General features: G+C 40.5%; 38 protein-coding genes and 2 long non-coding RNA genes across 66 annotated transcripts; 15 read left to right on the forward strand and 25 right to left on the reverse strand.

The window, feature by feature from the left end:
• Positions 1-489: 489 nt before the first annotated feature.
• cc2d1a (coiled-coil and C2 domain containing 1A) lies at positions 490-17,362 on the reverse strand. The gene is made up of 28 exons (XM_044346095.1): positions 17,277-17,362; positions 16,189-16,261; positions 15,937-16,072; positions 15,728-15,831; positions 14,947-15,192; positions 14,466-14,775; positions 13,593-13,702; positions 13,396-13,468; positions 12,628-12,753; positions 12,390-12,517; positions 11,496-11,568; positions 11,280-11,413; positions 10,813-10,900; positions 10,622-10,698; positions 10,348-10,443; positions 9,326-9,448; positions 9,072-9,130; positions 7,969-8,085; positions 6,640-6,713; positions 6,391-6,449; positions 6,125-6,276; positions 5,918-6,008; positions 5,679-5,834; positions 4,783-4,914; positions 4,543-4,669; positions 4,353-4,429; positions 4,186-4,233; positions 490-4,092 (listed from the first exon to the last, which is right to left on the reverse strand). The coding sequence occupies exons 2-28, from the start codon at positions 16,246-16,248 to the stop codon at positions 4,060-4,062; spliced, it is 3,009 nt and encodes a 1,002-aa protein (XP_044202030.1). The 5' UTR covers positions 16,249-16,261; positions 17,277-17,362; the 3' UTR covers positions 490-4,059.
• Positions 17,363-17,438: 76 nt separating this feature from the next.
• On the forward strand, positions 17,439-22,486 carry LOC122978974. Of its 6 annotated transcripts, none has more exons than XM_044346100.1 (8): positions 17,439-17,522; positions 17,884-17,932; positions 18,060-18,166; positions 18,268-18,950; positions 19,418-19,907; positions 20,798-20,928; positions 21,242-21,346; positions 22,196-22,486. In XM_044346100.1, exons 2-8 carry the CDS (start codon positions 17,884-17,886, stop codon positions 22,272-22,274), a joined length of 1,644 nt encoding a protein of 547 aa, XP_044202035.1. In that variant the 5' UTR covers positions 17,439-17,522; the 3' UTR covers positions 22,275-22,486. The 6 variants fall into 6 exon arrangements, with proteins under 6 accessions (XP_044202035.1, XP_044202036.1, XP_044202034.1 ...); XM_044346101.1 differs by having other exon boundaries at positions 17,451-17,522; positions 17,881-17,932; XM_044346099.1 differs by lacking the exon at positions 17,439-17,522 and adding an exon at positions 17,562-17,661 and having other exon boundaries at positions 17,879-17,932.
• Positions 22,487-22,644: 158 nt separating this feature from the next.
• Positions 22,645-24,022, reverse strand: nanos3 (nanos homolog 3). Its single transcript, XM_044346103.1, has one exon. It carries the CDS (start codon positions 23,869-23,871, stop codon positions 23,194-23,196), a length of 678 nt encoding a protein of 225 aa, XP_044202038.1. The 5' UTR covers positions 23,872-24,022; the 3' UTR covers positions 22,645-23,193.
• Positions 24,023-25,457: 1,435 nt separating this feature from the next.
• On the reverse strand, positions 25,458-29,428 carry si:ch211-286b5.4 (afadin- and alpha-actinin-binding protein B). 4 transcript variants are annotated; one of them, XM_044346311.1, is made up of 13 exons: positions 29,253-29,428; positions 29,028-29,089; positions 28,740-28,849; positions 28,597-28,665; positions 28,384-28,507; positions 28,223-28,301; positions 28,016-28,136; positions 27,309-27,462; positions 27,016-27,116; positions 26,767-26,928; positions 26,357-26,471; positions 26,117-26,276; positions 25,458-25,734 (listed from the first exon to the last, which is right to left on the reverse strand). In XM_044346311.1, the coding sequence occupies exons 1-13, from the start codon at positions 29,411-29,413 to the stop codon at positions 25,644-25,646; spliced, it is 1,509 nt and encodes a 502-aa protein (XP_044202246.1). In that variant the 5' UTR covers positions 29,414-29,428; the 3' UTR covers positions 25,458-25,643. The 4 variants fall into 4 exon arrangements, with proteins under 4 accessions (XP_044202246.1, XP_044202244.1, XP_044202245.1 ...); XM_044346309.1 differs by having other exon boundaries at positions 26,090-26,276; XM_044346310.1 differs by having other exon boundaries at positions 26,117-26,285.
• Positions 29,429-30,325: 897 nt separating this feature from the next.
• si:ch211-286b5.5 (uncharacterized protein LOC100003596 homolog) lies at positions 30,326-34,647 on the reverse strand. 2 transcript variants are annotated; one of them, XM_044346314.1, is made up of 3 exons: positions 34,459-34,647; positions 33,775-33,901; positions 30,326-31,739 (listed from the first exon to the last, which is right to left on the reverse strand). In XM_044346314.1, the coding sequence occupies exons 1-2, from the start codon at positions 34,546-34,548 to the stop codon at positions 33,776-33,778; spliced, it is 216 nt and encodes a 71-aa protein (XP_044202249.1). In that variant the 5' UTR covers positions 34,549-34,647; the 3' UTR covers positions 30,326-31,739; position 33,775. The 2 variants fall into 2 exon arrangements, with proteins under 2 accessions (XP_044202249.1, XP_044202248.1); XM_044346313.1 differs by having other exon boundaries at positions 30,326-31,744.
• Positions 34,648-37,165: 2,518 nt separating this feature from the next.
• Positions 37,166-40,041, reverse strand: LOC122979100 (pancreatic secretory granule membrane major glycoprotein GP2-like). Its single transcript, XM_044346312.1, has 6 exons — positions 39,847-40,041; positions 39,007-39,158; positions 37,934-38,176; positions 37,665-37,824; positions 37,477-37,552; positions 37,166-37,376 (listed from the first exon to the last, which is right to left on the reverse strand). Exons 1-6 carry the CDS (start codon positions 39,976-39,978, stop codon positions 37,357-37,359), a joined length of 783 nt encoding a protein of 260 aa, XP_044202247.1. The 5' UTR covers positions 39,979-40,041; the 3' UTR covers positions 37,166-37,356.
• Positions 40,023-61,061, reverse strand: LOC122979657. Its single transcript, XM_044347293.1, has 39 exons — positions 61,037-61,061; positions 59,591-59,893; positions 59,054-59,368; positions 58,516-58,830; positions 57,982-58,296; positions 57,444-57,758; positions 56,906-57,220; positions 56,372-56,686; positions 55,834-56,148; positions 55,300-55,614; positions 54,762-55,076; positions 54,224-54,538; positions 53,690-54,004; positions 53,152-53,466; positions 52,614-52,928; positions 52,080-52,394; positions 51,542-51,856; positions 51,004-51,318; positions 50,466-50,780; positions 49,932-50,246; positions 49,394-49,708; positions 48,856-49,170; positions 48,318-48,632; positions 47,780-48,094; positions 47,242-47,556; positions 46,708-47,022; positions 46,174-46,488; positions 45,636-45,950; positions 45,098-45,412; positions 44,560-44,874; positions 44,026-44,340; positions 43,488-43,802; positions 42,950-43,264; positions 42,412-42,726; positions 41,878-42,192; positions 41,340-41,654; positions 40,802-41,116; positions 40,205-40,578; positions 40,023-40,055 (listed from the first exon to the last, which is right to left on the reverse strand). The coding sequence occupies exons 1-39, from the start codon at positions 61,059-61,061 to the stop codon at positions 40,023-40,025; spliced, it is 11,760 nt and encodes a 3,919-aa protein (XP_044203228.1).
• Positions 61,062-85,013: 23,952 nt separating this feature from the next.
• On the reverse strand, positions 85,014-91,561 carry LOC122978982 (pancreatic secretory granule membrane major glycoprotein GP2-like). The gene is made up of 9 exons (XM_044346113.1): positions 91,280-91,561; positions 91,115-91,141; positions 90,704-91,015; positions 90,149-90,357; positions 87,469-87,620; positions 85,779-86,021; positions 85,510-85,669; positions 85,322-85,397; positions 85,014-85,221 (listed from the first exon to the last, which is right to left on the reverse strand). Exons 3-9 carry the CDS (start codon positions 90,801-90,803, stop codon positions 85,202-85,204), a joined length of 960 nt encoding a protein of 319 aa, XP_044202048.1. The 5' UTR covers positions 90,804-91,015; positions 91,115-91,141; positions 91,280-91,561; the 3' UTR covers positions 85,014-85,201.
• A 9,672-nt stretch (positions 91,562-101,233) lies between these two features.
• On the reverse strand, positions 101,234-107,064 carry LOC122978977 (deleted in malignant brain tumors 1 protein-like). The gene is made up of 11 exons (XM_044346104.1): positions 107,045-107,064; positions 106,798-106,886; positions 106,091-106,528; positions 105,552-105,866; positions 104,887-105,324; positions 104,348-104,662; positions 103,684-104,121; positions 103,145-103,459; positions 102,480-102,917; positions 101,947-102,261; positions 101,234-101,722 (listed from the first exon to the last, which is right to left on the reverse strand). The coding sequence occupies exons 2-11, from the start codon at positions 106,871-106,873 to the stop codon at positions 101,403-101,405; spliced, it is 3,408 nt and encodes a 1,135-aa protein (XP_044202039.1). The 5' UTR covers positions 106,874-106,886; positions 107,045-107,064; the 3' UTR covers positions 101,234-101,402.
• A 17,822-nt stretch (positions 107,065-124,886) lies between these two features.
• LOC122979669 lies at positions 124,887-186,412 on the reverse strand. The gene is made up of 34 exons (XM_044347323.1): positions 185,633-186,412; positions 185,479-185,505; positions 185,068-185,379; positions 184,529-184,843; positions 183,864-184,301; positions 183,325-183,639; positions 182,660-183,097; positions 182,121-182,435; positions 181,456-181,893; positions 180,917-181,231; positions 180,252-180,689; positions 179,713-180,027; positions 179,048-179,485; positions 178,509-178,823; positions 177,844-178,281; positions 177,305-177,619; positions 176,640-177,077; positions 176,101-176,415; positions 175,740-175,873; positions 150,438-150,741; positions 132,448-132,762; positions 131,783-132,220; positions 131,244-131,558; positions 130,579-131,016; positions 130,040-130,354; positions 129,375-129,812; positions 128,836-129,150; positions 128,171-128,608; positions 127,632-127,946; positions 127,075-127,386; positions 126,530-126,841; positions 125,985-126,296; positions 125,440-125,751; positions 124,887-125,206 (listed from the first exon to the last, which is right to left on the reverse strand). The coding sequence occupies exons 1-34, from the start codon at positions 186,120-186,122 to the stop codon at positions 124,887-124,889; spliced, it is 11,748 nt and encodes a 3,915-aa protein (XP_044203258.1). The 5' UTR covers positions 186,123-186,412.
• LOC122978981 (uromodulin) lies at positions 133,507-135,357 on the reverse strand. The gene is made up of 2 exons (XM_044346112.1): positions 135,279-135,357; positions 133,507-134,355 (listed from the first exon to the last, which is right to left on the reverse strand). Exons 1-2 carry the CDS (start codon positions 135,352-135,354, stop codon positions 133,541-133,543), a joined length of 891 nt encoding a protein of 296 aa, XP_044202047.1. The 5' UTR covers positions 135,355-135,357; the 3' UTR covers positions 133,507-133,540.
• Positions 186,413-191,581: 5,169 nt separating the features above from the next.
• On the reverse strand, positions 191,582-200,879 carry slc26a11 (solute carrier family 26 member 11). Its single transcript, XM_044346105.1, has 15 exons — positions 200,753-200,879; positions 200,071-200,293; positions 199,704-199,938; positions 198,947-199,139; positions 198,380-198,465; positions 197,306-197,522; positions 196,958-197,136; positions 196,740-196,812; positions 196,482-196,593; positions 195,041-195,096; positions 194,115-194,255; positions 193,898-194,025; positions 192,837-192,936; positions 192,596-192,729; positions 191,582-192,386 (listed from the first exon to the last, which is right to left on the reverse strand). Exons 3-15 carry the CDS (start codon positions 199,908-199,910, stop codon positions 192,276-192,278), a joined length of 1,737 nt encoding a protein of 578 aa, XP_044202040.1. The 5' UTR covers positions 199,911-199,938; positions 200,071-200,293; positions 200,753-200,879; the 3' UTR covers positions 191,582-192,275.
• Positions 200,880-200,927: 48 nt separating this feature from the next.
• sgsh (N-sulfoglucosamine sulfohydrolase (sulfamidase)) lies at positions 200,928-207,251 on the forward strand. 2 transcript variants are annotated; one of them, XM_044346108.1, is made up of 10 exons: positions 200,942-200,974; positions 201,100-201,268; positions 201,878-202,038; positions 202,128-202,233; positions 202,327-202,703; positions 202,867-202,948; positions 203,024-203,227; positions 205,053-205,219; positions 205,338-205,555; positions 206,733-207,251. In XM_044346108.1, exons 2-10 carry the CDS (start codon positions 201,187-201,189, stop codon positions 206,914-206,916), a joined length of 1,581 nt encoding a protein of 526 aa, XP_044202043.1. In that variant the 5' UTR covers positions 200,942-200,974; positions 201,100-201,186; the 3' UTR covers positions 206,917-207,251. The 2 variants fall into 2 exon arrangements, with proteins under 2 accessions (XP_044202042.1, XP_044202043.1); XM_044346107.1 differs by having other exon boundaries at positions 200,928-201,268.
• Positions 207,252-208,048: 797 nt separating this feature from the next.
• Positions 208,049-209,720, forward strand: npb (neuropeptide B). Its single transcript, XM_044346114.1, has 2 exons — positions 208,049-208,542; positions 209,165-209,720. Exons 1-2 carry the CDS (start codon positions 208,279-208,281, stop codon positions 209,291-209,293), a joined length of 393 nt encoding a protein of 130 aa, XP_044202049.1. The 5' UTR covers positions 208,049-208,278; the 3' UTR covers positions 209,294-209,720.
• A 127-nt stretch (positions 209,721-209,847) lies between these two features.
• On the reverse strand, positions 209,848-244,776 carry gnav1 (guanine nucleotide binding protein (G protein) alpha v1). 3 transcript variants are annotated; one of them, XM_044346111.1, is made up of 10 exons: positions 244,687-244,776; positions 243,214-243,462; positions 242,734-242,825; positions 233,987-234,079; positions 233,182-233,342; positions 230,274-230,402; positions 214,501-214,630; positions 214,245-214,316; positions 211,758-211,845; positions 209,848-211,367 (listed from the first exon to the last, which is right to left on the reverse strand). In XM_044346111.1, exons 2-10 carry the CDS (start codon positions 243,341-243,343, stop codon positions 211,177-211,179), a joined length of 1,086 nt encoding a protein of 361 aa, XP_044202046.1. In that variant the 5' UTR covers positions 243,344-243,462; positions 244,687-244,776; the 3' UTR covers positions 209,848-211,176. The 3 variants fall into 3 exon arrangements, with proteins under 3 accessions (XP_044202046.1, XP_044202045.1, XP_044202044.1); XM_044346110.1 differs by lacking the exon at positions 244,687-244,776 and adding an exon at positions 243,557-243,774; XM_044346109.1 differs by lacking the exon at positions 244,687-244,776 and having other exon boundaries at positions 243,214-243,774.
• Positions 244,777-245,070: 294 nt separating this feature from the next.
• On the reverse strand, positions 245,071-256,091 carry pcyt2 (phosphate cytidylyltransferase 2, ethanolamine). The gene is made up of 12 exons (XM_044346115.1): positions 255,801-256,091; positions 251,565-251,653; positions 250,963-251,124; positions 250,728-250,879; positions 249,894-249,935; positions 249,598-249,736; positions 249,411-249,493; positions 249,022-249,099; positions 248,455-248,520; positions 247,321-247,386; positions 246,595-246,683; positions 245,071-246,479 (listed from the first exon to the last, which is right to left on the reverse strand). Exons 1-12 carry the CDS (start codon positions 255,923-255,925, stop codon positions 246,362-246,364), a joined length of 1,209 nt encoding a protein of 402 aa, XP_044202050.1. The 5' UTR covers positions 255,926-256,091; the 3' UTR covers positions 245,071-246,361.
• Positions 256,092-257,717: 1,626 nt separating this feature from the next.
• On the reverse strand, positions 257,718-263,729 carry sirt7 (sirtuin 7). Its single transcript, XM_044346117.1, has 10 exons — positions 263,475-263,729; positions 263,210-263,347; positions 261,933-262,037; positions 261,786-261,856; positions 261,607-261,679; positions 261,420-261,518; positions 260,449-260,685; positions 259,773-259,853; positions 259,563-259,669; positions 257,718-259,354 (listed from the first exon to the last, which is right to left on the reverse strand). The coding sequence occupies exons 1-10, from the start codon at positions 263,577-263,579 to the stop codon at positions 259,153-259,155; spliced, it is 1,218 nt and encodes a 405-aa protein (XP_044202052.1). The 5' UTR covers positions 263,580-263,729; the 3' UTR covers positions 257,718-259,152.
• A 336-nt stretch (positions 263,730-264,065) lies between these two features.
• On the reverse strand, positions 264,066-273,315 carry si:ch73-100l22.3. Its single transcript, XM_044346116.1, has 10 exons — positions 272,866-273,315; positions 272,410-272,535; positions 269,545-272,176; positions 268,979-269,106; positions 267,383-267,484; positions 266,806-266,922; positions 266,354-266,455; positions 266,069-266,185; positions 265,576-265,658; positions 264,066-265,208 (listed from the first exon to the last, which is right to left on the reverse strand). Exons 1-10 carry the CDS (start codon positions 272,995-272,997, stop codon positions 265,049-265,051), a joined length of 3,699 nt encoding a protein of 1,232 aa, XP_044202051.1. The 5' UTR covers positions 272,998-273,315; the 3' UTR covers positions 264,066-265,048.
• A 1,675-nt stretch (positions 273,316-274,990) lies between these two features.
• Positions 274,991-297,360, reverse strand: mafgb (v-maf avian musculoaponeurotic fibrosarcoma oncogene homolog Gb). Of its 3 annotated transcripts, none has more exons than XM_044346120.1 (3): positions 295,697-297,360; positions 281,010-281,075; positions 274,991-280,896 (listed from the first exon to the last, which is right to left on the reverse strand). In XM_044346120.1, the coding sequence occupies exons 2-3, from the start codon at positions 281,043-281,045 to the stop codon at positions 280,411-280,413; spliced, it is 522 nt and encodes a 173-aa protein (XP_044202055.1). In that variant the 5' UTR covers positions 281,046-281,075; positions 295,697-297,360; the 3' UTR covers positions 274,991-280,410. The 3 variants fall into 3 exon arrangements, with proteins under 3 accessions (XP_044202055.1, XP_044202056.1, XP_044202054.1); XM_044346121.1 differs by lacking the exon at positions 295,697-297,360 and adding an exon at positions 295,012-295,679; XM_044346119.1 differs by lacking the exon at positions 295,697-297,360 and adding an exon at positions 281,225-281,536.
• A 3,243-nt stretch (positions 297,361-300,603) lies between these two features.
• On the reverse strand, positions 300,604-308,382 carry pycr1b (pyrroline-5-carboxylate reductase 1b). Its single transcript, XM_044346468.1, has 9 exons — positions 308,222-308,382; positions 305,134-305,227; positions 304,677-304,747; positions 304,270-304,449; positions 303,687-303,794; positions 303,346-303,459; positions 302,711-302,803; positions 301,642-301,805; positions 300,604-301,292 (listed from the first exon to the last, which is right to left on the reverse strand). Exons 2-9 carry the CDS (start codon positions 305,198-305,200, stop codon positions 301,115-301,117), a joined length of 975 nt encoding a protein of 324 aa, XP_044202403.1. The 5' UTR covers positions 305,201-305,227; positions 308,222-308,382; the 3' UTR covers positions 300,604-301,114.
• Positions 308,383-315,042: 6,660 nt separating this feature from the next.
• Positions 315,043-320,566, reverse strand: LOC122977474 (myeloid-associated differentiation marker-like protein 2). Its single transcript, XM_044345538.1, has 2 exons — positions 318,897-320,566; positions 315,043-318,341 (listed from the first exon to the last, which is right to left on the reverse strand). Exons 1-2 carry the CDS (start codon positions 319,175-319,177, stop codon positions 317,690-317,692), a joined length of 933 nt encoding a protein of 310 aa, XP_044201473.1. The 5' UTR covers positions 319,178-320,566; the 3' UTR covers positions 315,043-317,689.
• Positions 320,567-329,164: 8,598 nt separating this feature from the next.
• aspscr1 (ASPSCR1 tether for SLC2A4, UBX domain containing) lies at positions 329,165-347,908 on the reverse strand. Its single transcript, XM_044346128.1, has 17 exons — positions 347,797-347,908; positions 347,504-347,559; positions 346,726-346,840; positions 343,284-343,384; positions 342,289-342,346; positions 342,021-342,094; positions 341,305-341,869; positions 340,468-340,527; positions 340,124-340,260; positions 339,193-339,274; positions 339,035-339,101; positions 338,628-338,690; positions 337,713-337,765; positions 332,581-332,632; positions 332,377-332,446; positions 331,664-331,851; positions 329,165-329,504 (listed from the first exon to the last, which is right to left on the reverse strand). Exons 1-17 carry the CDS (start codon positions 347,884-347,886, stop codon positions 329,494-329,496), a joined length of 1,842 nt encoding a protein of 613 aa, XP_044202063.1. The 5' UTR covers positions 347,887-347,908; the 3' UTR covers positions 329,165-329,493.
• On the forward strand, positions 347,513-360,186 carry notum1b (notum, palmitoleoyl-protein carboxylesterase b). 3 transcript variants are annotated; one of them, XM_044346131.1, is made up of 12 exons: positions 347,513-347,600; positions 350,341-350,528; positions 354,309-354,361; positions 354,479-354,574; positions 355,129-355,189; positions 356,085-356,143; positions 356,759-356,861; positions 356,953-357,144; positions 357,234-357,331; positions 357,434-357,581; positions 357,677-357,724; positions 358,719-360,186. In XM_044346131.1, the coding sequence occupies exons 4-12, from the start codon at positions 354,529-354,531 to the stop codon at positions 359,068-359,070; spliced, it is 1,107 nt and encodes a 368-aa protein (XP_044202066.1). In that variant the 5' UTR covers positions 347,513-347,600; positions 350,341-350,528; positions 354,309-354,361; positions 354,479-354,528; the 3' UTR covers positions 359,071-360,186. The 3 variants fall into 3 exon arrangements, with proteins under 3 accessions (XP_044202066.1, XP_044202065.1, XP_044202064.1); XM_044346130.1 differs by lacking the exon at positions 350,341-350,528 and having other exon boundaries at positions 347,515-347,600; XM_044346129.1 differs by lacking the exons at positions 347,513-347,600; positions 350,341-350,528 and adding an exon at positions 351,977-352,844.
• Positions 359,980-372,912, reverse strand: tmc6b (transmembrane channel-like 6b). 2 transcript variants are annotated; one of them, XM_044346125.1, is made up of 21 exons: positions 372,816-372,912; positions 369,572-369,754; positions 368,674-368,804; positions 368,115-368,282; positions 367,140-367,295; positions 366,926-367,034; positions 366,749-366,833; positions 364,739-364,996; positions 364,248-364,462; positions 363,969-364,113; positions 363,594-363,749; positions 363,220-363,398; positions 363,034-363,124; positions 362,795-362,892; positions 362,576-362,671; positions 362,419-362,494; positions 361,547-361,680; positions 361,258-361,434; positions 361,015-361,093; positions 360,771-360,857; positions 359,980-360,680 (listed from the first exon to the last, which is right to left on the reverse strand). In XM_044346125.1, the coding sequence occupies exons 2-21, from the start codon at positions 369,625-369,627 to the stop codon at positions 360,666-360,668; spliced, it is 2,511 nt and encodes an 836-aa protein (XP_044202060.1). In that variant the 5' UTR covers positions 369,628-369,754; positions 372,816-372,912; the 3' UTR covers positions 359,980-360,665. The 2 variants fall into 2 exon arrangements, with proteins under 2 accessions (XP_044202060.1, XP_044202061.1); XM_044346126.1 differs by lacking the exon at positions 372,816-372,912 and adding an exon at positions 369,868-372,801.
• Positions 372,913-374,555: 1,643 nt separating this feature from the next.
• Positions 374,556-382,863, forward strand: tmc8 (transmembrane channel-like 8). Its single transcript, XM_044346132.1, has 16 exons — positions 374,556-374,970; positions 375,985-376,201; positions 376,668-376,816; positions 376,929-377,063; positions 377,148-377,200; positions 377,298-377,437; positions 377,546-377,693; positions 378,967-379,140; positions 379,243-379,385; positions 379,469-379,535; positions 379,708-379,805; positions 379,988-380,174; positions 381,129-381,253; positions 381,488-381,655; positions 381,915-381,993; positions 382,184-382,863. Exons 1-16 carry the CDS (start codon positions 374,928-374,930, stop codon positions 382,322-382,324), a joined length of 2,067 nt encoding a protein of 688 aa, XP_044202067.1. The 5' UTR covers positions 374,556-374,927; the 3' UTR covers positions 382,325-382,863.
• LOC122978999 lies at positions 381,155-385,199 on the reverse strand. The gene is made up of 3 exons (XR_006402781.1): positions 385,089-385,199; positions 383,452-383,621; positions 381,155-381,239 (listed from the first exon to the last, which is right to left on the reverse strand). It is a non-coding gene; the product is annotated as an uncharacterized LOC122978999 (long non-coding RNA).
• On the forward strand, positions 382,914-388,793 carry LOC122978996 (Fc receptor-like protein 5). 5 transcript variants are annotated; one of them, XM_044346134.1, is made up of 10 exons: positions 382,914-383,012; positions 383,110-383,136; positions 383,402-383,683; positions 383,818-384,114; positions 385,187-385,459; positions 385,570-385,902; positions 386,389-386,442; positions 386,528-386,638; positions 386,742-386,766; positions 386,878-388,793. In XM_044346134.1, exons 1-10 carry the CDS (start codon positions 382,973-382,975, stop codon positions 386,975-386,977), a joined length of 1,542 nt encoding a protein of 513 aa, XP_044202069.1. In that variant the 5' UTR covers positions 382,914-382,972; the 3' UTR covers positions 386,978-388,793. The 5 variants fall into 5 exon arrangements, 4 of the variants coding, with proteins under 4 accessions (XP_044202069.1, XP_044202070.1, XP_044202072.1 ...); XM_044346135.1 differs by lacking the exon at positions 386,389-386,442; XR_006402780.1 differs by lacking the exons at positions 386,742-386,766; positions 386,878-388,793 and having other exon boundaries at positions 385,570-385,922; positions 386,528-386,542.
• Positions 388,794-389,875: 1,082 nt separating this feature from the next.
• On the forward strand, positions 389,876-395,193 carry si:dkey-93h22.7 (platelet endothelial cell adhesion molecule). Its single transcript, XM_044346133.1, has 13 exons — positions 389,876-390,166; positions 390,256-390,282; positions 390,390-390,516; positions 390,596-390,771; positions 391,962-392,145; positions 392,539-392,645; positions 392,755-393,027; positions 393,139-393,444; positions 393,539-393,640; positions 393,742-393,769; positions 394,688-394,736; positions 394,890-394,955; positions 395,061-395,193. Exons 1-13 carry the CDS (start codon positions 390,115-390,117, stop codon positions 395,130-395,132), a joined length of 1,569 nt encoding a protein of 522 aa, XP_044202068.1. The 5' UTR covers positions 389,876-390,114; the 3' UTR covers positions 395,133-395,193.
• A 111-nt stretch (positions 395,194-395,304) lies between these two features.
• Positions 395,305-404,286, forward strand: syngr2b (synaptogyrin 2b). The gene is made up of 4 exons (XM_044346139.1): positions 395,305-395,551; positions 398,997-399,234; positions 400,827-400,963; positions 401,996-404,286. Exons 1-4 carry the CDS (start codon positions 395,441-395,443, stop codon positions 402,254-402,256), a joined length of 747 nt encoding a protein of 248 aa, XP_044202074.1. The 5' UTR covers positions 395,305-395,440; the 3' UTR covers positions 402,257-404,286.
• A 1,328-nt stretch (positions 404,287-405,614) lies between these two features.
• On the reverse strand, positions 405,615-408,464 carry tk1 (thymidine kinase 1, soluble). Its single transcript, XM_044346140.1, has 7 exons — positions 408,264-408,464; positions 408,071-408,102; positions 407,429-407,542; positions 406,913-407,006; positions 406,664-406,753; positions 406,289-406,408; positions 405,615-405,843 (listed from the first exon to the last, which is right to left on the reverse strand). Exons 1-7 carry the CDS (start codon positions 408,327-408,329, stop codon positions 405,664-405,666), a joined length of 696 nt encoding a protein of 231 aa, XP_044202075.1. The 5' UTR covers positions 408,330-408,464; the 3' UTR covers positions 405,615-405,663.
• Positions 408,465-410,753: 2,289 nt separating this feature from the next.
• Positions 410,754-417,301, forward strand: afmid (arylformamidase). Its single transcript, XM_044346577.1, has 11 exons — positions 410,754-410,971; positions 411,770-411,860; positions 412,807-412,911; positions 413,235-413,283; positions 413,370-413,455; positions 413,576-413,648; positions 413,811-413,908; positions 414,044-414,122; positions 414,988-415,123; positions 415,887-415,991; positions 416,379-417,301. Exons 1-11 carry the CDS (start codon positions 410,942-410,944, stop codon positions 416,406-416,408), a joined length of 882 nt encoding a protein of 293 aa, XP_044202512.1. The 5' UTR covers positions 410,754-410,941; the 3' UTR covers positions 416,409-417,301.
• A 2,011-nt stretch (positions 417,302-419,312) lies between these two features.
• Positions 419,313-426,267, forward strand: cant1b (calcium activated nucleotidase 1b). 2 transcript variants are annotated; one of them, XM_044346147.1, is made up of 5 exons: positions 419,313-419,550; positions 423,670-424,260; positions 424,362-424,502; positions 424,704-424,907; positions 425,039-426,267. In XM_044346147.1, exons 2-5 carry the CDS (start codon positions 423,729-423,731, stop codon positions 425,407-425,409), a joined length of 1,248 nt encoding a protein of 415 aa, XP_044202082.1. In that variant the 5' UTR covers positions 419,313-419,550; positions 423,670-423,728; the 3' UTR covers positions 425,410-426,267. The 2 variants fall into 2 exon arrangements, with proteins under 2 accessions (XP_044202082.1, XP_044202083.1); XM_044346148.1 differs by lacking the exon at positions 419,313-419,550 and adding an exon at positions 419,751-420,133.
• Positions 426,268-426,486: 219 nt separating this feature from the next.
• ogal (O-GlcNAcase like) lies at positions 426,487-435,051 on the reverse strand. Its single transcript, XM_044346146.1, has 17 exons — positions 434,351-435,051; positions 434,053-434,104; positions 432,761-432,858; positions 431,537-431,667; positions 430,963-431,134; positions 430,714-430,812; positions 430,476-430,615; positions 429,617-429,761; positions 429,436-429,534; positions 429,096-429,331; positions 428,836-429,010; positions 427,818-427,903; positions 427,551-427,643; positions 427,382-427,470; positions 427,188-427,302; positions 426,962-427,091; positions 426,487-426,793 (listed from the first exon to the last, which is right to left on the reverse strand). Exons 1-17 carry the CDS (start codon positions 434,421-434,423, stop codon positions 426,657-426,659), a joined length of 2,070 nt encoding a protein of 689 aa, XP_044202081.1. The 5' UTR covers positions 434,424-435,051; the 3' UTR covers positions 426,487-426,656.
• A 1,378-nt stretch (positions 435,052-436,429) lies between these two features.
• On the reverse strand, positions 436,430-443,728 carry LOC122979001 (peroxisome proliferator-activated receptor gamma coactivator-related protein 1-like). Of its 3 annotated transcripts, none has more exons than XM_044346145.1 (11): positions 443,533-443,728; positions 441,692-441,787; positions 441,385-441,540; positions 439,506-441,237; positions 439,321-439,374; positions 438,316-439,225; positions 438,026-438,229; positions 437,787-437,850; positions 437,574-437,695; positions 437,305-437,456; positions 436,430-436,850 (listed from the first exon to the last, which is right to left on the reverse strand). In XM_044346145.1, exons 1-11 carry the CDS (start codon positions 443,626-443,628, stop codon positions 436,750-436,752), a joined length of 3,687 nt encoding a protein of 1,228 aa, XP_044202080.1. In that variant the 5' UTR covers positions 443,629-443,728; the 3' UTR covers positions 436,430-436,749. The 3 variants fall into 3 exon arrangements, with proteins under 3 accessions (XP_044202080.1, XP_044202077.1, XP_044202076.1); XM_044346142.1 differs by having other exon boundaries at positions 437,787-437,847; positions 439,497-441,237; XM_044346141.1 differs by having other exon boundaries at positions 439,497-441,237.
• Positions 443,687-447,728, forward strand: LOC122979005. The gene is made up of 4 exons (XR_006402784.1): positions 443,687-443,759; positions 445,260-445,441; positions 446,589-446,667; positions 447,236-447,728. It is a non-coding gene; the product is annotated as an uncharacterized LOC122979005 (long non-coding RNA).
• Positions 447,729-463,306: 15,578 nt separating this feature from the next.
• ldb1b (LIM-domain binding 1b) lies at positions 463,307-477,235 on the forward strand. Its single transcript, XM_044346149.1, has 11 exons — positions 463,307-463,455; positions 469,690-469,792; positions 471,381-471,425; positions 471,675-471,750; positions 471,851-471,953; positions 472,091-472,263; positions 472,482-472,604; positions 472,728-472,811; positions 474,256-474,379; positions 474,474-474,622; positions 474,943-477,235. The coding sequence occupies exons 1-11, from the start codon at positions 463,422-463,424 to the stop codon at positions 475,171-475,173; spliced, it is 1,245 nt and encodes a 414-aa protein (XP_044202084.1). The 5' UTR covers positions 463,307-463,421; the 3' UTR covers positions 475,174-477,235.
• A 4,766-nt stretch (positions 477,236-482,001) lies between these two features.
• Positions 482,002-511,942, forward strand: armh3 (armadillo like helical domain containing 3). The gene is made up of 26 exons (XM_044346150.1): positions 482,002-482,108; positions 483,962-484,071; positions 484,176-484,232; positions 485,033-485,179; positions 485,393-485,500; positions 485,615-485,707; positions 485,815-485,889; positions 486,011-486,097; positions 487,209-487,265; positions 487,384-487,427; positions 487,986-488,046; positions 488,227-488,273; positions 489,260-489,335; positions 489,594-489,687; positions 491,587-491,688; positions 491,923-491,981; positions 492,064-492,129; positions 492,444-492,513; positions 493,766-493,826; positions 493,921-494,009; positions 495,989-496,071; positions 496,465-496,591; positions 496,886-496,961; positions 503,855-503,933; positions 508,510-508,626; positions 510,342-511,942. The coding sequence occupies exons 2-26, from the start codon at positions 483,970-483,972 to the stop codon at positions 510,432-510,434; spliced, it is 2,070 nt and encodes a 689-aa protein (XP_044202085.1). The 5' UTR covers positions 482,002-482,108; positions 483,962-483,969; the 3' UTR covers positions 510,435-511,942.
• Positions 511,943-518,515: 6,573 nt separating this feature from the next.
• On the forward strand, positions 518,516-531,220 carry LOC122979685 (Kv channel-interacting protein 2-like). Its single transcript, XM_044347350.1, has 9 exons — positions 518,516-519,226; positions 527,597-527,695; positions 527,911-528,035; positions 528,217-528,286; positions 528,916-528,986; positions 529,445-529,552; positions 529,685-529,789; positions 530,292-530,354; positions 530,474-531,220. Exons 1-9 carry the CDS (start codon positions 519,154-519,156, stop codon positions 530,519-530,521), a joined length of 762 nt encoding a protein of 253 aa, XP_044203285.1. The 5' UTR covers positions 518,516-519,153; the 3' UTR covers positions 530,522-531,220.
• A 5,843-nt stretch (positions 531,221-537,063) lies between these two features.
• Positions 537,064-545,935, forward strand: LOC122978746 (deoxycytidylate deaminase-like). 2 transcript variants are annotated; one of them, XM_044345712.1, is made up of 6 exons: positions 537,064-537,851; positions 538,645-538,726; positions 540,859-540,988; positions 542,236-542,352; positions 544,127-544,223; positions 544,772-545,935. In XM_044345712.1, exons 1-6 carry the CDS (start codon positions 537,808-537,810, stop codon positions 544,827-544,829), a joined length of 528 nt encoding a protein of 175 aa, XP_044201647.1. In that variant the 5' UTR covers positions 537,064-537,807; the 3' UTR covers positions 544,830-545,935. The 2 variants fall into 2 exon arrangements, with proteins under 2 accessions (XP_044201647.1, XP_044201648.1); XM_044345713.1 differs by lacking the exons at positions 537,064-537,851; positions 538,645-538,726 and adding an exon at positions 539,538-539,871.
• Positions 545,936-549,973: 4,038 nt separating this feature from the next.
• Positions 549,974-551,455, reverse strand: LOC122979149 (junction plakoglobin-like). 2 transcript variants are annotated; one of them, XM_044346378.1, is made up of 3 exons: positions 551,221-551,455; positions 550,695-550,895; positions 549,975-550,326 (listed from the first exon to the last, which is right to left on the reverse strand). In XM_044346378.1, the coding sequence occupies exons 1-3, from the start codon at positions 551,373-551,375 to the stop codon at positions 550,293-550,295; spliced, it is 390 nt and encodes a 129-aa protein (XP_044202313.1). In that variant the 5' UTR covers positions 551,376-551,455; the 3' UTR covers positions 549,975-550,292. The 2 variants fall into 2 exon arrangements, with proteins under 2 accessions (XP_044202312.1, XP_044202313.1); XM_044346377.1 differs by having other exon boundaries at positions 549,974-550,895.
• Positions 551,456-556,834: the final 5,379 nt, after the last annotated feature.

The raw sequence follows: 556,834 nt of genomic DNA on the forward strand, positions 1-556,834 counted from the left end.
GTTCTTTTTGTTTGAGATCCTCTAAACAAAATTTACTGCCAGGCGTGGAGCCCTGCCCCTGTGTTTGCAAGACTTGCAACGCACATATTTGCACAAGAGTGCAAATGTGTGTGTGTAAACGCTTTTTCAGGATTTGGGAGGAGTAGTGCTGCATAAAAAGCTATCAACACTAATCACAAGTATAGATCATATGAAAACCTATAGTATTTAAATCCTTTTTTACATCTGAGGTCTCTGAGAGTACAAACAGAGGTAATCTTAATCTTCTGTAGCAGACTTTTTAAAGATGTTATCAGTCCAATATCACGGTTATAAGCAATTCTCATGAATTAGGAAAAGTCAAGAAGTGTCAAGCTGATAAAAACATGTTAAGTATGTAAGTATGAGTTGTTAAAGGGTCTCGAAGACAGCAGAATATTAAATGTTGATAAGAAAACAATCTAAATGAGAAACAGCTGGTACTACAGCTCAATGATGACACAAACCCAGTACTTTTTCACCATTTTATTCATTTTAACACCAACCTCTTACATAAGATAATAAAGCCTGAACAATCAGGCCTTCATACTTTCCCACTTGGAGCTCCACAAATCCTCATGACTTACACTTAAAAATAGAGACAGAGCATATGATGCTGTTTATATACTGTATATAAATATGACATTTATATTGATTGCCCTTACATCACTCAACAGATTAAAAAAAAATGTCAAAAGGTTCAACAATAGTATTTTCCCAAGCCCAGACGAATACATTTACTGCAGCTGATACGGACAGAAATATCAACAATAATGATTAACAATTCACCAAACTTTCTCCTTTTTAAATGGAGTGCAGCAAAATGACAGAAGGATAAAAAAAGAGAAGAGAGCCAACAAACTAAAAAAAACAAAAGAGTGAGAGAGAGTGAGAGGGAGAGTGTGGTGGTGTTGTATATGCGGGAAAGGAGTGTGAATCACCAGCAGGACAAACTTTAACAATATGTCCCTCTGCCCGGCACTGACCACCCAACTACCACACTGAATGCTGATGAGCTTGTCTCTATGACAACAGGACAGCCTCAAAGGCCACGAGGTTACTGGAGGAGTGGGGTGATCTGGCAGGAGTATTTGTGTGTGTTTGTGTGTCGGAGGTGACGTGGGGTTAAAGCTTTGGGGTGAATGAAAGGGGTACTGCATAGTTGCAGTTTTTGCGCCATTAAAACATGCGAGTGCTGCAACCTGGAGTTACATCAGAGCTTCGCAGCAGCAGTCAGTCTTTACTTAACGTCAGTGTCAAATCACAATCATATTTCTTATGCTTCATATCAGTGGCTTTGCATGTTTTAGCTCTTTTACGACAAATCGAACAGTTTACATCACAGCTAGTCCTTCTGCAAACCATGTTGCTGTTTTAGAAATGTCAATTAGTCAATTAATTGATTGGTCAGTAAGGAGAAAACAACTGATAATGATAATCGATTATTGTTCGTCATTTTTTTAAAGCAAAAATACCAAATGTTCCCCAGTCAAAGCTTCTAAATTGTGAGGTTTTGTTGGTTTGTTGGTTTTCTTTGTCTCCTATTTTAGGGATTTGAACTGTTAGTTGGCGGTAAAAGGCAATTTGAAGATGTCCTCTTGGGTTTAAAGGAATTGAAAGGGACATTTTTTCACATTCGTTTTCTGATATTTTATAAACCAAATGATCAATCAAGAAAATATTCGGTGGCTTAATCAATTATAATGAAAACCGACTGTTAGTTGCAGCAATAATAATAATGTTTTGCGCCGTTTTAATGCAGCCTTTGGTTTCTATACAGTATGAAAATCAACTAGTGGACTGGTAATGGACTTTGTGTAATCTATTATGTCGGCATCATATTTGTCAGTTAAATGCAGAGCTTTTCAAATAAATCTGCATTTAAACTACATAATGCAGTATTGACAAACATTAATGCAGACTTGATTTACTTTGATCAATTACACAACTCGACGAGCCAAATGTTTGGCTCAAACTCAAGCAAGTTTCAAGAGTCTGCTAATAGATTACTGCACGGAAATGACAATGGCTGCCTGGAACAGTAGGAAAAATACATAAAATATCTGAAACGATATTGTGCGCATTGAAAAATTGTCAGCAAAACGTTTAGTGTAAATGATTTGTAGTTAAGGAGCTAAAAGTTGCAAAGACACAGATATGGTAATTTAAATTCCATCTCATATTAAGATTAAGTTTAGTATTTCCCTGTAAGAAAAATCTGTCCTTCCACTGCCCTGTCCATCTGACAAAAATCAACTGATCAAAAGCAACAAAATGTACTACTTATAAAGAGTAAGAAGATATCCTCTTATGATAAAGAAAAAGGGGGGGGACGGGCCATATCAGGTCATCTTTAACCAGGATTATTTGCTAATGGAGTGAGGCAGTGGGTGGATTAAGGCAAACACATGATTCTCTGCTCTGTCACGTGACCAAAAAACTATTAGTGGAGTTAACCGACATCATCCACATCGGAGGGTCAAATATAAAACATACAGTAAAGGCTCATCTTATGTAGTCTGCTATATCCTGACTGTTTGCAGTCAACATGGATCCACATCAACAGAATCTGCTGTCGGGTTAGCAGGTTGTCAAACACGCAGAGGAAACATCTGTCCAGACAATGACACAGAGCGTACAGAGAATACATGGCAGAACTATGACACATCTGTCAGATTACTGTTTTTGTACATTTAGATTTCTGAGTTTCAAGGTGCCTCAGCTGCAATCCACATCTTATAAAGTTTTAACGGATCTGTCTGAATTTTGTCCCGTTGACTTCACAGTCAAAAAAGTATAAGGTAGAGAGGAATGACGGGAATGTCTATGGGGGAACAGAAATAGAAATGAGCAATTACCCAGCCATACTGACACATATTGGGTTGTCTTCCTTTGGGCAGACTATTCAGCATCCACTGTGCTGCCACTGGAGAGCTCAGTGGGATAGAATCTGTTTTATTAAACCTCATACATTAAAACATGTGGAAAAAAGCAGCACACTGATGCAGCTGCTGTTAATTATTTTCTAATCGACAGCGCAATGGACTTAACATTGTTTAAGAGTTTAAAGAAAATCCAAATGGAGCTGTCTATTACTCGAGACTCTGAATAATCTCTGAATAAATGTCAAGGAATTAGTGTGAAAAAAAGTGAAGATGAAGAAGACGACAGAGAGGAAATAGCTGATGAAGAAGAAGAAGAAGAAGCAGCAGTCCTTTAGCAGAGCTAAGCTTCTACCACATTCATGGCACGCTGTTAACACCTCCCCTCCCCAACCCCAAAGGCGACTCTACGTCTGATCTAGTCGTCTCCTTGGTGACACAAACACTAATCCCTCATTATGGGATGTAGGCTGCGGCGCCCCGAAGCCCCGTTTTTTTATTCCCATATCACACCACTCCAAACGAAGCAGATTACTGTAATCTGGGAACACTGGAGCAGACAGATTAGATTAAGCTCATTACACACATAAAATATGGGAAAAGGGGTTAAAAACACCTCAGTCCATTGGTTAAACACACTTCAGAGCACACACACACACACACATTTTTGGTCATCTATGGACACCACAAGACTCTCTGAACTGGTGTCAAATGTAAAATCTTCCGACAGATCTCTTTACCCACAATTCTTAAAGAAAAGATGGGAATAGAAGAAAGCAGTAAACAGAGTACAGGAAAACTCTGCAAAGCTGCACTTTAGGAGCGGTTTTCCTCAGTGCTTGTCTTGTTTAAGTGCAAATAATCCTTTCTAACACGTTTTAATGCTTGCTTTCATTTTTACGTCCCTTTGTAGTTACAGAGTTGTTTTCATTATCGTGGCAGGTGACAAACCACAAGTGCCAAAAGTTAAGTTGTATAATTAATAGACTAGAATTAGCAGGTACTTTCATGCAGTTGTCATGGACATGGGCAGCATAGAATCATGCTAAAGGTCCTTAAAGTACTGACTGTAGTGTTTGTATATGAGTGTGTATGAGAGAGAGAGAGAGAGAAATGATATAACAGTACTCTAGCCAAGTCTCTGCTCCCTTCGCTCCTCTCATCCAGTACGTTTCCTTGTCAGCGATTCCAGCTAAAGAGGAGAAAAAAAAATATCTATAAATATACAGTATAAACATATGAAGATGATAAACATTTTATACTGAAAGTACATAATAATCGTCACCTCACTCTCTACCATCTTCAACCTGCCCAGAGCATCCTTGGCAGCTTCCTATAAACAGGAAAAAAGTATGGAAACTTTTCAAAATTACACACAACATACACAACACAAACACAAGTGAGCAGCAGCGATCACATTGGAGGAGCAGTCGACCCCGACCCCGTGCTCACCCTGTTGCCTTGGCTCGAGTATTTCTTCACAGAATCAGCGAGTCCTTGGACGAAGCGCCGCAGCACATTTTCATACTCTGCACATATGGTGAAGAATAATGTGGTTGAATGTACACGCCAGAGAAATGTACTTATGAGAGGATGAGATGTATACTCATATGTTGGCATATACAGTATATGTGTGTTTTACCTGTAAGCAGAGCAGGAGAAGCTCGCTCCAGCTGTGCTTTTTGCCACTGCAGCCTGTGTGTGACCTCTTTGTATTGATGGATGACGTCAGGAGGGGGATCGCGCCGGTTCCTTCGGTACTCTGCAATCTGAGCGGGACAGGTGTAATGACTGACAAGACCTTGACGCCTTTGGGCCATTTCAAATATTAGAGAATTGGGTGTTGTGCATGGGCTTAGATCACACACAAACAAACAATTACCTTTCTCTCCAGCCGCTCCTTGTCATAGTTGAGGAGGCTGAAGCTGTGGAGTTTGTAGTGCGGAGGAGAGTTGTTGGGATGACTGCTCCGGCTGCTTGCTTCATGTCTGGGGTTTGACCGAGGAGACGGAGCCTGATTCATACAAACACACACACACAGACATCACTGTACTGGCAGAGTCAAGATCATTTTGTCCCAGTCTTGTTGCATTTTGGTTCAACTGCCTTTACAGGCTGTACAAAAGGGACTACAGGATGGCAGCAAATATTCAGAGGGTGGGGTTATGCTTGGCTCAAACTAGTCCATACAAAGTCTCACCCAGTGTTTGTAGCTGTTCTGAATGGCCACACTAATAGGCATGGAGAAAAACCTGCCATCAGACGGTTGCTTAGATTTGGATAGCGACAAACACTTCGGGACAGTTTCTCCTTCATAGTATTAACATTGTTTGGTTGGATACACGAAAAGTGCCAGAAGTAACTGTGCAAAGCGTGAAAAAAAGAAAACTTGAGAGAGAAATTAAACACTTTCAATCACTGTATGAGGTGGGCATGATTGTTAGATTCGAAAAATTACAAAAATTTTGACGTTGTAAAGGTGTCAGGTGACATTTCAGACGCTCTTTGACGATCCAACAAGCACTCCGGTTGTAGCACACTGAAGCCTTGACACTGGCTTGTGTTCTGACACTTACAGTATGTCCAGTTTTTAAGATGGCGCAGTGGCTCAATGTTTAGCAAAGTAATGTCACACAAGAAGGTCCTGACTGCGAGCCTGACCTCTTTGTATGTTCTTCTTGTGTCCTCTGGAGGAAACCCACTCAGACACAAAGACAGGGATTTGCTCTGCTGCAGTTTCCTCCCACCAACCCACTGACATACAGGTCATCTACTCACCCGTTCCTTTTGCCTCTCTGGAGGAGAAAGGGGAGAGACTGCTTCGAGAACCAGCCACTTCTCCGTCACCGGCTGGAGATCCACTGCTGATAAAGGTTCTCTGATCTTCACCCTCACCTCCAGCTTGCCGCCTGTGGCTTTACGTCCATCCATCACCTGAGAAACACATGCACACTGTTAGACAGAACTGCTGTGTACGTGTGTGTATGAATTTGTGTTGACATGTTATTAACACTTGCCTCTATAATGTCTCTGATTTCACAGTGGTTCTCTAGACCCTCTAGCTTCAGGTGAGCTGTGCCCACTACTTTGTCTGTTTTAAAGAGGCCTCTGTAAACACACAGAGAGAAGAATGCGACTGATGATTATTACATTTACAGCATAAATCAAACAGATAAACAATGTAGCCACTGCCTCTACTGCCCCAAAGCAGTTGTGGTTTTTACCCCTTGTGGATGATTTCAAACTTGATGCCTTTGGACTGGACGACTCGTTTAAAGCCTCTGTGCGTCCGGTTGATGTTGAGTTTAAACTGCTCTTTAAACTCTGGACTGTTTGTGTTCTTTACTGTGCTGGTTTTGTCCCTCTGTGCCTCCTCCTACACACACACACACACACACACACACACATAAATGAATGAATTAAAACACATCCACATAAAAAACAAAGTGAAACATCCATAATCTCCTCTCTGAGTGTGAAAGATTCTTACCGAACTGGGAAAAGGAAACTCAAACTTCACGCTGGCATCCAGATCATTAGGTGAGACACCTTGAGGGAGAGATGTAAGTGTACATAAATAGTACATAAACATGATTGATTGATGGACTGATGGATTGATTGATGGATTGAAGAGTGGACCACCACAACTTCAGAGGTGTCTGGTTTGCAGTCAATTGCGGAGCCGTCCTTCTTAATAAGTTCAAGGTAATTACTTTCAGGTTATTTCAGATCTGCCTACCTGAGGGAGCTGGTAGGTTGATGGCTTTGATGATGTACAGTACCAGGTCATTAGGCGTCAGGTTGGTGTAGATCCTAAAGAAAAAAAACCCCCAAAAAACAGAAGTCATGACTATTCAGAACCAGCGTCATGAGTGACAGACATCAACCTGTCAGCATCACTGGGAGCCAAACAGCTCTGTCTGCTGAATGAGTCAGTGCCAGAGTCACCTTGCTGTTAGCTTGGTATGATACTGGAGCAGAGCCAGAGTGAGTCACAGTGAGTCACTCTGACTCATCTACAGCTCTAGCTGGGGAAAGTAATTCTATTCTTGTCTAAAAAGATGTTTTCATAATTGAACACCTGATGCAAGCGAATCTAAATAATTTAATATAAAGGACAGCCTTCATAGTGTTTCATAAAAAGAGAGATTATAAATCCTTAAAATCACAATAAAATAGGCTTTTTGATCCATCCATTGATCTATTGACTGATGTATTTTTCATGTTGCAGTGGGACAAACTGCTGGTTTCATAGACTGTTGGTATCCTTTAGCTGTCACATATTTAGGAGAGCTTGACTGATACTAGATTTTTGAGTCTGATATTTATTGATGTTAGAAAATTTAACAATATAACAATATAGCAGATATTCTTTTTTTTTTCTTAAAACACAAACATTTTTGATAAGGGCCCCTAAAATTTGGCTATTAAATAATTGTCACCAAGATAGGAAGTGAGCCGAACATTTTACAGTTAAATAAATTAAAATGAATAAGCCGTTAGTGCTCTCTGTTGAACAAACTGTGTAATGGCAACAGTTTCCAAAATATATCTTCCGCATTTTTGTACCGCAATTATTTGTTACTTATTGACCAACATAATATACACAATCACCATTATATAAGATAATATCGGTGGCTGTGGAAAGCAGGTCGAGCTCCCCGGGGGGTATGGCCTGCATCCCTTTGCTGATTGGCAGCAGAAAGCATTAAGTGTTGTTGCATTAATATTGTGGTCTGTTAGTAGCTGGTGCAGTTAAATCCCCCTAGACCTAACAACAAATCATTTTACCAATACCACCTGCGTCATGACATTGCACACAAGGGAAACAGGATTTGTATGAGTGAACACACATAAATGCAACTCCGAACCCAGTAACCACTTCTGCTTCTTTTGAAATTGTATTGCAGATTTTAGCTGAAGTGAGAATATGGCTTTTGGGAATTTCCTGTTCAAAAAGTTTTGACATTTTCTGTTTTTATGGGGAACAAGAAAGAATTCAGAAAGAATATATAATGATATATTATCCACTATGAATTTGAATGTATTCTATGAGTTTGTTGCTGACTTGGCGGTGTTGAAGGTTCTCTCCTCAGTGCGGCACTTGGGGACTGGGTGGCCCTTGGCGTGGGCGTTCTTCAGTATCTCAATGTTCTTCAGAGACTCCTCAACAAGCTTCTCACACCTGGGGACAGACAGATGTTCCTTACACACAAATACTCACACATCTCTCATATTGAGATTGAGATGGCCTGGTTCCTGAAATGTCACAGGTCTGATTTCTGCATAGACAGCTGTCACACTGCACCAAACAGCTCTATTTGCTCAAAAGACCACATGTATTTCTGCATTTTCTGAATTTTTTGGATCACACAAGACATTTAGGAGCATCATCATGTGAAAATACCACATTCTGTTTCTAAGCAATGACAATATTTTACAAAGAATATTTGCGAAGAAAAGGGAAGCCGTGCAGACCGAAAAAGTCTAATGTATGCCCAGTTAAATGTATGTGAAAAACATGCAAAATATGCAGTGTGACACGAAAGTAACACTGTATCTATTATGGTGATGAGATGCTCCGTGGAGATAAACAGTAAAATCGCAGTCTGTGTTTTGCCATAATGACATCACACTCCACAAGTGCTTAAATGATAGTTCAATAAGTACATTAATATAAATTAATTGAAGATCATTTAAAAAATATATGAATCTGATAAGTTGTTTAGTGAGTAAAAATATAATTTGTTTCTCAAATATGATAACTGGTGTGTTTTACTGCTTTTCTGTCATAAGAAATGATTTCCTTTAAGTATTTGATGGTCATAGAGGAAAAGCAGTTGAAGACAATGTACTGGGCTCTATTAAATAATGATTGCATTTGTCATCTTATTTGCCGCCTGTGATGCTTTTATGATGAGAAAAATTGTGAAGAACCTTAGTTGTGAGTACAACAGATTGATTATTATTATTATTGTTATTCAATGGTGCAATGATACCCAAATTATCAATTACAATTTTAATAAAAAAATCATTTAAATTGAGTTACACTTGCATATAGCTCAATTTCAAGCACCAGCAAAGAGAAGGCTTTAAATTCCAACATGGCTGCAGATGACATACTTACGAAAACTCACACACACAAACAGACTAATGAGAGATGTTTCTTACTTTAGAGCCTCGCCCACATTGCCTGTCTGCATGGTCTGTTGAGAGTGATTCAAACATTTCTGAAGATTGAGATAGAGAACAAAACAGGGTGTGGCAAAGAAAACAGACGATTAGTTAGACACAAAACAATCTTGATTCAAAATATGTCTGTTTAAAAAGTTGCACAACTAGAAAAGTGATGAAGAAGCATTAGGAGCATAAATGCAACTACTGTATGATATCCACATCAGTATGAGGGAGAGGTGTATTCTAACCTCATGCTGCTTCCGCAAAAGATCCATGAGACCGCGGTACTGCTCACTGGAGCGAGGGGAGAGAGGGGAGGTACGGGAACGAGCCAGGGAGTAGTCATCCTCACTGACTGGAGCGCTAGGAATCTGTTGGGAAGGAGACAATTACAAATGTGCTGAGAAACAAAAAAATGTGTACAGGGCAAAGAGAGATTAAAAAAAGATCTTAAAATCTCAGAGAACACAAATATCTGCTAACTTGCTTTTATACCAAAAGACATTACAAACACCTCAGTTATAAGTTCAATTGATTTTTTTTTTACCCTACACATATTCATTTATGATTTACAACAGTTTGGAGAAACCCAAATCAAGCATGCACCAAAATCTCATCAACTGTTCCTTTGCCAGAAGCCTTCCCACTGATCTGTGCGCTAGAAATGATGAATATCCTTTTCTAAGCTTGTGTGATATCCTACAGACCAACAAGAAGACAAACTAACAGAGGCACAATATAATATTCCTTGTAAATACACAGTGAGACAGAGCCAGAGAGAAACTCATGAGTTATATGAAGCAAAATGAAAGAAAGTCATATGGGATAAGTGGCAACTGTATGAGAAATGAATAGCGGAAATCACACTGGAAATATACACACATCACACACACACACACACACACACACACACACTAACACGGAAATAGACACAAACACACAGAAGGTGAGACCACCATGAGCATGAAGGTGCTTTTATTTCGCCCCATGTTAACACACCTCACACATTCAGTTGCTCCTGTGTAAACTTGTTCAACACACACCCACACACACAGAGAGAGAGAGACAGAGAGAGAGACAGAGAGAGACAGAGAGAGAGAGAGAGAGAGAGAGAGAGAGAGAGAGAAAGAGAGAGAGAGAGAGAGAGAGAGAGAGAGAGAGAGGGAGAGGGAGAGAGAGGACCAAACATGTAGCAGCTGTGAGTATGTAAGTGGGAAACTTGCCCTCTATCTTCTTGGATTTCATTAGTTATTGAGAATATATTTAGCACCTTGGTGATGTCAACGGGTAGGCCAGATTTGGCAGCGTTGATCATGGGGTCGATTCCCTTGGCGTGTCTGAGGTGCTGCGCTGCTCCTGTCATGTCCTACAAACAACCAAGCAACAGCAGACACAACAATCAAACCACAGAAACAGATGTTCAAGTCTCCAATAAAACAACAGGCAGCTGTTGTAATGACATCGCACAAAAACACAAAGATGGCGGGAAATCCATCTACAGAAAAAAATAAATAAAATAAAGATAGAAAAAGTCAACAGCTTACCTTCATCTGTTTGGAGCGCAGTGCTGCACGCAAAAAAGCCTGTCGCCTTAGCGACAAGAAATCCACTTGCTGCTGGGCTACAAGGATAATTAAGAGAAAAATAAGTAAAAATCTGCCTCATGTAGCACTCAAACGCTTTATACATGCAGGCGCGGAGGTGCATGCCGGCACACAAACCAATCAAAACACACCTTTAGGTCCCAGTTTTGGAGCTGAGGAGCCTCTAGGGGCCTGAGGAGCTGGAGATTTCGCTTTCTGGGTGGATGGATGCACTGCAGGCTGCAGAGAAAGAAAATATCCAGTTAGGATCATGAGACAAATGCAATACACAACAAGATTTCAAAGCACTATGTTGTCCTCATACTGTAAACTGCTATATCTTGAGACATTTGTGAGCTCAATTTAATATTTTAAATGATCTTAAAAGCTAAGCCTGAATTATATTTAATATACAATCACTGTTCCTGTTCCTGAAAACTGATAATTCAATGATAATGATTCACATACAACACAGAAGCTGGGAGGACAAACAATAAAACATTGATAGCTTTGGTTTAAAGCAACTGTATGTTTGAAAGGCAACCAACCAGACTCCTTGGCTTCATTATAACAATGTGACCATTTGGTGGTGCCTTTATTTGTTTATTTATGTGTTTACCTTGGCAGCCTCTCTTGGACCATCCTCTTCTTCATCCTCTGCGTCTGCATCCTGATTAGCTATTTTCATAGCTGTTTCCAGGACACCCATGAAGTTCTGCTGACCCCCCTCTGAGCCCTGGAGTGGTGGGCAGCCTAGGAGAGCAACACACAATTGACTTAATACATCTTAGATCCAAAATCCAGTGATACACGCCTTCAGGATTCAGAAACATACCTGGTGGCACAGGTAGATCAGACAAGCTGACAGGTCGTCCAGCTTTGTGAGCTCTGATGGCATCCTGATATTGCTATTGAGAAAGGAGAAGATGATTGATAATTCAGTTATCACTTATTAAAGGAAAATTCCACATTCAGATGCTCTTATATACTGGTATAATTAGTCTTTGACTTTGCATTCCTGAATTGCTGTTCTCCATGTTCTTTCCCATCATCAGCACTGTAAATCAGATAAAATACAGCCTATTTGCAAGCACACAACTTCCATTCTCACCCCACTCGAACACAAAAACAAGAGGGCTTAACCAAAAAACAAATTCTTACAAATAAAGATAAACAGAACAAAGGAACAACACAGCACTAACTCCCACATACAAATCAATGTCATCAATGTGCTTCCACTCTTACAAAAGCGATACATATGCCCCACAACTATTTTTCTTCCTTTTTATACATCCTGCTGTATATAAAATTCTTTTCATGTTCTTGTTTTTTTTTACTCTTTCATGCTCTTGCCTCTGTGTTCTTCTTCACCCTCAGCCGATTCTGCTTTATTTACAGGTTTTTTATTTTTTGCACAGTGCCTTTCAACAATCCTCAGAGAACAACGCAGAACTTATTGAAAGTTATTCTGGTTGGTGAAATGAGCAACAGTAGTAGTTACAGTCAAAGCTACAGAGAGTATTTCCAGTCAAAATAAAGTGAGTCATGCTTAAATAAGGAAAACACACCATAAAAAAAAAAGCAGGATCATGAGATTCATCACAAATAGCTGTTTTAAGAATTTCTGACAATATTCAGTGCCTTATTTGATTGAATTATACAACACCTTTGGAAAAAAAACTGCCTTTTTTAAACTGTAACTTCAAAATTTTAAGAGTATGGTGTGTACCTTAACAATGCGCTGGTGCATGCGGGCCTTACGGTCATCTCCTTTGCTCTTGGCTCCCTCTGCTGCTGACTTGTATATGTCCATCCTCTGCTGCAGGGCTTCTGCCAAACTTCTGGGAGCAGGCAGGTCTTTGCAGGACACACACACACTTTATTTTAAAATTCAACATAATACAGTTTTAATCACCTGCACTATGCTAACTAGACTGAAGGAAGGATCAGGGCTCCTTGAGTCTTACCGGCAGGGGCCACGTGGGTGGGTGCAGGAGCAGTGGGGGCAGCAGGAGCAGCAGGAGCAGCAGGGGCAGCGGGTTTAGAGGAAGACTGAGGAGGAGGAGGCGCACGGTGCTCTGCTACTGCGTCTCCTGTGGATGATAAGACAGCAGTGGACATGAGTTGAAGACAATCAGCACATAGGGATTGAATTGAAAGAAGAAGACGTAGAGAGAACAAGAGAAGGAAACAGATTGAAGACGGTGTCTTTCAAAATAGCAATCTTTATTTAAATAATTGTGTGTGGCGCTTAAGCTCAAGTAAATGTAATAAAAATGTTAGTCTTTTAATCTCTAAAAACAGTATTAACTGCTGTGATAAAAGTATAAGGGTAGCCATTCAGTGACTGACGAGGACTCAGGCTCAATAGACGAGTTGGAGGTGAGCCTCCAGTTCAGTGCATGTGTGGAATCAGGCGTGTGACATGCTTACAGTATTTTTCAGAACAATTTCATTTCAGTAAAAATGTGTTGGGACATTCATGCAACTGGATACCCAAGAACTGGATTATAGTTACAAAATCCGTTTGATAAGCTTTTCGGGACTTTTGTGGGTTCTTTAAATTAGTCTTTAATCTAATTTACTGTATCAAGAAAGCGATACCTCTTTTGGGAGCTCCGTTCTCTATGAGGAAGCCTGAGTAAAACCTAAGAATTTCAGGATATGTTGGGTGAGTAATTAAGACAAAAGTCACAACTTTAGGTAAAGCATTCCTTTAAAGTCGTTACACTAACCAGGAGGTGGCGGCAGTGAGCTCAGATCTATTGGTTTGCCTCCGTCCAGTGCCTCCACCATCATGTCCAGCTTCTGTATAAATGGAGGTCAACTCTATTAGAATTGACTTTTTCTCACAAGTTTCACCTGTCAATTATACACTCACACAAACAGAAAAGATTTATTCATGTGATAACATTGTTGTCGGTTCTGTTACCTTGGCAATGAGGTAGTGCTGTTTGGCCTGGTCAATGTCGCCGCTCTGTTTGGCGTGTATGGCAGCCATCTTATACTCCCTCTGTCTGGACAACACGGCCTGTTTCAGCTCTAAAACGGAATGAAGGCAAAGATCCGTGTTTGTGTAGAGAGGAGAGAAGAACAAAATAGAAAGCACAACAAAAGGAATGGTTGGTTTAAAAGCTAAGGAGGATCACAGTGACATTTAGCGGGGACATCTGCATGTGACTGTCTGAGCGGTAACAAATGAGAAATACTGATTCTGTGGTTGTTCTTGTTGTTTTCGCTAATGACTGTTGTCAAATAAAGGTTATTTAATAAGATAATAAATAAATCCATATCAATTACCAAAGCCAAGAGAAATGTCTTAAAATTGCTGTCTGATCAGCACTTAAAAGACCTACAAAGTATTATTTTTTTAATGAAGAAAGCAAGCGACTCTTAAAATAGCAACAACACAGTAAACATAGGTTTACTGGGAGCAGACTGAGCAGCTGAGTAGAAAGAACAACAAACTGACAAATTTTAAAGATTTCTGGTAGAGGTAAATAAATATATTAAGCCTGACATCGGGATTGTACCACAGAACAAGTCACCACCAAAGTCAAAATGGTCCAAAGGGGTTTCAGCTATTTTGTCTAACTGGCATGAATAAAATGATCAATACTCATTCAATCCCTTTGAGCTGCAGTGCATATTATTGAATGACATTTATGACGTTATAGTGTTTGTCAGAGTGGACCAACAACGCCACAGCTGTACTTGTGTACATCCAGTACACAATACAAAGAAGAAGTGGCAAGTTGGAGACACTTCCTGTAATTATGTGGCATGTGATCATGTGTCTGTTTACCTGAGTGCTGTGCGTCAGGCTGGCTGGGGGTGAGCGGCGAGATAGCAGGTGTTTCTGGGGTGACAGCAGCAGCAGGCTTTTGGGGTGGGGTCAGATGGAGCGGCTTATTATTAGGAGCTGTCGGTGCAGCCTCCCTTAAAGGTTTCTGATTGGTGGGAGGAGAGGGCATCAGCGTGGGCTCTGGCTGTTCCTTGATCGATTCAGACTCGGCTGCAGTGTTGGGCTTTCCGCCAAGAGCGACAGGAGGTGGAATCTCCTCCTCATTGACTGGTTTTCCTTTCCTAACAGATGTTAACATGGACTGCAATGTCTAGGGTTGAAGAGACAAGAATTATGAACATATTATATGCCTTCAACATTAGAGAGAACAAATATGCAAAGAATCATATACAAGAGGCAGACTTCCAAAAGCTTTGAATGAAAGCAAAGTTTGGGGATCAGCTTGTAATGAGGTGTTTCCCCTTCTTCTTCTCTATTTTACCTTTAACCCACGGTCATATCTTCGAACTTTGCTAGTCTCCCCCGCAGCCTTGGCATTGGAGATGGCAGTCTTATACATTTCAATGCGCTCCAATAGGCGGGACTCCAACCCAGTTGCACCACTGGGAGCAGCAGGAGGAGCAGAGTGGGATGTAACATTCACTTTAGGAGCAGTTGGCGTGACGGCAGGAGGGGTGGGAGCAGGAGTTTCTCCCTCATCTTCCTCTAAAACCTCATTCAATTCTGCCTATGTACAGAGACACAAAAATGTTTACAGTTCAGAAAAAAATCAAACGTTTAAAGCAATTCAACAGCTAAGTGAAATAAAAGTGTTTAAGGCTGCAACTAAGAATTATATTTAATTATCAATTTATCTGTTTCGTCACAGTTTGTAAGAGCCCAAGACGATGTCTTAAAATTGCTAGTTTTGTCCAACCAAAGTCCAAAACCCAAAGGTATTCATTGGTATCTTGTAAAATGACACAATGAATCCAGTATCAAAATTGTTGTCATTTGGAGCACCCCCGCAGCCGAACGGTTATTGCGTATGCTACATAACCACAATGTTCCTGGTTTGATTCCAGCTAGGGACCTTTGTTACATGTCATCTATCTCTCTTCCCTTGTTTCCTATCAGTCACTTCACTGTTGACTGTCCAATAAAGGCAAAAATGCCCAAAAAATAGTCTTTACAAAAATTGCTAATTAATTTTCTGTAAGCTGGTCAATTAATCAACTAATTGTTTCAGCTCTAGCAGGGATAAAAAAGAGTGTGTGTGTTACCAGCAGATCTTCATCATCCAAATCTTCATCCCCGATTTCCTCATCATCCAGGTCTTTCATACAAAGAGCTGCCATCTGCTCTATTTCAGTCATGGGAACAGGAGCTGAACATAAGAAAAATAAATGAATGTCAGTAGCATATCGATGAGACAGAGAGAAACTATAGTTTACACTAAGAAAAAAAAAAAGACTCCTCCTGTCCTTCTCACCTCTGCCTTCACTTTTCCTCCCTTGTGATCTTCCTCCTCCACCTCCCACCAGACTGAGCAGCTCTGCCTCCAGCTCTTCATCATTCCCATCATCATCCATTCCTCCATCCGGGGACAAGTCGAGCAGCAGCCCCATCTGAAACAAACCGAAACAGACACGGAGAGAGCTGCTAAATCGTACCTGTTGTTGACAGCTGAGGGGTATCATTCTCACTTCTTCTTCTTCTTATAATTAGACGTGAGGGGTGTTACCTGTTTGGCTCGCGCTGCCCCTTGACCCCGGGGAGGGTTAGGGTTCCGACTGCGACTCATAAGCTTTTACTACCTGAAAGTTAATGAGGGATTTAATTAATTGAGACATTAAAGAAAAAGAAGAAAGTTGATGACGATAAGTGACAGAATCCAAAGTCAGCACTGACTCATCAGCAGCCTCAAAGCTGAAATTAGACTCTGATTCACAGCTTCTGATTCAAGGTTACGGGAAAAGTCAAGGGAAACATATATAATGATATTTAGAGGCTGATTTTTCGTTTTTTCACCACTTACACTTATGAAAAAGTGCCTTAACGCTGTTTAAACCCACTTTCAAATTTGTGAAACCTTTATATTGCTTAAGAAAACAGAAAAAAGGTCAATTTCACTGCTTTTTTCCATCCAAAAAACAGTATACTTAGACTTATCAAATATGAATAATAATAACCTAGTCCAGATTTGACAAGTCTAAGTAAAGTGGTTTTTGATCTGGGCCTGGTTTAAAGTGGTCTGGATGAAGAAATATCAGCGCAATCAACCTTTTTTCTGTTTTCACAAATAGAATAAAGATTTCACAAATCTGAAACTGTGTTTTAATGAGTCTCTGGAATCTCCTTGTTAATCTAGTCCAGATTTGTTGTGTCTAAGTATAGTGGTTTTTGATCTGGACCTGGTCTAATGTGGTCTGAATGGGGAAAATGCAGTGAAATCGCTGTTTATTTGTTTTCACAAATAGAATAAAGGTTCCACAAATCCGAAAGTGGATTTAAACAGTGTTAAGGCTTTTGCTACGATGTCTAACACTTTTTCATAAGTGTGAGTGGTGAATAAAACGGAGAATTAGCCGCAGAATATCATTATTTAAGCTATGTTTTCCTTAACTTTCCCCTTGACCCCGAATCGGAGGCTAACTTCAGCGTGGTGCAGCAGCCGCTATGTGCCTTTCAATGATAGTTTTAAATAATAATAATTGATAAATCAAACAGTTTAAACTGTCTTGTTTAGCTTCGGTCCTCATGTTAGCTAACAGCTAATACAACATTCAATGCAACTGTGTACAGCTAACAGCTACTGAATGTGCTGTTTACCTTGTCAGCTGTCACGCAGAGTTACTCGGTTATTCAAGTCGAACACGGCTCAGAAAAAAGAGCAAAAAAGACAGACAGGAGTGATTTAACGTGTAGTCCGAGCTGTCAAAACAACAACAACGGTGAGCAGTGGGATTTACTTCCGACATTTGCGTCTCCCATGACAACCACGCATCTCGCTTTACGGCTACTGACGTAAAACATCAACGTCTGTTACAATCCCACTGGACGGCGGTTCAGGTTCAGGTGGGTCGTTGTGTGACGGTGGGAAAACATGTTAAATGACAGTTTGTCCACCAGTTACAGCAAAAAAAAAAGAGAAAAAGAAAAAAAGTTTTTTAAACCAAAAACACAACTCATATCTTCAGTTTTCAGTGCAGTCTGGGTAAATTATTAACTGATGTTAGCTAGCTGCCTACTAACTAGCTACATTCACTATTTTGAGGAAAAAACGTCATAAATTGTAGTTAGCTGGCTATAAGTTAACCATCAAGACAAAAGCATACCAGTAGGAAACAGTATTTTTTGTTTCTATATAGGTTATTGTTGTTGTTACATGTTATGTTTTTAAGTAATTTAACTTATTGTGATGCTTTTGTAAGAGGAGATGGCCAAAGGGAGAGCAAAGATCAGCAGCAGCGGTAAAGGAGACTTAGGTGTGTTACTACCAAGCAGAAATAAGTATATGATTGTGTGATACCCAGTTTTAAATATTAATCAGCTACACTGATTCCCCATCACAGTATTTAATGAATTTTTTTTTTTTGTCATTCATGTATTAAGACAGCTTAGCACTGCCCCAGCCTCGGTCACTCAGGTCAAGGAAGAGGGAATGTCCAAGTGATGAAGTTTTCCTGACTGATGATGTTCGGGCCTCTGACCATCAACAGGTAATTTGGGTAATTGAAAAAAATGTCCAATAAAAGAAGCAGAACACACATTTACATCTTTCTCAACCCAATTGTTAAACAATCTTTCTTCTCAATTTCAGGACACTGAAGGTAATAATAGAGCAGCGGCTGCCTCACCACTACAGCGTCCCCAGTCTCTTCTCCAGGAATCTATGACTTCATCTCAACAGCATCAGGCAGCAGAACAGCAACAAGATGCCTCCACAGAAGAAAGACATGATTCTCAGCTGGAGAGCTTTAGTGTACATACTGAAAATGATACCAGCAAGAAGGGGAAGGACAAGGAGGAAATAACAGCAGAGGAATGTAACAAGTCGGCATCTCAAACGTGCACTGATAAACTACAGGTTTTTCTCCCAACCTCCGAAGACGCTGATGAATCCTGTGGAACTGCTTTGGAAGAACAACCTGGTGCAACAGAAAATTCTCACTGTGATTTGGAGAGAAACCAAGAAGAAACCAGCCAAGATGTGCGCATGGTTGATGTCAAGGAAACCACAAAGGAGGAAGTTGCGAGATTGCCGGTCAAAAAGAAGCCAAGGATGGGAATGTGTGGTTTGACAGAGAGGGAGCTGAGTCATTTTCCACAGACGCCAATGCTTGAAAATGGGCAAAACAGACTGGAGAGAGTTGAGAGGCAGATGTGCCATAATAAAGCTGAACTGTCGGCTCAGGAAGAGATTATATCTTCACCTCCACCCATCCCGGCAGCCAGTGTCGCAGAGATAAAACTTCAGTCCAGTCACGGTGAAGGGATTGACAGGTCATGATAATGTAGTGAGGAATCCAAATTAAATGTTTAATATCTTAGTTTTTCGATTCTAAGTTTCATTTCTGCATTGTCATGACAACACCAGTGGTCTAAATCATTACATCATATGCTCATCGAGTACTGTTAGATCAATGATATTTTACTTTATTAGAGTTAGAAGGTTTAAAAATGTATTTGAGTAAAACTAAAAGTATGGCTCATTCAAAGTTTACACAGAATAAAGGTTACTAAGTAGCGTTTTTAAATATATGAATGGTTACAACTTTAAAACACTGAGGCAATTCAATTTAGAAACAAATAGAAATGATAATATAAAGTGCGAAATATGATCTTTCTTGCTAACAAGTAAAATCTGCACTCTATAACTGAATACACTGCCTCAGTGAAATCTTAAGTCAAGTTAAATTAAAAAGAAATTACTTCCAACTTTGACGATAACATTGTTTTTTAACACACAGGGCAGAAACTGAAGTCCATGTCCCTGTCTCTACCTCATATGGGACCAGTACTGTCTGTGATCCAGGCTGCTCAGACGGAAAAAGGTGTGAGGCTGAACCCGCAGAGAAAGAGGAGGCACATTTGGGAAATCCGGAGCAACAAGAACTTGAAGGCAGCACAGCTGAGATTATGGCTGAAATATATCAGAAACAAACAGAAGACGGGGAAGAAGATGAGTCGGCAGAAGAAGCAACTTCTTACGCTAATCCATCTCAGAATGAGGAGACTGAGAAACAGAAGGATGGGAGTGAAGCTGCCCCTCTGCAGGTGTGTAGTGTGACCATAACAAGAAATGGGACTAAGGAAGAGATGACTGGTGATGCTGGGGACGGTGACAGAGCCGAAACAGGGGCTTCATCCACAGACACCCAGCAAGAAGGATTCAACTGTGGCTCTCTGGAGCTCTGCCGGGCTGCAGGGACCCCTGGTTGTTCAGAGAAGGAAGGCAGTGTGAGTAGTGATACCAGAACCTAAAAACCAGGGTTGATGGGGGAGAAAACAGAATAAAGTAGAACAAAGTGAAGCTCATAATGTTAAATTTTTTTGAGACTGTCAGAGGTATTGATTCAAATAAACAGCCGTCATGTTTTTAGGCAGTTATGCTCTGAAGTGTCTGTCAGTCAGTGATATTCAGGACATATTATAATCATTAATGCAGTTTTTCTGGGTTTTTTGCATTTAGTGTGATCCCTTTGCCACATCACATAATTGTGCAGTGTGTGTTACTAATGCACCAGCAACAGTAATGTAAATTAGGGCTGAAACAATTTATCATAATGGAAAATCGTGAGAAAAATAGAAAAAAACACAAAAACAATTAAGCAGTCATTTACCAAAGAAAATTTCTGGCTCCAGCTTCTCAAATGTGACAATTTGTTGCTCTGATCTGTTTTATATGATCGCAAATTAAATATCTTTGGGTTGTGGTCAGTTGTTCAGACAAAATGAGCAATTTGCTGACGTCACCATGGGCTCTCTAAACTGTGATGGATGTTATTGACTATTTCCTAACATTTTATAGCCTGAACAATGAATCAATTGAAAAAAAATCAACATAATCGTTGGGCGCAACCTTACTGTAAATCACAATTACAAATGTAGCTACAAACATAATTAACATTGTTTTAGCTTTAATAAACATCTGACAATCAGTTGAATGAGTTTAATTTTAAGACAAAACTGACACTCATCAAAATTAAAACATTAACATCACCAAATTGTTTTATGATGTTTCTATGATTTCATCCACTCCTAGAAGTGACTAAAATGTATCTTATTGCAGATATTTTTAACTGTATAAACAGGCAGAATGTTTGTTTGTTTATATTTGTTGCACATAGTGTGATCCTGAACATGCCACTAGTCCTACTATGAACGTGGAGGACCCTCAGACAAGGGACACCACTGACCCATTTGGACCTGGATGCTTAGATTACGTGTCGGACTCGCAGCTGAACACCATTGTTTGGATGTAAGGAAGTAGGGAAGGGGAGTTAAATCCTACAAGAACTCTGATAATAATGCGAAGAAGGTGAGGGTCGGGGGAGGGGATTGTGTGAGAGGCAGACTGGTTCTGAAAATAAATGCCCAGTGTAGGTAACTAAGTGTAGAAAGAGCAGGAAGGGAAGATAGCTCTCCTTTCACACATCAAAAGTTGTTAACAAGGAAAGAAACATCAGATTGTCAGATAGACTTGTTTAATTTTCTTTCATTCCTTCCTGCTCAAATTTAGGATTTATTACAAACATGTAGAACACCAACTTTTCACTTTCTCTTCCGTCCAGTGAGGAGGAAGTGATGGACAAGGATGGAGATCTTGGTTCCTCACACTGTAATGAAGATGCCACAGACCTAATCTGCGGGCTCATCAGGGAACTCTCCTCTCTGAAGTTAGTAACAACCAGTCGCCTTTCATATTTTATCTATTTTTTAGTTCCCTTCTCTTCTTTTGCATCTCTGTCCTTTCCTCTAACCTGCTCTGCATTCAGCTCCTGCATGTCTCTCCACCCAGAGTTGAACTTTTGACTTATAATGCCATTGGTCAGTTTTAGCCTCTTCACGCCCACCTCTGTGCTCTGATTGGCTGGTGTGTGGTGTCAGCTTTTTCAGCTGTAGACTTCTTGGCACCTTTTGCAGAGGCGGACCCAGGGTTAATGCACCTTGCCTGGTCCAGCCCTGAAGGTTTTTAAGTTTTGGTGTGGATGAGTGGGTAAAACTGAGAGAAACTCTGGGCTTTGAATCAAACTGATATACTATAAGTTTAGTTGGAACCAAAATACAAGTTTCCCTACCTAAATTTACAAATTATTAGCAAAAAATAAAAATCAATCGAGGGAAAAAATATGTAGGTTTGAGAAAACTGTGACATTTGGCTGATCTGGGGGAATACTAACAATACAAATATGCAGATGGCAGTCTAATTTGTTGTGAAAAGGTTGGTAATAAAATAGGTAATATATAATAAGAAGGAATTTACAATAAAAGTGCACAAAATATATTTCTGGCGGTAATGCATTCTCCTAATATTAACTAAAACTTGTGGAGCAGCTTTTACCTCAGTATAATGAATGTATGAGTTCCTCACCTCCAATTTCCCATTTCTCTGTAATTCACTTACTTAACATCCTCAAACTGACTGGATGCATCCGTTTTGATGTCAAAAGTAAAACTGGTTGCACAAAAAGTTACTGAAATGTTGACAAAACTAACCTGAATTTGTTCTCATTGTTTTCTTACAGTCGAACTGTAATGGCCACTCACAGAGAGCTCGAAAACCTGCGGCGTGGCAGTAAAAGTTCAAGGAGCTCTGCACGTTGAGGATTTGGTCGAAGTACCCGTCCCCTCCTGATCTTACTGTTGACCCAGGGGTTCATGGGTAACGCAGGCACTTGTGCAACTGTACAAACCTTTAATTTTTCACTATAAGTCCAGATGATCTCAAAATTCTTCTTGTATCATAACATCTGGGATGTTCAGTTTAATGGCTTCATTGTTCAGATTCTCTCTAAATAAAAGATAAATGATGTTTATTAAGTCTGTAATGTGAGTATTATTATGGTCTGTCATTACATTTCATTCCAGTGATTCAAAAGAGCATTGAGTTATCCGGAGGTAAATCTTCCCTGCATGGCTGGCTTCAGTTCCGTCATCAATTTCAAAAATGACAAAGAATACAAACACAGCTGTATCAATTTAGACATTTATAACAAGAGTATTCTCACAGAAATATTCACAAAAGTGAGAAAAGCTGTAATGGCATTCTCAGAAGAGCCACACGCACAATACTCAAAATAAAACAACATGCCTCAAGAACAGGGATTTACCCACACATCTCAGAACAAGAACAAGTCACTCATATTTTAAAAATGTAAAATGCTAACAAGGTCAGATGATGTTTACATACTGTAGTACGTGTAATACGTTTTATAAAGTTTTTTTTAAAATATGTGAAACAAACACATTTTCCACTGAAACGTTTTTTTCTCCTCCCAAACATATCTGGCAGTCGTTAATTCTCCAAAGTACTTTCCAGTGTTAAGGCAGCAGAAAGACCAGCTCAAAAACATTTAGAAGGCTACACAGCAAACGTGCCAAAGCATGCAAATAAAACCAAAAAGTTTGTTCAACACACACAAAAGCGAAAACACACACACACGTGCTAATAAATAAAATATTATTTTTTGAGAAAAGGAGTCAGCCTTCTGTGCAGTCTTCTCTCTACCTGCCAGCTGCTGGTTCAGCGTCTGGACTTGGCGTACACGGAGCTGTACGCGCTGTCCACTTTGGGACAGAAGCGCTTAGTGTGAGCTTTGGCCCCTGTGGCCCCGCAAAGTGGACACACATACTGCCGCAAGTAGGGACACAAAACTTCTCCGGCCTGGTTCTTCAGCCAGTGGGATCCATACACCAAATCAGACTCCCCGTTGTGTTTGCAGAAACTGCAGAACATGCGCTGAGATGATGGAGGTGACGCAGGCGGCTCAGGTGTTTTGAAACGGGTAGTCTTCTTGCGGTCCTTTGGCCCCCGGGCGCTCGCTGGTCTTGACACTGGCTTTAAATCCTCAGCAGAACAAGCATGTAGTGCGTCCCACAGGCCATCAGCTGGCTGCTTATGAGCAAAATAGCCTGGTGGTTTGGGTTCAACAGAGAGATCTGGCGCACAGTCTGCCCCGAGGTCGCCGCTTTGACTAAGTGCGTTAATGCGCACGGACCCCAAAGCCTCACAAACATCATCAGATTCTGGTTGCGGAGCACTGGAGGCTGGCACTGAGGACTTGGTATCGGTGTTCCGGCGCAGCATCTCTCGGATTGCATCCGACAGTCCCATGTAGTCTCTCCAGGGCTGGAAACTTTTGCTATCCGACTCCATGAAGCGCGGCAGATGACAATAGAGTCCCCAAACCATATCGTTCATTCTAGCTCCTTTAGTCTTTTGTTTTTTTCTTGTCTGCCAGACTCCGTCGGGCCGATGATCGAGTTGTTGACTTTGCAATAAAGTAAAATACAACAGAGCACGGCGTTACGCGCGCGTAAAGAACCTCTGATTGGTAATTGAGTACAAGGTGTGAACGAGGCACCTGCTTCACCATGCCAGCAGCCAATCACATGAGCTCATGCACTACACGTGCAGGTCAGGTCACTTCTTACAATTTTAAAACACATTAAAAGCAATGTTGTTTAATACTCGTGTTGTTAACTATAGTTTGGAATGTCATGTGTGTATTTCAGTGCAAAATGTAATTTAATTCATATGACAGTAACAATAATGACTGTAATTTACCTTCAGATGATGTGACAGATGGTGATGTTGACGACAGATACCACTTTCACTGAGCATATGGATTTAATTTGTCTTCCATCTATAGACAAATTAGAATAAAAGCTTGAATGAATTAGTGGAGGAACATAATAAATAATAAACTGTAAGTCATGACGGATCACTGAATGGATTGATGAGTTTGAAAATGATGTGAATCATATGCAATGGTCTTCACAGTAACCACATCACAAATGAACACATATAGACAATTTTGGATTAACATAGACAACAACCCACCATCATCAAAACACTAAATAAAGGAATATCAGGTAGAAAAATACTTGGGCTTGTGGTGGACACTTCACTTAGACACACTTCACTCATTTGTCTGTTACACTACTGTGCCCACTGTATAGCCCTTATCAGTATGTCTGTCCTGTCAGTGAGCAGATAAGCTGTGCTGCTCACAATGTTTTGTTTGTATACGTGGAGCTCAGTTTTGCTCATGCTGATAATTTGCTTGTGAGTTGTGACTGTGAATGCTCCTGTACATGAGCATGCCTTTCATAGATTTGAAGAACCTGGGGTGCCTCTGACTTATCCAGAGTTTTTGTCTTGTGCTCGCTTGTTTGGTCATCATTCAGACGCAGTAGGAGTGGATTCAAACTGAGTGAGTCAGATTTGTATCTGAGCCTGCCAGTGTCGTGTTTCAGCTTCTCAGAAAGATGAATGAAATCCATCATATAAAAATATACTGTGCTAGAAAGGCTAGTGGGTCAGGAATAAGTAGAAAATGTCAGTTTTGATTAAATAAGCATTGATCACTAAATATAGTAAAATGGTATTATGCAAAATACATGTTTTGTTAAGAAAGGTTAAATATTAACCAGTAACACCTGATTTCATCAAATGCACCTTTAACTAATTTGCATAGAAGCTACAAATGGGTGCATGAAGAAAGCAGTCAGTTATCATATAGCCACAATAACCTACTGTATATAAATTATTAGGCCAACCAAAGTTATGACAAATTTAATATACTACATTTAAATCTCCTGGTTTAAATAACTTTCCTGGTTTGAACATAAATAAATAATACATGGACAATATGTCAAGCAAATACAGTTTGTAAGATGGTGATTGCATGTTATATTCTGCTCTACTCGGTCACAACAAGTACTATGTAAAAAAACATGACTTAGGAACTATTTTTAGCCAGAGGATAAATTACCCAACAGTAGTCATAATAAGACAGCTTATTTATTGGCAGTATTAGTTCATAACAAGCCAAAAATCAATTTTATTGTATTTAATAGCATCACGTCAAAGTGGGAAAATAAAAGCAGATAAAAATAGTCTATTACTTAAACCAAAAACAAACAAACAGGAAGATCGTTTTTAATCACCATCTATCATCAAAAATGGTATTAAAATGACCAGTCCAAGTGTGGAGCTTGAGGTGGGTGCACCATCCTGTCTGTTCCGACACCCCATGTCTCTGACTGGTGATCACCATCTCTGACAGAGGGAGGAATGAGAGATGGCAAAGTAACAGTGGTAATGGAGAGAACATAAAATCAAAGTTAGTTTTAAAAGAACATTAACAAAAGTGCAAACTGAGCTTTACATGGAGCCAGATTTGAATCACCAGAGTATTTGTTTGTTTTCTCAGAGCCACACAGAGACTTTACTCGTTAAATTAGTGCAGATAGTCAGGGATGAGAGATTTGATGGAAACCAGTCCCATAAGGGCCAATCAAATAACATCTGAGCAGCTAGTTTGAACCTTTGAAAATTCATGTATGAACACAGGTAAAGAGCGCTCATTTTTTTTGCTTATGTATACTGCTATCAAAATTGGATGTACAAACACCTGCTATAAAATCTGGTCTTGACTAACCGACAGTTGTATGACAGGTTGAGGGCAGAGTAGAGCTCAGGAGTGCTGGGGGTTTGAACTCTGACTCCTCCTTGATGTAATCCTGAAACAGCAGCGGGCCCTGACTCAGTAGACGATGGAGTAATGGGAAGACAGCCAGAGATGTTGTTGGGCCCCAAACCTGAGAAATCTGGAGTCAAATACACACGCTGTGTCTAGGGATTTTGGAGTGAAATAACTGCAAGAGACCTTCATACTCACTGAGGGCAGTGCTCTCTTGTCTGTTGCTGCTTTGTGCTTCTTTATCAAATTGAGGTGAGTCACATAGATACTGCTGCTTCAGGAGAAAAGCCTTCTGTTGCTCAAAATCACGACGCTGTAGACACACAAAAACCCCACATAATTTACAAAGTAATAAGCAGCGTTTTAAACCAGAATGATCTGCTCTTGTGCATGAGGAAACTTCCGCAAATGTATAATACACTTTTCGCTCTTAGACAGTGAATTCCTCACATATTTTGACTCTAACTCACATCCCCCAGCTTTATCTTATTACTCAACATTTGTTTTATCTCTCCAGCATTTTCAACTCACACCATATCACAAAATGATTCAGGCAGTGGTCGTATTATGCTTTAAAAAGACAACAGTCTGCCTTATTTTCTTCTCACCTCATGGCTCAGTCGTATTGCAGCATCAGTGAAGGACTGCCTCTCCCTTTCAAAAGTCCGCCTCTGATGATCGAGCTCTGCCCAGCGCACCTGAAGACGCTCCCACTCTTCCAAAAAATAGGAATCAGCCAGCTCAGAGGGGACAGGTGATGCGACGCTATCCTACAGACAGAAACCAAGGAGAGTATTTAAGTCCAACAGTAGCAATAAATCACTATGAGAGAGAGTGTGTGTAATAAAGAATCATACCTGCAGCAGTTGCTGTTGTAGTTTGACAAGCTGTTGACTCGCCTTCAGTTCGGTTTCTAGTTGAGCCAGAAGCTTGTCATGGTCAGTACCAACAGTGTGGCCTACACACAAACAACAAAGATCATATTCATTACACTGATGTTTCTCAAACATAACAGAAGGAAGCAAAAACAGGAAGACTTTGTCTGGGAAGTTGAAGGCAAACCTACAAAGTTTAATCTTTTTTTTTAGTAAATGGTGAAAGAGAACATATCAAATAGTCGCTTTAAAGATTATTCAATGGGGATTTTTACCTTCAGATAAGACGTCACCCAGTCTCCTCTGCACCAGTTTCCAACTCTGAACCACACCTCCTGTCACATGGTCACCAAGCGCCACCTCAGCTTCATCCAACCTTTTGTCTTCATTTTGGGCCTCATCCTCAACATCCACAGTGTCTGACAAGGTCTTAAAAAAAAAAAAAAAAAAAAAGGTTAGACTGGTTTGTTATGTAGAGTACATACATTAACTTTCAACACTGAGAGTTCATTCAACCTTGGAATCAGTACTGATCTATTTTCACAACATTCCTCAGCAGATGTTTGCTCAGAAGTTGACGTTTTCCATTTTTGCCATTTTTCAGGACACTTTAAGGACTTCTTATCCAAGGTGGTGTTCAATGAATGAATGAATGAATGAATGAATGAATGAATGTTTAAATTAACTTTCTAGCTCCAGATCAGCTTCTAAATGGACCTTGTATATTGTTTTGTTAATTGCATTTTCCAAGGGCAAGAATGAACTTTTAATCTAAATTTTAGGCCAACATAACCTAAAAGTCCTTAAATTGCTTAAAACAGCTGAAACTGCTTATATTTTCATATATGATCAAATGCTCCAGAACAGCTGTCCTTTTTAAAGTCATCCTTTTTTGTTCACTTAGTATTTGGCAAATGTCTCTTAGGTCCACAGACTGATGCCAGTTATTGACCAGCACAGGAAAAGACTCTTCTTTCCTCACCTGCTCCATGTCGACTCTGAGTGCATGGAGTAAAGTGGTGAGGCTGTGGCGCAGCTTCATCGCCTCTCTGAGCTCTGCTTCTCTGCGCTCCAACATCAGACGTAGTGTTGCCTCCTCTCTCCTACAAGGTGGAGAGAGCGACTAAAGATCAGAAAGAGGCAGAGGGCGCATTTGTAAGCAGACAGTGCATGACAACAGCCGCCTTACTTTGCACTAGGCCTGAATGATTTGCTTGGCTGTTCTCTTTTGCCTCGAACTCCAGGTGGAAAGTTCAGCACCTCGATGGCTGGATAGAAAAATGCAAGGTGGTAAATGTTGAGTGTTGTCAGTATGTGAGAGAGGCAAATACGGGACAGAGTGAGTCTCACAGGGTCCTTTCTCTCTGTGTCTGTCAGTCAGCTGTGACAGCCGCTCCTTCAGTCTGTTGCTGTGCTGCTCTCGACGCCTCAGCTCTGCGTCCTGCTGGTTACATCGCAGCTGCAGGCGGGTGCACTGGAAAGAGGGTAGAGAGGATTTTCAGGAGGAGGAGAAATAGTGTAAAGGTATTCAGATAGTTATATATTCCGCAATATGCGCCTCACTTTGGCCCGTTCACATCTCAGCATGTCCTGAAGCCTGGCCACATGCTCATCACTTTCTTTGAGTTGCTCCTACAAGATAAGATTTTTTTTTCACAGAATTAGAAGCACTAATCATTTACTTGAGTCGTTTAATTTTTACTCACCCTAAGTGAGTCTCTTTGGTCCCTGTGCTCCTCCCTGTCAGCCCACCAGGAGGCGCTGTGAGAGAGCTCAGTCAGAGGGTTGGGGCTGGGGTCCCTCAGCAGAAAGGAGTCTGTAGTAGAGCACAGGAGCCAGGAGAAAGAAGGCCACTTAAAGACAGGATGACAGTGGTGATCAGAGGAAAAGGAAGATGAGACTGTGAGTGTGAATGTATATATTTTATTTATTATTCTGTTTGAAGCAGTGTGGCCCTTTGGCTCATGTATCAGGTAAAATACAGACACTATTACCTGAGTACTCCTGGCGTCTTCCAGCCCTCCTCTGACCAAACCTGGAAGACATCTGGGCGCCACTTTCACATTTTATCAACAAACGGACATTTTACTCACATGCAAATGTAACTGGTGTGCAACAGGTTCAACACAATAGGTGCACTCATTTCCAGGATAACATGCCTCTTTGACGCCTTTAAAAATTACAAACATGGATGACCCCTCACATGTCTGTTACCTTACCTGAGCAGTTCACTTTCCTCAGACAGACGCTGCCTCTTATACTTCCAGGTGATGGCACTTCTGCTAATTACCAGCGACAATGAGCGTGCAGCCGCACATTGTTTTTGAGTCAAACTGCTTTCTACCAAACTTTTACTTGGTTTTGATATGGTTAACTTCATTTATTTAAGAGTTTGTGGACTCAATTCAAAGTAACATCTATGATGGGAGTTCATAAATTGGATGGATGTTCATAATCCCAAACACAATGAGATTTAAACGCTCAGCTGATGTAGGTTTAGATCGGTATTTCTTGTTCCAAATTTCTCACAATGTCATTATTGAGAGATCTGGCACCTGTCAGGTGAATTTGAGCATGGATTAATAAAGCAAACACACTGAGTGTTTTCATTAAAAATACTACAAATAACTATATAAAAGTCTTACAAATCTTCCAGGACCATGTGTGTTAAAAAAAACCACACATGTGATTTGGGTTTAGATCAGCATTTCTTGTCACACAGTTCTCATGTCATTATTAAGGCATCATCTGTCAAGTACTAATTGATGAATGGAGAAAATGTCACATAAATGATAGTTTTTTCATTAAAAATACTACAAACAGCAACACATAACACTTAGAAATCTTCCAGGACCCTGTGTGTAAAGTTAAAAAAAAAAAACCTCCCAAAGTTGACGAATTGTAATTTACATGAATCCATAGTTAGTGAATGGTTTTGCATGTCAGGTGTTATCCTGTAGATTTATGACAGTGTGGCCTGACGTTCACCATAATCACTATTTGTGAGTTACTAAACCATGATTTAAACAAATGAACTCTATCCAGCAGTTTGCATATTCTTGGAAATGTTGCCATATCTTTCAGTTTACAATGAAATCAAACCAAGAGGCTCCAGTACAACCTCTACGTAGCCTCTTCATTCAGTTGTTTTGGTAGCAACAACAAACTGAACCGTGTATGAATCATGTCTCAGAAACAATGTGTTAAAAACAGTCATACTTTCTTTTTTCTTATTCTATTTGCAGAAAAGATTGATACATATATATATATAAAAATCACATACAGCAATTCCTCAGTGTCCCAAAAAGAAGTTTAATTTCTAAAAGGTTGCCCACAGTAGCAAAGTTAAGAAAGATACAGGCTAACAGTAGTAAAAATTTTGGTTGATTGGAATATGATTCCAGTGTGGAAAACAATTAATGCAACAAGTCACTGCAGCATGATTCATTAAATACAAACAATATTTGGAACTTTTGAACAGAGATATTAAAGTTGGCTATTTTTTTTTCTAAACATTAAATCTGCTCCCAGGTTTCACTATCCAAATAGTGTAAGGCCTTGATGTGTGTTTTTTTTTTTTAAATTAAAGATAGTAACATATAGGCTAATAAAAGCAACCTTAACAGGCTGTTAAATATATACAGAAAATGGACGGGATGAAAGGTTATTCAACAATCACATGCCCTGCACTGATAGGGTTAAAGTCTGTACCATGTTGTTGTACCTCAGAATGGTAGAAACACCTTTACCATTGCCAGACAAATACATGAATGGTTTAAGACACTAATCAGTTAAGCTCAAAGGCTCTCAGTATGTCTGTTGGCCACATACACAGATAAGTCTTACTCTTATGTCTGTAGTGTTTTATGAAGACACACAATATGAAATACAGTGTGTATATAACACATGTTCTTATTCTTGAATGGCAACTGGTTTTTAATTAATGTTTGATTGATTCTCCACCTGCAGCACAAAACACAAGAGGAGGTTGCACTTTCAATAGCCAATCAAATGGGCTGAATTTCACTGACATAAACAGTAAATTGAGACCAGACATTTTTAGTGCTGGCTAAACCAAGAATGCCTTAATCATTAGTCATGTTAGTGTCAATAATAATTTCTGCCCATTTTTTTGAACATGTAGAGTTTGACCCTGCTTAAATGTAGGGCTGGGCAATATTATTATATTATATCGATATTATATCGATATTGTGATATGAGACTAGATATCGTCTTTGATTTTGGATATCGTAATATTGTGATATGGCATAAGTGTTGTCTTTTCCTGGTTTTAAAGGCTACATTACAGTAATTTTCTGAACTTACTAGACTGTTCTAGCTGTTCTATTATTTGACTTTATCCACTTATTCATTATATCCACATTACTAATGATTTATCAATAATTTCATTGTGTAAATATTCTGTGAGAGCACCAATAGTATATTGTTGCAATATCAATAGAGGTATTTGGTCAAACATATTGTGATACTTGATTTTGTCCATATCACCCAGCCCTACTTTAATGTAACAGATGGGAGTTATGATACCATTAGTTTTGGTAAACAAGTGGACCAATTCCCCTCCCGAACCCATCAGCCCCATGTCCCATCATCCCAAGAGGAGCTGCTGGCAGATCTACAGCGACATCAAGTAGAGGTGAAGACAGCCTTCGACGGATAAATACAGAAATCCTCCATGTTTCTTTCTGCTCTATGTAAAAAAGAGAGATAATAAGGAAACACTCATTAAAACCAAAATATAAAAAAGGCAGCTGTAAACCCACACAGGTATTATTCACTTGTTTTGCCTGATTAGACCTCTGCTCATGGGCGTTTACCAAGCCCCCAGGAACAGTGCCGGGCTTTGAAGCCAATTTGACATAGCAGCCAAACCGTGTAATTCCATCACGTGATGCTACTGGGCCAAAAAAGACTCTTTCCCATAGACTTACATTGAAAGAGATGTCTGTAGATCAGCAGATACATTTTTTTGAGCATCACAACCCCTCTGAAATGACTCGTTTCACTATCAAAATTTGATCCATTCAGTCTGATCATAGACTGAATACAGCGTTGGGCCCCACCTCCAAAGCTGTATCCAGTTCTCTTTATATATCCACGGCATGTACAGACTGAGCTTGAATGACATCTCCCTCACACTTTTTTTTAACTTTGTTGCACCTGTAAGGGCAGGACAACTTAGCAGGCCATATTTTTGGCATTTTTAATGAACCTGTACATAGTGGCTCACTGTCACAACTTACTGAAACACTTAAAGGACCAGTATGTAAGATTTAGTGGCATCTAGCAGTGAGGTTGCATATTGGAACCAACTGAATACCCCTGCCCTCACCCTCCCCTTCCAAGCGTGTAGGAGAACCCACAGTGGCCGCAAAACTCGTGAAAAACATGAAAGGCCCTCTCTAGAGTCAGTGTTTGGTTTGTCTGTTCAGGTCTACTGTAGAAACATGGCAGTGCAACATGGCAGTCTCCATGGAAGAGGATCCACTCCCTCTATAGATATAATGGCCTCAATCAAAAGAAAACACAACAATTTTTATTTTCATTGGATTATACACTAATTAAAACATACTTATGAATATTATATTCCATTTCTGCCAAGTCTGTTCCGCTAGATGCCACTAAATTCTACAAACTGCACCTTTAAATGCAACAGTGTCATGTTATCAGTAACACCTGTGCTTTTTACTGCTATTGACAAGTCAAACAACTGTTGTGAAAATGGCTTCGTCTTAATGGTACTTTGGTGACGTCACATAATTCCCTGCAATGCTCCCTCTAACGTCAACCTGAGCAGAAGTCCAATCAGCAATATAACTGAAAACACCTGTGTGGACCTTTAATATAGTAATGTTACACAGCAGTTACTATACTTTATAACAGGAGCACATCATCATAATGATATATATATATATATATACACACATATATAAAATAATGATATAATTTCTTATAATCATGGAATATTATAGGTGGATGCATTATTCATATTATATTTGAATTACCACAAATATATATATACATATATATATATATATACACACACACATATATACATACATATACATATACACATATATATGTAACAACATATTCTTTTTTTTTTTTTGTCTGTCCAACAGTCCAAAACTAGAAAATAAATCTCACATTTGAGAAGCTGTAACAATCCAGTGTTTGTCCTTTGAGCTTAAATTGAATTGATTAATTATCTATTAATCAACTTATTGTTTCAACTCTATTTCAAACTGAAGTATAATTCAAACTTATTCACATTTGCCTTTGGCTTCATGAGGTGGACAAGCATTTATATCAAAAATAAAGTACAGTAGAGAACAAATCATAGTAGAGCACAATAAATAGGCCTAAATAAAAAAATAAAAATAAATAAACTATCAGCTTTATTAGAGCCAAAACAATTAGTCAGTTATTACTAATTTGATCAACAGAAAATTAATCTGCAATTTATTTTATCGTTAATCATTCAACAAGCATTTTCACTGTTTTCTGACATTTTGTAGAGCAAACGATTATTCGGTTTATTGAGAAAATAATCAGCAGATTAACCAAATAAAAAACAAAACAAAAAAACAACAGCCCTACATTCAACCCAGTGTAAGCTGAATGTAAAGGTTTAATTATTTTTTTCCCTTGTGTAATTAATTGCACTAGTGCAGCTTAAGTTCCAAGCTGAAGCCTCCATGGAGGAAAAAGCAGGCCTACCTCAGAACAGGGAGCAGGACTTGGGGGGTCGGAAGGGATTATCACTGGAGGGGACCCCGACCAGGAGAGGGTCCTTGGAGGCATTTTGCAGACAGAAGTTTCTGAGATCAGCAGCAGCCTGGGACACCTGCAGAGCCAGACAAATGATGATGGCGTGTGTGAGAGAGAGCATAAACACAAAAACACGTACAGTAGATGTCATTCCCCAGCTGGCCTGCTGTCAAACTCTACCCAGCCGCACAATTACGCACTCATACTGACTAACTGACACTTTTTTTGCATACAATTTGCAAGCTACGGCACAATACAAATGGGTGGGTCTACTATGTAACTTTTTGAGAGATACTGTCCACCTGTTTTCTTCAGATAACCTACAGTAAGAGGTTAAGCTTTGATAAACTTGTCATTTCTCTCAACCCTTGGACACATAAAGTGGCGGCGATTTTCCCGAACAGAAATAATTTAGCTGACAGCCATTAAACACGGAAGAAACTTTAAACTGCGCGTTGTTTAATCAGTCAGAAACAGGTTTTAATGTCATGTATGTAACGTTGGTGAGCACTTTATTGGCGATATGATGTAAGAGTCCACTCCCTGTCATTTCTGCAACAGTTTGTCTCCGCCATTCAGCAGCAGGTTCGCTCAGTCTTCCGTGTTTGTGTGTCTGTGTTGAGGGGTTCGTACCTTGATCCTCCGGATACTGGCCTCTAACCGGAGCTGCTTCACGGCCCTCTGAGCGATGATTAAGTTGTTGCTGGCGTTGTTGTTGGACATGACGAAGGCTGTCGGAAAAGAAAAGTTACAGGCTGTTTTATGTAGGCGGCCACCACCGAGCGGAAATTGACCCCAACTGCTCAAAAAGCCTTTAACCCGAGTGGGAAACGTTGGCCCTCAAGTGCCCCGCCCCCTCCGGACCAGCAGGCCATTCTATTGGGCTTTGAGCCTGTCAATCAAAAAAAGTGCAGCAAAAGCCACGCCCCTGTGTACACTGCCTTTATTATGAGTTTGAGCAGAGCAGGAGAGCAGACTGTGACCTTCAGCTGGAGGGTGAACAACCACAACACCAATTTGGCTTTATTTTAATACATTACATGTGAGAGTGAATTTTGTGCTGGGATTAATTGCAAGATAATTCAATGTAGTGATGGAGGAACGCATACTGACAAGTGTCGTGGAAAAATCTTCAAATGGGCCAATAAAACTTCAGGTCACCCACAACTCAGTATTAAACTCAAAACTTATAAGAGCAAAACTCAAACAATACACTGGAAGCTGGTAGAGTTCAATGTGAATAGGTTTACTGTGCATAAAGAGATATAGAGCAAACCGAGGCCTCTATCCCGGGATAAAGAAAAACCTAATACAAAATCATTAAACCTCACATTACATACTTTTCATAACCCCTCCTCTTGTGGAGCTTATTTTCTAGACTTCACCTCATTTTTTAGTTATATTCAACCATCTGGTCATTATTTCTGAGTTCATAAGTGACCTTGATGCTTTCTTGCTAACTCACTGGGAACTGTCTCTTATTGGCATAATGTCATTTTTGCACTCTCACTGGCACATTTGTTTGATCATGGAAAAGCAGTTTTCCACCACACAAGCACAGGACTGAAGTTGTACTGTGCTCATTCTAATAACAAGTAAAACCAGGAACAAGATCACCAATGTTGATACCACCTCATTATAATCATGGAATATTATAAAGGTGGATGCATTATTCATATTACATTTGAATTACCACAGAATAATTTGCTATTTAAGGTATTTCTCTAAAAAATAGTAATAAAGATAGAAAAATGAAATATATATATATATATATATATATATATATATATATATATGTATGTATGTATGTATGTATGTATGAAGTAAAAAGAGACAATGAATAGTAATATGAAGGTGTAAACAGATAATGTAAACAAGTGTAATAGAAAGTGAATAGAAGAATAAATAATGTAAAACAGTTCTGGGATCAGCAGCATTCTCTATTGATTACTTGATCACATGTGAAAGAGCTTTTAATGGTAAATAAAACATTTATTATGTGGTTTTCTGAATTAACAAGATAATTGCTGCATACATATACACAACAGCAGCAGAGAGTGTAGCACTGAGAACGTGATCTAACAAAAGATGGGTCCATTTATTTGGTATCGATTCTTTTGATGTTACTATCAATACTGAAAACAGGACTCAATATCAGTAGTATTGATTGGGATTGATCTGCCCACCCCTAAAGCAAACATTATTTATATGGTACATTTCAAAGTGTCTTACAGGAAGAAGAAAAGTGGAAAGATTGAAATAAAAGAGATAAGAAGAAGAAAATATAGTAAGACTAAGAATCTACAGCCATGCTGGCAGCTCTGTGAGGTAGGGGTGGATGATGTATACCACAATATTTGGGTGTAATCCAATACCAAGTAGTACCAGGACCATAATCACTGATACCAATATTGATACTTTTTGTTATTAGAAGCAGCACTATCATGTACTACACAACAACAGCAGAGCAGCAGAGAGTGTATTCACTAAGACGAGTGTTCATGTGCCAGCAACATGATCTAATGTCAGATGGATCCAATTTTTTAAGGTATCAGTCTGCTCACCCCTACTGTGAGGCTGTAATGCTAAATACTGTGTAAAAAAAACTTTGATATCAGACAGATAAACCAAAATACTGGACAGATTGAAATGTTCACCTGATGATGGCGCCAGATGATAAGTTAAGGGATCTCTAAATTTCACAAGGAAAATGAAATGTCTGCACCAAATTGCATGGTGATCCATCCAAAAGTTGTCAAGACATTTCAGTCTGAGCCATAAGTGTCAACCTCATGGTGCTTCTAGATGAAAAGTCACGCAGTCACCAAAGTTAATAATCTTCATCCCATCGACACTGTGGATATCTGTACCAGATTTAATGGCAATTCATCCAGCAGTTGTTGAGAAATTTCAATCTGGACCAAAGTCATGCATCATGGTTTGGTTTTACGTTTTCTTTTTTAACTGCTGCATAATCCACCATCAAGGTTTTGTTTAAAAAAAGGTGACAGTTGACTCTATAATATGGAAAATCCGTTACTGGATCTAAAGTAGAGTCCATGCTATTGTTTAGAAAAAATGTCACAGAGGAAATGAATTGTAAACAAATGTAATAGAACTTTTTAAAAAAGGAAAGTGTTGATAATCACACATCATAGTTGTTTGATGGAATGAACAAGATCATTATAAATAACTGTTAAAGATGACAAAAAATGAATAGAATCAAATCACTATTGATGCAAAGATTTTGCTCTCAAAATTAATTTTTCCTCACAATTGTCACATTATGATGTTTCACAGATAAGGCTGTACTGAAAATAAGCACAGAGTGGAAGAAAAGTTTTGGTACCTTCATTTTTATTATGATTCTTACAGTTTATAGAATTGAAGATTAATACAATAGTATGGTGAGATTTAATTATTCAATGTAACCAGTTTTTTATAATTTTACATCTTCATGAATAATAAAAAAAAATCTTGAAACAAAATAATATCACAGTACAACACGTGTGCATTGTTACTGTAACCAGTTTACTCCGGTGACTTGTCCCCTAAAGACAAAGACAAAAGAGAAAAACATGTCATTACTCCATATAGTTTATTGTGTTGAGACATCAGCTGCCCTGAGATCAGATTGTAATTCATACTCACAAATGATTGGTCCAATAGTCAGTGGCTTCATAGGAGCAGAGCTTGAAACGGAGCGATGTGTCCTCCTTGTGCAAGGCTGCATGGTAGGAGAGGGTGGAAAAAATAAAAGATACCATTAAAACCTAGTGTTTAAGCAACACTAATTATGGATTGACAATGCTATTGATAAAGTGACATGTGTGACTCACTGGAACACAGGAGGAGCCCCTCTGGTCACACAGGCTGAGGCTGCAGTGAAGGAAAACATCTCGGTATTCACCCTGGAGCAGGAAGAACAGGGCAGAGAAACGAGCCTTGGAGGATGAGCCGCTCTCAACCACTGACACCTGTCTGCGGTCAGTGGGACACCTGGCAGAGAGGATGAAACAGGTCATCAGTTCCATTTCACATCGCCGTACATTTAACTTTTTCCCCATTTCCACTATACTCCACAGAGCATCTGCTGAGGGACACATACTTGTTCTGGATGAGAGAGTATCGCACAGAATCATCAGGGTTTGATGAATGAGTGGCGTAGCAGTCCTCCAGAACAGCTGCAAAGCTTGGATCTCTCTCGTCCACAGAGACCCCCACGTACAATGGTGAGCCCACTGGCAAGACAACCCGACCTGCTGGATAAGTCTCTGTGAAGTTGGAGTTGCGGAACAGAGACATGGAGGCTCTGGCTTTGGTACCCGAGCCTGAAATGCCACCTGCCAATCTGTCAAAAAACATGCTTTTTGTTACGAAAAACCAAGGCATTTCCCCAGCAGGCGTCTATTATTAGTTTATATCAAATAATAGGCAGCACCATAAAAATGTTCTGTCATTAAGTGTCAGCTAGATAGCTTTTTGTATAACCATCACACAGGCTTGTTTAGGTACATCCTTGCTGTGCTGTCTGAAGATTTTGGAGTTTTTGTGCTGTTGTGGTGCACCATGTTGTGTTTGTTAAACCATAATCAGCGGACGGACTGTTAACTTAGATGGAGGGATCAACTTTACATTACAGCATTATGAATATTTTATTAGACTGCTTGCTAAAAAAATATACTGATACTGAAACAGAATTTGTTCATCCCTTCAAAAAAGGAAAAATGTTACATGAACCACCACACTATCTATAATGGATTATTGGGACATCATGTATGTTCATGATGCTGTTACACGGTCTGATTGTTCTGTGAGTGACTGTCTCATTTTGTAATCTTATATATAAAATTGGTTTCATGGAAACTAAGAGGTCTTGATCACAGTTTTACGATTCTGCGTATTACAACATGCAACACTGCTGTTCAGCATGATAGCCCTACAAGTCATTTCAAAAATATTACTATAATAGATTTTATAGACTCCCTGTGGTAGTATTAGAAAAGATATTGTAGCAGACAGCAATGTACGTTTACACTATAATGACTAGTTAAAAGCAACATAGACGTAGACAAGACCAACTTTCATCAGGTTTCCCTTAATTTTTGTGATGTGTCAAAATAATTTACAAGTGTAAAGGGTGAACAATGCCATAGTCCCCTTCAATAAAAGGTTACTCACGCCAGGAACGGTCTGATAGCCACATTCAGGCTGGTGTCTGTGTCCAGGGGATAGGCGCAGGAGAAGGGAAGACTCACAGGAAAGATGGAGGATGTGTTGGTCATTGGATAGATGAATAAACTGTTGGAGTAGATGGCATGTGTGTGGTTGGTCTGAAAGACAAGATGATTAAATTATCAGTCAGTTGAATGATTATGTCAGCTTGAGAGGGTGTGTTATTAGCAGCAGCAGTGCTCGGTCAAGCAGTTAAAAAAATGTCCTTTAGGAGGAGGACCTGGGTTCAAGATACTGTAAAATAATAAATATTTAGTCCCTGTCACTTCCTGACCTGACCTCCCTGCAGAAGAGTAAGTGAAAACATTTTCAATATGTGACCAATAACCCAGTCTCAATTATAGTGACAATAATTGGATGGACTAACATACAGGCAGCACATACAGTACATATTCAGTACCATTGTTTCACCATTGATGTCTCATACACCAGTGAAGCCGGCAACTTTCATTATTTACTATCTGGTTTGTCAGAAATAACATGCTCGATGTCCCAAAACGTTCCCCTGCTAAATCAAAAATCTTTTTTGTCCTTCAAAGTCTGCCCCAATTTCACAAAAGACATCTTGGCTCCCTGTCAACAAATGTCAACCCTGCAGCCAGAAACACAAAAACCTCTCCACAAACAAACTCCTGGGAGGGGCTGGACTCTTCTTTTTCAGAATTGCCCAGGTGAGACCCCCCAGCTGAGTGCTATGTTGGAGTTCTCCATGTGGAGTGAGAGGGTCACCTCCTTGTGACTACATGTCAGGGAAGAAGGCTGTGATTGTTGTTTGTGTGAACGCACCGTCAGTATGTTTCCACAGGCTCCTGCCTGGGCCTCCATTTCGTACCAAACTACATCATTATGCACTCTGACCCAGGAGCAGTTGTGGGCTGCCAGGTTGCCAGAGAATGGGTTCAAACCAGAGGATGTCATGCTAGCCAATTCCAGGCCTACTTGGAGTTTATCACGGCCACAAATTAATTGAGAAGGCTGGAGTGGAGGACGCTGGACTAGAGACAAAGATATAAGGTTACCAAGTAAAAGTGTGAGAGGAAGAAGATGAGACGGTAAATACTGTACACAAGAAGAAAACATCCATAGACCTTCACCTCTGTGTGTAATTTTGACTGTATGGTGTCAAAAATCCTAAATATAATACCACAGACAGGCTGTTACACAACAAGATTTCATGGGCTTTAGCTCCTTGTTTGTGTTTACCTTCACAGACCACACCAGCATCCTCATGGTGTCTGCAGTTGTGAGATCCAATCCCTTGGTGTCCGCACTCACTGAGCTCTGATTCATTGCCTGTGCACATGACATTATCCAACCAGATAGGCCCTTCGCCCTGTCCAAAGCGTGCGCTTTGTGGTGCTGAACGAGCCCTGCCACAGCCCAGCTGTCTGCACACCACGTTGGCGTCGTTCAGGTCCCAGGCATCGTCACACACGGTGCCCCACTGTCCTTCATGGTAGACCTCCACTCTGCCAGAGCAGCGGTCGTCAGAGTTGACCAGCCTCACTGTTGAACCAGCTAATAGAAAAGCATACAACATAATATTGTTGAACTATGGACTTCATGAAAAACAATGATATCTGTGAGAAGGTGAAAATAGAATAAATGAAATAAAAGTGTAGTGTAAATCAAAGACTTCACATTTCTGTAACAGGTGGTGACGAATATCCTAAACATATTAACATAGACAGGCTGTTATACAGTGAGGTTTCATGGGCTTTAGCTCCTTGTTTGTTTTTACCTTCACAGACCACACCAGCATCCTCATGGTGTCTGCAGTTGTGAGATCCAATCCCTTGGTGTCCGCACTCACTGAGCTCTGATTCATTGCCCGTGCACATGACATTATCCAACCAAATAGGCCCTTCGCCCTGTCCAAAGCGTGCGCTTTGTGGTGCTGAACGAGCCCTGCCACAGCCCAGCTGTCTGCACACCACGTTGGCGTCATTCAGGTCCCAGGCATCGTCACACACGGTGCCCCACTGTCCTTCATGGTAGACCTCCACTCTGCCAGAGCAGCGGTCGTCAGAGTTGACCAGCCTCACTGTTGAACCAGCTAATAGAAAAGCATACAACATAATATTGTTGAACTATGGACTTCATGAAAAACAATGATATCTGTGAGAAGGTGAAAATAGAATAAATGAAATAAAAGTGTAGTGTAAATCAAAGACTTCACATTTCTGTAACAGGTGGTGACGAATATCCTAAACATATTAACATAGACAGGCTGTTATACAGTGAGGTTTCATGGGCTTTAGCTCCTTGTTTGTTTTTACCTTCACAGACCACACCAGCATCCTCATGGTGTCTGCAGTTGTGAGATCCAATCCCTTGGTGTCCGCACTCACTGAGCTCTGATTCATTGCCCGTGCACATGACATTATCCAACCAAATAGGCCCTTCGCCCTGTCCAAAGCGTGCGCTTTGTGGTGCTGAACGAGCCCTGCCACAGCCCAGCTGTCTGCACACCACGTTGGCGTCGTTCAGGTCCCAGGCATCGTCACACACGGTGCCCCACTGTCCTTCATGGTAGACCTCCACTCTGCCAGAGCAGCGGTCGTCAGAGTTGACCAGCCTCACTGTTGAACCAGCTAATAGAAAAGCATACAACATAATATTGTTGAACTATGGACTTCATGAAAAACAATGATATCTGTGAGAAGGTGAAAATAGAATAAATGAAATAAAAGTGTAGTGTAAATCAAAGACTTCACATTTCTGTAACAGGTGGTGACGAATATCCTAAACATATTAACATAGACAGGCTGTTATACAGTGAGGTTTCATGGGCTTTAGCTCCTTGTTTGTTTTTACCTTCACAGACCACACCAGCATCCTCATGGTGTCTGCAGTTGTGAGATCCAATCCCTTGGTGTCCGCACTCACTGAGCTCTGATTCATTGCCCGTGCACATGACATTATCCAACCAAATAGGCCCTTCGCCCTGTCCAAAGCGTGCGCTTTGTGGTGCTGAACGAGCCCTGCCACAGCCCAGCTGTCTGCACACCACGTTGGCGTCGTTCAGGTCCCAGGCATCGTCACACACGGTGCCCCACTGTCCTTCATGGTAGACCTCCACTCTGCCAGAGCAGCGGTCGTCAGAGTTGACCAGCCTCACTGTTGAACCAGCTAATAGAAAAGCATACAACATAATATTGTTGAACTATGGACTTCATGAAAAACAATGATATCTGTGAGAAGGTGAAAATAGAATAAATGAAATAAAAGTGTAGTGTAAATCTCATATTTCACGTTTCTGTAAAAGGTGCTGACTAAAATCCGAAATATAATAACCTAGGTTCTTACACAGCGAGATTTCATGGGCTTTAGCTCCTTGTTTGTGTTTACCTTCACAGACCACACCAGCATCCTCACTGTGACCACAGTTGTGAGATCCAATCCCTTGGTGTCCGCACTCACTGAGCTCTGATTCGCTGCCTGTGCACATAACATCATCCAACCAAATAGGCCCTTCGCCCTGTCCAAAGTGTGCGCTTTGTGGTGCTGAACGAGCCCTGCCACAGCCCAGCTGTCTGCACACCACGTTGGCGTCGTTCAGGTCCCAGGCATCGTCACACACGGTGCCCCACTGTCCTTCATGGTAGACCTCCACTCTGCCAGAGCAGCGGTCGTCAGAGTTGACCAGCCTCACTGTTGAACCAGCTAATAGAAAAGCATACAACATAATATTGTTGAACTATGGACTTCATGAAAAACAATGATATCTGTGAGAAGGTGAAAATAGAATAAATGAAATAAAAGTGTAGTGTAAATCAAAGACTTCACATTTCTGTAACAGGTGGTGACGAATATCCTAAACATATTAACATAGACAGGCTGTTATACAGTGAGGTTTCATGGGCTTTAGCTCCTTGTTTGTTTTTACCTTCACAGACCACACCAGCATCCTCACTGTGACCACAGTTGTGAGATCCAATCCCTTGGTGTCCGCACTCACTGAGCTCTGATTCGCTGCCTGTGCACATAACATTATCCAACCAGATAGGCCCTTCGCCCTGTCCAAAGCGTGCGCTTTGTGGTGCTGAACGAGCCCTGCCACAGCCCAGCTGTCTGCACACCACGTTGGCGTCGTTCAGGTCCCAGGCATCGTCACACACGGTGCCCCACTGTCCTTCATGGTAGACCTCCACTCTGCCAGAGCAGCGGTCGTCAGAGTTGACCAGCCTCACTGTTGAACCAGCTAATAGAAAAGCATACAACATAATATTGTTGAACTATGGACTTCATGAAAAACAATGATATCTGTGAGAAGGTGAAAATAGAATAAATGAAATAAAAGTGTAGTGTAAATCAAAGACTTCACATTTCTGTAACAGGTGGTGACGAATATCCTAAACATATTAACATAGACAGGCTGTTATACAGTGAGGTTTCATGGGCTTTAGCTCCTTGTTTGTTTTTACCTTCACAGACCACACCAGCATCCTCATGGTGTCTGCAGTTGTGAGATCCAATCCCTTGGTGTCCGCACTCACTGAGCTCTGATTCATTGCCCGTGCACATGACATTATCCAACCAAATAGGCCCTTCGCCCTGTCCAAAGCGTGCGCTTTGTGGTGCTGAACGAGCCCTGCCACAGCCCAGCTGTCTGCACACCACGTTGGCGTCGTTCAGGTCCCAGGCATCGTCACACACGGTGCCCCACTGTCCTTCATGGTAGACCTCCACTCTGCCAGAGCAGCGGTCGTCAGAGTTGACCAGCCTCACTGTTGAACCAGCTAATAGAAAAGCATACAACATAATATTGTTGAACTATGGACTTCATGAAAAACAATGATATCTGTGAGAAGGTGAAAATAGAATAAATGAAATAAAAGTGTAGTGTAAATCAAAGACTTCACATTTCTGTAACAGGTGGTGACGAATATCCTAAACATATTAACATAGACAGGCTGTTATACAGTGAGGTTTCATGGGCTTTAGCTCCTTGTTTGTTTTTACCTTCACAGACCACACCAGCATCCTCATGGTGTCTGCAGTTGTGAGATCCAATCCCTTGGTGTCCGCACTCACTGAGCTCTGATTCATTGCCCGTGCACATGACATTATCCAACCAAATAGGCCCTTCGCCCTGTCCAAAGCGTGCGCTTTGTGGTGCTGAACGAGCCCTGCCACAGCCCAGCTGTCTGCACACCACGTTGGCGTCGTTCAGGTCCCAGGCATCGTCACACACGGTGCCCCACTGTCCTTCATGGTAGACCTCCACTCTGCCAGAGCAGCGGTCGTCAGAGTTGACCAGCCTCACTGTTGAACCAGCTAATAGAAAAGCATACAACATAATATTGTTGAACTATGGACTTCATGAAAAACAATGATATCTGTGAGAAGGTGAAAATAGAATAAATGAAATAAAAGTGTAGTGTAAATCTCATATTTCACGTTTCTGTAAAAGGTGCTGACTAAAATCCGAAATATAATAACCTAGGTTCTTACACAGCGAGATTTCATGGGCTTTAGCTCCTTGTTTGTGTTTACCTTCACAGACCACACCAGCATCCTCACTGTGACCACAGTTGTGAGATCCAATCCCTTGGTGTCCGCACTCACTGAGCTCTGATTCGCTGCCTGTGCACATGACATCATCCAACCAAATAGGCCCTTCGCCCTGTCCAAAGCGTGCGCTTTGTGGTGCTGAACGAGCCCTGCCACAGCCCAGCTGTCTGCACACCACGTTGGCATCGTTCAGGTCCCAGGCATCGTCACACACGGTGCCCCACTGTCCTTCATGGTAGACCTCCACTCTGCCAGAGCAGCGGTCGTCAGAGTTGACCAGCCTCACTGTTGAACCAGCTAATAGAAAAGCATACAACATAATATTGTTGAACTATGGACTTCATGAAAAACAATGATATCTGTGAGAAGGTGAAAATAGAATAAATGAAATAAAAGTGTAGTGTAAATCAAAGACTTCACATTTCTGTAACAGGTGGTGACGAATATCCTAAACATATTAACATAGACAGGCTGTTATACAGTGAGGTTTCATGGGCTTTAGCTCCTTGTTTGTTTTTACCTTCACAGACCACACCAGCATCCTCATGGTGTCTGCAGTTGTGAGATCCAATCCCTTGGTGTCCGCACTCACTGAGCTCTGATTCATTGCCCGTGCACATGACATTATCCAACCAAATAGGCCCTTCGCCCTGTCCAAAGCGTGCGCTTTGTGGTGCTGAACGAGCCCTGCCACAGCCCAGCTGTCTGCACACCACGTTGGCGTCGTTCAGGTCCCAGGCATCGTCACACACGGTGCCCCACTGTCCTTCATGGTAGACCTCCACTCTGCCAGAGCAGCGGTCGTCAGAGTTGACCAGCCTCACTGTTGAACCAGCTAATAGAAAAGCATACAACATAATATTGTTGAACTATGGACTTCATGAAAAACAATGATATCTGTGAGAAGGTGAAAATAGAATAAATGAAATAAAAGTGTAGTGTAAATCAAAGACTTCACATTTCTGTAACAGGTGGTGACGAATATCCTAAACATATTAACATAGACAGGCTGTTATACAGTGAGGTTTCATGGGCTTTAGCTCCTTGTTTGTTTTTACCTTCACAGACCACACCAGCATCCTCATGGTGTCTGCAGTTGTGAGATCCAATCCCTTGGTGTCCGCACTCACTGAGCTCTGATTCATTGCCCGTGCACATGACATTATCCAACCAAATAGGCCCTTCGCCCTGTCCAAAGCGTGCGCTTTGTGGTGCTGAACGAGCCCTGCCACAGCCCAGCTGTCTGCACACCACGTTGGCGTCGTTCAGGTCCCAGGCATCGTCACACACGGTGCCCCACTGTCCTTCATGGTAGACCTCCACTCTGCCAGAGCAGCGGTCGTCAGAGTTGACCAGCCTCACTGTTGAACCAGCTAATAGAAAAGCATACAACATAATATTGTTGAACTATGGACTTCATGAAAAACAATGATATCTGTGAGAAGGTGAAAATAGAATAAATGAAATAAAAGTGTAGTGTAAATCAAAGACTTCACATTTCTGTAACAGGTGGTGACGAATATCCTAAACATATTAACATAGACAGGCTGTTATACAGTGAGGTTTCATGGGCTTTAGCTCCTTGTTTGTTTTTACCTTCACAGACCACACCAGCATCCTCATGGTGTCTGCAGTTGTGAGATCCAATCCCTTGGTGTCCGCACTCACTGAGCTCTGATTCATTGCCCGTGCACATGACATTATCCAACCAAATAGGCCCTTCGCCCTGTCCAAAGCGTGCGCTTTGTGGTGCTGAACGAGCCCTGCCACAGCCCAGCTGTCTGCACACCACGTTGGCGTCGTTCAGGTCCCAGGCATCGTCACACACGGTGCCCCACTGTCCTTCATGGTAGACCTCCACTCTGCCAGAGCAGCGGTCGTCAGAGTTGACCAGCCTCACTGTTGAACCAGCTAATAGAAAAGCATACAACATAATATTGTTGAACTATGGACTTCATGAAAAACAATGATATCTGTGAGAAGGTGAAAATAGAATAAATGAAATAAAAGTGTAGTGTAAATCTCATATTTCACGTTTCTGTAAAAGGTGCTGACTAAAATCCGAAATATAATAACCTAGGTTCTTACACAGCGAGATTTCATGGGCTTTAGCTCCTTGTTTGTGTTTACCTTCACAGACCACACCAGCATCCTCACTGTGACCACAGTTGTGAGATCCAATCCCTTGGTGTCCGCACTCACTGAGCTCTGATTCGCTGCCTGTGCACATAACATCATCCAACCAAATAGGCCCTTCGCCCTGTCCAAAGCGTGCGCTTTGTGGTGCTGAACGAGCCCTGCCACAGCCCAGCTGTCTGCACACCACGTTGGCGTCGTTCAGGTCCCAGGCATCGTCACACACGGTGCCCCACTGTCCTTCATGGTAGACCTCCACTCTGCCAGAGCAGCGGTCGTCAGAGTTGACCAGCCTCACTGTTGAACCAGCTAATAGAAAAGCATACAACATAATATTGTTGAACTATGGACTTCATGAAAAACAATGATATCTGTGAGAAGGTGAAAATAGAATAAATGAAATAAAAGTGTAGTGTAAATCTCATATTTCACGTTTCTGTAAAAGGTGCTGACTAAAATCCGAAATATAATAACCTAGGTTCTTACACAGCGAGATTTCATGGGCTTTAGCTCCTTGTTTGTGTTTACCTTCACAGACCACACCAGCATCCTCACTGTGACCACAGTTGTGAGATCCAATCCCTTGGTGTCCGCACTCACTGAGCTCTGATTCGCTGCCTGTGCACATGACATCATCCAACCAAATAGGCCCTTCGCCCTGTCCAAAGCGTGCGCTTTGTGGTGCTGAACGAGCCCTGCCACAGCCCAGCTGTCTGCACACCACGTTGGCGTCGTTCAGGTCCCAGGCATCGTCACACACGGTGCCCCACTGTCCTTCATGGTAGACCTCCACTCTGCCAGAGCAGCGGTCGTCAGAGTTGACCAGCCTCACTGTTGAACCAGCTAATAGAAAAGCATACAACATAATATTGTTGAACTATGGACTTCATGAAAAACAATGATATCTGTGAGAAGGTGAAAATAGAATAAATGAAATAAAAGTGTAGTGTAAATCAAAGACTTCACATTTCTGTAACAGGTGGTGACGAATATCCTAAACATATTAACATAGACAGGCTGTTATACAGTGAGGTTTCATGGGCTTTAGCTCCTTGTTTGTTTTTACCTTCACAGACCACACCAGCATCCTCATGGTGTCTGCAGTTGTGAGATCCAATCCCTTGGTGTCCGCACTCACTGAGCTCTGATTCATTGCCCGTGCACATGACATTATCCAACCAAATAGGCCCTTCGCCCTGTCCAAAGCGTGCGCTTTGTGGTGCTGAACGAGCCCTGCCACAGCCCAGCTGTCTGCACACCACGTTGGCGTCGTTCAGGTCCCAGGCATCGTCACACACGGTGCCCCACTGTCCTTCATGGTAGACCTCCACTCTGCCAGAGCAGCGGTCGTCAGAGTTGACCAGCCTCACTGTTGAACCAGCTAATAGAAAAGCATACAACATAATATTGTTGAACTATGGACTTCATGAAAAACAATGATATCTGTGAGAAGGTGAAAATAGAATAAATGAAATAAAAGTGTAGTGTAAATCAAAGACTTCACATTTCTGTAACAGGTGGTGACGAATATCCTAAACATATTAACATAGACAGGCTGTTATACAGTGAGGTTTCATGGGCTTTAGCTCCTTGTTTGTTTTTACCTTCACAGACCACACCAGCATCCTCATGGTGTCTGCAGTTGTGAGATCCAATCCCTTGGTGTCCGCACTCACTGAGCTCTGATTCATTGCCCGTGCACATGACATTATCCAACCAAATAGGCCCTTCGCCCTGTCCAAAGCGTGCGCTTTGTGGTGCTGAACGAGCCCTGCCACAGCCCAGCTGTCTGCACACCACGTTGGCGTCGTTCAGGTCCCAGGCATCGTCACACACGGTGCCCCACTGTCCTTCATGGTAGACCTCCACTCTGCCAGAGCAGCGGTCGTCAGAGTTGACCAGCCTCACTGTTGAACCAGCTAATAGAAAAGCATACAACATAATATTGTTGAACTATGGACTTCATGAAAAACAATGATATCTGTGAGAAGGTGAAAATAGAATAAATGAAATAAAAGTGTAGTGTAAATCAAAGACTTCACATTTCTGTAACAGGTGGTGACGAATATCCTAAACATATTAACATAGACAGGCTGTTATACAGTGAGGTTTCATGGGCTTTAGCTCCTTGTTTGTTTTTACCTTCACAGACCACACCAGCATCCTCATGGTGTCTGCAGTTGTGAGATCCAATCCCTTGGTGTCCGCACTCACTGAGCTCTGATTCATTGCCCGTGCACATGACATTATCCAACCAAATAGGCCCTTCGCCCTGTCCAAAGCGTGCGCTTTGTGGTGCTGAACGAGCCCTGCCACAGCCCAGCTGTCTGCACACCACGTTGGCGTCGTTCAGGTCCCAGGCATCGTCACACACGGTGCCCCACTGTCCTTCATGGTAGACCTCCACTCTGCCAGAGCAGCGGTCGTCAGAGTTGACCAGCCTCACTGTTGAACCAGCTAATAGAAAAGCATACAACATAATATTGTTGAACTATGGACTTCATGAAAAACAATGATATCTGTGAGAAGGTGAAAATAGAATAAATGAAATAAAAGTGTAGTGTAAATCAAAGACTTCACATTTCTGTAACAGGTGGTGACGAATATCCTAAACATATTAACATAGACAGGCTGTTATACAGTGAGGTTTCATGGGCTTTAGCTCCTTGTTTGTTTTTACCTTCACAGACCACACCAGCATCCTCATGGTGTCTGCAGTTGTGAGATCCAATCCCTTGGTGTCCGCACTCACTGAGCTCTGATTCATTGCCCGTGCACATGACATTATCCAACCAAATAGGCCCTTCGCCCTGTCCAAAGCGTGCGCTTTGTGGTGCTGAACGAGCCCTGCCACAGCCCAGCTGTCTGCACACCACGTTGGCGTCGTTCAGGTCCCAGGCATCGTCACACACGGTGCCCCACTGTCCTTCATGGTAGACCTCCACTCTGCCAGAGCAGCGGTCGTCAGAGTTGACCAGCCTCACTGTTGAACCAGCTAATAGAAAAGCATACAACATAATATTGTTGAACTATGGACTTCATGAAAAACAATGATATCTGTGAGAAGGTGAAAATAGAATAAATGAAATAAAAGTGTAGTGTAAATCAAAGACTTCACATTTCTGTAACAGGTGGTGACGAATATCCTAAACATATTAACATAGACAGGCTGTTATACAGTGAGGTTTCATGGGCTTTAGCTCCTTGTTTGTTTTTACCTTCACAGACCACACCAGCATCCTCATGGTGTCTGCAGTTGTGAGATCCAATCCCTTGGTGTCCGCACTCACTGAGCTCTGATTCATTGCCCGTGCACATGACATTATCCAACCAAATAGGCCCTTCGCCCTGTCCAAAGCGTGCGCTTTGTGGTGCTGAACGAGCCCTGCCACAGCCCAGCTGTCTGCACACCACGTTGGCGTCGTTCAGGTCCCAGGCATCGTCACACACGGTGCCCCACTGTCCTTCATGGTAGACCTCCACTCTGCCAGAGCAGCGGTCGTCAGAGTTGACCAGCCTCACTGTTGAACCAGCTAATAGAAAAGCATACAACATAATATTGTTGAACTATGGACTTCATGAAAAACAATGATATCTGTGAGAAGGTGAAAATAGAATAAATGAAATAAAAGTGTAGTGTAAATCTCATATTTCACGTTTCTGTAAAAGGTGGTGACTAAAATCCGAAATATAATAACCTAGGTTCTTACACAGCGAGATTTCATGGGCTTTAGGTCCTTGTTTGTGTTTACCTTCACAGACCACACCAGCATCCTCACTGTGACCACAGTTGTGAGATCCAATCCCTTGGTGTCCGCACTCACTGAGCTCTGATTCGCTGCCTGTGCACATAACATCATCCAACCAAATAGGCCCTTCGCCCTGTCCAAAGCGTGCGCTTTGTGGTGCTGAACGAGCCCTGCCACAGCCCAGCTGTCTGCACACCACGTTGGCGTCGTTCAGGTCCCAGGCATCGTCACACACGGTGCCCCACTGTCCTTCATGGTAGACCTCCACTCTGCCAGAGCAGCGGTCGTCAGAGTTGACCAGCCTCACTGTTGAACCAGCTAATAGAAAAGCATACAACATAATATTGTTGAACTATGGACTTCATGAAAAACAATGATATCTGTGAGAAGGTGAAAATAGAATAAATGAAATAAAAGTGTAGTGTAAATCAAAGACTTCACATTTCTGTAACAGGTGGTGACGAATATCCTAAACATATTAACATAGACAGGCTGTTATACAGTGAGGTTTCATGGGCTTTAGCTCCTTGTTTGTTTTTACCTTCACAGACCACACCAGCATCCTCACTGTGACCACAGTTGTGAGATCCAATCCCTTGGTGTCCGCACTCACTGAGCTCTGATTCGCTGCCTGTGCACATAACATTATCCAACCAGATAGGCCCTTCGCCCTGTCCAAAGCGTGCGCTTTGTGGTGCTGAACGAGCCCTGCCACAGCCCAGCTGTCTGCACACCACGTTGGCGTCGTTCAGGTCCCAGGCATCGTCACACACGGTGCCCCACTGTCCTTCATGGTAGACCTCCACTCTGCCAGAGCAGCGGTCGTCAGAGTTGACCAGCCTCACTGTTGAACCAGCTAATAGAAAAGCATACAACATAATATTGTTGAACTATGGACTTCATGAAAAACAATGATATCTGTGAGAAGGTGAAAATAGAATAAATGAAATAAAAGTGTAGTGTAAATCAAAGACTTCACATTTCTGTAACAGGTGGTGACGAATATCCTAAACATATTAACATAGACAGGCTGTTATACAGTGAGGTTTCATGGGCTTTAGCTCCTTGTTTGTTTTTACCTTCACAGACCACACCAGCATCCTCACTGTGACCACAGTTGTGAGATCCAATCCCTTGGTGTCCGCACTCACTGAGCTCTGATTCGCTGCCTGTGCACATAACATTATCCAACCAGATAGGCCCTTCGCCCTGTCCAAAGCGTGCGCTTTGTGGTGCTGAACGAGCCCTGCCACAGCCCAGCTGTCTGCACACCACGTTGGCGTCGTTCAGGTCCCAGGCATCGTCACACACGGTGCCCCACTGTCCTTCATGGTAGACCTCCACTCTGCCAGAGCAGCGGTCGTCAGAGTTGACCAGCCTCACTGTTGAACCAGCTAATAGAAAAGCATACAACATAATATTGTTGAACTATGGACTTCATGAAAAACAATGATATCTGTGAGAAGGTGAAAATAGAATAAATGAAATAAAAGTGTAGTGTAAATCAAAGACTTCACATTTCTGTAACAGGTGGTGACGAATATCCTAAACATATTAACATAGACAGGCTGTTATACAGTGAGGTTTCATGGGCTTTAGCTCCTTGTTTGTTTTTACCTTCACAGACCACACCAGCATCCTCATGGTGTCTGCAGTTGTGAGATCCAATCCCTTGGTGTCCGCACTCACTGAGCTCTGATTCATTGCCCGTGCACATGACATTATCCAACCAAATAGGCCCTTCGCCCTGTCCAAAGCGTGCGCTTTGTGGTGCTGAACGAGCCCTGCCACAGCCCAGCTGTCTGCACACCACGTTGGCGTCGTTCAGGTCCCAGGCATCGTCACACACGGTGCCCCACTGTCCTTCATGGTAGACCTCCACTCTGCCAGAGCAGCGATCGTCAGAGTTGACCAGCCTCACTGTTGAACCAGCTAATAGAAAAGCATACAACATAATATTGTTGAACTATGGACTTCATGAAAAACAATGATATCTGTGAGAAGGTGAAAATAGAATAAATGAAATAAAAGTGTAGTGTAAATCTCATATTTCACGTTTCTGTAAAAGGTGGTGACTAAAATCCGAAATATAATAACCTAGGTTCTTACACAGCGAGATTTCATGGGCTTTAGGTCCTTGTTTGTGTTTACCTTCACAGACCACACCAGCATCCTCACTGTGACCACAGTTGTGAGATCCAATCCCTTGGTGTCCGCACTCACTGAGCTCTGATTCGCTGCCTGTGCACATGACATCATCCAACCAAATAGGCCCTTCGCCCTGTCCAAAGCGTGCGCTTTGTGGTGCTGAACGAGCCCTGCCACAGCCCAGCTGTCTGCACACCACGTTGGCGTCGTTCAGGTCCCAGGCATCGTCACACACGGTGCCCCACTGTCCTTCATGGTAGACCTCCACTCTGCCAGAGCAGCGGTCGTCAGAGTTGACCAGCCTCACTGTTGAACCAGCTAATAGAAAAGCATACAACATAATATTGTTGAACTATGGACTTCATGAAAAACAATGATATCTGTGAGAAGGTGAAAATAGAATAAATGAAATAAAAGTGTAGTGTAAATCAAAGACTTCACATTTCTGTAACAGGTGGTGACGAATATCCTAAACATATTAACATAGACAGGCTGTTATACAGTGAGGTTTCATGGGCTTTAGCTCCTTGTTTGTTTTTACCTTCACAGACCACACCAGCATCCTCATGGTGTCTGCAGTTGTGAGATCCAATCCCTTGGTGTCCGCACTCACTGAGCTCTGATTCATTGCCCGTGCACATGACATTATCCAACCAAATAGGCCCTTCGCCCTGTCCAAAGCGTGCGCTTTGTGGTGCTGAACGAGCCCTGCCACAGCCCAGCTGTCTGCACACCACGTTGGCGTCGTTCAGGTCCCAGGCATCGTCACACACGGTGCCCCACTGTCCTTCATGGTAGACCTCCACTCTGCCAGAGCAGCGGTCGTCAGAGTTGACCAGCCTCACTGTTGAACCAGCTAATAGAAAAGCATACAACATAATATTGTTGAACTATGGACTTCATGAAAAACAATGATATCTGTGAGAAGGTGAAAATAGAATAAATGAAATAAAAGTGTAGTGTAAATCAAAGACTTCACATTTCTGTAACAGGTGGTGACGAATATCCTAAACATATTAACATAGACAGGCTGTTATACAGTGAGGTTTCATGGGCTTTAGCTCCTTGTTTGTTTTTACCTTCACAGACCACACCAGCATCCTCATGGTGTCTGCAGTTGTGAGATCCAATCCCTTGGTGTCCGCACTCACTGAGCTCTGATTCATTGCCCGTGCACATGACATTATCCAACCAAATAGGCCCTTCGCCCTGTCCAAAGCGTGCGCTTTGTGGTGCTGAACGAGCCCTGCCACAGCCCAGCTGTCTGCACACCACGTTGGCGTCGTTCAGGTCCCAGGCATCGTCACACACGGTGCCCCACTGTCCTTCATGGTAGACCTCCACTCTGCCAGAGCAGCGATCGTCAGAGTTGACCAGCCTCACTGTTGAACCAGCTAATAGAAAAGCATACAACATAATATTGTTGAACTATGGACTTCATGAAAAACAATGATATCTGTGAGAAGGTGAAAATAGAATAAATGAAATAAAAGTGTAGTGTAAATCTCATATTTCACGTTTCTGTAAAAGGTGGTGACTAAAATCCGAAATATAATAACCTAGGTTCTTACACAGCGAGATTTCATGGGCTTTAGGTCCTTGTTTGTGTTTACCTTCACAGACCACACCAGCATCCTCACTGTGACCACAGTTGTGAGATCCAATCCCTTGGTGTCCGCACTCACTGAGCTCTGATTCGCTGCCTGTGCACATGACATCATCCAACCAAATAGGCCCTTCGCCCTGTCCAAAGCGTGCGCTTTGTGGTGCTGAACGAGCCCTGCCACAGCCCAGCTGTCTGCACACCACGTTGGCGTCGTTCAGGTCCCAGGCATCGTCACACACGGTGCCCCACTGTCCTTCATGGTAGACCTCCACTCTGCCAGAGCAGCGGTCGTCAGAGTTGACCAGCCTCACTGTTGAACCAGCTAATAGAAAAGCATACAACATAATATTGTTGAACTATGGACTTCATGAAAAACAATGATATCTGTGAGAAGGTGAAAATAGAATAAATGAAATAAAAGTGTAGTGTAAATCAAAGACTTCACATTTCTGTAACAGGTGGTGACGAATATCCTAAACATATTAACATAGACAGGCTGTTATACAGTGAGGTTTCATGGGCTTTAGCTCCTTGTTTGTTTTTACCTTCACAGACCACACCAGCATCCTCATGGTGTCTGCAGTTGTGAGATCCAATCCCTTGGTGTCCGCACTCACTGAGCTCTGATTCATTGCCCGTGCACATGACATTATCCAACCAAATAGGCCCTTCGCCCTGTCCAAAGCGTGCGCTTTGTGGTGCTGAACGAGCCCTGCCACAGCCCAGCTGTCTGCACACCACGTTGGCGTCGTTCAGGTCCCAGGCATCGTCACACACGGTGCCCCACTGTCCTTCATGGTAGACCTCCACTCTGCCAGAGCAGCGGTCGTCAGAGTTGACCAGCCTCACTGTTGAACCAGCTAATAGAAAAGCATACAACATAATATTGTTGAACTATGGACTTCATGAAAAACAATGATATCTGTGAGAAGGTGAAAATAGAATAAATGAAATAAAAGTGTAGTGTAAATCAAAGACTTCACATTTCTGTAACAGGTGGTGACGAATATCCTAAACATATTAACATAGACAGGCTGTTATACAGTGAGGTTTCATGGGCTTTAGCTCCTTGTTTGTTTTTACCTTCACAGACCACACCAGCATCCTCATGGTGTCTGCAGTTGTGAGATCCAATCCCTTGGTGTCCGCACTCACTGAGCTCTGATTCATTGCCCGTGCACATGACATTATCCAACCAAATAGGCCCTTCGCCCTGTCCAAAGCGTGCGCTTTGTGGTGCTGAACGAGCCCTGCCACAGCCCAGCTGTCTGCACACCACGTTGGCGTCGTTCAGGTCCCAGGCATCGTCACACACGGTGCCCCACTGTCCTTCATGGTAGACCTCCACTCTGCCAGAGCAGCGATCGTCAGAGTTGACCAGCCTCACTGTTGAACCAGCTAATAGAAAAGCATACAACATAATATTGTTGAACTATGGACTTCATGAAAAACAATGATATCTGTGAGAAGGTGAAAATAGAATAAATGAAATAAAAGTGTAGTGTAAATCTCATATTTCACGTTTCTGTAAAAGGTGGTGACTAAAATCCGAAATATAATAACCTAGGTTCTTACACAGCGAGATTTCATGGGCTTTAGGTCCTTGTTTGTGTTTACCTTCACAGACCACACCAGCATCCTCACTGTGACCACAGTTGTGAGATCCAATCCCTTGGTGTCCGCACTCACTGAGCTCTGATTCGCTGCCTGTGCACATGACATCATCCAACCAAATAGGCCCTTCGCCCTGTCCAAAGCGTGCGCTTTGTGGTGCTGAACGAGCCCTGCCACAGCCCAGCTGTCTGCACACCACGTTGGCGTCGTTCAGGTCCCAGGCATCGTCACACACGGTGCCCCACTGTCCTTCATGGTAGACCTCCACTCTGCCAGAGCAGCGGTCGTCAGAGTTGACCAGCCTCACTGTTGAACCAGCTAATAGAAAAGCATACAACATAATATTGTTGAACTATGGACTTCATGAAAAACAATGATATCTGTGAGAAGGTGAAAATAGAATAAATGAAATAAAAGTGTAGTGTAAATCAAAGACTTCACATTTCTGTAACAGGTGGTGACGAATATCCTAAACATATTAACATAGACAGGCTGTTATACAGTGAGGTTTCATGGGCTTTAGCTCCTTGTTTGTTTTTACCTTCACAGACCACACCAGCATCCTCACTGTGACCACAGTTGTGAGATCCAATCCCTTGGTGTCCGCACTCACTGAGCTCTGATTCGCTGCCTGTGCACATAACATTATCCAACCAGATAGGCCCTTCGCCCTGTCCAAAGCGTGCGCTTTGTGGTGCTGAACGAGCCCTGCCACAGCCCAGCTGTCTGCACACCACGTTGGCGTCGTTCAGGTCCCAGGCATCGTCACACACGGTGCCCCACTGTCCTTCATGGTAGACCTCCACTCTGCCAGAGCAGCGGTCGTCAGAGTTGACCAGCCTCACTGTTGAACCAGCTAATAGAAAAGCATACAACATAATATTGTTGAACTATGGACTTCATGAAAAACAATGATATCTGTGAGAAGGTGAAAATAGAATAAATGAAATAAAAGTGTAGTGTAAATCTCATATTTCACGTTTTTGTAAAAGGTGGTGACTAAAATCCGAAATATAATAACCTAGGTTCTTACACAGCGAGATTTCATGGGCTTTAGGTCCTTGTTTGTGTTTACCTTCACAGACCACACCAGCATCCTCACTGTGACCACAGTTGTGAGATCCAATCCCTTGGTGTCCGCACTCACTGAGCTCTGATTCGCTGCCTGTGCACATGACATCATCCAACCAAATAGGCCCTTCGCCCTGTCCAAAGCGTGCGCTTTGTGGTGCTGAACGAGCCCTGCCACAGCCCAGCTGTCTGCACACCACGTTGGCGTCGTTCAGGTCCCAGGCATCGTCACACACGGTGCCCCACTGTCCTTCATGGTAGACCTCCACTCTGCCAGAGCAGCGGTCGTCAGAGTTGACCAGCCTCACTGTTGAACCAGCTAATAGAAAAGCATACAACATAATATTGTTGAACTATGGACTTCATGAAAAACAATGATATCTGTGAGAAGGTGAAAATAGAATAAATGAAATAAAAGTGTAGTGTAAATCAAAGACTTCACATTTCTGTAACAGGTGGTGACGAATATCCTAAACATATTAACATAGACAGGCTGTTATACAGTGAGGTTTCATGGGCTTTAGCTCCTTGTTTGTTTTTACCTTCACAGACCACACCAGCATCCTCATGGTGTCTGCAGTTGTGAGATCCAATCCCTTGGTGTCCGCACTCACTGAGCTCTGATTCATTGCCCGTGCACATGACATTATCCAACCAAATAGGCCCTTCGCCCTGTCCAAAGCGTGCGCTTTGTGGTGCTGAACGAGCCCTGCCACAGCCCAGCTGTCTGCACACCACGTTGGCGTCGTTCAGGTCCCAGGCATCGTCACACACGGTGCCCCACTGTCCTTCATGGTAGACCTCCACTCTGCCAGAGCAGCGGTCGTCAGAGTTGACCAGCCTCACTGTTGAACCAGCTAATAGAAAAGCATACAACATAATATTGTTGAACTATGGACTTCATGAAAAACAATGATATCTGTGAGAAGGTGAAAATAGAATAAATGAAATAAAAGTGTAGTGTAAATCAAAGACTTCACATTTCTGTAACAGGTGGTGACGAATATCCTAAACATATTAACATAGACAGGCTGTTATACAGTGAGGTTTCATGGGCTTTAGCTCCTTGTTTGTTTTTACCTTCACAGACCACACCAGCATCCTCATGGTGTCTGCAGTTGTGAGATCCAATCCCTTGGTGTCCGCACTCACTGAGCTCTGATTCATTGCCCGTGCACATGACATTATCCAACCAAATAGGCCCTTCGCCCTGTCCAAAGCGTGCGCTTTGTGGTGCTGAACGAGCCCTGCCACAGCCCAGCTGTCTGCACACCACGTTGGCGTCGTTCAGGTCCCAGGCATCGTCACACACGGTGCCCCACTGTCCTTCATGGTAGACCTCCACTCTGCCAGAGCAGCGATCGTCAGAGTTGACCAGCCTCACTGTTGAACCAGCTAATAGAAAAGCATACAACATAATATTGTTGAACTATGGACTTCATGAAAAACAATGATATCTGTGAGAAGGTGAAAACAGAATAAATGAAATAAAAGTGTAGTGTAAATCTCATATTTCACGTTTCTGTAAAAGGTGGTGACTAAAATCCGAAATATAATAACCTAGGTTCTTACACAGCGAGATTTCATGGGCTTTAGGTCCTTGTTTGTGTTTACCTTCACAGACCACACCAGCATCCTCACTGTGACCACAGTTGTGAGATCCAATCCCTTGGTGTCCGCACTCACTGAGCTCTGATTCGCTGCCTGTGCACATGACATCATCCAACCAAATAGGCCCTTCGCCCTGTCCAAAGCGTGCGCTTTGTGGTGCTGAACGAGCCCTGCCACAGCCCAGCTGTCTGCACACCACGTTGGCGTCGTTCAGGTCCCAGGCATCGTCACACACGGTGCCCCACTGTCCTTCATGGTAGACCTCCACTCTGCCAGAGCAGCGGTCGTCAGAGTTGACCAGCCTCACTGTTGAACCAGCTAATAGAAAAGCATACAACATAATATTGTTGAACTATGGACTTCATGAAAAACAATGATATCTGTGAGAAGGTGAAAATAGAATAAATGAAATAAAAGTGTAGTGTAAATCAAAGACTTCACATTTCTGTAACAGGTGGTGACGAATATCCTAAACATATTAACATAGACAGGCTGTTATACAGTGAGGTTTCATGGGCTTTAGCTCCTTGTTTGTTTTTACCTTCACAGACCACACCAGCATCCTCATGGTGTCTGCAGTTGTGAGATCCAATCCCTTGGTGTCCGCACTCACTGAGCTCTGATTCATTGCCCGTGCACATGACATTATCCAACCAAATAGGCCCTTCGCCCTGTCCAAAGCGTGCGCTTTGTGGTGCTGAACGAGCCCTGCCACAGCCCAGCTGTCTGCACACCACGTTGGCGTCGTTCAGGTCCCAGGCATCGTCACACACGGTGCCCCACTGTCCTTCATGGTAGACCTCCACTCTGCCAGAGCAGCGGTCGTCAGAGTTGACCAGCCTCACTGTTGAACCAGCTAATAGAAAAGCATACAACATAATATTGTTGAACTATGGACTTCATGAAAAACAATGATATCTGTGAGAAGGTAAAATAGAATAAATGAAATAAAAGTATAGTGTAAATCTCATATTTCACGTTTCTGTAAAAGGTGGTGACTAAAATCCTTCATATAATACCATAGACAGGCTGTTACATAGCGAGATTTCATGGGCTTTAGCTCCTTGTTTGTGTTTACCTTCACAGACCACACCAGCATCCTCACGGTGACCACAGTTGTGAGATCCAATCCCTTGGTGTCTGCACTCACTGAGCTCTGATTCGCTGCCTGTGCACATGACATTATCCAACCAAATAGGCCCTTCGCCCTGTCCAAAGCGTGCACTTTGTGGTGCTGATCGAGCCCTGCCACAGCCCAGCTGTCTGCACACCACGTTGGCGTCATTCAGGTCCCAGGCATCGTCACACACAGTGCCCCACTGTCCTTCATGGTAGACCTCCACTCTGCCAGAGCAGCGGTCGTCAGAGTTGACCAGCCTCACTGTTGAACGAGTTAACATAAAAGCATACAACATAATAGTGTTGAAAGATGGACTTCATCAAAATACCAACAAAGGTATATTGAGCAACAAATCATCTCTCAGGCTCATTGAACATCTTATATTCTAGTCTGGATCAAAAATAATAATAATATTACACAATAACATAATAATATGTGTAAAATGATGTGCAAGTCCTCTAGAATTAGGCATTGAAGAATATGTGACAGTTATGATTCATGTGTGGGGAAGTAAATTCAAGTCACCATTTGATTAAAGTGTTATAATGGAAGTCCAATAATGTATGACACAAAAAGGGGAAAAATGTAACAAATCTACAGAGCAATTACACAGTGAATATGTGTCATAATGTGTAACCCAAGATGTTAGTTGGTTTACCTGAAGTGTTTCCTGTAGTAATCTGCAAAATTAGGATCAATAACAAACCCCCAGGCACCCCCATTATGGACAACATCCAGGACACAAACCTGGTAAAGAAGACAACAAAGATGTCTTGATAAACCCCAGAAAGCAGCACGATAAGTCCTCTTAGTGGAATGACTAATTAATTACAAATGTACAATCTTAAAACATTAAAGCATTTTCAAACTATGTTGCCGTGCATAAAATTCATTACTTTGCCAGTGTTTGTACATACCTTGGAGAGACTGTGTGGGAATCCAGGAAAATGTTGAAAGTTAAAATCTCCCAGTGAGTGAGACTGTGAGAATTTATAGGCCCATGTTGGTGTTAAAATCACTATACCAAGCACTCATTGGTGAAGCACATATGTTTACATATGTTTACATATGTGCTGTCAATAACCCATTTATGGGTTAAGCAAATTAAGAGAACATCAATTTGACAACACATTTGCAGCACTTAGAAAATGCGCTGCAAATTCAGACAACAAAATACAATAGAGACACAACACATTACAGACAACACAACACAGAAAGCACTGCAATAACACTAAAAAGCATTTAAAAAGACTTAATAGCACTTAAAAGTGATGAACACGTCGGGACACACTTGTTGCCACAGTTTGTGACTCATGATGTTACTGATGTCAGCTATCCGTCAGCGGTGTTAGTAAATGGGCTTTTTTGGTTTGGTTTAACATTTAACATATTCTTGCCTCATACCTGTGTCACATTGCCAGTATGACATGTCTCTAATTTTATAGCTAATGGAGATTGTATCTAACAAACTGGCAACTATTTGAGTCTATCTCAGCACAGGAAGGGTGTGTAACTTGATACAAGAAGAGCAGAGTTCACACTTCTGTGTTGGCAAGCATCCACCCTGCTGAGGTTTCAGGCACTGTTCAGTGTTTTTACCATGCAGCCTCAGTGCAACAGGGTAAATCTCTATCAGCGTGGTGGGCCGTAGTTGACTGTGAACCTTCACCTATCTATGGAGAGGGCAAAGACAATGGCTATGTCTGAAACCACTTAACAGTGTGTCTGCCAGTTTCCACCAAGAGCTTGCTTCCTTTATAGCCGTCTGAGAGACTATGTTGTCCTCTAGATAAAATTCCCGACGGTGTGAGTGGTGAATTATTGAATGATTTTGGATACAGGGCGTAGCCCCAGACTGGTGTCACCTCAATTGTCACCTTACCAAAGACACTGAACTGTATAAGGTATATTGTAGACGTAATTACTTTCCTTTCCCTAAAACCTGATAAACAAATAATCCACTCAAAAATGTTTAGATTCATCTCCATATTTTAAAGTTCTGCCAATACATATATATACTCTTTAGTTTATATGTATTAGATATACGTTTAATTGCATTACGATGAAAAAACAATCAAACTTTTTCCAAAAAATAATGTAGATTTGATGTTCACTGTAATAAATTTCATATCTTTCCAGAGTCTGCTTATTGATATTGAAAAAGAAATACACATTTGGGTACAGAAGTAATGGAACAACCCCTTGATCAACAAGATGTCAACCGTGTGTCTTTCCTGCCTTTAACTCCTGCTGATTTGACCTTTTTGATCCTGTCTGAATGCAGTACCCCCTCCTTCTGCCCCTTGATTTCACCTACCTGAGAGTCCCCCCCCCCCACACACACACTTACTATGCTGCCTGAGAGTCCCCCCCCCTACTATCTTACCCCCTCCCTTGATCTTGTATGCAAATGCCCTCCCTCCCTACCTTTTGTTACCATTTATTGGTCACTGCCTTGATCTTGCTGTATAAGTATTAAGTGCTTCCATCTCTTCTGCTCTGGGTCAGTCTACTGTCTCAGTCACTTCCACTACAGCAAACTTTGAACAAGGACTTGTGTGGTTATTCTTCAACAATATTCATATTATTCAAAAATGAATAGAAATCTGTCAAAATGATTCAAGAAGACAGTAAGACGAGACATTTAATAAGATTAACCTGTTCATACAAAAATGAGTTGTTCACCCCTAATGACTCCCTCCTGCTCCCACTCAAGGATGAGGTCAAATTAACCCTCTTTAAGGCACTTGTCATTTCAGTTTCCATTTTTACTTATTTATTTATTTTATTTATTGATGCATATTGCCAAACCAATTTGCAATTATTTAATTTAATTTAATTTAATTATTCAAATGACAACAAACTACCAAACTGTAAATCTGAGGAGTCTGAGAAATGTAACTCTTTGTGAGGTGACAAATGAGCAAACTTTCCAAAATGTTAGAATATTCATTTAACTTCCTTCTTTTTATTTATTTATTTATTTATTTTTTACATTATTCTTCACATTTCTAACTTTTTCTATAAATCTGACTTCCTGCCAAGCAAACCATTCCTCAAAATTTTCAGCTTTTTGAATGAAATCTGGAATCAGAGCTCAAACGAAAATCCATATTGAATTTTTCCAGGCTGAGGTAAAAGCATAAAGGTCTCCATGGCAGCAGTGTCACAGTAAAAGTTACAAAGTAAATTTATAAAAGCCTGCGGCTAATGTGTCACTCTTTTTAAATCAACTATCTGCTGTAAGGTTTTCAAACCCTCTCTCATCTCCAATGATCTCCATAACTTCTACTTGTATTATTTATTTTTCATTCATCTCCTAAACTCATGGCTACATCTTATGTATGGTTTTCACTGTTATATATCCTCCGCTTCAGCCTTTTAAGATCAGCTCTTCCATGGGCTGTGTAGAGTGAACAATCACCTCACACAGTGGCAGTGAGGGGTCTTCACTGGCTGTCAGAAATGTCCACAGAGGCTCTGCAGATGTTTAATCGCCTACTTTCAGAGCACTACTCATTGTGGCAAAGTCTGTTTTCCATAAGTGAACGGATGGCAAAATTAATAAAAAGGGTTACAATCTCCACTCTCACATCTTTACGTGAGAAAACTCCAGAGACAGTTTGGCCGTCTCTGCCTCGACCCCATACGCCACAAAGATGCATGATGACTGGCTGTGTGGATCCCCCTTGGGAGAGCTATACTGTCAGCTATGGGCACATTATGCACACACAGTCATCTCTGTAGAGAGCTGCTGTATGTGCTACAAGCTGTCATATACTCAAGCTCTCTTCTAACTTATTTGTACAAGTTTTGGGGACTGTCACAGTGTGTAATGACCGTCCCTGCCTGCTCTCCCAACAAGTCCACTGTGTGTGACATGCATGTACACATATCGGTGGACACAGATTCATCTCTCTTCACATGGGGAGGAAAGTGTCAGTCTGACATTGTGAGAGGGAAGTGGCCACATAAACTGCCTGGAGCTGTCCACTGTGCTGAAAGTGCTGAAACACTGTGCTGTACTGCTGAAAGACAAACATGGTTTTTCAGTTGGACCTGACATAGTGGAAAACCTCTTACATTCTGTCAGCTGGGGTTCCCCTCAGGAGACCTATGTCGCACATTTCAGTGTACACAGATGCATCTGTCTTCAGCTGGGGGCTATTGTGTCAGTCTCACGTAGTGAGGGAAAAATGGCCAGAGCCACCATCTCTCCACATAAAATGCCTGGAGCTGTTCATGGTGCTGAAAAACTTTGCCTCACTGCTGACAGACAAGCATGTTGTGGTAAGGACAGACAACATGGCAACAGCAGTGTATATAAATTGCCAGGGCAGTGTTTGCTCAGCTCGGTTGCTGGAAATGGCCAGAATCCTGCTGCTGTGGTCTCATGCGAATCTGCACTCCATCAGAGTGGTTTATATCCCAGGCAAACAGAACTGAACCGCAGGCATAATGTCATGCAGAGGTCCCTCCCAAAATGAGTGGAGATTAAATCCCACACTTATTCAAAATTTGTGGGACAGGTTTGGGAGAGTGGAGGTGGATCTGTTCAACTCACAACGAGATGCACAGCATGTGCTATTGTTCTCCATGGGCACATGAGATGATCCCCCATTGGGAGTAGATGCTTTCCCTCACCAATTGTGGCCCAAAGCTCTCCTTTATGCTTTCTGGTGCGCATTCAGGAGGAGAGTACTGTAGCCATTCTGGTGGCCCAAGAACGCACAGGTGCATCATGGTTCTTGAGATGATACAGCTGCTATCGGGGAAGCCACGGCAACTCCTGTGGCACAGAAACGCACTCTCACAGCTAGACAGCTCGTCCTACACCTCCCAGAGATAGGCCAGTGGTTATGGGCCTTTCCCCTGAACAGGAGTGCTTGGAGGGATTAAGGTTGTCCCCTGCAGTGGTATGGACTATCCAGGGTGCAAGATTCGGTGCACCGGCATAAATGTTCACAATGCAATTGCCTTGATTAAAAAAAGTATGCACCTGATACAATTTGAGATTAACTTGTGATGCATGGTTTCTAACATTTTTGCATCGGTAAAATCCAATTTATTTATATATAATTATTAGTGGAGGCCCTATGCCTTTATTATTTAGAAATGTGACCAATAATTTGTGACCAGTAATTTGATATTTGAATTGATTCCTCCGCTCTAAACTGTTTCTGAAGTGTGCTAGCATGCTACAGCTAAGTGGTGTGCTGCCAAAACGTTCCAGGTGGAACTTGTGCTCCAGAATTATTGTTCCGCACGTCAGAGTATCTGGATTATTAAACTATTTTGACAGTAATTGTTTGGGTGACGGAGCATAACCATGTAAATTTGAAACAGAGGCCTGTTTGTGAAAGGTCCAAGTGTTTTTTTCGAGGTCAAAAAGAAACAGCATAAATTAGATGCTTACTGAGTTGCAGTACTAGAGAAACAAATATGTAAATAAAAATGGCACTTTTTTAGTTCATTCATGATTTGCTGTATGCTTAAGAAATAAAATCAAACACTCTGTACCATATTGAATTGCATAGCATCATTCTTTGGCATCAAATCGTATCACATTAAATTGCATTGTGTTGAATCAAATTGTGTCTATTGTATCACAATAGGGTTGAATTGTATTGTAATGCATTGGTAGTTGCTTCATATGTATCTTTAATGTATCAGATCATTGGCAATGCATCAAGGTGCATATTGCATTGGCCTCAGTGATGGAGGTGCACATCCCTAGTAACAACGCATTATGTAATAACAACGCATTATGCAATAACTCAACAAAATGTAATCAATTTCCATTTCATTATGTAATAACACCCACATTTTGTAATAATCTGCTGCATTTTGTAATAAACAGCCTGAATGCAATATGTAATAAATGTTGTAAAAAACAGTTGCATAACAAAAGACCAATATGGAACAGTAAATTCTTTCAAATTCTTTATTTTCTCAATGCCCAATTATGGTATGTTTAGGCAAAGACCATGTACCATGATGTAGTGGTCAACAACACTATGGATGAACATTTAGACTTTAGAACATTAAGTATTATCTTTAATTATGTTTAAGTATTTAAGTAATTAAGTGATGACCCGCTGTACCTTCTGAGCCACAGCCTGATAAATCAGCTGCCATGTGTCTACTGCATGGAACACATATTGTCTTTCAACAATCAACATCAATTGTTGCCTTATGAATGTGTTGTTACAGGACGTGCACATACTGTATATATGCACAATTGTGTGTGTGTGTCCTGACATTTGTGTGTACCAGTACTTAGACACTGTACAACCCTGAGTGTTATACTGACACAAACATCTATTTCTTGTCACAGCCCAGCTTCTAGGCTGCGACAAAAATGGGAGACCGATTTTAGGGCCCACCATAGCACAGAATCTGCCTTGCTCAAATTAATAATAATAAAAATAATAATAACTTTATTTGTATAACACTTTTCAAAACGCAGTTACAAAGAGCTTTACAGAATAAGATAAAATACACAGTCACGATAAAAAGCAAGAACATAAATAAAAACAAAATTTGACTTTTGATGAAGATCTGAATGAAAACATTCTTAGATGTGGTTCAACTATCCTCAGTTTTGCCATACTTGAAAAAAGTATCATAACCTGTGTAAATTCACTATTAATTGGTCAACAGATTCAGATTTTATGAAAGTACAGCTGGATAGAACCAACTAGGGGGTAAGCCTGAGTTGTGCTTCTGAATACTGCCATTCACCTTCAATAAAAAGTCTTTTTGTCAAACGTGTCTCTTGTTGGAAAAATATGTCAAGCACAAATAGATCATATATAAAAACAAATTGTTACTGGAGTAGGTGACAAAAGTTTAAGAGAGTTATTGATAATAAATAAAGATCTCAAGAAAACTGAAAATTGCCTGATAAACTTAGGACAACACTCTCAGCCCATTAATATAGAATGGAGAAAGAATGTCTCTCCGCCTCAATTATTCAAATTACCTCTACAAGAAATAATGGAGAATTGTGTATTAGCTGCATGGGTACAATCAAAACAAATAATAAACACAGAACTAACCATTTGGGAAGTCCATGCACATACAGAAGTAATGCAAAAACACGTACACTAAATGGGAAGTTGTGATCTGACAATTTCCCTATTACATATTGGAAGCCATAGCCATGATTGGAGCCTTCAAATCAGAATATTCCATGAGCATTGATTTATCCTTTAATATAGCGTGTGAAAAAGAACTGTGTTCTAAAATAGTGGATCAAGGTAACTGGATAAATGTTGCTGATTCTTTGCAATGGGAATTTGTGACCACTGTGCTTTATAAGATAGAGCAGGGTAGAACTAGGCCAACTAATCAATGCTAACAAGAAGAATTATATAGTTTAAAACCAGACTATCATCCATTTAAGTCAAGCAATCTTACAGTCACTCATGAAATGGAAAATTGTCTACTAGCAGCAGTTGTAACAATAATGCCATATCAACATACTAACAATGTTTGCAGACTCAAGGGGATGCTGTATAGAGATGATAGCCAAGGGACGTGGACCATAGCAATCCAGACTCCTTCTGGACAATGGCCACTAGGTAAAACAACCGAACTAGAAAGGTGTGTACCTCCTGAACCAGGCTATCAAATTTAATCCATAGATGTAAACATCGGTTACTACGAGAAAGAATGCTTGTTCGACAGACTAGATCAACAGTGGATGTCTAAAGATTAGGCAAAAGCATATTGGCCTGGCCCACTTAGAAAGTCGAAAGGTAGAGTTTGAGATCTGAAAAACTGTGCATTGACCTTCCATACAGATAAATTGCAAAATAGAGAATTGGGAAAAAGCATCTTGACCTCTCATATATCACCACAAGATCTTAGAACCCTTCATAATGGCACAAATTCCACAATCAAAAGAGCCTCCATTTGAACCTCACTGCACTTTGCAATTTTTCGCAAAAAAACAGTGAAAGAAGAAATGAACTTTGGCTTAAAGATCAACCATTGCATGTGAAACTCAATTCAGCAGCTATTATCATAGGTAAACAGGGTGCTGCGTTAGCAGTATCTGAGATAAGTAAAAAATCAATCGAAAATAAAACATGCCATTCCTAATATTACCCTAAGAGTAAATCCAGATTATGAGTCAAAACATCTTGGCCCCATGATAAGACAAGCACAAGAGCAGGAATGGAATGCAACAAAATGCCGCTGTTCTAGCCAAAATAAAAACTATTTCAAAATTATGACATCTTTTTCTGCATTGGCTGAACCCCAAACAGTCAGATTACCTACCTAGATGCAGATGGTGGTAGAGCAAAAAGACTTGTTTAAAGACGTGTTACAGAGGTACCACCTCAGTTATGGTCAAAACATGACACAGATATAGGGCTTATAAAATATGCTCAACCAGTAGAAATACTGCTTAACCCAGCATGTGCTCCTCCCAAAATACAACAGTACCCTATGAAATCAGAAGCAAAACATTGCAAAAACAATAGAAAGATTGTTAAAAGCAGAAGTACTTATCCACACTCAATCTGAAGCCAATACTCCAATATTTCCAGTGTTGAACGCAGATAAATCAAAGTACCGGCTGGTACATGATTTACGAGCAGTAAATAAAGTAGTGTGAGATTATGATGCAGATGTGCCAAATCCACACACACATTTGACAAATGTGCCACCAACTTCAAAATATTAAAAATATTACATTGTCATTGATCTCTGCTCTGCATTTTTCAGTGTACCTCTGAGCTCACTACAGCTACACTACACCCCTGAGAAACATGATAAAAGCTGCAGGTGCTGAAAAACTTTAGGCACCATTAATATCGACTGAAGAGGGAGAACAGGCCTTTCATTCAATTAAGTGTCTCCTCCAATAAGCTCCAGCACTGGCACTACCAAATTATGATAAACCGTTTCATCTTTTGTTTCCCACCGACTTCAACGTGCCACAGCAGTTCTCACACAAGTCACAGGTATTGGAGGAAAAAAGCAACCAATGGCCTACTACTCAACTGCTCTGTCTTCAGTAGGGCAAGGTCTGCCTTCCTGATATCAGATATTGGCAGCTGCACATTTGATGTATGAGAATGCATCCTCCATCACTATGGGTTATGACATCCATACACATCACAAACTTGCAAATTTAATTAAAAAGAGCAAATTTGTGTTAACTAATCAAAGACTGCAAACATATACCAGAGTTTTGCAATATCCAGATGTAACTGTCAAATCTTGTACCACAGTTAACCCCGTAGATTTGGTACCTCTACCCCATGAAGGGGAACCTCATGACTGTGAGGCAGAAGTGAAAGCTTTTGTTAAAATGAGATCTGACCTAAGTGCTAGCCCAAGTCCATTAGCTCAACTCACATTCTTTGTTGATGGGTCCTGTTATTGAGGTATTGAAGGTCTAAAACAGGATATGCTGTTGTTCAACTTAATTTTGATAACACTATGGTAACCAGAAAAGCAGAACAATGTGTACAACCTCGCTCCGCACAGTTGGCGGAACTAATAGCCTTGACTGAAGCATGCAAATTGGCTAAAAAATAACACTGTAAATATATGCACTGACTCTGTATACGCTCATAGCGTTTGCCACCTTTATGGAGCAACTTGGAAAGCAAGAGGGTTCAAAAAGACAGATGGCTCACCAATTCAATACCGTGATCAAGGCATAGCACTCATGGAGGGTATGATGCTTCCACACAAAATAGCAATAATAAAGTGTCAAGCTCATAAAAAAACTGCTGCTACCTCAGATCCAAAAGCTGTGATGGTGTTAATGACTGAATTTACAAGTGAAATTACTTCTAAAGATTTGTGTGACATTCAAGAAGCAGTATCACAAGCTAAAAAAAAGTTATGGAAACAAAGGGGTATATCTCAAGGCCCAGATAAATTATGGAGAAACCATGATGGATTGTTGGTTTCTACTACTGATCTTCTTTCTCTTGTCATACCTGATGCACATGGTGTTGACCATTGCACAAGGGGGAGGTAATAACAAGAATAACAACAAAAATGGGATTATGGTCTCCCAAACTGCAGGCACATGTAGATGCAATTTTGGGAAGATGTGTGACATATATAAAGAACAACATTTGAAAAGCAATAACCACTCCAATTTGGCACACACCAATACCAGAAGGCCCTTTTAAACACTTAACAATGGATTATGTCGATATGATTAAACCGGTACAGGGAAAAAGGCACTTGTTCGTCATAGAGGACAGATTCAACTGCTGGGTCAAAGCAGTTCCTGCAAAACAAAACAATGCTGAGCTGCGGTAAAATTCCTATGTAGGGAAGTAATTCCAAGATTCGGCGTACCCAACATAATTAGCTCTGACAATGGAAGGGAGTTTATTGATAAAACAGTAAAAGGGATTTACCAAAAGCTAGGGATAGAACAAAGACTAGGATGTGTTTATCTGCCACAGTCACAAGGAATGGTTGAGAAAGTGAAAGGGGTATTAAAAGCAAAGCTGGTACAAATCTGTGATCACACTAACCTTAATTGAATAGACGCATTGCCTTTGGAACTCATGGCTTACAGAAGCAGCACTAACTGTAAAACGCAACTAACATTGCATGAAATGCTTGGAGGTCGACCCATGCCTGCTCCAGCATATAGACATGTGCAGAAAGGTCCTATATTGGATGTCTTAGAAAAAAAAAAAAAAAGTTTAGCAACAGATTGCTAACATACACCGAGCTATCTTTTTGTGTGAAAAAAAGAAAGGTGCCAAAGGAAGCTGAGACACCATCCATCCAGCCTGGGGATCGGGTGTTCGTGAGTCTTTCGACAGAGGTGGAATGGGCCTCGATGAGAAGGACAATTCGAGGTGGTCCGATCCACAGGCACAGCGGTCCAGGTGAAAGGTTCATCTATGTGGTATCACCTTAACCACTGCACCAAAGCTCCTCCTGGAGGAGGTGAACCAACTGAACGAGCTACCAGCGGAACGGAGGAGAGCACGAGAGATGAGGAGCCTCGAGAAGGCACATCGGATGAATCAGACTCAGGGGCTCCAACGGATAGTGGTCCTGGTTCTGGCAACATGTGCTCTGTACATGGCACCACCTCCATTAGCTCAATTACTGACCAACCCACAAAACCAGGACCATCCATGAAACCTGACCCCAGCCACAACCCTTGCCAACAACCCCAACCAACCCACCACAATTTCCAACTTCTCAAACCCCAACCATGGTGATCTCACAGACGAATTCCCAATCGTCAACTTCACCAACCTCGACCATGGCAGTTGGTAAGGTGTTGGGGGACCCGAAGAGGGGAGGAGAGGAATACAGCAGCAAAATAAATGTTAGCAGTCACATTACCATCTCACCAAATATGTCATATATAGCCTCAGTTGTAGCAGGAGCAATTCCTACTTTAACTAAGACTTATCAGGAGCAGATAACTATAAAAGCATCAAATATAGGATTAGATATAGGATTAGGTCAACATCCGGTTGCAATCTCAGATAATATTTACCATATTTATCTTCAAGCTGCTCGCATTTACACCACATTGATCTGCCTTGAAGATAGGTGCACTGTACAGGACTCTCCTTGGAAGATAGGAAGTATTTCTGGTAGACTTATAGAAAGAATGAATAGCTTGAAGAGACCAATAGGATTGCTAAATGTTGAATCTGACTTCCCTGATGTTACATAAGATTCTTTGACATTTGATGAAGATCTGAATGAACAAATTATTAGATGTGGTTTAACTATCCACAGTTCTGCCATGCCTGAACAAAAGTCTCAAAACGTGTGTAAATTCACTATTACTTGGTCAACAGATTCAGATTTTATGAAAGTACAGCTGAATAGAACCAACTGGAGGGTAAGCCTGAGTTCTGCTTCTGAATATTGTCATTCGCCTTCAATAAACAGTCTTTTTGTCAAAGATGTCTCTTGATGGAAAAATGTGTGTCAAGCACAAATGGATAATGTACAAAAACAAATTGTGACTGGAGTAGGTGACAAAGGTTTAGGAGAGTTATTGATAATAAATAAAGATCTCGAGAACACTGAAAATTGCCTGATAAACTTAGGACAACACTCTCAGCCCATTAATATAGAATGGAGCCTCAATTATTCAAATTACCTCTACAAGAAATAATGGAGAGTTGTGTATTAGCTGCCTGGGCACAATCAAAACAAATAATAAACAGAACAAACCATTTGGGAAGTCCGTACACATACAGAAGTAATGCAAAAACACGTACACTAAATGGGAAGTTGTGATCTGACAATTTCCCTATTGCATATTGGAAGCCATAGCCATGATTGGAGCCTTCAAAATCAGAATATTCCACGAGCATTGATTTGTCCTTTAACAAAGCATGCGAAAAAGAACTGTGTTCTAAAATAGTGGATCAAGGTAACTGGATAAATGTTGCTGATTCTTTGCAATGGGAATTTGTGACCACTGTACTTTATAAGATAGAGCAGGGTAGAACTAGGCCAACTAATCAATACTAACAAGAAGAATTATATAGTTTAAAACCAGACTATCATCCATTTAAGTCAAGCAATCTTACAGTCACTCATGAAATGGAAAATTGTCTACTAGCAGCAGTTGTAACAATAATGCCATATCAACATACTAACAATGTTTGCAGACTCAAGGGGATGCTGTATAGAGATGATAGCCAAGGGACGTGGACCATAGCAATCCAGACTCCTTCTGGACAATGGACATTAGATCAAACAACTGAACTAGAAAGGTGTGTACCTCCCAAACCAGTCTATGAAATTTATTCCATAGATGTAAACATAGGTTGCTACGAGAATGAATGCATGTTCGACAGACTAGATCAACAGTGGATGTCTAAATATCAGGCAAAAGCATATTGACCCGGCCCACGTAGAGAGTCAATAGGTAGAGTTCGGGATCTTAAAAGTTGTCTAGAAATTGTACTCCAATATTTCCAGTGTTGAAAGCATATAAATCAAAGTACCAGCTGGTACATGATTTACGAGCCGTAAACGAAGTAGTGCAAGACTATGATGCAGATGTGCCAAATCCACACACCAACTTGTAAATATTAGACTGTCATTGATCTCTGCTCTGCATTTTTCAGTGTACCTCTGAGCTCTAGATCTTAGCACCTGTTTGCTTTCACCTACCGAAGGCAGCAGAACAAATACACACACATGCCACAAGGGTTTAAACATTCACCACATGTATTTAATAAAGTGGTTAAAGAAGAGTTACATGCACTAAAACACAAAGTTAGCAGCACTGTTATCCAGTATGTTGGCAATCTGATCATCTGTTCAGATTCACAGGAGCACTGTCATGAGGACTCTATAACATGCTCATTGAGTGAGAGTGACAGTTTACTGCAAGAATTGGCCAAAGGAGGGCATAGGGCCTCTCAACAGAAGTTGCAGTACTGTCAGTCCAAAGTTGAATATTTGGCCCAAGTATTGCAAGATGGCACTAAAAGTATCTCGCCATCTCATCTTAAGGGCATATCTGCAGCTCCCAAACCAATTACTGTCCAACAGATGATGATGTTTCTGGGGATTGAAAATTATATATTATATAATTATAGTACTACACCCCTGAGAAACATGATAAAAGCTACAGGTACTGACAAACTTTGGGCACCATTAATATGGACTGAAGAGGGAGAACAGGCCTTTAATGCAATAAAGTGTCTCCTCCAACAAGCTCCAGCACTGGCACTACCAAATTATGATAAACCGTTTCATCTTTTGTTTCCCACCGACTTCAACGTGCCACAGCAGTTCTCACACAAGTTGCAGGTATTGGAGGAAAAAAGCAACCAATGGCCTACTACTCAACTGCTCTGTCTTCAGTAGGGCAAGGTCTGCCTTCCTGATATCAGGTATTGGCAGCTGCACATTTGATGTATGAGAGGGAATCCTCCATCACTATGGGTTATGACATCCATACACATCACAAACTTGCAAATTTAATGAAAAAGTGCAAATTTGTGTTAACTAATCAAAGACTGCAAACATATACCAGAGTTTTGCAATATCCAGATGTAACTGTCAAATCTTGTACCACAGCTAACCCCGTAGATTTGGTACCTCTACCCCATGAAGGGGAACCTCATGACTGTGAGGCAGGAGTGAAAGCTTTTGTTAAAATGAGATCTGACCTAAGTGCTAGCCCAAGTCCATTAGCTCAACTCACATTCTTTGTTGATGGGTCCTGTTATTGAGGTATTGAAGGTCTAAAAACAGGATATGCTGTTGTTCAACTTAATTTTGATAACACTATGGTAACCAGAAAAGCAGAACAATGTATACAACTATGCACCGCACAGTTGGCGGAACTAATAGCCTTGACTGAAGCATGCAAATTGGCTAAAAGTAACACTGTAAACATATGCACTGACTCTGTATATGCTCATAGCGTTTGCCACCTTTATGGAGCAACTTGGAAAGCAAGAGGGTTCAAAAAGACAGATGGCTCACCAATTCAACACCGTGATCAAGTCATAGCACTCATGGAGGCTATGATGCTTCCACACAAAATAGCAATAATTAAAACTGCAAGCAGTGTTGAATGGGCCTTCACACCCTTGCGCACGTCGGATTGCAGTGCAGTCCAACGGCTTCTGTCACAAGCATGTAGATGTTGTCAGACCTGGGCTGACAGGTCTGACTTTAAAAACATGTTAAGTTTGGTGCAGATTGGAGCATGTACAATAAACTTAGAGCAAGTTCCTGTGTCATGGCAAAACATCAAAACTCAACGGTATGAGGATGAGAATTTTCTGCAGGGTGAGACATGTCTGTCTTGCTCACACCTGTGGCATCAAAATTATGCAAGTTTTGGGCCCTTTCACTGTAATTTCAATTAATAATTTGAAAACTTTTGAGTTTGTGTGTAAAACAAATTGATTTCCTAATTTTCATCAAGTTTATTTTTACAAAAGTAAAGACTATAAACCCGCATGACCTGGTCAAAGTTTGATTGAAATGTGTATTGCCAGGTGTGGAGAGACAATAAGTAACTGCGGCTGGACACAGAAAAATACTCATATATTTGAATGGAGAGCGTGAGCGAACCGCTAGGTGCTTGAGCCCTAATAAAGGAAAAACTGCAGTACAGAGCGACAAATTTTAGTTTTGATTTTATTTTTCTGACACAGACAGAAACACAAAAATGCTGGAACGGGCCTCAATGAGAAGGATCATTAGAGGTGGTCCAATCCACAGGCACAGCGGTCCAGGTGAAAGGTTCACCTACGTGGTATCACCTTAACCACTGCACCAAAGCCCCTCCTGGAGGAGGTGAGCCAACTGAAGGAGCTACCAATGGAATGGAGGAGAGCATGAGAGATGAGGAGCCTCAAGGGGGCACATTGGAAAGAGCACCCGAGTGTAAGGATGAATCAGACTCAGGGGCTCCAACAGATAATGGTCCTGGTTCTGGCAACATGTGCACTGTATATGGCACCACCTTCATCAGCTCAACTACTGACCAACCTACAAAACCAGGACCACCCACAAAACCTGACCCAACCAACCCACCACAACTTCCAACTTCTCAGACCCTGACCATGGCGATCTCACAGCTGAATTCCCAACCGTCAATTTCACCAACCTCGACCATGGTAGTTGGTAAGGTGTTGGGGGACCCGAAGGGTGGAGGGGAGCAATACAGCAGCAAAATTAATGTTAGCAGCCACATCACCATCTCACCAAATATGTCATGTATAGCCTCAGTTGTAGCAGGAGCAATTCCTACTTTAACTCAAATATAGGATTAGAAACAGGATTATGTCAACATTGGGTTGTAATCTCAGAGAATGTTTGCCATATTGATCCTTAAGCTGCCTGTATTTATACCACATTGATCTGCCTTGAAGATATGTGCACTGTACAGGAGTCTCCTTTGAAGATAGGAAGTATTTCTGGTAGACTTATAGAAAGAATAAATATCTTACAGAGACCAATAGGATTGCTAAATGTTGAACTGACTTCCCTATTGTTATATATATATATGATTCTTTGACTTTTGATGAAGATCTGAATGAACAAATTCTTAGATGTGGTTCAACTATCCTCAGTTTTGACATACCTGAACAAAAGTGTCATAACGTGTGTAAATTCACTAATACTTTTAACAGATTCAGATGTTATGAAAGTACAGCTGGATAGAACCAACTGGAGGGTAAGCCTGAATTCTGTTTCTGAATACTGTCATTCACCTTCAATAAACAGTCTTTTTGTCAAATGTGTCTCTTGTTGGAAAAATATGTGTCAAGCACAAATGGATCATGTACAAAAACAAATTGTGACTGGGGTAGGTGACAAAAATTTAGGAGAGTTATTGATAATAAAGATCTCGAGAACACTGAAAATAAACTTAGGACAACACTCTCAGCCCATTAATATAGAATGAAGAAGGAATGTCTCACCGCCTCAATTATTCAAATTACCTCTACAAGAAATAATGGAGAATTGTGTATTAGCTGCATGAGCACAATCAAAACAAATAATAAACACAGAACTAACCATTTGGGAAGTCCGTGCACATACAGAAGTAATGCAAAAACACGTACACTAAATGGGAAGTTGTGATCTGACAATTTCCCTATTACATATTGGAAGCCATAGCCATGATTGGAGCCTTCAAATCAGAATATTCCATGAGCATTGATTTGTCCTTTAATATAGCGTGCACAAAAGAACTATGTTCTAAAATAGTGGATCAAGGTAATTGGATAAATGTTGCTGATTCTTTGCAATGGGAATTTGTGACCACTGTACTTTATAAGATAGAGCAGGGTAGAACTAGGCCAACTAATCAATGCTAACAAGAAGAATTATATAGTTTAAAACCAGACTATCATCCATTTAAGTCAAGCAATCTTACAGTCACTCATGAAATGGAAAATTGTCTACTAGCAGCAGTTGTAACAATAATGCCATATCAACATACTAACAATGTTTGCAGACTCAAGGGGATGCTGTATAGAGATGATAGCCAAGGGACGTGGACCATAGCAATCCAGACTCCTTCTGGACAATGGCCATTAGGTAAAACAACCGAACTAGAAAGGTGTGTACCTCCTGAACCAGGCTATCAAATTTATTCCATAGATGTAAACATAGGTTGCTACGAGAATGAATGCATGTATAGACTAGATCAACAGTGGATGTCTAAAGATCAGGCAAAAGCATATTGACCTGGCCCACTTAGAGAGTCAATAGGTAGAGTTCAGGATCTTAAAAGTTGTCTAAAAATTGTACTCCAATATTTCCAGTGTTGAAAGCATATAAATCAAAGTACCAGCTGGTACATGATTTACGAGCCGTAAACGAAGTAGTGCAAGACTATGATGCAGATGTGCCAAATCCACACAGTCTTGACAAATGTGCCACCAACTTGTAAATATTACACTGTCATTGATCTCTGCTCTGCATTTTTCAGTGTACCTCTGAGCTCTAGATCTCAGGTCCTGTTTGCTTTCACCTAATGAGGGCAGCAGTAAATGTACACATGAATGCCACAGGGGTTTAAACATTCACCACATGTGTTTAATAAAGTGCTGAAAGAAGATTTACATGCACTAAAACACAAAGTTAGTAGCACTGTAATTCAGTATGATCTGATCATCTGTTCAGATTCACAGGAGCAGTGTCACAAAGACTCCATAACAGTACTGCAGGAATTGGCCAAAGGAGGGCATCAGGCCTCTCAACAGAAGTTGCAGTACTGTCAGTCCAAAGTTGAATATTTGGCCCGAGTATTGCAAGACAGCACTAAAAGTATCTGGCTATGAGCATATGCAGAGTCAGTGCATATGTTTACAGTATTATTTTTAGCCGATATGCATGCTTCAGTCAAGGCTATTAGTTCCGCTAACTGTGCGGGGCATGGTTGTACACGTTGTTCTGCTTTTCTGGTTACCATAGTGTTATCAAAAAGAAGTTGAACAACAGCATATCCTGCTTTTAGACCTTCAATACTGGATGTGTGATCCACAGTGGCTACAGTCCACCCCAGTCAGGATTACCACCAAAAATAAGAAAGGTAAAACAACAAAGTAGCAAGCTCTTCAAACCTGCCTGGTGGCGTCAGGGTGCTTAAAACTGAAACTCCAAGCTACTGAAGCAGTTACCCAGTCAAAAGCACAAGTAAACAAGCAGCAACGATGAAAAATGATCTAACAAAAGAGATAATCACTACACACAAACACCTTTACTTCACCTCATGTATGCTCAGCTCCTGGACGAGCTCCCATCTGTTACGCCCCACTCTTGATCCGCCCTAGGGGGGCGAACAGCAATCCACTATTTACTCAAAGTAAAACCCCAACACCTTATAAAATACCCAAACCATGGGATTTATTAACAAAACATACAAAGCAACCATGATACTACATGACGACTATAAACAATCAAAATACAACAGAAAAACTAAATAACATAAAATCCCAGTTTGAGAGGCAAGATCAGCAGTCCACAAACAAAAAGCCTCTCTCTCTGCAACAGGAACCTGGAGAATCAACCTTTCCTCCCTGGCCAGGTGCACCTCATTGTGGACTGATTCAGGGTGCCTTTCATTATGCTAATTCTGTGCTTCCTCATGTCCTCTCTCCTCCATGACCTGGAAACTGATCTCCCTCCGCCATCGTGGAGGATCTTCCAATCCCTTAAATGCACCTGGAGGAGGCGAGGAGAGAGGAGAGAGGAGAGAGGAAGGAAACACAGGTGTATCCTACACAGAAGTGTTTTAACAGATGGCAACACCCCTTTGATCCAAAGTGTGTATTGATTGGTCAGCTGATCTGATGGGACAGTAAACAGTCGGGCTGTTATTGTAATACAGCAGATCAGGAAAATACCTGTGGAGAAGGAATGAAAGCACCAACAGCAGCTTCTCATAGTTTATTTACTTATAAAGATTACTGAATCATGAATCAATCATAAAAACACTCCACAAAAAAACACTATTTTTCTTCATGAGCCAAAAGGCTTATCCTTTCTTCTTCTCCGTTTCAATGTGTCTTAGCTCTATCAGGAAAATATGATGCTGCATATCTGTGTGTCTCCTATAAAATAATCCTGAGCCTGAAAAGCACGTCAGACTTTCACAAACTAAATAAGCAACATTTTATTTACGTTTTATAACATATTCTGCAGGCTACAGCTGTATCTATTGTTCCTTTATGTTGGTTCTGTGCTTTCAGTAATACATAGATTTAAATTGTCTATTTGTGTCTTATTCTGTGACAGCCAGAAGCTGCTATAGATCTATAATCAAATGATAAATTGGAGCAGTTATCAGGTGTTTTCCTTCCAGCTATCAATATGTAGAAATTATTAAGTAACAGTGTAAAGTGTTCAATAATTGTACATGAATTTTAAATGCAAACTTTAGAGTTTTAACTGCTTACTTACTTAGTAATTTCTATTGCTGACTTATTCATATTTGACATTTAGGGTGGTGTGCGTCTACTACTACTTTTCATCTCCTTAAAATGACGCTGGAGTGAGCGAGACCATCCCGTTTGATAAAATAAATTCCTCTGTCCTCGTGTCTCTTGCTCGCATCTCTCTCTCATCCTTGCTGGGAGGAGCTAAGGCGTGAGGAAGAGACATGAGTGAGGGAAGCGAGGAGATACATTAGCATAATGAAAAGCACCCTAAGTATAGATGACCTGGGCAGAGCAATAGACAGGAGAGGAAAAGGACAAAAAACACAGGCAACACATACAGTATTCATTTTGGCAAAAAATAAAAGTCAGACTAAGAGTGTGTCTTCTGCAGAACAGAGACGAGCCCCCACCACTGCCAAGGGGTTCTCATTTTATTACCTTGCGAGGCAGCTGGATTCATAAGATCATGTGAGAATCCATCTTGTCAGGCTTCAAGTTATGTGCTTGTGTCACCAATCAGTGCCACAAATCCAGCTGCCTCACAAGGTAAGACGGTGATAGACAGATGGTTCATCCAATGAACCAATCAACTGTATAAGAATAAGAATAAGTATTTTTTGGAAGTGCCTGCTCTTTTCCAAACAGTTTCCATGGACAACTTCTCAGATGGTTCTGTGTAACAAACCATCTAGCATGTCAGTTACTAGTTTTATGCAGCAAACAGCACCAGCAGGGGCACTTGGGCCTGTTTGTATTGTTGTTGTTTCCACCCACTTAGTACCCCCTTTATCAGGCCCCTGCCACTCTATTTGGCTACTGGGAGTTTTAAAAGCTCTAGCCTGTGTATTCGTGAATGCGTCATGTTGTCACACACTGTCAAGTTAACGTTCAAGGTGATATGTTTTTTTTTAATCTAGCTAGGAGATAAAGTGGAGAGAAAGTATGAATTGGGTGCATTAAAATGCAAGGCGCGAGAGGGACGGATAATCAAGCTAATGTTACTGCTAGCACTACTAGCCTAACAGCCAGACTGTCCAACCTCATTTTGCTGTAGCGGGACATAAACATTGACAAAGACAAAGTGAATGGCAGGTTTGCCACCATAAAGGAGTGGAGAATGAAGTTTTAAAAAAGGGACAGTGATATGAACAAAGTTCCTTAACCTGTTTGGATTATTTTGTTCTATGGAGGATGGTGGAATACACAAATGGACTACACTAAACTACATGCTGAGTAGGGACAATAACTGCTGTGTCTATTTTATGCTTGAATAGCCCTTGTACAGTGTTGTAGACCACCGTGTCTATGTTATGTTTATTGTTATTCCCTTGTAAGCAAGACATAGTACTGGCCTGTCGCTGTCTATCATCCATCAATCGATGCATGTAGAGTGCTGTGTGCTGTTCTCAGTGCTGAAACATTTGGGCGCGACTGACAACCTGTTTTCTTTTTTTGTTCTTCAGAACAAGCGTGTCTAACAAAGTGGCTTCACTGTATGTTTTCTTAGACATACAATAAGCAAGCAAGCAAAGTTTATTTATATAGCACTTTGCACAGACACCAGTCACAAAGTGCTTCACAGTCAAAGAAAATCAAATCAAATACAACCAAAAAAATAAAAACAAAGACACCAGATAAAATATACAAGGAGAGCGGACAAAATAGACAAATTAAAATATAAAATACCACACACTATCCAAATGCCTGTCTGAACAGATGGTTTGGTTTGTGGTGTAGGGGTGTAGAAGGTCCATAATATACTGTGGAGCCTGGCCATGTAGGGCTCTATAAGTGAGCACCAAAATTTTAAAATGAATTCTAAAATGAACTGGAAGTCAGTGCAGTGAGATTAAAATAGGAGTTATATGTGACCATCTGTTGGATCGGGGTAAGTTGGTCTGCTTTGGATGGAGATAAGAGACCGGTGGATTGGGCGGCATCAATGAGAGGTATTTTTCCAACGAAGAGACAGGACATAGTTTACTGGCTGCTCAAACATAAATCCCTGTAGGCTCTCTTTGTTTCTTTTGCCGGCATCTTTGTGGTTTTTTGTGCATTCGTTGAATGACAGTGCTGCATATTTCTGACCATTTTCGTCCTGGCAGATGATAAATGATTTGGGCTTCAGTTGGCAGTTGCCCTCTGTAGCTCTGTGTCCCATATGCAAATGCACATCAAACCAGACTTTGCTGACAACACCCTCAGGTGTGTTTGAATTCAGTACCTGAGAGTGCTTGATTTTCTGAAAGTCTGCCTCTGTTAATGCTTGGTGGTGGGATGTTTTGTTGTGTCCTTCTCAGCAAGTTTTTTTCACCAGTCCAACGAAAACATTGTTGCTAGTGATAAACTCAGTATTTTCAACAGACACCATAGGGTTCATCATCCTATCTGTCTCTTTCCACCACTCATCCAGGCTTAGTCCACCCAGTAAATCAAAATCATAATCAAGGACCGGAACTAATAATTGATTTATCTGCCTTTTTTCAATTCTTTCATTGTTTGGTCTGTAAAATACATCACAAATGCCCATCACAATTTCCTGGAGCCTGAGGTGACGTCTTCATATTCCTTCATTTTGTCTGTCCAACAGTCCAAAGCTCAAAGAGATTAAGTTTACTATACTAATGTAAGACAAGAAAAACACCTAATTCTCACATTTGAGAAGCTGTAACCATCCAATGTTTGTCCTTTGAGCTTAAATTGAATTGATTAATTATCTATTAATCAACTTATTGTTTCAGCTCTATTTCAAACAAAAGCATAATTCAAACTTATTCAAATTTGCCTTTGGCTTCACAAGGTGGACAAGCTTCTATGTCAAAAATAAAGTACAGTAGAGAACAAATCATAGTAGAGCACAATAAATAGGCATAGAACTATCAGCCTTGTTGGAACCAAAACAATTAGTGAGGTAATGAATTATTTGACCAACAGAACGCAATTTATTTTATCATTAATCATTTGAGTCATTTTATGCAAACATTTGCTTGTTCCAGCCTCTCCAGTGTCAGGATTGGCTGATTTTCTGTGTTTCATTTAATTTAAAACTAGTGCAGTGCCCTTTTAAAATGTGTCTGTTCAGAATGGGCTGATTGCTTTGCCTCTGGCTGCTACTTCAACGCATAGAAAAATGAATACAGTTGATGTGAGGTGTGAATGAGTATATACACCAACAAAATGAAAGAAACTGACATTCTATTATACATAGATGTTATAAATAACACGCTAAGTACTCTAATAGTAAATACCAGTGGTGTGCCCAAATACAAAACATTATTGGGCAAAGCACAAATAGTATTTTGTTTTTGTTTGTTTTTTTATGATATTTGTTCCATACAAATATTTTAAAAATTATTTGTTTTCGGGAAGAAAAAAAACCCATGTCAAATACCAGCGTGCAGGTCAGTTACATTGCTATCTCAGTCTCTCTCCTCTCCTCCACTGTTACATCTATAAGCAGGTCTCAACGAGTGGAGTCACATCCACCTGCTACATGACGTACATTTCCTAATTTGGACATTACTCCTGGTGTTGGGGGTGTTCCCCAGAGATAAAGCTGAGCTACTTACACACACAAAGCGCCTCCAAGGGACTCTCCATAACCTGTTGTCCCCTTTCTCCTTTGCACAAAGTTAGGTTGTAAAAAAATAGGCAATAAATGAAAAGTGCAAAGCAATAATTGCCTTTGAAGTTCCTCTTTATACATTACACACTGTGCTGTCTCTGTGCTATGGGTGTATAAATAGGTAGAGATCTGTCTGCAATGAGGTGATGAGTAAAGTTTTAGCTCAGTAGTCAGCGCAGTCATCTATGATCTGGGAGACTCCAGTTTGAGACGCGGTGTGGGGACCTCCTTCGCAAGGTAGTTTATTTATGAACACTTATTGTAACACTTTAATTTTCTAAAATTAAAAGCATAATAAAAAAACACAGGATTTTTAAGCCTCTTTCCACTTTTATTCAAATACAAATACAAATATAAATAATTTTGCTGCTCCAACAAATACAGATACAAATACAAATACTGAGCTCTCTGCACATCCCTAGTAAACACAGAATGTTCTCTGATTTCAAGTAAAATAAGGGCTGCATTTAAAAATAAAATAATGTGCATCCTAAAATAAAGTGGATCGATCATATTGGGCTTTGAGTCTGTAGTGGCACTTCACAATTGCCATGGTCTTGGAACATATGAGACAAACTGGTTTTGAACTGCCCATGGAAGTATTTTCTCAGTTTAGCACGTAACTACAGTTATTGTGTATTGGGCTCTGAGCACTTCCAAATCGCAGGTGACCTACGCTCAACAATATACCTGAACACCTTCTGTGTATTCACTTGCTGTTGATCTGCTAAACGTCCTGCTAACCCTATGCTTTCTTTCTAGACACAGAGTAAGAGTGTCCATTGTTGATTAAAAGCTCTGTTTTCACTGTCTACTTTTCTCTCTTTAGAGCGCTTTTCTCTTACTCATGTTATGCCTCGTCTCTGCTCTCTCTGACATGCTGGAGTCAAAAGGCAGAGCCCTGAAGCTCTGCACTGCCTCTGCACAGAGCGGAGCACAATTTGAAGATGTAATCTTGGAAAGCTCTGATGGGCATTTTCTCTTATTATGTGACATTTCATAGACAAAATGATTAAGTGATTAATCAAGAAAATACTTGGCAGATAAATCTATGATGAAAACAGTTTGTTGCAGCCCCAAACCTGTATGCTGGTGAGTGAAGAATTCAATATCAATCTTGAGTTCAATAAAGTCATGTCATGTGAGAAATTAAACTTTTTATATATTTATGAATTGCAGGTCTGAAGTGCCTGAATTCAGGGCATTCAACTATAGCTGCACTGACATACTGATTTATAAAGGTTTAAGGAACAAATTTATCCAAGAGATAAGAGAAGCTAAATCTTGTTTTTACCTCAATATTTTGAATGAGGCAAAAGGCAACAGTAAATTGGAATCTGGAAAAAACATTGATAATATCACAAGGAGGGACCCAAAATTTTTAGGAGATTTTAAACTCAAAGTACAGGGAAAGTTAATTGAAGATCATCTTACTGTTGCTTCTGTCTCTAATAATTTCTTTCTTGAGTCTATATATGAGTTAGGAAAAAAAAAGGAAACTGGATATTGTTCCTATAGATGCTACGGGCCAGGTTTTCAAGCTGGTAGAGTCTAATGAGTTACAAGTAAACAAAATCATCAGCTCCTTGAAAAGCTCCAAAAGTAGAGATGCTTTCCACATTGATACCATGTTCACACACACAAACATATTTTAACTCCCCCTATTGCTAATTTAACTTGTCTTTTAAACACAGTTCCTTTCCTGATGACTGGAAATGTGCCATTGTCACGCTTATTTTTAAATCTGGAGACTGTCTTGAAACCAGTAACTACAGACTAATAAGTATACTGCCAGTACTCTCAAAGGTTGCTTAGAAAGTTGTCATTAAACAACTTTGGGTCACCAAAGTTAATCTTCATCCCATCGACACTGTGGATATCTGTACCAGATTTAATGGCAATTCATCCAGCAGTTGTTGAGAAATTTCAATCTGGACCAAAGTCATGCATCATGGTTGCGTTTTGGTTTTACGTTTTCTTTTGTAACTGCTGCATAATCCACCATCAAGGTTTTGTTTAAAAAAAGGTGACAGTTGACTCTATAATATGGAAAATCTGTTACTGGATCTTAAGAAGAGTCCATGCTATTGTTGAAAAAATGTAACAGAGGAAATGAATTGTAAACAAATGCAAAAGAACTTTTTAAAAAGGAAAGTGTTGATAATCACACATCATAGTTGTTTGATGGAATGAACAAGATCATTATAAATAACCCTTAAAGATGACAAAAAATGAATAGAATCAAATCACTATTGATGCAAAAGTTTTGCTCTTAATATTTGTTTTCCCCCACAATTGTCACATTATGATGTTTCACAGATAAGGCTGTACTGAAAATAAGCACAGAGTAGCAGAAAAGTTTTGGTACCTTCATTTTTATTATGATTCTTACAGTTTATAGAATTGAAGAATAATACAATAGTATGGTGAGATTTAATTATTCAGTGTAACCAGTTTTTACAATTTTATGTCTCTGTGAATAAAAAAAAATCTTAAAAAAAAAAAAATCACAGTACAACACATGTGTGCATTGTTACTGTAACCAGTTTACTCCGGTGACTTGTCCCCTAAAGACAAAGACAAAAGGGAAAAACATGTCATTACTCCATATAGTTTATTGTGTTGAGACATCAGCCGCCCTGAGATCAGATTGTAATTCATACTCACAAACGATTGGTCCAATAGTCAGTGGCTTCATAGGAGCAGAGTTTGAAACGGAGCGATGTGTCCTCCTTGTGCAAGGCTGGGTGGTGGGAAAGGATGGAAAAAATAAAAGATACCATTAAAACACAGTGTTTAAGCAACACTAATTATGGATTGACAATGCTATTGATAAAGTGACATGTGTGACTCACTGGAACACAGGAGGAGCCCCTCTGGTCACACAGGCTGAGGCTGCAGTGAAGGAAAACGTCTCGGTATTCACCCTGGAGCAGGAAGAACAGGGCAGAGAAACGAGCCTTGGAGGATGAGCCGCTCTCAACCACTGACACCTGTCTGCGGTCAGTGGGACACCTGGCAGAGAGGATGAAACGGGTCATCAGTTCCATTTCACATCGCCGTACATTTAACTTTTTCCCCATTTCCACTATACTCCACAAAGCATCTGCTGAGGGACACATACTTGTTCTGGATGAGAGAGTATCGCACAGAATCATCGGGGTTTGATGAATGAGTAGCGTAGCAGTCCTCCAGAACAGCTGCAAAGCTTGGATCTCTCTCGTCCACAGAGACCCCCACGTACAATGGTGAGCCCACTGGCAGGACGATCTGACCTGCTGGATAAGTCTCTGTGAAGTTGGAGTTGCGGAACAGAGACATGGAGGCTCTGGCTTTGGTACCCGAGCCTGAAATGCCACCTGCCAATCTGTCAAAAAACATGCTTTTTGTTACGAAAACCAAGGCATGTCCCCGACAGGTGTCTATTATTAGTTTATATCAAATAATAGGCAGCACCATAAAAATGTTCTGTCATTAAGTGTCAGCTAGATAGCTTTTTGTATAACCATCACACAGGCTTGTTTAGGTACATCCTTGCTGAGGTGTCTGAAGATTTCTGGTTTTTGTGTTTTGAGTTTTTGTGCTGTTCAGTTCAATTCTTATTAGGGATGTGCATAGAGCCGAGTATTTGTATTTGTATCTATATTTGTTGAGGCAGCAAAATGATTTATTTTTGTATTGGTATTCGATTAAAAGTGGAAAACTTTTTTTTTGTTTTATTACACTTTTAATTAGAATATTAAAGTGTTAAAATAAGTGTTTATGAATAATCTATCTTACGAAGGAGGTCCCCACACCGGGTCTTGAACTTGAGTATCCCAGATTATAGATGACTGCACTGACTACTGAGCTAAAACCAAGTACATTACCATTGTGCAGACAACCTCTATTTATTTATACACCCATAACACAGAGACAGCACACTGTATAACGTGTAAGGAGGAACTCCAAAGGCGATTATTGCTTTGCACTTTTCATTTATTGCCTATTTTTTGCAACCTAACTTTGTGGAATGGAGAAGGGGGACAACAGGTTATGGGGAGTCCCTTGAGAGCACTTTGCTTGGGTCAGTGACTCAGCTTTATCTCTGGGGAATACCCCCAACTCTGGGAGTGATGTCCAAATTAGGAAATGTGCGTCATGTAGCAGGTGGATGTGATTACCCTTGTTGAGACCTGCTTATAGATGTAACAGCAGAGCAGTTTTTAAAAAATATTTGTACAAAATAAATGTTCGTAAAAAAACCCACTATTTGTGCTTTGCTGAATAACTTATTTGGATTCAGGCACACCCCTAATTCTTATACTAAAACAGAAATTGCTTCTCCCTTCAAAAAAAGGAAAAACATTATACAGTCTACCATACTATCTATAATGGATTATTGTGATATCATGTATGTTCATGATGCTGTTACACGGTCTGATTGTTCTGTGAGTGACTGTCTCATTTTGTAATCTTATATATAAAATTGGTTTCAAAAGAAACTAAGAAATCTTGACCATACTTTTATGATTCTGTATATCACAACTTGCAACACTGCTGTTCAGCATGATAGCCCTTCAAGTCATTTCAAAAATATAACTATAATAGATACTATAATAGATTTTATAGACTCCCTGTGGTAGTATTAGAAAAGATATTGTGGCAGACAGCAATGTACGTTTACACTATAATGACTAGTTAAAAGCAACATAGATATAGACAAGACCAACTTTCATCAGGTTTCCCTTAATTTTTATGATGTGATGTCAAAATAAATTATAAGTGTAAATGGTGAACGATGCCATAGTCCCCTTCAATAAAAGGTTACTCACGCCAGGAACGGTCTGATAGCTACATTCAGGCTGGTGTCTGTGTCCAGGGGATAGGCGCAGGAGAAGGGAAGACTCACAGGAAGGATGAAGGACATGTTGTTCATTGGATAGATGAATAAACTGTTGGAGTAGATGGCATGTGTGTGGTTGGTCTGAAAGACAAGATGATTAAATTATCAGTCAGTTGAATGATTATGTCTGCTTGAGAGGGTGTGTTATTAGCAGCAGCAGTGCTCGGTCAAGCAGTTAAAAAAATGTCCTTTAGGAGGAGGACCTGGGTTCAAGATACTGTAAAATAATTAATATTTAGTCCCTGTCACTTCCTGTTGACCTGACCTCCCTGCAGAAGAGTAAGTGAAAACATTTTCAATATGTGACCAATAACCCAGTCTCAATTATAGTGACAATAATTGGATGGACTAACATACAGGCAGCACATACAGTACATATTCAGTACCATTGTTTCACCATTGATGTCTCATACACCAGTGAAGCCAGCAACTTTCATTATTTATTATCTGGTCTGTCAGAAATAACATGCTTGATGTCTCAAAATGTTCCCCAACTAAATCAAAAATCATTCTCTTTTGTCCTCCAAAGTCTGCCCCAATTTCACAAAAACATCTTGGCTCCCTGTCTACAAATGTCAACCCTGCAGCCAGAGACACAGAAACTTCTCCATAACCAAACTGCTGGAGAGGGGCTGGATTCTTCCTTTTCAGAATTGCCCAGGGTGAGAAGCCCCAACTGATGACATATGTCACCAGGAGCAAGGCTCTGACTGTTGTTTGTGCAAATGCATCAAACAGCAGTTCAGAGTATCCGACCTTCTTGATGTTTCTGGGTGGGGTCCTGCCTGGTGAACAGGGAATATCTGGTGGAGGCCCCTGTCTGCAGGATCTTCGCCTTCCACCTCTACCGGAATTTCTCCTGCATCAGAGTTGTTGGAAAGTGCTGTATAAATACTGTATAATAAAGATTATTATTATTATCATCATGATTATGTCCAGTGTGTATTTCACAGTGCAGTTTCTGTATGTGGCAAAGTCTGCAAAACCACAAACCTTGACAAGTGAGCAAGGTGTGCAGGACATAGGCTTATAACTGGTGAGATGTCAGGAGGTGCCCGGCCTGGTGTCACCCCACAGTGGCCAGAACCGTCATGCATTGCATGCTCAACCCAAAGGCAGAACATCTGAACATCAGTGGGTCAAGTGGTCAGCATCTAACTAGAAGAGAGAATGGCTCCAGTCTGATGTGGATGTGGACAGGATCCTTGCAGCCACAGTCAGCTGTGATGTAGATCAGAAATGCCACTTAGTGGCAACCATCACTGTCAGCATTGCTGCTGAGAGGTTTGGCATTATGAAGCAGTGGGTGACAAAACTGGAGCAAAACTGGTAGGAGACGAGAATAAGCCATCCACAATAAGACAGGAGCTTAAATCTCTAAGGAGGGAGCGCCAAGGAAGCAAGGGGGGAGAATAAGGCCGTCTTAGCAGATCTTTGTAGCATCATGAAGAAGAGGACCATCATCCTCCACAGTGCACAGTGGCACAGAAGAAGGGGCAAAGAGAGAGCCAGGAACCAAGAAACTGCTTGGGCAGAAGTGAAGTGGCCGTTTTCCTTGCTCCAAAGAGGAGATTGACTGGTACCTCAACAACACCTATAGATATAGAGAGCGGGACCAAAAATAGAGCTAGGAGACTGTTTGGCTTTGATGTCACCAACTAACCCAACAGCGAGGTCAACACCAATGAGACAACCTTGAACAAGATCCAGATGGTCAGCAGAGCTGCTAGAATAACCTCCTCCCCGGGCCCTTGTGGAATGCCTCACAAGGTCTCCAAGAGGTGCCCCAGGTCTTGCAATGATGGAGGATTCCTCAAGGTGATTTGAAAGAGAAGAAGGTAGCCCAGCAGTGGAGATTTGCAGAGAATCTCTGCAAATGAGGAGAATACAAGCAACATTGAGCAGTTCAGGGCCATCTCACTTGTCAGGGTTGAAGGCAAGATCTTCTTCAGTATCATTGCTCAATGTCTGATGACACCCTGACACACCTGCAATGTAGATGTTTTGCTAGCTAGTCCCCAATGCAGGGCCTTCAAAATCCTTCAAAATCAAAGGACTGCACAGGAAGAGAGTCATCAGGAATATCACCAATACTACAACAAGACATCAAGATGGCAGATGACTGTGAATCAAGACCTATGAACCACATATGCTAATTGGACACAAGATGATCAACCTGGTTTGATTGCCTGGGCGATGGTGTCTGATATTTAAAAACCTGTTGAAAAGACCCCGCTTACATCACTGACTATGTGTCCATAAGCATCACAAGATGTGAAAAATGAACAACTGCAGAAATTCACACTACAAATACATGTTAAGTACCTGTATCTTCTTCATGTTGCAATGACTCAACACACTTTTGTATTAGTTCACCTTCTGCTTCATCTCCAATCTGGCTAATGTTAATTTGGGATTTCATTTCTAAATTGTGATGACCATAGTAGCTAGCACTATGCTAGCTGTCTGGGTTTAACCCTGAACAACATATACATAACACAGCAGAGAGTATGATGACATGTTGTCAGTTTTTATACACTTGCACTTAAGTTTACAGGAAAAAACTAACAAATAAACAAACAAACAAACAAAAAAGATTAAGTCTTTACCATCAGTGCATTTCCACAGGCTCCTGCCTGGGCCTCCACTTCGTACCACACTACATCATTATTCACTCTGACCCAGGAGCAGTTGTGGGCTGCCAGGTTGCCAGATAATGGGTTCAAACCAGAGGATGTCATGCTAGCCAAATCCAGGCCTACTTGTAGTTTATCATGGCCACAAATAAGTTGAGAAGGCTGGAGTGGAGGACGCTGGACTAAAGACAAAGATATAAGGTTACCAAATCATCCACACACTGTCCCCCACTGTCCTTCATGGTAGACCTCCACTCTGCCAGAGCAGCAGTTGTCAGAGTTGACCAGCCTCACTGGTGAACCAGCTAACAGAAAAGCATACAACATAATATTGTTGAAAGATGGACCTCATGAAAAACAATGATATCTGTGAGAAACTAAAAATAAAACAAATAAAATAAAAGTGTAGTGTAAATCACATACTTCATATTTCTGTAACAGGTGGTGACTAAAATCCTAAATATAATACCATAGACAGGCTGTTACACAGTGAGATTTCATTGGTTTTAGCTCCTCATTTGTGTTTACCTTCACAAACCACACCAGCATCCTCATGGTGTCCACAGTTGTGAGATCCAATCCCTTGGTGTCTGCACTCACTGAGCTCTGATTCGCTGCCTGTGCACATGACATTATCCAACCAAATAGGCCCTCTGCCCTGTCCAAAGTGTGCACTTTGTGGTGCTGACAGGACCCTGCCACAGCCCACCTGTCTACACACCACTTGAGCATCAGTCAGGTCCCAGGCATCGTCACACACTGTGCCCCACTGTCCTCGGTGGAAGATCTCTACTCTACCAGAGCAGGAACTGTTTCCATCAGCCAGGCGGACCTGCCCCTCAACTGCTGTGTTGTTACCTGCTGTTGTTACGTCCGTGATGTCAGATGTCACCTGAGCAATGGTGGAGCTTTGTGGTCTTGGATCAGGTGTGGTTGAAGCAACTGCAGGTTCTGTTCTGTTAACCTCTGTTAACAACAGAGAACAATGAAAAAAATGTTCATAAATGGTTAATTTAAGAACAAGTGGTGACATTAAATCCATGGATTAGGTGAGCAAATTTAATTTTTTGTATCACTGTAAAGATGTTTCAAATAGAACAATACCTGTGCAGTATGCAAGATGGCATCCTGTTGGCTTCACAAGTTTGTAGACATAATAGTTTTCATAACAGAGCTTGACCTGTATGGCGTGTGAATGAAAACTGCAGCAGCTGCCGCTCCAGGCACCACACACATTGCGATTTACAATTTCCTTTGACTGTGTGGGATGAGGTTCTGTTATCCACAGAGGAGCATGGGTTCCACATCTTTGCTCAGCTACGCACCTCTCTGGAATATGAGCATTGGTTTGCCCCAGGAACAGGCGATACCAGCCTTGCCAGTTAACATCTCTATATCTATAGGATCTGATTCAATGTATTATTAGTTGAACGCCACTCATCATCCAGTACAGTGTAGTGGTCACAGGGGTCGGCACAACCATGCCCATTATTTCCGATGCAGTCCATGCCTATAGGACAAACATTATCTCCACAGTTGAACTGGACAGACTGGGAAGAGGGGCCTGATCTGGTGCTGGAGGAAGGCTCCATGCATTCAAAGGAGCCCGGTGTGTTTTGGCAAATCTGAGGTGGAACACAGGGCAATTCTGGGAGGGAGCACTCGTCAGTGTCCACACAGCCGCTGTCTGGCGACCAGTGATAACCTTGGCTACAGCAAGAAGAGTCACTGCAGAGTTTTGTGCTGTAACAGGTGAGACCATCGCCTACATAACCATCTTTACAGACACAAGCCTTCGCCTGGCTGGCAAAGGTGTCGCCTCTTTCTCGTGACTCCTGGCAGGTGGCTTCATCATGACACAAATCACAACTGGAGACAAGTGTCCCTGTGAAAAGCAGAGAGATAGTGTGATGCAGGCTGTTACTTATTTTCAGCAGCTTTTCTGAATGAAACAGTGAAAGTAATGCTATCACATTCAAGCGACATAAATACTTTTTAATTAGGCAGTCTATGAGTAAAGTCACACTAATTTATGAAGGTCTTTTCAAATCTCCTCAGAGTAATATCTGTAGAAATAAATTGAAGCTAAGAGTATGATTGCCAGCTTTTACATCTGGATTAGATATCCGTATTTTAACAATATTATTATCGCATTACTATGTTCTTATATAGTGGATGTGAGGTTTCAAGGGGTCTTGAAATATGGCACCTGTCTCATGGTGGATTATTATTACAAAGGCATATTAAGCAACAAAGCATAGTATGTGTGAAATTATGTTGCGTTATGTAAGTCATCTAGAATGTTTCAATTGAGGACTGTCATAAAAAAGGCATCTCAGATGTTGATATCTATGTCAGTGTAAGAATATGTGACATTGATAGTGTCAAATGTTATCTAAATTTGAAGTGGAAATATGAGAGAATTACTGAGAAAATGTAAAGTTAACAGGTTTATTATTATTATTATTATTATTATTATTATTATTATTATTATTATTATTATTATTATTATTATTATTATTATTATTATTATTATTATTATTATTATTATTATTATTTATGAGAGTAGAATCTGTGTAATCCATCCCGATATATATGATGCTGGCAGTTATGATTTATGTGTGGGGAGGCAAATTCAATGCATCAATTGATTAAAGTCTTTCAATAGAAGTTCATTCATGTGTGACACAAAAGGGGGGAAAATGTACCAAATCTATTTAAGTTTCCAAAAATCAAAAGGGAAAAAGCAATTACACAGTGAATATGTGTCATAATGTGTAACCCAAAATGATGAGATGTCAGATGGTTTACCTGAAGTGTTTCCTGTAATAATCTGCAAAATTAGGATCAACAATAAACCCCCAGGCACCCCCATTCTGGACAACATCCAGGACACAAACCTGTTAAAAAAGACAACAAAGATGTCTTAATAAACCCCAGAAAACTGCACAATATGCCGACTTAGTGAAATGGCAAATTCAACAAATGGACAATCTTAAATCTATATTTCCAAACTGCTGCTGTGCATAAAATTCATTACTTTGCCAGTGTTTGAACATACCTTGGAGAGACTGTGTGGGAATCCAGGAAAAAGTTGAAAGTGTAAATCTCTCAGTGAGTGAGACTGTGAAAATTTATAGGCCTGTGTTAGTGCTCAAAGAACCATACCGACCATTCATTGGTGAAGCACTTCAATGGGTCATTGACAGCACTGATTCATATCTCATCAAAACAGTTACTTATTAATCAAAAATTATATAATAACTTACATTCATTGCCTTTTGAAATAACTGGCACACAAACAAAGTCTTTAGTCAATATATTTTATGCTACTACAATCAGTCTCAGGTCAGTGTTGAAAGACACTAGAGACCTTTTGATCTTCAAAAGTTTGCACATTACAGTGTTAATGTATCTACCGAGTGGCCCATTTATAATCACCTTTTGTCAACAGCAGTGACTGAAATGCCAGAAAGTACAATGAGTTCATGAGCATGAAAGTTTATCCCTCTAGTCTTCATTTATAGTCTTACACATTTTAACTAACTGTCACTGGCATCCATTTCCAGAAATTGGAGGAGGACCATGAATTAAGATTATTTTGTTCAAGTTCAAGGAAGAAGTACGTACATGCAATTATAAACAGGTTTAAAAAAACATTAACCATGTGATGATCCCCTTGATGTCATTGATATCATGTATTACTTTGCATTTTACACCATGTTATATTTCATTATATATTTAACAGTCTGGCTTTGAAAAGGTTTGTTTTTTATGAATCAAACAGGTTTCTTTGAAACTATAGAAGCAACTTGGTTTAAATACATACTGCAGGGAACAAACATGGAAAACAACAGTGTACTAGACAGTTTTGAGTCATTGTGCCCCTTCCTGAGAATTATGTCATACTATTATATTTCAAAACTCACTTCCTCCTCATATTTCATCATCCAAGGTAAATGGTTGACTCAATGCTTTGTTCCATTACAAGAGGAGTGTGCTATTACGATTTTTACAACAATTTATGCTGATAAGAGTCTGTATGCACCAGTGTGCCTATTACTGAAAGTATTCTACAAAACACGTTTTCTGCAATTTTCTTGAAGCGTTTGGCATCACTCAAAAAGAAAACCTTACTTGTTATGCTTGTTTTCATGTGTATATGTAAATGTTTATTGTTTTTTTGTCGCTATCATTTCCCCCTCCCTGTCTCATTGCATGTGACAGCAGAAGCAAATACACACACACACACACACACACACACACACACACACACACACACACACACACGCCACTCAAAACAAGCATTTACCAGGATGTATTTCACCAATAATCCTGAATCATGGCTCCACTTAAATTAATTAAAATTAATTAATAAAAACTGTAATATACGTAGGATTGGCTCCTACATTAAAAGGAATAAAATATTTATTCACTTAAATCAACTAAATCCAGATATCTGCCTACTTCAAGAAACCCATATGTAAAACTCTAATGACCACACATTAAAATCAATTAAGTCATTTAATTCACAAGAGAATCCCATTAACTCATATCGCATATCTTAAATACATCAATCAATAACACCAGTCTGACCATAGCAAATATCTACAAACCCAACACAGATGACCCCCTCCCGTCTTTCATAGATTCTTCACATCATTATGTAATTTCACAGACTCCAAAATTATCATTGGAGGTGATTTTAACACAGTTCTCAACCCAGCAATAGACTGAGCAGGAATAGCAAGCAGGAAATGGAAATCCACAGAGGCAATAAAACAGTATATGGAGGAGTTTGGACTTGACGACAGTCGGCAAATAAATAATCCAACGGCAAAAGAATTTTCATATTTCTCACCACTACATCATTCGTTCTCTCGTATCGACTTTTTCCTAACTAGTGAATCGATCATACAGGACATAACCTATACTCAATCCCCTCAATTATAATAAGTGATCATGCTCCTATCTCATTACATCTACACAGTAAACAATTCCATAAACAACCCTCCAGATGGCGCTTCAGTATCTCTTTGCTTAAAGACCCAGACTTTGACAGGTTTTTAAGCAATGAGTGGGCATCCTTCACTGATATAAATAACTCCAAATAACTCAGCAACCTGGGACACTGCAAAAACAGTAATCTGGGGGAAAATAATCTAATAATCATTTTACAAAAGAAAACAGAAACAGCACATAAAAATAATTTAGAACTAAAAATCAAAGAATTAGAAAATATTCATGCCAAAACTCCCACAGCAGAAAACCTCAACAGGTTTAGGAAATATAAATTAGGTATGCATAACAATAAAAAACAGTTTTTAATACAACAACTTAAACATGAGCATTTTAAATATAATAATAAATCTGGAAAACAGACTGCCCTACACCTTCCCTTATACACACAGTCCATATCAAACTAACATTTGAATCTTTCTTTTCTGCTGTGTTTTGTCTTATTGCGCAAATCCTGTCATATCATCTATTGTATTACGTTTTGTTTTGTCTTTTATCACCTGTTGTGTCTCATCTCACTAAATAAAAAACGAAAAAAAAGAAAAAGAAAAACGAAAACCTTACTCAAATACAACTTTCAGCCACACAGGCTATAACATTGTTAAGAAAGCACATATTTGTATACTTCTCAGGAAGTTTTTGAATACATTTGTACATCACTTAAAATGTATCAGATAATCAAAGCCAAAGCTCTGCTCTGATCTGCTTGAGTAGTGCAGTTTGGTGAGTAGTGTAGTGTTGTCCATGAATCAGTACCAGGTGTCAGGTGTAAAGCTGGGTAGAAACTGTTGTCAAAGCAACCTTTTAAAAAATATTCCCTGTACAAATTAGATACAATAAAAGAGATCGGTGACCCAACGATTGTTCCCTTAGTTTATTTGTAGCAATTCTCTGTTGTTGAAATGTATTATTAATGTTTCACCAAGAGCTATGAAGACTCCTAAATTAAATCAGAATGCTATAAAAAATATAATTTTGTCCTGTTAAACAAACATACAGATGTATTTTCTGTGCTTTTAACTGACATCAACTTTGACAACCTTGCTTGAGGAGAGAGTGCGCTGTGTGAACATTAAGATATAAAGAGTGACACTTTTCAATGTTGGACTAAGGCTGCACATCAATGTACCATATGTTTAGATAATGTATTTATATTTTTAAAAATGTTAAATGTGTATTAGAGATGAATACATTTTCTCAAGCTTGATGTACAAAACTGATAGGAGCCCTGAAGAAATTATAAGTGAACTGTGAACTAAGATTATTCTGTCCAAGGAAGGACGTGCAATTATAAACAGATTTCAAAAATGTTCAACCATGTGATGATCTCCTTGATGTCATTGATATATATTACTGTGCATTTTACACCGTTTTATGTTACATTATGTATTTAACAGTCTGTCTTTGAAAAAGTTTGTCTTGATGAATCAAACAGGTTTCTTTGAAACTACAGGAACAACTTGGTTTAAATACATATTTCAGGGAAGAAAGAGCTTTCTTGTTCTCCCAGTGTGCAGTATATACACATGTACATTATTTTGTTTTTCATTTCTTATCATTACTTACTGGAGTCATTGTGCCCCTTCCTGTAAATTCTGTCATATTATCATATTTCAAACTCACTTCCTCCTAATGTTTTATCAGGGAACAAACATGAAAAACAACAGTGTACTAGACAGTTTTGAGTCATTGTGCCCCTTTCACTGAATTATGTCATACTATTATATTTCAAAACTCACTTCCTCCTCATATTTTATCATCCAAGGTAAATGGTTGACTCAGTGCTTTGTTCCGTTACAAGAGGAGTGTGCTAATACATTTTTTTCAACGCTTTATGCTGATAAGAGTCTGTATGCACCACTGTGCCTATTGCTGAAAGTATGCTACGAAGCATTTGCAGCACTTTTCTTGTGTTTGGCATCATTCAAAAAGAAAACCTTACTTAAATATAACTGTCAGCCACACAGGCTATAACATTGTTAAGAAAGCACGTTTAAGTACATCTCAGGAAGTATTTGAGTACATTTGCGCCTCACTTATAATGTCAGATAATGAAAGCCAAAAGTAAAGAACATAATACATAAGAAAACATGGTGATAGAGTGACATTTTTTGTTTGTCATGAATAGATATGTTTTATACATGATTTGCCTTAGAGATAGCATCATGTTTTAATTGCAAATTTGAACCAATTTGAGCTGAAAAAAAAAGAAGTCCTCATATAAAATCAAATCTCAAGATTCTCCTACCGGCTTCATGCGGTTGTCAAACATGATAATATGTAACACTTAAGATCATAATGCCTGTCTGTGTTCACTGTGTTCAAAGATGGTCTCTGGTGTCAGATGTGAACGTCCTCCTTGATCTTTCTGTGGCCGTCCACTGACTACTGATCGATGACTTTGTCCTCTTTCCAGTTGATTGGTCAACCGGTTTTGTTGTGGTGATCACATGCTGATGCTGTCCGTTTCTGACGTTCAGATCTTAAGGCCCCTGAGAACCTGGTTACAAATCAGATGTATTTCTTAATATGCATGACCTAATTAGTAAGAATTCAAGTTCAAGTGTTGATAATATAATGAGTATGTTTGTGTATTTGACAGTGTAGGTGGCAAGGTTTGCAAAAACAATAAGCCGAGAGCTGAAATCTCTAAGGAGGGAGCAGCAAGGAAGCAAGGGGGGAGAATAAGGCTGCCTTAAAAGATCTTTGTAACATCATGAAGAAGAAGACCATCGTCCTCCTCAGTGCACAGTGGCACAGAAGAAGGGGCAAAGTGTGAGGAAGTAAGCTGCAATCATGGCAAACCCCATCAAGTTCACCGAGAATCTGCTTGGGCAGAAGTGAAGTGGCCACTTTGCTTGCTCCAAAGAGGAGATTGACCAGTACTTAAACAACACCCATAAAAATAGAGAACTGAGAGAACTGGGAGATTTTTTGGGCTTTGATGTCACCACCAGAACCCATTAATTTCAACACCAATTAGACAACCTTGAAAAAGATACAAATGGTCATCAGAGCTACTAGAAAAACTTCACAAGGTCTCCAAGAGGTGCCCCAGGTCTTGCGGTGATTATGGAGGATCCTCAAGGTGATTTGAAAGCGAAGAGAAGACGGTAGCTCAGCAGTGGAGGTTTGCAGAGAATCTCTGAAAATGAGGAGAATACAAGCAACATTGAGCACTTCAGAGCCATCTCACTTGAATTGAAGGCAATATCTTCTTCAGTATCATTGCTCAATGCCTGATGACACCCTTACACACCTGCAATGTAGAGGTTTCTCCTCTAATTCTTCAAAATCAAAGGACTGCATAGGAAAGGAGCCTTCAGGAACATCAAAAATGCCACAGAAAGGCATCAAGATGGCAGATGTCTGTGAATCAAGACCTATGAACCACACATGCTAATTGAACACAAAGTGATCAATCCTGGTTTGATTGCCTGGGTGATGGTGTCTGATATTGAAAAACCTGTTGAAAAGACCCCCGGCTTACATCACTGACTATGTGTCCATATACATCACAAGATGTATAAAAAAAACAACTGCAGTGCAAAAATTCACACTACAAAAAAATGTTAAGTAACGTTATCTTCTTCATGCTGCAATGACTCTACACACTTTTGTAGCAGTTCACCTCCTGCTTCATCTCCAACCAGCTAATGTTAATTTAGGATTTCACTTCTAAATTGTGATGACCATAGTAGCTAGCACTATGCTAGCTGTCTGGGTTTAACCCTGAATAACATATACATAACAACAGAGAGTATGATGATATGTTGGAGCAGGTTTTATAGACATGCACTTAGGTTTACAGAAAAAAGAAACCAGCTGTCATTGTTCTGTCACAGTCTGGCTCTATGCCCCACCACCAGTCCACGAGATACCTTGGGAAGGACAGATAAGAGAGGTTGCAAATTGTATTTAAGGACCACTTGATATACTGTTGCATGTTTCATTGACCCTCGTAGAAACTAAGTGCAAAAGTGAACTGTAACTCAGGGCAACAGTTGTCCTTCAGTCCAGTTTAAGTTGTTACATGCAGCCTTAATATGCAGGCCACTGCGCTTGACAGATTTATTGGTTCATGTTTATGTCAACAGGAATGTATGTTTCTAATCGTTATGGTAAAGGTTCCTTGGTTGGCAATGTAATACTTTATTTGCTGTGTTTTCTCAGTGTGCACCTATTTAAGTTATATTTATGTAATTCTGAAACAGTTTGATGAATGACAGTTTATATATGAAGACGATTGTGCATGATCATCTTATAAACTTTTATTTAACTTATGGATGAAGTTCTGTTTTTGATTTGTCCTCAGCTCAGAGAAGCTATTGCCTTTTGTGTTTTCTCTTGTTTTACTCAGCCTGCTTTTCCTTCCACACCTGCCCTGCATTCAGCCTCGTTAGCCCTGCCCTTTCCCAGTGTTTTCCCCAGCCAGTCAGCTTCTTTCCTGTTCTCCTGTTTCATCTCCTCATTCACTTACCTGATTGTGTGCCTTACTTTACTCCCATTTTTTTAGATACTGGGAGTCAGCTAGCAGGTGGAGTTGGGAGGTTTGCCTCGTACCTGCCCATCTGGGTTGGGCTTCTCAGAAGGCATAAAAGGACTGCCCTTCTGGGAGTCTCGCTCTCTCTCTCTCAGCCGAGCCTACTGCAGGGGCCTCAGCCTTTTTCTTTTGTTTGGTTTGTTGCACCATCCAACACCCTTTACACCACATTTTCATTCATCCCTACATTACAAACACTACTGATGTTTCTCCGACTTACACACCCCACCAGTTAGTTGGTATATTATTTCTTTGAGTTAAATAAATTACTTTTGACTGATATGTCTGTGTGTGGCCTCCCTTCTTGTTGCCAGCCTTGAGCCAGGTGGTAAGGCAGTCCAGCAAACATGGGAAGAACATGCAACGCTACACACAAAGGACCAGGGACAGCTGGAGTTGAAATCCATGACCTTCTTGCTGTGAGGCAACAGTGCTAACCACTTAGCCACCGTAAATCTTTTTTTGTCAGTTTTGCCTTTATTGGATAGGGGATAAGGCAGACAGGAAACAAGAGTAGAGAGGGTATGACATGCAACAAAGGTCCCTGGCTGGAATCAAGCAAGGGATTAGGGGTGTGCGCGAATACAAATACTTTATTCAGCAAAGCACAAATAGTGGGTTTTATACCAATATTAGTTTCATTCAAATATTTTAAAAAATATTTGTTTTTGGGAAGAAAAAAAAAACCTGTTAAATACCAGTTACATTGTTATCTCAGTCTCTCTCCTCTGCTCCACTGTTACATCCATCAGGGGTAAGTCCCAAGGGACTCTCCATAACCTGTTGTTCCCCTTCTCCTTTCCACAAAGTTAGGTTGTAAAAAAATAGGCAATAAATGAAAAGTGCAAAGCAAGAATCACCTATGAAGTTCTACTACATGTTACATGGTGTGCTGTCTCTGTATTACTGGTGTATAGATAGGTAGAGGTCTGTGTGCAATGAGTCATTGAGTAAAGTTTTAGCTCAGTAGTCAGTGCAGTTGTCTATGATCTGGGAGACTCCAATTCAAGACCTGGTGTGGGGATCCCATTCTTTTTTTAAGCTTCTTTTCACTTTTATTAGAATACAAATACAAATAATTGTTAATTTTTTTGTTTAATTCTCTATATACTACAAGTACACTGTACCAATGCTGTTAAAATACATTGAATTGAGTCCAACATTTATGAATAATAGATTTCAATGAATACTGTGACATCAGTTTTATTGTGTAAAATGCAGTTACAAATAAACATTCAAAGTTTACAAATGAAAGAACTATTGCTTAACATAAACAAGTATTTTTTCTTTCTTTGGAAATTAGAGTAAACAAAATAAACAATACTTGCAGCATCCAAATGCACACTATTTTCCCACAATGTGGTATTTTTGTATTGGTACGGTGGCAGTTTTTCAAATTTAAAGGTGGAAGGTGGCAGAGACATCCAGATGTAGGTCACATGATGCAGTCATCATACTTTTGAATATTTCATGATAGTATAAAAGTAGACTATATTTCAATTTTTAATTAAGTGTGGTGAAAATATACTATTGAGTATTTCATGATAGCATAAAATTAATATACTTTCAATCTATTTAAAATGAGTGCACATTTATATAAATGTATTTGAAACATACTTTGCAATATTTCAGTGCATTTTAAATACACTTAATTTAATTATTTTTTCAATTGGGTTCACAGACCACAGCAGCATCTTCACTGTGACTGCAGTAGTGGACCCCAAATCCTCGATGTCTGCAATCTGTTATCCATGGTTCATTTCCTGAACAGCTGACATCATCCAACCAGATGGCTCCTCTGCCCTGTCCAAAAGCTGCATTATGTAGTGCTGAACGAGCCCTGCCACAGCCCAGCTGTCTGCACACCACATTGGCGTCATTCAGGTCCCAGAAATCATCACAAACTGTCCCCCACTGTCCATTATGTAAGACCTCCACTCTGCCAGAGCAGCGGTTGTCAGAGTTGACCAGCCTCACTGAACCAGCTAACAGAAAAGCATACAACATAATATTGTTGAAAGATGGACTTCATGAAAACAACAACATCTTTGAGAGACTAAAAGTAGAATAAATAAAATAAAAGTGTTGTGTAAATCACATACTTCATATTTCTGTATCAGATGGTGACTAAAATCCTAAATATAACACCATAGACAGGCTGTTACACACTGAGATTTCATTAACTTTAGATGCTCAAATTTGTGTTTACCTTCACAGACCACACCAGCATGTTCACCATGACCGCAGTTGTGGACCCCAAATCCTTGATGTCTGCAGTCTGTTATCGATGGTTCATTTCCTGAACAGCTGACATCATCCAACCAGATGGGTCCACTGCCCTGTCCAAAAGTTGCACTTTGTAGAGCTGAAAGAGCCTCGCCACAGCCCAGCTGTCTGCACACCACATTGGCGTCGTTCAGGTCCCAGGCATCATCACACACTGTCCCCCACTGTCCTTCATGGTAGACCTCCACTCTGCCAGAGCAGCGGTTGTCAGAGTTGACCAGCCTCACTGTTGAACGAGCTAACAGAAAAGCATACAACATAATAGTGTTGAACTATGGACTTCAAACAATGATATCTGTGAGAAAACAAAAATAGAATAAATAAAATAAAAGTGAAGTGTAAATCACATATATCCTATTTCTGTAACAGATGGTGACTAAAATCCTAAATATAATACCATAGACAGGCTGTTACACAGTGAGATTTCATTGGTTTTAGCTCCTCATTTGTGTTTACCTTCACAGACCACACCAGCATCCTCATGGTGTCCACAGTTGTGAGATCCAATCCCTTGGTGTCCGCACTCACTGAGTTCTGATTCGCTGCCTGTGCACATGACATCATCCAACCAAATAGGCCCTTCGCCCTGTCCAAAGCGTGCATTTTGTGGTGCTGACAGGACCCTGCCACAGCCCAACTGTCTGCACACCACTTGAGCATCAGTCAGGTCCCAGGCATTGTCACACACTGTGCCCCACTGTCCTCGGTGGAAGATCTCTACTCTACCAGAGCAGGAGCTGTTTCCATCAGCCAGGCGGACCTGCCCCTCAACTGCTGGACTGCTACCTGCTGTTGTTATGTCTGTGATGTCAGATGTCACCTGAGCGATGGTGGAGCTTTGTGGTCTTGGATCAGGTGTGGTTGGTAAATCTGTGCTGTTGAGTTCTGGTTGAACTAAAAGAAAAGTCTCTGTGAACTCACAAGACAACTACAGCCTGCACTGTTATCAGCATTAATAAGGAAAAAGCCCCCTGTCTTTATCATAGGACAACATGATTGGTTTATCACTGGGCACCAAGTGTTGACTTATTTTGCTACAAAGCAAAATATATTTTGTGTGGTAAAAAGTGAAACTTACTGATGAGGAAATTTCCTGTTTAATGTGAACAATAAACATTTACCTTCACAAACAACACTGACATCTTCAATGTGACGGCAGTTGTGGACCCCAAATCCTTGATGTCTGCAGTCTGTTATCGATGGTTCATTTCCTGAACAGCTGACATCATCCAACCAGATGGGTCCACTGCCCTGTCCAAAAGCTGCACTTTGTAGAGCTGAAAAAGCCTCGCCACAGCCCAGCTGTCTGCACACCACATTGGCGTTGTTCACGTCCCAGGCATCGTCACACACTGTCCCCCACTTTCCTTCATGGTAGACCTCCACTCTGCCAGAGCAGCGGTTGTCAGAGTTGACCAGCCTCACTGGTGAACCAGCTAACAGAAAAGCATACAACATAATAGTGTTAAAAGATGGACTTCATGAAAACAATGATATCTGTGAGAAACCAAAAATTGAATAAATAAAATAAAAGTAAAGTGTAAATCACATATATCATATTTCTGTAACAGATGGTGACTAAAATCCCAAATATAATACCATAGACAGGCTGTTACACAGAGAGATTTCATTGACTTTAGCTGCTCAAATTTGTGTTTACCTTCACAGACCACACCAGCATCCTCATGGTGTCTACAGTTGTGAGATCCAATCCCTTGGTGTCTGCACTCACTGAGTTCTGATTCGCTGCCTGTGCACATGACATCATCCAACCAAATAGGCCCTCTGCCCTGTCCAAAGCGTGCACTTTGTGGTGCTGACAGGACCCTGCCACAGCCCAACTGTCTGCACACCACCTGAGCATCAGTCAGGTCCCAGGCATCGTCACACACTGTGCCCCACTGTCCTCGGTGGAAGATCTCTACTCTACCAGAGCAGGAGCTGTTTCCATCAGCCAGGCGGACCTGCCCCTCAACTGCTGTGCTGTTACCTGCTGTTGTTACGTCCATGATGCCAGATGTCACCTGAGCAATGGTGGACTCTTGTGGTCTTGGATCAGGTGTGGTTGGTAAATCTGTGCTGTTGAGTTCTGGTTGAACTAAAAGAAAAGTCTCTGTGAACTCACAAGACAACTACAGCCTGCACTGTTATCAGCATTAATAAGCAAAAGCCCCCTGTCGTTATCATAGGTCAACATGATTGGTTTATCACTGGGCACCAAGTGTTGACTTATTTTGCTACAAAGCAAAATATATTTTGTGTGGTAAAAAGTGAAACTTATTGATGAGGAAATTTCCTGTTTAATGTGAACAATAAACATTTACCTTCACAAACAACACTGGCATCTTCAATGTGACGGCAGTTGTGGACCCCAAATCCTTGATGTCTGCAGTCTGTTATCGATGGTTCATTTCCTGAACAGCTGACATCATCCAACCAGATGGGTCCACTGCCCTGTCCAAAAGCTGCACTTTGTAGAGCTGAAAGAGCCTCGCCACAGCCCAACTGTCTGCACACCACATTGGCGTCGTTCACGTCCCAGGCATCATCACACACTGTCCCCCACTTTCCTTCATGGTAGACCTCCACTCTGCCAGAGCAGCGGTTGTCAGAGTTGACCAGCCTCACTGGTGAACCAGCTAACAGAAAAGCATACAACATAATAGTGTTGAAAGATGGACTTCATGAAAACAATAATATCTGTGAGAAACCAAAAATAGAATAAATAAAATAAAAGTAAAGTGTAAATCACAAATATCATATTTCTGTAACAGATGGTGACTAAAATCCCAAATATAATACCATAGACAGGCTGTTACACAGAGAGATTTCATTGACTTTAGCTGCTCAAATTTGTGTTTACCTTCACAGACTACACCAGCATCCTCATGGTGTCTACAGTTGTGAGATCCAATCCCTTGGTGTCCGCACTCACTGAGCTCTGATTCGCTGCCTGTACACATGACATCATCCAACCAAATAGGCCCTCTGCCCTGTCCAAAGCGTGCACTTTGTGGTGCTGACAGGACCCTGCCACAGCCCAGCTGTCTGCACACCACCTGAGCATCAGTCAGGTCCCAGGCATCGTCACACACTGTGCCCCACTGTCCTCGGTGGAAGATCTCTACTCTACCAGAGCAGGAGCTGTTTCCATCAGCCAGGCGGACCTGCCCCTCAACTGCTGTGCTGTTACCTGCTGTTGTTACGTCCGTGATGTCAGATGTCACCTGAGCAATGGTGGACTCTTGTGGTCTTGGATCAGGTGTGGTTGGTAAATCTGTGCTGTTGAGTTCTGGTTGAACTAAAAGAAAAGTGTCTGTGAACTCACAAGAGAACAACAGCCTGCACTGTTATCAGCATTAATAAGCAAAAGCCCCCATGTTGTTATCATAGGTCAACATGATTGGTTTATCACTGGGCACCAAGTGTTGACTTATTTTGCTACAAAGCAAAATATATTTTGTGTGGTAAAAAGTGAAACTTATTGATGAGGGAATTTCCTGTTTAATGTGAACAATAAACATTTACCTTCACAAACAACACTGGCATCTTCAACGTGACGGCAGTTGTGGACCCCAAATCCTTGATGTCTGCAGTCTGTTATCGATGGTTCATTTCCTGAACAGCTGACATCATCCAACCAGATGGGTCCACTGCCCTGTCCAAAAGCTGCACTTTGTAGAGCTGAAAGAGCCTCGCCACAGCCCAGCTGTCTGCACACCACATTGGCGTCGTTCACGTCCCAGGCATCGTCACACACTGTCCCCCACTGTCCTTCATGGTAGACCTCCACTCTGCCAGAGCAGCGGTTGTCAGAGTTGACCAGCCTCACTGGTGAACCAGCTAACAGAGAAGCATACAACATAATAGTGTTGAAAGATGGACTTCATGAAAACAATGATATCTGTGAGAAACCAAAAATAGAATAAATAAAATAAAAGTAAAGTGTAAATCACATATATCATATTTCTGTAACAGATGGTGACTAAAATCCTAAATATAATACCATAGACAGGCTGTTACACAGAGAGATTTCATTGACTTTAGCTGCTCAAATTTGTGTTTACCTTCACAGACTACACCAGCATCCTCATGGTGTCTACAGTTGTGAGATCCAATCCCTTGGTGTCCGCACTCACTGAGCTCTGATTCACTGCCTGTGCACATGACATCATCCAACCAAATAGGCCCTCTGCCCTGTCCAAAGTGTGCACTTTGTGGTGCTGACAGGACCCTGCCACAGCCCAACTGTCTGCACACCAACTGAGCATCAGTCAGGTCCCAGAAATCATCACACACTGTGCCCCACTGTCCTCGGTGGAAGATCTCGACTCTACCAGAGCAGGAACTGTTTCCATCAGCCAGGCGGACCTGCCCCTCAACTGCTGTGCTGTTACCTGCTGTTGTTACGTCCATGATGTCAGATGTCACCTGAGCGATGTTGGAGTTTTGTGGTCTTGGATCAGGTGTGGTTAAAGTAACTGCATCTTCTGTTCTGTTAACCTCTGTTAACGATGAAAAACATTTTGTTCATAAATGGTTCATTTAAGAACAAGTGGACAGTGGTGTCTTCATTGAGAAAATTGAATATCTTCTATCAGTGTAAAGATGTTGATGAAATACGTTTTCAAAATAATATATAGAAAAATCAATATTAATATATATGTCATAATATATATATTATAACATATGTGAAATTATGTTCAAGTCATCTAGAATTTTTACACAGTAAATATGTGTCATAATGTGTAACCCAAGATGTCAGATGGTTTACCTGAAGTGCTTCCTGTAATAATCTGCAAAATTAGGATCAATAATAAACCCCCAGGCACCCCCATTATGGACAACATCCAGGACACAAACCTGTTAAAAAAGACAACAAAGATGTCTTGATAAACCCCAGAAAACTGCACAATATGCCGACTTGGTGAAAATTCAACACAAATGTACATCTTAAATCTATATTTTCAAATTATGCTGCTGTGCATAAAATTCATTACTTTGCCAGTGTTTGAACATACCTTGGACAGACTGTGTGGGAATCCAGGAAAAAGTTGAAAGTGTAAATCTCCCAGTGAGTGAGACTGTGAGAATTTATAGGCCTGTGTTAGTGCTCAAAGGACCACACCTACCACTCATTGGTGAAGCACTTAAATGGGTCACTGACAGCAATGACTCATATCATATCAACACAGTTACTTATTAATCAAAAACATACATGTATTGTACACCTTTCAAACCACAAGAGTTTACAACAGATGGACAGAAACAGGAGGATGCACACACCTTGGAAAACATGATGATTCTTATATTCAGGTTATGAATATTATATTCCATTTCTGTTCCGCTAGATGCCACTAAATTCTACACACTGTGCCTTTAAGGCCCACTTCTGATTGTTAAAAAACTTTCGAGGACCACCTTCCCATATAAATGACAAAAAAAACACAACATGACAAAAAATTGGGCTGTAAATATGTGTTATGCCACTGTCAGCTGTTATGACCAAAATAAATGGTGCTTGCTTCTGGGAGATAATGAGATCAAGTTGTGGTGGGATGAGTGAGAGGCTGACATGCAGAGTAGCATTCCAAGTTGCTTTTAATTTCTTCCTTGCCTTTGATTTTGTGACAGTCAGTGGCAATGGAAACCCCTGACTCACATAAATAGGTGGTGATGAAAAGCAACAGAAATATGATTGCCCTTTTTGACAGAGAGGGATATTGCCTGGCAGCCAGTATCCAGAATGAAGTAAAGTCAACTCATGTGAGCTGAAGCTTCAGGCTGCTGTCTGCTGATAGTTCCATCAGTTCATTTTCCAACACAGTGGATAGAGCCACGTTGTCTGAAGCACAATCCACAGATAAAGCTAGCTAGCTAACAGTGGCAAAACACGTTTGTCTCTACCTAATGATTTGTTGTGATTGGCGTGATTGGATATTCAAACGTAACTGGTCATTGAAATTATGCAACCACAACACCAATGTATTATCTTGTATGCCTATCCTCTTCAGGAGATGCCATTGTGGTGGACAACCACAACATCGACACATGCACACAAGATGATTATCATCTTGTGCGTGTATACTCTTTGGTAGAGGGGGTATGACACTATCGACAGGTGACCAAATGACAGTAAGTTGATTAAAATAACGGATTTCTCTGGGTTTGAAAATTGTTGGATGTGCGTTTTGGACACAATCTTATGTTACTGCATTATGTATTAACAGTCTGGCTTTGAAAAAGTTTGTTTTTATGATTAAAACAGTTTTTTTTAAACTATAGGAGCAACTTGGTTACAGCCATACTGCAGGGAACAAACAAACAACACATAAACCTTTCCTTTTCCCCTACATTTATTGTGTTTTTATAATATTTATGTCTCTTCTTATCATTATTTACCAGAGTCATTGTGCCCCTCCCTGTGAATTCTTTCATATTATATTTCAGAACTCACTTCCTTCTCACGTTTTATCATCCAAGGTTAATAGTTGACTCAGTGCTTTGTTCCATTATAAGAAAAGTGTGCTAATATGATTTTTACAACATATTATGCCGATAAGAGTCTGTATGCACTTGTGTGCCTATTACTGAAAGTATGCTACAAAGCATATTCAACACTTTTCTTATACTTCTCACTTTCACATTCATGTTCTTTCACATTCCAGTGTATAAGGTGTATATTGCAAAATTAAATGAATAATTAAATCATTTGTTGTGTGTATTTTTCTGTGTGACTTTATCTAACCTAATACTCTAATACTAACATAACGTGTAATACTTTCTTAATAACATTTTAAATTATGTGTTCAAGTGACAAAAAGTTAAATTGAAATTAAAAATGTTCTTGACTCATACCATTAACATCACTGAACTATTTTGTCATTTTAATTTCTTCTTCAGAAGACCATCAAATCTTCTCTATATAAATTCTAATCTTAACGGCTGTCATAAGGCATGTATCAAACAGGCTGGAGGTAATCATACTCTTTTCTATTTCTTCAATTACGCATGCGATGGCCGTGTAAATTATGTACCAATGTTGTCCCTACAAAAAGTGATATTTTAAAGCATTACTGACTGCATCATGGAACTTTTGGACACAGTCATGCCTTACCCTGTATACATGTAGACTGCCCATGCTCTTTTAAAAGCTGGACTGCCCTCTACTCTCATTTGTCGAGATACCATGCGGAAGCTCAGTCGCTACCAGAAGTGATTCTTCCATTCACCTGCCAATTATGTCAAGGATCTGTATTCCCTACTGAAAAGGATTATTTTGAACACAAAGGTCATCATCTGAAAAATAATGAGACTATAAGGTGTGTCTTTGCAGGGTGTGATCACCAAACAAATGTATAGGGGACTTTTGTGACACACAAACACAGGAAACATACTCCTCATACTTAACATGATTTCAAACCAGGTATTTTCTCTCAAGAGCAGTGTAGAGAAACACTTGAAGAACCTGACGTTGAAGTCTCTGAAGACGAGAATGATCGCAATGATGCTAATTATGCAGTAACAAGCTCAGATGCGCAGTCTGAAGAACATGAAACTCGTGTTTATAGAGCATATAGCATCCCTCTTATTGAAATTGGAAAGCGTTCATAATGTTTCACTTCGGCGCATTGATGAATTGGTAGAGGAGCTTCACTTCATATCAAGTTCTGCACCCAAAACTGCCAACAAAGATATCATTGTTTCACATTTAAAGAGCAATGACTACAGTATTGATGACGAGTTTGTTAATTCTCTAGTGGAAGAATCCCCTAAGTACAGCATTAAGTGCTGGTGGTCTTCTTTCCTCATAATTCAGAAGAAGACAGTATTTTAAAGAAACATTTGAAGTTGTTGAACCAGTTGAATACATCCTTGAACCAAGTCAGAGGAGAAGTTTCTAGTATGTCTCGATTGTTCAATCCTTGCTTCAAATTTTGAAAAATGAGGAAAGGCCTTAGAGGAAAGGCCCTGAGTAGAGAGCAGGACCAGTCATCATCTACTAAATATGGATCATATCATGATGGTACATTTTATAAAGAGAATTCCTTTTATTCTGAAGAACTAAGGATAAAAATCATACTGTACGTAGATGACTTTGAGGTTTGTAACCCACTGGGAACATCAAGAAAAAAGCATAAAATTACAGCTGTATACTGGGTGTTGGGCAACATCTCTTCTTCATCTCCATCTACTCTTAACTCAGTATACCTGGTGTTTTAATCAAAGAAGTTGATATCAAAAGATTTGGTTATGCTGAGGTGTTTGACCCTCTATTAAAAAACGTTGCTATCTTGGAGCGTGACAGCATCTACATTTCCAGTGTTGGTCAAAATGTGAAAGGCACTGTGTTGAGTGTAGTTGCTGATAATCTTGGGGCACACTCAATCAGCGGACTTGTGGAAAATTTTTCTGGACCATTCATATGCAGATTTTGTCTTGAGGTTATGTGCTTTTCCTGCTTGTATCAAAAAGGAGCATGCAGATTCTTGGAAGTATTTCCTACTGAAAATTTAATCCCAAAGCACCACTTCTTAGAACACTATTCTGTTTGATCCTGTTTAAAAGTTTTTGGACCAGTGGTAGCTTTCTGGACAATGCGATTTGAGGCCGAACACAGCTACTTTAAACAGATTGTGAGGCTTTTAAGAACATAATTCCATCCCTGGCTACAAAGCATCAGCTTATGATTGCCCACCACCTGCATTCCACAACAGATGTGGGTGTGAGTGTAAGAGTAACATCAGTGCCATTAGATGTTCTGCATGCAAATGTTCAGGAGTCAATCAGGTGTCTATATCCTTGACAATGTACAGCTAGCTAACATTTTCACCTTCCAGGGAACCAGATACTCTAAAGGTATGTACTGCTGGTCTTCTTGATTTTGCAGGTATTGTGCAGATTGCCTTTCTTGAAGAAAGTGTACATTTCATTGTGAAAACACAGATTTCCTGGTATGGTGAACACTATCTGCCTCCAGTGCTGAGTACAACAGTATCATCTGATTCTTCTTTATCTCCTCTTTTCCTGCAAACATGGAACAAGCCGCGAGACTCCGAGTCCTCATGGATCATGAAATCAAGAAATTTACTCTCAACGGTGAATGAGTTGGTTAAAGCTATCAAAGATGCTTATTCGATCACCACAGACATAAGTCTTCAGTACAAAGACAAGGACTTTGATGACTTCTTCACCATAACCTCTACAAATGACCTGAAATATAAAGACACCCTCAAAGTAGTGAATGTACCACAAACCATCACACTAACCATTGTCCCACAGGAGAGCAACCCTGATACCTCTGATGGGTGCTCGGTATGTGATTTCCACTCTGTGGATTCACGAGACACTTTGATTCTGAGTCCTCCTCCCTCAGAGAGGCAGGATCCATGGCCTACTGTGGTAAGTGTTGACTCCTTGAGACCTGAAGATTCTGGCAAGAGGCTCTGACAGCCCAAGTATGCGCTGTAAGGGAGTCCAGCTGGGATGTTTCTCGTGGTCCATGTTGAGTTAGCAATGTCCTTTCTGGTCTTAAGTCAAGATCCCTTGGACCTGCTGCAGCTCCCTCTGTCTGCTTTCCTCCTTACTGATAATGTCCTGCTCTGATCTGCTGGAGTAGTGCAGTTTGGTGAGAGTGTCACCCATGTATCAGTACCAGGTGTCAGGTATAAAACTGGGTAGAAACTGTTGTCAAGGCAACCTTTTACAAATATTCATATTCAATATTCCCATACAAGTTAGATACAATGAGGGAGACTGGTGACCCCATGGTTGTTCCCTTAGTTTACTTGTAGCAATTCCCTGGTGCTAAAGGTGATTATTAATGTTTCACCAAGTGCTATGGCCATGCATCAATGCACCATATGTTTAAGTAATGTATTTGTGTTTTTAAAAAAGTTAAATGTACATTAGAGATTAACACAGTTTCTCAAGCATGTTGTACAGAACTTATAGGAGCTCTGATAGTGAACTGAATGAAAGGAGAAGTCAGACAATGTCACATGTCACAAGTCTCTGATTAGCTACTTTTCATAGTGGCTCTACAGTCTTGTAACTAAGGTTTAGGAACAAGATCACGCCCCTCTCACTCACTAAATTCCACCTATGCCTAACTAATTCACTCACCTGTGCATACCTATATACGCTTTCTCTCTCATTCATCTCAGTTCTCATGACCCTATCCCCCAAACCCCGTTTTTCTCCTCTCTCTCCTCTCAACAGGCGTCACAGTGGCTCAGTGGTTAGCACTTATGCCTCACAGCAAAAAGGTTCTGGGTTCGAACACTGGCCATCCCAGATCCTTTCTGTGTGGAGTTTGCATGTTCTCCCCATGTTCGTGTGGGTTTCCACTGGGTGCTCCAGTTTCCTCTCACCATCAAAGACATGCGTGTTAGGGTTAATACTTCTCCATAAGTAATTCTTCTTGTTCTATTCTAGGAACCACAGGGGGATGACGAAGCAGAAAGCTCATCGAGACATGCCCCCCACCCTGAGTCTCGACCCCTGGGTTCCTAGATGCTCCAGCCTCATTGTGATTCCATTTGGTCCCTGGTCATCCCCATGCCATCGACCCCCTTCATCCCTCTCGTAAAACAGTTCTGGGATCAGCAGCATTATCTATTGATTACTTGATCACATGTGAAACAGATTTTAATTGTAAATAAAATGTTTATTATGTGATTGTCTGAACTAACAAGATTGCATGCATATACACAACAGCAGCAGAGAGTGTAGCACTGAGAACGTGAACTAACAAAAGATGGGTCTATTTACTTGGTTGACTGATTGATTACTATCAATGCTCAAAACAGGACTCAATATTGATACTATCAATAATTTTGGGATTGATCTGCCCAACCCTAAAACAAACATTATTTATATGGTACATTTCAAAGTGTTTTACAGGAAGAAGAAAAGTGGAAAGATTGAAATAAAAGAGATGGAGAAGAAAATATAGTAAGACTGACTTTGATATCAGACAGATAAACCAAAATACTGGACAGATTGAAATTTTCACCTGATGATGGCACCAGATGATAAGTTAAGGGATCTCTAAAGTTCACAAGGAAAATGAAATGTCTCCACCAAATTGCATGGTGATCCATCCAAAACTTGTCAGGACATTTCAGTCTGAGCCACAAGTGTCAACCTCATGGTGCTTCTAGATGAAAAGTCACGCAGTCACCAAAGTTAATAATCTTCATCCCATCGACACTGTGGATATCTGTACCAGATTTAATGGCAATTCATCCAGCAGTTGTTGAGAAATTTCAGTCTGGACCAAAGTCATGTATCATGGTTGTAATTTGGTTTCACTTATTTTTTTTAACTACTGCATATTCAACCATCAAGGTTTTATTTAAAAAAAAGGTGACAGTTTACTCTATAATATGGAAAATCTGTTATTGGCTCTCAACCCCTGACACCTGTCTGCGGTCAGTGGGACACCTGGCAGAGAGGATGAAATCATCAGTTCTGTTTCACATTGCTGTACATTTCACTTTTTCCCCATTTCCACTATACTCCACAAAGCATCTGCTGAGGGACACATACTTGTTCTGGATGAGAGAGTATCGCACAGAATCATCTGGGTTTGATGAATGAGTGGCGTAGCAGTCCTTCAGAACAGCTGCAAAGCTTGGATCTCTCTCGTCTACAGAGACGCCCACATACAATGGTGAGCCCACTGACAGGATGACCCGACCTGCTGGATAAGTCTCTATGAAGTTGGAGTTGCGAAACAGAAACATGGAAATTCTGGCTTTGGTATCCGAGCCTAAAATGCCACCTGCCAGTCTGTCAAGAAAACTTATGAAAGAAAGGCATTTCCCCCAGCAGGCATCTATTCTTAAATAAGATAATAATAAATAATAGGCCGCACCATAAAACTGTTCTGTCATTAGGTATCAGCTAGATAGTTTTTTGTACAACAATCACACAGGCTTGTTTAGGTTCATCTTTGCTGAGGTGTCTGAAGTTTCTGGAATTTTTGTGCTGTTGTGGTGCACCGTGCTGTGTTCGTTAAAACAGTATCAGCGGATGAACTGTTAACTTGGATGGAGGGATCAGATTTACAGTACAGCATGGTGAACACTTAATTGTTTTCCTAAAAAAATTATGATTAAAATTAATTCTTATACTAAAATAGAACTTGTTTCTCCCTTCAAAAAGGGAAAAACATTATACAATCCACCATACTATCTATAATGGATTATGGAGATATGTATGCTCATGATGCTGTCACATGCGCTAGATTGTTCTGTGTGTTTGTCTGTGTCCAGGAGATTAGCACAGGAGAAGGGAAGACTCATGGTGCAGTCCTGTGCCCTCTAGAGGATAACGACCACAGATGACTTGATTTGACGTGATGGCCCTTGGCTTGCAGGTTGACTGTTTGGCTGAGTGGTTAGCGCAGATGTCCATGGTCTGGGAGCCTGGGGTGTGAGACCCAGTATGGGAACTCTCCTGTTGTTCTTTCTTTAGATGAATAAACTGTTGGAGTAGATGGCATGTGTGTGGTTGGTCTGAAAGACAGAAGATGATTAAATTATCAGTCAGTTGAGTGATTATATCAGCTTGAGAGGGTGTGCTATTAAAAGCAGCAGTGCTTGGTCAAGCAGTTAGAAAATTTTCCTTCAGGTGGAGGACTTGGGTTCAAGATACTGAATACTTAGTCCCTGCCAGTTCCTGCTGACCTGACCTCCCTGCAGAAGAGTAAGTGAAAACATTTTCAATATGGGAACCAATAACCCAGTCTCAATTATAGTAACAATGATCGGATGGACTAACATACAGGCAGCACATACAGTACATATTCAGTACCATTGTGTCACCATTTCTATATGGGACACCATTTATGTCCCATACACCAGTGAAGGAGACAACTTTCATTATTCATTATCTGGTCTGTCAGAAATAACATGCTTGATGTCCCAAAATGTTCCCCAGCTAAATCAAAAATCATTCTTTCTGTCCTCCAAAGTCCCCCACAATTTTAAAAAGACATCTTGGCTCTCTGTCAACAAATGTCAAAAAAAACTCTCCAGAGCCAAACTACCGGAGAGGGGCTGGACTGTTCTTCTTTTTCAGAATTGCCAAAGCTGAGAGCCCCTAGCTGAGCGCTACTATATTGGAGTTCTCCCCATGGAGTGAGAGGGTCACCTCCTTGACATGTCATTCTGGGAGGAATGCTCTGACTGTTGTTTGTGCGAATGCATCAAACATACTTGATGTTTCTCAGTGAGGTCCTGCCTGGTGACTCAATAGTTCTGCTGGGGGACATCAATGCTCATGTGGATTGTGAAGAAGGTTGTGAAGAAACCTGGAGGGGGGTGATTGGGAGGAATGGCTTGATCTGAACCCAAATGGTGCTTTTTTATTGGACTTCTGTGCTAGTCAGGCATTGGCCACAACAAACACAATGTTTAAGCATGACTTGGTTCATAAGTGCACCTGGTACCAAAACACCTTTGGCTGTGAATATCTGTTGGAGGCCCCTGTCAGCAGGGTCTTTGGCTTCCATCTCTGCAGGAATTTCTCTTGCATCAGAGTTGTTGGAAAGTGCTGTATAAATACCATATAATAAAAATTATTATAATTATCATTAGAATATAACAATGTGCAGTTTGTGGCAAGGTCTGCAAAACCCACAAGCTTTGAGGGATGAGTGAATTGTGCAGGACATAGGCTTACACAGTGGCCAGAACCGCCATGCACTGCACATTCCACCTCAAGGCAAAACATCTGAACATCAATGGGTCAAGTGGTCAGCATCTAACAAGAAGACAGAATGGCTCCAGTTTGATGTGGATGTGTACTGAATCCTTGAGTCCTTGCCACAGTCAGTAATGATGCAGATCAGAAGTGCCACTTAATGGCAACAATCACTGTCAACATTGTTGCTGAGAGTTTGGCATTATGAAGCAGTGGGTGACAAAACTGGGGCAAAACTGGTAGGAGACGAGAATAAGCCAGCTACAATAAGACAGGAGCTGAAATCTCTAAGGAGGCAGTAGCAAGGAAGCAAGGGGGGAGAATAAGGCCGTCTTAACAGATCTATGTAACATCATGAAGAAGAAGACCATCATCCTCCGTAGCACACAGCGGCACAGAAGAGGGGGCAAAGAGAGAGAGCCAGGAAGCAAGCTGCAATCATGGTAAACTCCATCAAGTTCAAAAACTGCTTGGGCAGAAGTGAAGTGGCCACTTGCATGCTCCAAAGAGGAGATTGATCAGTACCAGGTAGCACCTATAGAAATAGTAAGTGGGACCAAGAACTGGGAGATTGTTGGGCTTTGATGTCATCACCAGAACCCACCACTGAGGTCAACACCAATGAGCCAACCTTGAACAAGATCCAGATGGTTATCAGAGCTGCTAGAACAACCTCATCTTCAGGAACTCGTGGAGTGCCACACAAGGTCTCCAAGAGGTACCCCAGGTCTTGCAATCATGGAGGATCCTCAAGGTGATTTGAAAGAGAAGAAGGTAGCTCAGCAGTGGAGATTTTCAGAGAATCTCTGCAAATGAGGAGAATACAAGCAACATTGAGCAGTTCAGGGCCATCTCACTTGTCAGGGTTGAAGGCAAGATCTTCTTCAGTATCATCGCTCAATGTCTGATGACACCCTGACACACCTGCAATGTTGATGTTTTGCTAGCTAGTCCCCAATGCAGGGCCTTCAAAATCCTTCAAAATCAAAGGACTGCACAGGAAGAGAGTCATCAGGAACATCACCAATACTACAACAAGGCATCAAGATGGCAGATGACTGTGAATCAAGACCTATGAACCACATATGCTAATTGGACACAAGATGATCAACCTGGTTTGATTGCCTGGGCGATGGTGTCTGATATTTAAAAACCTGTTGAAAACACCCCAGCTTACATCACTGACTATGTGTCCATATGCATCACAAGATGTGTAAAACAAAAAACAACTGCAGTGCAAAAATTCACACAACAAATAAATGTTAAGTAACTTTATCTTCTTCATGCTGCAATGACTCTACACACTTTTGTAGCAGTTCATCGTCTGCTTCATCTCCAACCAGCTAATGTTAATTTAGGATTTCACTTCTAAATTGTGATGACCATAGTAGCTAGCACTATGCTAGCTGTCTGGGTTTAACCCTGAACAACATATACATAACACAGCAAAGAGTATGATGATATAGGTTTTATAGACATGCACGTAGGTTTACAGAAAACAATTAACTGTCATGGTTCTGTCACAGTCTGACTGTGTCCCAGCACCAGTCTATCACATGCTCTCAGACTTTTCTCCCTGTTTGTTAAGACTGGACTGAGTGGGAGAAGGACAGATAAGAGAGATTGCAAATTATATGTAAGGACCACTTGAGATACTGTTGCTTGCTTCATTGAAGCTTGACAGATTTATTGGTTCATGTTTATGTCAACAGGAATGTATGTTTCTAGTCGTTATGGTAAAGGTTCCTAGGTTGGCAATGTAATGCTGAAGTTTATTTGCTGTGTTTGCTCAGTGTGACTTGTGCACTGATTGAAGATATATTTATGTAATTTTGAGACAGTTTGATGAATGATGATTTATATATGAAGAGGTTTGTGCATGATTATGTAGCAGCATAGAGGGCGCTGTTTATAATTGATTCCACCTGGTGGCGGTCATTGGTTCAGCTTTATATAAAGGTGGCAGTCCTCACCTGCCTCTTCCTCTTGCGCTCCCCCATCGCGTCACTTCCGGTCCGGGAGTTTTGGTCCGTCAAAGCAGCACTGAGTGTGCCTCGCTGCGGTTATTTTGGGTAAATGCTGGCCCTTGTGTCTCCGCTGCTGCTCTGTGTGCACCTCCTGCTGCTGTGCTGGGTGGTGGTAGGCCGCCTTGTTGTTGACTCTAAACACCTGATTTGTTTTTAATTTAGTATTAACACCTGTCCCACCAGTAAGCCTCAGCCCCTGATTTAGTTCCCCCCCGTATGATTGTGTTGTCATTTTAAATTGTATTGGCAATAAAGTGTACAATTTTGTAAGTTCTGAAACCACGTTTTCTCTTGCCTCCAGTAAATGAACCTGTGTCCTATTGATGATAGTCATAAATAATTCTCTGGGTGAAATTCTCAAGGTGGCGTTGTCTGGCAACTTAACTGAAATTGTGATAGTATAACTCTGTTGACCGCTGTGGCGACAACCATATTGTAGACTTTTATTTAACTCATGGATGAAGTTCTGTTTTTGATTTGGCCTCAACCCAGAGCAGTTATTGCCTTTTGTGTTTTTTCTTGTTTTCCCCATCCTGCTTTTCCTTCCACACCTGCCCTGCATTCAGCCTCGTTAGTCCTGCTCTTTTCCCAGCGTTTTCCCAAGCCAATCAGCTTCTTTCTAGTTCTCTTGTTTCATGTCGTCATTCCCCTCACTTGAGTTTCTCTGTTCATCTCCCCACCTGCACCTCATCTCCTTGTTAGTTCAGTTAGTATTTCAGTCCCGTGTTTCAGTTCAGTTTTGTTGGATCCTTTGCTCTGTGTTGTTCAGTTTTGTTCTGTCCTGTTCAGTTTTGCTTTGCCTGCATTTCTAAGTGTAAATAAAGATAGTTCTTCAGTTCCTGTGCCTGATGTCTCCTGCATTTGGGTCCATCTACTGCTAACCCTAACAAACAACAAAAAATGATTGAGTCTTTACTCTGTGTGTTTCCACAGGCTCCTGCCTGGGTTTCCATTTCGTACCACAGTACATCATTATGCACTCTGACCCAGGAGCAGTTGCGGGTTGCCAGAGAATGGGCTCAAACCAGAGGAGTGTACTAAGAAGCAAGTTCAACTTACTCAGGCTTTCTTTGTGTGAGCTGGCTCGACAAACTCTAAACATGCGATCAGAGATAAGTGGTATCACAACGGTGGATATGAACTTTCTTTGCCAACCCAGGTTTTCTGCTTCAGGCTCTGTGCATGTCCCCATAAAAGGGGGCATTTGGCGTGTCATTGACTCTTTTTCCGCACAAAATGGAATGATCGCGTGCTGCCTACTTCAGTTGGGAGGAACAGATCATTATAACAGAGAGCTATGAATAATATAAATATATTATCACAGCAAAAAGAAACATTGTTGCTGCAAATAAGGTGAGAGATGAATGCTGGCAGAATTGCTGATCATGTAAATTTGTTAATTAAAACACTAATTCATTAATTTATTAATTACGTAATTAGTTTATATACTTATTTTACCACTCAAAGCACTCTCCGTACCTTCCACGCCCAGAGCTCTTAAACTTTAAACTGATGCTGCAGATTTAAACATTATACTCAAGAAGTGCATTCAGGTCTGACTCTGTCCCATAATGAAGGATAAGTGGAAATCACTTTAGGTTTTAGCCAAATCAAAGTGAAATTAATATTATAAATTGAATATTATCTGTGATGAATACCAATAGACTAATTTCTTTCGTTCAAAGTATTTCTTCATTAGTTTTTTTTTTATTTTTTTATTTGAAATAGTTTGATATATTGTAACAAAATCCCATCCAGCAAGTAACCCTAACCTCGTGCACCATTACAAATTTACCATATGACATTTCAAATCAATGGTAAGTGTGATAAAAGACTAATCAATTTTCTAATCGGTGTTCTAATAGCTGCAGTACCAGCAGTGTTAAACGGACTTGGCCGCAAATCAGGTAGTTAGTGAAAGGGCAGCGCTTTTTATTGCCGATTTAAGCTGAAACTCGGAATATAACCTGCTCTGCACCAGGTTAAATTTGCAGCATAAGTTACCATGGTGATCTAGCCAGGTTAAAAGAGAGCCACTTTTGTGACATTGAACTACATGTAACAATACTGCCCACTAGTGACAAGAGTTAAATTCCCTTATGTTAAGAGTTGATGAATGTTTGGTAACTATGGATTTGTATTTTAAAATCACCTAAGTGAGTAACTTTTGATCTATTAACCTCATATACAATAATATTTTAGTAATTAAATTAGATAAGTACTTGTATTGGAAGAGTGAATTTTCTGAAGTAGTAGGAATGCCAAGATATAATGTTTAAGAGTTTCAGGTTGAAGTTTTCTTGTATTATTAAACAATAGTCATATCGAATGTTTTATCTTATGAAGTAAGAGTTTCTTAAGGTTTAATCCAATCACATAGGTGTTAACTTTAATCATATATGGATAAACTCATTAGAGGAAGATAGGAAGACACTTTGAATGCTTGAAGTCACAGAGGTAATTAAATAACTGTGTTAAATGTATTTTTATTTCTGAATGTTGTGTTAATCTCACAGAATCACTGCTTTAACTCTGTCATTCACTCTATTACAGCACAACCATTACTAATTAGAAAATATCATGAAATACTTGAACATTATGAAAACATGTTTACAACTTTAATGTGACGTTTAGCTATTAATAAATGTCTTCATTTACCCTTAAAGTGGTTGGTTGTTTCTTTGAGCTGCAGTAAACAGAGGTCACTGTTTGGGACAAGAACTTACATTTATGAGACTGATTCATTGATTAAATTGAACAAGGGTTAGTGCCCCCTCCTGCTCCAATAAAGAGATAATTAAATATTAAAGTATTAATACTCCAACAGTGTCTTTTGATCTTTTGCTGTCTTTTGATCCTTTGATAGTGGGAACCCGTAGTGCCCGGCTGAAACCCACACAAACATGGGAAGAACATGCAAACTCCACACAGAGAGGACCTGGGTTGAAATCCAGGACCTTGCTGTGGGGCAACAGTGCTAACCACTGAGCCGCCATGCCATCAAGTATACTCGATGGTGCTAAAATGGAACTTTTTTAAGTATACTTTATATACTGCAAATGTACTACTTGTTTTATGTTTCCTCATTCTGTTCTTTGATTTACAGTACAACTGAAATACATTTATAATGTAATGTAAATTGTACTTTGAGTGTACATAAAATCTATCATTAATAGATTACAAAAATATCTACATTAGTGTATTTACACATACTGCTTGAGCATTTCCAATATACTTTAAATGTACTTGAAAACTCCTAAAAATGTAGCTGTCTTTAAAGTATACTACCAATGTGCTTAAATATACTCTGCTGCGTTGCACTTATAATGTACATGAAATGTACTGAAATAGATTACAAGTATATTTACATTAGGATATTATACATATTGCTTGAGCATTTCCAGTACACTTTAAGTGTAAACTTGTGAAAAAGAGGTAGTAGTGTGCTAGAGGACTGTCTTGATCATATAAAACTCAAGAAAAATGCAGGTGCTCTTGAAGAAAAGGGTCATCACATAAAAGAAAAAAAAAACTTCAGGCACTCCTGAAGTACATTTACATTAGAATATTATACATATTGCTTGAGCATTTCCAGTACTCTTCCGTGTAACTTAATATTCCTAACATATATTATAAGTTAGACTTTAAACTGTATTAACATGTACTTAAATGTACTCTGCTCTGCTCTCCTCAATAAGGGCCAAAGTAAAGGAGTATTTCACTTTAAATATGAATTCAATATCATCAATACAGATAGTATGGGAAATATTTAAGGTTACATGTAGGGGATGGATAATTAGTTACTTAACTGCTAAAAAGAGGGAGAAGAATGAGGGAAAATTCCCTAAAAGAAGAACTGAACAAGCTTGAAAAAAGACATATTAGGGAACCAGACAATCACATATTAAAGTACTCTGTGTTACTTTGCAGAGCACAATTGCAAGAAATAATGCATGAAGAAACCACATTCACATTGTTTAAACTTAAAAGAAAATATTTTGAGTCTGGTGAGAAGGCAGGCAAAATGCTGGCAATGAGACTAAGAAAAATAGAATCAAAACATTTAATATCAAATATTGTAATGAAGACTTATACAAGACCCAAAGTAAATTAATCACTGTTTTAAAACATATTACATGAAATTATATGAATTAGCGATTCATTCGATTTTAAAGGAAGCTCACAATTTTTTTTAGTAATATGTGTTTATCTTCAGTTAAAGAGACAGACAAAAAAGAACTTGAGGAATATATTACCGATGCAGAGGTAAAACTGGCCATAAAGTGTCTGTCTAACGGTAAGACACTTGGAGTATTGAGTTTTATAAATGTTTTCAGGATGTTTTGACTCCTTTTCTTACAGTGCTATATAATGATATTATAATGTCTGAACAGCTGTTCAGACATTATTCAACAATACCAAAGATCATATGCAAATTAGAAATTACAGATCTCTTAGTCTGCTTAACAACGACTGCAAGTTATTCGCTAAAATACTTGCAATACGTCTTGAAAGAGTGGTGCCCTCATTGGTCCATTTTGACCAAGCAGCATTTGTAAAAGGCCAGAATGCTTCAAGCAACATGAGAAGAATCTTTCATGTAATGTACAGAGCTGCTTCACTTCAGCGGTAATGTTATCGCTGGATGCTGAAAAAGCATTCAACAGGATCGAATGGCCTTATTTATTTCATACTTAAGGAAAATACGGCTTTGGACCTATATGTATACAGTGGATTAGGGCACTTTATTACAATCCACTTGCCTGTGTTAAAACAAACAGAATTGTGTACTCATTCTTTGAGCTAACTAGATATACAAGGCAAGGATGTCCAGTCTCACCAATAGATTTTTATCTTGGCATTGGAACCCCTGGCATGTGCTATTAGAGCTAACCAACAAATAAGTGGTATTACTTTACTGTATATGGGTATGATTTTTAAATAATTTTATATGCAGATGATATATTTGAACTCTTTCAAATCCAGCAATCTCAGTGCCACACTTATTTAAGCTCATAAATGAGTTTGTCAATCTTTTAGGATATAAAGTAAATTGGAACAAGAGGGAAGCGACTCTGCTCAACTGCACGACTTTTCCAGCTCATCCTGCCATAACTCAGATAGTTTGAAAGAAAGAGAGACTGAAATATCTTGGTATTAATATAATTCCCCCCATTGAGAAGATATTCAAGATAAATGGTCCTAAACTGATTAAAACTATTAGAGAAGCTCTTACCAGATAGGGAACACTTCTGCTATCCTTGTGGGGCAGAGCAGAGATAAATAAAAATGAACGTTTTCTCCAAACTGTCTTTTATCATATCTTCAATTCCACTTAAATTACCTGATTATTGGTTTAAAGAAATTAAACAGCTTTTTATAAAGTTTCTTTGGGGGAATAAAAAAACAAGAATCAGTTTTAAAAAACTAAAGAAAATTAAAGAAAATAGAAATAAAGGAGGAGTAGGGATACTGCAATTATATACATACTATTTGGCCTTTAATGGCAAATACCCCATGCTCTGGGTCTATCACGAACAGTGTGAGATCGGCAGTTGGATGTAGCTGGAGCAGAAAATTGTTGGTGAGAGTAAAAAACAAGTATCTCTTTCTTTTTTGTGGTATTGTACAAAGGTCAATATAAACATTAAGAACCCAATTATTAGTTTTTCATGTGAAATAGCAAAAATAATTCAAAAGAAATGTGCAATCAGTGGATTAGTTTTGCCCTCATGTCCTTTATGGGAGAACCCATTATTCACTGCTGGAGGGAAGACTCTTATTAATAAGGAATGGAAAGGCCACAACGTTAAGAATCTAGGCCAAATTGTAAAGCAGGAGAGAATAATGATGTTCAATGAGCTTCAAGCTAATTTCGACCTCAATTATCTGTGTTTTCTGAAATATTTACAGCTGAAATCTATAGTACAGAAACTCATATCTCAAGGTACCATACTGGCCTCAGATAAAGATACAGATAATAAATTGGAAGAGATTGTAAAAAATAGAGGCAGAAAGTAAACTTTACAGACTTATTTCTCTCTTTCTTCTGTAGTGGCATGGATAAAGTCAAATCACAATGGGAACGTGATCCAGGAAAACACCTACCACAACCTACCACAACAATAGGACTCTATTATGTGACATACAAATTACTCATCAAAGTGTGTTAGATATAAACTTACACAGATGAAGATTTTATATTGAATATATATAACTCCACAGAAGCTGAACAAAAGTAATCCTAATATGTCAGATCTATATTGGTATGGCTGTAGAGAGAGAGAGAGGATCTCTAATACATATGTTATGGCACTGTCCAGAAATAAGACAATTTTGGGGGTACAAAAAATGTTAAGTTCAATATTAAATGCGGATGTATCACTATGCCACAAAAAATGTGTTTGTTGCGAGTAAAAGTGGATGAATTGAAACACAACACCTGAGAACATTGGCTTTCCTTTCTGTGAAAACGATCATTCTTATGAATTGGAAAGTAAGGAAATTAAACTGTTTTTGTTTGAAACACTAGCTAAAGGACTTCATAGCAATGATGATGTTGGAACGTGCAGCCTCGGCCCTACAGGGGCTTTACAGAGGCAATGGCTTAGATAGACCATAGACACTTATAAAAGACAATATAAAGACATTAAAGTTAAGAAGTGTTTTGACTGTTCGGGATATAAAACCAGCACAATGAAATTGAAACTCAATCCTTGTAGGTAGAACGGAGAAGTCCGGTCAAGAAGGATTGGTGATGTAATGGTTTCGTAAGAAAGTATGTTATATTTATTTCTTTTTGCTTTATGTCTGTAACTTCTAGCATACTGTCCTTGTGTTGTATATTTGTGTTGTTTGTTTTTGGTCTGTTTTTCTTTTGTAATTAAAATGTAAATAAAATGTAAAAAAAAAAAAAAGAATCTTACTCAAAATATATTTGACAGAAGTGTATTTATTAAAAGTACACCATATTTCAATTTTAAACTAAATACAGGAAAAATATACTATTAAGTATTTCATGATAGCTTCAAATTAATATACTTTCAATCTATTTAAAATAATAATATTTCAAATGTACTTGAAACATACTTTGCAATATATGAAATACAAGTATATTATTTTTTCAAATGGGTTCACAGACCACAGCAGCATCTTCACCATGACCACAGTTGTGGACCCCAAATCCTTGATGTCCGCAGTCTGTTATCCAAGGTTCATTTCCTGAACAGCTGACATCATCCAACCAGATGGGTCCACTGCCCTGTCCAAAAGCTGCACTTTGTAGTGCTGAACGAGCCTCGCCACAGCCCAGCTGTCTGCACACCACATTGGCGTCGTTCAGGTCCCAGGCATCGTCACACACTGTCCCCCACTGTCCTTCATGGTAGACCTCCACTCTGCCAGAGCAGCGGTTGTCAGAGTTGACCAGCCTCACTGAACCAGCTAACAGAAAAGCATATAACATAATATTGTTGAAAAATGGACTTCATGAAAACAATGATATCTGTGAGAAACCAAAAATGGAATAAATAAAATAAAAGTGTAGTGTAAATCACATATATCATATTTCTGTAACAGATGGTGACTAAAATCCTAAATATAATACCATAGACAGACTGTTACATAGTGAGACACAGGAAATGTTTACACAGGAAATTTCCTGTTTAAACATTTACCTTCACAAACAACACTGGCATCTTCAGTGTGATGGCAGTTGTGAACCCCAAATCCTTGATGTCCGCAGTCTGTTATCAATGGTTCATTTCCTGAACAGCTGACATCATCCAACCAGATGGGTCCACTGCCCTGTCCAAAAGCTGCACTTTCTAGAGCTGAAAGAGCCTCGCCACAGCCCAGCTGTCTGCACACCACATTGGCGTCGTTCAGGTCCCAGGCATCGTCACACACTGTCCCCCACTGTCCTTCATGGTAGACCTCCACTCTGCCAGAGCAGCGGTTGTCAGAGTTGACCAGCCTCACTGAAGCAGCTAACAGAAAAGCATACAACATAATATTGTTGAAAGATGGACTTCATGAAAAACAATGATATCTGTGAGAAGGTAAAATAGAATAAATTAAATAAAAGTGTAGTGTAAATCACATATATCATATTTCTGTGACAGATAGTGACTAAAATCCTAAATATAGTACCATAGACAGGCTGTTACACAGCGAGACACAGGAAATGATTACACAGGAAATTTCCTGTGTAAACATTTACCTTCACAAACAACACTGGCATCTTCAGTGTGATGGCAGTTGTGGACCCCAAATCCTTGATGTCCGCAGTCTGTTATCCAAGGTTCATTTCCTGAACAGCTGACATCATCCAACCAGATGGGTCCACTGCCCTGTCCAAAAGCTGCACTTTGTAGAGCTGAAAGAGCCTCGCCACAGCCCAGCTGTCTGCACACCACATTGGCGTCGTTCAGGTCCCAGGCATCATCACACACTGTCCCCCACTGTCCTTCATGGTAGACCTCCACTCTGCCAGAGCAGCGGTTGTCAGAGTTGACCAGCCTCACTGAAGCAGCTAACAGAAAAGCATACAACATAATATTGTTGAAAGATGGACTTCATGAAAAACAATGATATCTGTGAGAAGGTAAAATAGAATAAATGAAATAAAAGTGTAGTGTAAATCACATATATCATATTTCTGTAACAGATGGTGACAAAAATCCTAAATATAATACCATAGACAGGCTGTTACACAGCGAGACACAGGAAATGTTTACACAGGAAATTTCCTGTTTAAACATTTACCTTCACAAACAACACTGGCATCTTCAGTGTGATGGCAGTTGTGGACCCCAAATCCTTGATGTCCGCAGTCTGTTATCCAAGGTTCATTTCCTGAACAGCTGACATCATCCAACCAGATGGGTCCACTGCCCTGTCCAAAAGCTGCACTTTGTAGAGCTGAAAGAGCCTCGCCACAGCCCAGCTGTCTGCACACCACATTGGCGTCGTTCAGGTCCCAGGCATCATCACACACTGTCCCCCACTGTCCTTCATGGTAGACCTCCACTCTGCCAGAGCAGCGGTTGTCAGAGTTGACCAGCCTCACTGAAGCAGCTAACAGAAAAGCATACAACATAATATTGTTGAAAGATGGACTTCATGAAAAACAATGATATCTGTGAGAAGGTAAAATAGAATAAATTAAATAAAAGTGTAGTGTAAATCACATATATCATATTTCTGTGACAGATAGTGACTAAAATCCTAAATATAGCACCATAGACAGGCTGTAACACAGCGAGACACAGGAAATGATTACACAGGAAATTTCCTGTGTAAACATTTACCTTCACAAACAACACTGGCATCTTCAGTGTGATGGCAGTTGTGGACCCCAAATCCTTGATGTCCGCAGTCTGTTATCCAAGGTTCATTTCCTGAACAGCTGACATCATCCAACCAGATGGGTCCACTGCCCTGTCCAAAAGCTGCACTTTGTAGAGCTGAAAGAGCCTCGCCACAGCCCAGCTGTCTGCACACCACATTGGCGTCGTTCAGGTCCCAGGCATCGTCACACACTGTCCCCCACTGTCCTTCATGGTAGACCTCCACTCTGCCAGAGCAGCGGTTGTCAGAGTTGACCAGCCTCACTGAAGCAGCTAACAGAAAAGCATACAACATAATATTGTTGAAAGATGGACTTCATGAAAAACAATGATATCTGTGAGAAGGTAAAATAGAATAACTGAAATAAAAGTGTAGTGTAAATCACATATATCATATTTCTGTAACAGATGGTGACAAAAATCCTAAATATAATACCATAGACAGGCTGTTACACAGCGAGACACAGGAAATGTTTACACAGGAAATTTCCTGTTTAATGTGAACAATAAATATTTACCTTCACAAACAACACTGGCATCTTCAACGTGACGGCAGTTGTGGACCCCAAATCCTTGATGTCTGCAGTCTGTTATCGATGGTTCATTTCCTGAACAGCTGACATCATCCAACCAGATGGGTCCACTGCCCTGTCCAAAAGCTGCACTTTGTAGAGCTGAAAGAGCCTCGCCACAGCCCAGCTGTCTGCACACCACATTGGCATCGTTCAGGTCCCAGGCATCATCACACACTGTCCCCCACTGTCCTTCATGGTAGACCTCCACTCTGCCAGAGCAGCGGTTGTCAGAGTTGACCAGCCTCACTGGTGAACCAGCTAACAGAAAAGCATACAACATAATAGTGTTGAAAGATGGACTTCATGAAAACAATGATATCTGTGAGAAACCAAAAATGGAATAAATAAAATAAAAGTGAAGTGTAAATCACATATATCATATTTCTGTAACAGATGGTGACTAAAATCCTAAATATAATACCATAGACAGACCGTTACACAGCGAGATTTCATTGACTTTAGCTGCTCAAATTTGTGTTTACCTTCACAGACTACACCAGCATCCTCATGGTGTCTACAGTTGTGAGATCCAATCCCTTGGTGTCCGCACTCACTGAGCTCTGATTCGCTGCCTGTGCACATGACATCATCCAACCAAATAGGCCCTTCGCCCTGTCCAAAGCGTGCACTTTGTGGTGCTGACAGGACCCTGCCACAGCCCAACTGTCTGCACACCACTTGAGCATCAGTCAGGTCCCAGGCATCGTCACACACTGTGCCCCACTGTCCTCGGTAGAAGATCTCGACTCTACCAGAGCAGGAACTGTTTCCATCAGCCAGGCGGACCTGCCCCTCAACTGCTGTGCTGTTACCTGCTGTTGTTACGTCTGTGATGTCAGATGTCACCTGAGCAATGGTGGAGCTTTGTGGTCTTGGATCAGGTGTGGTTGGTAAATTTGTGCTGTTGAGTTCTGGTTGAACTAAAAGAAAAGTCTCTGTGAACTCACAAGACAACAACAGCCTGCACTGTTATCAGCATTAATAAGTAGAAAGCCCCCTGTCTTTATCATAGGTCAACATGATTGGTTTATCACTGGGCACCAAGTGTTGACTTATTTTGCTACAAAGCAAAATATATTTTGTGTGGTAAAAAGTAAAACTTATTGATGAGGAAATTCCCTGTTTAATGTGAATAATAAACATTTACCATAACAAACAACACTGGCATCTTCAACGTGACGGCAGTTGTGGACCCCAAATCCTTGATGTCTGCAGTCTGTTATCGATGGTTCATTTCCTGAACAGCTGACATCATCCAACCAGATGGGTCCACTGCCCTGTCCAAAAGCTGCACTTTGTAGAGCTGAAAGAGCCTCGCCACAGCCCAGCTGTCTGCACACCACATTGGCATCGTTCAGGTCCCAGGCATCATCACACACTGTCCCCCACTGTCCTTCATGGTAGACCTCCACTCTGCCAGAGCAGCGGTTGTCAGAGTTGACCAGCCTCACTGGTGAACCAGCTAACAGAAAAGCATACAACATAATAGTGTTGAAAGATGGACTTCATGAAAACAATGATATCTGTGAGAAACCAAAAATGGAATAAATAAAATAAAAGTGAAGTGTAAATCACATATATCATATTTCTGTAACAGATGGTGACTAAAATCCTAAATATAATACCATAGACAGACCGTTACACAGCGAGATTTCATTGACTTTAGCTGCTCAAATTCGTGTTTACCTTCACAGACTACACCAGCATCCTCATGGTGTCTACAGTTGTGAGATCCAATCCCTTGGTGTCCGCACTCACTGAGCTCTGATTCGCTGCCTGTGCACATGACATCATCCAACCAAATAGGCCCTTCGCCCTGTCCAAAGCGTGCACTTTGTGGTGCTGACAGGACCCTGCCACAGCCCAACTGTCTGCACACCACTTGAGCATCAGTCAGGTCCCAGGCATCGTCACACACTGTGCCCCACTGTCCTCGGTAGAAGATCTCGACTCTACCAGAGCAGGAACTGTTTCCATCAGCCAGGCGGACCTGCCCCTCAACTGCTGTGCTGTTACCTGCTGTTGTTACGTCCGTGATGTCAGATGTCACCTGAGCGATGGTGGAGCTTTGTGGTCTTGGATCAGGTGTGGTTGGTAAATTTGTGCTGTTGAGTTCTGGTTGAACTAAAAGAAAAGTCTCTGTGAACTCACAAGACAACAACAGCCTGCACTGTTATCAGCATTAATAAGTAGAAAGCCCCCTGTCTTTATCATAGGTCAACATGATTGGTTTATCACTGGGCACCAAGTGTTGACTTATTTTGCTACAAAGCAAAATATATTTTGTGTGGTAAAAAGTAAAACTTATTGATGAGGAAATTCCCTGTTTAATGTGAATAATAAACATTTACCATAACAAACAACACTGGCATCTTCAACGTGACGGCAGTTGTGGACCCCAAATCCTTGATGTCTGCAGTCTGTTATCGATGGTTCATTTCCTGAACAGCTGACATCATCCAACCAGATGGGTCCACTGCCCTGTCCAAAAGCTGCACTTTGTAGAGCTGAAAGAGCCTCGCCACAGCCCAGCTGTCTGCACACCACATTGGCATCGTTCAGGTCCCAGGCATCATCACACACTGTCCCCCACTGTCCTTCATGGTAGACCTCCACTCTGCCAGAGCAGCGGTTGTCAGAGTTGACCAGCCTCACTGGTGAACCAGCTAACAGAAAAGCATACAACATAATAGTGTTGAAAGATGGACTTCATGAAAACAATGATATCTGTGAGAAACCAAAAATGGAATAAATAAAATAAAAGTGAAGTGTAAATCACATATATCATATTTCTGTAACAGATGGTGACTAAAATCCTAAATATAATACCATAGACAGACCGTTACACAGCGAGATTTCATTGACTTTAGCTGCTCAAATTCGTGTTTACCTTCACAGACTACACCAGCATCCTCATGGTGTCTACAGTTGTGAGATCCAATCCCTTGGTGTCCGCACTCACTGAGCTCTGATTCGCTGCCTGTGCACATGACATCATCCAACCAAATAGGCCCTTCGCCCTGTCCAAAGCGTGCACTTTGTGGTGCTGACAGGACCCTGCCACAGCCCAACTGTCTGCACACCACTTGAGCATCAGTCAGGTCCCAGGCATCGTCACACACTGTGCCCCACTGTCCTCGGTAGAAGATCTCGACTCTACCAGAGCAGGAACTGTTTCCATCAGCCAGGCGGACCTGCCCCTCAACTGCTGTGCTGTTACCTGCTGTTGTTACGTCTGTGATGTCAGATGTCACCTGAGCAATGGTGGAGCTTTGTGGTCTTGGATCAGGTGTGGTTGGTAAATTTGTGCTGTTGAGTTCTGGTTGAACTAAAAGAAAAGTCTCTGTGAACTCACAAGACAACAACAGCCTGCACTGTTATCAGCATTAATAAGTAGAAAGCCCCCTGTCTTTATCATAGGTCAACATGATTGGTTTATCACTGGGCACCAAGTGTTGACTTATTTTGCTACAAAGCAAAATATATTTTGTGTGGTAAAAAGTGAAACTTATTGATGAGGAAATTTCCTGTTTAATGTGAACAATAAACATTTACCTTCACAAACAACACTGGCATCTTCAACGTGACGGCAGTTGTGGACCCCAAATCCTTGATGTCTGCAGTCTGTTATTGATGGTTCATTTCCTGAACAGCTGACATCATCCAACCAGATGGGTCCACTGCCCTGTCCAAAAGCTGCACTTTGTAGAGCTGAAAGAGCCTCGCCACAGCCCAGCTGTCTGCACACCACATTGGCATCGTTCAGGTCCCAGGCATCATCACACACTGTCCCCCACTGTCCTTCATGGTAGACCTCCACTCTGCCAGAGCAGCGGTTGTCAGAGTTGACCAGCCTCACTGGTGAACCAGCTAACAGAAAAGCATACAACATAATAGTGTTGAAAGATGGACTTCATGAAAACAATGATATCTGTGAGAAACCAAAAATGGAATAAATAAAATAAAAGTGAAGTGTAAATCACATATATCATATTTCTGTAACAGATGGTGACTAAAATCCTAAATATAATACCATAGACAGACCGTTACACAGCGAGATTTCATTGACTTTAGCTGCTCAAATTTGTGTTTACCTTCACAGACTACACCAGCATCCTCATGGTGTCTACAGTTGTGAGATCCAATCCCTTGGTGTCCGCACTCACTGAGCTCTGATTCGCTGCCTGTGCACATGACATCATCCAACCAAATAGGCCCTTCGCCCTGTCCAAAGCGTGCACTTTGTGGTGCTGACAGGACCCTGCCACAGCCCAACTGTCTGCACACCACTTGAGCATCAGTCAGGTCCCAGGCATCGTCACACACTGTGCCCCACTGTCCTCGGTAGAAGATCTCGACTCTACCAGAGCAGGAACTGTTTCCATCAGCCAGGCGGACCTGCCCCTCAACTGCTGTGCTGTTACCTGCTGTTGTTACGTCCGTGATGTCAGATGTCACCTGAGCGATGGTGGAGCTTTGTGGTCTTGGATCAGGTGTGGTTGGTAAATTTGTGCTGTTGAGTTCTGGTTGAACTAAAAGAAAAGTCTCTGTGAACTCACAAGACAACAACAGCCTGCACTGTTATCAGCATTAATAAGTAGAAAGCCCCCTGTCTTTATCATAGGTCAACATGATTGGTTTATCACTGGGCACCAAGTGTTGACTTATTTTGCTACAAAGCAAAATATATTTTGTGTGGTAAAAAGTAAAACTTATTGATGAGGAAATTCCCTGTTTAATGTGAATAATAAACATTTACCATAACAAACAACACTGGCATCTTCAACGTGACGGCAGTTGTGGACCCCAAATCCTTGATGTCTGCAGTCTGTTATCGATGGTTCATTTCCTGAACAGCTGACATCATCCAACCAGATGGGTCCACTGCCCTGTCCAAAAGCTGCACTTTGTAGAGCTGAAAGAGCCTCGCCACAGCCCAGCTGTCTGCACACCACATTGGCATCGTTCAGGTCCCAGGCATCATCACACACTGTCCCCCACTGTCCTTCATGGTAGACCTCCACTCTGCCAGAGCAGCGGTTGTCAGAGTTGACCAGCCTCACTGGTGAACCAGCTAACAGAAAAGCATACAACATAATAGTGTTGAAAGATGGACTTCATGAAAACAATGATATCTGTGAGAAACCAAAAATGGAATAAATAAAATAAAAGTGAAGTGTAAATCACATATATCATATTTCTGTAACAGATGGTGACTAAAATCCTAAATATAATACCATAGACAGACCGTTACACAGCGAGATTTCATTGACTTTAGCTGCTCAAATTTGTGTTTACCTTCACAGACTACGCCAGCATCCTCATGGTGTCCACAGTTGTGAGATCCAATCCCTTGGTGTCCGCACTCACTGAGCTCTGATTCGCTGCCTGTGCACATGACATCATCCAACCAAATAGGCCCTTCGCCCTGTCCAAAGCGTGCACTTTGTGGTGCTGACAGGACCCTGCCACAGCCCAACTGTCTGCACACCACTTGAGCATCAGTCAGTTCCCAGGCATCGTCACACACTGTGCCCCACTGTCCTCGGTAGAAGATCTCGACTCTACCAGAGCAGGAACTGTTTCCATCAGCCAGGCGGACCTGCCCCTCAACTGCTGTGCTGTTACCTGCTGTTGTTACGTCCGTGATGTCAGATGTCACCTGAGCAATGGTGGAGCTTTGTGGTCTTGGATCAGGTGTGGTTGAAGCAACTGCAGGTTCGGTTCTGTTAACCTCTGTTAACAACAGAGAACAATGAAAAAAATTTTCATAAATGGTTAATTTAAGAACAAGTGGTGTCTTCAGAAGACATTAAATCCATGGTTTAGGTGAGCAAATTTAATTTTTTGTATCACTGTAAAGATGTTTCAAATAGAACAATACCTGTGCAGTATGCAAGATGGCATCCTATTGGCTTCACAAGTTTGTAGACATAATAGTTTTCATAACAGAGCTTGACATGTATGACGTGTGAGCGAAAAGTGCAGCAGTTGCCTCTCCAGGCACCACACACATTGCGATTTACAATTTCCTTTGACTGTGTTGGATGAGGTTCTGTTATCCACAGAGGAGCATCGGTTCCACAACTTTGCTCAGCTACGCACCTCTCTGGAATATGAGCATTGGTTTGCCCCAGGAACAGGCGATACCAGCCTTGCCAGTTAACATTTATGTCACAGTGTAGAATCGGATTCATTGTATTATTAGTTGAACGCCACTCATCATCCAGTACAGTGTAGTGGTCACAGGGGTCGGCACAGTCATGCCCATTATTTCCGATGCAGTCCATGCCTATAGGACAAACATTGTCTCCACAGTTGAACTGGACAGACTGGGAAGAGGGGCCTGATCTGGTGCTGGAGGAAGGCTCCATGCATTCAAAGGAGCCTGGTGTGTTTTGGCAAACCTGAGGTGGAGCACAGGGCGAGTCTGGGAGGGAGCACTCGTCAGTGTCCACACAGCCGCTGTCTGGCGACCAATGATAACCTTGGCTACAGCAAGAAGAGTCACTGCAGAGTTTTGTGCTGTAACAGGTGAGACCATCGCCTACATAACCATCTTTACAGACACAAGAGAGCGCCTGGCTGGCAAAGGTGTCGCCTCTTTCTCGTGACTCCTGGCAGGTGGCTTCATCATGACACAAATCACAACTGGCTACAAGTGTCCCTGTGAAAAGCAGAGAGATAGTGTGATGCAGGCTGTTACTTATTTTCAGCAGCTTTTCTGAATGAAACAGTGAAAGTAAAGCTATTACATTCAAGCGACATAAATACTTTTTAATTAGGCAGTCTATGAGTAAAGTCACACTGATTTATGAAGGTCTTTTCAAATCTCCTCAGAGTAGTATCTGTAGAAATAAATTGAAGCTAAGAGTGTGATTGCCAGCTTTTACATCTGGATTAGATATCCGTATTTTAACAATATTATTATCGCATTACTATGTTCTTATATACTGGATGTGAGGTTTCAAGGGGTCTTGAAATATGGCACCTGTCTCATGGTGGATTATTATTACAAAGGCATATTAAGCAATAAAGCATAGTATGTGTGAAAGTATGTTGTGTTATGTAAGTCATCTAGAATGTTCCAATTAAGGACTGTCATAAAAAAGGCATCTCAGATATTGATATCTATGTCAGTGTAAGAATATGTGACATTGATAGTGTCAAATGTTATCTAAATTTGAAGTGGAAATATGAGAGAATTACTGAGAAAATTTAAAGTTAACAGGTTTATTATTATTATTATTATTATTATTATTATTATTATTATTATTATTATTATTATTATTATTATTATTATTATTATTATTATTATTATTATTATTATTATTATTTATGAGGGTAGAATTTGTGTAATCCATCCCGATATATATGATGCTGGCAGTTATGATTTATGTGTGGGGAGGCAAATTCAATGCATCAATTGATTAAAGTCTTTCAATAGAAGTTCATTCATGTGTGACACAAAAGGGGGGAAAATGTACCAAATCTATTTAAGTTTCCAAAAATCAAAAGGGAAAAAGCAATTACACAGTGAATATGTGTCATAATGTGCAACCCAAGATGATGAGATGTCCGATGGTTTACCTGAAGTGCTTCCCGTAATAATCTGCAAAATTAGGATCAACAATAAACCTCCAGGCACCCCCATTCTGGACAACATCCAGGACACAAACCTGTTAAAAAAGACAACAAAGATGTCTTAATAAACCCCAGAAAACTGCACAATGTGCCGACTTAGTGAAACGGCAAATTCAACACAAATGGACAATCTTAAATCTATATTTCCAAACTGCTGCTGTGCATAAAATTCATTACTTTGCCAGTGTTTGTACATACCTTGGAGAGACTGTGTGGGAATCCAGGAAAAAGTTGAAAGTGTAAATCTCTCAGTGAGACTGTGAGAATTTATAGGTCTGTGTTATAGTGCTCAAAGAATCATACTGACCATTAACTGGTGAATCGCTTCAATGGGTCATTGACAGCACTGATTCATATCTCATCAAAACAGTTACTTATTAATCAAAAATTATATAATAACTTACATTCATTGCCTTTTGAAATAATTGGCACACAAACAAAGTCTTTAGTCAATATATTTTATGCTACTACAATCAGTCTCAGGTCAGTGTTGAAAGACAATAGAAACCTTTTGATCTTCAAAAGTTTGCACATTACAGTGTTAATGTATCTACCGAGTGGCCCATTTATAATCACCTTTTGTCAACAGCAGTGACTGAAATGCCAGAAAGTACAATGAGTTCATGAGCATGAAAGTTTATCCCTCTAGTCTTCATTTACAGTCTTACACATTTTAACTAACTGTCACTGACATCCATTTCCAGAAATTGGAGGAGGACCATGGATTAAGATTATTTTGTTCAAGTTCAAGGTAGAAGTACGTACATGCAATTATAAACAGGTTTAAAAAAACATTAACCATGTGATGATCCCCTTGATGTCATTGATATCATGTATTACTTTGCATTTTACACCATGTTATATTTCATTATATATTTAACAGTCTGGCTTTGAAAAGGTTTGTTTTTTATGAATCAAACAGGTTTCTTTGAAACTATAGAAGCAACTTGGTTTAAATACGTACTGCAGGGAACAAACATGGAAAACAACAGTGTACTAGACAGTTTTGAGTCATTGTGCCCCTTCCTGAGAATTATGTCATACTATTATATTTCAAAACTCACTTCCTCCTCATATTTCATCATCCAAGGTAAATGATTGACTCAGTACTTTGTACCATTACAAGAGGAGTGTGCTATTATGATTTTTACAACAATTTATGCTGATAAGAGTCTGTATGCACCAGTGTGCCTATTACTGAAACTATTCTACCAAGCATTTTCTGCACTTTTCTTGAAGTGTTTGGTATCATTCAAAAAGAAAACCTCACTCAAATACAACTTTCAGCCATACAGGCCATAACATTATTAAGAAAGAATGTTTATGTACATCTCAGGAAGTATTTGAGTACATTTGCACATCACTTAAAACATGTCAGATAATCACAGCCAAAAGTAAAGAACACAATACATAACAACACATAGTGACAGAGAGACATTTTTTACATTTGTCATGAATAGATATGTTTTATGATGACATCATGTTTTAATTACAAATTTCAAACCATTTGCCCTGAAAAAAAGACATCCTTATATAATAATAACAATAATAACTTTATTGATATAGCACCTTTTAAAAACAGAGTTTACAAAATGCTTTGACAGACAAAGCAAAAGCAGTACAATGCAAAGCAAAGACATTAAACAGAAAACAATAACAGATCTGACCTTAAAAAGATGGCTGCTAAAGGCAAAGAAAGACAATAAAGAAATGATAAAAAGTTTAAAAGAAAGATAAAAAGTTTAAAAAAGTTTAAAAGAAAGATGATCAAACAATCAATGAACATTAAATAAAAGCAAGTCTATAAAAATGGGTTTTAAGAAGTGATTTAAAAGAAGTTACTGATTCTGCGAGCCTTATCTCCTCAGGCAGGTCGTTCCAAAGTCGAGGGGCCCTGACGGAAAAAGCACAGTCACCTTTAGATTTAAGCCTCAACTTTGGAACAGCCAGAAGGGCCCCACCTGAGGATCTAAGGCTGCAGGCTGGCTCGTACGGGGTCAGCATATCTGTTATGTAGCTTGGAGCCAGACCCAGACGTGCTTTAAAAGTGATCAGTAAAATCTTAAAATCAATTCTAAAATGAACAGGGAGCCAATGGAGAGAAGCCAGGATTGGGGTGATGTGATGTAGTCTGTTAAAACCAGTAAGAAGCCTAGCTGCTGTGTTCTGAACTAGTTGGAGGTGAAACAGGGATTTTTGTGTAATACCGAAAAGGAGGGAGTTGCAGTAATCTAGTGTAGAGAAAATGAAAGCATGGATGATTTTTTCAAGGTCTGAATGGTGGAGCGTTGGCTTATTTCTGGAAATGGTTCTGATTTGGAGGAAGCAAGACTGAACAACTTTGTTAATGTGCGGTTTGAAACTTAGACCTGAATCGAACAGCACTCCGTGATTTCTGGCGGTGGGCTTCGTGTAGGTGTTGTTGCCTTATTTCCATGACCTTATCACTAAAAAAATTTTAAAATTTCTTACACGTTTCTTGTGATGCATCAATAAAATGACAAGGGGAGGGAGTTGAGCAATTATGTCAGCTTGAGAGGCTGTGCTTATAAAAGCAGCAGTGCTTGGTCAAGCAGTTAGAAAATTGTCCTTCAGATGGAGGACCTGGGTTCAAGATACTGTAAGATAATGAATATCCCTGCCAGATCCTGTTGACCTGACCTTTCTGCAGAAGAGTAAGGGAAAACATTTTCAATATGGGGACCAGTAACTCAGTCTTAATTACAGTAACAATGATTGGATGGACTAACATACAGGCAGCACATACGGTACATATTCAGTACCATCGTTTCACCATTTATGTATGGGACACCATTTATGTCCCATACACCAGTGAAGGAGTCAACTTTTATTATTTATTATCTGGTCTGTCAGAAATAACATGACTGATGTCCCAAAACATTCCCCAGCTAAATCAAAAAACATTCTTTTTTGTCCTTCAAAGTCCACCCCAATTTTACAAAGCCATCTTGGCTCCCTGTCTACAAATGTGAACCCTGCAGCCAGAAACAAAAAAACCTCTCCAGTACCAAACTCCTGGAGAGGGGCTGGACTCTTCTTTTTCAGAATTGCCCAGGGTGAGACCCCCCAGCTAAGCGCTACTGTATTGGAGTTCTCCCGGTGGAGTGAGAGGGTTGCCTCCTTGCAACTACATGTCACTGGGAGAAAGGCTCTGATTGTTGTTTATAGGAACATACCAAACAACAATTCAGAGTATCCGGCTTGCTTGATGTTTCTGGATGGGGTCCTGCCTGGTGACTCCATAGTTCTGCTTGGGGACTTCAACCCTCATGCGGACAACAATGAATAAACCTGGGCTGGGGATTTGGAGGAACGGCTGGCCTGATATAAAACCAAAGTGGTGCTTTGTTATTGGACTTCTCTGTTAGTCATGCATCGGCCATAATGAATACAATGTTCATAAGTGCAAAAGTCCAAAACCCCTTAAGCCAAAAATTGATGATTGATGTTTTAGTGGTATCATGAGATCTGTTGCCATATGTCTTGGACACTCAGGTGAAAGAGAAGCAGAGCTGTCAACTGATCAGCGCCTGTTGGTGAGCTGGATCAGGTGCCAGACAGACCTCGTAGACCAAACGTATAGTGAGGGTGAACTGGGAATATCTGCTGGAGGCCCCTGTCTGCAGGGTCTTTGGCTACCAACTCTCCTGCATCAAAGTTTTTGGAAAGTGCTGTATAAATACAGTATAAGATTATTATTATTATTATTATTATTATTATTATTATTATTATTATTATTAGGAGGTGCCCGGCCTGGTGTCACCCCACAGTGGCCAGAACCGCCATGCACTGCACGCTCAACCCAAAGGCAGAACATCTGAACATCAGTGGGTCAAGTGACCAGCAGCTAATAAGAAGACAGAACAGTTCCAGTTTGATGTGGAGAGGGAGTGAATCCTTGAAACCACAGTCAGCAGTGATGTAGATCAGTCATTGACAGCACTGATTCATATCTCATCAAAACAGTTATTTATTAATCAAAAATTATATAATAACTTACATTCATTGCCTTCTGAAATAACTGGCACACAAACAAAGTCTTTAGTCAATATATTTTATGCTACTACAATCAGTCTCAGTTTAAAAGAAAGATGATCAAACAATCAATGAACATTAAATAAAAGCAAGTCTATAAAAATGGGTTTTAAGAAGTGATTTAAAAGAAGTTACTGATTCTGCGAGCCTTATCTCCTCAGGCAGGTCGTTCCAAAGTCGTGGGGCCCTGACGGAAAAAGCACAGTCACCTTTAGATTTAAGCCTCGACTTTGGAACAGCCAGAAGGGCCCCACCTGAGGATCTAAGGCTGCAGGCTGGCTCGTACGGGGTCAGCATATCTGTTATGTAGCTTGGAGCCAGACCCAGACGTGCTTTAAAAGTGATCAGTAAAATCTTAAAATCAATTCTAAAATGAACAGGGAGCCAATGGAGAGAAGCCAGGATTGGGGTGATGTGATGTAGTCTGTTAAAACCAGTAAGAAGCCTAGCTGCTGTGTTCTGAACTAGTTGGAGGTGGAACAGGGATTTTTGTGTAATACCGAAAAGGAGGGAGTTGCAGTAATCTAGTGTAGAGAAAATGAAAGCATGGATGATTTTTTCAAGGTCTGAATGGTGGAGCGTTGGCTTAATTCTGGAAATGGTTCTGATTTGGAGGAAGCAAGACTGAACAACTTTGTTAATGTGCGGTTTGAAACTTAGACCTGAATCGAACAGCACTCCGTGATTTCTGGCGGTGGGCTTCGTGTAGGTGGATAGGGGACCAAGACTGATGGGGTTATTTGGATTAGGGGGACTGAACAGTATGACCTCTGTTTTTGAATTGTTGAGTTGAAGGAAATTTTGTGCCATCCAACAGTTGACTTTGCTGAGACAATCTACAGCAGCAGCTAGGCTTCTTGGGTCACCGGGTCTCAGAGTTTTTGGAAAGTGCTGTATAAATACAGTATAATAAAGATTATTATTATTATTATTATTATCATTATTATTATTATTATTATTATTATTATTATTATTATTATTATTATTATTATTATTATTATTATTAGGAGGTGCCCGGCCTGGTGTCACCCCACGGTGGCCAGAACCGCCATGCACTGCACGCTCAACCCAAAGGCAGAACATCTGAACATCAGTGGGTCAAGTGACCAGCAGCTAATAAGAAGACAGAACGGTTCCAGTTTGATGTGGAAGGGGAGTGAATCCTTGAAACCACAGTCAGCAGTGATGTAGATCAGAAATGCCACTTAATGGCAACCATCACTGTCAGCATTGCCGCTGAGAGGTTTGGCATTATGAGGCAGTGGGTAAAAAATACAACAAAGATGTCTTAATAAACCCCAGAAAACTGCACAATATGCCAACTTAGTGAAATGGCAAATTCAACACAAATGGACAATCTTAAATCTATATTTCCAAACTGCTGCTGTGCATAAAATTCATTACTTTGCCAGTGTTTGAACATACCTTGGAGAGACTGTGTGGGAATCCAGGAAAAAGTTGAAAGTGTAAATCTCTCAGTGAGTGAGACTGTGAGAATTTATAGGCCTGTGTTAGTGCTCACCATTCATTAGTGAAGCACTTCAATGGGTCATTGACAGCACTGATTCATATCTCATCAAAACAGTTACTTATTAATCAAAAATTATATAATAACTTACACTCATTGCCTTTTGAAATCATTGGCACACAAACAAAGTCCTTAGTCAATATATTTTATGCTACAACAATCAGTCTCAGGTCAGTGTTGAAAGACACTAGAAATCTTTCGATCTTCAAAAGTTTGCACATTACAGTGTTAATGTATCTACGGAGTGGCCCATTTATAATCACCTTTTGTCAACAGCAGTGACTATAATGAAATGCCAGAAAGTACAATGAGTTTATGAGCATGAAAGTTTATCCCTCTAGTCTTCATTTACAGTCTTACACATTTTAACTAACTGTCACTGGCATCCATTTCCAGAAATTGGAGGAGGACCATGAATTAAGATTATTTTGTTCAAGTTCAAGGAAGAAGTACGTACATGCAATTATAAACAGGTTTAAAAAAACATTAACCATGTGATGATCCCCTTGATGTCATTGATATCATGTATTACTTTGCATTTTACACCATGTTATATTTCATTATATATTTAACAGTCTGGCTTTGAAAAGGTTTGTTTTTTATGAATCAAACAGGTTTCTTTGAAACTATAGAAGCAACTTGGTTTAAATACGTACTGCAGGGAACAAACATGGAAAACAACAGTGTACTAGACAGTTTTGAGTCATTGTGCCCCTTCCTGAGAATTATGTCATACTATTATATTTCAAAACTCACTTCCTCCTCATATTTCATCATCCAAGGTAAATGGTTGACTCAGTGCTTTGTTCCATTACAAGAGGAGTGTGCTATTACGATTTTTACAACAATTTATGCTGATAAGAGTCTGTATTTACCAGTGTGCCTATTACTGAAAGTATTCTACAAAACACGTTTTCTGCAATTTTCTTGAAGCGTTTGGCATCACTCAAAAAGAAAACCTTACTTATTATGCTTGTTTTCATGTGTATATGTAAATATTTATTGTTGTTTTTGTCGCTATCATTTCCCCCTCCCCGTCTGATTGCATGTGACAGCAGAAGCAAATACACACACACACACACACACACACACACACACACACAAACACGCCACTCAAAACAAGCATTTACCAGAATGTATTTCACCAATAATCCTGAATCATGGCTCCACTTAAATCAATTAAAATTAATTAATGAAAACTGGAATATACGTAGGATTGGCTCCTAAATTAAAAGGAATAAAATATTTATTCACTTAAATCAACTAAATCCAGATATCTGCCTACTTCAAGAAACCCATATGTCAAACTCTAATGACCACACATTAAAATCAATTAAGTTATTTAATTCACAAGAGAATCCCATTAACTCATATCGCCATATCTTAAATACATCAATCAATAACACCAGTCTGACCATAGCAAATATCTACAAACCCAACACAGATGACCCCCTCCCGTCTTTCATAGATTCTTCACATCATTATGTAATTTCACAGACTCCAAAATTATCATTGGGGGTGATTTTAACACAGTTCTCAACCCAGCAATAGACTGAGCAGGAATAGCAAGCAGGAAATGGAAATCCACAGAGGCAATAAAACAGTATATGGAGGAGTTTGGACTTGACGACAGTCGGCAAATAAATAATCCAACAGCAAAAGAATTTTCATATTTCTCACCACTACATCATTCGTTCTCTCGTATCGACTTTTTCCTAACTAGTGAATCGATCATACAGGACATAACTGATACTCAATCCCTTCAATTATAATAAGTAATCATGCTCCTATCTCATTACATCTACACAGTAAACAATTCCATAAACAACCCTCCAGCTTCAGTATCTCTTTGCTTAAAGACCCAGACTTTGACAGGTTTTTAAGCAATGAGCGGGCATCCTTCACTGATATAAATAACTCCAAATAACTCAGCAACCTGGGAAACTGCAAAAACAGTAATCTGGGGAAAAATAATCTAATAATCATTTTACAAAAGAAAACAGAAACAGCACATAAAAATAATTTAGAACTAAAAATCAAAGAATTAAAAAATATTCATGCCAAAACTCCCACAGCAGAAAACCTCAACAGGTTTAGGAAATATAAATTAGGTATGTCTGACATAACAATAAAAAAAACAGTTTTTAATACAACAACTTAAACATGAGCATTTTAAATATAATAATAAATCTTGGAAATTTCTCGCAAATCAACTTCAACAGCTGTAAAAAACTCAGCAGGGAAAATCCTGATCTCACAAGCAGAAATAAAAAACACCTTCCAAACATTCTACCATCAATACACATCAGATAAAGAACCAGATCTTTAAGATATAAATAAAGTCCTCCATAACACAGACCTACCCACACTAACAGAAAACCAAGCTGAAACATTACATAAACCATTTACATCAGGAGAATACTGCAAAGCATCCTTGCAAATATCCTCTAATAAAGCACCAGGCCCCAATGGCTTCCCTGCTGAGTTTTTTTTAGACACATCTGGCAAACTAGTTCACCTCTTTTTTCAGAATGACACAAGAATTAGTAAAAACCGGTAAAATCGCACCCTTCCCTCCAGCTATTGCCCTCTATCTCTAATCAATAGAGACATCAAAATCATCAGCATAGCATTATCCACTAGAATTGAAACTGTCACCATCACCAGCCTCCCCTACTGAGAAAATTCAACATTATTATTCTTGTTAATTCTAAAATTTCTCTTTTTTCCTTGTTCCTTTCCGGTCCCTCTCCAGATGTATTTATTTATTTCTTTATTAATTTATTTATTTATATATTTTTACTTGTTATTATCATGAGTATTACTAACTTTTTATTTATTTATTTTTTTGCCCTTATAACCACTCACCCTGATTGCTCCTCTACACTTACATACACACTCACACCTACACACAAACAGAAATCCTGTACTACAGACTGCCCTATACCTTCCCTTATACACACAGTCCATATCAAACTAACATTTGAATCTTTCTTTTCTGCTGTGTTTTGTCTTGTTGTGCAAATCCTGTCATATCATCTATTGTATTACGTTTTGTTTTGTCTTTTATCACCTGTTTTGTCTCATCTCACTAAATAAAAAGAGAAAAAAAAGAAAAAGAAAAACAAAAACCTTACTCAAATACAACTTTCAGCCACACAGGCTGTAACATTGTTAAGAAAGCACATGTTTGTATACTTCTCAGGAAGTTTTTGAATACATTTGTACATCACTTAAAACATATCAAATAATCAAAGCCAAAGCTCTGCTCTGATCTGCTTGAGTAGTGCAGTTTGGTGAGAGTGTTGTCCATGAATCAGTACCAGGTTTCAGGTATAAAGCTGGGTAGAAACTGTTGTCAAGGCAACCTTTTACAAATATTCCCTGTACAAATTAGATACAATAAAACAGATCGGTGACCCAGTGATTGTTCCCTTAGTTTATTTGTAGCAATTCCCTGCTGTTAAAATGTATTATTAATGTTTCACCAAGAGCTATGAAGACTCCTAAATCAAATCAGAATGCTATAAAAAATGTAATTTTGTCCTGTTAAACAAACATACAGATGTATTTTCTGTGCTTTTAACTGACATCAACTTTGACAACCTTGCTTGAGGAGAGAGTGCGCTGTGTGAACATTAAGATATAAAGAGTGACACTTTTCAATGTTGGACTAAGGCTGCACATCAATGTACCATATGTTTAGATAATGTATTTATATTTTTAAAAACATTAAATGTGCATTAGAGATGAATACAGTTTCTCAAGCTTGATGTACAAAACTGATAGGAGCCCTGAAGAAATTATAAGTGAACCGTGAATTAAGATTATTCTGTCCAAGGAAGAAGTATGTACGTGCAATTATAAACAGATTTCAAAAATGTTCAACCATGTGATGATCTCCTCGATGTCATTGATATATATTACTGTGCATTTTACACCATTTTATGTCTGTCTTTGAAAAAGTTTGTCTTGATGAATCAAACAGGTTTCTTTGAAACTACAGGAGCAACTTGGTTTAAATACATATTTCAGGGAAGAAACATGGGGAAAAAAAACAGTGCACTAGACATGGAGAGCTTTCTTGTTCTCCCAGTGTGCAGTATATACACATGTACATTATTTTGTTTTTCATTTCTTATCATTACTTACTGGAGTCATTGTGCCCCTTCCTGTAGATTCTGTCATATTATCATATTTCAAACTTACTTCCTCCTAACGTTTTATCATCCAAGGTAAATGGTTGACTCAGTGCTTTGTTCCATTACAAGAGGAGTGTGCTAATACATTTTTTTCAACACTTTATGCTGATAAGAGTCTGTATGCACCACTGGGCCTATTGCTGAAAGTATGCTACGAAGCATTTGCAGCACTTGGCATCATTCAAAAAGAAAACCTTACTTAAATATAACTCTCAGCCACACAGGCTATAACATTGTTAAGAAAACACGTTTAAGTAAATCTCAGGAAGTATTTGAGTACATTTGCGCCTCACTTATAACATGTCAGATATTCAAAGCCAAAAGTAAAGAACATAATACATAACAAAAGACAGAATGGTTCCAGTTTGATGTGGAGGTGGAGTGAATTCTTGAAGCCACAGTCAGCAGTGATGTAGATCAGAAGTGCCACTTAATGGCAACCATCACTGTCAGCATTGCTGCTGAGAGGTTTGGCATTATGAAGCAGCGCGTGACAAGAAGCCTCGTGGGGCAAAATTGGCAGGAGACAAGAATAAGCCACCTACAATAAGCCGAGAGCTGAAATCTCTAAGGAGGGAGCAGCAAGGAAGCAAGGGGGGAGAATAAGGCTGCCTTAAAAGATCTTTGTAACATCATGAAGAAGAAGACCATCGTCCTCCTCAGTGCACAGTGGCACAGAAGAAGGGGAAAAGAGAGAGTGAGGAAGTAAGCTGCAATTGTGGCAAACCCCATCAAGTTCACCAAGAATCTGCTTGGGCAGAAGTGAAGTGGCCACTTTGCTTGCTCCAAAGAGGAGATTGACCAGTACTTCAACAACACCCATAAAAATAGAGAACTGAGAGAACTGGGAGATTTTTTGGGCTTTGATGTCACCACCAGAACCCATTAAGTTCAACACCAATTAGACAACCTTGAAAGAGATACAAATAGTCATCAGAGCTACTAGAAAAACTTAATCTCGGAGTTCTCATGGAGTGCCTCACAAGGTCTCCAAGAGGTGCCCCAGGTCTTGTGGTGATTATGAAGGATCCTCAAGGTGATTTGAAAGCGAAGACGGTAGCTCAGCAGTGGAGGTTTGCAGAGAATCTCTGAAAATGAGGAGAATACAAGCAACATTGAGCACTTCAGAGCCATCTCACTTGGGTTGAAGGCAAGATCTTCTTCAGTATCATTGCTCAATGCCTGATGACACCCTTACACACCTGCAATGTAGAGCTTTCTCCTCTAATACTTCAAAATCAAAGGACTGCATAGGAAGGGAGCCTTCAGGAACATCAATAATGCCACAGAAAGGCATCAAGATGGCAGATGTCTGTGAATCAAGACCTATGAACCACACATGCTAATTGGACACAAAGTGATCAATCCTGGTTTGATTGCCTGGGCGATGGTGTCTGATATTGAAAAACCTGTTGAAAAGACCCCCAGCTTACATCACTGACTATGTGTCCATATACATCACAAGATGTATAAAAAAAAAACAACTGCAGTGCAAAAATTCACACTACAAAAAAATGTTAAGTAACTTTATCTTCTTCATGCTGCAATGACTCTACACACTTTTGTAGCAGTTCACCTTCTGCTTCATCTCCAACCAGCTAATGTTAATTTAGGATTTCATTTCTAAATTGTGATGACCATAGTAGCTAGCACTATGCTAGCTGTCTGGGTTTAACCCTGAATAACATATACATAACAACAGAGAGTATGATGATATGTTGGAGCAGGTTTTATAGACATGCACTTAGGTTTACAGAAAAAAGAAACCAGCTGTCATTGTTCTGTCACAGTCTGGCTCTATGCCCCACCACCAGTCCACAAGATACCTTGGGAAGGACAGATAAGAGAGATTGCAAATTGTATTTAAGGACCACTTGATATACTGTTGCATGTTTCATTGACCCTCATAGAAACTAAGTGCAAAAGTGAACTGTAACTCAGGGCAACAGTTGTCCTTCAGTCCAGTTTAAGTTGTTACATGCAGCCTTAATATGCAGGCCACTGCGCTTGACAGATTTATTGGTTCATGTTTATGTCAACAGGAATGTATGTTTCTAATCGTTATGGTAAAGGTTCCTTGGTTGGCAATGTAATACTGAAGTTTATTTGCTGTGTTTGCTCAGTGTGACTTGTGCACCTATTTAAGTTATATTTATGTAATTCTGAAACAGTTTGATGAATGACAGTTTATATATGAAGACGATTGTGCATGATCATCTTATAAACTTTTATTTAACTTATGGATGAAGGTTTGTTTTTGATTTGTCCTCAGCTCAGAGAAGGTATTGCCTTTTGTATTTTTTCTTGTTTTACTCAGCCTGCTTTTCCTTCCACACCTGCCCTGCATTCAGCCTCGTTAGCCCTGCCCTTTCCCAGTGTTTTCCCCAGCCAGTCAGCTTCTTTCCTGTTCTCCTGTTTCATCTCCTCATTCGCTTGAGTTTCTCCACCCATCTCCCCTTCTGCACCTCATCTCCTTGTTAGTTCAGTTAGTATTTCAGTTGGGATGGGCCTTCTCACTCTACCTGATTGTGTGCCTTACTTTACTCCCATTTTTTGCAGATACTGGGAGTCAGCTAGCAGGTGGAGTTGGGAGGTTTGCCTTGTACCTGCCCATCTGGGTTGGGCTTCCCAGAAGGCATAAAAGGACTGCCCTTCTGAGAGTCTTGCTCTTTCTCTCTCAGCCGAGCCTACTGCAGGGGCCTCAGCCTTTTTCTTTTGTTTACACCACATTTTCATTCATCCATACATTACAAACACTACTGATGTTTCTCCGACTTACACACCCCACCAGTTAGTTGGTGTATTATTTCTTTGAGTTAAATAAATTACTTTTGACTGATATGTCTGTGTGTGGCCTCCCTTCTTGTTGCCAGCCTTGAGCCAGGTGGTAAGGCAGTCCAGCAAACATGGGAAGAACATGCAACGCCACACACAAAGGACCAGGGACAGCTGGAGTTGAAATCCATGACCTTCTTGCTGTGAGGCAACAGTGCTAACCACTTAGCCACCGTACCTCTTTTTTTGTCAGTTTCGCCTTTATTGGATAGGGGATAAGGCAGACAGGAAACAAGAGTAGAGAGGGTATGACATGCAACAAAGGTCCCTGGCTGGAATTAAGCAAGGGATTAGGGGTGTGCGCGAATACAAATACATTATTCAGCAAAGCACAAATAGTGGGTTTTATACCAATATTAGTTTCATTCAAATATTTTAAAAATTATTTGTTTTTGGGAAGAAAAAAAAAACCTGTTAAATACCAGTTTGCAGGTCTGTTACATTGTTATCTCGGTCTCTCTCCTCTGCTCCACTGTTACATCCATCAGGGGTAAGTCCCAAGGGACTCTCCATAACCTGTTGTTCCCCTTCTCCTTTCCACAAAGTTAGGTTGTAAAAAAATAGGCAATAAATGAAAAGTGCAAAGCAAGAATCACCTTTGAAGTTCTACTACATGTTACATGGTGTGCTGTCTCTGTATTACTGGTGTATAGATAGGTAGAGGTCTGTGTGCAATGAGTCGATGAGTAAAGTTTTAGCTCAGTAGTCAGTGCAGTTGTCTATGATCTGGGAGACTCCAATTCAAGACCTGGTGTGGGGATCCCATTCTTTTTTTAAGCTTCTTTTCACTTTTATTAGAATACAAATACAAATAATTGTTAATTTTTTTGTTTAATTCTCTATATACTACAAGTACACTGTACCAATGCTGTTAAAATACATTGAATTGAGTCCAACACTTATGAATAATAGATTTCAATGAATACTGTGACATCAGTTTTATTGTGTAAAATGCAGTTACAAATAAACATTCAAAGTTTACAAATGAAACTATGAACTATTGCTTAACATAAACAAGTATTTTTTCTTTCTTTGGAAATTAGAGTAAACAAAATAAACAATACTTGCAGCATCCAAATGCACACTATTTTCCCACAATGTGGTATTTTTGTATTGGTACGGTGGCAGTTTTTCAAATTTAAAGGTGGAAGGTGGCAGAGACATCCAGATGTAGGTCACATGATGCAGTCATCATACTTTTGAATATTTCATGATAGTATAAAAGTACACTATATTTCAATTTTTAATTAAGTGTGGTGAAAATATACTATTGAGTATTTCATGATAGCATAAAATTAATATACTTTCAATCTATTTAAAATGAGTGCACATTTATATAAATGTATTTGAAACATACTTTGCAATATTTCAGTGCATTTTAAATACACTTAAGTTAATTATTTTTTCAATTGGGTTCACAGACCACAGCAGCATCTTCACTGTGACTGCAGTAGTGGACCCCAAATCCTCGATGTCTGCAGTCTGTTATCCATGGTTCATTTCCTGAACAGCTGACATCATCCAACCAGATGGCTCCTCTGCCCTGTCCAAAAGCTGCATTATGTAGTGCTGAACGAGCCCTGCCACAGCCCAGCTGTCTGCACACCACATTGGCGTCATTCAGGTCCCAGAAATCATCACAAACTGTCCCCCACTGTCCATTATGTAAGACCTCCACTCTGCCAGAGCAGCGGTTGTCAGAGTTGACCAGCCTCACTGAACCAGCTAACAGAAAAGCATACAACATAATATTGTTGAAAGATGGACTTCATGAAAACAACAACATCTTTGAGAGACTAAAAGTAGAATAAATAAAATAAAAGTGTTGTGTAAATCACATACTTCATATTTCTGTAACAGATGGTGACTAAAATCCTAAATATAACACCATAGACAGGCTGTTACACACTGAGATTTCATTAACTTTAGATGCTCAAATTTGTGTTTACCTTCACAGACCACACCAGCATGTTCACCATGACCGCAGTTGTGGACCCCAAATCCTTGATGTCTGCAGTCTGTTATCGATGGTTCATTTCCTGAACAGCTGACATCATCCAACCAGATGGGTCCACTGCCCTGTCCAAAAGTTGCACTTTGTAGAGCTGAAAGAGCCTCGCCACAGCCCAGCTGTCTGCACACCACATTGGCGTCGTTCAGGTCCCAGGCATCATCACACACTGTCCCCCACTGTCCTTCATGGTAGACCTCCACTCTGCCAGAGCAGCGGTTGTCAGAGTTGACCAGCCTCACTGTTGAACGAGCTAACAGAAAAGCATACAACATAATAGTGTTGAACTATGGACTTCAAACAATGATATCTGTGAGAAACCAAAAATGGAATAAATAAAATAAAAGTGAAGTGTAAATCACATATATCATATTTCTGTAACAGATGGTGACTAAAATCCTAAATATAATACCACAGACAGGCTGTTACACAGCGAGATTTCATTGACTTTAGCTGCTCAAGTTTGTGTTTACCTTCACAGACCACACCAGCATCCTCACGGTGTCTACAGTTGTGAGTTCCAATCCCTTGGTGTCTGCACTCGCTGAGCTCTGATTCGCTGCCTGTGCATATGACATTATCCAACCAAATAGGCCCTCTGCCCTGTCCAAAGCGTGCTCTTTGTGGTGCTGACAGGACCCTGCCACAGCCCAACTGTCTGCACACCACTTGAGCATCAGTCAGGTCCCAGGCATCATCACACACTGTGCCCCACTGTCCTCGGTAGAAGATCTCTACTCTACCAGAGCAGGAGCTGTTTCCATCAGCCAGGCGGACCTGCCCCTCAACAATTTGCACAAATGACCTTTTATTCCCAACTGCTAGGCTGTTAACTACTGTTGTTGTGGCCGTGATGTCAGATGTCACCTGAGCGATGGTGGAGTTTTGTGGTCTTGGATCATTTGTGGTTGAAGCAACTGCATCTTCTGTTCTGTTAAGCTCTGTTAATGATGAAAAACATTTTGTTCATAAATGGTTAATATAAGAACAAGTGGACAGTGGTGTCTTCATTGAGCAAATTGAATATCTTCTATCAGTGTAAAGATGTTGATGAAATAAGTTTTCAAAATAATATATAGAAAAATCAATATTAATATATATGTTATAATATATATATTATAACATGTGAAATTATGTTCAAGTCATCCAGAATTTTCCATTTGATGTCATAGGGCCGTCATAAAAAACATTGGAATATAAAAAAAACATGTTGATATCGATGTCAGTGTAAGAATAATATTGCTTCAAAAAAATCCCTAAGATAGGCAGTTAAGAATATGTGACATTGATAGTGTCAAATGTTATCTAACTTTGAAGTGGAAATATGAGGGAATTACTGTGAAATTTTAAAATTAACATGTTTATTATTATTATTATTATTATTATTATTATTATTATTATTATTTATTATGTTGGTAGTTATGATTTATGTGTGAGGAGGCAAATTCAATGCATCAATTGATTAAAGTCTTTCAATAGAAGTTCATTCATTTGTGACGCAAAAGGGGGTAAAATGTATCAAATCTATTTAAAAAATCAAAAGGGAAAGAGCAATTACATAGTAAATATGTGTCATAATGTGTAACCCAAGATGTCAGATGGTTTACCTGAAGTGCTTCCTGTAATCTGCAAAATTAGGATCAACAATAAACCCCCAGGCACCCCCATTATGGACAACATCTAGGACACAAACCTGTTAAAAAAGACAACAAAGATGTCTTGATAAAGCCCAGAAAACTGCACAATATGCCAACTTAGTGAAATGGCAAATTCAACACAAATGGACAATCTTAAATCTATATTTCCAAACTGCTGCTGTGCATAAAATTCATTACTTTGCCAGTGTTTGAACATACCTTGGAGAGACTGTGTGGGAATCCAGGAAAAAGTTGAAAGTGTGAATCTCCCAGTGAGTGAGACTGTGAGAATTTATAGGCCTGTGTTAGTGCTCAAAGGACCACACCTACCACTCATTGGTGAAGCACTTAAATGGGTGACTGACAGCAATGACTCGTATCATATCAACACAGTTACTTATTAATCAAAAATGATATAAAAAATATAGCCGCAAGTGTCAATAAGCGGTGTCCAAGCCAATAATAACACATACATGTATTGTACACCTTTCAAACCACAAGAGTTTACAACAGATGGGCAGAAACAGGAGGATGCACACACCTTGGAAAACATGACGATTCTTATATTCAGGTTATGAATATTATATTCCATTTCCGTTCCGTTAGATGCCACTAAATTCTACACACTGCACCTTTAAGGCCCACTTCTGATTGTTAAAAAACTTTCAAGGACCACCTTCCCATATAAATGACAAAAAAAACACAACATGACAAAAAACTGGGCTGTAAATATATGTTATGCCACTGTCAGCTGTTATGACCAAAATAAATATTCTGCCTACCCTCAGTGAGACACTTGGGCTTGCTTCTGGGAAATAATGAGATCAAGTCGTTGTGGGATGAGTGAGAGGCTGACATGCAGAGTAGCATTCCAAGTTGCTTTTAATTTCTTCCTTGCCTTTGATTTTGTGACAGTCAGTGGCAATGGAAACCCCTGACTCACATAAATAGGTGGTGATGAAAAGCAACAGAAATATGATTGCCCTTTTTGACAGAGAGGGATATTGCCTGGCAGCCAGTATCCAGAATGAAGTAAAGTCAACTCGTGTGAGCTGAAGCTTCAGGCTGCTGTCTGCTGATAGTTCCATCAGTTCATTGTCCAACACAGTGGATAGAGCCACGTCTTCTGAAGCAGGATCCACAGATAAAGCTAGCTAGCTAACAGTGGCAAAACATGTTTGTCTCTACCTAATGATGTGTTGTGATTGGCGTAATTGGATATTCAAACGTAACTGGTCATTGAAATTATGCAACCAAAACACCAACATATTATCTTGTAAGCCTATACTCTTCAGGAGATGCCATTGTGGTGGACAACTGCAACGTCTACACATGCACACAAGATGATTATCATCTTGTGCATGTATACTCTTTGGTAGAGGGGGTATGACACTATCGACAGGTGACCAAATGAATCGGACAGTAATTTGATTAAAATTATGATGTGCATTTTGGACACAATCTTATGTTTCTGCATTATGTATTAACAGTCTGGCTTTGAAAAAGTTTGTTTTTATGATTAAAACAGGTTTCTTTGAAACTATAGGAGCAACTTGGTTATAGCCGTACTGCAGGGAACAAACAAACAACACATAAACCTTTCCTTTTCCCCTCATGTGCAGTATATGATACATTTATTGTGTTTTTATAATATTTATGTCTCTTCTTATCATTATTTACCGGAGTCATTGTGCCCCTCCCTGTGAATTCTGTCATATTATAATATTTCAGAACTCACTTCCTTTTCACGTTTTATCATCCAAGGTTAATAGTTGACTCAGTGCTTTGTTCCATTACAAGAGATGCTTGTGTGCCTATTACTGAAAGTATGCTACAAAGCATTTTCAACACTTTTCTTATACTTCTCACTTTCACATTCATGTTCTTTCACATTCCAGTGTATAAGGTGTATATTGCAAAATAAAAATGAATAATTAAATCATTTATTCTGTCTATTTTTCTGTGTGACTTTATCTAACCTAATACTCTAATACTAACATAACGTGTAATACTTTCTTAATAACATTTTAAATTATGTGTTCAAGTGACAAAAAGTTAAGTTGAAATTACAGATGTTCTTGACTCATACCATTAACATGATGGTTCCTGATATTTTCATCATGTAACTATTTTGTCATTTTAATTTCCTCTTCAGAAGACCATCAAATCTTGTCTGATCTGAAGACACCTCCCCACCTACCTTGGTGTGTCATTTGGATACACAGATAGTCAGCCCTTAAGTGTGTCAGACTTGAGTAGATGTATCAGAGGTTTTTGCACTACATATTTCTGTATATGTTCTAATCTTAACGGCTGTCATAAGGCATGTATCAAACAGGCTGGAGGTAACCGTACTCTTATCTATTTCTTCAATTACACATGGGATGGTCGTGCATATTATGTACCAATGTTGTCCCTACAAAAAGTGGTATTTTAAAGCATTATTGACCCTATCATGGAACGTGTATACTCTTTGGTACAGGGGATATGACACTATCGACAGGTGACCAAATGAAATGGACAGTAACCTTGATTAAAATTACAGATTTCTTTGGGTTTAAAAATTGTTGGGAACATTTGGGATAATGTAAGTTGTAATGGAAAAAAATACACTTTGTATTCTCTGCACCACATTTTAGACTTGCATTTTGGATAAACTCACAAATAACCTTGAACATGTAACCATCAGGTCGTATGCTCATTGTTTTTCGTCACTGTCTGGATCAAAGTAGGGAGTAGCTTCATCTCGGACATGCTACAGTTCTTTTTAGGCAGTCTGACAGTTTTGATGACATCCGGCACTGCACCCCACTCACATCCTGATACTGTTTCCCACACTCCAAGTCTATAAAAAGTATGTACACTTTGTATTTGATTATCAGTCTGCAATTACACTCTGTTGTGACTGTATACTGATCCCTTGCTAGGTTTTTCATTAAAAGACAAAAAGACAACTTGGTCTTTGTCAGCTTTTTATTTTTCAGATTTCCACCACAAAGTACACAACTCAATAAAATATATAACATAAGTCTTGTCATTTTAAGACATTTTAATGCAGAATAGTTACGTATTATAGCTTTAACTGAGTAAATGTAACTGGCATCCATTTCCAGAAATTGTAGGTGGACTGTGAATTAAGATTATTTTGTCCAAGTCCAAGGAAGAAGTACGTACATGCAATTATAAACAATTTCAAAAATGATCAACCATGTGATTGATGATCCCCTTGATGTCATTGATATCATGTATTACTGTATAGGATGTGCATTTTGGACACAATCTTATGTTTCTGCATTTTGTATTAACAGTCTGGCTTTGAAAAAAATTGTTTTTATGATTAAAACAGGTTTCTTTGAAACTATAGGAGCAACTTGGTTACAGCCGTACTGCAGGGAACAAACAAACAACACATAAACCTTTCCTTTTCCCCTCATGTGCAGTATATGATACATTTATTGTGTTTTTATAATATTTATGTCTCTTCTTATCATTGTTTACCGGAGTCATTGTGCCGCTCCCTGTGAATTCTGTCATATTATATTTCAGAACTCACTTCCTTCTCACGTTTTATCATCCAAGGTTAATAGTTGACTCAGTGCTTTGTTCCATTATAAGAAAAGTGTGCTAATATGATTTTTACAACATATTATGCCGATAAGAGTCTGTATGCACTTGTGTGCCTATTACTGAAAGTATGCTACAAAGTATTTTCAACACTTTTCTTATACTTCTCACTTTCACATTCATGTTCTTTCACATTCCAGTGTATAAGGTGTATATTGCAAAATTAAATGAATAATTAAATCATTTGTTGTGTGTATTTTTCTGTGTGACTTTATCTAACCTAATACTCTAATACTAACATAACGTGTAATACTTTCTTAATAACATTTTAAATTATGTGTTCAAGTGACAAAAAGTTAAGTTGAAATTACAGATGTTCTTGACTCATACCATTAACATGATGGTTCCTGATATTTTCATCATGTAACTATTTTGTCATTTTAATTAATTTTAATCCTCTTCAGAAGACCATCAAATCTTGTCTGATCTGAAGACACCTCCCCACCTACCTTAAGTTGAAATTACAGATGTTCTTGACTCATACCATTAACATCACTGAACTATTTTGTCATTTTAATTTCTTCTTCAGAAGACCATCAAATCTTCTCTATATAAATTCTAATCTTAACGGCTGTCATAAGGCATGTATCAAACAGGCTGGAGGTAACCATACTCTTTTCTATTTCTTCAATTACACATGCGATGGCCTTGTAAATTATGTACCAATGTTGTCCCTACAAAAAGTGATATTTTAAAGCATTACTGACTGCATCATGGAACTTTTGGACACAGTCATGCCTTACCCTGTATACATGTAGACTGCCCATGCTCTTTTAAAAGCTGGACTGCCCTCTGCTCTCATTTGTCGAGATATCATGTGGAAGTTCAGTCGCTACCAGAAGTAATTCTTTCATTCACCTGCCAATTATGTCAAGGATCTGTATTCCCTACTGAAAAGGATTATTTTGAACACAAAGGTCATCATCTGAAAAATAATGAGACTATAAGGTGTGTCTTTGCAGGGTGTGATCACCAAACAAATGTATATGGGACTTTTGTGACACACAAACACAGGAAACATACTCCTCATACTTAACATGATTTCAAACCAGGTATTTTCTCTCAAGAGCAGTGTAGAGAAACACTTGAAGAACCTGATGTTGAAGTCTCTGAAGACGAGAATGATCACAATGATGCTAATTATGCAGTAACAAGCTCAGATGCGCAGTCTGAAAAACATTAAACTAGTGTTTATAGAGCATATAGCATCCCTCTTATTGAAATTTCATGATGTCTCACTTCGGTGCATTGATGAATTGGTAGAGGAGCTTCACTTCATATCAAGGTCTGCACCCAAAACTGCCAACAAAGATATCATTGTTTCACATTTAAAGAGCAATGACCACAGTATTGATGACGAGTTTGTTAATTCTCTAGTGGAAGAATCCCCTAAGTACAGCATTAAGTGCTGGTGGTCCTCTTTCCTCATAATTAAGAATCAATCAATCAATCAATCAATTTTTATTTATATAGCTCCATATCACAACAAAAGTCATCTCAAGGCACTTTTCACATAGAGCAGGTCAAGACCGTACTCTTTAATTTACAGAGACCCAACAATTCCCCCATGAGCAAGCACTTGGCGACAGCGGTAAGGAAAAACTCCCCTTTAACGGGTAGAAACCTCAAGCAGAACCCGGCTCTTGGTGGGCGGCCATCTGCTTTGACCGGTTGGGTTGAGAGAGAGAAAGAGAGAGAGAAAGGGGGAGGGGGGACAGAAGACAGTATTTTAAAGAAACATTTGAAGTTGTTGAACCAGTTGAATACATCTTTGAACCAAATCAGAGAAGAAGTTTCCAGTATGTCTCGATTGTTCAATCCTTGCTTCAAATTTTGAAAAATGAACATCTTAGAAGAAAGGCCCTGAGTAGAGAGCAGGACCAGTCATCATCTACTAAATATGGATCATATCATGATGATACATTTTATAAAGAGAATTCCTTTTATTCTGAAGAACTAAAGATAAAATTCATACTGTACGTAGATGACTTTGAGGTTTGTAACCCACTGGGAACATCAAGAAAAAAGCATAAAATTACAGCTGTATACTGGGTGTTGGGCAACATCTCTTCTTCATCTCCATCTACTCTTAATTCAGTATACCTGGTGTTTTAATCAAAGAAGTTGATATCAAAAGATTTGGTTATGCTGAAGTGTTTGACCCTCTATTAAAATACGTTGCTATCTTGGAGCGTGACAGCATCTACATTTCCAGTGTTGGGCAAAATGTGAAAGGCACTGTGTTGAGTGTAGTTGCTGATAATCTTGGGGCACACTCAATCAGCGGACTTGTGGAAAATTTTTCTGGACCATTCATATGCAGATTTTGTCTTGAGGTTATGTGCTTTTCCTGCTTGTACCAAAAAGGAGCATGCAGATTCTTGGAAGTATTTCCTACTGAAAAATTAATCCCAAAGCACCACTTCTTAGAACACTATCCTGTTTAATCCTGTTTAAAAGTTTTTGGACCAGTGGTAGCTGAGCCGAACACAGCTACTTTAAACAGATTGTGAGGCTTTTAAGAACATAATTCTATCCCTGGCTACAAAACATCAGCTTATGATTGCCCACCACCTGCATTCCACAACAGATGTGGGTGTGAGTGTTGTAAGAGTAACATCAGTGCCATTAGATGTTCTGCATGCAAATGTTCAGGAGTCAATCAGGTGTCTATATCCTTGACAATGTACAGCTAGCTAACATTGTCACCTTCCAGGGAACCAGATACTCTAAAGGTATGGTTGTGGCCTATGGTTGTACTGCTGGTCTTCTTGATTTTGCAGAGATTGTGCAGATTGCCTTTCTTGAAGAAAGTGTACATTTCATTGTGAAAACACAGATTTCCTGGTATGGTGAACACTATCTGCCTCCAGTGCTGAGTACAACGGTATCATCTGATTCTTCTTTATCTCCTCTTTTCCTGCAGACATGGAACAAGCCGTGAGACTCCGAGTCCTCATGGATCATGAATTCAAGAAACTTACTCTCAACGGTGAATGAGTTGGTTAAAGCTATCAAAGATGCTTATTCCATCACCACAGACATAAGTCTTCAGTACAAAGACAAGGACTTTGATGACTTCTTCACCCTAACCTCTACAAATGACCTGAAATATAAAGACACCCTCAAAGTAGTGAATGTACCACAAACCATCACACTAACCATTGTCCCACAGGAGAGCAACCCTGATACCTCTGATGGGTGCTCGGTATGTGATTTCCACTCTGTGGATTCACAAGACACTTTGATTCTGAGTCCTCCTCCCTCAGAAAGGCAGGATCCATGGCCTACTGTGTTTTGCATTCCAACTTTCTCCCACAACACTGAGCTGGCTTTGAGACAAGGCAATGAGATTTACTTAAGAGATGGTACACCACTGACATCACAAGCACTAATCGGAAAGCATCCCTGCTTGAAGGAACCTGGCTCTTTTAATGGATGTTACAGGTGGCAGCAAAGCCTGACATACAAATGTGGAAATTACCGGACAAAGTGAAGCACTGGGAAGCCCTGAACTCCTGATAAATTCACTGAAACACAAGAAAGAGGGTGACAGAAAAGCTGCAAAAAATGTCAAGAAACCAAGGAAGGCAGAAGTAAATTTTCTCCCCCCACACCCAACTGGTGAGACAGACAACACTCTTGAGGGTGTAAGACTTGACCTTATTGAAGCCAGAAAGAAAAAGGATGGGGTCAAGAGCATAAATTACATGATGGCCAAAACATACAGCTGGAGAAGACAGGAAGTGGATATGTTTTAATTTGGGCATTTTTGGCATCTTCCATAAATCATGTCATAATAAAAGATACCACAAAATTGATATTGATCTCCTCATTTAACTCTTGCTATAAAATGAACAAGTACAATTCCAAAAGATTTAAATACTCCTTTTAATTTCTAAGTCTAGCCTAATTGTAGTTGTGGAATTCCTTCCTTGCAATCTCTTGCTCTCTGAGCACTGCTGTATGCTATTTGTTTGTGTAATAATTGGTGGTAGCAGGCTAAAAGAAAATCAAAGTAGTACATTCACCATTTTTTAAAGTAGACTAGAGACAATGCTGAAACTGCACACAGCATGTAACACCATCTAACCACACCACATAAACAATTAAAATGTTTATATAGCCCTTGAATAGATGTACTTGCACACTTCATGTGCAGTAGCTGCAAGGCTTTTTAAAAATCACAAGATCTGGACAAAATCTCAAATTAAGAATTCTTATGGAATTATTTAAATTTTTACACTGGGCTCTACAGGTGTGATGTGTTTTGTTCCAAACTGAAGCATTATCTGAAATAGATAACATAAAATCCAATTTATTTGTATCTTTCATCAACAAATGAGACTGTTTGTCTTCATTATTGTGATTTGTCTGTATGTTTTATAGGGGACAGCAGAGGTCAACATGCAACAGGACCTTAAAATTCACAGCATGAAGATTTATGTTTGCCATGAGCCAGATGCAGTGGGCATTATCATCGAGGGCATCCCAGTGCTTACTGATGTGGACAACGTGGCCAGAGCGTGCTGCCTTCCTCTTGGCCTGACAAACACCCAAAACCTGGAGTATCCTACAAAACTGGCCGAAACCTTTGAAGTCTTTCAAAGACTGTTTGTGGGACTGGACACACTGCAGCCAAACCCAACTTCCAGGTTCATGAGCCTCATAAACAAGTTACTGGCCTAAACAGCTCTTGGCCTGACACTCAGAAAAGGCTGTTGGTTATTTGTGTTCAAGACTGTTAAATGTTTGTGTTTGTGACATCAGATTGTTCACATATGCCCACAAATGGCCATCTGTTCTGAAGTCTTTGCCGCTAAAGTTGTTCCTTGGGTATTACATACATGTCTATGGTGATGTCCACTTGCATATCTTGGATCGGACATCAGCTCAAACATTTTCAGGTGTATTTTGAGAAGTTGTCATTTTAAGTAAAGGAGGAGAAAAAGGAGTAAAATCATAATACTATTGTTTGTTTATGTAGCCTATGGAGCTGGCAGATGTTTTCAGAGTAACAACAGGAATTTTTCTGAGAGTTACGACCTGTTATATGGAGTATGGCAGTGTTGTTATGACAACACTTTGTACTGCTGATGTTAAATAAATAATGCATTAACATGTTCAAAAAATTCCCTCTTTCTTTCTGTTTATTTGTTAAATTTGTAATGTGTCAGTGCTTTCAAATATTAGTGTATAGTTAGTGTATAGGTTTATGCAACTCACACACAACACCTACACCTAACTAATTCAATCACCTGTGCATACCTATATAGGCATGTCTAACCGCTTTCTCTCTCATTCATCTCAGTTCTCACGACCCTATCCCCCAAACCCATTTTTCTCCTCTCTCTCCTCTCAACAGGTGTCACAGTGGCTCAGTGGTTAGCACTTATGCCTCACAGCAAGAAGGTCCTGGGTTCGAACACTGGTCATCTCAGATCCTTTCTGTGTGGAGTTTGCATGTTCTCCCCATGTTTGTGTGGGTTTCCACTGGGTGCTCAGTTTCCTCCCACCATCAAAGACATGCGTGTTAGGGTTAGTACTTCTCCATAAGTAATTCTTTTTGTTCTATTTTAGGAACCACAGGGGGATGACGAAGCAGAAAGCTTATCGAGACATGCCCCCCACCCTGAGTCTTGACCCCTCGGTTCCTAGATGCTCCAGCCTCATTATGATTCCATTTGGTCTCTGGTCATCCCCATGCCATCGACCCCCTTCATCCCTCTCATCGACCCCCAATCAGCCCAAAAGTGAATAGATGAATAAATAATGTAAAACAGTTCTGGGATCAGCAGCATTATCTATTGATTACTTGATCACATGTGAAACAGGTTTTAATGGTAAATAAAATGTTTATCATGTGATTGTCTGAACTAACGAGATTGCATGCATACACACAACAGCAGCAGAGAGTGCAGCACTGAGAAAGTGAAACCCAAGTAAAAGATGGGTCCATTTACTTGGTTGACTGATTGATTCTTTCAAAGTTACTATCAATGCTCAAAACAGGACTCAATATTGATACTATCAATAATTTTGGGATTGATCTGCCCAACCCTAAAACAAACATTATATATATGGTACTCTTCAAACTGTTTTACAGGAAGAAGAAAAGTGGAAAGATTGAAACAAAAGAGATGGAGAAGAAAATATAGTAAGATTAAGAATCTACAGCCATGCTGGCAGCTCTGTGAGGTAGGGGTGGATGATGTATACCACAAAATTTGGGTGTAATCCAATACCAAGTAGTGCCAGGACCATAATCACTGATTCCAATATTGATACTTTTTGTTCGTACTACACAACAGCAGCAGAGCAGCAGAGAGTGTATTCACTAAGACGAGTGTTCATGTGCCAACAACATGATCTAATGTCAGATGGATCCAATTTTTTAAGGTATCGGTCTGCCCACCCCTACTGTGAGGCTGTAATGCTAAATACTGTGTAAAGAAACTTTGATATCAGACAGATAAACCAAAATACTGGACAGATTGAAATGTTCACCTGATGATGGCGCCAGATGATAAGTTAAGGGATCTCTAAAGTTCACAAGGAAAATGAAATGTCTGCACCAAATTGCATGGTGATCCATCCAAAAGTTGTCAGGACATTTCAGTCTGAGCCACAAGTGTCAACCTCATGGTGCTTCTAGATGAAAAGTCACGCAGTCACCAAAGTTAATAATCTTCATCCCATCGACACTGTGGATATCTGTACCAGATTTAATGGCAATTCATCCAGCAGTTGTTGAGAAATTTCAGTCTGGACCAAAGTCATGTATCATGGTTGTAATTTGGTTTCACTTATTTTTTTAACTACTGCATATTCAACCATCAAGGTTTTATTTAAAAAAAAAGGTGACAGTTTACTCTATAATGTGGAAAATCTGTTATGGGCTCTCAACCACTGACACCTGTCTGCAGTCAGTGGGACACCTGGCACAGAGGATGAAATCATCAGTTCTGTTTCACATTGCTGTACATTTCACTTTTTCCCCATTTCCACTATACTCCACAAAGCATCTGCTGTGGGACACATACTTGTTCTGGATGAGAGAGTATCACACAGAATCATCTGGGTTTGATGAATGAGTGGCGTAGCAGTCCTTCAGAACAGCTGCAAAGCTTGGATCTCTCTCGTCTACAGAGACGCCCACGTACAATGGTGAGCCCACTGACAGGATGCCCCGACCTGCTGGATAAGTCTTTATGAAGTTGGAGTTGCGAAACAGAAACATGGAAATTCTGGCTTTGGTACCCGGGCCTAAAATGCCACCTGCCAATCTGTCAAGAAAACTTATGAAAGAAAGGCATTTCCCCCAGCAGGCATCCATTCTTAAATAAGAAAATAATAAATAATAGGCCAGGAGATAGGCACAGGAGAAGGGAAGACTCATGGTGCAGTCCTGTGTCCTCTAGAGGATAATGACCACAGATGACTTGATTTGACGTGATGGCCCTTGGCTAGCAGGTTGACCGTTTGGCTGAGTTGTTAGCGCAGATGTCCATGGTCTGGGAGCCTGGGGTGTGAGACCCAGTATGGGAACTCTCCTTCGCTAACTCTCCTGTTGTTCTTTCTTTTGATGAATAAACTGTTGGAGTAGATGGCATGTGTGTGGTTGGTCTGAAAGACAGAAGATGGTTAAATTATCAGTCAGTTGAGTGATTAAATCAGCTTGAGAGGGTGTGCTATTAAAAGCAGCAGCACTTGGTCAAGCAGTTAGAAAATTTTCCTTCAGGTGGAGGACTTGGGTTCAAGATACTGTAAGATAATGAATACTTAGTCCCTGCCAGTTCCTGCTGACCTGACCTCCCCGCAGAAGAGTAAGTGAAAACATTTTCAATATGGAAACCAATAACCCAGTCTCAATTATAGTAACAATAATCAGATGGACTAACATACAGGCAGCACATACAGTACATATTCAGTACCATTGTGTCACCATTTCTATATAGGACACCATTTATGTCCCATACACCAGTGAAGGAGACAACTTTCATTATTCATTATCTGTTCTGTCAGAAATAACATGTTTGATGTCCCACAATGTTCCCCAGCTAAATCAAAAATAATTCTTTCTGTCCTTTCAAAGTCCCCCACAATTTTAAAAAGACATCTTGGCTCTCTGTCAACAAATGTCAACCCTGCAGCCAAAAACAAAAAAAAAACTCTCCAGAGCCAAACTACCGGAGAGAGGCTAGACTGTTCTTTTTCAGAATTACCCAAGCTGAGAGCCCCTAGCTGAGTGCTACTATATTGGAGTTCTCCCCATGGAGTGAGAGGGTCACCTCCTTGACATGTCATTCTGGGAGGAATGCTCTGACTGTTGTTTGTGCAAATGCACCAAACGTACTTGATGTTTCTCAGTGAGGTCCTGCCTGGTGACTCAATAGTTCTGCTGGGGGACTTCAATGCTCATGTGGATTGTGAAGAAGGTTGTGAAGAAACCTGGAGGGGGGTGATTGGGAGGAATGGCTTGATCTGAACCCAAATGGTGCTTTTTTATTGGACTTCTGTGCTAGTCAGGCATTGGCCACAACAAACACAATGTTTAAGCATGAGATGGTTCATAAGTGCACCTGGTACCAAAACACTTTTGGCTGTGAATATCTGTTGGAGGCCCCTGTCTGCAGGGTCTTTGGCTTCCATCTCTGCAGGAATTTCTCCTGCATCAGAGTTGTTGGAAAGTGCTGTATAAATACCATATAATAAAAATTATTATTATTATCATTAGAATATAACAATGGGCAGTTTGTGGCAAGGTCTGCAAAACCCACAAGCTTTGAGGGGTGAGTCAATTGTGCAGGACATAGGCTTACACAGTGGCCAGAACTGCCATGCACTGTACATTCCACCTCAAGGCAAAACATCTGAACATCAATGGGTCAAGTGGTCAGCATCTAACAAGAAGACAGAATGGCTCCAGTTTGATGTGGATGTGTACTGCATCCTTGAGTCCTTGCCACAGTCAGTAGTGATGCAGATCAGAAGTGCCACTTAATGGCAACAATCACTGTCAACATTGTTGCTGAGAGGTTTGGCGTTATGAAGCAGTGGGTGACAAAACTGGGGCAAAATTGGTAAGAGACGAGAATAAGCCATCTACAATAAGACAGGAGCTGAAATCTCTAAGGAGGCAGTAGCAAGGAAGCAAGGGGGGAGAATAAGGCCGTCTTAGCAGATCTATGCAACATCATGAAGAAGAAGACCATCATCCTCCGTGGCGCACAGCAGCATAGAAGAGGGGGCAATTTTCAGAGAATCTCTGCAAATGAGGAGAATACAAGCAACATTGAGCAGTTCAGGGCCATCTCACTTGTCAGGGTTGAAGGCAAGATCTTCTTCAGTATCATCGCTCAATGTCTGATGACACCCTCAAGGACACACCTGCAATGTAGATGTTTTGCTAGCTAGTCCCCAATGCAGGGCCTTCAAAATCCTTCAAAATCAAAGGACTGCACAGGAAGAGTCATCAGGAACATCACCAATACTACAACAAGGCATCAAGATGGCAGATGACTGTGAATCAAGACCTATGAACCACATATGCTAATTGGACACAAGATGATCAACCTGGTTTGATTGCCTGGGCGATGGTGTCTGATATTTAAAAACCTGTTGAAAAGACCCCAGCTTACATCACTGACTATGTGTCCATATGCATCACAAGATGTGTAAAACAAAAAACAACTGCAGTGCAAAAATTCACACAACAAATAAATGTTAAGTAACTTTATCTTCTTCATGCTGCAATGACTCTACACACTTTTGTAGCAGTTCATCTTCTGCTTCATCTCCAACCAGCTAATGTTAATTTAGGATTTAACTTCTAAATTGTGATGACCATAGTAGCTAGCACTATGCTAGCTGTCTGGGTTTAACCCTGAACAACATGCATGTCTATATGGTTTTATAGACATGCACGTAGGTTTACAGAAAAAAATTAACTGTCATGGTTCTGTCACAGTCTGACTGTGTCCCAGCATCAGTCTACCACATGCTCTCAGACTTTTCTCCCTGTTTGTTAAGACTGGACTGAGTGGGAGAAGGACAGATGAGAGAGGTTGCAAATTATATTTAAGGACCACTTGAGATACTGTTGCTTGCTTCATTGAAGCTTGACAGATTTATTGGTTCATGTTTATGTCAACAGGAATGTATGTTTCTAATCGTTATAGTAAAGGTTCCTAGGTTGGCAATGTAATGCTGAAGTTTATTTGCTGTGTTTGCTCAGTGTGACTTGTGCACTGATTGAAGATATATTTATGTAATTTTGAGACAGTTTGATGAATGATGATTTATATATGAAGAGGATTGTGCATGATTATGTAGCAGCATGGAGGGCGCTGTTTATAATTGATTCCACCTGGTGGCGGTCATTGGTTCAGCTTTATATAAAGGTGGCAGTCTTCACCTGCCTCTTCCTCTTGCGCTCCCCCATCGCGTCACTTCCGGTCCGGGACTTTTGGTCTGTCAAAGCAGCACTGAGTGTGCCTCGCTGCGGTTATTTCGGGTAAATGCTGGTAGCCGTGCGGGTTTCTCTCTCTCCTCACTTTCCTGTGCCTGTGTTGGACGCTCTAAAGGGAACCCTCGTTAGCTGGCCGAGTCCACCGGTGGTGTAGACGGACATCACCACCAGCTGATTGGAGCCGCTGCTGTTTTGTCTCCGGTCCTTGTGTCTCCTGCTGTTTCGGCTGCTTGCTGTGTCTCCGCTGCTGCTCTGTGTGTACCTGCTGCTGCTGTGCTGGGTGGTGGTAGGCCGCCTTGCCGTTGACTCTAAACACCTGATTGGTTTTTAATTTAGTATTAACACCTGTCCCACCAGTAAGCCTCAGCCCCTGATTTTTTTTCTTGTTTTCCCCATCCTGCTTTTCCTTCCACACCTGCCCTGCATTCAGCCTCGTTAGTCCTGCTCTTTTCCCAGCGTTTTCCCAAGCCAATCAGCTTCTTTCTAGTTCTCTTGTTTCATCTCCTCATTCCCCTCACTTGAGTTTCTCTGTTCATCTACCCACCTGCACCTCATCTCCTTGTTAGTTCAGTTAGTATTTCAGTCCTGTGTTTCAGTTCAGTTTTGTTGGATCCTTTGCTCTGTGTTCAGTTTTGTTCTGTTCTGTTCTGTTCAGTTTTGCTTTGCCTGCACTTCCAAGTGTAAATATAGTTCTTCAGTTCCTGTGCCTGATGTCTCCTGCTTTTGGGTCCATCTACTGCTAACCCTAACAACAAAAAATGATTGAGTTTTTACTCTGTGTGTTTCCACAGGCTCCTGCCTGGGTTTCTACTTTGTACCACAGTACATCATTATGCACTCTGACCCAGGAGCAGTTGCGGGTTGCCAGAGAATGGGCTCAAACCAGAGGAGTGTACTAAGAAGCAAGCTCAACTTACTCAGGCTTTCTTTGTGTGAGCTGGCTCGACAAACTCTAAACATGCGATCAGAGATAAGTGGTATCACAACGGTGGATATGAACTTTCTTTGCCAACCCAGGTTTTCTGCTTCAGGCTCTGTGCACGTCCCCATAAAAGGGGGCATTTTGCGTGTCATTGACTCTTTTTCCGCACAAATTGGAATAATCGCGTGCTGCCTACTTCAGTCGGGAGGAACAGATCATTATAACAGAGCTATGAATAATATAAATTATCACAGCAAAATGAAACACTGTTGCTGCAAATAAGGTGAGAGATGAATGCTGGCAGAATTGCTGATCATGTAAATTTGTTAATTAAAACACTAATTCATTAATTTATTAATTATGTAATTAGTTTATATACTTATTTTACCACTCAAAGCACTCTCCGTACCTTCCACACCCAGAGCTCTTAAACTTTAAACTGATGCTGCAGATTTAAACATTATACTCAAGAAGCGCATTCAGGTCTGACTCTGTCCCATAATGAAGGATAAGTGGAAATCACTTTAGGTTTTGGCCAAATCAAAGTGAAATTAATATTATAGATTGAATATTATCTGTAATGAATACCAATAGACTAATTTCTTTCGTTCAAAGTATTTCTTCATTAGTTTTTTGTTTATTTTTTTATTTGAAATACAGTTTGATATATTGTAACAAAATCCCATCCAGCAAGTAACCCTAACCTCTTGCACCATTACAAATTTACCATATGACATATCAAATCAATGGTAAGTGTGATAAAAGACTAATCAATTTTCTAATCGGTGTTCTAATAGCTGCAGTACCAGCAGTGTTAAACAGACTTGGCCGCAAATCAGGTAGTTAGTGAAAGGGCAGCGCTTTTTATTGCCGATTTAAGCTGAAACTCGGAATATAACCTGCTCTGCACCAGGTTAAATTTGCAGCATAAGTTACCATGGTGATCTAGCCAGGTTAAAAGAGAGCCACCTTTTGATATTGAAAACCTTGGCTTTAGTCTCAACATACCTCGCTAACCCACTAATCCCACGTCGTAGTACACCCCTCAGGCCTACTTGGAGTTTATCATGGCCACAAATAAGTTGAATAAGTGGAGGATGCTGGACCAAAGAAAAAGATATAAGGTCACCAAATAAAAGTGTGAGAGGAAGAGGATGATACAGTAAATACTGGACACAAGATAGGAAACCTCCATAAACCCTCACCTCAGTATGTAATTTCAAATGTATGGTGTCCAAACATTTGACAATATAAAAGAAAACCTACATTCACAAACAACACTGGCATCTTCAATGTCATGATCATGTAAGCCTTATGCCAACAGGTTGAAAATGAAAAATAATATACATTGGCCAATCACAGATCATTTCATTGCTCTTGTTCGTTAAGACAAGCTGATGCAAATCTTTGTGTGAGCTCTGTCTTCTTATTGTACAATAATCATTTTTAATCTTCAACCCAGCAGAGTTTTGTGTATTATTTCATATGTGTGTTCAGAGTTTTAAGACAGTTTCCACAACACCCCACTGTCCTCAGTTAAAGATCTCTACTCAGCAGGAGTACTCAGCTGTTTCTTCCATTAGCCAGGCGAACCTGCCCCTCAACTGCTGTGCTGTTACCTCCTGTTGTTGTGGCTGAGATGTCAGATCACACATGAGCGATGGTGGAGTGATTAATATTTTTTTTATTTATTTTACTTTATTTTTATTTATTTTTGTATATTATCTTATGCTTTATCATGTATCCTCAAGACGTTTAGCTATTAATAAATGTCTTCATTTACCCTTAAAGTGGTTGATTGTTTCTTTGAGCTGCAGTAAACAGAGGTCACTGTTTGGGACAAGAACTTACATTTATGAGACTGATTCATTGATTAAATTGAAATCCAGGACCTTGCTGTGGGGCAACAGTGCTAACCACTGAGCCGCCATGCCATCAAGTATACTTGATGGTGCTAAAATGGAACTTTTTTAAGTATACTTTATATACTGCAAATGTACTACTTGTTTTATGTTTCCTCATTCTGTTCTTTGATTTACAGTACAACTGAAATACATGTATAATGTAATGTAAATTGTACTTTGAGTGTACATAAAATCTATCATTAATAGATTACAAAAACATCTACATTAGTGTATTTACACATACTGCTTGAGCATTTCCAATATACTTTAAATGTACTTGAAAACTCCTAAAAATATAGCTGTCTTTAAAATATACTATCAATGTGCTTAAATATACTCTACTGTGTTGCACTTATAATGTACATGAAATGTACTGAAATAGATTACAAGTATATTTACATTAGGATATTATACATATTGCTTGAGCATTTTCAGTACACTTTAAGTGTAAACTTGTGAAAAAGAGGTAGTAGTGTGCTAGAGGACTGTCTTGATCATATAAAACTAAAGAAAAATGCAGGTGCTCTTGAAGAAAAGTGTCATCACATAGAAGAAAAAAAAAACTTCAGGCACTCATGCGTGGAGCAGGAATAAAAAAAACTCTAAGATTAAGTTAAAAAGCCTTTATTTACAATAAAGTATAAGGGTGAACAAACAACAAGCAACCATTTTATAAATGTACTAAAATAGATTACAAGTACATTTACATTAGAATATTATACATTTTGCTTGAGCATTTCCAGTACTCTTTGTGTGATTTAATATTCCTAACATATATTATAAGGTAGACTTTAAACTGTATTAACATGTACTTACATGTACTCTGCTCTGCTCTCCTCAATAAGGGCCAAAGTAAAGGAGTATTTCACTGTAAATATGAATTCAGTATCATCAATACAGATAGTATGGGAAATATTTAAGGTTACATGTAGGGGATGGATAATTAGTTACTTAACTGCTAAAAAGAGGGAGAAGAATGAGGGAAAATTCCCTAAAAGAAGAATTGAACAAGCTTGAAAAAAGACATATGAGGGAACCAGACAATCACATATTAAGGTACTCTGTGTTACTTTGCAGAGCACAATTGCAAGAAATAATGCATGAAGAAACCACATTCACATTGTTTAAACTTAGAAGAAAATATTTTGAGTCTGGTGAGAAGGCAGGCAAAATGCTGGCAATGAGACTAAGAAAAATAGAATCCAAACATTTAATATCAAATATTGTAATGAAGACTTATACAAGACCCAAAGTAAATTAATCACTGTTAAAACATATTATATGAAATTATATGAATCAGCGATTCATTCGATTTTAAAGGAAGCTCACAATTTTTTTTAGTAATATGTGTTTATCTTCGGTTGAAGAGACAGACAAAAAAGAACTTGAGGAATATATTACCGATGCAGAGGTAAAACTGGCCATAAAAGATTATATGCAAATGAGAAATTACAGACCTCTTAGTCTGCTTAACAATGACTGCAAGTTATTCGCTAAAATACTTGCAATATGTCTTGAAAGAGTGGTGCACTCATTGGTCCATTTTGACTGAGCAGCATTTGTAAAAGGCCAGCATGCTTCAAGCAACATGAGAAGGATCTTTCATATAATGTACAGAGCTGCTTCACTTCAGCATCCAGCGGTAATGTTATCGCTTGATGCTGAAAAAGCATTCAACAGGATCGAATGGCCGTATTCATTTCATACTTAAGGAAAATACGGCTTTGGACCTATATGTATACAGTGGATTAGGGCACTTTATTACAAACCACTTGCCTGTGTTAAAACAAACAGAATTGTGTCCTCATTCTTACTAGATATACAAGGCAAGGATGTCCAGTCTCACCAATAGATTTTTATCTTGGCATTGGAACCCCTGGCATGTGCTATTAGAGCTAACCAACAAATAAGTGGTATTACTATACTGTATATGAGTATGATTTTTAAATAATTTTATATGCAGATGATATATTTGAACTCTTTCAAATCCAGCAATCTCAGTGCCACACTTATTTAAGCTCATAAATGAGTTTGTCAATCTTTTAGGATATAAAGTAAATTGGAACAAGAGGGAAGCGACTCTGCTCAACTGCATGACTGCTGGAGGGAAGACTCTTAGTAATAAGGAATGGGAAGGCCACAACATTAAGAATCTAGGCCAAATTGTAAAGCAGGAGAGAATAATGAGGTTCAATGAGCTTAAAGCTAATTTCAACGTCAATTATCTGTGTTTTCTGAAATATCTACAGCTGAAATCTATAGTACAGAAACTCATATCTCAAGGTACCATACTGGCCTCAGATAAAGATACAGATAATAAATTGGAAGAGATTGTAAAAAATAGAGGCAGAAAGTAAACTTTACAGACTTATATCTCTCTCCTTCTGTAGTGGCATGGATAAAGTCAAATCACAATGGGAACGTGATCCAGGAAAACACCTACCACTAGAACAATAGGACTCTATTATGTGACATACAAATTACTCATCAAAATGTGATATAAACTTACACAAATGAAGATTTTATATCGAATATATATAACTCCACAGAAACTGAACAAAGGTAATCCTAATATGTCAGATCTATATTGGTATGGCTGTAGAGAGAGAGAGAGGATCTCTAATACATATGTTATGGCACTGTCCAGAAACAATTTTGGGAGTACAAAAAATGTTAAGTTCAATATTAAATGCGGATGTATCACTATGCCACAAAAAATGTGTTTGTTGGGAGTTAAAGTGGATGAATTGAAACACAACGCCTGAGAACATTGGCTTTCCTTTCTGTGAAAATGATCATTCTTATGAATTGGAAAGTAAGGAAATTAAACTGTTTTTGTTTGAAACAATGCCTAAGGACTTCATAGCACTGATGATGTTGGAACGTGCAGCCTCGGCCCTACAGGGGCTTTACAGAGGCAATGGCTTAGATAGACCATAGACACTTATAAGACAATATAAAGACATTTAAGTTAAGAAGTGTTTTGACTGTTCGGGATATAAAACCAGCACAATGAAACTGAAACTCGATCCTTGTAGGTAGAACGGAGAAGTCCTGTCAAGAAGGATTGGTGATGTAATGATTTCGTAAGAAAGTATGTTATATTTATTTGTTTTTGCTTTATGTCTGTAACTTCTAGCATACTGTCCTTGTGTTGTATATTTGTGTTGTTTGTTTTTGGTCTGTTTTTCTTTTGTAATTAAAATGTAAATAAAATGTTAAAAAAAAAAAAAATTTAAAAAAGAAGTACACCATATTTCAATTTTAAATTAAATGCGGTAAAAATATACTATTGAGTATTTCATGATAGCTTCAAATTAATATACTTTCAATCTATTTAAAATAAGTACATATTTATATAAATGTACTTGAAACATACTTTGCAATATATGCAATACAAGTATATTATTTTTTCAAATGGGTTCACAGACCACAGCAGCATCTTCACCATGACCGCAGTTGTGGACCCCAAATCCTTGATGTCCGCAGTCTGTTATCCAAGGTTCATTTCCTGAACAGCTGACATCATCCAACCAGATGGGTCCACTGCCCTGTCCAAAGGCTGCACTTTGTAGTGCTGAACGAGCCTCGCCACAGCCCAGCTGTCTGCACACCACATTGGCGTCGTTCAGGTCCCAGGCATCGTCACACACTGTCCCCCACTGTCCTTCATGGTAGACCTCCACTCTGCCAGAGCAGCGGTTGTCAGAGTTGACCAGCCTCACTGAAGCAGCTAACAGAAAAGCATACAACATAATAGTGTTGAAAGATGGGCTTCATGAAAAACAATGATATCTGTGAGAAGGTAAAATAGAATAAATGAAATAAAAGTGTAGTGTAAATCACATATATCATATTTCTGTAACAGATGGTGACTAAAATCCTAAATATAATACCATAGACAGGCTGTTACACAGCGAGACACAGGAAATGTTTACACAGAAAATTTCCAGTTTAAACATTTACCTTCACAAACAATACTGGCATCTTCAATGTGACCGCAGTTGTGGACCCCAAATCCTTGATGTCTGCAGTCTGTTATCGATGGTTCATTTCCTGAACAGCTGACATCATCCAACCAGATGGGTCCACTGCCCTGTCCAAAAGCTGCATTTTGTAGAGCTGAAAGAGCCTCGCCACAGCCCAGCTGTCTGCACACCACATTGGCGTCGTTCAGGTCCCAGGCATCGTCACACACTGTCCCCCACTGTCCTTCATGGTAGACCTCCACTCTGCCAGAGCAGCGGTTGTCAGAGTTGACCAGCCTCACTGGTGAACCAGCTAACAGAAAAGCATACAACATAATAGTGTTGAAAGATGGACTTCATGAAAACAATGATATCTGTGAGAAACCAAAAATAGAATCAATAAAATAAAAGTGAAGTGTAAATCACATATATCATATTTCTATAACAGATGGTGACTAAAATTCTAAATATAATACCATAGACCGGCTGTTACACAGCGAGATTTCATTGACTTTAGCTGCTCAAGTTTGTGTTTACCTTCACAGACTACACCAGCATCCTCATGGTGTCCACAGTTGTGAGATCCAATCCCTTGGTGTCTGCACTCGCTGAGCTCTGATTCGCTGCCTGTACACATGACATTATCCAACCAAATAGGCCCTACGCCCTGTCCAAAGCGTGCATTTTGTGGTGCTGACAGGACCCTGCCACAGCCCAACTGTCTGCACACCACTTGAGCATCAGTCAGGTCCCAGGCATCGTCACATACTGTGCCCCACTGTCCTCGGTGGAAGATCTCGACTCTACCAGAGCAGGAACTGTTTCCATCAGCCAGGCGGACCTGCCCCTCAACTGCTGTGCTGTTACCTGCTGTTGTTACGTCCGTGATGTCAGATGTCACCTGAGCGATGGTGGAGCTTTGTGGTCTTGGATCAGGTGTGGTTGGTAAATTTGTGCTGTTGAGTTCTGGTTGAACTAAAAGAAAAGTCTCTGTGAACTCACAAGACAACAACAGCCTGCACTGTTATCAGCATTAATAAGTAAAAAGCCCCCTGTCTTTATCATAGGTCAACATGATTGGTTTATCACTGGGCACCAAGTGTTGACTTATTGTGCTACAAAGCAAAATATATTTTGTGTGGTAAAAAGTGAAACTTATTGATGAGGAAATTTCTTGTTTAATGTGAGCAATAAACATTTACCATAACAAACAACACTGGCATCTTCAATGTGACCGCAGTTGTGGACCCCAAATCCTTGATGTCTGCAGTCTGTTATCGATGGTTCATTTCCTGAACAGCTGACATCATCCAACCAGATGGGTCCACTGCCCTGTCCAAAAGCTGCATTTTGTAGAGCTGAAAGAGCCTCGCCACAGCCCAGCTGTCTGCACACCACATTGGCGTCGTTCAGGTCCCAGGCATCGTCACACACTGTCCCCCACTGTCCTTCATGGTAGACCTCCACTCTGCCAGAGCAGCGGTTGTCAGAGTTGACCAGCCTCACTGGTGAACCAGCTAACAGAAAAGCATACAACATAATAGTGTTGAAAGATGGACTTCATGAAAACAATGATATCTGTGAGAAACCAAAAATAGAATCAATAAAATAAAAGTGAAGTGTAAATCACATATATCATATTTCTGTAACAGATGGTGACTAAAATCCTAAATATAATACCATAGACAGGCTGTTACACAGCGAGATTTCATTGACTTTAGCTGCTCAAATTTGTGTTTACCTTCACAGACTACACCAGCATCCTCATGGTGTCCACAGTTGTGAGATCCAATCCCTTGGTGTCTGCACTCGCTGAGCTCTGATTCGCTGCCTGTACACATGACATTATCCAACCAAATAGGCCCTACGCCCTGTCCAAAGCGTGCATTTTGTGGTGCTGACAGGACCCTGCCACAGCCCAACTGTCTGCACACCACTTGAGCATCAGTCAGGTCCCAGGCATCGTCACATACTGTGCCCCACTGTCCTCGGTGGAAGATCTCGACTCTACCAGAGCAGGAACTGTTTCCATCAGCCAGGCGGACCTGCCCCTCAACTGCTGTGCTGTTACCTGCTGTTGTTACGTCCGTGATGTCAGATGTCACCTGAGCGATGGTGGAGCTTTGTGGTCTTGGATCAGGTGTGGTTGGTAAATTTGTGCTGTTGAGTTCTGGTTGAACTAAAAGAAAAGTCTCTGTGAACTCACAAGACAACAACAGCCTGCACTGTTATCAGCATTAATAAGTAAAAAGCCCCCTGTCTTTATCATAGGTCAACATGATTGGTTTATCACTGGGCACCAAGTGTTGACTTATTGTGCTACAAAGCAAAATATATTTTGTGTGGTAAAAAGTGAAACTTATTGATGAGGAAATTTCTTGTTTAATGTGAGCAATAAACATTTACCATAACAAACAACACTGGCATCTTCAATGTGACCGCAGTTGTGGACCCCAAATCCTTGATGTCTGCAGTCTGTTATCGATGGTTCATTTCCTGAACAGCTGACATCATCCAACCAGATGGGTCCACTGCCCTGTCCAAAAGCTGCATTTTGTAGAGCTGAAAGAGCCTCGCCACAGCCCAGCTGTCTGCACACCACATTGGCGTCGTTCAGGTCCCAGGCATCGTCACACACTGTCCCCCACTGTCCTTCATGGTAGACCTCCACTCTGCCAGAGCAGCGGTTGTCAGAGTTGACCAGCCTCACTGGTGAACCAGCTAACAGAAAAGCATACAACATAATAGTGTTGAAAGATGGACTTCATGAAAACAATGATATCTGTGAGAAACCAAAAATAGAATCAATAAAATAAAAGTGAAGTGTAAATCACATATATCATATTTCTGTAACAGATGGTGACTAAAATCCTAAATATAATACCATAGACAGGCTGTTACACAGCGAGATTTCATTGACTTTAGCTGCTCAAGTTTGTGTTTACCTTCACAGACTACACCAGCATCCTCATGGTGTCCACAGTTGTGAGATCCAATCCCTTGGTGTCTGCACTCGCTGAGCTCTGATTCGCTGCCTGTACACATGACATTATCCAACCAAATAGGCCCTACGCCCTGTCCAAAGCGTGCATTTTGTGGTGCTGACAGGACCCTGCCACAGCCCAACTGTCTGCACACCACTTGAGCATCAGTCAGGTCCCAGGCATCGTCACATACTGTGCCCCACTGTCCTCGGTGGAAGATCTCGACTCTACCAGAGCAGGAACTGTTTCCATCAGCCAGGCGGACCTGCCCCTCAACTGCTGTGCTGTTACCTGCTGTTGTTACGTCCGTGATGTCAGATGTCACCTGAGCGATGGTGGAGCTTTGTGGTCTTGGATCAGGTGTGGTTGGTAAATTTGTGCTGTTGAGTTCTGGTTGAACTAAAAGAAAAGTCTCTGTGAACTCACAAGACAACAACAGCCTGCACTGTTATCAGCATTAATAAGTAAAAAGCCCCCTGTCTTTATCATAGGTCAACATGATTGGTTTATCACTGGGCACCAAGTGTTGACTTATTGTGCTACAAAGCAAAATATATTTTGTGTGGTAAAAAGTGAAACTTATTGATGAGGAAATTTCTTGTTTAATGTGAGCAATAAACATTTACCATAACAAACAACACTGGCATCTTCAATGTGACCGCAGTTGTGGACCCCAAATCCTTGATGTCTGCAGTCTGTTATCGATGGTTCATTTCCTGAACAGCTGACATCATCCAACCAGATGGGTCCACTGCCCTGTCCAAAAGCTGCATTTTGTAGAGCTGAAAGAGCCTCGCCACAGCCCAGCTGTCTGCACACCACATTGGCGTCGTTCAGGTCCCAGGCATCGTCACACACTGTCCCCCACTGTCCTTCATGGTAGACCTCCACTCTGCCAGAGCAGCGGTTGTCAGAGTTGACCAGCCTCACTGGTGAACCAGCTAACAGAAAAGCATACAACATAATAGTGTTGAAAGATGGACTTCATGAAAACAATGATATCTGTGAGAAACCAAAAATAGAATCAATAAAATAAAAGTGAAGTGTAAATCACATATATCATATTTCTGTAACAGATGGTGACTAAAATTCTAAATATAATACCATAGACCGGCTGTTACACAGCGAGATTTCATTGACTTTAGCTGCTCAAGTTTGTGTTTACCTTCACAGACTACACCAGCATCCTCATGGTGTCCACAGTTGTGAGATCCAATCCCTTGGTGTCTGCACTCGCTGAGCTCTGATTCGCTGCCTGTACACATGACATTATCCAACCAAATAGGCCCTACGCCCTGTCCAAAGCGTGCATTTTGTGGTGCTGACAGGACCCTGCCACAGCCCAACTGTCTGCACACCACTTGAGCATCAGTCAGGTCCCAGGCATCGTCACATACTGTGCCCCACTGTCCTCGGTGGAAGATCTCGACTCTACCAGAGCAGGAACTGTTTCCATCAGCCAGGCGGACCTGCCCCTCAACTGCTGTGCTGTTACCTGCTGTTGTTACGTCCGTGATGTCAGATGTCACCTGAGCGATGGTGGAGCTTTGTGGTCTTGGATCAGGTGTGGTTGGTAAATTTGTGCTGTTGAGTTCTGGTTGAACTAAAAGAAAAGTCTCTGTGAACTCACAAGACAACAACAGCCTGCACTGTTATCAGCATTAATAAGTAAAAAGCCCCCTGTCTTTATCATAGGTCAACATGATTGGTTTATCACTGGGCACCAAGTGTTGACTTATTGTGCTACAAAGCAAAATATATTTTGTGTGGTAAAAAGTGAAACTTATTGATGAGGAAATTTCTTGTTTAATGTGAGCAATAAACATTTACCATAACAAACAACACTGGCATCTTCAATGTGACCGCAGTTGTGGACCCCAAATCCTTGATGTCTGCAGTCTGTTATCGATGGTTCATTTCCTGAACAGCTGACATCATCCAACCAGATGGGTCCACTGCCCTGTCCAAAAGCTGCATTTTGTAGAGCTGAAAGAGCCTCGCCACAGCCCAGCTGTCTGCACACCACATTGGCGTCGTTCAGGTCCCAGGCATCGTCACACACTGTCCCCCACTGTCCTTCATGGTAGACCTCCACTCTGCCAGAGCAGCGGTTGTCAGAGTTGACCAGCCTCACTGGTGAACCAGCTAACAGAAAAGCATACAACATAATAGTGTTGAAAGATGGACTTCATGAAAACAATGATATCTGTGAGAAACCAAAAATAGAATCAATAAAATAAAAGTGAAGTGTAAATCACATATATCATATTTCTGTAACAGATGGTGACTAAAATTCTAAATATAATACCATAGACCGGCTGTTACACAGCGAGATTTCATTGACTTTAGCTGCTCAAGTTTGTGTTTACCTTCACAGACTACACCAGCATCCTCATGGTGTCCACAGTTGTGAGATCCAATCCCTTGGTGTCTGCACTCGCTGAGCTCTGATTCGCTGCCTGTACACATGACATTATCCAACCAAATAGGCCCTACGCCCTGTCCAAAGCGTGCATTTTGTGGTGCTGACAGGACCCTGCCACAGCCCAACTGTCTGCACACCACTTGAGCATCAGTCAGGTCCCAGGCATCGTCACATACTGTGCCCCACTGTCCTCGGTGGAAGATCTCGACTCTACCAGAGCAGGAACTGTTTCCATCAGCCAGGCGGACCTGCCCCTCAACTGCTGTGCTGTTACCTGCTGTTGTTACGTCCGTGATGTCAGATGTCACCTGAGCGATGGTGGAGCTTTGTGGTCTTGGATCAGGTGTGGTTGGTAAATTTGTGCTGTTGAGTTCTGGTTGAACTAAAAGAAAAGTCTCTGTGAACTCACAAGACAACAACAGCCTGCACTGTTATCAGCATTAATAAGTAAAAAGCCCCCTGTCTTTATCATAGGTCAACATGATTGGTTTATCACTGGGCACCAAGTGTTGACTTATTGTGCTACAAAGCAAAATATATTTTGTGTGGTAAAAAGTGAAACTTATTGATGAGGAAATTTCTTGTTTAATGTGAGCAATAAACATTTACCATAACAAACAACACTGGCATCTTCAATGTGACCGCAGTTGTGGACCCCAAATCCTTGATGTCTGCAGTCTGTTATCGATGGTTCATTTCCTGAACAGCTGACATCATCCAACCAGATGGGTCCACTGCCCTGTCCAAAAGCTGCATTTTGTAGAGCTGAAAGAGCCTCGCCACAGCCCAGCTGTCTGCACACCACATTGGCGTCGTTCAGGTCCCAGGCATCGTCACACACTGTCCCCCACTGTCCTTCATGGTAGACCTCCACTCTGCCAGAGCAGCGGTTGTCAGAGTTGACCAGCCTCACTGGTGAACCAGCTAACAGAAAAGCATACAACATAATAGTGTTGAAAGATGGACTTCATGAAAACAATGATATCTGTGAGAAACCAAAAATAGAATCAATAAAATAAAAGTGAAGTGTAAATCACATATATCATATTTCTGTAACAGATGGTGACTAAAATTCTAAATATAATACCATAGACCGGCTGTTACACAGCGAGATTTCATTGACTTTAGCTGCTCAAGTTTGTGTTTACCTTCACAGACTACACCAGCATCCTCATGGTGTCCACAGTTGTGAGATCCAATCCCTTGGTGTCTGCACTCGCTGAGCTCTGATTCGCTGCCTGTACACATGACATTATCCAACCAAATAGGCCCTACGCCCTGTCCAAAGCGTGCATTTTGTGGTGCTGACAGGACCCTGCCACAGCCCAACTGTCTGCACACCACTTGAGCATCAGTCAGGTCCCAGGCATCGTCACATACTGTGCCCCACTGTCCTCGGTGGAAGATCTCGACTCTACCAGAGCAGGAACTGTTTCCATCAGCCAGGCGGACCTGCCCCTCAACTGCTGTGCTGTTACCTGCTGTTGTTACGTCCGTGATGTCAGATGTCACCTGAGCGATGGTGGAGCTTTGTGGTCTTGGATCAGGTGTGGTTGGTAAATTTGTGCTGTTGAGTTCTGGTTGAACTAAAAGAAAAGTCTCTGTGAACTCACAAGACAACAACAGCCTGCACTGTTATCAGCATTAATAAGTAAAAAGCCCCCTGTCTTTATCATAGGTCAACATGATTGGTTTATCACTGGGCACCAAGTGTTGACTTATTGTGCTACAAAGCAAAATATATTTTGTGTGGTAAAAAGTGAAACTTATTGATGAGGAAATTTCTTGTTTAATGTGAGCAATAAACATTTACCATAACAAACAACACTGGCATCTTCAATGTGACCGCAGTTGTGGACCCCAAATCCTTGATGTCTGCAGTCTGTTATCGATGGTTCATTTCCTGAACAGCTGACATCATCCAACCAGATGGGTCCACTGCCCTGTCCAAAAGCTGCATTTTGTAGAGCTGAAAGAGCCTCGCCACAGCCCAGCTGTCTGCACACCACATTGGCGTCGTTCAGGTCCCAGGCATCGTCACACACTGTCCCCCACTGTCCTTCATGGTAGACCTCCACTCTGCCAGAGCAGCGGTTGTCAGAGTTGACCAGCCTCACTGGTGAACCAGCTAACAGAAAAGCATACAACATAATAGTGTTGAAAGATGGACTTCATGAAAACAATGATATCTGTGAGAAACCAAAAATAGAATCAATAAAATAAAAGTGAAGTGTAAATCACATATATCATATTTCTGTAACAGATGGTGACTAAAATTCTAAATATAATACCATAGACCGGCTGTTACACAGCGAGATTTCATTGACTTTAGCTGCTCAAGTTTGTGTTTACCTTCACAGACTACACCAGCATCCTCATGGTGTCCACAGTTGTGAGATCCAATCCCTTGGTGTCTGCACTCGCTGAGCTCTGATTCGCTGCCTGTACACATGACATTATCCAACCAAATAGGCCCTACGCCCTGTCCAAAGCGTGCATTTTGTGGTGCTGACAGGACCCTGCCACAGCCCAACTGTCTGCACACCACTTGAGCATCAGTCAGGTCCCAGGCATCGTCACATACTGTGCCCCACTGTCCTCGGTGGAAGATCTCGACTCTACCAGAGCAGGAACTGTTTCCATCAGCCAGGCGGACCTGCCCCTCAACTGCTGTGCTGTTACCTGCTGTTGTTACGTCCGTGATGTCAGATGTCACCTGAGCGATGGTGGAGCTTTGTGGTCTTGGATCAGGTGTGGTTGGTAAATTTGTGCTGTTGAGTTCTGGTTGAACTAAAAGAAAAGTCTCTGTGAACTCACAAGACAACAACAGCCTGCACTGTTATCAGCATTAATAAGTAAAAAGCCCCCTGTCTTTATCATAGGTCAACATGATTGGTTTATCACTGGGCACCAAGTGTTGACTTATTGTGCTACAAAGCAAAATATATTTTGTGTGGTAAAAAGTGAAACTTATTGATGAGGAAATTTCTTGTTTAATGTGAGCAATAAACATTTACCATAACAAACAACACTGGCATCTTCAATGTGACCGCAGTTGTGGACCCCAAATCCTTGATGTCTGCAGTCTGTTATCGATGGTTCATTTCCTGAACAGCTGACATCATCCAACCAGATGGGTCCACTGCCCTGTCCAAAAGCTGCATTTTGTAGAGCTGAAAGAGCCTCGCCACAGCCCAGCTGTCTGCACACCACATTGGCGTCGTTCAGGTCCCAGGCATCGTCACACACTGTCCCCCACTGTCCTTCATGGTAGACCTCCACTCTGCCAGAGCAGCGGTCGTCAGAGTTGACCAGCCTCACTGGTGAACCAGCTAACAGAAAAGCATACAACATAATAGTGTTGAAAGATGGACTTCATGAAAACAATGATATCTGTGAGAAACCAAAAATAGAATCAATAAAATAAAAGTGAAGTGTAAATCACATATATCATATTTCTGTAACAGATGGTGACTAAAATCCTAAATATAATACCATAGACAGGCTGTTACACAGCGAGATTTCATTGACTTTAGCTGCTCAAATTTGTGTTTACCTTCACAGACTACACCAGCATCCTCATGGTGTCCACAGTTGTGAGATCCAATCCCTTGGTGTCTGCACTCGCTGAGCTCTGATTCGCTGCCTGTACACATGACATTATCCAACCAAATAGGCCCTACGCCTTGTCCAAAGCGTGCATTTTGTGGTGCTGACAGGACCCTGCCACAGCCCAACTGTCTGCACACCACTTGAGCATCAGTCAGGTCCCAGGCATCGTCACATACTGTGCCCCACTGTCCTCGGTGGAAGATCTCGACTCTACCAGAGCAGGAACTGTTTCCATCAGCCAGGCGGACCTGCCCCTCAACTGCTGTGCTGTTACCTGCTGTTGTTACGTCCGTGATGTCAGATGTCACCTGAGCGATGGTGGAGCTTTGTGGTCTTGGATCAGGTGTGGTTGGTAAATTTGTGCTGTTGAGTTCTGGTTGAACTAAAAGAAAAGTCTCTGTGAACTCACAAGACAACAACAGCCTGCACTGTTATCAGCATTAATAAGTAAAAAGCCCCCTGTCTTTATCATAGGTCAACATGATTGGTTTATCACTGGGCACCAAGTGTTGACTTATTGTGCTACAAAGCAAAATATATTTTGTGTGGTAAAAAGTGAAACTTATTGATGAGGAAATTTCTTGTTTAATGTGAGCAATAAACATTTACCATAACAAACAACACTGGCATCTTCAATGTGACCGCAGTTGTGGACCCCAAATCCTTGATGTCTGCAGTCTGTTATCGATGGTTCATTTCCTGAACAGCTGACATCATCCAACCAGATGGGTCCACTGCCCTGTCCAAAAGCTGCATTTTGTAGAGCTGAAAGAGCCTCGCCACAGCCCAGCTGTCTGCACACCACATTGGCGTCGTTCAGGTCCCAGGCATCGTCACACACTGTCCCCCACTGTCCTTCATGGTAGACCTCCACTCTGCCAGAGCAGCGGTTGTCAGAGTTGACCAGCCTCACTGGTGAACCAGCTAACAGAAAAGCATACAACATAATAGTGTTGAAAGATGGACTTCATGAAAACAATGATATCTGTGAGAAACCAAAAATAGAATCAATAAAATAAAAGTGAAGTGTAAATCACATATATCATATTTCTGTAACAGATGGTGACTAAAATTCTAAATATAATACCATAGACCGGCTGTTACACAGCGAGATTTCATTGACTTTAGCTGCTCAAGTTTGTGTTTACCTTCACAGACTACACCAGCATCCTCATGGTGTCCACAGTTGTGAGATCCAATCCCTTGGTGTCTGCACTCGCTGAGCTCTGATTCGCTGCCTGTACACATGACATTATCCAACCAAATAGGCCCTACGCCTTGTCCAAAGCGTGCATTTTGTGGTGCTGACAGGACCCTGCCACAGCCCAACTGTCTGCACACCACTTGAGCATCAGTCAGGTCCCAGGCATCGTCACATACTGTGCCCCACTGTCCTCGGTGGAAGATCTCGACTCTACCAGAGCAGGAACTGTTTCCATCAGCCAGGCGGACCTGCCCCTCAACTGCTGTGCTGTTACCTGCTGTTGTTACGTCCGTGATGTCAGATGTCACCTGAGCGATGGTGGAGCTTTGTGGTCTTGGATCAGGTGTGGTTGGTAAATTTGTGCTGTTGAGTTCTGGTTGAACTAAAAGAAAAGTCTCTGTGAACTCACAAGACAACAACAGCCTGCACTGTTATCAGCATTAATAAGTAAAAAGCCCCCTGTCTTTATCATAGGTCAACATGATTGGTTTATCACTGGGCACCAAGTGTTGACTTATTGTGCTACAAAGCAAAATATATTTTGTGTGGTAAAAAGTGAAACTTATTGATGAGGAAATTTCTTGTTTAATGTGAGCAATAAACATTTACCATAACAAACAACACTGGCATCTTCAATGTGACCGCAGTTGTGGACCCCAAATCCTTGATGTCTGCAGTCTGTTATCGATGGTTCATTTCCTGAACAGCTGACATCATCCAACCAGATGGGTCCACTGCCCTGTCCAAAAGCTGCATTTTGTAGAGCTGAAAGAGCCTCGCCACAGCCCAGCTGTCTGCACACCACATTGGCGTCGTTCAGGTCCCAGGCATCGTCACACACTGTCCCCCACTGTCCTTCATGGTAGACCTCCACTCTGCCAGAGCAGCGGTCGTCAGAGTTGACCAGCCTCACTGGTGAACCAGCTAACAGAAAAGCATACAACATAATAGTGTTGAAAGATGGACTTCATGAAAACAATGATATCTGTGAGAAACCAAAAATAGAATCAATAAAATAAAAGTGAAGTGTAAATCACATATATCATATTTCTGTAACAGATGGTGACTAAAATCCTAAATATAATACCATAGACAGGCTGTTACACAGCGAGATTTCATTGACTTTAGCTGCTCAAATTTGTGTTTACCTTCACAGACTACACCAGCATCCTCATGGTGTCCACAGTTGTGAGATCCAATCCCTTGGTGTCTGCACTCGCTGAGCTCTGATTCGCTGCCTGTACACATGACATTATCCAACCAAATAGGCCCTACGCCTTGTCCAAAGCGTGCATTTTGTGGTGCTGACAGGACCCTGCCACAGCCCAACTGTCTGCACACCACTTGAGCATCAGTCAGGTCCCAGGCATCGTCACATACTGTGCCCCACTGTCCTCGGTGGAAGATCTCGACTCTACCAGAGCAGGAACTGTTTCCATCAGCCAGGCGGACCTGCCCCTCAACTGCTGTGCTGTTACCTGCTGTTGTTACGTCCGTGATGTCAGATGTCACCTGAGCGATGGTGGAGCTTTGTGGTCTTGGATCAGGTGTGGTTGGTAAATTTGTGCTGTTGAGTTCTGGTTGAACTAAAAGAAAAGTCTCTGTGAACTCACAAGACAACAACAGCCTGCACTGTTATCAGCATTAATAAGTAAAAAGCCCCCTGTCTTTATCATAGGTCAACATGATTGGTTTATCACTGGGCACCAAGTGTTGACTTATTGTGCTACAAAGCAAAATATATTTTGTGTGGTAAAAAGTGAAACTTATTGATGAGGAAATTTCTTGTTTAATGTGAGCAATAAACATTTACCATAACAAACAACACTGGCATCTTCAATGTGACCGCAGTTGTGGACCCCAAATCCTTGATGTCTGCAGTCTGTTATCGATGGTTCATTTCCTGAACAGCTGACATCATCCAACCAGATGGGTCCACTGCCCTGTCCAAAAGCTGCATTTTGTAGAGCTGAAAGAGCCTCGCCACAGCCCAGCTGTCTGCACACCACATTGGCGTCGTTCAGGTCCCAGGCATCGTCACACACTGTCCCCCACTGTCCTTCATGGTAGACCTCCACTCTGCCAGAGCAGCGGTTGTCAGAGTTGACCAGCCTCACTGGTGAACCAGCTAACAGAAAAGCATACAACATAATAGTGTTGAAAGATGGACTTCATGAAAACAATGATATCTGTGAGAAACCAAAAATAGAATCAATAAAATAAAAGTGAAGTGTAAATCACATATATCATATTTCTGTAACAGATGGTGACTAAAATTCTAAATATAATACCATAGACCGGCTGTTACACAGCGAGATTTCATTGACTTTAGCTGCTCAAGTTTGTGTTTACCTTCACAGACTACACCAGCATCCTCATGGTGTCCACAGTTGTGAGATCCAATCCCTTGGTGTCTGCACTCGCTGAGCTCTGATTCGCTGCCTGTACACATGACATTATCCAACCAAATAGGCCCTACGCCTTGTCCAAAGCGTGCATTTTGTGGTGCTGACAGGACCCTGCCACAGCCCAACTGTCTGCACACCACTTGAGCATCAGTCAGGTCCCAGGCATCGTCACATACTGTGCCCCACTGTCCTCGGTGGAAGATCTCGACTCTACCAGAGCAGGAACTGTTTCCATCAGCCAGGCGGACCTGCCCCTCAACTGCTGTGCTGTTACCTGCTGTTGTTACGTCCGTGATGTCAGATGTCACCTGAGCGATGGTGGAGCTTTGTGGTCTTGGATCAGGTGTGGTTGAAGCAACTGCAGGTTCTGTTCTGTTAACCTCTGTTAACAACAGAGAACAATGAAAAAAATGTTCATGAAAAATGTTCATAAGACATTAAATCCATGGTTTAGGTGAGCAAATTTAATTTTTTGTATCACTGTAAAGATGTTTCAAATAGAACAATACCTGTGCAGTATGCAAGATGGCATCCTATTGGCTTCACAAGTTTGTAGACATAATAGTTTTCATAACAGAGCTTGACCTGTATGACGTGTGAGCGAAAAGTGCAGCAGTTGCCTCTCCAGGCACCACACACATTGCGATTTACAATTTCCTTTGACTGTGTGGGATGAGGTTCTGTTATCCACAAAGGAGCATCGGTTCCACAACTTTGCTCAGCTACGCAACTCTCTGGAATATGAGCATTGGTTTGCCCCAGGAACAGGCGATACCAGCCTTGCCAATTAACATTTATGTCACAGTGTAGGATCGGATTCATTGTATTATTAGTTGAACGCCACTCATCATCCAGTACAGTGTAGTTGTCACAGGGGTCGGCACAGTCATGCCCATTATTTCCGATGCAGTCCATGCCTATAGGACAAACATTGTCTCCACAGTTGAACTGGACAGACTGGGAAGAGGGGCCTGATCTGGTGCTGGAGGAAGGCTCCATGCATTCAAAGGAGCCCGGTGTGTTTTGGCAAACCTGAGGTGGAGCACAGGGCGAGTCTGGGAGGGAGCACTCGTCAGTGTCCACACAGCCGCTGTCTGGCGACCAGTGATAACCTTGGCTACAGCAAGAAGAGTCACTGCAGAGTTTTGTGCTGTAACAGGTGAGACCATCGCCTACATAACCATCTTTACAGACACAAGAGAGCGCCTGACTGGCAAAGGTGTCGCCTCTTTCTCGTGACTCCTGGCAGGTGGCTTCATCATGACACAAATCACAACTGGAGACAAGTGTCCCTGTGAAAAGCAGAGAGATAGTGTGATGCAGGCTGTTACTTATTTTCAGCAGCTTTTCTGAATGAAACAGTGAAAGTAAAGCTATTACATTCAAACGACATAAATACTTTTTAATTAGGCAGTCTATGAGTAAAGTCACACTGATTTATGAAGGTCTTTTCAAATCTCCTCAGAGTAATATCTGTAGAAATAAATTGAAGCTAAGAGTGTGATTGACAGCTTTTACATCTGGATTAGATATCCGTATTTTAACAATATTATTATCGCATTACTATGTTCTTATATACTGGATGTGAGGTTTTATTATTATTATTATTATTATTATTATTATTATTATTATTATTATTATTATTATTATTATTATTATTATTTATGAGAGTAGAATCTGTGTAATCCATCCCGATATATATGATGTCGGCAGTTATGATTTATGTGTGAGGAGGCAAATTCAATGCATCAATTGATTAAAGTCTTTCAATAGAAGTTCATTCATGTGTGACACAAAAGGGGGGGAAATGTACCAAATCTATTTAAATTTCCAAAAATCAAAAGGGAAAAAGCAATTACACAGTGAATATGTGTCATAATGTGTAACCCAAGATGATGAGATGTCAGATGGTTTACCTGAAGTGCTTCCTGTAATAATCTGCAAAATTAAGATCAACAATAAACCCCCAGGCACCCCCATTCTGGACAACATCCAGGACACAAACCTGTTAAAAAAGACAACAAAGATGTCTTGATAAACCCCAGAAAACTGCACAATATGCCGACTTGGTGAAATGACAAATTAAATACAAATGTACAATCTTAAGACTATATTTTCAAATTATGCTGCTGTGCATAACATTCATTACTTTGCCAGTGTTTGTACATACCTTGGAGAGACTGTGCTTTAAACCAGGAAAAAGTTGAAAGTGTAAATCTCCCAGTGAGTGAGACTGTGAGAATATATAGGCCTGTGTTAGTGCTCAAAGGACCATACATACCACTCATTGGTGAAGCACTTCAATGGGTCATTGACAGCACTGATTCATATCTCATAAAACAATTACTTATTAATGAAAAGTAATATAATAAATATAGTCGCAAACATCACGTGGGTCAAAGCACATAATGACACATTTGTGTTGTACACCTTTCAAACCACAAGAGTTTACAACAGATGGGCAGAAACAGGAGGATGCACACATCTTGGAACCAGGCTGGATTCAAATCCATGACCTTATAGTTTCAGGGCATGTGTTTAGACCACCAGACCATCAGGACAACACAGATGTCACTGACAGCAGTTGACAATAAACATTAACTTAATTCTGCATATAATTAGTAAAGTACTGCATTGAAGTCAATGAGAGTGAATAACTTAATGGTCTGTAACGCTTAACCGTGATGAAATATTTTGCTGGTGATCAGTACATCATGGTGATTTTGTAAAATGGAGAGTCATTATAGCAACCTCTAATGCCTTTAACTCCCCATGTACAGCAGAGTGTGTCAGAGGCTGAGAGAGGAGGAGTGACAACTAGCACAGGCTCCCCCCGGTATTGAACCCCAGGCCATGTGGTTCATAATCAGCATTTTAATCCCGATGGGAAGGTCTATGGGACTTAATACTTATATTTACAAATAAATGTCCACCTTTATGAGCCAGTCTTTGAGGTCTTTGATGGTCTTTTTGATGGAAGTAGAGTCTTTAAGGTGTCAAAGATCTTTCCCAGACTCCTCACCCGCTGCTTGCTAATGGATGGAATGGAATGGAATGGAATGTGAAGCAGAACTTGTCCACTTCCTGCCCCTTTTTCAGCACCAATGACCTAGACTTGCTGGGTTTGAAACTCATCCTTGCCCATGTAATGAGCTTCTCTGGGCCTTGGAGGATCCATCTGGTGCCAGATACTGATGTTGTTGTGATGGTGAGATTTCTCATGAAGGCCCTGATTGGAGGTTGTTGCACACCAGACTTCGTCTTGGGGCCTCTGCATTCCACCTCTGCAGATTTTACAATCATGTTTATAGCCAGGGCGAAAAAGGGTTACAGAGATGGTACAGCCTGTTATGATTCCCTTTTCTAGCCAGTGCCAGTTGGATGTTGCGGACCCAGAAGTCAACTCTTAGCCTGAAATCGTTGTTGTAATCCAGGATGAGGTTCCTGATGTTACTAGGCACATGGTATATTTGCAGAGCGATCTCAACCAATCTGTGTGGTATCGGCATTGGTCAGGTCCAACCACAGCTGCCCCCATCCATTCATCTCAACCTGGTCCCCACCCCTTTCATTCCACTAGTGCCCCCTTACGCCCCACTAATGCTCTTATCTAAATCAAGGGAATAACACCATATCCATTTTTTTTTAGCTATTTATTACATTGTTATTATATTTATTAATTCAACATGCAGCCATTTGCACTGCGTACTATTGCACTTCTTCATTTATTTATTCATTATGGATAGTTCTTGTCCTACTGATATGTGTGTTGTCTTTTGTTATAACTTGTTATATTGATGTGTCCAATAAACTTGAACTTGAACTTGAAATACGTGCTGATAGGAACACACAAACAACATGGAGACCTCTCTTGACCTTTCCTGTTCTCCCCTTGTGTAGTATATGATACATTTATTGTGTTTTTATAATATTGATGTCACTTCTTATCATTTTTTATGGGAGTCATTGTGCCCTTATACTTCAAAACTCACGTCCTCCTCACGTTCTATCATCCAAGGTAAATGGTTGACTGAGTACTTAATACCATTACAAGAGGAGTGTGCTGATACAATTTTTACAAGACTTCATGCTGATAAGAGTCTGTATGCACAAGTGTGCCTGTTACTGAAAGTATGCGACAAAGCATTTTCAACACTTTTCTTGAAGTGTTTGGCATCATTCAAAAAGAAAACCTCATTCAGATACAATTTTCAGCCACACAGGCCATAACATTGTTTAAAAAAGCACATTTGTATACCTCTCAGGAAGTATTTGAGTACATTTGCACATCACTTATAACATGTCAGATAATCAAAGCCAAAAGTAAAGAACACAATACATATTAACGCATAGTGACAGAGAGACATTTTTAACATTTGTCATTAATAGATATACATGATTTGCCTTGGAGATGGCATCATGTTTAAATTACAAATTTAAACCCATTTGAGCTGAAAAAAAATCCATCCTTATATAAAAACTTATCTCAAGATTCTCCTACCAGCTTTGCTTAGTTGTCAACACATGATGTTTACTTGTAGCAATTCCCTGTTGTTAAAATTGATTATTAATGTAAGTACTGTACATGCATTATAAACAGATTTTAAAAATTATCAACTATGTGATGATCCCATTGATGTTATTGATATCATATATGACTGTGCAATTTGGACATCATCTTATGTTTCATTATGTATTTAACAGTCTGTCTTTGAAAAAGTTTGTCTTGATGAATCAAACAGATTTCTTTGAAACTATAGGAGCAACTTGTTTTAAATATATATTTCAGGGAAGAAACATGGAAAACAACAGTGCACTAGACATGGAGAGTTTTCTTGTTCTCCCAATGTACAGTATATGATACATTTACTGTGTTTTTCATTTCTTATCATTATTTACTGGAGTCATTGTAAATTATTAACACTGTCATATTTCAAAACTCACGTCCTCCTCTTATCATCATTATCATTATCATTATCATCCAAGGTAAATGGTTGACTCAGTGATTTGTTCCTTTATAAGAGGAGTGTGCTTATACGATTTTTTCAACACTTTATGCTGATAAGAGTCTGTATGCACCAGTGTGCCTATTACTGAAAGTATGCTATGAAGCATTTGTTGCACTTTTTTGGCATCATTCAAAAAGAAAACCTTACTTAAATATAACTCTCAGCCACACAGGCTATAACATTGTTGAGAAAGCACGTTTATGTACATCTCAGGAAGTATTTGAGTACATTTGCACCTCACTTATAACATGTCAGATAATCAAAGCCAAAAGTAAAGAACATAATACATAACAAAACATGGTGATACAGTGACATTTTTTACGTTTGTCATGAATAGATATGTTTTATACATGATTTGCCTTAGTGATGGCACTGAGTTTGTCAACACATGATAATATATAACTTTGGTCACTTAAGATCATAATGCCTGTCTGTGTTCACTGTGTTCAAAGATGGTCTCTGGTGTCAGATGTGAACGTCCTCCTTGATCTTTCTCTGATGCCTGATCGATGACTTTGTCCTTTTTGTCGACTTTGTCGATGGGTCAACTGGTTTTGTTCTGGTGATCACAGACAGCTGATGTTGTCCATTTCTGACGTTTAGATCCTTAAAGCCCCTGAAAACCCGATTACGAATCATATATATTTCTTAATATTCATGACCTAATTAGTAACAGTTCAAGTTTTGAAAAAAGTATCCTCAGTTATTATTTATGAAGAGGTTATCACTTAATAATCTGCTTCATCAGGACTGTTTGGGTGTGCTGTGGTTGTAGTTTGATAAATTTGATTTGATTTGAATGAAAATACTTGACAACGCCTTGTTCCAACTGAGACACTTTAAACCAGAGAAAAGCAAAGACAAAAGCACAGATACAGAAATCTCTTATGTGAAATAACATTAAGTGTTCCATCTTTGGCAGAAAACTGGGTTCATGTTGGACCTCATTGCTCGGAGTAAGAGATTGGTGATTGGTTTTCAGGGCCTTTAAGGTGTTGATTGGTCTGTGGTAAGTGTTGACTCCTTGAGATCTAAAGATTCTGGCAAGAGGCTCTGACAGCTAAGCTATGTGCTGTAAGGGAGTCCAGCTGGGATGCTTCTGGTGGTCCCTGTTGATTTAGCAGTGTCCTTTCTGGTCTTAAGTCAAGATCTCTTGGACCTGTTGCAGCTCCCTCTGTCTGCTTTCTGTTGGAGTAGTGCAGTTTGGTGAGAGCATCATCCATGTATCAGTACCAGGAGTTAGGTATAAAACTGGGTAGAAACTGTTGTCAAGGAAACCTTTTACAAATATTCCCTGTACAAGCGCAATTTTGCTGTCGTTATGTTGAAATTATTGTTGCACGGTCTTCACCCTTGAGAGCATGAATGTTCTTCTCTTCAAGCGTACAGAAATGTGTGACTTCAGTATAATACAGATACATACAGTACAAACACACATGCATACACATGAAAATGTAAATTTTTTATTCCGTAAAAAATCTTGTATGGATGTGATGATTTGGATTAATAATATAATGATATAAATTAGTGTCATTATGTTGACTAAACTAAAATCATTTTGCCTCCACCTTGGCAGCATTTCTTTACAACATAAAAATTAGGGTAATCAATCATCGGACATTTCCTTTTACATAGATAAATAAAATGACTCATATCTGGTGAGTTTACTCTGTTGATTATTAACACACATATTGTCCCTCTTTGTGTTCTGTAAATACAGATTTCGTCTCCGGCAGTTCACCTAGAATCATTAATATTATTTCTCTAAATACCTCCTCATTCATACAAAATGCTGCAAAATGTCTCTTTGAAAAAAACAAAACATAAAATGCTATAAAACATAATATTAGACTTCTGGGCCAATGTTGTTGTGCAACTGTAATCTAGTGTTGAGATTCCTCAATGATTTCCAAAGTCAAGTTTAGCAGATACAAAGTCCAAGGCAACATTTTCCTTTGAACGGGGAAGGAGGGGCATCACTTCACAACATCGCATCACAACACCTGACAGCCAGTTAATCAGTTGTTGGAGGTAGTTTATCACTTATCAACATCATAACAGCCTTATTATCTCAGTTCAGATTGTTTTTGCTTTTGCTTTTGTCATTTCTTCCTCTCCAGACTGTGAATGGGCAGTTTCTGTGTCAGTCACTGAGGCGGTTTCCTGACTCTGTCAGCAGCAGCGCCGCCTCCACACTGTCTGTATACCTGAAGTCCTGCAGATCAGCGGCTTGGAGAACCTCAAGAACAGAGGGCTAAAGGAGTAAGGAAGACAGAGGCAGAGTGTGTGAGCAAAGGAGACAAAACAGATAATAGGAAGTGATTTCTTCCCCATAACATGAGATTAGAATTATATTTTCAAATCCTCAATGCCCTCAACTAAAATGCATTTAACAGGCCAATAATCTGAACTCCATCAGTACTCAATTCAAATCTGTAAGGCAGTGAGGGCTGGTTGTCGTACCTGCAATCTGGAAAAGACCAGACCCACTTCTCGGAGTTTGAACTGCCTCAGCAGGTCCCGCAGCTCACTGATCACTGTGTAATCTATAATGCTGACATGATGGCAATCTAGGACCACTGACTGCGGAGGAGACACTAGGGGAGCCATGTTAAGATTAGAAAGACAGGAAAGTAAATGGTAAAGACAGCCTCAAAAAGTCAGTGTGCTCTACACAAAGACAGATTATCAAACAAATCCTCACCCTGCAGAGCCTGAGAGTGAATGATGTGGCTGAGATACTCTGTGGCAGGAAAGCTGAGTCCACTGCCCAATTCAATCAGCAATACACCGTGATCAGACACCTGATCACAGTGGACACACAATGATAAGAAGAAAACATCAGTTATGTTAGATGCCATTAATTTATGATCAACACACTCCTCAAATCTTTTGGTCTTTTTGTTGTACCTACTTTTCTTCTAACTTTTTCATCTTCAGTTCACATTTTCCCGTTGATTTAATGCAAAAGAAAAAGCACCTCAACCTCATCAAATTTATGTTGGTGCTGGTAGCCTCAAAACTGTTTACAGATCTATTGCTTTTGAAATATGTATTATATATATATGTAAGTATTCTGAATAAATAATTTAAACACACAATCGCCACATAGACTGAATGAAGAGTTAAACTGGAGGTGTTTTCTTACCAGCTAAGTTTGATCATATAGATTAGATACAATATGTTGGAAATTACACTGGAATTTGATTTATTGTTTGTTTGTTTTTTTGCTTGGTTTGATTTGTTTCGATTGAACCACAAGATGGTGCTACAAGGTGTAAAGCAAAGAAAGGCAACATTACAGATAACAGATGATGGCCTGATTACTGAATGATGTAATTAAAAAATGTAATGTAATTAAAAACAGGGAATTTTGTACTAAAAATACTTTAACCTTTAATGATATCCACTTAATTCATGTAACTCAGATTGCTGAAGCCTCATATTAACTTAAGATAAATTTTTGAATCCATTTTCACACAACACAAGGACTCTGAATTTTGTCCCCCATCAATTACATTCAATTACATTCTTTAAACAGCCAGAATGAACAAGAGGAATGATTACAGCAAGCAAAACCTGTTTCAATGTAGCTACAATGTGGGCACCTGATTATTGTTTTATGACAGACTTGAATAATTGTGAATCTATCTAACAAATCTATTAATTCGAGTGGTTCTTGCAAATATGTTCTGCAGTTTACTCTTCCTTTAAGTATCAGAGTCACTCATACGCAGTCCTGTGCACAGTGTTATTTTATGGTACCTTTATCTGGGGTCTGGCTGTGTTGTACAGCAGCAGGACTCCAGATACAGCTACACCTCCCATGATGCCGTACTGCACCTCCCAGAAACTAATCAGGAATGTCACAAAGAAAGGCAGCAAGTCCAGCTCTGTGGGAGACACATTACCCCGGGAATTTAATTAAACAAACGAATACACATGAAAATACACTTGTGTTTAAAATGGAGCAGACACCTACTGCGTATCCTCCACATCTTTGCCACGACTTGGTAATCCACCATAGGAGCTACAGCACAGATGATAACAGCAGCGAGAGAAGCTTTGGGGATGTAGTAGAAGGCCGGCATGAGGAACGCCAACGAAAGCAACACAATCACACCTGCAAAAGACAGAAGGAGAAATTCAGCAATATTTCTCATTTCTAAACTGTGAAACAAGCACAAGAAGACAGAGAAAGCAAAGTCGCATTAATATATACGTGATGACCTTTTTGTTGCTCCAGACGATTATTTAAAATTGAAAAATAAATAAATAGACATGGAGAGATTGATGTTGAAGTCACAAAACCCTAAAAGAGCATCATTCTACCTACAGTATGTGATGTTTAATTGAACCAGAAAAGCTAAAATATACAAATTAGAGGTATTTCAACACACTGCATTATGCTATCTTGATAAACTGAGAACTTTATGTGACAATCTTTTTTGAGTGATCACACAAAATCCTTCTGCTCTTCTCTGACTCCTCAACCTCTAATCACATAGTCAGGCTGTTGTTCACATTTGTGGTTTAAAGAGTACGGTCTAGACCTCCTCTATGTGAAAAGTGCCCTGAGATGACTTTTGTTGTGATTTGGCGCTATATGAATAAAAATTGATTGATTGATTGATTGAACACTATCATTGATGTCCACATACTAGGCTGCCTCTGTTTAAGATTAATATCACCTTTGTTGTTTTGCAATCTGTCCATGTCTGCTAAAGACAGTTTTTGATGTTTCCTTTAACACAAGCTCTGACCTCCATGACAACACTTTCTCATCTCTACGAGGGAGGCAGAGGGGGAGAAAGGAGGTAAAGCAATGAGAGAAAATCACAAACCACCACAAGAGGGCAGTAGAGAGCACAGACAGGTAAAGTGAAAGTTGAAAGTGTCATGACTCACTGGTGACGATCCCACCCGCTGGAGTGCAAACACCAGTCTGGGAGTTCACTGCTGTCCTGAATGTGGAGAGATAACATGACAAAGTAAATATTTGGTAACAAAATTAGTGTGTGTGTGTGTGTGTCCAGGTCATTCACTGTCCCTCAGGTTGTGGCATGTTGATACATATTGGGCAGCAAGATATGCCCTTTCTCCTTTCTCCTTCTCCTTGTAGTATTTTTAATTTTGAATTTTTTGTCATTAAGCTCTTTGAAATCTGAAATTACAGAGTTGAACTTGTTAAAGTAAATGTTCTTTATTTCACTGAATGTTTTACATTGTAGTGTATCTCTGTCTCAGCCTCACCTGTCAAACAGTGACCACATATTCTGTTTTCTTTTGGTTGCCATGATTTTTTGTCGTCCTCTTTGGATTGTCAGTTTGTGGTCACTGAGCCTGTACTTGGTTAGGATCTGTCTCTGCTCTCTGACAATGGAGAGATATTCTGACTATTCATCATCTCTTTTCAGGGCCAGATAACTAAGTCTCATCTACTTTGGCTTTTAATTTCTTCTTTCCAGTGTTCCAAGTAGGTTTCTTTACATTGTGTTATAATTTGGTTTACTCTGATTGGTATTTGGAAAGCAGTGCTGGTGAGACTGGTCAGAGTGTCTGAGAGGAGGCAGTTAGTCTCATAGGGGACTCTTTTCTGGGCTCAGCTCTTGGGTTTGGAGGGCTTTGTTATGGAGGATGTCTAGGGGGCTGGATTTAAGGTTATTAAAACATTTGAGTGCTCTCTTCTGAATGTTAATTATCAGTAGGTATCTGCCTAATTCTGCTCTATGTGCATTGGTTGGTGTTTTTCTGTGTAAAATGCTATGATGACTGAGTGGACCCCAGACTTCACTACCATACCTTGCAATGGGCAGGATGACACTATCAAATATTTTAAGATTTTAAGTGGAATTTGTAAATTATAAAATGTTTTCTTAATTGCATTTAGAGCTCTTCAAGCTTTTTCTTTACTGCACTTTTCTCTGCCATTTTGAAACTCCCTGATGCTGTTATGGTTATACCAAGGTAGCTATAAGTCATGCCATGTTCAATGACATGATTATTTGTGGTAAACTGGTATTTGTTCTCCTGACATCTGGGGCAATTTTGATAAATCATGACATTAGTTTTCTTCATATTTACTGTTCTGACAGTACTTTTCTACTATGTCCAGCTGTTGCTGTAATCCTTGTTCAGTAGGAGACAGTAGAATAAGGTTATCAGCATAAAAGAGAGACTTCACCTCTCTATCTAGGAGGGAGAGGCTAGGAGCAGCACATTGATCCAACTGAACAGCAAGTTCATTATATACTCTCTCACGCACGCACGCACGTGCACGCACGCACGCACGCACGCACACACGCACACACACACACACACACACACACACACACACACACACACACACCTCCCAAAGCTGCCAGTGACAGGGTAGGCTGACACAAACGAGCCCAGGATGTTAGTCACACCAATTGCCAACAGCTCCTGGTTGGCATCGATCCTGTAGTCGTTCTGACTGGCTGAAGAGAAACAGGAAGTCAAAATCAGTCAACAGTCAGATGAAGCACTCAAGCTTTAACTGCCTTGATTATCTAATACTGACAAAGTGTGTAGAAAAATGCTTTTGCAACATGACATGGTTTATAAATGTTAATTAGACACTTACCAAAAGCTTTTGCGATAGCAATGCTTTCCAACAAACCCATGAAAGGGATCACAGCAAGCCCTCCTCCAAAGTCCTGCATACAAACATAGAGAGGAAGACTGGTTAGTCAGCTGCACTTCCTGGGAGACAGGAAGATTTCGGGAAGTGCAACTCAATCATTCAGCGAAAAAAGATTCACTGCCCTTGTGCTGTAACTGGCCCTTCCCTCCGCTCCTCACCTCTACAATCTCTCCAAACGTGACGACGGTCCCGTTGGCTGTGGTGTCTGAGGTGGGTGGTGGCCTGAATGGTGGGAGCCCCTGGGACGTTTTCCCAGTGATTGTGAACACGTGATGGCCGTAAGCATCCCAGGAAAATGCAACGAAGGATGCAGCCACGACCACCAGGGCATTACGCACTGACCAAGACAGAGATTTTTATAGCAGAGATCATTTATAGCAATGAATGAAACAATGATAGACCTATTTATTAAACTTATTTTCTTTCTTTATGCTTTGTAAAAGTGAACAGTGTTTCACTTTTACAAAGCATTGGTGTGCATGCATATGAACATGAGAGGTACTGACTGGTAGCAACAGCCCACACTAGTTTCCTGGCGACTCTGGAGTAGGCGGGAGCGTTGCCAGAGCCCAGACTCGTCTTCATAAACATTAGCATGACCAGCAGAGCAAGACAAAGCAGACCCAGGACCACGTCACCTATCCTGGCCTCTGGGATCTTGTAGAAGGTGTAGTAAACCTGCAGGAAGAACTCATGGGGGATGCCTTCGAGTCCAAGAAGATTCTAGACAAATAAACAAAGGGGATGGCTATCAGCTGAGACCACTGACAATAAGAGGAGTTGTAGATCTGGTCAAATGTCAAATTATGAACACAGAGGGTGCTTAAGAGTAGACAAAATGAGTTTGCATATCCAAATCAATCAACACACTCTTTTAATGATATTCTCAATCTTTATGTTTAGCACAGGGGAGTGTGTAGTGTGTAGATTAAATTAATGGTCTGGGAGATTGAGAGGGAAAACTTGCATAAATGCCACAATACTTGTATAGAATTTCCCCAGGACCCAGTTAAAGACTGGAAGTTCTGCTTGAGGTTTCTACCCGTTAAAGGGGAGTTTTTCCTTACCGCTGTCACCAAGTGCTTGCTCATGGGGGAATTGTTGGGTCTCTGTAAATTAAAGAGTACGGTCTTGACCTGCTCTATGTGAAAAGTGCCTTAAGATGACTTTTGTTGTGATTTGGTGCTATATAAATAAAAACTGATTGATTGATTGATTGATTGATTGATTGATTGAAGTGATGGACACAATTCCACCTCCCAGTTGGCTCCAAGGTCAAGCTAGATCTAATATCAAAGTGCTGATCCTAATTTTGAAAAATCTATATGATATACAATGAATCCTTGCTGTAAACTGTACACTGGGGTAGAAGCCCGACTGATGTTGGATTTCATACTGACTAAACTGAGGTTAAACTGTAGAAGCTATTTACAGCCTTCATTTGATTTATTCTGCTGCCAATCAAACGTGTCTACACTCCTATTGGCTAGTTTTACTGCCGGGTACTGGTGGTTTTGATGTGTGTGTTGTTATTTCTGTTGCCGTTTCTGTGGGTGTCTGTGTATGTGTTTGACTCTCACCTTGACCTGTCCAAAGCCGATCGTTATTGCAGCAGCGCAAGTGAAGCCTTTTATTACAGGGAAAGAGATGAAGTCCAAGAGGAAGCCTGCAGAATAGCAATGAATGAACAAAAACAAAAGCATGATTGAGAGATTTCACAAAAACTGTGTGCGATTAAACACAGGAAGTCATTGATGTGGTGGCAGGAAGTGGTTCTCCTGCACTCACAAACTAATCTCCTGTTTCTTCACACTCTGTTCTATCAATAAAGCTTTTTAATTTTGTAAATTATATTCCGTTTCTGTCTTCTGAACAATTAGTTTTGATATTGTTATATCAGGTTTTGATACAGAGATCACTCTAACGTTTACAAACTGGAAAATGTAATGTTACACTATCAGTGATGTCAGGTAAAGACAATGTGTCACAATGTGAATAAAAAGTAATTTTTTATATTGAAAAAACATCATGTTAAGAGTTCATCCACTTGGCTCACAAGGGCAAGTGTTACTAAATTTAGAAAACCCCAAAAAACTGGTGTCACAAGGTTTTCACATGACTACAGCAGCGCCCTGCCCTCCCCTCACCTAATCTCAGTAATGCCATTACAGCCTGGATGAGTCCACAGAGGAGGCTGAGCAGCACCGCTCGGCAGGGCTGCCCCCCCACCACAGAGAAACACAGGAGGGACATGATGGCTGTAGGACCCAGCGTCACATCCTTAGAGGTCCCCAGGAGAGTGTAGATGAACCCCCCCATGAAGGCAGAGTAGAGCCCATACTGTGGAGAGAAAAGCTCTTAGATTAAATTGTTAACAGGGCTTATTTTCATTATCACTTAATCTCTATTCCTACTCAATTAATCAATGACCTTTTCAGTTTATAAAACATTCAAAAATTAGATTTCCCACAACCCAAGGTTGTTGGATGTCTTGTTTATCCGACAAACTGTTCAAAACCCAAAGATATTCAATTTGCAGTTATATAAAATAGAAAAAGCGGCATATATTCACATCTTAGAAGCTGAAAACAGCAAATGTTTGGAATTTTTGCCTTAAGCGATTGATCATTTAAGAAAATAGTTCTTATGATAAATAAATAAAGATTGAGATCTTTATGTGAAAGTAAAGCCATCAGTAAAAAATAAACAGAATGATCCAGGATGTCATTGATAGGCAAGATCATGATTTCAACTCTCTACAATTGAACAGAAGTGACAAAAAAGATGGAGGGAATGTACACTCGTTCACCTCTTTTGTTCACATTATCCTTGATATTTCATGTTTTACTGGAACAAGACGATTTTAAGAACTTGATGACTCAACACAGCTCTGCTAGGACTCACCTGCACAGGAAGGCCCGCTACTTCGGCGTAGGCCAGCGCCTGCGGTACAGTTGTCAGCCCGACAGTGAGTCCTGCGAGCACATCCATCTGAAGCCATTTCAGCTTGTACCTGGGCAGCCAGGAGAGGATCGGCAGCCAGGTCTTCAGGGTGCTGCAGGAGCAGCAGCCTCGGGCCAAGTCTCTTCCCATCAGAGGCTGCTCCATCATATAAAAGTTAGAGCTGAAGGAGGAGAACCTGGAGAGGAGGAGGTTGGCAGAAAGAATGAAGAGATAGCTGCAGGTGCACAAAGATGTCCTTTCTTTTAACCTGTTTTACATATTCAAATGAATGTATGAGTAAGATGAATACAAGATAAAAGCCACTTACACAAAGTGATTTAAATGTCCTCTTTTGCTTTATATGTCACTCATCGGTTCTTGTGAAGTGGTTTCTCTGGTTTTGTTTTTTTCTCCTGGGAGTCCTCTTTCCCCACAGGCTGAGCATTCAGGACAACACAACAAAGATGTGCTCTGTGTGCATGCGTGCATCGGTTTGTGTGTGTTTTCCTGGACAAATATACAGCGCCATATCTTCAGATGCATGTTGTGATCTGTGTGAGATGGAAAAAGTCATCAGTCGAGCTGCTCGGCTACACAGATAACAACCACTTACGACAAGTTAAAGAGGTCATCTGAGGACATGTATTCCATATGCTTTCCTGTGACCTGTGACCTTAATGAGCTTTGAGGGCCTACAATCATGTGATGATCATATGATAGGTCAGTGCTTTGAACACCTGTCTGATCAGTGATTGCTTTACAATAGACAAGCATTTCTCTACACAATCACGAGTATAATATTACATAATAAAACATTAAAAAATCGTTTTTGTTATGTAGGCTATATTATTCCTCTAAAATTGATTTGACAATAAAATGTTATGGAAGAATGTGAATAATCTGAACAAACGGAATAGAATAAATTTGGACAGTATAGAAGAGAATAAAAACAAAGGAATAAAACACAATAAAACCGAAAATAACAAATAGAATAAAATATAAAATCTTACTCAGTCTGATGCTTTCTTCTCTTGCATTATTTCGTAGTTCAGCTGTGATTTCACTGCTTTTTAGCAAGCACAGTTGCTCTCATAAGTGTTGTTCCTCTCGCTGAAACCACTTCCTAAAACTCACGTCACTCAGCAAAAGCGCCCTGTCGGCTCTCGTCATGTGACGTCTGTCATGTGACCGTGGGTGGGCGGGGCTTACGTTGTTTAAGGAAGACGTGAAAAGTGAAGTCAACTCGGGTTTTATGATACATCTATGAGCTTCGCTACATTATAAGTCACTTTATTTCAGCTAGTTTGACGACTGAATTTATGTTGTTTAATGGATTCATTTGTTTTAAATGTTTCAGACGGCACGTGGTCCTGAAACCTTAAGAGTGGGCTTGTTTTTTGGGAAACAGTGAAGAGCAGTCATCATCATCATCATCATCATCATCATGCTGCTCGAGTTGTTTTTTCTCACTTTGGCATGTTTTTGCATCGGGGAGTCAAAGAGCAGAAATGTCCTTCTAATAATTGGTGAGTGGTTTCATTTCTAACCTGTGACAACAAGTCATGCAAAACTTCAGACTGTAAATCAGCCTTTTAACTTTCTGACTGAAAACATTATAGTGCTGAAATATTAGGCTAACTAATAAACTACCCATAAGCATACACTATATGCATACACAAGAATAACTCTTTTATCTGTTATCCAACTTTATATATACTGTAAAATAACCAGATGTTAATGTCTGTTTTTGGCAAATCCAGTAAAGTAAAATCTGGCAAATTTATATTTTTTGACAGCATAACTTTCATATCAGTCAAACCTATCATCTAATTAATAACAGTTGTTTCCTAATTACATTCCATTACATAATGTTATCTTAGTTTTATATTATTAAGAAGTTAACCCTAAGAAAAATAATAATAACTCTAAGACATTACTTTATTGTTTATCTATAAATGATTAATCAGTGATTGAAACGTATTGAATTCTGAAACTGTTTCTTGCAACACCTCTGAATTTGTGAACAGAAGAAACTTTGTGACATCAGTATATACTCATGAGTTCATTGATGTGCACTATGTGGTCAAAAGTAAAAATAAAAGTATGTAGAAAGTCTCTGTCTGTTCCTCTTCCAGCTGATGATGCAGGTTTTGAGACGGAGGTATATAACAACTCTGTGGTCCACACGCCACACCTGCGCTCTCTGGCCAAGCGCAGCCTGGTGTTCAGCAACGCCTTCACCTCTGTCAGCAGCTGCTCCCCCAGCCGCTCCACCATCCTCACTGGCCTGCCACAGGTAACACACACACACGTGCACACACATGTACAGTTTAACCCCTCATTTGTTCATGATATCAATGAATTGTGTTTGTTTCGTGTTCTCAGCACCAGAATGGCATGTATGGGCTTCATCAGGGGGTCCATCATTTCAACTCATTTGATGGAGTTCAAAGTCTGCCGTTGCTCCTCACCCAGGCTAACATACACACAGGTAAATAACAAAGTGACTTGTTCGTTTTTTATTTCAGGTATACACACAGAAACTCATGTTTTTATCTCATCTTGTTCTCTCTCATTGCCACAGGTATAATTGGAAAGAAGCACGTTGGTCCTGGATCTGTATACCCTTTTGATTTTGCCTACACAGAGGAGACCAACTCTGTCCTCCAGGTGGGGAGGAACATCACCCGCATCAAACTCCTGGTTCGCAAGTTTTTTAAGACCCATAAAGACGAAGCCTTTGAGCGAAGGCAAAAGAAAGAAGAGAATAAAGGAGACAGAGAGGGTATAAAAGATGAAGAGAGGCCTTTTTTCCTGTATGTTGCCTTCCATGACACCCACCGATGTGGACACTCGCAGCCCCAGTATGGAGCTTTCTGTGAGAAGTTTGGGAATGGTGAAATGGGAATGGGCAGAATTCCTGACTGGACACCAGAATATTACACACCAGAACAAGTAAAGGTCAGTGATCAAAAATTAACCTATTTAGATGTACAAAAAGTCTCAATTTCATTTGAAAATAAGGATTTTTTGGGCACGCCTTTACTGCTGTTGTTAGTTTTGATATTTAACTTTATGAAATTTGCAAACAAATCACAAATATTTTTCATCATCTCTTCTTCAGGTTCCTCCATTTGTACCGGACACACCTGTAGCACGAGCTGACTTGGCTGCACAGTACACCACTGTTAGCAGGCTGGATCAGGGTATGTGAACTATACTTATACATACATAAAAAAGAGGGTGGAGAGATGTCATAACGGTGTAAATTTCCCCTGTAGGTATCGGATTAGTTCTTCAGGAGCTCAGGGACGCTGGTTATGAGAACGACACGCTGGTCATCTACAGCTCAGATAACGGCATCCCCTTCCCTAACGGCAGAACCAACCTGTATCACTCCGGGACCGCAGAGCCCATGCTGGTGTCCTCTCCAGAGCACAGAGAGCGATGGGGAGACACCAGCCAGGCCTTCGTAAGCCTGTTAGGTAAGAGATGGATGGCAGAAAGAGGGCGGAGAAGCTGCAAGTGGCTGTTATCTTAAAGGATAGGTTCACAATTTTTCAAGTCTGTCTTAAAACAACAGTCAGGTGCCCAAACAAGGTTTTCCTCAATGTAATCATTCCTCCTGTTTATACTGGCTATTAAAAGATCCCCTTCAAATGTGCTTTCAGTGTAAGTGATGAGGGACAAAATCCACAGTGTGTCCACACAGTCATTTTATGCAAAAATACATTTAAAAATGTATCTGAAGCTGATATGAGGCTTCATTTGGATGGCTGAAGCTTCATATTAGCTCAGCCTTGACATTGATTCTACAGTCTCTGAACTCTTCTGGAGGGATGAACACCATTCTTCGCTCATTTGGTGTTTTGATGATGGTGGTGGAGAGAAAATCTCCCTTAGGTGTTCAATTGGGTTGAGATCTGGTGACTGAAGGTCACATCAATGATTCACATCATTTTCATACTCATCAAACCATTCAGTGACCCCTCGAGCCCTCTGGATGGGGGCATTGTCATCCTGGAAGACACCTCTCCCATCAGGATAGAAATGTTTCATCATAGGATAAAGGTGATCACTCAGAACAACTTTGTATTGATTTGCAGTGACCCTTCCCTCTAAGGGGACAAGTGGACCCAAACCATGCCAGCAAAATGCCCCCCAAAGCATAACAGAGCCACCAGATCTCCTCACCATAGGGGTCAAGCATTCATAATTATTCTACACTTGGAGGAAATAAATATATTTTAAATTGGAAGATATGCCCTTAAAGAAGAAAAACATATTTCAATGTTCATTTGGACACCTGACTATTGTTTTAAGACGGACTTGAAAAATTGTGAACCCGTCCTTTAAAAGTATAGCTCATCAAGTGTAGCAGCCAGTCCCTGTTAAGATGTCAACCATGGACCGCAGTGTTCCCAGTTTCTCCACTTTCTATAATAAAGGCTTAAATACTTAAAATCACCTCCTCCAAAACAATGAAGCAGTATTTCTTGGCACATCTCATCACAGGTTTTTGCCTTAATGTGAACATGAGTTGTGAGCAGTTCAATAAAAAGATTTTCCTCTTCAGGTAGTTCGATTTCAAGAATTTTTATAGGCTGGAAAAAAAGTGCTCAGTATTTCAACATTCCTTTATAAACTCATGCCATCACAGATTTATCATGGGAACACACTGGTGGGTCCGACCCTCAGGTTGGTTTATACATATTAACAAACATGTGTTTCTCTCATGTGCTTAGTCGGCCACAAGAGGGAGACTTAACAATGATGCATCAGGAGCAGATCTCAGACAAACTGAGATTAACTGAAAATGATCCCCGAGGGGATAATACATAGATGAAAATATCGATTAAAACCAAAGCAACAGTACAAAAACAGTAGAAACAGTTGTTATATAAATGACTGCCGAGGATAATTACAACACATTAAATAGACTGGAAAGTATTCAAGTATATAACCTGTGAACATTAAATATGTGAGACATTAATATCAATGTTTGACACTGTCCTATGAAAACCACGTATCTCCATCGACCCTTCAGTTCATCTGAAAAATCAAAAATCACCAAAATTGGAGATACATGGTTTTCATTGGGATGTCCCTCTGTATGCAGTATGAAATAGCACTATACCAATAATGAGTTCATGCGCAGTATTTAAGAATTCCTGTAATCACAAGTAAATGTATAATAACATTACACTGAAATGTGATTTGTTCCATCAGCTGAGGTAGTTTGTCTCATTTTGTGACTGTCTGTCTCATTCTGTCTTTCTGTGACTCTTCTCCTCTCTCTTCTTTCGGCAGACATCACTCCCACCATACTGGACTGGTTCTCTGTTCCCTACCCGTCCTACAGCCTCCCCGGCAGCCCTGCAGACCTGGTCCACCTCACCGGTCGCTCCTTACTGCCTGCTCTGGTCACTGAGCCCGGCAGCTGGCACACAGTCTACAGCAGCCAGTCCCTCCACGAGGTTTGCGAAGATCGCTGCTGTCAGACAGGATGTCATCAACACTGACTGTCAGTAATAGACTTTTCATGAAGGACTCAAACACAAGCATTTGACTGCTTTATTGTCATTTTACTTTCAGGTAACCATGTACTACCCAATCCGCTCTGTCCACCAGGGGGCCTACCACCTTCTCCACAACCTACACTACCGCATGCCCTTCCCCATCGACCAGGACCTGTATGTGTCACCCACCTTCCAGGACCTGCTGAACCGCACGAGGCTGAGTCAGCCGACGCACTGGTTCAAAAGCCTGCAGCAGTATTATTACAGAGAGCGCTGGGAGCTGTACGACACCAGGTCTGTTGCCTGAAACTGCTGCTCAGTGTTCATCATGTTGCTTTCATTTAAGGCGGACAAAATGTTGACTGTGATGACTCACAGACGAATATCGTTTAGTTAAGAAATTAATTTTCAGAAATTATACCCATAAATAGAACTAAATCCAGTAAACAAAAACAACCTTTTATATAAATGTAAAAAAAACTTACGAGTGTAGAAAAAAATGGTAGTTGGTAGAAATAGTGCTTGTTGATACTCACCTGGTTGGATCCACCACATCTGGAGCTGCATGTGAACCCGTCGTCCACATGGAATTAAACTCTGAAGAGCTGAATCCCAAAATGAGTTTAATTTTTCTGAAGAGCCATCAGGGATTCACACTGTTTTCTGACATTAATCCGATTGAGTTTTTTGAAATAACATACTAAAAAAAAAAGATTATAGCAGATCAGACCTGCTTGCAGATACTTTGTTTCAATTATACATTAACTTCAAAAAGCCTTTTGTCGTCAAATCCAACCAGATTTTCAGCCGCCGTCATCATCACAATCACAATTAGGTTGAAATCTTTATAACTGATGTTTGAAGGCCTGGCTCTGGATTTTCTCTGGACTCTTCAGAGCTGTGACTTTCATTAAAGACACTGAGTTCATGGCCTCTGTGTTGTTTTCTAGGAATTTAGGGCTTTTAGCATCCTGGGGGGCGTTTACAGTTAGAAAACGTACACATGGTGGGTATTGTTTAGACTTATTCCAGTAGTTTTAGATTCAGACTATTAAAGTTGACCTCTTTTAGGCCAACAAAATAAATAAATATTTCTGTACCAAAGTTTTATTCTGGGAAACATGGAGAGGGTTTTGTATTGCTTTATTTTACAGGTTCATAGTTTCCTGATAATTTCCTTGAAGGATTCCTGGAAAGAACTATGTAATCTGATATTAATTATAGGGGAAATAGAAAAATGGTTCTGAGATTGTTATTGTGTTTTGTTCTAATAAGCAATTGTTGTTCCCTAAAATGAGCTGATCCACTTGAATAAAACAATACTTGAATTGCTAAGTGAATAAGTGGAAAATCCAGATGTATTTCAAAAAGTAGAGATTTTCTTTTTATTGGTAGAGTCTGGGGAGGGGGGAATACTAGTCCTGAGTCTGTTTATGATATTTAAATATTAATAAAAACTTCACCAACACAGGACAGACCCGCTGGAAACAAGGAACCTGGCATCAGACCCATCCCTCAGCGCCGTGCTGGAGAGCCTCAGGCAGAGTCTGCAGAAGTGGCAGTGGGAGACGGGGGACCCCTGGGTCTGCGGACCAGATTACGTCCTGGAGGACAAACTGGAGCCGCACTGCAGACCACTCTACAATGGACTCTGATAGACTCTGATGGTACATTCATTCATCTTGATTGACATGCTGGATGCATCATGCGCACATTTTACACTAAAAAATAAATTATGTTTATTTGTTTTTTTATATTTTTGTATGTCAGTGCTGCTTTTAATACTCAAAAATAAAACATTTTAAATTCCATTAATATATAATGCTGTTTTCAGTGTAGTATCCTCCTTTTATATGTTACTGGATACTTTATCATTCAAATCAGTGGTCTTTCTAATCCGTTTCTATACATTAAAGGTACATTTCCCATCATCCAGACCCCCTCGTAATCCTGTTTCATAGAAAGGCAACGTGGTTACACCCATTTAACTGTTTTTGTGATTATTTAATTGAACAAATGTGGATGCATCCCTCTTTGTTAAAGTCTCCATCACTTTTGTTCCTCTGTTGATCTACTGACTACACGGAGGTGGAGTTGATGAAGCATGACCGGTGAGGTCAGTAAATCAATCAGGGAAAGGGTTTGTATTGATAAAGGCCTGTTTTTTTCTGGGAGCTCCGTTTTGAAGTGAGACTGACTCACAGTCTGTCCGTGTAGAAAGCTGCTGAAACTTAAAACAATTTGGATCAGTCGATTATTCACTCATGTTTATTGATCTGTTCGTCTTTTTACTCCTAAACGCTCCATTTCCACTCATCCTGGAGTCTTTTGAAGCCATGCGCACTGACTCTGCTTCGTGGTTGCATGCACTGATTAAACGTTGAGTCATTTTAATGGCTTTTATGAATTTTGTGTGGTTTTCCAGACAGATAAATCCAAATCTCTTCATCATATCAAATCACTTTTCACTGGTGTCCAAGCAGGAGTTAATCTGGAAATTAAAAGTCTGCCCTTTTTAAGTTTATGAGATGCTTTTAGACATTCAGGAAATTTGAATCTGACAATTAGATTGTCAAATTAGGGGGAAAAAATCCCTCCTCCCTAATGTATAAACTATTTGGACATCTTTGACCACTTACGTCACTGTCTATCCTGGGCTGTCTGATGTGGCTGACGTCTCTATACGTCTCCAACCCCCTCATGCTCTATACCAAACACACACACATATGCACACACACACACACACACACACGCACTACCCCTCCCCTGGCTCCACCATACCATCAAAAACGGATCAATTCGGATTGGTCTTTTTTCTTCTCCGCACAAAGACGGATCACCATCCGCCCACTTCAAATTTGATTTGACGAACGTGCTGGGTCACGATAACGTCGCCCAGCCAGCCTATATAAGCAGCAGAAAGTTTTCCAAACACACAGCAAAACGTAAAGTCAGCTGCTGACCAAGAACAGACCACAAAAGCGCAGCGTAAAAACAGTTCCAAGACGGTTCCAGACATGGAGAGGTCAGTCAGATTTGCCGTGGTGTGCGTCGCAGTGTCTCTGCTCATCTCTTGCCATCCTGTCGAAGCCTGGTACAAGCAGTCGACTGGGCCCAGTTACTACTCGGTGGGTCGTGCCTCGGGTTTGCTGTCCGGCATCAGGAGGTCACCATACGTCCGGAGGTCCGAGTCCGAAGAGACGCTGATGGAGAGCGACGAGACAGCAGGTAACAACGTGATTCCAGAGACTAACAGGCAGGTCTCCATCCTCAAAAGCATGGTAAGTACAGTTAAGATACTACAAACTTTATTCCTCTTTAAGCAGGGTTCTGTTTTTATTTTTTACACTGATGATAAAATGAAGGCTCGTAAAATGCTCTTTCCATTCAGCACCATAAGAGACACATTTATGGCGATTCTTAAATATTTAAAGTGAGAAAAAAATTCTAGTGAACAACTCTTAGACAGAGATTAGGCTTTACTACTTGTCGCGAAACAAACAAACAGTTCAGATCAAAATTGTTGAAAGTTAAACTCGTGCGTAAAGGCGCAACGGACGCTGCAGGTCAAAGCGCAGCAATACAAGATGGTTTTAACTAAGAACTTTTCGGAACTTGAAATCATTATCATCTTAGAAATCATTATCATCTAGGAAAAACGCCTGAATAAAGGAAAAATTTAGGTGGATATGAAATTATGGGATTTATCTAATAAGCGACTGTTCCACAGTCCCAATAATTTGACTGTTAGTATTATGAATACATGCAATACGAGACTATAAGGTCAGTTTACAGGAACATGATAGTGGTAGAAAAGTTGAGTAGAATCACCAAAAGCTGATTTTCCCGGATTTTCAGCTGTAAACTTTTAATTGTCTGATCGCTGCTTTTCACCTCCTGCAGGCCATCTGCGTGAAGGACATCTCTCCAAACCTGAAGAGCTGCGAGCTGCTGCGGGACGGGACAGGCACCTTCCAGTGCAAAGCGGACGTCTTCCTCACCCTGGACTCCCTGGACTGCCTGTCCGCGTGAGTCCAGGTCAGACCCGCGGAGACAGTACCGGTCCTCCGCCGAGACCCGAGAGCGCTTCTCTGGAAATGAAGAATTATAAAGAAACGAACCAGAGTTGGATGAGGCTGAGGGCGCAGAGGAAAACCCGATCATTGTCGACGATGGACCGCTGCAGACTCTGAATGTTCTTATTTAAAAACACAATCATTGTTCAGTTTTTTGCTTTGGTTGCGTAGACAGGAGTATAAAAGTATAAAAGAAAAAAAAACAAGACAAAAAATAAGTGCGAGAGATGTTAGTTGAAAACATTTTCTTTCCAGATGACTTCCCATCTTTATTGTTTAAACTGTTACATGTACCCGCTTTGCCAAAATGTATTAAATGTCCAGAAAGTTTCTTGTAAAGTACTTTTATTTATTTTATCTATTAAAATGAACAAACACTGGTAGCCTGTTGTCTGGCCTAAATTTGTCTTCAAATATTCAACTAGTGGGGGATGGAAACTGAAAACACTCCCTTCATACTTATCCATTTCTATATTTATCAAAGAAGAAAACTGAAACATAGGGTCAAAATAAGGTTGGCAGCCTCTCACATTTATTTTGTATTGTAGCTTCAGTACAATACACAGTATAAAACAATAAAATAACAGTCTGTGAACATGATCTATAAGACTTAAACAGCAGTTGTATCAAATATCAAGAATTTTACTGAGAGTGGGAAAAAAACTGAAGAAAAAAAACACATTAAGACATATGCATATGAAATGTAAATTACACGGCAGCTAAACGGCTTCATCATAAGGCACTTGGGGGTGTTTTTCTCTTTTCTCTCACTTTGAGTAACGATATCAGTCATTACCATAAAATGTTTATTATTGGAGTCAGACAGGTGCTGGTGTGATACCACAGCAAGTCGCTCAGGCGAGCTTCCAAAACAGACAAACCCCAGCAGAGTTAATGCCACACAAATCACATATGACACATCATCCTTGTTGACAAATCAGGGTTTATGAGCATGTGTGTGTCAGATATTGAACAAGAATCATCAGAGGTGAAAGAAAGGAAATTAAAATAGGTCCGAGGCTTCATGGATATTATTTGTCAGTTTCTTTACATACACTTTTCCCATTTTTAACTGGTTATTGCAGGTTTCCAGTGTCATCACTGACTGGTGAGAGTCAGGGGAACAAGTGAAGGCGCAGATTAAAATGAACGGAGTGTAGGTGACAAGTAAACACAGAGTGGGGTGCTTTTACAGTGATCACCGGCTCATTAGGAGGGTGTGACGCACAGGATGTGCACAGCGGAGACACCGTGATGGATGAGCGGAAAACATGCGATGGTATGCATGAGTGAACCCTGCACAGAGGAACTAACGGACAAACAGTAAATCCTCACTCCCTCTGTGTCCTGCCCACACACACAAAAGAGGAGACAAATAAATGGCATCATTGTATGTCAAGCCTTCAAAAAAGAAACCTCACTGTTCATAGTCTGATGTGGGTTTTATGGTACAGTACAAAAATATAAATGCCCATCATTCTCAATATAAGAATTTCAAAATTTAGGGCTTCTTTCGGGTTGAAAGACGAAGGATTAGCCATGAGGTCCTTCTCCTTCAATGTTTTTTTTTTTCCCAAAGCTACATGAAATCAAGTGTTGCAGTGTTTATAGACAAGCAGCATCACAGAGGATGAAATGCAACAGTAGAAAATGGCATCAGAGCTCCCAGGCTGCACCTTATATGAGAGAAAACAGACAATGTGTTTGGATGAGATGATCTTAATGTTCTGTTCGATGCCTTTTTGGCTATTTTAGTCTTTTTTTAAAAAAAGTGTCTGTTGTGTCACATCCAAAGGTCGACAGGCACCGACTCTTCAGCAAGGTCTCAGCCTGTGGCGGCTACAGGAGCGACACTGCCTCCAGGTTCTCTTTGATTATCGTGTCCATAACAACCTGGAAGACCACCTGGATGTTGGAGGTGTCGGTCGCCGTGGTGAAGTGGTGGTAGATGAGTTTGCTGGGCGTGGCGTTGAGTGAGACGAAGGTGGCGGCGATGAAGCGGGCGGCTGAATCCACATCACAGTCTGCGCCTGGAAGAGAAGCTTTACGGTGAAACATCTGGCTCCACTCTCACCGCACATGCAGTGTATCAGACTAGTCATCATATCTGAGGTCAGTGTGAAATGGACGCTTGCTCTACTGGCTGACCCCAATCCCAAGAGTTTTAGCATTTATATTGACATTTGCATGAGAGCAGAGAGGACACATCCCCTGTTGAGCCCACTGTGATGTGGAGAGCAAAACGCTGAGCGGAGCGGATACAAAAACCCTGAAAAATAACAGCCAATAATGTGTCTACGGGAGAACTAAACAGTGCAACAGTACATTTACAGGCCCTTTCTTTTGATACAGATTGTTGTGTCCTGTGTCCAAACTTGTAAATCTTCCTTGTGAAGACGAACATGGTCTAGCAGTCCTACCTTTAAACTGTGGCAGGTATAACCGCAGATGTCGCCCAGAGTGTAGAATCTTGTCTTGAAAGAGGTCTATCTTGTTCATGAATAAAATCTGCAAAAAGACATAAAACAATCTGCTGAGAACTCAAAAAGCTCATCACACGTCAAAGGCTCCCTCTCCAGTGGAAAAAGGAAAATCAATGCGAAAGATCATGAGACAAAAGAAAATGTTGATTTGATGACTCCCGTCTGTAGCGCTGCAATAACTCACCAAACAATTAAACCAATAAATCAATCTCCAAAATTATAGTCACGTTTATTGCCAATTTACAGATATTTACACAAAATGTAAAAATCAATAGTTGTGTTGACACCAGCATGAGAGGATGATGGTGGATCAATTACCTCGCTCCACACATCAGTGTGCAATCAATCACTCATGTGGTCTCCAGTGCAGGCGCTCAACAACCTAAGTTACTTCGTTTATAAATCTCTTCCTGCTGTTTATTGTTGCCGCCTCTAAACTCAACTTCTGCTCGGCCGCCGCCACATTTCACAGGTACTTTGTGGCTTTGTAGTAGACCAATTAAAACTACGGCCAAGTTCTCTCTTCTGGCCTGTTTTTGATCGCAGAAACAAAACAAACACGCACACAAAAGATGGACCCTGGATAATAACGAGGGAGGGATGAGGTAGAGCAGCTACCTCTGTATCCTCAATGAGGAGGATACAGAGCAACACCTAGGTGTGTAATTATCACTGACCAGCCACAGTGAAGAGTTAATTGAGGTGGAGGTTACAAATTTCCCTCCCACGTTAAAAAGCTATCATTAAACACTTTTGTTTAATGAGCCTGTTAGCCACCTTAACGTGCAAGCCCGCACACAACCCTGCACATAAACACGTCACCAACGCAGACATTTAATTGGCTATTTGGTTCTAATGACGCCTGAAATAAATGTCTTCACAGTTAAACAAAGAATATTTCACTAGAAGAGATGCTTTGGTGCAACACTGCAACTTTCTTTTTAAGATCTTTGAGATTTTCTGAAGACAAAAATCTGTAATGTTTCTTTTTTTTTGTCTGGGGTGTGATTGTTCATGGCCAAACATCACAAAAAGTTGTTTTCTTATAATCTCAATTAACCAAGATTAGAGTATTTTGTTTTGATTTATAAATCATCACCCGTGCCTTCATTTGTTCAGAGATCCGAGTTTAATCAGAAATGTTAAAAAACACTGAATGTTTTTCTGCACTGAAAGGTGCAGAAAACACTGCCGAGTGAACAGCAGTTGACATTCCTGTCAACATGCAGTGACTTGTAATTTAAGTGAGTTTGAAATGCAAGTTAAGTGGAATAAATTGAACAAGCTTGTTACACGGTTGTTTTAATGTGATCATTTACCGGAAACGGGAATGGAAAAACACAGAGAGGGGAAAATGTCACCTCGCCAAAGCTCACCCTAATTACAACTCGCTGTTTAATTACGAGTGACAGATGACTCAGAGACAAAGGGCTGAGGCCGGGCTGTGTTTGTGTGTGTGTGTGTGTGGAAACACCATTTATCATTCACATTAGTGTTATTCTTGTTTCATGGGGTCATAGAGAACAAATGTGGAGCAACAAAGAGATTTTGCTCATGTCTGCTCCGTTTGCTCCGTCCACCAGATGCTGAGTGAACATGACTGAATGTCCTTCACCGTTCAGTAACAACAGTTTTAAAGGACAACGCATCATTGTGGATTCACTTGATATGTGTTACTAAACTATCAACTTCAAACTCATGAACTTTCAACCGCAGTGGTTCCAAAAATCTTTGGTCTCTGGTGAGTAGATTTTTATATCAGGAAAAATTCAGTTCAATTAAAAACAGATCTTTTCCTCTTAATCTTAATTCATCTTTAAGACTTTTTTTTCTTATCACATGAATTATGTTGCAACCCCACAAAATTATTCTATGACTCTACAGCAGTGGTTGTCAACATAGACGACAACCAAAGGGACTGCAAGAAAAATCTGAGGTCTGAAGTCTAGATGGTTAACGGGACAGGAAAGGAGAAACAACAGATTTATGTTACGCAAGATTAGGTTTTGTTTTGTTTTTTAGAAACAGGGTTCTAATATAATTTTATGTGAATTTCCAGATAAATTTACTGTTCTGGTCCCAGACCTCTGAATTGCCACTCTGATTTCTGATTTTTTTTTCAGCGATTCAAATACATCTGCTGTTGTCCCATTTGAAGGCTTTTTTAGCCAGCAACAGTCGACCAGTCAGAGCTTTGTAGGCAAGATTACAAATGTAATCTTTCTGCATTGCTACATCCAAGAAAAATTGTGACAGAAAGATACCAACATAGGGCGACAAGTGAAAATTTGACTGAGACAGTTGTAGAAGTTGTTCTAAGTCGACTCACTGTACAGCAAAACAACTCTTAAATCTCTGAAATTTATATGAATTTTGCGGAAAAACTCACAATAACCGCTCCTAGTAACCGAACGAATTTCTCACCATGGATGTGCTGCGGAAGAAGACGTTGTTGCAGATGGAGGAGAAGAGTTTCATGCTCTCCTGCAGACGATTCTGCAGAGAAGAAGACAATAAAACCATCAGACAGCTGCAGAGGTGCAGAGGAACACAGAGGGCAGACGACAAGGGATAGCCATACACTGATTGGGTGAGACTTTAATGAGAGGTCTCTTTTTAATATGAGTGGAGAGAATGAAAACTGTGAGGGAGTGATTGATTGAGTGACTGCAGCCTGTACCATAGAGGGGTCTTCCACCAAGGTCATGTCGTAACCGCTGAGTGACACCACGAAAAGCACCGCCCTGACATCCTCAAAACATCCAATCCACTTCCTCCGCTCAGTTCGCTGGCCTCCAACGTCGTACATCCTACACACGGGGAGGGAAGACAAGGTGCAGAGGAAAAGAGAGAAAAATGAACAAAAAAATATAAATAATAGAAACATTTCTCATCAGTTCTCCATTCATGTACATACTTAATAGCAACATTTGTCACTTAAAGCCCTGTCAACTGATTTTTTGGCCACTTGGGGGCAGCGGAATAAGTTGTAAACACAGCACTGACTGCATTTACATGCACTTAAGTAACCACAGGCCTGTTTTACGAAGCAGGATTTGGGGTTAGTGAGGTAACTTCAGGTTTAACTCTGGGTTATCAGGGTTATGATGGCGGTTCACTTCTTACTGGGGTACATCACCATGGTAACTTATGCTGAACAGTTAACCTGCTCTGGAGCATCACAACCTGTCAACACTCCGACCACTGACCAATCAGATCACTGGAAAAAAAGAGTCATCATTCCTACAAGATCCCAACATGGACAAAAGTCCTGAGTTTACAATAAAGTGACAATTAAAAAAGAGCAATATATATTTTTATAGGTCAGTTAGAAACATTTTATTGTTCCAGGCTTTCTATTTCCACTCTGGTTTTAAAACAGAGCTTCTAACAAACGGAGAGATCGTTTACGACTCTAAACACATGAAAGCTGGCAGTGTGGATGATTTTACACTCTGATTCCATCACTGCAGCTCAGAATAACATGAGACAACTGTGTGATGATAATTGGAAATAAATACGAAAGACTGTCTTTTATTAGAAAAATAATCCACACTGTTAATTGGCTCCAATGATTATAAATGCAACATTTAGGTCAGATAAGCCTCATCAGTCATTAACTACTTTTCCACTCTTTGCTTTGGTAGCAGAAACAGTCTGGCATTATTTTTGTTGTTTTATGTGACATATTCATATTCATGGTTTCTTCATCATCCAACTAAATAGCAAAAAATACTCACTCTTTACTTAAGTCATATACAATAATACCTACATATATGTTAAGCCTTAGCAGTGGTGTATCCAGGACATTTTGACTGGATACAAAACAACAACAACAACATCACATTGCTTCAACATACGCACAGATAAATCATAATTGAATTCCAAGACCTATATTAGCATCCATTGTAATGTTTGTGCTCAACGCCAGATTATTTTTACATTTTATAATACAGCATTAAACTAAAGGTGCCATGCTGATCACCTACAACGACTAGAGTCGATATTACAACCGAGAACAACACGAACATGCAGCTGCCATTCTAATCATTTTTCTATTTTATGTACATTACATTTTCCATTTCCGTCCATCGGTCTCTGGGAGGCAGTGGTTATTTAAACATGTCTATTATCAGTAATTCTGTTAAGGATAGGCTACACATTTTCTATGAGCCATTTCCCTGTGGTGGAGTAAATATGGTATATGTTACAGGTTCAAAATGAAGCTCTGGGTCCAAACTGGTGCAACACATTTATTCACAGGGGTCACCTGTGCAAAACATACAGCAGTCAGCAATGTTATTCATATCATTGTGGCGTTGACTCAGCTTGCATCAACTCCACTATCTCTACTAACTATGAACTTCACTGTAATAACTTTAGCTTACAGTCCTGCTTTAAAGTTCTCAATGGACTTTACTTACTTAAAACATCCCGCACACAATGCTACAAATACCTACATGTGTAAATTGCACCATAACATTTTCTACCAATACAGAAAAATATAGAACATTCACAATCATAAACATATTTTCTTGTCTGCATGAGCAACACTCTCTTATATTCCATAGATGTCTCTTACTCAGTTTAACTAATTGAACATCACATAACACCTTTAACTGTGTTTACTGAATGACCTGAACTTGACCAATGATCCATCAGAGCTGGGGTGGCCAGTGAGATTTCACTTTTAATATTTGACATTAAAAGTTATTTTTAGTGTTTCTACATCTTCTTATTCTGTTGTATGATTACAGGCTATTGTTTACATTTCACTTTGTTGAACATGGCTTTTTGCTGTACCTAAAACAGAAGCTTTCCGCAGGTACTTGGTATCACCATTTCATCTCATAACATGTGAAGTACTTCATTCATAGTTCTGATGATGACGCTTGTAATTAACAACCCTACCTCTTTCACATGAGCTGGAAAACCCAGAATTGACTGAGCTAGTTGATAACCAGCTTCATAGTACTGCTTATCTGGACAGTTAGGCTCAGTGAAGCCAGCTAACGAAAAGATATCCTGGGTATTTTGAACTTCGTTCGTAGTCTCTGGTTACTCAGAGAAACCAAGTTATGTTGGTAATCGATTTGACATGATCACCTCACAAAGTTACTATAAGATAAGGTAAGGTAAGTTTATTGATCCTTGGAGGGAAATTCAGCATTACAGCAGCACCAGAGAAAGGAACCAAAGAGGTAGATAGGAACATGATACAGATAAACAGAAAAAAAGGGTAGTAATCAGTGGCGGCTGGTGACTTTAAATTTTGCAATTAATCCGCAGTTCATATGCCTGCCGAACCATAGGGGTGACCCATACGGATCACGGATCAACTACAATCCGTTACACCACTAGTTAACACTTGTTATTCTAGTTACTTTAAGCTTATTACTCAATATACGGCTCAGCTTAAAACAAACTAAAGAAACTGTCAGAAGCAAGCAGCCAGACCTCCTGCACTCATTCACTAATCACATATCAACATCAACAGGTGACTGAACAACCACTCAATTAAAAAGACAGCTCACTATAACTTCAACAAGCAAACTACCCACAACACATTATATGATCTCTGCTGCATTCTTGTTAAGGAGATAAATTCACACAACAGCCACACAGAGAGACATTTAACCATCAGAGATGAAATTAGCAACCAAAGAGACAAAGAGAGAGAAGCTGTATCTGACTCACGTTATCTGACGTCTTCTTCTTTCTATCATGGAGATCAAGTATTCATGTCATAACGTCCATCTGTAGCTGTTGGTCATCTTGTATGTTAGTTAACAGAACTTTGTGGCTGCTGGTTAACCAGTCTGATATCATTAGCAACAATGACAAACAAGCTAACTCTCCTGGTTGTTTCTCCAGTTGCTTCTCTCTCCAGCCTCCCCGGCAGCGTCCTGCTGCTGCTGCGCTGCACAGTCCAGATCATTTCTCCCATTAGCTTAACAACAGTCCTTAACAGTCCTTCCATGGATGTATAGAGTCCTTCAGGCTGCTACAACAAGTCAGCTGTTGCATTGGCTAACGCAAGGAGCTATCTACTGCTGCCTATCTACTCTGCCTTACAGCGGAGAGAATTGAAGATGAAATCTGGAAACTATCATTGGACCAATTTGATGTCAATATTGCATTCTGGTTGTTGATTGGTAAGGGAGGACAGCCTCCCTTGGAGCGTCATTTTATGTGTCATGGCCAATCACAGATTAGCATGAAAAAAAATGAAATACATTGAGTCCAATGTAAGAGATCCCGCCCTGCGGAGGACAGCAGGCACCCGTCCTCCTCTGTCCCCCACTCCACCTCCACCAATTGCGCCCCCCCAACCACTTCACACACATTGCCCTTTCTCCTCCTGCCCTGCAGGTGTCGCTTTTGAAGCATTTTAAACAGAATTTCAGTAATGGATTTTTTCCAAAGAGAGAAAAAATACTTTATAAATAATACTGAGATTTGTAATGGTTTATTTCAACCAAATATTATTTATTATATTTTGATCTCCCTTTTGTCTCTCAAAAAATAGAGGAGGATCAACCTCCTCTGCCTCTATGGACCAGCCTCCACTGGTAGTAATATATATACACACATAACTGTGCAAAAGTCTGGCACTTTAGATGTTTAGATTCTCACACAATACCATCAGGGAGGCATCTGATCGGTCACAAACCTATTTTGCAGCATGACAATGACCCCAAACATACAGCCAGAGTCATAAAGAACTATCTTCACCTACAAGAAGAACAAGGAGTCCTGCAACATATGACATGACCCCCACAGAACATCTTCAAGTCAGTCTGGGATTACCTGAAGAGACAGAAACAACTCAGACGCCTGAATCCACAGAAGAACTGTGGCAAGTTCTCAAACAAAATAGATCAAAGTTAGATCCATATATACAGTATAGGCTATTACTCTATTACTATACTCTATGTGCAATATATGTGCAATTATCTTAAATCCAGATCAAAGTGGCAGATTAGATAGTAGTAGATACAGTATGGCAAACTTGTTGGCATACAGCTGCTTATTTATACAACCAGCAGATACTGAGACTTTAGCATATTTGGAGTCCACCTGATGAATGTATGCAATATTAATTCTTCATTTCGCTCTGTTTTGGTCTTTCTGGGGGAAATATCTGGCCCTTTAGCTGCTAAATGCTCCACTATGTTCACCAGCTAGTCACTAATTTTGTCTGTCTGCTGTTGTGTGCTGAGCAGTTTGTGTATGGTGGGCTTTTTCACTGAAAACAACTCCTTCCTGCTGCTAAAAACAACGCTGATGAGAGAAGTGACAGTGATCCAAAGCTGTAAAGTTGTGGAAACAACAGTGAGCTGAAAGATGCTGTTTTGAGGCATCTAATAAAAGATATGTACAACAGGTGGTTCATGTAATCAGTTGGTTCAGCTGTGTTACTGCTTTGTGTGAGAGGAGCATACATCTTTTCAGTGTGCTTGTGCCATGGCAGGTGCCTATTTGTGCTCCTGTTTGGTTTTGGTTTATGGTGAAGGAAACTATGGGCTATACTTCAACATCACTGGTGAGCTGTATTGAACTTCATAATTAATCTGACTATTATTTTAAATATTTTAAAATGTTACTCGGGTAATGGGTGTTGCTCGAAAAATGGGTCAAATGAAAAGGGTATCCGATTTTACCGAAAACTTGATAAAATGAACATGGGGTGGGTGTTAATTGAGAAATGGTTAAAATGAGGAAAGGGGGGTGTTAATCAAGAAATGGGTAAAATTAGTAATATTCCGTGTCAGGCGAAAAATGGGTGACCAGGTCGAGGCCGAGGTCAGGGACGAGGATGGGGACGAGGACGACGAGGGCGACGAGGGTGATGAGGACGGAACGACAACATGAAGAACGAGAAGAAGAAGAAGAACACGAAGAACACAAAGACGAGGAACGCGGGGAAGAAGGCAAAACAGAGACATACCTGTCAAAGAACAGAAAACTGACATGGTCCTCCTCGGCAGCACGTAAGAAGCGGGGCCGCCGGGGCGGTACGACAGACCAAAAGGTCCCAACTAGGTCGAGGTTGAGGATGACGGGGACGAGGACAGGGACGAGGACGACGAGGCCGAACACCACTGGACCCACGCCGTACGCGGTGTCCCGCACCCGCGACATTGTCTCGACCTTCTACCTCTTCTTCACGCCAGCTATAGACAAGCTCATCCAGGAGACGACCAATCCGGAGGGGTTTCGGAAATACGGAGAGGGTTGGAAGCCCATGAACAACGTGGACGTGCACGCTTATGTAGGGCTGCTGATCTTGGCGGGCGTATACAGGTCTAGAGGCAAGGCCGTAGCGAGTCTGTGGGACTTGGAGAGCGAAAGAGCGATCTTCCGCGCTACGATGCCACTCAAACTCTTTTACAGGCACTCGAAACTAATACAGTTCAACGACCGCAAGTCGAGATCCGCAAGGCACGCGACCAACAAACTGGCCGCTGTGAGAGAGGTGTGGGACATGTGGGCCGATAGTGAGTGATAATGGTGATGTAATAATAATAATATGAACTTGAACAGCAGCTCCTGAGGAGGGGGATCACCATGGTCGGCACAGTTCAGAAGAACAAACCCGAGCTCCCGCCGGCGTTGCTTATGTGTAAGGGGAGACCGGTGTCGTCGTCCATGATCGCTTTCACGGCCACCACGATGCTAGTGTACGTACCGAAGAGAAACAAGAACGTGGTGCTTCTGAGCACGTGGCACACGTGGGCCGAGATCAGCAATCGTGAAGACAAGAAGCCCGCTATCGTACTGGACTACAACCGCAACAAAGGAGGTGTGGATAACCTAGATAAGGTGATCGGGACATATAGCTGCAGGAGGATGACCGCCCGCTGGCCCCTGGTCGTCTTCCACAACATAGTCGACGTTTTGGTCTACAACGCCTTCGTCATATGGAGAGAGCTAAACCCCGCCTGGATGTCTTGCAAGCGGAACAAGAGGAGGGTGTTCCTGGAGCAGCTGGGTAAGGTGCTCGTAACCCCGTTGATTGAAAGAAGGGCGTCTCCCCCGCACAGACGCCTCCACTGCGGTCGTGAAGGCCATTCAGAGGAGAACCAGGCGGTCACTCACAGTCAATATGGTTGAGGATGAGGATAAGGATAAGGATAAGGATAATACATCAGCGCCTGTGCTGCCTCCACTGGCGTCCGCATCGGCCTCTGCCTCCACCTCAGCGAGTAAGAGGAAGAGGTGTCAGATTTGTCCATCAAAGAAAGACTCTAAAACAAGTACTTTATGCTGCGGGTGTAATAGATATATATGCAAAGGCTGTGCGCTTGTATACTGCCCGACATGTGTCAGGGGAGATGTATAATAAAGACTCTAAAACAAGTAGTGCTTTATGCTGCGGGGTGTAATAACAATAACAATAATCATAATATTAATGATAATAATAATAAGCATCATCATCATTTGGTGGGGGATGTACCGATGTGACCCTAAGGACACGGGGTGTGTGCGGGACTATAAGAGGACAGCGTGAGGGTTAAAAAGGGGCCACGCAATAAACTCAATTTACATTTTAGCCCTGCTCCACCCACACAGGTGTTTTCACTTATTTCACTGATTAGCGCTCTTCAGGGCTGTGTGGTCATGTACAGACTGTGATTTCAATCTCACATTCACTTTGTTACACAATTTACACCTTTATAATTCTTACAGTACATGGAGTTTGAACACCTCATGTAGTTTCCAGCACAAGTCCACCCAACTTCAACCTGAGCAGAGGTCAAATCAGCACAATAACTGAAAACACCTGTTGGATGTTTTAATTTAACCCTAACAAGTTAATCTGTCCATGAACCAAAAGAAGAGCCCCCATCTGCTCACAGTGGGCATTTTGACATGTTACAGCAGAAAAAACAGGTGTAATTAATAACAATCATGATGGCTGCATCCCATTTAGGTGTCCCAGATCCAGAGCCCTGGACTTGGCTCATTGGCACGGATCATTGTGGCTTGTTACCATTATTAATTACATCTGTGCTTTTCCTTGTCTGCTGTGAAAAAAGTCTAACTGATGTAAACTCAATGGGAGATGGACTTGTGATGTTGGCAAATTTGAAATATTGATTGGAGAAACAAATAAAAAACAAGTATTAAAGATGTGGAGAAGAAAATCAAGGGCAAGTAACAACAAGCTGCACACGGGTAGAGGAATAACAGATTCACACTGAAATACTGGACCCAGGTGCTTCTGATTTAGCAGGCCAACACACTCCAATCAGGCACCTTCAAGAGAGTAAACAGACAAAGCGCGCAAACACACACACACACACACACAGCGACTCTCACGCCACAGAGAAGCTACTGTTGAGCTGCTGAATTTCAAACAGAAGTCATTTCTTGAAACAAATCATTTTGACAATATGCTTTTGTCTGATTTTGGAGACATCTCTGCCCTCTCAGAGAGGCAAGAACAGAAGAAATTACATAGACTGTATGTAGTAAAATAAACCATCCTCCATCCTGAGAGAATACGGCTGTTTATTTATCATCACGACAGTAAAGACAGGACTTTAGTTATATATATTTATATACAATCATAAATATATATTTGTGTGTGTGTGTGTGTACAAGTATGTGAAATGACATCTCATTGTGACTGACATGTCCTTTAGCAGGATTCAATTTCCAGCAGAAAAGTGTGTGCTTTCTGAGTGTTCATGACCTTCCATACTGATGGTACAGCCCACTGTAGTACTGAGAGGAAACTCTAATCAATGACAGATTGTATTGGTTTTGGATAAGGTCAGATATTCCTCAAATATGCGATTTACACACAAAAAGAGGAGCAAGTCAAACACATCTCCGCAGACTGGGTGCCCCCCTCCCTCCTTTTCAATTTTCACCAAGACAATCACAACATTTACCCCGAGACAATCACAACAGGGCAGCACAAAGAGCGTAAAGGTCAACCTTCTCCAAAAAGACAAGAGAGAAAAACACAACAGGAATAAGAGCAGAGAACACAGAGAGAGACACAGATCAGTTCGTCCCACTTCGCCCATTTTCAGAGCCAGATGTGCCATCTCCCAACTTCCATTTGAGCATCCATCGAGTTAATGCAGCGCTTTATTGAGGGGGGAAATGAACATGTGGAAACACGGACGCACAGACAGGGAAACAAACAGCGAAGGCGACACAATGTAAAGATGAGATAAGATTTCCGATGGAAATTTTCCATGGAAATTGAAGCCTGGCACATGACACCTCAGTGAAGCTGATGCTTCATTACACAAACCTACTCACTAGCATGTGCACCCTAATAACACACGCTTTGACAAATAAGAGTACAGGTGCACACACACATACACAGACACACACTGACCATAATCTGGACCATGGAGAGTCAGCGTTTGGTAACATATTCAGTTAAGTCCTGCTTCCAGCAACCTGTCGGCAAATAAGCCAGAAAACTGAACGACTGACAATAAATACAGTGAATCAACAGCACAAGTTTTCTTCTCAGGTAGAGGAAGGCAGAGGTGTGTACTCGAGTCACATGACTTGGACTTAAGTCAAAACTAAGTAACAAATTTGATGACTTCGGACGCCACAAAACTTGGAAAAAGGCTTGCAGTTCAACTTTGAGTTTAACACCAGTGACTCTTGTTCTTACATAGACTTGAAGCTTAAGACTTGATAATCACAGTCCAAAGTGGAAGAGTCAGCAGCAACACTTACTTTGTTTTATTTAGCTTTTGAAAACAGCCAAAATTTTATTTCATGTGTCACTATAACACATAAGTTCACTGGACACATCTTTTAACTATCATCTTCAGGTGCTGGAAAAAAAACTAGTAAGCGGACCTTGAGATGAGCTTTTCTTGTCTAACTTGTTGCTCAAGAGGAGAGATTTAGTTTTCTTTAGTGTTAGTTGTATACACCAGGTGTTTCCATTAAGTTCGCCCCCTTACAGTCATGAAATAAGTTTTGAAAATTAATAAAGCACTCTACATTAGGCATTAATCATTTGAATTTATCTTGTACATACAATTACTATCAATTGACATTAATTTGGTTTGGTTTTTGGCGAACACATTATGATGCAAAGCCAAAAGGTTAGGATGTAGGACTTGACTTTGAATTTGACTGTCAAAACTTGAAAAACAATAATTAGCGTTCTGTCAATATGATGAAAAGCTGAGGCTAATGCAGGTCTTAAATTTTGTTTTGTGACCGTGTGAAGAGACACCTGACCTGTCTTCAGTGTATAAACTGCGTATGTTAATATTCTTCAAATGAAAACTGACTGCACAGCTAACTGCACAGAGCCAACATGCTCCAAACCTCGACCTTGTCTGTATAAAGGAACACTTTTCTTTATGTATCGCACCTCTTTATCATCCTTTTCTCCTCTCTGCCTTCTGCACCTGCTGTTCTCGCCCCGTAATGTTCACCCTCATCTGCAGTGTTGTAATTGCAATTATCAGAGCAGTTGATATTAATGATGCAGGAAAAAAAAAATCCAGATCCTTATTACGCTGGGGGGTCAAAGGTCAAAGTGGATGTCTGTATGCAAACTAGTCTGTGTCTGGGTGTAAAAGTTGTGAGACTTTGCTCTTTCATGCACACACAAGTCTGCACACACAGACACTGGAAACATGACAGTTTGATTAAAGGCTGTCATCCATGTTCATTAAGCATTAGTTAATGAGACCTGGAGTGCTGTTAATTTATCGATTATTCAGGGTGTGAGATTTTTGTCTGTGTGTAGTACAGAACTGCTTTTGTTCCTATTTTTTAAAGAATTTATAAATTTTTTAAAAAAAGAATATTTTTTTATAAGGCTTAATAGAGAAACACTTAAGAAGTGCTACAAATTAAAATTTAGTTTGGATATCACTTGTAGAAAGTAAAGTAAAATACACACAAAGCACATGTAATGGTAAAGATAGGCTGAATAGTGATAGAAAACAAACACAGAGGGAGAGATACTGTTTAGAGGTTTGAGTACTGTAATACACTTACACTTTCTTGACAGTGAGAAAATCAATACCGCCGAAAGCATGGAGCAAGAGCCAGCAGGCCATTAGCTTAGCTTAGCACAAAGACTGGAGACAGGGGAAAACAGCTAGCCTGGCTCTGTCCAAAGTTCAAAAATCACCTCCAAAATGTATTAATGAACATAATGTTGTATCTCATTTGTTTAATCTGTACACAAACAGAAATGTAAAAATGAGAATTTGTAGTTTTACATAGTGTAACTATTTCCTGTTTTTAAGCTAGGCTAATCTAATCGCCTCATGTCTCTACCTCCAAACTAACTGTTCAGAAATGAATGATATCAATGTTCTTATCCGATTCTTGGCAAGAAAGGGAATAACTATTCCTTGAAAACATTTGCTCAAGAAAAACTCCAAAAGTCTACACCTATAAAATCTAAACTTACTGATATTAAAGGTTACACAGTACAAGGAAGGTGACTTTGTTTTCTGTGTAGCAGGATCGAGGTAGACAAACCTCAAGACTGACATCACACTATCGTACTGTGTGGGACAATTATCTTTGCCCGTAGATGATGTTTAAGCTGAATTATTCAAATCTTGAACATTTGGTCACATTCATTATTTAGAATCTCCCTGAAACACTGAAGGAAGTTTGATGTGAAGCTCTGGGAGTCATTAACATTTTACTGTGTGTTTACTTCTACATGACAGACTCCTCACAATACTTTTGGGTTCAGATTAGGGGTTGGGGCGTCTTGTAACATGAGAGCTGGACATGCAGTTGATCATTATCATTGATCGAGCAGAGGCTGGAGAAAAGATGATTAACTCATCACTGTCCAGTGAAAACAATGTCACTTTTATGCTTTCAGACAAGGATTTAGCACTATAGCCTGACTGACGCTGGATTTTTGAGGTCAATACCAATAGATAATTGAGTGTTTAAAAATCTGATAATGATCAGCTCATATTCAGTTTTTAACATAAATATCAAACAAACATTTTAGAAAGGGATCCTTTAAACTTAATTATTAAAGAATCAAGATATGTACTGAGCAGGACACTTTACAGTTGAAAAATAAAACTTGTCAGTCCTCTCTGGTGGACCAACTATGTAATGATAACACTGGTTTGACATAACTGGAATTTCTCTACTACAGTTTCTTACTACTTACCGCGTAATGTGTACAATACACACTACGATACAATATATATGAAATAAACAAATATTGGCCAGCATATTTATCTGCAATTATTACACATTCCTTTTTTTCTTAGCTTCATAAAACACCCTTAAAACACATTAGCGTTTTCCACAAAATGAATGTTTTATTGTACTGATCCATAATTCTAATAATTTCCAATAAGTTTCCTGGAAAATAACTGTAATTTGGTGCAAATCATGGGAAATATAGGAATGTCCTTGAAAGAAAATCTCAATTAAAACCCATGTTGATACAAATTTTTGATTGGAAATTTTATTCTCTGTTGAATTATATGTTTGTCTGTAGAAACATGTCACATTTTTGTGTGTTTATCTGACTTGCTGTACACTGACTAAATCACTGTTTAGGTTACACAAGTATTTAATTTGAATTCATTAATTATCAACTCAGCTCTGTCTTTAGTTTGCCTATAATTAACACCAAATAACAATTATTTATGTAAATTATGCGAAAATTACGCAACCATAAAGTAAAGCGTTACCAAATTTAGTTTCACAAAGCTTGAAACAAGGTTTTGTACGATGTTAGATTTGATTTGCTGCATGTTTCAAAAGTAGATGTACAGTATTTTCCTAATACAGGCCTACATTCTGTTTTAAGATTATATTTACTCCAGTTTTCCTTGGATGTGACAGAAGACAGTCTAAAGAGACGGGGGGACAACGGGAGAACATGGGTGATGATGACATGTAACAAAGGTGCCCTGGTCAGAATCGAACTGGGAATGTTGGGGTCACATGATGTGCATCATAGACCACTCAAAGCTTCAGCAGAGCAAACACATCCTGCAACATTACTGACAGACCGAGAATAATTTAATAATAAAGAAAAATGTGCACCTAATTTTAAAACTGTCACAGTTCTAATGCCTCACAGTGAGTCATAAAACAAGTCTTAAATAATAAAAACAGGAGTGCAGGGCGCAGATGTTGGCACAGATGAGAAACCCTCAGTATCAACCTACTAGAGAGAGACAATCATGAAGTGAGGGAGACAGTTGTTAGCTACAAGTGCAGCCTCAATATTTACCAAACTACAGAAGAAATCACTATTTCCATATTTACTTTGCAGTCTGCTGCTTTCTAAAACCACTGCTGAATGAACACTGATATTATTCTGATGTTGAAAAGTTATATACAGAGCCTCCACTTATAATTAAAAACAATTATTTGTTAATTTAGTGGGTCAGTAAAACTACGTACTGTTTATGTCTGAAATGGAAAAACTCACGCTGTATCCCTGCTGTCTATTTGTTCTCTCCTTCTGACAAACACGGTCCACGAAAACACAAATCTACTTCTCCAAATCCCTTTAATATCCTTTTTGTTGCTAAATTTGAAATAATTACATCAACTTATGCTAAGCTCCTCATCGACCCCAAGGGCTTGATCTCTCAAAGTAACACACACACACACGCACACACGCACACACAGACACAGTGTTGTGTGTCAGTTAACTAAACCCAATTATTTATCTCCTCAAGAATTCAGGCAGATAAGAGCTGGCAGAGGCTGGGCTCCGTCCTCCAGCACCACCTGGGACTCTGCTTCTCAGATCTGACACCGTCACCATCATCACAGTGCTTCAAAGAAAAAGAAAATACACACAAACAAATTTTTAAAAGAGCAAAGAACAACTGGCTTCTGAGTGACTCAACTGTGTCGCAAACAGTGAAACTGCAAGGAAAACGCAGCATTTATCTGCACACAATACAAATTTGGTTATGATCAAAGTGTTTCTTTGCTGGTGAAACTTTTCCTGATGTGAAATCCTTAATACTCCAGTAAAATGTGTGCATGATGTTTAACGCAAAAAGACACACAAGTCAGCAGCATCCGGAGACGTACAGGAGGCATTTGGATGTGACACAAATGCCCCAGACTCAAGTCATCTGCTGACAAACTGGCGCTCTCTACATTGTTTATATGCTAAACAGACATCTTATGAAAAACTGAAGTAATGTGTTTTATTATTATAATTCCATGTGAGGTGTAATGTCAAGCATGGATGAAGGATGGGTTGATAATGCGGTTGGATGAGAAAGGAGGCACTCCTCAGGTAGACATTACTAAAAAAGAGACAACAGAGTAATCCGATTTTCTTGATATAATAGATACACTGTAGACAGACACACACAAACACACACACACACACACACACACACACACAGAGTGTACATTGTTGAATGTATCCTGTTAACCCTTTCACAGCCCATTACCTTTCCAATAAAACCAAACTGTGGAAAATCACCCACAATCCTTCATGCTGATGTCACAAACCAACACTCTCAACTGACCTCTTGATTTCCACCTCTACAGACCACAAATGTTCAGTGTTCACTGGACACCCATTAAGAAATCACTGCCCAAGACTAAATTTAATCATTTGTTGCAGGTCTTCACGCTAGAGTCATTTTTGATTTTATAAACGCAAATGTCACTGACTGATGAAGTTACACCATTGGTTGACACTTGACTGCTTGCAAATAATGCAAATATGGGTATTGGAACAGACCAAGTGTCCATATTGCCAGTTCTTTGACTATACTGGTACTTTTTTCTGTCAGTTGTCTTGTACTGTACAATCAACAAACGTACTGTGAATAACTCAAATAAGGTCTATATAATCATAGACAAGCTGTCTTTCCAGCAGTATGCACACAGGACTTTACATCAACACCACAATCATGAAAATGAGAGAAAACACTTTTCTCAGTTCAAATAATTGAATAAAAACATCCAGCATGATTTAACAGGGGATACCACACTTTTAGACACTTTTAAAATATAAACCTGTTATGTTCAGCAAATTTGAGGTGAAGTAATTGCTGTAAAGTTTCATTGCATTACATTTATTTGGCTGGGAGCAATTAGGGGTTCAGTATGTTGCTCAAGGACACTTCAACATGTTATCATCCTTGTGATTCATGGCTGACCCACTCTATCAACTGCGCTACAGCCACTTCTTTTAGTTAATTTTTGTGTATCCAATTTCCGCCTTGTCTACTTGTCAGTCAGTAACTTCCTGCATTATCCAGATTTCAGTACCTTTGCAGAGATCTTTAATTCCAAGGAACTGACACCAGTTTAAATACATGTCAATTTCTGCCCCTACCAAAGTTGGCAGTTAATTCTTGGATAGATAGTCTTCTTTACGCTGATCAGACATTGCCAAGTTTAGATATAATTTTATTATCCTGTAATTTCATGTTTATTTTATATAGTATTTCAGGTCTTCCGGTGAACAACAAAACCTTCTTCAGCTCTTAATTCCCAAAACTTCAATTCACCGTACACAATTTACTGCACCTGCTTTCAGTGCGTATGCTTCAGCCAGCACTGTAACTGACATCATCTTTCAGTTTATTCACTTGAACTAATTTCTTTCGGGACTTCAACTAACACATCCAGCTCAATTTGTCACCTGCACACGACTGACATTTCAACTACTTTCAGTTGCTGAACTTAAACGGCATCTTTCCTTTCACTGCTTTCACTTGAAATGACACTTCATCTTCATTCAGTGTTTTCACTTAAACTGAAACATCAGCTTCAACACTTTTATTTTAACAGCTATTTCAACTTATTTCAGTATGTGTAGTGTCTGTACAATTTTTTTGTAATGTCAGTTGAATTGCAACTTTAAAGGTATACTATGCAGGATTTCATCAGCAAGCAAGTATCAATTTATTACATTCATTTCAACGTTATTATCCTTTGACGTTAGTTTTGAAGCTCTGTTCTGCATCACTGAGGTTGCAGAGAAATCAAGTTCATTAATATCTAGCACCCTGTCATGACCATCAATGGCTTCAGGAAATGAGTTTATCCAATGGAGGATGATAAAGTAGTTGGTATTATGTGACACCGGCTCATTGATCATAGATGAATATGGTCATCTGACATCAGCCCCATGAGCTCAGATACTTGCCCTCTGCTTCTCCGCTGATAAGACTGATGCTTTTGAATGTGTGTGTGTGTGTGTGTATGCTGTCAGTAGATGAACTGAAATGTGCCATTTTGACATATTGAATGAAGCCGCCCATCTCCATCTCAAATCTTGGGCCTATCGCATGGCTGTAGATGGAGATAAGAGTGTCAAAGCTGAAGAAGTGAAATAACTTGGGACAACAGGCATTCTCGGAGAAATCTACATCAAGTGCAGACCTGACGGCAGCTGCACTGCGTCAGTCAGCACTTATAAGGACTCTTATTCCGCAGCATTATGTCTCAATGAAAGCCTACCTGAAAATGAGATGGTTGACTTTGAACTGGGTCTCTATCACGCCTGTTGTCCTCAGTCGTACTCGCAGAACATCTGTCTCTGTGGGCACGTAGTCTGGAGACATGATGCGAGGCATGTTCTCGAAGAAACTACAAGGATGAGGACGAGGAGGACATGACACATAGAGACAGAGAGAAAGATGGGTGCAAAAAGGGCAAAAAGGTGAAAGACAGAGGAGGAGTGGGTGGAACAAGAAAGAGAGCGGAAGGAAAATTTAACAACCTGCAAACAAACTTGAGATCAAAAGAGAAAATCAGGTATCAGTTGCAGTTGTGTAACTGTGAGCTTGAGTGTGTGTGTGTGTGTGTGTCATGACCGTGTCAGCTGCCAGGTGGCAGGTAGGGTGTGCAGTGATAAGGCTGGAGCCCCAGGGGGCACAGCGGCTCATCACTATGAATATTTGAATATTCACACCATGGTTTACCATAATAATACACTGAGGCTAAGCTTTCAAACACAGATTAGCTATTAACGCAGCTAGTGTAATCAACTGTATCATGTGTGTGCACACACTCAGTGAAATGCGATCTTTTTCCAAACACACACACACACACACACACAGTGACATCTCTGCCTAGCTGAACTGAGTGTGACATTCTCAACTAGTCATCCTGAATCAGTTTCTTGGACAGCGACACACATCCTGCTGCTTAAAAAAAAAACACGCTGCCTGCCAGATGCTGTACAGGGCAGACAATATGCGAGTGTGTGTTTTTGTACTTCTGTCTTTGTGAGGACCAGTCTGAGTTTAAGACTAGAGAGAGCAGCCATTTTGAGCGAGTGATTTTTGCCATTGGTCAGTTCTTCAACTGACTATTTAAAGCTGCATTAATTCATTTAATTTTCACCTTATAAAGTTTGCAAGTTTAACATGTTAGCAAGCAATGGCGTATTTACACATCCAGCAGATGAAGAGCACATTTGCATTCAATTGGAATCGCGTTTCTGTCCACAAGATGAATGCTAGTCAAATATTCACTCTTTTTTTGCTCTGTTTTGCTGTCCCTCAACTCACGAGGGAAATATCTGGGTGTTTAGCTGCTAAATGCTCCACTATGTTCACCAGCTAGTCGGTGACTGTGTCTGTTTGCTGTTGGGCGGGTAGTGTACAGTGGGTTTATCAGCTGCTACCTGCATCTGAGAACACACTTGATAGGAGCACTGTTTGCAGGCTGGAAAACTAAAACAATGAGCTGAAAGGTTGTAAAAAGCACTGCAGGGCTGAGGTGAACTCAGGTGATAATTCTCTAATTCTAATAAGAGTCTACAGCCATGCTAGCAGCTCTGTAAGGCTCACAAAGAAAATGCTAACAAGCTGATGTTAAGCAGATATAATGTTTATGATATTCACCATCTTAGTTTAGTGTGTTAGCATGCTAACATTTGCTAATTAACACTAAACACAAAGTACAGCTGAGGTGGTCGGGAGTGTTATTAGTTCTGCAGGTATTTTTCAAGTATCGGACAAATTGAAATTTTTGACCTGGTGATGCCATTAAAGGAAATGTTAAGGGAGCTATTAAAAATGAGGGAAACATGGATATCTGCACTGAATTTCATGGCAACCATCCTACTGTTGCAGAGAAATTTCAGTCTGGATCCAAGTGGTGGATGGACTGACACTGCCGGCCCCAGAGCCAAGCCACTTGCATGGCTAAAAATATTGAAAAGCTTTAAGGGTGAAGACTTGATTGTAGGTTTAGGAATAGAATTCATTTTAGTTCGATGGTAAACTCCAATCTATTACAACTTGGATTTTATTTTCTTAGTTTTGGTCATCATTTCTATCACTTATGATGACATTGTAAAAGTAATTGAGCTGAAATCTGAGAGAACAACAATATGAACAAATAACAGAAAAAACCCTGAGCCGAGAAATAGGTTGTAGACAAGCTGACAGTTTAGCCAGATTATCTGAGCTACTTTATTTTATGGGGAGACCAGAAATGAGCAGAATGTCTGGTAATCCTTCATTGCACAGGACAACTGTGTGTACTTACAACTACACAAAGTCAGGTAGGTAAAATAACTCAATTTGACCTAACAAATAAGACTTGACTAGCCTGGGGGGTTTATTCATCTAAACACTTGTGTTTCTTGCCCCATCTGACCTCTTTTTAGCGATGGTGCTGTGTTCCCAAACTTGGTGAACATAATCTTTTTATTACTGATAAGAATAATGGCCAAATCACAAAAAATAAGATCCAATTTGTACTAAACCATCATATCATAAGAGTCTAGAGAACGCTTTATGTCAATAAGGGTCCTCACAAGTAAAGAGGTGCAAAAGTGTGTGTGTGTGTGTCTCCCTGAGGAGAGCAGACTGTGATGGTGATGTATGGTAGTTCTCAGTGGGAACCAGGGGGCCTGTCGGTGTAGATAACCCCAGAGATGAGGCCTCTCGCAGGGATAGAGGATGAGAACAGACGGCCTCCTGGTGGGTCCCAGCTCCGTCTTACTTCTACATCACACACGCCATCCCCTCTACACTCGCACTCATCTTCTTTGCTTTCATTGTTGTGCCTGCACATGTTTTCCTTTTTCTTCAATATGCAGTTTTACACACTTTCTGTAATCACATTTTTTCCACCTCTCTGAGTTTGAGTTTCTAACTTTTTAGTGATTTCTTTGATTCTACATGCACACATCCAAAACTAAAGAACACATTTACGTATATGAGTGCATACGATTGCTGTGTATAGGTACATGTAATTACAGTTTACTTGAGTCTGGCTCCCTCCTCCTCTCCTTTCCACTCTGCGACCCTGATTACCAGTGACAGCGAGCGTATGGCCGAACATCAGCTGTTAAGTTCAGCTAATTAGACCCCTGCATCTCTTCAGCCCAGCATGAGTGTGTGCTACTCACTACAGCGCTGAGTCATTGAGCTCATACTCGTATCCCCGGGCTGCTGCGGCCCTCACCCCCTGGTCGGCCCACAGACAGGACAGGGCATGGCTCAGGAAAGGAAACAGCACCTGTTCTTCGTCAAAACATCGCCCGCATGATAGGACAGAATGGGCGTGGACCTGCAAGAAGAGACAGAGACAGAAATGTGGATGGATGATCAGGAAGGAGCGGAGGCCATATGGAAAAAAGGATGCGAGTCTCGGCAACAGGAGAAGTTTATGAGTCTGTGTCTGCTCTGTAGACTTGGTAATCAGTATGAGTGTACAAATGAATGGATATGCACGCGCACACACCCTGGTGACATTTAATAGAGGAAATACTCTCCCAGCAGGATGTGGGTGGACAGTGTATGAGCTCTGATAACTTAACAATAAAGTTCAAATCAAATTGAACCTCACAATTAAACCACCCACCTATCGTCTAACGTTCTCCTCTCTCATGCAAACAGACTTTTGATGTGTGTGTGTTTGTTGTTTGGTGTTTGTGTGTGTGTGTGGGGGGTGGGAGGGTGAGGGAGGGAATGCCAGATGCTGCAGCGGGGAGATGCCTCTCTCTAGTGGCGATTTGGGTGCAGTGCAGGAAGACCAGCAATGTAAAACTCAGGCAACTCAGGAACCAAGGAGGAGCAGGATGAGAAAGAGAATGATAGGGAAGACAGAGAAGGATTTTGAGAAACGTCTGACAGGCAGACCAGTAAGAATAAAAATCAACCTGTGAGACAGACAGTAAGACGAGTAGACGTGGAGGCACACAGACCGACTACCTTGTTCCTGCTGTTTGCCAGGTTGATGCGGAGGACGCCCATACCGTGGAGGACAAACTTCATGGAGGTCAGGAGATTATCCAGCACTGCAGGCTACAAAAGATCAAGGTTCAGAGGTTAAGTACATGAGTAGCCATGGCAACGGGACAATTTTGAATTGACATATTTGAACAAAGAACTGTTAAAACCAGGAGAGTGCATTAAGTAGAGTGCAGATCTCCACCAGGTGTGTCTGGGGGTATAGTCTCATTTTTCTTTAAGATGGATAGAATATTGTAATGATATTGTGACTGAGCGTCCTGGGTTCGCCTAATGGTATAAACTTAATAAGGTGACAATAAACGGGACAATAAGTCCAAACTTCTCATTTTAAACATCGTTATTTATTTAGAAAATTTTGTAAAATAAAACCTATCCCTGCCTCCCTCTCCCCTCCCAAATAAAGAAGAGTTCTGACTCAGTTGTTCCTCCCAGCTCTCTTACAGTCTAGATGTTGATGATAATAACAAAAACAGGGGATTTATTCATCTCATATCGTGCCTAACTTTAGTGGATCATAACATATTGAGTATGGAATTTATCTGCAGATGCTCCGGTTCAAGATGAGACCAAACTTTTCTATGGATGTCAGTTTTTGAGCCATGACAAAGGCCAAAATGTGACCTGCAACAGACACTCTCTAGAGCAGCAGTGAACTGCAGAGTGACACTACAGGTGATACCTTTCAAATAACACATAGTCATCTGATCCATTGTTAATGTGAAAATAGTGATTAGTGCAGCTTTAAGATGCCTGAAGTGTATCCAAACCAACATGACTTTTTGTAACTTAAGCTACAAAAAGTGTTTGTTGCTATGTAGACGATAACTCAGGGTGAAATTTTAAAAAAAAGAAGAAAAACAGACAAAGAGAAAACTGATAACTGCACTGTGGGCCCTCAGACAAAATATTTGAATAATCAAATTTAAGCTGTCTAGACTTTTAACACACCACCAATACACATGTGCAATTACACTTACTCTCTACTACTCCTTAAATTGTGCATACGTTTATATGTATGTGTGGGGCAAAGCGTCTGTGTGTTTGCAGCTATCATACCCCATGCACCATCAAGCCTTTTGCGAGAGTACAGGGTGAAAGTGTAACTCACATAAATTAAAGTCATAACTCTGTTTTAGTGCTCGGAAACTTTGAGTCTTTATTGACTGAATAGAGAGTTGGGAAATGTTTCTGTGTGTGTGTTTCAGTGTCCAGATTTAGATGTGTTGCTCTCCTAGTGAAATATGTGAGGTGAGATAAGTGCGTAAGGTGACAGGGCTTCATCTTTTGAGGAGAGCTGCGCTGAGGGCTGCTGACACCACGGCATTAGGGACAAATTAGTCTGTGTTAGGTGAACCTTTGCTGACAGCGCTGCATTGATTTGTGTCAGAAATAAGCTGCTTTGTGCATCTGTCTCCCTCTGCCTCATCTTCACTATCGCCATCATCTCCTCAGATATGCGATTTCATGTCGCACTAAATTTGTTACATAATAATAACACATTCTTCCAGTTTCTTCCAGTCTTAAGAACAGTAAACACTGGATTTATACACTTTCTATGTTTCATGACCATAAACATCACTAAAAAATCAGATCAGGAAACTGGTGATATAGCGGTAATGGTATAGTCTTGAGGTTTGAGAAATGCAACTGTGACCAACAAGTCCTAAACTCAATGGAAAAAGCCTGTAGACAGTTTCTGTGTAAGGCACAACTGCTGTAGTGCTCTTGAGCAAGACAATAAACCTATAACGGGGCTCTGGTTAGGTTTCTTAGTGAACAACAGAGGAGGACTGAGAGGCTCTCAGGTATGAAAGGTGCAATTGTATGAGTTGAACCAACACACAGCTGAAAAATAAACACATGAAGATTAAGTTTCTTCTATTGAAAACCTGACTGGTCTCAAACCTGCTCTGCTAATAATGTGTTATTTCTTATTCTTCAACTGAATAGTATGAAGTCTGTTGTTTTTTCCATTGTGTGGACTTCATATTGGGGCAGCAACTGATGAATATTTTCATTATTAATTCATCTGCCGATTATTTCATCAATTAATTGTTTTGTCTATAAATGTCAGAGAATAAAGAAAAATTACAAATGACTTATAATATCCCAGAGTCATGGGTGATATTTTAAAATGTCTTATTCTGTCCATCCATCAGTTTACTGTGATGTTTGGCAAAGAAAAGCATTAAATCGTCACCTTTGAGGAGATGAAAGTAAATAACTTTTGGCATATTTGCTTGAAAAATTACTTGAACAAGTATTCAATTATCAAAATGGTTGCAAATCAATTTCCTCTCAATCAACTAATCAAATAATTGACTAATCGTTGCAGCTCTTTTTGTGATAGTTATTTAGATCTAAGTGACTTTTGACCATTAGGGGAGAGACTCTTAAAGGCTTAAAAGCAACTTGTGGAGTTTTTGACCACTAGTGGCACTATGGAACAATGATTTTATAAATGGATCCCAGTGTTGTTTGTATCTTGTACATGTAAATATGGACAAACATGCACACGTACAAGCACACCGTACACATTTCCACAATGGTTCTATATGTTCTGCTGGTCAAAGGCTAATGGTGATAACCCACCATGAAAAGTAGCAATGTCCCAGAGAAATAAGGGAAGAGGAAGAGTGTGAGATGATGTAAATGTAAATGTAAACAATGCAAATTCAAAGATGTGAATTTCCATAATGTTTTCTGAGTAGAGAAGAATGAGAAGATTGATACCACTCTCACATCTCTCCATTCAATATGAAGCTACTGCTTTCCATATCACATGTAAACCAAAAGTTCTGTCAGGAAGCTGTTTCTACAAAGTATTGCTGTCACACTCATCAAGATTAAAGGCCCGGCACACCAATCAAGCCCAGTTTGTACATGCCCACACAGTCCTGAGGGCGTCTAATCAGGCAACATAAGTGGAAACAACTGTGATTGAACTATGGATGTGTAGGGGCTTCAAGGAGAAATGCAGCTCAACAGCACACATTTAATCAGGCTTCATGGCACTGAGGATATACTTCTGCTTACATTATATACAAATGTATACTGAAGGGACATTAGAGCTTTTACTAAATATGTAATTTCATGGTAGATGTATCCAGGTTTGATGTTAGGATTTGAATCTTTTTAATATATTTTTTTATATTTTAATATATTATATTTTTGCCTTTATTTAATAGTCAAAAGAGTAGAGAGACAGGAAACAGGGATAGAGAGAGGGCTAACATGCAACAAAGGTCCATGGCCCGAATCAAACTGCAGACTTTGCTGCTATGTGGTACATGTCTCAACCAATACACTATGAGATTAATTTCTTTGTTCAAAAGAAATATGTCAACCTCTTAAGAGATCTTGAGATAAAGTCCCATCTTCTGTTACCAGGATCTCAGAGTTCAGTCTTGGCCTGTCATATTTCGCCTCACTACAAAAGCCTGACTAGACTCAGCCTGACAAAATACTTGGGGCTCAATGTCGGATTCCCCTAATGGCCACGAATCTTTCAGTGTCCATTTTGGTGTCAGTTCACAGTATGCACCGACATGAGCTTACTTTACAAAGTCATTTGTATGAAGTGAACTTACAACAAATCCCATCTCAAAAAAGTTATATATCGATATTTTTTATAATAACAATGTATCAAATCACATATGTAATGTGAGAGGTGTCCTTAATAGCAATGATACTACAGAGATTTATCACCCGACTCTGCAGCTCCCCTCGGCTTTATGCTTTATACACAAGTTTCAGCTCATTGTTCAGCTGTCCAGCCCGCAACTTAAATGTTTTGGTTCACTCTCAGCTCTCTCCTGCTCAGCACCAAACAGCAAGCAGACACAGTTAGTGACCAGCTGGTGCACATAGTGGAGCATTTAGCACCTAAAGAGCCAGATATTTACCTCAAGAACCCCAAAAACAGAGCTAAAAAGAGTTCATATTGGACTTACATTCACTAGATGGACAGAAACACGACTCTAAATGATCATTTTGCTCCGTAACTGCTGGATGTGTAAATAAGCAACTGATGATTTGTCAATGTTGTGTTCACTGTTTGTTTCTGCTGACCCAATGTGGCCAAAAAAATCAGTTTATGCAGGTTTAAGGAGAGAATTAAAGGAAAAAATGACACATTCTTCCTCTTACAAATGAAAAGATGAATTCATAAGCAATACAACACACACTTGCTCAGTTCAATACACTCAGGTTTGGGTGCTACAGCCTTACTTGATGTTGTATGACCAGTAGCTAATGTTGGCTAATATTAGCTTATGTTAGCAAACGTTAGATAGATATTCTCTACTTCTGTTACTGTTATATTATGTTTTAGCATTTAGTGTTATCCTGTAATTGTTAAACAGTTGTCACATACTTATATAGTTACGTAGTCTCACTTCAGTCAATATAGTGAAATGAAACATTACAAATTATGTTCCCAACAGTGACCCTAGAGAGACTTTTTTTTTTTTACAAACTCAGCAGATTTGGAGCTTTATAAGCATCACAAAGGCAACCTTATTTGGATTTATTAAATTGCATTTCATTATACAGGTGTGCTGCCAACATGCCCACCTCCTGGACTCAGACCAAACTGAATAACTGGCTCTCTCACGTCACAGATTCAGTTGTCTCTGCCTCAGTTATTTCATTCTTCTTCCTTCCTTCCCTCCCTCCACCTTTGTCCCCTTTATCAATTGTTTCCCAGTTCCTCCCACTCTGACTCAAAGCTAACTTTAGTGTTGTGTTGACAGGGAAACGGCGGTGCAAAAGGGAGGCCACCGCTAACCCTCTACAACATCAGACACTTTGTGTGTGTGTGTATAGAGAGTCTTTGTAGCCGTTTCTCTAGGTAACAAACAGTATGTGCTGGAAACTTTAAACTTGTAACTAAAAACACTTTCCACTGAATAGCTACATTAGCTGATTTTTATCCCACAACTAATTTGATGAACATTATTTTCAAGCAAAAATGCCAAATGTTCTCTGGTTCCAGCTTCTCAAATGTGAGAATTTGATGCTTTAATTTGTCATTTTTAACTATTTGAAACAATTGAAAATTGTTATGGACATTTTTCACTATTTTCTAACATTTTATAGACAACATTATTTTATGTATTCAGGAAGAAAATAATCGGCAGAATAATTGATAATGAAAATACTAGTTATTTGCAGCCGTCCATGCCTACAAACACACACACACACACACACACACACACAGAGCCTGGGGCCACAGGTGTGTCATTGAATGGTAATCCGAATCCACCATCAGCTATACGTCACCTCTCTGGATAAGTATAGAGTAAGAGGACACCCTGTTTTCACCAATGTGTGTGCATGTGTATAAGTGTGTGTGTGTGTGTTTGTGTGCTTACATTGAAGGGCAAAATCCAGAGCCCATCTCACACCTCTCTAGCTATTGTTTCATCCTGGCTATTGTTACTCCTAACCTTGTGGTTCGCTGTGCATCGGCAGAGACATTACAACCCTCATTACAATAGTTTTATCTCTAAATCCACCCAGATACACTCAACTATTGTTCTTGTCCAGCTTTCTGTTTGGATCAGCTCCCTGAACATAGAAAACTATCAGCCGTTAGCGGTGCCTTGTGTCGTAGCATCTGCTACAAAAACACAATAACAAAGAATGTGGCTAAACTCATGGTGGCCTGATAATTACTCATTAACCACAGACTGCTCTGCTAACAATGTATAACTAAATATGTGTGTGTGTTTGTATGTTTTAAGCTCTACTGATTTCCCAAACCAAAACCTCACAGCCATTTGGGGAGAAAGCTCCCAATGCTCTCAAACACCTGAATCAACAAAGAGATTCCAGGTTGAAAAATACAAATTCAGTTCAGAAATGTTAACCATTGCCACGCCAACATGTGAACATACACAAAAAGCGTCACTTTTGTTGACACAGGGTTGTGTGTATTGGAAGAGAAAGAGGGAAAAAATGTCAGTCCATCAGCCTATCTGCAGTAAAAACACCACCACAGCCTCTGGCTACAAATAAAGAAGGGATGAGACAAAGAGGAGCCCCATTCCTACCTTTCCTCCCCTCACTCCTCCCTGGCAGGCTGTCTTGTCATGGTCCTAATGAAGCCCAAACCTGGCTGGCAGGGCCACAAAGAGCCAGACAGAGACAGAGAGACAGAGGGTTTTCAGTTTGAGGGGGCAGGGATAACCTGTCCAGTTCAAGACAGGGTCGAGCTGGTGGACACACAAACAACTTGTTCAAGATGTCAGGTAGGGCGTAAGAGACAGAAACAAACTCATGTGTGAAACTATATGCACTCAGGCCTGATAAAGAAAGATGAGCTCGTGTGTGTGTGTGTGTGTGTGTGTGTGTGTGTGTGTGCAGAGGAGGGTGTGTCTGTGTTTGCTGTGGGTCAGGGAAGGGCAGGTTTGTGGGTTAGTGTCATTTTTCCACTTGAAAATAAGGGCGTCACCTGGGAACAAAGAAAAACCCAACTGACTGCAGTGACAACATAAGACATTTAACTACTGGAATTAAACGTGTGTGCACGCTCGCACATGTGTATACTGATCACATAAATGTTTTCATGCTAGGAGAAAAACTAATGCATGCATAGTTAAAGCTGGTTAAAGCTGCTCCTGACAGACTACATTATAATACTATTTTTTTTTTAATTCCAATATTTTATTTGATTATATTATTATTATTTATAGATAATTTATAGATAACAATACGTATGTGTCACAGGTATATTGTTGTTACTCCATGGTTCTCTTTCAGGCACTTTTCTGTGTAATAACTCAAATTCAGAGCTAAATGTCTTTGACACAAGCAGCAACATGAGTTTTGATACAAATTACCAAAACAATACTTTTTTGGATACCGTGATTTGAGAAATATAAGCATGTTTTTCTATGAAACCCTTTTATGTTCATTTGACAAAAGAAGCCAAAGTTAATGCTGGCAATTTTCTATATTTTTATTACTGTCAACAAACCTCAATCACCAATGAATTGATCCTACTTATTATGAAGTATTGTGTGTATTGTATTCCTCTGGGCCATAGACCTCCATTGTTGTCCAAAAACTATTAAAGACATGTCAATGAGTCACACTGCTGCACCAGATGACATGTTCCTTCACCTCTAAGGCAACTGTTACCATAGTTTGTCCAAAAACAGCTCGAAAGAGTAATAACACTATGAAATTGAGGAACGTGATAACTCAAGCGTCTGGATACTGACACAATATTAAGTAAGCGGGATGAATTCATCATTGGTTTGGCTCTGCCTTTGAGATTTGTTGACAATAAGAAAAATATAGAAAATCGCCAACCATAACCTTTAAATGTTGTCTAAGCAGCAGTACAAGACTGATGCCTCTGGACAAGCTGCAGACAAGGTGGCTGTTAGGAGACACGAAAGGCAACAGGAGGAGAAAGCTGTGCAGAGTGGGAGCTGAGGCGTCTTTAATATCTAGGAATGCACTGAAACATCCCAGCTGCCTGTACAAACAACTGGGACCTTCATATGTCATATCAGTGTCTGGGTGCAAATCCTAGCCGATGAGCAACTGCAAAAGTTTGACAGTCTTTTGCATATTTCCAGGACATAAATATTGAATATTTGGATATCTTTTGGATATTGGATGATCAAACACAATAACTACAAGACCTCTATTTAAATGTGATTCTTTTCTAAGTAATGTTAAAGTACGTTTCAGTTGAGTCCAGTTTTTTTTTCTCTTTTAAGTTGTTAAAAGTCTGCTTTACAAACTAAATAGAGGTTAATTTGTGGGTTTTAACTCCTTCACCTTCATCTATGAACATGTCAGTCATTTCCAGTAACGTGGCCGTTATTGCAGGGAGATAGAGCAGGTATCTGAAGCATGATGAAGACAGAGAAAGGCTTTTTCTGTCATCACATACTCATTTTGTATATGCATAACAGAGAGGAGGAGGAGGAGGAGGAGGAGGCAGAGAGAGAGAGGAAAAGATACAGAACAGTAAAGGGGAAATTAGAGGGAAAAAGAAAGGAGAGCAAAAATATGTTGAGAGGTTAAAGGAGGGGGATGTGGACGAAGATAAGCCTTCAGTGAAAACAAGCTGATGGGGTGAGTGAGATTTGTGTGTGTGTTGAACCGTTTCCATTCTCCCCACCCCATCCAAACCCCTAGTACAACGGAGGAATTTGGCTTTCAGGCGCTCACACACACACACACACACACACACACAGACACACACACACACACACACAGAGGGAAGAGCAGATGCGAGCCAAACCACTGCATACCAACTTGCATATGACCCTGGGTATCGTTAGAAATCTCAGTCCCCCACAGGAACTAAGCATCTCCTCGTTTTCCATCTCATCTCCTGCTCATCTCCATCACTGACTCCCCCTCCTTTATCTCTACTAACTTTCATTTCAATCCTCATGACGCATCGCTGTTGATGCAGATAACCCTGACCTCTTCAAGTCCTTTTACTGGGAACTTACCTGAAAATAAAACCTGATGATTATCCAAACCAAAACAAGTGATATGTCGGTCTATTTAAAGCACTGCTTAGTTCTGCATTACTTGTTATCTTGTAACTTGTTTGTTATGCAGCTATCTTCTACTGGAAACCCAAGTCAACTCCATGCTAATGGACTGTTATCTGATAAAAACGCAGTCAGGGTGAACCAAGCTGTGTGTGTGTGTGTGTGTGTGTTCCCAACCTTGAAGCTGGTGAGCTCTTGCTTGGTGAAACCATTGCTGTGGATGATCTTCATCTGTTTGACCAAAGTGCTTTTACCGCTCTCTGCTGCACCTGAAGGATGTTGAACATAGTGGGTAAACTGGGTCTTTTTTTTTAATGCATTGGAGATAAAAACACATTAAACCTGCATCTATTCATCTGTGGTAAGTTTTAATCATTGAATCTACAATAGTTAAAGTTTCTAATGAGGATTTGTGAGTTTGTCTCAAACTAAATTAATATCCTGAGGCCCTTTATGAGTTTCCAAGAGTTCCCAGGCAAAAATGAGGACTCTTATCACGTGTCATCCACTGGAAAATATCCAGTTACGGACACAGGTAGCTGCAGGTTATTACCACTCTATATATTGTATAGTACACATATACACTTCAGTCGATCTTGGGACAAATTCCTTCCAGGTGCGTTTAAGGTGAGTTCATATTAGGATGGTCAGTCTCACCTAGTAGGAGTATTTTAACCACATTCATGTCCCGTTTGGCGAACTCGTACAGGTCTCTGTCTATCTTGGCACTGTGTATCCTCGCCTTCTTCTCCTCCTCTGTAACTTCGGTACCGAGGCACAGTCCCATCCTGAGCTCTCATCTCCTCCCTGGCCCGGCCACAGAGGAAAACAAAGCAGGGAAATCCAGACTGGGATCAACCCGAGCTCGTTTCTACGTGCAGCATGCTCCGAGTCCTCCTACTGCTCCTAAAACCGCAGGGTGCAGAAAAGAAGAGTTAAGAGAAAAAAAAAAGTTCAGGCCATCTCCGAAACTTCAGAAGTCGCAGCTTGTGGGTCAAACCGTGCGCATCCGGACAAAACTGATTTTACGCATCGCTCCAAGTGTTTTATTTCCTCTGTCAGGAACAGGTTTTAATGGGTGGTAACTTTTCAGCGACTGTCCGCCGCCGTGAAAACACTAAAGTATTATGTCACTGTGCGCCACAGCGATTCAAACTCTGCCCTGCCGCCTTGGCAAAGACCCCAGATACTCCTGACTGCCTCCTCCCACTGCAGGCTGCTGGCCAGATGGAAAAGTTTTGGACTTCCCTGGGAAGTGACGTGCCGGGAACAAACCTGCTGATTGCGCAATTCCGTGTATTTTACCTGTGCATGCTGGTAAAAAAGCAAAATATAACACATATCTCCATATTTTAGTGGCAGTGGAGGAAAAATAACTAAGTACATTAAGTACTGTAGTACAACTCTTAGGGGCCTCTACTCTGTGATTATACATACAAACCATGTGATCAGCTTATTTGATATGATGCATTATTATAGATTAAAGCCCCATGAATACATAACCCACACAGGTGTTTTCAATTATTCTGCTTGAGCTGCTCAGGAGAGTGCAGAGCTATGGTGGGATTTATGAGAGGTCACCGAGGCCCACATACTTACAAGAGTGATAAAGTTTTAACTTGTCCTGCAACAAAACTAACAGGATAGTGAGACAGATGTCAATCGAGGCAACACTGACACCCACATAGTCCTGAGAAAAGATTTTATCAAACAAAATAAGTCAAATATAGCCTGCCTTTAGTGGTCAAGAGTTGCGAGTTAGTCAACTAAAGAGTGATTTTTCTTCTGGGATTTGTCTTGAACAAGTTTTAAATGCCTGAAGAAAAAAAAACAAATCAGAGATGTTAAAAAGTCTCATTTGTTTTCTTTCATATCTCTTCAATCCTCTGGTGACCACTAAGGGTCCCTAACTCTAGGTTGGGAACCACCACCCTGGGGTAATCCTCACCAGAGTAATATTTAAATGGCATTATAACTGTCACTTTTTTCCTTAGTCTGACAACTGGGAGTCAAAACCCGCAGTTGTTTTTGGCAAATGGGTCCCCTCTGGTGCCCTTGAGAGGCTCCTGTGCAAAATAAATACTTCACTGTTTCCTTCAGTGAAAACCAGAGCAGTGTAAAAATACTTACAGTAAGGAGGACTGCTTTGATCAACGGCCTCACTCTCCACATGAAACGCCACAAAACAGAAAAGACTGCAATCTTTCAGCTGAGTGATCCCATCCTCCCTGCAGAAGTTCCTCAGGAGCGCTCGGGTTGGCAGATTAAAGGCTCTTTGTGTTCGTAATGAGGTGACGGTTTTCAGTTTTTGTTTAAATCTGAGAGCGGTGTGAAGGGGACAGGACCATTTGGATTTAGCAGTTTCTGAGCGGCTGTGGCCTCATTTCACTGACTCAGTGAACCATGAAGACCGTATCTGCTGATCCAACAAAGATCTCTGCCATCAGGCGGCATACTGGATGTTATTTCTCCCCTGTGTAGTTCAGTCCAGACTGCAGTAAAACAGACATCAGGTAACACTTTGCCATATTGCCAGTTTAATAAAGGGGAAATTTACACTTTACAAAATAGTGATTTAAAGGTAGTAAAATTTCCACCATGTAATATTTAGAAACCTTCCAACCCACAGACACACTTCAAATCCTCTTTGTCTCGCACCATTGGCATTTCACCTCCAGGTTAATATGCCCCATATAATGACAGGAAGAGCAGCAGACAGTAACCTTCAACAATCTACCAACGTTTGTAGAGACAGTTTGACAGTGATATTAGGTCCCAAATCTTGAAGTCCTTGGATTGTCTTGTGAACAAAGGAGAAAAGGACATTTCTTGAACATAGACTGAGAATGGAAGGACTCGAGAGCTCTACTGACCCAGCTGCAGACACAATCCAGTACTACAGACTTTAATTTGAGTGGAATCAGAAGTTTATACACAGCCCTTACATTAGTTATAGCTCCAGGAATGAGGCACTACTATAATTTACAGCGCAAACACTCACTCACTGACCTCATTCAGCTCTCGCTCTCTCTCTCTCTTTCTCTCTCTCTCTCACACACACACACACACACACACACATACACACACACACACACACATGTACACACACAGTGCAAATTCAGGTAGTTAAAATCCACAGTTAAAATTAGAGGACTACTTCACAGATCATTTCATGCAGTAATTATGTTTTTTTAAGGATGGATAAAAGTAACAAAGTGACTTCTAGAGATTAAAATAAATTGATAGACAACATTCAACCTTATTTGATGACACGTCTAAAACTGATCATTAAAAAACTGATTTGGTTCAAAGTCTAAAAACATACCCGATAATGACATTAGCACTTTGTCAATAAGTTATGAATAATTACAACATACCACTTTTACACTTATACATGTACAGTAGTGTGTGATTACATGGACAAAACCAATACATGACAGAAGATAAAAATAACTGAGTCCTCTGTGGAGGAAGAGAGGTGTAAAGGGATTTGCAGGTTAAATCGTAGCATGTGTAAGGTGTTTGGACTTTTTGTGTTCTTGTCAAGGCAGATCTATTCTAATCCCATTAGGCTGGAGAAGTTCATATAGAAGAAAGCTGAGAGAAGCTAACGCCACAGTCTGTGCGACGTAAAGCAGGATTCTGCACCCAGAAGACTAGCTGAGACTGGCTGATCCTCCCCAGGTTGTAGACACCCACGTCATGGACTTTCCCAATGAGTCAGTTGAGTCCAACCTCTTAAAGCTGACTGTACCAGGACGAGTAAATCAGACACAGAACCAGTCGGCCCGGGTCTGATGTCTCACTAGTGAGCAGCCTGGGCTGTAGCTTCACTCTGCTCTTGCTCCTCTCTCTTCTTCATGGCCTCGATCACTGCCATCTCCTTGGCCTCCTTCTTTTGGTTCCTGGCTTCAAACTGCAGCCTGTGGAGACGAAGGAGGACATGAAGTTGGAAAGATACAGACTGAAGTGACAATTAAAATGCAGATGGAGATGACAAGGAAGTGAAAGCAAATTCAGGAAAGAGGAGACCCCGACCTGTTTTCAATGATCCTCTGGACGATGTCATCAGTGGTGAGATTGTTCCCACTATCGATGGTCCTGAATATCCCCCTCTTCTTAGGCTCCTGAGGGAAGAACACACAACTGGCTTTATTAAACCACGCAAGGCCAAAGTCATCTTCTGTCATCCCTGTCAAAGGTGAGGTCCAGCCTCAGACCACTCAGAGCAATTTTGGAAAGCCAGAGTGGAACAATAACACAAATCACTGTGAAAATGTGAGCTATTATGGTTTACTCTAAGACATCAAACACTACAGTGCCCCCCTGAGGCCAATGAGGATACATTTGTAAAACCAAGGTCACATCATTCCTGAACATTTTGTCAGATTTGAATTTTTCAATTTCAGTGACTCAGGCAACAACTAAAAGAGAACACATATTCAGATGAAACTGCAGTGTTATAAATATAAGTAACAGTATTATAAGTGTGTCCTTGTGTATTTGTGCCATAAAATTTCTTACAGTCTTGCAAAATTAACAACCTGCCACTTTCTTACTACATTCAACAATGATTGTTACTAGACAGCAGTGTTGTAAAGGAACATCAGAACATAGGTTTGATTGTATTTCACTGACCAGTTTCTCTGTTTGAATCAGATTGTGGGCCAACAGTGTATTTTGACCTTGAACTGTTATCAGATAACAGACATAATAAATAAATGCAGGCCTTGCTGCACGGACACAAGAGGACTTTGTACTCACAGCGTAGGGGTCTGACCCATCCTTATCTGGAAACACCTCTGTCTTGCCATGACACACCAGATCCACCTGTACATTTACACAAACACACGTCAAGTTAAACCAAACATCATAGTACAGAGAAATATAAACTGTATTCTTCCATATGTATGTCTTTATGTCTACATGTAGAGTCACAATCTATGTAGCAACTATATGCTTTACTTATCTGACGCTTTTCACCACAATGCTTGAATAAAAAGTGTTATATTGATTTGATCTACAATGCTGTGAACTGGTTTATTCACTACACAGTGTATCTGACAGATTACTTCAAGTTCAAAGGTCTTTCCACTGATATTTCAACTGTCCACAAGGAGGCGCCACATGGTTCAGTACTGGGCCCTTTCGATTTATTTATTTTTACACTTTTTTACACTGTAAACTATCTTAAAAGGAATCTTTCAAATGCAGTAGTCATACAGTGATCTATTGTTTTGGCCTACACTGATTCAGTTGATTTGAAACTAGTTTTAAATGCCTGTTTTAAATTTAAGGGATGTACTTCTTTAAATCCAATACTGGCAAAAGTTTACCCTGTATGTGTATAACTTGTTAAGTAACTTTTGAAACAGTCTCCTACTTTAATTACTTTGAGTTTATACTGGATGACAGTTTGTTAATTTTTGTTAACTGTCAGAACAAGTCCCGTTTCATATTTGTAGCCAGAAAGACGAGCAGCTGTAACTTCTCACTGGTATTATGTTTTGAATTAACGTCTCTACCAGTTTACTGCATATGTTGTACATCGCTTACAATTGTGCCTAAAATCTCACAATTCACTGGCTCTAATACACACATAATTGTGTTTTGTATGAGAAAACGTGCTGGCCGTCCTACTCCTTAATTTATAAGGCCATCTTTCAGCAGCTTCCATCACCACCAATGTCAAACTAAACTACTTCCAGCTCTTGTCTGTACTGAGAGTATAAACAGAGCTTGGTAAAAGAGCTCTCATGTGGGCAACATCTGCTTGGAATGAACTACAAAAAAATAGGAAATAACAGACACCTATCACCTTAAAGGAACACAAAGTTATGGTAAGTTTAAGAAACTGAAATGGAAAATGTTGTTGTTGTAATGTATAGTTTTACTCACCTTAAAATGATCCAGCAGGTCTTTGCCCACTGCATAGGGTGCACCAATCACCACCTCTGACACATACTATAGAGAGAGAGACAGAGAAATTAACTTTATGAACCTCATGATTAAACTTTTCATGTCAATGCCTCATATCAGTTACTGCATTTCCACTTAAATGTCAAAGTTTAACTAAAGAACATCTAATACAGCCAAGTTTTTACAGCTCACTGCTTCAATTCTGACAACTTCTGCACCTTGTCATCAGGCAATGAGTAAAACTGATGACAGAGCAGAACAATTTGGCCGTTTTTTGGATTGTTTTACATGTTTGGTTTGTGTAATTGTCTCATAACTTGGTTTGACTTGACAACACACACACACACACACACAGTGCAGATGGGGGTACAGAGACTCATTGTTTGGACTGATAGCCGACCAGCAGGAATGGAGGACATAGAGCCAAGTTCAGCCTACAGTGCTGTGAGCGTGTGGGGTGAGAATATGTCCCACTGTGCTGAACATTTAGCGCTCTGTGTGTGTGTGTGTGTGTGTGTGTGTGTGTGTGTGTGTGTGTGAACTCACCCGACAGGCCAGGACGCTCAGTGTTCTCTCATGGATGTTCATGATTGGATAGTTCTTCCCCTTGTACCGATTCACTTCCTGAGGAGAACCAAGAGCTCAGTCACCACGTTTACATTTTTAGCCAACACTTGCATCAAAAGGACAGAACACAGGAAGTTTAAAAGTAGTGTGGGTGTACATTCCTAGACCTCCAAAACTGTTTGCAGTTTTGGAGGTCTAGGCAAGAGGGGCTTCTTTCCTGTCAAACCATAAAGTCTGAGCTGCTCTTGAGTTAACGTGTTCCAAATGTTTCTCTTTAAAAGTGCTGAAAAAGCAGGGAGGGGTGAAGTTCTCACCCTTGTGTCAATGCCTTGATGTGTATGTGTATACTTGTGTGTAATTTGGCGTACCTGGTCGAAGTGCAGACCTACAATGACGTAGGGCCTCTCTGCCTGCTTATAGACCATTTCCAAGAAGTCAACATGGCCGATGTCTGCCAGGAGATTGTGGTCAAGGCAACAACTACACACACAGTAGACGTGTTGTTCTCCTAGAGTTCATGCCTCAGTTCTGATTATTTCTGCATGATAAGGATACGGAAAAGGTCGAATGCCCCTGCTACATAGATAATGGTGTCTCCGAGCTGAGGCTCCTTTCCTGAGGCGAACTGGATGATCTTCTGGGACGTCTGCAGGAACTGAGACACTCCTGTCCATGGACTGTGGCCTTTAGGACCCTTAAACACAACAGAATATACTGAATCATACTGACCCATACCTATCATGGTGACAATGCGATATCCCATTTTGCAAGCAGTCTATAAATCCTTTCTAATAATAAAAATTCCAGTTTATTTACATAGCAGGGTTATTATAACACAGAAAGCAACTCACCTTTCCAAAGTTGTCTGTATGCTGCTGGTAATCTGGGTTATCCTGCAGAAATAATTAAGGAGGAAAAGATTAGATCATCACCAAAACAACAAACAACAACCACTCATACACTAAATTATGAGAACACTCATACAGACTCTAAAGGGGATTTCATAGTTGTGTGTTAAGGGCTTAAACTTTCTTCATTCTTCAGTGCGTATGCAGACATGTTCCACACATGTGCACTAGAGGACAGGATGACAACCCCACAACAAGGGACCAAGGGACATAGGATGGGGAATGCAGTACATATATAATTTCAATTTAATTTTATTTATACAGCCCCAAATCACAACAGAAGTTATCTTAGGGCACTTTTCACATAGCAAGCTCTACAGTACATACAAAACGCACACACAACAAGCATCCAGTTTGCTGTCTAGTGCATGCATAGTTGACATGTTAGCCTTGCTTACAATACACATAGTCACAAATTTTGAGACATGGGCAGATAACGTGGATCCATGCGGATGTGGCAACCACGAATTCGGCTTATCAGCTACGAAGCCTACGCACATAACTGCTGTAGTTGACCTGCACCTCCTTTAAAAATGTAACAACATGTCAGGGCTAGCTCTAAGTATCATACTGAGTTACTCAATATTGAAGGGAAAATGAAAGAATACACAGTTACTGTGGGGGAAGTAATGAAAGCACGATATGGCCTGATCACGTACGATACATCCGTCTTGTGTTGCCGTGGTGACATAAATGGGTGAAATTTAACACTGAACATTAAAACTAAACCTACTGCTGTGAAGCCTTTACATGAAGTATAAATGCAGATTAACTCACCATGTTGCTGTGATGAGCTTTAGTCATTAGAAGCATACGTCCCACCAGGTCAGTGGTGGAGACGCCCTGCGTGCGTTTACACTCCCGGTAACGGCCTGCAAGCTTCACCTCTTCATATGTGTCCTTGCCATCTACGGTCAGCGTGATGTCATCTGGTCGACATAAAACCATGACATTAGTCCATCATCATCAGACACGTGAGAGAAGACACGTGACTTCCTGTCAACTGGCTCACCTCCGTGCACGCAAAAGTCACAGTTGTACTTGTCCAGAGTCTCCAGGGTGGTGACGTAGGGTGCTCCTTCTACTATCTCATCCACCCACTTGATGGCCCGCACCATCTTGTAGCGTTCCTCCTGAGTGAAGACCGGGGGGCCCTTGTGCTTGGAAATCTCGGCTTTTGACAGAGAGTGAGGGAATGAATTGATTATTTTTAACACATCACCACCATCCGGATAGTTAACAAGTTTATACGACTTCTAACACGGCTGCCTTGCAAATGTGTGAGTCAACTGACAGAATCAAGCCAAAATAACCAGATCATATAAGCATTAGTAGCTTGTATTTGTGTACTACAGTGTAAAAGTGACCTTAGAAAATTAAACATTTACAATCAACAGCTGTTTAGCCTCTTGCCAGTAAGAGAGTACAGAGGTTAGCTTTGTTGCTATCTGCAGTAACAACAGAGTAATGTGTTTTAAGCCTCGCACCACAAAGCTGTGTAAAAAGATAACTGGACTTGCTGATTGTGAAATGATATGATAAATGTGAACCAGCAGAAAAACATACCTCAGACATTTTGATCTAATAATGTGTGCATGTGCGTTGCAGTCTTACCATCTGTATGCACTCCGACTATGAGGTAATCTCCCATGCCTTTAGCCTGCCGCAGCTGGTTGGAGTGACCATAGTGCACCATGTCATAACTGTGGAGACAAGAAAGAGAGACGCTAACGTCATCAGCATGGAAAACAATAGATACTGTGAGTGCTTAGACTAAACAAGACACAGAACAAAACAGATACACAAACACAATACAGGATCTGGCCTTTACAATTAGCATCATTGTCTTTTAAATGTCTTGAAAACGCACCTTTGTAGTATAGCTTTGACTGCAGAGTTCTACTTCTCTTTTTACTGTGACGTTACACAGTAGAGTAAGACGAAACACAGAAACAAAGACCTTATGACACAGTGAGTGAAAATGATAAAGGTTAGTGGGATAAAGGTAACGTTCAGACACACATTTGTACCTTGTGCCAATGTTTATTTGTCTTCTGCCATTCAGTAACTTCTACAGTTAGTGATTTTTTTTGTCAGCTTGCCTTTTTTAAATAAAGTCAATGTGAGTGTTCCTCCCTAACTGCAACATTCTCGTCAAAGTCTTCACTGATCTTAACCAAAAGAGAAAAAAAAGAAATTGACTTTGTCATTCCTAGGTATATTTAATTTAAACAATCATATCTCTGGTCCTGGAATACTATAAATGTTGCTCAATCTGAGTTAAGTTTGTGCAGGTTTTGATGAAAATGTGCTACCCTACAGCTTCACATTCCTTCACTCACAAAACACTCAAATCTCATACAGTTCAACCACAGACTGAGCAGCTTCACAAGAGCAGCTGGAGGTTAAGATCCCAGGTTGGACAAAAGCGTTATCATTTATCAACATGAGTGGGTTCACGTTACACATTTGTATTTGTGCTATTTTAAGAGATCTCAAATTGCTGAATATTAGAAAAGTTATGTGTAACATACATGTCTCAAAGTAGAACTACTACTCATTTTTACATATCCAAAAAACATATTGAAGTCATTTTCAATCTTGTCACTTTTCATGTGCAGGTCCACATCTCTGACTGCATCTGTGGGTTACCTCCAACAGATGAGACTGCTTTAATTCATTTAAATTCATTAATGTGTGACCCCGTCGCCAATCAGTCATGCAGTGTGCAAACCACAAAGACTTCAAGACTCCCGATTACAAGACAGAAAGTTGTGTAGTGTGAAGATGACTTTGAAAGTGGTGTAGTGTGTCCACGGCATTAGAAAGCCCTGTCTATCAGTACTCTTCCAGTAAGCAGACCTCTCTTCTCTAAAGACATTACCACAAGCTGCTGTAATCCTCCAACCCCACTCACCTTACCCAGACAGGATCAGTTAAACACTGTGCTCTCCGTTGTAAATTTATCTGCTTCAGGGTGATGAATATGCAGATCGGTGCTTGCCCTGTGATAATTCTGCAGTACTGAACTACAACTTGATGACAGTTTTAGTGCTTTAAGAGTGAAAACAGTAAATACAGTGAGGTCATGCCTAATTTTAGTGCAGTGTATTTCAATGAAATGAATAAACTAATTTATTTGATTAGATGCAGTCAAAAAGTGCTAACAAAACATATATTACAGTCTTGAACGTCCCAAAAATGTAACCAACTTTGAGTTGAGTTAATAGAGCAATGAATCAATCAATCAATAAACACTACCTTTGGATACATCGTCTGCAGTTTTATTAATGAAAAAAGTAATTATTACACTGATGTGTAATAAAATGATCATATCAAATGTTCCTATTGCCTCAATGTTAAAATGTCAGAGTAATATACACAGTGGTACGCTTATGTAATTGTACAACTTGGCCAAAGTGGTCGTAACTGATAGAAAGGCTTTTTTTCCAAACATAAATATTTTTGCAGGTACCCTGGCTTTGTGCCACAGACCACCGGTGGTCTCCAGACCTCAATAACTGATACAGTCTACTGGGTATTTGGGCTTTTGGCCATCATGCTGCAGAGAGCATAGTATCATATTATTTAATATTTTCTCTTTCCCCATATCTGCGCCTCTTTTCTCTTCCTTTTGTAGTAATATTGCCATTAGTAATTGTGCCATTAGTGATATGTCATTAAAGCTGCAGTGCGGCACTTTGACATATAAATCAACGTCCATTGCGTTCAAGCCCTTGCCAAACACTGATTAAGCCTATCACCGCCAGATAAATCCGTATTTCACAGTAGACAGAGTATCCCAGAATGCATTTCGCATCAACTGGCAGCCAAGGTGGAGATTAAGCTGTTGTAATTTTCACTGTAGGACTGTTCATGTCACCTTATTAAGTTTTAATATTTTTCAGGTGAGAAAGTAACCATGTAGATTCCCAAAATGTGGTCAGTTTATCCAAATAACATTTTCAGAGCTGTGAGGAGCCGCTGGCTGCATGAGACCAGCCGGTCGCCATACGTCATAAAGCACGCATCGACAGTGTTTTTGTTATTACTCACACTGCCAAAAGGGGGAGACAAAAGTTCCGCACTGCAGTTTTAAATATAATATACTGTGTCTCAATATATCACCCTTTTAACCCGCCAAAAAGACGGAACACCAGCCCATCATGTAGACATGTTGTTTAGGCATCACGCTGGACAACATGTTCACTATGTTAGCTATTTATAACCACCACATGAGATGGGCCATGTCAAAACTTGCTATCAGCAACCCAGTCACTTCCTTGTGCAGCAAGTGAGTCCACGAAAGAATTTACACGTTGCATATTTGGAGTCAGTTGTCTCTTCAGCTGCAGCCAAATCATGTGAAGAGCGTGGGCTTTTTCTCATGGTACAAAGGTGTGACAGCAGAGTTTCAAATAACAACAACAACAACAACAACATTGAGATATGGCTGTTTTGAACGTCAACCAACCCCCAGATGTTTGTATCAGTGTGACAGACAGACAAGACAGAAATTTATATGAGACAACCACGAAGCAGACGCGGGAGGTATTAATGTCAGGATTGCACATAGGAGAGGCAGAATTAAAGATTAGGTCTACAAACTGCAGATGTCATTTGAACATCTCAACCATTTTCACAAGAGATGTGTTCAAAAAATATCCTCTCTGGGTTCAGAGATGTGTTATAAGCTTTTACAACCAGTATGTGAGATACCTGCATAGGAAACATAACCCTTCTCGGGTTTCATCTTTAGGACTTCCCTATTCTTTAAAGTCCCCCTCCACTCAAAAATGTGTTTTTCTTCTTGTTGCTACAGTTGGATGTTTGTGCTTCACTGTTTGTTTAATGATGAATATGCAGAGTTTGACACTAGAGGGCTGTTTCAACATTCATCTGCTGAATGAGGAAAGTTTCTCTGAGCTCAATGAAAATCAGATTTTAAGAAGTAGGCCTGCGAGCATTATTTGTGACATCACAACTAGTTTGGACGCCAAGTGTGATCCAGTATTCAACTTACACAAGTGTGATGTTGAAACTTGAAGCCTCCAGTGCACAAACACTGAGAATGAACTTTACAGTGAAGTAGGAGACATCTTGTGTCCAGCTGTTAAACTTCTGAAATGAACATTATTTGCATATTTATAGATGCCAAATATTTTAATGATGGAGAAGGAGGAGATGACATTTTAAGGATTTTAATGAGGTAATTTAACTTTTTTTGTGGAAAAGCCATATCAGACACAAATATTATTCAAAGTAGAGTATTTTACACACATCTTAAAACATGTCTGGAGGGGAAATGAAATACAATAGTTGCACTTCCGTCTGGGTATAGCTTCGTACAGACACACAGGCAATATCAAAATATCACTTAACATCACTTCCAGCAGTAGTGTGAGCACCTTGTCCTTAACTTAACTTACCTTATGCAACTGAGCCATAACATAGATGTACATTACAACAGCCGGTGTACGAGAGAAAACGTTACGCAATGTGTTTTGTGGATGAAAACAGTTTAGGAATCGGGACAAACCAGCAAACTCATGTAACCGTGTTGTATTATAATCCCTTTTAAAATGTGCTGGGCTAACCTTGGACTGACAAGTTGGTTTTAACTAAACTAACTACGGTAGTTATTTATGGAGTATGAGTTGGTTTAACTCCTGTTGCTAAGTTACTAACTGCTAATGTAAGTAAGCTAACTAACTAGCATTAGCATGCTAACCAGCCACTGAGTTCCTGATAAGTGATACAAAACAACCGCTTGAAAAGGACAATAATCTTGAGAAGAAAGTGTAATATACCAGCACTGACAGTCAATCAGCGACGGTTACACAGACTCACCATCCGTCACACCACAGCCGGACTACGCGCCTCCTTTTCTCCGGGCTGCACCCTGAACCACCCGGCTTACTGTAGCCGGCTTCACCCCCCTGGTCGTCGGTGGCGTGGTGACCGTTTTTGATCATTTCGACAGGTCCAGGCAAATAGCTTACTGGTAGAACAAAAAACGAGAGGTAAAACGTTTAAACGTATTTAACTTAATCAAAAAGAGATCAATTCCTAAGGACGTGTTCTTGTGCGTCTCTGTTATCCCAGAACAGACAGTGAGTGACACTGAACCGGCCAACGCCTCCAAAGCAACGTCACATCGACTGAGCGATTGCATAATCACGTCACGTGGTCTGAAATAACCAATGAACACTGACAAAGTACTAGCGGTGGAAAGCACCTAAATAATAATAAATTATTATCATTATTATTATATTATTATTATATATTATTATTATCAAGTAGTGCGCTAATTTTGATGTCAGGCACTGTCCTTCAGTATTTCTATTCACTGCAGTGGTGGAAGAAGCACTCAGATTCTTTACTTGAGTAAAAGCACCAATACAGCAATGTAAAAAATACTCCATTACAACAAAAAGTCCTGCATGAAAAATCCTACTGAAATAAAAGTACAGAAGTATTAGCAGCAACTCTTAAGGTAAAAGTACTCGTTTCGTCCCTCTGACTGATTTATTATTATTATTATTATTATTATTATTATTATTATTATTATTATTATTATTATTATTATTATTATTAACATTTATTGAAATTAAACCATGTGAGTTCAAGTTCAGAGGGAAAAATCACTTGGTGGAGCTGTTAACAACTCATAGACATCTGAAATGTGACCCCGACGACTGCTTTTTGTAAGACGTCAAAAGCCAAAGAGGTAGGAAACCACTGGTTTCATCTTTAACAATGTGTTGTATTTCTAAAGCTTGTTCTATTATCCAATGGGTCAAATCTTCTTCTGAAAAGTAACTAAAGCTGTCAAATAAATGTAGTGGAGTAGAAAACACAATATTTCCCTCTGAAATGTAGTGGAGTGGAAGTATAAATATTATAAAATGGAAATACTCAAGTACACGTATGTCAAGATTGCACTTCAGTACTTGAGTAAAAGTACTTAGTTACAGCAGTTAAAGCAGTTAGATTTTCTGCTGCTTTATAAATGTACTCTACTACACTTTGGTGTGAAATATTGAACTTTTTTACTCCACTTCAACTTAATAATAGCTTGTTACCCATAATTTTATAGATTAAGAAACATTACTGGTTAATCAAAAATTGCTCAACCTCAACCAGCTACATTAAAATTCTGCTTTCACACTTATGCATCATAAAAAATACAGTAATATAGTATAAAAGAATATAGCAGACAGGGGACATTCTGCAGCACAATGAGTGTTTTTTGAGTACATTTTGCTTATAATGCTTTTATTCTTGTAGTTAAGAAGAATCTTTTTTGCAAGATTTTATTGAATGATTTCTGTTAATGGTGATGGACTCAAGTAGAATCTTGAATGCAGGACTTAAACTTGTAATGGGATATTTTTACATTGCTACTTTTACATAATTAAATGTATTGAATACTCCACAAACTAAGACAGGTAGCAAGTGAAGTTAGTCGTCTGTCAAAGTAACACCACGATGCCTTGAGGAGATGAGTTGCAGCAAAACAAGTCGAATGACAGAAGTTAATTCTTAAACACAACAGACAAGAGTCAGTCTCAGAGATGTTTACTCACCAGTCATCTAGTCAATATAATAAATTAAAGCTATTTTAAATATATAAATTATACATGACATGAATAAAAAACTATTCCAGGCACAACCCATTACCTATCAAGTCTATACATTAAGTGGACTATACCACTATTACTAACAATAAGCTGTTACTCAAAGCAAGAGGCGGTATAGTGAAAATACAGATTATCATGAGGAACACTTTATTGTCTCACAAATATAGCATTTTTCTTTTTAGCAAAACACAGAGGAAAGTAATGAGTCTTCACATCCAGTTTTAGCACTGGTGGGAGTTTTAGGAATGCTGGACACTAGCTCACCACAGCTAGTTTGGCCTTTCATAACCTCTGACACTTTATGGTACATGATGCGATTATTAATACTACTGAATCTTCCTGAAACAAATGAACAGATACCTATTTGGTCATTTCCTATCTCCTAAGTAAACAGTAACTTAACATGATACAAACCAACAACTGATCAAAATTCAAGTCAAAATTCAAAATCAGCTTTCCTTCTTACACTGCTGGAACAAAGGAGTGACAGCAGCAGAGTCTCTGCATTGACTGCAGAAAAAAAAATAAAAATAAAAATGTAAACACAGAATCAACAACTTCAGTAAACCAAGGTAGCAGCTGTACTGCGTGGCCTGCAAACCTGAGGATAGGTGACAGCAGAGTGAAGGTCAACTGTGAGGTCAGGAAATCATTTAAGTAAACCAAAATACCTTTTCAGTCACGATCAACACAAATGAGCTCTGTTGGAAAAGGTACATTCAACAGTTCAAGTCATTAACATCTGAAATAGTCTACAAAAATATAATTTACTCTGAACACTACATGTAGCAAATGTTTGACCTCCTGAACCTTTTAAAATCTCTTCTCTGTAAAAATTGGCAGCACAGAACTTGAAAATTGGCTGTTGGTTTGCTGCTGTTATTTGCCACTTATAAAACTGCACAACACCTATCTAACACTTCAGGCACCAGTATTTTAATGGCCATTTACATCTAGCTAATGCACATTGAATTGCTTACTGCAGTGCACCCATTACCATCTTGGTAAAAACAATAATCCAGTACACATTAAATAGAATTTAAAGTGACATTAGAATTTTAAAGTGACACTCCACAAAAAAAACCACTTATGTTCTGAGTCTCATGGCTGTAAAAACATGATCGTTTGTGATATACTGAGCATACAGGGGGACAGTAGACAGGATTATGTTGCAGGAGTGACTTCAAAACTTTCTTTGGATGTTAACCAAGCTAGCTTAGCTGCCATAAAAGTAGTAACATAAGAAACAACAGCAGCATAACAAGAGCCACTTTCAGATCTAGCTGTCACTCAGAATGTTGTATAAAATAATAAAGTCATGATGCAAAGTGCCATTATCATATGGCACAAATCCAAACTCATTCTTTCCTTCATACACACATACACACTGCATATGACTGAATGTTACCAATGTAGCCAAAAGACATCACAGCACATACATAACAGCACCTTAAAGTTTTAAGTCCGACTCATCATGGGACTGAAAGTTGAATCCCAGGTTGGGATTCATCACAACATACTTGATCATAACTAAGCATTTTTCTGCTAAGTCTGCATGTTTATGCAGCTTTTTTCTTCTTCCTTCCTTTGCCATAGCCTCGTCCAAACCAGCCGCCCTGCACAGCTGTGGCTTCTGCCTGGTCCCCAGCGTCACCGGAGCAGTCCTCATGCTCAGCAGGCGGAGCTATGACGTCACGAGTATGGCTGTTTACCTCCTCTAGACGCAGCGGTGTGGCCAGGCTGAAGATAGGGTCCTTTGCCCTGAGGATACAGAATGAGACAACCTAAGCTGAGAGTCAAAACGTTTGTCAAATCTGTGTGTTTTCTGTGTGTGTGTGTAAGAGTGTGTCAGGGGTGAGTCTCATGTTTGTACCCTTTGTAATGGGAATCACTAATTTATATATTAATGAGGCAAATATTTTCAGGTTTTCTGTGTATAATGGGTATAATTACTTCCTATGGTCCTTACCTGTCATACACAGGAACCTGAATGTTCAGCTCCTCCATGAGAAGGCTCATGACATCATCACACTTGCCATTTATTTTCAGTACGGCCAGATCATCTTTTGGCGTCCACTACAACAAAAGCACGACCACACAATCACCAAGCAGCACTATGTTTTCATCGTATTTCAAATTCATTCATCTTATTCACATAAAATGTCAAAACTAAACATACCTGGAGGTTGACAATGTAGAGTTTGGGCCTTTTGCTTGCTGGTCTGTTCATGCACCACAGACAAGCATATTTCTTCAGCACCTATAAGAGAGACTGAGCTCATTACACTGTAAAAGATGCTGTAACAAATAAACCATCAACTAAAGATAATCACATCAGACTACAGGATCAAGATCGTAGTCTGAGTGAGCGCAATCAAATGGAAGATGTGAATTATCCCAAATCTAGTAAAACTGATATTATAATTAGACTTCAAACAACTACGACTCTATCAGGGTTTTTGGAGTATTTGGTGACAAAGGTTGTACTGTCTGAACAGGGCAGTTAGGAGTAATGCAAATTTAGGAAAAACTAAATTTGCATTAGAGTTTTTCCTAAATTTACATGAACAGAGACAAAAAAGGTGGTACATGGTACAAAGACAGCAAAGACAGGGTTTGAGGTTGAGTACTGGAGGGAAACTCTGAGGTTATATCACAATATGGAGAGATGAGTCTTAACATAAATCTGTCTTATTTATAATAAAGTCAATATTGTGTTTATTACGATACATAAACATAACTGTTGCCATTAAGACCATCTGTCCAGAGCCAACCTGCACAACCTACATCAGATTTTACTGAACCACATCACATTTATGGACACATCGTAGGCTAATGTGGTTTATAAAACCTACCTTCAGACTGGAGCCTAAGCAGAGGATAACATCCGCCTTCTTGGCAGCCTCTGTGGCTCCCTTCCAGTTGAGAGGTTGCTCTAAGGTCCCTCGTTCCCCAAAGTGCACTATTGTGTCCCTGAGTTCACCGCCACAGTGGCTGCACCTGCGGTCTGTCCCATGGCGGTGCAGCGATGTCCGCTCGGTCACGTCAAATAAACGCACGTACTCCCTGACTGGGGAACAGGACGTACACACCTGGAGAACGGATACAAAACCAGCACATTAGGGTAACTGTGAAATTTTGGAAAAGTGTTTTCCTGGACAGGTCAAAATCCAAAAATAATAATTAAAAAAAACATCTGAGACACGAAATCTAGGTAATTTTTATGTAACAGCATCTAACAGCATTGTGTATCTGTATGTAGGGATATCCTGATGAGGTTTTATTCCCTCATTCTTAGCTGGTCTCCCCTTCTTGTCAAGCACGTTAAGCCGGTTTGTGAAAACAATGCACACTTAGCCTAAAGCAGGCCTACAATAAAATTAGAAAAGTGATTTAGACATGTGTAACAGCTGGATCTGTAGAGGCAGGAGGGTTTTAGTCAAGGTTTAATGAAGTTCAAAAGTAGTTTTTAAATCAACAGCACTTCAGAGATGTGAGTTAACTGAGGAATGTTGGTGACAAAGATTACATGTCTCTCTGTTCATTTGTTGTGTGTGCACCCTGTGGTTCACTTGCTTGCAACACTGTGCATGTTTTTGACAACTATTGGACCCATAATCAAAAAAACAAACAAAGGAAACAAACAAACAAAGGATCAGCAATGGATCCGATTTTATATATGCCTGTATCTGTATTTTTTTTTAAGAGACAAGACTGCAACACAAAAACATCTTGACTTTCTAGGAGGTGGGACTCTTTCATTTTAGTGATTAGAAGGCAGAACCCGAGGACAACAGTTGTGTTTGTGTGTGTGTTTGTGTCTCACCTCAATAAACATGTTTCCATGGAGCTCAGACAGGGCGTGTCTGGGAAGACCACTACGTAAGTGAAGTCCATCACAGTTTTGAGACACAACATGCTTCACCTTTAGAGACAAACACACACAAATGAGAATATGTATATAACGATGTAACACCTACTATTAGACATTATCATGTCTTGGACTTACATACCATCATTTCCTTATAAAGCGTCCTAATGCACATGTGCGTGAAGGTCGGCTCTGCTTTACTCAGGTCAGACGAACTGTTTGAATAGAGAAACAAGGAGGATGATAACTGGGGAGTTCAATTCACTTCAGAAAAAACATATGCAGCTAATATCACATCACTGTAAAGACTACACAGCTCACCTGACTGTCCGGCCCTTCTGCAGTTGTGTCCACACCCCATTAGGGCCCCTGTAATCTGGGATAGAAGCTGCCTGAAATAAAATACATAATTAACTCTGTGACAGTGAAGAGGAAAAAAGGAAAGTGAACATTCAGAGTTTGGCGTACCGTACTGATCCCGGCTCCAGTGTAAACCACAAAGTGTTTTGCCTGTTTGACTGCTGCAGCCAGCTCCCTGACTTTACGTTTCAGCTCATCAGCATCATCACATACCTGCAGGTGGTAAAGTAAAAAAAAAAAAAAAAGAAGATGTTTTAAGATTTTACAACCACACACTTCTATAACAACCACATATCATGTTTTCATCACATTATTTCCATAGCGCAACATGTAATATATTTAGTTTAAGTAATATTCACTTATGACAAGTAGTATTTATTTAGATAAATTTCATATCTTTAAAAACCTAAAGGCGTATTCATGCTCCCCGGAAAATGTCCACTGATCCACCAGAAATAAAACATCTGATAGACTGCACTGAAGAACCTTAGAGGATCTGACAGTGATCAAACCAGCTGTTTATGGTTTACAAATATTTATTTAATTTCCATGTGCATATACAGTATGTACAGTATTAATAACTGGTTACAGGTATACTGAGGGTGCAAATTCTTGAGTGTGTGACTGAAGCCTTTGCTTGTGATTGTTTAACCCTGAGGTGGACCAGTGTGCAGTCGACACATATTGGCCATAATGTAGCTTTTTACCTCTACATCCTATTGTTTTTGTATACTGTACTTTCATAGGAACTTTAATAGTTTGGATGGAATCCAGTCCCTTTCTTGAGGATAATAAGCACATTATCATGTATTTGTCTGAACACTCTGGTGCCACCCTCAGGCTAAAATGTCAATACAGCACAGAAAACACCTCCGGCAAGAGGCTGAGGTCTATCAAGACCAAAAACCTCATGTCGCAAGAACAGTTTCTTCCCGTCTGCAGCTGCCTCATCATCAAGGCCTGGAACCCCCACTAACACGGACTCTATCTCCCATGGACATTTACCGTTATATTAACATAAAACCCCATAATCTTATATTTGCACATCTGTGATCTTTGATCTAACATGGTGTGTTACATTAACACAACTTGTATTATTTATTGCACACTGCATATGCTGTTTACTTCTTCTCAATATTTTGTGCATCTCATTTAGCTCTCTTCAGTTTAAAATTGAAACATGTAGCAGCTCTTCTCACTTTCTTTTTATATTATGTAGGATTACTTCATTTTGTGTATATTTTTGACTGTTACGCACAACACCAAGGCAAATTCCTTGTGTGTGCAATAAACCTGATTCTGACCAGGGCCCCCAGTTTATTTTTTTGGCCCGGGGCCTCCCAGCAGGTTATTCCAGCCTTGCAGATCGGGCCTGGCAGTCTCACCTCCTCCTGCTTCCTCTTGAGTACATTTCTGCGGACTTGTCTCCTGCAGAGCTCCTCCACAGTGTCTCTGTGCAGCAGCAGCACAGCCGCCTCCTCCTCTGACCGCTCAGACTCCGGTTTCTTCAGGACCCGTCCAACCTTCAGGTACCCCGAGGAGAGAAACACCTGGTTACCGGACAAACACTACGTGCATACGGATTAAACTGCTGTTTTAGCCAGCTAGCTTTGCACAAGTGGCTCTAAATGTGCCATTTTCTCGTCTTACCAGTCTAAAGATCTCCCTCTCGTTTTCCCGTTGCAGTATTTTAGCTTTTTCTAAAGCTTTTCTCTCCGCCCGTGAAGAAACCCCACCGTCTGCCTCCTCTGCCATCCTGTTTTAATCAGCTGAGAAGTAGATATCTCCTGGATTCAAAACAAAGCTCACAGCGCCAGACCACCGACAGCCGCGGCGGATGTTGTCCGTTTAAAGTTAACCAGAAACGGCCTGCAGCGCCCCCTGCTGCTGGGAGCCTCATCCAGCATTTACAAACTTCACAACAACAACATCCAGGTGGTTAAAGAACATTTATTATCAACCACATACAAATAAATAACATAAAAAAACAGGTCCAAAATCGCTAAGAATAAAAAAACTTCAAAGGCTTACAAGTGTTTTGGCTTTTATGTAATCCCAATATTTAAGGCAACACACTCTTCAAGTATTAGCGTCAACACTAAGATCTGGTTGGATATTAACATTTGGATAAACATGAGAACAAAAATACTGTAAATATCATACTAAAGAGGGTCAATATGTACTAAATATCTGGACGTTTTGGCTGCAATGAATCAGGCTCTTAAACATGAAGGAACTGAGCAATTAAGTCCAACTTTCAGAGCAGGTTTACCAACTGGAGAAACATCGTATGCACAAACAGCTGAACTAATCACTTTGTTAAAAGGCCCTTTTCAAAGCAGACATTTTATCATAGCAGGAGAGACACAGGTGTAATTAATAACCTTAATCATGGCTGCGTTCCAGTTAGGTGTTTTAGTCTCAGAGTCGTAGTATTGTACATGTAGGCTCACTAACTTGGATAACTGCATGCTTGCTTTTCAACATGTGACCCCTTAAAATAAAGTAATGTCTATCTGCAGCTATGTGCTATGTCTTTGAGTTGTAAACAGTTTGCCTTCCCAGACTGATTTATTTTTACAGGCCTGAGGAAGTAAAATAATCCAGTAACTCACAAGAAAAATGAAAAGATTTAAAAAAGACAACCCTATAATTTTGTGTTGCTTAAGTGTAGTTTTTGCTGCTTTCCTACGTTTATCTATCTTGAGACCCCGAGGCTGGGAACTGAACAGAGCCATCATTAGTGTTCTTCATTACACCTGAGCCTTTCCTGATCATTTCCGCTGTGATTTAAGTCTTTCATGTACAGTGCAAAAGCTTTAAAGGTGCAGCCAAAAGGATGCCGAACTGGTTCTTTTCCCCCAGCTCAACGTTTTTGCCACTAACATCTTCAACATGAGTACACTGGGGATGGTGGAAAAGACGGAAAGCAGACCTGGTAAAGAAACTGTTACTGACAGTGGTAGTGGCTGTAGTGATGTATCTTCACCTCTGAGTCATTGAATGTAAAACTACTCTGTAAAATCTTGTGTCCACAGGGTCACCTGTAGTCACTATTGTATTACACCTGCTTGGAGAACTACGATACAGTGATATATTAGTCGGCAACAGGCATAACTTTGTGTCAAATTTGGATTTGGAAACTCAAATGTTATGTTATACAATATTCATGTAATCGCTAGAGGCCTTATTAGGAGTCCTCACTGGGGCCAATTAGGAAAGTGTCATCGGGGTCTAGAGGAGTAAGTGCTCTTGGGGACCCTCTGAGGATTTGCTCTGAACTGCCCTCGTTTGGTTTCTAGCGGCTGCTCGGCGGAGGATCCATTCTTGAGTCCAGTCCTCGTCACAACTCCCCTGTGTCTCTCTGCTGCCTTTTTCTGGATCCTGGAGGGAAGAGAAGGCAGGGTTTAGCTGCTGACAAAGGTACTGCCTAAGAAAAAAAGATTTTCTTACCCTGCAGTGCTTTCATTAAAAAAAAAAAAATCAAGCTGAACACTGCTATTTTAGCCGGCTGCGACACTACAGGAACACTTCAGAAAAATGTCTGACGTGGGATGTTAACTGCATTATCAAAATATACATGACGTTAAATCTTCTGCAGAACTTGAATGTTTTCAAACGTTGGGTTCATGTCACATGTAATGACCTACTTCTGTCTCACTTTCTACCTCACACACACACACACACACACACTTGAAAGACATGTTTGTTATTCACAGCACTAAAGAAAACAGATCCTCTGAAAACTCACATCTTGCCTCTCTTCCTCTCCAGCGATTTTTGCGTCGCAACTGACAGAGAGCTCTTTCCTCTGGAATGGCCTGTGTGCCCGCTCTGAACAAACACATGTACAGGATAGATTAGCCTCTGCATTTTTCCTCAATAAAATGCTTCAGTAGAAAGGAAAATGTACACAATACTTTAGTCCTTGCTGCCCATGCTAAAGGTCAGAACAACAATACAAGTGCTGCGACAGGAAAAAACAAATCAACTAGAATCTGTGTCATCACCATCCACAGCACTCTTCGTAAAGGAGGTGAAAGGTTGCAGCCCTGAGAGGCCTGAACAGTACTGGTGGCATAATGTAAAGCCGTATTTTTGAATCCTATTTAAATGATAAAAAGTGAATCAATGTGATTTAATACTGATATTTCTGTACAATGTTTTGTTTTTGGCCCAGTCGGTGTAATGTATGATTTTTTTTTTTTTTTTTGCAGTTCGACCAGAGCTTTACAAAAGGTCACCTGTCGTCTGAGCTCTCTCTCTCTCTCCAGCTCTCTGTCCCAGCTGATCAGTTGCATCCTCTCTCCGGCTGACAGACTGAAGAATACGTCGTAGAGCTCGTAACGTGCGGCGCGCAGCTGGAGGGGCAAACAATTACACAGCAGACGATGGTTTGAATGAATGTGCGTAATCACAGTGTCTGTTGTGCTAAGTGCTAATGTGGGGAATAATTGCTCATTGGCGGTGTAGAGGAGAAGAGGAGAGAGAGGTTAACAGATGGATACAACATGTGTTTGCCTTAATACCTGAAGAGTGACTCTCTCCTGCAGTAAAAGGTCCTGTCTGCTACAGAGTCCCCCCCTGCCAGGGCTCTGCTGCTGGAAGGCTTGCAGGAACTGCTGTGTGTCCTACATTTACAAAAAAAAAAAACACACACCCACTTTCAGCTGCAATATGCCTTTTTTTCACAAAGGACATTTCAACATGTTGCAGAAGGAAAAGCACAGGTGTAAATAATAAAATTAATGATGGATGAAATACATTTAGCTGCTTCAGTTTCAAAGTCCTGGTATTGTACATGCTGATTTACTGTCATGACTTACTGGCACGCCTGAGTTCAATGGCGCCATCGTTAACGTTATTAGTAACACCTGTGCTTTTCCCTACGATAACAAATCAAAATCTTCATAAGAGCAGTTTTTGTTCTTTTGTTGTTTTGTGCTACTATGGCAGATGTGACACTGCTGTCCTCACTCACCCCGATGGTGCGCACCAGCTGCGCCACTCTCTCAGTCCTCAGCAGCCTGCGAGTTAGAAAACCTTTCACAGCCGCTAACAGCAGGGGGCGGCAGCGTTCTGGGAGAGAGCTGGAGGGCTGAAGAAGAGGAGGAAGACCAAGAGCGAGCGATGAGAGGGGTGAATAATGAGGACCAGAGGGGAAGAGAGAGGAGAATGCTAATTCCATCAATGACAACCAATTAATTTCCCCACGCAGATTCTCAAGGTCTTTTGGTTGGCATCTGTTTAGCGCATCAACACAAGTGGACTTGCAGCTCATCATTATAATAAGCAGAATAATAAGCAGGTGATGTGCTGTCACTCACTTGTTGATTCTAAAGCTGTTGCATTAAAGGCACACGCTTCATCTAACTGAAGCTGAGCTGTTGGTGGTGGGCTAGCGTTTAGGATAAGGATTAAGACATCCGAGGGGGAAGTATCAGTTTCACCTGAGTGTGTCAGCCAACCGGTGATGAATAAAAATTCTGAGGACAAAAGGATAAACAGGACAAGCTTTTTGCATCACTGACATTAGTGAACAAATGTGACGGTAATACCTGAGAGAAGGTAGAAAAGGTCATCGTGTCCCCAAGACGTGAGCCTGACATGGAGCAAGGGAGGGACACGCTCTGGAGGAGACGGTAACGCACCGCCAAGGTCTGAGAGAGAGAGACAGACAGAGAGAGAGACATGAGGTTGGAGGGAAGGAATAAAAGAAGAAGTACATGTGTGTGTGTGTGTGTGTGTGTGTGTGTGTGTGCATGTGCAGGAACGCACGTGTGCATTTGGGAGCAGGCAAGGTTGGAAAATATTGAATTGGAAAGGACAGCAAATGAGGCAGGAGGAAGAAATTAATTGAGGGTAGAGAGAAAGAGACAGGAGGGGAGAGATGGGGCACAGAGGCAAGAGGGATGAGATGAGAGGAGGAGGAGAGGGATGATGGGGATGAGGAGACAGGAGAGATGGAGAAAATGAATACAACCAGAGTAAAAAAAAAAAAAAAAAAACGACGGTGGAGGAGGTATGAGACAAAACAATGAGAGGGATGAGAAGAGAGAGAGGAAAAAAAAAAAGAGAAGGAGAAGGGACCATTAGCGGTGGCACTCGGCGGGACGATCTGGCACTTAACCACAGACGCTCATGAATTAAACAAATTATCCTTTCCTTTTCTGTGTCAATTCCCTCGGTCCCCTCCTCCCTCTACCAAAGAGTCCAGCCAGCTCACTCTCTCATCACATCACAAATGATGGAGGGACAGAGGGGAGTCGAAAAGAAGTCTTTTTATATAAACGGCTTATGTTAATTATATTGTTGTTAAGGATACATAAATTAAATAGAGACTGTGATTAATAGGGCAAGGACGCCGACCAAGAACAAATACAGACACAAGCTGAAGATGGGAGAACTGGTTGCCAAAGAACAGCAGGCGTCCTTGAAGTCTTGCATGCGCGCACGCACACGCGCACACACATACACACACACGCACACAGAAACAGGCGACCATGCCAGCTCGCCTCTTAGGGATGTAATGAAACATTTATAGTAGAATCCCTGTGTGTGTGTGTGTTTTTTTTTTACTGGGGAGAGTCTGAAGGTCTCTTGTAATGAGCAGATGTCTGTAGTCTGCACACGACCCGGGTCTCTAGAAGCACACTTGAACAGGTAGGGCAACGTGTGTGTGTGCGTGTGGGTGCGTGTGTGTGTGCATGCATATGGAACAGCGCCAGAGCCTTTCAAAAGGTCTGCTTCTAGTTTTCACAAGACAACATTTAGGGTCAGTGTAATATCACAGCTTGGTGAATTCTTAAAGGTTCAGAAGCTCTCGAAGCCTATTCTTAAAATATGGAGACACTGGACTGGTTGTTAATTCTTAATTTCTCATAGGTGACTTTGGGTGGAGTTTAAAAACCTTGGTAAAGTGAATTATGGCTGCTGTACAAGAATTACGTACTCCGTGATCTGTACAGCAGAAAGTGATGCAATCCGATGCAAGAAGCGGGCCAATGGGATGGAGGATGTATCAGTATGACAGTGTTTGTACTATATCAGGTGTTATAGAAATATCTGGTACGTGTATCTGTCATTTAAACACCTAATTCTTCACAGTTCGGTTTACCGATAACATCCTTTCTGTCCGCATGTGTCTGTCTCACCTGTAGTAGTTCCTCCTGTTGTCTCCTGTGCTCTTCTTGCAGGGCTCTGACCTGAGCAGCGTGGGCCTGTTTCAGTTGCTCCTGTTTGTCCCTCTGACTGCCATGACCTTTACACCACCGCACTGCAGCTAAAACAAGTTAATATCACAATACATAGTCACATATGAGGATAAACCGGTGGCAAGACAAAAATCCCAATCCCAACATCCAACCACTTGGTTTACAACCATGTGTTTTAAAGTATATTTTATGTTTTTGTTTGTAACAGCATATACTTGACCAAATCTATGACTAAATTAAACAAGGAACAAACCAAAGTATCAGGCTTTGTACAGCCTGTACAGATCCGTTAAAAAATGCTGTGATTGGTCCTGATTCTGCAGATCGACTCAAGATGTCCATACTGCTGTTCTTATTCTTATGTTTGGTTTTTGTGTCACATTTGTACTGTTGATCTCAATCTGAAGTTCTGTACATCCCAAGAGCAAAACTTTTTTTTTTTTTTTACAGAATATGGCATTAAGTTGAACTTGAATCACATTTTGACCTCTCTGCCCTGGTCTTACCTCTGGGAGTTCTGGAGTTGGGTCTGACATCTGAGCCAGCTCCTCCGCTGGTATCCGTGCTCCTGTCCAGGCTCTCCTCTGTCATGTGCATGAGCAGCCTCCGTTTGACCTTGGATACCCCACCCTGACCTTCGCTCCCACTCTCTGGGGTCAGATTCTTCTCCTGAATATGATGATCTTTTGAGCCCAAGTCAGAGCCGGACCCATCGAGGAGCCACAGCCCAGATGGTGTGTCCACATCGTACGACTGGTTGAGAGACGGCGAGTGGGCGGTGTCGTGACCTTCCACAGCCAACTCATTCTTCCTTTCCACTGGGTGGTCACTGGTATTCGACAGAACGGGTACATTATGTGGAGCCGGGGTTTCAGATGGAGCGTTTCGGAATACGTCAGGAATGCGCATCCGCTGGGCCACAGAGAGGATACATTTAGCTTGTGGCTGCTGCTTTCTATAGACGCCCTCCTGTCCATAACTCTTAGTTGGTCCTTCTTTACCTGCAACTTTCTCCATTTTTCTCTCTGTAGTCAAGGTTTTGACAAGCCTGAGCTCTGTTAAAGTAACTGCCTCTTTTCCTTCTTTGTGCAGGAAGAGAGGAATGTCATCTGTGTCACTAATGCTTGGTTCAGGTCCTGAATCTTCGTGCATGTTCTTGCAATTGTCGAATGATTGATTTCTCGGCCACTCCCTGCACATTTGGTCTTGCTCCGCATCACTGCTACCACCATCATCCCTCAGCTTGTCCTCCCAATAGTCACAATCACTTTGACCGCGCTGCATATGTTTATCATCTTTAATTTGCTCTGCGTGCTTGATGCCTTCAAAACAGACATCGCTATGGAGGTTGCTCTCAGTTTGGCTGTGACTCTCTAAGTTTTCTGTCAGTGTGGACTCCAGATCTGAGATCAGCACTTTCAGACTGGACAGGTTTGACTCAAGCTGATCTATGTGCTGTGAACTCTTGGCAAAAACGCTTGTTACATCACCTTCAACCACTTGATGAACTGCTGTGCTCTGATGGTTTTGAAGTCCCAGGTTACCTTCTTCTTCAACCTTGCAGACTTCATTCAAGCCGGTATTGACCAGAACTTTCCCCTTTGAGGTCTCTTCATCTTTGATACTCCCTTTCCCCCTGCAGTGAACAGGACTCCTACAGAAATTTGGGGCTGGGATTGTGCAAAATTTGCCCAGTCCAGTACTTTGCTCTCTGGTCAAGTAAAAGGATTCCTGAACCCAGGAAGTTTCTGACAACACCGGCTGTTTCTGAAGGAAGGCGTCGATTTGTTTAGGTTCTGTTATGACCTCTTGTGAAATGTTTAGCTTATTATTTATTAAAGTTGTTTCTTCCTCAACATTAGTTATTTCCTTCGTATTTCCATCTCCTGTTAAATGTGTGCTTTCAGATTTACAGTTTGCCCTTTTCCCAGTTAACTCACTTCCAATCATCCTGTCATTCTCCCGGGATTTCTTTGGTGAAGTTTCCACTGACGGGATAAGAGTGCCTCTCTTCTCTTTAGTTTTCTTCCCCTCTGCAGTCACTGTTCCCTTGTAGGGGAACTCGTCATTCTCCTTATCAGAGAGGCTCTGCTCCTCAACTCTTGGCTGTTCTTGTGCTCTCTCCTGAATTTTAGTGTTTTTGGCTTGGTTCCTAAGCATCCGCTGGCACCGCCGATACTCCTGAGATTTCTTCAGCAAGGCCTGGAGGCTCAGACGATAAGGTTCCTCACATGGCTTTAAGTCTGCTTCATCTGACTTGTCGTCTGCTGGTTCTGTTTCTCTTGGCTCGTGCTGGATATGTAGCTCTGTTGTTGGACAGTGAGGAGTGTTTAATGTCTGAGATAACTCTGGATTGTCTGAGAAGCCACTGTTGTCTAACGGAGAGACTGAGACCTCAATTCTGTCCAAATTTCCATATTTGTCAAGGTCAAGTACTGTGGTAGAGGGAAGGTCATCTTCACTCTCTATACTGTCCAGATGACTGTTTTCAGATTTCCCTCCTGGCAAAGAGTCACATATGACTGAATCCTCCTGGAGTGAGGTACAGCAAATGTCTTTTACAGCTATAAAATCATTACAAATGGATGACTCTAGTCCACTCCTCTCCAATTCTTCTCCATCTATGGGAGGGTGGCTAATAATATCTGGCATCTTGGCGATTGTGTTAGAGGTGTTGTGAAGGAAAAAGCCACCCATATCATCAGCTCCCTCCACAGAGCCAAAGCCATGGCTCTCTCTCCCTGTGTAAATCCTTTCAGAGACACTGGTGGTGTTTTCAACATTCTCGTAGGTCACATAGCCTGAGGATACTGACCGGTGGCTCACACCATTAAGTGAATTTGGTTGTGATAGCTGTTGGCTGTCGTGATGGTCAATAAGGCATCCTTCCTGATAATTTTGCTGGGGTTTCACATTAGAGGTGAAAAAGGCACTATATGTAGTTGATGACAACGGAGGAAGAGAAACACCATCCTCTCCTTTCCTCGTAGGTGGTGACAAGAACGACAGACTATCCTTTGTCCCTGTAGAGAAATTGCTGTGCGACACTGACCCACCACTGGTGTTATGGGAATATGAAGATTTAGTATTAATCTCCGATTCTTGAAGCAACTCTTCCAATGTTGGCGTATTCCTCAGCTGCAATTTGTGAGATATCAAGAGGTCAGAGAAAATTTGTTTACTATCATTTGATCAAAACCATGTATGACATCACGTTATATGGCAGAGAATGTCTAGAGATTATAATTTGAACATTAATTACCACTCTGTGTAACTCAAAGCTGCTCTCATACATACAATAACGTAGGCACATAAATGTAGGCACACATTAGGCTTGCCAAGAGGGGAGCTGAAAACCCAACTTCAATTACCTGAACGCTGTGTAGAATAGTTTGCACATAGGCCATCCTTTGATCGTCCTTAAACTTTCTGTGGACTGCAGCCTTCTGTGCTGCATCTCTGTGTCGCTGCATTTCATCTCTCTGTTCCCTCGAGAGCTGTTATCAATAGAAAGCAGACATGGGATTTCATTCGCGTTTCATTCAATTAGCAGTTACTTTCATAATCGATTATTCTGTTGATGTTCAGAAGTAGAGAAAAATGGCCTTCAAAACTGCCCAGAGCACCAGGTGACTTCATCGTTATGCTTGTTTTGTGAGACAAACAGCCCAAATCTCAAATTCATTCATACCAAGTACAGCCTGACATTGATATCTATCTCCACAACCGACAGACAAGAGACAGCGAGGGCGTAAAAGCCTCTGTCAGCCACGATTAAAAACCTGAATCAAGATCTGATTAGAAACCAAGTAAAACAGAGCTCATACCAGGGGAGGAAGGATGGGCTGTCCATAGAAGCGGATGAGAGAAGATGCAGCTGAAGGTTTGTGTTCCTCCTCCTCATCACTTTTCCTCAGCTGAGAGAGACGATGCTGCACAAACTCGTCGTAGTCCTCCATCGAGTCTCATCAGCATACGATCGTTAGTAACGTTAGATAGTTTAATGGCTTACCAACGTAAATATGTTAACTTTATCTTGATGTCTTTCCTGACGTTAGCTAACGTTACCGAGCTAGCGAGCTAACGCGTTAGCTCTCGTTGCTCTGGTTAGCATTTAATATCAAACTGTTCAGGTTAAAATATTTTGAACATGTTAGAGAGCAGAGCTGAACACAGTCGAACAGCTCTGTGTTGTTACTTCTGATTAGACAGCAATACGATAAAGTCTAACAAGCTCACAAACAAAAACTCTCCATCAGAGTCTGTCGTTGTTTACATTTTTAACCGCTTCGCCTGCCTTATCGTTTCCCACCCGCATTCCTCGAAGACCCGCCCTACTCTGCCTCTGATTGGCTAGAAGTCGTTGCCTTCGTTGGTTGGATTGGTTGGATTTAGGCATGAGGAGTGAGATGATTGGGTTAGGTAAGAATGTCAGGGTCAGAGCCAATCAGAGGCAGAGTAGGGGCGAGTCTTTGCAGAATGCGGTTGGAATAAAATAACGCGCCTCTCTGGTTTGACGGTTTGGAAACCGGTAAAGCGCTCACAAAACCCGTAGTGGATTCCCAACGCGGATACGGATTTACCTGATTAAACAAAGAATATATCGCTTCAAAACACAAAAACAAGACTTAAATCAACAAAAACACACCAAGATACCCCAACAGGTAAAACTTCACACATCTTTGTCAACAATATCGTTATCAAGGTTGTATTATTAACGTTTGAAATGTTATGGCGCTCCACGTTTTTACATGATCCAGACCGGCGTGTGTATAATGAAGAGAGCTGACGCTAACTTGTTACTGCCCCCTACAGACTGGACTGGTTAAACAAAGGATTCAGCAGGCGTCAAATAATACTGAGAATACAATGAGTAATAACGTCTTTGCCCTTCATTGTTGCCCTGAATACAGACCTACAGGCACCCCCCGATTTCATAATCATTTACGTCAATCATAGGTAATTTCACGTGTAAAATTACATGAATTCCTCTCAGAATTGTGTTGTTTTTAGATATTTGGTGTTTGGCTCTTGACTTCTATTACTGGCACAATATCCACCACTTCAAAGCTACATATACATATCATAAACTTTGTTCATATGAAATTAAATCCAGCACTTTCAGTTTGAAAACATAAACTTGTAGTAAAGGTTTTAGACAAAAACTATCATATACCAGAGAGTGTTGAACAAGAGTCAAAGTGTGTGTTACCGCAATAGACGCTTTACACTTATCAAAGAAGGAAAAGCACTTCATTTAAATCCGGAGCAGCAATTAACAATTAGACACAGGTGTTATTTGTTACACCTGTAGACAAGTCAAAATATTCACTGTTAAAAAAAAGTCTCACCTTTGAATTGAGACACACATTTATAAAGATTAATTGGCGTATGGTGCATGTCATAAATAGATATAGGAAATTTTAAATATGTGAAGTTTGTTTCAACAGCCGCAGACTCGAAGTTTGTATTGTGGTTGGAAAAAAAGCCCATCAGAGATAACTGGATCCTCCATTTTCATGCATTGGCTGGAACATAAGTTTGTTCCAGCCAAAGTTTTTCTGAATTAGTCAACAGGATACAAAAAACATTTGCAGTTCATGTACGTGTGTTGTTCCTCCTTCTTTTTCTCTCACTATATTATTATAATTATTATTATAGTAATACAGTGTATTTGTAATGCAGAGATTTCTTTAATCAAAATTAAAATCACAAAAAAGAACATTGCTATGATAATGACAATAATCAAGATAAATAACCAAAGTGGCTGTCTTTATTACCCAGAAAAAACATTAACATGCTGAATTAATTTTAAATGCTTTGCGTACCTTCTTAAAATACTTTGATTTGAGCTCAGAACCCTGTTGATAGTAATAATATAATATAAACTATATTAAGAAATTATATTCCTATATTTCTAAATTACACAATACACAGATACAAAAAAGCTGATCCATTTTAAAACATGTTTATTGGTCATATACAAAATAAAGTAAGCTGTTTATCAACAAACATACAGTATATACATCAATAAATTAAAAGATGCATCAGACTGATGATGAAACAGTTAATTTCATGATTACCAATACCTTGTCATCATCACTTACGTATCTACAAATTGAAAAAAAAAAAAGAAAGTACAATAATTTAGTTGAAGATAAATACTTACAAAGACTGTCACATTTTAAGTATTTTCCCATAGAAAGTACTGTTGTATAATAATTTATTACACCCCATACAGAAATATTACAAAACACAGAATTTGCTATTACAAGGGCTTTTCTGAATAGGCTACGCCATATTCACACAAACTCACTACTTTTCTATAGCTTTAAACTGACCATTATATACTTTTAGATACACAAAAATATCCCAGCTCCCATGAGCAACCTGGCCGAAAGCTCACCAGTAGACACATGTGGTGTGATGAAGAAAGAATAAAAGGTTAACAGGAGTAAAATAAGGGAGGGAAACAGAAGAAAAAGTTAAAAAAACAAAAACAAAAAACAAACAAATAATGTGATGTGATTCCTGGACTCAGGGTAGGATTTCATGTTGGAGGTTGTGCAAGTGACGAGTGCAGGGGCAGCAGAGGAGGTAACTTGGGAGGCAAGACAAACATTATTATTGATGAACACCAAACAAACGATCAAAGGAATCCTTGGTTCATTTACTCTCATCGATCGGCATTGGAGGTGGGTGAAAGGGCCTTTAGAGTCTGGTGGCGTGATTCACTAGGCAGGAAAACATCTGAATGACTACGTAGCGATTGGCCGGGCAGCGAGATAAGGAGTTAATGATTTGCATCTTCTAGAATAATCGGATGTTTTGAAGGGCTCGGCAGCCTGCTGAGTTAACTTGCTGACACTTTGTAGAAAAAGATAAGTGGTGTGAGAAAGCGTTTTTATCGAATGTGTCTCCACCATTCCCTTTCCTGCTCTGTAAAATATTTATGAATGCGGTTCGGGAGAGGTTGCTTGGGGTTTGTGATGAAATGTCTTTTCATAAGGAGGATGTGACCCCTCTACAGACAGCGGAAAATAAGGTCAGCGTGTCTCAAAAGCTCATAAACTCTGTTATGAAAAGTCACCAGGCCACCCTGTCTCATAATCACTAAAGGTTACTGTTGGTCAGCTGATTGTGTCGGCTGAGTGAAACGTCTGCAATGTTTCACCTCATTTGTAAGTAAATAAGAGACCAAAACACTGGAGAAATACTACAACCACAAGAAATTCAAAGTCTGGAAGACAAAAATAATGATATTCTTGAGTTCGACTGGAGGCCTTGCGGGACAGCTACAGTATATTTTGCATCTTCTTGGAAATGCATAAAAAATATTTGATGACTTCATGTCTTCACAGTTAATTGAATACATTAAGTAACGCTGGGAAGAAGCAATGTAAGCCACAACACTTAAAGCCAATTTTAAAAACAGAGACAAACTGACATAGCATTTGATAACCAATTATAGATTGCTAAACACTCTGTATATAAGCTCTTTCACCTTGTCACATCACACTGTACCTGCAATTATAAAAGAGACAATTTGACACGACGACTACGATAGCATCACTGCTCCTGTGCAGCAGGAGTTCTAATTTCGCCCTACACAGTTTGCATAATTAGAGATTTCTATTTAACAGCAGCCACAGTCTTGACACATTTATGTTTACGCAGTATGCATCCTTTTTTAAAACAAGGAGAGCATTAAAAAAAAAATACAAACTAGGTGAAAACATATTGTTTAACAGTGGCACATACAGTTCATAATATGTCGACAAGTACGGGGAAGATTTGTAGTTTGCTTCAGCTTGACACAACCTATTCTTAGCACGAGTTGACTTCCCTCTTGTTTTACACCAACATGACCACACACACACCACACAGGACTCACCAGTCAAAAACAGAATAACATCATTCAACAAGCAAATGTAAAAACAGTAAGGAAGCAACAGAGTGAGAGAGAGAGAGAGAGAGAAACAAAACGTCAACAAAAATCCAATATCTTATCAAATAATATCAATTCATTACATCATTACAAAACAGACAATCATAAATATACTGGGTGTGACACCTTTAGCTGCTGTGTCTGAATATCATTCATGTGATTTTTTTTAATGTAATTTTCATTTGACATTCCTGACATTTGTAGCTCTCTGGTTTCATAGTTGACTGGACATCCAAATGGTTATCAGTGTAAAGAATATGGAGAAGTAACATGCTTACACATATTATTGTTTGAATTTTGTTTTATATTATTGTAGGGTACAGATGAGGACACACCTTACTAATGTTAATAACTGCACAGCAGTAGGTTAGCTAACCCCCTTAATCTTCACAGTGGAAAATAGTGGTTCAGGTAAAACATGTTGTTGCATGTATGTAATGTTTTCATCACTGTAAATTGCATCTATTTCAATAAATGACTCAATTTAAAATCATGTTTTCCTTAGTTTAAAAAAAAACAGTTTGAGGCAAGTGTACTTCATAATGGTAAACCTCACTCTTTGACAGACAAACCATTAAATAACAGAATAGATTTTTCACTTTGTAAAACACCAAATACAATAAACAAATGCCGTTTCACTTCCTGACTCTTACAGTTCAAAAAAACAAATAAAACAGGAACAACATTAAATATAGATAACTATATAAAACATACACAGCAGAAACAAAATATCTTTATCACACACATTACAAAAATAACTTATTAAAAAAAGGGGTGATGCAGCCAGAGTGGCCCATTGTTGAGTTTCACATCTCTGTTACTTTGCCAGATGACCTGAATACACAATATCCTGAAGCTTGTGAGGTTAACCATAACACTTCCTCATCTCACTGGCCAATTCATCTGCAGTAAACGAGCCTCGAACACTGCAAAGACCAGAATAAAGCCACAAAGGCCTATTCAGAAAAAACGGGAAATGGGTCTGGCAAAAAAAAAAGAAAAATCATAAGTGCAGATAAACACACGAGCTAAAACACGTCTGCAGTGTTGGAGCTGAACGATGGGTCCTGGAGGACATAGATTTTACGATTAGAGAAGGAGTGCAGTTACCCACGGTGTCATCACCCGCTTCGGCCTGATATCAAACAAGGATCAAAGTCATACCCATGAAATAGTGAACGTTATAGTTACCTCGTCACATACCTACACAGCACACCACACGCTAGTTCACGGTTACACACACGTGCCTAGTCACTAGAGAAAAAACAAAGCTATTCAGTAGTTAAGCCACTTTTGGTACAATTGCAAAATAGAGAGATACTGTATATCAAACAGATTTTGTTAGATGTTTTTTTTTTTTTTTTTTTCTTTTTGTACAGGTCGTTACAAACAATGCAAAGATAATCGTCTTTATAAAACTCCAGACTCTACCATACATTGACAAAGATTCTTTGAGTATAGAACACCACATTAGACTATTTTTATGGTAAAGCTCGTGTGAAATGACATCCCATTTGTGTGACTGAAAATTGAGAGAAAAGGCTCAAAACTTGACATTAAAAATGTCTCTGCCAGCTGACTGAGCTGTCAGTCCTCACATCTACACTTGCAAGGGTGAACTTTGTGGTTAAAAGCGAGAGGAATGCAACGTAAACCACTTTGATTTGAAGCAAAACAAAAGTTGCAGTAGATATAATGACCTAGATTTCTGAGCCAGTAGCCAAATTAATAAATATCCAGTATGAACCAAGTAATTCACAAAAAACAGATACTTTCCTCCTTTCCAAAAAGCATAAAAAATTTTAGATAAATATGAGCTTCTGTTCTGCAGATCATTGTGTTTGCAAGTAGATGAACTGCCAGGTCACATGAATGGGTGTTATTATTATTATTATTATTATTATTATTGTTATTATTATTATCATCATTGTTATTAATAATCCTGATAGCTACTACACAGCTCGTACAACAACGCACAGCGAGAGTTAAATGCTGTCGCAACCTGATTCCTGATTGGTCAGTGTATCCCATTAAGCACAGGTACAAGCAACCACCTGCACTGAATCTCCACCGTCCCTCCACAATTCCTCACGTCCTCTTGACGCATATCGTTAGGAGACGAAGGCACTTTGTCCTTCCAAATTTCTTAAATATATAATATGTTGAGAGGAACTCAAACAGACAGAAGACGACTTTATCTTAATTCAGCTGTGGTGTTCAAACGACAATTTCCCTGAAAAATTCTCACACACCGAGCTGAGGTCAGTGACGTAGGATTCGGTCTAATTTCTCTCTATGGTAAGTTGTTGGGGTTTTTTTGTTTTGTCATGTTTTTTTTGGTAAATATCAATTGGCTTCCCCCCCACCCCCCTCTTTCTGTTAGATCCAGGAAATACTGTGTATAATAATGGAAGCCAGTTGGAATTGAAAAATGGAAGGACAGAGAAAGAATAGGTAAGAGAAAGCGAGAGTCGGACATAGAAAGAGAAGAGACCGTAGAAAAAAATACAGCTAACTAAATATAGCAATACCAAAACGAACACGCGCCACAGAATTTCACAGAATTCCTGATATATAACATTTCACACACAGAGAATACACTTTGGACCTCATGTGAATGACAACACAGTACAAAACAGTAGAAATACAGTTACCACCATTGTGTAATATATATTTTCTATAGTACTTTTCTGAAAAAAGTTCTTGGCTAGGCGGAGCATGATGGGACTTCTCTGCAGCCACTGAAATCAGCAGGTCACATGAAATCTTGTGTATTCTTTTAGAAGTGTACGGCAACCAGGGACCCCGCACTGTTTGTGTCAATCTAAGTGACAATACTATTCTTTCCAATTCCAATACATATGTTTATACATATGTAATACATGTGTTGGCTTAATGTTCTACATCTTGTTTCAGCCAAACAACCACTTCAAATGTAATGTGCAAACATGTGACATGATTAATATGCACTTACTGATATCTAGATCCACCAGCAGTTAAACTTGACACTGAACATTTGATTGATTTGAATGATAACTGAACAAAAAGGCATGATTTTTTTTCCAAAGATTTTTGGGCAATTCCATATTTTGATTTCTTTTTCTCCCTGGCCTGAAATAAAAATGACTTTTCCAGACTTTCAGTGACCGTAGGAACCCTGTGTATCTGTCCTGTGCTAAATGATCATGCGCTGACCAAAGGCTTGCATCTTTATAGTCTCAAGAATCTCCCTCTGCTTCCATCCTCTCCTTCACCTGCACTGATCTGAGACAGGTGACGGGAACGTGCTAAGGGCGACAGGAGCATAACTGCCCAGCTGTTTGAAGTCAGTGCAGGTGGAGGAGAGGCGGCCAGCAGACAAGAAGAATTACTCTGCTGCAGCTGAACTCCATCCCGACACACCCCCATCTATCTTTTCCCTCCCTCAAGACCGCGCATCTGTTTTTGACTTCACTATTGTTATCACGCTTGTTGCTGTTGCAACCTTCCCTGGTATGAGCGGACCAATGACTGATGACGCTACCCCTCCGCCTCCTCCTCCCCCTCCAGCCCGGACCCCGACCCCAACAGTGGGGCTACGGGCCACAGTCCTGGCAAAGGTCTGTAACGCCTCGTACTTAGACCTCAGAGCGTCCAGCTCAACGCGCATGGAAGCATTCTCGTTGGCCAGTTTGTCCACCTCCTGCTGCAGCTGGGCCTTCTGCTTCTCCAGCTCCTCCTTCTGGGTGACTCGCTTCACCCGGCAGCTGGCGGCGTAGCCTCGGTTCTTCAGGGTGCGCCGCCGCTGTTTCAGTTGCAGGATCTCCTCTTTGGTGAGCCCTCGGAGGTGCTGGTTCAGCTCCCGCACTGACATGGTCACCAGCTCGTCGTCTGTCAGGCTGGTGCCATTCTCCCCCGGCTCTCGCTTCACCTGTAGAAAGTGAGAGCAAGAGGGAGAGTGAAACAAGAGCCTGAAAGTATACCAAGAAGATCGCATGAGCAATGTACCAAAAATAAAGAATTCAGTGTTTTAAGTGCACTTACCTTCAAGGCTTTGTTTCCTTTGTTAGTCGTCGTCATGCCACAAGAGCCTTGCTCTTCTGAACAGACCTACAGACACACACAAGAACAAAATATAATAAAAGACAGCTGAAGGTCTGTGTAAGGCCAGCAGTTAGAGCTTTAAAAAAGACCATCAATCACAGTGTCTTATGATCAATATAAACATATTAATAGTATCAATATGTATGAATACCCACCAGGACACGTGGCAACATACCAAATCCAAATCTACTGCTAGAGCACTGTTGTGTGAACATGTTGCAGTATTATGCATCTGTATCAAAGTGTATGAGTGAAAGTGACACACAAACATTTCTTAGAATTTCCCTAACTTCCTGTTTCCTGGTGGTTACCGCAACAGTGCCCACAACCTTTGTGTTGTTGAGCTCTTATTGGTTGGCTTTAGGCCAATAGGAATGAAATGAGCGTGAAAGAAGAGGAAGTGGTAGAATTTGTGGGAAGGACTCCAGGGGAAAAACCAACTGTTAGAGCTCTGACACACGCGCACACACACACACACACACACACACACACACACACACACACACACACACACACCTTACCAGAGTCTGTAGCGCAGAGACTGGAGAGAAGTATAAATAGCAGAAGTAGAAAGACAGATATAGACTTACACCTAACAGGTATAAAAATGAATGTGAAAAATTCTGAGAAACCAAATAAAAATGATGTATACGCATTTGTGCCAAGGTGGAAACAAGAGACAAAAGGATGGAGACACACAAGTCAACAAAGAGGGAGCAGGGAAGTGCACAAGATGAGATCAGTCCTTAGAGTACACAGCTCCACAGATGAGCATCTCCACAAGCTCTCAATGAGATGCTTTGTGTGGTGCATTGGTCTGGCTCTCATCTCTCAGACCTGTGTATGTGTGTGTGTGTTTGCGCAATAAAGGGCAGCTATTGTTACTGCTGCTGGGCGATCATCATGAGACCAGTCATGATGACTCAGCAGATTCCTGATCTCAGTCTCTCACCCCTCCCTCCCCTCTCTCTCTCTCTCTCTCTCTCTCCTCTCCTGCTGTGCAAAATTTCTGCTCTCCTCTGTCACTATTTATCCCCCCTCCCTCTCTGTTTTTACACCGCTGACAACTCTCTAACTCCTTCCTAAAATGTGAGTGTTTGCCCAAAATACATCTGCAGGCTGAGGAAAGCCTAAAGGACAGGCACCACGGGGGGGTTGGGGCGGGGAAGTAAGGGGGTCAACAGGGAACCTGCTTGCATGTGATTAGTTGTCCAACGGACAGTGAAGTGCGGTTGTCCTCAAAGCATAAAACCTGCTTTTCAGCCAAACCGCCACATCTGATACTGCTGAATCAGAAGTTTAGTTAAACCAATCTGCTGATTAAAGGCAGCCTGTTCTCTCACTGTGTACATTTTTACTCTGCTATGTATTTCACATCAGGGCCAGGTTAAAAAAAATGGAAGACGCAGAGCTGCAATTAAGTTTCATTTCTTTAGTCAATCACAAGTTGGGTAATTTAAAAGGCTCCTTGTTTGAGGGAAGTGATGACATCTAAGTGACACCAGGCAGCGTTTCATTCTTATTCTCCTCTGTCAGAGGCACGGCACTGAGCATGCTAGTGAGCCTCTTTCACAATGCACCTCTGTCTGTCTATGTGTGTGAGTGTGTTTGTGTGTGCGCTGCCACAGATCCTACAGTTATAAATAGCTGTAGATCAAAGAAATAAAAAATGCACGCAACAAGCACATACAAGCACACACACACGTCAAATGCACAGCAACTAAATTATTTGTGAAAAAATGCTATGTGAATGAGGAAAAGAGTGAAAATCCTCACACGCGAGGTTCAGAGCATTTGACTCAAACACTTCAAGCGCTCCTTAATGGTTTAGGATCAGCCAATTATGAGCGGTCTTTCATTTAAATGTGTAGATATGGAGTTTCTTCTCAATAACCAAACGTCTCCCATCCTTGTGTTTTGCTGGGATGCTGCGTACCCTCCCACAGCTGGAGGTGCATCTTCGCACAATAGATGGATCAAAGGCATGAAGACTGAGGGTGGCTGTTGGGGATGGGGGTGGGTGAAGAGTGGGGGGAAGAGTGAAAACAGAGGGGCAAAAAGGAGGCTGTTTTCCTGCCAGGCACTGGTTTATTTCCCCTGTGCCCAAACCCCAACCCCCCTCACCCCCATCTACATACAAACAAAAAGCACGCCGACAAGCACATACATCCCCCTGCTGCCATGCCAGTGGGGTACAATAAAACCCACACGTAAAACGATCGACTGCAAGTGCACAAATGTGCAAATGTGGTTATATTTAAAGTGTGAGACAATATACTCTCTGTGAGGAAATTGGTGAACATACTGTGCATGCACGGTTCAGAGGTTTGTGGTTTCCTCATTTCAACAGCTTCTTGTTTGGGATTTGTAAACTGTCTTTGATAAAAAAACAACTAGCAAATGGGATTATTAGAGAAGCAAAAAGGGGATTCATCTATATTCATACTGACACAACTCCATGCTAATCATCTTTGGTATCTGCAAACATATTTGTCTCAGACATCACAGCTTACTTTTAATGACATGTTCTTCAGAATAATAAAAATCTTTCACTATATGTGGTTTTTAAATGTGTTATGATCACCAGAAATGTCAGATTTAGCTATGAATAAAATACACAGTAACTGATGGACATATTTATGTAATTGTTTCAACTCATCAAATGATATTTTCAACTCTGATCAGTTAAGAAAGAGATTGTGTTGGTGCAGGAACTACAACCAGACAACAACTAGCTACAACATTTGGTTCATTGTTGATCATCAGCAGATTGATTTCCGGAATAATAGATTAAATGTTGGTCTATAAAATGTCAGAAAATAGTGATGTTTTTATATCTTAAAACCTAAAGATATTCAGTTTATCATAGATGACAGCAAAAACAACAAATATTCACACTTGAGGAGCTAGAAGCAGTGAATGTTTGGCATTTTTACTGCAAATTAATTTTCTGTCTATTGACTAATGACTAATTGTTTCCGCTCTTATCGTGGCACATCTACTTTATTATTATTATTAGTAGTCTCTAGAGTCGTGGTAGTAGAGGTGGAAATTATGAATCACTTTTCAAACAGTTTCAAATTGTTTTGTTCAGTTCAACTCAGTCACCAACTCCATAGTTTGCATCACTATTGCATCACCTGTTCAAAGGTAGTTCAGTGTGTACATCAGTAATCGCGTCACTGTCACCTCGACGTTCGTCACCGATTCCGTCTTCATTTCAGTGGTATGTTCAGTCTAGTTAAAACTGTTGAGTTCAGTGCAAAACTTGGCCTACAAAGCACCGTTTAAAAGGTTAATAAAGCAGCAGACAACTACTTCCAAAAGAGTTATCACATCACGATTGTTTCTAGGTCTTTTAATAAGCTTTTAAAATGAGGAAAAAAACTTACTGTGAATCACAGCTGAGCTGACAAGAAGCACTCTCAGTCACCGGTTAGTGGAGCTTCACTGCTAAACGCTACTACTGATCTGGTCAGTGACAACGATGATTTGGTACAGTCAGTTCTGTTTGAAGATTAAATATTATACATGTGTTTGTAGGTGTACTGAGCATCTCTAAGTGGTAGTAGTGGGGAGGATATTTAGTTTGGATACTATTTCATCAAGGTTAGACAACAAAAAAACCTGACCTACACCACAGCATACACCTGCAATAAACAAGTTTGTGTGTGTGTTCTCTGGGAGCACAGGCCATGTGTAAGTCACCCAGGTTAAGGATCATCTGCTGTGCAAAGGCATCGCCATTCATCTTGAGCTACGACACACACACACACACACACAAAGTGCCAGAGGTGTCCTTCCCATAATGCTTGCGGGGTGGTCGCTGCGGTGTGGTCAATGCCACAGCCACTGTTGCTACAACAGACAGCATTTTTGCTGTGGCAGGCTGGATTTTTTATGGAGCAACTGAAAGAACGCTGACGACTCAAGAGCAGAGCTGCTTACAGTTACAGCGGAGCGACAACACACACACACAAACAGCACACACACACAAACAGCGGACAGGACATGGGGACAGGGATAGGAGAAGAGGTGCAAAGTGGTGGAGATGAGTAAAATACAGACAGCAGAGAGGAAAAAGATAAGAAAGCGAGGAGAAAAGAGGGCGAGGAGGGTGGTAGGATAGCAAGGTGAAGACAGACTAGGTAAGAAAGGAGGAGAAGGCGGGGGGGGTTTGCTGGTGGTGGTGGTGAAGGAGGACTGAAAGAATGCTGACGTCTCCAGAGCTGATTAGCGTTACAGCGGAGACATCACACCCACAGCCGAGAAAAATGCTGAGTATGGAGGGAGGACGGGGTGGGTGGGGAGGTGGGGGGGGGGGTGGGGGGGGGGTGCAAATGACAAGGGAGAAAGAAGAGAAGAAAAAGAGAGAGGCAAGTGAGTAGGGAGGAGGAAGAGGAGGAGGAGAGAGAAGGGGATGGAGGAACGCCGATGAGGAGGAACGGGACGGGGGGAGGGGGGGGGGCAGAGAAGGAGGAAGAAGAGGGGGTGGGAAAGCGTTTGGGTGAAAACGCATCCTCAACACATTTGTAAGAGCTTAGCTGCTGGGTACGGAGGCGGGTGGAGGGGGAAGAGAGAGAGAGAGAGAGAGAGAGAGAGAGGACCAGGGAGGGAGGAATGGATGGAGGGGGATTGGGGTCAAAAAAAAAAAAAAAACCCTGAACTCAGCAACGACACGACTAAAACCTCCAATTAGAAAAGTTCTGAAGCAGATCCAATGCAATAAAACTACTGCTGACCGTCTCTCTCTCTCTCTCTCTCTCTCTCTCTCTCTCTCCCCACCTTCTCTCCTCTCTCTCTCTCTCTCTCACACACACACACACACACGAAAAGCTTCACGTCCTGTCTTGTTGACAAATCAAGTCCTGGAGAAGGAATGAAAACGAGGCAGAAGGTGAACATGGTGATCACGGGGCTTTTAAGATAGATTAAAGAGCGCAAGAAACAGAACAAGACATAAAGCACTACTCCTTTCTCTTCAAGTAGTGCAGACGAACAGGAAACTGTGCGCATGAGTTTGTGTGTAAGTGTGTGTGTGTGTGTGTGTGTGTGTGGCTGGCTGGCTGCAGACTGAGTTCTAATTAATCTTGTTTGAGAGAACCTTTTGCTCCGTCCACTGCCGCCACACAGAGAGGAATTTCTTAGAAAGACACTACCTACTTAAAGGCTGGTGGCATGCTCTCTCACACACACATACACACACACACACACACACACACACACACACACAGAGGAAAATAAATAGCCAGATTAGACGCTTGCTTCAAAAACGACCCGGGGGCTGGTGTGCGTGGGTGTACGCAGAGCATAAACAAGCTGGCGTATAGAGAATGATCAAGAATAGATCGTAAGAGTCACAAGTCATTTGTGATGCTGTGGCAAGTCTGTCTTTACTGAATAATCCGACCGTAACAACTGTCTCCACTGCGCCTTCTCTCTCAGCCAACTCTGTGAGCGAATAACGGAGAACAAAAAGAGGCAGACACACAGCAGGACACCTCAAGAGTGCCACAAACCTGGGCTCCTGGCTGCAGTCCACCTCGCCTGTGTTTAAAAAAAAAGAAAAAAAAAAAAAAAAGAAAAAGAGGGAGCAGTGCTCATTGATCTAGTGTGGGCTAAGGGTGTTGAGGGAGTTGGTAAATAATTAACGGTGAGCGCTGTGTGGAGGCTAATTGAGAATTAGGAATCAGATCAGCGATAATGGCAACCTGTGTATAGAGAGGCCCATAGCAGAGATGCAGGACCGTGGAGAAAGGGTAGTAGAAGGGAGTAGAGAGCGAGGGGGAGAAAAGACACCAGTTTGAGCTCCGTGTGTGTGTGTGTGTGTGTGTGTGTGTGTGTGTGTGTAGAGAGAGAGCAGGAAGCTATTAACTGGGAGCTATGCAGAGCGTGAAATAAGCACGATAACAAAGACAAAGAGGGAGAAAACACAGGGACAGTGAAGGAAAAGCCCCTCGTATACGTATCATAATATATGGAGAGAGAAGAGCGATCACTTTCACACTTTTCTGAGAGTTCAGAAAGGTGTCTGTGTGTGTGTGTGTGTGTGTGTGTGTGAGTGTGTGTGTGCGCACACTGGTTAAGCGTGTGCGAGAGTGTTTGTGCAAGTGTGTTATTAAAGGCGAGAAAAAGTCCTGGCGTCAACACGTTTTTTCCCATTCCAGGTAGTAAGTCGGAGTGTGATGACAAATTTCCCAACACAAGCAAAAAAATAACTGCACTGTCAGGCAATCGAGCCCTGGCTCCTTTTTCTTCATAAGTGCCTTTTTTTTTTTTTTTTTTTGAAGAGGAGAGAAACATACTGTAGGTTAAGTTGGTGCTCTCTTTGTGTGTATGAATAACAATCGGAGGGTTGCGAGGGAGACAGCGGTAAGTTAGACGATAGGTTAAGTTTGTTTCCTCCGGACACTGCACATCCCTGGTCAGCGAGACTGACTAGTTTCAGAGCAAGAGCACAGTGAGCGTAGTGAGACTCTGAAACTTCTCTGGCGAACGTTTAACTACGGGAACGCACACGAGGAGCAGTGGCCTTTTGCACTGGGACATTCCTGGTGACCATTTTAAGGTTTCCCATTTGCTGCTGCTCATTCAAGATGGTATGACAGGCACTACGGCTCACACACACGCACACAAACAAACAAAGGATGCAGTATGTGCGTGTACATGTGCGAGTTGCATTGTATTCATCTTGCTTTTTCCCCACTTAATACAGTTAGTTTGGTTCATTACTTTTTAATTTCTGTGTCATACCAAATATGTTTCACCTTCAGATTAAAAGACACAATTCATGGTAACTTATATGCAAAACTCAAAGAAAAACATCAATATTTCACACACTTCAATATAACTTTAAATTACATGTTTATATGCAAAATTTCACATAAATTATACACTGAATAGCAAGCAAGAAAACTACAAGCTGAAAGTTTTCCTAATTAGTAACACTAACTGGATGTTTTATATGTGTCAGTCTTCAGCATCCATGAACGGCTGCAAATAATGATTTTTTTAAAAATAATATTGAAAAACCCCAAACAGTCCAAAATCCGAAGACACACAGAAGAAAGCAGAAAATTCTCACAATTGAGAAGCTACAATATTTTCTTCTTGAAAAATGTATTTAACAATTATCAAAACAGTTGCTGTTAGTTTGATGTCGATCATTTCAGCTCCATGTTAAAAATATCAATCTCTGTTTTTTTCTTACCAAGAAATGTATCACATGGTTCAAAGTGAAAAGGTGAAACAAAATGAAACTCATTTTTTTTAGATTATTGAGATGACACATTGAACAAATTCACTTTTTGGGTGACAAAAAAAACTCCCAGAGATTCTAGTGTCAATACAAGACAAAAAGAAGAAAGAAAATAAGAGTTTGAAGAAGATCAACTCAGTGATACACAACAAACATTATTAGGTTTAAAGTTAAACTTCATCCCATCAGATAAATCTGACCAATTTGAAGGTGATTTGATGAGGGATTGTAAAGATTCAACTCTTTTTGTACCAAAACAGCTCTGATCTGTAGTTTCACTACTACACAACTAGGCTTCACTGTGAACAAAGAAATTAAAACTAAGTGGAGAAATGTCGTTGAATTGAAATCATTTATTTCCACAGGTGAAAGCGAAGAGCTGGTGCTACATGTGACGCACACACTTATTTTTGTTCCCTTTCTTTGCTCCTTGGCATCGATCCACTATGTGTGTGTGTGTGTTGTTTTTTTTTTAAATTTTATTTAAAAAGGTTCAGAAATTCATACCACAATTCTGGGATCGTCACACTGCAGTTAAAAAATGCGGCAAGTCGGCGCATGGAGATGATGCAACTGGTAGACAACCACTGGTACGGATGCTCCTGTTACCGGAGCCTCGCATCTCACAACAGCCACGGTCTCCTTTAACTGGAGCCTCCTCGAAAAGCTCCAAAATAAACCCAGAGGTCCTCGGAGGGAAAACATGAGAACTTTATTCAAAGAGCGCTGATCACAGAGTGATAATTGATACAGAGAAGCGGCTTTGTAATACTGGTGTCTGAACACACCACAATCACTTCAGCACAGAGGGCTGGATCAGTGATATGAGCCTCTTAAACTCAACTTAAACTTGTTTTCCATTTCCTAATCCTTTTGACTTTTCATGCATGTTGCAATGGGATTTATCTTGATTTCGTACAGTTTTTCGGTTCTCAGGGAGGTTATGTAAATAAGGAGTCAAGACACTTGTAGAGGGAGGGTACATTTAACACACACACAAACACACACACACACACACACACACACACACACACACACACAAAAAAGGACAAGCAGCACATTCACACAGAAGCAGAAAAACAGTGGAGCATAGCGATGATTATGCACCAGATCTGCTTACACCATATTTCATCATTACTGTGGAGAAAAAACACTCAACTATTGATCTGCCCCACTGCTTCTATCTGCTTCTCTCTCTCTCTCTCTCTCTCTCTCCAATTCCGTCTTTAATTCCTGCATTTACTTCTTTCTTTTTTACTTCTCTCTCACTCGTAGAAATTTGCAAGCATAACAAGACTTTTCTGAAATGGATCCCAGTAGTAAACAAGATCATAAACACGCAGACTACTTAAAATTTATCTTCCAAGCACCAAACTCTCTAACGCAACCCCCATGCACAACACACACACACAGAGGAGGAGGAGGTGGACACAATATTGTGAATACCTGTGCAATCTAATGCAATCCAGTACGATAGCCCTGCAATAAATGCTGCCTTTGTGCAGCTTCTGCTTTAATGCAATCCCAGAGGAAGGATAGATATATAAACCTTACCAACAGCAACGTTTTATAATGTAATGCTGTACAATATCAAAACATTATTAACCACCACATCATTATAGACTTTAATCCAAACTCATTTATATTTAAGGCTGAGTATTGAATTTACTGACTTTTTGCCACAGACCATAATGTGTCCACAGCACCGAGTATCAAAACCTGTCAGGTACCAGAAGTTGGCATTCAATGCTTTCTCAGTTTCTTGTTGCTTATTCTTTCATTTGATATTTCCTAGGTTACATCACAATTTGGCTGATTTTAATTGATTTTTATTTAGGTGAAGTTCTTGTACGGCTGCTGATTGCTGAGACGAAACTAAACACTGCTGCGTTTTTGTTTGGCTTGTGTTGTTAAATGAGAACAAGGGAAGGTTTATACAGTAGAAATACACTTTTATGGTCCTTATACTAATCAAATAAAATCTTGTCTTTGTAGTGTATAGGTACCAAAACTCAGGTAGCTTATTGGCAAAAAAAATGACGACACTCAGTCCTATACTGGCAGGAAGTTGAACATTAATAGCTCCACAGAAGTGAGATTTATAGGAGGGCTATTGTATTTTATTGCATGTTTGTAGGTGTCCAACCCTTGTAAACGTCCACTAAAACACAAACCAGACAATACTAATGGCTAACATGAGGAGAGTTGCAACTAAATATTATTTATCACTGATTAATCTTACTAACTTTTAATCGATTGGCCATTAAAATGTCCTCAAAATTAAACAACCACATAGGTCATTTGTAGCGCGCGCTCCAGAACGACCCACTGGAGCGTAATATGCCGCTTACCAAAACTGTTAAAAATCACTGTTAAAAAATAATAATGTTTCATGATGTGACAATGGGGTGGTTAAGGGGTGGTTAAGGTCTGGTTAGGTTTAGGCACAAAAACCACTTGGTTAAGGTTAGAGAAAGATCATGGTTTGGGTTAAAATGATCACATGAAACGTGGTTACTTCCTTGAATTAAGATATTCATCGTTGTCATAGCAACAGTAAACACCACAACAATCATTGCTACAGTTTTTTAAAAATGTCCTGACTCGGGGTTGGAAACGGGAAGTGAACAGCGGCCTCCTGCAGCTAAGTTTACTTTTTTTAACTAACTATCTAGTCATGCACCCAACACTCCAACCCGCCCCCTCCTAATAAGGAAGTCACCTTATATGTCATCATGAACATGTCATATGAACCGCCTCACTTCCCCGGGTCATAACTACTATGGCTGCTAGATAGCATCTGTCACTCAAACGTAACTATAGGCCCTGTTCGGCGACTGAATTTACAACCTATACTGTTGTTTATCTTGGGACGACAGGCTCATTCAAACAGCTAGTTCTGTCCGACCAACAGTCCAAAACCCAAAAAGTATTCAGTTTGCTATCATAGAAGAGTAAAAATAACAGCAAAAATACGCATTTGAGAAGCTGATACCAGTCAGTTCTTGGCGTTTTTGCTTTAAAACTATTTATCGAGTATTTGATAGACTAATTGATTAATCAACTAGTCATTTTATATCTACACATTAGTGCATCTCTTCCTTCCAGCTGAGTAAACACTTGTCTTAGCTCAAAAGCTCTTGTCCCATCCGTCCTCCCTCACAAAACCAGAGGAGGTTTTACACAGTGTTTCATCAACTTGACCTCTCTACATACAGGGAATCTAACAAGTTTATATGAAAGCGCACACACACACACACACACACACACACACACACACACACACTCCTGTGATGTGGTAAAACAAGACTGATGTTACACTCATTACTCAGGGCTTCCTCCTGAAGAGAGAAGCTCCAGGTCAGACATCATGAAGGGATGAAAAGGAATCAACTGCCTAACAAAGAGTGTTGTAACAGCCAACTGATAGTAAAATTACTTCCCATACGTCGTCTTTCTACACTTTGCAAGTACAGCTAGAAACTCTCACAGTTTTTAAAAATTGGTGCTTACAGTGCTCCCTCTCTCTCTCCCTCTCTCTCTCTCACACACACACACACTCACACAGCTCTACATCAACTAGATCCTAGCATCTTATAGGTGTTTTATATCTCCTACTCTCTTGGTTCGCTCTCTCTCACATGCACGCACACACACACACATGCACACACATGCACACGACAAGGCAAAGAAACTAGCTGTGGTAAAGTGAAAACGCCATCTGTCAAGCGAGAGCGCATTTGCTTCGCCTCAGCATTTTCGGGGGAATGCCTTGAAGACAAAAAGGTCCTTGTTCTCAATCTCTCCGCAAATCCCATCTCTCATTCTTCCTTCATCCCCCTTGCTCCGCGCGCCTTGCCGCTCCGCCACCATCAGCAAAGTTGCACACATAAGCATTGGTCAGCGTTCAATTACCGTGAACACCAGGGAAGGATGGGGAAAGTACTTGACAGAGAAATGCACTTCAAGCACTGATTAAATACTGATACCAAGTATAAAAAGCTTAGCCCCTAGGTTGTGTGTGTATGTGTGCTTACACGCGTTGAGAGAAGGAAATGGGAAACTGTGTATGTGTGTGTTAGAGAGAGAGAAAGGAGGGGGGGTGGGGGGGGTGGTAGGGGGTGCTCTCCTCTCCAATACTGATACAACTGTTTCATCATTATGACCCTCTATTACAGTACTCGCCAACTTGCTTACTACATACTTTTGATACACTCCGCAGAGTGCTGACTCTAACTAAAGCGGCTGATATGGAGTCATTAGGGGGTGAAGTTTCTGTTTTTCTTGAGCCCACAGAGCTTCCCTATTACTCTTCCGTGTTTAAGAGTTGCAGTGCTCATGGGTTGCTACCTGGCAGCAGATAATGGCCCATCTACATGAGATCAATCAGAGGCTATTCGGTTGCAACGCATTATAGGTCATTGCTTTCTTTTTTTAGCAGCAGTCTGGGTTAATGAGCAGTCAGTGTTTAACATCAGTGTGTGCTTTACTCCAACTTACATTCGATATTTATATATATATATATATAGACGGGTGACATATTCAAGGAAAAAAACAACATTAAGAGTCTTAGTAAGGTGTTGTGCTGCCACCACATGCCGCCAGAACAGCTTCAGTGTACCTTGGCATTGATTCTAAAAGTCTCTGAACTCTACTGGAGGGATGAACACCATTTTTCCATAATTTCCATTCCCTCATTTGGTATTTTGATGATGGTGGTGGAGAGCGCTGTCTAACACGTCAGTCCAAAATCTCCCTTAGGTGTTCAATTGGGTCGAGATCTGGTGACTGAAGGTCATAGCATATGATTCACATTATTTTCATACTCATCAAACCATTCAGTGACCCCTCGTGCCCTCTGGGTGGGGGCATTGTCATCCTGGAAGAGACCTCTCCCATCAGGATATAAATGTTTCATCATAGGATAAAGGTGATCACTCAGAACAACTTTGTATTGATTTGCAGTGACCCTTCCCTCTAAGCTTGGACCCAAATCTTGGACCCAAACCATGCCAGCAAAATGCCCCCCCACAGCATAACAGAGCCACCGGATCCCCTCACTGTAGGGGTCAAGCATTCAGGCTTGACTTGTCTGACCATATCACTTTTTGCAACATCTCTGTAGACCAGTGCCTGTGGTTTTTGCACCACTGAACTCTCAATGTGCATTCATCTTTGTAATGAGGGGTTTATGCACTGCCACCCTGCTGTAATATCTCTCTCTATGTCATCATCGAAGGACTGTTTTTGCTGACACAGTCTGATCACATCCTGCACTGACATTCTCAGTCACCTGAGGAAGAGTTGCTCTTCCGTTTTTACTTACATATCACACTAATGCACGAACATCATGCTGCACTGTTGACCACAATTTCCAATCCTATTTACTGATGTCTTTCCCATAGATCTAAATGCAGATGTCACTTAAGTTATTGTTACTAATGAAACACTAGCCAGGTGAGCCGTATTTGTGACTGAAGCTGCTGCCCACCCGTGCCCCAACAATGAACCCTCTTCCAAAGTCACTTAAATCGTTTCCTTTTGCACATCTTGATACAAAATCAGAATAAACTAGGCCTGCTCAGCATTTTTATATATGTCACAGAGCATGATTGGATGTTAATTGCTTAATTGCACCATGCAGTGCACCTGTGTGGAAGCATCTGCATTCATTATGTTGCTCCACTCATTTATTCAGATTTTCCCTTCAGTTTGTCACCCGTCTATATATATTTAATGACATTTATACACAATGATACATTTTTATTTTTAGACTTCTCACTAAAGGTGAGTGAGGTCACTACAATATATCAACGGCAGCAAGAATCATTGGTTGACTGCTCGAGACTGTGAAATTGTTTTATTCGATCAGTCAAAAGTGAAAGCTGAATAATTTACACCATATGTGTCATGTCTGTGTGCACATTCTTTCCATTTGCCATAAATCCGCTTGAACTGAGGATGTATAAGAGCCTGTAAACCTGACTGAGAAAAAAAAAAAACACATGTAGCACTAATAACATTTCAAACACCCACATGAGTCTCTAATTATCCCATAAACACGTCAACATCCACTACGGGACCGGGCCTATTTATTACAAAGCCAAGCCCCCGGTACAAACCGAGCTCTTCCTTCCCTCGCTTCAGACCTTTGTCCGCCCGCCTGCCGCCGGTGCCATGTTGCCATGGCTCCCTCATGCCTCCGCTCTGCTCGCGCAAACGTTGAGAAATAACAACGTTGTGATGAATCAGCATCTCTGCCGCGAGCCCGGCCGGTGCACAGCGAGGCAGAACCGGGAGATAGACCGGCTCACTCCGTTCAAACCGGCAGTACAAGTCACTTAAACGTAAAAAAACAACAAAATACCATCTAATGTAAGTAACGTTAGACACATAAGGTGAAGGCCTGTCTGAAGAACAGCGTCTGACACAAAGCAAATGTCACAAACAGCCGCTGCCCTCTCGCTCACCAGCTAACCACTGGACGTTTGACAGTTACACAAACACCGCAATGACAGTTTATTGTTTGTTGTTGTCGCTAGGCTTTTTTTTGTTTTGTTTCCTTTTTCACAAGTCACACTGCCAACTAAGCAAACAGCGAGGGAACGAGAGGATATGTCAAGAGTCTGTAAAAATAGTCCACAAGAACAAACTAGTGAACGAACAGCTGACTGGCCATCTTACCTGTGAAGCAGCGACAGACGAGTCAATCTGCCAACTGACAGCGGCTCGCTGTGTCCACCGCTGCCGCTTCAGCACCTCCGAGCGCGGACAGTCGGAGGAGCTAACGTTGAGGTTATGTGTTGTTTGTTATCGAGGGTTTCCCCGCTGCTCTAAGCTGTTAGTTTACATTAAAAGGTTTCGCCCCCGGCTCTTCTTACTTTCAGCCTTTTCTAAAAATCTAGTCATTTCTAATAGCCAGGAACAAGGGAATCCCCATGCAGTCATACCAGCGGTACAGACAGCCGACCCGCACGCTCCTCTAATTCCGACACATGCCTTCTTTTTTTAAGCTTGACAACCGCACACCCCCTTTGTCTATGTTATTATGAAATCACCAGTTGGTCGGCCGGCGTGGCCGTTCAAGCGACCGACCGGGTCTCGGAGCTGGATGACGACCGGATCGTGATGATTCAGCACTAGCTGACTACAGCCCTTTAAACGAGTTCGGCTGGACGGGACAGCGCAGCGGTAGCGGCAACGGCAGCGCACAACGGGACAAGCGGCAACAGAAGCTCGACCGCGCTCGGCGGCGGCGATAGCGGCATGGCAGCGGCGGTGGCCGTGCACACTCAGCAAAAACAACACATCTATATTCAGCACTTTTTGAGGAATTTCAGTTTTTTTTAGATTTCGACAGCTGACTCACCAGAAGTCAAACAGACGCCTTTTCGCCCACCGCACCGTCGACGGTTGAGGTTCGCCGATGGTTGGTCGACCCGGTGCGGAGAGAGACAGTTGGAGAAATGTTTTTTTTCCGCTCACGCCTTCTCGCAGGTCTCTACATATATCCACTCCTTCCTCGCTTGTTTTAGTCTGTGGTCGGAGGCGCCAGACGTCAAATGATGTTTGGATCACATGGTTTCATTCATGAAGGATCTACGCAGCCCGCATTTAAAGAGACATGAGACACCAGCCTACTACTTTGTGATGGACTGTATGCTACAGCCAGGGTGGAAAGTGTGACAAGACAGCCCCACCTCTTTGCTAATGTCTAAACTTAGAGCTAACATTTGAAGAACTGATTGGCTCAAACAATAGTACACTGATGGAAGGAATAAAACACTACTACTACTGAAGAACGACGCTGTTATTGTTGTTGAACAGCATCAGAATTGGGAAATTCATAAATTTAGCAAATTAAATATGACATCAGCAGAGGTGGAGGTTTGCATTTTGTTCCCTATTTGAGTTTTTTGTGATCTCATCAAAAAAAGACAGTTTTAAAATGGGGCTACATGTTATTTAAAAAGTGGAAAAACTGAAAAAGCAACATTTAAAAAAAACTGTGCATAAATAGAGATAATCTACAGTAACACAGTCAACACAAACATTTATCCACATACAGTAATAAATTCCACACAGAGATATAGGCTACACTTTTCTGCACAGGTCCTGCCGATGATTTTCACTACATAAATCTGATATGTTGTGCTTCCTCTAAAAGACGGATGTGATACGGCAGAATCAAAAAAATAATGAGTTCCTGACTCAGGCTCCAGCAAACTAACTGTCACTTCTCACATTCACAAAAAACTGTACAAAAGATATTTACCATTTTATAAAGAATTTTCATGCGGAAATAATGTTTTGTATGTGTCAACAGATAAAGGCCTACGTGAGTATATGACACTGGGGTATCACAATCAAATTTTCACAGGTTTAATATGCAATATTAAGTTAGTTTTTTGTTAATTTTACAGGCAGTGTTTAAATGACTGGTTGGCTGCCTGAAAACATTGAAATCTCACTTTTCCCACTCTGTTCTAGTGCAGTACTAAAGACTGAAGAGGACAAATAGTACCATAAACCTCTATAAACTCATCATATATCATTTACAGTACAATTCAGAAACATAACGAAACTGTAAGGACCAATGTAAAGCAGTTCATCAATATTCCATTTCCATTTTCTGAGAAACTAATGACTTTCTGTACAAGACAAGAAAGCACTCAACCAATATCAGCAGCCTATTTCCAGATAATGCCACTCACTTTATAAAAAATAGTTACTGTTACATATTCAAAGACTTACATTTCCACTTGGCGTCCACAGGCCTCTAAGAAAAAGAAAGTGAATCTCTGCCAAGCTGCTGAAAGTGAAGACATGTTTTGAAATATCATTTGAATTAGTCGTGCTATTTTTTTTTTTTTTAAACAAAAAATGACTATTATGTAGACAAAACATAATCATACAGCAGGTTGAGCCAATGTAGGATTACATTTCAAATTGTGTCTCCAGGATTTTAATAGCTTTTTTGTCCCCAAATGCATCTCAAAAAGCAGTTTTGGCAGATTTTCCATCCATAAGGAGCTCAGGACATTTTATCATCACCGACTGATAAAACTGAGATGCAGAGGTAGTAGTGGAAAATCTCAAGTACAGTACTGAAGTAAGATTTTGAGGTACTTTTGTGTATTTGAGTATTTTGAGCTATGTATTCCCATTTTATGCTACATTACATTTTGGAAAAATATTTTTTACTCAATTTATTCAACAGCTATATTTACTGCAAAGCTAATTTGCAGTTTTTAAAAAAAGGACATACAAAACATACAAAACATACAAAAAGTAAAATCTAATATATTTTTTAATACACCTCGACTTCTGCTTTCATGTTAATGCATCAATATTAATATATCTGTTAAATAATATAGTAAAGCTATTTAATATAAAAAGGCAGTGAGTACTTTTACTTCTATAACATTCCAAATGCAGATTTTTTTTACTTGTAATGGAGTATTTTTACATTGTAGTATTGCTGCTTCTACATAAGGGAAGTGTTTCAATACTTCTTCCACTACTATATGAAGACCTTTGTGCATATTTGATTCTCAGATAAGCATCAGTAGAGCAGAACACAGGACACACTCAGCACCTCTCTAGACCTGTACAGTGCACGTTGACATGAGAGGGAAGCCCATATTGCACATTCACCAACTGTGTGGTAACTGTCAGGGCTTCCTCTTTCTGTGACCGTTTCACCAGACAGCTGCACTGAGCTGATACTGTATCAGCCCAGAGATCACAGTTGTGCACGTGTAACGCAAACACACACACATACATTACTGACAACACAGCGGTGTACAAACAGTGAAACAGACACACGTGGAAGACTTTGACTTCCCACAAACTAACACCTCTCTCCTCGCTCGTCTCTCCTAAGTTTTTAATTTCAGAGAGGATTAGGCGGATGTTTGGTGGTGGTGATGGAGAACAGAGAGTGAAAGAAAAAGCCCTTCCATCTATGCACTCATCTTGGTTTCTGGCACACCTCCTGGCCTCGATAAGATATGCAAACAACCATGTTACTGCAAAGGTCAGTGATTACATTGATTGAATGGAGATGACAGGTAGCATCTGGCCTACCTGTGGATAGAAATCCCATGCTGGGCGGCAGCACACACACAAATGCACACACACACACAGTCTCTCTCACTCTCTCTGTCTCTCTCACACACACACTCACACACACACACACACACACACACACACAGAGTCCAAACTTCCCACTCAGGATTATCTGCCATTGAACTGCCATCTTAGACCCGCTGCTGGTGTCAAGATGATTGACACAGAGCACGTCCTCTTCACCTTGGGTGGAAGAGAGGCGTTCAGAGCCGCGCGACCAGCGAAAGGTAACAGAAGTCTAATAATGAGAGGCAAATGGAAGTCTCTCCAGGAATGGCTAATCTTAACGGACAGCGCCAGGAGCAAGCGGAGAATAACCTTTCGGAATAAAAGAGGGATTACCAAGACACTTCAGCGGCGGAGGAAAAACCATTGCACGCACAAATAAACATCCTGAGTGCACTAAGAGCATGTGGGCCGCAATTTAATCAAGGGACACTAGTGTGTGTGTGTGTGTGTATTAGTTTAAGGAAAATAAACTAATCCTACAACAGCTATAAATTGTTCAATTATAATGAGGACATGGCTCTTCACAAACCGTCACTTTTCTTCCATCATTTTTACTTTGCCATTATGCACCTGTGTATTGCCTGAATAGACCCGCAGGCCTATCTCATTCCAACACAAAGTGGCATCTGTTAATCCAAAATGTAACAGCCTGGAGCGAAGAAATGGGGCCCAAATATCTAAAAAGTACTTCCCAGCCTTCAAGTTGAACTGACAATTTCCCGTAGCTAACTGCAATCTCCTAACGTACCCAAATGTTACTGTACTTCTGCCCCCGACTATCACACTAATTCAAAACTCATTAATATTTAGTTTTTACGCACTCAGCCTCGCTGTGTTTCTGAACTCATGAGGTAATAATTACATGCACACCTCTAGGTGACAAGGGGAAAAACTGGAGGAGAGGGCTGGATCTGGAGAGAGATCCACTCACTGGTCATATGTCCTGCTGACAGAAAGCTTCTAAAATTGGACTGAGTGTCGTCTTACAATAACCAATCACAAAGCACCTCAAGGCCAAAGAGGGAAAAAATACATTTACCTTTTATTTCTTATGGTACGTACCGTTTGATTTTCAGAGATCTGTGAGACTTAAGAGGCGGTGACACATGACGAGTGAGCAACAATAACGCTACAGCTACACTACAGGTGGTGTAGTTGTATTTGATGTTAGTCTACAGTCATTTTTAAGTTGCTCTCAACTGGCAGGTATGTGAAGAGGGTGTTTTGATCTTTATAAGCATGTGCAAATGGGTCATTTGATCATAGAGCGCCATCTGCAGGCTAGGGTGTATCTCAATTCTTCACTGAGAGACACAAGAGTCTGCTCCGCTTTAGTCTGAGTCCAAAAATAGGGAGTAAAGGAAATAAAAAGGAGCTGAAATAATGGAAAGAGTTTCATTTTTGAAAAGCAATCACGTAGAGCCAAAAAGAGTCTCAAACTGCTTTGGAACAAAACTATTTGTTTCTGCTTCTTTAATATTGACTTTTTGACCGGTAAACCATCTTAGTAATTGATAGACCAAACAAAATAATACATAACATTATGGGGATAAAAATAATTCTAACAATACAAAACACACAATTAGGACGGACTAATGGCTGATGTAATTCTTTTACATCGTACTCATGAATATGTTCTTTGACAAGTGTGAATGAGTTCAGTTTTCTTGGAGCACTTTAAGGCAACAATATCACTTTCCCTCACGAGAGGAAAGGTGAGAAGTGCCTTTGTGGTTTAAAACACCAGAAGGTTCAAAATAACGGTTCAAGATTTGGGGTTTAAGACTTGCAATCATTGTTAAAATTAAATTTAACAGCAACAAACATATTATTGATATGAGGATAATTCTGATATCAGAGGTGCATTAAAGCTTGGAATGACCTTGTTATGTGAGAAAAATAAAGTTCTGGGTCAGAGTCGAAGGCACCATGTTCTTAATGTGCTATAAACCCACCTGTAATCAATGCAGAGATTTATCCAGAAAGATCATAATGTTTATATGCCACAAACAAAACTACATAAAATAAAGCTATTACTTCTTTTTGTTCAGTCTTTAAAATTATTTGGAAAAGCAGAAGAAGGAACATGATGTCTTACATTGTATCTTCATTGTTTTAAAAAAAAAAAAAAAAAAAAAAAAAAAAAAAAAAAAAAAAACACACAGGACATTGAAGACGTACATTAACAGCTTGATGGTATCCCAGCAGCCATCTGCTGTCTGGTGTGTACCAGGATCCTATGATGGCCCACTGGGTCATTACTGTTTAACAGCTCTAGATAGTCTAGAGCCCAAACACAGGCAGAAAACAGATTGTAAATGCACTTTTGCTCTTCAGTGTGTATCTGAATGTGTTCATGTGTAGACAGTAATCCTGCATCACAACATAAGGCTATAACTGTGAGCAACGCTTGTGTGCACTGTGGTGCACCGGGTCCATTGTCCGCATTTGATTCAAGTATGAATAAATAATTTTGGCAAAGTAATACAGATGTGACTTCAGAGCCATCCTGAGTCAGTTTGTCAACAGGAATGGCTGAACAGCTTTTAGAGATGTATGTTTGTACGTTCGTGTGTGTACACGTTGGTACACGTTGGTACACTTGAGCCTGTAATGTGTTTGTGTGTGCGCCTGCCTCTCTGTGCACTCAGTTCTTCTTCTTGATGCCAGGGCTACGATTGTTGAACAGGCTGAGCCCTGATTTGCCGTTCCCGTTAGCCACTCCGCTGACTGTGACTCCGGGCTGCTGGAGCACCTGGTCCAGCGTAGTTTTCTTGATGGCTGCTGGAGAGATGCGCTCCTGGTCAGCCAGATACTGCAGCTCCCTGGAAGAAGAAGGGAAAGCCTAGCGTCAGGCGTACAGTATAACTATATAAATGTGACGACCTGCTGCTTTTCTCTGCCTTTTATATTATTGTCAGTTGAATAACCTTGAGCCATTGACCAGACACGCATTTGGGCTTTGGGAATTTGTGATGGACATGTCGTGACAGACAACTAAACAAATAATGTAAATAATCCTTATTTGCAGTGCTACTCAAATTCACGACACTTTCACAACACAAACAGCTGGATTCATGTGAATTCTGATCACCAAAAACTGAGGTAGGCAAGAAACGGGTAAGTACAGCTTAACCGTTGGATGTGTGATTTGATTTGATGCGACCATCTTACCGTGTCCTGATGCATGAAGCCTCCACTGCGTTGATCAGGAGGCTGCGGAAGCCACCGCTCTCCAGGACGTGCAGGGCGTGGATGGTGGCGCCACCTGGTGAGCATACGTTGTCCTTCAGCTGGCCGGGGTGCTGCTCCGAGTCCAGCAGCATCCTAGCTGCTCCCTGAGGAGAAACAAGAAGGTGAGAAAGAAATAAAAGAAGTTAGTTAACATTTCATATTGTTATGCATCATATTCACTCCGATTTATGTTCATCCTAGGACCGTTATTATGTGAAGGGAACACATATGCGTTGTAATGTAGAATCACATACAATGATACTCCTAAATGTTCCTCCTAATCTGATTTTACTGTCCGTCTCCTAAGACTTTACTGTCTCAGTTAGCATGTTGGCTTACAACAGGCTGAGCTATGACTAAGCAAGTATAGTGTCTTTTGTGAATGTTCCCCACAGACAAATGTGCAAACAGGAAGAGACACTCAGACCAAGTATATTTACTTTCTCCAACAAATAACAACATCTGAAAAGTCTCTTGCAGAAAAAAAAAAAAAAGGCAAAACACAGAACATTGCTCATAAAAATGCAGACAGGAGCTGAACTCACTGTGTACTGAGAAGAAGACAGAGCCTGAAGCAGCTGCCACAATTACAAAAACAGTTTGAACTGAATTATTTCCAGTAATCTATTTTGACAAATTGAAATTTCTGTTTTGGGGGGAGGGTGGGGGGGTTACCTTTCAGACCCTGCAGTGAACAGCTAAAGGATGAAAATGTATTTATATTTTTATTTATTTGATTTGTGGAGAGTCAGAATGCCCCGCAGGTGTTTATTTTTCTGGAGATTCATCATTTTATTAAATTAAAGTCAGCAGTTCGAAGACAGTAGAAATGCTGTGCAATGTAAGCAGCAACTCAGTCCTAACATGTTCTCTGCCTTCTAATACACAGACCACCAGTGGATCAAGTAGAATTAAATGTTGAGAATAAACGATGCAAAACACACACACACACACACACACACACACACACACACACACACACACACACACTAGGCTTAACATGACTGACCAATAAGGCCTGAGCTCCAAGTCTGACAGCCAGTCTCCTGGGCAGACCCATCTTCACTCCTCCGTCTGCTAGAGCATCCAGCGCTGTGAACGCCTGTTTTAACATATACAAATACAAACATAGATACACAGAGTGGTCAGTTTTTCTCTTAAGGCAACAAGCTGATCTTTACCAAATGTACAGATTTAGATTAGTGGTAAGTCTTGTTTCTGTTTTATTTTATACCCTCCAGTCTGCAGAGTATATGACAGAACAATAATTCGGCTCGTCAACACAGGCATCCACTGAATTCAGTGTTGTCTCACTGCGAATGTTTGCATTTTCAAGCCTATATTTTTAAAAATGCCTGTCTAAAACCTTTTTGCAGACAGTCAATAAAAACCCACCGACACTGAAACCTGGAAATACAGGCATGAAAATATGATTTATGAAGTTTATCTATTAATTATTATAATTAATCCAATACTTTGGATTTTCAGTTAGTGAAACAAGACATCTTCACTTGGTATGTGGTACAGAAGTGTGCGAATGCTTTGACTGTAAACAAAAAGTTGTAATTGTCACCTTTTTTTTTTTACTCTGATTCTGGGTGAATCCATCACACCTCACATCCACACAGCTTTTTAATCACTCACATAAGCGGGCCCACTGCCACTGAGCCCAGTGACAGCGTCAATGAGGTCCTCCTCCACCTCAGTGCAGAAACCTACACTGGCCATCAGCTGCTCCAGTAACTTGCCGTCCTCTACCTGAAAGAAGGAAGACAAGATGCTGATAAACAAGGTTACAAAGTGTGTGTTCAATTCATACCTTCCTGTGCAGCTTTATGGTACGTTTATCTGAGATTAAACACATATAGTAAACACAATAAAAATGTCACTGACATCCTGAAAACATAAACTTCCTGTTTTAATTTGCTCATAAACCACTTGACTCTTGTCTCCACATCCCTGCTGTTCAACTGTTCCTTGTTTACCTCTGCATGAGTCCCAGTAGCATACACTGTAGCTCCCTCTTTCACCACCACTGGAGTATTAGTCATACACCTCATCACTTTAGGAGTTGTACGGTACTGAAGCAGCTTCTGTGAAACAACATGAATGGGAATATAGATTAGGTGTGTAGAGGAGACAGCATGTACAACAATTTTCTTTTATATGTTTGGAAGCCTGCCAAAACCACTCGATTTAACTTCATTTGCAGTAGAGAGGATGAGAGAAAAAAAAGACCTGAGGAGAAGATGGGAAAGACTAGTGTGGCTGATTAAAGTTATTACAAGGAACTTTCATTATGTGTTGATTTTAGCTGCCCTTGTGGACAAAAGCAGAGTTTTCCCAGAATAAAGACTGCATTTCCCACAAGCACCACCGCTGTGTTGTCATAGAGATCTTGACTAGCGCAGGCTTTAACTAAAATAATTATGTAAAAACACAAGAGGGCTAAAACAAATGCCAGGAATGTTGCCACAGTGGAAGAGAAACAGAACAGACGTGGTCATCTAGCGCCTGTGAGACTAATAACTGGACAACGGAGCAGGAGAGATAATGAAGGAAGTGGACCTTCTCTATGGAGCTGATGGTGACACCTGCAGCACAGGAGACTATGAGATGGCGGTCCTCGATGTCTGGCCCGATCTCATCCAGAACGAAGGGGATGATGTGGGGCTTCACGGCCAGAAAGAGCACATCACTCTTACTGACTGTCTCTTTGTTGCTCGTTGTCAGGTTCACCCCCATTTTCTACAGAAAAAGAGGAAAAGGATATTGGTGATGGTGAAGAGAGAAAGATTGTTAAGAAGTATGGAAGAAACAGGCAAACAGGTGTTATTATAGCAGCAGATTATAACCTGTCAGAAAAGCCCACGCTCGCACGCATGCACACACACACACACACACACACACACACATCTTCCCACCACTTCCTATTTTCTGACACTGCACAACCATGCAGAAACTTGTCTTCTCACCCTCAGACCCGACACAGTGGGCAGGTCTGTGTCTGGGGAGCTGGCCGTAATCCTCTGTGTAGCAATCACACCTGAAGAAGGAGAAGAAGTGGAAGTGGAAGAGTGAGGTACACGAGATAGATGTTGGGGAATGTGTAAGATAAGATAAGACTTTATTGACCACCAGAGGGGAAATTCACGTTACAACAGTATGAGAAACAGTCTGAAGAGCTAGGAAACAGATAAAGAACTATTTGACATGAATAAATTCATCAAAGTAAGAAATACAGGCCATATACATGACTTGTGTATTGTGCAAATAGCTGTGCAAATATATATATACAGAAATAATGAGTCTCGGGCATCTCTGCAGTTAGAAAATGCATGTATGTGAAGCTGTGACTGTGTTTTATCTGCATTTATATACTGCATGTATGATTTGACATCTGTCAATTTAGATTCAAGAAACTGGCCTCACCTGCAGCCGTGAAACCCTTCACCAGCGCGTGAGCCAGCTGGCCCGCTCCAATGAATCCAACACTCATCCTGTCAGATGATGTGGCTTCTCTGCCCTGTAAAAAAATTATCATAAAGCTGTTGCAGATTTTCATTTGTTGGTGGAGCAAACAGATGGACAAACACCCCAAAAACCAAACCCTAAAATATCTGCATTTTACATTTAATGTTTGACTAATTGTGGAGCCAGTTTTAAATTGAGAAGCACAGAGATGGGCTTTGGGGATGATGTAATCTAGAGAAAAATCCTGGAGCTGGTCCATAACCAGTGAATGATGATGAAACACCTCCTCAGGAAACGGCACCCATGGGTGATTTTACTAGGATATGGGCACATGCTCTAAATAAGGGTTGGCCAAACTACAGCTCCCAGGCCAGCTGTGGCCTGCTGCCCGTTTTTAAGTGGCCCAGCGTGAATTTTAAAAATAAAATGATATATGGCCCATTAGAACACTCTTACAATAAACTGCACTGTATGTACATTGCACTTCTTAGTTTCAACACCAGATGTCGCTGCCATTTTGAACAACTACTAGACCGACTGTTGCAATGATCACTTAACAATGAAAACGTTTACCTCAGTAAAAAAAAAATTTTACATTTACCTCAGTTGATTAAACAGGGCGGAACCGAAAGGACGGAAAATAGCAAAGGAGTGCCAAAAATTTCAGTCACTGTGGGAACAAGCCTGTTAGCTCAACAGCAGCAGATTTTTGTGCCAACAAAATACAGGAAAATGCCAGAAAGGCTAGCCACGAGGTAGCTCAGCTCATCGTCTGGCACAGAAAACCCTTCTTGAATGGTGACTTTATTAAAGAGAGAAGTTGCCTGGATAATGTGCCCAGAGAAAACTCAAGAATTCAACGTCAGTATGTCCAGAAAAACAGTTGCCCGACGAATCGAAGATCTGTCGGCTAACGTAAAACAGCAAGTGTCAGGCAAAATGAGTGCATTTGATTTTTACTCAATTGCATGTGACAAGAGCACAGATGCTACGGACACAGCCCAGTAGTTCATTTTTTTGAGGGAGTTGACATCAACTTTTGCATCACCGAGGAGCAACTTGATCTTAGGAGTGTGAAGGGCACCATGATGGGTAAGGAGATATTTGATGCAGTATCCAAGGTGATCGATGACATGAAACTGCCCTGGGACAAGCTGTGTGGAGTCACAATGGATGGGGCTCCAGATGGGAATGCTTCTATGGTGTGCAGGAAGGTTCACAACAGTGAAGGTGAGGCTGTTAAAATGCACTGTATTATCCACCAAGAGGCATTCTGTGCCAATGGCAGTCCAGCTCGGAAATGTGATGAACACTGTGGTGAAAATTATCAACCTAATTTGAGCACAAGCACTCAATCTCAGAGAAGTCCAGGCTCTCCTAACTGAAGTCGATGCTGAATACAGAGACATAACCTACAACTCATCTGTGCTGCAGCTGTTTTATTCCTTGAGATGTGAAATTCTCACAGCTTTTGAAACAGAAAGACCAACCTCTTCATGAACTGAGTGACCCTCTATGGTTGGCAGACTTGTTTTTTTTTTATAGCTGATCTGATGAGCCAACTAAACACACTGAACAAGAGCCTGCAAGCCAAAGATCAGCTCATGCCTCAACTGTTCATACAGTTGAAAGAGTTCTGTTTGAAGCTCCGTCTCTTTGAGACACAACTATGCAGCATCAGTGTGGCGCACTTTCCCACACTGTTGGAACTTAAGGGGCCGCTTTTCCCAAATACCAAAAAGTGAAATGTGTTGGTGATCACATCTCTTCTGACAGAATTCAATCAGCTCTTCCAAGACTTTGCTGCCATTGAGAAAGACATCAAGCTCTTCACAAACCCCTTGTCGATTGACATAGCAGAAGTCGACGAGAGTATGCAACTGGAGGTTATTGAGAGTCAATGTGACCGTTCTCCAAAGAGTTAACATCAGCTTCTCCTCCTACCGGAGTAGGAGAACGTTCTTCACATCTCGACAACAAGACTTGCTCCTAACGTACCAGCTGTTCAGTCCAAGGCGCAACGTCACTGCTCCCAATGACTGAACTGCTGCTCCCATCATCGAGGAGTTAAAATTGTATGGAATTGGAATTGTACGTTCCAACAACCAAAATTTCCTAATAAATTTAATCAGTCAAATTTGATATTATGAAATTGAGATTATCTCTGTTTTTAACTCTTGGCATAGAAACCAATAATTGACCATTTCTGCATGTTCTGACTGTTTTAACTTTAATAGCCTATCTACAGATTGCATCATAATCATTAAGGTGGACACTGGAGCCATGAGCTGTGTTCACTGAGAGCTGTGGAGGAATGTTGGAGGCTGGCCTTGTCCCTTTCTTGATCTTTTCTACTTTCTTTTTACTTTGCATCCAGGTTTTTGCTTTGTACTGCTTTTTGAATGTGAGTTTTAAAAGAGTTTTATTGTATTCATTTAAATTAAAGTTAAGATACAGAAACGCTGTACTACTATCAATAAACTACTGTAATGTCAACAGTTAAGCTGTTAATTTTCGATGACACAGGGCTTTTCTGGTCTAAACACATTTTTTCTTGCAGTGTAACTGGTTGAAAACTGCAGTATATTTGATATTGTTTGGCTCCTGACTCCTGATGTTTTACTGTATGTGGCCCACAACCAAAAAAGTTTGCCCACCTAGCTCTAAATTAAAATTAAATTGATTAGCATGCAACAACAACAACAACAAACTTCTGAGCCCACAGATTCAGTCTCAAGTTCAATAATCAACTTCATTAAGTGTCATCTGCTCACATCTTCAAGTCATAATGGTTTGGTTTGCAGCTGAGGGGGATATCTACTGGATTATCACGATTAAACTCTGTTTCAGCGTTAAAGTCGCCGGTATAATGTCTGCTAACTAGCTGTTAGTTTATCTATTGTTATATTAGCGCTCCAGTTGGTGCTGATGGGGATGATAATAGCATTTCCGTGCTAGCTGATGACCGCCAGTCCTCGGCTAGCTGCTCTGTTAGCTAGAAATGAATGAGAAATACGACACATTTATATCAACTAGAGATAATTACCTTTTCCTAGATGTTCCAGCTGAGTCTCCTCGACTCACAGATGAAAGTTGACGATGTGACCGTTATTTCCCGGCGTCGGAAAAAAACACAGAAATCACCACTTTTAGTGTCAACGTGGCTTCCCTTTTTTTAGTCAAACCCGCCCCATTTACGCCACAACCATAACAGACAACATCACTGACCAATCACGACAGAGACACTCTGAGCTTCTGACCAATAACACACCAGATCACTGTATCTGGGCGGGGTTTTGTAGTACGTCACGCCCAGTTGCATCAGTCTTCTGTCCTCAGAAGCTGGCAGGGAAATGTAGGTCAAATATACTGTTGAAGAGTTATAAAGTAGGTTATGTTTATACGGGCCTGAGACAGGTATGACAGCATCTATTCAGACCATGTACGACTCATTCAACACAGTATGACTGGACCCAGTGTGTTAATCCTACACTATAAATACTATAAAGCAGTATTTAGCCTATTATTAAATGTAGGATTTAAATTTCAATTATGTATTTCTTCCACTAAAACCACTGTAAAACTGCTTCTTGACAGTGAAAGTCACTAAAGGGGCCTCACCTCACCTGCGCGCGCACACACACACACCAAAAAATGTATTTATATCATGTTACAGATACAGTAGATAGATAGATAGATAGATAGATAGATAGATAGATTGTTGTGCTGTTACTGTCTTTGAGTCCCTTCAGAGCTGTAACATGTTGTGCGTCATGATGCACGATATAAAAAAATGCCAAACTACCCAGACCTGTTTTAAATATTCCAGGTAATGTTGTCTGACTACTAAAACCATCTGTTGAATAAATAATGGCTACATCTTTAACAGATACAATGTCCATATATGAACCTCATTCAACCCACGTGTTAATTTCAGGTCGTGCCCAATCATCAATTATGTACACAGCAATTTTTTTTGCTGTTTCATTACAAAACTTCCAAGATTTCAGCTAAATGTCAGGTCTTCTAAATCTAGTGATATAATAAATCCGTCTCATTAGATGCAAATTGTTGTAAGCACATTTACATGAAAAGAGAACAAACAACTCAACAACAAAAAGAGAAACCCCACATACTGGATGGTAATTAATCATCAATAAATGTTCTGGGTGAGTAGACCTGAAGACGTGGTGTTAAGCCTTCATAGCTACATCTTTAAAAGAGACATTATGTGGAAATTCCCCACATCACACACCAGAAACACCATGTTTTTGCTAATGTGTCAAGATTATTTTTTATTATCAATTCATCTTCTGATTATTGCATTGTTTAATCAGTTTGTCTATAAAATAAAATAGAATTTCAATATTGTTTTATATGACAGAGAAAAGCATCAAATCTTCACTTTTGAGATGCTGTAACCAGAGAATATTTGGTATTTTTGCTTGATACATGACTCAAACGATTAATCAATTATCAAAATAGTTGCAGATTTATTTTCTGACTGATCAATTAATCCACTGATCATTTCTAGTGTCTGTACAAAAATAAGATGGTATGTTATGGCAGTTATCTGTTTATGACTAATATTGTAAAATACTGTTAAAACTTCCAGTTTTGATTCATATAGGGGAGTGTTTGTGATATACAGAGACCATTACTTATATTTTGCACTTATCAGATCCTTTCATGCCGACAGAAAATCCTTTGACCAGAATGATCTGCATCCACGTTCAGTAAGTTGATCATTTTGAATGCAAATGCACTGAGATTTGAATGTGAAACACTAAAATGTTTCAGGGGACCACAGAAGTGGCTTGTGATATTTGAGGGACCTGAATTTGAATGAAGGGTTGTTATTCTAACAGGAAACTGTGTGCCGGTGCTTTTTCCTCTCCCTTTAGATTTGACAGAATGTGAAATAAAGCAGAGTGGGATGGCGTGTACTCTAATGAGCTGTGGAATTTGAATACAGTTTGGCTTCATATCCCTTGGTAGTTCACTAATGCATATTCTCAAAATTAGCCATGAACTCGGCCTGTAACTGTCAGTTTGATGCTAAAATCTCCCCCTCTGCACATTTTAATGGGACCGACCCTGCTGTCTATCTGCCTGTCTCCCCTTCTCCCCGTGTTTCTCATGACATACCATGCTAAGTATACACCCCACAAAAGGTACTGTATGTCTCCTTTGAGGGTCCGCATTCCATTTATATTCTCACAGTGCTGCTGGACAGGAACGCAGACTGAAGGATTGCGTATGCTCCTGTCTATATATAAAGCAGAATGCATGGCCTGAGGTTGTGCTCTAAAAGCACCAGCTGTTAGGATACTCTTCCTCTTCTATCTGCTAGGCGCAGTGATATAATGTCATCAGTTAATTCTCTACACCCCAAGTTCTTGAAACAGACATTTGCTCAGGGCCATTGCCAGGATTTATGAAATACTGAGATGATTAATCCAAATTCATCTAATTGTCAGTTTTATCTCCTTATATGCTGATGTAAATGCTGATTAAAAGCCTTCTCCACACTGAAAGGATTTAATTCTGGTGTATAAATACCAAATCGTGTGAAGTTCAGTCTACTCGTCACGCAGATTACTACTCAAACAGTTGTATGAGGGTCTAATCAAAGATACTATCCAGTTGCATTATGGGAACTGTAGGATCCACTGTTTTTGGAGCTTATACACTCTTTTGGAGCTTATATGCTCTTCATCAAGTCTCTAAAACCTGTTAAATTCCCCAAAACAACAGATATGACCTCAGTGTCCTCAGCAGCAGTTCCAACCCTGATTTTGCCTCTTTTTTCTTGTGATTTGTCAAATAAATTCAGTCTGACGTAAAGGATGTCAGATAGTCTCGCCCACTGTTATTGTTCTCTCTCAGAAGAAAAAGAAAATTAGGGATATGTGCAATACAATGATTAATTCCCTTCTGGTGTTACAAAGTGGATAATAACAGATGGAGCAGCGTATGAGGGGTTACTGCGCAGCGTCACCTCCCGCTTGTTGCATCAGTTCATGGAATAACACTAAACTGTTCTCCAAACCTAACCTCAAACAAGCTGAAAATTCAGTGAAAATCTCAGTGATGCAACTCTGTAACTCTGCCTCTCATTCTGTCTCGCTCACTCACACAGACAGACATACACACAAGTCAATTTACCACTGCCTGCCTCTGTTCTATCTATCACTCAGACTCCGCATGTGTGCTGAGGCGTGACAACACTCATTCGGTCTTTCTTTTTTTTGACAAAATCCCAAGAGATTTATTAAAAATACCACAGCGCACAAATCTTTTTTTTTTCCGTCTTTTCGTTTTTGGCACACAGTGACAAGCGGATCTAGGTGAAGCGTTCACAACAATTTGTTGCTCGCAGTGATTAGGGCCCAGAGGTGTGTGAGTGTGTGTTTGTGTGTGTGTGTGCTTGACAACTTAAAAAAGAGAGCGAGATTGAGAAAATGCGAGAGAGAGAGAGAGAGAGTGAGAGTAGCTTTGTTGAGTGGGAGAAGATGTGCATATTTAATATCACAGACAGACAGAAAATCTTTCCCTGGTGTTCATACGTCTCCCTCCTGGAGTCTGAGACGAGAATGAGTGACAAAGACAGAATACAAAAGAAAAGACAGCAGGGAAGTTAAGGCATCCAGTGTAATGTCAGCTTTCAATTCTGTGCCAAACCAAAAACTAATAAAGGATTTCCCAAAGCACATCACTAAAACAAACCAGACTGAAAGTCCCAACAGGATGTAGAGAGACTGTGCAGTACATTATGTCTGTATTTTGTCTTTCTGTTGAACAGGTATTGAGCAGTGAAGTTGAGTGAAGTTGAAATAAAAAAACACAGACTTTCTTTGTTCATAAAGATGTCAACTTGTTCACGAGATTGAAGAAGCCAAAGCTCTGACCAGAAAGTCACATGGAGTTATTTGTTGATTGTGCACATTCTTGTCGGTTCACTGGTGTCTGCCAGGCTGGTCAAGCTGTGTGTGCCCACAAGAAAAAAAATCCTTTAAAGAGGACAATGAAATTTGACTTACATTTTTTTTTATAAATCTATTCATTGGTTTTTAGTTTAAATATTCAATATTGAACATAGACTTTTAACTAATATACACACAGAATATAAAAGAGAAAAGTCTGCTTCAGTCCAACAATAAAAAGTGTGAAATACCTACAAATGCAAAACTGACCGTTTGAATGTCAATATTCGAGGATCATACTGTAGAGATGGATTCAAATCCCAGTTTTAGAATAATCCAGAAAAGATGGCTGTAAGGTCTTGAATTGGTAAAAGGAACCACGAAGTACAAACATTAAAGCTTTTACCTTGAGCTGCTGCACCGCCTCTCTCCACCAATTTAACTGGGAGGTTATAATTTTTCTTTTCCAGTTTGAAAGAAAAAACTATCTGTGCTTTTAGAGTTTTTAAAATTGATTACACCAAATACTGCAATCATTAGATCAGGTATAACCCTCCAAAAATGACCATTTTTGAAAAAGAGACCTCTAATATTAACATTAATCACAGATGAGAGTTGACAGTTGTTGCAACTTATAAAAATGAAAATGTTGCAGCATTTAAAACCATAACAGACTGTTTCTATTACATATTGATGATGTGTGAACTCCCTCAAAGGTCTAAACCGTGTACCAAATTATTATTAGATGTGTCTGTTATTTTGTCCACCCCTGAAATTGTAATAATTTCAACTCCAGATTGAAAGTGCTACATTTTGATCACTGTGAGTGATCCAAAATCAACGCTCATGCTGTTTGGTATACAGTAACTTCCTACAGGGTAACAAGCAAAGGAAAGTTGCCATAGATTCAAATCCTATGAGACCAAAGACTTCAACAATGTTCCCCACAACATTTGGCAAAACAAGCGCCAAGAGCTACTGCGGTAAGCTGACATCAGCAACATGCGCCATGAGAGATAAGTCACGACAGCAAACCGACAGTCCTCTGTCCCTCCACGTCCCCCCGGCTGGAGAATCAGGAAGGAACGATTATGATGGACACCTGTCGCAGCTCATCTCTGTCAGACGGGTTCATACACCAAGGGCTGTGTGAGCATGTGTGTGTGTGTGTGTGTGTGTGCACGCTATGTTTAAGACAGAGGCCCGCAGGGAGTGAGATGTAAAGTGAGTGCCAAACATGGAACAGCTGCTAAATGGGGATCCGCAGAGGAGCAGGGAGTACACAGGCCTTAATGGAGGTACAGATTGTTCTGTGGCAACACTGTCTGTCAGTTTCAGTGGAGGCTTTCTCTGAGCTCTGTCATATTCCACTGATGTTACATCTCACTCGCTCACAACACACTTTCAACATTAAAACATTTATTCAACAACAAAAATGTATTTATTGTTGCAAACATCACCAGTTTACATAAATCCCCCTCAAATCCCCTGCTCTTCTGCTCTTTCTCTATGTACACGTTATTCATTTGTGTTTACCCACTAATTTACAAAAAAAAAAAGGCCCAATGTTTAAAACTGCAAATCTCTAAGACAGACAATGACGTTTCTGTGGTCTTAGACAGATTTGGATACAAGAGCAGCCAACTGGTGTTGGATTTGCTGCTGAGCCCCGAGACAGTTTTGGTAGACGTATGCTGTAGCACAGTGGCTTCCCGAGGACTTAATATAATACATCTATAGCACTCACAGATGTGACAGGGGAATACATCGATCCTGGATTAGAGAGATGAGATTCACTGAGGTGACCAAAGCGGAGAGGAGTGAAGGATGGAGAGGAGGAGGAGGTGACTGGTATGGTGTGTGAGAAAGAATTAGAAGAAGAGGGTTGACAGAAATCTTAATCGAGAGAAAAGGAGAAGAAGAAGAAGAGACTGCAAGACTAAACTATGGTAGTTGGATCTTTTCTTCTGTTTTATTCCAGGGAAACAAATACATAAAAGTGCCGACAGAAGGCGGAGGACAGAAAGGCCTCCATCTCTTCTCCTTCAGCACAAAGGTGCTGATGATCTGCTGGTTTATTCACTCAGATTGACTAGATATAAGAATCATGTCCTGAATTTACACCTGCTTCAAGTGATGGAGGTGACAGATAATGTCAGTGCTGACTGAGAAGAGATGATAAGAGAATGAGTAAAGCAGAGAAGCATACAGGAACCAAACATGAATCAAACCTTGAATAAATTGTCCATTTACTGTATGCAAACAGCAGATCCTGTATCGAAGATAAGTTAAAAATTACATTTACAAACTTCCATTCACCTGGACAACACTTATGCTGGTGTGGCACTGCCATACAGAATGAATAAAATGTGCTTTTATGTCTGCAAACTCAAGTTATCCATGTAAAATTTGAACGTAACTCAGTGTTACTGTACAATGTTATGAACTTAGTCAAGGACAAGGAAGTCTTGGTTATGTTGCATACTTACCAGGAAATGTTGAAACATGACCATGTTGTTCAGTAATTGTGTGCTCACAAAAATGTGTTTATAGAATTTTATATTATATTGAATAAATTTGGACTTTTTTTATTTTATCATGTTAAAAATGTTTGTATTGTTATGTTTATGGCTGTATTGATTTATTTTTTGGCCACACATGCTGTAAACACAACATAGGCATACAATCACCTCTTGAGTTGATATGGCAATGGCAGTTGCCTTTTGACACATCTAGGAACACCAACTTACATCTAAGACACCTGATGTAAGTCCAATATTCATTCTCCTTTTAGTTCTGTTTTGGTCTCCACCAACTCCTGAGGGAAATAACTGACTCTTTATTATTATAACAACAACAACAACAACAACAATAATAATAATTATGATAATAACTTTATTGATATAGCACTTTTCAAAACAACCATTACAAATTGCTTCACAAACAAGGACAAACAAAAGAAAGTTGATAAACAATCACCTACAAAATCACAGTCAACAAATAAAATAACACATAAAACAGTTAAAAGTAATGATAAAATAATAGATAAAAGTAACACATAAAATTAACAGATAAAATAAGTAACAGGTAAAATAATTAATCAAAAGCCATATGTAAGTTTTGGGAGATGTATGCTGTTCCAAAGGGTTGGAGCCCAAAAGCCCTGCCACCCCTGGTCTTCAGCCCTGACTGGAGAATAGCTGACAGGGTCTTATCAGTGGATCTCAAGCCACGGTCTGGTGAGTAATGATTTAGAAACTCAGCCATACCATGCAGGTCCTTAAAAGTCAAGAGTAAAAATTTTAAATCAATTCTGAAATTGACAGGCAGCCAGTGAAGGGAAAATAAAATAGGGGAGATATGATCATGCTTCCGTGAATTGGTTAAAAGTCTGGCGGCTGCATTTTGGACACCTTGAAGCTGTGTAATCATTTGGCCAAGGCATGTAAACACAGCATTACAATAATCCAGATGAGAAGTGATAAAAGCATGAACCACTCTTTGAAGATCATTAAAAAAAAAGTGAAAGATGTAATTCTAGAGCTATTTCTCAAGTGGAAAAAGCACGACTAAGCTAGTCTTTTAACATGGGGCTCAAGAATGAGCTGATCTAAAATAACTCCAAGATTCTTAGCAGTGGGTACCACATGCTGAAGTAGAGAGCCAAGAGCAGGCAGAACTTGGCCATGAGTGTGCTCAGGGCCTATAATAAGGATTTCCGTTTTGGAGGAGTTAAGCTGAAGAAAATTTACCCCCGTCCAGTCCTTAACCGCAGCTGGGCAGTTATGCAGGGAAGATAACTTAGCTGATTTAGATGGTTTGCAGGACAAGTACAGCTGAGTATCATCTGCATAGCGATGAAATGAAATATCATGCTGTTTGATAAAGTGGCCCAAAGGGAGTAAATAAAGAGAAAACAAAATTGGACCTTGACTGGAGCCCTGCGGCACCCCATACATAGACAGTGCTTGAGAGGAGGTAAAGCCATCAACAGACACAATGGATTTTCTGTTAGAAAAGTATGAGGAGAACCACTGGATGGCAGTCCCGGAGATACCAACCTATGTTCTCAACCTTTCAATAATAATGCTATGATCTTCAATTGAATGCCCTCAATCTTGTCTATGAAAAACATTAAAAACCTTTCACAGTTTACATTAGAAGTAATAGGGACACCAGGAGAACCAGGGTTGACTGATCGATCAATGGTCTTAAATAAGAAACTAGACTTGTGCTGGTTGGAAGTGATGAGCTCTGAAAAATATTTTGCTTTAGCAGCTATTTACTCAACTACGCAACACCTAGTCTCTATTTATCAGAGCTTTTTCTGTGAGCATCTCTTGAAATGATGCTGATGAGATTGGTGAGAATGAACCAAAACAGTGAAGTTGTGGGTCCAGAGAACAAAACCAATGAGCTTACAGGTGCTGACATTCTCCATAGAGCTGAGAGGAACTGCAGAGTCTGCTGATGATTCTCTGTGGGTCAGTTCACTATGAAACACCTTTCACATAAATATAGTCATTTGATCCATTGTGAATATAAAAATATTGATTATAGCAGCTTTATATCAGAAAATGAACTAACTAATAATGTATCGGTATATGGATTTGGAGACTGAAATAGTTTCCAAGTAAATTGATTTAAATGTAAAATCACAGCCAGTGTAAATGAAAGCAAATCGTTTTTTGACATTTGACCTAGTGTTTAAGGACATATTAGGTCATATGTACTATCTTCTGTGACAATGTGCAAACATTCCTGGGTCACACTGACCATGTTCAAATTGTGCAATTGTGAATATTGTGTGTTTTCAGCTCAAACTACAGGTCATCTTATCAGTACAGTTGGACAAGACAAAGTAGAGAGACATCTGTTTTTTTAAATGGGCAGTATTATTTTTTATCCTACACTGAGGTAAGCATTTGATAGAGAGGTTTTAAAGACAGCAACCTCTTATAAATGCTGTCTCACTGCTTCAGTATGAATGCAGACAGCTCCTGTTTATTTTTGGCAGCCTGGGTAATGTCCGTAAATCGTTGGTGGGGTTTGCGGATGACAGGAATGCCACAGATGCCAATGCCAGATTTACTATTTATATTCAAATCTTGTATGCTTTATTTGAACAGAAATACAAGTAACAAGTAAATGTGTGTGCTAGGTCACCAGGTCACAGGTCATGAATAGTGGGAGTGTCTTGTTTTATGAGGATTTGGCAGGACATACCAGTGAGCCTTGCCTGCTTGGGTGAGGCTGGCTCCCTAAATCTCTCACAGGGCAGAAGGGGTCAGTTTAAGGGATGGGGTGTCACCTTAGTGGGGTGTGGCAGAGGGTATGCAGTGGGAAAATTCCTGGTTCACATTCCACAGTCCTTCTGATTGAATTTGGGGTGTCTGGGTGCCTCAGCAACAAACCATGTGCAGTAAAAGTGATGGTCTGAGTCTGGGATCTATGACACATACCCATGTTTCCCCCTCAATCTTTTCAGTGTCTTTAAATATCAAATAAGTGGATGAACACAATCATAAACAATGAAGGAGATGAATAGCCTGTTAAGTCAGCGATGCCAAATAAGCTTCCATACAGTGCTACACCCGTGAGTTAGTGGGCCCATGTGAGGAGACAAATCGTATCCTCTGGGAGTATACCAGGTCCGCCACATACAGTCCAAAGTTGACGAAGGAGAACACGGCCACCACGACTTTGCTGTCCCATGGACACCTCCCTTGAGGGCATGATGACGGTCGCTCAGGGGAGCCATATTTAGTATCAAAGCAGAACACGGGCCACACCACTGATGCACTCAAGTAGAGCAGAACCTCTAGCAGGGTGCACACCACCACGAAACGATCAAAAGACATGCAGCGTACGGCCTTGGTCCGCCCACACACAGTCATTATGACCACGAGAGTAGTCACAGCAAAGCAGAAAGCATAGACGACAACACAGTAGATTGTGGCACCATAACGTGAATATTCGCTCCTATTGGCCAGAGCTCCAAAGATGATACAGGCCACAAAGCCCTGAACAACTTTGAGGAGGCCGGAGACAGTGGCCATGTAGCCCACCATAGTCTGGCCTGGCCTGGCTCGGCACAAGGCCACTTCAGCCCCGTAGGCCAGAGTACCCAGGATGGAGCAGACAGTGACAGCAATGCGGAAGTTTCGGACATCACAGCCGGCGTAGGGGCACTCAGATCGGACAAAGAAGAGTGGGTAGACCACGGAGGCCGTCACATACCTGCAGACAGAAAAGCACCAGTGTAGATATGATGTCATTAAACCAGGGGGAAAAATGCTTTGGAGGTCACAGTGGGGCGAATAAGGGTAGTGAAATACCTTTTGTGGTGTCATAGTACAAGTTCATATGTGTGACAAAATAATCTCAACTCAAGTTCCACTCACTAGCTTTGTCAGAGCTTTCAACCTTTCATTTAGCACATAGATAATAGGTGCTTGTATACAGGAATGAAACTGTAACCTCTGTCTTGGTTCAACAATGGCTACATCCACTTATCCCATATATGACCTGTTCTAATGTTCTCAATGGTCCTCACTTTGGTCACATGATGACACCTTATTCAGTTCTATTCGCTGATGAAGACCATGAAATCAGTTGAAAGTTCTGACAAAGCTAGTGAGTGGAACTTGAGTTGAGATTATTTTGTCACACATATGAACTTGTACTATGACACCACAAAAGGTATTATTTTTTAACAATGCCATGTTGTCACCTTCTAAAGTTGATAAAGCAAACATATAAACAAACAGTGGTTTATCTACATATGTGACTTACATGAGTGTTGCGAAGGCCGCACATGTGACCGTGAGGTTGTCCCAGGATATGGGCAGGCAGCTGTAGAGGCGAGTGGCATCCAAGAAGAACACCAGAACTGACATGCCGAAGCAGAAGCACCACGCCGCCATACAAAACACACCCTGTGAACCGCTGTAGCCGGCACTGTGGATTACCATGGCAATCACAGAACAGCCCATGGCCAACTGACAGAGGCGGGCAGCACCCAGAGGTGAGCAGAGTGCCCTCATGTTGAGGTACGGACCACCATGTGAATCCATAACTGGGTAGGTGTACAGCAGGTGAAGGCAAAAAATAAATATTCCACAGCAAGATTTATAAGATGTAAAGTCTTCAGGGCCTCAAAGAGATTTTGAATGTCCAGAAGCTGCACAATCGAAGATGATGTGGAGGTCAGGTCTGAAGTCTAAAGTTTTAAGTTTTAGCTCAAGTCCAAGCCAGTGCCACAAAAACAAAATCTAAGAAGCATTCTTGTGGAAAAATGTGACATCCAGAGATTCCAGTCCAGTCTTTTTAATTCCAGTATCTTGACAATATCAATCAAAGTATAGATGTATGAAATAGTGTCATACATTTAAAGAAATGGTGCAATCAATTACTCCTCTCATGAAGCAGCCTCTCACAGCCTTTGCCTCTCAGTCTGTGTCTCTATCTTTGACTTCCACTTTTGCTTTTCACCCCTTCAGATGAAATCACAACACTGTTTTGGTCCTGGAAAGCACCCCTGCCTTCAAAGATCTTAATTTAGGATAAACACATGTCTCTGGTTTTCTGCTCAAACACTGCTGAAACTTCCAGTGTCCTTGATGAACATATGGCAGGATGTCCGGATTCTCAGGTGTTTTAAGGTGGTATTTTTACCTTGTGTGAATGTGTTTTGGTTGCATTGTTATGCAGAGTCACCCTCCCCTTCCCCGGCTGTGTTTACAGACTTGGTTGGGACTTTCTGATACTCTATTGGTGAATCACAGTATGTCACAGTCACAAAGTTTGTCACAAACACAGGTGTAAATCCCTCTTTGAGATCTTCTATAAGAGCTGAAGCTGACCGAGCGGGCACGTACACTCACCGTTCTGCTGAGAGATCGCACTGACTCATATTTCACAAATATCCAGACTCAGTATTGTGCACCATGCAAACCAGGAAGGATGGGTTGAAATCCCTGTAAGTGTAGCATTATGTGTTGATAAATTCCTCTCTCTATGACGAGAACTTGTAGATCCAAAAAGTCCAGGATGTTTATTAAAAAGTTGTCAGTTGAGCCATGTCTTCCAGTAAATAAATACTGCAAAGCCACAGCAAAATTTGGTCCCGTCAAACCCTTCAGCTGCAATGGTCCAGTCCAAAGTCAGAATCTCCTCGCCAATCTTCTTGGATCTCTTACCCAGACATGTTGGGTGTGTATCTGTTGCTGTAGACATTCATAGCCACCACCAGCCGTCCTCAAATGTCAACCCTCATCTTCTTACTTTCTGTCACACACTCTTCCTCCTCACACACTTTCTCCTTCCTCACTGTCCTTCTGTCCACTATGAGGAGGGGGTGCTGCCAGTCAGTCAGACCAGAATGGAAGTTATTTAGGGTTGGGCCATCACCAGATAAGTGTTGGGGGGATGTTTACATGTGGTTGGGCGTGGAGTTGGGGCATGCAGACACATTACAGACCCCGTCTAATGAGGCGAGATGACATGCGGTCTGTGTTGTGTACAGATCATGACCAATATGTGTTAATGAAGTTACATTGTAAATTCCCTGAATTTTATTAAGGCGTTCCAGTGTGTCTCTTACTGGAGTATATCTGTATCAGTGATGTCATATCCTCACACTAAATGAACAGGATACCATTTCAAATGATTCCTGTGACCAACACAGGAGTCAATAATCCTTACCTCTGAGCTCATGGAGGCTTTTTAGAGTTGCATTAAAAGATTTTTAATGCCACATGGGGGCCTCATATCAAACTGTCAACACAACATTAAAGTCTAACTAAAATTAAATCATTTGTCCTCTCTTTTAAGAGAAAAATTAGACAACAAAAGTGAGAAATTTATATTCTAGATTCTTTGGTTTCATGATGGTGCCCCTAGTTTTACATTATTTCTATGACATGCAGTTCTGCTTATGTAGCACCAGAGTAGCATCCGCAATGCAACCTGAGGCAGCGAGGGTGAGACTGGGCACAGTATGTGCAGCCACACAGGCATGGGACATGGATATATCCTCTGGATGGATTGGAGCCCTAACACCAACTCTACTCATGAACAGATGCCTCAGCTGGGTTTGAAATAACTCTTGAGCGCTACCGTTGACTGAAAATGGCCTCATTCTCTAGTAGCAGCTAATACCATGACACCGGTGGCTATCAACCTGGCTTCATCTGCCAGGAGAGAAACAAACGGGGGAAGAGAGGAGGGCTAAAGGCTAAGCTAAGGCTAACTCCTCATCGACTATCTCTACCCAGCATTGTCGTTGCCAATGCATGGTCTCTGGTGAACAGAATGGATGAACTGTGACTGTGGATCACTACTCACAAAGGGATTATTGACTGCAACGTGATGATTTTTACAGAAACATGGTTTAAGAGTAGTGTCCCCGATAGCGCTATTGAGCTACATCCTCAGGGTGGATACAACAGCTAATGACTCTGGTTAGACTAGAGGGGCATGAGGGACTGTGCATTTATGTTTACAAAGTTTGGTTCATGGACAATGCCATTATTGAGAAGCACTGCTCTGCTAACCTAGAATATCTCATAGTTAAGTTTAGACCTTTCTATCTTCCCACATCTTCTGTTGTGACTGCAGCATACATCCTCCTGGATGCTAATGCTAAGCTTTAAATGAAAGAATTGCATGCTGCCACTAGCACACAGCTGATGCTAGGGTGCTCTAGTTCTTATATAGTGTTAGGGGATGGATCATTCTAGTATAACTCCATTACGTCATGAAGCCACCATTTCAGGCCTGCCCAAAAAATCCTGAACACAAAAATGGTGAAAAAAAGTTTAATGGTCTAATGATCACAATTCAGTACTACATAGATCGCAGTCCTGTCACGTTTTCAGCAATTATTTTCTAACATTTATAAGGTGTTTAAAAAGAAATCTCTGATTTTCTTTTACATCGACTTTAATATGAAGATGTAAAGCAAGAAATGTTGGGTTTGCATCGGCAGTAACTTAACATGACTCTGATATGGCTGCCCCTTGGCAGGCTTCCAGAAAGCTGGCCAATCAGAACAGAGTGGGTTCATCGAGAGGGGGGCCTTAAAGAGACAGGAGTTAAGAGACAGAGGCTGAACTGAGGGGCTGCATAAAGGGCCAGTATAAAATAAATATTTGTGGAAATAATAATATAAATATATAAATATAAATAAATATATATATAATAACAAAACGTAGTGTACATAATGTGTAGTAGAATGGAGAGAAAAATGTATCTTTATTTTGTGTCAAATGAAACCCTCACATGGCAAAAGCAAAACATTATCCCCATCAAAGTTAATCCTTGACTCTACAAACTACTTAAATTTTTCTTTTCTAGGCTATCACTGAAACATTTTTTTTTAACATATAACAATAACTGATTTCACCTTTACATTAAAGGGTTCCTACAAACCCTGGAAAACAACTCTGGCACCACCACCCCATATAAAGGGCACATGATGTTATTTGGCACTGGAAACTGTGTGTTAAAGGGATGTTAAAGAAGATGTAGCAGGTCTGCAGGCCAGGGTATGTGCAAAAAAGGTAAAAAAAGTATTAATGAAACAGAGGCAAGCTGAAAAAAGCAAACAAGCAAATAAAATCTGCAGCCTTAAAGCAAGCTGCCCCCCAATCTCCTCCCTACTGATACCTGAATGGTATTTTACTCTCTCAGCCGCACCTAACTGGAACCTACCACCTGCTCAGGTAAGTATGGGGGTGAGCTACACAAACACTAGGCTTTCAAATTATACAGAACACCACACAATTATAAACACTGGTTTTCTTTGTTACTGCTGACAATCACAATATATTATAAGCACACAAACACAGTCATAGGTGTGCCCACTACAACCAAATGTCATTTGTCATTTACTATGGAACAACTTTACCCATCTCCCCACATCCTAACAATGCCCAATCCCCCACTGCTTAGAGGACCTAATGATGCAAATGTGTTTTCACTATCCCTGATTGAGCAGCTGATCTACCCACAACAATACAGGCAGAACAACTGAAATAGCATGTGCAAACAAAGATAAACCACATTTATCAACCAATGTATTCAATTATTTAAAAAAAACCTCACTGACAAATTACATTCGATTGAAAATAATGACGATTTTACACACAAACCAATGACAACATTGGGGAAAAGGACCTAGTGAAAAGGGAGAGGAGCAGCCTTTTCACACCATCACATGTCCTAAATCATGTTTTGGGTTATACCTCATTCACTTCATGTGCATAAGTAATTTTTCAGCTGCAGGGTTCAGGGTTGATTCTGAGTCCGTGTACAAAACTATCCTCTCATCTTAAGATCACCAGCAGCAGGCAGGCCGCCACACATTGGTTTTATCATATCTGTCCACAGGTCTCTGTCTCCACCTGCAGGTGTGTGACAGACTGTGGTCTCTCTGCTCCACATCAATTTACATGGGTAAATATAAAATTGTACAGAACAGCTGCATAAACGCAAGGGTGACATGTAGTCATTTGATGTGGTAATTGACAGTAATGAAAGTAGAAAGTCCGCGCTGTGGGTATGCTCTAATATTACACTGGAAAAACATATCGTCAAGTTAGATTACAGTCCACAACATAGGCTACAGCATAATTACTTCACTAAATGTGAAGTTAGGGAATAAGGGGGCAACAATATGGGAACCTAAATAGAATTTATATTGCAGGTAACTAAAAGGACGCTATTCTAACATTACTGGTTGTGTCTGGATTTATTTTGCCATTGTATTTATTATAAATTCCCAGCTTGAAGAACCAAAAATGAAGATTGTTTATACATGATGTGCTTTACTTGAGTCATGTAATATGTCATTAAGTTTATTAATATTATTATAAATGAAAAACACTTGACAGTCCAGAGTAAAATATCTGTATAAATGTACAGTATATATTTAAAATATATACTTTCCTTTACAGTGAAAGAGAGTTTTCTGTTCAGACTGTTTCTTTTTATTTACACGAACATAAAATCCACTATTTGATCAGAATACAGATGATATGTACAGTGTAGATTTCCAAATATGTAAATAATATACTTTTTTTAAGTATATTGTTTGCCTGTGAGACGAAGCATGTCCACAAGACATGAACCTTCTAGGACGGCAAACAGAAGTCACATCAATCATTACAATCTGTCAATACACTAATCAATTTGTTTTATTTGTCAGCTGCAAAGCATCCTGAAAAGAGACTCTGCAGATCGTTTGTGATTTTTTAAAGCCAACAGCAGTTTCTGTGCATAACCATCCACCATCCCATTAAAATCCTGGGCTCTGACCAGGTCACTGGATGCTAATGGCTAATTATGTACTCTGAGCTAACAGGGAGATTTGCTTCTTGGAATATTGAGAACATTTTTTGTGCATTACTTATGCAATTTGTGCATAAGTTAAAGACACAAAAACAATTCCTCATGTTGATCTCCTCATAAGCTCTCATGCATGTGTATGCATCTCACAAAGATGTTGCTCATAAACCTGTCTAATGATCTATTATTCAGGTGGCCAGAAATGCTCCATGCAGGCTTGTGTGTGTCCCCCCACCCAACACAATAAATGCAGCTTTAATGTGTTTGGACTGCCAACAAAGGGTTATTAGACATCTTTGAGTTGTGGTTATTTCAGCCTTTTTTACTTTATAAATTTAAATATATTTCAATTCACTTTAACGACCACACAACTGAGCTGGTGCCATTATTAAAAGTTATGCATATTTAAAATTCAATAAGGGATTTCAAAAGGATTCAGATTTAATAAGTGGATTTGATCCTGGATTTGAATTCCATAAAATGTTATCAAACCCTATCCTCTTCAGAAACGTGGACAGACATTTTGATGAGTGCTGTGTGTACTGTCCCCACATCTAATCTTGATGTGACATCATATAAAAAGTATGTCATAGATGACATCATACAAGATCAAAGCTATCAACAGTCAGTAAAATGTTTTGGTTTTCACTCACAGCTCAACACAAAGTCAAACAGATAAAACACTAGAAGTTCTACATCGACTAGGAACGCAAATACTTTCTTGATGAACGGACAAGGTGACACGTTAGATCCTCTTTTTGAGCTAAACCCCGAAGGAGGTCAACTGTTTATCCTGCGTATCACCTGGCAGGGGCGGCTCACAGATGAAAACCGTAACGCTATGCTTCAGGAAGTTATTGATGCTCTGAATCAGGCCTCAGAGGACTCTGACGAGGACTATGACAACCGGGACATCTTACAGGATCCTGAAATTGAGGTCGGTGCTGAGGTGGAGGTTGACATGGAGGCCAGACAAAATGTTGGCGAAGAAGAAGAGCAGGAAGAGCCACTTCCCGATGAAGATGGTGGTGAGGAAATTCATGATGAAAATGTCATCGACGAGCCGCTGCCTGGAGGGTCCAGGAAGAGAGGCAGAGAGGAGGATAGTGAGGATGAAGAGAGCAGCAGCAGATGCCTCAGATGTGACTGTGTGTTCAATTACAACAACGACGCACAGAATCAGACTCAATTTGGTGCTCAGGAAGAGCGCGATAAAGATGTCATCAACGACCCGCTGTCTGCCCGAGAAGAGGAGGATGAAGAAGAGGAGGAAAGCTCCAACAACTACAAATGTGACTTTCCAGACAGTGATGTCAACAGTGTTGACTACAGTGAGAGTGACACTGATAGTGAGTGTTGAGTGTCACAGTCAACATCAAACCCTCTCAAACACCTCATGAGTGCATCACATCGACGAGGTGATAACAGCAACACTGAAACATCTTACTTTCCCTCTGCACCAACACCTCTCCACATGTCATCGCTTCATTTTCTACTCTGGACAAGACAGTAAGACAGCAGGAACATTACACACAACACCCACCAGCCGATCGTCCTGGAGGGGGATCCCGTCTTTGAGCAGGCCCTCCCAAGGTTTCTTCCTTTTAGTCTCCAAATGGAGGTTTTTGGGGAGTTGTTCCTTGTCCTCATTGAGGGTTTAAGGGCTGGCTGAGTGTTATCTTCCTTAATGTGGGCACTTCAAAGCCCCTACAGGATGGGCTCTAAATTGTTCCTTAGTGTTGGTATGAAACAAAAAATAATTAAAAAAGGTCATTTGACTTGCTGACTCATTACTGTTGCTTTTAGAAACAAGAGAATGACAAAATTTTGGTGAAGGATGTACGGACTGAAAGCCGGTAAAATTGAAATGTCCAAAGTCAACTTTAAATTTGGTTGACTTTATTTGAGAATGGCTTTTCAGCAAACTGTCTATAAATGCTTTAACTATCAATTTCAATATTGGTGTGAAAGTTTAACATGAACATGCACACATAGCCTACCTTCAACTGATGGTTCACAGAAGCTTTCTGACTAAAACACACAATAATGAACCGTGTACAGTAAACACACCATCAGAGCTAAAGACAGAAAAAATAAAAACATTGCCATCATCTAATATCCTGACAGAGTATAGCGCTGTATTCTTCCAATATTTGACCACAAACTCTAAAATATTGTATCACACACCCACGACTGATAATGAATTACTTTTTATATTCCATTCATGAATGACCACTTTTTAAGCCCTTTAATGACAATCCCTGTGCTACACATAGACATACTTGACTTCAAATGGTACAGGTACTGCTACAAAATCACACATGAAACGCAGCTTTGCCACACTTAATTTAAAGGATACCTTCACAATTTTTCAAGTGTGTCTTAAAACAACAGTCAGATACCCAAATGGACGTTGAAACAGTTTTTTCTGGCTGTAATCATTCCTCCTGTTCATACTAACCATTAGAAGATCACTTCATAATGCACTTTCAATGTAAGTGATGGAGGACAAAGCCCAGTCTGCGTTTTGTGTGTTTTAAATGTATTTAAAAGTTTATCTGACGTTAATATGAGGCTTAAGCCCTCAAGGTTGGTCAAATCACACGGATAATTTACAAAGTCTTTGTGTTTATCTGTTGAGCTGCAGTGGAAGGATGGGAATTTTATAGTAAGAAGGCTGTAACATGGAAGATATCCACTTGATATGACTTAGTTGGATGGCTTAAGCCTCATATTAGTTTCAGATAAACGTTTGAATATCTTTTCACACAAAACCAGGACTGTGGATTTTGTCACCCAGCACATACGTTGTAAGTGGTGGAGGAAAAAAATTACTCAGCAATGACTCAATTTTAGACATTTTGATTGTAGATTATCCAGAATGACAGTAGAATATTTCTCAAAAAACACAACATATAAAAAGAAAAGTAAAGTAAAAATTTCACTCCTCTTTCCAAGGCAGTTATGGCCTTGAGGAGACGCTTGTCTTTGCTGCTGCAGCCACCAAGGAGCGCTGTTGCAGCAAAGCAGCAGTCTAGCAGAGCTGAACGCACCCTGGGGGCCCCATGTGTTCACTACAGCTTCTCACTACAACCTTTGATTGTCCAACTCTGTATAATAAGCAAATGAGTAAAATTTGACTTTATAATAAATAATGGAAAAGATAAAATACCTTTGAGATGGTGATAACTCAAATTTCTAATTGACAAGGTTGTTTGTCTGCATCACAGTTAAGTAATATGAACACACACAACCAACACAAACTCCATAAACCGCCTCTCTAAGTGCCCGGGGCTTTATTTGGCATCAAAGACTCCAGGGGCAGTTGGAAGTAATTAATTTGCAAGAGGGAGACAGAGAGAGTGTGTGTACGTGAGACAAGTGGGTGGAATGCACTCCTCCCATCCACCCACACACACACACACACACACACACACACACACACACACACACACACACACACACACACACACACACACACACACACACACACACACACACACACACACACGGCTCCCCTCTGTGTCCGGCCTCTTTTTGAAGTCCCTCCTGCAGCTAAAACACTCTGAATGAGGAGGCAGCTGGGGAGAAGCCTGAGGAACGTGCTGTAAGTGTGTGTGTGTTTGTGTGTGTGTGTGTGTGTGACGATGACAACGTGAAAATATGGCTGTTTGTTTAGTATCACCAGTGGACAGTCAGATAAAGTCAAGGCATGTGAGTGTCAGAGGCTGCAGGAATTTGTGGATCATGAGGTCCATCACAGCTGTGGTCTCCACGGTTTGAAGAAGGCACCTGAAAAATGTCAAAGTGCTCTTAACACACCGTCCTTCACTTGCTTACAAACCCGTTTTAACACACTCACAGTGCCTCTGATATGGCTGTGACAACTTCAAGTACATCCCATCATATCATATTTACTGTCCTACAAAGACAGAGAGCGTACAGTAAGTACAGACACGGTGAAGTTGAGAAAAATGGTTTGAAGTTTTCAGGCTGGCCAGTCAACTGCATAACACACAGTAAGATTGTAAAACTTTCATGTGGTGCTATTTTAGGCTGATTTATTTTACTCCCACCACCCCCCCAAAAAACCTCCGTAATAATAATTATAAACTTGAGATACTGCACTTCCCCTTTGGATAATCAAAAGTTCTTTTACAGTATAGTACAAAGTCAAGAGGTTGTGATAGAGCACAAGATAGTAAAGCTCTGGAGTAGCATTCCTGCACACGCGCAGTGGCGTCTGCTTTACACAGAACTACTCTCCTGAGACTGAAAATGTGATCGCTGTTATTACTCTTTGGAGCAGTTTCTAAACAAACTAACGTGACCGTAATCTTCGGGGTGAAAGAACATGTCAGCCAGTGCAGCTGCATGGCTCATTGATGTGTTTTTAATAGTTTTTGGATTACAACGGAGTTGTACGGAACAGAGGAATAAGATATATCAGGCTTTGGATACGCACACACACACAACACTTTTAAGTAGTATCAGTTCATTGTTGGTTTGGCTTTGAGATTTGTTGACAATAAGAAATTGCCAGCCTTATCCCTTAAATTACCCAGAAAAAAAATAATTATATTTTAACATCTAGGTCTGCTGATGGAGATTATCTGATTGAAAGCTCCATAACAACAAAGCTACTAAATGGACCTTGAGGTGAGGTTGTGAATTGTTTTGTTAAACTTTAATTCAAGACAATATTCAAGACACATTTTTAGAACAACAATCTTTATTCACTTTGCACTACTCCTTTGAAGCTGTGCTCAATAAAAACAAACTTTTTCGGCACTCCTTTCCTCCCAGAGATCAACTGGAATGAAACACATCAATCTTCTTGGCATTGAAATATTCACTATTTTATCATTTTCGACTGTTATTAAAACCTATTTGAGTGCAGGCGTCCTCCACGATGGATAAAGTCCACTGCAGTCAAAACGTTGAGGCGCAGCAAAGATTTAAGTGCTGTACTCAAGTGTGCAAGGCAGAGCTTTTCAAAACATCTGTCGCAGTCAGTCATCTCATCAACACACAGCAGTCTTTATTTCTTACCTGTGCAGAAGACAAGAGACAGCGATTAATAGCACTGTTAATCAACAAACAATACAAATTAACAGCATAGTAACACTTTTAAGCATTGGTATTGATTTTGAAAAATCAGAAAAATTCAAAATGTTTTATTCTGAGAAGAATTATTCACTTTCTTTTCTAGTTTATTTTGTTGAGCAACAGCACGAGGCAACTGAGAAACCAGAGATCTCTGCACTGATGATCTAAAACATCTGCTTTAATCCACATGTTGCAATCTCTGAATGTTTGTTAGGTTTTTTTTTATGCATTACATCTTATTTAAAAAGTCTGATGCTTTTGCAGCTTGCCAATTTCATTTTTCCTCATCAAAACACTCATATTCTGATCAATACGACTTATTAATTTAAGTAAAAAAGCAAAAAAAAATGTTGTACATGTTAGAAGAAAACAAAGCATAACATAACTACTATGTGACAGATTTAAATAGGTCTTCATTTGAAAAGGTATGAAGAAAGAAATCATGCTGCTTCATAACCACAACTGAATTTTAAAACACTGAAACTGGATATGCATTGAAAATCTGTTTAAAAGTAGAAGTACTATATCATCAGAGAGGTTACTCAAAACACCCTGCGCAACATGTGACGCATAATAAATCCTGTCAACATGGCATCGACACAGTGCCAATCATCAGGACGCAGGAAGGAGCAGAAAACTTTTGTCCAAACGAGCTTCTGGAAGTGTGTCGGCTCTAATCTCGAGTCCTCCAGGATGCATCAACACACTTGGACAGATCGATTCTACTACAACAAGGAATAAAGTGTTTGTAAGTCTACCGTGTGTGTGAGTATGTGTGTGTGTGTGTGTGTGTTCCCTGCAGGGTTCCACACATGGAGTCCATAATTTCCAATTCAGCCCCCCCCCTCCCCTCAGTCTTTTTCTTTTAACTTTCCTCATGAAAGAGAAACCAGCCACAACTTTCTTAAAGAGGACACACACGGAGATCAGCCAGAAATAAAGAGCACACAAAAACACAAACAAGACAGACAGAGAGAAAATAGGGAGCAATATTCTGAACAAAAACATCAATACGGTGACCGCCAGAATCACCACAATAGAACAACAGAAAAGCGCCGAGCCTGGGCTGACCACAGGGGCTCGTGCTGTGTGATGTGGCCCAGCAGCAGGCTCTCTCCCTGGGTTCAGAGTGTCTGTAGTGGTCTCCTGGGCCGGAGGGGGTGACCATCCTGAACTAATTGGTTCACCCTTACATGCATCCTTATCTTCTGAGTCACAAGGAATTCTGCTTTCAAAAGACCATTTCCTATTGACTGCGGTTTGGGGTTTGTGTGTATCTGTGTGTGTGTGTGTGTGTGTGTGTGTGTGTGTGTGTGTGTGTGTGTGTGTGTGTATTTACCACGACAAGAATCGTGTGGCTAAAAGCCTTCTGTTCTTTCTCTACTGGAGGAAAAAAAGAAAGTGATTTCTGAGAAGGATGGCTGGATACTGTCTGTGTTGAGTGAGTACAGGTTTAGTTTGGTACAAACAAACATTGACTCAAACTGCTCGACTGGTTTGGTACATTCGGGCTGGTGTGAAAGCTGTCAATCAAACTCTGGTGAGGATTTAAGTGAGACTGCATGAAAAAGAAGGGTCTCAGTCACCTTCCAAGTGGACTCTGGTTTACTTAATTAGACAAACCACAGAATTTTATAATAATTGATGCCTGATTTTCATGCAAATTCATGAGCTTAAGTACTATTAAATCACTCTTCTGGTTGAGGAAATTATCCAAAAAGAGATCTTTATAAGCAGAGTATATTTTTGGGAAAATTACTTGCCACCAGGTGAGTGCTGGGATTTATCTGATCAATCAGAAGGTAAAAGGGAGTTCCTGTGAAACAGAGGTCTGCATTTTGGCTGTTCCTCAAAGTAAAATAAGGTTGAGATGCAGTTTGGACTAATTACTTCCTGGATGCAGATTAACAGCCACTAAAACTGTCCAATGAATGAGTTTTACTGTCAGTCTGCATGACGTCATGTTTACAGCTCTTTGTTTGTTTGCAAAAAAAGTAAAAAGCAAAAAGTGATCAAAATGAGAATGCATTTGTTTTAGTGTGTGTGTGCGTATGTGTGTGTGTGTGTGTGTGTGTGTGCTCTCAGTCCCGTCCCATCCTCACCTGGAAGCTTGAGCCACTTGGGCACCTTGCCCGGGTCAGACCTGTTAGGTTTAGCAGCCTGGGGGTGTGCAGGTGGGTCTCCTCCGTTCTGTGTGGAGCCGCTGGCGTCTGCTGTCGGCTCCGGAGGGGGGAGCGGCTCCTCGGGGGCCACGAAGCTGGAGGAGGGTGTCACGGACCGGGGCATGCAGCTGAGGTAGCGAAGGGACGAGGATAGAAAAGGTTGAAATCTTTGGATTCTTTTGGGTGAAACTACTTTGGAGGACTTGAAGGCTGTTTTTTGTTTTCTGAGGAATTCATGTGTCTACTTAGAGCAGCGTTGTTTGGCCGGCGGAGGAGCCGAGCCAGAAGCGAAACAACTGAGGGAGATAAAGATCTAAAACAAGAGGAGGGGTGATGACCTTATTAAAGAAGCTAAAGGACAACAGGTGGGGGTCAGTTTTGGGAAACGGGCTCTATCTTTAGAAGGACTGGAAAATGGTTTGTGTGTGTGTGTATGTGTGCGTGCGTGAGTGCGTGTGTGTGTGTATGTGTGTGTTTGTGGAGGAAATGAGGGCGCATGGGGGCACCTGCTGTTTAGGCAAAACCTCAAAGGGATTCCAATGATGACAGCTTTGTGACAGGAAAATAGGCTGGTTGCCGCGGGATACAAGTGCACATTTAAACACACACACACACACACACACACACACACACACACACACACGTACACATACCTTGCTATGGACTCATTTGCTTGCAAGGCCGAGACAGAGGATCCCAGCAGTTCCCTCTTTAAGTAAGATTCTGTGGAGGAAACACACGCAAACAAAGTAAACTATTGTTTTGTTGTATTACATTCCTCAGTAATACACCAGTATCTAATTCTCAGCATATGAAAGAAAAAAAAGAAAGGAAAAAAAAAAAAAGAAGATAGAAACCTGTCTTAACGTCGGAGCCGAAGTACACCAGCGCACCAGGAAACAGGTCGGCCTGGGGACAGAGAGAGAAGCAGAAGTGAACAGAAGCAGTCAAAAAATGTTTGGCACACACGTCAATTTCTCTGCAAAACATGGAAAAATCCAAACAAAACTGCCTCCTGCTACACGCAAACCAAGTGCTGCCACCACATCCAAGCCTAAGTCAAGTTCATTTTGAAGATGATTCATTGCTCGGGGATCTGAACCAGTAACCGTGGCTCTTTGAAGCAGACCACAAAATGAGCACCAATCAAATGGTTAGTGGAAACACTTTCACCCCTGAAGCACAACACTCCTCTCTGGTGATAGTCTTAATGGTTATAATGGACCAGTCGCAGGCAGATATTATCAACTGTACAATTATGAGGTAGGAACACAGACAGACAGGCAGGCAAGCGGGGCGCATGTCTGTGACTCTAACGGAACGGAGACAAACAGAACGAGCTAAAGGAAAACAGTCCTCGACACACATGTGCGCATTCACAGAAACACATGAGCGACGCAGGAGAGAATGGAAGCAGAAGCTGAGTTGTGTTCAATGATGTAGTGGTAAATAAAAAGATGAGCAGTCAGTTGGTGGCCAAAAAAAACAGAAACAGAGATAAACATTCACTTTATTCTTAAGAAAAAAAAGAAAAAAAAAGCATCAAAGAGTGATTTCTGCTTTTCTTTCAGTTAACAGATCCTCTTATAACAAGCTTAAACTGCTTAAAATGATTTGTAATACAAATGACATTAAAATATATATAAACCAGACTAAACTCTGCAAACCATTAGGTGGGTAATGTTTTATGAATCCTAAAAGAGGATTTATTTTATCGCAGGAATAAAACTCCAGTAAGAGTTTTGTGTAATACTGATCTGACCTGAAGATCTTTATATTTGCAAATAAAAAAACAACTATCAAATGCTGACCTCACCTACTCCAGACCTTTTCACAGATATTTACTGTAACGATATTCTCCATGGAAAAGATGACTGATACACTTCGACCGCGGTGAGACCAGGGTGAAAAATACAAGATGAAATGAAACAGACACGGTTTAATGCTCTTTTAATATTTGACATTTGTCTTATTTTGCGTTTTTATTTCAATAGTGAGAGGCATCTGCTCCCAAATCCCTGTGTAATGAACTCTACCTGTGTATTTGTCTGTTTTAATCCATGACCTCATCCTAGCCCTCATGTACCTCATATTAACTACTAAATTTATAATGTAATAAATACAGACAACAGCACAAACAGCACAAACACATCAAGCTCCACAGTGAAGTCATATCAGTTCAGATCAGTTTCTGTGTCCTAATGGATACTGTGTGCTTTGAACGTGTTCCTTTATCCTTCACCTGATTTGTACTTTGTCATTCGTTCAGTTTATTTTCTTTTTATATTGTTTATATTAAAGTTTTGGGGCGAGAAACCTTCTAGATACAGGAGTGTTTAACTTAAAATCACTCGTTTAGACGCAGGTGAGCAACAGTAGACCCTTTTCACATCAGATATTTTTGACTTGTTATAGCAGGAAAAGCTTAGATGTTACTAATATCATGAATGACGCCTCTGCTCCATTTGTGGTTTTATGGAATACACTCGTTATGTTGTTAATTACTTCGCTTTTCCTTGTCAAAATGTCTTCGGTGGCAAAGATCTATCAGCTGCACCGGTGATTATTTTAAAGGCATTACGGTAAACGAGACGAATACTTGCAATACTGTAACATGTGAGTTTTGTATTTGTACAGACACTGTGTACTGTTGAAGATGCTCTGAATTTTTGCCGTGTCTCTCTTTATTGCCTAGAGAGCATCAAGTGAATCCAGATTATATCTAAAAGCTGAACTGATCTTTCCCAGCCTGTTGTTGGCCTCATCTGCTGAATGTCTTTTTCTAGCAGCGGCGGGTATAGCTGAGTAGTTTTAAACATTATAATAAACATCAAAAGCGTCTCGTCAAATGTTTCATGAAGCCCACACTGTGCTTTCTTGTGCATCTATAATAACTTCCATGTACTCTTGTGTAGTATTGAGGAGTTAATATCTACTTAATTCAATGAACTACCTCATGTGTGGAGTCATGATCCTGGCAGTAATGCCATCTATTGACTAATCTTTTCAGTCATTTATCAAACAACACTATCAAGCATTCTCTCGTTTCCAGCTTCTCAGACGGGAGGATTTTCTGCTTTTCTGAGTTTAATATCATTATAATATAACATAATAATATAAAGTATCTTTGGCTTCTAGAGAATATCGTCTCTTCTTACATTTTACATGTTATATTTAACCATTATTATTATCTGTAGGATCCATTTTTAGTTACATGTGTATATATATTTTTGTAATCTACGTTTCTATCTCCGTCAAGCGGAGCTTCCTTGTATTGGGGTAGTCGAGAATTGTACTTAAGAAGATCAAGCTTAATCAGCTTAAGGTGTTGCTGATTTGTAAGAGAGTGTTTGAGCGTATCCCGGCCTTTGTTTTATACCCAGATATTGTCTTTTTCTACATTTTAGTGGAACAGTTTGGTCTACTTTGTGTAAAAAGGCTACAATGGACATTACTGGATGGTGGTGAACTGACATAGTCTTTATAATAAATCTGAACTTTGATCATTGACAAACTGGGTGTTTTATTTGAAGCGAGCGTCACAACTAAATCTCATAGCGCGTTGTCACTACATGATCCATCCTCGGTGTTTTTGCACAATATCATGTATTTATCCATCAAGTGAATCCTTAAGATCTTGTACAAGACTCTCGTTTCATCCCGTGCCGGCCTGAAACATTTAAAAGAGTGACAGCGTTTTAAATGTTGGCGCTAATATTAGCTTAAAAACACTAGTGAGCTATAAGTGCTGCTGCTTTTGACTACCTCTGTCTGAGATCAAGCGGTAAATTATTCTAAACTGTGGCGGCTTTACAAATGGTCGCTCCTGATTCCTCCTCTGTTGCTCTTCCTGTTCTTGAGGTTTCTCCCGTTTTTTCCCTGTTAAACAGGTTTTTTTTGGATTCAGGGGTTTTCCTTATTTGAATCAAGGGTTCAAGGATAGAGGACGTTGTACTGCTGTACAAGTTGTAAAGTCTTTTGATGCAAATTTGTGATTTTTGATATTGGGCTATACAAATCAAAATAAAATGGACTCAATAAATGATGGAAACAAGTGTTAGCTGCAGCTCTCGTACCTTCATTAAAACATTTTCCATGTAACTCCACTCTAGACTGTTTCGAATCAGCGGTGTAAAAAGAGAAGGTGGCATGGCATTCGCTGGGATTAGGCGGGTTTACATTCACTACAACCCGTTTTACACACACCACCGCCCCCCCCACCCTCCCTCGTTGGCTGCTAAATTGGGACACGCTGGCCTAATTGCTATTATCACAGCTCTGTGAGCAGGAAACAATGTGTTACAGTGGAACAACGGGCATTCCTGCTATCCTGCTCCCTCTGGCAGTGGCGCTTCCACTCGGGAAGACGTGTGTGTGTGTGTGTGTGTGTGTGTGTGTGTGTGTGTGTGTGTGTGTGTGTGTGTGTGTGTGTGTGTGAGAAACGGTATAAAAAAAAAAAAAAACATATAAGAGAGAGAGGAATGGAGAGAGAGAAAGAAAGAGAGGCAGAACAGATCCTGATGGAAGACAGAGGGAGAGACGGATGAGGGAGGTATCAAAGGGCTGCTGGGTTGGGAAACATTCCTTTCCTGACATGACACAAAGTGATTAAAGTGTGTGTGCTCGAGTGTGTGTGTGTGCGTGCGTGCGTGTGTGTGAAAGAGAGAACGAGAGACGGAGAGAGAGAGTCCATATGCATGTGCACTCATGTCTATGTGACATGACAAAAAAAGATTAAAGATTCCGTGTGTGTGTGTGTCAAAGATTGATGTATATAGACAGGAAAACAGAGACACTGTGTGTGTGCATATGTGTGTGTGTGTGTGTGAGAGAGAAAGAGAGACATGACACCAAGGGGATTAAAGATTTTGTTTTTGTGCGCTTTAATGCTTTTAAGTCCCTAATGGATAGAGACATGGGGGTGAGGGGAGGGGTTTTGGAGGGGAGTGAGGCACAAGAGAGGGTCGGACAGAGGGACAGTAGTGCTGGTGGAGATGGAGGCGGAGGAGGAGGAGGAGGAGGAGGGAACGAGAGGAAAAGAGAGAAAGCTGGACTTGGGGTACAGGAGAGGGACATGTAGAGAACAACAGGCCGGGAGAGTTCAGAAAGGGACAGGAAGATGAAAAAGAGACGGGCGGCTTGCATCAGATCATCACATATAGAGAGGTCACGGTACGAAAAAGGGCGCACGCAAAACACACGTACACACATACACACGCTCATTTCAAAGTGCGCTTTTGAGGATCGTTATCTTTTGTACCAGTCCCTCTGCGGAGCTGAATCTTGTTCATCATCAAAGATATCACTTCAAACAACTTTCTCTCCCCTCCACCTCTTCTTTCCTCTTTGCATTGCTTCAGGTTGAGTCAAAGTGTCAAAAGAGAAAACGGTTGCACGGCAGTTATCCTAAAATAATATATGTAGAAACGAAACGACGAGGAGAGCCGGTGAGGCGTTTAGGAACCGAGTGATCAACCGTAGCGGAGAACAACTTTGCTTTTTTTTTTGTTGTTGTTGTTTTTCATTTGCATCTCTCCGCTCTCATCTGTTTCAGTATGAGAATAGCTCTGAACTGGAAGGCAACAAAGCATCAAGTCTGCCCATTGCTCTGTGCGTGAGAGTGTGTATGTGTGTGTGTGTCAAGATCAAAGCGAGGCCTGTATTAACCCCATGTGCCAGTCTGGGAAAAATCAAGCCCAGCTGGGGTCAAGGACAGTGGAGAGGGGGAACAAGTTTGAGAGCGTGTAGGAGCGAGAGAAGAGGGGGAGAACGGGAATGTGGTGAGGCTTTGAAGAGGAGAGAGGAACCAGCCGATACATTTTACAGTCTGTGTGTTGTGTGTGTGTGTGTGTGTGTGTGTGTTGAGATAGTTTCAAACATGGGGAGTTAAAGTTGTTGTTTTCTGGAGGGTGATTGTGATGTGGTTTGTTAGAGTCCAGTCTTTCTGGTTATTGTTGTGCTGCCTGCAGACTTACACGATGGCTCTTACCTGGAAAAGCGTAGCTGAAGGATCATCCAGAATGGTTTTTGGAGGCGTGATGACTGAAAGAAAGTTTTAACGAGAGAAGAAGAGAAATTACAAAGTGGACACGTTGTTGGTAAAAATCTTAATTTAAGTCATTACTGATATTGGAAAGTTGAATTTAAACAAAGTGATGAAAAATGGGCGGAACTAGTGTGGCTGTTGATTGATGATGTAAAATTTCCAAAAGAATATGATCAGCTTTCATCCGAGACCAACGCTTTGTCAGATTCACAAGAATGATAATCTATGTGGATAAACCTGTGTGGCCTCTTTGGCAACACTGCCACCATTACAGTTCAGTTTGTCTTCGGTCATCAAACTACTGCACCTCTAAGGCACCGAGGCAATGTTTGGATATCCAGGAAAGAAAAAAAATAAAGACACTTCCAAAATCTGTAAAATGTAAACAGTAAGAAAAAACAAACAAAAGAAGTGCTGACAGACTTTTAAAAATGACATTTAAAAAGGTTAATATCAATTTATTAACAGTTGAGTTTAATTGTTGTAGTTTTGGGCATCGCTTCTACCAGTTATATAAAATTGTGTTCATGAAATGAATCCCTGAGAACTGGGAACAAGATGACATCGCTACAAAGAAATCAGACAGGTTTTAAACAAACGTCTGAATAAGTCGTTAGTTTAGATAATCTGGCTGAACTGTTGGCTTCTTTACAACCTCTTTTAATTGTTTAACCACTCGTTTCTTGCCCCGTTAAACTTCATTGCAGCAATGTTCAGAGATCCCGACAATTACTTTGGTGGGTGCAATGATATCTAACTGATAGAGATGATGTGCAAAACTACAGAATATATCCGTGTTGGCCAAAACCAGCGCAGAAATATGTCTTAAATGTTCATGCTTGATGATGTGACACTTACACAGGTAGAAACTGAGCTGAGGATCCTCCAAGTGACTCCTCACAAAATTCTTCACAGCGCCGACTGCACACAAGACAAACAGAGAATTGACTTGCGCATAAAGAAACGGATCTGTTTGCATCTACATCAGTCACTGTGTGGAGCGTAATTCATTTTTAGATGGAATTTCCCTCAGATTTGTTGTTCTGCTGCTTGTTGTGTTGCCGTTAGGGTTGAGGTGGATCTATTCCCTGGAATTACAGACCTGTCTCATTCTTTCTCTCTCTCTGGTGTGGCTACAGTCATAAATGTGGTGAAGGAGCCACAAGTAGCTTTAACATTGCAGCCATACCTGTGGCTAGCCCAGCTGAAATGAACACTCTCCGCACTGCGCACGTGCACACACACGTTCACGCAGACACACACACCTGTCTCCAGAGGCCTGAAGAAGCCCTGTAGAACATGTCTGTCTGGAAACTGGACCCTCAGGACCACCTGGAGACACACAGTGGCAGCGGGTTAATTAAAATCTGTACAATACAAACACGCACGTTTTAAAAGCAGGATTGCGATGACTTGCGCTCACTTTGGGATATCTGTCCATCTTCTCCTTTATCTGTGATTCTCTCAGAGCTTTAGTCATCAGTGGCGCCTCCTCCAATAACTTCCTGGAGAACAGAGGGAGCAAGAGACGGACATAGTTATAACGAAGCGAGCTGTGACATTAAAAGCAGAATCGACAATGGGAAAGATGATCGTAAAAATCAAAGTCGACGCTTCATCCTTCAGCCTCACTCGTGTGTGGCCGTGTATGCGTGTGTGCGTGTCAGAGGAGGAGGCGAATTGCTGTGGTCTGCTTAATTCCACCCCTGGTAATTGCAGTCATTGACACAGTAGTAGCGTAGCCATGAGGCAGCCAGCTAAGTCAATGCAGACTGGAGATTAAAGGATGTACGCGGTGAGGTCTCAACCTGACGGTGTTTGGTTGATGGCTGCAAGATAAACGTCTACGCGAAACAGGTTTACTAATTGCCCCCCCTGTACGCCATATTTAGAAGCTTTTGTAGTGTGCGTGGTGTCTTATAAATGAGAAGAACATGTTTGCAAACACACACACACACACACAATATCTCAGCAGCTGTGGTCTGCTGTGGCCACATTCAGAGAGCGCAGAGTAAACTTGTCCGCATCTGTTTTGAAGAAGCGCTCGTAAATAAAAACAAACTTCAAAACTCAAAATAAATAAAAACTTCAAAACGCACCCAGTGATGCCCAGTATTCTCCCTGCCTATGGCCTCTCATCATTGCCATGGTATTCTGCAATTAAGGGTTATACATCGACAAAACACAGCAGGACCACCGAATGCCAAACGGACTAATTATCTCTTACAAACAGTTGCGGGAACACATCTGATCCAGACGTGTTTCTGCATCAACAAGGTATTTAAACTAAATATCACAGGCGGTCCTCAGACCCATAGTCACTCGACCGCTTCCCTTCACTTCCTTCTCCCCACCTCTCGCTCTTCAGTTGGGCGAAGCGCTTGCGCACGTCATCCATCGTCACTTCAAAGAACTCGTCGGGCAGATCCCCTTGGTGCTCTGAGTGACTGGATACGGACTCCAGGTGGTAGATGAGAGGCTCCCTCTCCACCTGCCGCAGAGAGACAGAGAGAGAGAGAGAGAGAGTGAATCAGAGTGTCCGTGCTGACGTTTTCATCTAAAGCACCGTGAAATGTCAGGATTATGCGTACAATTAACACAGCTGGTCTGAGCGGGAATCAAACCCTTAATTGATGAGTTACAGAATCATATTGCGTCATTCGACTTGGAAACCGACGACATGGGAAGCAGGTTTTACCTCCAAGAACTGCTCTCCCTGATCCATGTCCTCATCCGGCCGGTTGGCAGTAGCTTGATGCTACGAAAGAAAAGGCTACAAGTTATACTCAGTTACTTAGAGTGAGATTATTTTGTCAGCTGCTGTTTCTAAGATCAAGAATGAACTCTGAATCTCAGGCAAAATGGTGTCATATATAGAAATGTGTGTGTATCAAACAAAAATCAAACAGAGAAAGCAAAAATGAGTGAAAAAAAAAGAGGTCAAGAATAAGATTTCTTGCCCTGGTAGCCTAACGGTTCAGAAGCATACGCTGTCAGTAGAGATCAACTTTTAAATCTGAATATTTTCTGGTTTCTTTAGTCTTCTATGACAATAAACTGAATATGAAGATGACAGAGCAGAAGCCAGCTGGGTCTGTGTGGTGGTCATATACAGATGCTCTTTGGATACTTGAGGTGTACTTTGCTTATTCCATCTTGTGAGTGAGACCATATCCCACCCAGCAATGAGCCCTTCACAAGACGGAATCAGAAAACTGAGTATCTTTGGGTTGTAGACGGTTGGGACAAAACAATACATTTGAGGTTGCATCTTGGGCTCTGGTAAATAGAGATTGAGGTTTTTCACCATTTTATAGACATATAGAGCGACTAATCGATAATGAAAATTGTTAGTTGCAATCCTAAAGCCAACATGGACAAGTTCTTTAAGTGCTCAGAATATTGAAATTTTTCCACCTGGGAAAATTCTTACTGCTGGATGGGACTTGTGTTGAGATTGTTTTCTTATAAAATTGCAAATATTCAATCATCCTACGATAATTTGCCTTCACGGTGCTCCAGCTATGAGTCTCACCTTGTTGCCTGAACCGTAGCTGGATTTGGCTTTCTTGGCTTTGGGTGATTCTACTGCAGCAGTGACAGCTGACAGAGATGAGGATGATGAGGATGAGGATAGCGTGCGTCCAACTGCACCTCCTGCCGGACCACCGAGGCGCTGACCGCCTCCAGAAAAGGGAATGAATGGAGCCGAGGGAGCGGAGGAAGAGGAAGATGGGTGTGAGTTCAGTCCTGATGGCCCCGCTTCCTCTCCGTCCTCCTCTGGCATTCCTCTTCTGACGGGTGGAGCCTTTGGCCGAACCGCGTCCTGGGGTTTCGGAACCTCTTCCTGTTGAACAGGAAGTGTGCTGGTGGCAGGGGGAGGAGTTGGTGCAGGTTGGGTTTCCATTGGCTTCGCAGGGATTGAATATTCAGTTGGCACTTTTGGTGCTGAAGTATCCGGGTGTGATGGAGCTGGGTCGGGCTGAGATGGCGGGCTAGGTGTGCTTTCCTTGGCAACAGGTGTGGTTGGCACAGCAGCGGTTTCAATGGCTTCCCCGCCATCTTCCTCTCCCGGTGCTTTGTTCTTTTTGAGTAGAAACCTTAAAGAGTAATGGAAACGGCAGTTCATGTAATACTGTGTAGCATAAACTCAGTGTGATTCTCTGTTCTATACATTTAAAGTATATCCATACTCTCAATATTAACTGTTTTTTGTATAAAATATTATAAATCTGAAAACCAGCAATCTACCTGACAATAGCGCTTCCTCCTGTCAGACCCAGAGACTTCAGAGTGGCCTTCTTCAGCGCTTCTTCCCCACTCACCTACACACACACACACACACACACACACACACACACACACACACACACACACACACACACACACACACACACACACACACACACACACACACACACACACACACACACACACACACACAGAGAAAGACAGCTGTGTTACCATAAAACTCACTTTCATCTCTTGAGAAACGACGAGTTAAAGGAACACTGCATACCTCGTCTCTCATGTAAACACACACGGGGGTGGATCCTGTCTCGGACTGCTCGGACACGCTAGGAAAAAAAAGTGATGACATTGAGATAAACAGCGGGAGTAAAGTTATGGGCGGATAATTTTCATTTGCTTCAACTGTGACAAAACAAATGAAGTGACTTTCCCTTGTTCAGGGAAATCAGCCCTGTGATTTTACAACAAAACCTCATGTGATGTGGTGGCACGCTGTCTGCATGTGTAAACCATGTGTGCACAATCCCATCTAGAAACTAATTGAACCATAAATGTTTTACTATTGTTCTCCTTAATTCTGGAAATCAAAGCTTCCCCCTCTGCTTCACAACATTCCCAGAGCTTTTAGGGCGGTGTGTGGCTAATATTCATTTCATGGAAGCGTAACTTCCTTGGAAAAGGATCAAGATATGGAGTGATGTCATTTAATAGAGATGAGATGAGGGCTGGACGGATACACGAGCACCTGGGACCGCACAGCTGGAACTACTGAGTAACAGCTGCGTGTAAGTGTGTGTGTGTGTGTGTTTGAATGAGTGATGTGTGGGAAGGCTTCAGACTTCAGTGAGGAGCAATGAGAAGGGATGTTATCTGTGTCACAAACATACATACATTTGTACTTCTATACTTGTGAGGACCACCCCATAACGCCTCACTAGGGCTGCGTAATATCAATATATATATGTATATGTATATATCACAGTGTGGCTACTGCATGAAAAAACACATAAAATAATGAAACAGGTGTTCAAAGCAATGAATTATAATGCCTTACATGACACCAAACTCTTTATGTGTGAAGAAAAACTTCAATACCTGATTTAGTTTTAGTTTAGTTTAGTTTTTTTGTTTAGTTTCAGTGACAACTTGCTCAGGATCATTGTCTTTGATGAAATAATTAGTTAATTATTTCACACACACACACACACACACACACACACACACACACACACATAAAAACCTTGTAAATGCGTATTAACACACCTGATCTGGGGGAAATGTGTGAGAAGCTCCCACAGACTCTGTCCACTAGAAAAAGAACCCTGGAGACGAGAGCCGTCCTCCATCTGTAGCGCAATCCGCACCTAAGAGATATGAACACAGTGACACACGCAGCTGTGGTTCAGACGTCAGAGATGTCAAAGACCACAAACACGCCTTACACATTAGCCGAGACACTAGAGCGAGGAATGAGCGGAATTATTTACAAGACTTTAGGAAAACAGTGGATCAAGATGAGTCCATCCACACCTCGATCTCGATGTCTAACCTCACGGTATCTATAGTATGCATGAACTAAAAGCCACTGTGAGATGAATTTAAAGTCCCCTCCGCTCAAAAATATGTTTTTCTTCTTGTTCCTTAAAATTGGATGTTTGAGCTTCACCGTGCAGAATGATGTATGTGCAGAGTTTGTTTTCACATTCATCTGCTGAAAGTGGAAAGTTTCTCTGTACTCACTGAATATCTGATTTTTAAGGGGCGGGCCTACGAGCAGGATTTGTGACATCACAACTAATTTGAAAGCCAATTCTGGACCAATATTCAACTGAAACAAGTGTGATGTAGAAATTTGAAGCCTCTAGTGCACAAACACTGAGAATAGACTTTACAGTGAAGGAGGAGACATCTTGTGTCCAGCTGTTAAACTTCTGAAACAAACAATATTTGCATATTTATAGATTGTGGATTTTTTAATGAGGGAGAAGGAAGAGATGACATTTTTAAGATTTTTATTGTATTATTGTATTTGTATATGTTTTAATACATGTCTAGAGGGGATCTTTAAGGAGTCATCAAGTGTTTTTCAAAGTATTTTTGTGGCATTTTTTTAGTTTAGTTTTTAGTTTATGCATTTATTATTATGAAAGTTAATAGAGAGTGACACAGCTGACAAAGAACTCCAGCTGGATTTGATCTGGAAACATTGCAATTACATGGAATGCGTCTTATAAACCTAGACCACCAGAATAAAAATAAACTATTTTCTTATGAAACACTGCACAGCGTTTCATTCAGATCTCTAAACTGAGACAGTTTGAAAAAGCTAAATCTCTCTCCGACATGTGATGAAGAGTCATAAACAAAAACAATTCGGAACCACTGCATTAACACTAAATAAGCATATTAAAATACTTTTAAGTATCCCACTGACTTTTCTTTAACTTATTTAACACATTTTAGTTGCCTTTAAACACTGTAAAGTACAGACGCTAAAAATAAATGGACAAAAAAAAAAAAATGCATCTTTACCTCCAAAATTGTAAGTTTTTATCTTCTTAAATGCATAAAAGGGAAACTCATCATATTAAGCATCAAAATCTCCCTCGGTGGTCATTTGTGGGTTCTTGGCTCTCACAGGAAGGAAATTCTTTGATAATCGACTTGATTAAGCTGCACATGTGGGCCTCTCTCAGTCTGAACCTGAATTTCTTTATTTGAACAGGGAGAATGTACAAAGAACATTAACCTTATATAAAACATGAAGAGATGTAATGTACCAGATTTTACCGCCTGTAGTCTCTGGGCAGGTAAATAAAATAATAAAATACTAAGAAAATTACACATTAAAAGTGTACAAAATACTACTGTAGTCAATAAGAGAACACAACCCCCCCGCTCCACACCAACAACCCTAATCTACAAATGTGTGCAAGTCTGCTGTGTGAGAATCCTGTGTTTTGTTAAACGGGACAAAGTTACAAAATTTGTTGTTGTTATTAGTTCTGTTGGAAGATTGTTCCCTCGTTTTATGGCCATAAAAGTGAAAGATGAAATGAAAATGAGTAACACCAGACATCGGTGCGAGTCTCTGTTGTTTCTCTCTGAAGTCATTCTACGATTTGTTTCTGTTTACTCAACAACCCTGTTGTCCAGCACACGATGCACGCTGCACGACGGCACACCGGGAGAGATGAAAGGAGTGCTTTGGCTGTCAACAGCCAAACACGAAACTCTCTCACACACCAGTTTGTCTGAGGTGAATGTTGCGAGAGACTGAGCGTGTCCATCCGTGTGTGTGTGTGTGTGTGCGCGCATGTGTGTGTGTACACAATTTGCGGTAGAAGAGTGAGCGTGTGTGAGTCCATAAAATCTGTGAGGTATCAACAGTCAACCATCCATCAAATGAACAAGAACAACAGATCAAACCCAGGCGTGACTTTACTGCTTAGATTATGATAGCATGATGTCATAGGAAACTACAGCTCAGCTACAACAAAGTGTTTTTTCGTTTTCTTTTGGATACAGATCAGATCAAAGTGAATTTGGCAACACGGACGGAGAATTTAAGCGTTTACAGGTAGTGACAGTAAAAATCAAGATATTGAGCGGATAAATATACTGAAATAATACTCATGTAATGTTACGTATAAAACTAGATATCATCTGCGATTTTTAAAAAAAATCATTAATATGAATGGAACAAATAATGTGTGACATAATACTGATACCAGTTATCACGACACGTTCTGATGCATTATTGAGATCTGAGCTGTTTTTCTTTTTGGCAGTTCAGCTTTATTCCAGTTCATGGCTGTTTAACATCACAACAATGGCACATGTGATGTCACTGAGTGTGTTATTAAATATCACAATTTCTCACAACTCTGTGAAACTTAAAGCTCCTCATAATGTGAGATTCCTGATTTGTAAACATATATATATATATATATATATATATATATATATATATATATATATATATGTGGGGTTTTAGGGGTATCTTCTTCTCTTCAGTCATACAGGTATCATGAAGTATTGTTGCTGATTTTCTTGTAATATAATGTGTATCAGGGAATCAAACTGTAACAAACAGAGGAAAAAAATAATAATAATAAATAATATCTGAATAATAGAGTACAGGAACAAATGCAGATGATTCCATATAGGACGCAAGGGTGACTGAATGGTTTGATATGCATGAACCATCATCACTTCTCAGCCAATTATTTTAATTTTTGGACTATAATAGCAATCAAAAATCAATTTACTGTTTTTGTGTTTGATGGACAGAATATTTTGAATATTTTCCGAGTGTCACAGTTTTTGTTCATCAACTAATTATTCTTGTGCGTTGATGTGTCGCTGTGTAATTCTGGGGCAAGCTGTACCGTATTTAGTAATTACAAACATCTGAAATGAACGTTCCACGTGTTTAAAATCTGTGTTTATGTGATAAGTTTTAATTTTTCTGCTTTGCTAAGTCAGACCTGTAATTCAAGCTGCTACACTTGTGCTTCTCGGTGATACTGACAAAGAGATAATCACCATGTGTACTGTGACATACTGTACTTCATACACTGAAGTCTTTATTATGTGAAGTGAGACTCTCTGTCTGTCTCTGTCTCTGTCTCTGTCTCTCTCTCTCTCTCTCTCTCACACACACATACACACACACACACACACACACATTTGCACAACTCACCTGGCTGTCAGCTACAGCCTGCTTCCTTGTACTTGACACCATTTCTAGTTTAGCATTATTGGGCAGGTTGGCAAACCTCCAGGGCACTGTGAGGTCAAGAACAGTCCTCTGAAACCTGAAGGTGAAGACAGAGGATGAGGTGAGGATGACGGAGCACCCGGATCTTTAATGTTCTGAGGCTCAAACACAAACATAAGCTGGGAATATAACTAATGAAAAATAGAAAGCTCCATTACATTTGACAAAACATTTCTCCTCTACAGCTGCTGAGCTCATTCATTCAATATAAGACACATAGAACATTGAAAAACAGGATCCTTGTGGGTTAAAAGTTACATAAGCAAATGTCACTGTGAGTGTTTTATATAGTTGAACTGGAGGCAACTTTATAAATTACATTAATGATCACCTGTGCAAATTAGATATATAAAGGAATCCTATTATTTGTTTTATGTCACTAAACTACTGTGTTGTCCAAATATACCTACATCTGATATAAAACATGCTTTACATTAACAATTTATTTAACTGACTGAATTTCAGCATCTATGTCAATTCACACATTGTTCAATACTGTTAACTTAACTTTACATATTACACACGACACATTTAACATGTCAGACTTTACTTCTCACACACAACATTTCAAACCAGATCCGGTTCACATATGTGGCTTGTTTGCGTGTCCAGGTGTATTTAGATGAAGTGCAGACTCAGTAACACTCATTTGGCTTCATTGTCATCACTGTAACAGATGCATCTACTATCTGATGCTCACTTCAAACCATGATCTTCGGGGTTAAATCCGTGTTTTTTGCAGACGTCCTCCAACACCTGAGGAGGACAAATAGAAGCTGGAAATGTCACAAATGAAGGTACGCAGCACAATTAGCTAAAAATAAATCTGATTTAATCCGCAGGATCAGAAACTGATCTGTCACTGGCTAACTACGGTTAGCTAGACAAGCTAACTCAGAGGGAAACATTTAGCGCCGGTTTTGACGCAGACGAGCAGAATAAAACAAACCGGCCACGTCTGAAAACACGACATGTTCTCTAAACACTAGTTACCTGTAGTAAAGGTGTGTTTGGAGACACTTTAACTGTTTGTCGTCTTCCATTTGGAGTAAGAACCGTCACAGCTGTACCGCTGGCTGCCATTGTGTTTTGTGACGTCACAGTGTTTGTTTGAATCAACTTTATTAAATCTTCCCAAACAGCTGTAACAGGATTTAAAGGGTCAGTTCACACAAATTATAAAAAGACGTTTTTGTAGTAGAGAAAATCATTTATGTTTTCTTCGTGATGCTCACAGCATTGAAAGTTACATACAACAATCCACAGACCTCACTGCTTTTATAAGAATCTATGTTCTACTAAAAAAAAAACAATCCCTATAAATGAACATAGTCTGCAATATATTCCTAATGTTAAATTAATTCCACACAAGACACAAATGAAGATGATACTCATTTATAAAAGCATGATCACTTCTTTTGATCAGAGTAGCTTTTAATGTATTGCAAACAAATACAAACAGATGACTGACAAACTAGAGGAAAACCTGAATAAATGAGTTTCAAGTATTGTAATATCTCATTACACAAGTATAAGAGAGTAAAAATCTTAGGTTTCAGCTCCTCGAGTATAGAACATATGAGTGTATGTATGTGTGAATATGAGTACACGAGTGAAGGAACATGACGAATGTGATGCAGGTAAACTAGATTAACACTCTATCATGCTCTGTGACGGTTGGCATTGTTCATCTTAAGTTTAGATGGCAAGCTTAAAGATCTAAGTGGCTCATTACAGAGAGTGCAGAAACCATACGCACTGCACTGGTCTACAGAGATGTAGAAAAACATTAATGGTCAGATGAGTCAACCTTTACCATATTCTCAACATGAGCGCTTGGATGGCATCCACCATGAGAACAGGCCTGAATGTTTGGCCTCTACAGTGAAGGGATACAGAGAGTATTTTCCTGTCATGGTTCTGATCCCTCGTCCCCTTAGAGGAAATAATCACTGCAAATCTATGCAAGGATACACTGAATGATCATGAACAACATTCCCAACCCTCATCCTCAGGACACAAAGGGGTCTCTGAATGTTTGAATATGAAAATGATGTGAGAAGTACGTGAGGCCTCTGCAGTCACCAGACCTCAACACCAGGGAGATGACAGCTAGCTATCATGTAGACCAGTCAGCCTGTACCAACCGGTACCAACAAGCCTCCCTGCAATACAGAGACCCTTCATTCTACAACTGGGGGTACATTTCATGTCTGTTAATAATTATTATATTTTTACTATTTTCTTCAAAAGTAAAATATTGATCTATTAAAAAAAGGCATGTTATAATATCACACACACTCATTTTTTTCAGTTGAGTGGATCTTAGTTTCAAAATAATGAATAAATACCATTAAAGTCAACATTATACATTTTTATTTATTTCAAAATTCTAAATACTAAAGAAAAATAGTAATTTTTAAATTGACTTTCACATTTAAATCCAGTAAATAAGTAAGTTAAGTAAAATTTATTTCTATCATGCTTTTTATAGACATCAGTCACAATATGCTTTACAAGAGCATAATACAACATACGAAAAAAAAGAAATCACAGCAGATAAAGTGACCACCCAAATAACGTGATTAAAAGGTGCAAAACTAAAAAAACACAATAAAAATACACAATAAAAAACATAAAATGCTGACCTGGTGCTTACAAGAACGTAAATAGCTCAGTTTATTGATGACCGCAAAAGTTCTGTCAACTCTGTCACTAACAGAAACTAAAACGTGGTTTGTCCCAAAACTGTTTAACCAGCATCACTTTTTGAACACATTGTGTTGTGTATTCTCTCATTTTTTTTCAATATTTAATCTATTATAGGGGGTTGGGGTTTACAATTTTTTTAATGATTTTAATTCAAACCTATCTTCAAATTTGAGGTTGATCTGTTAAATAAAATGACATGTGGTGACCTAAGAGAAGGTCTACCATTGAAATTATACATCAGAGTAGGTAAATTGTCAACTAAGTTACCCAGTAGGTGCAACTCATGGGTAACGAAGTTAACATGACCCTACTGTTACCCTACAACTACAGAGTGTGACTGTCATTGTCAACTACTCCTTCAATATATGTGTGATATATTACACATTCACATTAGTCTGAGTTTTGTTTAACATCTCTTAAAACTATCAAAATCACCTGTAAGGCAGATTTGTGATAAAAAAATATTCTTGTCCTTAACGACAATGCTGAACATATTACATGCACATCTGCAAAAAAAAGCCAATTCTTAAAGTTATTTTTAAAAAATCATTGTACATATAGCAGAATAGACACAAGAGCCCTTAAAATTAGATGTTACCTGAAGTGTAGGACTCATAAAAGGCTGTAATGGCGTACTAGTGGATATATTACACTGAAGGAATATATTAACTTGAACCACTGATTATTTTATTGAGAAATCACATTATTTTTGCACCTTTTCATTGAAGTGAAATGTATCCCAAATTACAGAACGACGCCTGTAGACTGGCAACAACACATCCAACCTTCTCCACAAGGATGACTTCATGTATGTATCATGTGCAGTTTGACAGATTCCCTCAGCGAGAATCAAAACGGAAGCTGAAATCAGACTGGACGGCCAACACGAGACGACACATGGTGCCGGCAGCTGGAGAGGTGTGAGGTCTTAGATTCAGAGGGCATACAGCTGACTGACTGACCACTTCAGCAACATTTTAGAGTCCACCTGGGAGAGAGAGAGAGAGACAGAGGTGAATGCAGTTCTCAGTTTAGGGGGGAAATTGCCACCGTCTGAATAAACAAACAAACAATCAGTTTCCTTCCTCGCTCAGCAGGCCAGAAACTTCAAAACTGTGCCTGAACGGAGTGAAAGCTTATATAGGCATCTGTAGCATGGCGGTCACAGGGTTTTATGCAACATTTTTTACAAAAAAAACACAACAAAAACAACTTTAATCACTGATTAATGAATGGTAAAAAGATATACTTATGAAAAACTGTATTAAAGTCAGAAAACAAAAATTGCTAAATGTCAGACTTAAAGTGGATGATATCTGGTGTAAACTTCTGATTTAAACATTCACAAGAAATGAACAAAAGTAGGGCTTTTATGACTTGGATCAGTACATGAGATACAAGATTTAGAATGGATTTTAAAGAGACTATAATTTAAGAAAAAGAAAATGTTTTAGAAGACGGCGAGGCAAAGAAACTTCATAGACAACTAGAAACCTTTTAACAAACAGACATCTGTAGGTCTCTTCCCTCAATCAAGGTGCTTCATTCAGACCAGTTTGTGTTACTTTCTGTCTAGTCAGTGTGAATCAAAGAGAAGCTGCTTCTGTCTACAGAAGATCCAGCAATAAAACCAGGAGTCAGCGTCACCACAGAGAGAAAATGTGGTTTAAAGGAGGAGTTATACCAGAAGCAATTATCATCTGTGGACACTGAACGGAAAATCTTAAGAATACAGTTTCTCTTTGGAGTGAAAGCTCACAACTGGCAGTTCTGAACACTTGGTGGGGCTCAAACTGATGGAGAAGAATAGTGAGACAGATCATGTGTTAGAAATGATCAGATGCTTTGATGAAACTGCAGGAAAATGCAGTCTTGAACTCAGAAAATCACTTTTGTAAAAGCTTAAATCCTAAAGAAGAAGGAAAGGTTCTCCTCAAAATATTCATCTGCTGAAAACATCCTGCAAGTATTTGAAGTCCTGTTGTAGCACCCATACATGCCGACCCCCAGAAGTAATGCCCCACCCAGAGTGTCCACTGGAAGCCCTACAGCTGATGATAAAGTGTTTCTCCTGGTGATGATGAGGATGAAAAAGGATCCACTGTGAAGTTGTTACTCATCCAGCTTGACCTTCCAGCTGGCAAACTGTGTCTTCCAGTAACTTTATCGCCCTCAGAAGAGACTCATCTCAACAAGATTCATCTCCACCAGCCACAAAGAGAAAGAAAACGCGCTTTTGAATGTGCATCAACTGGAAACGTGTTTCTGTTGGCATCACGCTGTGACTCTCTGTGGCAGAGCGGTCTGTCCCGCTGCGTCTTTCCCCCTCACACCGTATTCAATCACAGACACTTCAAAGACAGCGTGGTCATATGATGACACAACATCAAAGGGACCGAGTGTACGAGTGAACCGACTGAGAGGGGGCGTGCCAGGCAGACGCGCGCTCTGGGTGTGAGACCGACGCCCCGCGCGGAGCATCAGCCAACGATAATAACGATTGGCCCGCGGCAGTGAGAAGCACGGGGCAGGGAGGAGGAGGAGAAGGAGGAGGAGGAGGGAGAGACTTCAAATAAAATCCCACGTCGTCCGCAGCTCATGAGGACCTGCACTCAGAGCCAACAGGTCGTCTATCACACCGTTAAACTGCGCCTCAACAAATGACTTAAGGGATTTTTACGCGCGTAATGACGCTTTTACCGGATGAATTGCAAACGATTTAATGACTGAAATTAAGTGGGGATTGCATTTAGGTGAATTTTAAACTAACTGCCAGCCTCTTAAGGCACCATGGAGATCCATAACCTGCGTTCATTCAGCACACCTTGCGTGAGCGATCGTTTCCAAGTCTGCGCCCGTTTTCAAAGAACTTTTCACCTTTCTAACGACTCTTAGGATATGCTGTGTTTTATTCAGAAGCCTCGCACACACTTGAGAGACATTTTCCAGTAATAGTTAGAAATGCAGAGCCGCGGTGTGGTGAGAAGCTCGGCCGGTCTGTGCGCGCTGCGCTCCTGCGTGCTGCTGCTGTTCATCCATATGAGCGCACCGGTGGAGGCGAGGAAAGTGCGCGGCGGTCGGGCGCAAACCCGGCGGGTGCAGCAACAGCAACAGCAGACTCCGGCGTACAGAGAGCGGGTAGAAGGAGCAGCAGAGAGCTTCCCGTTAGACTTTACAGCCGTGCAGGGAAACATGGACAACTTCATGGTGCAGATAAAGAACCTGGCGCAGTCACTGTATCCGTGCTCTGCGCAGAAGCTGGACCAAGACATGAAGTTGCACTTTTTGAAGAATGTATCTGTGACTTGCAATGACGGGTCACCTGCAGGGTAAGTGACCTGCTTCTCAACACTTAACGGACCTCTGTTATCATTTGTGGTCTATTTGGAGAGATTTGATCCATGAGCCAGGGCGCAGAGGCTCAGTTGCGCTCTGCTTCAGCAAACATCCAATTTGCGTTACTCTGGAGGGTTAGTTCCCTGCCCTTCTTTCCCCTGTCACTCCGGATGTGACCAAAATGGATCAAAGGACCAGCTCAGGGAGAACCGGTGCGCGTTGCCGCTGAGCGCCAGACGTGAGTGAGAGAGAGAGAGTGCGCGCCCCTGAGAGCCAAACTCTTTTCATCCATCGAATCAGCTGCAGGGACGCGTCCATTTAAATCTGCTGGACCAAAGTTGTCAGATCTAAACTTTACAGTATAAAACTAGACTGATCAAGATTTTGCCAAACAGGTGTGTGTGTGTTTTTCTTCCACAGCGGAGGGAATAGAAGAATCGTGTGAAACATTATAGATCCATAACGATTTCCCTGTGAATCCATTAGATGGATTTGTACATTACTGGTTACTGATATAGATTGAAACACACACACTAAGGCAAACTACCACAGACATTTAAATAAGACTGCAGCTTTGTGCCCGAACCATCATTTGTCATGTGTCATCCACAGCAGCTACTGTGCAACAAGTGATGAGTAACTACCTGAAAATAAATGGTTTCAGTTTTAGTATATTTAAGTACAAAAAGATAGAGTCCCCAGTCTTAGGGTGCCAATCATCCCACACCTACCAGTCAATGGTACTGGAGTCCTTTTTCTTTTCTGATGTGAGGAAAGGATTCACTCATGATCTCAGCCAAAGAACACAATCATTTATTGCATCTATGTAGAAAATGTTATACTATATTATTGAGATGAAGTATAACACATGCATCTATCATTAACAGCTGAGACAGCGAAGCTATCAGGATTTTTTGAGGGTGAATAAAAAAGCTTCAACCTCAACTTTTGGCAAGTCCGTGGAAACTAACATGACTTTTTCCAAATAAATCCTGAGCACACTCTTAGAAAAGACATGATTAATATACCATCTCATTTAAAACTTTTTTTTATTGTTAAAACATAGAACAAATTAGGAACAGGTCAATTAAAATCACCAATTACAACATATAAAACACTGTGACTGTGTGTGAATGAGACTTTCCATGTGCCACCCAAGCTGTCAAACACCTGCGAGTGTTTGTGCTGCCAACAGCATGATGAGTTTCCTCTACTTGTGTGTTTCTGCCTCTTTTTTTTTTTTTTTTTAAATAACTGATTAGAGCTCTGAAAGCCTCCAAACAGGCTCCTGCAGAGATTTTTAGCAGCGCGATCAGAGCCAGATCTTTCATGTGTGGATCAAAGGTAGCATCCCTACTGTGAAAGCCTGTGTGTGTGAGTGTGTGTGTGTGTGTGTGTGTGTGCGCATGATAGACACGAATACATTCATAGTGCTCTGTTTTGGTGGTCTCATGCAGGTACTACATCAAGGAGTCTAAAGGCAGCAAGAGGTGGCTGCTGTTCTTAGAAGGTGAGGAAGAAGCTGTGAAATAAAGAACAAAGATGCTGAACAAAACTGTAAGTAACACGTTAATAAGCTGGTGTGTGTGTGTGTGTGTGTGTGTGTGTGTGTGTGTGTGTTGGTCAGGTGGATGGTACTGTTTCAACAGGCAGACCTGTGACAGCAGGTACGAGACGATGAGGAGACTGATGAGCTCCACCAAGTGGCCACCGACCAGAACAGGTAACAAAGCATGTGTGTCATATCTCTGCATGCACTCTATATCTTATGCACAGACATACATGGAGGTTTCACACACACAGCTCGTACTGCTTTTTGCAAAAAAAACGTCCGCGCAAACCTACAGAGCTTTTGCTTCTCTCGGTAGGAAAAAAAAAAAACTTCCACTGAATGAACGAGATTCATAGAAATGTTTGTGTTTCTTCTTTAGCTGAGTTTGCATTCATCTTAAAAGTCAAACTCTCTGGTTCTTTCCTCCCAGCCATCAGGGAACCCCTTGTTTGTCCCTCCCTCTCTCCACCGACCTCTCTGTGTATACACTGGTGGCCAGTGCGGCAGTAATTGCTGACCAAAGCAGGGAAAACTTAATGACTTATTTTGCCACAGGGGAAACACACACACACCCACAGTAAACACACACCTATACATCAAGGTTTGTGAAGTAGCCTCCAGCGTTTTAAACCTGTCTTACACTGTGACTGAAGCTTTTCTGACTGTATGATGAGGACATTTGTCCAGACAGTCGAGTAAATGTTAGATCTTTTCTCTTTTCACAGGAACAGGGATTCTGTCTCCTCAGCCAGAGGAAAACCCTCACTGGTGGAACGCCAACATGGTGTAAGAGCTCATGTCCGACCCTCTCTCTGTATTTGATACGCTTATTTGTTTTTCTTCCTTGCTTTGTATGTCTTCCCACGTACGCCAGTGGTTAAATTTGTGCACACACACTCAAAAAAGTTACATCTCAGGAAAAACAACTAATGGGAATTGTATTCGTAAAGTAAAAAAAAAAAGTTGAAATGTAAGTAATTGATTATTTTCAGTGTGACTTTTAAACCATTATATGTCAAAAGGAAATATTTTCATCTTTACACTTATCTGTTTTCTCTATGAGCTTTCACATGGAAAATATAAAATGAGCTTTGTAAAATATGATGCATTGATAGGGAGTTCAAACTACCAATACTCCTGTATCACTCAGCTGGATTTATGAAAGTGAAACACTTCTTACAAGTTAACACGTCAATCATTTTAAATGCTGATCATATTATGCAGTATTTTTACTTTTAATCGGTTATTTTTCTATTGAGGCGTTATTACTTTCACTCAGGTACATGTAGGATCTAATGAATACATTGGTTGCCTCTGCTGGTATTGTTTTTGTAATTGATTATCATTTCTTACATGAAACTTCATCATCAGTGCCTAACAACACTCAGTCTGGTCCTATTCTGTTCCTACAGCTTCCTGCAGTATCTTTATCAGACGATACAAACTTACCAACCTGCTGCGACAGCTTTCAGTCTTTGAACACTTTTACTGTTTGTGCTCAGTCTGTTGTCGGTTGGGTTCTATTTGTATAACTGTCCAATCTGTCAGCAACGCAAGTCAAATAAAAGCCTCTGATTTTAGATTTATTTCCAGATTTTGTGTGTGTGTGTGTGTGTGTGTGTGTGTGTGTGTGTGTGTGTTTGCTCTTAATCCTGACAGTATTGATGTCTTTCTCCTGCAGGTTCATCCCGTACTGCTCCAGTGACGTGTGGAGCGGAGCCACGCCAAAAAAAGACAACTGTAAGACACGAATGGTGTAAATAGTTGACTCACTGAATGAGGGTTTTGTTTCATTTAGTTTTCTTTGTCATGTGGAAGCTGGAGTGTTTGAAACAGACACGGCCACTTACAGTGTATATTGTTACAGGACTTACAGCTTTCCTCTTGCCCTCATATTGACTAAAACTCTGATCATATCTGACTTATTGAAAACTCTACTATATTGTGGTTGTTTTAGACACTTGGCGTGACACACAAGCTGTACAGGCGTCCCTGTCAATGAGCTAAAATTTAATAGTACAAACCAACCCACATTATTTCATCCTTTAAATCTCTTTTCTTTTTTTTCATTTCTCCATGAAGTCAAGATCAGTTACTCATTCCACAATGCCAAAGTTTAATATCCTCATTGTCTTTGCCACAGAAATAAAGAAACATCTGAGTACCACTGAGTAATTTCTGATATATATTTACATTAATAATCCTATAATAAGCACATTAAAACCTTAATAAATACATAAAAACCCCTTTGTGTTGTGTCATAACAACGACCTTTCTCCAGGTTTTCAACAGTTGTATAATGCTGAGATTAGTGGTTTGACTTGTGTAATAAATAAATATAATTTTTGTTCTCAGGTGACTATGCATTCATGGGGTCTCTGATCATTAAGGAGGTGGTGAACGAACTGCTGACAAAAGGTCTGGACAACGCCAAGGTCCTTCTTCTGGCAGGAAGCAGGTCAGTGTCGCCTACTGTATATATGCGTGTATTTTACCAAAGATAAATCTTCAGTTTCACCCTCTGATTTCACTCTTCCTCCTCCCACCAGTGCTGGCGGTACTGGCGTCCTGCTGAATGTGGACCACGTTGCAGAGCAGCTGGAGTCACAGGGCCACAGAGGAGTGCAGGTCAGGGGTTTGGCCGACTCCGGATGGTTCCTGGACAACAAGCAGTACAAATTCACCGACTGCCTCGATACCATCAGCTGTGCCCCCACTGAGGCCATAAAGAGAGGCATCAGGTAAGACGGACAGGTGGAAGAAAGATGGCGTTAAAGGACGGATAAACAGCACAGGTTTTGTAAAACGGTGATGCTCTGCTGTCGTGCAGGTACTGGGGTGGACTGGTGCCAGAAAGCTGCAGACAGGCTCACGTGGGAGAGGAGTGGAACTGTTTCTTCGGGTATAAAGTCTACCCCACGTTAAAAAGTGAGTGACAATGCACATCCTGTACGGCTAGGAGATAAAAAAGAAAAAGGCTGGTGTGTCAATAAAAAGTCTGACCCGCGGGACGTCCTCTCTCCTGTCCAGGCCCGGTGTTCGTGGTGCAGTGGCTGTTTGACGAGGCCCAGCTGACGGTGGACAACATCCACCTGACCGGACAGCCAGTGCATGAGGGCCAGTGGAGGTACATACAAAGCCTGGGACAGGAGCTGAGGAGCACGCTCCGTGACGTACCGTAAGTGTGACACGCAACACACACACACACACACACACACGTGCACAACACAATGACTGTTTGGTTCACTGTTTGATTCTGTGTTTTAATGACAGGGCGATGTTTGCTCCAGCCTGCTTGTCTCATGAGCTCATTACCAGAACGTGAGTAATGTCGAATACAACTTGAACAACTATGAACATAAGATCATTAAGATGCTCTCCATTAAACATTAATTAATACAGTTCTATACAGCTGTTGACTCAACACACATTTCAGATGATTGTCAGCACGTTTTACATACGGTAGCATGTAGTGCCACTATAATCAACTGACCCCATCAACTGGGCAAACAGTCAAGTGTCCGTAATGAAGATTGAAACAGGTTTTCCTCGCTGTAATCATCCCTCCTGTTGATACTGACCATTAGAAGATCTCCTTCAAATGTGCTTACAATGTAAGTGAGAGGTGCCAAATCCACAGTCTGCATTTTGAGTAAAAATGGGTTTAAAAATTTATCTGAAGATAATACGGAGTTTGGCCGTCAGACTTCATCAGATAAAGTGGATCTCTTCCACAGTTAGTCTTTTTAGTAAAAATTTGACGGACAATGTTTTTCTGTTCAGCTGCAGTAGAAGTATCATAACAAAAAGAGGGAATTTGGCACTAAAAAGACTTAAACTTTGAAAGATGTTGAGTTGATTTGACTAATTGGGACAGCTGAAGCCTCATGTTAGCTTCAAATAAACTTTTACATATGTTTTTGCACAAAAGGAGGGTTGTATTTTGTCCCCCATCACTTATATTGTAAGTGCATGATGAAAAGATCTCATAATGGTCAGTATGAACAGGAGGAATGATCACAACAAGAAAAATGTGTCAATGTCCGTTTGGGCACCTGACTGTTGTTTTGGCAGAGGTGGCTACTTCCTGTGTTTATTTTTGTCCAGACTCGGAGACAAATGTCTGAAATGAAGTTTATAAGGAAAGCTGGAAGAGGCTTGCGCAGATTGTTTTGTGCAAGTGCTCATTTCCCTGAAGACTCGTGGCCACATTTACTGGAAATACATCAGGTTAAAATAAATCAGACTGCTCATCTTGTTCTCTCTTCTCTTCCTTTGACCCTCCTCTCTTTGCCCCCCCGTCATCTATCTGCAGCTACTGGATGGAGATTCAGGTGAAAGGCACCTCCCTGCCCAGAGCCCTCCACTGCTGGGACCGCAGCCTCCAAGACATCAACAACAACACCACCATCAACGGTAGCCACGGCAACCACAACCACCAAAAGCACAAGACCCCACCCATGAGGGGCTGCCCTCTGCATCTGATCGACAGCTGCCCGTGGCCGCACTGTAACCCCACCTGCCCGACCATCCGTGACCAGCTGACGGGTCAGGAGATGAGCGTGATCCAGTTCCTGAAGCACATGGGCTTCGACGTGCAGAAGATGGCCCAGCAGCAGGGGATGGACCCCAGGAAGCTACTGGGCATGCTCAGTAACGGGAACTGAGTTAACAGATTAGACGCTGCTGGTGTGTTGTGTCAGTACTCTGCAGAAATGAGAAGGTGTTGAACGTTAACAGAGGACAACAGGAACATGGAGACAGAACTCTGATGAGAAAAAACTGTCAAACCGTCGTCTTCCATCGACAACAAACAAAACTAACTCAGCATTTGAAAAACTGAACTCAAACACTATCAGGTTGCTCATGAGTTTTGAAATATTGCCAGAAGAACTGAATCTGAGCTGTTTAAATACAATATATGGGCTCCTTGGTTTAACATACAGACATTTATATAGATATGTGATTATTGTGAGGACACTGACAGCTGGGGTCAGTGTGTATATGTACAGTTAATATGTGCTGTGTCGTGTGTGTTGCGACTGTCATGGTGGTTGTCTAAAATAGTCTGAGTCTCGATGGGAAAGCACTGGATCGAAACCGCCTCCCGGTCCGTGTGAGTGTCGCGGATTTGTGGGGATTTGGTGCTCTCTTCTGTCAGATCTAAATATCACATTCAGAAATCCATCCATGGTGCTGCTGTCTCAACCTTCCACCAAATATGCTGCTTTTTCTCATTTGGAAAAATAGTTATTTAATGGGTAATATTTACTAATTAAAGGTACAAAGATTATTACTTTATTCTTCAGGCCACTTTAAAGTACCTGTATATTTATTTTTCTACTGAAGATATATTTTATATGTCGTATAGTCAGATACAATTAGCTGCTGTAACAATGTCCCTATAAGTTTTACTTTTTATTTGCATGTTTATCAAAAAATAACTGTATGATAATGGTAAAATTCATATTGTCTTTGTGGCTGTTGGGTTTGTAGCAACTATTTTAATGTCCATGTTGAGGCAGTAGTAGCGCCCACACCTCATATAAGCACTAATAAATACAAATACACACTAATGTGGTGAAACATAATTTAATTACAAAAGTATGACTATACAGTTACCATCCTAAAAACAACTCAGACACATATGTACACAATATACAACTGCAACAACAGCTGAGACCATTTCCATTGTTATCATACTCTCACATCATCCACAGTTTACCTTTAACATACTGACACAATGATAAAATTAATAAAAAAATTAAAATCATTAAAAAAAACACACACACATACATACACACACACACACATAATGAAACTATATTCTACATCTTTTGCTCCAGAACTAGAATAAAAACGATTTGTTCACAGTATGAAATATGAAAGTGCTTCTATGAGAGATGACTGAAATCCTTTTAAAACTGATACGTCAGCGTAAAGATTTCTTGGCTTATTCTGTCCATTTTATCACATTTAACTTCCTAAAGTTTCAGTTCAGACATTGACTCTATACACAGTACAGTATAAAGTGGACAGCTTTGTTTGACTCAACATTGCCACCATGTTTGTTTCCTCACTCTTCAAATACTCCTACTATAAAAACCCTAGCCAAAAATTAAAATTCACCAAATGCATTTCTGTCATATGTACAGTAGTCCTTTCAAGTTATCATTCCAGTTGGTTAAAGATTTCTCCAGACATCGATCAGTGCTCAGAAAACTGAGATAGTTTGTCTACTGAAGACAGAGATGTCATGATTTCAACAGCCAGAGTCCTAGAAAAAAAAAAAGGAAATAAGTGGAGGTCAGGGTATAGAAACTTTTTTTAGTTTCAGTCAAAAAGCACCAGGGCATCAGAGACCCACCTGACTTGTGAATCGTCGAGCGGGGGTTCGTTTCTGCTCGTGGATGGACTGCAGACGAGTTATGAGAAACTTCTTATCCTCTCCCTCCTGAGCAGGCAGAGATAAAGAGGGAAGTGAGGAAGAGGGAGAGATGGTGACAAATTTACACAAGAAACATCAGCAAAGAAAGAACAGAAATTCTATTCACTTGAGAACATTTCAGTCTGATTTATGGTTAAATTTATCAGTAGAAAGATTTGCTTACATTTTCTATCTGCTCCTGCAGTAGGCTGATGATCTTCCTTTGACCATCAACCACCTGACTGTGGAAGTAGATGACAATCCTGATGGAAAGAAAAGACAGAGTCCATCAAATAAATACAACCAAACAACACTGATGTCAACAATAATGCAGTTTGATCATGTATTGATCAGCATCTCTATACAGAGCTGGTAGAAGTTAGTGTGTGTGTGTGTGTGTGTGTGTGTGTGTGTGTGTGTGACTCACAGAAAGATGCCCGCTCCTACAAACAGGAAGAAAGGATTTTCCACCAGATAGGAGTGAGCCCTGGCCAGCAGGGACAGGTTGGGGTTATCTTTTTCCAGTTCTTCCACCCAGCGCTTCCCCGCCTGAAACATGGTTTTGAGTTCGCGGAATGGACCGCATGATGAGGAGGGTGTGATGCTGAGGACAGACGACAGAAAACAGGCAGACAGTCAGACTGTGTGTGCGAATGTCTTTGAGGAAAACTCAAAATCAACAAAAATCAAACACAACTGTGTGTGTGTGTTTGTACCTCCACATGGTGTATGTGACAGACACGGAGGCACCGAGGAAGGAGGGGAAGCAGAGGAGAGTGATGAAGATGGTCGTCATCTGGCTGACTCTGTATGGCTTCCTTGGAGCTTGACAGTTCATCATCACGCTGCTCTGTGGGGGGAAAAAACACAGGCCGGGGTCAGAGGTCAAAACTTCCATACCAACTATCAGATGCTCCAGAACAAGAGAGTCAAACTGGCAACATATGATAGCATTTAGCAGGCGTGACATCAGACATTTGTTACATGAAAAATACTTCGCTCATCAGCCCAGATACACGCAGTACACAGTGTATACAACACATACTGTGTGGTTGCAGTACAGACTTATCTATTTTACAGACAGTGTGCACACATGCAAACATGCAGTGTCAAAAGGTGACAAAAATGTGTCTTACTGAATTTGTACAAAATGAATTGTCTTGAGCTCAAGTTTTTATTTTGAGCATTTCAATTTAATTTAAATGTTTCTATTTGAAGATTTTGCATTTCACATTCAAGGAAAATGCAGATAAAGTATGTAAATAAACATGGAGAAAATCATGAAAGAGGGACAGAGAGAGTAAAAACTGAACATGTGCTGCATGTTTCACTGCCTGCCACTGAAAAAACAATATTGATTTAGTTAAGATGACTGTTGTGATTTTAATTATCTGATTCACCATCTTTTTATCACCTCTTTGATAAACAGATGCATACAAATGGATTATCTCAACATGATTTGTGTGATTGTGCCATTTTAAGAAACAATAGCATTTTTCTAGTGAAAAGTAGCTACTGTCACAGGAAGCAATGATGACGTAGTCTGGAGATTTATGTGGTTCAGTTCTGCAGGAAGAGGCTACAGTACCTTCTTTATATAAAAGAGCAACAGCAGTTTGAGAATCTGCACAGCAGGCAGGAGAGGAGTGAAAAGAACACCCAACCTGAAAAACACAAAGTTCATTGTCATTACCAAGAAACAACTTGACATGTCTGCATGTACATCTAAACAGGAAGTTCTGTACCAGGCCAATGTTTGTCCATAGATGAGTTCCAGGACATTCCTTGCGATATCAAACACTGGGTTCCTCCTTCTCTTCAGCACCTTCTCAGAAAACAACCTGCAGACAGAAGGAGGAGAAATTAGATCAAAACGGTGATACAGAAAAGAAACTGACAAAGAAATAGAGCAAAAAATAACAGGAGCTACAGAATTACCAAGGACTTATTTATGAATGACCCACCTCCAAAGAAACTCTCCAAACAAGGTGTCCAGTAGAGTGAAGATGAAGTCCATCAGTAGGAAGCGATAAAGCTCCTGGCCAACAAAACTCTCCCAGCACTGGAGACAAAATATTCAAAACAGACACAAGTCACATTATAAAGATTAGAAAAATATTTCTGTGCGTAAAATGTGTCTTCTCTGACAGAACCAAAGTCCTGAAGTTAGGAATAGAAAACAATATCTCATCATTTATGTTACCTTGAGGCCAATACTTCCTGGGTCAGTAGCCACTCGACCCAGCCAGTGGTAGCAGAGGACTCCGAGGATGCTCACTTTCAACATCAAGTTTCTAGAAAACAACAGGGAAGCAACCAAATCCATCAGTTCTTCTGCACTTTCTTTAACTCTTTATGAACTTGCAACCTGCAGCTCCCCTGCTCATACCTGCCAATGGCGACATATGTGCGTATAGAAGGTGAGTCATACTCCTCCATCCAGGCCGCGAGGTTGAACAGGCCGGGCAGCAGCAGGTTGATGAGGGACACCACCACAGGGAGAGCCAGCAGGCTGGCCTCGTTCAACAAGGGGTCCTGGGAAGCATTACGAGAACTTTGCTGGAGGTTCTGTGGGGAGAAACAGCAGAGACATACTGTATATGAATGGCTGCTGTAAGAAAAAATAAGACTAGTAAGTCTGTATAAGAAAAGACAACAAATGCAGCCTGAAGGTGACCCTCTTAACTTATCCACCTGAAACATTTACAAGTGTTCGATGCTTAGTGAGTGTTTACTTTGGACCCTGAACCCACCCCGCCTCACCTTGTGCATATAATCAGAGAAGTAGTAAATGCCGGCCGCACAGGCGGTGGTGCTTGCTATGCAGATAGTCCAGGCCAGGCCATGGACCGTCAGTCTCCACAGCTTCTGGCACATGGTGTTCTTGACCTGTTTATGACTCACCTCTGCTAGCAGCTCCTGCACAGGGAAGAGAACAGAAAGAGAGATGCCGTGAGGGAGAAAGGATGGATATTGTGAGGGAAGGACAAAGAAAAGGGGATACAGAGGGAGAAGAATGTATTAGATCATCACATTCTTGCCTGCCAATTATGTGACAGAGAGGGAGACAAAGAGAGGGAGGATGTGTTTACGCTATCTCAAGAATGTGTGTGTGAGTGTGTTTGTGTTTCAGCCTACCTTGAGCTGGATGTAGATATTGTCAGACATGAGCTCGACAGAGGTTTTTTTGAGGACCTTGAAGTCCCAGCAGCAGAAGACCTTCATGGCCAGGATGCTGTGAGATTTGCCGATTCGGAAGCTCTGACCAAACGACTTTGACATGCTGTCGGGAGATTGTGTGTAAAAACATGCATCAGAATACAGAAACAGAGCCTGAGGATGAAGCAAGCCTAGAGCAGATATTATTACATTAAAAAAAAAAAGACTGTTATGTTGGTATAGTTTGTGTTCAGATACCTGTACACAAGGATGATACATGTGATGAAGAAGGCCACTCCTATGGTGAAGAAGTATGCAATCGGCATGTTGTACGTAAGAGACTTCGACACGCAGTCCAGATTGGTTCCGTTGGTCATGGAGACATTCTTCCCTCCATCATCGTCCCTGCAGCTCTTATGCAGTGTGTAGTTACAGTAGTACCCATAATACATCACTGTGTCTGAGAAATAGCCCTGAGCCAGAAAAAGATGGAAAATAGTCAATTTAGCTTCCAGTTTTACCTTTCTGCAACATGTTTGTTGATTCATGTCGACCGTTAATCATAGTGTTGACAACAAACAAGAAAATATGACTGTTATGAGACTTAATTCCAGCTGTTTAAAGATGTTTTTGTTGCTGGGAATTCATCATACAGTTCTAAAGCTTCTGGAGGATGTGGTGAGGGTTTTCTTCTTCTCATAGCCTTTGGGAGATGTTGTAATAACATGTTACCAAAGCGCACAGCTTACCGCTCCAGTGAGGAGCTCCAGTCCAGAGAAGGAGCGTCTCCCTGCTGGCAGCGCTGGAGGGTGCACTGCCTGAGGAAGCACCATAAACGCGCCCGTCACCAGGAACAGGAAGACGTTGAAGAAGAGCAAGGTCTGAAGGAACAGGAAGTAGGAGAGGACTCCGGTGCCGAAACGCCCGCTCACTCTCTTCAGTGCCACTTGCCACAGCTGGAGGGAGTGCAGGAAGGACAGCCAGCTGTACCAGCTCTGTCTCAAAGCCTGAGAGGAGAGAGTGTGTGAACAGGGGGGGAATAAATCACTGCAATCACTTCTTTTTTTGATACTGCATTATATAATGTTAATTAAGAAAAAACTAATTGTGATACAGAAAAAAAATCCACATCCTACTGAACATGACTCACAATGCACCGGTATAATTCCAGGCACAAGCATCCACATGTGTTTGTTGTTTAGTTTTTGTGAGCCTGATAATGTGACTCATGCTCAGAGGGGCATTTATGCCTGGGCAACAGAGGGATTACAACACCTACAGGAAATACCCACTGACACCCAATTACAGCCTTAGAGGAGAATGTGTTTTGGCTTTTTATGCATGTGGGTGTTCCTGTGTGAACTGATATTAATTCAAATATCTTTTGAGTAAACATTCAATCTTCTTGAATCAGGCATAACTATAAGGACATTATGTTTAGACAGATGATGTAATTATTACATGTACTGTAATACTGGCCATAAAGACTAGTGTGTACAAAGGGTAAACCTTAGAGCTCAATAAATGAGTCACTGTACATCAAATGTAGTTGTGAGTGTAAACTAATTATACATTATTATACTACTATCAATATATTGCTAATGTTTATCCAGGATTTAGGGCGTTTCTCAAACTGCCGCCTAGTTCAGTAGGTCATGAATTCCTCAAGACGTCAGCCATTTTCATAGCCATTTTAAAGCGTTGCTAGTGCCAAAATCACTTCAGTGCACTGGAAATTTTGATCCATGGAAAATTCCCAGATTGCACTATAAAAAGCTGTGAGCATCTCTGTCGCTAGATTCACTGACTCTACACCTCCAAAAGACCCATTTTACATGTCAAAACTGCAAAAGTAAAATGAACAATTAGTCAAGATGAAGTTAGATTCACTTTAGTGCTAGTTAGCAAGCACTGAGAATAAAATGTTCTCATCCTTCCTCATTAACTTACCTAAAACCAATTTACTCATACTTCATTTTATGAGCTGCAGTTACACTTCAGTGCATAGAGGCCCTTCAGAAAAACAGTTGTTGCGACACAACCTTAAAAATCTCCACCAGACATGTTTATAAATACTCTGCTTTGAATAATTATTTGTATGAACTTTTGGAAAAAAAAGATTTGCATATTTATTTTCAGTGTAAAGTCTATTCTCAGTGCACAGCTAGCTTCACGTTTCCACATCACACTTGGGTAAGTTGTTTACTGGACCGTGACTGGCTCCAAAATAGTTGTGATAGTTATCACATAAGATACACGCCTTAAAATCAGATTTCATGTGAGTACAGAGGAACTTTCCAGTTTCAGCCGATGAATGCGAAAACAGTTTCTAGTGTCAAACTCTGCACAAACATCGTCCTACGCAGTGAAGCTCAAACATCCAACTGAAGAAACAAAAAGAAAAACACATTTGACTGAGGGGACTTTAACATTTTCATAAAGTACACTGATGAGGTGAAATGCGGTAACAGCTGCGGTTTCTCATTGATTTCCTTTATTAGATCTTTTTCAATCACAAAGAGAAGGGTGTAAAACAGGCAGACGAGCTTAGGTGTGATTTTTAAGCTTTGATGTGTGGAGTGTGCACAGCGGACTGAACTCAATAAGTAACAATTGCTGAATAAACTTCCTGTCTGCTTGATTCATGAAGGGGTCACTGAAAATACAAATTGGTTCAGTCTACATACCCTGTCAGGGAGCGAAAAAAATAAATGCAGGAAGAAACAAGGAAGCAGTTCCTGGTTGAGCAAGTGACTCACAATGATGATGTAATACTTGAGTTGACTGCAACAGGGGATCTGACTCCCAGACTGCGTGCGTCTCTCCTTGTGTAATGCTGATGTCCTGTTTACAGACAGATAGAGAGAAAATCAGACTGATACATACAAAATAGAAGTTATCTCAGTAGGAACAATTAGATCAAGGACCACATGTACCTGAGTTCACGCTTCTCAGCCACGCTGAGAGGCATCGCTCGGAGCATCCTGACCCTGTCGCTCACTGACAGATTCTGCAGGTTGTTCACCAGACGTTCCCTTTTATCCACTATACCACACAGAGGGGACAACTTTGCTTACATTACGAATTTGTCAGACACAGATTTTTATCCTAGCGTCAACACTGTCTAACTGCGCATGTCACTGTCCTCACCATCTGCGTCAGTGGTGTCTCCCTCCATGCCGTAACCTCGTATGCTCGGTCTGGCGGAGCGATCTAAGTGTGGGATGGTGGGTCTGCTCTGCCTGCGTCTCCGAAGCTGCATGGTTCTGTTGTAGTATTGAGAGATGATAGCTCCCCTGTTGCGGCCTGGGAGAGGAGCAGACTGGTCAGAGAAGGGATCAGCACCATATACAAAGATTCTCCGTCAGCACTGAACAATTCTCCAGAAACAAAGTTTAACTGAGTACTACACACATGGCTTCAGGATATATCATGTCTATCTCTGTTCTTTGCATAGTTATGAGCAAAATAACCATCTAATGACAAAAAAAATTCTCAGCATCCATCAACACTAAAATCTAAATAAGCCTTTATCACATATAGTAGAGATAAATGACTATGAAATGAGGGAGAGGGAGAGATGACTCAAATGTCTCTGTCTAGACTCAAATCAGGGATGTTGTGGTTTTAATTACTCTATATGACTGTTTTCAGAGAGGAAGTACTGGAAGATAAACGGTTATATACCACTTCTGTTTCCAATGTTGATAGTCAAACCAACAGATGTACCATGTTTCACAGCTAAAATCAGCTATCGAGCCATATTCACGCTGAAGCACCTGACTCGCCTCAGACTGACAGGAAGATGACAGACAAACTGCTTCCCCATGAAACTCTGCTCAACTGATTCTGTTTTTATCTTTTGGGGCTCAACGTGTGCAGCGCGGCACCAGTACAGCCTAGTTAGTTCCTCCTGATGGTATCTGTGGTAACACAGTTCGTTACTTTGTTGGTTAAGCCTGTTACTATATACAGTATCAAATGCACATACAGTAACTCCTATAACCACAAGATGGCAAGCAGAAGTTGAGAGCAGCTGTCCACAGCGTGGTGAAACCCACCAAAACTAAAATGATCTCTCTGTATGCATCAGTATCATCTCTACTGGCTTTCTGCAGGACCTACCGATGGTGCGGCTGGGCATGGAGGACAGGATCTTCATGGTGGCTGAGGACCATCGTTCACCCACAAGGGGGTCTATCTGTCTTTCATCATCCATCCAATCCACTTCCCTTCCCTGCTGCCTACTTCCCCTGAACTCTTGCCCGGGGCTGGACAAGTAGGCCACGTTATCTGGGGGAAAAAAAACACACAAAATGAAAAATATTGCCACAGCTGGAAAAGACAGAGAAAATAAATGATGATGATATTTTTTAACCTCAATATTTATTTGACATTTTGGGGGATGATCAATTGTGCTTTAATGATACACATTTTTTATTAGTAATACCAGTAATGTGGACATGCACTCATCTAGAACACTTGAGAAAAGTGAATCACTTTCAGTAACTGTAGTATAATCTTTAAGATCAGGAAATGACACTTAAACTATATGAAAATATTACAATCTCCAAATGTCAAATGATATCTAATCTATGTCACAATATCAATATCATATTCATATGTCACCCAGTTCTTGTACAGATTCAGCCTTCCACATGCAGACATGCTTGTCAAACTGTACCTCGACCCTCCTCGTCCAGTTCTCTCTGTAGCTGCTGCAGCTCGTAGGCATCAGACTGTCCTCCATTCTGGGACTGCTCGGCTATCAGCTGGTTGAACGAGTCATGAACACCTTCCTCATCTGCCGGGCTCCTGACAACAGAGGGACACATGGATATGAGAACACATGCAAAAACAGGAAAGAGAGAGATAAAGGCTAAGAAACACAGGCTCAGAGACACACTTTGAATCCAGGATGCTTAAAGGGCTGCTGACCACTGAAAAGACTCCAGATAAAACGTGATGACCGTCTGACTCATGCACAAGCACTCCCGGAGAGGAACTGCAATTAAACAACCCAAAGAAGACTCTCTGGGGACCGCATGATCTAGATGTACTGTAGGTCAAAGCCAAGTGGACTGGCTGTTTTTGTTTTAAAGTAAAAGAAAAATAAAACAAAAAAAACATGAGAAAATACAGCAAGTGCAGTTCCCTCTCACTTAGCACGTTTACACAAATAGCACAGGAAGAGGGCCACAAAGAAGCCAGGTCAGGTCTGAGCTGTTTGAAATGGAAACTGTCACAGAGACAGAAAGTATACGCACACACACACACCACACACACACACGTTTTCAACCAAATGATATGACATCTAGATATCGTTTCAGTGAGACAGTGGAGTGGAGGTTGGTTTTAAAAAAATCAAAACATAAATGAAAGCTCTGGGACATTCTGCCCTCCCATTTAGTGTCTAACAAGACATCAAAGAGCCCAGCTGATCCTGTCATCTCTGTTCCTTATTTTCCTCCAACTCTCTGTTACTCTCACGCCATTCACATCGAGTAACGCTTCAAACAGCAAACCTAACAGAAAACAAAAGGAACGTGAAAAGACAAAAAAAAAAATTCTCTAACACTCACTCCAGTCCGGCTTCCATGAGGGGGTGGCTCAGGTCAAAGTTAACATTTCGTGCCATTCTTCTCCTCCTCTGATCCTTCCGATCTGTCCGGTCGTTTGTGTCTGTGTCGACCAATCGCACAGGGATCACACCCTCCCTTGCTCAGACCTGCGCTCCACTCCCACCATGGTGTTTACTGGTCTACCTGAGAGAGGAGGAGAAAAGGAGGGGGGAGGAGGGGGGGGGGCAGTGCAATGAGTGAGTTAGAGGTAGGTGAAGGAAGGAATACCGACAGACTTTCTTGGAATTTGAACTCACTCGTCATGTTGCTACTCGTCCTGCTCACATTTTTAACCGCTGAGTGGAGAATCAAACCTAGAGGCCTGTGTTTAAAATGTTACGCGTGCCATTCAAAGCCCTTCAACAATCAGTGAGGTGACAAATCTCTCATGAGGCTGACTTGTCATGAGGGATTACGTCATTTTGTCCACACTCATGAGAGCTCCATTGTGGCGCCGCTTGTGTTGAAGCCCGTGGTCAGTCAGATGGCGCAGTGTCACCGATGAAATGAATATTAATGCCCGGACACAGAATGATGCATTGTTAGAGTTCACAGTCAGAGTGTGTCATATCGTAGGTTTGGAGGAAGCGTGTTGGTTCCTGTGTGTTCGTTGGCATTTTTAAGTCCTACACTTCCATCCAAAAATCTGTCCTACAGTATGTTTTACATCTTCTATAAACTTTCATAAAAGATCCGGAGAGGATTTGTCCTGCTGATTTAAAACATGATCACAGAGGTTGTAAAACAAAACATTAGAGGAGTGTTTGGGATTGAAGGAAATCAAATCCAGATATTCATTAGGGACCAATAAAAACGCTTTCCTAGATTTATCCAAGTCTTGACGGAGCGGAGCAGAAACACAAAACAGCTTTAAATTCTGCTTTGGCTTTGGCCATCACAGATGACCTGCAAACATACCCATACACCTCTCAGTCAGGAGGTGCGGTGCACTACAAAATTTGACACTAAATTAATGAAGTATTTAGCATGACATTATTGTTTTAGGACTCAGGCCTATCTGAAAGTATGGTGAAAGGTGAGCACATCCTCTTCACCTCAATTACTGGATGTCTATTTGATCACATGGCAGCCGAACTTCAGCTCTACTTCCTGTTTACATTGACCCAGAGCAGAAACAGTACTTCCAAGTGCTAATGTGACTTTAAGGGTTTTGTATGTTCATGTGAACACAAGAGCTGTAATGATTGGTCCATACAAGTTTAGGCATACAAGTTTGTCTCATTCTGGTTAAGTAAGAAAAGCTGCAAAATTCCCCTTAAACTGAGCAATTACTTAACCACTACCAAGCTTTGAGGTTCGCTTTCCAGTAAGAAGCTCCTACACCAGTAACATATGGCATCCACCATATCAAGTGGGGTTCTGGGTGTGTTTGAAGAGTACTGACTGATTAACAACATACATGCGCGCACAGACCAAATGTTTTTCACAGGGTGGAGTACTTTCTATTTCTCTTCCTTTGTAAATATTATATCAACAGCATACATGAAGCACGGTGCAGCTCTGAATATCAGTCAACACACCCTAAATGACTAAATGGCTCAAAAATGCCAGTATACCACCATCAATTTTAAACCCTCTTTTGACCTTGTTCTCTTCAGGACCTGTAATGAAAATCGACTGCGAACATCTACTCTGTTTTCTTCACTCTCAAACATACTTTTCCCATGAACTGAACTTCCAGGATCATATTACACTTTCCTTAAATGTCCATTTCCTATTCTATATGTTCCTTTCCGTTAATCTCTTTTTCTGTGACTTTGATTCTGTCTGTTTCTCAATCCTGCAGGGCATAGAGAAAAAAAACAAAGGCTTTACACAACACTGCATAATCCCAGGTCGTTCTCTATACGAAAGCGAGCTTTCAGTCTTGCTGGGTGTTTATATGATTACTAATATTGAAGCAGCCCTCCGGGACAGGGCAGGATGTTGGAGTGGGACAAACTCGACACAGCCTGACAGGGGGTCAGGGTTGACCTGCACGGCTGCCAAATAAAAGAGTCTTGGAAAACAAAGAAAGAGATAACAGAATGCAGATTGTTTTCTACCCTTAAGATGGGTTACAAGTTCATTAGAGAACATTTCAAAAAAGATAATAAGTTGTATGCAACATCACAATGGAGTTGCAAGTCTAATCTTAGTCACAGAAGTGAAGTCACTGTCCACAAATGAAAACACTGCTTGAATCACATAAGTGGGTAGGCGTTTTCCAGAGGAAGAAATAGAGAACAGGAGGCCGTTATCAGCAGATGTGTGAGGGTGAAGGGAAGGAAGCAATGTAAAGGAATCTGTCCACCCTGACAGATCTCAACAACTGCATGGCAAGTTCCCGGAGCAGTGAGAAAAAGCAACAGAGGGAGGCACAAAGCTACAGTAAACTTTGTTTGGCAGCAGGGAGACTTGTATTACAATACCCTCATGTTGTGAGTTAGGCATCACAGTTTGCTTCAGGAAAGGTGGGGTGACAAGAAACAGAACAGAGAGGAATAAAGGAGCAGACTGTAAACTGGGGAGAAGACGAAGAAGAAGAAGGGAAAAGGGAAAATGTGGATGCACAAATCTGTTCACTACATGCAGAAGTACACTGTTATTACACTCCTAGGCCAAGAACAGCAAGTCTCTGCCTTCATTCAGAAAAAGGACACGAAATTATAGGTTCACTGTTGGCGAGATCATAGACACTGGAAACTCCAGAGGTCTAAACACTGATGTGGCAAAAATCTATCTTTCTGTCTGCCTGTCTATCCAAGCTCCTAAACATCCTGACATGTAACAAAGCAGAGTAAAGACTCTTATCACAACAAACCACCCAGCCGTTGCCCAATTGACGACAAAAGCTCATTCACCCGAGACTGTGAATCTGTAATCACTTCTGCAGGCTTTTCTGCTGAACAAGCTCACATCTCTGAGCGACAAGGGAGCTAACTCATACATTTTATCACTCTTAAAAACACCGGCTCCTCTGTTATCCATTTATCCGTTTAAACGTTAACTAACGGTTGAAATAGAGACGACTAACGGCTAACGGCAGGCTGCGAGCTTGTCAACCTGCCAATGAGTTTCATGAAGTTTGACAAGTTTTCTTTACAGGTGACAACAAATCTGCTGGTTTATAAAACTAGAATGACCTAGTTTTAGCAAAGCCAGGACAATATCTAATAAAAGCAAGCAGTCATGGTTCACTCACCCGGTCTATGACTTGATTAACCAGTCGGGTCGGTGTTCGACAGTATGTCAGTCAAAATAGTCCGCAACAGCAACCCGGAGAGGGGGGAGAAACCATTGTCCTGGAGGGGTGTTGTGTTTATACTTCTCCCAAAATACAACAGTAAAACCGAGAGCTAGGCTTTCCGTCACATAAGAAATTACCAGTTAAGGTCTTAACCTTTGTCGTTGTCCTCAAATATCTGAATCTATTCATCGATAGGATCCTTCACCGTCAACGAAGTAACGTATGGTTGACCCCTCAAAGAGATTCGACTCATGGTTTAGTCCTAGTGTCCCCGTGTTTGCTTTTTCGGACAATGCAAAAGACATACAAAGATGGTCTGAATAAAACGATTAACCGGCCAGTTTTTCAATAAATTGGCAAACAACAGACTTACAGAAAGAGTAATTGCAGACTGAGGTTGAGAAAAAAAATCTGTATATAGAGTAGATATTGAATCTGATGAAGATAGACGGTGCAGAGGTAATATAAAATCTTACCTGTGACGTCAAAAGTGTTGATGATTTTCAAGTCTCTTAGCCCTTTCCTCTGAACTCACCTGCACATACCTGGTCACACCCTGCCTGTCTCTGAAACCACTTGGATAGCCTGCGTGAGGCTGTTTTCAGAATGACCTGCCCTATCTTACTCAGTCACTTTACTTCACTGTTGAGTAAAAGGTCATAACTAAATTTTTAGAATTATTTCACATTTGAAGTCAAAACTGATGGGTCCAAATCTGTATTTATGTACAATATCTCATATCTGGGTTCTGTACTTAAGTACAGTTTTGAGGTACTTTTACTTTACTTTTTATACATTTCAAAGGCAAATATTGTAACACTGAACTACATGTGTTTGACAACTGTTACCGTTAACATTGAAAATCAAGGTTTTACATATAAAAATATTATCAGTTTATAAAATACGATGTATCGATATAGATTAAACTACCAATCAGTATATAAAGTAAAAAACAGCATTACTTCTACCAGCTACAACATAACAGACTGCATACACAATAATGAATCAGTGATAATAAATTAAAGTTCTACGTTTGCTGCTAATACAGTCTGTACTTGCATTTACTGCAAGTAATTTTGAACATAGTAATTCTACATGTAGTATTACTATTTGGAGTATTTTTATTTTGAGATACTGCTACTTTCACTTCAGTAAAAGACTTGAATACCACTGCTTTCCCAATGTGTGCTGGGTCAGAACAAGCAGGTAGAGAAAATCTTTTATCTCAAAAGCATCACTGTTTCCATATATCATGCTCAAGTTTCTGTGTAAATGAAGATGATCTTTTTGTGTGAAAGCTGATTTGTTTCTGGAATTGAAACACAGTATGTTGAAATAGCACACAAGAAATGACACCCATGCTCATGTTTCTTTGTAAATGGTGCTGACTGGAAGCCTCAGACGTCTTTGTGGTGTGGTGAGTGGGTGGACTGATGCCTTTCTGCAACATCATTTCATACGTTAGATTTAAATGTCAGTTTCCAAATCATGGGACATTGCCCAATGTACATCATGTCTTTAGCAACCACTACTACAGAAGAACCAAAAGAGACCAGATTGCATAATAAATCATTAGATAGTATTTGAAAAGTAGAAAATAAAATTAAACTGTAAACCTAAACATGTCAATCAACAGTCTGTGTTACTGTCATCTACAGTTGAGGTTTACTCATTTAATTATGGACTTCAACATTTGTCTCTCACTTATGTCCAGTCCAATGAAATTATTTATGGTATTTTTAAACCACTAATACAACACTTGTTTCTGCATCCTGTCATGTGATTTCCTGTGAGATGTCAAATTCAGCTGTGGTTAGTCAGTCTATGCGTGGACAGATCAGGCTTCTGCTCCACCCGTCAGAATGTGAGCAGCACTAACTGGACTCAAGGAACAAAAGCAACTCCAGACCAGCTGCTCAGGGGTCTTCAGTGTAACGCTGCTGTGAGGCCCAAAGCGTTATATTTTTACGCAGATAGCGGAAGTAAAAGCTCGGGTGGAGATGTTTGTTGGCATGCGTTTGTTTCATGTGAACATTTTTTATTGAAGAGGAAGTTCAGGGAGAAAAAATGGAAGAGCGCAACCCCGTCAGCTTCTCGAGACTCTTATCAGGTAACAGAAAAACAGAAAAATAATAGAAATGTGTCTGTGTATTTGTCATATATTCATGTGTGTGAGAGAGAGACGACTACTTGCTTGCTCAACATTGTCTCTATACAGTATGTGTGAATGTGTGTTTGCAAAAAGGCTGGTTTATTACTGACATGCCACACCATTATTGCACTCAGTCACATCCAGACCTACAGTACATGTAAACCATCTGGCATACTGTGGGGAGAGACCAGCTGATACTCTTGATAACATGCAGCCTCCACACAGAAAAAAGGCCCAAAGCAAGAATCAAACATACTAGTTTAATACTGCAAAGCAACTATGATAAACACCGAGCCAACATGTCAACCCTGCTCAGGTCCAATTCATACAAATATCTTACAGAGGGTTCAATTTTAGTATTTCATCAGTCGAGGATCTTTTTGACATAATTGTTGCTGTTGTTAAAAAAGAACACACTTGCATGATCTATGAATTCAAATACTTTCAGATGTACGCAACTAACATTGGCTTACAACACACCACTTACATTACAAACAGGCAAGAGAAAAACAAAGAGGAAGGAAGGCAAACATGTTGTATCCAAATATAATATAATTAACTAGTCAGATCAAACAAACAGCTAATGCTCAAATGATTTGTCAATTAATCGATCATCAGAAAATTAATCAGCAACTGTGTCGATAATTAAACCATTTACAGAAACGCCAAACATCTGCTTGTTCCAGCTCTTCAAATTTTAGGATGTGCTGCTATTCTCTGTTTTATATTGTTGTAAACTGAATATTTTGGGGTTTGGGACAAAAAAAGACATTTGAAAACTTGACCTTGGGCTCCAGAAAACTGTAATGGAGATTATTCACTATTTCCTGACATTTTATAGACATAACAATTTATCAATTAATCAAGAAAACAATTAACTTATTAATCTGTAATGATTAATGCCTACATAACAAAAGCTGAGATAAGTAAACACATACTGTAATCAGCGTTCATTTGTCATTCTCACCCCAGATGAGAGCACTATTTCCACCCTGTCCGCGGACTCCTGTGAGTACTATCAGACAGAAATATTTGACCAGCTGCCCAGCGTTCAGGCCACCCGGGCTGAGCAGAACAGGCCGGAGGAGCAGCTCGGCCATGGCCACCTGACCAGAGGACCCAGAGACAAGGCATCCATGCAGCCGCTCAGGAGCCTGGCCATGTGTATTCAGGGGAAGAGAGATGCCAGGTGTGCAAACTTATTACACATTCCTCAAACCTGCTTATTCTCATTCTACATATTATTCTGATATTCTCCAGGAAGACGTCCATGCTGCCACCTCCTCTAGCACAATATGTAGCATCATAGATCTGAATAAAAATGAGATTTTATTAAGTTACCCACATAGTACAATATTCTATATTCTTAACCTGTTTCTCTTACACTAGTTGTCCAAACATTTTTGGCTTGTAAACCCTTGAAATGAAAATGAGGATTTGTCCACATATGAACATTCATTACAGATTGAGTGTCTGTTGGAGTGTCTATGAATGTCCAGTTTAGCTATGAAGTGATGTTTCCTCAGATTTTTGTATTTCAGCACTTTTTAAGGGCCTAAAAATACACAGTCATTCAGTAATTCACATACAAACAGAAAATATAAATATGGAAATTTAAGAAAAAACACATGATATATATTAAAACTGCTTTTCAGGCAGAGGAGGAAGATGCAAACCAGCAATATTGGTTTTTGGGAGTCCTGGAGGCGCAGCCAGAGTATCTACAGGAAGAGGGCGTGGGAACAGTTGGGAGGAGCTTTAGCAAGCCTGTTGCCATGGCAACACACTCTCCGTACCATTCAGGGTAAGACACCTGCAGTACATGATATGGATTTTGCACCTACTGGTAGTAAGTGTGCTTCAGACAAACTTTATTTCATGAGGCATAATCGAAATCACTCCCTGTTCTGTTGCAGGCAGGTTTGGCATAGGCGTGAAGGCCTACTTTGTTTTCCTCAGATATCTGATTTTCTTGAACATACTCTACTGTGCTCTCATATGGGGTTTCATTCTGGGGCCTACAACGTTTTATTGCAGGAGCAACAACAATGGTGAGTCCGCTAGCTGTAATAACAGGTTTCAGTAAATTAGAAATACACAGATACACAGTTTTGTTGTTCTCTGTGATTTTACAGAACCTTTGAAGTTTGGAGTAAATGACTCTGTATTGGATTTCGTTATGGGAACGGTAAAGTTTTTTGCTTGTGTGTGTGTGTGTAGTATATCTTTTTATTTATTTATATATGTTTTGCTTCATGTAATTTATTCTCCTTTCCTCCCTCCAGGGCTACCTGAATCGTTCTTCAGTGTTTGTTGCGTTCTATAGGCATGGTTGCCTTAATTTTAAATGCTTGAATACACCTCTACTGTACCTCGCTGGAATCCTCACCATCCTCTTCCTTAGTGCCATCATGGTGGTCCGCAGGTCAGTGGTCCGTGACAACACAGCAAAAAAAAAAAAAAAAAGTTTCAATAACCATTTTTCTGTACATCTTAAAGAAAGTGTCCATCCACCTGTAAACCTTTCCAATAGAACGATAGTTGGCTACAAGCACACGTGGATGCTGGGGAAGCGTTACAGTATGAATGTGACCTATAAGATCTTCTGTGGCTGGGACTTCACCATCCAGTGTCCTACTGCAGCGACTCTCGAACGCAGCTTCATCAGAAACGACCTCAAGGTGAATAGACGCACATACCGTGCCACCATGCATGATGCCAATCTTCTCCACACAAACCAAAGACTAGCAACTAAGTGTTTAACAGGCCCGCCTAAATTCTCCAAAACTGTAGGTGTTCAGTTGGGTTGAATGGTTTCATAACCATCAAACCATTCAGTGAACCCTCACTGTATGGAAACATCAGCATTGGTTGTTTCTCAACTCATTTATTCAGGGCTTGTCTGTTAAAGGACAGGTTCACAATTTTCCATGTCTGTTTCAAAACAACAGTCAGGTGCCAATATGAACATTGAAAGGTTTTGCTCGCTGTAATCATTCCTCTTTTTCATACTGACCATTAGAAGATTTGCTCCAAATGTTCTTACAATGTAAGTGATGGGGACAAAATCTCATTTTGAGCAAGAATGTATTTAAAAGTTTATCTGAGGTTAATATGAGGCTTCAGCTTTTTGAGTTAGCCAAATAAAGTGGATATTTTCCACAGATAGTCTTAAAAAAATTCCTCTTTGTGTCTCAGTGGACATTGTTTTCCTGTTCAGTTGCAGTGGAAAGATCGTAACAAAAAGAGGGAATTTGGCACTAAAAAGAATTTAACTTTGAAAGATATTAACTTGATTTGACTAATTTGGACGGCTGAAGCTTCATATTAGCTTCAAATAAACATTTAAATACATTTTTTAACAGAAGGAGGACTGTGGATTTTTTCCCCCATCGCTTTCATTGAAAGTACATTATGAAGGGATCTTCTCATGGTTTTTGTTTGTATGTATTTATGTTCATGTGAACACCTGATATTGTTTTAGGATAAACTTGAAAAATTGTGAACCTATCCTTTAATTCTCAGACTCCAAATCTGGAGAACAGTAAGCACCTTTGTGTATCAGGAACAAAGTAACATTTAATTTGTTGTAAAAACAGTTTCCTACTTGTTATTTCATTTACAATAGCTGATAAAGATGGTATTCACCAGCTACTGCAGATGGTTGGTTTCCCACCCTGCTTCCAAGTGTGCACAAAACAGATGCATGCACACACACACACACACACACTCACATCCATGCCCATACATACAGTGTGTCCACCTGTGTAATGAAAAAAAAGCCACAAGAAGCAGATGAGGATATTTGGATGGAAGACATTTTAACAATAAGGATAAATTCATACACTGTTTCTCGGAGCTCTTGCCATGTCCTTCTGCGTTTTAGTATCTGTGATGCCCTTTATGACAAGGACTAGCTAAAGTCTTCCTGTATGTTTCTCTGCGTCTCCTCAGCTGTTCCTGGAGGAGCAGCGTTTCTCCATGCGTGAGGCTCGGAGGACGTTCAGACAGTGGGCACATCTCTATCTGCTAAGGTTCATCCTCAACCTGCTTGTTCTATCTCTGCTGATTGGAGCCTTCTACCTCATCTTCTTTGCCACGGAAAAGTCACAGTCTCAGCGGCACATGGTAAGGCTTTTGTGCTGAATATCCTGGATAATTTGAGCTCTTGGTGTATAACTTTTAATTTCTGACATCCCTGACTGTGCTCCCTTGGTGGATCCCTCCCAGTCACCGTTGGTCAGTCTGCTCCTCCAATACCTCCCTCCATTCACCATCACTTTCGTCAACCTATTCCTCCCTCACATCTTCCGTAAGATCTCATCTTTTGAAGATTACTCTTTCACCACGCAGGTCAATATCACCCTCATGAGGTAAGGTACACAGGAAGATAAGAACAGGGAAACCTACATATACACACACACACCTGCATGGATTCACTCTGTCTTTTCTTCAGGAGCATCTTCTTGAAGCTGGCCTCCCTGGGGATCTTCTTAGTTTTTGTCATCAAAAAACCATGTGAAGTGAGTTGAGAGACATTCATGTTTCAAGGTCCAACACACTGAGCTTTAATGAGACTTCAGGCACAAAGTAATGCTGTCTGTCTCTGAGTCAGACTTTCAGGACTGATATGTGGATCCCTGATATAAGTTTCCAAGTGTTTTTAATCTCTCCTCATTTCTTTGGTTCCTACAGTGCAGAGAGAACGAGATTGGTAGAGAGATGTACAAGCTTTGCATCTTTAACTTCCTCACCACTTTCTGCAACGCCTTCCTCTTGAACTACCCCAGGAAGTGGGTTTGCAACAGTTCTTTCTTTTTTAGTCATCGTTAGTGGTGTGAAAGAAAAGATCAATGTTTCATGTCTTCCTTGAGAAGATTCTACAGCAGTTTGGCTAATCTAGGAACAGTTTCAAGCTCAATTGTGCTACAAGTCGTACTCAAGATGAATTAACTATCTTTTCTCTGTCTGACAGGGTGCTGCAGGAGAAGTACCCCTCATCCTTACTGGCCCGGCTGTCAGGGAAACAGCACTTTCTGATCCCTTTCAATGTGCTGGATCTGGTGTATATTCAAACAGTGTCCTGGGTGGGAGTCTACTACTGCCCTCTGCTGCCTCTGATAGGAATTGTCATACTGATAATGACGTTCTACATCAAGAAGGTTGGCTGAAACACATCAGAGTTATGGAGCAACTAGGATATATTATTATTATTATTCCTCTGTGTCTCTTGATGAAAGTTGTTGTTTTAAAATAATACAACATATAACCTCACATACACAACAGTAAATGATGGTTACAACAAATGGAATAGAGATCAATAAATCAAGATTCTGACATTCTTTTATCATTTGTTTAGTCAAATAATGAGTTTTGTGCAGCTGCGAATCAACAAGTCAACATTTTTTCAAAGGAATGATTTTGGAAAAGTTGGGGAAATACACTTATTGTTTCTTTTCAACCGAGAGTTGGATGGGAAGATTGTTACCTGTGTAATTTTTGTCTGTCTCCAAGTAACAAAATCTGCCCACCAGTACCTCTAAAGCTCACTGATTAACATGTTAGATCTTGTTCAATCCAAACAAAAAGTGTAAAAATTTGTAAATTTGTGGTTTTACAGGGGTTATGTGCCAAACTATTTCCTGGTTGGGTGCAGTGACTTCCTGGAGTCCAGTTGTCAGCAAGCGGTTGCCACAAAGTCACTGTGCCTGGACAAGAAATAATCTGGCACATAATGTTGTTTCCTTTGTAAGTAAACAAGATTATAAAGTGTTAATTGGTGAGTTTTGGAGATGCTGACTGGTAGATTTGGTTACTTTTGGACAGAGACAGGTTAGCAGTTTCCTCCTGTTTGAAGTCTTTATGCTAAGCTAAGCCAATTGTCTCCTGACTCAAGCTTCATATAACGCAGAGATATAAGAGTGGTATTCATCTTCTTATCTAACTCCCGGAGAGAAAGCAATTAAGAAAGTTTCCCCAAAATGGTGAACTATTCCTTTAAGTAAAACAGCGTCTCTATTTCTTTTTTCATATTTCTCCACGTCTGTTCTGAAATGGTTTGTAAGATGTACAGTTTTTAATAGTGTGTCCATGTCTCTCTCTAACACTGTCTTCAGTTCACGGTGCTGCGGTGCTGCGTGGCAGAACAGAGGATGATTCGAGCCTCCAACTCCTCGGTTTTATTCCACTTCATGCTGCTGCTCGGCCTCCTCATGGCTGCAACCACTCTGAGCATAGAAATGTACTTTTTTTTAATTGTGATTTTGTACTTTGACAGTTATTGTTACAGACAACATATTATCTGTCACATAAGCTGTCTACATGTAACAGTGTTTGTTTTCAGTGTACCCTATTTGTGCCTATAGTCGTTTAATTGTTAGTATAAAAACCTAATTGCTGTTTTAGCACTATAAGGGAACATCACATTTCTATTTTACTTTTCTCCACACCTCATTTCTCCACTTTGTTCCTCCAGTTTCCTTCCCGGGAGCTTTTCATCGTCCTCTTGTAGTCCATTTGGAGAGGGAAAAACTGTGTTTAATGCGACTGAAAAGTGTGTGGAAAATCTCCCTAGCCTGGCACGGTCTACTCTCCACTACCTGGCATCTGAGGCCTTCGCCATACCGCTCCTACTAGCTGAGATGTAAGTATGCAATTGTTTTTGCAATGTGATTTTTTTTTTCTAGTTTGAAAGGAAAACAAGTATACCCATCCCTAAGACTGTTTCAGTCTACAGCACTTTTTGATGAGAGGACTAAAACCTTACTGTACACAATCACAAACACATTAACAGTACTGATAATGAATGAATACAAGCTGTTTTAAAATAAACATAATGTTCTGTCATCTGATCTGCCGGTGCAGTCTTTGAATGTGACATGAAACACGTTCTGTTTCCTCAGTATAATCTTAACCTCATATGTGTCACGGAGACGAGCCAATCAGAAGGCCATCGAGAGACTGAAAGATATGCTGGTTATGGTAAGTCACATGTCACCAGACATCTCACATACCTACACATTCGTCACAGAAACAAGGAGAGGAAATATGCAAGTTACACCCAACTGGTTTGGTTGTTGCAAGTGAATTATTTATGCTGGGGTCTATTAGTGTTTTATACTTTTTTTTTTATCTGTGTGTCTCATAATGTGTGTATGTGTTAACTTCACAGAGCAGTTCAGATAAGCGTTTCCTGGTGAAACAGCACACCACAATGCTCAGACGTCATAAGAACCCCCGCCAAGTCCGTTCTGCAGGCTCCAAGGAGGATGTCCCCCTCAGCCACTATAACGACCCCACTCCACACAGTTAAACTCTGTAAAGTCCCCAAGCTGTCAGGCCTGTCTTGCACTTAAAAATAAAGTCTTGCTGAAACATTTCATTGTCTTGAAAGTCAAGAACTCATACTTTTCCAGTTACATTATATACAAATCTGCACACTTTTTTGAGATGTTTTTCTACTTTTGGTCATTTTGACATCCTTTTTATGTGCTTAAAATGCTTGACAATTTTTAGTTTTTTAATGTCTTATCATTTCATTTTACAGTGTTGTCTTATATTTGTAGACTGTGAGATCTCAGTTTTTTCATTGTAAATGAAATATAAATGAATGTATGTGTATAAATATATTTATATTATACTCAGTATTTCTAGTTGTGCTCCAAAATGTCACTTTAACTGTATCCAATTAACTGTGAATGTTTTTCAAATAAAATGCTGATACAACTTGTGGTTTGTGTATTTTTAAGCTTTATTGGAGTGAAAACGAAGCCAAACATGCAGCCTAATATGTTATCTACTTGCAACACATGTGTAACACCCCTAGTCTTTACACACACACATACATGCACACACACACACACACACACACACACACACACACACACACACACACACACACACACACACACACTCGAGCCAGAGAAACCATGTCAGAGATAATTGCAGACCACTGTTTGTTATGAAGAAACTACAGGCGCTGAATTTATTGCCAATTTTGGGTGAGTTAGTCGAAAATTTATTTAAAATAGCTGCATAAATGAATCGTTTAATGGACTGATATTCTTATTAGATCCTGTTGTTGATTTTATTTTTCAGCTCTGGCAAATGTGTTCGTCAAGATAAGTAAGTTTGTCAAAGTGGTGCTTAAGATGCGGAGCTCTTTTGTGTGTTTTCTGGTTCAGAACTTTTTGGATAGTTGCTGCATTATAGTGTGTGCTATTAGTTCAGGAGCTTGGTTTTCTTTTATCTCTTAACATTCTATATATGTGCAAAAAGAAATAAGATAATTTGGTGACTGTATGTCTCTAAACTCTCTTTAAAACCTGAACCAACATTTTTTCCAAAAGGTACTGTATTCATGTTCATGTAAGTAAATTTCTTTCTTAAGGTGGATCAGTCTCTCTTCGCCCAGTGCTTACTGGTCCTGACAAGGCCTACCTCGGCTCGGGGGTGGTTTTCCGTTGTATTGCGCCTGACTCCTCTCTGCCAGTCACCTATGAGCTGATGAAGGATGGTGGGCTGCGGATAGCCACAGGCACCGATCTCCAAGGGGACCAACCTGCAGCATTCTTCCAAAAGGTCACTATGACATCAGAGGGGTCATACCACTGCGAGGCAAAGACAGGGGAAGGCACAGGAATTAGCAACAAGATCAGGCTAAGTGTAGTCAGTGAGTACCAGACACACAGAGAAAGTATTTATCTTGTTAGAGCTTTAAAGTCCTGGTTATTTTACTTGAGACAATCACCTCAAACTTGACCTCTTCCTCTCCTCCCCAACCGTCTATCATTCCCTCACTTCTAGTTCCAGCATCAATGACCAGAGTGAACTCTGAGCCCTTCCCCCCAGTCGCATTTGAGGGCTCACGCATTGTTCTGAGCTGTGATGTCACAAAGGGCTCCCACCTTTCCTACACGTGGTTTTTCAACAGGAAGGAAATAACGCCTTCAACCTCTTCTTTACTGCACGCCACTGGGAACAAGCTAGTGATGGAGAAGGTGACTCCAGGGCATGCTGGGTACTATTACTGCATGGCTTGGTCCAGCGTGCAGAACATCAGGAGGTTTTCCAGCAGCACAGAGGTCAAGGTGGAGGTCAAAGGTATAAATCCATAAAAAATTCAAATGTAACACAGTAGATTGAAGATTTGCAGGAAGGTGGAATTGAGAAAATTGACTGGAATAAAACTTGGTCATTACCATATAAATTCTGTATATCCAATAAGGCTAGAGAAATACATTTAAAAACCCTACATAAAATATACCCAACAAATGTTTTTGTTTTGCTGATGTCAATATTAACAGCACTTTTAGTAGAAAAGAATATGAATTCCTCACTCAACTCAACTTTTTCAATTGACCAAATTTTGGGCAGATTTTAGTTGTCCAACGTAAAACATAGTTTTAAAGTTGTAGGAGCTATTTATCAGTTTGGTTGTTGTTTTACTAATGGTAATTAGCATTATTTGATGATTCTCAATATTTAGTTTATTTAGATTTGATTTCAATAGTATTTTCTTTTGCTAATTATTTGTTTAGTTTAATTATTTGCTTGTTTAGCGTATTTAGTTTTGTTTTTATTTTGTTTTGTGAATTGGGTAACACTGGGCACATGAGGTTATAGGTACGTTATATAGGACCAGCATGCACCTGGGGTGGGCCTATGGGTTTTTACTAGAGCAAGAGAGGCAGCAGGAGCCATGATCTCTTTATTCTTTTGTTTGTTTGCTTGTTTTTGAGGAATAAACCTTCAGAAACACAAAAACTTTGCATGGACAGTGGACTTCTTTTGCCTGCATACATCACATGCCCACGCTGCATCAATGGCATCAGTTTTATTTTAGTTTGATTTTGATTCTTGATGAAAGGCCACTACAATTTTTTTTTTTTCAAAACCAAAAGAGTCTATGCATAATTATGAAGTTGGAAGCAATTGTCTAAAACTGTCTTTGATTTATGCTGCATCATTCAGAGTTGCCTTCAGTCAAAGTAGCCTAGCCCAAAACAGTAAAAACAGCCACATACCAAAAGTACACAATCTACTTTTGGCCACACACTCCTGATTTGTACACCCACCTGACATTTTGGTTAGATTTGTACAAAGTTTCACCACTGGCTGATATGTATTGTATCATCACTCTCCCCATCTTCTCTCCTCTTCATTCTGCCATCAGTCCATGTTTCAACACCAAGGATCTCCTTCTCCATCTCCAAAGTGGGAGACAGTTACCATGGGAATGTAACTTGCTGGTCATCAAGAGGGACTCCTCCAGTAAACTTCTCTCTGTCAGTAGACAACAAGGAAGTGGAAGCTGTCATAGCGGCTGAATCCCTTGCTGCCTGGTTCCCTGTTGCCATGGTACCCGGTCTGGACATGGGCATGGCCCGATGTCGGGTGAAAACTGAGGTGCAGGAGTTGTTAAGTGAGCCTGTGACTCTGGAAGTGGGTATGAGCTACACAGACATGTGAAGTAAACATGTGTTACTTTGATTCCCTGCCTTTAATTTCCCCCTCTTTATTAATATTTCTCTCATTGCCCTCCTCTCTTTTTATCAGTCCCAGTCGGGGGTGATGTAAAAGTTGAAGTTGAACATCTTTACAGAGCTGACTCAAAACTGGTTGGTGTCAGGCTGAGCTGCCAAATCAGCAGAGGAACTTTTCCTTATATCTCCTGGCTCTTGAACGACTCTGTTCTTCCTCCTGTGACCCATGTGGACTCCCATATTCAGCCCACCTTGCCTCACTATGCCCTTGTTGACCATAGACGAACCCTCATTCTGGCCAAGCTTGGCCCAGAGGAGTCTGGGTATTACCGCTGCAGGGCCAGGGACAGCTATGATGACTATGGTGCCTGGGTGGAGAGTACAGCCGTCCTGGTTCGACTAACAGGTTGAAAAGATCAAGACTAGGTGTTGAATACAATTAACATTAAATGATTAGTTTTATATTTTAGAAAATATACATAGTCACTTTCTTGCTGAGAGTTAGACAAGAAGATTGATACAACACATGTCTGTGTAGCTAACAGTTCTGCAAGCAGCTGCTTAGCCTACCTTAACATAAAGATTGCAAATAGGGCTAAACAGCTAGCCTGCCTCTATATGGATTAAACAAACATGAGATAAGATATAACATGTTAATTGGTGAGCTTTAGAGGTGCTGGTTGGCAGATTTTGTTGCCTTTTGGCAAAGACAAGCTAGCTGTTTCCCCTTGTTTTTAGTCTTTATGCTAAGCTAACTTCTCAACTGCTAAACTAGATTTCTTCTTAATCCAGACTCATCTTAACATTTGACATGTGCCTTTTTAAAATAAATTTCCTCTTTGTGTGAGGTCTCTGCACTCTTCACCACATCATACTTTTTACTCTTGATCAGACAGGATCCTTAACTCCATGCCACGAGCAACATCTTCCACTGAAACACCACCAAGTAAAAAGCACATATCGTATATTTAAATGACTTACGTGCTGCCATTAAAGTATATAATGTTTCACCGGCCTTGTGTCTTCCACAGATGTTTTCATAACTGCCATAGAGGTCATCGCCATAGTGTTCTGCTGCTTCCTTCTTCTCACTTTGACTGTGGCCGTAGCCTGTGTGTACAAGAAGTTTGGCCATGAGCAAGGTGTGTGTGCCCGTCTATGTGTGAGGAAAAAATCAACTGACTTGAGACTTCTACCTGACTTAAATATGTCTCTTCCTCTTTTCCCTTCTCATTTCCTTCTCAGCTCGTGCCCACACTGTTACAACAAAGTAAGCTTTACCTCAGTTGACTTTCTAATGCTTATTGTTGTTAAGCAAGCGTAAGTGTATTATTGTACTGTAAGTCAAATCAACTAGTTCAACAATGTTTGTACCTTCTAGTCCCAGTCTGGATACATTTCCTATGTCTTCACCCACATCCCAGTCAGGAGACAGGCAAGCCGATACTTCCTCTGTCCAACTTTGCTCTTCTTCAACGTGATGAACTACAAGAAGTGGTGCAGCAGTTACGTTCTGCAACATGTGTTCTTGACCAAATGCTTACTAAGTTTTTAGCTGTTTGGTAAATGATGTCCTTGAGATTGTGAATGCCTCCCTACTCTCTGGAATCTTCCCCACAGGTCTTAAACATATTATTATAACACCATTGTTGAAAAAGAGTTATCTTGATCCATGTGTTTTTGAGAACTACCGACCAATCCCAAACCTTCCATTCCTGGGAAAAATTCTTGAAAAGGTTGTATACCAACAATTACATATGTATCAGTCATCTAACAATTTGTTTGAAGTCTGGTTTTAGAGTTAACCACAGTAAAGACACTACCCTGGTCAGAGTTGTTAACAATCTTCAGACAACCATAAAGTTTCTATTCTTGTACTTCTTGATCGCAATGCAACCTTCATCACAGTCGACCATATAATTCTTCTTCAGTGCCTAGACCACTGTTTAGTCCTTAGAGGCACAGTTCTTAATTGGCTTTCTTCCCATTTTAATGGAGGATCTTTTTCTGTTTCTATTGGTAACTTTGAATCACTCAAAGTCTGCGTTCCACATGGAGTCCCTCAAGGGTCAGTTCTTGGCCCACTGCTGTTTAATTTGTATATGCTCCCACTTGGGTCCATCATTCGGCAATACAATATTTCATATCACTCCTATGCTGATGATACAGTTATACATAACTGTTTCTGCCTTACCTTACTCCAATGAATGGCCTCATCCAATGCATTGCAAATATCAAATATTGGATGGCCACACATTTTTTACTGATAAATGAGGACAAAACAGAGATTCTTTTAGTAGGTCCCAAGGCTTTGAGGCACCAGATTCATTCTTTGTTAACTTCCCTGTTGGTAAAACCTTGTGAGCATGTCAAAAACTTTGAGGAGTGATTTTGGATACTAATCTTAACTTCCAGAAGCACATATCTAATATCTCCAAGACTGCCTTTTATCATCCCAGAAATACATGTAAAGTTAGATGTTTCTTGTCACAGTCAGACTCTGAAAAGCTGTTTCATGCTTTTATTTCTAATAGACTAGATTACTGTAATGCATTTTTTGCCGGAACGACAAAGCAGCTGTTAAATAAACTCCAGCTTATTCAGAATGCTGCAGCCAGAGTATTAACTAAAATCAAAAGGTTTGAACACATCACTCCTTTAACTTCTCTTCACAGGCTCCCAGTAAAACTAAGAAATGATTTAAAAATACTTCTCATTGTTTTTAAATCTATGAACAGCTTAGCTCCTTTCTACATTGTTGACATGCTCACTGAGTACACATCGGATTAAGGAATCTTAAATCATCAAGCAAAGGTCTCGTCACTATACCAAGAATAAATTCTAAATTAAATATGGTGCCTTCAGTCATTATGGTCCTACTCTCTGGAATTCTCTACCACATGAACTAATCTGCCACAACAGCGTCTTCTTTTAAAAGCAGACTATAAACATATCTTTTTTCGCAAGCTTGTAGTTAGGTTTAAAGTATGTAGTTAACGGCTAAAACTTTTATTTTTGAATCAGTATTATTAATATTATTCCCTTTTAAATAATAATAATAATAATACCTTCTTATGTTATTCCCTTTTTATTGTAATACCTTCTTATTTTATATGTTTTTATATATGTAATACTTTCTTATGTTACATTCTTATACCTCCTATGTTCTTATCTGATATGTTTTTTTCCATGTATGATTGCATTTGCCTATGTTTTTTGCTTTTTATCTTGAAGCACATTGAGTCTACACCTGTCGCATGAGCTATATAAATAAACTTGACTTGACTCTGCACACAGTGATGTCCACAATCAGGTAGAGCTATACAAGCCTACAAAACAGACAACATTGCATATATACACAATGATTTTACATCAGCGAAATATGACATAAAGTGGTAACACTTTATGACCCATTCTTACTGACATTTATATTTTAAAGAAGACTAATAAATAAATTGTAAATTTGTAGGAAGGCTCAAGGAAAGATCTATGTCATTTGGTTGCACTGGTGAGTATTGGTACATTTCCTAATAAAACTAGTAAATATTTTCTAGCGTAACTTGGAGAGTTTTCAGGTCAACCAAATATGCAAAAATGTGAAGTTTCTCCACAGTCAAGCATACAAATCACTGTAAATGGAGAATTAAGTTTCCAATCAAACAGTAAATTAAAATTTTGTGAATATTATTTTGGCTTTTAATGGAGCCAATTCCAGATGAAATCAACAACTGCTTATAAACTGAACACAAGAAACTAAATGAACCAAAAAAAAATAAACTTGCCTCTCTTTTCTCTTTAAACAGTATGGAATTACATAGTTCCATCATTTAAAACTTTCTAGGAAATTATTTGGAAATTGCAGACATGTCAAATAAAGTGTTACCTACTGTCCTCCAGAAACTTTATATCTCCAAACCTTTCAGGAAATGATAAAAACTGCCAATTTCTGTTCAAAAGAAATTGTTTGTTGCTGTTTTGAATAATGTTGGAAACCATCTGAATCAGCTATAGACAGGACAACATCATAACTTCTTTCTCTTTTTCTGCTTTCGACCTCAGAGATCACAGGATGACACAGGAGGAACTCACATCTCTCTCCAAATTGATCACCTCTTCATGCATATTGTCATCATTTAAATTCACATCTGTACTTATTTTCTGTTGTTCTGCAATTATTACTACCAAATTGCTTATAAAAACATTCAGTTCAAAAAATGAGAGATTATATTTTCCAGCCAAACTACAGGACAAGAGCAAATCTATTGTATACTGTTATGTATTTTTGCAAATAAATGGAAATTTCAAATGATATTTTGTTGATTTTTTGTTCAATGAAAAAATAGATGCTTGATTACAGCTTAATTTCCACGTCACACTGTGTTTAACCTGTTTTGTTCTGATATTTACATTTCAAAATGTACAAAACACCTTCACAGTTATAGCATGAGTGAACGTATTCCTCTGGTGATGTTACAGAGTGGGAGGGTATGATAGGGAGGTGTAGAGTAACACTATCAGTTATTTGCACATTTGCTTGTAGGTGTGTTTTTTTCACCCACAGTGCTTCAACCTCAACTCAAAAGTGTCATAACTATTTGCCACTGTGTAGCGTAATCGTATGTTAAGTCCAATAACTTCTTCAAGAATGTTCCTCTTTGTGGTCATGTTGGGTAAGCTAATTTACACAAACACCACTTCAGTACACTTAATATTTCACAATTTCTTGTAACATATTTGAACCTATTTTTCTCCCCTCTAGGGTTGTGCTTCTTTAGCAAAGAGAGCAGTAAGTCTGTTAGTCTGTTCGTGTGTTAGTGTGTCATTTTGTAGCTTTTGATTCTTTATGTTGAGTATTTGTTGAATGTTGTTGAATTTTATTTTATTCTTTGATAGGCCAGTTATCTCTGGAACGGCCAGAGTTGTTTGGCCCTTCGGTTGCTTTAGTGGGGAAGTCGGAAGATTTTTATTGTGGCCTGCAGATCTACCCAAAGAATGAACAAATCCTGCTGCAGTTATTCAAGTGAGTAGTTGTATATAACAAATGCACTAAAATGTATTAAGTAATGATAGAAATCCCTCTAATTATCAACCATTTCTAGGGAGGGAAACCGTACTAAGCTCTTGGGTGAATCCACTTCCCTGGACGGGCAAGTTGGAACCATCCCCTTGCTAATCAAACCTTATCATGAGGGCAACCTGGAGTGTGTGGCCAAAGCACAGAACAATTCTGACATAGAGCCAACTGTCAGCAACAAACACTACCTGAGGGTCATTGGTGAGTGTCTTCATTAACAGGGATATACTGTACATGGCACATATACTTTCCATGGTTTCCCTGTGACAATAACATAAAGTATTGTGGACACACTGAGAAATATTTCTCAAAGGCCATGGATATTGTTTTGTGATAGTGCGTGGAAGTTTTCTTAGCCTGTTTATATTGTCTGTATTACTGTACATTTATTGATTTAGCTTTTAAGTTGCCTTCTTGGCCAAGTCTCTGTTTAAAAACTGATTTTTAACCTAATTAGACTTTTATTGTTAAGGGGGGGAAAAGCAACAGCAACCCATCACTCTACATGTGCATATTAGCATGTAAGTATTGTATTATGGCAGACTTGAAAATATGTGAACCTATCCTTTAACTGAAGCACTTTAGAAAATCATATCATGTTAGGCTTTTCGGTATAAATGATATGGCATACATAAAGACTGCAATGAATACTCTGATAGGTTAATAATATGCCCCATCCTCTGTCTATCAATTGCCAACCAGCTGTTTGCTAAACTCACCAAAATTACCATGATTCTATTATGAATAATTGGACTTGAATACTGTCAGTTTGTTCCTTAACATTAAAGATATGAATATTCAGTGGGCAGCAAAATGAGTCAATGTTATGCAAAATTTGTCTGCAACTGACATAAAAAACAGCTCTATCATGGACTTGTAATTTCATGATGAATGAAGCGTCTATAAAGCCATGCTTGCGCACAGCAGTGCTAACATCAGCATGCTAACATGTTCACAGTGAAAATACTAACATGCTGATGTTTAGCATGTAATATTTACAAGGTATTTGCAAATTAGCACTGAAAACACACTATAGCTGAGGTTGATGGGACTGGCATGAGTTTTGCAGGTATTTGGTCATAAACCAAGTATTGGACAAATTAAAATTTTGACCATATGACACTGCCAGATGAAAAGTCAAGGGGTCACCAGAATTATTTCAGTTCATCCTGAGGTGTTAGGTGTTGTTAAGCTAGTCAACATGGTCACCTGTAAACCAATAGAGAAATGGTTCTGCAAAAACATGGAGAAAATGAAACTCCTTGTTTTGGAAATTACTTTTTACTTTTACTTAAATCTTTACTTCCTTAACAACAAGACTTTTCCAATGAGAATCACTTACATTGGAGATAAGATCAGGCTCTGCATCTGTTGCTGTGTTTGTCCTGCAGAGCCAGTGGAAGGTGCAGAGATTGTCCATTCAGGTCCAGTGGAGTTCTTTGAGGGGAGAGAGCTGAAGCTACGCTGTGAACTTAAAACTGGAAATCATGTCTCCTACAAGTGGCTGTTGAATGATCGACCTGTCGCTCGGTCTCCTCACCACTACGTTGCAGATAACCGTCTCTCGATCAACAGGTCAGTGGAGTCCCATTGAGACAGTCCCTGCACAGCTGCTACTGCATTACTAGGTGGTTGCTAGGTGGTTGCCATGGTGTTCTGAGCAGTCGAATAAATTTATTGTGTACAAGATAAGCCTGTTGAGATGCCTCATCTCATATTCAGTGAGGCATCCCATTTTTACACAAATTTGCAGTAAAAATGAGATGCCTCATTGCAGATTAAGCAAATTCCTTTGAGTCCAGGAAGCGCTCCTACCCAAACATTTTTTGAATTTTAAGCAAATTCCTTTGTTCTGTCAACAAACATCTGTATAACAATGTCTGAGAAAGATGTACTTTGTAATGGAGGCCACTGAACAAGTAAACAGAAAGTTACTGTACTGAATTGATAATCTGTCTTCATCTTCAGAACCACTTCTGCAGACAGCGGCTCATACATATGTGTCGCTGTCAACCAATACAACCAAACAGAGGTCTACAGCTCCACCAGCCCTATGGTTGTTATCACAGTCAAAGGTTAGCTGTCATCCTTTGTGAATAAACTCTCAGGTTTTATAGCTGTGACGTGGTTTATTTTGAATAAAGCTCAACAAAATAACGTCCTCTTACATCCTACTTCCCTCAGATGTGGTGTCAGACCCCGACATATCCTTCACTGTGTTAAAGGAAGATTCCCACCACTATTCTGCCGTGGTCACCTGTCAGTCAACAAGAGGGACTCTACCTGTCACCTTTTCACTCTACAACGGGACAGGATTGGTTGCCAATGTGACAGTTGAAGAGAGAAAAGCCACATTTAAGACTCCATTGGTTTTGGGCCAGCACTTAGGATGGCTCCAGTGCCAGGCAAAGAACGGAGATCGGGTCGCAAACAGTCGGTGGTTGCCCTTAGAAGTTGGTATGTGCATCATTTGAAGCTGCTGGCATAACACTCTGATACAGTCTACTTGTTGTAATGTCTCTCCATTTTCCTACCACGTCTCTTTTCAATTCATAATGTCTTCAACAGTCCCAGTTGGTGGGCCTGTGACGATAGATTATGACTCCGACATTGGAGAGAACTATGCTGTGACCGGCCTGAGGCTCTACTGCAAGGTGGCGAAAGGAACTCTTCCACGGTACCAGTGGTTCCTCAACAAAACCCTTCTACATGACCAAGGAAGCTTTTATCACGTGGTCAACCGGCCTCCAAAGGAGTCTATACTCCTGCTGGCTGTAGGGAGGAGCAGTGCTGGGACATACCACTGTGAAGTGTCCGACAGCTTTGATAACACCACAACCATAAGCAGCAAGTCACGTTATTTAGATAAAGAAGGTACAGTTGATCCACTGCTGTTTGTGTTTAGAGTTAAAATCTGCCTTAGTCATAGCTGGTGTAATATATTCTCTTTGTTTTCCTGCTCCTCCAGTGCTGAATCGTCTCCCTGACTTGGTTGTGGCAATGGTCTTTGGATGTTTCACACTCTTGGTTTTGTTGGTCTCTATTCTTTGTTGGATTGGAGTGCTGTTCAGTGAGTTCACAATGCTTCTAAGATTTCACAGTCCTGTTTTTATCTAGTGTGGTTCCTCCTCGTTTGCTATTGTGAAATAATGTGTTTTGCTCTTGTTTCAGGGAAAAGGCAGTATGGAGAGAAGTCCCTGTGAGTTATTTCTCAGTTTTGATATCTTGAAGGGAAGAACCTAAAAATGAGACTGTGGTCAACATTTTGATAACCCTTAGTAATATTGTTTTCTCATAATCCTGCTGCTTCTTCTAATGAAGAGAGCAGTGCTACCTGATCCTCCTCAATTTTTCTTTTTTACGATACTGAAGAGGAGTAATATGTTGGCAGTTATCTTTTACTTATTCAACCATCTGCTATTGAACAAAACAATGGCAGATGGTGGAATTAGGGGGGAAGCACAAAGACTCTCTTCCTGTTTTGTCATAAAACGATACAACAGCTTTCAAACAAAGAACCAAAAAAGTGGCAAATAATGGTTTTGTTTGGCTAATGGCTAATTTTGTATCAGATTTATCAAATCAAATTTGGGGGGAAATTTGGGGATTTGGGATACAGTAACACAATCTGTTTTTGCATTATTGCTACTATTAGTCAGTTTGACAATGTTAACTGACAGGAAATATGGGAAGAGAGGGGTCAGCAGGTCACATAACGTCTATTTTCTTGGTCATCTATTGATGACCAAGAAAAGTGTGACAAGCACTGGTCTCTGATGCAAGATAGGGTCACATTTTTACAGTAAAGATGATGAATAATCATACCAGAGATCCAGCTGTCTTATAAAGAGGAAGCATCATGACAACAAAAAAAATCCTCAATACTGCTTTGTGGCTTGACTTGTTTTGTAATGGCAGTTGTCTTCTCACTGAGAAGCTGAAAGTGTGAATAGTTAGGTGGAGAGTTTTTGAAAAATATAAAGATAATCTACTCTGCAAGATATATGAGTTGTATGGGGTTTCTTTTGTTTGTTTGTTTGTTTTTTATCAGTCAGCAGCTCATACATCTGTGTAGACAGCTGTATGTGTGTGTCACCTTGTTGTTTTCTCCTCTCAGGTTGGGCCTGGAGATGGAGAGAAAGGTAGCTGCATATGAAAACGAGCTGGTTAGTTGGTATTTTTGTATCTCAATCATTTCAATAAAAACACACGGTTAAGGCTTTAAGGATTAAAGCAACTGACAAGAGCCATGTTTGTGGTAGCAAACTGTACTATTTCACCATGACATTTACTTTACCTTAAATCATCCTGTCTTGTAGGATTTGTCAGAGTACGATGAGGATGCTGATGGGTTGAGGACAGCCCGAGATGATGAATTTGATCAGGTGGGTTCAGATGAATTAATGATGTCAGTTAACCAATTGTTCAGTTACAGAAACAAACAAGCGGCCAACCACTTCTGCTTTGTCTGTCTGTGTTGTCTTCATCAGGTATCTGCCGCCTCTGTGGATGAATGGTCCTTATATGGAGAAGAAGAAGATGAACAACTTAAGGAGCCCTGAGGGAACAAACTGTTTGCTCTATAAACAGTGTAGTTACTTAAATAAACATCTGTTAATGCTGCTCGGTGTGTGTTTTATTGATGAGGTTGAGAGGTGAAATAATGAGCGCATTCATACATGATCTTCAGCTCCGCCCCTCTGACGCGCAGCCGGACAGCGCAGCTCCTCTGGGTGGCTCTTGTGCGCGTCAAATGAAGCAGTAGCGCTTCAGAAGGTGTCAGTAGTCTTAGTCTTAGCTGAGTCTAGCTGGTAGGCTGTTCTGCTAAGTCGGTTCAAACCACACGGAGGGCTTGTGACTCTGAGACATCATGGAGAAGACGGGCGATACAAGTGCTTACGGGGCTTCGCTCGCAGGAGGAGGCTTCGACGTCCACAAGTTTATCCGACAACCGCAAACTATCGTGCGGCTGCTCAGCTGGGTGAGTACAGTCTGGATGTAGGAGTTTGTGTTGTAGGTCACCACACAGTGTTCAAAGGTTCAAAAGAAACAGGAAGAGTATTCAACGTGGTCCGTGAGCAGGTGCGCCTCACCCGGGGCCCGTAAACTGCCTCTGTAAATAAATGACGGCTATGTTTGTTTGTGTTGGCCAGAACAACAGGCTACTTTCTGCGGCGTCTCCGCGGGGCGTCATGTTGCGTGCAGCTGGTGTATGACAGCAGCTCGGTGACGGCACAGGTCAACACTGCTGCTGTCAGAGGACCAAAGACTAAAAACTGTCAGATCTCCACTTCTGGAAGCAAAACACCAACTAAATATAGATTATGATCAGTTAGTTCAGTGGGTCTCAAAGTGGAGTCCGGGGACCCCCAGGGATCCTTAAGGGCGTCCAGGAGGTCCTCAGAAAAATGGGCAATATTTTAATTTCACTTTTATTATTTCATTGACTAGAAGTTGGTCCCGTGAGAGAATGTATAAGAATAACTATTCTGTTCATAGGTTTTACACTCTTAACTGTTATCGGCCCACCTACTGTGTAGACCAGTGGTTTCAAAGTGGGGTCCAGGGACCCCCAGGGGAGCTTGAGGAGGTTCTAGTGGGTCTCCAGCAAATCAGGCAATAATTTATTTTCACTATAATTCCATCCATAAGTAACACAATAACAGAATGTATGCCTATTTTGGTCATGGGTTTCATACATGTTCTGTAATAAAACATCTAAAAGCAATAATCTTATCAGATGGAGACCCTGGGACAAACTCTCATCAAATGGGGGTCCATGGTCTAATTTGTGTCAACTTAGGGGTCCTTGATGTGAAAAAAGTTTGATAACCACTGAGTTAGTTATTCTCTGCAGTCTGTAATAATGCAGCTGTGTTCACCAGAGAGACAATCAATGAAAGGAAAATACCTTGTTCCTCATTTTATGTTTCATGGAAAGGGTAAAAGACAGCCAGATCATAGTCTGTATTATGAAGAAGTTCAGCAGACCGGGGGATTTTGCATATAGAGGGGAATTTATGCATCAGGGAAAGTTCTGGGAAGTTGTACATTTTTGTTGCTGATCACCTGTTGCTAGGCAAATCTTATGGCACAGATTTGTTTTTGTAGTTAGTAGGACACTGATCTGGAAAGTCCAAAATGAATCTCAACCAGACATATTATAGAATATATGGTATCTTATCCTTGGGTGATTGCGAGCACACAGATGAAGGATTACCATTTCACCTGTCCTTGACCATCTCCTTGGCAAAATGAAACATTGAAAGTGAAAGTTTTGAGGGGAGTATTAGATTTTTTTTAAACGTTTTATTTGACATGACTGCTTTCACCTCATTACAGACTCATATCTTGGATTACTAAGACTACAGCTGATTTTAATCTACTTGGTTCATGAAGCGTAAACTATTTGTTAGGCCTCTGGCTAATGTACACGCAGGGTGAGAGTAGCTCTACTGAAAACACATAACCTGGATAGTGTAGCGTATCCAGTGTGGTAGATGAGGACAGGACAGAATGTGCCCTTGGTTGCCACAGCCATTGAGTGTTATGTTTGTGTGTGTATGTGTGTGTGTGTGTGTGTGTGCATACGAGGGATTACTTGTGTATCACTTGTAAACAGGGGCTGGTGGGCAGGTAAGATGATACCTCTCCCCTGCTGACCCTCTCTTTTACTTGTGGTGAATGTGTGCCATTGATATCTCTCTCTCTCTCTCTCTCTCTCTCTCACACACACACACACACACAAGAACTTTGCAAACCGGTGCTGAACTTTTCTCTAGATTGTAGCAACCTTAAATCCACACCGGCTAGATCACTGTGTATCTCTGGTAATTTTATTTTTACTTCAGTGAGCCTGGAGCACCTATGACACAAGAGGGGATTGTTCACTCTGTAAGACCGCCTACATGTCCCATAATGCACCACACTTGCTCCTGTAATAATGAAAAGGCAGTGGAAATGTTGAATTACTGGACTACGCCTCCTCCAAAAGCCAAAATGATAAAAACCTGATTATTTTTAGTAGCTACACTGCTGTCCTGATGGTTAAATACAGTACTGAACAGGCGAAAAATGCACTTCTGATGGTGTTTTAGTGTAAAGACGAGGAGGGCGTCAACATTATTTCTACTGTTTACCGACCACAGCATGAATATGTGACATTAGGGCAATATGTGACATTAGGGCATCTTTTTAGCACTAACCCTAACCCCAACATACAAACTTTTTTTAACGTACGGAAACATCCATCTGTTCATCCAACTCTCTCTCACTTTTTTGTTGTGTTTGACACTCCCCATATTCGCTTCCCTTATTTTTCCATCTCCAGCTCATTCTCTGTACCTTTTGTCTCATCCTGTCAGCTTGATTATGGCCTCTCCTCCTGCCAACCCGTTAAACAGTCCCCTCTCTATCCTCCTCCCAGATCTCATTATGAGTGTTGTTAGTGGAGCTGGTGGCATCTCTTGAGTCACATGGTCGGCAGCTGCACTCAGAAGTAGGTCACATGGTTAGGTGGGAAACCAGAGCAGACAGTTAACAGACCACGTGATGGTCAGAGGGACTGGGCAGTAGTTAGCACTCTTTGCATTATAAACACACGATGACCACAGGAGCTGGGGGGTATTTCCAGAGTCAGCAATAAGTCACTGTGTATCAGAACCTGTAATAATATGTGTCATGTGTTTTGATTAATTTGTTCAAGTAGAAGTAGATATAGTCTATTTTGTATGTCTTTTAACTACATCAAATATCAACACTTGAAATGTTATGTCATACAATTTTAGCACTGTTTAACTTATTTAGTAACCTAATTTAGTGTTAATAATCCCAAGGTTGCTTCCAGTAGACACAAGCTAAAGCTGAGGATGTTTTCTATTTTTCCGTTTCAATTACTCTTCATGTTTGATACATTCAATAAACTGTGACATCTCATGTCAACATTACTGTATTTTCTTCCGTGTTTGTTTTTTTGAGACACCAGAGCTCCTGATTGCAATACTTTTTGGCTGCAGACTCAAGTATCAAATCTCCCAGTTTCTTAGAATGCACCACCAACAAAGTGTTTTCCAAATGGTCCCTGCTCTCAACTGAATTATCATAAGACAATGATGTGACAACTAAATAAAGCGTAATAGCAATTTCTGAGCAAGTTCTAAATCTCTGCTAGTAAATTTTCATGCAGTATTTTCATGAAATCAGTCTCAAACTGGTTAGTTTTGCTTTTCAATGATGTAAAGGATGCAATGTGAAGTTGATGGTTAAACTTGAAAATGTTTCTTTAACCCAGTTAAAGAAACATTTTCTCAGTTTTCTTTTGTGTCTTTGTCAATCATCGAAGGCATGGGAGGATAAAATAAACCACAACTATGTTGATTCACTTGTCCTCAACCGCCACCCTCTTTTTTTTCTCTGTCTCACTGCAGATCTTTGCCATAGTGGTGTTTGCCAGCATCACAACAGAGGGATACGTCAACTCTGCCCACAGTGCAGAGGCAAAGTGCATCTTCAACCAGAATGACTCGGCCTGTCACTACGCTGTTGGCATTGGGGTGATTGCCTTCCTGGCCTGTGTGGGTTTCCTGGTGTTGGATGTTTACGTGCCTTTCATGAGCAATGCACAGGAGAGGAAATTCGCTGTGTTGGCAGACCTGGGATTCTCAGGTGAGCCAGAGCATTACTGTGGTTTCCTTGTTTGTTTTATAAGAGCTTTAAAGCTGCAATAGTTCTTACTTTTATATTAGCAATGGATTAAATGACTTTGTTTAATGTGAAAGAGGTCGCTCATAGTGACGAACCAACAGAAAATTATCACCTGACTCTGCAGTTCCCCTCAGCTCTACAGAGTGTTTTAGCTTCTTTCACCTCATTGTTTTGGTTTTACGTCCTGCGACTTCCCTGTTTTTGTTCACTCTCACTGCTCTCATCAACCTCCTTTCTGGCCCACTGTTGTTTGGTACCTACCCAGCATCACACCACATAGACAAAGTTATTGAATAGCTGGTTTACATAGCGGAGCATTTAGCAGCTAAAGAGCCAGATAGTTCCATTAGAAGTTGGTGGAGACCAAAACAGAGTTAAAAAATAGTGAATTTAAAACTTACATTTGTCAGGTGGCCAGAAACATGACTCCAAATGAATGGTAATGTTACGTAGTATCTGCTGAATGTGTCAATAGGCAACTGTTGACGGTGTAGGGTAAACTCATTTCGCTGGAAACTCACCTTTTTATTTATGAAAGACGTAAACATTGTGTATATGGTAAACTTGAGAAAGTATCTTGACAATGATAAAAGTTATGGTGAACATGGAGCCTCTTTTTAAAAAGAAAATCATAAATTATAGATTTTCTGAACATACTCGTATTCTACTATTTGTCATAGCCCCCTGGCACATGGCATACATGACTTTATGTCATCTGTCCATTATTATGTCAGTACAATAAATGTCAGAGTTGATGATTTTATTAAATTTAAAGAACATTATAGCATAAATGCGCATATTATTGAGAACTTTCAAAACTGAAAATATCTTTTTAAACCTTCAAGATTGTTATCACCTAATGTTATGTAAACACTGGATGAAGGAATAATGGTAAATATAACCAATGATAAACTTAATTACCATGTTAACATAAGTGGTTGTTTTTACAGTTAATGATTACGACCGTTTTTTGAAGTTGAAAGCAGGTTGTAGAATAGCGATTTTTTTTTTTTTTAATTTTAATCAGCCACAAGGTCATTGTTTGTCTTTTCTTCCCTTTTAGTTTCACTTTTCTCATTTGAATGTGACCATCTTCATACAGGAAGTCTTTGAGTGTTGGTGTGATGTGGGACAGACCACAGCTTGTTTGCAATATACCATAACATAATATAACATGTATTATTCACTGCTGAACGCAGTAGATGATGAGTGAGCAGCAGTGGTGACGGGGGAGGATGACATCACACGTTTTGTTCAACTAAAACATTCATCAGCTGGACACGACACAGTTCACAGTCAGCCATTCTTCAAGAAAACAAAGAAGTGGTAGTTTGAAAAATAGCCTGTGGTCATTTGAGCAGACGGGAACAGGAGAGCCTTTTTTATTCTTCTGATAAATAGTTTTTGTTCTTCCGGATGTTTTTCACAGGAATTTACTTCTTATACCAGAGTTTTCAGCAAAGCACTTTTGATATTCTTTCATGCGGTGAGGAAAAACAATCATTTATATCTGTGTATGTGTTTGTGCATCTGTGTTTCTGTATGTTTTCCAGGGGTGTGGACCTTCCTGTGGTTTGTGTGTTTCTGCCTGTTGGCCAACCAGTGGAGTCACACACGTGATGTCAGCGCTATCCCACAGGACGCTGCACGTGCCACTGTGGCCTTCTCATTCTTCTCCATCGCCACCTGGGTGAGCAGCACCGCTGTTGTCAGATTTTAATTTTAAAAAGCTCAGATTTTAGCCACTTTCTTTGCCAGTGAACTCTAGTTGAGTCGAGTTTGGTGCTTTTTTGCTCATGTCATAGCTTTTTAATCAGTTAATTTTTCCTGCAATAAAGCAACCACTGGCTTCAGCTCATGCCAATATGGTGCACAAAAGTGTAAGAGACATGCTTGAAACATGCTTGAAATACTTCACATGACTGAACACTGTACTGTTTACTGTCAAACTTTTGCGTGGTAATGCAGCTGATTGTACAAGTCCTCCAACTTGGTGTGTTCAAGTGCTGGTGGAAACCTCTGAAATTTGATACTTTTGCAACTTTTTGTTACAAGAAACTATCATGAAGGTTGATTTCAAACAGATTTTTCACTTCCTGTAACTCTTGATTAACTATATGCCACAATGAGCCACCTGTTGTTTTGTTATTATTTGTATTCTGGTTTCGATTTTCAGCATAAATTTAAATTGCAAGGGTGTACCTCAGAAGCTTTTTATATCTTTGTCATGCCAAACATTTGGCCTATCTCTCACAGGATTACAAGACAACACTGTGTGCCAAACATCAAAAATACAGCAAGGCATCTTCTGTGTACTCTTACATTATCTATACATCTACATGATTTCAGGTCACATGATGTTTATGCACAAATAAATTGCACAACACATAGCACAAGAAAGAATCTCATATGTCTGAGCCTCTAAGACTTCTCAAGACAACTCTGCATCAACCGCATCACAGAGCAACAACGATAATGTAGCGATAATGTGATACAGTGACTGAACAGTGTCAGTGTGATGGATTATGTAATAATACTTATGTAATAATAAGCAAGCTTTTAGTCTTGGAGTTTATTTTTACACTGGCATGAGCTGAAGTGCTAACTTGGAAATCTAAAGCATGTGTTAAAACATATGCAGCAGTAGAGAAATGAAAAGTGATTTAGTGGAAACACTGTTGACTACCTGTAATGATCTGGATATTTTCCTCTCATCGTGCAGGGAATCCTAACCTACTTTGCTCTGGGTCGTTTCCGCCGTGGTGTCAATGACGTTACACTCCCGACCTACACAGAGCCGCCTCCAGATCACCACACCGCCTACCCCCCGACCTACGCCCCCACCTCCTACAACCCCACAACCTACACCCCTACCACTTACACAGCCTATCCCAGCAATGTAGCCGACGTGCACCAGCAGCCTCCCATCACCCCAAACCTCCAGCCGCAAGGAGATGTCGGCTACCAGCCGCCCAACTACTGAGACAAAGGGAGGTCACATGGACAAGGCGGTGTTCCAGGTCGTCGGATTGCAGTTGCACTGCACAGACTCAGAGCTATATCATATTGATGTGGTTTTACATTAGATTTAACACACTTTAAGTTAAACTGAGCAGTGCAACTGCAACCTAGAGATGAGGGACACCGCCGTTTACGTTGAGGGGTTGCAGCTCTCTGATCTGATCATAAGACATCAGGCTGAGAGTTGAGATTAGAGCTGATGATTGGGCAATCTCACCTTAGACCTGTGTGCAAAAATGCAACTTTTACCTCAAATGGGCTGATCGTAAAGGGGATAGGTAGATAGAATGTACCCAGGAGGTCAAAGGTCACATAATGTGGCTTTAATAAGAATACTTGTGACAGCTCCAGTCAGAGTGGAAGACGCCCACACGTAACATGTTTCTCTTTACTCTTTTGAATCCTAAGAATGTGCATTTGTACATAGATTTCACGATGTAAAGCTGCCATTTTAATGGATTTATGTGCCAGATTTTGTTTTCTTATTTGGTTTATGGATATTTCTTCTCCAGTGCATTTATCTTGAAAACCTATAAACAGTTTAGGATACATTGATTTATTTTGCAAAGTATTGAGGACAGTAGGAAAAGACCACTATGAAGCCAAATGGTCCTCTTGTGATTTAGTTTTTGTGAAATGTGGAGATGATACAATTAAGTTTATTTGCCATAAAACTACCTGTGAAGGAATGTTTTCTGGGTTGTTTGTACTACAGTAAAACGGTTCACATGTTTTCCATCTAGACTAACTATGCTTGTAAGATCACTAAAAAAAAAAACCAAACACAACTTGTGTTGGTAAAAATGGGTTGCATGTGCCAAACTGTAGATGGGTTTCTTGTACATTCATAATCAGTGTCGCCCTTTGTAGCTTAAATTCAGACAGACAGGAGGGAGGGACATGTAGATAACCATGCACTTATTGAACAGGTTTATCCACCGAGCATGTCCTCACACTGAAGAGTAACTTATTAACTTCCAACACTGCTTCCTCTTCAGCCTGCAAACAAAGCTGCCTCAGACTTCCTCTAAGGTCTTTGTGTCATTTAGTTTTATGAACGCTGATGTTTATCTGTTAATGTTAATTGTTGAAGGCAGACTGCAGTGTGTATGTCTGTAACTATGACAGATTAAAACACTCAAACCAGCAGGAGTGAGAGACACACACACACACCTGTCCTCCAGTCTAGTGGTTTACTTTGTTGCTTTGTGCCTGGCAGTAATGATTTTATCATCTTGACTCCTCTGCCTGGGTCATATTCTGGCTGTTGTGACACTAAAAATTTGGCCTAAGATCAGTTTTCGCTTTTCATTCCAAGGTTGTTGCGGGGGTGTTCGTAGATATTAGATCTGTTAATGACACACCAGGAGTTGAATGTGGTTATATTTATTGAACATGACACTGTTGAGGTACATTGGAGAAGAAAAAACAAAACATGTGCATAACTTACTGAAGCCAAATACATGAAAAACACCGCTGATTTTCCATTTGTGCCTCAAGAAGAGAAACTTTAAAAGGGTATTTCGATGAGGGAAGTTAATCAGAGTAAAATGTGTCATGATTACACCACAAAGTTAAATTTAGCTTAAACAGCTGTGTCACAGCTGCTCTCGCTGCTCTGCTTGAGTGATTCTTTTGCAATTCTTGATTTTCATGCTCCAGAAAAATCAGTTAAATTTGTTCTTCAGTGAACTCTTAAAATCAATGTATTCATGTGAGTTTGTCATAATCACCGAGTTCAAATGAATCAACTGAACTGTGTCTCCAGCCCCCGTTTATTGCACAGTATTATAATAGTAACAACAAAGAGCCCATATTGAAGTTTCAATGTTTTTCAAGTTTTGAGAGATGAATACATTTCTGGTGTTTTGTTCAATGTTTCATTGAGGTCCGTGTTTTAGATGTGAGACTAGAATGCTTTCTGTAAAATAATTTATGATTTGTAACGCCTACAGCAAATGTTTTATAAAGACTGGCACAAGAAACTGGTCAGATTTTGGTTGGTTTGATTTCTTTTTCTATCGGGTTTCCAAATGTTTTTTGACCATTGAGTTATAAAGCATTTTTTGCTTTCAACTTTTGTCATAACTTCATGTCGGTATCAGAAGCACAACAGCAATTCACTTAAGACCTTTTGTTCATAGAATAAAATCATGCTCGGTCTTAATTAATAATTATTGTTGCATTCCTGTACTGCATATTTTATATAGTATAGTACGGAGGATATACTTTTCCAATCCAACCTGCCAGCTCACTACATGGCCCTGGAGCCTGCCAGGATTTAAACAGGTTATTTTGGTCCTCGCTAGCATGTGAGGGCATTGGATTACATATCAGTCAGAGCACTGAATGAAAAACATGAAAGTTTTGTAAGTAGGAAGAAATAATATTGTTCCAACAGTCTAGGAAAATATTTGCAGATACATTAACAGCTAAAATCAACCTTTATGTTAACCATACTTTAACTCAGTACTTGTCCTAACCTGCTACATATAGTGTAACATACATACCTTTCCCTAAAGGGTGTCTTCAGTATGCATAAAATGGCAGAAAACACATTGTTAAACTGAAAATTATTTAAAACCACCAACATCACAGTGATGTGAATCCCATGTAGAGGGTTATTATCAAGTGTAATTCCATTATTTATACAGTTAATTAACATTAAAACAATAAATCACATAAAACACAGCAAATACAAAATTAAATTAAACTCTTGGAGACACTGCAAAGGCTACTTGGACGATAGGTTCACATTTGTTCAAATCTGTCTTTAAACAATGCTCATGTGCCCTTATGTACATTTAAAGTTTATGTTTGCTGTAAATGTTTCTCTGGCTCTTACTGACAACAAAAAGACTGTAGGAGAAAGAAGAAGTGTGTGTCCTCCACAGTTACAGTCTGTCACTCTTCCTCTGATTTGTCTCTGCAAGCAAACACTGTCCACTGAAGATCAATGCGGACATTTTATTTTCTCAACTCTGGAAGATACCGACCTGATTTGTCTAATTCAAGACTGCTGAAGCCTCATATTAGCTTCAGCTGCACTTCAAGAAGTATTTATATACAGAGTGAAGACTGTGGATTTTTTCCTCTTATCGTTTACACTAAAATCTCTTGAGGAGGGGATCTATTTTTGTGGCTAGTATGGACAAGAGGAATGATTACAGCAACCTTTCAATATACATAAAGGACAGATGATATTGACAGACAACAAGACAGACTTGAAAAGAATGTAAACTTGTCCTTTAAAATACCCGGAAACTACAATCCAAAAGTTAATATTTCAGATAAAAGAATCCAACTTCACTCCACGAACATTTGATCGATGAACTTCTCAGCTCTCTGCTTAATCTCTGCAACAAGTGTTCAGAGTTGGAGAGAAGAAAAAAGCTTTCTGGGAATCCCAGAGTCCACAAGTTTTCCTGTGACGGCATGATGTGGAGTTTCATTCCTGAAAGGAGAACTGTTCTCTTTGTCCACCACCAGACCTCCATAACACTTTCTACACACCGCCTGATACTTGTCAGCTCCACCAATCACTTCCACCTATGAGGCAGACAAACAACGATTGACTGGTTATAATTTGTTTTAAAAAAAAAAAAAAAAAAAAAAAAGGTAGAAAGACACTTGTTTCTCATGTCCTGCCAAACACGTTAACTAATGAGCCCCACATGCTCTGCATTGTGCACCAAATGGACTCTACACTTAAGGGTGGGTGATATGGACACAATATCATAATTATCAAAATGATCTTAATATCGATGTGATCCATATACATCTATATTTAAAAGTGAGGCAGTGATAGATTTAGTTAACATTATCATTATTTATCGCTTGTCATAATACAATTACAGCATATAGACAGAGAATAAACCATAATATTGAATTATTGCACAGCCCTGTCACACCACCACCCTTTGAAAAAAAAAAAAAAAAGTGTTTTGAAGCACTTTGTGGTTATTCAAGACATGTCTTAAATTTGCCTCCTCACCTCCTTCTCTGCTCCTATCCTCTTGGTGTAGGCAGCTTCTTTGTAACACTGCATGCAGACGGCGTTGAGCTTCACCACGCTCTCCGCTAGAGGGACGAGGTTCAGGATGTTTCCAAATGCCTACAAGAATGCACAAGACAGCAGAAAAGCAGTCAATACCACTGACTGCATGCAGGTATAATTACATTACAAGGACAGAACAGGCATACTATGGTGTGGGATAATGGACACACTGAACGGTCTGTCGTTTAGCTGCTCATGAGGATTTGTTCGTCACCCTCTCTCAAAAATGTGTTCCTTGTCCTGGACATTTTGTTGTGTTTACACTCACAGTGGTGTTCTTTCTGTCCCTGAAGCAGAAACACAGATACTCACTTTTCTCTGGAAGGTTCCATCCAAGGCAGCAACAATGACTGTCTTTCCTAAATTAGCCATCTCCTCACAAAACTCCACTGTGTCTGGAAACTACAACAACACAAAAGAGGCACAAGTTTAGTTAGTGAGCAATTACGTCTGAAGACAAATCCCAGCCGGATATAAGTCCTTGAACTGACGGCAGACACGGAGAGCAAGACATTCTGGTCTCTAAGACTAGTTAATGACAAACCAAGAGGGAATACTTACAAACTGCCCTTCATCAATTCCAATGACACAGACTTGCAATGCCAGAGACCTCACATCTCCCAGACAGTTGGCTGGTACCGCTGCCATTGTGTTTCTAAAAGACGGACAGGGCAGAAGGGAAAATCTTAATTTTTAAAAAGGAAATGTGTAGTGTAGTGCATCATTACCTTGCTTGACCAACTCTTTCACAAACTACACATCTCATAATATATCTGATAATTAACTTGCAAATGACTCCTTGCTTTATTCAGTTGTCCATCAAAATAATACCTGACAGGAAAATCTACATCTGTCAAGGAATCGCACCACTAGAGGTCAGTTTTTGCTTGGGTATAACACATTTTTCCAGTAACAACTCATCCTGCTCATGTTGTATTTGTTAATGTAGGAAAATGTCATAAATAGCTGTGCACAAATTAAATGAATGTGCAAGATTACAAACATAAACAACTCTAAACATATGAACAAGCAATATTTCTGTAACTGAGAGCAATTTAGCAGAATACAATAACTTACCTGTCATGTGTGGCCAAGCCTTTTTCAGAATAACGTGTGTCTTTGGCATATTTGATCACTAAGCAGTTGTACTGGGCTATCTGGAAACGCCGCACCCTTCGCATCAGTTCAGTGCTGCAAATGAAACAACAAGGATTTAGTTAACAGTAGTGAAACAGATCAGCAGAGACACTTCTGAACATCTGATTTACAATTTCAGAAACATTAAGACCAACTTATTGCCCATATAAAAGCATCAATTTATAACAATCTTATACAGTAAATTATGCAAACTGTATGTTTTGTGCATGAAAACACATTATGTGACACTGCCCCTCACACTGATTTCATACATACTGAATGATGTGCAACAGATTTAGCATAATATGCAAAAATAACAACTGACTGCCTGATATGTAAAACCTGTATAAACCGATCCTTAAATTGTAAGTGTTAATATGACTTACAATATATGATTCGTATTGATTTCAATGATGGCAGCTGGGTAAACAATGCAGGGTTTTGGCGGGATGTTAATGAACTCTGGGCGGTATTTGTGACATGAGTATTGTTTTAACATTATTTGAAACAGTGAACATTAATAATACTAGCTACACTTGCACAGAAACCTGCTGTGTTTATATTTATTAGTGAATAACTCACCTTTTTCCTGAAAACATCGGTCCAAAGATGACCTGCAAACAACAGCGGAGACTGTTAGACTGAACAGCGTTCATTTAAATACATGATGTCTTGTTTAACTATCTTGGGTTGTGTTAGTTGGGGTTACGATGTAAAGTAATATAGTTAGCTAACAGTTAGTTAATAAAGACAATAACTTTAAATAGATGCAAACCTGTATTTGTCCCCGTGCCTTCATCGGTGAATTTGGAAGAACTCTTGGAAAATCAATGCAGTCCATTTTTATTTGAAGAGGTTATAGTTCAACAAAACTTGTTAAAAAGGTTGTTAAAAACAAAGATATTCTCCCAGAGGTAGCAAAGTTATCAGTGACTCTGAAACAAGAAATTGAATGTGGCGCGTCGCCGGTTCCCTTTATACATCCATGGTAACTATAGGCGGCTATTGAGATGACAAGAGCGGCGACCAATCAGAGCAGAGCAAGTAGTGGCGCCCCACCTATAGGAAGTGACGTGTGGTCCCGCCATGGAGGATCCGTGGAAGAGCGAAGAGCGCTTGCTTTTTTTCCCTCCCAACTTTATTGATAACAGACAAACTCAAACAACAATAACATAAGTTTTAAGAGCAAAAAGAGGAGACAGAGTGCCAGGGAATTCAGTTATGACATAAAAAAGACATTCAGAAAAGGGATTGTGCAAGAAGCTTTTACATTCACTAAAAGCAAAATGATACATAGGAAAATAAATGAGTAAATTAAGGGGCACAGGTTGATGATTAAGTGATACAGACGATAATGTTATATGTTTCAAATATTGTTTGGGTCTTGACTTCTTTTCTATTCGTCATCTTGACTATAGAGTTGTAATAGAGGCTAATATCAATTAGAAATAAGGTAAGGTTTGGTTTTCTATTGGTCCATTTCATTTTATGTGTGTGGAATTTGCCAAAAATCATAAACAGTTGGATTAAAAAGCTAACATTTTTGTCCATTGAGCTATTTTTAAAATAAATGAAGATATCGTTACCAGAAAGCATGACCTGTTTTTCTAGATAGATAGATTGCATATTATTCCAAAATATTTTGGAATAAATACAATGGAAAAATAAGTGAAAAATTGTTTCTTTGTTTAGACCACAGAAATCACAAGAATAATTAATATTCAACTAAACCTTTCCAGAAAATGCTTTACAGGATATATTCTATGTAAAATTTGAAATGACACATTTTTCAGTTTATTGTTTATACAATATTTGTCTGATATCCTCCATGCTTTTTTCCAATCGAGGTCACCATAAAGAGAAGACCAGAACATTTGCATTAGGGGAATATTGTTCTCTACAAGGATATTCCGGATTTGTTTATTATTACATTTTTTCTTTAGGACATCTAAATCACCAATGAAGATATTCGTTCTCCAGTCTCGTGACCAAGTTGTATCATCATGAGAATTTCAGATGCTGTAAAACACCTTTTGGAATAGCGTCAAACACCAATACATATTCTTTTGGTGTAACAGGTAATTCAACCTTTTTCAGAAATTCACCATAAGACAATAACAACGCATCTTTATTCAAAAGTTGCTAAAATTGAATAATATTGTTGTCAAACCATTTCTGGATAAACAGAGTTTTGTGTTTAAACTGAATATCTTTGTTGTTCCATATGTAATATCTGTGTGGAGAGAAGTTGTGCTTATAGGCCAAGCTCCATGCTAGTAGTGCCTGTTTGTGGAAATAACCTAGTTTAATAGGTAATTTGTCTACAGAATAGTTACATTCAAGAAGAAATTCAATCCCACCAACATCACTAAATAAGTATCTGGGAAAGGTGTTCAATATGTTATTTTTGTTATTGAAAAATTTTATAAACCAATTAAGTTTAAAGCTATTGTTATTGTTTCATAATCTAAGACTTCCAGGCCCCCATTATCTTTGCTGTTGTACAAAACATCTCTTTTTAAGTAGTGAGGTTTATTCTTCCAGATGAAATTCAATAACTGTGAATGAAGTGTTTTATAAATTTCAGTTGGCATAACTAAAGAAAGTGACGTATATACAGACCTTGAAAGGCCTTCAGCTTTTGATAAAACAATTCTTCCTTGTAATGATAAATCTCTAGATAACCATATATTAAACCTGCTTTTGGTTTGTTAATGATTCAAATTCAAAATTCAATCTTGTACATATTTTTTCATCTTTACAAAGTGTAATCCTCAAATATGAGACAGTATCTTTTACCTCTATATCATGTATATGAGACAAATTGCAAACTTTAAGTGAGAAAAGGATTTCTTGGCATTCATCTTCACACCGGATACAACAGAAAAATGTTCAATGCACTGTAATGCTTTGGGAATTTCATCTTTGTTCCTTAAAAACAGTGAGGTATCATCTGCCAGCTGACAAATTTTAAATTCTTTCCCCAAAGCTGAAATCCCTTGAAAATGGCTCATTTTGATATGGGACGCCATTACTTGAGTGACCAACAAAAATATCTATAAAAAACTTACTTGAGTAAAGGATCAGAGTACTTCTTCCACCACTGCTAGAAAGCAGCTGTTCTGTATCTTTAAAGGTCACATGGTTAAAAGACATTAATGGAGAAAACTCTGCCAGAATCTGTCACTTCCCCTTTTTAAACGTGTTTGTTAACCACAGACTGTTCAGTATGTGTCTGTTTAGGAGGTGCAGTTTTGTGAACTTGCCATTACAGCCATATCTGCCGTACTGTGACGGCTTTTTGGACTGTTTACATCTCCAAATGGTATCAGTCAGGTTTGGGGTTGTAAGTCTAAAGTTCAGATGTCCTTCAGTCTCACTGCTGAGCACATGTTGCTTGGATTTATTTTTGTCAGGAGAGTTTCCGAGAATTAATTCACTTTAAGAGATAAAATGACTCACTGGACTGAAATGATGAAAGATGTAAGTTTGACTTTTAATTGTTTTACTTTTGTCTGCTGCTGTCATAAGACTGGTGGGAAATGATTTCTAACGCTAACTAGAATGTTCTGTTCTTCATGGTTTAAAACAACAACCTTTCATTGTTCCCATTTTGACAACAACTTTTTTTTAACTGTTTATTTTTTAAACAGCTTTATTGAAACAAGTATACTACAAGTTTACAGCACCTTGTATATACAACTTGAATCTATAATCACAAACATGCCAGGGGGAGTAAAGATTGTCATAAAAAAATAAATAGTTAAATAATTATATTGTAAAGCTTACAGTGGTTATATGTTTTAACAGCTTTTTTGTTTGTACATTCAGATATAAGAAATGTATTGTTTGATATGGACAGTCAGCTCTGAAAAGTTTGGCTTTTTGCTTGAAAATTTGTTTGGAAAAAACAATACTGGCAGAGGAGGTCGCTGTTTGCCATGTGTTTATCCGCAGCTGATGGTGCTTGGTCCTGTCTAAATGGTAACCCTAGATTTGCGAAACTCTCGCGAGCTGCTTCAAAATTTTTGAGACAATTCTTGTCTCGGTGTTTTATGATGTATGGCTAAGGTGTGGTTAAGTTTAGGCACAAAAACCACTTGGTTAGGTTTGGATTAAAATGATTACTTGAAATGTGGTGTGAGATAAAGTTCTTTCTTGCTTACTAATCTCGCGAGAGTTTCGCTGCAAAGTTAGGGTTACCATCTAGACAAGACGCGCCGTGGTTGGTGTCTCGGCTTTCATGGCCTGCCGGCTGACAGCAGTTTTTCCGGCTGACAGGAGCTTGAGAGGCAGTATTCACCCAGCCGGTGGTCGCACAGGATGTCGGCAGACGACGTGATCAAGGCCCATGTAAAGGCTTTGAAGGAAGGTCGGTCTGTTTTGAAGATAAATGCTACAATACGCAGAAATCTCGGTTGAGGCGAATAGGCCGTATAGCAACGCAGGTGTCGTGCCAAATTCTGTATACCCGTGAAATCTGGGTCTCTGTCGAAGATTTGTAGCTCGAGATAAGAAACAAGCTGGTTAAAACATGTCACTCCTATATTCAACACAGTTTGGACTATGACTGTGATGTTTCTCATTACATATTAGTGACAAACCTTTTTTTTAACAAGGAAAAACAGGCTACGACTCCTGTATCTATTCCTCAAAGGAGTGCATACAAGAGTTGTTGGGCATATGTGTTAAATATGTTGTGTTTGGGGAGCATATTGTGCCAGTTTTGTAGCCAATTATATGGAGGTAATTAGAAATAAAGGTCCTCTAAAATATGTTTTCCCTCAATGTTCTACAGAGTCTGGACTGAAATGAAATATGTTTCTGGAAAAAGGGGAAACACATTATGAATAAGATAAAGAATTTACATTTACATACCTGTTATTTGGGAATAATTCGTTTTTATGTCTACTATGAACGGGGAATATGGATACAATCTTCTACCATAGCACAAGTAATTTTATATAAAGTGTATGATTTTATAAAAGTGTCCAGAAAATCAAATGAGAAACTGTTTATGGATAAAATAACCACATGGGTATGTCTGTTTTTATCTAATCCCATGAATTAAATACCTGACAAATAAAGAAACTTCATCACATCGATGCAAAACTCTTCAAGTCCAATATTTCTCACAGTGACTTGCAGCTTTTTCCACAATGGCCTAATACACCCAGAAATATTAAAAGGGATATTTATCATGGTAAAACAGTTTGACAAAATCTTAGATGGTCGACAGGTGTAGTTAGTCTCAAGGTGTTTATTATCATATCAGCTCACTGGTAGTCTCCACTAGAATGTCATGTTTTGGTGTCTAGGGACGGAGCGGGCCCGTGGTTTGGCTCAAACTTTACTCAACGTGCCATATGGAGAGGGAGATGGAGAGAAATTGGATGCCTACATACCCAGCACCAACTCTCTAGGTATGAACATGTGTTGACACCCAAACATCACCGTCACGCTTTAAATGCACAGAAGCGTAGCGAACATGAGGATTAACAGGTCTTGTCTCCTCTGTTTCAAGTTCGATTTGAAGCTCTTTATTATTAGATCTCATTACGCAAGTATTGGAGAGTAAATATCTTAGGTCTCAGCTCCTTGACAATGCAGTAAGAGGAAAAAAAAAAAAAAAGTAAAAGCAACAGTAATAGATAAGAGTATAAATAACGAGTATAAAACATGAGTGTATGTATGTAAAGTGCGGTGTGCATGTGTCCTGTCTATAATATATGACTTAATGTTTCAGATGTCCCTCTTGTTATTTACCTTCATGGAGGCTACTGGCAGTTTCTCAGGTACAGTGTGATGCTCTCAGTTGCTTCTGTTGCAGATTCACATTTCTCGTTCGGTGTTTTCATGTTGATACTTTGTGCTCGTACAGCAAGGAGGAGTCAGGATTCATGGCTGTCCCGCTCATGGATAAAGGTGTAGTGGTGGTCGCTGTCGGCTATGACATCGCCCCCAAAGGTAGACACTTTTCGATTACCGACAATGTTGTTTTCTGTTCTCGGAGAAAGAGAGATCATTTAAGAGGATGAAGTGGAAATGTCAGCTCTCTCTGCCTGCGGCCTCGCACTCTCTTTTCAGGTAACATGGACTTGATGGTGTCACAAGTACGCAGGAGTGTTGTGTCTGTTGTTCAGCAGTATTCTCACATCAGGTACTGATGCTTGTTTTTTTCCCCTGTTTTGAAGAAAGTTCACCTTAATGCATCACATCATGATGTTCTTGCTCTCCTCTTATTCAGAAAAGGCTAATATTTCACTGCTATAAATACGACTATAGAGAATCTCTTTGTTTTTTTCTAAAATCTCTCACTCAGTGGTCTGTACCTGTGTGGACACTCTGCTGGGGCTCACCTGGCTGCAATGGTCCTCTCCACCGACTGGTCGCAGTACAGCATCGCCCCTCAGATCAAAGGTGAGGAGCTTGTTGAGAGCATTTTGCTTACAGCATACTGAAGAGGAAGAAAAGATGCTCAGTATACAAGGTTGAGACACAGATGCTGCATAGCTCGTGTGTTATTTTTGAATAGTTTTCATATTTGTCTTCTAGGTGCTTTTCTTGTCAGCGGTATTTATGACCTACTGCCCATCCTGTCTACCTACGTCAACGAGCCTTTGAAGATGACAGAGTAAGTAGATGTCTGCCTGTCACTTAGTACCGTATCTGATCGTTACACATATTTGGCAGTAATCAAATAACCAGCTGTCTACAAGGTTGACGTTGCAAGTAAAATAACACCGGACAAATCTTTTTGGATCTGCTCCATGTGCATGGAAAGCTGATAAAGATGTCAGGTCATTTAAGGAAGGGTAATAATCTGATTACTGACCAGATAAACAGGTTTTACAGTAATCAGACTTTCATAGCATGTAAACGCATTATGCAATTTCCTTCCTTAACCTGATTACTCACGGTAATCCAGAGTCTCAAATCTTTGAGCTGGGTCTCCACGCGGAGTCACATGATGTACAGATTTACGAATTATTTATAAACAGATATATTGACTTTTTAAAATTGGATATTGATATTGGATATTTGTTTTAAAAAAAAAAGGCCAGATAATCTTTTTCACTACTGCATCTTTAGTTCCTTCCGTAATTCAAAAGTATCTCATACATCCTCATATTCACATGACAGTTTTAGGGATTTAATTGGTGAGATCTTGAACATTTTGTAAGTGTGTGTGTGTGTGCGCACGCAAGTAAATGCCTGTAAATTGGTATGACAGTACATATAGGAACATTTGCTTAGTTTTCTATCAAGTGTATTGTATATACAAGCTTTGTGTTTGTGTGCAGTCAGTGTCATGATTGTCTTTGTGAAGGAGAAAGTGTGCATGTAAAGGTCTGTGTGTGTGTGTGTGTGTGTGTGTGTGTGTGTGTGTGTGTGTGTGTGTGTCTGTCTGTCTGTCTGTCTGTATAATTGTCCTCGGATGGTCTGTCGTGCCAGTCACTGTCTGACTCGTCTGGTCTCCGGGTGTCTCCTGTTTGCAGGGAGGTGGCGGTGAGAAACAGCCCCAGCAAGCTGGTCTCTCAGCTCAAAGTCTCCTCCTCCGGCTGCCACATCGTTGTGGCCGTCGCTCAGAACGACTCACCAGAGTTTCGGAAGCAGTCGGAAGAATACTACAAAGTCAGTGCTCCAGATTAGGAATGCTGTTCTGGTTCATGCATGACAAGTATCATAGATATTGGCTGAAACAAATAGTTTTTTTGTTATCAATCATTCAGTTGATCAGTTTTTGATAATAATTTGGTGCACAAAATGTCAGCAAATAGTTAAAAAATGGCCATCACAAGTTCTTTGAGCCATTGATTTCTTCAGATTGCTTGTGTTTCAGATCAACAGTCCAAAATCCAAATGTGTTCAATTTACAATTATATAAAACAGAGAGAAGCAGCACATCTTCACTGGAACCAGTGAGTGTTTGGCTTCCTCGTTTAGGTTCTTGATAAATAACTCAAACCGTTAGCCAATTACCAACATTTTTGTCATTTTTCTGGTGATTTATGAATTGACTCATCTTCCAGTTAATATCTTATAATGGTCCACATGGAAGCTGGAAAGATTTTATCGTGGTTTAGTCTTTTCATTCCATGAAAGGACGGTGTTTTAAGATGTTAGAACGCACAAACAGTTCCTGGGAATTGGCTTGCAGATATTTTATCCTAATATCTTTTCATTTTCTCATCACAATTTGAATTATTGTAGTTGTCAGTTCTGATGAACACCTCAGCAGTTTGAGACTGTAATAATTTCACAAACTGAAAAATGGGTTTTGAATGTATAAACAATTTGTAGTCATGTATTACTGAGACACATTAAGTCAGCATTTTTGAAATGTTTTTGCAAATGAGCTATTTGTTGACCTCTTTTTGTTACTGTGGCCTTTAAGACTTTGGAGGCGTCTGGACTGAATGTGACCATGGAGGATGTGCCGAACACAGACCACTTCAGTATCATTGAGCAACTGGTAGATGTGGACTATCACCTAACAAAGGTACACAAGCACACTAAACCCCCAAAAGTTATAAGAAATAGTAGTTTCAAACCAGTACTTTGATTAATATAAGACCACTCTGGCTTGTCAGTCAGCTTTTAGTCAATTTCCATCCATTTTTAGGCAGAGAAGTATATTACTAGAGAGACAACTGGCCTAAAACTTGGGTCACACAGCTGAGATCCAGTGCTATTCCCATTTAATATATGAAATACTTCTCTGTACTTCTGACCATGCATCACTTACAAATGTCAGCATCCATTTATAACTTGTAGTATGTTTGCTCATTTTCCTTCATTTAACCAGGTTTTTAAATACAAAAGACATTTGTATTTGCAGTATGTGAAGAGAAACTGTGGTGTTTTTATTTCGTCCCTTTATCTGCAGCTTCTGTTGAAGATGATGGGGAAGAGCTGAGGTGGCACTCATCTAATATCAACATACCTCTGTATCAACATACACCTCTGAACAGAGTCATCATGCACCGATACTGATAAAATATGCATTGTTTGAGGTTTGCACAATGGTAAATGTACCCTTTCTATCCATGGATTGTTTTGACCTCCTAGTTAACAGTTTCATTATTTATACTTCTTTGTTCACTGTAGTTACTGCTGTAAGAAAATAAGCTTTGTATGTTTCAACTACATATATTAAGAAAACATTGTGTGCCTAAAATGGAGTCACTTCAATGATGGTGATTGTAGCAATCATATTACTCTTAAACCTTTCTGTTTTAAACAGACTGTTTAATGGCCGTAGTGAACAATGTTGTCAGGAAAAACAGTTCCACTTCGTCTATTCACTGGCATACTAACAAATGTAGAGTTCATGATTGGTTTTGGCATATTTCCATTGTTTTGTAAAAGGGTGGGTCTGTCTGTTTTGTGGTTTTTTTCCCCCCTCTTGCTTGTGACAATCTGTTACACCACAACTTTAAAGTCCACAGGAAAGACAAGAATAGGAAATCATGTGAAGAGAAATAACATCTCATATAATGTGAATGTAGCTTTTTATTGTAACCTTCACAATGCTGATCTATCACCCAGGGAACTTAATGTGTCGTTCACAATGTTAATAATCAAAGCTATATATTTGCACTTTTTATTTGATGCTAATACAGTAGAAGGATAATGATTTTCAAATAGACATATTTTTAAAGAACAAATGGGACTTAATTGTAACTGATGCACATTGTTACTGCCCTCATTCTAGCATCTTAAATTGTTTACATTATTGTTTACACAATGTTCTATTAATCATTATTGTAGATTATAAAGAGAATCATCACAATAAATATTTGTATTTAAGATTGGATGTGTTGACAGTAGTTGACTTACCGTATGTGTGCATGGAGATGACATTGGATGTAATTTGATTGTCTTATCTCTGTAGTAACTAGTGGCATGTTGTAGTTATACTGCTCCCCAAAGAGATGCAGGACTGTATTTCTTCTGATTGTAGCAATAGTTCCACGCCGGGCAGGTTCATTCACTGTGTGATAATTTGTTTAATTGCATATTTGTTCCATTAATGCACAATATTAAGGATAGTAAAAAGGAAGCTGCCACATACACTCAGTTGCCAATGTCTTAGGTACATGCGATCAGCTAGGAATACGTACGCTACCTGTTTCCTGAACTTTGGGTAATGGTCCGGTACCAGTGGGTAGAAATACAACATGCAAATTAGACAATTTACCTGGAGTTGCATTTTCCCTCTTTTGGTGGCAACTAATCACATCCCACACCTCCAGCCTTCACATCAAGCTCGCACATAGTAAATCAGTCTGTTCTCTACTCACAGAGATCAAACTGATATCAACCCTCCTCCCTCAAACTACCAGTAAAACGACAAACAAATGGACCCCCAACTGTTGAACATTACTGAGGATTAGTAACTTTAATGAAAAAAGGTAACGCCTGCACTTTTACTCCAAGCCGCAAAAGTTTAATCTGGACGTTTTCAATCCTTTCAGTTAACTTTTTGTGGCTTGGAGTAAGTGTGCAGACGTTTTTTTTCACTGAAATTGCTTTCTGATAGCCTTGCAGCTATGCGTATAACTACTCTCCTTTAATTAGTACACTTAACCTGACATTTACAAATTGGTCTGGAACCTCTCAGTTCATTTTTGATTTCCAAGGGGAGTTATCAACTGGTGCAGACCAAAATGGACACAATTGGATAGACCCACAACCAATCAGAGCAATGAAACGTGTGACGTAATGCAGAGTGACGGAAAAATGTAAACAGACTACAGCATGCAGTGATAAGCTGTGATAGTGTGCCAGTTGTTTGCCTGGGTCCAGATGTTTGTATCCGCCCACTCCACCTAGTCAAGAGACAATTCTGACTGATATCAGGCAGGTTGTTTGTGCTTCTTTTAGAGAAAATATACCGCCCAGTTCATTAAATACTGCCGCGATAGCAGATTCAACAGACCATTCCACTTCAGTGGCAGCCATCTTCAACAGTGCTCCTCTGTCATAGATGTTATTATAAGAACTGGATATGGCTCTGCCGCTCAGCCTTGCAGCCAATTTTTTCCCAGTTGGCACTTGTGGTATTGCAGCAAAAATCCCCCTGCAGCCCAAAAAGCATTTTCCCAAAGACCACCACTGTAAACAAGACATCTGTAAAACTGTTGACAGGACACTTTGAATTGCAAACAAGGTCACTTATGACTCTTTCTATTATGATTTTTTGTTCCATGGAGGTTTTATATTTGTAAAACTTTCCTGGAGCTGAGAAAAGCAATTGAAAAATCTGTGACGTCACCACAATGTAAAGTCTATGAGCCGAGTGGGAACTCACGGGTGGGGCCAGCGGGGGAAACACTACTGCACATATTCAGTGGGCCACATACCCCCGCAAGATAGAAACTTTTTGACATACGCGCCAGGCGAGCAATTCTTATTGGACTGAACAGATGCCATTTTCGGTCCAGTATCCAGCTCTTATAATACATCCATGTTCTTTTTACAGTCACTGAATCAAATCTGCCCCATATTAGCTAAATGGTTGTGGTGGGCCTGACTGGGCCGGGTCAGCTGGAAATCTGTCTGAACAGGAGGGGGACCAGGCGCATCTGCCAGAGAAAATAAAACATGAGTTTGTAGATTCATCTGGTTCACAGGTTACTTTACACTAGTCGTTACTGAAAAAAGTAATCACATTACTGTAATGCAGTACTGTTAATTGGGGAGGTCGAAAGGAGCCCAAAAGAAAAACTGCCCTGAAGCACAATAAAACGTTAATCCGTCCGTGGTTAAAAGGCTCACGTCTGCTCTTGTTAGAAACAATTATTCAATTATATTTTTCACTCAGTTAATTTTATGAACTTGCAGTCAGTAGTAGATTAATATGAGTTATGAGGTGGGTAAATACTTTTTTCCCCACTGTTGTAGCATTTTTTTTTTTATATGTACCAATGGTTCAATCCATGGACACACTGTTCAGCTGGTCTCCAGGCAGGAGGAGCTAACGCTGAGCTGAGACGCCGCTAAAAAAAGTCTGAAAGTATGCTGAGCCGGTCGGACGTGAAGAACCTCTGTACCAGGTAAGATACGGGGTAGCTAAGCCTCAAAATGACGACCGGGGTAAAAACTTCAGTCCAGAGAAACGAGGCTGTTGGTAATAGTGATATAGTAACGTTAGCCTGGAAAGAGGTTAATGCTAGCAAGCTCACGGTGTTAGCGCACGTTAGCTGACGTTACTCGGATGGCTAACATTTTAAAGAGGACCGGCGTCTAACTCAGCGACTGTTTTTAAATGACACCTCATTCATTTACAATTTAGTGTGTGTGTTTAAAACAGTTGTGATGTTTAACGTTATGTTCGTGTTTTTGTGGCAGACAGACAGCCAAAGTTTACAGGTGTTACCCTCAGTCTGTGTCTGCCTTCGTGGCTATGTGTAGAAACTTGGTCATTACAGACAGTGAAGGAGTACAAGCTGTTAACGAGCTGAGCAGCGTGAAATTACATCCATGAGAAAGGCACAAATGTTCATGCAGCTATACCCAGTTGACACAAGTAAAGCCCTAATGAAGACAGGAACTATTTATTCTTGTTTTCTTCGTTTAGCGTTAGCCAATTCAGTCCAGTGTTAAAATGTGTGCAAGACCTTATCGGTCAATCTTAAGGTAAGAAATTACTCAACTACCTGTTTGACTCCATCTGTTACATCTTCTCTTACTCTCAAATATGAGCCAGGATCTATTTGATGTAAATCCAGGTGTTTTCGTTGACTTTGATGAGTTTTGTGATAACTTTGTTTTTCGAAGGAGTAACTTGATCTATTGTACTGAGACATGTCTCCATGAGGACAGGACAGATACTGACACTGAAGGCTACACCGTTATAAGGGCTTATGTTTTGTTTTTAATGGTGTGTTGCGCTATGTGTGTTGTATGTACTTTTAAAGTACTTTGGGAGAAGCTAAAAAAAAATCCCTTTGAGGTGGACAATATAGTCAATCTATTTAATCTATTTATCTATCTTTCAGTGTCTCATACTTGTGACCAAAGGTCAGACTAACCAACAGAGGACACACAAATATTTACACCACCATCCTGGTGGATTTGGATCAAACTGCTCAGGACGCATATAAAGGATATATATACAGGACATAAAAGTTGTATTAACACTGAGCCATCTGTCAAAGCTGATACTTTATTTAACCCAACAGGAAATTACATCTGGTAAATTACACAGACAGACTATAAATAAATAGTGTGAAAGCTCATTCTTGACCTTGGAAACAATAAAAGTGATTCTAATATGAAATGGATGAAGGCAGGCAACTCTTCACATCTGTTAATGCTATAACCTGCAGATGTGTGATAGTTTTGCTTGATAAACTTGATAAATAATCAAAATAGGAAATGATCCATTTTCTGTTGAATGACAAAATCATTCCAGAGCAAGTGTCGGGGTCAGAAAGTGACAAAAATCAGGGCAGGGTTACAGAACGAGCATTTGAACTGACACTTACCCACATGCACACACATACAGAGACATGTGGGAGCTGGCGCTACCCGTGCTATGACCTTAAGTGACATAGTAAGCATGAAACTTAAAGGAGACACAGATGGATTAGGGTTTGTACACTGTGTAACAACATCCAACACACTTAAAAAACAGCTCAGCTCTCATCCAAAATGCATCCTCGGCTACCAAAACTGGTTCCACACTCATTGTTCAAGGTTCAATCCGCCCGCTAATCAGTAATTGCTGACCAGGGCTCTTTCTTCTTAATTCATCCCACTTATTATTAAAACTCAAATACGCTACAACTTACAGGCGAAGTGTCCAACCTGTTCTTCCTGATTGACCCGATTATCACTAGTTTTAACGGAGCTCGGCCCTCTGTCTTGGTTCTACAAGAAGGGGAAGAAACTTGAGATGGATGGTGTAGCGGAGAGAGAGGGAGGAGACTCTGTGAGATAGAGATCAGTTATTCATGTGGGACAGAGGTCTGGAGGGACGTGGAGTTTATTATGGGATGCGTACGAAAGAGAACAACATGATGGTAACAGAGTGTTCAGAGGAGAAGAGGCGAAGGAAGGGTGAATAATTGAATTCTTCATACAGCGTACAGTGAGGCTGTGTTTGGGTCTGTGCTGCCGAGGGATGGGAAATATGGGCCACGCATACAATAGCGACAATAAGGGCATTATTTGTTGGCCATGGTAGTCGAAAGAGATTGCCAGTTTGACCTGTGTGTGTGTGTGTGTGTGTGTGTGTGTGTGTGTGTGTGTGTGTGTGTGTGTGTGTGTGTGTGTGTGTGTGTGTGTGTGTGTGTGTTAGAGCATGTCAGTTGAGCAGTGTGAGCAGCTGAAGAGACAGAGGGGGAAAGTAACGGTTACCGGCTGTGTGTGATGTAAGAAAGATTATGTGTTCCACTTCAGTAATACCAAATAGAGCCTCTTAGCAAATATTTCTACAAACTGGTTTGTGTCTCCACCCATTTATTTAGAAGATAATTGTTAAAAGCACGGACAGAGCATTGTTTTCTTAGGCTTATATTTCTCTTTCATGGAGACAAATGTTTTGTTTGTGCCATTGTGACATCTGTTTTGGATTGTTTTACTGTGGTGGTTTATCTGTTTAGTGACATAAATGATCTGCCACTTCAGACCCACCTAGATATTGTTTCAACAGATCAGATATCATCATTATTATATTATTATTATTGCAGAAATGTAATTCACAGTTGCATTATCTTCCACTGATTAGGATATCATTCAGTTTGAGGCTGCAAGCAGTCATTCATAACTGCTAGGAGAGTGGTTTACAGGAAGGTTTTCATGAAATTCATGTCTAAAGTGCAGGAGGAATAAAGACCTGTTGTGCTGCATGTGCAAGAAAAAGATCTAGTAAAAGACAACCTTACCAGGAAGGACCAACTATCGTTTTTGTTATCAACCATTAAAGAGATGCTCTTCTAAATATTGTCAGCGTGGTTTTAGATTTGGAGTTTTGGTGGCACCACAGTTTGTTTCTTTGTTTCCAGCTTTAGATGAATTGTTCGTTACATTTACTCACTAAGTCCATTATAGGAATAGACATGTTCATCAAACTGGGTTTTGGCCACTTGGGGGCAGCGGAAACAACACAAAACATATATTAGTCGCCTTTTTACACATCCAGCAGATATGGAGCAACATTAGCATTAATTTGTGTGACTTTACACCTTACAAATGTAAGTTCGGTATTCAGTCTTGTTTTAGATGTTTTTAGTCCCCTCCAACTCCCAAAGGAAACACTCTGGTGGCTGGTTGCTAACTGTGTCTGCTGTCTTTTTTTTGTAAACTTTTTTTTAACACTGCTTGTGTCTGGAAATTACATTGATGAGAGCAGTGAGAGTGAATCAAAACAGAAGCTGACAGACAGAAGCTCATCAGTGCTGAGTCAGGTTCGGGTTCGTCACTGTGAGCGTTGCGATCCATTGTAAATATAGAAATATTTATCATAGCTGTGTTTCATTTCATAAAAATGTATTTGTTTTTATGATGTTAGAGGAGGTGGTCCACCTCTGCTATGAAACATTGTGGGAAACCTGAAAATTTTCATCCTAGTTAAGTAGTTAACTTGCTTTTTTCCCCACACTAAGATAGTGATAAGCAGTTTTAGTTCACAAACGAATATCTTTGGGGCTCAGACAGATGAAATAATTTGAGATAAACATCAGAACAGAGCAAGATTAATTATAGGCTCGTCGTCTTGAGGAAGTAGGATGAGCCAGCTACATACTCATTATGCATATTAGAGGTGCCTGAACAAAGCTCTGTTACCAACAATGAACAATAGGAACAACAGCCTATTTCTCCAACATGTTGTCCTCCTCTGTGTTCATTCTTTCATCTCCTCCAGTTGTTGTTTTCAGTGTTTTTATTCAAACTTTAAAATATTTTTTTGTCAAAATTAAAAGTACATAGCAGCTGAAAACAATTCAAATTTGTGCCATACAGTATCGTGTCACGATTGAGACAACTTGACAAGTGATTTTTATACCTAAATGATAAAGGAATGATGCATTTTCATATATGAAGAAAGAAAGAAATACATACAAAAAAAACATCTTTTGCAATCCCCTCTGCTTGTCACTTTGTGTTACACCACGCCCTCCACCATGGCTTTCTCCTGATCTGCCTCTTTCTGGTTTGTTCGATCCCAGGCTATGATAGTCGTCACCCCCAGTCCAAGCCTTACAGTGAGGATGAAGACGATTCTTCCATGACCTCCTTTGGTGTTGCTGTACGAGGCCTCCCCCTGGCCTTGGCGTCCATGACACAAGTTGCCTCCTCAGACTCACGCTTCCACCCTAAATGGCGGGCGATCACCGTGGCAACCCTGCTGGTTTTAGTGCTCGTGTTATATCTGCACCGGACAGCAGGGGACAGAGACACTCCTACCAGAGGTTACTACCGCAACAGGGCTCATAGTTTGCAAATGCACGGTGATGAAGACATCTTCAGGGACAATAACGGACAAACAGCACAAAGCCTTGGCCACCGCCAGAAAAGGGAACCACCTTACAATGACACGTACCCCTTAAGTCCACCAGTCAAGACAAAGCATGGCATCAGGTACCGTATAGGTGTAATCGCAGACCTGGATACAGCATCACGTAGCTCAAAGGATCAGACGTGGTTCAGCTACATGAAAAGGGGATACCTGACTGTTTCAGAGAGTGCCGACACACTGCAGGTGGAGTGGGACGCTGAGGCGGTCACTCTGGAGAGTCATCTGGCTGAGAAAGGACGAGGTAAGAGGGATAAAAACAGATCTGTTATACTTTGTATAATATTCACTTCTTATGTCAGTATGTGGGTTACCTCAATGTTTCATTGACTACGTCTGCTGTAGGGATGGAGCTGTCCGAGTTGGTGGCGTTTAACGGTCACCTGTACAGTGTGGATGACCGCACAGGTGTGGTGTACAGGATTGAGGGCAGCCAGGCCGTCCCCTGGGTCATATTACCTGACGGTGACGGCTCAGTTTCCAAAGGTCAGTCTCCACTAGACCTCTTACTTCTATTTTGTGCACACATGTAGGTCCGATTGAGAAAAAGCCTGAGACGAAATGGTTTTCTTCAAAATCTTTAAATCTAAATCTAACAAAACTCAAGAGAGACTTTTTGAAATGTCGGGAGTCGTTTTACGTTCACACCCATTCTGACAGATCTGTCCTTGTTGTGTGTGTGTGCAGGGTTTAAGGCGGAGTGGCTTGCAGTGAAGGATGAGCACCTGTACGTTGGCGGTCTGGGGAAAGAGTGGACTACGACCTCCGGAGAAGTCGTCAACAACAACCCGGAGTGGGTGAAAGTTGTCGGCTACCATGGTGACGTGGAGCACGAGAACTGGGTGCCATACTACAACGCACTGCGGGGCGCTGCTGGGATCCAACCACCAGGTTCTGACAACTGTTTTTTTTTTTACTTGATAGTCCTGTTGACAGTTCCTATCACACTTTTTTTTGTTGGCTCTTCTATACACACAACTCTCTTGATTCCTTCAGGTCTCATCCATTATTTCTCCCAACAGGTTACCTCATCCATGAATCCGCAGCATGGAGTGAGCGTCTCCAGCGCTGGTTCTTCTTGCCTCGCCGCGCCAGCCATGAGCACTACGAAGAGACAGCAGATGAGCGGCGTGCCACCAACATGCTCCTGTCCTGCCCCGCAGACTTCAGCTACATAACAGTGCGGCACGTCGGCCCGCTTAACCCCACCCACGGCTTCTCCTCTTTTAAATTTGTTCCCGACACAGACGATCAGATTATTCTGGCCCTGAAATCAGAGGAGGATGCCGGCAGGATCGCCACATACATTATTGCATTTACACTCGACGGTCGGGTGCTGATGCCCGAGACAAAGATAGGGGATGTGAAGTATGAAGGGTTGGAGTTTATTTGAAAATGACAGAGCTGAAGGCGCACAGTTTCTTGAAAGCAAAGATCTTCAGTATTACATTCCCCTCTCAGTTTTACGGTGCAATAATTTCATATGACCCAAAATTATATATTTCATAATTATATGATGACCGAGATGAGCAAGAGAAGGTTGAAGGGCAGGAGAATGCCATAGCACAAGGGGAGGACAATTAAATATCACCTACAACTTCAATTATGTGACTATTGTACGCAGCAAATCTGTGAGTTGCTATACACACCAGTCACGCAGAAGTTGTCACTAACCAGTCGCCACCGGATAAGATTTTTTAATGTTTTAAAGCCTTAACGACTTCATATCGGCGCTGGTAGATTGATGCTTTTGTCTAAACCTTGAGTTAAACATCCTTGTTTGATCAGACACTACTTATATCCCCGAGGAGTCTGGGTAAAAAAAGAAACCAGGTTAATGTGCATCTCCTCTCCTGCAGCCAAACTCTGCTGGTCAGACACTCAGGGGAACAAGATGAAACAACATAAGCACACAATGAGACAACATTTTTAAAAAAGTAGAAATGAATGTCCATAAACTACTTGAAATATTAAACTTACTCATTGCTTTGTGTTTTCTTATTTTACATGAACCGGTATAGATACACTGAAGTTTCTCTTTTCAGATTTATAGTAACATGATGGGGGTCGTCGTGGAGCTTGCCGAGTAAACTTCATGTGATGAGTTTTTCTCAGCGTCAGCAGTTCAAGTCAGAATATGTACAGTATTTGGTCTGAACAGAAACACCAGCTATTTTATTTAAAGATTAACCAGTAATATATTTGTTTTGTATCCTCTCAAAACAAGAATTAAAATATCTCCTCGTTTGAATGTCTTATGTCTTGTTTTTAAATGAGTCTACCACCCAAGTGAAGTGTCTGATATATGCAACAAATTAGAGCCATAATGTCAACATTTTTATTGCGCTGGGATAAAACAACAAATTAAAAAATAATCACTATAAATTTTTACAGTTTTCATGTGTACAAAGTCAGTTGTGTTTCATTACTTTTCATTTTACACAGTAAACAAATTTCCTCAAGCATTTTAACGACTTCAAACTTTGATTGCTACTGAATTACACAAATGTGATATTAACTGATAAAAATGACAAGATGATGGGTTGGACCGGTTTAACAAGCTGCAAAGTTAGTTATTCACATAACAGTTCTATCTCTCAACACTTGAAACCTGAGGAAAATCCTTGCGAGGCATCTTGTTTACAGGCTTGTTCCCATGACAAGGATGTCTTGAGGTAGACCGGCCACTTTAACGGGTTTGAAGGAGCCCAGCTTAGTGTAGAAGTCGATCATCCTCCGATCGTTCTGCCTCAACTCGCAGAACACTCCTTTAGAACCTGAAAAAGCAGGGATGAGATAAACCAAGATGGTGATTGCTTTGTATTCTCTTTTGGAGAAGATAAATGTTTCAGCTTTTTTAAGTGTGAAAATGGATAAAGTTTTAAACTGCAGTTAAAATCCAGTTCCATAAACATTTTCCAAAGCATTGTGAGGCCTTGACGTACCGCTGCTCCTGATGGTGGACAACAGCTGGCCAATCATACGCCTGGCAGGAGAGGGATCAGTGACCCGGGGCAGTACTTGGGTAGTGACCAGGGAGGGGAAGTCCCTGAATACTGAGTCACTTATCTCCCTCTAGAGGCGAGAGATAAAACACAGTAAAACACCATTTCAGTTTACTTTATTATCAAAAACAAATAGATTCTTGCATTTGATGAATCAAACTTGAACCTTGGCTGCAGCTGCTTTGGCGTCGGTGAGTGCGAGGGTGTAGCCACACACCCCCATCTCATCCTCCAGGATGAAAGCACACAGAGGGGAAGGAGGGATTTCACCTTTTGACAGGCTGCAGCAGGGCAGAGAGGATGTTAAGATTGAGGTATTAAAGAATAAATATTTGGAGGGGAGCAAATTGACTCTCTTACCCATCACTAATAAGAGCCGTCTGTGTCATGGAGGGGGCTTTTTCCTCTTCGGCTCTTTGCATCTCCCTGAAAATCCTCTGCACTTCCATCTAGGACAGAAAACAACGTTATTTGAGGTTGCCTTGAATCACTTTTGAATATGTGATGATGAAGAGCCCGTCATCTTCACCTTGTCCTCAGGGCAGTACGGACGTATGCAGTACACTGCCGTCATGGGAGGATGTTTGAACAGGTCCCTGTTTCCATGGCAAGGCAGCATTCTCTGCATGTATAAAGAAGCAGTATATTCATATTCATGTAGACCTACATTAATCATTTACTGATATGGTCATATTATAAAAAAAGGATATTTACAACATGCAATAATCCTGCTCAGTGGAAAAAATGGCTGATAAATACATCACTCTTGTCAGAATACAAAGCCTTGTTAGATTACCTGGAACTCTCCAGAGAGACCGCCTCTGAAGCCCCAGGGTTCAGGATCATCAGTCATTAGCTGGGCTGAGGGTGGGCCACGCCCTCCTATGAAAACCAAATAATATCAAGTCTGAAGCCACAGTTGCTAACTTTTATTAGGTTTAGGAAGGAATCAATTCATTGTTTTTTCTATAACATGTCTGAAAATGGTAAAAAATATTGTTATAAAAAAAAAACTTGACATTATGACACAAAAGTTTCAACTCATCACATTTGAGAAGCTGCAAACAGCAAAGGTTTGGCATTTTTCCTTAAAAAAAAAAAGATCAAAATAGTCAATCAACTAATCATAGCAGCTCTATTATGCATTAACACAGTAATCTTTATAAGTAAAATAGCCCCATTTTGTGATTAAAAACAAACAACATAATACTTTGGATTCAGCAGAGACCCTATTCTTCCCACATGATGAAGACTGTTGCAGTAAGTTAAGACAGCATGTAGCAAAGCCACCTGGCATCTCCCCAACTTCCTGGAAAAGGACACTTGTGAGCGTATCCGTCATAATCTTTTTAATCCAAATGCAGACTTTACTTCTTATTTTTGTTCTGTTTGAGTTTATTTGTGGAGATTCTGCCGTTACAATCTCATGAATTCTTGCTTTAGTAGTTTCTGCCTTCAGTACAAACTGTACACTGTAATACTTTTATGGTTTTTGTAGCTATTTAATTGTCAAAGTGGCACCATGTTCATGTGGACTTTATCAGTTATGATGGGAATTAATTTCATAAATCTTATTCTTTAAAGGAGTAGCCTTGACTAAAATAAAATAGCAGAGCAGAGGGTTTATGGTTAGAACTTGTTCCAACATGTTATTCTGCGTACTATTTGCATCATTCTATAGATTCCTGCTATAATCAACCGTTATATTGATGTGACATTTTTGTCTTTTACAGCAGCTTTTCCCCGTCATACTGTATCCTTTTCATGCCCACTTGTGCAGTTCAATCATCATTAGAAGATTCAGATTTTCTCACCCAGAGTTTTCACGTAGGCTCGAGCCAGACCGACGCCACTCTTGATGTCACAGATGTAGTTGTAGAGGTCGTAAAGAATGCTGCGGTTCGGGGCGTTGGACAGGCGGTTGAACATCTGCACTACCGCTTCGCACATGCCGTCAAACTGCTCTGCTCTTGAACACCACTCCGCCGTCTGAGAAACAGCAGCAGGTGAAGCAACTGCGCAAAAAATACATGTGTACGACATCATCAGCATTTGAAAAACTATAAAAACAGACCTTGTCCGTCTCAGTGGTGGCAGCGAGACTGTGTTTTTTAAGCCAGTCCAGCTCCTGCAGCATGGTCCTGGCTGTGTGCCCATATTCGTACGGCAGGTAGAAGAGGTCTGACAGCAGCTTCAGGTCGTCCAGGGTCAGAGGCTCGGCTGTGTACAGCGGGTTATCTCCAGGTCCTGGAACGTAGGAGCTCTCATCAGACGACTCCTTCTTGAGGTGAGCTGGAGGATGATGAGCGCCTGAAAGGATGAGGAAGGCGATGAGACATTGTGCAGCCCTACTGTCTCCTGATATTCTGGTAACAATATATTAAAAGTGTACACAGGATAATGTGAGTGTGTACCTCCAGGTTGATCTGTGCTCATAAACTCCTTCAGCCAGTCAGTGAGGGCCAGGTTCAGGGCTTTCTGGGGGCTATAGCGGGGGTCCTGCTGCTCGTCGCCTGGTGACGGAGGTCAGAGACAGTGAGAGATTCAAACTGGGAAATAAAGCTGACCTAAACGACAAAAAGCACAGACACTCACCCATTTCCACATCCATCGGTCCCCCGTCAGCAGTAGCCTTGCACCATGTAGCCAAGGTGTGGATGGCCACGTAGTTTGGGTAGAACTCACAGTTAGGATTGGTGAGCACTCCTCTCAGTTTAGGGATCAGCTCAGTGGGACGATCCTTATCGGAAAAGATAAAGTTATTTATTTCAGAATATAGATATCAAGGTCAGACCTCTAAAATATATTATTGTGCCCTTCAGTCTTTTATTAACTGTTTGAACCCCAGGCTTCTTTTGCTTGGTTTTATTTACAGGCCTTTAGCAGAGTCACTACATGTCTTAGCCAAGAACGCCATATATTTTTTATTTTCAGAATAAGTTGGGCAATAAATTTGCATGGGAGTTGTACTATACATGTTTTAGAACAGTTTTTTCATGAAAAAAAAAAAGTTTTTTGCAATTTAAATATCCACAGGTTTTAAACACAGGGTAATGATCTGCATATGTATGGATAAGAGGAGAGTGTGTGTTACAGGGATATAAGAACCATGTTGATAAGACATTCTGAGCCATAGTAATTTAAAGAGATTATCATATTAATTAATTTTAATCTCTATTTTATTATTTTACTGGGGATTTTTCAAAATTGATGTTTAAGTGGATTTATGGACTTTTATCAAATATATAAATAATGTTCCTATAATACATCTGTGCTTCATCTGTGATCAGGACATTATATATAAGTGTAGGTGCCTCAACAAGTGTAAATCACGCTGAATCTATTGTTGTGTGTCATGTTTGTGTATTCAGATTTGACTGACTTTGAGAAGGAGAAGTGGTGCTTATTGAGGCATCCACTGGGTTAATGTTAATGTCAACAGGTAGATATTTACCTTGTAGGGTCCAATGAAAAGCCTTTGTGGATCGTAGTCATTGGCGTGGATATTGTCCCAGATGACTGGTGCCCTCTTCAGTACAGATGACACCTCTTCTATGGACTCAACTGAGATTATGTGGGACACCACCTTTGGACCTAAATAATACAAGAAATAAAAAAAAGTTTTCAGTCCTCATGATTCCGTCTGTGGAGTACCTGGACACAAGTTGAGCCTTGGTTTGGTGCAAGCTTACCAGTCCACAGTATGTCTATGCCAGGCAGCAGCTGGTCTCCCACAGTGTGCAGGTAGGAGGACTGGGACACGCTGGGAGTGCAGAACGAAGCACAATAATCTGGAATTACAGGACAGAACAAGAGTGAAACAGATGACAGTGACAAAAGAGGAAAAACTGAGCTTATTATGAAAAATAAAACTGACTTCACGTAATTTTTACATGCTTTCGATGGCTGTCAACTTAAGTATGATTTTTCTACTGTTATACCAGTAGGACAGAAGAGGAAGGTCTCAGGTTCTCCCAAATGCTGGTACACCTCATTAGTGATGGCCACCTGAGCGTGGGCGAAGGAGCTGAAGGCTTCTTTATCAGCTGAACACATCTCGGTCTCAATGTCGTCAAACAGTAAAGAGAAGGAGCTGCAGCCAAACCCTTTGACCTGAAGGATAAACGGCACAACTTGTGGTTTGGAGATATCTGACCTCAGCAATCTTAAAATCTTTGTGCATTTTTTTTTTTAAACTTGAAAAAGCTTAAATATAGAGGATGCAACAGGGTCAGGAAAAGTCTACACTTAATTTGCTGCAGACTTTTCTCCACAACACCTTATCCTCAAAAAGGGTTATTCCACCAGGAATTAAACCCATTACCTGCAGCAGTGTTAGTGCCATCAGTTGCCCATTGACCTACTTGCAGTTTACTGAATGTTACCATTTTACTGCTTCATGTGTCATACAAAGTAATGTGGTGTCCAAAACCAAACCCTAGAGAGCCATAAAGCTAAATACAGCTCCGATTAAATTATCTCTTCTGCTCCACCCTTCATCGTACAAAGTCCTACCTGATCCAGTTTCCTCTTCAGGGCAGCAACCTCTTTGGGGTTGGAGAAAGTAACGTCCAGACCAGGAGAGATCGCATAGATGAAGTCGACGTTGTGCGCTTTCGCTGCAGCTATCAGGGCGATGAGTTGTTCTAGGAAAAGAACAATTTTTCATATTTTTAGGCCTACAGGTAAAATGTCTGCATTGGTACAAACAATCTGTGATGTCCCAAAGTCCACTGATTTGATAGTTTCTATTTTGACATCCACTCATCAGAGACATGATAGTTTTATTGGGTCAAACTTCAAGTCATCACTGCCCTTCAGTCTGTAACCTTACTGATAACATTCAACCAAGCAACAGAGAGAAGATCCAAACTGAGCAATAAAAGCAATTAAACAATATCTCAAAGGAGATATTGTTGAGTCAGAATGTGTATTTGGTGAGACAACAATATAAAATTAGGTTTAGTTAATTTATAAAATAAGGTTTATAAGTTTTTAAAAATAATGGGTCTCATTTAGTGTTTCATTTCGTTTTTCTGGTCAAATTGTAAATGAAGATTCTCATGTGAGCATGCTCTCAAAAATTCAAATAACTGTTAAGTAAATAAGGGTGTTTTCAGTTTCAATCCCTGTTTCTATCTGGTTAACTGGTTGGTGAATCCCAGGCAAATTAGTGACCACAGTATGTGTTGGTAACGCAGGTCCTGATGAGACAACTGGAAGAATTTCTAAATATAATTTAGCTTTTTTTTAAAGGGTCCGATTGAAAGGTAGTTGCATATCTGTACAGACACATATAAATGATGAGTAAAAGTCTCAAAAATAAGCTCCCACACACTGGCAAGACTGAGTTTCAGTTCAACATCCAAGGCAACCGAGAAAAAGCTATTCCAGATGACATAAAAGAAAGAGTGCGACACTGATACCCAGACAGTCAACTGGCAAGACTGAGTTTCAGTTCAACATCCAAGGCAACCGAGAAAAAGCTATTCCAGATGACGTAAAAGAAAGGGTGCGACACTGATACCCAGACAGTCAACAACAGGTCAGAGACAGCTGATTTGATAGTTTCCATTTTAGGTTCATCAGTAAGCGATAAGAGTCATTAATCCTGCTTGATGGGACAGTCAGAAGTGTTCAGTCTTGTGTATTTTTGGTTACTGGGTGGGTAACTGACCACTGGGTGAGATTTGTGATATCAGTGTGAACAGAGTGGATATGTGAAGGGGTGAAACTCACCTGCCTCCTCAGCAGAGTACAAGTCTCTCCAGTACATCCTGTGTTTGTAGTCATCCTTGGGGGCATACAGGTATGTGTTCAAACCCCATTTCTGCTCCCTGTGAAACACAACACCAGCAATACACAATCACACCAAATATCATGTTGTGTCACTCATTTGACTTGAGAGTTAAAGAACACGTTTATTTGGTTGTGGTCTGAAAGGGGGGATTGCTGTCTGACAGTGAATGCGCTGATAGCGGAGGGGTCCATGTCAGTGATTGCATAGTCAACTACACTAGACCCAAGACCTGAGGAGTATGTGAATCTCCCTAAAGAGACCCCTCTGAACCTACCGTTAACTATGTACAGACCTAAGGCCCAACAGAGATGCAGTATCTCCCTTGATTTATTTCAGAGTCAAGGTGGTTCTGATGGGTGATGGTTGGTGTGGTAAACAAGAGAGAATGACCAAATACATGGTTGTTATCCTGTGGGTCAGTTACATCATGTTCAGATGCTGCTCATCAATTCAGATCTCCAGTTAGAAACACGTTTCTCTGGGCTTGGAAATAGGTGATTTCTGAATGGAGTTTCAAAAATGTCTTCATCAAAATAAGTTGAATCTATTGGGGGCAAAGATCTCCTTTATGTCACACTGAGATCCTCCCCGATATCCTGCCCTTGTGTATGTTTTTTAATTTTATAGAGGGCACCATGACTTCATCATATCCTGGAGGACAGTGAGTGAGCAGATCGTTTTTACACCATGTTTCTGTCAACACAATTACGTCAATGTCTTTGATAGATTTCATGAATTCAGGGTTTCCACTCTTCAGCTCAAAGGTTGAGGAGTGGAGACCCTGATATTTATATAAGAAATAATAATGACATAAATTCCATGGAGGCATGCACTATTTTTACTAATACTACTAATGTACTGACTACTACTATTGCTATTATTACTGCCACTAACTAACAGTACATTTCCATGTTGTTCTGATACTCAAGTGGTGTCCTGAGTAAGTGCATCATAGCTGAACATAAGCCAGGTGCAAAGGGTGGGCAGTGTGGGGACTGTGGCCGTAGGCTGGGCTACAACCACAGCTGCTCTGCTGCTCTGGGTGGGGAGTTGTTAGGGGGACAAGGGGCAGCTACTGCTTTCCTGATTACAAATAAAGCTGTACATGTGATAAACACACGCAATGGACAACACCCAATATGATGCAAAACAGAGTTTTAGGGCAATTTCTAAAACAAATGACCATTTCTAGTCATGCACTGAGACTTATTTATAGTAGGAGGCCACATACCTTTTAAACAGATCTGTTCTTTGCTCCATAGTCCATGGCCGCCCATAAAAACCTGCAGCAAGCAAAGGTCATGTCATGAACCAAATGATGTCACCTTATCAGAAGTGATCAATACATGACTGAATTTCACCTGATCAAAAAAACATATCTTTAAATGTATCTTGAATTAACCCTGTATGCAGCTAAATAAATGCAGCCTAATGTAAATGTTTACATCCGGGTTAAATCAGATGACTCCAGCAGGATCACCACAGGGGTCTGGTCGTCCAGTTTGGGCCCCTGGTCCCGGTCTGCTCACCTTCTACCACCCCGCTGATGAACCGCCTCGTCCCAGTCTGGGGATCCGCCTTGGTACTGGCCGGTTTCGACATGATTTACTGTTAAGTTGAGTGTTGAGTCCTCGTCTCTGTCTCTTTAGTTCAGTAATGCTCAGACAGCAGCTCCAGGTCTGACACAGCGGTACTGTCAGTCATAACTCTGCACGCCCGCCTTTAACGTGATTCACTTTTATTGCGCCGTCTTCTCACGCCTGCGCAGACCAGTCGGGTTTAAGCACAGAGAGCGTTGCGCAACATGATGTAACTATGTTATGTATCTAAAGTCTGCAGTTATGGAGACTTAAGACGAATAAGATGTTTGTTTTGTGATGACTGAAGTTCACCTCAGCCTCATGTTGACTGGACGTGTCTGACTGGGTGAACGTCTTAAAGGGACAGTGTCCCTGTCACTTAAAGGGACAGTGCACCTGAAAACACGAAGCTGACAGAGAGGTGGTCAAGATTACACCAGTACTTTACAATTCAAAGTCCTGCTGTAAATATAGTTAAGTTTGGCAAGTTTTTTTTTCATCACCCATGATTCTGACTAAACTCTGGTCAGTTTGTGATGTTGTAATCTAATCTAATCTGGTAGTGTTGGTGATGGTGTTTGTGAAAAGTTCCTCTTTTTGCAGTTTCAATATCCTCTGGATTTTTGAGAATTTTTCCCTTTTGCAACATTATTTGAAAGTATTTGTGACTGCACCAGCAATTTAGGCAGTGACTCATAGCAGTTATTAAGTTGAATAGACTGGTGTGAGTCCCACGTGTCAATTTGTAGAGCTCCAACAATCACAATTTTAGAAGAGATTAATAACGTATAAGTCTGAACCATTATTACTTACACCTGTGCCCTGCAAAAACTGCTGGTGCCTAAATAAATCCTCAAGATAAGTAAGTTCTCTATAAAACCTGAACATTATCAGCTGGGAAAACTGTACCTTGTTATTGCAATGTAGCATACTGACTTATCTTAACCTCTGTTAACCACTTGTAAATCCCATGTTGCTGTAACACCTGTTTTGTTTATGATGGAATATTTGCCACTTTTTGGTCTAAAAATATTTTGCATACTGCTAAAATCACAATTATATTGATCATGAGGCTCCCAATCAGAAATATATTGTACATCTGATGCTGGAACCAGGACTATCAGTAAGCATAATGATAAGCTCCAGCAAACCTGTGTCAGTATATGGAGTTCAGGCAATGTGAGAGGTCACATATTTGATGTGCCACTACAGGGAAGGCACAGGTGTAACTAATACCATTAATGATGACTCTGTTCCATTTAATGTGCCACAGAGCCACAAGCCAATGGGACACAATAGACTCCTTGAACTGGAACCCCTGATTGGGCCATTAATAATGTTATAAATTACCTGTTTTTGACATCTTAACTTTACAGAGGCAGAAGTCAATGTTAAAGTGTTGGATATGTCAAAGTTAATCCCTGGCGTAGGCTATCCAGCACTTGCTTAGTGTAGTTAGGACGTATGGCTGAGATGTGGAAATGTTTAGCAGGACAGCTTCCAACAGCATATGCGGTTGAAGCCTTGATGAGGCTAACTCCACAAGAGATGTCTGAGGGTGCTGTGGATTAAAAGACTGTAGATAAAAACAAGCTATAAGAGCTGGAGCTTGTGTGTTAAGACACGTTAGATTGAGAAAAGAAAGATGTACGAGACTGACGTTCAGAGTAGGGGCCTGCAGAGCAAACTGGCTAGATGTGAGACTCAGCAAAATGTCAGGAACCTATAGAAGAAAGTGACGCAGATGGAGACAAGGAAGACAGAGGAGTTTTAGCAGAAACATGATTTAGGATTTACAAAAACAAAGCTAGAGAGGATAAAAGACTCCCTCTGTTGTAATTACTAAAAGAAGTCAAGTGAAAGCTTGTAGGTCAAACTTCTACTGTGCGTGCTGGCTCACCATCGTTAACATTATTAGTTACACCTGAGCCTTTTCTGCAGTGACACTAAAACGTCTTCTGTCAATAAAAAAAGGTTCTTTAGATTTTAGTCCGAAAACAAACCAAATAAACTGAAGTCAACAGTTCATCAGGAGACACAATAAACAGCCTTTATTTTTTCATATACAAATATACAAAACTTTATCAGTGTTATGGAATGCAAAAAAAAAAAATCTTTAGTGAGTTCCACTAATACGATCATTTCAAATTAGGAGTGCTACATACTTGTACATATTAACTGTACACATTAAAAAACGGCATACATACAAGTGCCAAACATGAAAAAAAAGCTAATGACATACAAAAGTTTGCTACATAAGTATGAGCAAAAAGCTCTGAGGTTCATGAAAAATCATTTCCATCTCTGCCACATCCAGTCCGGTCTTCTTGTCCTTCCATGCGGCTCTGCTACCTCTTTAACCCTCTCTGGGCTTGTTTCAGTAATGAATCAAAGTCGAGGTCCTCGAACCTGCTTCTGGCAGGAGACTCTTCTGCATCTCTATTTGCATCTGAGGAAAAGAGGGAAATTTATATATCAACGGTCGTATTCAAAGAGTTTTCACAGTGAGAGTACATGAGGAAAAAATAATTAAAACACCTGTGTAATCCACTACAATCCAGCCTCACAGCCCTGCAATAAGTACTAACTTTGTGAAGCTTACATTGTTCAGTTTATGGTCACATGACTCAATGGTAAACTCTGAGGGCCTTCTATATCCTACTACCTGCATGTATGAGTATATGAAGGTGACAAAAAGTAACATTAACTATGCAAAGTCGGTGCAACACTCAGTTTATACAGCAAAGAATTTGATCCTGGTTCCTCTAGTACAGTTTGGACAAATGACTGATAGGTCTTGAACAGGTGTGTAAAGGGACAGTTCCAACTGTCTTAAACAAGGGAAAATGTTTCTTGTTACTGTAATAATATACTTGGCTTTATTCTTGGTTTTAAACTCTTACCGAGATCGGCGTAGTTTGATTTGCAGAACTGTCTTCTTCCACCAAAGCAGATATCAAACGGCAGCTCATCAGGCCTTCGTAATTTTCCGCCGTTATCAATGGCTGCAAAAGCATCTTCCATGTTGTAGAAAGTGACAAAGCCGTAGTGGTCGCTATGGGAACCATAGATAGTGGATTTTAATGGTGATGAACATACAGTAACTACACCGATACACTGTAAAGACACAAAAAAACCATTTCTGAATCGAGTTTTAATTCTGCGTACTTACCCTCGGTCTCTGAAGTGAAGCGACACACATTCTACGTCTCCGAATTGAGAGAAGCGTTCTCTCAATTCATCGTGTGTCATAGCCCTGCTGATGCGGCCGACGTACACCACCCGCCGCTCATCCTGCATGAGAGGATTTTTATAATTAATCACCACTCGTTACCCGATTAATAACCACAAACACATCAGCTGACATGCCAGTAATCTTACTCACAATGGCTTTAAGTTTCTGGATCCTCATCTCATGTTCCCTCCTGAGCCGTCTGGACTCTCTGCTGCTGTAGGGATGAAGTTGGGATTGGAAGAAAAGAGAGCCTGAGATTACACCCTTAAACTTAATTAAACCAGGAATTTCAATATTCAACCATATTTCCATCTGTTAGTTTTAGGATTCATTACATGCAAGTAAAAAAAAAAAAGGTAGGTAGAGTGCATCCGACATCACCCACTGACCTGTAAACATCTCTCCATCGCGTATGGCAGGTCCGTGGGGATGGTGACCGTGACGGGGATCTGGATTGAGACCAAGATCGAGATCTGGACCTGCTGCATCTTGATCTGGAGCGAGACAATCTATACCGCCGAGGTGGGGAGCGGGAAACAGAGCGAGACGAGGACGACGAGCATGAACTGCTTTCTGAACGCTTGTGATGGAGCCTGTGAGACATTAAAGATAAAAAATGATGCACGGAAAAGGACACGTACAGACTAAAGGAACGTGAGTAATAGCAGTAGACGGGTACCTTGGTCTTTTTGGGGAGCGGGATGCAGAGCTGGAGGAGGAGGAAGAAGAGGAGCGAGGGGATCTTCTCCGATATCTCCTCTTCTCTCTTCCTCTACTGGGAGGGCTGGGCGGAGGTGTCGGCAGAGTGCATGGAGCCGTCTTATCTTCGCTCGCACCGCCACAGTCCTGCTCTGAGGCAGCACTGTCTGAAGACGACAGAGCTTTGTCTGTGGACGGGTTTGTCTCTGATCTGGTCTTGTGGTTCTCAGAGAGAGGCTGCATCACAAGTGTTGCACAGTTAACAGCTCTGACAGTGGTGGTAACTTCCCTGGTGGAGGTCTGTTTTCTGCATTCAGCAGTTGCACAGGAGTCGTGGGTATTCACCTGCACTTCATTAGTGGTTTTAGAAATATCCTTGAGTAAAGAGGGCTTAGCTCTGCTATGCTGAGTAGCACTTGTAGGTGAATGGTCCACAGGCGCGCAGTAATCATGATCTGAGGATACAGATGAATACAAGTGAGGAGCGGTATGAGCGGCAGGGAACTCTGAAGTGCTTGTGTTTGTCTTCTTGGATGGTAGAGGACGGGGGTCGATTATCTGAATGGCCTTGGATGGAGGGTTTTTACGCCTTGCTGGCTGCGTTTGCTGAGTGCTGAGAATGATCTCGGTGCCAAGGGGCTCGGGGATATCCGCGAGCGGTAACATTTGGAGATCTGGCAGATTCCTGATAGTTTTTAGAGTCCCAGGTGTTTCTGAAGTGCTTAAAGGTTTAAGTGGTTCCACAGGGGGAGGCAGTAGTTGTTTGGAGGTCTTTTCTGTTCCTCTAGGCGGAGTTATGTGCAGATCTGTGTGTGTTTGCAGATTTGGAGATGAAGCAGCACTAACAAGTTTGGGCTCCAGCTTGCTCTCGCTCTCTCCCTCCTCTTTGTCTGTACATGAGAGAATGAAAATAGATCGGACAGGTTAGCGCAGCTGAACGATAAACACCAGATGTCAGCGTCCAAGTCGACAGAGTACTGCTCACCTTGTGTTTCCTCAAACTGTTCCAGCAGGCTTGTCAGATCAGGGGCCTCGATTCCTGAAGTGTGACGACAGACAGTTATTGAAAGAATGACTTGGGATATCTGCTTATTTATCAGTTATAAGCACCACCGCAGTTTACTGAACATATGTACTATTAAAATGTTGCTTTTTGCTTACCTGACTCACCTACAGCACTCTGCTCTCTACAGCCAAGCTTAGGCGACGGTGGTGGCTCCTCAGGAGGAGAAATACTAGAGGGAACCTCAGGTGACGTCTCCTTTACTGGTGTGGGAGTATTTAGGGAAGTAGGTGGCTGACTGGAATATGGCGTAGAGGAAGGACATTTTGTCTGCCCCACTGGATCCGGACATGGTGACTGAGGAATCTTTGGTTCCAGCTTGATGTCTTTCGTTGGCTTCGGACTGTATTTTTGAGGCTCCTTGCATTCTGAATTAGACTCTGTTTGTGTTGTGGTGGAGCCCAGTGCAGGAGATCTAGAGGAGATACCTGAAACTATCTCAGTGAGCTTGTTCTTAATTTCCTGGAGCAGGACGGTGCTGTCCAAGTTACGATCCTGCTTTGGTAACATCGCCTTAGGCTTTGGTTCTGAGGAGGATGGTTGTGTTTGAGAAGTTGAGGTTGTGGATTCATTTTGGATTTCTTGGAGGTTTGCGGTGGTCTCAAGGCTAGAGTCTCTGTTGAGGAGCTCCACTTTGGATTCTTTGGATGAGGAGTGAGCAGTGGATGGGGATGCTGTTTGGGTAACGGGCATGGGGAGGAGGACAGGATTTGGGGGATCGCTACTGAGCAGCGTTGGCTTCTTTACTGGACTTTTCTTGCTTTCAGGCACATTGACATCTGCGTTAGCCAGGACATCTGGCAGTGGACTAGCAGGTGAGATGATTTTAGATTCAGTCTTTGGGCACTTTAACCCACTACCACATGTACGACTGGATGGCTTGTCCTCTACTGGGTTAGGCCTGGACGGTAGAGCGGTACGATGGGATGAAGGTCTGTGGAGATGATCAGTACTGATTCTTTGTCCTTGTAAACAGAGGATGGGGGTCAGCTCTTTAGGGGGCTCAGAAACAGAGGGCCACTTGGTGATGTAGTTCCCCTGTTTCTCCACCAAAGGCTGTCTTTTTTGGCGCAGCTGTCTGTACTGTTGGAGGCTTAGTGATTTAGCCTTTGTCTCAGCTTTTGGTGGCAGAACCTCAGCTTTGTTGTTACTGTTGATTTCTGACGACGGGTTTGTTTGGGCTTCAAGTGCGGAGCCAGCTGGATTTTCAAGTGCTTCTGAAACTGTTATCCCACTCGTGTGCCCGCTAGTTTGATTTTTCTCATTCAACTCTTTACCCGCGGATTCATCGAGTGAAGCCATCTGAACGGGACCGAAGCTCACTCTTTTCTTTTCTCTGCACAACGGAGCTCTGGATGAATTCCCATGCAGCAATATGCTTTTCAGAAGTTTGCCATCATCTCTTTTTTCATCTCCCTCTTCTTCCTCCTTTGTCTCTTTTGCAGGTGCCTCGTCGTCAGACACAACGTTAATCTCTTCGTCGCCATCTTCAGTGGGCCTCTCATACTTATATACCTCTCCTTGGGAGAATAATGTGTGTTTTTTCTTCAGTTTGTCCCAGGAGGAGGCTGACGGCCGGGCTGTGCTCTCCCAGCCCTTCCCCTCCTCCTCCACATGCAGCTTTAAGCAGTAGGGGTGCATGATCTTCACCAGGTTGACCAGAGATGTTGAGGTGAAGACTTCCACTTCATTCTCCACTTTCTTATCGTTGGGTTGAAACAAAGTCAGACTGTTTTTCTCTACTTTGCGCTCTTCTTCCTTTTCCCCATCACTCTTTATTGTGAATGTTAAATTTGGGGGTTTGGATCTTGGTCTAAGTCTGTCAGTGAGGTATACTTCCTGAAGAGAAAAACATTTAGATCTTGAGTGTCAAATCTTTTGTCAGAAGAAAAAGTTAATAATGGGACATCACATATTGTACATAAGTCTTAAAAGAACAGCATACTTTGGGTAATATGTTTAACTCGATTCTGAGAGTGTACCCACCGCTGACTTGTCCCTGCACTCCTGGTTGGTGAGGAGCTTAGTGTCAGGCAAGGTGTCAAAGGGAGACAGAGTCCCGTTGACATCCTCCACACTGTCCAGCATCTCGGTCAGAGCCGACAGCAGAGTCTCATTCTCCTCCTCCACTCCGCTCTTATCCTGAAATGGGGTACAAACACATTGGTTCATCTGTCAAATTCTACCAGGATTTTGTGCCAGTGGATTGTTAATTTTGGACCTTGTGGACCTTAAACTTCTAATGTACAAAGGCCCGGGATACTCAAAGAGATGTATGTGCTTGAACTCTGACCTCTGATGAAACAGTGGAATCTTCAAAAATGGCCAAGATGGAGTGATCCATACAGGACTGTGGGTCCATCTCCACATCACCTCTGCACAGGGTGAACTGAAGAGAGACAGGCATACAGAAATATTAATATTATTATTATTACACCCATGCTATGTAAGTTTGCATGTACTCTGCCTTTTTCTACCTCCTGCTTCCCCTGATCTGACCAGAGGCTGGCGCAATACAGTAATTTCTCATTTGGTCTATAAAATGTCAGAAAATAGTGAAAAATGATAATTGTAAAGCCTGAATTGACATATTGTATTTACTACCATAGAAGACGACGAAAACCAGTAAATATTCACATTTGAGAAGCTGAAACCAGTGAATTTTTGCCATTTCGCTTCTTAAAAAGTTAGCTCGGAAAGTTGTTGCTGATTAATTCTGTGGTAATCGAGTAATAGGATCATCGTTTCAGCTCTGCAGAACTGAAAACAGCTGCAGACCTGTCTGAACATAACTCTGAATGACTCTGAATGGGCTTATTCCATTCATAATACCAGTTTTTTGTTTGCAGTGTTGGAAACTTACAAAGTACATTTACTCAAGTACTGTACTGAAGTGCAATTTTGAGGTACTTGTACTTGAGTATTTCTATTTGATGCTACTTTATACTTCCAGTCCACTACATTTCAGAGGGAAATATTGTACTTTCTATTCCACTACAATTATATGACAGCTTTAGTTACTTTTCAGATGAAGATTTGACACAATGGATAATATGACAAGCTTTTAAAGTACAACACATTGTCTCCCATTAATCATCTCACGACCCCTCAGATTTATCTTTTGACCCTTTGGAGGGGCCCGACCCCTAGGTTGGGAACCACTGGACTAAACTAGCTAACTGTATATAAAGTAGTTGAAAGTAGCTCCACCTCCAGCAGCTACAACAGTAACATGCTGATCTAACACTGATGCCTCAGTATTTGTAATCTAATTATGTCATATATAATATTATATTAGTCAGAGGGACCACTACTTTTACAGCAATAATTAATACTTATGTACTTTTACTTACACAGGATTTTTCATGTAGGACTTTTACTTGTAATGGAGTACTTTCACATTGCTGTATTGGTACTTTTACTTAAGTAAAGGATCTGAATATATAAGCATCAGCAGGTACACTGTCAAAGAGCTGATATATTTTGAAAAAGCTATTTGCAAAGGGAAGTTTATTAAGCAAACATTTCAAAGTTCCATTAGAACAGAAGTGCACAAGTGAGTAGGAGGCAGGCTGAGGACACACTAGGCCCTAGAGGCGGGTGGAGACATGCACACCATGTACAGGAACTGGGTACAGGACATTTACAGGCTCTTATGTGTCAATAATGTCATTTATCCCTGTGCCTGACTGAAGACATCTCAAAAACACGGCTTGAGACAGAAAAGCAGTGAAGGTACATGTAGTAAGTGAATGAAAAGGTGAGGGTGTAAGTTAGTGAGCAAGACAGCAGCCAGACCTGAACATGTTGTACTACAGATGTGAAGCTGGTCTTCCTGTCGACATTAACATGTGAATATTTGATGTCAGACCAAACAAAAAACGTGAACGGAGAGATAACGACACTAACTGACGTGTCATCCAACCGTTTCTATACATGCACGGCCAAAAAGGCATGCTAATCGATGAACCCAGCTCCCTGCCGCCTCCCTGATCACTACCATCAGCAGGACTACTAGCCTGTTTAAGCCACGTGTCGCCATGCGCGCGGACACAACTCCCATCAACACACCGAAACCCGCTACTACTCTGGCTTTTTTTGGTGTGAAATTCGTTAAAGGGAGGAAAGCGGTACCTCGTCGGGTGTGTTGCTGCACAGAAAGTCGCTGTTGCCGGCATTTAAATCCCCTTCTTTCCCCCTCCACCGCGCCGCCATGTTGCTGCTCCACATGGTACGCTGGCAGGCCGGACGGAGACACGTGGTCACTGGCGGGAAGCGGCAGAGGAGACCGACCTGAAATCAGATTGACACCACCGACTGTATTAATGCGAGCGAGGAGAGGAGTAGAAATCAGATCCCAGGTCAGCCATATGTGTCTCAGAGATAAGCGATCAGTTTAGCAGATATATTTTTATTTAGCGGTTTTTGTGTCGATTTTTTTGTTAAAATATGTTGTTAAAATGAAATAGTTTGACATAGAGAACAGTTTTTACATATCTGTGACTACAGATGTAACACATGCAAGTAGTGTTTGTTTATTTGTTTGTTTTGTATGTTTTGGGCTGCTTTCATATGTCAGTTGTGTCTTTAATTTTCATCACATTTGCTTGTTAGAACTTTTTATTCACGGTTTTTACATTTTTATTTTATGTATTTATCGCTCAAAAGCGACACCTAGCGACACCACAAGTCCCACCCAATGAACTTAAAGCAAATATAAGACAGGGAATAACCCAAGTATAGTATCTCTAGGTTTTATAGACATGTACTATATCCATTATTTAAGATATTAAATAGGTCAACTGTACCAGAGTCTCTTTTTCAAAAGGCATATGTAGCTGTAAAATAAACTCATTTTATGTTGTGTTTTTCTTACAAAATGCAGCATTTCAGCAAAATGAGGGCAAAACCTGTCAAATACATTTCTCAGGTTACCACACATGTTATTAAATTAATGATTTGTTTTGAGATATTTTTTCCCTTTATGACAGGAGGCTTTAATAAAGCGAGATAGAGAGAGAGCACTAATAGTGTAACCTGGAGTTATCTTGAAATTGGAAACAACACTCTAGAAAGCTGTTAAATCCACCCAAGTGCTGTTACCTCCCCAATGTTATAATTACTGAGAATATGATGACGATATCAATGCATTCAACATCAGAATCATAACATAATTAGTGGCATTAATATACAACCAGTCCTTGAGGAGTGTATATACTTCCTGTGGTCTGCCTCATCACCAGAACAAACAGATTATCTGCATGTTCAGACGTTGTAATATTAATGTGTTGACTTTCCTGATTAACTTGTGTACACACCCTCCACCTTGACATGGTTTGCCGTTGGGACATGAAAACAGTGCTACTACACCGTTTCACTTGAAATAATACCTGTCAAGGTCCAATTTGAAGTCCTCACATGAATTGAAATGTGTGCATATGTAATAAGCTACCTTCAGACAAACTGTACAGTACATCATTGTGATTGAATACATTTGAATGCATTTATCGCTTGTGTTCACATGACTTTCTGTATTGACGACGCCCTGCGTGACTTACTCTGCAGTCTCATTAATCAGAACCAGTGCTGTTTCATAATAAATCTTATTTTCTTCCCACTTCATCCTGTGCAGCTCCACACTGTGCCCCCTGATATATGATGAATAATTATTGTAAGACACAGCTGTCTTAACCATGTTATCACCGGTGGTTTGCATTTCTCTCTCTCTAGCTGATGAAGACCCACAGCAGCACCAAACCACATGCTCCACTGACAAATCACATGATGGTCTTTTGGATGGTTGATTGCATTTACATATTCACCACAGCAGCCGAGTGTTTTCCTTCCATCTCCTTCTATAGTGCCCATTACACAGCTGTCTCCAGTTATGCAGTGATGCTCAAGTTGCTCCGCTACACAGTGAATCATTTCTGCAAGAGTCGGAGTGTTTGTCTTCCAGGGATGAAGCTGGTCGTACACGTCCAGTCCAGTTTGTTCAACTGACATCATGTCTGATGTCATTCCCCATCCGCACCTTAACCAGGTGAGGTTGATCTGTAGCAGTTAGAACGTCTGAATTGTGTCAAATAAAATCACATTTAAACAAGGAAAGATTCACAAAACATCCTGAGACAGTAGCAAAGTTAGGAGAAACTCCTAAAAAATAAGGGATGTGTCAATCTTAATTTTAGGACTCTGAAATCAATCAAATTTAATTTAATTTATAATTAAATAAAATGTAAGATTTTTGTATTTAAAATTGAATTGAATTATTTATCAATCAATTTTATTAATTGAATGTAATGTATAATTGTATTTAATTTAATTGCATTTAAAAAAATAATTGTTCAAATTGTATTCAATTTAATTTAGAATTAGATTTTATTTTGTATTTAATTTCATTTAATTCTTAATTGATTTTTAGATTTAATCGAATGTGTAATTTGGTTTCATTTTTAATGTAATTTAATTTTTAATTCAACCTAATTTAGTTTTAATGTAATTTTAATCAAATCTAATTGAATCTAATCCAATCTAATTCCTTTTTACACTCCTACATATTGATTAATGTTTTATTTCACATTTGCCGACACAGACCGGTGACGAGCCAACCAATCACTGTAGACAGAAACATGATGTCATCCACAGTGACGGGATCAGCCTCTTCCATTAGATTGTTCATCAGGAAATGATCAATTCAATGGTCTTTATTGGCATAAAAGTTTCAAGAACATAATTACTAAAGCATCAAAATACAATTTGTCCAAATATTTGGACAGTACAGAATAACAATAATATGAACATTAACACAATATTAAGATTAATATATATTATTATGTCGTCCTTTTTCTATTGCTACTTTGTGATCACTGAGCCTGTACTTGGTTGGGATCTGTCTCTGCTTTCTATCTCTGACAGTAGAGAGATATTTCTGCCTATTCATAATCTCTTTTTAGGGACAGATAACGTTCTAATCTACTTTGGCTCTTAGTTTCTTCTTTCCAATGTTCCAGATAGGTTTTCTTTTCATTGCGTCAGCACTTTTGTGAATAGCTCTTACAAGGAAACTCTTTGCTATGAACTACGAGGACACCCATGTTAAATAGACACTTTGTGAATAGGCCGACAGCAGGTTCACACAACTCTTCGTACTGTATGCTACAGTTATTCACTCTGTTCCCTTGAAACAGCTTGACTCTGTCTGAATGTGAGAAAATCCACCAACTAGCACCTCTACAGAGTGGAATCAACCTTCTCATCTTACTCTTAGTAAGAAATCACATAAGCGGATTTCCCCAAAATGTCTAACTGTTCCTTTAAAGCAGTAGCCTACTCCAGCAATTTGATATTACACTTCCATTAGTGGTTTTTATTTCATTCCACACTTGTCCAGAGGTCTAGAGGTTCTACACTAAATGGTCTCATATTGACTGTTCCTCTTATTCTATACTAGAAAATTTATTTCATCACAACAGCCAGTGTGTCAGCATATCAAAATGTTCCTGAACAAAGACACTGAACCTGACCTGCTCACTTATAATAAATAACTCTCCATTATTACAAACAAGACTAACCACAAAGCATCAGCTTGCATAGGGTGGAGTTTGGAGACAGTGTTGTATGTGGGCGTTTTGTTGAAATGGCTTGGAGTCTGCAGTTCTGAGGACAGCTGTCACATGAGAGTACTTACTGAAAAGTCAAGAAAAACCCACCTGAGGAGAAACATGTTGCTTTAGGTGACAGTTCTTGTGCACGAATCAGATCATCAGAGCGGAAGATCACATTGTGCAGTAGACCTGTCATGCTACACGTTTGTTTTCATTTCTTTTTTTGAAAGGTGCACCAGCTGTCACAAGGTACTCAGAGGAGCCTGTGGTGTTAAAATTGGTGGATAGCCAACTCTACCTGCCATCACCCAAAGTCCAGCAGATGAAGAATGAGCCGAATGTAACTGCTCCGGTCTAGAAGGGACAATTAATTATGTTTCATAGCACCAATCTTCCACATTTTAGAGATAATGATGAGTGAAACTGGAGATTTCAACATATTTTGAGTCCTGTATGTGTATCTTACTTACTGACCCAGAAGAGGAATTATTCTTCCCTCTGTGAATAATGTAGATGAACCTGATGTGATTCATTTTCTCCACTAGATGGTGATACTACACATCTCCCCATTAAGTTCTGCTCACACTCTCAGGTTGCCTATTATTAGCCCTCAAAAGTTGTGAATGAGTTAATTCCCAGTGAGCTGATTGCTCTGTGCCAGCCACCTATCCACAGTGGACGCCAATCAGATATTTGTGCATGAATGAAATGAATGCATAATGAACTGAGGCTCGTCACCTCTTCATTTGTGTGGCGTTATCTTGTATTATCTCACTGTTTTTCCGTGGAGGACTATGGATGTGTCTGGCCTGTTATCTCATGCATGCCAGCGAGGAGTTGACCTTTCTGCTGAATGTCATGGCGGTACACAGAGTCAATGGCTGTACTAGATTAGCGGAGAGGGAAATATACTTACAGACGCACGTTTTTAACAAGGTACAACATACTCCCTGTTCATTGATTTGATCTCACACACATCTTACCAACTGTGCATCTGCTCAGTGACCTCTATTTTGTTTTTGTCTCTTATTTTTTTTTATCCCTTAATCCCATATCTTCTTCTATACTATTGCTACAGTGCATCTTTCTTTGCTCCTGCCACACACATGCACACACACACACACCACCTCCTGCTTCATCTCACACAACTCTTGAAACACATTACTGTCTGAAATGGGGCCAAAGCATCCTCCAGTCTCCAGCGGGTGCAGTGTGAGTGTGTTCAGAGGCATGTGTAAGTGTGTTTGTTGAGGAGGGGGAGTTCTGTGTAAAGTGGGTCACCTTACTGCAGCATCCAGCACCAAGCCACCGTGTCGGTACACGGCCCCCCCACCACACATGCACAGACAACAACACACATTTAACCCACTCTCCAGCCACTGTCCCTTTTATTCCCACTGGGGCCACCATCTGTGGAGATGCACACACACACACACAGAGTAACAGACATTCTCCCTTCTTCCCTCAAGCCCCACAGAGTGCCAGACTTTACTCTGATTCTTGAGGGAAAAGGAAGATGAGTAAAAAGAAAAAAAAAAAAAACTCTTTCTCTTTCTCTCACCCTTCTCTCTCTCGCCTCTGCCTCTCATCTCCTGCTCACTCTTGACCTGCGGGACGACTCCCACGGCGCTCTTTTGGCATGTTTGAATTATTAAAGAACCCATGAGGTCTAAGGAGTCAGGTATATGCTGTCCTCGCTGCTGCTGTTGTGTGTGTTTGTGTGTGCCCTGCAGCCTCTTCAGGAGTGTGTGTGAGCGTTTTCATTTTTCTAGGTGACTTCCAGTCATCTTAGCTGCCCGTTCATGCAGTGTTTTGTGTGTGTATGTATGTGTGTGTGTGTGTGTGTGCGTGCACTTCCATGACCTTTCAGATATTGTGTAACGCTGGGAGCAGTGTGTTATAAAAAGGCAAAAGCACTCTGATCTTTAACTTGACACCCTCTCCACGGGGAAAAGCGGGACACACAAGTGTAACATTGAGACTGCTGAGTTATGGGGTTGTGTTGCCGTCGTCCTTGTTTGATTTCTCTTCGCTTCAAGTCGTCTTTTTCTTTTGCTTTCATAGCAGAGAAGAGGAATGCCCTCCCACATGGCGCAGAGAACATCTGTTAGTGAGAACTGAAGGCCTGAGAGAAAAAGAGAAAGAGAAGGAGGAGGAGGAGGAGGAGGAGGTGGAGGAAGGGGACTTACATTAATACAGAAAGCAGCAAAAAAGAAAGGAGGTGAAGAAAGAACAAGAGAGCATGCAGAGAGGTGGTAAAGGGGAGGAGAGAAAGTGACAAGACATCAGCTGGAGGAGACCACCCTGTCTACAGAACAGCAGAGGTGAGAGACTATCCAGCAAGAAGTAGAGACGTACAGGTGTTCACGTGCATGTACGCACACAAACACGCTCAGTGTGGTAACAGAAGCCTGCATCAATAATGTAGCTGAGAGAAACAGGATGCAGATTCTGCCTTACATAAGAGTTTACAGAGGGCTGGCTGGCTCAGAACAGCCTCTTTCATTCTCTGGTTCGCCCTCAGGCTGGATGCACACAAGATTTCTTAAGCTAATTAACCACCACATTTGCCATCCAAACAACTTTTCAGATAAGTGTGCTGAAACAAAGGCATGAGAACAGCACTAAAGCCATGTTTAACTTCAGTCTACTGACTTTAGGTGATTTGTTTTACTCTGTGGAGTAACATTTTTTTTTAGCTGCGCTCTTCCACTAGTTCCTAATTTGCTGGATGTTACATTATTGAAGTGCTGTAACAGGGTAGTTTGTAGCAAGCGTGTCTGGTTTGTACAAATCCTTCAACATTAATGACCTGGAAAGTGATCTTTGTCCCTGCTGCTGCTTTGGACGAACTGATACAGTATGGTTAAACCTGCAGGGAGCCAAAACACATGGTGGTGTTGATCCAGGTCACCAGAGTCAGACAGACATGATAGGAGACACTGGATAGACTAGATGGGATAAATCAGACCAAATCAAAATGTGACGCATGCTTAGACTTAAAGCTGCATTAATGACAATTTTCAGCTCCACGAGCAGTGTGGCTCTTTGGATGACAATGTCCAGACTGATATATATTAGCAGTTAATGGATGGATTGGAAGCAATTTTACACAAACTCTCCCAACAACTTTGGTGATCCCGACTTTTCCTCTAGCACTACCATGAGGTTCACGTTTGTGGTCTGAGTGAAATGTCTCAACAAAGAGGATTGCAATATGAAATTAGATGCACACATTCATGTCCCCCTTAAGATGAATTATAATAACTTTAGTGATAACTTTTCACTAAACACTGTCACTGGGTTAAAATTTCATTTTGTCCAAAACTTTGGTTTTGATCAAACACCTGCAAAACTAATGACATTCCCATCAGCCTCAGCTGTATCTTTTGTTTAGTGCTAATTAGCAAATGTCAGCATTCTAACATGCTAAACTAAGATGATGAACACTGAACATTATGCTAAACATCAGCATGTTAGTAGTATGCTGGTGTTAGGTGCAAGGCTTTGGACTTTTAGTCTTGTTATATTCTTCGTTCTTAGTGACAAACCCAAGGGAGAATTATCAGCCCACTCAGCTCTACAGAGCATTTTAGCATCCTCCAGCTAATGTTTTGGTTTTACAGCCGTCACTTTACTGTTGTGATTCGATCTCACCACTCTCATTTGGTCTTGTTTCTAGCAGCAGCAGACAGCTGTTTGGAAAAGCTCTAACATTTCATATAGCTACCTGTATGCTGCCTGCAGAGCATTAAATGACTGTCAGACAGAGTTTTTGATTCAGCAGCTAAAGAGTCAGATATTGCCTCAGGACCAAACCAGAGCTAAAGGGAGAGTAAAAATTAAACTTACATACATCAGGTGGAAAGAAACACGACTCACTAAGAATGTTAATGTTGCTCCCTGTCTGCTGGATGTGTAAAAAGACTTGAACAGCCCAAACAACTTTATCAGGTGATGATATGTCAATGTTGTTTACAGCTTGTTGTGCTGCTCCTAAATCATGCCAAAAAAAAAAATCAATTAATGCAGGTTTAATTAAGATGTCGTTTTAGATAAATACTGTATACAAGAATCAAAGAAAGTAAAAAGGAAGAACTAAGAGAAACATTCATACTAATCCAACAAAGTTTACTGAAGGGCAGCACAGCAGGAAACTGCTTGATACTTGATTAGCTGCAAAAATTGCTTCCCTGCTCTCCTTTGTCATTTTCTTCCCTGAAGCCTTTTCTTCACCTTCTTGTGTTTACTGTCTGTCTTTTATACTTTCATCTCCCTGAGCAGCTTTCTTTGTCTCTGTTATTTATCTGTGTTCTGTGGGCTTTGACTATCTGCTAACTGGCAAACTGTTAACGAGTGTATGCGTGTGCTTGTACATAAATAATTATGGTAAGGTGACAGTGTGCTTTGTGTGCACATCCGTTTTAAAAGTATGAACTTGTAAAAACTGTCTGTATGAAACTGTTAATGTGGGCAGATATATGTGTGAATCACAGTTTTCATTTGTAAATGTGTGTGTGTGTGTGTGTGTGTGTGTGTGTGTGTGTGTGTGTGTGTGTGTGTGTGTGTGTGTGTGTGTGTGGAAGCTCATCATGCTTGTGCTATCCTTTTTCTGCCACATTGCCATGGCGACAGTGCCCTCCCGGGGTAATGGGGGACGAGTGCGCCAGAGCTATTTATTCTCTCTTTCTCCCTCCCTCCCTCCTTCCATCCATCCATCGCCTTCCCTTTTCCTCCGTCTCTCTCTCTCTGTCTCTCTCTCTCTCTCTCCATCTCTGCCCTCTTCCTCCCGCAACCTCTCTGTCTCTCTCCTCTCTCCATCTCCCTCCTTCCGCTGCTATTTCTTCCCCTCTCTGATTGGCTTAACACTCTCCTCCTCAAAATGAGATACTGCCTAATGAGACAGAGGGTGAGGAAGAGAGGGAGGGAGACAAAGAGCAAGTGTCTTAAAAAAGGGAAGCAGAAATTATATGGGGGAGGCAATCTATGCAGACTTGTGTTCGTCTTTGCATGTGAAGAGAGAACCTGATTTGTGATGTCATTTTGGAGGGAAACAGTGCAGGATGTCTGTACATACACATATAGCTTTCTGTCTTAGGTATGTGCATAAGTGTGTACTGTACTGTATATGCATGTAGTCTCTTCAGATGAGAGCGTGTGTGGTGGTGGAAGCTGTGAGCTCAGTCGGGGTCATGACCTTTGTAATGGTTGCAAATCCCTGAATTAGCAGTTTGTATTTTTGCTTAAAGCAGTGTTTCCCAGGCTTTTTGACTTGTTTCCCCTTAAAATGAAGCAATATCTACTTTTAACCCTGTTTTATATTGTTTGGCTTAACATATGAGTGATTTTTCTATTTTCAGATTGTTTCATTTGAATATTTTTAGAAGCCTGGTGGGATGGGATTCACAAGAACATGGCAGTAATTATACAAAAGCCAGAAACTAAACATGATTTTGTGTAGCAGGATGTTTTTAATTCTTCCATGAATCACCTCTTGACCCCCGAGATATATCTGGTGGTCCCTTTGGTGGTGTCCCGACCCTAAGTTAGTAACCTCTGGTTAAGGCTGGCGATATTTGTTTTTTTTCTCATTGTCAACAAATCCCATGACAAGTCCAAAAGATGCCTTTTGAGAGAGCCAGTCCAGCTGTTTCCCCCTGTTTACCGTTTTTTATGTGAAGCTAAGCTAATTGGCTGCTGGCTGTCGCTTCATATTTACCGTACACACACGAGAGTGGTATCAATCTTCTTATCGAACTCTCGGCAGGAAAGCAAATAAGTGTATTTCCCAAAATGTTGAACTATTCATGTCTTAAGTAAGTTTCTAAAATAGCTGGGTGCTGTAGTTTTTAGCAAAAGTTACTCAAAGAGGAGTAAATAGTGTATTTGTTGGGGACTATTTTCATCTGGGGATGAAGACACGTTATTGTTATTTGAAGTATATATTGCAGCAGGATGATGTATGTAGGATGGACTTGGGAAAAACTACAGTGTCCATGTTCATTGTGATGAAGGAACATGTCACCCAGTGCAAATGTGTGGCTCATTTTCAATAGATTTTGGACAATAATGGAGCTCTATGGCACAGAGGAGTAATATCAATATAGTCAGTACTTGTTCAGCTCTTTGTTGGCTTTGGTCTTTTCACTGGATTTGCTGACAAAAAGATTATTGTATTTAACCTGGGTCCAACAATCTTCACACACAACCTTGTGCATCTAACAGGGAGAGACAAATGACATAGTGATGGAGGAAAGATTAGAGCGAGATGGAGACAGTGGGAGGGAAAGGTAGAACGGAAGACAGAGTAATAAGGAAAGAGAGAGACGGCGAGGGAGGAGGGAGGGGGCAGAGATAAATGGCCGAGTAGACGGGAAGATGAGTGAAGCGAGAGAGCAACACTGTGTGACATACTGCAGACAGAAAGACTAACGGAGCGAGAGACTGAATGGGCAAGGAAGGGAGACGAGAGAGAGGGAGAGAGAGAGAGAGAGAGAGAGAGAGAGAGAGCCGAGGCACGTCAATCGCCCCCTCCTCTCTCCCCCCTCCCTTTTCCTCCCCCATTTTCCCTCCCCCCTGCCCTCCCTGCCATGTAGCAGACCTTCGCTGGATGGTAACAAGCCACTCAGACGGCTGCAGCACGCACACACACACACACACACGCACACACGCACACACACGCACACACACACACACATACACACATGCACGCATTGGCTATCACCAGATTTCCTGAAGATCATTTAAACCTGCATGTGTGCACTACTGTACATACGTAAGCTCACGTGTGTGTGTGTGTGCGTGTGTGTGCGTGTGTGAAGTGTGTGAAGTGTGTGTATCACTGTAACAGCGGCAGTGAAAAACAGCCTCTACATATTTAAAGGGGAAAAAAAAGGACCCACATCACATGGTTGTTATTCTCTCAAATCTGCCTTTCAGGTCACTTTGACAGTCCACTCTCTCTCGCTCTCCCTCCCTCACTCTGGCACACACACACACACACACACACACACTCTCTCTCTCTCTCTCTCTCTCTCTCAAGCGCTCAGCCTCTCGTTCCCTCCCTTTCTCTTCCTCTCTTTCTCCCTCTCTCCTCCCACCTGAGCTGTAATTTGCAGGGCTGATGAGGGTGAGGGCAGAGCAGAGGCAGGAACAGAATTCTCCTCACTCTATAATACACTCACACACACACACACACACACACACACTCACACACACACACACACACACGGTGTGATTCACAGTGTACAGCTACAACTGAGAGAATCCGATCCTTTGTGTGTTCTCTTTTTTTAACCTCTTCTTCCCCTCTGTCTCTCTTTTCCTCCCTCATCGTCACTCTCTCCTACTCTCTCCTCCCTCCCTCCCTCTCTCTCTCTTTGCTCCCTGGTGGTGGTGGTGGTGGTGTGTGTGTGTGTGTGTGTGTGTGTGTGTGTGTGTGTGTGTATATGTGTGTGTGTGTGTGTGTGTGTGTGAACCGTGGGGATAACAGACGCTCATGTGAGCAGCCTCAGTGGCGGCAGCAGTGACTGGTGAGAAAGAGGAGAGGAGAGGAGAGGAGAGGAAGAGAGCAGGGATAACAGAGCCACCACCACCATCATTCTGATCGGATTCACACCAGACATGTGAGAAGATGTCCGTGGGCGGCTGCGCGTGTCCCGGTAAGTAGCTGCCGTGGTGATGGTTGCCGTTAACGACAGTCCCGCTGCTTGTGCCGCTGCTGTTGCCAGCTGCTGACTTTTTTCTGGTTGTTGTTGTTGTTGTTGTATTTTGGACGGTGAGTGCAGCCGCTGCTGTGCCGTGGCGTGACTGGGCCAGAGAGAGACAGGGAGAGAGGTGCCCCAGGGCCCCGGGGCTCTGTTTGCAAAGGCTCATGGGAGGTCGCCCTCTGTGATGGCAGAGAGGATGGAGAGCAAAGAAGATACTAGAATAGATAGATCAACATGTAGTCTGTTTCGTCCTCACTTTTCACTTTCAGTCTGACCACAAGGCGCTTTTTACTGTATGTTGTTGAGTTTGTAGATTTAACAGAAAAAGATTGTTTCAGCTGGCGGTGCAGACATCTGGGCATGAAGTTGTTGCTATGGCACCACCACTAATGCTACCTCTTCTCTCTCTTCCCCCGCCAGTTTGTTGTTGTTGTAGTTGCAGATGATGATGATGATGATTTCTGACTGTTGGCCCGGGTTAACAGAGTTCTTTTAAGGTCGGCACAGTACCAGATGTTACAGTCACTTATTCACGGTGAAAAAAAAAAAAAAAAAAAACTGACTGACTGCCCTCTCATGCAGAGAATAGCAGAAAGAAGAGAAAAAGAGGGATCAAAGTGTGACATTTAAAGGGCAGAGATCACTGGCTCGGATCAAAGACTCGCATGATTGATTCTGCACCTCTTCCCACACAAGAGTTGTTAATGAATGTTTGATGTTTCACGGTTCACACAGGAGTATATCATTTAAGATGCATAAAGCGCTCGATGAAAGTGATAAAGAGACTCCTAATTCAGATGTAGAAGCAGCTTTTTGTTAATGATGCCACAGTGAAAACGCAGCATCACCACATTTGTTTGGCTTTAAGTGACTTTAAGCGCCTCTAAAGATGTGACTCCTACTCTCATTGTTGTGTTTTCAAAGCATGACATAGATTTATAATGGTCTTGTTAGGGAGTTTTTTTTGCCCAGAAGTTCTTTCTTCCTGAGTTCATGGAAAGAGGTCATTAAGTGCATACCTGACAGGGGAGAAAGGCAGAAACATGCTGACCTTGTCTTCAGTGGCGGAGACACTCACACTCACTTTTTTTGGGGGGGGCGGGGGGGCCTAACTTGAAAGCAAAATGAGTTTTGATTGTCACCGTTTTTAATAAAATTGGTCAAAGTTGAGTAACAGTTGCGAGGCTTCTGGGAGCTGAGTCACAGAGAGCAACCAGGAGGGAGTAATATCTGTGATATCAGACCACCATATTGAGAGGTGTGCGACTGGTTCACCGTCCGTAAAGGCTGAGAAACTCCCTGCAGTCCTCAAACTGTTGTGTTTGGGTTTTGAGAGCCTGACAGTGAACAGATAATTCTTCTCATTTTATTGACTTTAATCAGACAGAGGAGGGAAGAAAAAGCGAAATCAAGGTCTAGAAATAAACCCTGCGCTGCTGTGCTGTGGGCTATATATGATTAAGTGTTACAACGATTTATGTTGCGCTCCGGATGGGATGTGTAGGACATGAAATATAATCTTATAGCAGAAAATGTATTCATAATCATGATAGATGTACTCAGAAAACTACTGTCATACAATATTCAGCAGCAGAAGAGGAGGAAGTTAGTGTGATAGAGTTGTGTGAGTTGCTGCGTGTGTGTTTTTTCAGTCCCGTGTAGTGTGCAGTATCATCCTGACGTGGCCTCCTCTTCTCTCTCCTGCCTACCAGGCCACAGTGGCCGCTGTGGTCAACCCTCAAACAGCCGGGATGTGGATAGAGAAATTTAGCCAACCACGCATTCAGGATCAGATTACCCTGGTGCCAGTCTCGACTTTAATCATTAGAAAGATGGAAACACTAACTGGTCCCATGTTTTGTGGTTTGGAAACTCTTTAGCTGACAGATTGTTTTGAAAGCGGAAAGTTTAGGGGGAGCAAGTTAAGAGACAATGCCAACTCATCCTGGTCCGTACAGTTGTAGCTTGCAAACAGATGAATAGGTTGATAAAATGGCTGTGGATTAAAGCAGAAAAAGACAAAGATTTGGTACCAGCAAGGACAAACTCTCCTGAAACCCCGGATTATGTGTGTCCGTGTATGTGTTACATTTACATAAATTTGTCTTGGGCACACAATGGCACAGGAAAAGGTGGTGTATCTGTGTTAAATGTGACTGCATATACACAAGTTTGTGTGTGTGCGTGTGTTTTCAATCTCTGCGCAGCACCCCGTGCTACAAAGGCAAACGCTGCCACCTCAGCCGTTAAACAAGCCTGCACAGCAGAGGCGGGAGCGTTTGTTTAGAACCGAGCCCTAGCTATCTTGCGGTCAGATTGCATACTTAATCAACGTGGTCATGGAAATTTCCAAAAAGACGTATGACCGCACTCTTGTGCGCTCCACTTCTGCTCTCATATTGTTCTCTCTGGTGTTCCCCTTCCTTTTTCGCCTCAGTTTCTCTGCTTTATGAATTCTCCTTTTTTCTGTTTTTCTCCTGATTTCTCTTTCAGTTTTCAGCAAGGGAATAACGTTGCTTTTCTCATCTTAATGGACTCCATGTTAGATGTCAACACAGATTTTTCAAACTTTCAGAAAAACAACACAATGTTGAAACTTTTCCAACAGGGAATATGAGAAAACATCAGTCATTCCTTTATATTTTTCACGCAAGCTCGGAGGCCTTAAACAATGTGTGTAAATGAGTAAAACCTCACTTATACTCACACACACGCTCGCACACACGCACACACACACATATACAACATGAGGTAACCAAAATCCAATGTAAACACTGCCTCCAAATATGGAACAATCACTTCCATTCACTCATTTCAACTTCAAATAAAACCAAAGCCTGACCCCACAGTGATGCGGGTTAATTTAAGTTAAAAGTTATTCACGCACACATTTATAACAAGTCGATAGACGCTACTACGATAGAAAATATAATATAATAGAAAAATATGAAACTACAGGGTCTCTCTTTAGTCCTTCCTCTCTCTTTTTCTCGTTCTTGCTTGTTTACATTCCAGAGCCGTGTTCAACACAGAGGGATCCTCCCCCTTCTTGTGTGGGCTCAGAGTTTGTGCGTGACTTTGTGTGTACGTGTGTGTGTGTGTGTGTGTGTGTGAGGACGTACACACACACACACACACACAGCATGTGCCCTGACATGTGGATGACATAAACAGCGGGGCAGAGTGTGTCGGGATGTGGTCTGAGCTGCGATGCAATCATTAAAGGAAGTATAAGTTACAATACAGTATACTCTCTGAAACCACAGATGCTTTGTGCTTTGTGGTCAATCAGACTCAGGACAGACCTTTACATTACACCCCTCGTCCCCTGTGTTTTCTCACCCCCTGCTCCCTCACCTCTATCCCATCTCCCCCCCTTCATCTTCCTCCTGCACACTGTTTCACTCTGCACTGTGTATATACCTTCATTCTCCCTTCTCCTTTCCCCCCCTCCCCTCTCTCCTTCTTTCTCTTTGACTCCCCTGATTGCTAGCGTATGTTGCCTGGCTGGCTGGCTAGATGAGGGGAGGGAAGGGGAGGGAGGTGGAGGGGGGGGGGGATAAGGAGGGAGGAGAGAGAGAGAGTAGGGGAGAGAGAGAGAGAGAAAGAGAGAGAGGAGAGAGAAGGGGGAAGGGACTGTGCCCTCTCATGCAGAGAGTCACATGGTGTCCCTGATTGGAGGAAAATGAGTAAAGACTGCAGCCTGGCTGAAATGGCAACAGACAAAAACGCACAAAGGCTGAGCTGTTTAGAAACGGGTTGCACAACAAGAGAGCCTGAAGAGGAGGAGGAGGAGGAGGAGGAGGAGGGTGTGACGGAGGGGAAGAGAGAGAGGGAGTGAGCAGATACAGAGGAAAGATGTGGATTAAGAGAGGAAGAAGAGGAGGGGGGGGGGGGTGAGAGGGGGGTGAGGCAGAGAGCAGAAGAGCACAGGCAGAGACGAAAAGAGAGGCAAGTGGGAGATGAGCACTGTAGGAGCGCAGGAGGAGTGGGCGAGTAGGTGGGAGGGAGGGTGAGACAGAAAGGCGAGAGAGAAAGAGAGAGAGATCAGACTGTGTTTCAATGTTTTCTGCAACGCTGAGCGCTGACGTGATTGGCTGAGGGGGGGGTGGAGTGTGTGTGTGTGTGTGTGTGTGGGGGGGGGGGGGGGGGGGGGGGGGGGGGGGGCAGACCTGACTCTGAGATCAGAGACAGACAAAATGGCTCCCAGAGAACAGACAGAGAACGCAGCATCAGGGCACTGTCATCTCCCCTCACACAGCTGTCAGCTGACACCAGCCGCTGCCACACACACACACACACACACACACACATCTGACACACACACCCCTAAAGGCTAAGCCACCTGCAAAATGCAAGTGTGAGAGGAGAAAAGTGAGGATGATGGATAATAATGCTGATCATTAAGTTAGACATACATGTACACTTTGTATTTTTTTGGGGGGGGGGGGGACTTTTTTATGAAACACAGATCATATACAGTATATTAATGACAACCTGGCTCAGCCTTTTTCCCACTTTAATCCCTCTAGCCATTGGCCCCTGCTATAACATGTGACGCACTTGCTCGGCTGAAGTTCCCTTGTTGCAGTGTGTCTGTGTTCGCCTGCCAGAGAAAATCCTGAGTGGGGAATTCATCCAGTGAGTGAGAAAATACTGTAGGGCAGGATGAAAACAAACACACTGGCTCGCTGCGGCCACAGGAGGGCGCTGCTATCAAAGGACAAGCAGAACGCTCTCCGTCACTGATTGTAGGTCAGTTATAATTTTTTTTTCCCTGTGTAATAATGTGCAGTGAAGTCCTGACTGCAAATCAAATGCAGAACGATGGCTTCCTGCAGAATAACAACAGCAGCATTTGCATACAATTTTACTTGTGATGCAAATTTGCATAAGAGCTTTGATTATTGTTCTTTTATGTAAAACTGTGTCTTTAGTTGCTTTTGTCTGCCTCGTCTATCTGACTGAAATATTCAGATCATTAACTTAAAGATCCCCTCCGGACATGTTTTAAGATATATAAATATACTTTGCTTTGAATAATAACTGGTGTCTGATATGTTTTTTCCACAAAAAAGTTTGATTATCTTGTTAAAATCCTCAAAATTAAATCTCCTCCTTCTCTTTCTTAGAAAATGACAGATTCGAGAAATATTAAATTAATATAGTTTTCATCTCAAAAGTTTAACTGCTGGACAAAAGATGTCTCCTCCTTCACTGTAAAGTTCATTCTCAGTGTTTGTGCACATCACCCTTGTATAAGTTGTATAAGGACCACAACTGGCTCCAAGCAAGATGTGGAGTCACAAATCATAGTCGTAGGTTCACACCTTAAACCCAGATTTAAGATGAGCAGATGGAAAAGTTCCACTTTCATCAGGACAAAAGCAAAACAAAAACAAGGACCACAGAACTTAAAGACTACAGACCCCTTGTCCTGACCTCTGTGGTCATGAAGTCCTTTGAGCACCTTGTGCTGTCCCACCTCACCCATATCTGGACCCCCAGGTCAGAAGTCAACAGGTCAATATGGCCCTCCACTACATTCTCCACACTTGGACTTCCTGTCTGACAAGAAGCGGCACTTGAAGCTGGGGAAACATGTCTCCCCAGTTGACACTGTAGAGTCCTCCTACTTCCAGGGAACCATCATCATCCAGGTCCTCAAGTGGGAGCTGAACACCTGCAGCCATCAACACCAAGAAGGCTCAGCAGAGGATGTACTTCCTGCGGCAGGAGAAGAAGTTCAACCTGCCAAAGCCAATGATGGTGCACTTCTACACCACCATTGAGTCATTGAGTCCATCCTCACCTCCTCCATCACCATCTGGTACGCTGCTGCAACTGCCAAGGACAAGACTACAGACTGCAGCATATCATCCACTGTGCTGAAAAGGTGATTGGCTGCAACCTGCTGACCCTCCTGGACCTGCACACCTCCAGGAAACTAAGGCGAGCAGGAAAAATCATGGCCGGCCCCTCCCACCCCGGACACAAACTTTTTGAAAAACTCCCCTCCGGCAAGAGGCTGAGGTCTGTCAAGACCAAAACCTCACTCCCCAAGTACAGTTTCTTCCCGTCTGCAGCTGCCTCATCAACAAGGCCTAGAACCCCCACTGACACTGACTCTATCTCCCATGGACATTAACCATTATATTAACGTAAATATAATAATAATAATCTTATATAATCTTATATATCTAACATGATACGTTACATTAATTCAACTTGTATTATTATTATTATTATTATTATTATTACACTTAGAATATATTTTAAATTCTTTTTTATTGTAAATTATTTTTCTTTTTTATATTATTTAAGACTACTTAATTTTGTGTATATTTTTCAATCGTTTCAACCGTTTTTCAACTGCACCAAAACACCAAGACAAATTCCTTGTATGTGCAAACCTACTTGGCTGAGATGAATGTGAAAACAGCCTTTTAGTGTCAAACTCTGCACATACATCATTCTGCACAGTGAAGCTCAAACATCCAACTGAAGGAACAAGAAGCAAAACACATTTTTGACTGGAGGGGGACTTAAAGTAAAAGTAGCAATGCAACAATGTCCAAATACTCCCTTATAAAAGATTTTAATTAACTATAAGTGTCATCGGAAAAATGTACTGAAATGTACAAAAAGTAGAAGTTCTCATTATGCATAAAAATGGTCCCTGTAAGTGACATACAGTACTGTACAAACACTTTAGGCACTAAGAGTAAACTGAGGATGCATTCAAAAACTAATTCCATAATTAGTTTTTATTAATCAATTAACTATACATTCAAAACAGCACCAATTCTCCTCAGTACACTTGTTTTCAAGGTACTTGGCAGGTAGGTTGTTAGAAGCATCTCGGAGAAGTTGTCACAGTTCTTCTGTGGATTCAGGCGTCTCAGTTGCTTCTGTCTCTTCATGTGACCCCAAACTGACTCCATGATGATGAGATCAGGGCTCTGTGGGGGTCATTACATCTGTTGCAGGACTCCTTGTTCTTCTTGTTGGTGAAGATAGTTCTTTAGACTCCAGGCTGGATGTTTGGGGTCGTTGTCATGCTGCAGAATAAGTTTGGGACCGATCACATGATGGTATTGCATAATGGATAAGACTCTAAACAATTAAAGTGCCTAGAACATTTGCACAGTACTGTATATTACATGTTTTAATTATTAACTAAGCAATATGGACAAAACTCCTTATCATGGTACATACAATTTTGAGCCACAGTATATTGTAATACAGTAAATTCATGGTAATATCAATTAACTGCATTAATCCAGCAAATTACGTACCCAACAAATCAAGGCGCTTCATCACATTGATGCAAAAATCATATAAAAATCTAATATTTCCATAAAGCAGTCATGCTCATTGAACCAACACAACCAAAGATATTATTGGAGAGTTACTTGGTATAAACAGTGAGGCAGTATTGACAAATTTAGACAAATTCACATCGTCTCATGGTTTTAGAGCTGCAATGATTAGCCGATGAAATGGAAATAATCTGCAGATTAATCAATAATGAAAATAACTGTTAGTTGCAGCCCTAGTTTATATCGTCACATTGCCCAACCCTATCATTAATTCATGTGTAAGTAGCATTTTCATGTAGTAGTTGGCTGAGCTGAAGATCATTTTAATTGGTGCTTTATATATTGTGGGAGTGTTTAATCAATAACATAGTCATTATATGTTTTGTATGTCAGATGAATGTAGTGGAGTATAACAGTACAATATCTGCCTCTAAAATAGAGTGGAGTAGAAGTATAAAGTAGCATAAAAAGGAAATAAAGTACAAGTACCACTGCAGTTAAGTGTCTTCTATTCTGACTCGCAGGCTGTTGCAGACTCCTTGGTGATATAAAGCTGGCCAATGTGTCTGGATTAGTGCTCATTCCTCTAAAAAGTGTCAGTTTGTATTGTGGCAGCCTTTGGATGTTTTATCAGAGCTGAATCGGATCTCTGTCACTAAATCTGATCCAATAACAGAATAAAAAAAAAGCCTGAGCTGCCAAATTGATCAAGTACTAGTCGTCTAGCAGACACTGACCACAGAGAAGAGCTTCAGAGATGTGACGCTAGCTCTCATGAGGAGAAATTGGACTGTCTGTGCTTTTAACAGTATGTTTGACTTTATTGCCATGAAGTGGTAAAAGCCATCAAACAGTAGCTTTGGGATTACATTGGGGAAAGAAATAAAAGTGAATGCAATCTATGAAAGCAGGAGAGGTTTTGTTTTCATTACTGTTTGGGAAAAAATGGACACTCGCCGATCATCAGAAGTTGGCTCTTATTGTTTAAATCTTGGATCAGTTTAGTCAGGGCTTTTTCTAAACTGAGACCAACACGAGACTGTCCTCAGATCAGTGTTTAAGACTGTGTCGAAGGGAGGGCGACTGGGATGCTTGTTATCAGAACTCTGGCAGACGTTTGTGCCGTTAAGTTTCCTGTTGACTAGTGAGTGGAAGTGGCACGCTGCACACATTTGCACATACACAGGCAACACATGCATTAGAGTGCACGCGCGCACACACACACACACACACACTGTAGGCATCCTTCTCCCCCCTCCTTGTGCCCCTGAGCCTGACAGTCTGGACATGGGAGATATCAGAAAGAGGGAGAGGCTTGAAAACAGGGCCCAAGTCTTTGAGTTAGATCAGTATGTAGCTGTGAAAGTGCATTTGTGGGTGACAAAATGGCAATGTCAGAACCGCTGGAGACTGAAGGAGGTAAGTCTTGCTTGCTGACCTTTACCTTTTCTGTCTTTCACATAGCCGATTCAGCAACATAAAGATAAAAACCCAGAGATCAAAGAAAACGGCTGAAAGAAAAATGTTTGATTGTTCTTATTGATATATCTTGCTGCTTTGTTGATCTCCAGATAAATTATCTTTAAGTCTGGCCTCTTCTCCTTATTTTTTTGACTTTGACAAAGGTGAATTAAACAAGTTGCGCTTGTAGGTTTAAGTGTAAGCTCAGTGAAAACATCACACGGTGCACTTTAGGGAGTTTATTCAGCCACTGCACGCTGCAGCTTTAATCACTTATTATACATGGATTTATGGCTTTAGGTGTGAATGTGTGACTGCAAGTTGGGAAATGAGGCTAGCTGGTGATGTGAAGGTTAGGCAGCAGTGTCTGTGTGTGTGTGTGTGTGTGTGTGTGCGTGTGTGTGTGTGTGTGTGTGTGTGTGACTCGCTGGTTGGGGTGCTAGTTGAAGATAAGGCCTGCCCTATGCCTGAGAGCGAAAGAGACGGTGTGTGTAAGCCCTTCAAGCCTTATCCTGACACACCTCCCACCCCCACCTCCTCTCCATCACCCCACCACACACACACACACACACGCGCGCACTGGGGATTAACCCCGTCATGTACCATTTGAATGGGTGAGCTTTGGAGACGCACACACACAGACACACACACACACACACACACACACACACACACACACACACACACACACAGGATTAACCCTTGTGTGTCCATTTCCATGGATGATTCTCAGCCTCACTCCAGTTGTGACAGCATTGACTGCTCGTGTTGCCATGGCTACAGGGGCCAGCGAATATAAGATAGGCAAATCCACACAAGTCACCCACAACAGACACTCTAAGCTACTACTGACTACACCTCCCCCTGGTACTAGACACACAAAGATGCTGCCAAAAGACTGACAGGAGCCTCGCGAGCTGTGAAGTGCTCATGTCACAGGCTTACCATGGTCAAACCAATATACATAAACTCAGCCCAAGCATCTTTGTTGCTGGTCGGGTGAGAGACAGGCCTTAGAGCAGCTTATCCTCTCCACATGTCTGGCTCTGGGACACATTGTACTTCACCATACTCCAGATTTCATACAACAGAGTCTGTAAAGAGGTCCACATTTGAGCTGCCAGACATAAGGGAGTTATGAGTTTTGTGCTGTATATTCATATGCAAGACAGAAAACATCTGCAAATATGTCAGAACAGAAGGACATTTTCTGTATCGAGATGGCAGAAGCAAACAGTAGACAGCTGGAAAAAATAAATATGCAATTTACTGTCTTCAAAATGTTGGAATATTGGAGGCCCACAACAAATAGTGTAGAGAGGTATTGTGTGTCATGTACTTCAGTGGATAGAAGAATGGGATAATTGGGTTAAACTGATGGATTAAATGATTATATGGGTCATCAATCAAATCAATAAGTTGGTACTAAGTATAGCTGAAGTGTTTAATTTACTTCATGATTTTTTTGGTAAATACCTTTTCATTATTAGTATGTTCCTTTATTTGTTCTCAGCGATGCCGCTAGCTTGGCTGAAGGAAGAACGATATAAGTCTGTCAGTCGCTCGGTCCCGACTGAACAACTATTGGACGGATTGAAATTTTGTGCAGGCATTCATGTTCCCAAGAGGATAAACTCTAATGACTTTGGTGATGCTCCATCAGGTCAAAGTTTTCCTGTTTCAGTGAAACATCTCAATACCTACTTGAGGGATCGGAACAAAATTTTTGATAAATCTAAACAACAATCGGACGGACTACTGTGAAATTCAGTAAACACGTTCATGATCCCCACTGATCGCCTGACGTTTCATCTTGTGCCATCATCAGATCATTTAGATTTTGTTCAATATTTTGGCTCAGGACCTATTGCCTGCAAAACTGATGACCTACCTATCAGCCTCAGTTTCTCATTCAAATAAATGGAACTTTTGACTGTACATAAATCATATGTGTATTCTGTATATACTGTATAAAGTGATGCAGATGATGATGATACACATGATATATATACAGATCATATATACCGTATATATAATCTTTAAAGCATAAAATCTATGTATATAAATATTGTAAGATTGCAGAATTTTTGGTTCTCAGCTGCAACATCTAGTGGAACTGACCCTTGAAAAGCAAAACTGGTCCTGCAAACCAAAATGAATTTAAGCCCTCCACATCTGTAAACTACATTTTTAAGTTGTTCCATGTCATGATTATCCTCACAATCACTGTGGAGTACATATTTCTGAATTACAATAAGACTTACAAATTCATATGTATGTAAACCTTCATCTCTGGGACAAATTATTTAAGACTGCCCCTAAAAAATAATTCTACTAAATAATAGTGAATTATGTTATATTTAATGTTACCAGTCCACACCAGTGTTTTGGTGTATAGGAGCCTGTGTGAAGCCTGTTAACTGTTTCCACAGAGCGGCTCACGAGAGCAGCTTAATTTGTGAATAAATCATTGATGAAACATTGTGTTTTCACTCCATGTGTACATGGATCGTGTATAAATCAGAACATGTTGGTGGCTCAGATGTCCGGCTACACACACACACACACACTACCACATATACAGTATGAAAAACTCCTGACCTAATACTACTTGTTCTTTTTATATCTCAACTTTGGCCATATGGGTGAGTCCTCTCTGGCTGTGATCTGAATATCTGATTATAATTTGAGGCGATTTAAGCAGATTTAGAGGCCTATGGGATTCTCCTTTTGGCTTAGTGCTTTCTGTGTGTGTGTGTGTGTGAGAGAGAGAGAGACAGAGAGAGAGAGAGAGGGAGAGAGAGATTCCCAATGGTAATGGATTTACTGGCCTACCTTGGAGACAGTTCAGTGTACAAACTCAAAGACACAATTAATTGTAAACAACCCATGTCTGTTTTCCTTACATGAAAGTTAATTTATAAGATCTTAATCTCCTCTTGGCTGATCAGGCTGCTGTACTGCACTGCACTGCATGGGACCCACCTTGTATATTATTACACATGACCTGGGACTTGGCTGTCAGTGTCTCAGCTCAGTTGTTTTTGTAGCAAGCTGATGATGTGCACTAATTAGGCGAACATGAAAACCACTTTGCAGTCAGCACGATCTTTATTTGCACACACACACACTTCCACTTGACTGCATTAGGGCCAATTCTCGTCTGTGTCAGTTACAGGGAAAGGATGGGATGCGGGGAGGAGGAAGGAAGAAAAAAAATGCTTACCAGACAACCTTTATGTGCAGTGGGAGTGGGGGGCGGAAGGGGGGCGGCTGGCGGTGCTGGGCAGAGGAGAGAGGAGCATTGCTGAGGGAGGAGAGGAGGAGGAGGAGGAGGGCCTACAGCTATTGTTCATGTCCTCCCGTGAACAAAGGGCTCATCGGGGTCCGTATGTAAACCCACAGCAGGCTTCAGCCCACTGACAAGGCCTCATGCGGGACAAAACATAGCCGACCGACTCCCGCAATTTGGGCCTTATTCCCTCTCAGTCTCGCGGTTTGAGCAGATTTTTTATTGATCCTATTCAGAGGGACGTATTGTGTTGGTACGTTGCGTCCAGCGGGCCTATCCGTCTTTACGCACGGAGCGTACACACGGTCTATCACCACGGATCTGTAAACATCAATTTTCTGATTGGACTTCTTTGCAGGTAAAAAAGGGGTCGCTTTACCCCACAAACACACACATTTTCCTGCAATGTCTAGCAGCTGTGGCGGTTAAACGTAGTTTACGAGCCGCCGCGGTTGTAATTTCTTGCGTTATTTCGGCGCTTTCTCGTTGAAAAGGGGATTTAACGGCTAACGGCTAACAGCAGCTAACTGGTTACCAACTGTTTTCAAGGCTGGCTAGCGTTAGCTTGCCTCGCAGGCCCACACAAGGCAGTGTTGTATACAGGCTTCGCTTTGGCGAGTGAGGACAGTGAGGTTATTTTATCGTGTATCTTTCAGTAGCTATCTTGTTTGTTATAATTGTGTTTGTAGGCGTTTGTGGCTGTAAACTCTCCCCCCGAAATGACCCGTTTTGGCCGAGCTAACAGCTAAGTGTTAGCAGTATGCGCTGGCTGCCTTTCTAATTGCCTTTGTAAGCAGGCAACCCCTCGTCAAAATGTGCTTTGATTGATAGAGTTGTGACATACTAAACTGGCGAATAGGACGTTTTAAGTGCAACTTGATAAAATCTTTAGATTCATGTCAGGTTTTTGTAAAAAAAGAAAAAAAGTTTGCAGGTTAATGCTTCAGTGTAACCTAGCTATCGCTTGTATTCCGTTTGGATACTTAGCTATCATGGTGACAGGAGTCCAACACCACGACGTGTTATTATCATTTAGAGGAGACTTTGTAATGCTTGGTGGATTTTTCTCTTGTGAAATCAAATGTTATGGGTTTTTTTTCGGGATTCATGCCACAAAATATTTGAGATCTTATGCTCTGAAGGTTGGGTGACGGTGGTTAGCATCACTCAAACCAAGGAAGTTAAGATATGTGTAAAGTGTGTGTGTGTGTGTGTGTATACATATATATTTATATATGTAGAGTTTCTGCTTGTAGGAGAGGGGAGCATGATTCCCAGTGGAGGAAGTGAAATCCAGCTGATGTGATTGTGACTGCCTGTCATTAACAGCTAACAGGAGAAGAGAGGAGCTAATGGAGCTCTCAACAACTAATGGACACTTAACCATCGATTATTTATTTATTTATCAACCCCATTTGTTTTCCTCTGGTGGTGCATTCAGGCCTTTGCATAGCATTACTGGCTCACACAAAGCAAACAACTTGTTTTGTACACGAAGTGAAGACAGGATTTCAAATGGATTTTTTTCTGTGTAGAAGATGTGATACTTGTTTTAAAGATCTGTGCTTGTCTTCATGGAAGAACTTTCCTTGTTGATTTATTATTTATTTACAAGTAGGTCTGTAAGAGAGATATTGTTGACTATGTGGCCACTATTACACAGAATAGAAACCTGTAGACCTGAGACATTTTCTTTTTACTAGATAACATACTGTAGATCAGTTAAGACTGACCAACTTGATGTATATCGGTGTGGTCCCTAAGGTCAGTTTTGAACACGGCTCTCTGTCAGTCCCACAACAATTTGTGTTTATCTTTTTGCATGTTTGTGTTGTTGTGCAGTCTCCAACAAACATAGAAAAAGCTGACTTTAGACAGCTAGCATACATTATTGAAAAGTTAGCTTTTTTAAAACCTCTTTACAGAAGAGAAGCTGTTTTACTCTTTAATTGTCTGACTGTATCCTTGAAATATATAGATAACATTGCTGCAGTGGTCTCAAATCACAATTACCCTGGCTGGAAAACATCTCAGTCTCTTTCACACGTACATTGATATGTTTTAATATGCAGAGACAAGACAGAGAGACATTAATGAGGCGGGGCTTCACCATGGTGACGGCAGGGGTCATGACCTGGAGGCCGCCACGCCTGGATGGCCTTTATAGGAGAGCTGGGCAATTAGAGTAGAACAGGGGGATGGAGATGTGTGTGTGAGACAGATTTTCATCAGTTTTTTTGTTTGTGTGTGTGTATTGGTCTGTTAGTGTAATTGGTTGGTATTTGATAGTTGTATACTGAGTGTGAAGGGAGAGTAGAAGGAGGGCAGCAATTTCTGTAGCGGTGTAGCAGGAGCACAATGTTTACAGGAATCTCTCTCCTGTTCATGTTGTTGTTTTGCGTCTTCCTGTAACAAGATTGAGGTATTTGGGATGACCTGTGAGTGCAGCCAACTAAAACTGGGCCATACTGGCCAGCTCAGGCTGCCTTCACCCTCACATAATACAGTCATTCTTTGTAAGGGCCACTCCAAAAGCGAATAACTAACTAATGCCACTGTAATTCCGTATGGTATAGCAACTGCGGGCGCCATCTTCAACCTCTTCTGTGTTCTTTCTTTTCTGCCTTACAATGTAGATGTTTATTAACAGTCCCAGCTGGACCACTGTTCACAATGTGTTTAAAGGTTTGCAGTGTCAATGGTTGAATTTGTGGATTAATAGATACAGCATTTGTTCCCAGATTTGACACATTATCTATGTTATTTCTGACAGATATAGCTGTTAAACTTATCTTGAAGCCCTAAAAACTAACCTTTTAAGTAATCCCCGAACCTACAACATTAAAAAAATGTAATTACTTTTATGTTCTTTCTAATATTTTTTCTCACCTCTCTTCCAGGCTGTTCCTCCAAGTCATTCAAGCTGTACTCCCCTAAGGAGCCCCCCAACGGTAGCACTTTCCCCCCTTTCCATCCCGGCACCATGCTGGACAGAGACGTGGGGTGAGTTTTATGTCTGTGTCTTTGTGTTTGGGTGTGTGTACTTTTCAGTGTCTGCTCTGGGTGGGAAAACCAAGCCTTTTAGATGTCTTAAGGTGTGTTCATACAGAAATCAAAGCAGATTTTAGAGAAGGCAAGATTACATATAAACACAGGGAAAGACTCAATTGGGCACGATTAGGCACACATTTTCCTGGTGGGCTCCAAGGGAAAATTTGCATTGATCCTAGTGTTACATGAATCTGCTTTATACATGAACAGAGACAAAAGGAGAAAGTAAAAAGACTGGAGGGTGATTCCTAAAAGAACTGGAGGTCCTGGTGAGTTCTTAGATCAGAGTCCCTTTCTAGCTAGCTTAAAGCTAACATCTGTACACACAGTACATTGGCTGTTTGAGTCAAATAAACAGAGATTGCACAAATGGTCCAGCAGTCAAATTCACTTTGCTTTCTATCTGAACACACTTTTATAAATGTGTTTGTATTATTGGATACCATGTTTATACAGTCTGACAAAGCCAGCACAGACATCATGAGTTCAGTTTCTGATACAAGACGTTAGCTTGGAAAACCTCCAGTAATCAATTCATCTTGGCAGCTCACCAATAATTTAACCAATCAGCAAACTGTGTAAAGTGGTTTTGATAACAGAGTCAATGCGTAGTGCTGTATGGTGAGTTTGAACTACACAGTGACTGTTTGTGTTCGCTCACGTTCACAAACATCCTGGACAAATACTCAAATTAGATGTACATTAAGTTAAGAAAATGGTTTCAGTGGATAGTTTTGGTAAAATCTGACGTTTCCAGAACAGCCGCTCTATTTTCTCAGTTGGAAAACCTGAGGTAAAATCCAAGAACAGCACAGATAGCGATGCGTTCATCCAGTCAGCTGCACAGGGTTTCCTTAAAGAACGAAACAGTGATGCTGCACCATCACACTCAACTGTAACACTATAAATCTGTTCTTCAGATCAGCTGCTAGAGGTATATTTATGTGCAAGTTAAGTGTACAATACACAAAGTATTTGTGGAACACTTATTTGAAACTGATAGCACTATCATACCTAGGTATTCTGGGAACACTGTTGGGTGCAGGAAGGTTTATTGGTGATATTTTAGCAAAGGAGAGCACTTGTGTTTGTTTTCTCAGTCTGTAAAAGGCTGATCCAATAGCCTGTGTAATTTAGTGCAGTGTCATTTTTGTCCACCACCATTAACACAACCCATTATTCAGGCAAATGCTTGTTGAGCTACAAGCTAAAACTGTTGAGTGGGTGATGTTTAATGCTAAAATTGATTTGACTTGTCTTGTGTGGCTCAGTAAGGTTAGGAAACACACCTGAGAAGAATTGTGTGCCGTGCTGCACGGCTTGTCTTTTTGCAGCGAGCGAGTTTGCTTCAGTTGGTGTGTGTGTGTGTGTGTGTGTGTGTGTAACTGAGACGTGTTGTTATTTACTGTCTCCTTGTATCATCCAATTTGTGCCATGTTTGGCTCGCGTCCCAGGGTCGTAAAGATAGACTAGCTCTTGGAGGAGGGCATATTAGCACTATAGCTGAATGTAATAATCTCTCTGTCTCTCGTTTCTCCAGTCCCACCCCAATGTATCCTCCCACATACCTGGAGCCAGGAATAGGGTAAGACTACATTATTTCCCAGTATCTCCAGCTAATGTGAAAACTGCATTAACACAAGTGTAGATAAGGTCGTGGGAAGCTGTATTCTTATCTCGCTTTCAATACAAATTTTGCATTTAGTCTGCGGCAAGGCTAAACTAGGTTGTGAAACTGTCCTAAAAGTACTGACGCTGTCATATCACCACAAGATAACTGTTCTCAACCCGTCTGTCTTTTGTTTTCTCCTCCTCTTGTCTTTTTGTGGAGCAGGAGGCACACACCATATGGCAACCAGACAGACTACAGAATATTTGAACTCAACAAACGGCTACAGAACTGGACAGAGGTTCGTAAACGCACACGGCTACATTCTCACACTCAGACACACTAACAACTCAAGAACTGTGTTGGTAACTGATTATTTCCCCCCCCTCTCCACATTGTAGGAGTGTGATAACCTGTGGTGGGATGCATTTACTACAGAGTTCTTTGAAGACGACGCCATGTTGACCATTACTTTCTGTCTGGAGGATGGGCCCAAACGTTACAGTAAGAAACATATAGAATATCTGTTTGAGGACATACTACACTTTTCATCCCTTAGTCCTACAGTCATGAATGGACTGTACAACCTGCTAACATCTTCCTGTTCTCATACCCTTTGTGTTTTCTCTCCTTCTCTCCAGCAATTGGCCGGACGTTGATTCCAAGATACTTCCGGAGTATATTTGAGGGCGGTGCCACTGAGCTCTACTATGTGCTGAAACATCCGAAGGAGTCCTTCCACAACAACTTTGTCTCCCTCGACTGTGATCAGTGCACCATGGTCACCCAGAATGGAAAGCCCATGTTCACACAGGTCTGTGTTTGTGTTTTTAAGATATGTATGGCTATTTCTGTCATTTATTAAAACAGTTTAGGAAACATTTTTGTAAAATCAACAGCGTTTCTCCAGTAATGTGATCACTCCGACTTACAACCCTAGTGTGTCTGCAGAGGTGCAGCTTGTACCGTTCTCTGCATAGATTTTACAGTTGACCTGCTGTTTACTGACCTCAGTCCTCTGAACTGCTGTAGGTGTGCGTAGAGGGGCGCTTGTACCTGGAGTTCATGTTTGACGACATGATGAGGATAAAGACGTGGCACTTCAGCATCAGACAACACCGTGAACTCATCCCCCGCAGTATACTGGCCATGCATGTGAGTAGATACAGAGAGAGTGGTAATCCACAGGGGTACATGTGATGTATGTTATGTTGTGTGTGTGTGTGTGTGTGTGTGTGTCAGTTATGTTAATGTGTGTCTTGTTTGTTGGTATCTCAGGCCCAGGACCCACAGATGCTGGACCAGCTGTCCAAAAACATTACAAGATGTGGCCTGTCGAACTCTACTCTTAACTACCTCCGAGTAAGTGAGGCACGCATACAACATTTTACCTCAAGAATGACGTTGGTGTTTGATGGTTTTTCTCTTTATTGTGTCATGATCATGGTCATATTTTAGTAAGAACATCTAAGAACAAAATTACTTATCTGGTGCCTTGCAGGTATTCAAATTATAGCTGTACTTGACTTACAAATAGTTGATTCTGATGATAAATTTTTTTTTTTTTTTTTTTTTTGCTGTTGTTGTTGAGACATTTAAGTTACTATGTAGAGTTTCATGACCACTAGTGACCACAATAACCACTTTTGTTAGACGATATATTGTCCCAGAAATATTTGAGATGGGTTATTTGCCTCAAATAGATAGACCACACACAGTAAGTTATGCTGTTTATTCTGGCATCATGTTGGCTAAAATGTTGGAGACATTCTTATGTAAACAAACACACATGTAAACACAATAGACAGTATCGAGGTCAGCAGAAATGATCAAGGTCATGTCCATATATCGTACGAGAAGTCAATATATGGACACAATAATGTACGTTACCATATGATATAATGTGTCGATGAGTATGTCCCATATTGCTTGCATCTCATGTTCTACCAGCATACACAAGGATGCACAGGTTGGACTGGATGTGCAGGTCCAGTGTTCTTGTTTACATCGATTTTAAAAAAAAAAAAAAAACAAAAAAAAAAACAAACCAAAACACTACTACAAAACATTAAAATAACAAGTAATTCATTTCATCTTATTATGTTTTATAACATTCAGCTGCCTCTCTAGGTCCTAGATTGGTCTTTATCTCCTGCCTGACTCTCACAGAGCAGCTCTAACACGTGTTACATTTCTCTCTGACACCTGATAAAGCCAGTAGAGGACATCACAGTTGCTGATGACACCACATATTCATCAAACAAATTGTATCCCCACACCTGTTGCCTCTTGAGTCCCACCATGGTCTCGTTGCTGTTTTTGAGGGGGAAAAAAACTAGATGAAAAGTCATGTGGCCAGAGGCTGCTGCTCAAGATCTCATCCTGACATGTTTCCCTAACGCTACGTACATATGAAACTCTGGTACACCCAGAAAGTCATATTTTTTCCTCTTTAGAGAGCAGTGTTTTAATGTTCTATTAACTGTTGAGCATGGTAACACAGACTGAGACGCTAGCACCTACACGATTCATTCAGTCACCAGCAAGACTGAAAATCCACAGGGGAACGCATAAACTGCTTCAGATGCCTCAGTGCTGGAGTTTAATGTGTCTTTTGACTCAGAGAAAACAATGAGTCGTGTTTAATCATTGTCTTCTTGTATTTTCTCATCTGAGAATTTCAAGCACACCAAATATTTAATTTGTCCTGAACACCAGCTGATAATAATGGATGATCAATTAAAGTATATGATCTACAACAATGTGTGATCTCTAACCTGCTGCCTCTCTTTGTTCCCTCCTCCAGCTGTGTGTTATTCTGGAGCCCATGCAGGAGCTGATGTCCAGACACAAGACATACAGCCTCAGCCCCAGAGACTGCCTCAAGACCTGCCTCTTCCAGAAATGGCAGAGGATGGTGGCACCACCAGGTAGATGAACAACACACACACAGATGTAGGTACACACACACAAACACAGTTAACTTATCTTCTAACTCTCTGTCTCTCCTTCCCTTCTCTGTAGCTGAGCCATCAAGACAGGCCCCAAACAAACGGCGGAAGCGTAAGATGTCAGGTGGCAGCACCATCAGTGGAGGAGGAGGAACTAATAACAACAACAACAACAAAAAGAAGAGCCCTGGCAGCGGCTTCCCTCTGTCCAGCCAAGTTCCAGTGAGTACATCAGTGCCACCTACTGTCATTACTCTGCTATTACATCTCCAACACAAACACTATCATAGTTGACCAGTGCAGGACACTGTAAACAAATTCAAAGCAAATAAAGTCAACTTAAAACATATTTGAGTTTCAACAAAGTAGATAAATCCATCTTGCAATAGTAACTGAAGTTTGAAATGGTCAAAAACCATCTGTGTGTTTGACATCACACATTTCCCAGGTGTATGAACCCAATATGCTGTGCTGTAGTTTTTTCATGACAACTCTTCCTCCTCACAGAATTTTAACGTTAACGCTGTTTTGTGTCTTCGCAGGATGTGATGGTAGTGGGAGAACCCACGCTGATGGGAGGGGAGTTCGGCGACGAGGACGAGCGTCTGATCACGCGGCTGGAGAACACGCAGTTCGACGCGGCCAACGGCATCGACGACGAGGACAGCTTCAACAACTCTCCGGCGCTGGGCTCCAACTCGCCCTGGAACAACAAGGCCCCCTCCAGCCAGGAGAGCAAGAGCGACAACCCCACCTCACAGGCATCGCAGTAGAGCCCAGAGCCCCGCAACCTCAAACACAAAACCCCCTCTCTCTGTCACTCCTCAGCCCCCCCACCCAACCCCACCCTGACAGCCACGAGTGCAACAGCAGCACCCTCTCGCCCGCTCGCTGACCCCCGACATCATTTAGAGCTCAGATTCAACAAACACAGGTAGCCCGAGGGAGCTCAGTACGACCTCCTCTGACAGTTTCGCTGAGCCAGAGGAAGTTTTAAAAGTTTCTCCCCCATATTTAGGCACTGTGGTCCCGCCTCTGTCCCCCTTTCCCCCCTCTCATCTCATACACAACATGTCCCGTCTGCTCTTGCTAATTTTCATTTCGGACAGCGACTTGGTAGATGCGACCAAGGAGGCGCGGGGATTTAATCCAGGGCAGAACTGTGCACTCTAAACAAACCATACTGAACTCTAAAATACCCTAAACAAACCATACACACCTGTAGGAAGGGGTGGGGTGGAGGGGAGGGGGGGTGGGCAGTGGGGCTCAGAGATGGTGGCGAGTTGCTTAGGGACGACTTGTCCGCCCGTCCTCTAAACATTGGCTCTCAATTCTGGACTGCCCTGACGCATAAGCCACTGGTAATGTTTGTTAATAGAGTATATGTGTGTGCGCGCGAGTGTGTGTAATGTTTGAGGAGAGAAACGAGGCAGTCTGAACATATTTGTGGCTTTGCCAAATCAGACAGACCAGAATTTAGAATCAGTCCATAAAAACCATTGAAATTCACACTCTAGCAGGAGAGCTGAAATGTGGCACTAGGGAAGTGACACACACACACACACACACACACAAGGACACACATACACACACATACAAAAATAACATAATGATTGAAGGATTTTGAGTCCCCTAGTGCCCGAGCCATCTCTGATTAGACTACAATGGATGCAGTCTTTCAAACAGAGAGCATTTACAACACACACATACACACAGTTACACATTTTAAGAGTTTTTATACAGTATATATTTCCCTAGAATGTTTTTTAATTTGTATTAAACGCCTTCATTTCAATTGTTACTTTTTTATTTTCTACCGATACTGAAAAGCTACAGACCAAGGAGCAACACAGGACTTTTATCCCCCCTCCCCCTCTAAAATATATTGTTTTTATCTTTTATGTTTATAAAAGAGAAATAATTTAGTGTGGATGTTTTTATTTTGTCTTTTTCGTTCCTTTTTGGAGATTTGAATTTTTGTGTATTTGTGCTTGTATATTTAAGGTAGTAGCAAAGTTCTGTCTGACTGTAATAAAATGTATTCTTACTTAGATTTACCTAAAGCCATCCCGATCTAATGTAAAGAAACAAAAATAGGAAAAAGGAGAAAAAACACTCATGAACCCGTCCCTCTTATCTTCCCACCTGCTCTTTCCTCCTCTTCCTCCCTCTTTTTTAAAACTGTAAATTAAATTACAAAACCCCAGGGGTACAATGGCACCATGGAGAGATGATTTTACTGTGTCTCTGTTGATTTTTTTTTTTTTTTTTTTTTTTGTATTTATTTTGGAAATTTCAGAAATTCACTCATTTATTTCATGTATACAGGAAGTGATTTTTCACTTAACAATCGTCACAATTTTTGTGTACTGCAACTTTCAACCTGATGTCAAGTGAATGTGCTCGCTGAATTTGTTAGTCAACCAGTGGATTTCAAGTTAAATCACTGGCTACAAACAGAGGGTTTTTTATTAGTTTTGTGTCCAAATTGTCTTTATTTGTGTGGTCTCTTTTATAATCAACAGAGTGATGCCATCAGTCATCCAAGCATCTTCTAAAACCAGCTTAACATTAAGTTCAGTCGGCATATTTGGTAGCAATGCTGAGTCTTTAAATTCTTATAAAAACGGCTGAAGCTCTGTTATTCTTTTGTACATTTCCATTTCGTTACAGTTGAATCCAGCAGCAGTTATGATTGAGTTTGAATGGTGACTTGTACCTTCTCCAAACCCTGTAGAAAAATCATTGTTTGATATATATTTTTTGATTTGGTTAGTTTCTGCCCTTGATAATTAATGTATGGTACCAATAAAAAGATACATTTTCACTTTAAAATATTGTGTAGTTGGTGAATTTGTAATTATTGCAACACAGCTGATAAATTAAGTCACGTGTCAGTGCTTCTTGGTTTTGGTCATTTTGGAGAATTTCAATTTGCTATTTACAGTTCTGACACTGACTTAACTAATGGAAATAACAGGTGTTCTCACTGTTGGAGAGTGTTGTAACATAAGGCATCATTCAGGGTTCAGTGGGGAATCCAAAGATGAAGATTATAGCACTGTTGAGAAGCATAAACACAGCATACAGCATGTCTGGACACATACTATTAAAAAAAGTAACTGAAGACAATATAAAGTCCTTAAAATACAGGAGTTTTTTTTTTTTTTTTTACCAGTGCAGCTAATTTACTTAAATTACTTTTTAAAGGAACTGGAAAACATACAGCATTTTTGAAAAGGGCTGTATTGCATATTTTTTAGTGAAATTGGTGCATTTGTGCAAAATTGTTGCAACAAAGGCAGAGAAATCCTGACCTATGAGGGTCAAACTCCAAAAACGTGGACTCATTCTAATCCCATAATGCAACTCATTGTTTGGCCCTCCATGCCTGTAAATCCTTGTGTCTTTCACACTCCACGTCCTCAGCTGGCAAAACATGCTTTTTCTTATCAGATTTTCTCCAAGTGTCCAAGCCGAGGCCGAGATAAAATAACCCCTGATGATGTCATAGGACTGCCGGTGTTATTTTTATTCAGACTTTAAAAAGCAGAGTGACAAAAGAAATGAAACAGAACTGATCTTGTGTGTCCAAATCTGTAAAATCGCTGCAGCGCCCCTCGTAAAGGTGAGGTCAGGATGAGAGAGGAAGACGTACAGTAAACGTCTTTGTATCCAGCTGCTTCCGTTGTGATCCTGTCCCTCTCCCTGAGTTTCTTGTTGAATTATATACAACAACACATCACCCTTCATCTTCAAACAAAGCTGTGTAGTCACATCCCTCCGCAGTCGTGCTGTTGTGACCTGTCAGCGGTGTCGAGCTTCCAGACAGACTTCAAGCTGTGCCGACGGGTATCCCGGAGCTCCTCAAACCTTGTCCTTGAGGAACTGCGGCCTGCTGGTTTTCTATCCTACTGGGTACTTAATTGCTTCCACCTGTCGATCCAGGTTTACATCAGTCCTCGAACAGACAGCAAGAATGAAAACGACAGGCAGAGCAGAGAACCAGCTGGACTCTGAAGCATGAGGACCGGATTGCAGACAAGTGCTCCGAGTGCTGGCTTTGCTTGTGGGACAGACAGGTACTCATATTCACTCACGACACTGCTAGTCTGCTCTTCCTCCTTCTAAGGGTGTGTTTAGGGTGAAAAAAAAGCGCCTTCCTGTTGATGTCACGGCTGGTGCAACCAACAGTTCTGTGTGGTGCAATGAGTCGGTATGCAGGAGTGGGAGAGCTGCTAGATAGGAAACGTTGTTTTGTGTGCATGTAAATAGGCCTTCATTGTCTCTGCTTTGTCTCTGTAACACCCGGAAGAGCACACAGGCCATGGTTGGTAAAGTTGGTCCAGGTTAGAGTCCAAATCCATGATTTTTCAGCTTGGATAGTGCATCTGCGCCCTCTTCATCCTGTCAGTATCAAATCTTTTATTTTTCACACTTACAGCAGTCAAAGTATTTATAAGGTGTGTTTGGTTTCTCTTTGATTTCCCAATGTCAGCTCAGAGTCACAGACACTAAAATGTCTCCATTTCAAACCCCTGTAGTACATTCCTTGCCTCCTACACACATCTCACCTGCCAACTATCAAACCTCTTGCAGGTGTTTATTCCGCTCGCTGTGTCACACTGTACCAGCAGAGCTTCCAGTCGAGTGTCTTCCAGGGTTAGAAGTAAAGCTGTGACAGCCTGATGAAAACTCTCGCCTCCGTGGAAGAGCCTCATGCCATTTCTTACATTACATACATCTCACTATGTAAATCACAGCATTTAACATATTATATGGATCAAGGTCAAGTTGCTTTATTTTGCATTTGCAGGACTTTCTTGTTGTCCTTCAGTGAAACTTGAGTCCACTTATTGGTGGACTCTGACACTTAAAATGACTTCATATTGTATGTGTCCTGGTACAAATGCACCTTAATGTGCATTATCATATGACATGGTTTTTATTAGTCATCTATTAACAGTGTGATGAGCCGCTTCACTCATTCTGCTCTGTCACTTCCTGTCTGTCATGTTTCTCAGATGACACTGGTAATGTTTTGCAGCAACCGAAGGTCATTTTGTGCAGCACCGAGAACCAGCACTGAGTCAGTCGAAATGCAGAAAAGTAACTGAAACTATTCATTATTGGTGATATTTTCCAATAGAAAATCGCAGCACGTACAGTAAATCCCTGTGCGACGCACCTCAGGGACACATAATATTTACAATTACTTTGTCTTTATCATAACCCTCAAATAAATGATACTTACAACAGCTTGTGTTATAATATGAGACATAATGTTTTGTGTGTGTGTTCGTGTGAAGGGAAGAGTATCATTTTCTACTGCAATAAACTACATTTTTATCCAAAACTTGTACACATGGACACAAACAGGATGAATTGGATTTGAATTATTTATACTGAGGAATGTACACCATGTATTGTGTTGATATTTCTATCTGATGGAGGTCACAAGTGAAGTTGAACTTATACTCCAGAGTGAGATCCAGTGGTGTTTTCCAAAGGTCATAATAGGCCTAAACAGACATCTGCATGGCTGCTGTTCTGCAGAACTACAAAAGTATCAGTGTGTTCTAGCACAGCACTTTTCTCACCCTCTATCTTCATTAAGTCTCTTTTCTGTATTCAGAACAGTTTCTTCACAAGATAAAACATCAACTAAGAGCTTCAGGCTGATAATTCAGCTCCACAAACACATTTTTAAGCAACGGAAAAGTTAAAAACAACCTCGGCTGGTGAATGTTTTAGAGGGTGTTGATGACACGTTTGCACTCACTGACTTGACCTTAGTGAGGTGATCCAGCATTAGAATGTGTGTATTTGCATATAAAGACAGTTAATGAGCAACTTTGCCTACCCGCCTTTCTTTGAGTGTCAGTTAATGTTCTCGTACACTCCTCAACTGCTATGATTCTCTTCTTTTTGCTCATTATATTCTGCTTTTCCCCCTTTCTCCTGCCTCATCTCCCTCCCTGTCTAATGACTCGCTAAAAGCAGAGCTCATCTCAATTATTGCGGAAATTGAGGTGCTCCTCCATGTAGTCTTTACCAGAAATATTGCACCCTTGATGGTAAAGTTAATTTACCAAGGAGCTCATAAGGTCAAAACATGGAAGCATCAATTGCTGCACCCTGATTCTTTACTTTAAATTGGAGCTAAAACCACTGGATAATTTATTATCTAAGCACAGAGAAATGGGCCTTCCACGGAGCAGATTAGACTCTTTTACTCACTCACAAATAATGTGAATTAATTATCTGCTATAGTTAAAAAGCAGGTATGAATATATAACACATCTGACCTTCTTGTCTAATTTCCTCAGTGTGGTTGCTCAGGAACCAGTCATGTAAAAAAGCCAGAGAGCTGCTGCCGAGAGAGCCGTTTATTGCAAAAATGAAAAACGACGATGACCCAAAGCTCCGGCAATTTAATTAATTGTAGATGTTGAATAATATTAAGTAACTTATGTGTGCTTATGTGAGGAGCAGCTCAAACAGAAATCAGCAACAAGTGGCCACAGATCATAAAGACAAAGGACCAGGACCCTTCAGTCCCTCCATTACTCATATCTTGACAACATTTTGTAAAACCAGTTCAGCCCTGCTGATCCTGTCTACAGTGAGTTTATCAATGCACCAGTTAGAAAAGCAGGTGCAGCATCCCCTCAGTGTCACACAGATGGCTTCTTATTGTTATTTAATTTGAACCTAACTTCTGATCCGCCTGAATTGACCTTCAGTAACCAGCGTTAATGGGAGTACAAAGTGCACAACACTCTGCTTACTGCCAGGTCTACTGCTGTGTGTTTAAATGCCCAGACTTCTCACTGATGACACACACAATCTAATCACCCTAAGACCACAATATACACCCTCCTTTACAGATAAAACAGGATGCATTTGCTGAATCTTGGACTGTCAGAGGAGATACAGTATAAATCAAGGTCTTAACCTTAATTTTCAGCAGAGTTGAACCAAACATCCTTAAGAAGAGTCTGCACACTGAAAGTCTCTCCTGAGAATTACTGACATATATTAAACCAAAAGACACAGAAACAACCACATAAGATATATATGCATGTTGTAGGCACTTCACTCTCTCTCTCTGCTTTACAGTTAGTAGCAAATTCATATGTTCACCACCGATTAAACACATGGAAAATTTGATGGCAATTTCAGTAAAAAAAAAATTTCACTGTCTGTGAAAAGTATGCACATCAACCTTGCATGTCAGTCTATATTGCCGGGACTGTTTTAAAAAAAATGAAATAGGTTACCTGTTTATGACCTATACAAAAATATATTGAGTTCCAGTTTAGGCATTTAGCCCTTCAGGCTGTCTCAGGTTTTGAGCAATTCTTTTTTTCACATTCATTTTGGTTAAGTGAGGTTTAGTTTCATTTCAAAACCAAATTATATCATTAAATGATTATTGCGTGGATAAGAATGTTTCTCATATTATAATCACAGAGCATATTTTTTCCTTATACTCAAATTGGATACATGTGACATAACCTCACAAATGACATTATCACACAATTAGACCTAATTGAGTGTAATTACAGACCATCGTTTTAATCAACATGCCTGTATCTGTGGGGCGCTAAGACCCTGCGGAGGCTGCAGAGAGCAGTATGCTAGCTGGAGCTGCTGTTGTCACCAGGATTCATGAACTACATTTACATTTAATACTTTAATTGAGGTAAGAACAAACAACACTCCTGGATAATGAGCTGTTAATGCAATATGATAATGCTGTAAACACTCGCACCCAGACATTAGACATCTAACGCTAGATTCATGTTAAGATCCATGTCTGACAGGCATTAGCTGGGTAGCGTTAGCTTTAGCTAGCTGCGAGGACTGAGATATTTCAGCAGATTTACGTTTGGTGACTGAATTGCTGGGAAACATAGTGCACCTCAAACCTCAGCTGGAAAAGAAAATGTGCCCGCTGTTGTGACGAAGTTGCTGTTTTTCGTATACTAGTTAGTTTAATCCCGTTAGCCAACGTTAGGGTCAGTTAGCTAATGTTAGCTAGCTAGCTAGCAGCCCATCCCAATCTGTACTTATATGTCATGTGCCATTAATTTTAGCAAGATGTCAGCTGATAATTACTTAGTCAACCTATGCAAATTATTAAATTAAATATAACCGGCTTCTCTGTTAATTGAACGTGAAAGTTGACGTTAATGTAATCACGTCACTTTGATTTAATCCCCCCCTTAGCCAGCCGAGTATAAACAGTGAATAACAAGAGCTGCACAGTTTGTTTCTGTGATTCTGACAGTGAAACAATCATTTAGACAGTGAGGTAGCGTTCAACAGATAACTAAGTAAGTAAAGTTTGTTTAATATGGCATCTTTCACAGAGCAAGGTCACAAAGTGCTTCACAAGAGTAAAACTGTTAAAACTAAGACCGTAAAAAAACAACAACAATGAAACATAAGCAACAAAAGGTGACAGTATTTGATGACCTAGTCTGTAAGGGTTTTTCAGTAAAGGGCAGTTGATGACAGGAGGATAAGTGTCAGTGACTGTTGCTGAAGAAAGTATTCATCAGACAGGAGGAGTGACTAGAGAGAGAGTGCCCGTACATGTTCAACATCCTGTTTGCTTTCACTAAGCAAGTAAATCCATGCCAGCCGCTTTGCTGTGCTGCTGTGAAGGCCCTCTGCTTCTGGAGCAAGCAAAAAGAAAGAAAACTCTTGAATAAGTCTGGTTGTATTCTACCTTTTATTGATAATATTTTGAAAAATTATTGATCCCATTGAAAGACCAAAAACAACAATTAATTGATCCTGCTATCAAGCTTTGTCTGTGTTGATACAGCAAAGTCAATACAGCTCATTCACGCCTTTTTATTTTATTATATGCTATGTATATAGTTAGTGCATAATGTATAATAACAGCCTTTTTCATTTTATTATTTAACTATTTTATTTTATTTTAATGTTGTGTGTGATGTGTGCTGGACGGTGCTGTTGTGACACATTTGTTTCCCATGGGATTAATAAAGTATTTCTTATTGTTATTCACCTGCGCCACAGACCTGCACTAGCTGACACTTTTCCTTCAGTTTATTTCGAGTCAATTCCACGTACAACATTTAGCTTATGTACGTAAACAACTAACTCCTGCACTGAATCTGCAGTTGAAAATAGTCCCTGACAAATGCACTATTTACTGCTGCCTGAGTAATGTTTGCTAAAAACTACATGTAGCCTTTATTGAAGATGGAAGTATATGTTCTTGACCCATTTTAAAGATGTATGTTCTCAGTAGGAATGAATGGGCGTTGAGCTGAGAGCAGCTGTCAGATCGGGGGAGTCGTAAAGTATTATTAAAGTATTATGAAACAGATTAACATGTTGTTGGTTTTGGCCTTTTTATGAGATTTTTTTTGACAGTAACAAAAATATAGGATATCACCACAACAGCGTTATCGTTTATATGATCCATAGAGTACTGTTAAAGAAATCAGGTAGTTTTCAACAACGCTTGCTTTTACATTACGTACGAATGTATCCATCTCACTGTGTCTCTGTCCTCAGACTTCATCATGTCTCAGGTGGAGAAGAAGGCAGGGCTGCTGAGGAGAACGTCATCCTCTAAGAAACCTTTGAAAGAGAAGGTGGTGCTGATGTATGATGAGATTTTTGCAGTGAGTATCACAGTGGAGAAAATGTCAGTGATGGAAAATATAGAGAAATAAACTTATGTTCACATGTAAACAAAATCTGAAAAGTCTGTTTCTTTGATTTTTAGAAAGAGGACCCAGCCAAAAACAACCCTCGCTTCTGGGATGAGCTGTTTCTTATGAAGGTACAGTGAAGAGTAAAATAGTTGAGAAAGAGCAACATCTGTTAGTAGAAATGTGTTCTGCTTAACAGATAAAAACTCTCAGGGTTGTTGTGGGTTGCAGCAATGGTAGCAGTAAAGCTAACTGACACATATGTTGATAGTAATAGTAATATAATTTTCAGAACATAACCTACCAAAATACATAACCTGGAAGAAAAACAGATATTATAGTATGTATATAGAGTGTGCAGAAATGTGCTTAAGTTAACTATGTATGCAATGAGGTGTTATTAAACCTGAAAAAATATTGAAAGTGTAGATTATACATGCAGAACATGTACTTGGAATTCTGGCATTACAACCAGTTCAGCTTAATAGAAACTCCAGATGTACAGAATAGCATTGCACGTGCAGAAAAATGACTCTTCCTGTATGTCCATCCTCTTTTTAAGCTACGTAATCAACATATTTGTGGCTGGAGACAGTATGCTGTTTGTAGAGAAAAAAAGGAAGTGGTGATGTACACAAATCAGATACAGCCCAAACATGCTGCACAGATTAGTCGACAGCAATCTGTCAGCAAAGTTGCCCAGTGGTCTAATTTGCATGAACTGTGCGGTTGCTCTGCTGCACCACACTTCTAACTGGCTGAGCAGATGCTGTTTTGACAAGAGAGTGTTGTGAAATGATCAACCGAGTACTTCTTAATAACGTCTGTCTTTTAATCATCCTCCAGTCATATGCATGTTCACCATTCATCCCTACCTAATGCATCTAAAAATCATTGTATTCAATTGTTGTTGTTTTTACCTCTGTCCCAGGTGAACCTGGAGTACCTGGAGTCCAAGTTGGAGAGTGTAGATGGAGAAGAGGTTCAGCGGATCCAGGACAACATCAACTCTCTGTTCCATCATTGTGTTCAGGCTCTAGCAGAGGAGCACCAGATCAAAGTGGTCAATGCCCTGCAGGTAACTACAGCTACAGAGGGTCACCTTGATTTTCACCTGCAGGTTACATCGTTGGCGTGACTAGAAGCATCTTAATATGCTAACGATACCGTTTGTAATCAATGCATCTTAGCTTTTCAGATGTATTGATCTCGTTTTGTGCCACCAGTATCACATTAACTTTATCAAATCACATTATTCACTCTTTTAGTAACCTCTGTGCTCCTCTCCCAGACTCTCTGTGCACTTTTCCGAGGGGTTCACCAGAAGAACAAGTCAGCATCTGGCTTTGACATCATCAACATGCTCATGGGGTTTGACAAGGCTGAGCAAAGGATGAAGGTATGTGGGGAAATACCCCGTCTGACAGTTGAAGAAAAGAGTAAAAGATATGTATATAATAAAAGGGGTAAAAAGGTTCATTCGCATCATTTCTTGTGTTTGTGTCTCCTGCAGGACTTGATGGAGAGACTGGACGGCCTCCTTTGTGGAGACGGGTCAGAGAGTCTGAAGAGCCTTTGTCTCAAACTGCTGCTGTGTCTGGTGACGGTGAGACGGAGCACAATCAAAAAAAAACAATATGAAATATCTTTAATGTGATGGAGTTTGGAGAATGTTTGGAAAACAAACAAAGATGTAAACAAATCTGTTTGCAGGTAACGGACAACATCAGTCAGAACACCATACTGGAATATGTGATGATCAACAGCATCTTTGAAGCCATTCTGCAGGTAAGTGATAAGTCACTAAGACTATGTGTTCTGTAATTCTACGATTTGTATTCTCTTTTATCTTTAAACAATCTTTTCTCCTAATGTTGTCTTCAACGCTCTCCTTCTTACAACTCCACAGATTCTGTCAGATGTGTCCAGTAGAGGGCAGCATGGTTATGATGCTGTGGTTCTTTTGGCCCTTCTAGTCAACTACAGGAAATATGAGGTGTGTTTGTGTATACGCTGTCGATAAATGGAGACTGTACTTGTTTTTGTCGATAGGAAAGCTTTTTGAGCAGCAGCGAGGTGTAAGAGGAATTAATAAACCTCTCGTACATGTGACAGATTAGACACTGAAAGTGCATCAAAGATCAGTCCTCTTTTCGTCTTCTTCTACCACGACTCAGTAATCTGTGCTGCGATGTTTGTTACTGTCTCAACAGTAGGATACAATAGAAGCAGCTCCTGAAGTCTATTTTATTGCCCAGGTGTGTCGTTTCTAGGAAGGCTTTTACAGTACAGGAGACAGAGTATCTCACTCTCACCACACCCAAGGGAAACATATGTGAATTATAATTAGCCTGTTTTAATAATAGCCCATAAAAGATATGTTGCAAAACTCAGATCAAGTCAGTGAAGCTTGAGGATAATTACTCCACTGATAACAACAGGATGGTTGTGCAGGTGAACATATGAATATAACATTTCTATTTTGCACATGATACACTTCTAAGCTTTGATGAGGGCTACGTTATGTATCAAAGGGTCATTTATCACATTTTAATGATCAGAAAGCAAACACGCTGCCTGAAATAGCTTCCATTTTGCTTCACTCCAGTTATTTCTTGGAAGGATAAGAGTGGCAGTATGGGAGGGGATAAAAGGATGAGGATGAACACTTGTACGTAAGCAAAGTGGGCACTCTTTGCGTTTTTTACTCTTGTAAAATTTGCAATCTGGAGTTTGTAAGACAAAAGTCTGCTGCAACAGTCTGCATTTGAAATGTGACTGCAACATGAAAAACTACTGCTAGAAATCCAACTAACAAGGAAGGAGTTGTCATGATCCGGCATCACACAGGCTTTGCTTCCCCTGTTTGGACTATTAGACCTAACCACAGCAAGTAAGCTAATCTCAATGCATTTTCAGTTACATTACTGTATGTGCATCTTGCATGGAGAATGTAACAGGCCCAGTTTGTCGTTCTTGAGTCGAGCCCCATCAGCTGGAGGATAAAATGAAGAGAGATTTGCCTTTTTTAAGGGTGGATTCAGTTTTACATTAACAGTGTAATATTTAAAAGCTCCTAATTTCATTGATTTTTCTCTGTTTGTTAGTCTGTGAATCCGTATATCGTGAAGCTCTCCATCGTGGACGACGAGCCGACGCTGGATGTAAGTATGTTGTAACATATCGACTCAAACAGCAGAATAATAAAGAGTCTTCTGTAGGCCTTCACATCAAGCAGACTATCAAAGGTTTGATTGACATACCAGGTAATTTCTTTCTCAGGGAATGGGTATGGTCGTCCACCAAGCACTGACAGAATATAACAGGTAAGATCTGAAAACTTCCATTTGTCATAAGTGTTTTTAAAGATGCAGTGCACAGTGTGCTGAGGCTGCTGGAGTCATCAGTTTAGTTTTGATGTTTCCTCGCAAATGTTCTATTTCTGTTCTCCTGAAAGAAAGAAAAAAAAAAAAAACAGGCCCCTTTTTACTTTTACTTTATTTTATTTACTTTATTTATATCTGACAGTTTTCGTTTGGCAGTCGGTAATGTTTTTTGGATGAGGCAAGGTTTGGAAATTAAAATTCTGTTTGTGAAGAAGGTCTTGTCTGTCTACGCGTGTAGACAGACACATCAAAGTGATGGATGACAGCTCCATATATTTCATTGTTTGTGTGTATAATCTGAATGGCCTCGGATAACAAATTGCAGGGAGTAGAAGGAGATGTTTGGTAAATGTGTGTTAGGTGTTTGAGTGGGAGCATATATCTCTGCCTCTGCTGTTGTGCGGACCTATCTGTCTTCAATTTATTTGTCATCCACTCCGCTTTTTCCATTACTACCCACTTTCTGTCCATCTTATTTTCTTTTCCTTTGCTTTACAGGCAGTACAAAGACAAAGAGGAGGAGAACCAGGGTGGCTTCTTCTCTACCCTCACTAGTATGGTACGATCTTGTTCTCACTTCATATTTTTCAGTAGATTAGTTTAATTTGAGGCTCTGTATTGGTGCTACTGCCCCCCCCCCCAAACACACACTCACACACACACACACACACACACACACACACACACACACACACACACACACTGTTTGCTGATAGCTTGATCCTTCTGCTGTCCACAGGTGGGCAACATGTTTATAGCAGATGCTGATGAGAAGCTCTCTGTACAGTAAGTGATTTTTAGATCAAACGTTTTAAATTCTTACTCGTCATTCAACCTTAATTATATTGCTTTCTACAGTTTTAATGAAAGAATCTGTCACTACTTCTATGCTGTTGTTTGTTTTATCACAATCAAAGGTTCCAGCTGGAAATCAAAGTTTAAATGAACATATTTGCTTTAATAGTATAAACATTAACCAAACAATACGAGATTGTCAAGTAGACTTCAGCTTTAAGTTTTTAGTGTTAAATGTGATCTTTGTTTCTACTCCATAAGCAGTTTAATAAACTAGTGAGTTTTATCAGTGAAATGATTTCTCATGTGATGTTTTAGATATCTGCATCATGTGTTTGAGCATTTATATTATTTCTTAACACCACAACAAGCAGTTTTAAACTTAAATGTTTTATTTCAGACATAAACAACACTTGAAAGTGTGATGTGTTCTGGTCGGCCTGATGAGGACGTTATAGTTCACGTGAAATATCAAAAACCTTAAAAAGCCGAACCTGCTACAGCACAGACTAAGATTTGATTGGCTCAAAGCACAACTTGGGTCATTTGTGGGAGGTGACATTAACACATGTTGATCATGTCCATGTGGCAGTAAGAGAAAATAATAACAATCAGTTTTGGAGAGTGACATTAACTGTTTTAGACTACTGTGTTGCTTATTTGCTGGCCTGCTCCTGTTCCACAGATTTTACGCTATTTGATGACAATATTAAAAATGATTATTTGTATCTGTAAACAAGGTTCACTGTTGTTTTACATTGTTAGTATCAACTCATTTGTCAACATTAAAGTTTTATGTAAAGAAATTTGGCAAATGATGTATTAGTAGTTACATATTGTGCAGCAGTTAATGACACAGGAAATTAAAAAAAGCGACCTGCTGATGCATGAAGCGATTGTTACGTGAAGATTTTGTGATTTTTACTCCATAAAGGAATAAGCCGGCTCTGAACACTAACTTCCCTTTTTGTCTCAAGGACCAATGAGGCGATTCTGCTGGCGCTGTATGAGGCTGTGCATCTAAACCGCAACTTCATCACTGTATTAGCACAGGTAAGTTTATCACTTTTATCCACTTGGTGTCCATGTGTGTGCTATAGTTGTGTTTTTTTTTTAACAAACCTTTTTGTGGAAATGTGTAAAGATGTAAATACTCCTCTTCTAATCTCTACTAACATGCATCCTGTCCGCCTCTTTCAGTCCTGTCCAGCCTACATTGTTGCCTTGTTCAACACATTAAGGGGCACACTGGGCAGCTACTCAGTGATCGACACCTTAATAACATCTCACATGTTTTTGGTCTTTCAACAGAGCCACCCTGAGATTGACATTGCAGTCACACCTGTCACCCCTACTCCAACCACACCTACGACACCGCTCGGCACAACGCCGCCCTCCCTAGACAGTAAGTTATTTTTTATTCAGAGAGACATAGACTGCAGATAACTAGGATATAGTGTCTGTGACATCACCCTTTGCGTTGAAGAGACGTCGTGTTTTAGGATCTAACTCTTAATTCCTTCATGTCAGTTTTTTTGGAGCCACATTTTGTGCAGCGGTGAGGTGAAACTATAAAAGCAGCGACCGCAGCAGAGCTATGGAAGCTCCTTATTTGTCCTGTCAAAGTGGAAGATGGGATGTGGCAATTTATTAAAGTTTACACATTTAGGTCCAAGTTTTAATGGTTAAGTGTATAGTTGAAATTGGTTATAACCTTAATCACACCCCTTTTACTTGTACATATTTTTAATGGAGTCAAAATTGCCAGCTAGAATCACAGTTTTAATTATTCATGAAACTATAACCTCTTTACCTTTCAGACTTTTCCCATCGGCTTCAATAGTCATTTTAGTCTTTTAGGTTTTATTTTGGGGAACAGTCTAGAGTAATCTTCTAGCCTCAAACACTGGATTTAATATTCAGCTCCAATGTTTTCCACCTTGAATGATCCCAGAGCTTACAGAGGAGGACAGCTTAAACCTTGTCTTGTCAGTTTCGTGTGTTTACAAACGCTTCATACCGCAGCCTCACCTTCTCGACAAATTTGAACTATCCTGAAAATATTGATCCCCCTCAGAGGACCGGAAGGGGGCACGACACGGAGCAACGGACTTCTAAAGCTTTTTGGCATCAAGGGTCTCTGCCTCTTTGCCTCAATTGGATCCTTACTTTGTTTTTACATGCATTTTTGATAACTCCCCCCTCCGAACACGTCGACTCTCACTCACTTCTGCCTTGAGCGGAAACTCACATGCACCTACACCAGCAGCCTTTTAAATATTCACCAGTTCATCTGATAGAAGTCACTTTCTCTCATTCAGTAAACAGCACTTCTAATGTTGGTTTCTTAACATCTTAATAATCAGAATGTTACATCAATCCAAAGTACTTGTTATTCTGTCTTTAAAGTCGGGTGCATGTGTGTCACTTGAGGTTTCGTGGAAGGCGTGGGTGTGTTGTTGCTAGCGGGTCATTTAGCATGCACACACACACGCTGTAACTGTTAAAAGGTGCATGTTTCTATCTCTGGCTGGCTCTCCCTCCGTTGCTTCAAACATGAGAGCCATTTTATATATAAAATATTAAGTTCCAGCTCCAAATACAGATGAATGTTTCACATGCAGCGTGCATTATGACATGCCGTGGGAGCGCCGGCCCCTTAGAGGGTCTTCTACTTAGACCAGGAGTGCTTGCACACATGTGCCTGCAATCACATGTCAGGAATATACCTTTTTCCTTCCACAGTATAGCCCGCTGTGATGGGAATGTGTCCTGACAGTGTGAAATCTTCTTTTCTTCTGGGCCTGCAGTGATCTGAGGGGGAAAAGGAAACAAATGAGGGGTTTTGGGGGGTAGTAGAGAGGGAGGGGAGGGGGGGTAGATAGAAATGACCGGCTCATCATTTATCCATGAAACAAGCTGTATGTTTCAGAGAGCAGAGATTTTTTTTTTAAATGGATGAAGATGCTTGTCTAGACAACACAGTAAGCTTGAGTAATGAGACAAAGACATCACTTTTTGTTATGCAATTATTTGCTTGAATAAGCGCTGCCAAACAAGAAGGGGGGGGGCTCTCGTTATACTCAGACAGTAGACTTTGAGTTTCAGATCAGGTTTTCATTATTTGGGGAATAAGTGACTTGGAACTGATTACACAGTTTTTTGTCATAAAGTTTGGTTTATTAGAATTATGTTTATATACTTTTTTAATCCGTTTTTTGTTCAGAAAGATTATTGGTTAGAATTTTAACTGGAGTGATTTTATGTTTTGATTGAAGTTTTTATTTGTACGTTTGCTGTGCAGTGATGAACAACCCAGAACTGCCTCTGGATCCCAACCTGCAGACCAGCAACCTTCTCATCACCTTCCTCAAGTACGCCTCGATTGTAATGCAGGATACTAAAGGTAAACAGAAGCCCTGTTTGTCTCTGTCACTCTGCCCTCCTGTAATTCTTCATGCTTTCACTTTTTCCTCTCCGTCTCTTTCCTGAAGTGTTCCCATGTAGTTGTCCGAGGCTCCATTAGCAAATAAATACTGATCTCCTCCCTCCCATTCCCAAAACAGTAGAAAAAAACTGTTTTGTTGTCCATTTAATTTTTTTTTTACTAGCTAAGAGTTTCATATTTGTGTGTTTCCAGACGAGCATCGACTCAACAGTGCCAGACTGTGCCTAATCATCCTCACCTGCATAGCCGAGGTAGGAGCAGCCTACACTTTAAAACACAATCCAACAGTCTGACTATCAGATTGTCTTACTCCTCTTCCTCTTTGTGTCATAGGACCAGTACGCTGATGCCTTTCTTCATGACGACAACATGAACTTTAGAGTCAATCTCCACAGAATGGTGAGTTAACGGCTGCGAGTGAGTTTTGGTACGTACGCAGGTTCTTCGCAGCTACTCAGCTCTTCAGGTATTCTTAAGGTGACCATGATGAAGACTGTGATGGATGATGCTTGAATTATTATGTGACACACATCATACATCATCTTCACATCTTGAGAAAAGGGTCACAAAATTTCGCAATTGATAAAAATATTTTTTTTGTACAATGTTGCTCATCAGGTCGTCACTGATACACCCGTCCTTCTGTAGCATGTGCAGTACGATGTATTCATGCACATGTACATACTTACATGTCACCTCTGTATCTTTTCCAGCCCATGAGGCACAGAAAAAAAGCAGTGGACAAGAACATCCCTTCGCGGCCGCTGGTGTGTGCTGTTCTAGGTACGAAGAACATTTACAATTGTTGTTTACTTTACAGCCACAACTGCTGCCTCTTTAAAGTTTGGTATTTTTGAAGAGCGGTAGTTAGCTGTAACTTCTGGTCGAACTGCTGCATCTGTGTGGCTTCACATGGAAACGGCTACAAACCAGATGTTGATGAAGGTTGGGATATTCACAGCTATAGTCACAGATGTGTTTTTTACTTTGTATTTTGTTTACATTAAGTATTTTAAAGAGGAGGAAGGAAAATAATGTAAATTACTCAGAATTCTGTTTATATATTGTGTAGATTTTTGATTTTTACTGACACCCTTGGGTAACTTGGACAACTTTAAAAAGACTCTTGAAGCTTTTAGTTTTATTGTGCAGATGTCATAAGTTCATGTTACAGATTACATTTATTGTTGGTTATTAGTGGTTACGTGGAGGTTTCAAATGTTTTTCCTGGCGTGTTTACTGGCAAGTTTTTTTTTCTTTTCCTGATTAAAGCCATCTTTGCTTTTCTTTCACACATTTTAACTTGCACTATCCATAAAGATGTTGCATTCATTTTGTCCCATTTCTCTTTTTTTTTTTTATTGGCACTGCACTGGGGCTGCTTGATTATGGCAAAAATCATAATCACCATTATTTTGGTCAATATTGAGATCACAATTATTTAACACGATTACTTATCGACTCACAGAAACGCTTTATTAAATGAATCAAACCGCACTGACTCTGAGTATCTCATGGAGACCCCCTGTGTCTGTTTCTGTTGCGTTTAGTAATAATAATAATCTACACAGACAGCTGTTTAAATCACACAATTATTCCACCGTATATGTGTTTTGAACTAATTAACGGCATCTACAGTGATTAATCAAAGCTCCCAGTCTGTCTGTCAGCTCGTCTGTTTCACTACAGGCGGATTCCCCTCATTGGCTGCGGTGGGCGGGGAAATAAAATCACTGGACCAATAAATACGAACACTGACAGACAGCTCGTTCTGAGGACAGAGATGTTGAACGCGGGTCGGAGGCTTTTAGGGAGGGGTGAAAACGCATTGCTGTAAAGGAAAGGGGGGGCGCTGGATTTATAACACAAGACAAAACGAGAGCATCGTTGTGAAACTGAATGCACCACGATAATCGTATTTGACAATAAAAATTGGATTGATTGATTTGCAGTTAAAGGTCCTTTCATCATCTCAGTTCATATCCAACAGCTAACAATAATTAATAACTATTTTTTTTCTTTCCCTTTTGTCCAGATCTGATGGTGGAGTTTATTGTCACTCATATGATGAAGGATTTCCCCATGGATTTATACTTGTGAGTGCACATAACACACACATACATCTTCTCTCACTTATTCACCATCCAGCTCTGTCACTACAGTTTTTTTTTGTGTTTGTTTCCTGAACAGACGTTGTGTACAGATCATCCACAAGCTCCTCTGCTACCAGAAGAAGTGCAGAATCAGGTTACATTACACCTGGAGGGAGCTCTGGTCAGGTAAAGATGACTCAGTTTTACAAACTGTTACTGCTCGAGCCTAATTAGAAAATATGTGTAATAATGACTTTCTTTGTGGAGAGACTTACATTACTTTGATTCTTAATATCAATTTGATCATGATATACACATATATATAGCTGCAACGATTAGTCGATTACTTGATTAGTCGATCGAAAGACTGGCAACTATTTTGATTATTGATTAACCATTTGAAGACATAATATGTAACTTTTCTGCACTTAAATCTCTAAAAACGACTAGACCTACAGTATGTTTTATATTTTGAGTCGTGTATTTACATTATTCCAAATGTTTCCAACAATGTTCAAACGCTCTCTAGTTGATACAACTTCAGGGAAAAGACCAGATGGTTCGTCAGAGAGTGAGGATGGAATTCGACGAACTAGCTAGCTAGCCGTCACTCGTGATGGAGCACAATTATTCATTGCCGTTTGCCGTCCGCGAACATAATTTTGCCTCTTTTAATCTTCTGTCTGAGTCACATCAGATTGATTTTCATCTGCAACGGTGGTTGTTTTAACAATGAAGACAACAACTCCCATCATCATCAAACTCCTTCTTTCGTTATTGTTTTGATTGAGAGACCCATAGCGGCAGAAATGACACATTGTGCATTTAAGTTTTGATCTCACAATATAATAAATTTTGGAGTTTTGGACTTTTTGCAAGACAAAAAAAAAAAAAAAAGACATTTGAATATGTCTCGAGGATACTGTGATGAGCATTTCTTTTTCTGTTTTCTGATGTTTTATTGGCCAAGTGATTAATCGAGAAAAAATTTAACAGATTCTTGATATTGAAGATAATTGTTAGTTGCAGCCCTACATTGATATGTTTGATGTTAATAAGGTGTATTACGAACTTTCCATAATCACCATGACCCTGCATTTTTTTTTCAGTGTCTGAAAATGTCTTCTAATCTATCAAAACATAAAGTAGAAATAGTCTCACATCTTATAGACATCATAAATGTCTCGACCTTGTGTCACAAGTGTTTATTATTAGTAATTCACTGTTGCTTGTAGTGTTTCTAATGATTGACGTTGATTCTCACACCCTCCTTAAAGAAAGCTTAAAGAATTTTTATTGTGTAACTAGACTATTAAATTAATGAGATGATGTCGCCTTTGAGACAGTTTTTGCTAATTTATGCAGTGTTTGCGTAAACAAGCAGCGTTTAAATAATAACTGCTATGGAAGTTTTATGACAGGATGTGTTAATAACTTCATTTTTCAAATTAAGTTACAAGGATTTATAGACACCACATATGCATCATTTAATTTATTTTTCTCAGTAGTATTTTTGATTTGTCGGGCGTCACCTCAGGAGTTACTGCTTTCGCAAAACAAAGCCAATTTCCCTCTGAAGCCATTGGGCCTGTTGTTTTGTAAATGGATTGCATCATTGAGATTGGATAATGAGTCTCTAAAGAAAGCACAATCCATCCTGGTGGCCTTGTTTTCAGCCTGGTCAACGCACAATAGGAAAACATTTCAGCTTGTAATGGTCCCATCGCACTGCGTCTCATTAGAATACAGATTCCTCTAATCAGACAAATAATCATCTTAATTCCCTGAATAACACGACCCTCTACTCCCGGTGGTGATAATAGCATACCATGAAATAAGGCTGGAGAGGGAAAAAAAAAAAGCCAAATGAAACCGATAGATGTGTTTATCTTCTTTCAGCGTGTTGTTGTTGCAGCTTGTTAAAGGCTCACGTTTTGTTTTTTCTCATGGCTTTTGCTTTCTTCTATAAAAGCTTGTGGAAAGGACCTGATTTGGTGTTGAAAGGTGTCCCCCCGCCTCCCCCCACCCCCTCCTGTGTTTCCATTATCTACCTTAATAAAGATGCACGCTGAGGAAAGCCGAGCGCTGCCATATGCCTCCGCTGGTAGACGACTATAAACACCCCAGATTCTTTCATTAATGCGTGCATGTCTCCCTCCACGCAGCTCTCATCAACCTGCTGAAGTTCCTGTTGTCAAATGAGACCACGCTGCTGTCCAAGCACAACATCTTTCATTTGGCCTTACTGGTGAGAAACACACACACACAAATTAGACTTTTAATTTGAAAATAACTGAATATATGTATGAAAATAACTCCTGTCATATCACACAAAGAGACAGTGCTGAGAGGCAGTTGTAGACAGATGGATGACATAAAGATTATAACGTTTGCTAGCAACAATATCCATTCAGCAGGAGGTTAACCAAACAGTGAACAGGTGCATGAACAGAGAGGCTTTAGGAGACACAAACAAACCTTTTTTATTTAAGAGTGAAGCACCGGAGTCGTGGCGCTCGATGGTCTGAGGCACAAAACTGTGTAACTGCTGGTTGGTTTCTCATCTCCTGTTTCACTTGTTGGGTCCTTTTTTTTGTTTGAGTGATTTTAATTGATCATGTTAATGTGTCTCCCTATCCAGGTAGTGAACCTGTTCAACATGTTCATAACGTACGGCGACACGTTTCTTCCCACATCCAACAGCTACGACGAACTGTACTATGAAATCGTACGAATGCACCAAGTCTTTGACAACCTCTACTGTATGGGTATGTTTCTATGCATTTCAGAATTTAATTCTCCAATGTGAGAATTTGCTGCTTTCTTTCATTTTTATATCATTGGAAAGTTCATATTTTTTGATTTTGGACCGTTGGATGGACAGAACAAGACATCTGAAGACATCACTGTGTTGTCTGACATGTGTTACACCCTGTGATGAATTGATTCATTGAGAAAATGCTTAACGACAATAAAAATGTTCATCCTAGATTTTACAGATGTGTAAGTGTGGCTGTATGTGCGTCTGATTCTATTTGTATCTGTCGTTCTCTGCCTTCCAGTTCTGAGAGTATCAACTAACACGGGCCAATGGAAGGAGGCAGCCAGTAAAGTCACACATGCCCTTGTCAACGTTCGGTAATAACACACACACACATACACACACGCACATACACACACCCTTAAATAGACATACTATATGCTGAGAAGGAGAAAAGAGTCATATTGGATTGAAGGGAATTGCAAACAAGACTGGGATGGGGAAAGGTCAAAACAAAGTGAGTGAAGTTAAGTCTTTGGAACTGTAATTTGGGTGCTCTATCCCCAGCCTATTCCTCTTTTTCCTCCCTCCATTTCTTCCCCTTAGGCTCCTCGATCATTACTAAGCCTTTATCTCCTTCACCCTAACCCCGCTCCACACACATACTCTGTCTTTTCTTGGCTCTTCTTTCCTATAATCTTTATTTCTTCCACCCTCATCTCTTAAGGGATGATCCTTTGGGGTCACCCTGGCTTGCAGGTCCCTAAGGAGCACCCATACGAGCGGGATTCTCCCCCAGGATTCACCCACTCGACCGGGCTCTTGATGGAGCTACTCCGCTGCTTAAATTGGCAGTTATAAGGGTCGAGGGGGAAGGCAGGGAAGTCAGATTGAAAGAGTAATTTTGGAAAGAATAAATAAATGAAGGCAGAGAGATATAAAGAACCCGGGGAGACTGTGTTGAAATCAAACCAATTCCATTTTACTCCCATCAGTTCATTTCTCCGTACGCTGGCTTCCCACACGTAAAATGACAGAATGCAGACTAACCACTGCGGAGAATTCTCTGCTTTTTTGTCACTCTAATTTATTTGATATATGAATCTCTCTAAGCCAGTACAAAATAAGCCATTTCATCTCACAGCCGTTCTTATTGCATTAACTTATATTTGGGCTATAAAGCAGTTTATTTCATAAAAACGAATGCTAATGCTGGAAAAGATTGCCTCTCAATGTACATCTGAAATTCCCTGGTGTGCTCACACAATATGAGGTAGGCACTGAGATGGAACTGAGTAAGAATGAATAGAAAGGAGTTGTGGTGTTAAACAGCCGGTCTGTAACTCAGCTCATGAACTGTCTCGACTTCAAACCTGCACACCTTAAATATTATTACATTAGTAGTTTGCACCTAAACAAGAGCAACTTTTGTTTGGGGTGGGGGCAAAAGTATGTGGACACTTCTGTCCATCTATCTTTGTGTACTTTAGATCTGGGGCTGTTTTTCATGGTTTTGGCTCCATTTAAATCAATCAATCAATCAATCAATCAATCAATCAATCTTTATTTATATAGCGCCATATCACAACAGAAGTCATCTCAAGGCACTTTTCACATAGAGCAGGTCAAGACCGTACTCTTTAATTTACAGAGACCCAACAGTTCCCCCATGAGCAAGCACTTGGCGACAGCGGTAAGGAAAAACTCCCCTTTAACGGGTAGAAACCTCAAGCAGACCCCGGCTCTTGGTGGGCGGCCATCTGCTTTGACCGGTTGGGTTGAGAGAGAGAAAGAGAGAGGGGAAGGGGGAGGGGGGACAGCAGAAAAACAATGACAACAACAAACAACAACAAGCACAAGCATCAACAGACAGGGAAGGATGCCATCAGGACTGTGAAGAACCGCAAAGGTTCGGCCCGGGAGTCAGGTTTTCCTGTGAGATGAGAAAGCACAAAAAACTCCGGGGAAGAAGCAAAGTTAGTGACATGCATTGATGTTACATGAATGCATACAGATGGAGAGGAGGAGGAGGAGAGAGGAGCTCAGTGCATCATGGGAAGTCCCCCAGTAGTCTAGGCCTATAGCAGCATAACTAAGGGCTGATCCAAGGCGAGCCTGGTCGGCCCTAACTATAAGCTTTATCAAAAAGGAAAGTTTTAAGCCTACTCTTAAACATAGAGAGGGTGTCTGCACCCCGGACTGAATCCGGTAGATGGTTCCAAAGAAGAGGAGCCTGATAGCTGAAGGCTCTGCCTCCCATTCTACTTTTAAAGACTGTAGGGACCACCAGTAAGCCTGCATACTGGGAGCGCAGTGTTCTAGTGGGGTAATACGGTATTATGAGCTCTTCAAGATATGATGGTGCCTGACCATTAAGGGCTTTGTAGGTTAGGAGAAGGATTTTAAATTCTATTCTAGATTTTACAGGAAGCCAATGTAGTGAAGCTAAAATGGGAGAAATGTGATCTCTTTTTCTAGTTTTAGTCAATATACGTGCAGCTGCGTTCTGGACCAGCTGGAGAGTCTTTAGAGACTTGTTAGGGCAGCCTGATAATAAGGAATTGCAATAATCCAGCCTAGAGGTAACAAATGCGTGAACTAGTTTTTCTGCATCTTTTAGGGACAGGATGTGCCTGATTTTTGAGATATTACGTAAGTGAAAAAAGGCAGTCCTTGAAATTTGATTTATGTGGGAGTTAAAGGACATATCCTGATCAAAGATAACTCCCAGATTCCTTACGGTGGTGCTGGAGGCCAGGGTAATGCCATCCAGAGCAGCTTTGTCATTAGATAATGTGTTCCTAAGGTGTTTAGGGCCAAGCACAATAACTTCAGTTTTATCTGAATTTAGTAGTAGAAAATTGCAGGTCATCCAGGTCTTTATGTCGTTAAGGCATGTTTGGAGTTTAGTTAACTGATTGGGTTCATCTGGCTTCATTGATAAATATAATTGGGTATCGTCTGCGTAACAATGAAAATTTATGGAGTGTTTCCTAATAATGTTACCTAAAGGAAGCATATATAAGGTGAATAGAATTGGTCCAAGTACAGAACCTTGTGGAACTCCGTGTCTAACTTTTGCCTTCACGGAGGATTCATCATTAACATGTACAAACTGAAATCGGTCTGATAAATAAGACTTAAACCAGCTTAATGCAGTTCCTTTAATGCCAATTAAATGTTCCAGTCTCTGCAAAAGGATTTGATGGTCAATTGTGTCAAATGCAGCACTAAGATCTAACAGGACAAGTATAGAGACAAATCCTTTGTCTGATGCAGTTAGGAGGTCATTTGTGACTTTCACCAGTGCTGTCTCTGTGCTATGATGCGCTCTAAATCCTGACTGAAAATCCTCAAATAAACTATTGTTATGTAGAAAGTCACATAACTGATTGGAGACTGCTTTCTCAAGGATCTTGGATAGAAATGGAAGGTTAGATATAGGTCTATAATTGGCTAAAACACCTGAATCCAGAGTAGGCTTTTTAAGAAGAGGTTTAATTACAGCTACTTTAAAGGACTGTGGTACATAGCCTGTTACTAAAGACAGATTGATCATATCTAGTAGAGAAGTGCTCACTAAGGGTAAGGCTTCCTTAAGCAGCCTAGTTGGGATGGGATCTAAGAGACAGGTTGATGGTTTAGCTGAACAAATCATTGAAGTTAGTTCAGACAAGTCTACTGGAGAAAAACAGTCCAAATATATGTCTGGATTTACTGCCGTTACCAAGGTTCCTGTGTTTGGGGAGAGAACGGTGCCTGTTGAGGGCAGGAGATGGTTAATTTTGTCTCTAATAGTTATAATTTTATCATTAAAGAAGCTCATAAAGTCGTTACTACTGAGAGCTATAGGAATACATGGATCAGTAGAGTTATGACTCTTTGTCAGCCTGGCCAAAGTGCTGAAAAGGAACCTAGGGCAGTTTTTATTCTCTTCTATTAATGCTGAGTAATAGGCGGCTCTGGCATTACAGAGGGCCTTCCTATATGTTTTAAGACTATCTTGCCAGACTAAGCGAGAATCTTCTACTTTGGTGGAACGCCAAATCCTTTCCAATTTTCGCGATGTTTGCTTTAATTTGCGGGTTTGGGAGTTATACCATGGAGCTAACCTCTTACGTTTTATTATCTTCTTTTTTAAGGGGGCGATGGAGTCGAGTGTTTGTCTTAGTGAGCCTGCAGCACTATCAATAAGATTATCAATTTGGGAGGGACTAAAGTTAACATAAGAGTCCTCTGTAGTATTCAGACATGGCAGTGAATTCAGTATTGACGGAATTGCTTCCTTAAATTTATCTACAACACTATCAGATAGACATCTAGTGAGGACATTTTTATCTAATGGTGTGTAATCCAGTAATAGGAATTCAAAAGTTATTAAAAAATGATCTGATAAAATAGGATTTTGTGGAAAAATTATTAAATGTTCAATTTCAATCCCATAAGTTAGAACAAGGTCTAGGGTGTGGTTAAGACGGTGAGTGGGATTATTTACACACTGAGAGAAGCCAATTGAGTCTAATAATGAGAGAAATGCAGTGCTGAGACTGTCACTATCAACGTCCACATGAATATTAAAATCACCTACTATAATTACTTTATCTGTACTAAGGACTAAATACGACAAAAACTCTGAGAATTCAGATAGGAATTCAGAGTATGGGCCAGGAGGACGGTACACTATAACAAATAGAACTGGCTGTAAAGTTTTCCAGGTTGGCTGAGAGAGACTAAGAACAAGGCTTTCGAATGAGTTATAATTAAATTTAGGTCTAGGGTTGATGATTAGGCTTGAGTTGAAAATGGCTGCAACTCCTCCTCCTCGGCCAGTGTCTCGAGGAATATGAGTATTAATATGACTGGGGGAGTGGATTCATTAAGGCTGACATATTCTTCATGACACAGCCATGTTTCAGTGAGACAAAATAAATCAATACGATGATCTGAAATTAAATCGTTTACTAAAACTGCTTTAGATGAAAGAGATCTAATGTTCAAGAGTCCACATTTAATTATCTTATTTTGTTGTACTATTGCAGTAGTGGTTTTAATTTTTACTAGATTTTCATGAATGGCTCTTCTTTTATATACTTTGGATTTAATTGATTTATGTGGTCGGGGGACAGACACAGTCTCTATGTGGTTTTGGGTGGGTAACTGCTCTAATGGAAGCGCAGAGAAGCGTGTAGGACTGCAGCTCTGCCTCCTGGTCTCAACTCTGGGTTGTCATGGTTTTGGTTTACTAATAAACTTGGCCATATTTCTGGATATCAGAGCAGCTCCATCCAAAGTGGGATGTATGCCGTCTCTCCTAATCAGACCAGGTCTTCCCCAGAAAGTCTGCCAATTATCTATGAAGCCCACATCGTTTGCTGGACACCACCTCGACAACCAGCGGTTGAATTGTGACATGCGGCTATACATGTCATCACTGGTCAGATTAGGCAGCGGTCCAGAGAAAATTACGGAGTCCGACATTGTTTTAGCAAATGTACACACCGACTCAACATTAATTTTGGTGACTTCTGATTGGCGTAATCGGGAGTCGTTGCCGCCGACATGGATGACGATCGTACCATATTTACGCTTATTCTTAGCCAGCAGTTTTAAATTTGACTCAATGTCGCCCGCTCTGGCCCCAGGAATACATTTAACTATAGCTGCTGGTGTCGCTAACTTCACGTTTCTGACTATGGAGCTGCCAATAATCAGAGTTTGTTTCTCAGCGGGTGTGTCGCTGAGTGGGGAGAACCTGTTAGAAACATGAACTGGTTGGTGGTGAACCGTGGGCTTCTGCTTAGGGCTATGCTTCCTTCGGACAGTCACCCAGCCGCCCTGGCTTCCCGGCTGCTCGGGAGCTACCGGGGGAGTGGGAGCTACGCTAGGTCGGCCCGCACCGGATACTAGGGGCTGGCTAACTATATTAGCAGCTGATTGTTTTTCCATGGTGCGGAGCCGCGCTTCCAATTCACTAAGCCTTGCCTCCAGTGCTGCAAATAGACTACATTTATTACACTTATCACTATCACTAAAGGAGGCAGAGGAGTAACTGAACATTTGGCACACCGAGCAAGAGAGAGCAGGAGAACGAGAGGGAGAGAGAGAAGCCATCGCTAACTGCTTAGTTTGAGTTAGCTGCTAGTGCTAGCTGCAGAGCTAAAGTGACTAACAACTTGTGCGATTAGCGAGAAAAGTCGTTAAGAGAAAAGCGCTGAGAGTGCTTGTGTAAAACTAGCGAAAGTTTAAATATACAGCAGATATTAATCAACAGTAATGTGATATATCTAGGAAAATCAACTGAGATGAGAGCAGCAACAACGCTATCAGTATACACAGTCGGCAACCGGAAATGATACAATACGCTTACCGTAGCACGTCAGCACGTCAGCACGTCGAATATGCCTGTAAAGTAAATCTTGCTGCTATAGCACACTGTCCACACAAAGCCTTTTAATTTCTCATTTACATATTTTTTTGTTTCTGTTGTCAGACAACAGAAAGTTTGATTGAAGATGTCAAATACTATTTTTTAACTAACCAGTCACTCCCAAGCTTCTGCACATCGGTACATCATGATGTCATGATGAATCTGACAAATTAAACATAAATACAAGTTAATGACAATAGTTTTGCTGTGAAAATTAGAGGCGACAAAAGGGTGACACTGCCACATATACACTGCCGCTGACTGGAAAGGCTTCATCATTGTCTCTGTGCACACTAAACTACCAAGCCAGTATTTGAAGATTCATCCACACTTGTTTTGGAAAAGTTTTTGGGTTTGAAAAACCCCAGTTTAATGTCGACGGCATCCTGAAGCAGAGAGAAAAAGAGCCATAGAAGAGTGTGCTTCCAACAGCAGCAGCAGCAGGGGGAAGGCCTTTTCCTGTTTCAACATGACAAGACGTCTGTGCACAAAGCAAACTACATAAAGAAAACGGTTTTCCTAGTTTGCTGTAGAAGAACTTGACTGGCTTGCACAAAGCCCCATCCTTTAGGATCACTGGAACGCAGACAGGCAGGTTTTATCACTCGGCATCACTGCCAGACCTCACTAATACTCATGTGGCTGAACAAATCTCTGCGGCCAGGTTCCAAAATCTTGCAGAAAGCCTTCCCAGAAGAGCTGAGGCTGTTAGAGCAACAGAGTAATGCTGATTGATTTGGAATCAGATGTTCAGGTGTCCAAATAGTGTACATCTTTTAACTTTTCAGAAAATGTCCACTTTGTATCACTTCAGAAATGCAATGTGTTTTTTTTGTCTTCAAGGGCCATCATCAACCATTTTAACCCGAAGATCGAGTCGTACGCTGCTGTGAACCACATCTCCCAGCTGTCTGAAGAACAGGTAAACACAGCATACTGAACCACCTTTTACACTTTTGACTAAAAACTTCAGGAACATCTCAGAGCCATTTGGGCCGGACTCCACTAAAACACCGCTCTGTTATTTCAAAAGCAAACCCTATGAATTTTTTAGCACACAATTGAAAACACTCTGACTTGTTCGAGAGGGGGGTTCACTGCATTTTAGTAGTAGTGAGTAGCAACAGCTGTTGACAGAGATGAATGACTCAGACATCGGTTATTGTGATGAGACACCTAGAGCAGCGGTTATTACCACACACCACAGAGCTTAGAGCTCATCATGGCTGATTCATAGCACACAGTTCAGGCAGGTGGGAGGACAAATACAGACTCCAAACAGTTTACACTATACATGACAGATGGTGACACAGGTTTTTGGTTATTGTCACTTGTCGAGACTCTGAAAAGCCAACAACTTTTCATAAATTCCTTACATACATCCGCAGCCATCCTTGTAGAAAAGGAGACGGTTTATCTACACAATAAGAGTCCCACTGTCTTGTAAACACATAAACACAGGGTGCACACGGAGCCATTAAACAACTGGGAAACGTTTGAATCGCTTTTGAAACGAGTTATTTCCTCATCATCAGTGAGAACCTGAGCCTGGAAGGAGGCTGAATTTCACCAATACGAGCGCCGTGAGCTCCATTTGAGACTTTATCATTAATGTCAAATCAGCGCACGGCGAGGATAGGAAAATACAGCCGGAAGAGCTCTTTTTTAACATACAGATAAGAGAGTAATGGATTCAGTCATTATACTCCCCAATTACCTCTCTTGCTTTTATCTGCTAGATTTATTCACAACAAAGAAGGAAGGCAGAATTTAGCTGTGGTGTCATGAGCTTTTTATAACTGCTAGTTTCCGGCAGTCTTTTAGTATTAGTTAAAGAAGACCCAGTCATTGTGGAAGAAAAGAGTAAAGCTGAAAAAAAACCCTACTTGTCTTTAAGTAGTTTGTGACTAGAAGTACTAGTAATATCAAATGAAGAATGAATTCTAAAAATAAAATCTCCAATTTGAATATTTAACCAGATATTCAACCAGATGAATTACGGATGAATCTCGTGTCATTCTGCGAGATCAGTTGTGGTGCCAAAACAAATCTTTGCATTGATCGGTATCAGCTAGCAAGTTTACATCCTGTTCAAAACTTCTGATACAATATTTTCATGCTGACACTCTTTATATAGATATAAAACACTGTTGGACACAATACAAAATGATATCGGGGTCCATTTAAGAAAAGCTGGGATGCAGATTATAAATGCTGAGCTATTCAGCTGTCAGACGTCTTATTTAAAACAAACTGGTTTTAGTAATTGTATTGTAGTTTAAGTCCACTGTGCCTAGATTATGTAGGAAAATATGAATATCTGATTAAGACTTGTATTGGCAGGTAGTCTGTATGAAATGACTCAAATCAAGGGCAAAACCTCCATCGGGACTCCTGTAATGTAACAGCTTATTTCTTGTGTTGGGGTAATGTCTCTTGATTTTTCTATAAAGATTTGATGGTTACAGAATATACAGAACTATAAAATGTTGATCCTGCATAAGCTGGTTGGTAACATGAATGATAACAGTAATTCCATTTGTTCTGCTCTCATGCTAGCAATCCGTTTTATGATTATAAAGGTAGCTCAAATAGGCAGGAGAGAATTGACTGAAGCACGGTAAGAGCTTTTCAACCGAACAAAAGACATCTTCCCGCTGGCTGAACAAAATATTGCTCAGAGTAAATGGATACACAAGATAGAGACAAATGTAAATTAATTAAAAAAACAGCTCTTTTCCTTTGATTGGGTCCCACTGACGAACATTAATATAACCAGAGTAGCTGTCAAGTGTCCTGCACACAGCTGTGGACTCACACCTGTATCACAGGGCAGAGCCAAGGTAGAGAAAGCAAGCGTAGATGATGATACCTCCACACCGGTGACAGCTGTGGCCAGAGGTATGATGTTTTCGAGTTGTCTGTCCGTCCATATCTCAGGAACACCTTGAGGGAATTTCTTCAAATTTGGCACAAACATCCATTCGGACTCAAGGATGAAGTGATTAGATTTTGGTGGTCAAAGGTCAAGGTCGCCGTGATCTCACAAAACACATCCTCATAGTCAGTGTCAGTTTCACACCTGGGTGAGTTGATCCGACGGCTGAATGAGCTGCCCATCTGCCATAACTCCTAGAGTGGGTGAGAGGAGTTATCCAAGATGGCTTTGATCTTGTCCCTCGTCCTCCTCTCCCCCCCACTGCCTCCACACTGTCCAGTTCCAACCTGATCACCTAGCTGGCCTTCCTTAACAGCTTGTTGAGACTGCTGACCTCTAAACCATGATGCTAAAAACAGAGCACTGGCTACTACAGACTGATAGAAGATCTGCAGGAGCGTGCTGGACACACTGAGGGATCTGAGTCTACTCAGGAAGAACTGTATCCTCTGTCCCTTGCTGGAGAGGGCTTAAGTGTTGAGAGTCCAGTCCAGTTTATTTTTGATTTGGACCCCAAGGTACTTATATGAGTCCACCATCGTCACCTCCTCTCCCTTGGTGATAATCAGGACAGGAGGCCTCCTGTTCCTCTTGTAGTCCACCACAAGCTCATTGGTTTTGCTGATATTGAGCTTCAGGTGATTATTGTTAAACCATGTGACAAAGCTCTCCATCAATCCTCTTCTGTAAAAATACAGACATGGATGTAAACTGCAACTCGACTGGTTGGCTGAGGCGTACAACTCCGAGGTGGTATTTCTAGTTTTTAATGAAGTGTGAAACCTTACATGTCCGCCGCTCTGTCTTTTGACTCACACAAACACCAACTACCTGCTCTCGATCCGCCCGGAGCGTCTTCATTCCCTACAGTGACACGAGAAGATGGATGGCCTCCAGAAACAACACGGCATTACAATGAGCTGCTGTACGTGCCGCCCCGTCTGTCTCTCACACACACACACACACACACACACAACACAATATTACAGTCAAACACACTTCAGTACACAAAGCTGATTTTGTATCCGCACTTCAAGATAAACACAATGACAACCGCAAGCACACAATCATATCTGCTTAGTGATGCGGAAAGTTTCCGAACGGAGTCAAGCGCGTGCGAAACACTGCACCAAACACTCATCAACCCCGTCTTTGCTAAAGCAGCACATAACGGTTCTCTTGTCTTCACTTGACTTTTCCTTAATTCTACGTTTACTTTTCCTCAATTTTCTGTTTTTGCTTCAAACCTGTTTGCCGCGGCCCCTCCTCCTTTCATCTCCTCTGTCCTTTTCCATTTCCCTGCCCCGCAAGGAAAAAACGTCAACACACATTAGCCGAGGTTACCGTTCAAACCTACCTCCACATTTCCACAGAAAGGGGAGGGTGATGGATAACTGTGAGGGAGAAGGAAGCAGAAAGAGAGAGAGGGAGAGAGGGAGAGAGAGAGGGAGAGATGGGGAATGAATTTTTTATCAGACTACCGTCAGAGGTAGAAATAAAAACAACAGCATTTCTTCCCCCCTGAGCAGAGCTGTAGATTTATTAGAAGAAAATAAAAGGAAGAATAATGTTTTTCCTGTTCCTGACTCTGTTAATGAATTTTAAAAATGATGATTCAGCTGTACAGGAGATGTACCGCCAGTGCGTAAGGAGAATACGTACGTGTTATGTGTGCATACAGTTAATGGTAGTTTAAGCTAACAAAGATATAGGATGGATAAAAGCCTGAGTTTTATGAGAGGAGTCTGTATGGTCATTGAGCTTCTCCGGTAGGCATGACGAAGTGCGGCTCATGCATCCCGATGTGAATGTTTCATGCTGTGTGGAAAGTGTTGCGGGAGCATTAATGAAAAGGGTCTGGTTAGGGACTATTTCACGGCTGAAAGGGGGAATGGCAGGGGCGGAGGTGTGGAGAATCTCTGCATAATTACCTCTGATTCCAGCCCTCCTTCTTATCTCAGCTGGACTTTACTTTAGGCAAGTGTGTCAATGCATTTATTACCAGAACACACACACACACACACACACACCCACTGTATTATACATCACACACACTACAGTTGTGCCCTGACCTTAAAATGATGAAGTGAGTCCTTTCAAAAATAACCCCTATATAGAAAAATGTCCATTGTGAAGGTCTTCAAGTCACACTGAATGTCACTGGTACATGTGCACACACACACACACGCACACATGCACACACACAGACTCTTAAGAAGTCCGTATATTCCGCCAAAAAAGGATTATGGTTAAAAAAAACAAAAAAAGGGAAAGAAAGCAAATAAAATGCCTTTCTGCCCTTTTATCCAAATGACCAATCACATCTCAGATAAGTAAGTAAGCAGTTAGTGACTGGAAATAACTCTGAGGGGAACCAGATTATACTGTTTCACATGATCCCTCATGAATAAAATGTTGTAATAAAGTATTAAACACTAATTAATATTTGACAGTTCAGTGACTGTTCGACTCAAGCGTTTGCTGCATGATGCATTACCACTCTGTGTTTTATGCAACACACCCGTTCAGTTTCTGTTTCCCTCACCTTTTGCCCCGACAGGTGTTGGAGGTGGTGCGGTCCAACTACGACACACTGACCCTCAAACTGCAGGATGGTTTGGACCAGTTTGAGAGATACTCAGAGCAGCCAAAAGAGGCAGCTTTCTTCAAGGAGCTGGTAAGAGAAGAGGGGGGGTGGGAGGGCAGTGCATTGTGGGTGTTAAGGGTGTGTGGTCTGTGGTCTGTCAAAGCTCAGACCCTCTTCCAAACTGATCTCACCCGTACTCTGCATGAAGCCAAACTCACAGCTGTGGAGGACACTCTGTATTAAGAGGGAGGGTATAAATGAGAAGTACTCTACTTTTTTAAAAGAAGCAACTACACACCTGCGAGTGGTTGCAACACGACACTGACCACTGTGGTTCGTATTAAACATTAAATTAAAGGTCCTCTTGCTGGTGAGAAAATGCTTCGGATAATAGAAAGAACAGAAATCGGCTGAAAGAAAAACAACAACAACAGAAAAAGCCTGTAAAATTACAATGTTTTCACTGCAAGTGATATTTTCAAAATCCTGTTTTCATGTAGACTTTTGAATTATTGATTTCACATTTCTCTTCCAATAATCAAACACTTGAAAATTCCAGAATTTTAAAACAAACAAACAAAAACAACCCAAAAACAATGAAGTATAAATAATCAAATGTGTGTCCTTGTCTGCATATGCAATTCAAACATAATGGGGACCCACTCATAAACACATCGCTCCATAGTGCTACTAAAGGTCAGAAACTCTACAGGGTACCTTTAACTTCACTACTGGTGGTTTCTCCATTGTTTTTGGAGTAGTCACACTGAGCCATGCTGGTAGTACTCCAGTCGAGCTCGCGCACCATGAGTGTTTTTCCACAGCACGGCAAGGTGAAAGAAGCTGGTTGTCTGCAGCTCTTCATCAAACCTCATCATCACTGTGGCTGTTTCTGCTTAAACTATCCTCCCTGGATTATTTCTAACTGATCCACTGGACAAAGAGCTCCACATATCTCCAGATCTTGTGTTGACCTGTTTTTAATTGAAGAATAGAGCTGCTAATGAAGCTCTGCTAACTCTGTTATAAACACATTTCTTTTGCTATCATTTCTTTACAATAAAAGTCTGCCGTTATTTTGTCATTTAAAAACTTTTCATATGAAGCAAGAAATGTTGGGGTTTCATCAGCGGTAACTTAACACGGCTTGTGTACAGCTGAATCAGGAAACAGTAAAATAAAGCAGAAAGTACAAACGGGGACGCAGGAGAGAAACTAAACTTCAAACCGCAGAGATTCAGTCAGAAGCTACAAAAGTACTGAGAGCTGAACACAAGAGAGACATTTTAAAAACAGCTTTCTCTCTGGTCTCCAGCGCAGACAGGAGCTGAGTAACACAGTCGTCACGGGTCGGCTGCGGTCAGCCCTGCCAGCGAACAGGACCACAGCAGATCAGCTCGCCACGGCTCCCCCCTGCTGTGTGAAACACATTTCATGATGCCTTGTTTTAAAAAAAACGAGCGCACAAAAAGTTTAGGATCAAAATAAAATCCGACAAAATAGCAAGTTAAAGGTAGTGAAGTGTGATAAATCAACACCAGCACAGACTCTCTGTCGGAGGATTTTTGGCCATTGATGCCTTTTTAAATAGTAGACAATAGAGAGCTGAGAGGAAATGATGGAGATGGATGAGTCCCCAGACAGACTGAACCTGGGATTCACAATGAATACACAAACAGAGTACCAAAAGCTGATGGTACGAGGGTGTAGCGACTGGAATGGGTTTAACCTTCAGTGTGTGTGTGTGTGTGTGTGTGTTTGAATAAACTGTCTTTGTGGTTGTAAATGTCTCTGTCTGTCAACAGGTACGCTCCATCAGTCTGAATGTGAGGAAGAATGTCTCTCTGAACACACTGAGTCAGGACGTCCTGCTCAAAGAGTTCTCCACCATCTCCTGAGACACACACACACACACACACACACCCACCCGGCCTTCTCCTCCCTCCTGTTGGACATACACAGTACATATTTTGTGCATGTGGACTCGTATGACTCATAGTTTCACACATACAACACAAACACCAAACCAGTACAATCGTTGATTCGTCTCGACTCCTCCTCCTCCTCCTCCTCCTCTGTCTTCTGTGAACTCGGACGATGGAAACTTCTCCCACAGAGACAAAAACACTCACAGGCTGGATGCACCTTAAAACTCTCCAGACTCCCTTTTGTGGTCATTCATTCGTGTGTGTGTGATTTAAGGAAGTGCCCATATTGCACTGGTTCCTCGTGTGCAATCTGCAGTATTGGCTGGACTGTTAACTGACACATGAAAGTTTGGATTTAAGATGTTTAAAAACAAGTATTTTTAACCCATAATGTTCATCTCCACCTTCTCTCCCACTGGTGATGTTGTAAGTAGCTTCTGCTGTCAAACTGATCACAGTATATGATTTATCTCTTCGGTAATGAATTTCAGATGGTTTGGGCTTTGAGTGTAACATTATGTTCTTCCTAACGACACTGGTAAAGGTGACCCTGAGCCTTTTTTGAGTTTGGTGAATCTTACCGGATAAGAGCATTAACTAACTAGTCGATTCAGAACTCTTTTCTTTCTTTTCTTTGTGTCCGAATGCTTGTTGTGTGAATGTTCATTCTCTACAAGTATTTTGTATTTCCATGTTTGCTAAAGGATAGAACATTTTGACCAGTAAATGACGTTGAAGATGCTCTGAAGTGATTAAAACATTTTTGTTTTTTGAACAAAGCCATGACTAATCTTCACTACTGTACGTCACACAAGTCATTTCCTCCATTAGTTTATCAAACTAATCTGAATGTGTTGAAGTGAGCGGTTAGTTTATAGAGGACAGATGTTCAGATAATGACTAAACATAACTTTATGATTCCTAAAAGTGATTAATGCTGGTGTGTCTCTAGCACATGTAAAGTCAGTTATATGAAAAAAAAAAAATCCATACATCCAGCTTTTTGGACTTCTTATTGCTTTTTCTCACTTCTCAACTTATAAAATGATTTTTTTGACGGGAAGCAGAGCTGATTCTTTTTTTTTTCATCTCTAACCCCTGCAGGTATGTTTCTTTATTTCTGTCCTACTACTCAACTAGTGCTTCCTCTTGACTAGTCAGGAAACATTAATAAAAAATAGTCTTACATAATTTATTCCACTGTTACATCTATATTATAATGGCAAGCTCACATCTGATAGTTTTGAGTTTTTTAACCTCCCACAAACATTGTCCTCCGAGTCTGATACATTAGGTGTCAGCGGGAGACTTGATTACTTATCGCCACAGACTGAAAAGTGAAAGATGACTTTCCATTGGATGGATAGTGTCTTTGATAACAAATGTTTTTGTCTCGCATTGTTTCTTCTCTTGTTCCCTGTCAAGCATGTATGAACTGTGAGTTATGACTCGGTGAGTAAAAAGTGAAGCGGTTTGGACTCCTTGATTTGAGTGTTTTGGGTGTTCAAAACGTTTGCAGAGAGGATGAGTCCGCATACTGAGCTCCGATGATTTTATTGTACTACCAACATTTCAACCACAGTGACATCAACAACTTAAAAAGCAAACCTGAGTTCACAATTATTCAACATCAGGAAAAAAAGAAATACCTGTTTGATGTTTGATTTGACATCATAATACTGCACCCTGATACTGGACTAGACATTGGATAAAACCGCAGTTTTTTTTAGTTTACTATTTGAAGTAACACCAACCAATGTTGCCATCCTTTAAGCCTCTGAATGCAAACAGCTAATAAAAACAGAGGGATTTAGTGGTAACAACATCCTCTTTATACACATTTAAAAAACTAACAGACTTCCATATATAAGTCTAGAGAAGTAGAGGCTGGAGGATTGAAGGTTAAACTGCTGAGGAAAAGATGTTTGATCATTTGAAGATGCTGAAATTAATAGGTAATAACATCCGATTGTATAAACTGATCAATTTGAAATGTATCTGTACATAATTGCAAAGTAAACAGTGGACACAGACATAACACAGTTGCTCAAGTAGCAGTTCTGATGTAATGACCTGTGTGTGTGAAATGAGACACACTCTTGTGTGATGTTTACACATTCAATATGTATTCTGAGCAGTGGCTGCAGCGGGGTTCGGTATTCTGTATTACTGCAAATGCACCTCGACTAAATATTGGAATTGATCATTTCAATATTTATCTGAGATCTGGAAACTATCAATGTGAGGTCACATCGATACCAATGATATCAGTCTGAGAAAACAGAAGCTAACCTGTTCCACTCCTCCTCGTCCTTCTTCAGTCCTCTTCCTCCATCTACCTCCTTGCCTCCTGCTTTTGTGAAACTAATTAATCAATATCTCTGATAAACTTTGTCCTCCAGCTACTTCCTAATGATGTCTGCGACATTATGTGCACACTAACAACACCGACTATCACAAGTGGAAATATCTCCCTTGTTTGTTTGAAGTTGCTCAACGTAACCTGATCCGTGGAATGGAGGGAAAAAAGCAAGCAGAGGTCAGAAAGGAGGATTCAGAAGATTTTGATGACGGAAACAAACAGAAACTGCGGCCGATACAGCTGGACGGAGAAGGAATCTGGTTTCACATCAAATCAACTATTCACTCACTATTTTTGATTTGTTTTCATTTTTCTACTAACAGATGTCATCATTAATCTCTCTTTAAAGAGTCAACATACAGAACTTTGCTTTAAAATCTAATCTGAATTAACAACCAGGGGTGGACTTTACCATCAGGTATCAGGGATAGATTTATTATGACATATATTATTTATATGATAAATATTGAATTATGTTACTATTCTAACTCATTGTACCTCGAAATAACTTACAAAAGGTCCCCAAACCACTTAAAGAATATGCAACTGTAAACTAACTTACTGTGTACTTCTACTTCAGAGGAAAACATTGTACTACTACATTTACCTGACAGATAAATGTTACTGGTTACGTTGCAGATTCAGATTTTACTCACAAAATTTAACAATTAAAATATGATGCATTATTATTCATTAAACTATGCGCTTTTACTGCGCGGTATTAATAGTTTTACTATTAACAGTGAATAGTGTTACTTTCAAAAAAAAAGTATCGAGTACTTCCTCTACCACTGCCAATACCAACATTCCCAGTTAGAGAAAGGGTGAAAAGTAAAGCAAGATGGTGTTTACCTGGTGCCCCCAAATCACTAAATCCACCCCTGGAAATAACTTTCTCCAAAACCTTTAAAGCTTAATTGGTCATATGTATGTATGCAGAGATTTGATCTAGAAACTCTAAACCTGGAGGGGATCATGCATTTGGTTGTGTGTGTGTGTGTGTGTGTGTGTCTGTCAACAGCTAATCTTACATTCTACTGGACCCATCAGCTTAATATTTTTTGTGCACATTTATGACTGTATGCTCAAGGACTTCTCGTGGTTGCGGTGATTCACAGTTTTTTAACTATTTTATACCGCCATTGACTGCTGACTCCTCGCTCCTCTTACCCGGCCGGTTGGGGCTGCGAGTGATCAACAGCTGCTTCAGTTTGGAATCTTGTTTCCACGAGGAACAACCAATCATGCCTTGTTGCCACATTAGATCAATCAGTGCCAAATTTCAGTACCTTGAGAGCAGGTTGCATTGCGAATTCAAATAAATGTTGACATGATTCCTTATGAGCCTATCATAAAGCTTTGACTTTCATCTTTTCAGCAGTCCTCGCTATTTTATGATGTGTGTTACAACATAGCAAAAAGCAGTTCTGGCAATCAGCTATGCTAGAAGCAAGGCTTACCTAGTTTGTTGCAGGCCACATTTTGGCCTTTGACGTGGCTCAAAAACTGACATCATAGAAAAGTTTGGTCTCATCTTAAACATCTGCAGGTTTATTCCATACCCAATATGATCTACTAAAGTTAGGCAAGATATGAAATGAATAAATCCTTGTTTTATTTATCTTCGCTGCCATCTTGACTGTACACACCTGGCGGAGGTCTGCGCTCTACTGAGTGCTCTCTTCTAGTTTTGTTTGTGTTTGTTTTTCTGAGTTGGGATTATCTACTGAGTAGATAATCTCTTTTTGAGGACAAAAGGGAAAATGATGGTAGTTTTAGAAAATAATGATTATGAATAACAGAACAGCATTTACAATTCTGAAAGTGTAGAGAGAAAAACAGATTTAAAAAACTAAAAGCTCATCATTTTTTATGCTGAAATTATACCATACTAACAAATTATTATTAATTATTCTGAGTAGTATTTAAAGACAGGTTTTTTATAATTTTATAATTTTCAAATCCCATGAAAAGATCAAAACAAAAAATGTCTTATTCTGCGCCTTGATACTTTTTCAATTTCTCTGCCTACTGAAAACATAAATCTTTTAAAAAATGGGTCATGAATACAAATTTTCATTTGTATCATTTCAAGAAAGTCTCACTAATTTTCTAAAACAGCTGGGCACTGTAGTTATTAGTGAACGCTCCTTAAACAAGAACAAACTGTGCGTTTGTTAGGGACTATTTTCAGGTGCGGAGTAATACATATTTAGTCTTCTAGCGAGTATTTTCGGCATTAATTATAAAGATACTTGAAAAAGGTAAAAACTATCATGTGAAATAGATGACCATTTTCATTTTCAAGGTCAAGTGTGATCACTTCCTCAAGTCTCACTAGAATGCACCAACAAAATAACCATTCTCAAAAAAGCCTCTTCTCATGACGGCAGTCATGACTTTAATACAATTTTAAAAAGTACTCGTTCATTCATTTGTAGCTGATGGGTTACGACACGCGAATCTACTTGTCGGCTCCCTTAATGCAGCAGCAGTTGGACCATAAACATTAATGATAACAACCCCTTTTCTCTATTTCTCTCTCAAACAATTAAAACCATGAGGCCGACTGCTGAAGACGATTACACTGATAAGCCTCAAAAGGACATCCAGGCATCATGTTAGTTCAACGACTCTGTTACATAAAACACTAATATCCTTTTGTATGAACTGTCTGGGAATAATACTGTTTATGATTTTTGGAGATCACTTTGTGTGATGTCTTTTTAATACGGTGAATCTCTGACATGAATCTAGTCCAAATCCTCTAATTTTGTTGGCTTTATTGTACATTGGGCAGTATATTAACTCCCTGATATGATCTGTGCCGTGTTCATGTGTGTGTGTGTGTGTGTGTGTGTGTGTGTGTGCGTGTGCTGATGACAGCTTAGACGTTCAGACTGAGCCAGGCCTGGGTGTTTTTACTGTGACAACCCATTAACGCTGCTGTGTATTTATAACGTTTCAGCATATCAGCCTTCTCATCAAATATTCATTTGAGGGGAGATTGCCTACTTTGTCTCGGCTGAACCCCCCCCTCCCTCCTCCCCTCCCTCCTTTCACCCCTTCATTTTGTGTGTCTTTATCTGTGCGTCCTCGGCTGTATCTGTGTCTGCAGAAAATATGAAAAAACTGAAATCAACTCAAAGTGCCTCTTTCCAAGGATAAGCAGAAACACACCTCCTGAGGACACGTGGAACTATTTTTTATTTCTTTTATCATCCGTTTAAGCACCGAGCAGCCAGGACTGTCTACTCACCTGTTTGTGTGTAGGCTACTTCTACTGTATCCATCTATCTGTGTGTGTGTGTGTGTGTGTGTGTGTGTGTGTGTGTGTGTGTGTGTGTGTGTGTGTGTGTGTGTTTGTCACCTGTATCATCGCTCCACACCATGCATAACTTCAGGCATCAATCAGAGCTCGTTATTGGTTATCTGTCAGCTCTACTTTCTAGCCTGCAGCCACGCTCAACTTCTCTGTAAACCCCTGTGGGAGATAAACACCATCAATACTGTGAGATTTAACTGTCCCAGGGCACATAATATATTCAAATACCTCTCCACTGTATCCCCTCTGTCTTCTTTCTCTCTGTCACAGATTTTCACCACTATCCCTGTCTTTGATTTTTTATTTTTTATTTTTTTGAGTCCTCCCTTGCCTTTCCTTTCTCCAGCAGCTGATATATTTTCTCTCCTCCTCATCAGTCTTCTGACAGAGGACACAATAATCCCTCACCCGTCTTTAAAGAAGCTCCACTGCGCTGTTTATACCCAACAAGCCTTATTTAGCTTTTCTTGGCAAAAAGAGTTCTCTTTTCTCCAATTACATTTTTTTCTATGTGACAGTTTGAGGGTTTACTGTAGAGGTAAGCACATGAAAACATTTATGTGGTAAAGATTTTTGAAGGGATCTTCTGCTTTTACTCAAATGTAATTTGTTCCTTGAAAGAGCAAAAAAGGTTTGTATTGGGTTTTGAACTGGCATTAAAGGGCCACTACACTGATTTTACATACCCCCTATATTTAGTCAATTTTATACAACCAGCCTGTAAAAGCAGCTTTATGATGTTTTCATTGGCTTTGGGTGTTCACCAGGCAAGTGGGATGTAATGAAAGACACTATCAAGTTGCATTATGGGAAATGTAGCATCCAGTGAGTTTTGAATCTCTACAGTAAATGAGCTACTGTCTACCACTTTGACTGAAATATCTCAACAACTATTTGATGGATTATCATGACGTTTGGTTCAGATATTCAAGTTCCCAAGAGGACACATTCTGGTGACTTTTAGTTTTTCTGTGAAATATCTCTATATGTAGCCTACATGAAGGATTGGCACAAACATTTGGAACAGACATTCATGTCCCCCAGAGGGTGGATCCTAATGACTTTGGTGATCCCATAACTTTCCTCTAGTGCCACCATGAGGTTGACGTGTGTGGTTTTGAGTGAAATAGCTGGACAAGTGTTGGATGGATTGTGATGAAATTTGGTTCGTGCATTTATGTTCCCCTCAGGATGAAGTGTAATCACTTTGGTGTTTCCTTAACTTCTTATCCAACACTTTGGTTTGCTGCTAGCATGCAGAATACTAGATAGCTGGATTTCTTCCAGTATTCAAGTTATTTCATCTTCTTCTGACTTTGACGTTATGCAAAAAACCCCATTTTTTTTGCAAACTAAATCTTGAATTTTAGGAAGAAGGAAATCTTGATCCAGCTCTTTGGCGCCAATGTAGCATCCAGGCTGCGAGATAATGTGTAAATACTAGAGGTGTGCCCGAATACAAATACGTTATTCGGCAAAGCACAAATAGTGGGTTTCTTATGAATATTTGTTTCTTGCAAATATTTTAAAAATTATTTGTTTTCGGGAAGAAAAAAAAGAAAAGTCAAATACCAGCATGCAGGTCAGTTACATCTCTATCTCAGTCTCTCTCCTCTGCTCCGCTGTTATGTCTATCAGCAGGTCTCAATGAGGGGAGTCACATCCACCTACTACATGACGCACATTTCCTAATTTGGACATCACTCCTGGAGAAACTGACACTTTAATTTTCTAAAATTAAAAGCATAATAAAAAAACAACAACAGTATTTTTAGACCTCTTTCCACTTTTATTCGAATACAAATACAAATAATTTTGCTGCCTCAACAAATACAGATACAAATACTGGGTCCCTCTGCACATCCCTAGTAAATACACCCAACAAATCCTCTCTGGTTTAACGATGACCTTTTCTTCACATCCTCAGACATTATGAGTAAAACTTTAATGGATTATCATCCTGGTAGTACTCCAACAGTGTATTCTAATTGTTGGCAACCATGTAATTCATGTCTGTCTTTAAGAACTTGACATACATAACAAAAAGTTTAAGTGAAATTACTGATTTTAAAATGTACTCAGCTCAGACACAAACAAGCTTCTCAGTTACACTCTTAATTAAAACCCTGATGACATCCCAGAAAAGCTCATTACTGTGTTTAAAATAGAAGCTTCTGATGGGAACCAAAGCTGCTGAAATCTTGAATTTATCCCACGAATCACTCTGTGGTCTCCTCTGTCTCTATCCAGCTTATAATGTGTATTTACGGATATAATATTCAAATGATTTTTTTTTCTTTCTGATCACGACCTTGCTGCTTGCATTTCTAAATGTGAGTGAGTCATCTGTAAGTCTACTCAACCTGCTCAAGGACGTGGAGCTGACAGAGTATTGATCTGCAGGTATTACTACTTGTCTACTGAGCCAATGCTGCTCAAGTCCTGAGCCAAGGTGAGACCATCCATCAGTGACGCATAGATCAGCACATCCCTCTGTCTGTCTCCCTTCCTTCATCACTCCTCTTCCTCACTCCTCAGCTGTGATGGTTTGAGTCTCCCCTCTCTCTCTGTCTCTCTCAGCTTGGATAGATGCAGATGTTCCAGCTGACAGGCAGATTATTTGCCATTTTTCGGATGTTTGGACAATAAGTAAAGTGATCAGATTAAACCTGTAAATTGCATTTGAATCTTAAATCCCCAGAAGCCTCTCAAAGTGACAGTAAAGCGCGGACTGTGTATGTGAGTGTGCGCTGATGCTGAGCGGGAGGAGGAGAGATCTCAGTCAGAGTGGATAGATGCGAGCAAGGACGCACAGAGACGCGCTCTGCACGGACTTTCTCCTCCTTGCTGTTATATTCTTTCCAGTTTGAAGCCCTCACAGGCTGATTTGGTTTTTTTGCCAAGAAGTGACATGAAAGCGCAGAAGTCGTAGATGATCTGTGGCTCCGACGCACACACAGATCCTGCAGGTTCGGCGCGGAGGTCCGGTAAGCACTAAAAACATGAAATCCAGGAGTCAAGACCAGAGTTTGTCTGACTCCAGAGAGCTGGACAGATCTTACGATCCGCTTACAGGTAAGTGGAACCTTTTCAGCATGTCAAATGTTCTCATCTTTTTTCAAAAATAAGGAAAATTGAAGTGTAGATTATTGATTGGTTGCTGGCCTGGTTTTTATTTCCAGTCACAATCGTGCGTCAAAAATCGTAGATGAAAGTTTTCTTTGGTTCATCGAGTGTGTCTCCTGAATAGACTTAAGCCTTTAAATAAGTACAATTTCATTTTTGGTCTTTGATAATTAGACTTTGCCCAGTCAGAAAAACATCAGCGGGGTTTTAACCCTGTTTCCTCTGTCACCAGGTACTGCAACAGTGATATTATATTAAATAGTATAGAGCAGGAAGTCTAAGAAGAGATTAAACAAAAACGTAATATCACATTAAACATTCAGCCAGTCGGTGTGTGTGTGCGCGTGCGTGTGTGTGTGTGCGCGTGTGTGTGCATGTGTGTGTGTGTGTGTGTGTGTGAGAGAGAGAGAGAATGTGCTCACTAAACAGTCTTACAGCAGCTCCAAACTTTACAGCCTTATTTACTGTATATTCACTTAGTGAACTGGGGTCTGATTTTACAGATATATACTGCAGGTCATCAGTCTGCGTCATCAGGTCATGTGCTGAATGTTTTTGGGTTTGGAAGTTTCCAACATATAGAAAGCTTTGTGAAATGTGTGAATGGTTCAAAGTAAAGGACATTGCAGTACACACATAGTTTTCAATATGAGTTAACCAGGTAGTTTGTTGGAGATAAAGTCAACTCCTCCACATGGCTTTAATCAGGGCTGAATGTTTGGAACATATTAAAATCAGTTGTAAGTGAAGCAGGAGATGATTGAGTAACAGCAGCAGTGCTGTTCTGTAGTCTAACAGATGTAAATTTAGTTTGAAAGCACATCTGTCTCTTGTAATAATATTAATGTTGAAATAATTAGTTGATTTATAAATTAGTCTATGGATAGAAAAGCCAAATAACCCAAACATTTTATGTTTGCCGCTTCTAAAATGTGAACATTTGCTTATTTTCTCAGTTTTATGTTTCTGTAAATTAAATTGTGAACTACTGGCTAACAAAACAGGCAATCAGAAGACATCAGCTCAGGCTCTGGCAACTCCTGATGTACATTTTTCATTATTTTCTGTCATTTCATGGACAAAACTATTGATTGATTATATGTAAAGTGTATCAACACATCAGTCAACAATGAGAATGAGTTGGTTACCTGACCTGAATAACATATCATACTATCAATATTGGTCATGTTGTGTTGACATGTTTGTTTTCCTGATGGTCCCCGGATTACCTCTGAGAATGTGATTGTTGAAATACGCGGTGATAAAGAATTGATGAATTTTCTCACTCCAAATAAATAAATAAATACATAAATAGAATTCAAACCTAAATGTAGTTTACAAAGTCATAAAGAAGGGATCAGTAGTATTCTCCGCTGTTATAAACAGTTCAGATAAACACACAGATGAAGCCTGAAGGAGAGAAAACAGAACAGCAAAATGTAAGAAAAAAAAAGAGTCTCTGTCATCTGTTGTCATCTAAAATTATACCTGTCAGTGTGTGTGTGTGTTTATAGTCTAATTAGATCAGTGAGACTCTTCTCTTTGTCAGACTTTACAGTGTTTCATTTTCCTCATGAGAGCTCGCAAAGACAAGCCTCTGTAGAGATCAGTACACACACACACACGCACACACACACCCGAAATAGACTTTTCCTTTAAAAATAACTGAATACATGTATGAAAATAACTCTTTCATATCACACAAAGAGATGCACAGTGCTGTTTCAAGTTGGTTTGAAGGACAAATACTGAATTTGAAGTGGAAGTATAGACAGATTGGTGGGATAAAGATAACATTTATTTAATGGCTGATAGTTGTTGCTGGTACAATAGCCAGTGTGATATCCATTTAGCAGCAGGTTAACCAAACAGTGAGCAGGTGCATGAACAGAGAGGAGACACAAACAAGCCTTTTTTATTAAAGAGTGAAGCACCAGCGTTGTGGTGATCAGTGGCCTGAGGCACAAAAGTGTGTAACCGCTGCCTTTCCACTGTATCTGAGAAATAAACACCAAACAGTGACGTTAATAAATACCGATGAGGGAACAAACGACAACAGTGAAAAAGTCTCTGGTGAAAATAGATTTAAAAATGTATCAGCTGTATGTAAAAACACAGAATGGTCTTTATGTGTAGCAGCTGCTGAAAACCTCATGATGTTTACCTCTACGTTCATACATTATAGATGCTAGATCTTTGTCAAGTCATCACTTTCTACAATACACTTCACATGTTACAATGAGCCTGACTGACTGCTGCTGCGCTGCACGCTGCATGTTAACTATGATGTCATAAAACATCGAGTTTATCTTTTTTATGACACACATTTTGGAACTCATTTGTCATTCAGCCGTGAATCTCTTATCTATTTTTAAACTGATATCGTCTTCAGTGTTGTGGCAGTCTTTACTTGAATACATTGTAAAAACATGTCAAGTGCACCTGCATTTATGAGGGAACGAACCTGCTTTTTTTCCCGTGCTTGTGTGTGTGTGTGTGTTTGCACAAGTAAGGTGGCAACACACACATATTTTTTTCATGATGTACGTTCTTTCCTAATCCATAAAAATCTCAACGTTGATAACATAAATGTGCCGTTTATATAACATCATTAAAACGCTGATTTTAAAACATAAACCCCTCAGACTGGAATAGTTTTCATGTTGTAGGAGCCAAATAGAAATCATCTGATTCGCTGGACTGATGAAGGATGTTGTATTAAGATCAATGTTGTGTAACAAATAATCAAAGCTGAATCTACGAGACTGACGCTCGGACGCATGAGTGTGTAATTTTAAAATATGTTTGTGTGTGTGTGTTAGTCCATGGTTTGTATCTGATCCATGTCCTTCTGGGGATTATGGTAAGCACAGAGGCTGTTGCCCGGGCAACATTAGCTTACAAACATTCATTTAGCACTACATGACCCTCCTCAAACAGCCACGACCTCCCAAAGTAAACACAAAATGGTGCCACTGACACACACACACGGAGGGAAGAAGAGTGTTTTGATTTAGGCTGATAATGAAGGTAAAGTGTAATTCTGAGAGTTTTTACAAATTATTTTCACAGCAGACATTTTGTTACTAATAACGTTAACGATGGCTCTGTTCTATTCAAGTGTCCCAGTATGAACACACAATACCAGCACCCTGAAACTGAAGCATTAATGTTAATATTTACACCTGAACTTTCATGTCAAAATGTCATTTTTTCTGCTCATAATCAGGAACTTTAGGAACGTTTTTGAATGAAAGTTTTTTCGTTGTCCATCATCACCAGTGACAAGGAGGACACTCAGGTTGTGGTCTGTATGGTTATGAGCTCCTGGTTTTTTTTTTTTAGTAAGAGATGTTTCTGAAACAGTAGTCATACTAGTTGCTTGTTGTTTTAAGACGGTTGAATGATTACAGAATTGGTGGTGTGAGCTTTAAAATACTGTGCATTGCCGATATAACACCATATCTACCCTATTAAATATAGGTTTAATTACACCGAACGTCGTCTGATGTGAGGCGTCCATATTTGTTTGCTTTTCTGCATTATTAATTGCCAAGTCGGACATATTGGAGCTTCCAGAAAATCAGAGTTTCTCGGCTTTAACTTGGATGACTTGGATGCTGACGTGAACGCTATTTATAAAACGTAAATTACAATAACTCCGACATGATGTGCACGTGGCGTTTGGTGTCTTTCGAAAGTTAACTGGGCCTGAGAGTTGGAAACAAATATCCTGATATACTGATTAAAATGCACTGAAATTAATTGATTCATATGATGTTCTTCAAAATCTGCAGTGTTCACAGTGGGTTGAAGAACAAAGTCCTACAGTAAAACTTTATGAAGTTATATAAATATAGGTGTGAGGCCTCCATCTTGACCCTCAGAACCTCTTTAGTGCCTCGCTGTCCTTCTGTTACCTCATGTGAATTTCTTTATTTCTTTTAGTCTCTTTCAGGTTGAGTTGTTTGTGCCAGTGGATAAAAAGGCGGACAAAAGAGTCTTTTATATGTGTTAATAACAGCAGGGAACAGAGTGTATTGATCTGCCTCAGAGGGCTTCATATGGTGAAATTGATTCACACGGTCAAAGTCACCCAGAGGGTCTCCAGAACTGAGGACAGGCTGGATAGTTAGAAATCTCAGCACTTAATGAAATAACTGCTGAGCCAGAGCCATTCACTGCAGATATTCAGTGTTCATTTTTTTCTCTGGACTGTTAAAATGCTACTTTTAAAGCACCTTCACCAGAAGACACAGGCTTTTAGAGGCTGCGCTGTCTCTCTAAGAACAACCTCCTATCCTGTTATTGCTGGACTGCTGTTACTGCCCTCAGAAAGCATCTCAGTAATGTCAAAACTGTCTGTGATCAATGTCCTGCACTCTGTCACATTTAAAAATATCAGCCAGGTTTGGAGGAAGAAAGAAAGAAATCAGCAGGGAGGCTTTTTTCATTTTATCTCTCTCTGTGTGTGAAAAATAGTTATATAAAAAAAATCATTATAGAGTTTTATTCTCCTGCATCAAAAAGCTGAGATGTGTCATCCTCATTCTGTGTGTGTGTGTGTGTGTGTGTGTGTGTGTGTGTGTGTGTGGCTCTATAAAGCTTTGTTTGTTTTTCCACGATCATGCAGCTGCTGCATGTGAAAATTTGATTGACATATCCTCATGATAAGCACACTCGAGGTAACAATGACACACACATGTACGATCACTCCTGCAGGTTGAGTTAATTTCACTTTCTGTTGAAAATAAAATGAGGAATAAATGAACAGACGGACATAAAATCTGGAGGGATGCAGGCAGAGTAACGATCGATTTATTCTCTAAACTATTTTAATCATTTATGTTCATTTACAGACGCTGTACGCACACTGTCGGTTAGTTATTAGGTTCCCTTGAGCAAAGCATTTACAGTAATCCCTGTGTTGCAGAGATTATTGTTGTATATTTCTCAGGCGTCGTTCATTTTCACTGTATGTTTCAACTTGTTGCTGTTGCTGCTCCTTGATTGATTGATTAATTGATTGATTGATTGATCCTAAAACTGAGGACAATTCACCAAAGTGTTCATAGTTTCTGGGGAATGTAAAACTCATTGAACATCATGACACCGTTATTTATTTATTTACTTTTTATTTTTATTACAATATTTGGGATTGGAGAAACATATGAGATGTTTTAGTGCTGGCTTCTCCACCCATCTCTCTATTACCGTTACAGTGAGGTTCCCATTGATTTCATGTGTTGTCAGAAAATCAAACACAGAAGACAAATGTGTCTTACACACAGATAGATGTGTTATATTTTACAGGTTGTCTCTGTAGGTGTCAGTGGGAGAGGAGGAGGTGTGTCATTGATTTTGCTTTAAAAACATCCAACAGGTTTCTCCACCTGTCTGCAGTGATGCTCATTGTCTTTTCTCTGAGTTGGAGGCCTTTTACAATTTAGTTTAATCTAGTTCAACACTGGCCTCTGCTGGCAGGAAGGGCACATGACTGTCTGCATGTTGGACAAAATATTACACTTTTTGAGCTAATGTTCCTTTTTCACAGTGCACATTGTGACTCATTATAGTAGGAAAAACACAGATGTTATTAATAACATTAACGATGGCTCTGTTCTATCAATTAAGTCATGACAGTGTGACAGTGAACCAACATGCACAATACCAGGACCCTGAAACTGAACCAGCTAAATGGAATTCAGCCATCATTAATTGTATTATTTACACCGCATCACTTTACCTTTAATATTTTTGTGTTTGCTCTGTGGTTGGTTGTGTGAGTTTATTGTCAGTGTAGGTGCTGTTGTCCAGCACCTCACATCTATCTCTTTGTTCTTTGCTTGTTGTGTGTCTGGCTTTGGATAAGAGAGACTACAAAACAAGATGTCTTCAGTAATTGAAAGCAAGGGCACAAACAGAACACAAAGAGAACTGAGGAGCAGGCAAAGCTGCAGAATAGATGAGGAGGTTTTTCTGCAGCCCCCTGATGCTCCTGCTGGAGGAGGAGGGGCAGCTGAGCTGTGATGGGAAAGAGGAGAGGTCAACGTCAAGCTCATGTAGATGGTGAGGTCCATCAGATCAGGAACAGCTGTAATGTAGTGAAAAAGGCAGTGAAGAAGTACTGGAGCCCAGCATCAGAAAATAAAATGAGTGGAAATCCTCTTTGAAGGAAAACATTTGACTGCTACAGATGCACCATCAAGATGAAAAAACTCATCTTAGAGCTCTACAGAAGAACCAGAGACAATCCTCAATCACGTTCAGCATGGACCAGAGAAAAAGGAGATATCAGAGACTTTTGAAGATGGGCAGACACATCTGCTGCTGGCTGACTGGCGACCTGTCAACAGGAACTGACAAGTTAGAGAGAAGAGTTATCAGGAAAGTTATCATCCAAATCTGCTCAGTGTAGCATGATAAGGTATTGTTTATTTGACCAATATGATGCCAGTATGATAAAAAGAGTAAAAACTTTGTGTGTCTGAGTATGTATGAGTGTCTATGATGAAATCTAATGTATAATGTGTGATATTTAGTGGTTGAACGTTACAGGTTTAAATATTCTCTTAGATTAATAATTTAGTGTGAAAGTGTTTGAGACTCCTCATGTGTTGCTGTGGAATATTATTGTTTATTTAGGTATCAGGTGTATGCTGTGTTTGCTGAATTGACTGAGTGATGTGTTGTTTGTTGCTGGTTGTGTGTTGGACGTGCAGACAGAGAAAGGCGACTGGTTGTAGCAGAGAATCCTGAATGTTTCTCTAAAAGGTCAAGTGACAAAGTTGTGTTGTGGTTTCTGTAAAGGCCAGCCGACCGTGATGGTGGGTGTCTGTTCTCTTTATTGTTACACAAAGAGCCGACTACTGTGTGTGTGTGTGTGTGTGAATCTTTCTCGTATTTCCTGTCCTTGTCACTATCAGCCTACTTTTACATCTTAAAGGTGCAGTGTGTAGAATTTAGTGGCATCTAGGTTAATGGACTTGGCAGAAATGGAATATAATATTCATGAGTATGTTTTAATTAGTGTATAATCTGCCATGTTGCACTGCCATGTTTCTACAGTGGGCCAGAATGGACAAAAAAAGAAAAACACTGGCTCTAGAGTGGGCCTTTCGCATTTTTCCTGTTTTTCGTGAGTTTTGCAGCCACTGTAGGTTCTCCTACACACTCAGAAGGAGTGGGGCTGGTGGTGAGGGGCAATATGCAATCTCATCGCCATTAGCCACTAAATCTTACACACTGCACCTTTAAAAGAATAGTTTGTTATTTTGTGGAGTGCTTATTGGCTTTCTTTCTGAGAATTAGATAAGGTCAGTGTCACTCTCATGCCTGTATGGTACATATGTGGAGACAGTTAGCTTAGCTTAGCATTGCATAAAGACTGGAAACAGCTAACCTGACACTGACAAATTCCACCTACCAGCATCTCTAAAGCTCACTTATTAACGCCTGTTCAATCCATGTTATGAATGCTTTTACAGGACTTCCTGATGGCAACTGCAGTCTGGCAAACTTTTTACGTTTGGTTTTTGTACAAATTAAACAAACAAGGTATAAGGTATTAATTAGTGAGCTTTAGAGGCTTTGGACAGAGACCTTTAAAACACTTTTCTTTACCCCTTAAATCTCACTGACTTGTTGGTGGGTCAGTCATCACAAACTCATGCTATACAGCCAAACATTATTCAAACCCAGATAACTTTATTTTAAATTCTAGTGAAGATTAGAGTTTCCAAAGATACCAAACATGTCAGGCTGAATTTTAGGAAAATATATATATAGAAGGATGTGCAACACATCTAAACTATGGTGTTTGGGTCTGAATATTTTACTATATTTTACATTGTAGCTTCAATAAAGAGTCAGAATGAGATGATAGAGAATATATATACTTCCAGACAGTGTTTAATAATAAGATTTTAAGACCCATAAAGTTACCTAAGGAAAATGAAGGGATTTTTTTTGTCGAAGGTGTTAACTCATTCGAAGAAAAACAAATATAATGTTTTATTCTCCAACACAGGAAAATTAATCACATGAAAGTCCTATGTCGCAGAAATTTATTTATAATCATCATATTTTTTAAACTTACCCTATTTTTTAGCTTCAGTCATGTGTGATTTAACACACTGATGGTTGATCTGATGGTTCACTGGTTCAAAACCAGGTCAGCAAACTCATTTTCTTGCTCTAAGTTGCACGGACAAGTGATTCAAAGTATTTGAGTGTAGTTTGGCTCTAGTTTTTACATGGTGTCCACTATGTAGGCCAGTCTATCTGCGTCTAATCTGTGCTGTGATTGGTTATTTCCAGGTAATCCACCATCCAAACCCAATAAAAAGACCATAAAGCAGCGGTTCCTCAAACTGCTGCCCTGCTGTCGCTCCGGCTCCAACCCTTCAATTAATCAAAGCAAGTGTCATGATGCACTCTCCTCCATCACTCAGATTTCATTTATACAAATTTATAATAACTGCATGATAATAAAACACAGATCCTGTTAAACATCATCTTGCTCTTTTCTAGCCTTTATTTACTCCACTTTCTGCTTTTCCTCTCAGCACAGTGTTTCATGTACACTGTCGTATCTCAAGTAGTCACTATTTGGTTTCTCTCCCCACATGCAGCAAGTGAGGTTGATGAGGGTGAACACTCAACAGTGCGTTACAGACCGGAGGGGCTCGACCGTCTCGTAGAACAAACCAACTTCAGCAAGAAAGAGCTGCAGATCCTCTACCGGGGATTCAAAAATGTCAGTGAATGTTTGATTCTTGTACTCTTGAATAACCATGAACAGTATAATTGTACAGAGTTTGACCACCATAGATCTGTGTGTATGGATTTATTTTATCATATGATAATGAGTGTGGATGTGAGCATATGCATGTATATCCGTGTATTTTTTTGACATGATAATATTTTGATTTCCACAGGAGTGTCCCACTGGTGCTGTGAATGAAGAGACTTTTAAAGGCATCTACTCCCAGTTCTTCCCTCAGGGAGGTCAGTCAGATTCTTTCTTTTCATCCTGTGTTTTTATCTTTATTTAACCAAAATTCCACAAGGATTTCTCCAATACCAAAATATAAAATTGTAAAACTGAAAATAAACTCTTTACACTGCAATGTCTTATTAGAAAATCCAAAATAAATGTGTTCGGTGTAACTTCATTGTCACACACAGCGTGGGAACTTTGAGTTTTGTATGGTGTTCTGATTTGAATCTTTAGTCAAATGCTCACAAAAGCTGTTATGTTTTCATTGTGTAACCTCACTGGTGATATAATTTGTGCACAAATTTTATTTAAACATTCTCAATGTTTCTTATATCACTACAAATCTTGTCTACACCTTTGCAAACATGATTTTCTCATGTTTTCACAGGTTAACAGAGGGCAATATACAACCACAAGCTTTAAACACACACTTAACTGTACTTATGTAGTTAACTGTGTGATGTATCTAAATCACATTCTGGTTTGCTGCTCCTTTATTTCCTCTACAGACTGACATATGTCTTTTTTATCAGTAGTTATACACAAATGAGTTAACTGTTAACTTGTTAATGTGTGATTGTTAAATCATACATTTACATGATATTTGCATGATCCCTTTATTTTCTCTTTATTCCAGATTCAAATATGTATGCACATTTCCTGTTTGAAGCCTTTGACACGCACAACAATGGAGCAGTCAGCTTTGAGGTAAGACACGCGTCCCTTCACTCTTCTCTGATGTCCTCCACAACCCCTCTTTTTTTCCCATCATTTCACTCTGTTGCTTTATTGTACAGCAAGTTGTAACTGTGTTCAGAAAAGTGCTGTATATACTATATGGAGTTTACTACTTTTTTATTATCACTTTTTTAAATACATCATTCTATGTTGAAATTACTAATTTTTATTCATTTGAAACACAAACCTTATTATAACTGAGTCAATGTATTATTCATGTGGTTTTGCATCTTGCCTTTTCATGAGACAGAATATTTCACTTCCTTATTTCACTGTATTTAAAGAAAATTAATCTTTATCTTCCCACTGAGCATCTTCTCTCTTTTACCTTCCTATTTCTCTTGCTTGCACCTTTTGACTCACTCCTCAGGTGTTTAATCTCTCTCATTATCTCATTAATGCCTCAGTTTTCTTTTTTCCTCATGTAGGACTTTGTTATTAGTCTGTCCATCATCTTGCGAGGCTCCATCACTGATAAACTCAACTGGGCCTTTAACCTGTATGATCTCAACAAAGATGGCTGCATCACCAGAGAGGTACTTGCATTGTTACTTCTCTTTTCTCACTTTGTGTTTGTATGGAAGTTGTGTGGTTTAGGAGAAGGTCTGCTGTAGCTGTCCTGTATTATGTATTATTCTTATTTCTTTTCCTCCTTTCTCTCTGTCCAGGAGATGACAAACATCATGCACTCCATCTATGACATGATGGGGAAGTATACTTACCCTTGCATGAAGGATAACGCTCCCAAGGATCATGTTGACAGCTTCTTCCAGGTAAAACACAGAAATGATCAAACCAACACACTCCACATCTCCCAACAGTAAACTCAAAGTGAGTCAAAGCATTTATTCAAACCAGCAAATGTTCCCATGCACCAGCGACAGAAAAAGACTGATGTTCATCTATGCATGTCCTGTAGATAGAGAACAGATCTTAATCACTGCATGTTGTTTGGTCTTAACTTATAGGTAACCTGTGGAGTTTTTGACCACTAGTAGTGCGATTAGTTTGGATCTCCTGTGCACATGTACATGAGCGACACATGAAACTTTCCCGTAGTTTAGTAGTCATGGTTGTGAACCATGTTTACAATGTTTTACAATTTTTAAGGTTTCAAAACACTTTTTATGAGAAAGCAAATGCATTCAACATATTTGTTAGGTCTCAAAGACACTTGCAGTGTGTTTTGGTAAGCAAAAAATGATTAATACTCCTGGATGCATCCTTTAAGTTACCATATGAAACATCTGTGACTGTGTGTCTCATTTTTTCCAGAAAATGGACAAGAACAATGACGGAGTGGTCACCATCGAGGAGTTTTTGGAGACATGCCAAAAGGTCTTTTGGATTGAATACTCTCAGCAATATTTCAAACATATTTAAATGATGGGACTATAATGAAAACTAAAATTTCATCTTTAAGTAAAATCTTTTGTCTCCTTCTTCTCTCCATCCAGGATGAGAACATAATGCAGTCCATGCACTTGTTTGACAATGTGATCTAAGGCTTGTTGGAGGCAGACATGAGCTTTCCACCTACCTGGAGCTCCACTTCAGTACTTCTGCCCCCAGCCAGCGTGGGTGTGATTTTTGGGCTTAAAACGGTGCAGGACATATACAACAACCACCAGAGTCATCAGTTTTCCCACTGGAGTCCAGTCAGGGTGGATTCTGTTGTTTTAAGATCTTGTATCATGATTGAATGATCTCATACACTATTTGAACAAGTGTATTTAAGGCTGCGCAAAGGCAGCTCAATAACAATAAGCATCAATGAACAGATGCCTAAAAAACACAGCAGATATGCACAATAAGCAACTGCAACTTCATCCCATGACTTCTGCACCCACACAAATAATTATTAACTTTTAAAATACATTTTCTCAATAGCATGTATCACACACATGAGAGAGAGAGAGACTGAATGTAGAGACACATGCTTTCTATACTCACAGTCACACTACAACGAGGGACCCTCTAACAAAGGGATGAAGTCTGAAATCAAGCAATAATCTTATAATAACGTCATATCAAATCTTCTCTGTCCTCAGTGTCCTCACATTTTATTATAGTGTATTGTGTCTGCATGATGTGTGTGTTTTGACTGGCCATTGAAATGTTTAATTAAAGTGTTAATATATTTTCTATATGGACATGGAAACAATGATGATGACTGAATAAAACCACACAGTTGCTATGCAAAAGCTTATCATCATTTTCTCCTCAAATTAAAATGCACTATTTAAATGCAAATGGATGTAATGATGGCTCAGTTCGATTTCAGTGCCCACACAGAAGGAAAACATGGGCATAACATCTATGATGACACTCACACTGTAGAGTTTCATTGTTATCTTAGCAGCTAATGAAGCCACAAAACTGAAATTTTCAATCAAGCAAATAATAGTTGAGATAAGATAAGATGATACAAGATAAGATAAGAGATAACTTCTTTCTGTTTTTTTTCCCCTGTGAAAAAAGGAAGTGATATCCTATGATGTCCCTTGTAGTTCTTTTCTATTTATTAAATAACATGTCTAACAAAAGGCCTTTGACTGTGTGCAAGGCCTCAGATAAATCTAATTTCTCAGTATGTAAAAAGGGAAAACATCATACTAGGCTCAGTATTTACTACTGCAGTGAATTAACTCTTTGCTGGATTAGGTAAAAAAAAAAAAGTGTGACGAACTAAAGAATTGCAAAAACAGAAAAATGAGTCAGAAATTGATTGATCCACCAAAAAATTGTTGATGGTGCAAAGAAAGAGCTGCAGGAAAAACTATTTGATGAAGGAAAACGAGGAGCTGGAAAGAGATTTCTGCAGGGCAGAGAAAAACATAAGAGCTAAAGTCAGTGAGAAAAATATCTGAGCAGCTTGAAATACAAGACTTTGGCAAGAACATCAATGACACAAAGATATCATCTTTAAGTATGACACAAACACTGAACTAATGAAAAGACAGAAAGGAGAGATTGACTCCAAAGAGATAAAAGGAACAACAACGCAGGTCAGTAGTTGGCTCCTTCCCTCACAGCATAGCTGCATATTTTAGCAGAGTAAACACTCACCTCCAAAAACGTAATAAGGAACAGAGCAGAATGAGGAGAGTTATAGGTTTATCTAGCATGAAATTAGGTGTAATATATTTGTTTTCTGTTGTTTAGTGTGGACATCTTCCAGCTGCTTCACAGACAGACTAAATTAAAATGTGAACTCGATTGCATCACATCTATGGGATGTACAGTATGAGCCAGTAATATTTTCTCAGAAATCCAGTTTTTGTGAATGTTAAATGACCTGTTCTGCCCAACACTAGCTAACTATGAAGCCTCTCTAAAACAAATCACTCAAAACAGACGGAAAAAGGACAAGTTTGACATGAGATATGAAAAAATCTAGGTAAGGAAGACCTGAGTCACTTGATAAGTCAGCTGGTTAGTAAGTACCCATGTAGTCTTTTTACTAGAAAAGCTAATTCCTTTTGCTACCAAATGGGGAGACAACCTGCTAGCAGATTACAGCACATTAATGCTGTGGTTTGCTCCCTGTGGTGGCCCAGTGCTGAGGAATGTGCTGCATGTGCACATTTCAGCCACAGTTACTCACCATCTGGATAGGGTCCATCCATGGGGACACTGTTGTGGGCCTGCAAAGAGGTCACAAGAGGCCAAAGGTCAAAATAAAGTCAGTACTTTAATATAGAAAGCTTGTTGATTTTCATTCATGTGATTTTCATGAATGATTTTATAATAAAAAAAACTGTTACTTAAAAACAAAGTGCTTCACAGAATGTACTTTATCACTGCTATCAGCACGATCTACGAATGCTGAGATGAGTTTGATGTAAACCCGGAGAGTTGAAGGTAATACAGAAATGTTTAAAAATCTACTTTAAATGTTCAGTTGTCTTGTCCTTGCAGCGGAGGGTACCAGCCACTCACCATCTCCCAGGCAGCGGGGTCGTGTTTGAACAGAGAGTGTGTGAGCTCCACAGAAACTCGCTTCTTGTAGTCTGAGTTCTTATCCTCCGAGATGCGGAAGAGCACAGCTGCGGCGTAAGTAGCTGAGAAAGAAATAAAGGACACATTCAGCGATGTACAGAAATCTCCACACCCTTGATTAACAATGTGTTATAGTGTAGGTGTACTGACAGAGGGACAGATCAAATCCACATTTTAGTCCGGACTGAAGGAACAGTTTTGTGTTTTAAAAATAATTATAGTGCTGATGCCAACTGCAGCATGAGTGATTTGTGGGTAGGTCCCTGAGGCATCATATACTGTACTGCATCAACTACAAAGCTTTAACAACATAGTATCTGGAATTAATGTCTATCTCTGTAGGCCTATATGTGTTACTATGCCTTGTCCAATTCTGCCATGGTGCTTCAACATGTATATGTAATATACTTACACATAGATAAGCTTTATGATTTATGCAAGGAATAGTAAAATTCGCTAAAAACTAATGTTACTTCCCCCCAGTATGAAAAGTGAAGCCAATGCAGAAGTTCCTTAAACCTGCATTATTTCTAATTGCCAGCAGGGGTATGGAGCTATTTCCCTATCTTTATTCAAGAGCGTGGTATATCAATTTGAGAGCATAATTTATTGATTTCACGTTCAAATTTTGTAATTTGTCCCTCAAAACCCTGCCCTTGCACTCAAAAAGCCTCTGCTTGTGCTTAGATTTGCTCTGTGTCTGCTCAAATTGTGTGCTTGCACTCAAATATAATGTTGCTTGCACAGATTTCCTGCGTTCAAGCTTCAGCTCTTCTCCTCGCACTCAGGCTGCTTCTGCACGCTCGTGAAACTTCTGCTCTCGGAGTTCTCCTCTGCTCTTGGATTTTTTGTGCAACAACCTTGTCAAAATCCCCCAACCAATAGAAGGCCAGGTTTAGTGTTGACCAATGAAACGATCCCTGCCTCCTTGCGAGCTTGTTCGCTTTACTTCTTAGAGCGTCCCATACGGGTGGGTACTCTTTAACTAGGTTCATCCACTCCGGCCCTCCAGAGCTTTATAAAATGTACTTCCCTTGCTTTATTTATGACTTTTGGAATAAAAGGACGGTTCATTTATACACCAGCACCCGTGATTTTTACTATAGTAGCTGCATACAGTATTATAGTAGCTGCATGGCACAGTGCCCGCCTGTTGGTGTGCTGGAGGAGAAAACGATGTCACCTTCATCATAAACGTTTCTATGGTTACGCCTGTGCGAGAAGGCGAGATGTTCGCTTGAACTTCATTTTTTATATGAAAAATTGAAGTGATAAGCGTTACAGGGACCCACAGTTGTGGTTTTACTTCCTTTTGGGACCCACAGTTGTAGTTTCCTCAGGCTGGTTAGCAGCTCCTCCATCCGGACTGCTGCTAGTGCAAAGCCACTGACACAGTTAGCTTAGCCTGTTAGCCAAGCACACAAAGCAGAAACAGAGCAAATCTAAGTGCAAGCAGAGGCTATTTGAGTGCGAGGGCAGGGTTTTGAGGGACAAATTACAAAATTTGAACGTGAAATCAATAAATTATGCTCTCAAATTGATATACCACGCTCTTGAAAAAAGATAGGGAAATAGCTCCATACAGGGAGCGACTCTACTAGCTGCAAAAAGAAGAACGTTTGTATGGAAGTCTATGAGAAAATGACCCTACTTCTCACTTGATTTATTACCTCAGTAAACAGTTTCATAATAAGTTGCTACTTTCAAGTCTTCTTCAATACAGCATTATGTTCATTTGTAAATTAAGGTCCCATTTAGAGTAAAATAGACAATAAAGCAGGGTATGCTTTAGGGTGTGGCTACGTTGTGATTGACAAGTCACTACCACGGCGACAACATTGGTAACGTTATCATGGCGTAACCCCATACTTACAGAGTAGGTGTAGCCGTAGCTGTTGTTATTTCAGTGTGTTTTCAGTTCATGAAATTGTAACATTTTGGTCACCTAAAAAAGTCTTGTTCAGCATTTGTTCAGCAAAAGTGTAATAAAAACACAAAAACAGGATTTTTAAGCCTCTTTCCACTTTTATTCGAATAAAAATACAAATACAAATAATTTTGCTGCCTCAACAAATACAGATACAAATACAAATACTGGGCAGATTATTTTAACCTACATTATCTCAAATCAAGGACTATTTTAATGCACAACTCAGAAGGTAATTTTAGCTCCTCAAGACTTAAAAGGGCCATTTTAGCTCTCATTTACCCTGTATGAAGGAATCAGAGAATACTCATAATAGTGAAAGCACAGTGCAGAGCAGCTGGATGAGAGATCATCACATAGAGTGATGCATCATCATGTTTAAAAATAATTCCATCCAAAGTCTGACTGCAGAAAAAGCTACTTTCCACCGCAGAACATTTGTTTGTAAATTCACATTCACTTTGACACTGTGAGGAAAAACTCCACTTTGTCTGTCTGTCTCTCTCACAACGGTTTGGACTGAACCAACTCAAAGGGTGGTCCGAAAACATCAGATTTTTTTATTGTTTTTGTCAGTTGCTGAAAATAGAAAAATGATCATTGATATAAGCTGCTTAAATAAAATCACCTGATTGCAGGGACTGTATGATGATAAGTTTATTTTTAAAAAGACAAAAAGTGAGGTAGCAAAACCATAACTTTGCTCCTCCTAATTGAATAATAGGGATACATTTGCTCCACTTGCTCCATTGCTCAGGTGCCTATGTGCACAGCCATTTTCAGATCTCGACAGGAACAATGCCCTGTACCAGCTCAGAATCCAGCATGATGTTATGGTGCAGTTCCATACCCTGCATCAATACAAAATCCCCTGTTTCTGAGAAATGGGTGTTTAACACCCGTGTCACCCATCTACTTAATCGGTACACACTCCTCACTACCAACCAAGTACACAGAAGCATCAGCGATGAACGGCTCAAAACCAGAGCCAGTTTTGGGAATCGGGCCAGAATCAGAACCTTTGCTTAAATCCACACACAATGGTCACTACTCCAAAACTGTAGAGCCTAGCATAGCTGGAGCATACGAAGGCAATGGTGAATGACGAATAGCTGTTGACTTCAACAGCGGACACTTGTCCTTCCAATGACCCTCCCCATGGAAGTAACTACACACTGTGGCAACCTCAGGCCGCCCTGTAAATGCAGGCTTACGCAAAGAGCCAGGTGAAAATTTTTCACCACCACGGGAGTTACCACAATTATCTTCACCAATTCTCCAATCACCCCAAATTCACGTCTCTGAAAAACGACCCTATGCGTCAACAAAAAATCTGCCAATTCAGCTGCTTTAAGCATTCTGGAGGGTTTCTGCTCATTATATATATTTTTATAGAAGTAGCAATGCATTGAGGAATAGCATTTTTAAACTGTTCCAACACAATCAGCTCACAAAGATTGTCGAAAGTATCAACTTTTGCAGCTAAGCACCAATGGTGAAAATTGGATGCCAGACAAACTCCACATTGGTTTGTCTATCACCTAGGTGATTTGGCCTAGCTAAGTGCAATGCCATATGCCAATTCCTACCTGAGGCAACAAACAAACTTTTTAACAAACAACCTGGCTCAAATGGCCATAACAAAAGTGGCCATAACATGTTTCTCCCCATTAAATGGGTTTTTTGGGAGGTTTTCCTTTTTCGAATTGAGGATCTTAGGACAGGGAATGTTCAACAGAGTGGTTCAACTTGAACAAAATATTTGTGTTCATCCTGAAGTTTTATTACTCCATTTCCAGAAGAAAAAGGAGATACTGGAGGTAAGTAACATAACAAGTTTCTAGTCAGTTTTGAGATCAGTGAGAGTCTGAGCTGTCACATAAACACACATGGTAGCTAGGAAGCTACTGCTAACTTCTGTATAGTTGGAACATTTGCTGCAAAAACACTCCAGCAGTCAAATTGCGTTAATAAACAATGGACAAATGTAACTGCATTCAGTCTAAAAGCACCTAAAGACAGCTCTGTTAAAAGGAGTAAATGATACCAAAATAGATTTGCTAGACAATAATCTGGTATTTCTTCACCCAGGCCACATGGAGAATTGCCCCAGGAAATTTGTTTCATGAATGACTAATAGAACTAGATCGAAGTTTCATTTCATTTTTTTCAGAAGTTTAGAAACAGGGTGTAGTTTATTCTGTGAGTAAATGAGTCAGTTGATGTGCTAGGTTTTTACATGGTTTGGTTGATTGGTTGGATGTTGTAAATTGGACCATAGTATGCCAATCTGCATTGTCACTTGAAGGTCATAAATTCCACTTCCATAATGACATAACTGAAAGAAATCATGCACACATCCTCACACATGTTCAGTGGGGTCCAAAAGTCTGAGACCACTTTCCCATTTGGGAAGCTCAAAATCTTATAGACCCTTATTTGAGCCCATATATCACTTGCCCCACTGGAAGGAGACGTTCACATAGTGGGCAGTGAAGGATCGAAGTCTGGAACTCTTTCCTATCAGTTAACATGCAGGATCACAAATAGCATCTCAGACTGATGGTGACGAGTCTATGTGTGATTATACCCAAACAGACATCGGCAGGATCTGTCTCAGAATAATCAGATATTCTCTTTCACACAGGAACATATTGTTAAGATACGCAAATATGGTCTCTATGGCTACAGCTACCACACCTTAATGATGACGTAGTGTGTGTCCAATAGACTGTGTATAAATATGATTTGTTCTATTTGTCTACAACCGCTGACACTGTCATACAGCACAGCATTGCAACATCTAATAAAAAGCAGAAAAAACTTCAAGTCACTCTGGGATTTGACTTGATTCCACAAGATATGGAAAGAAACCGTCAGCAGCTGCAGTCTGGTCCTTCACATGGGTAACTAGTCTTAACTTTTTGTCTATTGCACTCATTATACCTTCACCCTAGCCTCAGTTTGTGTCTCTTATTTATTATAATTATTACAGTCAACATGAGAGGCACAAATTAAGAGGTTACATTGTCTTGTTTCAGTCTTGTATTTCTCAGATTTAAAGCGTCTTTCTAAAAGAATCTGTTCCTTTTATCACTCTTTCATCCTGTTAGTTACATTTGCTATTAAGCCATAAATAAAAGTGTTCACTCTGCGCAGTCCCCTCATGTCTGACTGACCGTAAGTTAGATTAATGACACTAGTGAGTGTTTCTTTGTATATGTGACATTTTCAGCACATTTTCTGTTTTTGAACAAAAAAGCAAGCCCATTGTGGGTGTTGATGCTGAAACATCAATTAATCAATTAGATTGTTGAGAAATTTCACTGATGACAATCCAGTAATTGGCAACTCAGCCATTTGACCATCATTCAACTAAGTTACACTTTTTTAGATTGATTTCTTTTTCTATTTTCTGTTTGCACCTCTATATGTAGCCCTAAATTCATTGTCTTAGTTCATATATTTGCACCTACAACATATAGTTTCATTGTCCAGATATCTAAAGTAATGATGTTTTAGCATCTTCTCAAAATGTTCCTCCTCACATAAGCTAATACAATGGAGGGAATGACTGCACTGAAATTAGCTGTGATTTCAGTAAATGGAAAGCCTCTTACGTCAAAATGGTTTAAGAGATTGATTTTCTCCAGATCACAAAACTTAACATCCTCTCTTTGTCTCTTTTTTCTATGGCAGCGCAGAAATCCTGGACTGTTCTGACTACTTCATGGCTGTAGCTGCCCTGACAGCTAAGAGGAGCAAAGACCCAAGCACAAAGGTGTGTATTCACATATATTAGTCAATCTCGAGTAAAATGTGATTAAAATTACTCTAAAAGTTGACACCTTGACTCTCCAAAAACTTGAAAGGAATTTTTCCAGGAAATTTGTTACATGAATGACTGATAGAACTGATCAGCCAGCTTTTATTGGCAGTAATTGGCAGTAATTGGAAAACATCATTTGTACAAATCACTGTTAAAAAATAATGATGTGTTGTGATGTGACAAGGCTATGGTTAAAGTCTAGTTAGGATTAGGCACAAAAACCAAAGAAAGATCATAGTTTGCATTAAAATGATCACTTTGTTAAGGTTAGAGAAACATGTGGTGTGGGTTAAAGTTACTACTTCCTTAAAGTTAAGTTACCTTCGTTGTCATGGCTACAGTATTAACCACGGGGTTAAGAAATTATTTCTCAACTTACATATACGTCATCTGAATTGCGCCATGGAACTACAAGTTGTTTTTGGGTGACATTACAACCATTTCTCTTGGGAGGACAACAGGGCAAAATAACGTAGCCATATATCCTCCCAAGTTCCAACTCAGAAATTGAGCTACAGGCATTAGCAATGAATACACTGAGTGCATTTCAGTCATGTGCATAACAAAAACAAAAGAGTGTGACTGAAATACCAAAAAGTTTAAAAAAAGTTAAAATATCACTTGGCTAAAGTGGAAAAATAACTGTATCAATAAAATCAAAATGCAAAGGGAAGTGTAATGAAAACAGACTAGGTGAATGAATCATGACATAGCCTACATGGAGATGTGACAGTAGCGACAGACCAGACCAACACAAGTGGAGTAATGTTCACCAAATTACTACGTAAAACAAACAGAAATGTCATATTTCTGTTAATGATGTGAGTGTGTGAGAAGGAATAAATCAGTTCGACACAAAAAAACAGAGATGGTAAGTTAGCAGTTGGCATGGCTACCGTTAGCGTACAGCTTCAGAGACTCATAGTTGAGCACAATCCCAATGACACTAGAATATCAAGCAAACACTCACCAAACATATGCAGACAAGGTGACAGGCAACAATTCAATAAGAACACAGTAAACCCATGTTTAACTTTACATTTACACAACTTTTGCCCATACAACACAACCTCATTTCCATCACGTTTTCCATATGGGTAAGTCTTACTTTCTTATGCTGTTTTTGTAGAAATTCTGTTCAAATTTGCGTTACATTCAGATGGAAACCTGACTGCTGATTTAGAGACAAGAGGGGAACATTCATACCTGTTTGGCCTGTTTGGTCAGACGATGAACACAAAAGGAGAGACAGGGGAATATACTATGCTTTATACTTAAATAAAGGGATAACATTAACTGTAAAGTGTAGAAATTGTAGATTAATCCAGTTTTACTTTGCGTTGTGTAATTTAAAAAAGGAGAGTATATATTGAATAACACATGTAAAGATATTAATAAAGTTCTGAGCTCCCCCATGAATCCTGATGAGTTGGTTTACACCACTCCACAATTAAATAATTTTTGGGAAGCACAGCTCAACCTACTCATCTGAAAGATGTGTCTGAGTCGACAAAATTATGATTTGGGTACAGCCCTCTTTTTTTCCCCAATTAATTAACAATTCCCCTGTTATTCATTTTGAATTTGTGAGACATTTGTGATTGAGGAGACACAGGCGGGTATTAGAACTCAACACAATCAACCACATATATATCCATTATGTATATATGGATTCTGTTGGACATTTAAATCATATGTAAGTGAATTTTTTTTAATTTGCAGTGTTTCGAATGAGAGAACTTTTGTTCAATAATTTTAACGTATAGTTTCCTTGAGGTTCTAAAGCATCCAAAGTTAAAGTTAAATCACAGAGAACAAACTTTGGGATGATAAGTCTGATCATTGGGGGAGTGGGAAGGGGAGAAGCTCTTAAAATAGACCTTATTGAGTAGGTGAATGTTTCTACAGAAAGCCAAACTCAAACACATTTAGAAATGAACAAAGCTGAGCACTCTCACAGAGATCCACACACAAAGAGGTTGAGAGTGTGTTTAATCATACTGAAATTAAAGGACTGTTATGTATCATCTTTGATTATATGAAGACAAAATGGACTAAACAGTGTAATATCATGTTTGTTTCAGGTGGGGGCCTGTATTGTGAACCGGGAGAATAAGATAGTCAGTACTGGTCACAATAAAATGCCCAATGGCTGCGATGACAAGCTACCATGGGCACGAGAAGGAGACAAACTGAAGACTAAGTACCCTTATGGTTAGAATACACACTCCTTAGTTTTTAATTCTTAAATACACACATTGTTTTTTTTTTTTATTATTTTTATACACAGACAAGAATAATCAGCAGCAGGTCTCTGAAAGCAAACCAGCTCTATCTCTACTCAGACTCTTGTTCTGGGCCTGATTACAGTTATTTTGGATAGTCTGAAATAATACTGGTTTTATTTTTATCTGCAATCAAAGTGTTGGGTTTTATTAATTCAAGGGAAATGTGTGTGATTAAGCAGAATCAGCTTTATTGTCATTGTTAAAGACAATAAAATTATAGATGTAAGTAAATAAAGGTTTATTTATATAGCACTTTTCAGAACAAAACTTACAAAGTGCCTCATATTAAAAGCATTAAATATCAAACAAGAATGATAATAATGACAAAAAAAGTGTCAGCAAAGGCTGTAAATTAAAAGTTGTTCATACGTCAGTGCTGAGTACTGTTCAGTGTCTCAGAGCTATAACTCAAAGGCAATACCACTGTTTCACCTGCAGAGTGAGATAGAGGGTAAATAATGAATCTCCATCTTTATTAATAAGATGCTTCAGATCAGGCTTTAGAGTCATTTAATTGAAACAAAATCAGACCCTCACATACACATGTAAGGGAAGAAATTTCTTCAGTTTCTTCACAAAATATTCTCAGTTTCTTCACAAAATATTTCTGCATAGTAACTGATTCCTAAAGACAACACATAAAGATCAAAACCCTGATAGTGACCTAAAAGGGTTCATCCTCTGGAGAGCAAGAATGTGCTGGGACATTTCATGCCTCATTTCAATTTGTCCAGTAGACAAAGTATTATGGCCATTTTTAAGGAAAAAATTAGATTTTGAGAAAAAAATTGAAATATTTTAAGAAAAATGTAATTGTAATTTTGATAAATACTTTAATTTTTTTTTCAAAATCTTTCTTTATGAAAAAAATCTGAATATTACAGGAATAAAGTTGCAATTTAATGGAAAATAATATTTCAAGATTAAACAAATATTTCTAATTAAAAATATTTTTACATTTAACATTTCTTTTTACTTATCAGTGAACATACAGTTTGTAAACACACACTATTACTTCAGGTTAAACCCGTTATCCTGATTCAGCAGTAACAAATACATCACACCGGTCATGTACAAAAGCCTGAGTTTGACGCACAAACGCACACATGTGATCCAGATTGCCATGACAGCACTGAAGGTGATGTCTTGTATTGACTCGGCTCTGTCCCACAGTGTGCCATGCAGAGCTGAACGCATTTATGAACAAGACCAGTGCTGATGTGAGGGGCTGCACCATCTATGTGACTCTGTTCCCCTGCAACGAGTGTACCAAGCTCATCATCCAGGGAGGTGGGTACTGACAACACACACACAAACACACACACACTCTCAGGTCAGTAAGTAGGTTCTACTTATGGATTGTCCTCTGGTTTACATTTGAGTCTAAAGGGGATGAGGAAGGACAGAAAGGGAAGGAGTTATATGTCATACAATTCCTTAGAAGTACTGTATATACTTCATGTGCGTTCTAGGAATATGACATTTTTGTACCAGCTGCTCAACTGAAGCAAATTTGTCAAAATAAATTATCTATGATTTTGTTATCCTGATTTTAGTCTATTCTGTACACAAGACACCTGTTGCTTAAGGTTTCTTCCATTTCTCCCTGTTAAAAGGCTTGTTTTTGATTTGAGGTGATCGTACATTTTGACCTTGTACCAAAGGCCTTATCACAGGCCACAGCTGATGAAGCAAACATGTAGTGTCTATCATAACAATGACAACAGTGAAACTGATTCAGTGGTAGTTTTGCTGTACTGTAGTTGACCATGAAGGAGCAGTGACAAGGGGCATGTTTTGTATTTAACAATGCTCTAAGTGAGCAGTTCAATAATAATACAGGAAGTTTGGAAGTGTCATGCCGCCCATTTCATAGGGTCTCTATAGTATACTTTGTTTAACCCAAGGATGTTTCTTGTTCCAAATAAAGTATTAAGTCTGGCTGTTTAAATAATTGAAATGAATTACGGAAATATATCCAATAAACTGTCTTTATCTTTTGGCTATTAGAGATTCAGATCCTTAAGTATTAAAGCTTTTCAGACTCATTTTAAAGGGGGCTGAAGTAGGGAGTCCTTTTGTCATATCTTTGATTGGCATTAGTTCACTTTTTTGAGGATTAATTTTGTAGCTTTATATTTTACCAAACCCAAAGTCAAGTTTTGGAAGGTGTTATAAAGGGACAGATACATAACAACACATCATCTGCATAAAGTGACACCTTATGGTCTAGGCCCCAGTGGTGAATTCCTCTGATGCAAACATTTTCCTTCAGAGCAATAACTAATGGCTAAATTGTCACATCAAAAAGAAGGGGAGTCGGAGGGTACCCCTGTCTTGTGCCACACTGCAGCTTAAAACCTTAATCCATGATATATCTTGGAACCAAGACTGAAATTTTTGGAGGGTTTAAAAAAGAAAATCCCATTTCACCAAGTCAAACACCACAGATCTTATCTTATAGTATTTCACAGTTCACAGTTCGTAGTCCACTATTTCTTTAATATCTAATGTTAAAGACAGAGTGTCTGTTCAGAATGAAACCCTTTCGATTAGTTGAAATGATAAATGGTAGAATCTTCTCCAGATGACGAATGAGAGCTTTTTCAAGAATTTTAGCATTTGTATGAAAGAAAATCAAGAATTCTGCACACTGTCCATCACTTGAACTCACTTTTTTAACACAATATTTAGGTCCTCAAACCTTCGTCAGGAAAATTTGCACGGACAAACAATGAATTTTGGCTCAAGGTCAGAGGACTGAAATGAAAAATGTTGACTGAAAGTGCCCACAAAAGACCATCGTGAATGAGGTCATTGCAGCTGTACGCTGTAAGTTGTAAAAATAAGAAGCTTTAAATCAGCTTTTTTGTCACAATATAATTTAACTGCTTATGTCAACTGAATATGATGTCCTCATCTCATCTTTCCTCTGTCCTTTGTCCTCTCTCATCCTGCTTTCATTCGTCATACACTTCCCTGAGAAGACAATAATAACAGTCTTTATTTTGCACTTCTACCTACCCTCTGCATCCCTTCATAATCCCTCCCTCTCTTTGTCCAGGTATCGAGAAGGTGGTCTATCTTTCTGATAAGCATCATGGCGACGAGATGACAGTCGCTTCCAAGACGATGCTTGACTTGGCCGAAATACCATACGAGTGGGTAACAAACTTTCTCTGTCACACATGCCAAAATAGATCAGTTTTTTTGAGGCCTTAATGGAAAATTTCTAATATGTTGACACCATTATCTCATTGATTTGAGGTGTCCAGTGTGGTTTAAGAGACATTGGGCCTCAAGCAAGAAGCATTCGTACAAATAGATTTGTTCTTAAATGGCTCCTACGAGTAATTTAAGAGACTTTAAGAGGCTGAAACAAGTGATTTAGGACACGTCTGTGAATCTGTTGATTCACGTACAAGTGTACCTGAAAGAAACAAGAGATTTAGGAGAAGAATAAGAAATGTTCTTGCATGAGGCTTACTTTGTGATGATATTGTAATAAATGTATTTTATTATTCTAATGTGTCCTCAATGTTCACCCCTCTGCATTTAATTTGATATTATGACATGAAAAGACAATGAAAATGTGACTTTCATCCTCATTCATGTTTTTATTTGGTGTTTTCCATGTGTGTCCTCATACCTGTGTGTCCCTGACTTATGTGTATATTGTGTTTTTCTTCCTCTTTGTGTGTTTTGACAGGCAATTCAACCCCAGAGGGACTGGCATCATCGATGTTGATATCAGTGAGACTGACTGAAAATGCAAAGGAAGTGGGGAGGCAGAGGGAGACTGAAAAGATAAAGAGACTTTGATGCCTCTTTTCTTGTCTTCTTGCCCCCTGCTTTGTCCAAAGGAAAATTCGAGGAACCTTGACTTTGGCGTCTTTTGATATTTTGATTAACCAGATATTCATAATAGTTTAATCTGAGGCTTCGCCCAATGTGGCAGACTGTGGTGGAAGGTCTTCCTATGCTTCTTTCACTTTATTTTACGATAAAACTTCTTTGGGTTCAGGAATATGAAAGAATTATGCATACACTGTCTTGAGGGTTTGATTTTCTTTTGTGATGTCAATTAGATCTTCTCATATCTGTCTGCAAAGGGGAAAAACCTGACTTTCTTTTGAGCTGTGAATGTGCGTACCAAACGACCAATCAGTGATCCTCATTGTTTGGGGAACCACTTTGTTTTGGCTCTAAATGATTTAACTTGACGTTTTTGAAATTAGAGGTAGATTTAAATGCATGTTGATGAAATGATAGTGGATTGAAAAATAATAAAAATTGAAGATAAATTTAAGTGTAGTTTGACAGATATGCAAATTCACATGTGATGCTTTAGCCACTTTCCATTAAAATAACTGCCAACACTGCTCTGATCAGTTATGGGTTTCAGGGGACACAATATTTATATATGTGTACCAGTACACTGCAGAATATGGCTTGACTCCCTCAGGTGACACATAAGTGACGTCATCAGTAACAAATACCGAATATGTTTTAAAAACTCTTTATGAGAATGACTGGCAGCGGCTGGATCCGAAGACTACAGATTAGAATCTTTACATATCACACACATATGATTTTATCTGCTGCTCGTCAACACTAACTGACCCAGACTGCAACAGACTGGCTCCAACTCTCATCTTCTCATCAGCCATCACACCCAAGTCTAATTCGTCTCAGCAGTCACAATGTGTGTTCCTGACTTAAACTGAAAACAGTTTATCTTTTCTCTGTCATAATGTCTATCATGATGTTAAGAACAAGTGGGAAAAACATCTCAATTCTGTAAATGCATACCATCATTCCTTCAACCTTGTCAGCTATCAGTGCAGTTAGAGTCAATAAAATTTTGGGACCACATGAACTAGTCCACTGTGTTCCTTATTCTTGAAAATGTGTTGTAGGGGTTACACTCACACAATTCACAAGATGAATATGTTCAGTTTGTCATTTATGTTAGAATTGTGTATTAGGAGCTATTTGTTAGGTAGCTCTCATACACTGCTTAACAGGTTTAAATGAAATTTGGTGAAGTTCAGCTTCACCATGTGGCCATTTGTAAAAGAAATGAAACAGCCTTGGTGAAAACTTCTAAAACACTGCAAGATGTAAAAAATTACTTTTTAAAACATATAATGAATGTGGATGATGGATGACTGACAGGCAGTAGAATTCAAATTCATTTGCATTCATCTTCATCCTATGTAGGCTACACCCAACATGCATTCACACTGCCTCAAAATGTCCCTTCATCTTCTATCTGAACATACTTTAAAGGGGACATATCATGCTTGTATTATTATTATTGTTGTTATTATTATTTTCTGTTATTTTTATACAGTTATGATGTCAAATGTCTGTTAAACATGGTCAAAGGTTCAAAACTTGAGGTGAATTATGTAGAAATGTTCCCTGAAAGTCATCGGGTAATGCTGTGTAACGGGTATAGAATGGACCCAATAGCAGCACAAATGACACCGGTATAAATTTTAGTCTTTATTCCACACAATGTCAAGGCAATAGTAGCACGGTCAGAGAAACACAGTTCTGATGAGAATGGCTCCACCGGGAATTGAACCCTGATCTTCCACTCCCAAGGCAGACAAAGACCAGGGAACAGGCAGGCAGAACTTAAGAGTCAGGGACAGAAGGCTGGTGGGTTTACTGGGGCAGAGACAAGGAGCGATGGTCAGAGACAAGCTGATCAGGAACCAGGATGGCAGTCCAGAGATGAAGGCAAGATGACTTAGCATAGACAATCTGACAAAGAGGGAGTGGGCCGAGGCAGCTTATATACTGGCTTGATTGGAGATGATGAGCAGGTGGGAGCGCCAGGTGAATATGGTTGAACTAATGAGGGGTGTGGCAGAGCGGAGAGTGAGACTGAATGATTGGATAATTCCCACGGCAACAGGTGAGGGGGAGAGCAGACTCTGACAGAACCCCCCCCCCCCCCTCAAGGGATGGCTCCCTACATCCCTAAAAAGGCACTATAAACAGGGCAGGAGACAGGCCTAAAACTCCTTGGAGTCAGACCAGTCCATTTCCTCAGCCGGGTGGGTGGAGGGGGTCCGGTGGAGGAATTCTCCATCATCTGTAGCTTCCCCCAAGGAACGGTCCCCTAGAGACCGGTCTGGTGGAGGCAAAGCGTGGGCTCCCCGACGGGCAGGCATCTTAGCTGGCTGGTCAGGATGACACCGATGAAAATCAGCAATGAGGTTGTAAACGAGCAGGAACCCAGGATCTCTCCTCTGGGCCATACCCCTCCCAGTCCACCAAGTACTGAAGGCCTCTCCCCCACCGGCGGGAGTGCATCAGGCGCCGTGTAGACTGGACCCCCGTCAACAATGCGTGGAGGAGATGGTGGCGGTGCTGCAGGGACCAAGGGACTGTCATGGACCGACTTCACCTTGGAGACATGGAAGGTTGGATGGACGCACATAGAGCGCGGGAGCTTCAACCGTACTGCAACGGGGTTGATGACCTTCTGTATTGTGAAGGGTCCAATGTGTTTGGGTGCCATCTTCCTGGATTCCACGTGGAGGGGCAGGTCTCGGGTGGAGAGCCACACTCGCTGACCCACTTGGTAAGTAGGTGCAGGGGTCCACAGACCGAAGGAGGATGGAACGGGCCTGGAGCCAGGTTCTGCGGCAGCGGCGGATGAAGGCTTGGACAGACAGGCAGGAAACCTCCTTCTCTTGGGTGGGGAACAACGGTGCTTGATAGCCGTAGGCACATTGGAAAGGAGAGAGGCCGGTGGCAGAGCAGATGAGGGAGTTGTGGGCATATAGATGGCGGTGACACCCAGGAGACTGCAGAACTCTCTCCAAAAAACGGAGGCAAATTGAGGCCCACGGTCCGACACCACATCGACAGGGAGGCCATGAAGATGGAATATGTGGAGCAGGACCAACTGAGCAGTTCTCTTGGCTGAAGGGAGCTTGGGCAGAGGCATGAAGTGGGCCATTTTACTGAAGCGGTCCACAATGGTCAGGATGACAGTATAGCCTTCAGAAGAGGGAAGGCCTGTCACAAAGTCCATGGACTTTGATATTTGATTGGTCTTTCAGTTACCATAAGACCTGGAGGAGAAACAGCTGGTTGGGCTCTGTCCAAAGTTAAAAAAAAATGTGTCTATGAATCTGAATAATTAATATGTCATATTGTTTAAATTGGACATAAACATAAATATAAAAGAGACAGTTTGCGCGAAGAACTTTGTGCTACATCCCAAGCTCCAGTGTTATAGCCAGAGAGGCTGCACATCTGCTCACTGTTCAAAAAATAACCCCAAAACCTAACTCTGTACATTTGCTCAGATTAAAAAAACAATGAGATATATTGTGTTAATTAGTGAGCTTTAGAGGTGCTGGCAGGCACATTTTTGAATGAGAACCAGGATAGAGACAATTCTCTGCTCTGCTGAACGATATTTGAATAATATAACAATGATATATTTTTTCATTTTTTTCTTCTCATTCATTTTATTATTCAATTCACATGAATAATTATGTGCAACTGTGAAGCATCTCAAGATCTCAAATATGCCCTAACAATATCTAGTTACCTACAGTAGGGGGAAACGTGGGACTGTTCACTGTTTCACTGTGGGACTGAATGCGTGTAAGTCCCTAGTTCTGGCATGATCCGGGAGGACTTTGTGAAGAGCAGTCACTTTTCCCTGCCTCATCATTTTTGTCCTCTTTTCAGGAAAAAATATTATCTGTTGCCTCAGTACCAACCCTGGTACCTTTAACATGAACATAATTAGTGTCTGGTGCAGACCTGATGATACTTATTTTTTGTTGAATTTATCAGTTTATGATAATATCAGTGATAAGCAGTGACTGTTAACATATTTATGACAATATTTGGGATTGGAGAGACGTTGTGAGAAACATATGAGATGTTTTAGTGCTGGCTTCTCCACCCATCTCTCTATTGCCGTTACAGGTTCCCATTGATTTCATGTGTTGTCAGAAAATCAAACACAGAAGACAAATGTGTCTTACACACAGATAGATGTGTTATATTTTACAGGTTGTCTCTGTAGGTGTCAGTGGGAGAGGAGGAGGTGTGTCATTGATTTTGCTTTAAAAACATCCAACAGGTTTCTCCACCTGTCTGCAGTGATGCTCATTGTCTTTTCTCTGAGTTGGAGGCCTTTTACAGTTGAGTTTAATCTAGTTCAACACTGGCCTCTGCTGGCAGGAAGGGCACACGACTGTCTGCATGTTGGACAAAATATTACACTTTTTGAGCTAATGTTCCTTTTTCACAGTGCACATTGTGACTCATTATAGTAGGAAAAACACAGATGTTATTAATAACATTAACGATGGCTCTGTTCTATCAATTAAGTCATGACAGTGTGACAGTGAACCAACATGCACAATACCAGGACCCTGAAACTGAACCAGCTAAATGGAATTCAGCCATCATTAATTGTATTATTTACACCGCATCACTTTACCTTTAATATTTTTGTGTTTGCTCTGTGGTTGGTTGTGTGAGTTTATTGTCAGTGTAGGTGCTGTTGTCCAGCACCTCACATCTATCTCTTTGTTCTTGTTGTGTGTCTGGCTTTGGATAAGAGAGACTACAAAACAAGATGTCTTCAGTAATTGAAAGCAAGAGAGACCCTTAAACAGAACACGAAGAGAACTGAGGAGCAGGCAAAGCTGCAGAATAGATGAGGAGGTTTTTCTGCAGCAGCTGTTTCAACCCCCTGATGCTCCTGCTGGAGGAGGAGGGGCAGCTGAGCTGTGATGGGAAAGAGGAGAGGTCAACGTCAAGCTCATGTAGACGGTGACCTCTCACCGCTCTGGCTCCAACCCTTCAATTAATCAAAGCAAGTGTCATGATGCGCTCTCCTCCATCACTCAGATCTCACTTATACAAATTTATAATAACTGCATGATAATAAAACACAGATCCTGTTAAACATCATCTTCCTCTTTTCTAGCCTTTATTTACTCCACTTTCTGCTTTTCCTCTCAGCACAGTGTTTCATGTACACTGTCGTATCTCAAGTAGTCACTATTTGGTTTCTCTCCCCACATGCAGCAAGTGAGGTTGATGAGGGTGAACACTCAACAGTGCGTTACAGACCGGAGGGGCTCATTTAGCTTTCTGCCTTGAGTCCTTTCCACCACCACTCTTAAACAACCATCTCAGCAAGAGCACACTTATTTCCTCCAACCTAGACAATGCTTTTATCTTTCCCTGCCCTCCCGCAAGAATGATGAGCTCTAAAATAGAGGAACAGTGTGAGTATGTGTCGGTACATGAAGTGAAAACACAACTTTGATTTTTTAAACACTCAGGATCTTTTTGTGAAGAAGCCCTTAGTGAAACAAAGCCATGACGTGAGTAACACCAGTTAATCCTCATTTATTTTACTAGTCAACAAAAAACCGCACCCAAACCTTCACTATGACAGCACCTGAGTAACTCTGTTCACATGCCACACCCAAAACAACACATGCACATACAAGCACGACAACGTGAATAGTCTCAAGTTACAATACTTGGCTGCAATGAAGTGTATCAGCCATTGTATGACTGTGCACTGGCACAAAACCTTCAGTAACTGACAATTAAACACACACACACACCTTGCTCTCCTGACTGCCATAGGACAGGAGCTGCAGACAGTCTGTGGTGATGGCCAGGAACTTGGGTTGCTCTTCTTCAGCAGGGGGACCATCCTCTGCAGGCCGTCAGTGAGACGAACAGCCATCTTAGCTCCCTCCTGGTGCAGCAGCGGGTTGTGGAGCGTGGTGATGGCATAGAAGAGCACAGACTCCATAGGAGAGCTGAGGGAGATAAACAGGAGGGTTAAGTGTGTATCAAAAAATAATGGCATGTCCAGTTGTCGCAAGTTTCCATCTTGGGATATGCTCATTGAGTATATTTTGAATTACATTAGATGAACAAACCATGAAACAGCAAAATGTGTTTAAGGTGAAAGTTTCCTTTCATAACTATACTGTAACCCAGAGTGAAGGTTTCAAGTTTGCACCGGTAATTGTGCACATTTCTCCAACATGTATCAACAACTAGGATGAAACTGTGACAAGTGAAAGAAGTTGGACAAGCTTCATCACTCAATGATTTCTCTTTCTCTTTGTCCAGCAGTACCTGAGCATGTGGACCAGAGTGGGGATGCCTCCAGACTTGAAGATGGAGAGCAGGCCCTCTCTCTGGTGTGACAGGTTGTGGAGGATGCTGGCTGTGGCTCTTGCTGTCTCCATGTCACTTGTGTTCTGCATGGCTCGCACCACCGCGGCCACCATCTAAGGGGACTGCATCAGTGCATGGCGAGATGCCTCCTTACATGTAAGCTGGTTGACAATTTGCGCTGCCTTGCTGACCACCACCTGATGAGAGATGAAGATGGAACAGAACTGTTAATTTTTACTGGCAGATATGAATTAAATTGACTCTACCTGTTCAATGGTACTTTTATTATAAAAGGGTGAAATACATGTACTGTGGGGCTGCAAATAACAGTTATTTTAATTTTAAAATAATGTCTTGATTATCACTTTTTTCCATTTCAAGGTGACAGCTTCAAATGACCTTCAAATTTATGTGACCAACCATTCAAAACCCAAAATACTGAAGTTGGAATGATGTAAAACCGTTAAAAGTAGAAAATTTGAGAAGCTGGATCCAGACAGCTTGATGAAAGACATCTGGATCCTTCTCACCTAACTAAAACCCTTATTGGTGCATCCAGCTAAGGCAAATTTTACAAAAAATACTGTGCTAATTTCAGATTTTGTATACGGGCATGACTCTGCATTCATCACCTGATCTTCATCGTTGAGCAGTTTGGTGAGCTCGGGCACGGCACGCGTGGCCAGCTCAGTGTTGTCTAAGTTCAAGTACCTTCCCCTCATACATACAGTGTCACTCTTCAACCATCTATCATATATACTAATTCTACGCTGTCATCCACTATGACAATATCATATACTTGGCGTCCAGCATACTTCAGAGGGCTTTTTTTGCAACCCTTCCATCTTTTAGACCTGATATCTGCCCTGCCATCTTGACCCCATAGTTACCACAGATGTAGTCAGAGGTAACCCGAGTCATCATGACAACTTTATGGCAATAATGTTCAACATGTTATTACATAATACTCAATGATCAAAATGATTATATTATTGTTTTGTTATTCTTGTATTATTATTGCTGTTTATTTTCTAGTTATCCTTTGTTTTTCATGTGTTTTCATTTTCTAATATTTGCAAATTTTGTTTTGAATTTATATGTCATATAATTTTCTATATTTTTTGTAATTTCAATATATTTTCATATAATTTTAATTTATATAAATATATACATTTTCAAATAAAAGACTTCACTATAATAGGCTGTCTGTGTTATTTATTAGATGTCTAAAAGACATAGATTAAATAGCTAAGCTAAACCCTGGTGAAAATAAATTGAAATGTGAAAGTTCAGTAAACATCTAAAGTCATATAATAGACTTTAATTGATCGTCTGATAAACATCTACGTAGTCGTTGAAAAGACTCTGAAACAATCTAGGCTAAGACTAGACGTCTATTAAACCTTCACTTATCAACCTTGAATAACTTTGCTCTAAACGTCTACAGACAAATAGACATATATAATCTATTAAATATAATATCTATTAAACATCTATTCAACATCAAATTCTTCAAAGGGGCTGGTTCCTCCCCCCCATTCAGTGCTGATGAAAAGCCGTTAATTTGTGTTGTGTACTTCTGACTGGATTCTGCTTTCTTTTAGTAAATGAGTGATTCATCCTTTAACTTTCATTTCACTGTGCCTTGCTCTGTCATCCTCATCACCACCACTCACCCACACAAACATGCAGTAACATGGAAAACACAGCTCACACCCATCCCTTCCCACTATCTTGTAGCAACAGCTACTATGGATGGCTTAGGGGGCTGCAAAGTTAAAACAGGAATGCGTATAAGTGAAAGCTGCCAGTGAACCAGTTGCAGCAGAAAAGCACAGATGATACTGTTCAGCATCCATCCTGAAGCGCTGATGAGACATTTCACACTCACATAGTATATTCATCTGTCCTGTGTCCAAGCATAAGTCTTGTTCACAACAGTGCACTCTTTTTTCGTACACCACTTATACTCAACTCTTCTTAACTTATTTCACTGACTCATTCAGAGAACACGAGGACATGACTTCTGTAGCAATGGATGAGTAACTCCTGAGAGTCACAAGATCAGATTCACCATTAACCCCCCTACGAGTGTGGCTGCAGTGTGGGTGAATAAGTTAAATGGGTGAGGCTGATTACACCTAATGGCTAGAGTGGCTAAACTGTAGACCCAAAATTTTAAATTCTTCTCAGTAAATCCTCCCAATAACTAATAAGTTGTGCAGTTACAAACTGAGTAGAGTTATGAATAGCTAGTATAAGCTATTAGCACCACTAGCTGATGTAGTTGTAATGTTATACAGGACTGAATAATCATAACTTCAAAAGCAGATTATTTTAACCTACATTATCTCAAATCAAGGACTATTTTAATGCACAACTCAGAAGGTGATTTTTGCTCCTCAAGGGCCATTTTAGTTGAGGACTAGACCTGACTTCCCCTTGTAGCTCTCATTTACCCTGTATGAAGGAATCAGAGAATACTCATAATAGTGAAAGCACAGTGCAGAGCAGCTGGATGAGAGATCATCACATGGAGTGATGCATCATCATGTTTAAAAATAATTCCATCCAAAGTCTGACTAAAACTGAAGCTAAAGCAGAGTATTTTGCAGACGTTTTGCAGAAAAAGCTACTTTCCACCGCAGAACATTTGTTTGTAAATTCACATTCACTTTGACACTGTGAGGAAAAACTCCACTTTGGATGGAGCTGCTCTCATATCTAGAAATATGGCTGAGTTTATTAGTAGACCAAAACCATGACAACCCAGAGTTGAGACCAGGAAGCAGAGCTGCAGTCCTACACGCTTCTCTGCGCTTCCATTAGAGCAGTTACCCACCCAAAACTACATAGTGACTGTGTCTGTCCCCCGACCACTTAAATCAATTAAATCCAAAGTAAACAAAAAAAGAGTCATTCATGAAAATCTAGTAAAAATTAAAACCACTACTGCAATAGTACAACAAAATAAGATAATTAAACGTGGACTCTTGAACATTAGATCTCTATCATCTAAAGCTGTATTAGTAAACGATTTAATTTCAGATCATCATATTGATTTATTTTGTCTTACTGAAACCTGGCTGTGTCATGAAGAATATGTTAGCCTAAATGAATCCACTCCCCCAGTCATATTAATACTCATATTCCTCGAGACACTGGAGTTGCAGCCATTTTCGACTCAAGCCTAATCATCAACCCTAGACCTAAATTTAATTATAACTCATTCGAAAGCCTTGTTCTTAGTCTCTCTCAGCCAACCTGGAAAACTTTACAGTCAGTTCTATTTGTTATAGTGTACCGTCCTCCTGGCTCGTACTCTGAATTCCTATCTGAATTCTCAGAGTTTTTGTCGTATTTAGTCCTTAGTACAGATAAAGTAATTATAGTAGGTGATTTTAATATTCTATCAGATCATTTTTTAATAACTTTTGAATTCCTATTACTGGATTACACAGCATTAGACAAAAATGTCCTCACTAGATGTCTATCTGATAGTGTTGTAGATATATTTAAGAGGACTCTTATGTTAACTTTAGTCCCTCCCAAATTGATAATCTTGTTGATAGTGCTGCAGGCTCATTAAGAAAAACACTCGACTCCATCGCCCCCTTAAAAAAGAAGATAATAAAACATAAGAGGTTAGCTCCATGGTATAACTCCCAAACCCGCAAATTAAAGCAAACATCGCGAAAATTGGAAAGGATTTGGCGTTCCACCAAAGTAGAAGAATCTCGCTTAGTCTAGCAAGATAGTCTTAAAACATATAGGAAGGCCCTCTGTAATGCCAGAGCCGCCTATTACTCAGCATTAATAGTAGAGAATAAAAACAGCTCTAGGTTCCTTTTCAGCACTTTGGCCAGGCTGACAAAGAGTCATAACTCTATTGATCCATGTATTCCTATAGCTCTCAGTAGTAATGACTTTATGAGCTTCTTTAATGATAAAATTCTAACTATTAGAGACAAAATTAACCACCTCCTGCCCTCAACAGGCACCGTTCTCTCCCCAAACACAGGCACCTTAGAAACAGCTGTAATTCCTGACATATATTTGGACTGTTTTTCTCCAGTAGACTTTCCTGAACTAACTTCAATGATTTGTTAAGCTAAACCATCAACCTGTCTCTTAGATCCCATCCCAACTAGGTTGCTTAAGGAAGCCTTACCCTTAGTGAGCACTTCTTTACTAGATATGATCAATCTGTCTTTAGTAACAGGCTATGTACCACAGTCCTTTAAAATAGCTGTAATTAAACCTCTTCTTAAGAAGCCTACTCTTGATTCAGGTGTTTTAGCCAATTATAGACCTATATCTAACCTTCCATTTCTATCTAAGATCCTTGAGAAAGCAGTCTCTAATCAGTTATGTGACTTTCTACATAACAATAGTTTATTTGAGGATTTTCAGTCAGGATTTAGAGCGCATTATAGCACAGAGACAGCACTGGTGAAAGTCACAAATGACCTCCTAACTGCATCGGACAAAGGATTTGTCTCTATACTTGTCCTGTTAGATCTTAGTGCCGCATTCGAAACAATTGACCATCAAATCCTTTTGCAGAGACTGGAACATTTAATTGGCATTAAAGGAACTGCATTAAGCTGGTTTAAGTCCTATTTATCAGACCGATTTCAGTTTGTACATGTTAATGATGAATCCTCCGTGAAGGCAAAAGTTAGACACGGAGTTCCACAAGGTTCTGTACTTGGACCAATTCTATTCACCCTGTATATGCTTCCTTTAGGTAATATTATTAGGGAACACTCCATAAATTTTCATTGTTATGCAGATGACACCCAATTATATTTATCAATGAAGCCAGATGAAACCAATCAGTTAAACAAACTCCAAGCATGCCTTAAGGACATAAAGACCTGGATGACCTTTTCTACTACTAAATTCAGATAAAACTGAAGTTATTGTGCTTAGCCCTAAACACCTTAGAAACACATTATCTAATTAGCTACTCTGGATGGCATTACCCTGGCCTCAAGCACCACCGTAAGGAATCTGGGAGTTATCTTTGTTCAGGATATGACCTTTAACTCCCACATAAATCAAATCTCAAGGACTGCCTTTTTTCACTTACGTAATATCGCAAAAATCAGGCACATCCTGACCCTAAAAGATGCAGAAAAACTAGTTCATGCATTTGTTACTTCTAGGCTGGATTATTGCAATTCCTTATTATCAGGCTATCCTAACAAGTCTCTAAAGACTCTCCAGCTGGTCCAGAATGCAGCTGCACGTGTATTGACTAAAACTAGAAAAAGAGATCACATTTCTCCCATTTTAGCTTCGCTACATTGGCTTCCTGTAAAATCTAGAATAGAATTTAAAATCCTTAACTAACTTACAAAGCCCTTAATGGTCAGGCACCATCATATCTTGAAGAGCTCATAGAACACTGCGCTCCCAGTATGCAGGCTTACTGGTGGTCCCTACAGTCTTTAAAATTAGAATGGGAGGCAGAGCCTTCAGCTATCAGGCTCCTCTTCTATGGAACCATCTACCAGATTCGGTCCGGGGTGCAGACACCCTCTCTATGTTTAAGAGTAGGCTTAAA

Source organism: Thunnus albacares, chromosome 3, assembly GCF_914725855.1.
Source record: "Thunnus albacares chromosome 3, fThuAlb1.1, whole genome shotgun sequence".
NCBI lineage: Eukaryota > Metazoa > Chordata > Actinopteri > Scombriformes > Scombridae > Thunnus > Thunnus albacares.

Bases quoted from the DNA above. Each gene is read 5' to 3' on its own strand.
- cc2d1a (XM_044346095.1), bottom strand. From the start codon at position 16,248: ATGAGTCGCAGTCGGAACCCTAACCCTCCCCGGGGTCAAGGGGCAGCG. The intron at 15,832-15,936 runs GTGAGAAGGACA...TCTTATGTTCAG, and splicing joins GAGGAAAAGTGAAGGCAGAG to CTCCTGTTCCCATGACTGAA. The intron at 4,093-4,185 runs GTGACGATTATT...TCTCCTCTTTAG, and splicing joins TGAAGATGGTAGAGAGTGAG to CTGGAATCGCTGACAAGGAA.
- LOC122978974 (XM_044346100.1), top strand. From the start codon at position 17,884: ATGGCCAAAGGGAGAGCAAAGATCAGCAGCAGCGGTAAAGGAGACTTA. The intron at 18,167-18,267 runs GTAATTTGGGTA...TCTCAATTTCAG, and splicing joins GGGCCTCTGACCATCAACAG to GACACTGAAGGTAATAATAG. The intron at 21,347-22,195 runs GTTAGTAACAAC...GTTTTCTTACAG, and splicing joins AGGGAACTCTCCTCTCTGAA to TCGAACTGTAATGGCCACTC.
- nanos3 (XM_044346103.1), bottom strand. From the start codon at position 23,871: ATGAACGATATGGTTTGGGGACTCTATTGTCATCTGCCGCGCTTCATG.
- si:ch211-286b5.4 (XM_044346308.1), bottom strand. From the start codon at position 29,413: ATGAAGTTAACCATATCAAAACCAAGTAAAAGTTTGGTAGAAAGCAGT. The intron at 28,302-28,383 runs GTGAGACTCACT...TTTTCTATCCAG, and splicing joins ACACAGAGAGAAAGGACCCT to CCATCGAGGTGCTGAACTTT. The intron at 27,117-27,308 runs GTAAAAATCCCC...GTTTGTGTGTAG, and splicing joins GGGTGACGTCTTATCTGAAG to GCCACACTGTTGGTACTGAC.
- si:ch211-286b5.5 (XM_044346314.1), bottom strand. From the start codon at position 34,548: ATGTCCAACAACAACGCCAGCAACAACTTAATCATCGCTCAGAGGGCC. The intron at 33,902-34,458 runs GTACGAACCCCT...CTGGCTCTGCAG, and splicing joins CCAGTATCCGGAGGATCAAG to GTGTCCCAGGCTGCTGCTGA.
- LOC122979100 (XM_044346312.1), bottom strand. From the start codon at position 39,978: ATGACATCCTCTGGTTTGAACCCATTCTCTGGCAACCTGGCAGCCCAC. The intron at 37,825-37,933 runs GTATGTGTCCCT...CCTCTCTGCCAG, and splicing joins TACTCTCTCATCCAGAACAA to GTGTCCCACTGACCGCAGAC. The intron at 37,553-37,664 runs GTGAGTCACACA...CCTACCATGCAG, and splicing joins GGGGCTCCTCCTGTGTTCCA to CCTTGCACAAGGAGGACACA.
- LOC122979657 (XM_044347293.1), bottom strand. From the start codon at position 61,061: ATGTCATACTGGCAATGTGACACAG. The intron at 54,005-54,223 runs GTAAACACAAAC...CTTTTCTATTAG, and splicing joins TGCTGGTGTGGTCTGTGAAG to CTGGTTCAACAGTGAGGCTG. The intron at 50,781-51,003 runs GTAAAAACAAAC...CTTTTCTATTAG, and splicing joins TGCTGGTGTGGTCTGTGAAG to CTGGTTCAACAGTGAGGCTG.
- LOC122978982 (XM_044346113.1), bottom strand. From the start codon at position 90,803: ATGTGCACAGGCAGCGAATCAGAGCTCAGTGAGTGCAGACACCAAGGG. The intron at 85,398-85,509 runs GTGAGTCACACA...CCCACCACCCAG, and splicing joins GGGGCTCCTCCTGTGTTCCA to CCTTGCACAAGGAGGACACA. The intron at 85,222-85,321 runs GTGAGTATGAAT...CTTTGTCTTTAG, and splicing joins GACTATTGGACCAATCGTTT to GGGACAAGTCACCGGAGTAA.
- LOC122978977 (XM_044346104.1), bottom strand. From the start codon at position 106,873: ATGTTGTCCATAATGGGGGTGCCTGGGGGTTTATTATTGATCCTAATT. The intron at 103,460-103,683 runs GTAAACACAAAT...CTTTTCTGTTAG, and splicing joins TGCTGGTGTGGTCTGTGAAG to CTGGTTCACCAGTGAGGCTG. The intron at 102,918-103,144 runs GTAAATGTTTAT...CTTTTCTTTTAG, and splicing joins TGTCAGTGTTGTTTGTGAAG to TTCAACCAGAACTCAACAGC.
- LOC122978981 (XM_044346112.1), bottom strand. From the start codon at position 135,354: ATGTTGTCCAGAATGGGGGTGCCTGGAGGTTTATTGTTGATCCTAATT. The intron at 134,356-135,278 runs GTAAACCATCGG...TGCTTTTCACAG, and splicing joins TATTACGGGAAGCACTTCAG to GGACACTTGTAGCCAGTTGT.
- LOC122979669 (XM_044347323.1), bottom strand. From the start codon at position 186,122: ATGGAGCCTTCCTCCAGCACCAGATCAGGCCCCTCTTCCCAGTCTGTC. The intron at 181,232-181,455 runs GTAAACACAAAT...CTTTTCTGTTAG, and splicing joins TGCTGGTGTAGTCTGTGAAG to CTGGTTCACCAGTGAGGCTG. The intron at 132,221-132,447 runs GTAAATGTTTAT...CTTTTCTTTTAG, and splicing joins TGCCAGTGTTGTTTGTTATG to TTCAACCAGAACTCAACAGC.
- slc26a11 (XM_044346105.1), bottom strand. From the start codon at position 199,910: ATGATGGAGCAGCCTCTGATGGGAAGAGACTTGGCCCGAGGCTGCTGC. The intron at 196,813-196,957 runs GTGAGGAGCGGA...GTTTGTATGCAG, and splicing joins CGTTTGGAGAGATTGTAGAG to GACTTTGGAGGAGGGCTTGC. The intron at 195,097-196,481 runs GTGTGTGTGTGT...CTCCACATTCAG, and splicing joins GTCACTGGCAGCTTTGGGAG to GACAGCAGTGAACTCCCAGA.
- sgsh (XM_044346107.1), top strand. From the start codon at position 201,187: ATGCTGCTCGAGTTGTTTTTTCTCACTTTGGCATGTTTTTGCATCGGG. The intron at 202,704-202,866 runs GTCAGTGATCAA...TCTCTTCTTCAG, and splicing joins ACACACCAGAACAAGTAAAG to GTTCCTCCATTTGTACCGGA. The intron at 205,220-205,337 runs GTTTGCGAAGAT...TTTTACTTTCAG, and splicing joins GCAGCCAGTCCCTCCACGAG to GTAACCATGTACTACCCAAT.
- npb (XM_044346114.1), top strand. From the start codon at position 208,279: ATGGAGAGGTCAGTCAGATTTGCCGTGGTGTGCGTCGCAGTGTCTCTG. The intron at 208,543-209,164 runs GTAAGTACAGTT...CACCTCCTGCAG, and splicing joins TCTCCATCCTCAAAAGCATG to GCCATCTGCGTGAAGGACAT.
- gnav1 (XM_044346111.1), bottom strand. From the start codon at position 243,343: ATGGGACTGTGCCTCGGTACCGAAGTTACAGAGGAGGAGAAGAAGGCG. The intron at 214,631-230,273 runs GTAGGCTTTCAT...CCCCGTGTGTAG, and splicing joins GTCAACCATCTCATTTTCAG to GATGTACGACGTTGGAGGCC. The intron at 211,846-214,244 runs GTGAGAAATTCG...GTCTTTTTGCAG, and splicing joins TCTTCCGCAGCACATCCATG to ATTTTATTCATGAACAAGAT.
- pcyt2 (XM_044346115.1), bottom strand. From the start codon at position 255,925: ATGATCAAAAACGGTCACCACGCCACCGACGACCAGGGGGGTGAAGCC. The intron at 248,521-249,021 runs GTGAGTTCACAC...CTCTCTCTATAG, and splicing joins TGAGCGTCCTGGCCTGTCGG to TATGTGTCAGAGGTGGTGAT. The intron at 247,387-248,454 runs GTGAGTAAAACT...GTAAATGTACAG, and splicing joins ACCTGCTGGATCATTTTAAG to GTGGATCTGGTGTGTCATGG.
- sirt7 (XM_044346117.1), bottom strand. From the start codon at position 263,579: ATGGCAGAGGAGGCAGACGGTGGGGTTTCTTCACGGGCGGAGAGAAAA. The intron at 261,519-261,606 runs GTATGTAAGTCC...TTGTCTCTAAAG, and splicing joins CGCTTTATAAGGAAATGATG to GTGAAGCATGTTGTGTCTCA. The intron at 259,854-260,448 runs GTAGGTTTTATA...TCTCTCTTATAG, and splicing joins GCTTAGGCTCCAGTCTGAAG to GTGCTGAAGAAATATGCTTG.
- si:ch73-100l22.3 (XM_044346116.1), bottom strand. From the start codon at position 272,997: ATGGAGGACTACGACGAGTTTGTGCAGCATCGTCTCTCTCAGCTGAGG. The intron at 272,177-272,409 runs GTAATTGAAGTT...CACAAATTGCAG, and splicing joins CTATTCTACACAGCGTTCAG to CTGAGGAATACGCCAACATT. The intron at 266,186-266,353 runs GTATTAAGGCAA...TTGCCCCTCCAG, and splicing joins AGGAGAGAGTCACTCTTCAG to CTGCGCGCCGCACGTTACGA.
- mafgb (XM_044346119.1), bottom strand. From the start codon at position 281,284: ATGTTCACACAACAGTGCTCTAGCAGTAGATTTGGATTTGGTATGTTG. The intron at 281,076-281,224 runs GTGGGTATTCAT...GTGTGTCTGTAG, and splicing joins GTATGTTGCCACGTGTCCTG to GTCTGTTCAGAAGAGCAAGG. The intron at 280,897-281,009 runs GTAAGTGCACTT...CACTTTCTACAG, and splicing joins AAGGAAACAAAGCCTTGAAG to GTGAAGCGAGAGCCGGGGGA.
- pycr1b (XM_044346468.1), bottom strand. From the start codon at position 305,200: ATGAGTGTTGGATTCATTGGAGCGGGCCAGCTGGCTCACGCGCTGGTG. The intron at 303,795-304,269 runs GTCCACTTCCTT...GTTGTTTCACAG, and splicing joins CCATCAGCTCCATAGAGAAG to AAGCTGCTTCAGTACCGTAC. The intron at 302,804-303,345 runs GTGAGTGATTAA...ATGTTAAAACAG, and splicing joins GTGGCAGTGGGCCCGCTTAT to GCGTTCACAGCGCTGGATGC.
- LOC122977474 (XM_044345538.1), bottom strand. From the start codon at position 319,177: ATGGATTCACATGGTGGTCCGTACCTCAACATGAGGGCACTCTGCTCA. The intron at 318,342-318,896 runs GTAAGTCACATA...TTCTGTCTGCAG, and splicing joins GCGGCCTTCGCAACACTCAT to GTATGTGACGGCCTCCGTGG.
- aspscr1 (XM_044346128.1), bottom strand. From the start codon at position 347,886: ATGGCAGCCAGCGGTACAGCTGTGACGGTTCTTACTCCAAATGGAAGA. The intron at 342,095-342,288 runs GTATGCAGTGTT...GTGTGTGTGTAG, and splicing joins GTGTTTACATGAGAGACGAG to GTGAGTGGGGAAGAAGCGCT. The intron at 338,691-339,034 runs GTGTGTGTGTCT...TCTTGTGTGCAG, and splicing joins CTTCAGGCCTCTGGAGACAG to TCGGCGCTGTGAAGAATTTT.
- notum1b (XM_044346129.1), top strand. From the start codon at position 352,477: ATGCAGAGCCGCGGTGTGGTGAGAAGCTCGGCCGGTCTGTGCGCGCTG. The intron at 354,575-355,128 runs GTAACAAAGCAT...CTCTTTTCACAG, and splicing joins GTGGCCACCGACCAGAACAG to GAACAGGGATTCTGTCTCCT. The intron at 357,145-357,233 runs GTAAGACGGACA...GCTGTCGTGCAG, and splicing joins GCCATAAAGAGAGGCATCAG to GTACTGGGGTGGACTGGTGC.
- tmc6b (XM_044346125.1), bottom strand. From the start codon at position 369,627: ATGGCACGAAATGTTAACTTTGACCTGAGCCACCCCCTCATGGAAGCC. The intron at 368,805-369,571 runs GTGAGTGTTAGA...CTCTGTTGTCAG, and splicing joins CTCATGGAAGCCGGACTGGA to GAGCCCGGCAGATGAGGAAG. The intron at 367,296-368,114 runs GTAGGTCCTGCA...CTCCTCTCCCAG, and splicing joins CATGCCCAGCCGCACCATCG to GCCGCAACAGGGGAGCTATC.
- tmc8 (XM_044346132.1), top strand. From the start codon at position 374,928: ATGGAAGAGCGCAACCCCGTCAGCTTCTCGAGACTCTTATCAG. The intron at 379,386-379,468 runs GTAAGGTACACA...TCTTTTCTTCAG, and splicing joins GTCAATATCACCCTCATGAG to GAGCATCTTCTTGAAGCTGG. The intron at 380,175-381,128 runs GTTGGCTGAAAC...CACTGTCTTCAG, and splicing joins TGACGTTCTACATCAAGAAG to TTCACGGTGCTGCGGTGCTG.
- LOC122978996 (XM_044346134.1), top strand. From the start codon at position 382,973: ATGAAGAAACTACAGGCGCTGAATTTATTGCCAATTTTGG. The intron at 383,684-383,817 runs GTGAGTACCAGA...CCTCACTTCTAG, and splicing joins GATCAGGCTAAGTGTAGTCA to TTCCAGCATCAATGACCAGA. The intron at 385,903-386,388 runs GTTGAAAAGATC...ACTCTTGATCAG, and splicing joins CGTCCTGGTTCGACTAACAG to ACAGGATCCTTAACTCCATG.
- si:dkey-93h22.7 (XM_044346133.1), top strand. From the start codon at position 390,115: ATGTTAAGTCCAATAACTTCTTCAAGAATGTTCCTCTTTGTGGTCATG. The intron at 390,167-390,255 runs GTAAGCTAATTT...TCTCCCCTCTAG, and splicing joins CCTCTTTGTGGTCATGTTGG to GGTTGTGCTTCTTTAGCAAA. The intron at 392,146-392,538 runs GTCAGTGGAGTC...CTTCATCTTCAG, and splicing joins AACCGTCTCTCGATCAACAG to AACCACTTCTGCAGACAGCG.
- syngr2b (XM_044346139.1), top strand. From the start codon at position 395,441: ATGGAGAAGACGGGCGATACAAGTGCTTACGGGGCTTCGCTCGCAGGA. The intron at 395,552-398,996 runs GTGAGTACAGTC...GTCTCACTGCAG, and splicing joins TCGTGCGGCTGCTCAGCTGG to ATCTTTGCCATAGTGGTGTT. The intron at 399,235-400,826 runs GTGAGCCAGAGC...TATGTTTTCCAG, and splicing joins GGCAGACCTGGGATTCTCAG to GGGTGTGGACCTTCCTGTGG.
- tk1 (XM_044346140.1), bottom strand. From the start codon at position 408,329: ATGGACTGCATTGATTTTCCAAGAGTTCTTCCAAATTCACCGATGAAG. The intron at 408,103-408,263 runs GTTTGCATCTAT...TGTTGTTTGCAG, and splicing joins AGGCACGGGGACAAATACAG to GTCATCTTTGGACCGATGTT. The intron at 407,007-407,428 runs GTAAGTTATTGT...TCCGTCTTTTAG, and splicing joins GGCTTGGCCACACATGACAG to AAACACAATGGCAGCGGTAC.
- afmid (XM_044346577.1), top strand. From the start codon at position 410,942: ATGACTCACTGGACTGAAATGATGAAAGAT. The intron at 413,284-413,369 runs GTACAGTGTGAT...GTGCTCGTACAG, and splicing joins GGCTACTGGCAGTTTCTCAG to CAAGGAGGAGTCAGGATTCA. The intron at 415,992-416,378 runs GTACACAAGCAC...CTTTATCTGCAG, and splicing joins TGGACTATCACCTAACAAAG to CTTCTGTTGAAGATGATGGG.
- cant1b (XM_044346147.1), top strand. From the start codon at position 423,729: ATGACCTCCTTTGGTGTTGCTGTACGAGGCCTCCCCCTGGCCTTGGCG. The intron at 424,261-424,361 runs GTAAGAGGGATA...CGTCTGCTGTAG, and splicing joins TCTGGCTGAGAAAGGACGAG to GGATGGAGCTGTCCGAGTTG. The intron at 424,908-425,038 runs GTTCTGACAACT...TTCTCCCAACAG, and splicing joins TGCTGGGATCCAACCACCAG to GTTACCTCATCCATGAATCC.
- ogal (XM_044346146.1), bottom strand. From the start codon at position 434,423: ATGTCGAAACCGGCCAGTACCAAGGCGGATCCCCAGACTGGGACGAGG. The intron at 429,535-429,616 runs GTGAGTGTCTGT...CTCCGTCACCAG, and splicing joins ACCGATGGATGTGGAAATGG to GCGACGAGCAGCAGGACCCC. The intron at 429,332-429,435 runs GTACACACTCAC...TCATCCTTTCAG, and splicing joins GAGCACAGATCAACCTGGAG to GCGCTCATCATCCTCCAGCT.
- LOC122979001 (XM_044346141.1), bottom strand. From the start codon at position 443,628: ATGTGGAGCAGCAACATGGCGGCGCGGTGGAGGGGGAAAGAAGGGGAT. The intron at 441,238-441,384 runs GTGGGTACACTC...TTTTCTCTTCAG, and splicing joins AGTGCAGGGACAAGTCAGCG to GAAGTATACCTCACTGACAG. The intron at 437,696-437,786 runs GTGAGTAAGATT...CCTCTCATGCAG, and splicing joins TCCAGAAACTTAAAGCCATT to GATGAGCGGCGGGTGGTGTA.
- ldb1b (XM_044346149.1), top strand. From the start codon at position 463,422: ATGGCAATGTCAGAACCGCTGGAGACTGAAGGAG. The intron at 472,812-474,255 runs GTAAGTGAGGCA...TCCCTCCTCCAG, and splicing joins CTACTCTTAACTACCTCCGA to CTGTGTGTTATTCTGGAGCC. The intron at 474,623-474,942 runs GTGAGTACATCA...GTGTCTTCGCAG, and splicing joins CTCTGTCCAGCCAAGTTCCA to GATGTGATGGTAGTGGGAGA.
- armh3 (XM_044346150.1), top strand. From the start codon at position 483,970: ATGTCTCAGGTGGAGAAGAAGGCAGGGCTGCTGAGGAGAACGTCATCC. The intron at 484,233-485,032 runs GTACAGTGAAGA...CCTCTGTCCCAG, and splicing joins ATGAGCTGTTTCTTATGAAG to GTGAACCTGGAGTACCTGGA. The intron at 485,708-485,814 runs GTGAGACGGAGC...ATCTGTTTGCAG, and splicing joins TGCTGCTGTGTCTGGTGACG to GTAACGGACAACATCAGTCA.
- LOC122979685 (XM_044347350.1), top strand. From the start codon at position 519,154: ATGAAATCCAGGAGTCAAGACCAGAGTTTGTCTGACTCCAGAGAGCTG. The intron at 519,227-527,596 runs GTAAGTGGAACC...GGTTATTTCCAG, and splicing joins ATCTTACGATCCGCTTACAG to GTAATCCACCATCCAAACCC. The intron at 529,790-530,291 runs GTAAAACACAGA...CATTTTTTCCAG, and splicing joins ATGTTGACAGCTTCTTCCAG to AAAATGGACAAGAACAATGA.
- LOC122978746 (XM_044345712.1), top strand. From the start codon at position 537,808: ATGGAAAGAAACCGTCAGCAGCTGCAGTCTGGTCCTTCACATGG. The intron at 542,353-544,126 runs GTGGGTACTGAC...CTCTTTGTCCAG, and splicing joins CAAGCTCATCATCCAGGGAG to GTATCGAGAAGGTGGTCTAT. The intron at 544,224-544,771 runs GTGGGTAACAAA...GTGTTTTGACAG, and splicing joins TTGGCCGAAATACCATACGA to GCAATTCAACCCCAGAGGGA.
- LOC122979149 (XM_044346377.1), bottom strand. From the start codon at position 551,375: ATGGTGGCCGCGGTGGTGCGAGCCATGCAGAACACAAGTGACATGGAG. The intron at 550,896-551,220 runs GTACTGCTGGAC...TATCTCCCTCAG, and splicing joins ACTCTGGTCCACATGCTCAG to CTCTCCTATGGAGTCTGTGC.